Source organism: Puma concolor, chromosome A1 (assembly GCF_028749965.1).
Source record: "Puma concolor isolate L17-30 chromosome A1, mPumCon1.1.hap2, whole genome shotgun sequence".
NCBI lineage: Eukaryota > Metazoa > Chordata > Mammalia > Carnivora > Felidae > Puma > Puma concolor.
This window is the reverse complement of record NC_141667.1, coordinates 30,381,431-30,865,707: the sequence shown is the minus strand read 5'-3', so window position 1 is coordinate 30,865,707 and position 484,277 is coordinate 30,381,431. Positions and strand designations below refer to the sequence as shown.

General features: G+C 39.2%; 4 protein-coding genes and 1 non-coding gene across 7 annotated transcripts; 3 read left to right on the top strand and 2 right to left on the bottom strand.

The window, feature by feature from the left end:
* The first annotated feature begins 19,659 nt into the window (after positions 1–19,659).
* On the top strand, positions 19,660–44,854 carry GDNF (glial cell derived neurotrophic factor). 2 transcript variants are annotated; one of them, XM_086677370.1, is made up of 3 exons: positions 19,660–20,385; positions 25,021–25,119; positions 44,245–44,854. In XM_086677370.1, the coding sequence occupies exons 2-3, from the start codon at positions 25,047–25,049 to the stop codon at positions 44,727–44,729; spliced, it is 558 nt and encodes a 185-aa protein (XP_086533496.1). In that variant the 5' UTR covers positions 19,660–20,385; positions 25,021–25,046; the 3' UTR covers positions 44,730–44,854. The 2 variants fall into 2 exon arrangements, with proteins under 2 accessions (XP_086533496.1, XP_025780377.1); XM_025924592.2 differs by lacking the exon at positions 19,660–20,385 and having other exon boundaries at positions 24,943–25,197.
* On the bottom strand, positions 21,863–25,221 carry LOC147584076 (uncharacterized). 2 transcript variants are annotated; one of them, XM_086677354.1, is made up of 2 exons: positions 24,257–25,221; positions 21,863–24,152 (listed from the first exon to the last, which is right to left on the bottom strand). In XM_086677354.1, exon 2 carries the CDS (start codon positions 23,218–23,220, stop codon positions 22,291–22,293), a length of 930 nt encoding a protein of 309 aa, XP_086533480.1. In that variant the 5' UTR covers positions 23,221–24,152; positions 24,257–25,221; the 3' UTR covers positions 21,863–22,290. The 2 variants fall into 2 exon arrangements, with proteins under 2 accessions (XP_086533480.1, XP_086533487.1); XM_086677361.1 differs by having other exon boundaries at positions 24,591–25,221.
* A 39,070-nt stretch (positions 44,855–83,924) lies between the features above and the next one.
* WDR70 (WD repeat domain 70) lies at positions 83,925–389,731 on the bottom strand. The gene is made up of 18 exons (XM_025923710.2): positions 389,579–389,731; positions 389,419–389,484; positions 387,308–387,391; positions 378,366–378,486; positions 369,463–369,661; positions 334,886–334,945; positions 330,835–330,968; positions 307,788–307,941; positions 279,583–279,659; positions 197,777–197,951; positions 137,637–137,736; positions 134,894–134,978; positions 133,294–133,432; positions 109,865–109,965; positions 108,131–108,210; positions 106,014–106,130; positions 103,588–103,750; positions 83,925–84,105 (listed from the first exon to the last, which is right to left on the bottom strand). Exons 1-18 carry the CDS (start codon positions 389,601–389,603, stop codon positions 84,018–84,020), a joined length of 1,968 nt encoding a protein of 655 aa, XP_025779495.2. The 5' UTR covers positions 389,604–389,731; the 3' UTR covers positions 83,925–84,017.
* An 8,996-nt stretch (positions 389,732–398,727) lies between these two features.
* On the top strand, positions 398,728–472,989 carry NUP155 (nucleoporin 155). The gene is made up of 35 exons (XM_025924210.2): positions 398,728–399,033; positions 401,879–402,016; positions 404,996–405,092; positions 408,098–408,168; positions 413,793–413,885; positions 414,654–414,820; positions 417,120–417,225; positions 418,247–418,320; positions 418,855–418,946; positions 420,647–420,744; positions 421,241–421,393; positions 424,717–424,817; positions 427,774–427,944; positions 429,659–429,769; positions 431,341–431,435; positions 432,167–432,255; positions 433,161–433,223; positions 433,737–433,884; positions 435,224–435,290; positions 436,304–436,419; positions 445,842–445,939; positions 449,249–449,379; positions 454,600–454,791; positions 455,441–455,579; positions 456,520–456,655; positions 457,789–457,942; positions 458,144–458,248; positions 458,924–459,078; positions 462,401–462,530; positions 463,679–463,792; positions 464,516–464,636; positions 465,289–465,399; positions 467,769–467,905; positions 469,566–469,672; positions 470,284–472,989. Exons 1-35 carry the CDS (start codon positions 398,877–398,879, stop codon positions 470,420–470,422), a joined length of 4,176 nt encoding a protein of 1,391 aa, XP_025779995.1. The 5' UTR covers positions 398,728–398,876; the 3' UTR covers positions 470,423–472,989.
* On the top strand, positions 437,381–437,509 carry LOC112861888 (small nucleolar RNA SNORA30/SNORA37 family). The gene has a single exon (XR_003223763.1). It is a non-coding gene; the product is annotated as a small nucleolar RNA SNORA30/SNORA37 family (small nucleolar RNA).
* Positions 472,990–484,277: the final 11,288 nt, after the last annotated feature.

The following is a 484,277-nucleotide window of genomic DNA, read 5'->3' as shown; positions in this document are numbered from 1 at the left end:
AGAACGGGTTCTAAAGCTGGGCTGCCCATTAAAAATGCAGATTCCTGGGGCACCTGGGAGGCTCAGCCGAGGCCACCGACTTCAGCTCAGTTCATGATCTCGTGTTTGGTGAGTTCGAGCCCCACATCTGTGCTGACAGCTCAGAGCCTGGAGCCTGCTTTGGATTCTATCTCCACCTCTCTCTGCCCCTCCCCTGCTCACACTCTGTCTCCCTCTCTCTCTCAAAAATAAATAAACATTTAAAAAAATATTTTTTTTAATGCAGGTACCCGGCTCACAGCCCGCAAGGCTCGGACTCAGTGGGTCTGGGATATAACTCAGGAATCTGCATAGAAACTACAACTCTGGTCATTGTCATGCAGATGATAAATTATTAAGGACACGGGTTAGAAGGAAAGTATTCTGGAAGGAGAAAACGTTTCATCCCTGAGCGCCTCCAGAAAAGTAATTGGTCTGGTTGGGTGATGCCATCCTGGGACATCTCTTCAAGGACATTCTGAAACATCCTCTAAAAAGATCACAACTTGCTTTAATTTAAAAGAGAAAGGTGTAACACATATCCTTTCTTTCCTGTGGTGGTAGATCTCTCACACACGCGCACATACAAATATCATCAACCAAAGTGTTTTCGCTCCTGAAAAATCTACAAACTAAAGAAAACACCCTTGAGCGCAATCTGAGAAACCATCCACTTCTTCTAAAACTCCTTTTCCCTTCAAGGAAATTCAGAGGTTCTCTATATCATAGAAACAAACAAACAAACAAACAAAATAAAACTAGAAAATAGAAGTTGGAAATACTGATGCTCAAGAAAAGCAAGGAGGAGGAGTGCAGGTGCCAGCATCTAGAAGCAGAAAAGAGCCAAATTCACCCACAGGACAACCTCGCAGGACAGAAGGGAGGGCCGGAACAGAGCTGGACTCCAGGACAGCACTGGAGTGACAAGTTCCTGCAGCTTGATAATTTAGAGACTTAGAATGTATCTTTCCACATAACAACTAATTTCAAAGTCAATGGTGTACTCCTTGAAGACAGCCTGGAAACCTGGAAACTTCGAGACAAACGGCCTGTTAGCTTAGAGGAGCTCAGTGGTTTAAATCCTCCATTTATCATGCCTGCATGAAAGGATTCCTCTGTAAACAGAGGAGCAAGACCACACTGCCTTGTATCAAGATCTGCTCAGCATTATTTTCCACTGGGCATGTGGTTTCTTCACGATTTCACACACACACTATGCACACAGCGGAAACCTTTTTTTTTGACAGGCTCCTGGGTTTAGCCTTTTTGTCCTACCTTGGGAAGCTTAAAGCCACAGACTCTGCATCTACGGGACCAATGGGTCAGACCTCCATCTCTCCCCGAGCCCACCATCAATATCTCTCCCCTTCCCACCCTGCCACCATCAGCGTCTTTGTTCTTGGACCCCTCGGCATAAACAAAGGTACTTGCTTTTTGCTTCCTTAACATAAATATGGTTTTAAAAAATTAAGTGGTAATTGTATTAAGCATCTTATGACAATTATATAACACGAGACTCAAATCATTTCTGTTGACTCCCAACCATTAGGCTCATGGCAAAGGCCTTGTGACTGTATGCTGGATACGGGTGACTTGTCACAAATGTCGGGAGGGAAGAGAAGATACCACATTCAGAACAGGCTAGTTTATGCTGTGGCAGCAAACACTACTCAAATCTCAAAGGCCAAGAAAAGGCCTCTTTCTCATTCCAGCACATCTTCGTCACATGTAGCCACACACGTGGGAGAGGACAGCACAATCTCGCACCAGCAATTACATGCTTGGTCTGGTGGGGACACACATCACGTCCGTTCACACCTTCCTGCCCAGAATAGGTCATGTGGCCCAACCCTAGTCACCCGAATAACAAGGGGGCCAGGAAGTAAAATCCTCCCCCGTGCATGGAAGTCAAAGAGTCAGAAAGATCTGGATAATAGCACTGATGACCACCAAGAGAGGAGAAAGTAAGGGAGAAGAATCCAGCAACTGACTAATGAGGAAGACACACTGAAAAATCTCACCTATCGTCACCTGACTGCACCCTGGTCCTGATTCAGCAGCAGCTCCTGCTGCCTATAAAATCCTGCCAGTTTTGTAATTTCAAAACAATAACAAAGATTTTTATCTAATTACGTAAGTTTTTTTATGTTTTCATCGGCCGTGCATGAAATAGGCATTCTCAAACATTACTTTTGGTAGCAAAATTAATCAGGTCTTTCTGGAATATTGCTGGTTATGTGTAGAAAGAATAAAAGTTTCATTACCTTTGGCCCTGTAATTCTACATCTAGAAATGAATCCTAAGGAAAGAAGCAGAAATGCAGATAAAGATACATGTAAGAGGATACTTTCTTAATACCATTACTATTAATGTTCCAAACTGGAAGTTGGAAGTAGCATAAATGCCCAATAAAAGAAGATTGGTCAACTAAATTCTGCTGCATCTATACGCTAGAATAGTCTATAGCTATTAGATGAAATGGCTCAGCAGGCTGGTGTGTCAATACAATGGACTATCACATTGACATTAAGAATAACAATTATAGGGGGCACCTGGGTGGTTCAGTCGGTTAAGCGTCTGACTTCGGCTCAGGTCATGATCTCACGGTTCCTGGGTTCGAGCCCTGCATCAGGCTCTGTGCTGACAGGTCAGAGCCTGGAGCCTGCTTCAGATCTGTGTCTCCCTCTCTCTCTGTCCCTCTCCTGCCTGTGCTTGCTCTCTCTCTCAAAAGTAAATAAACGTTAAAAAAAAAAAAAAAAAGAACAATTATAGGGGAACCTGAATGGCTCAGTCAGTTCAACGTCTGACTCTTGGTTTCAGCTCAGGTCATGATCTCATGGTTCATGAGTTTGAGCCCTGAATCAGGCCCTGCACACTGACAGCATGGAGCCTGCTTGGGATTCTCTCTCTCCCTTTCTCTCTGCCCCTCCCTACTTGTGCTCACCCTCCCTCTCTCTCTCTCTGTCTCTCAAAATAAATAAACTTAAAAAAAAAAGAATCACAATTATGAGCATGATCTATAAATATGAAAATAACTACATGAAGTAATGATAACAGGACAAAACAGAACTCAATAATATACACATTAAAATTATATATGAAATAAATAAAGTCTATATTAAATTTAGAAGGGACTGGCGCAAATAACATGATGTTTCAGGAGTTTGAGTTTTTCTGGTGATTTCAAATTGGTTCAATGCTTGTTTAGTTGATGAAGGAGAAAAACAAGCAGGGCAAGGAGAAAAGGGAGAGTGAGAAGGAAATAAAAAAGGAGAGAAAGAAGGACGAAAGGGAGACGGAAGAAACAGACAGTGGAAGTAGAGGGGTGCAGAGGGAGAGAGGGTTGAGAAGGCTGGCTGCAGTCAGCATCCTGTGCTCGATCCTTGGCAAAGTCCTGAGGCGGTTCCTCCTCTGCGAGCTACACAAGCACAGTGTGACGTTAGTCCATCTAAAGTATGCTTGCTATTCACTAAATCCACGGAAAGTGTAAAAAAAAGACCCTCGATGCCTCTACATCACACTCACAGACAGTTGTCACATAGGAGAAGGAGCTTTGGCATCGAAGCAGTGTGGCCACCTCGAAGGTCCACCAACTACCCAGTGAGCTGGCTGGGTGTTTCTGGGGTAAATGGTGCTTGATCTGGCCAATTCCCAGTTGGTGGTGTTGATGAGCAAGGCTGAGTGGCAAGTCTGGGTCTGGGCTTGGTCTAATTCCTTGTGCCCCATCCTTAAAGACAAAACAGAGGACCTAGAAGTTAGTATTACAAGTTCTCAAACAAGCAAGCAATGTTTTGCAACTCAGTAGGCTACAAACCATGAGATACCATCACACATCCAGCAAAAAGGGCACGATTTAAGACTGACATTGTTGGGGCACCTGGGTGGCTCAGTTGTTGAGCGTCTGACTCTTGATTTTGGCTCACATCATGATCCCAGGGGCATGGGATCAAGCCCCACATGGGCTCCGCACTGAGCGTGGAATCTGCTGGAGATTCTCTGTATCCCTCCACCCCTCACCCCTGCTTGCACTCTCTCTCTCTCTTCCTCTCTGTCTCTAAAATGTTAAAAAAAAAAAAAAAAAAAAAAAAAAAGACTGACCATATCAAGTATTGGAAATGGGATGATGAACGGGAACGCTCAAACACTGCTGGTAGAAAATGTACAGCTAGTCTCGAAGACGGTTTGGCTGCTTTTAGTGTAATTCCACTCCTACATTTGTACTTGAAAGAAATACATGTGGGGGCACCTGGGTGGCTCTGTTGGTTGAGTATCGGACTTCTGCTCAGGTCATGATCTCACGGTTCGTGAGCTCAAGCCCCGCATTGGGCTCTGTGCTGACAGCTCAGAGCCTGGAGCCTGCTTCAGATTCTGTGCCAACCTCTCTGCCCCTCCCCCCCTCTGCGCTGTCTCTCTCTCTCTCTCTCTCTCAAAAATTAAACAAACATTTAAAAAAATTTAAAAAGGGGCACCTGGGTGGCTCAGTCGGTTAAGCGGCCGACTTCAGCTCAGGTCATGATCTCGCGGTCCATGAGTTCGAGCCCCGCGTTGGGCTCTGTGCTGACAGCTCAGAGCCTGGAGCCTGTTTCAGATTCTGTGTCTCCCTCTCTCTCTGACCCTCCCCCGTTCATGCTCTGTCTCTCTCTCTCTGTCTCAAAAATAAATAAATGTTTTTTAAAAAATTTAAAAAAAAGAAATACATGCGTATACCCACAGAAAGACCTGCACAAGAATGGTCATGGTGTTCATTCAAACTCACATTTGTTCCATCCATCTCCTTTCTCTGGGATGACGGACTGCCCAAGGCAACGGTTTTCTCATGGTAGAGCCTCTTGGCACAAAAAAGCAGAGGACACTTGTCATGCCTGTTGAAGTCTCACCTAGATCTAACATAGGGCCACTTCTGTCCTTTTTCTTTGGCCACAGCAAGACCTGTGGCAAAGCATTCACGGAGCATTTACCGCAGGTCTGACTCTTCTCGTGCATTTTCATCTTTCCAACAATGCAATGAGGTGGGCACAAGTATTATCCCCCTTTATAGCTGAAGAAACCAAGACTTGGGAAATTAAACAATTTTTCCAAGTTACAAGACTAGTAAATGGCAAGGATTTGAGTGCAGAGAACCAGACCTAGAAGCTCCTCACCCTGAACCATTAGCAGATCCCAGATGCGGCTTGTTCTCGACTTGCCCAACCATCACTAAAGCCTGCGGAGTGAGCTGGGGCATACATTTTTAAGTGGCTTGAAAAAAAATCACTTAACCTGTCTCGCTTTCAATTCCTCCTCATGTAAAATGAGAATTATATTGGATCTCTAAGCTCATTCCAGGTATAAATTTAACGCCAAGATTCTGTGAGCCCGGTGGAACATTTACAACAGCTGTGAACGGATAATTTGCTAATCACTAAAAGTGGGCCTGCAAACTACCAGATTTCAGCATGAGCAACTGTATTGTGGGAGGACACAGTGAGATGGTGAAATCTCCTTATGTAGAATGGATACCAATTTAATTCCCATTTTTTTAAATATTGAATTTTGGGTTGTGGGTGATCCTAAAAGCACTAGAAAAAAGTAATTCGTTGTAAAATTAGATCAATTCCTCTGTTAATGCAGGATTTTGTCTCAGTTTCCATGGAAGTATAGTTAGGCTTCTGGCAGTGGGTCTTATCCTCTACACCTTCTCCATGAGAGAAAAAAGCAGAGTGGGGTCGATACCCAGGAGGGGGGCCTCTGGGTGTTCATTCAGACAAATCCCATTCCAATAAGAGCAAGAATAAGTGCTAAAATTGCCGCACATCTATTGTTTCTTAAAATAACCTAACATTTTCTGAGGATTTTTTTAAACATACTTCTCTGGTCTCCCTAAATGGACTTACAGACTCAGAAAACAGAGAGAGCTTCTTCTTGTTTGCATCTCCATGATCACTTGGTACTGTACTGTCATAAAACAGGATGGATGGATGGATGGATGGACGGACAGATGGACAGATGGACACATGGATGGATGGACAGGTGAACGCATACAGTATCTCTGTTAGGAATTCTCTTTCCATCCCACTCTACACCTTTCTCCTAATTAATTCCTAGTCACATGCTGGTTATCAGATCAAACATTGCTTCCTCAAAGAAGCCTTCCCTGATCGCCCAGTCAAGGGGGACAGGTTCCTTCATTTTCCTTTCACAGTGCGGTGTTCCCTTCTTCAGAGCACTGATGATCTGTGTGTAGTTATTCATTCATCATAGAATCAGGTGTTTCATGTTGATCTCCTCATCAAGGCTTTAAGTCCCATGAGGGCAGGAACAATGTGTATATATACACAAATACATACATACACACATATATGAACAAACAGATGAATGGAGAGGTGAATGTGTGCATAGCGGGCTATGAGCTTGGAACTGGATTATGAAGACATTTCTACTGTAATCCTAGAATTGCAGCATTTAGGAAAAGGAGAAATCAAGGTTAAACGCTACTCAGTTTTGAGGGACCTTTGGTTCAACCTCCCACATAATGTAGGAATCTGCATTGTAATGAGATTTGACCTCTATGAACAGAGGGTATTACTTGGGTAAGGCTTTCTTTTTGGAGTAGATATTTTTAATTCCTTGGAAAATGTTGCTCTGGTACCCCGAAACCCTGAGATGTTTAATTTACTTTACATTAGTGTACATTTTATTCTAAAGGGTTATTTTAGTCATGCTTTTTCAATTAACCAATTAATCAATTTATAGGTCTACCTAGCTTAATCAATGCAACAGGTATATGTGTGCATGTGTGTGTGTATAGAAATACACATATATAAATTATGTGGAAGTCATATTTTCATCAGCGAAATCATTTGAAGTACACCGAAATATTTTCTTCTGGAAGATGAAAAATATTTTAAACTTGAAAATATTTAACCCCTAATTGTGTTTTGTGACCCTAGATTTTTTTAAATATTTGTTTGTTTGTTTTGAGGGGAGAGGGGCAGAGAGAGAGGGAGACAGAGAATCCCAGGCAGGGCTTGAACCCATGAACCGTGAGATCATGACCTGAGCTGAAATCAGGAGTCAGACGATTAACCAACTGAGCCACCCAGGTGCCCTGTGGCCCAGATTTTTAATCTGAGCTTCCTGAAAATGAGATACACCTACAAAGGTGCCTCCAGTACCAGATTTTACATTAAAAAGATTCCTCAGAAACATGACTATGGAGCATTTTATCATAATATAGAATAATATACGGGCACTGAACAGGTCCTCCCTAGTATGTTCCAGAAGCCATATAGAGATGACCATCAGGTTCCTCCCCTTTCTGCAGGTTGATGTGGAGATTCTGCCCTCATGCAGTCTCAACTCATAGCCTGACCCTGCCAGCTAACTGCAGTGGTCTTGGTGCCATTGTACCGGACAGCTGGCATGGCACCTGGAGGATTCATCTCAGATTGTTCTTAGGGAATTAGCTCATCAGCTATTCCCCAACCTGATGCCAGCCACACACTTGTAAGAGGAAAGGAAAATAATGTGGCAGGCTCCAGTAGTTGCTCTCTCATCTTCTTTGCTAGCAGAATCCTCACTGTTCAGGTGGCATTGTATCCAATAGCAAAAGCTGACTCGTGGTTTATACAACAGGAACATCAATCCTCTTCCCCTTTGCCAGTGATGTGGCTAGGATGGCCATGTGAACCAGTTCTGCTCAATGAGATGTGAAGAGAAGGCTGCTGAGGGAAGTGCTAGGAGAAACTTTCCCCCTTGATAAAATGAGAGAGGGCTATGAGAAAAATCCCTTGTCTCCCCATTCCTCCCTCTTGATTTTTATTTGGGACACTGCCATGTGAGGACAAGACTTTTGGGGTTGTGACATCCATCTTGCGCTGTGAAAGGAGGTATCACCAATACATGGATACTAGCAGAATGTAGAGAGCAAACATCAGGTCTTGAATGATATCATGGAGCCACAGCACAAATCCTGGGACCTTGTACATTCAGGTAAATGAACATTAAATTTCTTTATGGTTTAAGCCATGGTTACTTCAGTTCTCAGCTACTTGCAACCAAATGCATTCCTGATACAGATAATAATGTAGTGAATGTCTTACATCAGCATGTCACTTCACATTCTTCAAAAGCTGTCACATCCATTACCTCATTTATTCCTGCCAACAGTCCTGAGATTGAGTTTAGGAAGTCAGACTCCAAAGCCCCTCACACTGAATGGGGGGAGTCAGAAGATCCTAGATCCTTGTTCTCAATTTGAATGGCCATCACAAAAACCTGTGGAGTGAGTTGGGGAAGAGATAGGGGAACTATATTACCTCTCATTTTAGAAATATAGAAATGAAGATTTAGAAAGAATTAGTCTTCTGCAAAGAAAGAAAGAAAGATGGAAAATAGTATGGAGGTTCCTTAAAAAATTAAAAATAGAACTACCCTACGACCCAGCAATTGCACCACGAGGTATTTATCCAAGGGATACAGGTGTGCTGTTTCAAAGGGGCACATGCACCCCGATGTTTATAGCAGCACTATCGACAATAGCCAAAGTATGGAAAGAGCCCAAATGCCCATCAATGGAGGAATGGATAAAGAAGATGTGGTATATATACAATGGAGTATTACTCGGCAATCAACAAGAATGAAATCTTGCCATTTGCAACTATGTGGATAGAACCAGAGTGTATTATACTAAGCGAAATTAGTCAGTCAGAGAAAGACAAATGACATATGACTTCATATGAGGACTTTAAGACACAGAACAGGTGAATACAAGGGAAGGGAAGCAAAAATAATATAAAAACAGGGAGGGGGACAAAACATAAGAAAGTCTTAAGTATGGAGAGCAGAGAGTTACTGGAGGGGTTGTGGAAGGGGGGATGGGCTAAATGGGTAAGGGGCACTAAGGAATCTACCCCTGAAATCCTTGTTGCGCTATATGCTAAAATTAAATTAAATTAAATTAAATTTAAAAAAGGAAAGAAAGAAAGAAATAAAAAGAAAAGGAAAGGAAAGGAAAGAAAAAGAAAACAAGAAAAAAGAAAAAGGACTAAAACTGATTCTAGACTCTGCCTTAGTCCAAGGGATAGCAAACTATGGGCCATGGGCCAGATATATGGCCAGCAAATAAAGAGGGTTTTTTTTTTTTGGTTTTTTTTTTTTTTTTTTTTTTTTTTTTGCATTTTTAAATGGCTGGGGAAAAAACTGGGAGAACAGTAATATTTCCTGACGCGGGAAAATTATGTGAAATTCACATTTTCATGTCCCCAGTAAAGTTTTATTGAAACACAGCCCATTCGTTTCCATGCTGTCTATGACTGTTTTAATGTTACAATTGCAGAGCGGCACCGTTGTGACGGGCTATATGGCCCACAAAGCCTAAAATATTTACTACCTGGCCCTTTTACAGAAAAAGTATGCCGACCTCCCATGCTAGCCCTATCAAGCCGACTCAAGAAAACTCATGTCCCAATAAAAACCACATAGGGTGGTCAGGACACCATATTTTACACACCAGCATAGTGATCTGAGGTTTTGTTTGCTGTTCGTCATTTTTTTCATCATCTGAGTATAACCTACTGACAGCCTCATAATCCCCAGACTACCCAGATAGGAGCAGGGCAACGTCTTGACTAACTGCTAATTAATCAGTCTGGCTTAAATTCTCCCCTCAGTAAACACCAGAACACATCTGTTTGAAACAATGTTTTGATGAAACAGCCCCTCCATCATAAAGAAAAAACTAACATCCCAGGCATGCCACACTGCAGCAGTTTTTTCTCTCTGAGAATGGCCATCACATGAATGTAAATGAATCATGCAAAATCTGGTGTAAAACATACAAAAGACTTCCTCTACAGAGAGATTATTGGCAACCATATTATGCAAACCAAGATTATAGGAGCCAGAAAAAGCAGATATAAAACAAATACATCATTTCACTTAACTTTTTTGTTTTGATCATTGTAACATAATATTTAATGAACATTATATTTTACTGGATGAGAAAGTACACATACAAACGTAGAATATGGTACCTAGTATATGTTTTGTACTTGTTAAAATTAGTTCAACCTGAAATTCTATAAATCATGGGGAAGAATACTTGGGGAGGAGAGAATATTTTTAAACCACTTAATTGTTAAGATATTTCTTAAAAGTATGCATTTTTAGCACATAAATGCTAGGAATCGGCAGTCTACTGAAATTCATCTGAAAATAAATTTTTTTTTATTTTTGCAGCTTTGGTTTAAACCACTTCATAGAACCCCCAAAACATGCCTCGAAAGACACAATACCAGCTTTATTCCAGCCAACATGGTTATGCCAACATGGTTTTGCATTGTTCTAAAGCAGATGCAACATGCTAGTCTATAAAGATTCCTTTAAGAATTCTGGGGCGCCTGGGTGGCACAGTCGGTTAAGCGTCCGACTTCAGCCAGGTCACGATCTTGCGGTCCGTGAGTTCGAGCCCCACGTCGGGCTCTGGGCTGATGGCTCAGAGCCTGGAGCCTGTTTCCGATTCTGTGTCTCCCTCTCTCTCTGGCCCTCCCCTGTTCATGCTCTGTCTCTCTCTGTCCCAAAAATAAATAAACGTTGGAAAAAAAAAAAGAATTTTTATTAAAATTATACCCATCCCACTATCATATCAAATAGAGGCATGGGTTCTCTATGACAAAAGGCTCTTTATAGGGCTTTAGAACTCCTGGCTCCCTGTCACCCAGACAGAGAACTCCATGTTTTGAGTTTATCTGCTCCCCCTGCTGCCTGGTTCCATGGTAATTACCAGGCTCCTGGAGCTGGGCTGACATGTGATAGAAGAAGTACACAAGCTAAGAAGTAAACACAAACAGCTGCGTTAATTCCAGCAGCGTTCAAACCTTAAGGCTGAAGGAAAGTCGCTGAATTAAAAAGGAACAAACCCAGGGGGAAATAGCTCTCCCAACATTCTAGAAAAGAACCTAAGGGCTGTAACAGTAGGCCCAACCAGTCAAAAGAAAGGGGATTGTAAAATGTGCAGACTTTTACAATATGATGGTTGAAAATTCTCTTTCTTTTCCTAGACAAAAGCTGTATTTTAATAATTGCGCATTGCACGTTCTCTGGAAGAACTGATATGAATTCAGTAATTGTGTTACCAGGGGAATGGATGGCTTGAAGATGGCATGTGAGAATCGCTTATCACTGAAATTACCTTCGCACCTTCTGAAAGGTATAACGTGGGCATGTATAATCTAGTCAAGTAACTGCATTAATTAATTTTTAAGATTACATATTACATACCAAACATATGTTGTAAATAGACCAAAGTTATTAAAAGCATACAATGCAAGTTATGACTTCTAATGAAATTCTCCACTTTCCATCATTTAATACCATTTATGTGCTTGGCATTAAGGATGCAAAAGCAAAAGATGTGATTCCTGCCCCTGCAGAACATTTGGTCTAACAAAGCACGATATGCATACAAGCAATCGCATATAGTACAAGGTGCAGTGGGAACAGAGGAAGGATGCCCGGCAAACAAACACAGACATCCCCAAATGTATCTTACCACCTCCTAGCAGTCACCTGGAGATACCATTCACTTTTTCCAGAAATGCTGTTATGGAGTTCCTCTTTTGGAATCAGTTTACAAGCTGTATTAGTCATCGATGGCCATGACAATGCTGTGTAACAACCACAAAATCCCAGTAGCATAAAACAAGAAGCACTTATGGCTCATCTATCAGGAGTGGTCAGTGAGGCAGCTCTGCTGATCTGTACTAAGCTCACTTACACATCTAGGGGTGGAGGTGTGAGCTAACTCTCAACAGATCTGAGCTGACCTTGGCTGTGATGAATGCAGCAAAACTACCTGGACCACCAGTCTCTCACCCTTCCTCAGGCTAGCCCAAGCATGTTCTCATGGTAATGGCAGAGTCTCAAAGAGTCGGTCGTGGGGGAGGGCGCCTGGGTGGCTCAGTCAGTTATGCATCTGACTCTTGATTTCAGCTCAGGTCATGATCTCATGGTTTGTGAGTTCAAGCCCTGCATCGGGCTCTGCGCTGACAGTGTGGATGGAGCCTGCTTGATATTCTCTCTCTCTCTCTCTCTCTCTCTCTCTCACTCATCCTCTCTCTCTGCCCCTCCCCCTCTCAAGAATAAATAAAGATAAAACTTAAAAATTAAAAAAAAAAAATAGTAAGTGGGAACATGTCAGCCTTTGCGGTCCTAAGCTCAAAAGTGGCAAATGCTTACTACCATTGCATTTTGCTGGCCAAAACGAGTCACAATGCCAGTTCAGATTCAAGGGATGTGGAAGTGGATACCACCTTGTTAGTAAGAGCATTTGCAAAGTCACATGACAAAGGGCTTGGGTACAGAAAATGAAGATGAAGAATTGAGGCCCTCCCTGCAATTTACTCCCAAGCCATACGAGAAGCAGCCTTCTCTTGGTTTTAACCCACCTCTTTCACTAGAATTTATTTCAGATGGCTTGGTCTTTGCCCAAAATTAAACCCATCTTCAAAATCCAGAAAACTACCACCACCAAATATGGGGGTGCCCTCTCATGTCTTTTCATGTCCTTTGACAACTGCCAACACAAGTCCTTACGAAGCAAGGTGTCTTCACGACCATTTGTTGGATGAATGAAGAAATATATTTATGTGTCAGGTGTTTTTGAGCAATAGCTGCGTATTAGGATACATGGATAGTCTCCTCGGGTGGCCATTTTAAAACAGATGACACATTCTAATACACAAGTGCTCCTGTGTTTGTATAAAAAATTAACCCACTATATTTAGGTCATATTCCTACTATTCAACATTGTAAAGCAGATATTTTATTACATTTACCTACCTTACTTTTCACCTTTTGTTTTTACTTTCTAAAATGCACTTCCCAAACTTTCACCCATTATTTTTCAAATAGTGAAGTCATTCTACAAATATGCTATTCTCTCACCTCGTGTTGGGCATATTATGGACTGATCTTTCATTGGCTAGAGAATAACTCTGGAAAGGATAACAATGGCCTACCTTACAGGATTGTTCTGGGAAGCTGCATGATGGGTCCCGTAAAGAATGGTCTGCAAATGTGCTTTTTTCTAATATTAATTCTTTGCATTTCTAGAGCTGACTTTCTCTCAAAGAACTCCAAGAGCGCCTCGGCCCCACATACAGCAGGCAGGCCAGATCCTCTTGGAGTGTAAATTATGCCCCAGGAGTAAGTGAATTACTTGGAGGGAGGCATTAACTCTTTCAGGTCACTTAGAGCACTGCAGGAGGGCAGTAATTTGCCAAATAGCACCCCAGTGGCCAGAAAGTATACATGCAACATAAATTATTCCCAGGGAGTAATTTATGAACTCAGAATATCTGGTTTATTATCTCATCTCTTCACATACTGTCCAGTGAGAGAGGAGTAAGAAGAGAAAATTAGGCAAAGCTAAGGATGCTAGAAGTTTCCCACAGCTTGTCTGGGGCAGAGGTCCAACCTGAATTGCCTAATCATTGGCATAACTTCCTCCTTATTCCTGGCTTCAGGATTTGGGGCCCTCACCTGGACATTTCTGCTAATCAGGGGTGGGGACTAGCGTGGCACCTGCCCCGCAAAATGAGAAGGCACAGCTGCTTTATCCTGGTCTCGGCTCTGCTACTGACTCATGAGGGATATTTGGGTGGTCGCCTGAAATGTCTAAAGACCACAAAATTCACACTTACAGTTACTACTTGCGTCTCATAAACCCATACTGATAAGGATTCATTAGTTAGTTCATTCATTTTCTCACACTGCGAAAATATGGGAGCCAATAATGGTAGAGAAGAGAGGCTGTCATATTGCTTTGTTGCCACAGTCGGAAGTGGTCAAACAGCTCATCTATTTTAGGTAAGAGGAAGGACTGAATTCAATCTACATTGAAGTCTGTATTATGCAATTCATACATGGCAAATATGCCCTTGGAATATTTTGGCTTGAAGGTCCAAATATGGAGTTTTTGTCCCAAAGTCAACTATCTTCTATGGCAGTATCTTTAACTATCACCCGTGTTTTCCATTCTTTAGGAAGGCAGCAGGGACTAGGTGGCTTACAAAAGAATTCGGATACAGGTATCTTGATTCCCCACTCAAATCTCTCTCTGTCTCTCTCTTACGCACAAGCACACACAATATATCTCTGTGCCTCTCTGATGAGATCCTGGGTAGCCGCTGTCTGAAAGCTAATCAGGAATAAAATGGTTTTTTAAGGAGGGGGGAAAAAACCTAGTTAGGGTTCTGCTCTGCCCGGGAGCTCTGCTGTGCTCTAAAAGGCAACAATCGGGGCGCCTGGGTGGCGCAGTCGGTTAAGCGTCCGACTTCAGCCAGGTCACGATCTCGTGGTCCATGGGTTCGAGCCCCGCGTCAGGCTCTGGGCTGATGGCTGAGAGCCTGGAGCCTGTTTCCGATTCTGTGTCTCCCTCTCTCTCTGACCCTCCCCCGTTCATGCTCTGTCTCTCTCTGTCCCAAAAATAAATAAATGTTAAAAAAAAAATTTAAAAAAATAAATAAAAGGCAACAATCGACCTCCTTTCAAAGTTCTGTTTCCATTCAGCCTGACATCACCTCTGCCACCAATAAAGATTCCAACTGATTTCTCCATATGTTGACTCCTTTCTTGCCTCAGTGAAATATACTAAATCATAATTTGAAAGAACAGTGACACAACATACTCCCATGTGCCCTCCCGTGCTGCCACCATGCATGCCCATGACCACACACGCATACCAGTGAAATAATTTTATCCCACGTTTTCTCAGAGGGTAGGGGTATGTCACTCACTCAAAGAGTGGTCTTGGATGAGTCACTGAACTACTCTCTGCCTCAATTTTCTGGTAAAATGAGGAGACTGGACTAGAAGCCTCGGGTCCCTTTTCATCTTCGGTATTTCATACCTCTAGAGCTGATATATCTTCCAAGTTACAACTTCAGGCCAAAGCTGAAGCCAGCAAACTATAGCCCTCAGGTGAAATCCTGCCCACTGCCTGCTTCTGGATGATCTATGAGCCAAGAATGACTTTTACATTCTTAAATGGTTGAGGGAAAAATCAAAAGAATAGTATTTCATGACAGGTGAGAATTATATAAAATTCAAATTTCAGTGTCTATAAAAAGTTTTATGGGAACACATCTCTGCACATTCATTTACATATTATCAGTGGCTGCTTTTGTAATATAAGGGTAGAGTTGAGTGATGGCAACAGAAACAGTATGTTGGCCTACAAAGCCAAAACTAGTTACTATCTTTACAGAAAATGCTTGCCCTTTACAGAAAAAGTTTGCCCATCCCAGATCTAAGCCATGAGACCCTCTGCATAGCAGCAAAGTCTGCCAATAACCCTCTTACCTGAGTGAAGTTTTATTTCTGGAAAAGAGGAGTCTCGTCAAGTAATCTCAAGAACCACAAACAAAATTAGTGGATAATTAGACAATCTGATCCTCATAAAAGAAACTCTTGGAAATCATTGATAACTCTACCATGTCAATGTCAGAACTGATTTCTTATGAGAAACAATTTACCCCCCAAAATTTGTCTTTTCCTACTACTTTGCAAAGGGGCCGTTATAGCCCATTTTTCCCCTTTTTCTTTTTTTTTCTTTTCTCTTTTTATAAGTGGTCTGAAGGATAGCAAATTTATCTTTTCTTTATGAGTAATAGTATCATCGGTGAAAGTGACTGCTAAAGAGCAAGCAAGCATGAAACAAATCCCTCCCCAATAAAGTGGTGACTTTGAAAAGGAAATTGCCCTGCTCAAGTGATGGATTCTGTTTCAGCCGTCATGACCCATGTTATGAGGGAGTCCTGGGACCCGGGTCCTGGCCCTTACAGGCAAAGCAGCTGCAAAGCCCCACTGGGAGCTCCCTGAGGAGGATCTGTGAATGGCCAAAGGCTGACCCGCTGCTCCTACCGCCCCTGTGGGCTGCAGTGTTAAGCGCTGAGTCTCCAGAGACCCCCTTCCACCTAGCCTGGAATGCTCCCCTCACCCCCCCCCCCACTTACTTTCCCCAAGAAAGGCCTAGTTTGAGTTCCAAATATGGTAATAGTCGTGGCCCACAGCCTCATGATATCCTATATTACTTTTTGTCATCTTATGTTTGTGCTTTCTCTTCCCTGGGACTAGAAGATCCTCGAGCACAGAGAGCACCCATCATTTAAACATCTTCCAGTTAGAGACCTACAATAAATTCCAACGAACATGTTCAGGATGAAATGGAAAATGAGTAGCGTGTTGAACCTCTCTTCTCAAACAGAAGATGAGATGCTTGAACAAATCTTGCTTCTCTCTTTCTGATTCTTGGTCAGGGCTTTCCAGATGAAATGCTGAGATCTAGGGCCAATGGAAGGATTTTTAACAGTGTGGTGTTACTTTATGAGGGGACAATCTACCTGCTCAGAGCAAAAATGGGGCTGCAGATTGTTCTTTTCTGGGTTTTGTTAAGGAACAGTTTCAAATCAAACTTTTGTTGGTTCCTCAGAAAAGGAGAAGATGGAGCCATGAGCCAGGGAGGGGTCCCTACTTTCAGCATTTGGTGGCTTTGAGATTGTGACATCAGGCCATCTTCTTGTCCCTGAGACATCAAATGCTTGCTTCATGGAAGAACTTTGTTTTTCATTGTAAAGATCGGAGTCTGAGGAGATTTTTGTCAATACCAATTATGGTACATTTAAATATTGAGCTTTGTAAGAAGATTTTGACAATTTTCAACCTTTTCCTCTCTTCTGCAGTCATCTGAATGTTGCGATCATGCAAATAAATGTTTCTTCAAAACTAGAAGTATTTACTTTAACTCTGGATTCAATTTTATATTTTCCTTTATACTACAGTTGCCAGATAATTAGTAGTATTCCAAAAGGAATTTAATATTTTAGAAGTGTCTTAGTCCTGGAAGTTTCTAGGGCTATCAAACTAGGTAAGTCTCCCAGTTTTGCTCTGAGAAAGAATCATAAAATGATTATAATCGTTGAAAAAAAAAAAATAAAGCTAATTGATACTTCAACCCCAGCTGTGCTTAGAACAACTAGGGTACATGTTACAAATTACTGACCTCTGGGCTCCACTGCCCCCAAGAAAGTCTCATTTAATTGCCCGAGAATAGGCCCAAGGCACAGGTATGTTTTCATAATCTCCCCAGGGTTTGACTGGCAGTGAGAAGATCAGACACAAGCACCTCATACACACCTCTATTTGAGCATTTAGCACTCTATGCTGTGACTGCTTGTGTGCTGGTGTGCTTCCTCTCCTTACAGATGCTAAGCGGAGGGAGACCCAGGAGTTGTATCTTACTCAGTTTGAGTCTCGTAGTAGACAGAGGTTTGTTAAATTCCAAGAGCCTACTGTTAACACAATTCCTTCTGCAGGCACAGGTCCAGTGGAAAGAAGGCAAGGAGGAACCCCAGGAAGTTTCTAAAGCAAAGGTGGCCAGGCTCAGTACCACGTGACCCCAACAACTTGGACATAGGTAACTAGCCCAGGAATAAGCACCTGACCCGAGGTCTGCTGATCCACAGGGTGTCCAGCAACCCAAAGGAGGCCTGATACAAATGCTGAGTCCAACTCTAGCACGTGGTTAGTGCCCGGTGCGGCCAATTAGATTCTTTCACTAAAGGAGTTAAAACGTGAGATCAACAGAAAGCTGAGCAGTTGGTCGCAGGATCAGAAGCCAAGAGACAACTAAAGAAAAACAGAGAGAGAGAGGAACTGAATCACCTTGGCGGCTAAGCCTGCTGGTAGGGATCGCAGATGCCTGCTGCTCAGGGGGCAGCGAGATAACCCAGTCACAGAGCCGTATCCTGAATGACCTTCCAGTTCCTGAACTTCAATCCAGTTTTCGTGAGGCCTGGCTGGGTGGCCTTTCCGGAAGGCTTTTCGGAGACACGTGGCTGAGTGGTGGAGATTCCGGTCAGCCTTCCTTCCACAGCAAACTCCCATTACTTAGGGTAAACTCAGTGCTATCTGTTCTCTGTAACCCCAAAAAGCCCAGCCAGCACATTCCCAGGGTCTAGCACGTAACAAATGCTAAATCATTGCAGGTGCCTGGACAGCATGATCATCCCCAGTGAAAAACCTTCTGAAAATGAAGAAGTCGTTCATGGTAGGAACACTGACTAGGGTCGCCTTCAAATTCCAAAAACAATGCTAAGCTACGACACATCTTATTAAGCTTATTCTGACCTCCCATTCCCAAGCCCATGCACATTTCTACCATAAACCTATCAAAGAAGGAAATGTCACATTCTGCAGAACTACAGTGAGCATCCAAACTTCAGCTAAGGTATGTTTGGATGACTTGATTTTCACTCCGCTTCATCTTAAATCACAGTAACATTAGTAAGAACAATTTTCCTCCCACACCAGCTTCACTGACAAACCTCCAAAGTAGCTGATCTTTGACTTTTAAGAAGTTTAATAATACATGATCTTCTCCCCACATTGCCACACATTCCCCTTGTCTATTGTCTGTATTCGCTACTTGAAGAACACATACTCCCCAACAACCGGATGAGTCACACAATTAGAGATACATGGATGTAAACTGAGCCTGTTTACCCTTTCCCTGGCCCCAGCGAATAAAATAAAAGAGGTCCCACTCAGTTCGGGTCCAATGGCTTCCGGAAAGCAGGCTCTGCATAGCAAAGACGTACCTTATTTAGTACATTATTTTAAAGGCAGAGCTAATTTCATGCACTGTGTGAATTTATGGGGAGAGTCATGGGCAGGGTGTGTGTAAGGACTTGCCCTCTTCATGTCCTCTACAAAAGAAGGCTCCGGCTGCTTCTGGTGGTAAGCTAACCAACAAAAGGAATGCCTCAAAGGTGTCACAGAAATCGGGAATGGGAGCTGGGTCCCTGCTCTCACTGGAAACCCAGCACCCAAGGGAGTGCTCGCTTCGGTTACCCATCTGCATTTTCGAAAATCTGGATAAAAGCAGGTTTAGCCCAACCTCCCTTGACCTGTTCCTGATAAAATGATCTTACCCCTGTGGAATTGGGATTTTGAATGTATGTGCCTACCCCACGTCTGGTATTCTATTACAACAGCATGAAAATGGAGCCTAGGACTGAGGAGCCGGCCAGCCTCAGAAGCCTTCTTCGTTGCCTGCCATGTAATACATGATATGCAAAGCCTCTGACTTCAGCCAGCAGGTATTTGGAGACCGTGTTGGCCCTAGCATGGGGACTAAACTAATGTGTGTTTAGGTCAGAAAGCGAATCAGAAAAGCCACTGGAGGGCACGTCACTGAGTGAGAGCCTTATAAATTCATCCCCACTCTCAGCGTCCCCTGGCAAACACTCTGCCTCCCTCACTGGGCCGCTCCACATCTCTCCACACTCCTTCGTAGTGCTAGGAGGACTCCAGCAAGCAGCTCCTCTCGTCCCCGCTGCCTTCTGCCTCGCAGAAAAGCGAGAGGGCTAGATCCCCGGGAAGAAAGGAAAGCCTTCGACAGGCTCGAGGAAAGCCCAGTGTAGCCCTCCACCCGACGGAGCGCTCTCCCTCACAGCGCGGGGCGCGGGGGCATAGCCCGGCGCGGGCGCCGCGGTCAAGTTCAGATTGCCCCCTTCGGTTGGACTGCTCCGAGCTCCGCATTCCTCCGGATCTACCCCGCAAGGAGGAGACGCGAGCCCGGCAGCGTCTCCACGCGCTGAGCGCGCTCTCCCTGCACCCCGGGGAGGAGCGCCTCGCGTCACCCACTCGCACCCCGAGCCCTCTCCTCGGGAGCTCGGGCGCCGCCTTGCTGCTCTCCTTTCGCTCCCTCACAACCGCCTCCCCACCCCTCCCCTCCCGGGGCCCCGCGCCTCCCCTCCCCCACCCGGCCCCCCGGCCCGGGGTTCTCAAGGACCAGCCTGCGCTCCTGGCGCCCTCATGTCTTCACGGGACTCCCCGCGCCGGTTGACGTGGTGTCTCGTTCGGATTTCCAGGCCAGACCTCAGCTCCGGCGGCAGCATCAGCCCGGCCCATCTCGTGCTACCAAGCGCTGCGCCCCGAGAAGGCGCAGAGCGCTGCCGCCGCCGCTGAGCCGCCCGCCGCGCCCCGGGCCCGCGCAGCCCCGGCCAAGAGCGCGGCGCGCGCAGCCGTGTCACCCCCCCCACCCAAGGCAGCGGCGGCTGCTCGGACCTCGGTTTCTGGGGGTGCAGGGCATCGGCGGAGGAGCTGTCGGCATCCCTCGCCCTTCTCGAGGCGGCGGCGGCGGCGGCGGGAGCCTTGGCTGCCGCCTCCAGCGCGCCCTCGCTGTCCCAGGATTTCGAACTCGTGCCCCTGACCTGTTGGGCGGGGCTCTGCGCTCCTGCCCTTGGCCCGGATGGGGCTCCTGGCTGGGACTCGGGGCTCCTGGAGTTAATGTCCAACTGGGGGTCTGCGGAGACCGGATCCGAGGTGAGTGGGGGAGCGGGCCGGAGGTGCAAGGGGCGGGTGGCGCCTGAGTCGCGGGAGGGCGCGGCGGCCTGCAGGGCGCGGAAGACAGAGGGGGCGCGGCCGGACCCCAGAGCAGGCGGTAACATTGGAAAGAGGAAAGACTATATGGAACCGAGGCGCCGGGAGGATAGAGGAGAGAGAGAAGTTGAACGGGAGAGGGGCTGGCCTTGCAGAGATGCCGTTGCCTTTCCACGTGGGCAAAGAGCGCTGGTGCCCGATGCCTGTGGACCCCCGGCATGCCCGAGAGGGTCAGTTTCCCTCCCCGACTCGGTGGGGCGCTCTTCTGTCAAGTCCCAGGACGGTGCGGGTTTGGGGTTATCTTTGAACCCACCGCGACCAGAAAGTGTCCTCTCTGGACGTGCAGCTGCAGAGATACCATAGTCTGGAGTATAACTTACTATTGAGCTTATTTGGGTCTGTTCCGAAGGAAGGCGCACACCGTGGAAGGGACTGCTGCAAAGGTGCTGAGAACATAAAAATAGCGGGCTAGCCTCTTCCAGGGTGCTGTCTTGCAAAGCTACATTCCTCACCCTTTTCTGAACCCGATTGCTTGCACTTTGATAATCCCCGCAACCCCAACTAACCATGACCGTCGAGGTTAGGAGAGGGGCTGCCTGGACAGTCCAGGACTTGAGTCTCCGCCTCCATCAGTTTCTTGAAATTCTTCAATGTCTCCGCCAGGCCATCGAAGTTATTTTAGTGACCTTTTTTTCCTGTACTGTGCCACCTCCCCAATAACACCCTCCACCATTACCTTGCACCTCTGGGCTGATTGCGCCGTGGCTTGGTTTACCAGACCCACCCGGTGAAAACGAACCCTCATCGGGGAGTGGTGTGGCCTTTTACCGGAACCCCCAGCCTCCTGGCGCCTCCCTGGTTTGGGCTGTGGCAAACCCGCCCGCAGAGCCGACGCGCGCGCCCGGGTGGGGAGGGGGGTGCTGCCCAACCCATTGCTCCCAACATTTTTGCTCATTGGCGGGGACAAACACAACTCTTCCGGCCCCTGCCGCCGGTGTGCTCGAGCGTACTCCACAGTACTTTGAATGTATGTACATTTAAAGTATTCCGAGGAAGAAATGCAGCTTCACTTCACGCACGCACCTCTTCCTTCCTCCACCTCAAAGTAGGAGCCGCTGGGTTTCCGCCCGGCCCGGACCAACTCTAGCGCCCTGTTTAGCCACACCTTCGGTTTGGCGGGGTTTGGGACAGGGTCGCCTTTTCAACAAGTGTCAGATGCCCAGGGAGCCCGCAGCGTCCCAGCCCACTGTCGAAAGGGTTTCGGCCGTCCCCCCTCCCCCCCGGAATATGGCCTCGGGCCCCTTACAGAGAGACCTCTCCCCAGACTGCACGCAGAAAACGTCCCTCCTTTTTCTTTCCCCTGGTCTTGGGCCCAACAGTTAGGGGGAAATAAGTTCTCCGTCAGGCTAGGACACGAGGCACACTTAAGAAAAGCAATACATCTTTCAGCAACTTGTGTCCCTACCCCAAAAAGAAAACTCGGAGTTACAGCACGCCCCCCACCACCCCGCCTCCCTTTTCTCTCCAGGAGCCCTGGATCTTGAAGGCAATGCCCAAACAAACCTCCCAGCCTGCCAGACAGAGGAAGGCGCGGGGGCACGGGCGGCGGAGGCACTCGCCCCCGGGGAAGCTATCACGAGAATGCGGGGAATTGGGGGAGGGGGAATTCTAAAAGGTTACTGAGACACTAGCTCAGGTGAGGTGGGAAGGGGAAAACTGGGGAGAGGATGAAGGGTCGGAGCCTGAAGAGCAGGCACACTGGTGAAGGTGAACACATCCGGAATTTTCGGGAGTAATTTGGTATTAGGGGGAATGAGGTAGGGAGGTGCTTGTTCACTGGTTTTATACTTAAAAAGACGACGCAGCCTCTTTCGCGTGGGCACTACAGGACTCGGACGGTTTCTGGTGCCCCCTGGTGCTGGGAACCCAGAAGCGCCCCACCATAAGCCGCGGCTTTTGCCGGCACTGCGGCTCTCCAGGGCGCCCTTTCCGCCGCGGGCCTGGGGACCACCGGTGCGGGCGCCCGCGACGCGCCCTTTCCCTGCGGGCGGCGATGGTCCGGGGCGCAGAGGGGAGGCGTCCTGTGGGGTACAAAAATGGGTGCGGGGGCACCTGGTGGAGCCGACTTCGGGAGGAAAGCGTGGTTACCGCACGTGGCAGGCAGCGCGTTAAGCAATTCGCGCGCATAGCAAAGACGGCTGGTTGCAGGCGGAAACACGTCTTGCAGCTGTGCTTTGAGAAAGCGGTTAGGGGACAAACAGGGAAGGGGCGGGGGGGGGGGGGGAGGAGGGGTGAGTTGGGGAGCCCAGATGGGCTCTGAGAAAAGCGTCCCAGTAGATCGCTGTGTGTGCTGAGGCCCCAATCCCCCGCCTCTTCCTTCGCCCAGCAGATACCGGGAACTAAAGAGCCGCCCGAGTAGAGCCGGCCCCGGCGATGCTCCGAGGGAAGAATGCGCCTCCCTGTCGCGGGGGAGGTGGGAGCGTGCTTTCCGGGCCTGCGCCGCACCCGGCCGCGGGCGGGAATGGGAGCCGGGAGCCTCCTCTGGCCAAGCGGGGACTTTTCCACTGTTTCCTCTTTTGCCAACTTCTCCACACTTATAATTGAGGATCTCCACGTCCAATTTAAAAAGCTCTCCGTCGGCCAAGCAGGAAAAAAAGGAAAAACCCTCTTAATGCGGAAGGGAAATCTGGTGCCTCTGTCGCTTCCTGCTGGCGGGCACCTCGATTTGGAATGGCGCATTAACCCCGCGGCTCCCTGCTCCTCAGGGCCGCCAGCCATTTCGCACGCATCCTGGAGCTGGCACCGGGGCGAGGGGGCGGGAAGCCTCGCGTCCCCCCATTCCTCTCTGTGCGCTCATTTGCACGGCGTGGGTGCAGTGTTGCCTGGGCCGCTGCGCCAGAACCCAGACCTTTCCCCCCGGGTTTGTAAACCAGCCAGTGCGGCATGAGATGCCCGGAGCTACAGGTTGCCTGGAGTTCCCAGCCTCTACAAACGCCCCGAGCCTCACAGTTGCTTAGCGAACAGACTCCCGAGGGATGGAAAATGCATTCGTCTCCGCAGCGGTGGGAGGTGGAGACCGAATTAAACGCTTCCCCGGGTGGCCTGCAAGGGAATCTGGGCGGGAGTTCTGGGTGGAGATGGGGGTAGGGCTGCTGGAAGGGAGGCGGGTAAGCCTGGGAACGTATAGAAAGATGTCAGGCCGAAGTTTCTGCTTTTACCTGGAAACCGTCTTGCTCTCTCCCATGGCAAAAGTTCAAGGAGATTTTCCTTAGAATCGTATTTGGAGGAGAGGGGATGATCAGTTGCATGAATCTCGTAGTTCCCACTTGAGAATTCCCTTGGAAACTGGAACCCTGGCATTGGGAAGACACTGGGTAACATCATACCTCGAGGTGCCTGGGTCCTCTCCACCTCCTGATTGGGTGGGGCAAGCCCCGAGTTGACAGTGCCTTTTTCTCGCCCGCCCCCAACTGCGATTGCGCAGTCCGCCTTTCTAGGGCTGTTGAGGCCTGGGAGGCCAAACGCAACCCCGGTCCCTGAGAACCGAGCCCCAACTCCGCACCGTTTCGTGGTCTAGGCCTTCGGATGCCCGTGCGCCTCCGCAGCGTCAGAGGCGGCGTACAATTGTCTCGGAGTGACCGTGGCAGGGGCACGAGGATCTCGAGACTCCTCTGGGAGGTGAAGGGATTTGGGGCCAGAATCTCGCAAAACTGCAAAAATAAAATAGAGCGTCTTAGGGTATACCACGAAGGATTAAAATTCTCAAGACAAATGCAACCTAACAGCAATGCTGGGGCATTTATTGAGCGCTTACTTTATGCTCCTCTAGGTCCTTCATACGTTGTTTAATGTTCATAACTTAAAAGGTGGAAGTAATAATTTAAACTGAGTTGGTGCTTTGGGAAATAACATAACGCAGGTATTCCCGTTCAGGCCAAAATTCTCCAAGTCCTTACTAACTTCTTGTCCAGCAACAAAATACTTCCATAAATAACTGTGAGTAATGAAGCGCTGGGGTGGAGTGAGTGGGGCCACCAGGCCTGCCCCTGTCAGCAGGATCAGGACCCCGGGCAGAGGGACCTTGATTTTATTCCTCAAATGAAAAGCTGGCCGATTGCTTGGGTGGAAGGCTGGTTCCCTGGACCTACGGGAGCTGCCGGGAAGGTCGGGAGGTCTCTAACTGGGGCTGAGGATGCAGGGTGGTCGCTGCCTCGTCGTTCCCAGGGAATGGGGAGGTGGGGATGCCAGTACTGGTTTCGTCGTGTTGGCCAGGTATCGTGCTGTCGTCGAGTTGGTACGAGCAGGGGCAGCGGCCCCGCTGGGAAATCTGACCCCCGGATCCAGTAGCAGAAGAGAAGGGCAGTTGTAGATAGATTGGATGTGGAGAGCCAGCCGCGCCTGGGACGCAGACGGGACTTGGAAGGAGGGCGCGGGATGCCCAAGGAACCGCTGGGCTGCAGCCGTCCGGGAGGAGGGCCGTGACGAGTTTGAAGGGGGGCACCAGGACCCGCCGGGATGCCGCGTCCCGGGCGTCCCGGCCTAACGCGCACTCGCCGGTCCTCTTCCCCGCCCGTGCAGGTGCCGCCGCCGGACGGGACTCTAAGATGAAGTTATGGGATGTCGTGGCTGTCTGCCTGGTGCTGCTCCACACCGCGTCCGCCTTCCCGCTGCCCGCCGGTAAGAGGCCTCCCGAGGCGCCCGCCGAAGACCGCTCCCTCGGCCGCCGCCGCGCGCCCTTCGCGCCGAGCAGTGACTGTAAGAACCGTTCCCTCCCCGCGGGGGGGCCGCCGGCGGTCCCCCACGCACCCCCACCCGCCGCCCGCACGCACCCCAAGCTGGCAGGGACTGCTGTACGGCCTCCCACGCCCGCGCGGAAGCCCCCTCCCAGGGTGTGGTTGCCGGTTGCCGCCCAAAGGCCCCGACGCCTGGTCGTTATATGACGCGTGCTGGTTCGTCCAGCACAGGGGGTATCAAATGTTTATGCTGTCCGTTTAGCGTTGCGATGAACAGATATTTTCGCTACCACTACCACCACCATAGGAAACCAACACAGCCTTCCCCTTTTCTAAGCGTCCCCATCCTGTAGACACACTCCCTTTTTTTTTTTTTTTTTCCTTTCTTCCAAAGCCCTTTATCTGTTTGGGTGTGCCTGGCTGTGCCGAATTCTGAAAACAATTGCATTTCCATCCTAAACTGCCCTTGCAAGGGAAGAGGCTGAGGTTTTTCCAAAGCCAAGCCAGAGTCAGAGAAAACACAGAAGGGCCTCGATTTCCAGAACAAGCATCTGGGTAGTGTCAAATCTGTTCAGAAAAGTTCCGGTTCTAGAAAGACTGAACGGTGAAGAGTGCTAGCTAGGACTAGGGGGAAAAAAAGCTGTAGTTCACTGCACACGCGACAATATTAACTCTTAAGAAAAGACTACATAGATGGATAGATAAATAAATAACTGTGATTTCCCCCTCAAAAATGTTTTAGATGGCACTCTATTAGGGCATGTCAACTGTGATTTGATATAATTTACCCTCTGCTCTTCAGAAGTTTATCTGTTGCTTAAAGCAAGGTATGTGCATACATTAAAAGTTAGAGGTTATTGGGGAAATATGTAGGTAACAGAGGTAGCAGTAGAAAATTTGACACAACCCCGATATAAAGCAATGGTGAGCTGTAGCCTGGATGTCACCCTGGCTACTCCCTCTAGCTATTTTGTACTTAAACTGAAGTCAAGTGCACAACGGAAGCAGCCCCCGGGCAAGTCAGTTGTATGCTAAAGAGTCCCCCAAACCTAGTGGCCTTGAGCTAAAAACAGTGCAGGAAACGTGATGTGCTCATTTTATGCTTAATTACAACAATAAAAGCATCTTCTTCCAGAAGTCCCAAGAAAAGGGGGAAAAGTGCATTTTTTAAGGCAAATTAAGACTTCAGGAGTGACTTGGGGTTAGGAAAAGAACATCCGTTGATCCCTTGAAATTAAAGTAACTGTTCCAAGAGTTTCTGTCAGTTAGTTGTATAAACCTATTTTTCTTTCTAAAATTTATTTATTTTTGAAAGAGAGAGAGCACAAGTGAGGGAAAGGCAGAGAGAGGGAGAGAAAATCCGAAGCAGGCTCTGCATTGTCAGCCCAGAGCCCCACTCCGGTCTCAGTCCCACCAACTGTGAGACCATGACCTGAGCTGAAACCAAGAGTCAGATAATTAACCAACCGAACCACTCAGGCGCCCGTATATAAACCTATTTTTAAAGGCTTTGGTTTCAACCATGAATTTCTACTTTAGTAGAATATAAATGTTTAGTAGTAGTAGTATATAAATGTTTCTCCAACAGAAACAATATAAATGTTTAGTAGTAGTAGTAGTATATAAATGTTTCTCCAACAGAAACTTAAATTTAAAATGCCCCTTAGTGCCATTGTCTTCAGAATAGTACCCATGAGAGCTGAGTAAGCGGCTTTTCGTTCACTCAAACAGCCTAGGCCAGAGGAACAGTGTTAGATAATAGTTCTCTAGCCAGGATGTTCAGGAGAAATATGACTGGGCCTGATTATGAAGCTGATTAATTCATGGAAATTTAATTAGCATATTAGTATCATGTCTACCTCAGCTTATTCAATGCTGGCTCTGCTTTCAACTAATTCTGACTTTGGACAAGTTACTTACTTACTTTAGACCTCAGTGAAGTTTACAACCATGCCATAAAGGGAGACCTTTCCACTCCCAAACGCCAATGGCTATGAGATTTTGTCCCCTTAGCCTTCATGTTCCTGCCCTAACTGTCCTCTGGGTAAAGGCTCAGGAGGAGAGACACCCCCCCCCCACTGGAATCCCCTGGGGATCTTTAATGGCATACTGATGCCGGACCTCACCCTGAGAGATTCTGATTTAGTTGGTTTGGGGTGTGGCTTGGGCATTTGGAGATTTAGATGTCCCCCAGGTAACTGTATTGTGCAGTCAGGGTTGAATCCCTATGATTTGATAATACTCTAAGAAAACCTATGCCCCATGTAAGATAGAACCGGTAACAAAGCAAACAAGGTAGCATAATCCCACTGATTAGGGCAGGGTGGGGTGTGCAAAGGACTGGTGGGAGAAGGGACATTACTTCCCTTTTCCAAAACTGATGCTGAGTCATCACTGGACAAGACTCCTACTACTGTGTTTACATTTGAACCAGCAGAACACACCCGATTCTGTTTTATCTATGGCAAGACCCAGTAGATCCTAGAGGACATTTGAAACGGAAACATTCCAAAGAGAAACTGAGCTGCATTGTAAGCCAAGTTGACTTCTTTCCAGGTATGTTCAATTCGGTAGCAAGCTGTCAGTGCAGGGAAGGCAGAATAATGACAATGTGCAGACTTCGAACACTCAACCAGAGTCAGCATGCCCCTGTCACAGTGCTGACATGTATATCTTGCACTCTACACCGTGCAACTGGTTAAGGCTTATGTAGAAAACATTAAGTCACTCATTTCATTCGAAAATCGCCCCTCTTATTTTCAAATGCTTGTGGCTCAGTGATTGAGCAAAGGCTCTTTCGGGCCACCTTAACAGCCACTCTGTTCAAAGGGGGCTGGACTGCATGCACTCACTCCTGAGGTTGTATGTGTTCTGCTCCCAATGTAAACGAAATGGCCAGAATTCTGTTTCTGCATCATCACAAGGTGAACCACCAAATAGAATGCATAGCTGGCTCGCTTGCCTATACGTTGGCTATCAAGTAAAAGGGCTGTGGCTACCTCCTGTAGCAACTACGAACTTGTCTAAACTCAATGACTTGTGGTTTTCCCTTTGGGGCATCCAAGACTTTTCCCTTTAGCTATCTTTTTCTTTTGTTTTCTGTCAGTATCTTCTTCAAAGGGTGATTAGAGCAGGAACCTAGGAGGTGAAAAAGAAGGTGAAATTAGCAGATGTCAGCATTGTAGGGCTGAAAGTTAACCCCTTGTGGTCCTCAGGGTAAAGCAGCGTGTCCAAAGTGCCAGAGTTCCACCACGGTGGGTGGCAGTCTGCAGACACTGGGACCAGTTTCCCCAAACCACTGAGATGCAGAGCTTTTGGTTTTGCTACCTAGGGAGGAAGGTCTTCAACTAGTGACTCAAACCCTGTTGCACAAGGTTGTCTGAATTTATTAAAGGTTCGTTAATCGTCATGTATGCTGGATCTCGGCTGTATATGACAGCTCTGTGTTTCACAAGCAAAAGCAGAAAGTGCATGTGATTTTAAAATTTGCAACCTAGGGTCGCCTGGGTGGCTCAGTTGCTTGAGCATCTGACTTCGGCTCAGGTCATGATCTCGCAGTTCCTGGGTTTGAGCACCATGTCGGGCTCTGTGCTGACAGCTCAGAGCCTAGAGCCTGCTTCAGATTCTCTCTCTCTCTCTCTCTGCTCCTCCCTGCTCATGCTGTATCTCTCTCTCCCTCTCTCTCTCTGTCTCTCTCAAAAATAAAATAAACATTAAAAAAATAAATAAAATAAAATTTGTGATCTAAAAACATTTATTTGTTCAACAAATAATGTCTGCCTACAGGTGCCAGGCACTGTCCTAGGTGCTAGGAAATCCCTGGTACATATAATAGACAAAAGTCTCTGCCTTCACGGCACATACTATCCTAGTAGATGTATAGTGTGGTATGCTTAAGCAGTATTGTAAACCAAAACTAAACATGAACTGCCTTGGGCTAGGACAGTGGACTTTTTGTGTGCCTAGAAGCCAAGTAGAAGAAACAGTGAGCATTTGTTAAATTATAATTATAGGTAGTGCACAACTTATGGTAATATGATGGGATTATATTCCACCAGTTTGGTAGCAAGTGACAAAATTTTCTATGAAAACAATCTTATAAATCAAGCCTGGGCTGGACCACACAAATCTAGGTGTAAACCATAATATAGCTAAAATATAATTCACAATATTATTAGGCTAGAGCCTCTTCCTGGGGTGTCGGTCCCATAATCTGCAGAAAGAGGGCACAGAGCAAGAAATCGGGGAATTTCAACAGGCAAGAGTTGCACTTCACACAGTCAGATCAGACTAGGGTTTGGATCCCAGCCTGGGCACATAACCAGCTATTGCTTTTCTCTTAAACCTCAGTTTCCTCATCTGGAAAACGGGGACAGTATTAAAACCGTCTCAGGGGCTGCGATGAGGGTTAAACAAGATAATGCGCTGTAAAACCCATGCCCCATAAGTATTGCCGTTGTTAGTCGCCATCTTCCTCCTTCCAGCAGCCCAGTGAACGCCTTTTTCTGGCCTCCCCCTTCCTTTTCAGCCTCTGCCAAGACATTGCTCTAAATGGTGGAATTTCAAGTAGCACAACATAGTAAGGACAGTGAAAGAAATGCAAGCCTTACAGGCAGGCTCTTTTGGGCCCTGAAGTCATCATTTGGTCAGCACTAGTCAGGGTGGCCTTGCCTGGAATTCTACCACCGCATCCCCCCCCCCCCCGCCCCCCACCCCCCTCACCCCGGGTCAGGCTCCCTGGCTCCTCCTGGACTTCACACCTCCTTCTCTTCCTCATTTTCTGAGCCCATGTAGTTTCTGTGAAATTTCTCCCACCAGCTTCCCGTGGACATGTTAGAGTGACCCTCTTCCCCCACTGCAAGAAGGCAGACAGACCCTTGTGTATATGATGGGGGCCGAGGGGGGGGACTGTGGTTTGGAGGCTACCTATATTGAGTATTTCTGTTTTAAGTGATCCCTGTTGGATATTTAATTTAAAAATGCTTATTTTAATTTGGTTCAGAAACCCAGCAAAAAACTTTCAGTGAAATTTAGTAAATGTTCAGCCCATTGTTATCCAGCAAAGGAAGCTTCTAGAAGCTGGTTAAATGTTAAGTTTCAAATCTAATGTTATGGGATATAGAATTTGGAATAAATAAGCATCTACCTATTGCTTTTTCTTGCTTTACTGGCTGTATGAATGAGCCGTACTATAATAAATTAACTTCCCAAGCTGGAAAGGGGCCCTGCCCCTTGGGATGAGGCTCCTGAAATCAATAAATTGCATGTCAGACCCTTTTAGGAAGCACGGATTCCTCACTTGAGATCTGAGACCAATATCTCACTCTGGCCCCAGTCTGGAGACCTATATCAAACTGTCGCCATTTAGTGAAACCTATTTCAGGCTTAATTTGGGTTGGCCAATCTTAGGACCTTCAGCTGACCCAACAGCCTAAGAATTATGCTTAAAAGATTCTGCTTTCACTGATATAAAAATAAAAGGGCTTTTCTCCCCCTAACATCCCTTTCATCTTTATTTATTTAGCCCTTAATGGTCCATAGCACCTTCATTCAATTAAAACACTTATTTAATCAATCACTTGAGCTCAATCAGGAAGCAGGTCTTAAATATCTTTAATGTGCTAGGTGTTGTGTGGCTTCAAAAAGACAAAATTGCAAATTTAAACAGCTCATGATCTAGTTACACACAATGGATAGGCAGATGGGTGGGTGGGCGGATTATCAGTCAGACAGATAGATATGTCTACCAAGGGCTTTACATTAGCTGAGGTCATGGTAAGAATTCCTAGCAATGAGGTCACTGGGATTTAGAGATCATAGCAGGAAAGGATTCAGGGAAGAGTGAGGATTTGAGCTCATACTTGAAAGATGGGTATTAGGAAGGGAAGGGAAAGGGAAAAAGGCACATTCCAGACTCGGGAGAAGCATAGGCAAATTTATGACTATGATATGGGGAAGGGGCAGGTGGTGAATACAAGGAGGAGGCCAGACCAGTCGCCAAGGGCTGCGAACAGGTGGCAGGAAGTGGTGTGAAATTTAGGATATCTCCGTAGGTGATACCCAGATTATGAGATGCTGTAAAATCTTGGAGAAGAAGGGGTTTGCTTTTTTTTTTTTTAAGTTTATTTATTTATTTGGCGGGGGGAGGGAGACAATACGAGTGGGGGAGGGACACAGAGAGAGGGAGAGAGAGAGAATCCCAAGCAGGCTTCACGCTGACGGTGACAGCGTGGAGCCTGATGTGGGCCTCAGACCCACAAACCACGAGATCCCCGACCTAAGCCTAAACCAAGAATCTTACGCGTCACCGGCTGAGCCACCCAGGCGCCCCAGGGGTTCTCTGTTTTTGATGGCAGCAGGGCACCCCTGGAGCCTCTCAAGTAGGCAGGTGGCTGGGAGTGGGATTGTGCTGAACTTCTTGCTGCAGAAGTGACTCAGGTACACAGGCCGCTCACGAGTGGAGTCGGTGGCATAAGTGTAGTTTTCATTTTGCAGTATCGTGCCCTCATTTGTAAAAAGTTTCTAGGCATAGACACAGTTTACTAATCCTCCAGTAAGTGAATAACTACAACTACAAGCTGAATAATAAAGCTAGTGCCATAGTGCTTCTTAGTTATCCACGTGGTCAACTCCGTTTTTAATGAGTAAGTTTTATATCTTATGCTAAAATTAAGGAAGTTTGAGCTCTACTGGAAAGGAGGAGATACTTGTATCCCCATTTTACAGAATAAGAAATGAGACCCAGAGACCTGCTCAAGGTCACAAATCTAGTAAGTGATGACACCAAAATTTAGACCTCAGACTTCTGGTCTCAAAGCCAGTATTTCTTGGCTTAACACAGACTGTGTTCCCGTATTAGTAGACTGAGAAAACACAAACACTGGCTTGCTAAAAATACATTCACTAACCCTGAAACACAGATTTTTCAAGAAAATCAAAAGAGCAAGCTAATAGAAGCAGGGAATATTAAATTATCTTTATCTTTAAGCCTTTTTTTTTTTTTTTAATTTCCATTTGGGTAGCAGCCGGCCTAGGCTCATATTATTAATAGCTACTTTGAAATCCAGACCAGAAGCTTTTAAGAAGGGATACGTGAATTTCTGTACGTACTTCTATATCACTGATGTTTGTTGCAGTGAGAGCAGGCTCCTGAACATTTTGGGACAAAGTGAGGTCTGCTCGAATGTTTGATAGGCTGGCAGCATTCGGGAGGCCTTCTGGGAGGCACTCATTCTCAGATCACTCCCATTTTGCCCAGGGAAAGGGGACATTCACATGGGAAGCCACAGGTGACTGCACAAGCACCAGAGTGATCGCCACAGCAGGAATAAATGGATCTGCACAGGCCGAGCTTGGGTCACCACTGGGAATTGACCAGTTAGCTCAGTAGAGACAAAACCCACTTTGGCATGACCTTAATAAGGTAATGGAGGTAGAATGGTGTTTTGTTTTTTTTTTTAATGTTTATGTATTTATCTTAAGAAAGAGAAAGAGAGGCAGAGAATCCCAGGCAGTCTCCACCCTGTCAGCGTGGAGCCCGACGTGGGGCTCGAACTCCCCAACTTCGAGATCATGACCTGAGCTGAAATCAAGAATTGGATGTTTAACCGACTGAGCCACGCAGGTGCTCCTGGAAAGGCATGGTTTTAAAAGTATTCAAACTTTTTTGTTTGTAAACCTGCAGAAAGAATGTTGAAAAACTATTGTGCAGTTCTGAGATGATATCTATAATTTTTTAATCACAAGCTTAATAGTTGTATGAGATATAATTTCCAGGGGATTGGCGAAATCTTGGAGCTGCAAATTTAGTTGATTCAGTGCGTGGAAAACCATCAAACTACAGCCCAGATTAATTGACTTTTGGGTCAGAAAAGATATGACTTCATTTTCAGTTTAAAGACACATGTTAATGTATATCCCTGACAACCATTACACTTCTGGATCCTAATTAGGTGATGAATAGACAGATGGGTGGATGGACAGACAGATAAATCCCAGAGCCTTGCTGTGAGTGCCTGGCCAGAAGGAAATATGGAACCACCCACTTCAGAATATCTTGGTTTATTTGTATGGGACTTCATAGTACATAGTTCACAATACAATTAACACCCATGTATCCTTTACCAAGACTGACCTCTTAGCATTTTGCTTTTTTTTTTTTTTTGAGAAAATTTTTTTTTTCCTTGAGAATTAGTTGCAAACATAACATCAAATATTCGGCACGTACCTTCTAAGCACGAGGACTTGACCTTATATAACCACAGTTCAGTTGTCAGTCTCAGGAAGTTTAATAATACTGCTATCCAATAGATAACCCATATTCAGATTTCCCCAGTTGTGACAATAATGTCCTTTATAGTTTGTTCTCCTTAATCACGGATCACAAATTGCATTTGATTATCATATTTCTTTATTCTCCATTAGAATAGCTCTGAAGCTTTTTTTTTTTTTTTTTTTTTTTTTTTTTTTTTTTTTTTTTTACCATGACATTGACAGTTTTGAAAAGATCTGATGTCTTGCCTGGTATTTTGCAGACTGCCCTTCAGTGTGGATTTCTGTGATTGTTTCCACGTTATGAGATCCGGGTAAATGTCCTGGGACTAAGTTTGTGATGGTGTGTCCTCATGTCGGGAGCCACCCGATCCCAGTGTGCCCCAAAGAGCCACGCATGCCTGAACTGTCCTCACATGGCACCTGCAGCTTTCATCCCCTGGACGGGGCTTCCCAGTAAAATGAGTGAGATGGGCAGGAAGTGCACCTCTCTCACTGAGGTGGAAGGCTGATCGCAGGAGGGGACGTGGGAAAAGAGAACCCCCCACAGGAGCGTTCGTAGGCTGATTTCAGGATGCAGCACCTTGGAAACTGATTCCTTTAACCTGTAGAAAGTTTTCGTGTGCCCTCAGCAGGACACCTGCCTGCTCAGTGTGAAAACACGGACCCATACCCATAGTGGACACAAAAATACCATTCATGGGCTGTGAACTCGGTGGGTGTTTGTGTGGTTAGTTTTCGGGCATTTCTGGGGAGCACAGAAGCAGCAGCACAAACAGCACCTGCTCCTTCCGCACCCAGACCTCAGACCGCTCTGCTGGGGCTCCAGGCCCTCTGCTCTGGGGAACACACTAGACCAGACTAACAAGGGACAGTGTCTGCACCTCCTTCGGGCTAATCTGGCTTTGTGCAGACAGGCAGAGTTGATCTTCACACTGCTGCCCCCGTGTAGGTGTCGCTGAAGAATTGTCACGGGCAACCATATGGACTTAAGACCCCATTGGTTAAATGCTTTCAGGCACTGAGCAGAAAACTCTGTTCCATTGTGGTAAAGATGGGACTATCCCCATTTTAAGGGGAAATTGGGACTCTGCAGGGTTAAGCAACTCAGCCAGACTCTGGACCAAGGGCAGCCCGAGTCCGGAACTCACTCTTGTGACCACACCCCCCCAGGTCCCCTCCTGCCAGCCCAAGACACTCCTATCTGACCCCTCTGGCTATGTCAGGAGGAGAAAAGTCAGGTGTTGGGATTTTGTAAATGCCAATCATTGTTGAATGATAGGTATAGCTGATTTCATGAGGAGTCTTTGAGATGCCAGTAAATTCATTCACTGGGGGGTAGAAAGTCTCTCCTCATATCTGACTACAGGAATCTATGGAACTGGCCCAGATGATTGAGAACACTTTTCTTTCACCCCCTTTATTTTCCTTTCATCTTCTCTTTGTCCCTCCTCTTCGTGCCCAAGTCCCTCAGACCCTCAGCATATTCCTCTTACCCACAGCCCCTGGGGAGGGCTGAGGGAAGTAGGATGCAGAACCCTGGAACATTCTGCTGCGTCTGGCTTCAGGCAGGGCTTTGTGGGAAGGAAGAAGCCAAGGGTCCTTTGCTTCCAGGTTCCTTTCGAGTTTCCCCTCAAAAACCACCCTGCCTCTGATAACACCATAAGGGATTGTTTTCAATTGACTTTTTGCGCACTTGATTTTATTGGGTCACTTTCTCACCCTTCCCATAAATTTTTTATAAAGGCAATAGCCGAGCTCATGGTGTGTGCTTGTTAGCATGGGGCGTTTACTGCTGACTATGGAGTGCTTTTAGCTCACACCAGGCGTTCATGGATTAGTTAACAAATGGACGCCCTATGGGGTGTGTTTGTGACTTAAAAGCAGGAGAATGGACATTTTCACCCCAGGGGAGCCATGCTGTATTACTGTAAAATTATTAACATAACTGTAATAAAAGCATGGACCACATAGGTGGAAATCAGAACAGGGCAATCAGAATCTGGATAGCAAAATGATATACTGTCCGTCTCCTCCTGAATGAGGTTTTTTGGCTATTTGTATTCATGGAATAATTTCCATTACACTCATGACAAGTTTTCTTAGTTAAGTTGTAAGATAAAAATTCAAGATAGTATAACTAATACTCGTGTGCAATGCTGGTCAGAGTAGGTGGAGACAGTGAATAAAAATGGCATTTTGAAAAGCGAAGTGGCTTTTAAAAGTGTACCCGAGGCTCCTTTTCCTAGTCTCTGAAATGGTTTGCATTCTAGTTGGTCTTTTTCTTCTGCCTTGAGAGGATCCAGAAATGCTTTTTTAAACAACAAAACACTGGTGTTTTTATAACGCAAATACTTTTCAAATAAACCCATGTCATGCCTTCTTGTCAACAAACCACGGGTCACGGAGAGAATGCACTGGTAGCTCAGGCAGTGGTCACAATGACTTAGTAAATTGCCACAACCGCTGATTATTCTTTGGGAAAGAGCTGCCATAGACTCCTCTTGAAGGTAACCCAAGAGTACCCAATAGCTAGGACAGCCCATCTCACACTGGGTGAATACTCTGCCCGGTATAGGAAAGCAAGGACGGTCGTCAGCATTCTGGGGCTTAGTGACCTGTAGACTTTTTATTTTTAATTAATTCAAATAAGTGAATAAAATCAACGCTTATAAATAGCAGATGACAAAACGCTGTAGAACTCTCCAGAGAACTGGAACATTCTCGTGGACTAACACCACACATTTCAGAGGTCACTGAGGGGCAAATAAGAACAACAGGCAACAGCTTCCAAGACAAGCTGGATCCATGATGCATTTGGTAGCAGTTACCGTGGGCGATTCTAGCCTTGGAATCATCAGCCGGGTATGACCCAAACGTGCTTGAAGCAGCGAAAACAGAAATGGATAAAAATGAGATTTTAAGAAAATGGCAAGTGTAGCGTTTGACTATCAGCTGATGGGGACAGAAGGATGACAGCATACTGGTGTACTGTGTCCCCTCAGAAGTCATCGGCTCCATGCCTACCTTTACAGATACATACTGTGGTGTAAGGATGCCTCCCGCGAGAGGAGACAGTTCACCTCTTTAGGCAAGAGGTAAACCGAAAAGGTTGAGAACGCTAGAACCTAAAATACCTCCCATGGAAGGAGAAGGCCCCACAGCTCAGGAGTCAGAGCGCTGGTCTTATAAAATACCTCCCTCGGGGTTTTGTGGGGCCCTGAGCAGAATGGTCCTGAGGCATCAGCCAGAGGCGGGCCTCTCCCTAACAGGGTTGACCGAAAATGAATTCCCCACCAAGACCTAGACTGCCTGCATGTTAGGGTTTTAGCACTTGGGGAGAGAGTGGACAGAGAAGGTCTCATTAACCTCAGAAGGGCTAAACAACTAGTCCAGGGTCACGAGTCCAAGGTCAGGGACTGACCCCAGACTGTAATTCCAGGCTCTACAGCGAGAGCCTCATCATTTGGTGCCAGAGTGAGTTTGAGAAGTTTCCGGAGATGGGGCCTCTCTGTCTGAAGCTGCCATGCCACCACCCTTGGCTGCTGGTTTTCCGGTTTTAACTGGGAAATTGCCAGATCTGCCTTAGAGTGATATGCAAGAACCAGGGCATGGGAGATGCCCCTGAAAGGCATGGCTTTTCCGTTTTCAGAGACAGTTTACTGTATCCTGTGGCTCAGGGCAGCCTAACTTTAGAATCTCCTTCATGTAACTTAGTTCGTACTGGATTTTCCAACAAAAGTCGGTATCTCACTTCTTGTTCTGAATTTGGTAAATGTGTACAGGTGAAATCAGCATAATTTTGCACTTGCTCCAGAGTAAATTACCACATGCCTCAAGACTTGAAAAGCTGCATGGTAGTAGAATTTTTACTTAAAAACAAATAGGTGGCCTGGGACCCTAGAACAGGTTGAGCTTTAAAAACTAAACCAACTGAGTTCACATTTACGAGGAATGTGGGTTTTTTGTTTTTTGTTTTTTTTTTAAATCTTCTCTAAGCTTCAGTTTCCTGATCTGTAAGGTTAGATAATATGCAATCTCTACTTTAGCCTTGCAGGGATGTTGTTGGCCTTAAAGTTAACATTGTGTGAAAGTAAGCATCCTTCCTACCTTTATATTGGTAATATTTTTAAGTGCATCAAGGAAGTTATTTTAAATATAGAATGATGAAATTTTGTAATGTGAGGAATTTTAAAGCTAAGACTCCACCATGTGGTTCTTATAACATTTCAGTGTTAGTGACAAAAATCATGTTTGTATCTTATTGAAAAGTAAAAACAGGGATGCCTGGGTGACTTAGTTGGTTAAGCGTCCGACTTTGGCTCAGGTCATAATCTCACAGTTCATGAGTTCGAGCCCCACATCGTGCTCTGTGCTGACAGTGCAGAGCCTGCTTGGATCCTCTGTCTTCCCTCTCTGTCTCTCTGCCCCTTCTCTGCTTGCACTCAATCTCTCTTCCTCTCTCTCTCAAAAATGAATAAATATTTTTTTAAAAATGTTTTAAAGAAAAGTAAAAAAATGTATTCTAAAGAATGACATTAGTTGGGAATTTTCTTGAGAAGTTAATCAACCAGGCTGATTCTTTTCATGTAAACACACATGTGCGCATGTGCATACACACAGATATGTACGTATATATGTGTGCAGATAGATGGAACTTCTGTTTTTCATATACATATGAAACTGTGGAGCAGTTTGTACTTTACCAGGTGCACAGGTGGGTAAAGAATATCAGATTAAATATTCCCACCCGCAGGGGGTTTTCCCCTTGTGTCCCATCTGTGGACAGCCTTTCAGGAGAGGGCTCGGCATGGGAGGACAGACTGCCCAGCACTCAGCAGCCCCAGGCTTGGCCTTCCGTGGCCTCATACCGGAACAGGGCACCACCTGGAGCAAAGCCATTCGGGCACTTGTTCCAGATGCGCCCCCCACCTGTGTGGCCTTGGCTGAAGCGGCAGCTCACTTCTGTGGACCTCAGTGTATTAACCCTTGCCCTTCTAGTCCATAGAAGCTGGGTGCTTTACAGTTATGTACAGAAGCTGGTCCTCCCCAGAGCAAGAAATAGTTGGGCCTTCTTGCTGGGCCTCTGCATCCCTGAGGCTTACTTGGCCCGGAAGACAGCTCCTCTAAGAGGAGGTACTGTGGGTTCTAGGAGCCAGCCCCCTTTATTCTGGAACCCTCAGAGCCTCAGAGACCTTCCCTCCATTCTCAGAGCCCATTCCTACTCCGGGTGAGGCGTTATCTCCTCACTGCTTCATAGATAACTTTGTGCTGCCTTCCTTTGGGGCCCATGGGTTCAAGACAGGCTGAATGAAGGCTGCCTTAGGCCCCTGGGCTGAGGACACAACTTGATAGGAATATAAAATGACCTCTTTGATTAAAATATAGTTAATAACCTGTAGTGTTTTTAAGAGAAATCTAACGTTTAGGAGACTGCTTTGTCTATTCAATGCCTACTCAACTCAGATAATGTTTTGAATTATGTACTTTTTAGGTAGCCTATTACAAGGACTACTCTGAGGCCTTACCGTTGTTTCTATAAAAACTCAACTGCCTTTACAAAACAGGCAACATCCCAGTCCTTTGTCCCTGAGGTGACTTTACTATATTTTCCCCATAATCGAGGGAGGCAAAGTCTCACTCTGAATGGTTTATTCCCAGAATTATGCCCCAGTACAGGGTCTCATTTGTTTAAATAACACTGTTTATACAAAGGACACATCAAAGTTAAAGTATTTTAAAGAGAATAATGCCAGAATATGTGGTTGCATACTGCAGGATCACTTAAATGCATTTGAACATCTTGATTTTTTAAAAACGTTAGCTTTTAGATGGACGTGTTTTTCCCAGATACATCCTCCAACTGTGTCTGGGAAATGAGCAAGTGTTTGACCTAGTTTTTTTTTTTTTAAATGATGCTCCTCTTTTGTGGTTTGCAAATGCTTTATTATCAAAGTTAATACTAATGAAGGATATTTGTGTAGCAGACGTTCTGCCAAGCCCTTTATAGGAGGAAGGAGGAACCGATATGCTATTAAGTTTTAATCTAGGGAACTAATCCAAATCCCAGCCCCTCTGTTTCCCCTCAGTGACATGAATTCTTGGAAGATACAGGCAGCTGTGGGTCTGCCGGGGCTGCGTTCGAGGCTCTGCAGAATTTCTAAGGACAGGCGCGGTGAGGCGTATGGCTCCTTATGCCCCCAAAATGCCTAGTGTTGATAAATTAAGGCACCTCTCTATAAGTGAACTCAGCATCAACACGCCTGGAGTTAGTAATTTAGTTGGAAAAGACAGGCCTAGTTGTCCTCTGGCTTTTTCTGGTTTCTAAAATTCATATCCATGTAAGACTTGCAAGATGAATATTTATTTTGTGCTCTATTTTTCAAGAAGGAAAAGAAGGGAAAAAGAGAAGGGGGAAATAAGACCCTTCGACTCAATAAGAATCGCCTCCGCCCTGAACCTGGGGCTTCCATAAATATTTCCACATTAACAATAAGGTATGAGGGAGATTTTCCCATCAAATGAGAAATTCTTATTAGTTATACCCTTTGGTGTAACATTGAACATTTATTGACTGCTTTCCAGGTTCCTGGAAGCCTTTTAATTCAGGATCAATGACCTGTTCACCACCTCGTCCAAAAGCATGGGTGATTGGTACATTCACGCTGCTACACTCATCACCCTGAAAAAGCCAGGTGGAATATCAAATCAAGGGACTAAATGTTCTCATCACAAAGTATAAGTATGTCGCAAACATTATTTAGGACTGCTTATACTAAAAATTTATCTGCTATTAACCTGAAATTCAAATTTAACTAGGGTGTTCTGCATTTTATCTGGCGGGCAAAACCAGTGGACAAAGCCATGCAGTCAAGATGTCGTAAAAAGGAAGGAAAAGGTTTTGGGGGAACTTTGAAAGTATCAGGCAATAAATAAGAACATTATATATACTGATTCAAATTGCTATTATATATAACTCCAGTGGTATAAAATTATGTAATTTATTGTTACGTAAGTTAATAAGTCTCTAAACCAGTATAAGTTGAACTTTTGCAACTCAAATGTTTTCCCATGAGTTTAGGTTAAAATTTTAGTAATGTTTCGCCCTCATTTCTGATTAACCTTCAGTTGATTCCTAAGCGATTTTAACTTTCTGTGTCCCCAGGTTCTTAAGTTACTGATCCATTCAGGAATTCTTGAATGGAGCGCAGGGTTGGGAAGGGGGACCCTCATGTGGGTCCTTTTGTAAAACAAAGAGTCTTTGGGGGGAACATGAAGACTTTTTTTGTACTTTGATTAATCACCCCTAATATATCAATTTTAGAAGTTCGGATTCCTGTACAAGCATGTTTTTTTGAAACTGAGCACAACTAAACCTAATTTCCTCTTCAAAGCTTCTTCTTGAAAAAAAATCGCAAACAGTGTCAGCAGCTCCTTTTTCAAAATAAGAAACTCTGGTTTCTTTAAACCAGAGTGATTTCAAGGTTTTTGTGTTTTAAGGAGAAGAGAAAACTTCCTAAGGAAGTCAGCTAGAAAGTGGTTCAGAGGAAATGACAAACTCAGAGTACCCTTCCACGCCAGACCCCTGGGAAGGTGTCCGTCCCACGGAGCACGAGCCGTTTCCCAGGCTCAGAATGAGGTGGATATTGAGAGACAGCACTTGAGTGCTTCAGGAAGCTGGAAAGGAAAGTCAGCTCGCAGCTGGATGTTTACCTCTCAGGTGGAAAATGATGGTGCCACTCAGGGCATCATCGCGGCTTCCTGTTTACTTTGGAGCCTGTTATTTCATAATGGTGTTGTTCTCAACTGAAGCCCAAGTGTCCCCTTGAAAAATTAAGGACTCCTTCTTCTGTGCTTTTTCAAGTGCCCTAATTCATTCAAAAAGTACGGAGGGCCTCCAGGGGGCAGACCTATTTTAAGCACTTGGGATTCATTGGTGAGCAAGCCAAGCAAAGGTCCCTGCTTCCTGGAGTTGACTTTCTATCAGAGGAGACAGACAATGAATAAAAAAACATAAGAAATAAGTCCTCCGATGTGTTGGAAGATTGTATAGTTGGGGGCGGGGAAGCAACGGAGGAGGGTCTGAATTCGGGTTTGGGGACAGATTGCATTTTAAACAGGGAAGTCAGGGTAGGACTTGGTAGTGATGACATTTGGGCAGAGATGTGAAGGGGATGCGGGAATTAGCCTGTGTGTCTGATCTGTGGTTCTCAACTCACGATGATTTTGCCCCCAGGGACATCAAGCAATGTCTAGAGGAGGGTGGGGGGATACCACTGGCACCTCCTGGGCAGAGGCCAGGAATACGGCTCAATATCCTACAACATGGGAAGACAGCCTCCCATAGCAAAGAATGATCCTGCCCAAAATGTCTGTGGGGCTAAAGTTGAGAAACCCTGTATGTGAGGAACAGTAAGGAGGCCAGGGAGGCTAGAGGGGTGGCAGAAAGGAAAAGAGAAGTAGAAGATGAGGTGAGACGTAACAAAGGCTGGAGGAGAAGGGGTGGCCAGGTCAGGTAGGGCCTTAGGCCAGCGTGGACTTTGGTTTTTACTCCAAGAGAAATGGGGAGCCTTTGGAGGGTTTGGAACAGAGAGGGACATGACCTGCACTAACGGTTTTAGGACTATTGCTCTGGCTGCTGAATGGAAAATAGACTGAAGGCTAAGGCTGGCGTGAAGGAGTTCAGGGGCTGCGGTGGGAATCCAGGCAGAGATGTTGGGGCTCAGACCAGGAAGCAGCTTCGTGATTTCCATGCAGCAAAGACATCCACAGCCAAATTTTAGATATCAGACAATGAGGTGTTCTGGGGATTCCACACAGTCTCCACTCTTTTCATTACAATGCATCCTATAATATAATATATATATTCTATATAACCTAGATAGAGCAGTATCGATCAATATAGGTCTCTCAGTTGACCAAATGATCAGTAGACATGGTTAAGTTGCCTTAGCTGGATTTTGTTCACACAATAGGATACCTGATATTTAACAATCAGTGCATGAAAAAACAGTGTGCCATGGGTTAGGCACAGCGTAAGCCTTCTCTACTTTACCATGGTCTTGGCAAAACATGTTCACTCTTGTGTTTGAGGTGTATTTTTCGAAGCCGCGTACAACCCTAAACATGCTCAATTACCTACAATTGGGATGGAGGGAGCATAAAAGGTCTAGGACCTAATAACCAGGGGTTTGAATAGCTTTCTACTTTTAGAAATGTATTTAATTGAGGCGCCTGGGTGGCTCAGTTGGTTGAGCGTCTGACTTCGGCTCAGTTCATGATCTCATGGTTCGTGAGTTCGAGCCCCACGTCGGGCTCTGTGCTGTCAGCTCGGAGCCTGGAGCCTGCTTAGGATTCTGTGTCTCCTTCTCTCTCTCTGCCCCTCCCCTGCTTGTGCTCTGTCTCTCTCTGTCTCTCAAAAATAAATAAATGTAAAAAAAATTTTTTTGAAATAAAAAAAAGAAATGTATTTAATTGTTCAAATAGCTCCTCTTCTCTTACTTGCTCAGCCAAAGCAAATGCTGCAACAGAGCAGAAAACACTAAGGGATTGGGAATTCACACTCTTACCCAGAGGTCTCAGGCATCTGAGAAGCATCGCCTCCCCATTCCTCTGTGTGATCTCCGTAAAGACTACATCTCTTGTCCTGTGTCCTCCGCGGGAATCCCCAGGCTGCAGAGGCTGGGCCCCACCCCGGGGTCAAGCCGCCTCTCCCACAAACAGCATCCCATTGATTGCTGATACATTTAAATGTCTTCTTACAGTATGACTATATATTTTTAATTTTTTAATGTTTATTTTTGAGAGAGAGACAGAGTGTGAGCAGGGGAGGGGCAGAGAGAGAGAGGGAGACACAGAATCCGAAGCAGGCTCCAGGCTCTGAGCTGTCAGCACAGAGTCCAGCGCGGGGCTTGAACTCACCAACCGTGAGATCATGACCTGAGGCAAAGTCGGACGCCTAACCGACTGAGCCACCCAGGCTCCCCTGCTGTATTTTTTTTTTTTAAGTCATGCTGGTCCAAGGAAGCGGTAGTCTCTCGGTCAGTGAAAAGTAGGTTGTTTGCCAGGAAGTTTTTAAGGAAGTTTTAACATACAGTTGGATCCATGGGCTTTTCACTGGTTCTATCAAGATGGGTCTGGTCCCACTCAGCCGCCCAGAGGTGTCGAGTCGGGGAGGGGCTCTGGGGAAGAGTGCTCCGTATTGCAGATGCGAGTGGCAGTGGTGGAGGATCCTTCCCGATCCTCGCCCTCTAAGACAGGGCTTCTCCAAGTACGGTCTGCGGGTCACCTACATCAGAATTCACTAAAAATGGAGATTCTTTGGCCCCCTCCCCGCACCTTCCACCAAGGGCAGGGCCGGGAATCTGCATTTCAGTGAGCATCCCGCACCTTCTCATCCACACGCACATCTGAGAGCCACTCCTCTAGCTTCCATTAGCAGCCGTGAAAAATGGCCTTCAAGGATCAGCCTGCTCACAGCAACCTCAATACAGACTCGTTCAGCACGGCAGCTGTTATGCAAATGAAAGGTGCGCTTCTAAGGATTTGCTTTCTGCAAGGAAATGTGTCACCCACCACGCTAGTCTCCCCTTTTAACTGGATACGCTTCCTTCTGTGGAGACGTGGGTGCGTTCTAGCATCTGTTGTCGGGGGAAGACAGTGGTTACGGAGCCTGACTGGCTGGTGGCTCCGCTGTGGGTCCCATCCTGGCTGACTGTCGGAGGCACTTTGATGTAGCAGACTGCTTGAAAGGATCCCTGTCATCTCACGTGACCTTTTCTGTTTCCTTGTTGAACAGCAAATATGCCAGAGGATTATCCTGATCAGTTTGACGACGTCATGGATTTTATTCAAGCTACCATCAGAAGACTGAAAAGGTCACCCGAGAAACAAATGGCCTTGCCGCCTAGAAGAGAGCGGAATCGGCAGGCGGCGGCCGCCAACCCGGAGAATTCCAGAGGGAAAGGTCGGCGAGGCCAGAGGGGCAGAAATCGGGGTTGTGTCTTAACTGCGATACATTTAAACGTCACCGACCTGGGTTTGGGCTACGAAACCAAGGAGGAACTGATTTTTAGGTACTGCAGCGGCTCCTGTGATGCAGCTGAGACAATGTACGACAAAATATTAAAAAACTTATCCAAAAACAGAAGGCTGGTGAGTGACAAAGTCGGGCAGGCATGTTGCAGACCCATCGCCTATGACGACGACCTGTCGTTTTTAGATGACAACCTGGTTTACCATATTCTAAGAAAGCATTCCGCTAAAAGGTGTGGATGTATCTGACTCGGGCTCCAGAGACCGCTGTGTATTGCATTCCTGCTACAGTGCAAAGAAAGGGACCAAGGTTCCCAGGAAATGTTTGCCCAGAACGGAAGATGAGGACCAAGGAGGCAGAGGAGGAGGAGGAGGAGGAGGAGGATACAGGAGGAGGAGGAGGAGGAGGAGGAAGGCAGCCATTGGGGGAGCCTGGTAGAGGGAGATCCAGCTACAGAGAACTGGAAGGGAGAGAAAACAGCCATCCAGATTCTCCTGACCGGCAGCCGACGTCACCAGAAGCTCAGGGCTGGTGTCCCTGGTTGGGCGTTTCCTTTCATCTGATAGAGCCCACCGTCACCGGTCATGGGCACAGTTGCGGATGCACTTGAAGCCAAACCAGTGTGTCTCCTGTGGTTTATTTTCACATGTCTGGAGACACCCGGGGAAATGGTAATCCTGGTGTCATTCCTTGTTGTGACGTTTTACTGCTGAAAGCAAGAGAGGTTTCTTTTTCTGTCACTCAGCGGAGACATACCCCAGGAAAGGAGGAAGGCGAAACAACAACAGCAACGACACAAGAGATAGTTGCCTTTGAATTTGAAAGTTGAGGCCTGAGGTTTACTACAGCCAGCGTTTTTGTGAACGGTCGGTGATTGATTTTGAACATGGTGTGTGGGGTGGAAAGAAGTTGGCTAGGAACCAAAAAGGCTGTCCTCGTGACTAAAAACAAACCTGAAGGTATTTCCTTTATGTCCTTGGAAACAGGAAGCCAGTTGTGGTTTTCGGCAGCATTCTTGCAGGAGAGCAGAGTGGGGACGGCCCCCAGCTGCACCGGGGCAGGGACACCCACTGGGCCTGTCGGTTTACAGAGAGACAGATGTTACATACACCCCAGCTCCGTTTATGCGTGGTCACCAGTGACCAGAGAAGCTACTCGATGCAATGCATCTGTTTCAGATACAGAAATATAGAGAAGATATTTATTGAGATTTAAGTTATTGTTATTTATTACCGTTCACTAATGAGTTTCTCTTTTTCTCCCCCCTTATTTATTAAAGTTTCTTTTCGAAGGTGCCAAAGTATATGTGCTCGCAAAATGCAAAGAAAGGTGACAAAGGAAATTTTAAATTGGGAACAAGGGTCCATGCTTTCCAAAGTATTAAAAAGTTTTTCGCTAGGCAAAAATCACTTACTTTACCTTTTTAAGAAAAGCCCTCGTTAATCTCCCCGATGTCAGCATCTTCCCTGTTTTTATTTTTGAAAAAAAGGCATGTGTCAGAAGGAGCGCTTCTGACAGGCCCCCTTTCCGGGAGCAGCATGCACAGACCGTCAGCACTGGCTTTATTTCCTCACTGCTCCGTCACTGAGTAGATATGCCACATGTTCCCCTTTCTGTTGTATGTAAGCTCTCACTCCCTTCCACATATATCTATCTGTGATATGCATAACCATATATATGAAAGGTTAAATTCCTTTTAGTAGGTAGTCCTGGATTCAGTGTTGACCTAAAAGTAAAACAAAAATCCTGTCGCGTAACCAGGGTCCCGCCCTGACTCGTGGGGACCCTTCCTCCATCCTTCCGTCCACCCACCGTCTTCTAGAGAAACGTGCTCACACCCAGTGCGTGCCGGACTTCCAGAAATGGGATCGACCTGGTTGCCCCAAAAGTCCCCTGGCTGTGACCTTGTGGGGCAACAGTTGCTGTCCCTGTCAGAAGAAGGTGGCTCAGAAGGCAGGACGAGGAACACGTGTCTGGCCCAGCCACATACGCACACCGAGTCTCGTGCCCACAAAATGTACTACCTGTGTGCTGAAAGCCTTCGGAGAGGCGGGGGCTGGATGGGAACCAGCACCTTGCACGAGTCCCGGAGGTGGGTTTGTCTGGCAGCTGACCCATGCACAATGCACTGGGCCCTATATTCGAGTTTGTTGCACGTTTCACAAAAGGGATTTTTATCAAGGAAATCATCTATCACTACCTGCATGGCTATTAGCCCCAAAGTAGGACAGAGTTAGCAATCAAATGACCTACTGACCTCCCTCAAATAATCACGTTAATTTAAAAAGTACCAAGAGACGGCATTTACCAGATACCCCTTCTCCCAAGCCCCCGAAAACCCAGGTTCTCCCTCATTCTGTCCCTCTCTGTCCTTTCTGCTCCCCTTGCACGACTTGGAAATAAAGGGAAAGGACCTCCTAGGGCCAGAGTGGAGACTTTGCTGAAAAGCAGCCTGCTCAAAAATCGTGACAGACCCGGCCATCTGGCCATTCATGAAGCACGATTTGACGCAGCCCCAGGATCATCTGTCTGATTCAGAGAATCCTGGCAGATTGGGTGGCTGGTGTCCCCAGATGTCAGGCTCAGTTATCCGCACCCCCGGCAACCCTGATTCCCACGGAGAGCCCCTGCCCACAGGCGCCCTAGGATATGGTGGATGTTGACAACTCTTTCCCAGCATCACCTACACACCACAAGCAAGTTTTAACTGAAGCAAATCACTCCAAATCCACAAAAGGGTAAAGTTTGTGATTTTTCTATATCGTTGCAATTACCATCTGATCCAGTAAGGAGTGCACTTCTTTGGAAGTTCCAACTTCTCTGATCTGTCCCAATCGTTTGTGTTATACAACCAAAGTTCTCTACAGACTTTATTTTTGTACAATATCATTTTGTAACTTTTTACGAATAAAAACTCATTTCTATCGCTCCCTGTCCTGTACTCGCTCGTGCCTGGGGACCACAGCTAAGTCCCGCAGTCCTACCAGCCAAGCCCTGGGCTAGAGGGCTGTCCCCTTCACCACCACACAGCCCACTGGTTGGTCAGTGGCCTTGCCCATCAGCTCTCCATAACCAGTCACCACCCAAGTGAGAAAAAACTTGCCAAGTTGTTCTTCGCTTATTCAACCAATATTTATGCTTTGCCTCCACTCTGCCAGGCACTATTCAAGACACCGGCCATCCCAAAGCGGCCAAAACCGAAAATTTTTGCCCTTGTGTAGTTGATATTTTACCCTAGTGGAGACTGACAGTATTCAAAACAGTAAAAGTAGGTGGTGATCCAGTCAATGATAAATGCTATAGAGAATACAAACAGGCTATTATAATAGAAAAAGAAATGGGACCTGCTTTAATTAGAGGTGACATTGAGGCAGGACTTAAGAAACAGGCAGTGCCTGCAAATAAGGAACGTCTTGGCAAAATCCTGAACGAGGCAAACAGGAGGGAGCCACCACATTGCACAACTTTGGGTGACACCATCCGCCTCTGATCTGTATGACAGTGTAGCAGACAATGATGCTGTAGTAACTCCCTGGAGTTGGTGCAAATGGTGGCCCTTAGCTTTGTGTATTCTGGTGGCAAGAAAAACGCACCAAAGAGAGGAAATGCCACTGCTCTGGGTTGGGGATGAGAGCATGCTTCCTCCTCAGATGACACACACCCCATGTTATGTCATAGGTGGCCTTGTGACTGTTGAAAGGTAGCCTTGTGTGGTGTTTTAAACCCCAAACAAAACTGACACTCTTAACACTCATGCTAAGTGTCTGCCAGCTTAGGTTTTCCAACAGACAGCATTCCGAGCAGTGCCAGGCTTTGCCCGAAATGCCCTTTCCTTCCTGACACTCACCGATCCCCTGCGCTGAGATTCCACGGTGTCTCCGGGCCCCACTGTGGGCTCCAGTGTTTAGAGTCCTTTTGCCAGGGCAGTGCTGAGGCCAGCTTCGCTTTCTGTGAGCCACATTCTGGTACGAAGTTAGTGACTTGCAAAGGGAATGCAAAGATTGTAAATTCTTGCTTGCTTCTGCTCCCTTTTCAGAGTCATTTCTCCAAAGTGTGCTCCCAGGATGGCTAATTGGATGAGATGCTCTTCAAAAAAAAAGGAGGATGGGGCGGTTCTCTGATCAAATAAGTTTGGAAAACACTGAGATACTAACATCAAACAGTTTGTAAAGTTAAAAGGAGAAGTGTAAAACTTATCAGAGCCTTGATTACACCAACAAACACTGTGACAGTCCAGGAGGGGCATGGTGTGTGGAACTTTCCAGGTGGGTGCGGCCATGGAACTGACTGCTCCCTTGTTTGCTTTCTCATCGCACCTGCTGACCATCCCTTGAAACTACCTTGGGCTGTGTTGCCTACTCCTATCAGCATCAGGACGAGCAGAGAGGGGGCTAGAGATCAGTAGAGAGACAAACTGCTGGGAAGCTCCCACAGGAAAGACACCTACACACACACACACACACACACACACACACACACACACACACGGGTACTGTGGCTTCTTGCTCAACATGATTAACCAGTGGTCAGCCTTGGAAATTTCCTTTCCAAAGGGAGAATGTGAAATGAGTTTCTCTCACGTCAGAGAGAATGTGTTGAAAGCTGGGAAATTCCTAGCCATAAAAAAGAGAACTTTCACCGTGCTTACTGAAAATCCTCACCGGGCTCGAGTTGTTTTGAACCACAAGTGCTTTGGCTGCTCTGTGGTCTGGAGGGATTGCTTCCCCCTTGCAGTGGTCTTCAGAGGACATACTGCTTTTGTGGGGCTCCAGGTTCTGAATTCTTGGCGGCCAGGAACCGTGTGGGCGCACTGGATTAGGAGTCCCGTCACCAGGCTCCAAGAGTCTCGTGTTGCTTGTGCTCGTGAGATCAGCCCACACTGATTTTCTCCTGTGTGGCCAGAGCTGAGTGAAGCAAAGGTTTAAGAGAACTTTTTGAAGAGTCAATCCACTCTCAAGGTAAAGGTGGAAAAATCAGAATTTCCTGAACCTATTTAGGTCTCAAAAACAGAAAGCACCACCCCCCCCCCCACCCTTCACATGGGAAGTCCTACTTGGGTGGAGGCTGATTTGCTATCTGACCCCAGAATCACAGGGAGGAGGGAGCCCAAGACATCACACTGTCCACCTCAGAGCACAATGGCAGGGGGGAAGGGTTTCAGCCACAGGCTCTGGGGCTTTTTTCCATCAGGTAATGAAATGTCTGAACCCGGAGTGTCTTCTTGGGACACATCTTTCTTAACACAACTGTTACTGCGATCCCATGCAACAGTTAACTTTAGTCTCATCACATCCTGAATGAAATTAACACCAAATACCGCCAAGTCATCCCTGAAAACAAACAGGCAGTTGGGGAAATAAAGGGAAAGTGCCCACTGACTCATGTATGACAACCCGTGCACCTTCACATCCTGGCCCCGTGGCAGGTGAGGGTAACAGTGGTAAGAACGCAGATGGGGTGGAGGATGTGTGGGGACAGGTGCACAGAGAGTGCTGGAATGTCCTGGCCAGCAGCAGGTGAGGAGAAAACCTGAAAGGAAAAGGAATCAGGGAGAGTTAGAGAATAGGGCAGCCAGGTCATTTGAATTTCTGATAAACATGTGCAATTTCTCAGTATAACTCTGTCTTTATGCAAGATTTGGGACTTGCGATATTTGGGACATACATGAAAACGGTTACTCGTTGTTTATCTGCATTTGAGCTGGGCACCCTCTATTTTAGCTTGCTACCCCTGGCAAGAGAAAGCGACATTTGAGCTGAGCTTTGAGGATGAGCATTAATCTGTCAGGTGGACAAGGGCAAGGGCTGGGGGTGGGATGAGGGACAGACGTCCCAGGCTGAAGGAACAGTGTGACCCAAAAGGACAGAAGGGCACCGTACATTCAAGGAGCCGTGAGCAGGGCGGTGGGCTCAGGGCTGACTTAGCCGTTAGGCACAGCAGACGCCGTGGCTAGGGGCCACAAGACTTTTAGAGGGCCTTTTACTTAAATAACAACGTTAATATTTTTTAAATCAGAAGAAAAATTGAATAGAACAGTATTGAATATATAATGACAAATCCAGTCTGGATTATCATCCTCTTTATGAAACAATGTGGTCATATAATTTTTGATATTTTTGGTGGAGAAGGGGCCCACAAAGGCAAAAGTACAAAAGTACCACAGCCCTGGGTGCACTGCTAATAATGGACTTGCCGTGGCCTCTGCCTACAGTTTCTCACCCTCTCGTCCACCCTGGTCGTGAACATCGTAACTAGCACCTGATAAGAACTTTTTATGTATATTATCTCATTCAGTCTTCACAACCACAAGGACAAAAACCCTCTTCCCACCCTTCGAGTTACATTGGCTTCTCAAGATATTTGCATTTGCATCCCACTCAGGGAAACAAATCTAAGGCCAGGCCAGCAACATTCCAAGAACCATTGACCCCCTTGGAGAAGACAACGTTGAGTCAGGCGACCCTGAGCATACTGGCAGCAAGGAGACAACAATGGAGGGAAGAACTGGTCAGACAGAAGGAGAGAAAGCTAGAGAGAAGATATAAGGCTCCACGAAATGAGAGAGCCAGCAGAGTTGAGCCATGACAAATAAGGATGAGGTTTTTAAACACGTGGAATAGATTACTTTAAGTAGGGAAATTCTTTAAAGTGGTACATGTAAGAGATTTTAACCCACTTCTGGCTATGTGCCTGGGTTTCATTCATTCAATGAATTATTAAGCATCTATCTCCTATCAGGGGAGGATATAAAGATAAAAACATATTAAGATAAAGCCCTCAAGTGGCCCCCAGATCAGAGGGACAGAAATAGATTTTACAAATACATGATGAGGACAATGATAAGGACAACACAGTGCTATGGGAGCTTCAAGGACAGACCATAAATCCAGATGAGTTTGGCAGGTGGGAAAATGTATCAGGGATAGTAGCTTCCTGGAGGTGGATGCCTCAATGTACTATTAAAGAATGAGTAAGAATTTTCCAGACTGGAATTGGGGGAAAAGAGGGCATTCCACACAGAAGAGACTTGAGAGCTGGTAGCAAAGCCAACAAGAATAGAAACAGCCTGGTGTACTTTTGGCTTGGAAGGTGGAGAAGGGTCAAGGCCAGAGCTTTGGAAAGCAGGACTAATGAGCCTTCCTGGGCAAGAGAGGGAAGGAAGCAGTGAGGCTAGGGGTGGTGAGGGGTGGGGGGACAGAGAGCTCTCCCTCTGTTGGGCTCCAGCTCGGCCTCCACTCTCGGGAAAGGATACTTTGACCTCCATGCCTGACTTCACCCTTTCAGACCCTCTGCCTCCCCAAACCCTGGTCTGAGCCCCATTCTCTCAAAGCCTTGTCTGTACTGCTTTCATTCTCCCATAAAAAGCCCTCCAGAGACAGCTACTTTCCACAGGGGACTCAATGGGACCAAAAAGACTTCCAGACCAACACTTCTCAAACTGGCCAATTGAACTCTAAGAAAGTATTCATGCATATAAGGGTTTCTTGATTTTAAAAATATGAGGAAATGCTGCATATTTTGGTTCCACCTCAGAAAGAGATAGTACATATTATTAGCATATTAAACAAGGCCCTGAGAAGGCCTGCAGAGGAAAACCTGTATTATTTTGTTTAACCCAGCATTTCACAATCTTATTAGACCAAGGAGCATTTGGTGACACCTCTAATAGAAGTGTTCTGCTGGACACAACTTGGGAAATAGTCCTAGGAACAAAGGGATGATTCTTTAATGGAAGAATTACAGATGTCAGATGGTAAGTTATTTCTGTGCAGGGGGATCTTCCCAGCCCACCATCAGTATAAGGCACTTTTGGCCTAAAGGACCTAACAAATGGCCACCACGTTTTCCTACATGCATCAATTGGACTGACTCAGTAAGCAGCCCAACTCAACCACGTTCTCCTTTCTTCCTGAGCTTGAGCTGAGGTGACCAGCATCCTCCCCTGTCCTCACTCTCCACCCACCTTCTCTCCTAACCCCATCTGGCCAACCCTCCCATAGCTCACAATTGCTGGGCTCTAAGATACTCCAAGGGGTTCTAATTCATGCTACACACACCAAATAATTACAAATTCACCAAATAATTACAAACCCCTTCCACTCCTGGTTATTTGTTAATATTACATATTTGGGTTCCCTTGTGGTTGACTGAGGCCAGTGACTGACCAAAGAGCATGAGCAGAAGTGGCATGTGTTTCTTTTTCTGAGCCTGACATTTAAATGCTGTTATGAGAGGCACCTGGGTGGCTCAGTCGGTTAAGCATCTGACTTGGGATCAGGTCATGATCTCACAGTTCGTGAGTTTGAGCCCCGCATCAGGGTCTGTGCTGACAGTTCAGAGCCTGCAGCCTGCCTTGGATTCTGTGTCTCCTTCTCTCTCTACCTCTCCCCTATTCACATTCTGTCTCTCTCTTAAAAATAAATAAACATGAAAAAAATTTTAATTAAAAAAAACAATAAATCCTGTTATGAGACCCTCAAGAGTCTCTTTCTTTTCCTGTAGGATGGCAACCAGAAGCATTCAAGATGGTGGTTGTTCTGTCAATGTGGGGTAAGTATGATGGACAGAGCCACTCTGCCAACCCACAACAGACATGTGTGGTAAACGAGGAATATCGCATTGGTTTTTGAGCCACTGAGATGTGGAAGTTGTTTGTTACCACAGCATATCTTAGCCTATCCTGACAGAGAAAGCTTTTATCATGATGAGGCATATTGTGGGCCATGAAGAGAAAGAGAGCAGTCAGCAGAGGCAGGAAGAGTAGCCAGTGTAAAAGCTCAAAGGGATAGGGGAGTGGTAGGAAATAAAGTTGAGGAGGTAATCAAGGGCCAGATCATGTAGAATCTTTGGGGCATTGTAGGGATTTAGGATTTTATCCTGACTCAGGCAGGAAGCCATCAGGAGGTTTTAAGAAGATGGGTGAGGGGCGCCTGGGTGGCGCAGTCGGTTAAGCGTCCGACTTCAGCCAGGTCACGATCTCACGGTCCGTGAGTTCGAGCCCCGCGTCGGGCTCTGGGCTGATGGCTCAGAGCCTGGAGCCTGTTTCCGATTCTGTGTCTCCCTCTCTCTCTGCCCCTCCCCCGTTCATGCTCTGTCTCTCTCTGTCCCAAAATAAAAAAAAAAAAAAAAGTTGAAAAAAAAAAAAAATTAAAAAAAAAAAAAAAAAAAAAAAAGAAGATGGGTGACAGACGGGATCCGGTTTGTGATGTTAAAGGATTGTTTGAGATGCTTTGTGGAGTACAGACCATGGAGGAACAAAAGTAAGATGCAGGGAGACTGGAGAGGTCACTGCAATAATGTACATGGGTTATGGTGGTGACTTGGACCAGGGTCAGCAATGGTGGTGCTGGGAGGACTTGCTTAGGGTCTGGGAGTGAGGGGCCAAGAGAACAGGATTGAAGATGTAATTAGAATGACACCGAGCCTGAAGCCAATGCAGTGGCACCTCTAAGAAGACCAAGCTGTACATGCCTCATGAGGGGGAGGGTTGGAGTGTCATTCTGGACCTTTTCTGCCAGGAAAGTCGCCAAGTAAGAAGAGAGATGCTCCCTCCTGACATCCTAACTTTGTGTAAGGCAAGAGCTAGTGCAGGGGCAGGGCTCTGAGAGAGTCTGCCAGTCCCTGAGGTCTGGAATGCCATTAAAAGTGTGTATGCCAGGCCAGTTGGCTCATGGTCAGGATGAATCTGCCACTGCTCCCTCTGACAATGTTTAGCATAAAATAAAAAATATCGCTTTCAAATGATACCACAAGGAAGATTCTTGAGCAAATATGGCCAAAGCTGCCCTGCAGAATGTTCTCAGAGGCAGGGATTCCATCCACCTCTAGCCTTCTTTTTCCATCTGGTCCTTCCCAGCCTTGCACTGAGGTCCAGCTTGACAATTGCTTTGGCCTCCTCACCTTCCAAACCTTCCCTTTCAACTCCATTCACGGCTTCCTAATTCATCTTCTACACCTCACCCTCCTATTCAAAATTCCTCTCTACCTTCCTGCTGCCAGTCAAATCCCTCAAACTGCCAATCAGAGACCCCACAATTTCTTCCAAACAAATATTTTCTGTAGTTGTTGTCTTTATGTCCCCCAAATCTTCCTTTTTAACTTAACCTCTACCCTTCAGTCACTATGGATGACCTACAGAACTTCAACATACACACTGAGCTTCCTACACTTTCCACAGCTGGCCCCTTGCCCAGGTCTTTCTCTCTGCCGGGAATATGCCGCCTTCTCTTCAGTGCACCAGATTCTCCCCAGCTGGTGTTCATCACCCACTTCACTATGGTCCTGCAGCCAAGCTTCCCATGTGTGGATCACGCTGATGGCATGGGCCCCCTTTCTTGTGTGTATGTGTGCACTAATCTCATGTTCTCTGCTATGTTGAGGGCTCCTTGAGTGCTTGGGCCACATCTGGATCATCTTTGAATCCTGAAGAGCCCTGAGCATATGCTCTCACATGGAACAGAAACTCAACTCAAGCTGCCTTAAACAACAAAAGGGAATTGATTATCTCATGCACCTGGAAAGTCCTGAGGTAGATCCGGTGCAGAACAAGCTAGATCCAGGCTATCAATTAACACCATGTGGAAGACCCCCCTCAACCACTTCACTGTTTTCCATTGTGTTGGCCTCATTCTCAGATTGTCCTTCCCCCACGTGGTGGCAAAGATGTCCAGTGGAAGTTACAGGCTTAGGTCCCACTCTCTTAGATACCCAGTAGAAAGAGTAGTAAGAGTGAGGTAGGGTTTTTTTGGGGGGGAGGGGGCACTTGAGCAGGGGAAGGGGCAGAGGGAGAGGGAGAGAGAGAATCTTAAGCAGGCTCCACGCCCAGCACAGAACCCCACTTGGGGCTTGTTCTCACAACCATGAGATCATGACCTGAGTCAAAATCAAGAGTTGGATGCTTATTGGACTGAGCCACCCAGGTGCCCCATGTAGTGAGTTTCTTACTTGATAATTCCATCAAGGATCTTGGAGGAGATTCTGACTGGCCAACTAGAGCCAGAGCCAGATGCCAATGTGTCAACTGATCACTATAGCCAGAGGGATGGATAACTCTGTCCTGGCCTAGGACATGTGTTTATGTTTGGTGCCAGCTGGTAGGCTGACTTCACTAAACTGTATGGGCTAAGAACATGGGAGGTCAGATGCTGTGAAGGAAATATAGGTGCCGTGACCTGAAGGAGGAATGAGGGATGCTGAGAAGGCAAAAACGACAGATGTCCATGACAGTCATTTTCTGTGATAGCACATTCCAGCAAACAATTTGGCATCTCTTTTTTCAGATTGATTTTGACAACCATCTGCTCAAAGAAATTAAGGTTTCCATCTTGGCTTATGTGCTTGGCCATAACAGCAAGTTCATATGACAATTCAAACAGAACAACAGGGAGTAGGGGGCATTAGTTAGGAAATAACTGGAAGAAATATGAGTATTGGTACTTCAATCTTTTTTACAAAAAATGGAATATTGGATGGGTGTATGGATGGATGGATGCACAGAGGAAGGAAGGAAGGAAGGAAGGAAGGAAGGAAGGAAGGAAGGAAGGAAGGAAGGAAGGAAGGGACTGTTACATTTATTTGTGCCATTTGTCAGATTAAAACCCTGTTATAATGGGCCCCATTAGAAAGTTCAAAGAAGGTTCAGTTAATAGAAAACCCTATCTCAATGGTTTAAATAGGGGCTTATTTATCTCACACAACTTAGTGTTTATGGATATGTACATGGTGTGTGCCACAGGAGTAATTTTTGCAGGCAGATCTACCAATGGATATTAAAATTAGTGGGCATATGGTTGAGATACTTATATTATCTCAAAGTATCTATTCCAAGATATTTATTAATTACAAAGGGACAAATAGTAAATTTACATTGGAGAAACTCAGCAGACACCACCTTAACCAAGTGATCAGGGCTAAGATTACCAGTAATAAGACATACTGATATCATGCTCCCTGATATAAATGAGAAGAATACAACATCACTTCTTTTATTTTTGCCAAAAATGCAAAGCCTCAATCTAGCCTTGAGAAAACATCAAAATCAAATTGAAGAACGTTCTACAAAATAATTGACCAGAAATGTTCAAAAGTGTCATGTACAAGAGAGACAAGTAAAGACAGAAGAATTGTTCCCAGCCTGGGGGAGACTAAGGACATATGACAACTAAATTCAGGTGGGATCTTGGGTTGGATCCTGGAACAGGAAAAAACATTCATAGAAAAACTGGGGAAATCTCTCTTAATAAGACCTGTAGTTTCATTAATAGTATTGTACCAAAGTTAATTCCATAGGTTTCATTATTGCACGCAGTTATGGAAGATGTTAGCATTAGGGGAAGCTGGGTGAAGGATACAAGGGAACTCTCCTCTTATTATTTTGACAACTTTTCTGTCAGTCTAAAATTATTTCAAACTTTAAAGTTAAAAAAGAAAACTGTGTGTTGGTTCTTACTAAACTTATAGACCAGTGGTCACCACAATGCAAAGATTTATAGGATTAAGGCTCAAGTCATACAGATAAGTGATCTTATAGTATGGAGGAAGGAGCACACGCTATGGCCTTGATACTTGTGATGTCTCTAGGTTTAGGCAAATTGTGGCACTTGTGCTAGACCTTGAAAGCATGGGACAAGGGGTGAGAGGACTTCCATAAGGGACCCCAACTGAGCAAAGATACAGAAGTGTGAATTAATGCACATGGCATGTTCTGAAGGCTGCCCAAACTTCTTCCCAGGCGAAGAAATAGACTTTGGGCTCTCACTTGGAATTAGCATTCTGGAATTTCAGGACATGGGAATGGCTGTGGGACACAGAAAAATTGGAGGGGAAAGACAGCATCTTTGGAGAAAGTGTTTTGGAAAAATACATACTGGATATATTTCTGTGTTCAAACACACATTAAAAATAAGAATGAAGTCTGAGACTAAAAGCCAGAGTACACATGTTAGGAGAGAGCTTTTAAGGGCACCACGCTGATTTAGACCAGGATATTGCAGGGCGAATATTCCTTTAGTGGACCAATGAATGATGTGGAGTCAGCCGAGGAGTTGTACTTATCTCAGTCTCATGTCAACCAGACTTCCAAACTTTCTCCAACGTCAGTGTGCACACAGAGCACCCAGGGATCTTGTTAAAATGCAGATTCTGATTCAGTAGTCTGGGGTGGAGCCTAAGATTCTGCATTTCTAACAAGCTCCCAGGTGATGCCAGTGTGGCCAGTCCTCAAACCTTGCTTTGGATAGCAATGATACCGACCACTGGAGATGTCTGAGCTGCAGAAAGACAGCGAAGACAATAGAGAGCTGAAATATGTCCAACACATCTGTGCAGGTTCTGAATACCTTCCTGGCTTTCATGTACAGATAAATAGTCATAAGCAGAGTTAACATGGAAAGCTGAAGAATTTGTCTGAAAAGCCCTATCAGGCAAGTAGCATCAGTTTGAAAAGCAGGTGGTATCTGCCCTCTGGGAACACAGAATCCAGAGGTGAAGCCACGATGCATCTATAACACTGACTATTTTAACCAGTCCATTGAGCCCAGGCCTGAACTACAGACGGATAGCACAGGGCCTCTCAGGGGCAGCAGAGAACCAGCCAGGTGAAGACTCCCTTACGACAACCTCACTGCCACCAATGCCTCTGACCTGGTATGGCCTGGCTGTGCAATATGTCCAGCAAGCTGAGCTCTTTCTCATCCCTTCTTCTGTCATCGCATATCAAGTCTCATTACATACCCTTAACCCTTCTCAGCTCAAACGTCCCATTACCCAAGAAAAGACCTTCCAGCCTTCCCACCAAAATGCACCACCATATGCAAAAATTCAGGAGTTGGGAGGTAAGGAAAAGACCCTTTGACCTCTCCGAGGGACTTACACACTGCTCTTCTATAGGATAGAAGTGATTTCTACCTCCTCTACTTATCAGGCAAGTCAGGAACACCATGGGCTTCTTGCCTAAACAATCAGATTCTGTTCTACCAAATGAGCAGAGTAATGAGTGCTTCCTGCCCACATTGTGGTGACCAGAACACAACCTGTGCCCTCAAGATGTTCCTGGTCAATGGGGAAAGAAGGTCAAGGTAACACTGAATCCGGTGCCAAAGGCTGCAGGAACCCAAAGGAGGAACGCCCTATGGACAGTAGGGGCTGGAAAACTGAGAGATACACCCTGAATAAGGGAGTCTGGTGGCTTCCTCCTGAAGCCCCACCTTCTCCATAAAAGACACCTTAGTGTCTACGTCTCCATGTGGACTGTCAAGACCTTTGGCTCATGGAACTTCCCTGCTATTAGGTGCAGACTCTGTAGCAAATCCTGAAAACTAATTCAGTTCAGCCTCACATGGCACACTGTCTCTGCATTCCCCGTAATTAGAGTCTTCCTTACAACTGCCTTGTTTCTCCCCAGGTCTCTAAATCATGGCCCCCAGATCTTCCTAAGCCCCTTTGCTCTGAGTCTTAGTATTCACTCACTGCCCTGGCTTCAGGGCCCCTACCCAGAGCATGAATCCTGCACCCTGTCAGCCCCAGCACTGCCCTACCCCTTCCTCACCACGCTCCGCACTTTCTGAACAGCTAGGACAAGAATGCCCCCACCCTGTCCCCACCCACCCACCATCGTCCCCAGCATTTGTTTGATCCTCTTCTCATACTGGCTGGTTTGGGGGAACACTTTCCCCTTTCTGCACCCAGATCCTAGTATTTTAAGTCTGTGTCCACTGACATCAGCTGGGGATCAACTATTAGATGGTTGTTTTCTATAAACCCAAACTCATCCCTCGGGTATCTGATGGATAATGTTTTTGAGGTTCATCCACATTGTAGCAGATTTCAGAACTTCATCCCTTCTTATGGCTGACTGATATTCCTTTGTATGTATATGCCATAATCTGTCTATTCATCTGTTGATGGACATTTGGGTTGTTGCTGCTTTGGGCTGTTACAAATAATACCGCTGTGAACATGTGGGTACAGGTTTCTTTGTGGATGCTTTCATTTCTCTTGCGTATACATGTAGGTATGGAATTGCTGGGTTATGGAGTAAAAGTTGAACTTTGTGAGAAACCACCACCGCAGCTGCACCATTTTACTCTTCCTTCCTACCATTGTCATTATCAATATTATAGCAGCTAATATTTATTGGGTGCACAATGGACCAGACACCATGTTCTAAGACAATAGTATGAAGTTGATACTGAAGGAAACCAGAATATGTCACCCCCAAATGGCCCTCTTTGATATAAAAATTATTTTGAGCTAAAGGCAATTAAGAAGAAACAAACTCAGACAAAACTCCTCTTTTTCTGCCTCAAGACAATATATAAATTCTCCTTTTACTGGAGACAGGTTCTTATCAGCCCAGAGGTGGCCCCAGAGGAACCTGCAAATAAATCTTACTCCATCAGTTCCCTCCCATATACTTACCTCCCACAGGCTGCCGCGATGCCTAACACTGCCTTCCTTTGTCCCGTCATTTCTCCAAAGATTTCCAGTTCTTCGTTGAAGATGCCAGATAAGCCAAATTTCTGAGCCACTGCTTTGAGTTACTTTTTGTTCCATTTTCTCCTGCGTGGTATGTGTTGCACATGTTAATAAACTGTTTGTTTATCTCTTGTTAATCTTTTTTTCCCCTTGTTAATCTTTTTGTTTAAGAATCACAGCTGAGGGGCTCCAAGGTAGCTCAGTCGGTTGAGCACCCAACTCTTGGTTTCAGTTCAGGTCATGATCCCAGGGTCGTGGGATGGCGCCCTGAGTCAGGCTCCATGCTGAGCATGGAGTCTGCTTAAGATATTCTCTCTCTCTCTCTCTCTCTCTCTCTCTGTCTCAAATATATAAATAAATAAGAATCACAGCTGAAACCTAAGATGGGTAGAGGTTAAGTTCAGCCTTCCCTACAGTATCATCGTCTTCATTTTATGGATGGGAAATTGTAACACAGTGACTTTCCCAAGATCACACAGGTAGGATGTGGTGCAGCCTGCCTTGGAATACTTAGTATGCACAAATCAAGTCCAGAGTAGAGGTAGCACTTGGGGCACAGAGAGAGGGGAGTTATGGGATGGGCCCATAAAGGAAGGGACCCTAAGCTACATCTTGGAAGATGAGTGGGCATCCACTAGTAGATGTGGGGGAAGAACGTGAGGTCTCAGGGCAGCAGAGAGAACTGAGTGAGCAAAGGCACTGTGCTTTGTGTGCATGAATGTGAGGTGCTGTATCTCCAGCACCTACCTGGTGCCTGGCACAGAGCAGGTACATGGTAACATGTGTTGAGTGAAGATGTTAGAAGGGTGAAGTAAGAGAGAAAGCTGGAGAGCTGGACAGTGTCCAGATCAAAGGGAGCTTTGCCCACCTTAGTGAAGAGTATGTACCTTATCATGTGGGTAACGTGAAGACTTTTGAGGGCAGCATCATAATTATAAGTGTGCCACGGAAAGACCACAGCAGCAACAGTGTGGAGTATGGCTCAGAGTAGATCTGTGTAGAGGCAGGGAGCCCAGTTAGGAGGCGACAGCAATAGCCCAGGAGAAGGATGCGGGTGAAGGTCTGAACCAAGGCAATAATGCACAGGATGGGAAGGAGAGAAGACTAGCATGATGAATGGAAAGAAAAAAATAATCTGCCAGCTGGGTAACAGATTGGATTTCAGGACAGAGGGGGAAGGGAGAAGGTGGGATTGTGACTCATTTCTAGGTTGATGTTTAGATGATGGGACTGATGGAGGGTGGGCACTGGTGGGCACAGTAGATGCCAATGCTTGGTGATGCGTTCTCCACATTGGCTGTGTTGTATTTAGTCTGCATAGGGAATAGGAAGGTGATTGGTAGATGGCTGAGTCCCAAGTTCAGGAGAGAAGGAAGGGGATAGAGAATTAAGTGTTGTCAGTACCCAGGTCATCACTGACACCCCTGGCTGGATGAAACGCCAGGGATATGGGCAGAAGCAGGGAAAGAGGGGCATGGAGACACAGCGCCCTGCAAATGGGCTGGACCTACCACTACCACTGTGCCTTCCCCAATCCACTTAGACACTTACAGCTTGGTTCCTTTTTCTCAATAATGAACTAACCTAAGCTAGTAAGAATTCAGTTTTCCAGTCCAGATCCCACCTTCCTTTCTACCCCCTGCCCCCACACATGTAGTTACATCATCACTTGCTTTCTTTTCCCTTACACATAGAAGATATTTCAAGGAGGGGCGCCTGGGTGGCACAGTCGGTTAAGCATACACCTCTTGATTTTGGCTCAGTTCAAGATCACACAGATCAAGCCCCACATTGGGTTCTGTGCCGATGGCTTGGAGCCTGTTTGTGACTCTGTATCTCCTTCTCTCGGCCCCTCCCCTGCTTGTGCTCTCTCTCTCAAAATAAATAAAAACTTAAAAATAAATTAAAAATAAAAGAAACTATTTCAAGGAATATGTGGGTGCAATTTCTTTGCCATCCTGAGCATCTCATTCATTAACTTGAATTCATCATTTTCAGGCATTGGGGAATATCTGACTACAAGATTCTGTGGAAGAGAGAAAGCTTTCTTTTGCCTAGAAGAAAGGATGTGCCCCTCAAAACGGAATTTGGCGGTAGTGGGAAGAGAGCAGATGCAGATATGGGCAGCGCCTTCGCAAGGAACAGAAGCCCTGGCCTGGGGACTCAGTGCCCCTTGGGCCCTGGTGGCAGGGCTGACTCAGATTCTCTTCCCGAGACAACTAACTGTCTCTCTCTCCCCAATGAGACATTCGATGCCTCTGACTCTGCTCTGTTCCGTCTGCCTGCTGCAAGGAGGGACTGAGCTGGCTCTGCCAGTGAGGGATTCCAAACCTTGCCATGGTGATTTCGCACTGGAAATGAACTAATCCACCTTCTGCTTTCATCTCCGTCTTGGGAGCTTGGGGAGGGTGGGTCTGCCCCTGGACTCGCCCTTGATCTGTGGACAAAATGCAGTGACACAGCCTGTGGGCTAAGTCTCAGCCCTTGGACCTGGGAAAGGGCCTTGACTTCTGCCTGCCTGAGAAGCCGCTGGGGAGCAGACAGCCCTCCCCGGAATGACCTGGGCCCAACCCTTTTTTTTTTTCTTGGTCTCTCTACTTTGATCACCTGTCACCTCTTTCTGCAAACACTCCCCCTTGCTCCTGAGTCTGCCATGAAATTTTAATTTAAATGTTAATAATGAAAAACCATTCTCACTTTACATTTCCCAGTTTAACTTTTTAAAGGATGGTGTTTTTAGACTTTGACTTTCAGCCTGGGAGAAAGGGTACTCATAAAATAACAGTGTTCACAGCTCAGTTAAGTTCCTTAAAGCACCATTTCTGGATATATTTTGTGAAGTTACAGTTTATAAAAACAAAACCTCCAAACGGCTTTAAGAACGAAACCATTTTCAGATTAGCAATCAGGTTAACTTATAAACATTTTCCCCTATTTATTTAATGTTCCCCATCCAAATGGAGAACGTAGTTTGTGCAGAAATGTGTTGATGCTGCTGTGGGAAGGGGAGCTTCCGGGGCCCTGCTGGCCCTTGTTTTTCCCCCCATTTCAGCTCCCCTGACTCTCGCCATGAGCAAGCAGACACATGCACGATGGGCATGGCACATGGGGACTCACATAAAACTAGGAGGGAGCCAACAAGACTGTAGCTAAAATATAATCCACATCAGCTGCAAAAGTGATTTCCCCCTACCTTTTTTTTTTTTTTTAAGTAGGGTTCATGTACAGCATGTAGCCCAGTGCAGGGCTTGAACTCACAAGCCTGAGATCAAGACCTGAGCTGAGATCAAGAGTCGGACACTTAACTGACTGAGCCACCCAGGTGTTCCCCAAAACTGCAACCCCTTTTAACCACAACCCCAGGGCTCATTTTGCCCTTCTGACAACTCCCCATGCCTTTTCCACCCAAAGGTTGGCCTTTTCTGACAGTGTTCTTCTCAACCTTGTTGCTCTAGCATACCTTTGCTATTAGGACAAATAGTATTAATGGAATGCCTTCTGTTTCCTCTGTACCCTAAAGGCACTACCTCATTCAATCCTGAACAAAGTTAGGAAGAGGCCAGGAGCAACCACATTTTACAGCGAAAATCCTAAAGCTCAGACGGGCGCCTGTGTGGCTTAGTTGGTTAAGTGACTCTTGACTTCGGCTCAGGTCATGATCTCCTGGTCAGTCATCTGACACGGCGCCACGCTGGACGTGAAGCCTGCTTAAGATTCTCTTTCCCTCTGCTCCTTTCCCGCTCCCAATCCCCTCTCTCTCAAAACAAAACACCTAAGGCTCAGGGACTTTCCTATCAACCTGGTTAGGGGCACCCAGTTGCTAAGCAGCAGAGCCAGGGTCTAGCCCACGAGAGGCTGACTCCACAGCACAAGCACACTCTTCCCATCTTGCCCTCTGACACTAGGCAGCTTCACCTGAAAGACGGAAAGGTGGGTTACAGATGTCACATCCCCCAAATGAGCAAGGAAGAGAACAAAGAAAACTTTTTCTTCGCTTACAGCCGTGGCTCTCTGGCCAATATATATCTTATCAGAAATGGAAGTGCCCAAGTATTTATTTGTAAGAAGTGCAGAGTAGTACAGTAGGAAAAACATTCACCCAAGAACCAGGAGCTCGGGGGCTCAGGCTTTTGCGCTCGTAAGTTGGGTTGACTTTGAGTATAGGTGTAAATCAATCACACCCTCTGTTCTTGTTTCTTCCTCTGTCAAGTAGGGTAAACAATGCTTACCCTACCGTCTTCTCAAGGCGGCTCTGAGGATCAATGAGGTGATCAAAGTGAAAATTATAAAATGTCCTACAAATCATGTATAAATACACGTTTTTGTATGGATGTATTTACGCCTGACAAAAGAACATTTTGGGATCACTGAATGCATTTCTTAGCTCTGTTCTTGGGCACAACGTTCGATTTCTCTTGGCCTCAGTTTCCCCATCTGTAAAATACGGCCATGAGGTTCATTGAACCCTAAACTTCTTTCTAGCTCTGACCTGCAGCAGATTGATGGCTCTTGCTGATTCCTACCATGCTTTCCAACCAGCCCTTGGTGACTAAGAGAACCCAGAGATGGAGTTCCCTTGCCCAGAACCATCTGCTCTCTCAGCCAAGAGGAGGCTGGATATTACACAGCAAAGGTGTCTCCAAAGAAGTTGAACTGCAAAAAAACAGCAGAATTAAGTTCAGAGAGGAATCATAAAGTTTGTCCCCTCCACAGTGTTTATCAATGGACATTATGCACCACATGGTGGGAATAAGACAGGGTTGAAGGAACAGTCCAGATCAGGAGACAGACTTTAAATATTTTCCCAGGCAATTATTTAATTGGAGTTGTGACATAGAATAAGACTGTTGATCAGGAGATTATATAATGGAGCAGAGGGGTCTCAGAAGGATTTCCCAAGGAAGTGGGAGGAGGGTCTCAAAGGAGGGTCTGGATTTGGGAGAAGGTTAAGAAGAGGTTAGAGGATGTTCCACACAGAAGGAACATCCGGTGCAAAGGTCTTTCAAGGAAGAAAGTTCTTGATATATTTGAGTTGCTGAAAATAAGTTGATTTGGCTGTAATGCTGGTAATGGTGGGGAGAGTGGCATGGTTCCAGATACGGACAGGCACAGATCATTCAGGGTCTTAGAGCTCAAGATGAGAAATTTGGGCTTTATCCTAAGATCACAGAGATGCCACTGGAAGGTTTTAAGCTAGAGGATATTTTCCAAGCAATTGTCCAGAAAGGAAGCAGCAAGTCTACTAGAGGGGTGTAGGAGCAGGTACACCCAAACCAGTCAAGAGGTTGGTGCAGTGGTCAAAGCCAAGAGTGGACAGTGGTTGGGATAGGATGGTGGCCACAGAGGTAGAGAACTGTAGAAGGAGCTGAGAGATACTTAAGAGGTGGAATGCTTGGGATGTGATCATTGATTGAGGGTAGTGGGGGAGATGCAGGGGGGTAATTTATATATACTATACATTCTAATCCACTGGGGCTGCTGGGACCATGAACTCCAATTTCCAGATAAAGAAGGTCTCTGAGAGGCTGAGGGACTTGCCCAGATTGAAGAGCTGAAAAATTAGGTTCCCAGAACTCTCAGCTCTTACGTCATAATTATTTCAGGTAGGTAAAGGCTCTTGTCCCAAGTGACTCATTCTAGGTGCTATCATTACTTCACAGAAAACTCAATGAAGGTCTGATTTCATGTGTACTGAATTCCAACCACACCATGGCAAAGGCCATATGATGAGAAGGGACCAGAGTGAGCAAGTGACATCATGGGCCAAATAGAGCCACTACTCAAACGTGCACCGCAGGCTCCCTACACAATCCCTAATTATAGTTCCTGAGGAAGTGCTGTACAATAACACACTGTACAGAAGCCAATGGATCATTGTCAGTGGGCCAGACGGTCTTTTTAATCTGGGTTGATATTTGGAAGATAATGTGCAACAAGCTCAATGAGGTTTTTGTGGTGGGCTTTTGGCTGAACAGGTCATAAATCTTTCACGTTCCAGAGAAAGGCCTGTCCAGCTTGTGAGTGAACAGGCTCTTCTAAACTTTGGAATTAAAAGTATGCCTGACCTTAAAGCCTTCTCTCCTCATGTCCCAAAGAAAGGGAACACAAAGAGGTCATAAAGTTCACATAAATATGTGTGTATCCTACACGCAACGCGATGTTCACCTACCGCTGCTCCTCCAGCTGCATTGACCCAACGTGGTCTGGCCAAGACAAACAGGGATTTCGTTCCAACTCTTCTGGGTTTAATGACGATAGTTGAGTAACTTCCCTGAAGTCCCCAAACCATAAGAGGCAGGGTCTGGAAACTGCGTGTCTCCAAGCTGAGGGTCATACTGTCTCATAACCACTCTGAGCCTCTGGTTCCTCGTGCACATTGAAGATGGTCTCTGCCTTGCAGCTCAGCTGTGACTGTCAATACCTGGAAAGTGTCTCACACAGGGCGTGGATCGTGGCAAAAGTTCAGCAAATGATCTCTACTAATTCCAGGACGGTGGCAAGAGAGTACATGAAACATTCAAAATGGAATTAAAATGAATGTAAATTATACAAATAGTACACTCTGATTTACCCAGAATGACGGAGACTGACATTTGAGCATCGCATGTACATCGGAGCTGTTATTTAACATAAAGTAATAACACATTTCCCATTCAGCGGCTAAAATTTGACTGGGAATATTTGCTTCACTGTGCTCCCCCTGTGTGACTCATTCATTCATGATTCCCCAAGTCCTTTAAGGTCTTGCTACGCTTGTGATCCTTGAAAGCAGCACAGTTTTGGAAAATGCGCATAATGATGCCAATGCTGTTTCCCGCCTAGGCTGGATTTTGCCTTCCGTTAGTTGATAAACATATATTACTCTTACTGGATTTATTTGCGCCAGATACAGTGCTAGATGCTGGCTCTGCAAACAAATGGAAAGTATGGTCACTGGCATCGCGTAGTTTCCGTTCTAGTGGGGCGGAAGGCCTGGGAGCCCCAGGTCAGATGTGGCGTACTAAGAGCTACAAAAGCAGTAAATTCCGTCGGTGGGAATTCATAACTGAACCCCACCAGGATTTAGTCCCACTGAGTTCCAGTTCGGAGAGACGCAGGGGAGAGGCAAAGCTGGCCTCCTTGCAGCTGACGCAGACCCGGCGAGGGCGGCCTGTTCTCCTCACCTCACCCTACTCTCCTTAGCGTATCACTTTCTATCACCCTATCCTTAGCTCCTGCCACCCAGAAATTTTTCTCCAGATGGGAGGAGGACTGGCAATCAGCTCCCCTCCCTTGTGTAATCGAATATCTCACCCTGAAGATATGCTCAGACTCTCTGGCCTGCACTCAGCCCTCCGGTTTGCAGCATGGCACGAAGCAGCCAGCCAGCCTGCCCAGAGCCCCACCAGTTTCTAATTAAAACAGAACAAGTGTTTCTTTAGACACAGACCGATTTCTTGGAGGAGAAACAGCAGGTTCCTCTAAGGTTGGCCTTCAGGTCTCACACACACATGGGCTGTTTGTGAAGGAAAGGCAAATAGGCTGTTTTTAGAAAGTACAAATGGATGTATTATTATTATCAATTGTCATTTTAACCATACTGCCACCTGACACTGACTACAAAGAACTTAAGTATGTCTCTGGGATGGCATTCAATAGATGGTGGTGGGGGGTGGGGGGGCAGGTGTAGCATTATTTTGATAATGTGTAGGAACCGCAAAAATTAAAAAAATCATTTCCTGTCTCCCTCAGGTTACAAGAATTTACCTAATCCTCTCCATATTGGTCATATCCAGCACCGTGCTATGGAAATGTAAACATTTCTGAAAATAAAACAGCTTTTATAATTAAAAGTTAAAAATAAAAACTCAACCCAAATTCCGAAGCAATTTGTGACTGACCGCATTCCCTGCTCCGGGAGGCAAGATTGCATGGCTCAGCCCCAAGGCCACAGACTTCATCACCTGGAGGCAGGGGTATTATTCAAACTGCTGAACAGCCATCTTGGTGCAGGCAAGGACTAACTGGCAAACGGATGCGAGAGTTAGCACTGGAGCAGGGAGCCAGAGACCCTTGATGTCAGATGGGACCTCTTTATAGCCAGGTAGTCGGGAAGAACGTTTGGGGGTGCTGTTGGAAAACGTCCCCCAACTCCCTCCAAGCAAGAAGGGTGTTAAGGGAGCTTAGAAAAGCTATTTACCAGTAGAATAGGAAGATTTCACCAATTTAGCAACTGGCTCCGGTGGACCCCTCAATCCTGGCTCTGCCCAAAGGGAACAGGCAAGAACGTAAATGAGGGAACAAGTTGGCTGAGGGGTGTCTGCCCTGAAGCGGCAGACATGACTTCATCCTAGCTAATTGCTGCTAGACCCTCTGACTTCTCAGAAGCTAAAAATCATGGCAATGATTTTTAAAATATAATGTTCATCATGGCGAGTAATGAACATTAAAAAAATAAAGCCATGTGAGACAAACTAAACAGATCAGCAAGTGACCATTTTGTGACCTGTGATGGACAGTGATCTAGGGGATCAGAGCCACCTGTACCCATGACCTCCACAGAAACATGAACTCACCAAGTTGCTCCAAAAGCCAAAATCTCCCCCTACCCTGAAGCCCCTGCCCTGGTTCAGGCCACCTTGTGCCTCACCTGCATCACCACAACAGACCAAACTGGTCCTCCCACAGCACCACGGACATTCCCTTCCTCTTCTACTTCTTTTTTTTTTTTTTTAATTTTTTTTTTTAACGTTTATTCATTTTTGAGAGACAGAGCGAGACAGAGCATGAGTGGGGAAGGGGCAGGGAGAGAGGGAGACACAGAATTCGAAGCAGGCTACAGGCTCTGAGCCATCAGCACAGAGCCTGATGCGGGGCTTGAACCCACAAACTGCGAGATCATGACCTGAGCCGAAGTCAGACGCTCAGCCGACTGAGCCACCCAGGCGCCCCAACATTCCCTTCTTCTAAACCTACCACCTCCTCTTGTAATGACTTGTCTGCCTCACCAAGAAGTTCTGTCTTTTTGTTGCTGTGTCTTCAGGGCCTAGCATAGAGTTTGGCACCTGTTTCACAGAAACAGGAAGAAGAGAGGAAGGAAAGAAGTTTTTGTTTTGCTATTTTCAGTTCCTTTACTATTATGTCAAACAGTAACACCTAATGGTGATACATGGTACTGCAACCCAGCTTTATTTAACTTGGAAGATGCTCACCCAACAGAAGAGGAAATAAATAAGAATATGACATTTAAATACTTTATACTGTAAGAGAAAGGCCCAAATTGAAAGATGCAGGAAAGGCATCTGGAATAGTCATGATCACCATGTGAACTCTTTCTTTTAAATTCAACTACTGAAGGATTTTTTTTTAAGCTTATTTATTTATTTTAAGAGACAGAGACAGAGCATGAACAGATAGGGAGAGAGAATCCCAAGCAAGCTCCACACTTTCAACAGGGAGACTGATGTGGGGCTCGAACTCACAACCCATGAGATCACGACCTGAGCCGAAACCAAAAGTCGGACACTTCACTGACTGAGCCTCCCAGGCACCCCACTGAAGGATTTTTTAATCATAAAAAAATAGTGCCAATTCCTTAACATGTTTTTTAGCAAATTGAATTTAAAGTTTAGAAAGGTAGTCTATAGCCATTTCTCCTATAATATTTCATTCCTGAAATTTATGTATTTTTCAGTTCTCAGGAGCTGCTCCTAAAAAGAGACAGTCCTCACTTCCCAACAATGTGAATATACTTAACAGAACTGAACTGTACACCTAAAAATGGTTAAGATGGCAAATTTTTATGTTCTGTATTTTTGGCAACACTAAAATAATTTTTTAAATAAATATATATAAAAAAATAGAGATGGTCCTCAGCCCGCTCTCCTTAAGAGGTCCTCGTGATGGAGAAAGCAATTGAGATGGAGCCCATACCTTGGCCCTGGAACTCCACAGTCTAGTACTATAAACAGTTGCACCCAGGGGCAAATTGTTTCCCTCTAGCTGTTATGATCCCATCCTTCAGGGATGTTCATTCATTCAGTAGGCATTTATTGAGTGCCTACTACGGAGGCTCTGAGGAGATCATTAGAGTATAGTCTGTGCCCTTCACTTACTCTAAGCCCAGATTCCAGTGAGTGTGCTGCCAGTATACTTGGAGCTGGAGACGCAGCAGGTGCCTGTGAAGGCCCAGCCTCTCTGGGTCATCCGTCCTTAGCAACAATCATGTCACAGGTCAGGTGGCCCTGGGGGAGTTCATGCCTGCCTGTAGCTAGAGATGCCCACTACTTTCTTATTCACTTTTAGGTACGAAAGCCTAAATGTCTCCTCACTAGCTTCCTCCTTGCCATCCTGCTCTGACTGCAAGAGGTTCTGAACTTTCCAGGTAGGAAAATAAAAGCTGAAGGCAAAACGAATGGTGGAGGCAATAGGCATCTGTTTAGGCCCAGTGGGCAAGAAAATGTAAACGTAACCCACTGCCATGTTTTCTCTGAGTCCTGAGCCTTCTGCTCTCTGTACCCCCGGAAATTCACCACATAGCAGTGATTTCTTCTCCTCAGGCCATCCCCTGAGCAAGGCACTCCACAGTATATCCTTAGCATTCCCAGTGGATATTGGTGGGAGTTCTATTGGAGGATATGAGGCCCAAAAGAGAGCTTAGAATCAAGACATCTCATTTTATAGATAAGAAACTGATACTCCAAAAGTTGGTAAGTTTCCCAAGCTCATAGCAAATTATTGGCCAAATCGAAACCAGAACTCAGTTCTCCTGGCTCCCACCATCACCTATGTGAGCACTAAGGGCACTAAGAGAATGGAAATAGACTCTTAAGCTATAGCTGGTCCAGGTTCAGACTCCAGTAACATAAAAGTTTTAAAAGTCCTTCCTGTTCATTTTGAATGACTTTTCGGTAAGTCTCTGGAATAAGGTAATAACGGCAACACTTATATCCAATAGTCAATACCAAAAGCCACATGATACTCCACGGATTTTATACAGAAACACAGGAAAGTCTGCCAGAAAGATCCCCATGCTGGTGACTGGATCATGTTCTAGTCTTGGGTCTAGTTCCTTCGGAGCTCAAGGACCCTAAACTTAAGTTCAGTTCTCCAGTCAGTGGAATGATGGATATCACTGTCGGTTCTGGAACACGTCTCTGTGTCTCTGCATCTTCATGAGTGAAATGATTTATTGTGAAACTCTAAACTGAGGTTATTGTGAAAATCATAAGATAGTGTAAGCTGTTGTTAAATTGTGAGTTTAAGATAGAACACTTTTTGATAATGATGTATCAATGTAGGTTCATCCATTGTAACAAATATACCACTTGGGTAGAGGATGATGGTAATGGAGGAGGCTGTACATGTGTGAGGGCAGGGAATATATACGGGAAATCTCTGTACCTTCCTTTCAGTTTTGCTGTTAACCTAAAACTGCTCTAAAAAACTAAGTTGTATTAAATAATAAAATTTTTTAAAAAGAACACTTTTAATCAACATTACCTCTGTTATCATACGGTACCTTTCTTCCTAACTCAAAGTATGGGGTGCTCCATTTTATGGGCAGAAAAAACAGAGAATCAAAAGGGTGTAGTCGGGCCAAGACTGAAACATTGCTTGGGGCTTCCCAGATCAGGCACCTTTCTCTCAACTCAGCCATGTCACCGTCGGGGTCTTGAGGGCACCTGAGGCACAAAGTTCCCCAGGTCTACTCAAGCTCAGAATCAGAAGGAACACGACTACTCTATATTGTCTTGAGAAGTGTTTCACGGAGCAGCGTTCATGACTTCTTGCTTCAGAGTCATTTGGGACACTTGTCACAAATGCAGAATCATGGGTCCTGCCCCAGGATCTTACTGAATCAGAACGACTGGAGAGTAGGGCCCAGGACTCGATATTTGTAATAATTGTCCCCAGATAACTCTGATGCATCCCAATGTTTTAGAATCAGTTTCTGCTGGTATTGGAGGGCTCTTTCATGTCGAGACCATACACCGGAAGGCTGAATCCATAGTGTGTCTTAACCCGAAAAGCCTCCCTCCAGGCAACATTCCTTCCGCAACTTGTAAGGCACCACAAGCTGTCAGAAAGGGCGGTATGGACAAGGACATCACTGAGGGCTTTTTAGATTTCAGAAGGGGGAAGGGTCCACCTCCCATTTCCCAAAGAATGACTGCTTCGGCAGATGGCTGAGTGAGAGGTTAGTAATGCAGCTGGAGCCACAATTATGTGTTGCCCAGACAGATGCTGCCCAAGTTCATGACTTACACCCCAGTCATGGATTTGACTTTTGTGGGATCTCGGGTCTGACATTTTCTAAGCCCAGATCACTTTTCCTATATCTGAGGGTTGACAGGATATTTATGAACAGTGCCCATACAATGCCGCGTGGGGGCTACAGAAACTCTTGATCCCAGGGTCACCTCAGCCACACCTGCTACTTTAAGTCCGATTTAAGTCCCTGCGCTTCGGCTTCTTTAGAAGCAAAACAGAAACTCTCTCGCTGCCCTCCTCTAAGGGGCATTGCCAGGAGAAAGATTTGCACAGAGCTAAGCGGTGCCGAGGAGAAACCTCAGCCCACGCTCAGACGCGCCTGTGTGAATACACGCTCTGGGATTTAGGTGCCATCCTTGTCTGAAAATCAAAATGGATTCCACCTGCTGCGGCTCATACTCTGGTTCTTGCCAAGCCGCACACCCAGGGAACCAGCTGCCCCTTCTAATCCCCCACAAGGCCTCCCGTGTTTCAGCCCCTGGCCTTCCACTGCTCCACTCCTTCAGCACACTTCAATTCAGCAGCCCTACTTCCCCAGTCGCGCGTGAGCCCATGGCAGTCCCCTGCCCACACTGCTGGAACCCACCTGAGGCTTCGTACAAGGCTGGTACGTCCCTCCATCCTGCCTTCCGCATTTCCCTCTCAGGTGGTCCTGAGATGTTTCTTCATTTCACATTTACGCTTTTCAAAGCAGCCTTGGAATTGTTGGTGTTTCTTTTAAAAAGAGCAAAGAGAGAGAGAGATCAGGGAAACTGGACTGCAGAGTGACCTGCACTCAAAATCCTCGCAGTTTAAAGTCTTTTGTGAGGCTTCTATTTGGATTCTCCAATGACTACTTTTCAAAGAACAATCTGAATTTTAAGTACAAGTCTCAGATCAATGAAAAGACTCCAATTATGACTAAAGATGGCTCAGAAAGTGAGCAAGAGAAAATGAAAAAACTGATTTCAGCTTTTGAAAGACACGGATAGAGAATTCAGATCTACCTCTGATAACCAAAGGCAGATAGAAACAAACCAAGCTGAGAAAAGTTGGCCTAGAATCGCTGGCAAATTCATTTTAGTTAGGCCAAATTTATGTCATAGTCGAGTGACATATGTGTTTTATGGTGTATCAGCCTTTGGCATAGCCATAACTGCCACCTACTGAGTGTTTACTATTGTCTTGGCCATTGGTTGTCTTCCTCTCATATTATTTTATTTAATCTTGACAACAACACCGTGAGTTAAGTATTGATTTCTCAGTTCTTTAGATGGGGGCATTGAGGCTCAAAGAAGTGAAATCCCTTGCCCAAGGTCACCATACATGGCAAAGCAGAGATCGCAGCCTAGGTCTGTCTCCTTCCAGTCAGTGACCTCCAAGAACAGGGGAGTGAACGAACACCGGGCTGCTATCAAAGATCTTTGTTATGGTCCCAGCTCTACCATCAACTACTGGTGTGTCCCAGCACAAGTGGCTGACCCTCAGGACTCCAGTTTTCTCAACTGTAAAATATGGGGCTCAGGAGTAGATGGGCGTGAATGCCCTTTCCATGCCCACCAGTCTCTAATTACAGCTTGTCTCTTGCCCATTATTCCAAAGGCCCTCTGCTGCTTTCTATGGACTTTATGATACATGGTCAGTCATAAGTAAAACTTATGGGATTCTTAGTCCTTGATCTCATTGGCCTCTAAATTACAACATTGTTTTCGTACGTAAAAAAAAATACAACCTGCTCAACAAGTGTCTGCTTTGCCACAGCCCGCATTGTGACACAGCTCCCAAGGCACATTGAGGCAGAGGTGAAGGGATGCCTGTCAGAGAGCTCCAGAGAGAAAAGCAGTAACATTTGCTTGTGTTGTTCTGTCTTCTCATTATTTACCATCCTGTGATCTTCAGTAAAGGGGAAAAATTGAAAGTCACACATAAACTAAAAGAATGATGTTGATTGTTGTGGACTTTTTATAATGAGAAAGATCTTGGAAGATGTGAGTAAATCCAGGCACAGCTAAGTTAGGGCCACACATTTGGCTCTGAGCAGCTTCATGAATCTCACCTCCAGGTCACACATTATCAGGCAAAAGAGAAGGTCAACATGCACAATGCTTTGGGCTTCAGCCAGCCTTGGACCCAGATGAGATAAAGAACTCGGTCATTGGGGCAGATCAACAGGGGAGAGGCTGAGGGGATGGGTCACAGTCTAATCCCCAGCTTCCAGGGGGGCCCATACATTTTGGTATTGCCATTTTGGGCACTAAACAGGTAAGGCCTGGATTTCAAGACCAGGGCTGCAAATTTCTGCGGTAAAGAAATAGACCTGCCACATGTTCTTCAGAACTGACTTGTTTTAGGGGCGCCTGGGTGGCGCAGTCGGTTGAGCGTCCGACTTCAGCCAGGTCACGATCTCGCGGTCCGTGAGTTCGAGCCCCGCGTCGGGCTCTGGGCTGATGGCTCAGAGCCTGGAGCCTGTTTCGGATTCTGTGTCTCCCTCTCTCTCTGCCCCTCCCCTGTTCATGCTCTGTCTCTCTCTGTCCCAAAAATAAATAAACGTTGAAAAAAAAAATTAAAAAAAAAAAAAAAAAAGAACTGACTTGTTTCAGGTCAAATCCACACATGCCACAATATAGCATTTCCAAGAAATATCTCGAAACCAGAATCTCTGAAAAGCTTGTCTGCTCCTGCAAGGGCACCTCTGAATATAGAAGCAGTAAGGAGAACATTTGTGGAGTGTTTTATTGTTGGCAAAGTGCTTCCACACTTTGATCCTCCTAATATTCCGGAGAGTCACTGAGGTTCCAAAAAGCTTATGTAACTTGCCTGACCCAGCAGCATTTGAATTCATGTCTCCTGATACTAGAACTGTTCTCTACATCATGTATTTCTGAATAATAAGATTTTTTTCCAAAAAGGAAATTAATAAGATTTTTTTCCATAAAGGAAATAAATCTTATTTTAAAAATAAAATAAGGGAAACAAAACTGACTCTGTACTTAGGAGGCAAGATTGCTGCTGGCTGTCATGGTTGACTGGCTGCTTTTTTCATAAATAAGAGGCAGGGGAATCAAAGAAAAGACCACATGGCACTCAATGAAATGAACACGGTATTTTTCAACGCTGGGGAAAAACAACGGCAAATGAGAAAAAAGAAAGCAATATCAAAATAGCCTATGAGAAATGCAAAAGACAGCTTTCCCATTTTTCTAAATTTGGTCAGGTTTCAGATGCCGTCACTGCCAGGACTATGAGGGTCACTGTGTCAAACATGGCCAACAGCGAGGCTAACAGGAGGTAGATCAGGGTCCCAATTGGCTCCCTGAGAAGCTGAATCAACCAGGACCAAGCCCATCTAAGACAACTTCAGCCAAATCTTGGATAACTTTCACATTAGATGATAAAGAATCAAATTCTACCTGTGGGTAAAGTGCCCTATCTGCCACCACGATTCTTAATTATGGGGCTGATATGGATTTGGGCTTGTTTTCTAAGAACACACCCTTCTTGTACATTACGGAGATACTAATAATAAATAACCACAAGAGCAACCAACTACATTAACATTTTATTATTTGCTAAGCTCTTACACACACATACACACACACACACATGCACACACACACAGATACACTCTCATTTGAACCCTAAAACATCCCTCTGGGTATAAGCTAGGTGATTGATATTGCCATTCTACTGATGAAAAACTGAGGCTCGCAGTTTATATGACTTCCCTAAACTCACAAAATCACCAACTGGCAAAGGAGAAACATAAGCCCCAAACTTCTGACTTCATATTTGATGCTTCTTCCAAGATACCAGCCATACCACTGATTAAGACCCCTGATTAATGTAGTAAATATGCTTGTCTCATATGTTTATGTTTTGCCAGGGCTGATCAACATCAGAGACCTCAGAGCGGCACCAGACCACGGTCACATCAGCTCTGTCAGGCAGATCTGAGGAGAGAGTCCAGTTGTCAGCCACCCACGCCTCAAAGTGACTTGTAAAACAAAACCATCAGCCATAGATGTCTCAGAATAAAAAAAGCTGTGAGGAAACTTACTCATGGGCTTACAGTGTCATGGCTACTTTGGACAGGAGGCTATAATGCTGGCTGGCTGGCTGTCTGTACCGAGGCTGAGGGATAAGACCAAGTGTAGAAGGGTGCCTGGGTGGCTCAGTGGGTTAAACATCCAGCTTCCACTCCGGTCATGATCTCACAGTTCGTGAGTTCAAGACCTGCATTGGGCTCTGTGTGGACAGCGTGGAGCCTGCTTCGGATCCTCTGTTTCCCTCTCTCTGCCCCTCCGCAGCTCATGCTCTCCCTCTGGCTAAAAAATATATAAACATTAAAAAAAAAAAAAAAAAAAAAAAAAAGATCAGTGTGGATGCCAAAGCAGTTCAGGGAACCACTTTTAGCCGGGTCAAATGAGGGGGAAACAGAAGGGGAGCGACTCTCCTGACTCAAAAAAACTCAAGAAAAGAGTATTACAATTATTTCCTCGAGCTCTAATCTCTGGGTTTGTCCCAAGTGATTCCTGACAGTCTTCCCATCCTATAGAATAAAATCTGTCCCCTCACCCCCATCCCATCAAGAAAAACCAAGTGATCTCACTGCCTTAAGACAAATTATTTTAGAGTCCACCCTCAGAAGATTGAACAGGAAGTCTCTCTGGAAACTAGTGGCTAGATACCGAAAATGAAAGATGAACTAGCTGCATTAGAAATTGTGTTAGTTGTCTATTGCTGTGTAACAAACTACTCTCAAAATTTAGTGGCTTAAAACAACAACTATAATAACTCAAGTCCATACTGATGGTTGGAGCTGGGGAGCAGGGGAGGGAGGTGAAGAACGATAGATAGGATTCTAAACTTTGATGTTGGGTCCTGAAAGTCTTGTGAATTTTTTTTTTCCTTTTCCTGAGGGCTTAGTGAACTGTGATATGCTGCCTTGAAAAGCTCACATGGATCCAAGCATTCCTCACATCTTGGTGCAAGGTGTATTTGTTCCCTAGGACTGCCTTAAATGATCACAGACAGGGTGGCTTAAAAACAACAGAAATTTAGTCTCTCACAGTTCTGGACGGGTAAGTTAACTACCAAGATTACAATAATCCTATTCAGCAAATACAAGTCATTCCTTTTGACCCTCCATAATTCTATTTTCATAACCAATTCTAAGAAAAGAATCCTATGTAAAGAAGCTTTAGGCATAGAAATAAAGCAAAGCAGCAATGCTTAGGATAGGAAGTTTGAAAACAATCTTTGTTTCTGATAATAAAAGAATGGTTAAGAATAGAAAATATATCTGTATCATAAACTAAGTAGCCCCTGAAAATATGTATGAGGTTTGTAGTCACATAGAAAATTTACTTGTTTATTTACCAAGCAAAAAATACACCGTATTTTAAATAAATATTATAATCATGTTTTAAGAACAGCAAGTAATTCTCAAATTTGTACTTAAAACTTAAAAATTGGAAAGGGAGTCATTAAAATACAGACGGTCATTAGCACTGTCTGCATTTGAATGATTTCTTACCTTTTAGGTTGGTCCAGTTATATATTTCTGCATAACAAACAACCCTATAACTAACTTATTGCTTTCCATGACAATAGTCATTTATTGTTCTCATCACTCTGCAACTTGGGTGGGGCTTCTAGGGGGTTGGCTCTTCTCTGCTTCTTGCAGCGGCTGATGTTACTGAGCTGACACAGAAGGATCTGCTTCCCAAGATGGCTCGACAACATGCTGGTGCTGGCTATCAGCTGGGAGCTCAGTTGGGCTTGACCAGGGCCTCAGTTCTTCTCCAGGTGGGCCTCTCCATGGAGCCGCTGAAGCTTCCTCAAAGCATGGCAGCCCAGTTTCAAGAACAAGTTCTGAGAGAAAGGAAGTAAAAACTGCAAGTGTTTTTATGGCGGGGCCTGGTAACTAGCACAGTGTCACTTCTGCCATGTTCTGTTGGGCAAGCCATCACAGCACCTGCTCAGATTTAAGGGGAGGGACTTTTCTTGATGAGAGGAATGTCAAAAAACTCGTGGCCATCTTTAATGGCCACTTTAAGTCAACGTTTTCTAAATTTTCTTTAAAGAGTATTGGTACAAGTGGGGGCATGTTGAGTACCTGTAAAATGCCTTTATTTAAAAACCTGAAGACTCTAGGGGCACGTAGGTGCTCAGTCGGTTGAGCGTCTGACTTCAGTTCAGGTCATGATCTCATAGCTCATAAGTTCGAGCCTCACGTTGGGCTCTGTGCAGACAGCTCAAAGCCTGGAGCCTGCAGATTCTGTGACTCCCTCTCTCTCTGCCCCTCCCCCACTCATGCTCTGTCTCTCTCTCTCTCTCTCTCTCTCTCTCTCAAAAATAAACATTAAATTTTTTTTAATTTCGAAGACCCCCAAAATAAACTTTGATAATTCAGAAAACTACTTAAATAGCAAATGTCTCTACTCTTAACCTCAAAGCCCCTCCTCCACCTATATAGCCTAGATATACATGCATGCACACACACACACACACACACACACACACACACACACACACAAGATCTCCCATCTGTAGGCACTTTCCCTTGATCAGTTCTCTGATGAGGGTGTTGAGTAAAAATTAGAGTCGTGGTCATGGTAGCTTGTGGTACCCTCCATTCAAGATAGATGCTTTTCAAAAGGCATTTGTTAACGGTGTTCCCCCATTTCCTGACCACCTCACACACAAGAAGACTGATAAATGAATGAAGCATATTACCTCTAAAGTGCTACCGACCCAGACTGGATGTACACGTCTAAGCAGGCATCTGGTTACCCTCCTTTTCTTCTACCACATCTGACTTATTGGTTATTAAACACTGACAGGCTCACAGATGCCTGAAATAGTAATGTTGATTCCTAAAAGCTTTTCTCAAATTGGCTCAAATCTAATATTCATTCTTAGATCACATAAAGAAGTGCTCACCTTTGGCTGCCACCTTCATGGAATCATAAAGCTGATCTCTTCAGCTGTTAGCAGGACAGAAGGCTGATCATCTTTAAAGAATAAAAATTAAGGTCTGACTACAATGCAGTAAGATCAGCTGGCTAAGATTAAATGGGAGCCAGTGTGTTAGTGGTTTTAGTTTAGGCTGTTCTGTTTTAGTTTGGTATTTTGTGTGTATGTGAATGTGTGTGACAGTTATATCCTGATTCTCAAGTCTGGATGGCCCAAATTTACAGTCATCTTGGGAGATAAAAGAGCTGCTAGAAACACATAATGACACAGAATTTTAATTAATGCTGTGGATCCACGCTACAGAAAAATGTACGTGAGCATAAGCAATGTGTGCTACATACTTTGGGGGGTTCACAGACAACTTGCTTAGGTTAAGCACCCCCATGCAAGAGAGAGCTCAGATCTCTGGTGATTCCAGATAGGAGGTGAGTGCCTGAGGATGTCATGGTGGCTTAGGACTTAGGCCATGCCAGGTGCAACACCGGCAACTGTTTACAATGCTGCTGCTTCTTCCTTGAGCCATCACAACAGTCATCCATGAATAGATCCCAACAGACAAAGGCAAAGCAGCCTGGATACTGCTGAAGCTTGCATACCAGTGATCCTTCTTACTACTGGCAAGGCAGAAACACTTCTCGCACCTCATTCTCGTTTCATCCTTCCCTCACCCTTTCCTGTTTCTCTTTTTCCCTCTGCCAAATATTTAATGCACACTTTTTTTAACCCCTTTCTCAGGGCTAGGGCCTAGGAATACAAATGTGAATAAAATGTGGCTCCTCTCATTCATTAAACAAATTCGTTGAACATTCACAGACCCAACGCGTTTTCATTTTTACAATGTATATCCCAGGGTGGGAAACACACACACTCAGGCCCACGAGGCACACACATATACGCTTACAATGAACATAAAAGAAGACTATAGCATAGAGTTAAGAAAGCCACCAGAGAGGCAGAGGAGGGAGCAATTAATTGCCTTCCAGAGTGGGTCATGGAAGGCTGCACAGGAAAGGTGAACTTGATCCCCATATTCAAAAACAAGCAGGCAGACAAGGAAGGAAGGAGGGACAGTACGTGCAAACGCACTCAGGTGCAGAGAACATGGTGCTTCCCAGATTCAGAGTCGCTGGAACTCAGAACGATGTGCAAGAACCATCAGCAGGAGCTAAAGCAGGAAAGACAAGGGGAGGCCACACAAATGGGTTCAAACTATGGACACAGACACCCTGGAAGGCTCTATGCAGAGGGATGAAATGTAGGTTTTAGTTTTAGAAAGCTAAGTCTGATGGCAGGATAGAAGATGTATTTCAGGACCAAATAAAAAACAAGGAGATTAGTTGGGAGGGAGGCTCCTGGCAGGTCCTGGTAAGGGACAAAAGAGGGACTAAATTCTAGCAAGAGGAGAAGGGAAAGAGAAGAAGGCCAAATATAAGAGAGTCAGCAGACAGCATGGATAGAAACTGGCAAATGTTTACATGAGGTGGCAGGGGGTGAGGGAGGAGTCATTATTATGACTTCCATGTCCCTTATTTGTGTAGTTGAGGGACATAGGGAATGTAAGATTGGATGGGGTTAAGACAATGAGGCCCGAGGGCCATGAAGAGTGTGAGGGCCTATGGAATACCGACTGGAGAGGTCCACCCTGGTGATGGGACTATAGGTCCAATGAGCACCCACTATTGGTCCAGTCCTGGTTCTGAGGTCCTCACTCACCAAAGTTGATACAGAAATCCTATGTGTCCTTTGCCAATCTTGTGTGGACAAAAAAAAGTTTTTTATAAAATTCTCGAGTGAGATAGATCATCTCATGCATAAAAAGGGCCACTTGTGTTGAGGGTAACAATGAGAAGATCATCTTCGTGCTAAATCTGTCTTTCTCTCCCCTTACATCATAGGCAGGCTCCGCCAAGACCGCTATGATATAGTTTTTATTCCCCCCTCCAACCCTCCATGACAACTTTTGGCCGTGCAAGACGAATACTTCCATATGGTGCAATGTTTATGTTAAGACAGGGAAAAAATATGAAATGCTTTCAGTAAATTTCATCCAAGAAACAGTAGATTTACAAATCCTAAGCAGTTGGAACAAAATATTGGTCTGTAATTGATTTTGGATGAAGTGTATTTCAACAGGAATAGGAAACTTGAGGCAGTTTGTTAATTACTGATGCTTAGAAATCTTGAGTGTCTTTGTACAGCCCTCCCTACTATTATCTCAGACAGATTACTTGACTTCTTGAGTTTATTCTGTCTTGTCTGTAAAATGGGTTTAGCAACTTTACCTACTCATGGTATTTTTTTTTTTTTGAGGATTAAATGAGCTATTACAAGTTAAGAGCTCAGAATGGTAGTCATCAGACAGTAAGCTTGTAGCAAATGTTAGTTCTTATTACCTATTACCTATAAGCTAAGTGATGAGGGAAGGGGAATAGGATGAAGATAGGGGTGGAAAGGAAAAAGGATAGAGAGCAGGTGACAAGAATGGTTTTTAGGATGTATTTATAGAGGAATGCCCATTTCTACCTCAGAACTGCAGGGGCAGGAAAGCTACGTACACGTGAGTAGTTGTTACAAAAGGTTTTTGGGGGGGCGCCTGGGTGGCGCAGTCGGTTAAGCGTCCGACTTCAGCCAGGTCACGATCTCGCGGTCCGTGAGTTCGAGCCCCGCGTCGGGCTCTGGGCTGATGGCTCAGAGCCTGGAGCCTGTTTCCGATTCTGTGTCTCCCTCTCTCTCTGCCCCTCCCCCATTCATGCTCTGTCTCTCTCTGTCCCAAAAATAAATAAACGTTGAAAAAAAAATTAAAAAAAAAAAAACAAAAAACAGAACCAAAGAACAAAGACACTGAGGAAAATAGCTCAAAAAAAAAAAAAAGGTTTTTGGGAGGGGGTGGGTATGTGAGGCCTGCAACTTTCCAACACACATTTTGGATCATCATTCATTTTTATTATTATTTAATTCACTAGGCTAAATGAGAGCAGGAGGGCAGAAGGCAAGAGGACTAAACACTCCTGAATTTTCTAGCAGGGACTATTTGACATGCAAAATTACCCCAGGTCTGTGTGAAACCAGTCCACAGAATTTTACTCTATTGACTCATTATTACTTTGGACAAACTGCCAACCTTTGTTTTAGTTTTCCAGTCACAAAAGCACAAGGATCTTATAGAATGATTTTTTTCTTTTAAGTGGGCTCCACACCCAGTATGGAGCCTAACACGAGGCTTGAACTCACAACCCTGAGATCAACACCTGAGCTGAAATCGAGAGTTGGACATTTGGGGTGTCTGGGTGGCTTAGTCAGCTGAGCGTCTGACTTTGGTTCAGGTCATGATCTTACGGTTCGCGGGTTCAAGCCCCACATTGTGCTCTGTGCTGTCAGCCTGTCAGCTTGTCAGTGCAGAGACCACTTCAGATCCTCTGTTCCCCTCTCTTTGCTCCTCCCCTAACTTGTGCTCTCCCAAAAATAAATAAATTTTTTTTTTTTTAATTTTTTTTTTTTTCAACGTTTTTATTTATTTTTGGGACAGAGAGAGACAGAGCATGAATGGGGGAGGGGCAGAGAGAGAGGGAGACACAGAATCGGAAACAGGCTCCAGGCTCCGAGCCATCAGCCCAGAGCCTGACGCGGGGCTCGAACTCACGGACCGCGAGATCGTGACCTGGCTGAAGTCGGAGGCTTAACCGACTGCGCCACCCAGGCGCCCCAATAAATAAATTTTTTTAAAAAAAGAGTTGGACATTTAACAAACTGAGCCACCCAGATACCCCTAGAATGATTCTTTACTATCTTCTAATTACATAGCTCTTACATATACAAAGCATTTCTACACTTTCCTAACTTAATAGGAATAAAAATCAGGCCAAGTAGGTATCATTAGCTCTATTTTAAAATTTTTTTTTTTTCAACGTTTTATTTATTTTTGGGACAGAGAGAGACAGAGCATGAATGGGGGAGGGGCAGAGAGAGCGGGAGACACAGAATCGGAAACAGGCTCCAGGCTCTGAGCCATCAGCCCAGAGCCCGACGCGGGGCTCGAACTCACGGACCGCGAGATCGTGACCTGGCTGAAGTCGGACGCTTAACCGACTGCGCCACCCAGGCGCCCCTAGCTCTATTTTAAAATAGGAAATAATGTATTGTATGTTTACTACATGCCAGGTACTATACTAAACACTTTACAAGGAGCGTCTCATCTAATCCTGTAACAAATCTATGAGGGTGGTGCTATCATCATCTGAGACTAGAAGAGAGAAGTTTAAGAACTCCCAAGGTGACCCAGACAGTAAAGGGCAGAGCCAAGGTTTGAACCCACATGGGTCTGACTTCAAAGCCTGCTTCCTAAATCCTAACCACTGTAGTCTGTTGTTCAAGAATAATTAGATACATGTTCTTTCCTAGTACGGCAATGCTTTTAGCCTGAACTCAGCCTAATTACTTATAATCATGTAAACAACTGTGGTGAAATTATACAGAAATACTAAACTTTTTGATGTCTATTTCCATATTATGCTCCTAGAATTGCTCAAGACACATGTTTGTCTCTATGTACATTCCCCTCCCCTAAGGTTATAAGAATCTGTACAAGACCAATAACTGTTAAATAAAGTTTCCAAATACCTAAAGCACTTGGTAATAGGCTAAGAATCTGTTTCTCATTTATATTACAGATTTCATAGTTGTAGTTAAGAATATGTAAGGACAACTGTAGTGAAGGGTAGCCACCAATCTTTTGAATGGTTCAATAATGCAAAGCACAAAAGTTGCTCATAAAAATGCATTTTTTATTTCATTAAAAAAAAAAATCCTGTCCAATATTCCTCCCCCTCATGCAAATAGCTTTCACGTGAGAGTCTTCAGATTTTACGCTTTTTCCATTCGGGCTCATTCTTTGTTTCCTCATCATCAGATTCAACTTGGGCAAACATGGTTTTGGGCTGAGTCCTAAAAGAAAGTTAATGAAAAGAGGAAAAATTTAGTTGGCAAGTGTTTATTAGATTAGACCTTTGCTACTTTCATCAAGTGGAAGCACATTTGGGGAATCAATTACATCTTAATTATTAAGTATTAATCATTAAACTTCTGGCAAAGAAAAAGATAATGGAAATTTAATTATGTTCAACAAAAGAGTCGATTCTTTTAAAGGTTTTCTCTCTGTAGCAGACTATGTATGCTGTCCTTTTCTTAAATAAAATGAAAATGTATCAAATTCAGTACAATCTCGTACATCCATAACCACCCTCTCCTTCAAACTCAGGCTAATTGGGATTGTTTGGGAGGCCAAATTATAGTCACCGAGCAAAAATACACATGATCTAGGGCACCTGGATGGCTCAGTCAGTTAAGTGTCTGACTCTGGGTTTTGGCTCAGGTCCTGATCTCACGGTTCATGAGTTCAACCCCCTCTTTAGGCTCTGTGCGGGCAGAGACTGCTTCGGATTCTCTCTCTCCTTCTCTCTTTCTGCCCCCCCCCCCCCCCCCCCCCGCCGACTGTCTCTCTCTCTCAAAATAAATAAACTTTAAAAAAATAATAAAAAATTCAGAGAAAAAGGAATACACATGATTTTTATTTACAGCTCTCTGGGTTGTTCCTGGACTTAAGTAGTCCAAATACACGTGATTATGGTGCACATGAACAAGAGAATTTGAGATAATAGCTTTCTTATTTAATGAGTCTAAAATAAGAGATAAGATATATAGTAACTTGAGCACTGCCAGCAAAACTAAAAAACAAAACAAATGGACATTCTCTCCACCCCATGCATTGAAATGTCAAGCATTTTAGGATACATCACTGAGTATCATTGCTCTAATACTGGCACACAGTACCTCAAGCAATCTTTGCATTAGGACTTTCTGTGCTTTGTAAACATACCTGGTTCAAGGACTTTCCTTTTTATACCATTAACACAGAAAATAATTTCAAGAATATGTCAAGTGGTTATAATTTATGCTTCTTTTGGTCATGCTGATTTCCCTTTAAAAACAGCTCTATCACATTACAAGGAAATATTGAAACACTGTACCTGAAGATCATCTATTTTAGCTCACATCTTCATCCTGAATTCAATTCATTACATCATGGTAATTCCAGAATTTTTAAATAATGACAACAACAATTCCTTTTCTTTGACAAATAAAAACAGGGTTAAAACCCGACATTACTTGTTGTTGTTTATTTATTATCCTGGGAAGAACTATATACCATCCACATTCAAGCTCATGTTGTTCTGATGCAAGCCATGTACTGGAATTCCTCATGCATAAGTTAGTTACAACTCCTGTCTCTCTAGTGACCCACACACCTACCTCGAGCCCAAGGTGTCCCCATACACAATCCAGTCGGTTCAACCTCTTGTCACTTCAAGACACTGTCATGACCTCTGCAAATAAGTCACAGCTCTAACATTTCCAAAAACAGCTGCAGATTTTCAGAGGTCATGAGTTGCTGAATTACTAGAAAGCAGGACCCCTGGCTTTCTAACATGCTACAATATGGCAACTGGTACTCATTACATATTTCATCTTTTGGCAAAGCTGTGGACCACTTAGGGATGGGCAAACCCATATGGGAACAAATCTGTCTGGTTTAAAAAGTCCTTTGGATTAGATGGTTAATTTCTTTTTTTTTTTTTTAATGTCTATTTATTCTTGAGACAGAGACAGAGCGTGAACAGGGGAGGGGCAGAGAGAGAGGGAGACACAGAATCTGAAACAGGCTCCAGGCTCTGAGCTGTCAGCACAGAGCCCAAAGCACACTGGGCTTGAACCCATGAGCCGTGAGATCATGACCTGAGCCGAAGTCAGATGCTTAACCCACTGAGCCACCCAGGCACCCCTAGATGGTTAATTTCTAAAGAGAAAAAATAACAGTCTTGTAACGGTATCTGGCAGTGCTTCTGAAGACACCAGCTCAGAGTTAGCCGCAGTGAGACTTCAGTACTAAGAAATTGTAATGGTGTTTATTTTGGATATGAAGAAAAATTAAATGACAGATTACAGGAAGAATAGAGCCGAGAGCTTAAAAAGACTATTTCATTTAAGTAGTTACTCTCATATTCTACCTGCTTCCCAAAGGTATTTTTGGCAGGTTGGTGGCTAACTTGAAGGGTGTAGAATCAATGGAACTACTTCACAGGGGGCAGAAAGGGGGTAATAATTGTAAAGAGGCATGGGGAACATTTTGTGGGGATGGAAATGTTCTATAATCTTGACTGAAGTGGTGATTACCTAAGTGCATACATTTGTCAAGACTTGAAATGGGTGAATTTTGCCTTAGACATAAATTATACTTCAATAACATGGACTTATAAAGAAAATCAAAACAACTGAGTAGAAGGTGAATAACAAAGGAATGAAAGGGTAAACATAATAATATAACACTCAATTTCCCAGTGGCCAAGATAAAGAAAAAGAAAAAGGAAAAATACTAGTTTTTCAGAGGAGGTATCTTTTCCCCCAGCACTAAACTCAGCAAAATTTACTGAGTAGATCTTTATATCAGGATCACTTAAGACTCCCCCTTTGAATTACCAGACCATACAGTTTCCTTTGTCCTTTCTAGGTATTTTAACTTAGGGGATATGAGTTTGTTTGGAAGGTAGGATGGTCTCTTTGCAAAACTCCATGAAATTTAGTATTTTAAATTCCATTTTTTAAAACTAATAACAGTGTTGCTGGAAAACAACCATATTCTCTATATGCAACATCAAATCATGACATTTAGCTTTCAAATAGCCAGGCTTTCCTTCCCCCAGTTGCCAAAATCAAGGTATAAACTACCCAAATTTTCCCAGCAATGCTTGTTTAGCACTTTGTCTTTCATTTTGTTGGCCAGGTAGGGAATACCTGAGTGTAGGAAGTAGGCCCCTTTCAACAAATGGTGCTGGCAAAATTGTACCATATGCAATAAATAAAACTGGACCCTTGTCTTACATGATGCAAAAATTAACTTGAAATGGATCAAAGACCTAAACCTAAGAGCAAAAACTATAAAATATTATGGAAAAGCTTTATGACATTAGATGTGGCAATGATTTCTTTGATAAGACACCAAAAGCCCAAGCACAAAAGACAAACAGGTAAATTGAACTATATCAAAATTAAAAATTTCTGTGCATCAATGGACACAGCTAACAGACTAAAAAGGCAACAACCTATGAAATGGGAGAAAATATTTGCTAATCATATATTTAATAAGGAATTAATATCTAGAATAAAGAACTACAACTCAACAATAACTACAACAACAACAACAACAAAGCCAAACAATACAGTTAAAAACTGGGCAAAGGAGGGGTGCCTGGGTGGCTTAGTCAGTTAAGCGTCTGACTTTGGCTCAGGTCCTGGTCTCCTGGTTCGGGAGTTCGAGCCCCACATCAGGCTCTGTGCTGATAGTTCTGACCCGGGAACCTGCTTCAGATTCTGTCTCCTTCTCTCTCTCTCTGCCCCTCCCCTGATCGCACTCTGTCTCCCTCTCTCTAAAATAAATAAACATTAACAAAATTAAAAAGAAAAAACTGGGCAAAGGACTTGAATAGATATTTCTCCAAAGAAGACAAGCAAAAGACTAACAAACACATAAAAAGATGCTTAACATCACTAATCGGTAGGGAAATGCATATCAAAACCACAATGAGATAACACCTCACACCCATTAGGATGGCTATATAAACAAAAGACAAATAAACAAACAAAACCCAGAAAATAACATGTATTGGCCAGGATGTGGAGAACTGGGACCCTTTACACAGTGATGGTGGGAATGCAAAATGGTGCAGCCTCTAGGGAAAAAAATATGGCAGTTCCTCAAAAATTTCAAAATAAAATTACCATGTGATCTAGCAATTCCACTTCAGGAAATATGCCCAAAAGAATTGAAAGAAGGGTCTTAAAATGATATTTTATTAGAGATTAATAAATGTTCCGTGCATTATTCAGAACAGTCAGAAGGCGGAAGCAACCTCAGTGTCGTGGACAGATGAACGGATAAATAACATGTGGCACACACGTACAATGAGATATTATTCAGTCTTAAAAAGGAAAGAAATGCTGGCATATGCTACACGTCTGAGCCTGGAGGACATTATGTTAACTGAAATAGGCTAGTCACAAAAAGACAAATACTGTATAATTCCACTTATATGTGGTACTGAGGTAGTCATATTTATAAGATAGAAAGCTGGACAGCAGTTGCCAGGGACTGGGTAGAGGGGAAAGGACAAGCTGTTTAGTGAGTACAGAGTTTTAGTTTTGCAAGATGAGAAGAATTCTGGAGATTGGTTGTACAACAATGTGAATGTACTTAACACTACTGAAATGTACACGTAAAAATAATTAAGAGCTTAAATTTTATATTTATGTGTGTTTTACCAAAATTAAAAAAAAATTTTTTTTTTATTAAAAAAAGAAGAACGAACCAGACTCCTTGGACTTGGGAATAAGGAAGAATGAACCCACTTCTAGAATAAACAGGAGGTACCCTGGAGAAGGTCTTACCCTCCAATCTGGGGTCCTGCCTAGAGCAGTGTTTCTCAAACCATCCGTGGTACAAGGCTAGTCTTTGTTTTCTAATTTCCAATCCCTTGCAGACAAATATACTACTTCTAGAAAAATAAAAAGACTGCAAAGGGCTGACCCAAATTTTTATTAGATTCCAAACATATATCAACTTGCTACACAATTTTCTAAGTGCTTGCTCTCAATTCCTGTGCTTATCTATCTCATGAGCCAGTACTGGCTGCTGGACCGCACCTTCCCTCTCAGCTTGGGAAAGAAAGTGGCAAAGCAGGGCTCTGAATCTAGGCTGGGAAGTAAGAATTTGTCTTCTTAACATCAGCTCTTAAACACAATGAGCTTCCTCCAGTGTGGGAAAGTACTTCTCACCTCTGGAGAAGCTGGCCCTGGATGATGCAACTGAAGATTGGGCGCAGGCATGGGGTTCGAGGCTGCACTCTCACAGGCCCACCTTGAAGTAAAGGAGCAGTCTTTACTTCTTGGGGGTTAGTCATGACGAGATGAACAGAGATGTGGACCACAGACAGAAGTTTCCCTTGTTCCAATCCAACCTGCCCCCATACCAACATTCTTACGGCACAAATCAGAGCCCTCCATAAAAGCTATATGCTGAATAAAGACCAGGTTCTTTAAAAAAACAGTATTTGAGGGGCGCCTGGGTGGCGCAGTCGGTTAAGCGTCCGACTTCAGCCAGGTCACGATCTCGCGGTCCGTGAGTTCGAGCCCCGCGTCGGGCTCTGGGCTGATGGCTCAGAGCCTGGAGCCTATTTCCGATTCTGTGTCTCCCTCTCTCTCTGCCCCCCCCCCCCCCCCCGTTCATGCTCTGTCTCTCTCTGTCCCAAAAATAAATAAACGTTGGAAAAAAAAAATTAAAAAAAAACCCAACAGTATTTGAGTTGAGTACACTGAACACCTCTGTCTAGAGAATGCCAGTGTTTTATAGAAGCAAAGTGAGAGAATTATAGCTTTAAATCTTGTAGCTATTCTGTCTTTTCAGCAATTTTTATCTTCAAATTTATTTCCAGCAGTTATTCTTTTGAAAAATTTTGGAAACTCATGTATGAGAAAGAGCAAAAAAAAAAAAAAAAATTCAATTCAGGATTATCTAGGGCATTTAAAACTGATTTCTTCAGTCACTACTTTTTAAGACAATGAGAAACAGAGATGATTAAACAGAGTTAGGAATAGAACCAAAAGATGTCTTCCCTGGGGGATGGCCTAATTTTCCCTTGGCATAGAAAACTACTATAAAAATAAATCAACAATGTCAAGCAGGAGTAAAATGACACATTCAAAAAAAAAGTTAATGGATTTGAAAACACTTAAAAGTTGGTCCAGAAATCCCTGCTTTTAAAACCAACAGGAAACCAACAAATAAACAACAACAAAAAATACTTCAAGTCCCTATTCACATTGTCACTGGCCACAAAAATGGATTCCTTTCTGGGCTGCTTGAAGAAACGGAATTTGTGTACTGATTTTAATATAGACTCTGTTGAGTGCTTCCATAAGGAAGAGTAGAACAAATCAAACCAAATGGGCCTGAACACATGGCAGGAACTCAGGAAATACAAATATAAATAAGTAATGAGCAAGAAATATATTCCACCACCTTGAAAAAGCATTTCCATTACCGATCCATTACCTGTGTTCTATTAAATCAGTTCCTACAGGATTCTATACCTCCTTTCTCAAGAGACAGGAAATTGTCAACTCAAACCTTCAGCCTCATGGCTGGAGATTTATGTAAGTTGCCCAAAACAAAAGCCTATAAAGAGGCTGACTTGAAGAAAAAGGAGGTAAGGGGAACATTCCATTCAGCCAAAAGTATAATCACCACAGTTGCTCAACAGGTTAGTGGGAACACGGTAAGCCTCAGTGAGCACGAGCAGAGTAATCCACCTTATTGAAATCAGCTTTATTCAGGTTACCTATTTTACTGGTTTGTGGCCCACACTTACCCATTTTCCTAAGTATTAAATGAAAACTTAAGCTTACGGAAGGCTGATGTGAAACTTGTGTTTTCCAGTTTAACTCACTTTGCGAACAGTAAACATTTTTCACTTGACTGTATATGTCAACTTGTTTATTAGACTTACCAAGAAAAGGAGAACAGATTACATATCAACATGGTTATTATTACTAATCATTAAATAAACTAATCAGAGAGGGGCTGAAAGGTTTTTTGTTTTATTTTGTTTTAGCTTCAGTAAACTCTGCATTTGCTAATAGTTAATATTTCATGAAGCAAATGTAAAATCTTAAGCAAATGTCTTTCTCAAATCTATAAATTCTGATTAGATGATACTTTGTGCTGAATAATTTTCCCCTTGGGACATTTTTTTAAATTGAATTCTCAAAGTTATTTGTACAAAGTGAGTCTTTTCCAGCAACTGTGTTCTAACAGAAAAATGTTGGAAGCCCAACAAAAACTGAATCCCACCTTTGGTGGTTCTGCCCAGAAGAATTTTGTGTAGAACAGTCAGATTCCCCCTGCAATACTCTTATGAGGGCATTTCTGCAGTGCACTGTTTGTGCAAGAGATTCAAAGTGTCCGCGAGCAGTCCTTTCTCTTCTGACTAAGCTCCAACCTGGGCCTTCTATGCTCCTTTTTTAGTGCTCAGGCCACAGAAAAATCTCAGAATGTTTTCAGCTGCAATGGCAAGTCCACAGGTCACATTCTCATTAATTACAGATATTCTTCTAATATGATTCATTCAAAGCCAGCTCCAGGGTCACAGAATGAGGATGAGGAGAAATCACTCGTAATATTTAGTCATCACTATGTGAGTGGAAACCACAAGCTTTTTTGGCTCAGGGCCCATTGTTTATTATGAAGGAAAACCTCAAAGCCAAAGTCAATTATAGCCATGACTTGACAATCTGACACACTTGTTAACCCTGTTAGAATGAATACGGTCCAGATGAACTGTGACCCAGTCATCACAATTGCAGAATTATTAAGATTAAATAAAGGGCCTGACCAAAAGATTCCACTTGAAATGGTCCCTTCTTTCTGGTGAAGAGCTAATCAAAGATAATTTTTTTTTTAATATTCAGGATGCATAAGAAGATGAGACGCAACATGATGTTTCTAGAGAAAGAATGTTCTATTTTCTTCACAAACTGAACACATAATATTTTGGAAACTACATAAACATATCTCAGACTCATTAAATAGGGCACACTAACTCATAATGCTGGGTGTGTGAGTTCAAAGACGAGTGAGGGTGGAAAAAGGGACAAATGTGAAGCCTGTGGCAACTAGAAACAGAAAGACAGTGAGGAAAGGAAAACAGAAAGAGCCTTCTAAAATCACCACCACCTGCCTTATCACTAAATAGTTAAACAAGTCAGAAGGATAAAATCTTTGAAGAGTACGCAGGCCTGGGGCCACCCAGGTGTTAGCAGTACCCTCTCCAGGCTCACGTTTATAGCCAGCGTTACTGCAGCCCTGCTCTCTTCCTTCCCAGAGAGGGAAACAGCCTCAGCGAGTGTAAGTAAAGCACAGAGGGAGCACAACACCTCAGAACTTCTGATTCTTAGTCTCATGTTCGGCTATGCCATGCTGGCTCACACGATAGTCTTTTCAGCTTCCCTATTGGTCAATTTTTTAAATAATTACTGGTTGCTTTGTGATGAGAAGCAGTACACTACAGTTGTCAAAAGCAGAAGCCTGACTCTGAAGCCAGACTTCTGCATTCAAATCCCAATTCTGCCACCTGCTACCTGTGTGGCTTTGGTCAAGTTATAAGCCTCAACTTCCTCATCTATAACATGGGAACAATGATACCACCTACTTCATAGGGATGTTGTGGAGATTAAATGAATCTATACAAAGTTCTTAAACAAGGCTGGCATGGTGTAAGTATAATAAATATGTCATTATTATTACACCCTTTGCTTTGGCTATCAGGTGTTCCTCACCTCATATAAAAAGTATGTTTTCAAAAAGTTGTATGTAGAATATATTTGGTAAAATAATTTATATATTAAATACACCACAGCAGCTTGCTATTTAAAAAAAAAACTGGGGGAAATTATTTGGTTATGTAAGCAATCTGTCTTCAGTATAAACCTGTATAATTAGAATAATCTACTCTGTACATTTGAATTTTCTAAGGGTGAATCATTTGTGGTTTATTTTAAATAATTACTTTTGTATTATTACTGAACTTTAGTGTGCAAAATAATCACCTGAGAAACTTCTTAAGATGCAGATTTCCAGTCCCAAGCCCACAAAGTCTAACTGAGTTGGTCTTTGATGCAGTCTAGAAACCTGTACCTTTAACCCCCTACCCCCACCCTTGACTCTGACACAAGGCAGTCTACAAAACCACTTTGAGAAATGCTGACCTCTATATAGGAATATGGTGGACGGGGATGATCAGTTACCTAAATATAACTCAGGAAAAAAGTTACATTTTCCTCTGTGGGTTTATGTCTCTTCCTGACACAAATAATATATAAACCTTTACTCACTTAAGGAACAACCTCTTCAGGGGTGCCTGGGTGGCTCAGTCGGTTAAGCGTCCGACTTCGGCTCAGGTCATGATCTCGTGGTTTGTGAGCTCAAGCCCCACGTCGGGTTCTGTGCGGATAGCTCAGAGCCTGGAGCCTGCTTCAGATTCTGTGTCTCTCCATCTCTTGGCCCCTCCCCTGCTCATGCTCTGTGTCTCTCAGTCTCTCAATAATAAATAAACGTTAAAAAAAAAAAGAACCTGTTTAAATTTTTTTTTTTCAACGTTTATTTATTTTTGGGACAGAGAGAGACAGAGCATGAACGGGGGAGGGGCAGAGAGAGGGGGAGACACAGAATCGGAAACAGGTTCCAGGCTCTGAGCCATCAGCCCAGAGCCTGACGCGGGGCTCGAACTCACAGACCGCGAGATCGTGACCTGGCTGAAGTCGGATGCTTAACCGACTGCGCCACCCAGGCGCCCCAAAAAGAACCTGTTTAAATATTGCCTACTGATTTAACATGACTTTAAATGGATCCTTTATGGATGGGAATGATATTTTAATACACACACATATTCATGTATCCCATATCCGACAAGACATGCACGTTGAAGATTCAATCTACCGAACCAGCAATAATGGCAGCTTCTCTGGCAAGAAAAGTGACCATGGCTGACAGAGCTGTCAGGCTGGCAGGCTACTGGCCAGGGTCCAGGCTCCCACGCACGTCCATCCCTGTCTGATGTGTAAGCTAATAGCATTCTGGATCTATATCCTACCCACTCTCCAGCCAGCTCCTCCCCCCTCTCTCCAGCCACTTCTTTTAACAAGAAACTGTAATTGAATCTGACCATGTGTGGCTGAACAAGAGGCCTCTGTGATCCTGCTGTGTTTTAAAACTTCCATGGCTATTACATTGCTGGTGCCAGGAACGAAATGCAAATACTCAACCAATAAAGGTGACGTGTTCAAAGACTCTTTGTGATCACCACTGGAGAACAAAGGTATGTATATGCCTTGTTCATGTGCAAGCCAGGAGATTTAGGTAATGTCTAATTGTGCTCTTCTGTGATAAAGGGAAATACAGTAAATCTTCATTTCATCACTGACAGAAGTCAATTGCAGCGAAGAAAAACAACCAGACACACATTCTCAATTACAGTGACCTTTACGAAAAGATCCTTTTAAATATTAGCTTCCCTTCGAACACTTTGCCACTTGGCAGTAAACAGTATACTCTAGCAGGTGAACACAGGAGAAATAGCACTGCAATTCTGGCTAACGAATCACATGCCACAGACAGTGCCATGAACTTAGTTAGCATGCAATAAATGGAAGGTGACAAAATTGGGTGGAAGGAAGGAGATGGGAGCAAAACACAACAGCAGAAGGGTATATATCAAGAGAGAGCACAGTCCTCTGAAAAGCTCATGAGATTAGGGATGGAGAGAGCTGAAGTGCGGCTCCAGCTACAATCACTCTTGACTGCAAGCTTCAGTCTCCTCACATGTAGTGTAAAAGACATGACCTGTTCTCCCCACTTTACAGAGCTAATATTTAAACTAGCACATTATTCAACTGTAAATATAACTAAGTCACCTACAATGCAGGAAAGTATCATTTGTTAACGGTCACCAAAAAACAAAAAGAACTTTTGCTTCAATTAATTCTATTTAAAACTAAAAATCTGGATGAATGATTTCCCAAGAAAATACTAATTACTGAGCAGACTCAGAAGAGTAGGAAAATCCCAATAGAGTATTTATCATGAGGGGATGGAAAAGAAAGCCAAAAATTAAGAAATTGCTACTTAACCTCTCCTCCACAAAAGCACCAGGTTTTGACACTTTCACAGGAGAATTTTATCAACTCTTTACAGAGTAGATAGATTTAATGGTATTCAAAACAGTCTGAGAGTATACATAGAAAAAGCATACAAAATTTTTATGAACCCAGTTTGACACGTGACAAAGAACAAACCATAACTATGTTAGGGTCATACCAAAGAAACAAGGATAATTTAATATGAGGAAATTCAGTAATATAGTTCATTGTATTTCTTGATCAAAGTATAAAAGTCATATGATCACTTCCACAGAAATATAATAAACAAATCCAATAAAATTCAGCATCTCTTTCAGATAAACATACCTCTGGTCTTTGTATGGTGTTTTCTTTGCATGGGATGCTCTTCCCTTGGATATCTACACGGCTTACTCCCTCATTTCATTTAAGTCAAAAATCACTTAGCAGAGGTTTTACCCCAATCACCATAGCTAAAATATAGCACCCTTTTTGCTACATCCTCTTATCTCTATTTTAGTTTTATTCTTTGCACTAACTACCATCTAAAATTTATGGATTTATTTAGTGTCTGTCTCTGCCTACTTGAATATAAGTTCCATAAAAATTACTGTATCCCCATAACCTAGAACAGTACCTGACATATTACAGGTGTTCAATAAATCTTTATTGAATAAATAAATGGAAGAGAAAGATATGGATTCATCCTTAATGTCTTGCATGTGTGAGTTTTCAAAAGTTATGCTTCATGGAGATGTATCGTTAAATTGAACAATATGAAATTGCCAATATTTGACTTTTTTTCACCTACAAAAAGGCCAATTAGGTATTTTAACCTAATAGAGTCACTCCTGTTAAAGTTCAAGAAAAAGATGTGTGCAACCATGATATTATTTAATATTGTTCTGGCACTATTAGTCAATACATTAGATAACTTAAATTGGGAAACATCTATTCATAATAAAAACTCTCAACCAAGTAGGATTAGAGAGAATATACCTCAAAATTATAAAGGCCATATATGAAAACCCACAGCTAACATCACACTCAATGATGAAAACTGAGAGCCTTCTAAGATCAGGAATAAGACAAGGATGTCTACTCTTGCCACTTTTTTTTTTTTTTTACATTTTTTATTTTATTTTTGAGACAGAGACAGAGCATGAACAGGGAAGGGGCAGAGAGAGAGGGAGACACAGAATCTGAAACAGGCTCCAGGCTCTGAGCTGTCAGCACAGAGCCCGACGCGGGGGCTGTGAGATCATGACCTGAGCCGAAGTCGGATGCTTAACCGACCAAGCCACCCAGGCACCCCCACTCTTGCCACTTTTATCCAACATAATACTAAAGTCCAAGCCACAACAATCAGACGAGAAAAAGAAATGAGGCATCCATGGTGGTAAAGAAGAAGTTAAACCATCACCATTAGCAGATGACATTATACTACACATAAAAAATCCTAAAGACTCCACCAAAAACATATTAGAAGTAATAAATGAATTCAGTAAAGTTGCAGTACACAAAATTAATCCCCATAAGTTGTTAGTGTTTCTATACACAAATAAATAAAGTGCCAGAAAGAGAAATTAAGAAAGTAACACTTACAATTGCACCAAAAATAATAATATACCTAGAAATAAACTTAACCAAAGAGGTGAAAGAATGTACTCTGAAAACTATAAAACAATGATGAAAGAAATTGAAGATGACACAAACAAATGGAAAGATATTCCATGCTCATGGATTGGAAGAACAAACATTATTAAAATGTCCATATTACCCAAAGCAATCTACAAATACAATGTAATCCCTATCAAAATACCAACAATATTTTCTATAAATCTAGAACAAATAATCTCAAAATTTGTATGGAACCACAAAGACCCCGAATATCCAAAGCAATCCTGAGAAAAAAGAACAAAGATAGAGGTATCAGAACACCAGATCTTAAGATATACCACAAAGCTGTAGTAATCAAAACACCATGGCACTGGCACAAAAACAGACACATAGTTCAATGGAACAGACTAGAGAGCCCAGAAATAAACCCGCACTTCAATGCTCAATTAATCTATAGCAAATGAGGCAAGAATACACAGTGGGGAAAAGACAGTGTCTTCAATAAATGGTGTTGGAAAAACTGGATAGCTACAGGCAAAAAAATGAAATTGGACCACTTTCTACACACCCTACACACCATACACACACACACACACACACACACACACACACACACACACACACACCCCTCAAAATGGATTAAAGACCTAAATGTGAGACCCAAAACCACAAAAATCCTAGAAGAGAGCACTGGCAATAATTTCTGTGACATCAGTTGTAACATTTTTCTAGATATGTCTCCTAAGGCAAGAGAACAAAAGCAAAATAAACATGTGGGACTCCATCAAAATAAAATGCTTCTACACAGCAAAGGAAACCATCAACAAAACTAAATGACAACCTACCAAATAGAAGATATTTGCAAATAACCTATCCAATAAGGGGTTAATATTCAAAATATATACAGAGGAGTCATAAATTCAGCAGAAGAAAAGATTCTTTTTACAATGGCATAAAAATGTGAAAGATCTATTTAAAGAAAACTTAAAAATACTACTGAGAGGTAAAGAGATGTGACTAAGTAGAAAGACATACCCTGCTTTTGGTTTAAAAGAACCAATATTGTAGGGGCGCCTGGGTGGCTCAGTCAGTTGACCGACCGACTTCAGCTCAGGTCATGATCTCTCAGTCTGTGAGTTCGAGTCCGCGTCGGGCTCTGTGCTGACAGCTCAGAGCCTGGAGCCTGCTTCAGATTCTGTGTCTCCCTCTCACTCTGCCCCTCCCCCACTCCTGCTCTGTCTCTCTGTCTCAGAAATAAACATTAAAAAAAATTTTTTTAAAAAGAACCAATATTGTAAAACTATCTAAATTAATATATAATATAACTCAATTCCAGTAAAAATATTACCAAGAATTGAGGTGGGGGGAGGTGTTTCCTAGATAACTTAGAGTAAAGTCATGGATACCTATAAAAATAGAAAGTTTTTACTAAGAAGAATAATGAGAAGAATAATGTAGGAAGGCCTACAACAATGAAAAGTTTGGTGCTGCTACTTGAACAGACCAATTAATAGAACAGAAGAGAGAGCCCATAAATTGGCTAAAATTCATATGTAAGTGCAGTGTGTGTAACGATGTGATTTCAATTCAATGAGGAAAACTAGATCATCCAACTAAAAAGTGTTACAGCAACTGGCTAACCAAGAGGAAAAAATTAAACTGGAGCTCTGCTGTTGTAGGCTGGAAAAATAGTCCCTCCCAAAATATCCACCTTAAATCCCTGGGAGCTGTGAATATTACCTTATTTGGAAAAAAAGGTCTTTGCAGATGTGATTAAGGACTTTAAGATGAGGAGATGGTCCTGGATCATCTTGGGTGGGCCCCAAATGACATCAGAGGTATCCTTGTAAGACAGAAGAGGAAACCAACACAAAGCACAAGGCATTGCCAAGATGGAGAAGAGACTGGGGCAATGTGGCTACAAGCCCAGCTAGCAGGCAGCCTCCAGAAGCTAGCAGAGGCAGGGAACAAATTTTCCCCTAGAGCCTCTGTATGGAATGTGGCTCTGGTGACACCTTGATTTCACACTTCTGGCCTGCAGAACCGTGAGAGAATTAAGTTCTGTTTTTCAGGCCACCAAGTTTGTGGTAATTTGTTACAGTGGCCACAGTATACAAATATACCTTCCTCACTCCCTTCACTAAAATAATTTCAGGTGAACAGAAATTTAACTCTAAAAAATAATTTTAAAAATGGTGAAATAGAAAGATGGCAGAATCTGAAGAATTACCTTAGATGGGAAGCCTTCCTAACTAAAACAAAGCCCAAGAAGGAAAAAATTCCTAAAGGTGACTACATTAAAATAAATTTGATAGCACACTGCTCCAAATAGGTTTGTGTGTGTTTACACACAAAGTAAATTACTGAGGTATCTCTATAAATGTTGAACTAATACTGACCACTGATTATTGGGTGATATTAACAATGTATAATTTATAGGAGGGTGTCAAAGATCTTACTTACTATTGAAGAGAATGAGACACTGAGAAGATACCTTTTAGAACCTACTGGATAGTAAGTCCTTGCTAGAACCAAGGCCAGGGAGCTGGCCTTAGAATTTCCAGGTTATTGTTCTAACTTCTAACAGCTAATTACTTTGATGAAGGATCTAACTTTAATGTTGTATGTAATTTTCATGTCTGAGAGTTTAGGTAATACATGCACATAATGAACAAAACTTTCCAGCAGTGCTAACAGGCAGACTATGGAACTGCGAAGGCCCCTTTCACTTTCACACACACAACCCCATTCCTGTTCCTTTGTTCACTACTTAAAACATACCTACCACCTTCATTTCTTGGCTCTCCTCCCAGAGGGAGTCCAGGTATAGATGAACAGATATGTATATAGATACATCCACTGCTTAAAAACACGGGTAGACATCATGTTTTATAAGCTGGTTTCTGTTTTTGCTTGTAGGTTGGTTTTGTACTTAGGAGATTAGGCCACATCCATCCACATATATATCTAGCCCATTCTTTATACTTTCTTGATATCTTTCATTGTATGGATAGGCTATACTTTTCTAAAACAATACCCCATTGAAGGACATTTACATTGTTTTCAGTCTTTTGCTTTCCTACACAATACTGAGCTTAATATCTTTGGACATACATATTTGCCCACTTGTGCAAAACTTCCTGAAATACAGTTGCCAAGTCAAAGGGTATTTGCGTTTTAAATTTGTATAGATAGTGCCAAATTTTTCTGCAAATGATGCTCACTATGTTTAGCAAATTTTAAAACATGGCTCTGTTTATTCCTCTCTCCTCAGTTAATTTTTTTGTATGTTTCTAAACAAGTTTCTTTAAGTATAAAAAAAACCCTAATAGTAATAGAAAATAATGACCCCATTAAAAACTGAGTGTCAACAGAGGCACAATCTACAAGCTTATCTGACTGCCAATGATGCGTTGACATACATTAGCTTATACACATACAAATTCTATACAAAAGGCAGCTAAGTGTGCACTATTTAGTTGGCCAGCCTTGATATGACCCTCTTAGCTGCTGTAATATTATCCAACTAATGGTTCAGAGATGTTCCATCTGTACCGTCTGGTTATTAGTACACACTGTGAACCACCACCACTGACATGCCACAGTAAGGTCTGTTCTGCTACAACATGTACAGCAGAGGATGCAGTGCTCCCCCCCCCCACACCCCCAAAGGCCCTCAAATCTCTTTAGCATTTTTGTGTAGGGTGCTTTCACTCACAACAGCAGCACCTATCTTTGTCAGAGGGCTATCAGCAGGTTGCTAAAGCCCTGGAAAGCTGGTAGTACATGGGAATGTCTCCCCCCAACCCCACCTGCAGCCATTAGCAATAACCAATAGATACTGGGGTATAAATACTCCAGTTACCATGCCTCTGACCAGGGTCTCCAGGGTTACCCTGCAGAGCGAGCCAAAGTGACCCCCTTGAAACTGTGCTTGATACTCCCTTACTTGGTTTCATTACAGTTCTCCACTCTCCTCCTGGTTTTCTCTATGGACGCTTCCTAAAAAAATCACCTTTATATGAATCTTTTTCTCAGGTCGGCTTCTAAGAAACCCAAGCTATTGCTTCTTTTGGCTAAGATCAAGTGTAGTATCTGTTCTTATCAGTTTAAGAAATCCAAGCTAAAACAATGTGTTTTTTCTTTTATGCAAAATAGCTCATAATGATTAGCAGATAGGGAACTTATATTGCTATAACACGTACACTGATTTGGTTTATAAGTGATTTTTTTCCAGCACAGTAATGTTTTGAAAAGTGATCAGTGTCCAGCTTTCTCATAATTTAAGAGAAAACTTTAATATTATATAAAGACACCAAGAAAAAAACCTGACTATACCTCCAGCAATACAAAAATACATATGGCCAAGTTTATTTAATGTAGCTCTGTTAGAAATTGCAAAATACTGGAACACCCTAAATACCCACTCATAGGAGATAGCTGAATAAACTATGTGCCTCCCTACACTGGAGCACTATGCAGCTGTGGAAAAATGAGAAGGAGCTCTGGGAACCGATGTAGAGTGATCTCCAGGGCATAATCCTAAGTGAAAAATAGCAGAGCCCAAAAGGGTATTTATATTATGCTACCCTTCATGTGAGAAAGGAGAGGGTGTAAGAAAATACTCACAAATCTGTTCGTTTGTGCAAGAGACCTACAGGAAAGATAGGGCAGAAACTAAAGAGATTAATTACCTGCAGAGGTGGGTGGGGAAGAGACTGAGTGAGGCAGGCTATGGGCAAGAAAAACAAAGATGAACTGTGGCACATCTTGTGGTATCAGAAAGTAAGGAAGTGCTCAAAAAAATACAGGGATCTGTCAAAAGAGGACAGGAGTTATTCTGAAGGAGATTCTTTTAGCCAAAGTTGGAACAATTTGAGCAAAAACCTAAATAATGATAGTACTGAATTTTAACCCATAAAGTATTTTGAAGTCCACACTGATATAAAAAATACTTGAAAAATAAGTAAATGTGGGAGAAGGGACAATTCTTCCTTTTAGTAGAATTCCAATTAATAAATGTGGAAGAAACAGGGAAATAGAAAATCACCATGAGGCAAACACCACAGTAATAACTACTGCAGGCAAATCTACCCACGGATAATAAAATTAGAGAGCCAAAGTTTAAAGAGGGGCAGGATTTTCAGAGCTGTAAAATATCACCCCCAAATAATTTATTAACTCAAAATAATGACAGTAACTTACAGTGGAGAAACTTGGCAGGTATCACCTTAACCAGGTGACCAAGGTCAACCTCACCACCGATAAGACATACTGACATGACATTCTTGATATGATGAACCCAAAGGGATACAACATCAGCCCTGTATTAGGTTTGCCTAAAATACACAGTTTCATTCCAATTGTGTGAAATATCAGACAAATCTAAACTGAGAGACAAAATGTACAAAATAACAGACCAGTGTTCACCAAAAGTGTCAAAGTCATGAAAGACAAGAAAGACTGAGAAACTGTAAAGACTGGATGAGACTAGGGGCACCTGGGTGGCTCAGCTGGTTAAGCAACTGACTTTTGAAATCAGCTCGGAGTTTGATCTTGCAGTTTATGAGATGGAGCCCCGAGTCAGGCTCTGGGCTGACAGTGTGGAACCTCCTCGGGATTCTCTCTGTCCCTCCCTCTCTGCCCCTCTACCCAACTCTCTCAAAACAAATAAATAAACTTTAGAAAAAAAAAAGACTGCATGAGACTAGGGAGAAACAACTAAATGTAATATGGTGATATGGGACCCCTTACAGGATCCCTAGAGAGAGAAAGAATATCAGTGGATAAACTGGGGAAAATCAAGTAAGGTCTGTTGCTTCATCAATAATATTGTACCAATATTAATTTTTCTAGTTAATTCTAATTGCTAAATAGTTGTACTGTGGTTATGTAAGGTGTTAACATTAGGGTAAGTTGGGTGAAGAGTGTACATGAGCTCTTTGCAATTTTTCTGTAAGTCTAAAATTAGTTTAAAATGAAAAATTAATGGGGCGCCTGGGTGGCGCAGTCGGTTAAGCGTCCGACTTCAGCCAGGTCGCGATCTCGCGGTCCGGGAGTTCGAGCCCCGCGTCGGGCTCTGGGCTGATGGCTCAGAGCCTGGAGCCTGTTTCCGATTCTGTGTCTCCCTCTCTCTCTGCCCCTCCCCCATTCATGCTCTGTCTCTCTCTGTCCCAAAAAATAAATAAACGTTGAAAAAAAAAAAAAATTTAAAAAAAATAAAAAAAAAAAAATAAAAAAAAAAAAAATGAAAAATTAAGAACCCAAAATTCTACAATACTACCTTTCTTTTGTGTAAATTTATCTGTTTTAGTGGCTTTAAGAAACACTACAAGTTCATCCATGTTGAGCTATTTCAGGGAATCTGAGCAGGCAGGCTCTACTCTGTCTATGTACGTGTTACATACATAGTTCTGCAAATAAAAGAAGTCCTTAATGACAGACCTACAGACTGCTCCCCTTCATTTGCTTTTAACTCTCTTCAACTAAGATAATGCATATGGTGAGTTTCCTTTTTTTAGTCATAGATAGAATGGGCTTCATACAATGGGTTTCCACTGGGCTAAAACTGATGAAACTGACCTACTTTAAAAATTCACCATTTTAGGGGCGTCTGGGTGGCTCAGTTGGCTAAGTGTCTGACTTTGGCTCAGGTCATGATCTCACAGTTCATGGGTTCAAGCCCCATGTCAGGCTCTGTGCTGACAGCTTGGAGCCTGGAGCCTGATTCAGATACTGTGTCTTCCTCTCTTTCTGTTCCTCCCCCACTTGCACTCCGCCTCTCTCTCTCTCAAAAATAAATAAAGATTAAATTTCTTTTTCTTTTTTTTTTTTTTTTTTACCATTTTAAGAGTCCTAAGATACAAACAAATGCCTAGGTTCAGGACTATGAGTACCTGGCTTATTTTTCATGCTCAAGAATAGAACAAGAAATGGAGAGTTAGAACCTCAAAGCAGCCATTGTTACATTCTTTCCTATTCATTAAACATAATAATTTTTCTTATTTTAAAGGGTTGTTTTCTTACTTAGAATATGCTGGAGAAACCCAATATGGGTTGTCTTCGGCTGCTTTAGCATGCCGCAAAATGGCTTCCCGGGGATTGCTGTCATCAGTTTTGTCCAAAGCAATGTTCTTCACAATGTATGATGACAGAGTGCCCCCATGGGTTCCAACCCGGCCACCACGACCTGTTTCAAAGGAAAAAAACCAATCAGATAATGGAATGAGCATGACAGTATATATGTATACCTTGTATACACTGTACTTATCTGAAAAGGCTGAGAGTCCTTCAGTCCTGGCTTCCAAGGTGGCTGGTTACATGAGTAACAGAGTGAGGCCAGAACTTCACATTTACCCGATTTTTGGCATCCCCTATGGAATCAAGGTTTGGAGCACTCTGGGGCTTCTTCAGACCTTGGTTTGAGGTGCACAGATCTCAAGAATACTTCAGTATCATCCTTTCAGCTTTCACAACCAAAGTAGGAAATCACCAAACCTTAACTTTCCCATAACATTTTTAAATAGAAAGAGATGTTTTTTTGATGTGTTTTAGCTGTTTAACTTACATAGTGATACTAATGCAGCAGGAATTACAAATACTTTGCCATGAATATGCCTTAAAAACATTCCTCAGGCATGAACATTTGAAATTCAATTAATAAAAATAACCAATATTTGTTAGACACTATTTTAGCCTTAAACAAACACATCTTAGGGCTTGCCATCTTCCAGGTACCTTGTAGGAGAGAAAACAAGTAAGCTGAATACACTGATTCACGTTATTTTATGGTGCTGGAACTGCTCCAGTAGACAGAAAGCTCTGTAAGGGCAGGGATTTGTTAAGATCTGCTAGATCCTTAACAGCTAGCCTGGTGCCTGGTACTCAAAAATGTACGACATTTTAGGAAAAATTAAAAAACAAAACAAAACAAAAACGCATGAAGAGCCAAACTGTGCTAAAAAATTAATTCTATAAATCAAAATAAGAGACTAAATAAGGCAGGAAAGAATTCATTGGGAAAGGATTTGTGTGGCCAGTAACTATTACGGTACTTAGAGGAAGGAGAGAGCTCTTCAGGCTGAGGTGGTTGGGGAGGTCTTTGGGAAGAGGTAGATCCAATTTGCGAAAGCTCAGAAGGCAGAGGTCACTTTGAGTGAGCAGAATGGCTTAAGTACAAAAGTATAGAAAGAGGACAATTCAATCAATGGGCATTTGCAGGCAGAAATGAACCAACAGTCAGTCGTATCAGAAGATCAGAGTAGGAGAGAAGTGAGGTGGAATGCTCAGAAGTGAGGTTGAGTACACTAAGGAGAACCTTGATTCTCTGAAAATGCAAATGGAAGTGGGAAGCTTATGAAATTTGGGGGCAGTAGCAACATGAAAGCCAGAGGAGTTGGGGCGCTGGGGTGGCTCAGTTGGTTAAGCACCTGGCTTTGGTTCAGGTCATGATCTCATGGTTTCATGAGTTCAAGCCCTGCATCAGGCTCTGCGCTGACAGCTCACGCTGTCTCTGTCTCTCTCAAAATAAATAAACTTAAAAAAAATTTTTTTAAAAAGAAAAAAAAGAAAGCCAGAGAAATTGTAAATAAAAGCTGTGTATAAGATGGATGGAGGCAGGGTTGGGAGCAGAGAGAGAGAGACTGACTTGAGATAAGATGCCTAGTTAGAAGGGCTTTTCAATAATCCATGTAAGAATACTATTTGGGAACTTTGATTAGAATGGTGGCAGGGAAAATGAAAACAAAAAAAAGTTAAGATAGAGATGTGAAATGTTTCCAAAGCTGAAGGTGCAGGCCAAACAGATGTAGGCCCACAGCTGAGGTTCAAGACGAATGAACAAGTTAAAAGCTATATATAGGCTTAGGAGCCTAAGACAAGGGAAACCACACAAGCGATAGCTAGTAAAATGGGATTCCAGTAGAGGCATGTGTTCATGATAGCCAACACTGTCTTGCTTTCTTCTGGTACCTATTTTCGTAAAAACTCTAAGGACCTTTATTCATCTTGTAGGGGAATGGGCAGCTCCATTATATCAACAAAGAACTCAGTGATTGTAACTTTTTGCCTTATGTGAAACCTAATCCAGTCTGGATTCTAGTTAAAGTACCCAAATGTTGTATATGAAGCCAATATTGAGAGCAGTGGTTTTATCACCAGGTTCTAGGAGCCCCAAAGTACTACCAAGGTCACCTAAAAGAGCTCAAGTTAGACAGCAAGCAGAGAGGGCTCTAGGCTTCCTCTCCATTTTTATCAGTCTTATGCATCAGGATTCTGCATCAGATCTTTAAACAAAAAGTTGCTAAAAAGAAAATATCTAAAAACCACCATGTGGTAAAATCTCTCTGAAGACAAAGCAGCATCCAGGCAGAAAGCATCTTTCCAATTCTATACCAGTGACCCCACCCGGCCCCTCACCCCCCTCTGCAGATCACAGGTTAGACCACAGTCACCTGGGCCTGCTACAGGAGGTTCAGGTTTATGAGACTTCAGGGGATCCAGTCTGTCCTTCTCCAGCTGTTTCCTTGTACTCCGTTGGCGGGGCTCACGGAACATAGGCAAGGCATGAGCTACGAGAAGTCACAATTGAAAAATTTTATTATAATAATAACCCTTCCATCCCAAAACATAGCTGAAGCATGACTAACTAAAAGATGACATGGAAGTCATAATGACAGCCTTAATCTAATAATAAAAGACAGTCTTACTGTAACCAATTAGCCAATTTTGTTGGAGACCAGACTCATTGTTCACCTCTGCTGGCAACTAACGCCACTCAGGAAATACTGTCAAACACTGTCACGGAGACACCAGTGAGGCTCCCCATCTCCCAAACCACGGGTAGCAGTTAAACTTAATTTCTGTGGTTTTGAAAAGAAACACTTAATGGGACTGCTTATTTTTTCTTGTAGGACCCAAATGTGAATAATGCCAACAGCTTGCCTGTCAGCCCTGAAGTTTCCTTAGATGCCTCATAAACACTGGAATCACTTCACACGTTTCTGAAATGTGACCACCTCTCAGGAGGAGTTGACAACACTGAGTAACCGGAAGGGAGGAGCACTTAGCCCACTAAGTGGGATAAAGATTGCCTTGAATGCATGGAGGTGCCTGAATCACCTGGCATGGTGACTTGATGGGGACTTTTCCCTACTTCTATATGGTGGACAAAACAAAAGAATAAGAATCAAAGCAGTATTTGTCCCATTGCTATTGGTTGCTCACTCAATGTCAGAATTAAATTTCATAATATAAAACAGTATATAAATGTAAAAGGGTAACAGTGATATTCTGCGGGACAGCAAGAGGGTTATCGGGGGGAAAGTTAAGTAATGATCTTTTTCTTGACCAAAAAATATACCAGAATTATTTCTTTGGATCCTTACATGCTGAGTAAAACCTCTTTTAAAATAGAAAAAAATTTTTCCACAGGAGTGGGGAAGAGAAGGTAATGGGTTAATAGAGGTTCAAAGGGAATTTATAATATGAATGACAGAAATGTCTAAAATACCTAAAAAATTCTTCTAGTATCCCCCTACCCCTACCACCAGCTGGGGTCAGGACCATCTCCCTCACCAGTAAAACATGCCTGCCTTGAGTCAGGGGAGCTGAGAAACACAGTCACTAGTCACTCTGTTGGGCAACACGACACAACAGTATTTTTAGGAGGGGGAAAAATAGCTTTTCACTTCAAACGACTGGAGGAATTTAAGTAGGCCGCGTGTAATTACATGAGCTAGACTGGTTGTGACACCGACTTTAACACTTCTACTCTTGCAAAAAGTGCCATGGGATCTCCTTACTGATCGTAAGCTCCAAGGGACTTGGTCTTACAGGAGACCCACCACCAGAGAGAAAACCCAGCAGTACAGCGCCCCCTGGGCTTTAGATGGAGACCCCGGTAAAGTCCACAGAGCATCAGCTCATCACAATTGCTACTGCATCCAAGACGTCCTTCCTAGACACTAGTGGTGACAGATCTGAGGCTGTGGCTCTGGGAAAGACAAATCTGTCAGATTAACAAGGTTGTGTGACAAACCGGACAGAAGCTACTTATTCTGGTAAGATTTCTGGTGCCCACAGTAGTTCATTTTGTATCTAAATGTCTCTGGATCTATCACATGGTCACGGAGTCTCAGAGGGAGCTGACGGAGACCCTTTGCCTAGTCTCCTCACTCTGCTGATAACGTTCAGTTGTTCAACATCATACTGCAAGTCAGTAGTAAAACTGGACAAATCCAGGTCTCCTGATTCCAAGGCCAGCACTCTTTCTTGTTTATTCTTAGAACAGATTGTTATTCTTTAAAAGGCTGCTATGGAGTAATGCATTAGGCTCAAATAGGCTTTTCCCTTTTGGGTTGAAAGTTACATGAAATTACCCTGTCTCTGTGATGAGTCACAGAAGCTAAAGCAGTTAGCTGTTACATGACTCGCAGTTCTGTCCACATGATACTTTGTAATATATGCCTGGACTGTGAAAACTTTTTCTGTCTCTAAAGCCATGAGATCAACACCACATTACAGTAGAAGAGAGAGAGAAGACGATGGAGAGACCATGCTAACAACTTACGGGTGATGATGTAGTCCTGGGTTAGAGTCTCGGCTTGTTTCGCCTTCCGCTGGGTTTTAACCACACATAATTTTGCTCCCCTGGGGTGGGTAAGAGCACATTATTTTCTTTACTTGGTCTTACAAACAGAAAGTCATGTCAAAAACATTAGATACTTTCAGGAACACACTCTGTGCACACCATCTCGCCATGTCCTTGACTTTCTAAGGGATGGCAAAAGATGGGGCCTTGGTGATAAGGGATTAAATTTATGGGAAAGCAAGTCTGTCAGTCAGTGGTTACCACTGAGGGAAAGGGTTGGAGAGGTAATCAGGCAACAGAACACTAGTTTAAAAAATCTGTAGAAATAACCCAAAGATGTAAGTGAAAGAGATACAAGTAAAATTAACCAGTCTTTTCACCCTGAAGGTCACACGGTTCAAATATTAGTTTATGTCTCATATGAAAGCAACCTGGGTGGTCTCCACCCCAAGTGGCATTCGTCCACATCTCTAATGTAAGAGTACGAGTGTCTGGAACTGAGTTGGCTTGGCAGTGTTGTCACGGGGCTACTGCCCAAGAATGCGTGGGGTTAACCAAAAGTTTGATTAGGACATTTCACTTCTTCTTTAGCAATAATGAGCTATCCCTCTCAGGAAGCAAATACAAATAAAAAAATTTCTTAAAGATTCCACACATAGAAGCTTCCAAATGGGTGCTATCAAATGGGGCTCATCATTTTCTCAAATGAAACAGACTCTCTCTCTCTCTCTCTCATTCTAATTACATTAGCATTTTCAATTCCTTTATTAAAAAACAAACAAAATCCTGTTTGTTCTTAAACACAATAAAAACTTTATTTTACAGGGCAAGAGTTCCAATGCTAGTGCACAAAGTTCCAAGGGAAGACCGACTGTCTGCTTCTATTTCTACCCAAACGAATTATAGCAATGCATATTCATTAACAGAGGATGAGTTTCCTTTCCTCAAAAAGGATGTGGGACCCAAAATAGGTTTATGGAGGACCCCAAAGAATTTAGCATGTGAACTTTAATACTAGCTGACCAAGGCTCCCTCTAAAGAAAGAGCTAACCAAGCATCGTACCTTAACAGAGACAAACAAAAACATCCTTTTTTGGGGGGTGGTGACAAATGTCCGCCTTTGTGCCCAAAGAAAATGAACACAATTGAGGAACTGGTTGAGCCTCCAGTGAAGTTTTCAGACTTTTGAAACACATTGGTATATTTAAGTCTAACATTTGGGGTGGGCATGGGATCGAAGAGGAAACAATTTGTGCTGTCCCCTTCTGCTGGCAGAGAACAACCCCACACATCCAAACTGCTACCTGATAAAAGCCCAAACAGAAAGGGAACAAAACAGACTAGCTGTTTCCATTTCCTGTGAGGGGTGAGTTCCCTGCTTTGTTAATCCTCTACATGTATCACAGCTAATGCCATGTCCAGGGTGGTATGCAAAGTGGGCAGGACTTTTCCCCCCTTTGCACTCAACATTTCAGCTAAAGGACTGCAAATCCCCAGGAAACTTTCACTTTGAATTCTGTATGGATCAAGGGCAATATCCAAATCCTCTTTAAAGTACAATACCAGGAGTTTGAGGCTTTACTCTGTGCCAGCTGCATTTTCTAAAAGGGTGGATCCCCATCAAAGGGGGCAATAAGTAAAAGCAGGGTAGGAAAAGAAACCCTCCCCCCAGTTGTTGTCATCCATCTAAAACAGGCAAGACCCTTGAAATACCTCTGACTCTTGTTGGGGTCATAATACACTTTAGCCAATCCATTTCCAGTTCCTACCATGATCTGGTTCAGCTTTGGATGCCACAGGCAGCGGACAACACTCTGAAAAGGAAAGGCATGGTAATCAACTAAAGAAGCCAAGTAAAAACGGGAAAAGTCCCGCTGGTGCTTTGATGGCTAGAGTCAGTTTACTAAACTGAATATCATCCTGATGGTTACCCGTAATTTTTAGGACATTCTCCTCTAAACTATAAGGCTGTGTCCCCGAGGTTCAGTTCTATTCCATCACTTGTTATCTGTGTGATACCCTTTAAAGATGAACAAGTTGTTCCTTCCGACACCCCTCCTCTCATTTCTTGATAACCTTGCAACCACAAGGTTAGGCTTCCCCAGCTCCAGTGCCATGTGAAGCTGGCATCTCGGAATGCTGAACCCACATAACTCAGTTCTGCTTACCACTGAAGCAGATTTAGATCTCAGTGTTTCATGTTTTTATACACACAATATGTCCCTCTGGACAGCAGATTGAAGCCAGGTGGTTATTGTTTTTAGTTCACAAAGATCCAAATCTCATAAAGCTTTTTCAGGAACAACACATATTTGCAGGCATTGAATAATATCTCCCTATCTATGAGATAAACCAGCAGGACAATAGCAGAAGTAAAACAGAGACACGGCATACAAAGACTTGACATTAACCTGAATGAAAAGCTATTTAAGAGAAGGTCCACTGGAAGTTACGATCCTTTGAATTCATTACTGGTAAGGAAAATAAGTGGTGCCCTGGGGTCAAAAAGAATGAGTTCTCAGTGAGAACTACAACCTGTTTTTAATTTCTGTCTGTAGTAAGAGGGCCGAGGTGGGAGGTTTAGCAGGGGGGAAATGATGAAGAGGGGTGGGGGAAGATGAAGCTAAAATTGGTAGGCAGAAACACCATGTGCTAGGTTCTGTGGATCTCATTCTGATAGAACAAGTAATGAGTGGAAACATCAATTCAAGATTTATTTAGAACCATCATGAGCCAAGCAACGCGCAAGGACTAAGAAAAAAGGGTACAATTAGATACTGCTATTTTAGGTTCTAATAGTAAAATGAAAACCATGGCATCCTGGTCTCCCAAATCTCTCTCGGGCTGAGTCTCTCTGGTTTCCTCTCCCTAACCATCCTGCTCCTTTGTTAAGACAGAGTATCTGTGAATCTCCTCAATCCCTTTTGATAGAAATCCTGGCTCCCCACCTGCCTGGCAAAAAGTATGCATACAGTTATTCGGCTACAAATGCTTCTCTGAGATTCCTGAGGAACTTAAGAGGAAATGTAAGAGTCTGCAGGACTTCGAATTCATGTCTGATAATACTCTTTAAGAGCGGTTCTTAAGCTCTGCACCACTGAAGACAGCTGAGATGTTCTGCTGAGAAAATAAAATCAGAGTGGCTGTTTTTTCCTGGTTGGTAGGCAGTAAAATGAAGTTAAAAGGGCAGGTTTTTACAATTTTAGGTTTTCTTTCCACAACTTTTCTTAAATCTATGGTGCCTGCTACCCAGTGTCTACCAGCAAGTGCTAAAAGATGATAAACATACAATAGTGAGTATTAATAAAAAAAAAATCAGAAACAGTAAGCATCTTATATATAGAATGGCTTCTGGGGGAGGGTTGTCATTTTGTACACATGTCTGTGAAACCCACTTGATAATGTATGACTGTAAAAGACACATTCTATCTAACAAAACTGTGCTTGGTTGGTAAGATGGAATTAAGTATATCAACAGTTCATGGTCTACAAAGCACAGCCTGACTTACAGGTGCTCTGCCACTGAGATTAATTTGAGAACCAGGCCTTGACCACTGCAAATTTCCAGGTCATGGCCAGGTGCACGGAAACATGAGAAAAGTCACAAACATAACTTCATAAACCCTACCAAGAATAAGTTCATCCAAGTCAATACTCACCCTCATGTCACCGCTTATATGTCATCATGCGAAGACTGCCCCTTTTAAAACTGTACCCCACAACTGTGCTTACTCTGCTTTTTCATGTTTCTAAAACATGTTCCACCTTTTAACATAATATATAATTTGTCGTTAATTTTGCTTATTATCTGCCTCCCCAGTGTGAACATAGTTTGCACACAGGCAGAGATCTTGGTGTGTTTCGGGTGGGAGTGTTTCCCAAATGCCCAGTTTAGTGTGTGGTGCTCAATAAATATTTGTTGAAGGAATGAATTAAAAGTTACAGTTCACCCAAGCCTAAATGGACTGCTTTGCTAAGTGGAGTTAGAGACGATTTTCAAGTTAAAATCGTTACTACCTATGGAGAACAATTTTATTTCTCTAGATCATTATTATACTCAAATATCCTACAAACAAAGTAGGGTTCGTTTCCTCCCAGTGTGGTCCTAAATAAAGGGATGTGCATGAACCAGAGAGCGAGAGAAGATAGTAAGAGGGACTTTCAAGGGCCCTCCGAAATCCCAGCCACCTACAGATGGCCCCAGGAGAGTCTTAAGGACATAGTATTAAAGGTATTTCTCTTCCTTGGTTCTCTAGAAGTCTGGCTAAGCAGTGTAAGATTACTGGTTCTCAAATATGTTTTCAAGTGAGCAGGGTGCAGAATTGGAGAAGATCCACAGTGTAGGCCTGGTAAATTCCAAGACACCCAGCCAAATAGGCAGTTTCCAGGGGCAGCAGGTTACCGTTACTCTCTCCCTCTACGCTGAGGGTGTAAATGTTAGAGAGAGGCAACTGCCCAGGCCAACAGACCAATGTCTGATTGCTTTCTAGGGAGTCCAAAGTCAGGGCACTGCACCTCTATTCCTGTTCACCTCCTCTACCCTCTACAGCTCTTAGACGCACACATGGCTGGTCAGCATAAACGCTCAGGGAGAAGCACATTTACCCTCCTTTTCACATGGAAGCAGGGAGAATGCAAATAAGACCCGCTGAACTAAACAGTCATTCCAGAGCTCCATCCATTGTGGCGATGAGTCACCAAAGCAGCCAATGAGGGCTCTGCGAGCAGTCTAACTTAGGCAAAGGATACTTAAGGCTCAATTACCCTAAGACTGGTTATTAATCAAATACTACAGGGATTCCAAAACATGGAATGAAGAAACAGAATTCAAAGTCAAAGGTGGGTGGGCCTTTTCTGTTTATTAATATTTATTGTGTGTGTTTAGCTAACCTTTGTAAACTTTGCAGCTAATGCGGCTCCACACTTTGTCCTGTCAAGGAAATGCATCTTAGAGCAGAGAGCTGGCCATCTGCCAAACCAAACAATCCCTGAGACAGCGGCAGGGCTGGGGAGCAAGCCGAGCTGCCACGCTGCTAACTTGTCAAACATACATACCGGGCTTTACTTAACAACAATGGGACACGTGCCTGCTAGAAACCCAACGAACTATCAGAAGACAGATGAGCTATAGTTACTTAAAGAGAGTGCATTCAATCAAGCAACCATCCACCCAAGACTTCCTTCGTCCTCTGGCCTGGAGGAGGTGCTTCTGTGGCTGGGGGTTGACACAGTTAGACTGACAGATTTCCTGAGCAATGCAGCAAACATAGGGTACATAACATGTCTGAATGGCAGGACCAGAGAAGAATATGGCACGAGAGCTACAAGGATCCAAGGAAAAGCCTTCACACCGTATCATGAGATTCAAATGGCGGAAGACTACTATAGTGCAAAGAACTAGATTCTGAAAATAGTCTGCATCTTTTAATATACTGATTTGCTTAATTAAATTAATAAAGCATTTTATTCTCACACTAATCTACTTCATCCTACCAAAACAATGCAGGTCCACTATGGCCTCCTCTAGCTACCTAAGCTGAACTCCATTTTAACATAAAATTAGGTTCAGTCTTGAAAGCTTACCTTCATTTTAGCATTATAATTTGGTAGTGCAGAGTAACCACAATCTGCCCCAAAGGTACTTAACTCTAGCAGCAGCCAGAAAGAGACGGTACTAGGGCTGGAGATCATAAACAAGATGACAGGAAGGAGGTACGAGACTAATGTGCTTAATACAGAGATCTTTCTTCTCCGCAGGGACCAAAGGAAAAAGAGGGCGGTGGGCTGGGGAGAAAAAGAGCACTGTGTACAAATAGCAGTATCAATATTCCAAAACAGGAATTTCGGAATTACCCCTCAGCAAAAATAAAAAGGCCACAAAAAATTCCAAATAATTTATTTCTGTGGTTTTTCTGGTTTACTTTAAGCAAAATCATGGAAGCAAATAAAGACAGGAGAAGGAAACCAATGAGAGAAATGAATTTATATTTAAGGACATGGTGGGAAGGGAACTACTAAGTATCTGGAACTTTATATTATTTAAAGTAATTGAATCCTTGCAACAATACTACAAAATTAGTAACGTCAGTCTCATTTCACAAGAACAAGAAACGGAGGCTTGTAGGAGGGTGTGTGACTTTCCTAAGGCCACATAACTTGTAGAGAGAGGAGCTGGGATCAGTGGGGAGGTTTTCTCAACTCCAGTGCTCATTTCCTGATACTACTTAATTATGCAAAGTCCTATTTTAGAAGATGGGGAGGAAGGGCTGTGGGAGATTTGAAATCATTCCCAAACCCACCTCAGCCAGAAGTAGAAATCTTAGCAAGTTTATATTAAAAAGCAGATGGTATAACTAAAATCATAAAGGAAAAGGCCCACTACTACCCAGGTCATAAATGTTAGTATAAAAGAAATCAATGCCTGTGTAATATCTGAGGCATCTGTAATACACATATCTAAACACACCCTTATTCTACTTTACATGCTAAAAGAAGCCTAACATCCTTCATAATTTTATATCTTAAACATGATTATGATGAAACACACTTCCTGATCCTTCCCAGCTGCTGACCCACACTGTAAACCAAACTCCATCTGGTTTTTTCATGTTTGGTTTTTGTCACATAGTACACGAATGGATAAGTTAACTAGCGATCCTTTGGGAGAGCAAGCATTTTTCAGAATTTTCAAATAAGGAGGCTTACACCTGTCTATGAAGGAGACGGTCCAATTGTTTTGCAGACCTGTGCAGTGGCAGCCTTGTAGTCATGGACATCCTCGGGAATACCCAGTGCATTTGAGTGGCTGCTTGGGCGCTGATTCCCAAGGCTAAGATCACAGATCAAGATGAGTCCAAAATAAACAAAAAGCAGATGAAAATGGAAAAATACTGGAGAAAGAACTTTCTTCAAATTTCACTCACCCAAGGTTTATTTCACAGAAAGAAAAACTGCTTTCTAAATTAAAATACTGAACCACAGAGGTAGAAGAGTAAGATGGGAATTCTTTATACTTTTCTAGGCTGTTTGTCCTGTCCTGCCAAAGCTCTGCTTTTCCCAAACTTGGATTATTCTGCAGTATGCATGGACCATGGGGCTCGACCTCATCCCTCTGAAGTTCAGAAAGCAAACCTGGCGAATAAGCCTCAGTCTCCAATAAATACAACTCTTCAACACCCACCTGATCTCCATGGAGACATCCCTCAAATGGAAAAAATTAAGACAGACATTTTCTCTGCTCTTCTAAGTCCACACCTATCCTTTTTTTCCTCCTCCAACTCCAAGGAAGACCTACCATGAAGGCCAGACATGTACCAACTGTCACTCTCTGCTGGAAATCTTCTCAACATTCCCCCCTTCCCTGCCCCAAATAATTTTCTGATAACCCAGATAGCATCTCAATGGTGAAAAGAAAAAAAAGGTCACACCATTTTTATAGATGTAGGGTTTGCTGCAGAAAAACCAAACAAGGAAAATGTTGCTCTATACCTGCCATAAATATCTGATAAAAATGTACAGATTATGCCTTTTAAAAACCAGCACCCAATTATCGAATTAATTCTCAACAAACCCATGAAAAATTCATTTATTAAAATCTTTTCATTTTCAGCCTATGCTCTAAAATTAAGGTAACTGTTAAAGTAGCAAAAATATGAAAACCTGGTAGTTGTCCTTGGCACTAAATGAATCACATCTGTATCTGATAATAAAAATGCCTAAAGAATGTCATCACAAGAAAAAGTTCTCAGAGAAAACGGAAGGTCTCTTGGGTAAGAAAATTAAATACAATTTTCTTCGTCTAATTCAAAACACTAATGTTAGTTCGCTCCAATCCACTTATTTGAGAAGAATTTATAAAGGCAAAGAAAGCACAAATAATGACTGAAGAAAACTGGTAATTACTCTTATTAACAACATTCTCGGAGCAGGAAATGGGAGGCTGGAAGCTGGAGTCCACAAGATGAGTGACACCTGTGGTGAAGCCCACCAGGCAAATATCCCAGCGGTCCCACACCACAGTGATCCACATAGAAGCAGCACTTATTGGAGGCACAGTCCCACAATTCTGGCAGAGCTTCCCACTGGTGGGCACAGGATAGTTCCAGGTGTGCTGAAACAGGGAGCTCCTCGGGACTGAAATGGGCCTAGGGCATGAGAGCCTTAGGCAAATCAGTTCCAGCAAAGAGGAGCCTTATCTGTTCATACCACACATTATCATTATAGGCACCAGGTTGAGAAAAAGCTTCCAAAGCACTACCTAATGCCATGTCTCTCACTCTAATCTACACAGACCGAGGACTCTTTATCCTTCTTCATTTATGAAGAGTTAGAGATGGCCAAGGCCGTACATGAAAAACCCACAGCTAACATCATATTCAGTGGTGAAAAACTGAGAGAAAAAAGAGAAAATGGTGAAAATTCAGTGGTGAAAAATTCAGTGGTGAAAAAAAAAAGAGAAAATCTTTCTCCTAAGATCAGGAACAAGATAAAAATGTCCACTCTCACCATTTTTATTGAACATAGTACTGGAAGTCCTAGCTATAGCAATCAGACAAGAAAAAGAAATAAAAGGCATCCACATTGGTAAGGAAAAAGTAAAACTTTTCTATTTGCAGATCACGTGACATTATATATAGAAATCTCTAAAGACCACCAAAAAACTATTAGAACTAACAAATGAATTTGGTAAGGTCACAGGAAACAAAATCAATATACAGAAATCCATCACATTCCTATACACTAATAATAAAGTGGCAGAAAGAGAAATTAAGAAAACAATCTCATTTAAATTGCACCCAAAATAACAAATTACCTAGAAATAAGCTTAACCAAAGAGGGGAAAGACCTTTATTCTGAAGTAAAAAACAGTGATGAAAGAAATTAAAGATGACACAAACAAATGGTAAGATGTTCCATGCTCATGGAGTGGAAGAAAAAACATTGTTAAAATGTCCACATTACCTAAAGCAATCTATGGATTTAATGCAATCCCTATCAAAACACCAACAGCATTCTTCACAGAACTAGAACAAAGAATTCTTAAAATGTGTATGGAACCACCAAAGACCCCAGATAGCCAAAGCAATCTTGAAAAAGAGGAACAAAACCGGAGGTATCACAATCCCAGATATCAAGATATACTACACCAAGCTGCACTAATCAAAACAGTATAGTACTGGCACAAAAATAGACACATAAATCAGGAGACCAGAATAGAGAGCCCAGAAGTAAATCCATAATTATACGGTCAATTAATCTTCAACAAAGGAGTCGAGAATATGCAATGGGGGGAGAAAAAAACAGTTTCTTCAACAAATAGTGCTGGGAAAACTGGATAGCTACATGAAAAAGAAATGAAACTGGACCCCCTTCTCACACCATATACAGAAATAAACTCAAAGTGGATTAAGGACCTAAATGTGAGACCTGAAACCATAAAAATCTTAGAAGAGAGCACAGGGAGAAATTTCTCTGACACTGGTCATGGCAACATTTTTCTAGATATGTTTCTTAAGGCAAGGGAAACAAAAGCAAAAACAAACTATTGGGTCTACATCAAAACAAAAAGCTGCTGCACAGCAAACTATCAATAAAACTAAACAACAACCTACTGAATGGGAGAAGATATTTGCCTATGACATATCCGATAAAGAGTTAGTATCCAAAATACATAAAAAACTTATATAACAACACCCAAAAAACAATCTGATTAAAGAATGGGCAAAGGACTTGAACAGACATTTTTCCAAAGAAGACATGTAGATGGCCAAAAGACACATGAAAAGATGCTTGATATCACTCATTATCAGGGAAATGCAAATCAAAACCACAATGAGGTATCATCTCATACCTGTCAGAATGACTAAAATCAAACACACAAGAGACAACAAATGTTGGTGATGATGTGGAAAAAAATATACCCTTACTCACTGTTGGTAGAAATGCAAACTGGTACAGTTTTGAGGAACTTGAGGTTCCTCAAAAAATTAAAAATATAATTGCTGTATCATCCAGTAATTCCACTACCTAGGATTTACCCAAAGAAAATGACAACACTAATTCAAAAAGATATATGCACCGCTATGCTTATTGCAGCATTATTTACAATAGCCTAATTACGGAAGCAACCCAAGTGCCCATCAAAGGACGAATGGATAAAGAAGATGTGGTATATATATACAATGAAATATTACTCAGCCATAAAAAAGAATGAAGTCTTGCCATTTGCAACAACATAGAAGGATCTTCAGGGTATAATGCTAAGTGAAATAAGTCAGTTGGAGAAAGACAAATACTATGACCCCACTCATAAGTGAAATTTAAGGAGCAAAACAAACCAGCAAAGATAAAAAGAGACAAACCAGAGTTAAGAGTCTCTTAAGTATAGAGAACAGATGGTTACCAGAGGGGAGGTGGGTGGAGGATAGGTGAAAGAGATGATGGGGATTAAGAGTATACTTCTCCTGATGAGCACTGAGTAACATAAAGAATTAAGTCACCATATTGTACACCTGAAACTAATACAACACTGTGTGCTAACTACACTGGAATTAAAACTTTAAAAAAGATAGAGATGGGCACAAAGACAATAACCATACATCCTCTTCTTATATGAATAAACAATGAACAAGTGGATAAAGCTGTTAAATCCCTAACTACAAGATAAGAAATATACATAATTAGATCTTGGAAATCATCAAGTATGTAAACCCTCTCCCCCCTCCCCCCAAATAAAGGAAAAACTCAATGTTCAAAAATGAACTATACAGGATATGTAAAGCACTATTTATCTTAATATAGTATGGGTAAAGATGTTTTACTAATCATACTCTTTTACTTAGTCCTTTGGGGGTCTCGCAACCCCTCCTCATTCATGACATAGCATTATCTATCACTCCAAAAAAGAAAAAAACAACACTATCCTGGGATATGTGTTAATTATAGACCCCTTTCTTCCTCACACTATATATAATTGTGGGAGTTTGGCCAGAGTTCCAACAGAACAGCTGGAAAACTTGTTACCAAAGATCGTTTATCAAATTCAGGTTGGGAGAGGAAAAACTGTCACAGAATGTCCTACAAGACATGAAGTCTTTCACTGGTCTGCTATCAGTGGGAAGTAATACAGTGTTGGGGTTAGACAACAGAGCACTAGTCGTTAGTGCATTATATGTTTCCACATTGTATAAAGAATAGTGTGTCATTCTCAACACCTTTAAACATCTATAAAATCAAGTTCTCTGGCTATTCGGGGTCTTTGTGGTTCCATACAAATTTTAGGATTGCTTGTTCTAGCTTCGAGAAGAATGCTGGTGCAATTTTGACTGGGATTGCACTGAATGTGTACAGTGCTTTGGGTAGTATTGACATTTTAACAGTATTTATTCTTCCAATCCATAAGCATGGAATGCTTTTCCATTTCTTTGTATCTTCTTCAATTTCCTTCATAAGCTTTCTATAGCTTTCAGCATACGGATCTTTTACATCTTTGGTTAGGTTTATTCCTAGGTATTTTATGATTCTTGGTTGCAAGTGTGAATGGGATCAGTTTCTTTATTTCTCTTTCTGTTGCTTCATTATTGGTGTATAAAAATGCAACCGATTTCTGTACATTAATTTTGTATCCTGCGACTTTGCTGAATTCATGTATCAGTTCTAGCAGACTTTTGGTGGAGTCTGTCGGGTTTTCCATGTAGAGTATCACGTCATTTGCAAAAAGTAATATTGAAGAAAACCAAAGTGGGAGGCATCACAATCCCAGACTTTAGCCTCTACTACAAAGCTGTAATCATCAAGACAGCATGGTATTGGCACAAAAACAGACACATAGACCAATGGAATAGAATAGAGACTCCAGAATTGGACCCACAAATGTATGGCCAACTAATCTTTGGCAAAGCAGGAAAGAATATCCAATGGAAAAAAGACACTCTCTTTAACAAATGGTGCTGGGAGAACTGGAAAGCCACATGCAGAAGGTTGAAACTAGACCACTTTCTTACACCATTCATAAAAATAAACTTAAAATGGATGAAAGACCTGAATGTGAGACAGGAAACCATCAAAATCCTAGAGGAGAAAGCAGGAAAAAACCTCTCTGACCTCAGCCGTGGCAATTTCTTACTTGACATCTCCAAAGGCAAGAGAATTAAAAGCAAAAATGAGGGCGCCTGGGTGGTGCAGTCGGTTAAGTGTCCGACTTCAGCCAGGTCACGATCTCGCGGTCCGGGAGTTCGAGCCCCGCGTCGGGCTCTGGGCTGATGGCTCAGAGCCTGGAGCCTGTTTTCGATTCTGTGTCTCCCTTTCTCTCTGCCCCTCCCCCGTTCATGCTCTGTCTCTCTCTATCCCAAAAATAAATAAACGTTGAAAAAAAAATAAAAAAAATAAAAGCAAAAATGAACTATTGGGACCTCATAAAGACAAAAAGCTTCTGCACTGCAAAGGAAACAATCAACAAAACTAAAAGACAACCAACGGAATGAGAAAAGATATTTGCAAACGACATATCAGACAAAGGAATAGTATCCAAAATCTGTAAAGAACTCACCAAACTCCACACCTGAAAAACAAATAATCCAGTGAAGAAATGGGCAGAAGACATGAATAGACACTTTTCTAAAGAAGACATCCAGATGGCCAACAGGCACATGAAAAGATGCTCAATGTCACTCCTCATCAGGGAAATACAAATCCAAACCACACTAAGATACCACCTCATGCCGGTTAGAGTGGCTAAAATGAACAAATCGGGAGACTATAGATGCTGGAGAGGATGCGGAAAAACGGGAACCCTCTTGCACTGTTGGTGGGAATGCAAATTGGTGCAGCCGCTCTGGAAAGCAGTGTGGAGGTTCCTCAGAAAATTAAAAATAGACCTACCCTATGACCCAGCAATAGCACTGCTAGGAATTTATCCAAGGGACACAGGAGTACTGATGCATAGGGGCACTTGTACCCCAATGTTTACAGCAGCACTTTCAACAATAGCCAAATTATGGGAAGAGCCTAAATGTCCATCAACTGATGAACAGAGAAAGAAATTGTGGTTTATAAACACAATGGAATACTACGTGGCAATGACAAAGAATGAAATATGGCCTTTTGTAGCAACGTGGATGGAACTGGAGAGTGTTATGCTAAGTGAAATAAGTCATACAGAGAAAGACAGATACCATATGTTTTCACTCTTATGTGGATCCTGAGAAACTTAACAGAAGACCAGGGGGGAGGGGAAGGGGGAAAAAAAGTTACAGGGAAGGAAAGAGGCAAACCATGAGAGACTCTTAAATACTGAGAACAAACTGAGGGTTGATGGGGGGTGGAAGAGAGGGGAAAGTGGGTGATGGGCATTGAGGAGGGCACCTGTTGGGATGAGCACTGGGTGTTGTATGGAAAACAATTTGACAATAAATTATATTTAATGTAAAAAAATCAAGTTTTTCTTTTCTGATATTTTGTAAAGGAGTCAAGTATTTTTCTCCTTCAGGGTTGTACTATCAAGTGGCTAATTCTTCACTCAGTTTTGTCGTTCATGGTAATCGTATCTATACAAGGAAATATAAATAAGTTTAAATACCAATTAAATAAAATCCCAAACTCTCATGTAGAGAAGGGAAAAAAATGTTTCTATTTAATCAAAAGGGTAATACTGACTTTTGCTACTGTTTTTACTTATCCAGAAATGGAAGCAAAACAGTAAACAGAAAACATTTCTTTGAAACTGCTGACACCAGTAAGTAGCAGATGCCTTTTAATATAGCATGTTACAGGGTTAAATGCCACTAGAAAATGAGTAAACTATTAAACTGAATAAGCCCTCCTTTTGGTCCTCATTCTTTCGCTTTCAATGATTTATGAAGTCTAAAGTAGCATGTGATTGCCACTTCAACTCAGTATAACTCTAAAAATGAGATCACTTCACACAGAATCTCAAATAGATAATTACAGGAAAGGCATCTCACTATAGACTTTGAATGTGAATTCCTATAGCAACCATTATTTCAAAGAAGAGCATGGCTGAAAAGAGAGTATCAGAGATAAGAGAAATGTTGAGAAAATATGAGCCACAAGGAAATGTTTAAAAAAAAAAACCAACTAAGTTTGGTTCCCTTAGACAAGACTGAACAGAAACTTTATAAGAGGAAACAGAGGATGTTGGCCAGCTGTTCTCCAACTCCATGAGGACTGGAGTAAAGGATGTGGGCTCTAAGCATACGAATGTGAGGCTAAAGTACAGAGGAAAAAGAAAAAGATCTGATGGTAAGAGATTTCAACAGGAATGAACTCTTTGGGAGGGCTGCAAAATCTTCTCTTAAGAGTAAGTCTAAATTTCATATAAAAGAGGTAAGCTGTGGTTCGCAGAACAGGAGACAGATTCTGGAAGATCATATTGAGAAACTGAACAAAGTATGCTTGATGCCAGATGGCAGCTAATTAAGCAAAAGCCAGGAGCTTTGCCTGTGGCGCAGTTATGTCAAGGGAACATGCCACCAGAATAGGAGAAGGGACCTACACCAAGATCAATGACAGTATTTTACTTCCTACAATATGAATGTCCTCACAAACGTGCAGGAATCTTAGAAGCTTCCTCCTAGTCACATCTACTGCAATCTGTACTACTTCATTATGTATTTTCCATTACCATTGTCATTTTTTTAATGAAAAAAAAAGAAAAAAGAGAAGAACTGGTTTGGGTGAGACAAAGGAAACATTCCACTCAGTCCTCCCTCCGAACACAGTTATATAAGACAGAAGGCATGGAACACCTACTCGAGGACTCTGAAAAGTAAATAGTATAGGTGGATTGGGGAATTAGTCCCAAATTCAAAGCATCACTGAAGCAGAAGTGAGTTTACCATTTCCCTCATGCTGGTACTCCCTCTATCCCCCACCCCAAATCTGTGATGCACAAAAATATCAAAATTTGAAAAAGACAGGTGAGTCCAACTCAGTTTTCCTTTTGCCTTAAGCTTTAATACAGCTTGGCACAGCACTGTTATTCATCCCACTTTTGTTTAAAACACTGGTATATTATTCATCCTGGATTTTTTGCATTAATTTTCATTTTTTATAATGTTGCAATAAAATGTCATTTATCTTGGGGTGCCTGCGTGGCTCAGTCAGCTAAGCGACTGACTTCGGCTCAGGTCATGATCTCATGGTTCATGGGTTCGAGCCCTGCGTCGGGCTCTGTGCTGACAGCTCAGAGCCTAGAGCCTTGCTTCACATTCTGTGTCTCCCTCTCTCTCTGTTCCTCCCCTGCTTGTTCTCTGTTTCTCTCTGTCTCTCAAAAATAAATAAACATTAAAAGAAAAAAAATTTTTAAATGTCATTTATCTTGATTACTGAGTTATTTGGCACCTCCTTAAATTTTGTGCTTGAGCCTGGCCCTAGTCCAGGCCCTGCCTCAACTTAATGCCTCCCCCCATTTCATCAAATTTAGCCCAAACTGGACCACCAGACCTAAATATAAGGCATAAAATTTTTAGAAGAAAATCTGGGTGATCTGGGGTCAGTCAAGGAGCTCTTACACATGACACCAAAAGTACACTCTATAAAGAAAAAACTGATAAGTTAGGTTTTATCAACATTAAAATCTTTTGCTTTGTAAAATACACAACTAAGAAAAAGAAAAAAATAAGCAACAGACTAGGAGGAAATATTTGCAAATATCCTAAAAAGAACTTAACCTAAAAAGAACTTGGTGTCTAGAATAGATAAAGGACTCTGAAAACTTAACAAGAAGAACAAAAACAACCTTGGTTTAAACCTGATTTAAAGAATTTCAAAAAAATTTGAAAAACTGGTGCTTCAACAACACAGAGTTTTGGTGGGGATATTGAGCAAGTGGAAAACAAATACACCGATGGTAAAAATGCAACACGGTGCTGTTAATCGGAAGAACAGCTTGGCATTTTCTTTTAAAAATAATCACATACTCACTGTATGACCTAGGAAGCCTACTCTTAGGTTTTTACTCTAGAGAAATGAATGAACTGAGATATGAATACATAATCTCTAAAAACTGGAAACAATCACACGTCCTGCAGTAAACTGTGCTATCCCCACACAGTGGAATACTACTTGGCAATAAAATGTAACAACCAAATCAATACACACCATGACCTAGATGAATCTCAAAAGCATTCTGCCAAAAGATGTTGGTCTAAGAAGGTTATACGATATGAATCCATATAGAAGACAAGTTCTTGAAAAGGTAGTACTACAGTGGAGCACAGATCAGTGAACGCTAGGGGTTAGGAGAGAGAGGCAGGGGAGGCAGCGAGTGAGTGACCCCAGAAGCAGAGCACAAAGAAGTGTTTTGGGGGTGATGGAGCTGTTCTGTACCCTGACTGTGTTGATGGTGGCTACATAAATCCATACATGTGTTAAAAATCACAGAACTGAACATTTTTTAAAAGGATAGATTTTATTGTATAATTTTCAAAAATAGTAACAATGAGTCAGCACTAAATTAGTTCTTATCATTTTCCTTACTTAAAAACAGTGAACGACTTGATAAGGCAAATATTACCAAAACATCAGGGATTTCTTTACTATTTGCATGTGCCTACAGATGAGTACTCAACTGTATTCTTCAAGTCCTGAGAACTACTGTCCTGGAACATCCACAACATGATAGTTTTATCCGCAACGAGAAGTAATTTCATCAAGTCTTACTGATACCAGCACCCCCTTGGACACTGTGAAGCTAACAGCTAACTTAGCAGGGGACTCCAGCTGAAGTCCAAGTTTACGTATGTATGTATGTGTGTATGTATGTGTGTGTATGTGTGTATATGTATGTATGTATTTGCAGAAAGAGTGGGGGAGAGAGGCAGAAGGACAGAGAGAGTGAGAGAGTGAGAGAAAGAGAGAGAGAGAGAGAGAAAGAGAGAGAGAGAGAGAGAGAGAGAGAGAGAGAGAATATTCACAGGCTCCATGCTCAGCAAGGAGCCCAATGTGGGGCTCAAGCCCACAAACTGTAAGATCATAAACTGAGCCAGATCAAGAGTTGGACGCTCAACCAACTGAGCCACCCAGGCACCCCGGTCCAGTACTGTTTAAATTGAACTCTCATAAGTATGCTGCTTGCCTCAAGAAATAATTTAGTAATCCAAACCACAGAAGCAGCCAAAATGCAATATTGTTTTTCATCATAGCCCAATGGCATACCTTTTCTTCAGTGATTAAAGAAAATACTCCTACAGAAAGTAGTAGGCGCTGATCATTGTGCATCCTGACAATAAGACACTGTCCTAATGGCCATGTTGGAAATTAGCTCTTGACCCTAAAAAAGGTAGTGCTAGAGAAAGAACCATGTAACTGTTGTACTGGCAGATTTACATTAAAACTGCATCATTTTCTACTTACTCCCAAGTTCTTCATCAAGTATTCATACATCTCGGAAGACCAGGAAACGACCAGTGCTCATGTACCCTGCCTTCCTGTTCCCAAAGAGCAAATGCTCCAAAGACCTATGTTGAATATACTGTTTTATCACTTGGCTGTTGGGAAATACACATATTTTATTAAGTACAAATATGTTAATCAGTATCCATAGAGAATCTGCATTGTTTAATCCTCCCAAAAAAGTGAATTACAGCAAAATTTCATTAAGTTGATGCTGCTTTATTCAAAATAATACATAATTCAAAGCAACTGCTATTCCCTAGTCAACCAGCTGCCTGATTACTCTTTAATAAAAATCAGATAATGGAAAGCTAGTTAAACTCAAAGCCCATTTTTTCCATCCCCTGAGCTTCACATTAGGAAGGTTTCACTGTATTTTAGAAGGCAGATAAATGCCAAATATAATTTTTCTTTTGAGTTTATTTTCAGTTGGCATTCACACTGTCAATAGCTCCAGTTTCCTCTGTGTACTATTACCTGTATGATCCTGGCTGGGCAAAGACATTGCTTGACTCCTTTATTTCTAGAAAACACTTAAAGAGGTGCAATTCTGCCTGAGCTGGAATCTTCTATCAGTGAGACAGATCATTAGTCTACTCCCAGTATGAAATGAAAGAAGAGAGGAGTTGTTCAATTCTCCAGAGACCAGCTATCACAAGCCTAGCTTCATTAATTTGTTTGAAGTGAATTTCCAGAGTGGTTATATCCATACTCAAATGTAAGAACGAAGATACTTTCCAAAACCATTTCTGAGGACTTCTGGAATAGCCATTAATTTGAATGACCTTTCTGCTCTCTTACATATGTACAAATAATGGAGGATGACTGTAGTCAGAATGGTCAGCATGTTCCTTACACTTATAAATTAAGATAAATAGCTACCTAGCTTTGTGATGGGTCCATTATTTTATGGCTTTGTTATAACCATTTATTCTTTCCCTTAAATCTCTTTGGATTTAAAATATCAATACACTTTGCTAATAAAAACACAAAAATTTTTTATGTGAAATGAAAGCAGTAATACTTTCATTCTATGTTATAGGTCATTCTTTAGGTTAACAAATACAGCAATTTTCTTGGACATCAAAATTTATTAATTTAAATGTCATATGGGGAATAATCTATGTGTGACATGATTAGATATGCTATTTACTTTCTTTTTTTTAATTTTTTTTATTTAAAAAAAATTTTTTTTTCAACGTTTTTTATTTACTTTGGGACAGAGAGAGACAGAGCATGAACGGGGGAGGGGCAGAGAGAGAGGGAGACACAGAATCGGAAACAGGCTCCAGGCTCCGAGCCATCAGCCCAGAGCCTGACGCGGGGCTCGAACCCACGGACCGCGAGATCGTGACCTGGCTGAAGTCGGACGCTTAACCGACTGCGCCACCCAGGCGTCCCTCTATTTACTTTCTTAGTGATCTTTTCTACATTGTCAGATTTTTAGATTCAATATGTACTACATTTATAGCCAGAAAATACATTAAAATACCAAAAAGTTGGGGTGCCTGGGTGGCTTAGTTGATTGAGTGCCCAAGTCTTGATTTCAGGTCAGATCATGATCCCAGGGTTGTAGGATTGAGCCCCACATCAAGCCCATTAGATTCTTAATCCTAAGCATGGAGCCTGCTTAAGATTCTCTCTCTTGCTCCCTCTGCCCTTCTCTCCCTGCGCTCTCACTCTCTCTAAGAAACAAAGAAATAAAAAAACCCAAGAGCTAATAGGATATAGTCCTCACTGATATATATGAAGAATCAGAGCTTGCAAGTTAAGGAAAAATAATGTAAAGTCAAGTTCCCATCAGAACTTCACCTAATCAAATAAAGAAAGAAACATGGGGGCACCTGGGTGGCGCAGTCGGTTAAGCGTCCGACTTCAGCCAGCTCACGATCTCGCGGTCCGTGAGTTCGAGCCCCGCGTCAGGCTCTGGGCTGATGGCTCAGAGACTGGAGCCTGTTTCCGATTCTGTGTCTCCCTCTCTCTCTGCCCCTCCCCCGTTCATGCCCTGTCTCTCTCTGTCCCAAAAATAAATAAACGTTGAAAAAAAAAAAAGAAGGAAACATGGCTGATATGTTTATAGAAGTGTTTTTTTTTTTTTTTTTTTTCAAAAGAAATCATTTTTTTTAGGGGCTCCTGGGTGGCTCAGTCGGTTAAACATCCAACTTTGGTTCAGGTCATGATTTTGTGGTCTGTGAGTTCAAGCCCCACATCAGGCTCTGTGCTGACAGCTCGGAGCCTGGAGCCTGCTTCCCATTCTGTGTCTCCCTCCCTCTCTCTGCCCCTGCCCCGCTCACACTTGCTCTCTCTCTCCTTCTCTCTTGCAAAAATAAATAAATATTAAAAGAAAAAAGAAACCATTTTTTTAAACACAATACGGACCTCACTTTCTCCTTAGTGTATCTAATAGACTATCTCCATAATAAGATAAATAGGTCTTAAATAAAATATTTCTCCTTCCTTTGGTACATATATATGCTATAATTTAATTAATATAATTTTGACAATAATTATGTATTTTTCAATCAACACCCATGATAATAAGGGGTAGGAATACAGCCTGTAGTAAGTAAGTAAATAAATAAATCTGGCAGAAAAACTTCAAGTTCTCCCTATCTTTTAGGGGAAGGCCAGAGTTAATAATAAACAGAAAAGTCATTGTTTTCATTTCACTTTCCTCCATTTGATGAAGATGCAAATAATTGATAAAGTCCCAGGAAGACAGATCCAGAATATACACTTTCTCTAACTGTAGAGTTGGCTCCATGAAAAAAATTAATAAGAACTCAAACTGATTATACCAATTACTTGACATTCTGAGTTTCTTTCTTAAATAACATAAATGAGATGTGCATAATCTAGATTTCATTTCTCACAGGAAGGGGATATTCTGGAGAACAAGTAATGGTGGAAAAGAAGCAAAAACCTTGGATAATCCTTGCTCTATACGTTCTCTTTGGTGGTTAAATAATGTTCCTAAAGATAATCAGATATGTTTTAGTCACAAATGAATCTTTTTTCTTCCTTGAAATGCTATTGTATTTCTTCTGTTGGTACTCGTATTCTCAATCAACTTCGAAATATCTAAAGCAGTTTAGTTGAAAATGAATGAACGAATGAATGAATGAATGAATGAAATAAAGCAGTCTAGTTGAAAATACCAAAGCAAATTTCCCTTCCTTTTCCTTAAGTGGCCATATACCAGATCAGTTTGCTAGATGCTATAGCCAAGTTTTGTAAATAAAAGTTTGATTTTTTTTCCTTCTATTCCTCACTTTGTTCAGTCAATGTTCACAGAAACAGAGTTCCCTCACCAAAGCACATAAGCTAACAAATCAGAAGAATAGTCAAGATCAAGTGTGAAATTTCTGGCTTTTTGCCTTTCTACTTTTTTTCCTTAAACATTTTTTTTTTGGTGTTTATTTATTTATTTCTGAGAGAGAGAGAGACAAGAGAGAGAGTGCAGGGGAGGGGCAGAAAGAAAGGGAGAGATGGAATCCCAAGCAGGCTCCACACTGTCAGTGCAGAGCCTGACGCGGGGCTTGCACACAGGAACCATGAGATCAGGACCTGAGCCAAAACCAAGAGTCGGATGCTTAACCAAATGAGCCACCCAGGCGCTCCTTCTTTTTCACTCTTTTCCTCTTCACCCAACTTCTTTTGGGTAAATTATTTCTGAAAGCAACTGAGGTGAAGAGGCTGCCATCTTAAATAATACCAGGTCAAAAAACTTTATTCCATTTTGCTTGGGTTGAAGAGTATAAATGGTAGTGTTAGAATAATTGTATAAATCATGTCCTTTGATTTATATTAGTTAAAAAGAGGGAAATTCTGTTAGTCATTTTATAACAAATTATAGTTTGATGAAAAAATCACTAAGTTAATAATAGACCATAACGTTATTTCAGGGCATCTCCTGAAATAACTAGAACTTTGAAAAGGTTTAAAACTGTCTATGTTTCTTCCAAACATAATTATTAAAAAAAAAAAATGATACATCATCTCCAAATTATATTTTGTTCATTCTTTCTCTCCTATACTTTGATCACATAAAATAGAGTAATGGTAGCCTTTTACACAATATATAAAAGCTTAGAACCCCATCTTACACAAAAACTAAAGTGAGCTTGTAAAACTCAAGATTCAAGTTATATTCTGGAATTTATCTTAGAAAGGAGGCTAAGCACACTACCCGAATCATAAAAAATTAGATGATAAATGAGAAATATGCACTTTTTTTAAGTTGAGTAAACACAATTGAACTACAGAGAAACATCTAAAAATAATTTTGGAATTATAAAACGTGTATGAACATCATACAATAAAAATAGTAAATGTTAAAGAAACGTTTGTCATTTCCTAGTGAAGAATATCTCTACGTTGAATAGAGAAAAAAAATTTTCAGAGCATATGACAATGCAGAGACTGGAATTAAAACTAGTTTTTCCTTTAAGTTTGTTTCAAAAATAAATAAGGAAAATGCAATTATTATGTTTTTAAAAGCTATTTATTGTGAAAGTTATAGTATAGTTTTTAGTTATTAGGAAACTGTATAGCTGTTAACATCCCTGACTGAAGACAATATTTGGTTCCATATACGTGTTGAGCTTGGCATTCTAAAATATAATGATGTAGGGGTGTATTTTTTTATTTTAGAAGAGGATGTGGGAATACAATCACTAGTATTTTATTCAAGTAAATGGATTCATCTAGGATAGACCTGAAGCCACCGTGGTCTGTGCCTAGTCGAGCAAGCACACCACTAACTGCTGATAGGAAGGATGAGATGCTGTCTTTTATGTAAATTAAAACTCAACATAGTAAGTACCTTACCACAGCAGAGTGCGGTATTTCCAAAAGAAATGACTATTCTGGTTTTTAATGACAAAAACACAATAAAAGAAGAGATATTTTTGGTCCTTCTAGCAAAATGCCCACCCTCTTTATCCATTCCAAAGAATACACTTATTTTTTTACATTCCAAGAAGACTTAAAACTTCAGAAAATAAATCAAAGAGACATTTTAAAGTTCCTTTAACATAACATTCTACTTACTATGTAAACAAACACAGTGCTGTCTGGGACAGGGGGTGGGGATGGGGCGGCCTGGGCAGCTCAGTCATGGTTAAGCGTCCAAATCTTGATTTCGGCTCAGGTCATGGTCTCAGGGTTCAGTTTGTGAGATGGAGCCGGGGTCGGGCTCTGTGCTAATAGCACACAGAGTCTGCTTGGGATTCTCTCTCTCTCCCTCTCTTTCTCTGCCCCTCCCCTGTTTGTGTGCTCTCTCTCAAAAACAAACTTCAAAAGAACGAAACAAACAATGCTGTCTAATATTAACAACAAAAATGCAAACAAATCTTAAATCAATTATGTAAAAGGCCACTTTAAAGTGCCATGGCTTTGTCCCTATTTGAAGTTTTCTCTTCACCCATCTATTAATATGGATCTCAAAATCTGTTTTCTGACTTTTCTAACATAATTCAATATAAGGTACAATCCATTTACTTAATGACCATTCTCTTTTGTTTGCTTCTCTTCATTTGCTCATCCCTTAAAATTCAGGTTTCCTAGGGCTCATATTCTCCATCCTTTGTGCCTTAAACTAATCAGCAGCCACTATTTCAACTACAAAACTGCAAATATTTCTCCCAAAACTGTGTCTTCTCTTAGGCACCAAACCCATGTACCCATCTGCCTACTATCTCTACCCAGACATCCTGCTGGCATTTCAAGCTCAACATATCAACAATGCACTATATTTCTTCCAAATTCTGCTTTCTTTTCTTTTTCTTTCTTTTTTAATCTCAGAGAACACTGACCCAGTTTCCGAAGTAATAAACCTCAGCCTTCATACACAAATGAAATCTTACAAATCTAACCTTCACACTTCAGTAAAAATTAACTGTTCTAAAGCCTAAATCCGATTGTGTCATTCCGAAGTTTTAAATAAACAAACAAACAAACAAAGACAAAGTCACCTTCTTATTATGGCATACAAGATCAGGTTACTTTTCCATCTCTCCTTCCTCACTCTTTAAGACACACTTGCGCTCTCCAGTATGCATTACACGTACTTCTCCAGGATACCATTCACTTATTCAATAACTATTGATTAAATACAACCTGTATGTCTGTCAGTTCTAAGCACTGAGGATATCACAGCAAACACAACAATGTTTCTGCTCTAGTGGGCTTACATCCTGGTGGAAGAACACAGATAAAACAAATAAACATACAATAGATGCAATGGCCGTCAGGGCTATGGAGAAAAAGATCTAGCTAGAAAAGCAACTCAGAGCAACACAGCAAATGGCATGTTCTATACACTACAAAAACCTAGTGTGTCTTAAAAGTGCAATCACACATCCCTTAATTTATTTAGGTTTCAATTTTAATTATACTTTAAAACCACAACACCATGAGTAATCCTGAAATGTACAGTCATTGAGAGGCATAACAGAACATGGCTCACTTCTGGAACAACCAATTATAATAATTTTATTTTTGAGATTAAAGTTGATAGAATCAAGAGTGTTTGCTTTTATTCTAGCATTTTAGTTGGCTCTTGGCTGTACCCCCCCAAAAATTATTATTAGTGCTGGCACATTTCAAATTATGTCATGAGATTAGAATCTATAAAACCCAAGTACTCATCTAGAATTAGTCTCATTGTTATTTCATTGTCTCTAACTATACCATGGTTTCAAATTTAGGGCCTACAAATTAAGACTCCATAGTAATACTAGAGCATTAGAGACAGGAGCTTTTTACTGGTGATTTAAAAACAGTTGTTCAATTGTCTGAATCATTTAAGTACATAATATGTCCCAACTGTTTACAAAGAGCTGAAACAACTGGAGAAGCCTACATTAAGGGCACTGTTTAAGATATAGGATATTGCTAAAGGATTTGACAGTGAGCCAAAGGAAACTTACAGACATTAATTGGTCTGTTTCATATTCAGAAAATAACAATGACTTACCTTACTATCGAAATAATAATACATACTTTAAAAGACTATAAAGGAATTCAGATTTTCCTCTGGGAAACTTCACTATTACTGCATCACATACAGCTCCAGTCTCAGGACAGGAATGAATGAATCAATGAATCAGTGCACGCATGCTGGAGTTTTAGTGCTTATATAAATATGTAAAGAAAACTAGTGGATTTTTTTTTTTAGATAGCAGAAGTTAAATCTGAAATGTTTTAAGCTTCCAAATAACTAAATAGAAATTGAGCTCAGCAGAAACTCAGTCTTACAGCAATGACAATTCTGGCAAGCCAAATTCTGTCAAAGATTTCGTGGTTTAGGAAACAATGACACAATTCATCACTTTCTGAGGGCATAACTTTCATTTCTGTCCACAATCCCTGAATCTTCACAAACATGCACACTGTGGGACACTCGTTTCTACAGCCTACATAATAATTAGGTTAGCTTCTGCTCTCTTCAAACTGGTTGGCAGAGGGGCAAACATCCTCAGCCCAGCTGAAATTATGACTGAAGTGTGACAGACCCATAGGAAATACTGGGTCAAAGGAAGGGAAAGGGTAGATCAGCCAATCTGCACCAGTCTAATAATTCCTGTGCCGGAGAAAAAAAAACAACTACCATTGCACTGTAAGGGCCAGGGCTTATGTTCTATTTAAAAACTAAAACCAAAACAAAAGATGACTAAGAGGCAAACTTCACTTCATTCTCAAGGCTGAGAAGAAAAGAATTTACATACCGCATCTGTGATGTCTATTTCATACACCCTTTGGAAAGTCTGGCGCTCAAAGAAAACAAGTTTGCCGCTGCCACATCCCCTTTGAACAGATGTCCCAGTGACCACGAGTTTATCATCTGGACTGAAACAGCAGTCGGTCCTACAGACAAAAAACAGTATATAAGCATAAGCTTATGACCCTACAACAGTGAGTTAAATACAATATAAACATCACCATTGTAATAAGAAGTAACTCTTATAGAGGGCTTACAGTAACTCAAGCACTTATTTTTTTGTTTGTTTAATTTTCACAATAATCCCATGAGGTAGATATTATTATTCCCATTTTACCGATGAGGAAACTGAGGCAGAGAGAGATTAAATAAACCTTGCCCAAGATCACAAAAGTAAGTGGTGCAGCTGGGATTCGAACTTAGGCAGTCTGATTCCAGAATGTGTGCTTTTAACTTTTATATGCTATATGTTTTAATGTAAAGGAAGTATGGGAAAAACTCAATTATAGACACTGACGGTACTATAGACAAATAGACATTGTATGACTAATGTCTAAGCAGTGATTATTTTGTCCAGTTTTGGAATTATGTTTTTTATCACCACTAACCACCATCCCCAAATAATTTGAGGTTTGTCAAGTCAGGCACCATGAAATGAGGAGCAGGTTGGACCGCTGGAACCTGACTGATGGCTAGAATTCAACAGCTCTTGCTATTAGAGATCTGGCCACCTGATTGTGAATAGTCTAAGACATGATCCAAAGAAGTCATGCAGTTAGCATAGCTTACAGCAGGCATAATAGTTCAAAAAAGTCTCATCAGCTATAAATTCATGTTTGTTTGTCCATCTGTTTGTCTTAACAGATAAATGCCATGGGCAATGGACTGCGCTAGAATTAGTGCTCTGCTATTACACTGTTTCCTGCACTTGGCGCCTCCATCAACTTCACGCTCTCCCTGTTGGTCATTATTTAACACAGATGTGAAATTTTATTTCTACATAAATAGAAACTTTTGCTTAGGCACCAACTGTAGGACTTAAAGTTCAAATCCCACCTCAGCTGCCTCAGAAAAATCTTTACGTGTTTCAGTTGTCAACGTAAGACAATGGAGAGAACAGTGTTCAGCTACCTCGAGCAGGATGTTCTGACCAAGTGAAGGATAGTGAATTATTGACTGGAATTGAGATAAGAAAAAATTGAGAAAACAATATATAATAATGCTCAGTAACTATGGAAAATTGCTTTGATGGAATGGGATTCAAATTTTAAAAGACAACAATATGGAGGTTTACCCTGTCATTTATACATATTAAAAAAAAACAACTCAATCCCTTAAAATATTTTTACTGCCCCAAGACCTATGTGTGTATACACATAAACACACACATACAAATACATGAACATACATCATTTCAACTTCCAAAGAATTTTATGGTCTGAAGAATGTGCAAATGAAAAGAAAAAATAAAATGCATCTTCAAAAACAGATTTCAAATACTCTTCATATTTCTTTTTAGAAGACATACGATATAAATTAACATTAAGGTGAAGAAATTTCTTGTTCATTCTCTTATGTTTATCAATTATTTAAAATACGCTACTTACATTGGGAACATGGTAGGAAGACCCGAGGCTGAAAAAAGTGGCTTATTAAACTGTCGAATGTCCCATAATTTCAATGTATCATCACCTAATACAGGAAAGAAAAAGAAAAGACAGGAAGTGCATTGTGCAAAAAGAACTAGTTCCAAGCTTAGAATTTGCTAACCTTAGTGTATAACTATAGGAAGGAAAGAAAGAAAAAAAAAAAAAGAGAAAGAAAGAAGCACATAAGTGTTTTACTTTTTTAACTGTTTGGGGAGTTTGAAAGTAGTAGATGTGAGAACAGTAGAAAGATATATGATAATGAACTGGTCTCCTAGAAATAAATTTTCCAACTGATGTAGCATCTGTAGGCTAGAAGGAACCCTGGAGAATCTACTCTAAGGAGTGATTTTACAGCAGCTGGCAGTTCCCCTAAGGTACAGTTGAGCATAACCTGACTGCTTAAGAAGATATTAATTTAACAACCATCAGGACTGAAAATAGTTCAATTCACAACAGATTCTTTCTCCCGTTGGTGTGTAGATGAAGCTATCCATTAACATTAATGAGGGTGAGCCATGTGATTCCCTTCCCTCCAGTGTAACTCCACCTGTGGCTATCACTCTTCACTTTGCTGGGGAGTACAGCTTTTCCAAGCTCTTTAAAGTATAATGGATATTCTTCTAAGAATCACTTTTTTATATTTCTATAGGGCTACTAACTAATATTCTTGACCGGAATGAAAGCCAAAACTCATATAAGTAATGTCTTTGCTGCTCTTTTTCCCCCATGTCCACAGCTGAGACCCGCCTCAACCCCTTGGGTCCAATAAGGAATCAATATCAGGTGCAAGTGAGGTGAGTGGAGAGTTCAATAAAAGTCTCCCCTCTCTCCCAAGTGACTCTTACTCTGAAACACAACTTTTGGCAGGTGCACTAATCCACAACTGGCTGGACTGGGGTCCTGCTTATATTGGAAGAACTTTGTAAGATTCACCTTTTTGCTTTTAGTCTTGAAAAAAAAAAAAAGATTACATATCCGCACAATTCTCAAACAGTAAAAAAAAACATTAATCTGCATTAAAGAGTTTAGCTAAACTGGCAGGTTCTGGAACTAAGAGGGACATCTTACAACACTCAGGGACTCTGCTGAATTGACTTCCATCTGTCATATTCTACACACTCAGGAAGAAAAAGGATGGAATATAGTATACATGTTGTGTTGGCAACATGGTACCCAACAGCTATTACAGGATGGAAGGGGAAGGTAAGAATTATCACCAGAATGGTTTTGACTGAAATGGAATTAGTCCTATACTTCCAGTACTTAACAACTGGGTTGGGGCTGGCCTGTTTTAGAATCCTCTGAGAAGAATTTTCAAACTACACTTCTCTTATTCCCCTCTTGTCTCCCCACTGCACATTGGAGATTTGGGTACACCTTCTAAAGGGGCAAGAGTAAATGTGAGAATTTCTAGGTGAAACATTTATCATTTGAAAAACTTTCCCAGGAAATTCAGATACAGACTCTTGGGGTAAGAACCACTATTTGTAAGTAAAGAGTACACATAGTTTTAATTAAGAGTCATCTCAGGACTTGAACAGGTTAGAATTGATAAACCAAAATACATATTTTATAATACCCACCTTTTCCATATTTACCATAAATAGAAAATACATATACATGTGCTTTGATTTTTTACAATTATGTGAGTAAGGGTAGTTTGGATATAATAGAGAAGGCTTCCTCAGAGGACAGAGAACCTGAATACAGTCCCCGAGGTACACAGACATGGAATGGCTGAACTGAGTGGAAGCTGTACCAAGTCTCTCCATCTCCCCCTCACTCCCACTACTCTCTACACCAGGTTGCAAATTCTTGCAGGAAAGGAACTCTGTTTATGATGTTCACATTGTATACCCAGCACCTAGCATAATGGTAACTCAGAGTAGTTACTCAATATAGTAGTTGATGGAGTGAATGAATGACTGAATGTAGTGTTGCTAGATTAACATGGCCTATGGAATAAAGACTAAATCCTTTATTTGATATTTAAAGCCATCTGTAACATGGCTCCCACCTACTTACTCTGCTGTTTCTTTCCCTCCCCACAAATGGGCCTCCAGGAAGATCCTCAGTCATGTCCCATACTTCACGTAATGCTTTACTCATAAGCCGTCCTTACTATTCTCTTACCTCCTTCAGTTAACACTTAGCTTATCCATGTGAGAAGGATTCAGCAAAAAGGTACAACCCATATTCAACCATATGAGTGTGGATAAGTAAACTTATAATATGGTCACATAAAACTATATAGCGATTTAAAAAATGACACCCAGGTATACAACTTTTTTTTTTTAACTGAATTGTTACAGTGTTTGAACTGGAAAAAAATAAATTAATGGTGAGCTAACAGAAGACTCTAAACTTAAAAACAGTATAGAAATACTGTAGAAAATCATCTACAAAATTCCATAAAGTAGAGGCAAAGGTCATCCTTGGAGGCTTCAAACTCTGATGGAATTTGAAGCTAAAATAAAAACTCAGGCAAAAAAGTACATATTTTCTAAATTTGACTTGACAACTTCTAATAAAACAATTTTGCCAAATTGGATATGCATTTTAATGAAAAAGAAGACTGACAAAGTTACATTAACAAAAGCACAGCTACCTTTACTGTTAGGATATTAGTGTAACATTTATTAGGGTTAATTATGATCATTTTATATATAGAAATACATCCGAAAGAAAGTTTTTAACCTACCTCCACGAGAAGCAAGGACATTACCATCATAGGAAAAAGTCACGCAGGAAGTGTCTGTTCCTGGGTCATGAGCCTGTTTATAGTGGAATTTAGGATGAACCTGTTTGCAAAGACAAGCAAAGCGTTAATTAACATCTCATCTGAATTCAAACAAGAACACTTCTGTGGCGAGAGTATTTTACTCTATCATCTAGAAAAGGATATATGTAAAATATTAATTTCATTTGATTATAGTTTTCTTTATCCTGGAAAAAAATTCAAATAGTTTCCAAAAACATCCATTTGCTCTAATAATAAAAAAGAGATTAAGTAAGTCCCATCTTTCAGACTGCCTTCGCAAGCTCTGAGCAACACAAGATCAACTCAGTATTCAGTTCTTATAAAGTTATTGGGACCATTTCCTATAGTTATCTGAAAGAGTAATATAAATAAAAATTACAAGTGAACATATTATTTATTAAATCAAATGTATCATTGTAGGACTGCCTGGCTGGCTCAGTCAGTAAAGTGTGTGAATCTTGATCTCAGGGTTCTGAGTTTAAGACCCATGTTGGGTGTGTTGCCTACATATATGTGTGTGTGTGTGTGTATATATATATACGTACATAGATATATATATATCTATATATCTATATATCTATATCTATCTATCTATCTATCTATCTATCTATATCTATGTATGTATATATATACATACCACTGTATTCCTAGTATATGCCAGACACTGGGCATGTGGTTGTAGGCCTTGAACTCTCTTGTATGTGCCTGTAGGATAACGTTGTTGCAGGGGAGGAGGAGGGGGAGAGGTAACCCTGCCGCAATGCTAATCATACCCTAGGCACTCCATCCTCTATGGTCTCGTCTACTTCATTCTCACAGTCCACAAGTTAAGGTTCTACTATTATCATCTCCATGTTACATTTGAGGAAACTGAACCCCAGAGACTAAAGTTCCTTATCTAAAGCCACAGAGCTGGTAAGTGCTAGAGCTGGGTACAGGACCCAGGAGGCCTGCTCTTAAACACTACTTCTTTTCTGGTGATGTGTGTTAGTAGTCTTTTTACTCCTAATATTGCTTCTTCACAGGTAATGACTTCTAAAAGTAACTCTACGATACTAATCCTGTCACTCAGTTATGACTCAGTAACCAGCACAGGCTAAGGGACTAGGGAGTCAGTTATCCCAGATCTACCAGGCTAGAAAATTCCACTGAATGGACAGGGACACTCCTAGTGACAACAGCATGTAGGTCTCTGCTAGGAGCCACAGGTATAGGAATACAAGTGACCCCATCTCCTTTGCTCTTACCTCAACCCTAACAAGAATTGGTCACAAACCAGAGCTTCCAACAATATCCCTGATGCCCTGTCAGTGAGCTTCCACCTAAAGGCTTCCAGTAATGAGGAGCACAGTACCTTACAAGAGCAGGCTGGATTTGTTTTTGTTTTTTTTTTGTTTTTGTTTTTGTTTTTTTTCAATGTTTGTTTATTTTTTGGGACAGAGAGAGACAGAGCATGAACGGGCCAGGGGCAGAGAGAGAGGGAGACACAGAATCGGAAACAGGCTCCAGGCTCTGAGCCATCAGCCCAGAGCCCGACGTGGGGCTCGAACTCACGGACCGTGAGATCGTGACCTGGTTGAAGTCGGACGCTTAACCGACTGCGCCACCCAGGCGCCCCTGTTTTTGTTTTTAATAATTTATAAATATTGAGTTAAATTTGTCTTCTCTCTTCCTCTGACAGTCTTAGAAATTGGTATTAAACATGGCTATCATGCTCCTACGTCTCATGGGTACAAATAATTTGTTGATTCAACTTTTCTTTTTAACTGGGTGTCAACTGTATGGCAGACATAATGTTAAGCAGGGAAACACGAATGTGCAAAGATAAACATGGCTTCTTTCCTCAGAGAGCTGACAGACAGTCCCCTCAAAGAACACAGTTAAGCATACGAAGGGACAAGTGGTACAATGGGGATGTGAAGAGTCATAAGTGAGCACCAAAGAGAGATGCCTAATCTAACCCTGAGAATGGGGGAGGGGGAGTGGAGGAAGAGGGGCAAAAACAAATCCTGTGACCCAGTGGATGAAAGTATGAGTTAGCAGATGAAGGAGCAGGATGCAGAGGCAAGAACGAGAGTACTGTGTTGTAGTAGGCAGAATTTTGACCCCCATGACCTCTTCCCTGCAGTGTCATGCCCATAAATATGTCACTCTACATGGCAAAAGGGACTCTGCAGGTATAACTAAAGTTACTAACTGGCTATCCCTAAAATAGGGAGATTATCCTGGATTATCTAGGTGGGGCTGAAGTAGTCACATGAGTCTTTGCAAGGAGAACTTCCTCTTGGCTGAGGACAGAACAGGAAGCCACACAGACATGACAGGAGAGTACGTCAGAGAGGCTGGAAGAATGAAAAGTGTTGGACGTGTCACTGCTGACTCTAAAGATGTGTCAAGGAAATGGGTATCTGATTTCTGCCAATAACCAGTGTGTTTGAAAGAGGACTCTGAACCCCAGATGAGAGCCACATCCTTGGCCAATACTTTGATTTTAGCTTGGTGAGAGCCTAAGAAGAGAATCCCACCACACCATGACAGACATCTTACCTAGAGAAATTGTGAAATAACAAATTGGTGCTTTTTTAAGGCACTAAATTAGTGGTAATTTGTTAGGAAGCAACAGAAAGCTAACATGTGCATAAAGGTAAAAGAACTGGTTGGAGTCAAAGAACTAAAAGAAGCGAACCATGACTCGAGGGAAAGGTGAGGTGAAGGGCTGGTGTGAGCAGGGCCTCGATTACCAGGAGCCTTGTGGGCCATGTTCAGGACTTAGATTTTATCCTGAAGGCAAAAGAGAGCTGCTTAGTGGAGTTTACTCAGAGGAGGACATGACTAGGTTTGCTTATTTTAAAAAGATCATTCTGTACACATGTGGAGATAGATTAGGAATATTTTGTTCCTCAGAAAAATAAAACTCTGCTACCAAACTCAATTAGGAAAATCTGCCAATTGGTCATATTTCATCAAGTCATCAACTACTAAACTCTAAATAAAACTTCTGAAAGAGACTGTAGGGGTAACAGTTCACCAAAAAGCCTGTGCTACCTTTGGCCTCTCAGTGAAATTAACTTGGATTTTTTGTGGGGCTTTTTTTAATGTTTATTTATTTTTGAGAGAGAGAGAGAGAGAGCACAAAGGAGAGGCAGAGAGAGAGAGAGAGGGAGACAGAGGATCTGGAACAGGCTCTGTGCTGACAGCAGAGAGCCCAGTGTAGGGCTCAAACTCACGAACCGTGAGATCATGACCTGAGCTGGAATCGGAAGCTTCACTGACTGAGCCACCCAGGCGCCCCAACTTAGTTTTTGTGTATTTGTTTTAAATGTTTTATTTATGTTTACTGACCCCTCATTTCAGGAGCGGTAAGGCAATGGGGTACAGTAAAACGAGCAGTGGGCCAGGACCAGGAGATAGGAAATCTAGACTTAGTTCAGTCAAAAACTAGCAGTGCGACTAGGGACAAATTAGCCTCTCCAGATCACAAGTCAGTCTTCTGTTAAATAAATGGACTGCGCGAGACGATTTCTAGGGTCTCTGATAGCTCTGTGATTCTTAAGAAAAGACAAAAACTGGTATATATAAGTATATATAATATTTTCTAATTAAACTAACTGATCAATTATGTACTTTTTTATTATTAATAGGACAAAAGAGATTTTGAATGCCAATGTTCAACCATAGAAATACATATATACATAGATGTGTATATACACATATACCAGTAAAGTGGGATACAGAACCTTAAAAGGTACAGAATCCAAGGGAATCCTGTCATATAAGCTTCAGCATGAGCTCAGTAGCAGCAGGTTGCTCCCTGTGACAGTCTGACTCTCATCCTTGTTGCTCAGACAGGGGTGAGATGAAGCTGCGAATGTGCTGTTTCCCAAATTGGTCTTGCTTCTTTTTACTGCCCTGAGTGGGATTCTAATGTTTAAAGACATATAAGGCACCTGGTACACAAGCAAGGAAAAAGTGCAATGTTTCAAAACTTAAGGAAAGATTCTGCTGGATCTAACAGGTGACAGTATAACTACAGTACAAGGAACTGAATGGCAATAAGGTATAATGACCACAGGGGATTTTGCCTTAATCTAGTAAGAAAGGATTTTACCCAATATTCATCTGCCACACTTTCATGCTTTTAGGTCTCCTCATTCAGGTACTCCTTGGTTTGTTGTTGTTGTTGTTGTTGTTGTTGTTGTTGTTGTTGTTTTGATTGTTTTTTAGACTTCATGCCCAGCGTGGAGCCCAACATGGGGCTTGAACTCATGACCCTGAGATCAACACCTGAACTGAGATAAAGGGTTGGACTGAGGCACCCAAGTGCCCCCATTTAGGTGCTACTTTAAAAAGCCACTCTATTGGAGGTTGGGTGTTTTGAAACTTCTCCAATTCATTGTTTATAATGCAAAACGTGTGAATATATGCCACAAAACAAGTCCCACCTTGTCTTTGTGACTTCCAGTATTTTCTATTGCCTTATCGATATACATCTCGGTACAACACTCTTTTAGAGTGACAAATTGCTGCATATTAATGACTAAGATTTCAAAGGAGAGACTGCACTCAAAATTTCTAAATCATTTCCTTTTTTAAAGGACCCAGTAAAGGGGCACCTGTGTGGCTCAGTCAGTTAAGTGTCTCACTCTTGGTTTTGGCTCAGGTTATGATCTCACAGTTCGTGAGTTTAAGCCCCGAGTCAGGCTCTGTGATGACAGCACGGAGCCTGCTTTGTATCCTCCTTACCCCTGTCTCTCTGTCCCTCCTCTGCTTGCTCTCTCTTTCTCTCTGAAAAAAATACACTTAAAAAAAACTTTTTTTAAAGAACCCAATAAAAGAAAGAGACAAAGTGTCCTCACTTGAGATGGACAGCTCACAGATTTTATGTCAAAAGAGCTCAATTACTAACTTCACTTTAACCAGTAACAAAAGTTTCTTCTAATGATACAAAATAGATAGCCAGAGGGGATCTTAAACTTTTGTAAAATATCAACACTTGGACAGTAACAATGACATACACCCTCACACTCTGGAAACAGAGTCAACCTGGCTAAAAACACTTCTGGCATAATGTGGGAAATCTAAAACTGAGACTTCTCCTTTAACCTTCTCCTTTAACTGGTTTTATGATCATCCGAGGCAAAGAACATCGTTCTTTAGGGAAACGGAGATTATTAACTCCTTTATGTAGGTTTCCTATCCTTGGGAGTGCCTTATGTTATGATTTGGAGAGTATCAAGTCTCACATGTGCATAATGCTGGAAAATGCAAGCAGAAATGCTAGAGTTTTAAGGGCCCTCTCCTGAGATATAGTACAAACTCCAGTTGGTAAAAATGTCCTTATATCCTCTCTTTGCAGCTGGTCAGGAGCCTCTGGCAGTACAAAACTCCATACATTATAAGCAACAACCATCCATTTCTGGGTGGCTCTAATTAGGAACACTTTTCTTAAACTGGGTCCAAGACTCCTTCCTAGAATTCCAACACCTACTTACGGGTCCTGGTCCTGTCATCTGTGGCTATGCTAATTCTAGTTTTTCTTCTCTAATGCAGTCTGCCAGAATCTCCAAGAAAAATATGACATCTTCCACAAAGTCTTAAATATAGCATTCTTGAAATCCTAAATGTAATCCAAACATTCTGTGGTGCTACCAATGGTCAGTGAGTGTACATCCGGGGGCTGCCGAGATCTGTCTCAATCAATGCAAGAGGAACAACAGCCCTCAAAATGATCAAAACACATTTTGTAATTCATAGAGACAGTGGAATTAACTATTTTAAATGAGAGGATTTAAGTGAATTGCTGGGCTGAAAATAGAGAAAATTTTAATGGAAAGAATATTGGTCCTACAGTCAAGCTGACTTCACCTAAATTTTCAATTTGATACATTTTAGTTTGACCCTGGCCAAACTGCTTAATCTTACTGTTTCTCAGTTTCTTAATTTTTAAAATTACACATCTTCCCACCCCTAACTTCTCCTCAACTCCCAAAGACACCTTGTTATATCTGACCTACTAATTCCTGCTTATGTCAATACCACACATACATTAAGTCTCTCATAGGTACCTCCTTTCATAAAGCTGCCGACATGCAACTATGCTAACAAAACACAAACCCCAAGAGCAAGATGAAGCAAATCCTGGGCTCTCTAACAAGCGAGGCGTACTAGCATTTGTCCTCTCACATCTAGTTCTAGGACCCCCTCAATGGATATAAAATTCCTTTCTCATTGGGAATCTATTTTCAAGCTTAGTGATAACCAAGCAATTCTGTTTTTTCAATCACATGCTAGAGTTATACTGGGATTAAAAATATGCCAGGATTTTTTAAATGGCAATATGAAAAGCCAAATAAATGTACGTCTAGATGGAACATAACTTGCTCCTGTTTCTCTGATTTTGGAGACCTGTAGTAAGGAGAATGGGGAGAATACATACGAAAGAATAAGAACTGTCACGTGAACATGCTTTGCCATTCCCTACTCCCATGAAGCCTTCATTCTAGTGAGGAAAAACAGACAATAACACCTCTCCAACTGATTCTATGACATTCAGGTTAATATATTGTAAGAAAATATGGCATAATGATAAAAAGCACAGACTGTGCAGCCAGACTGACAAGTTCAAATCCAGGCTTCACCACTCACCACCCATATGATCTTGGGCTAGCTAATCTCCCTATGCCATCTATTAAATGAGAATAACAATAGCATCCACTTTAGCTGTTGGGAGAATGTAATGAGTTAATGCAAGTGGCACACTCCTTTGCAATATAACTTTGCTACTCTTTTCATCAAAATGTGCCATTTACTTCTTAAAACCTGGGGTCTGGGTATGGACAAGTGACTTGTTTGGGCTTATAGGACACGTAGCCACAAAAATGTGCCTCTCACACCTCCCACTGCATAAACTGCCACTTGCCCTGCTTCTGTGACTTGGCCAGGCTTTGCAAGGGCTGCTCCCAGCCAATGACTGAGCACAAGGGATAAAGGACTCCTAATTAATCTGAGTGACATTTTCCTGACATTGTGCTATTAGTCTGAGACTCTTTTTTGCACAGCCCTCTTTTTTCTTTTCCTTTAATAGAACAGCTTTTTTGAGATACAATTCACATACCATGGAATTTGCCCACTTAAAGTATGCAGGTCAATGATTTTAGTATTTTCAGAGAGTTGGGCAACCACCACCACGATCAATTTTAGAACATTTCCATCACCCCCGAAAAGAAACCACATATACATTAGCAATCATTCCCCATTTCCCCCCAACCCCTCAGCCCCAAGCAACCACTCATCTAGTTTGTCTTTGTATATTTGCCTATCTGAACATTTCATATAAATTAAATTATACAATATGCTATCTTTTGTGCCTGGCTTCTTTCACTTAGCATCCTGTTCCTGAGGTTCATCCATGGTGTAGATATGTATCAGTATTTCATTTCTTTTTATTGCCACATAAGATCCCATTGTATGAATGTACCACATTTTATTTATCCATTCATCATTGGATGGACATTTAATACTCCTTCCTTTCTTGTCTTTCATAGAGGTATGGGCTGTATCTTTGCAGATTTCTCAGGCTCCCTCCCTTTTTCCCCTTACAGGCCTTTCCCCAGTAAATCTCATATGTTTAATTCTGGTCTTGGTGTCTGTTTTAGAGAATCCAGACTAACACAAGTGGTGCCATGAGTGATCCAACAACACAGCGGCTAAGATAAGAATGTGGGACTGGCTCATTCATTGCCTGGTAGGTAAAGAGGACACTGTCCTAGGTGGACTATGAGGTGCAGATACACTTTAGCACCTGGTACTGGTTCAACTGCTACAGATTTCACTGGAGGTGACCTGGGAAAACTTCATGGGATAGGGGAATGTGCTTCTGGGTACAATGTTTTAGGCATTTAAAAAATATAGGAGGAGAAATGCTTACAAAGATGATAGTGTTGGCTGGCTACTGCTAGGTCATACTGATACCCTACAGAGGAATAATGAGAAACTGAGGGTCATTAACAGTTGAAGACTACATGGGAGAGTCAGAGGGCCAACTGTAGTACTTTTTGAAGAGGCCCTCATCTCCTGCAGTGGAAGAACAGACACAGCCGAGCAACAAACAAAAGAGATCTGGTGGTTAGATTTATATAGCTCCAAAGACATTTAAATGCTCAGCCAAGGCAGGTCTGCTATTCTAGGGTCAGGGCTCTAGTTGGGAAAACCTGAGACCCTGAAATATAGGATAGGATATCTGGATGGAGGCCCAGAGAATGCTGGATCTGCAGATCGCCCTCCCCCCATGCGGCTACCCTGGGAACCCTCACAGTTTAGAGAGGTGGCCAACTCTTGCCCTAGTAAGAGCTAGAAATTCCTTTGTTTTGAAAGATGCTACAACTGCCTCTTCCCCACGAGGACCTGCTCCTACCTCCTCCTCTCCTGGCTGCTAGGCCAATAACTAGGGTTGAATCCCAGGATTACTCATCTGGGGAAGTGGCTGAAAGGAGGAAAGAGATTACACACCAAAAGAGATACAAGGATTAGCTAGCAGCTACTGGCGGGAGCCTTGACGTGCCTTGAGTTTAAATTGTGAAAATGCTTAATCAAGGCAGCTTTGACATAAGTTTAGATAGGCAGGATACCTTGATTGGGGGGGAGGGGGTCAGATTTTTGGAAAAGGACCCCAGGGGATTGGGCAAACAAGCTGCTAGGATGCTGTGAGAGGCCTGGAAATGTGATGGCCAATGGTGAATGAAATCAAAACACCCTGATTGCCCTAGCAGAGGACAGAGAAAAGAATAAAAAGGCTTGGGGGAGTGTGCATGCTAGAATGGATATATTGTGTCAAGCTAGAAAACACAGATTATTATTTTTCATGGGAGGGCCCAGAAGAAACACCATTCACCAAGGCCATGCATAGGTGAGACGGCCAGCATCACCAAGAAGTTCAGGGGCAGCTCTCCTCTGCAGCCCAAGGCTAATGTCATGGAGCTGGACCATTAACACCCACGGGATGATGAGGCCTGAAGTAATAATAGCCAGATCGCAGTACTTAATTACTAGAAATCAAAAGGCTGCAGTTACCATAATATAAAGTATAATGACTGGAATCAGAGAGGCAGCCAAGGGGGCTTGATGTGGAGGGAGCTGTGGAGAAGGTTGGCAGAATATGGCATTCCTAGGGGGCAGAAGAGATGGGCAGACAACAAAGGTACTGCTTAATCTCTACCATCAAAAAGAGACGAACAGAGGAGGCTGAAGGTGGTCACCCCAATAAAAAGTCATGATCCCTTGTTCTGTTCCCATAGCTGAGCCTATTTTCAGATCAGGAGCTTACTGACTACAGAGATAGCCAGATCCCCAAGGAAAAGGGTAGTGCTACTCAGTGGAGCAGTAATTCTCCCAGTCCTTCCACAAAGGGACTACTGACTGCAGACTTAATCTAGTGGTCGTCCCAACTGTAGCTGCTGTGCTGAATGACAGATCATAGCTAGAGCAGATCAATAAAGCCTTGAGGTGATTCTGGCAAAAGGGATTCCCACTGGCCTGGTCAAAGCTTTCTTAGAACTGTGTTGCTATCTGAGAGGCTTTCTAGCCAACCCTAATTCCCTCCTACCTTCCCTCTTTCCTCCATAGGAGATGGACCTGTATCACCATCTGGTAAGCTCTGGCCTCCTCTGACTCCTCACTCACTTGTTCCCTTACAGGAGTTTTGGCAATAGAAAGATCTCTTACACATCTAACGCTGCCTTAGCATCTGCTTCTCAGAGAAGCCTAACAGGGGACACTAGCAAACAAGACACAAGCAGAGAACTGTAAAAGGCCCATATTTGGGGACTTGCTCTCTTACTGTTTCTGGAACCCAGCCACCTTGTGAAAAATCATGGGCTAGCTTCCTGGATGACCAGAGACATGCCCAGTCATCCCTGTAGCACCAGCTGACATCTAGCCAATAGCCAGACATGTGAGTAAGGTCATCCTAGACCACCCAGGTGTTAGTTACCTGTAGATGCAATAGGGAACACAGGAGAAATCAGCCTAGCCACTTCAGACCAGAAGTATTGCCTAACTGACCTACAGTAGATGTTTGTAGTTTTAAGTTGCAAAGTTTTAGGGTAGTTTGTTAGGCAGCAAAAGTTAACTCATATAAAGGATGTGAACAGTGCCTGACAGATACTAAACATTTTATGTGTTGAGCAGTATTATAAGTCAGATGATACTACAGGAGCATAACTCTTTGAAGTAGGCTTTTCCCCTACCTCGGCATTCTACCAAATAATATCCATCATAAACTAGTCCTAAAATCCAATAATTAAAATTTATTCAGTGTGATCACATCTTGTACTTTACATAATCACTATGCTCCTCTCTTGCCTTTCTACATCTCCCTGTGAGAGCAAGAATTCTCTCTAGCAACGTCTCTTAATCCTTGCTCTGGTCGCTTGGGATCGCCACTGTCTCTAGGTAGTTGTAGTGTGGCTCCAGCCAGTTGCAACCATTCTTATATATATTCTTGGAAACTGAATAAGACGGCTCCAGCAGACAATACCAGAGAGAAGAAAATGTTTAGAAATAGCTCATTCTTGGAGGGCATGGAAGGGAGGATTGCGTTTAAGCTGCTTTTCTTTATGTTACTAGATAAAAGCTCTTTCCCCACATTTCTGATCCTTTCTTTCAAGTAGGTCAGCTTCAGATTCTTTCTTTCCCAGGAACATCTGAACTCCAAGAACGCCAATGAGTCTCAGGGAACAGTATATGTTATACATCACATATTATGGTGCTTACAAGAGGAACAAACTTCATAAATACAGCAAATGAAACTCAGAACTTTTGAGTGTGTTTCAAGGAAATAATATATTTCATAGTAAGTTGACAGTTTTCCAAGTTTCCAGCTTTTTCGAAAGAGGTAATTATGCTCCAGCCAAGATGTTTTTCCCTTCCCTCAGTCCTTCCTTCTCTCTCCTTCCCTTCCTTCCTTTGTTTAAAAGAAATAATTTAAAGCCAAAAGACAATACTAACTGTCAAAGGTTTCTGAAAAGTCTATTCATCATGCCCCATAAAATAAAACTGTGATAATGAAACTTTTAGAACCCACATTTACAGTGTGAACCACATTTACCGAGGACCTATTATACACACAACAGTGAGATACATAAATGAAGAGACCACATGGAATGTTCCCAAAATGTTTTGCGAGTTGGAAAAGGGAGACACACACATAAGACCTCTTATTCTTTCATAAAACATTTCCTGCACCCACTCTAAGCCAGGTTAGAAGGCACCAAAATGACTAGGAATTGGCCTCTGCCTTAATGGGGAAGCTTACAAGTGAGAAAGAGCCAGAGACCGAGACAGAATGAGCAAGCGTGAACATTTATGACCGGAGTTGAACTCTCCAGCAGGGTTCTCCATTCTTAGTCCAGGTTCACTGTTGCAACCACTGTGATTTCAGAAAACAGGTATGACTTAGCATTTATTTTCCAACTGTGTTTGGCAAAGAGATAGCCAGCCTTCATTCATAACTGGACAGTGTTGCAATGACATGCCTGTTGGATCATCTCAAGGCAGGTGACTGCAGTGTGGGACTACCTAGGGCTCTATCTGATGACCAGCTGGAAGCTGCGGCTGCAGGAGAAAGCTCAGCCACTGAGACGTGTGAGTCACAGGCTGCATATGACGCCACTGCTCTGGAATCTTCTGGCTCCCCATGTGCTTGCAACTTGAAATTCAAGGTGTTTACTTTAGTCTATAAAACAAACCCCTTATGGCTAAGGCACAAGTTACCTTCACATTAATCTCCCTTCTTATAAACCCTAGCTGAATCAGTTGGTATACCAGTTAGGTGCTCTAGATTTATGCTTCAGAAAGCTGGATGCAAAAAAATGTTAAAAGCCCTACAGAAAACCCAAGCTTTTGGAATTTGAAGAAAGCATAAAATAAAACTGTGGACTTTGAGATTCCATTTATAATCCTGAGACATCTTATAGGATCATTTAAAGATGGGGATATTATCTGATTAGAACATTTAAATAGCTGGTATATTTTACTACCCCGACTTTAAGCAAAGTATCATTTTTACTGGGGAAAAAATGAGGTAATACAGAATCTCACATGATATTCTTTAGGTTTCTAAATGAAGATATCACCTAAATCATCAAGAATGATTTAAGAAAAAAAGTCCTTCCAGAAATTGCCAAACAGCAGGGTTTCCCAGAGGATGTTTTGTGTAACATCATCCTCTCCAGGGGTGAGGTGAGGGTGGGGGCCAAGGAAGCCTGGGAAAATAGAGTTTATTTGCAAACTCTTGCCCTTGTCTTGCAAATTCACAGTGCACATTAGTATATCAAAAGCCAGAATCTTTTAAATAGTCATCCTGGAATAATTCAACTTCTTTAACATTTCTGATGCTTATTTGACCAAGGAACTTTTCTTTTACTCAGATAGTACCTACTAACACAGATAGAACTAACATTCTCTGGACCTCAATCTGGGAAATACAGTACGTAGAGCAAGAGTTAGTAAACTTTTTCTGGAAAAGGCCACACAGTAAATATTTTAAGCTTTGAGGACTACAAGTCTCTGTTGTAACTATTCATTTCTGCTGTTGTAGTGTAAAAGCAGCCATAGACAATAGATAAACAAATGGATGAGGCTGTGTTCCAATAAAACTTTATTTAGAAAAAGAGATGGCAGGCTGGATTTGATCCACAGTTTGCTGACCTCTGATCTAGAGAGAACAAAAATCTTAGGAAAAGGCAATCATTGTTACATAAACTAAAGGCTTCCTTGTGATTCGATAAAAATTTAACTTGTAATACTAACGGTGTAATACTAACGGCAATAGCAACAATAATGACAGGTACGTCTATTGAATATGCTGCTACTTGGGGCAGTAAAACATACATTTTCTAATTTCATCCTTAAAACAAGCCTCCTGAGATACACACATTCTGAGATGTATGTAATTACCTCATTTTACAAACAAGAAAACTGAGGCTTAGAGAGGTGACTTACTCAAAGACATATGACTAGTAAGCTGTCAAAGCAAAAATTCAAACCCTAATTCTTACTCTTCACTAAAACATCTCTTTTTATTTATATATTCATATATTCTTACATTTATGTATTTACATGAATATACATATATGCATGCTGCCCTGTTTTACAGGCTTCCTTTGGGTTTACGTAGATTATTACAGTAATGGTCCTCAATGAACTGCATGTCCTTGTATCCCCAGGAAAGGCAGTGTAAGGAGGGGGCGGGGAGGAGCAGATAACATGAAATAACTTTTCTCCTTCAAAATACATAACACATTTTTTTTTTAACACTATTTGGGATTTCTGGGAGGGTGGGGATTCTATTACAAATTCCATCTAAGGCAGAAGTCAGCAGTCTTTTATCCATAAAGGGTAGTAAAATTATAAATCAGTGATTTTTCACCCTTCTCCAGTCCTAGTCAATGGATTCTGATACATGATGATAATAATAGCTAACATTTCCTGGGCATTTATTGTGGGCTAGATACTATTCTAAGTGCATGCTATGTATTAACCCCTTGAATCTTCTAACGGCCTTATGAGCTAAATACCATTATTATTCCCACTTTCCAGAAGGACATGGCAGAACAGAAAGGTAAGGTTAGTTGCCCAAGTCAAGTGGCCACTAAGTGGGAGCCAAGATTTGAACCCAAGCACCTGGCCCAGGGCCTATACTCTTATCCACCATTATGCACATGCACACAATCCCACAGCTCCTCTGACTTCAGCCTCCCTCTGCTCTGACCCCTTTTTGCAACTAATGTAGGCCTGGACTTTGAGCACCTTTGCTCTTTCCTTATGAGGCCAGTCCTCGCCCCAAACACCAAAGAAATTTGAAAGTGAAAAGTGGAGAAGTACAGCAAGACAGCGTAGGAGGGTAGGTGAGCACTACAATGGTTTCTGGAAACAAAACCATTATCCAAGACTAAACCCAATTCTAGATCACTAGTTAATTCAATCCATAAGCATAGTTCTTTACTCACAAAGATCACACCAAGAGTCCTTGAAGTAATTTAAAGCTTGGTAAATAACACAAGTTACAACTGGCAATGAGGAAATCCTGCTAATTGCTGTGGATCTCCTTAGCTGCCCTTTGTATGATGTTACCTTTTCCCTCCATCTTTACTCTTAAGTATGGGGTAAGAGAGGTGAGGATCTTCAGCCGCTTATATCACATAAGAAACACAAATGTGAACACAAGTGCAGCTTTCCATTCAGCTCTTGAATTGAAGAGGAACTTGAAAGCCACTGTGCCAACACCGGAAGCACAGTGCTGTGGAATGACCTGCCTAGACAGGAGGGAAAGCCCAGCGGTCCCCCCTTTGAAGTCCAGCTGCCTGAGATTCACTGGCAGGCAACCTTCAAAGAGAGCCGATGCTTCCTTCCCTCGGCCTGGCCGCCAAGCTTCCCGGGCAGCTGGGCACATTTAGCCACTCTCTGCCCAGCTGTCTGTGAACTCTGGCAGCCAGTTCAAGTGAGGGATAGAGAGGTGGCAGAGAAGGGAGGGTGAGGAAGAGGGAGTGGCGGGGGGAGGAGGGTGGCGGGCCCAGTGGCGCCAGGGCAAAGAGGATGCTGGGTTTCTTTGGAACCGACCTTATCAGTGTCAGTCAAACGACCAAGCTTCCAGGAGAGCACAATCCAACTCCACCACAAAGCAACCAGAGAGATATCAAGCTCCTTCAAAAGTTGAGTGACTCTCAAATGTACTCTTCTAAAGATGGTCCACTTGCTGCAGAAAACAGTCCAATCTCTCCATAAGGATGTAGGGGACAAAGCTAGGATGCAGCATCAAAAATGCACAGTCCTTTACTAATTTTGATTTTCCAGCAGCATGAGTTTATGCTTCTTGGGGACTTTTGGGGTTGTTTGCTGAGTTTGTTGTGGCAACCCTTCTGTTCCCCTGGCAGCCAACAGCCAAAGCACTTCTCTGTTTCTGCGCCTGTGCAGCAGATGCTTAGAGAAGACTGGCTCATTTAACATAAACAATACCAATGTGTTGTTATATTTATCCTCTGGAACGATACGCTTGGAATAGAGAATAGTGAGTGTTATCAGCTGCAGGTGCAAAAAGGACGTAGAACAGTTCCATTAGTGACAACAGACTTTCAAAAGAAGTCCGACTAAGAACAAGATCTTAAATTTGGTAAAGTGGGAGGCTATGAAAGTGACTGAAGTAGAGAAGAATGGAAAGGAAGAACTGAGATGGAGTTCTCTGGCAGCTATGGTGACAGTGAGGGAGATTGGAAGACAGGAGAAAAATCATCATAAGATCATGAAACCTCTTCTCTAGTTTTGCACAGTCTGGTTAGGAAAAGAATGAATGGATGAGCTTGCACCATGCACCATGTTACAGGTACGAGGAAGAGACCTAGATATTCAGACAGACTATCATATTAAGTCACTAGCTACAAACACATCCTCCTCCCTGCTCTTTAGATCTCTTTAAAACTATACAACACAGGAGCCAGCATCAAGTACAGTGATATCAAAAACATACCATCCAAAACTTATTGTCCAGCTTTTAAAAGTATAACACTGAGCCTACAGAAGATGTGCCAATTAAGACTTGCTGAAATTAATCCAACTGTTTATTCATTCATTCTACAAACACCTATGGAGTCCTTGCTGTGTGCAAGGCACTACACTAGGTGTTGCAGATGAGTCACAGATTAGTAAAATGGCTCCTTACTCTCAAGGAGATTTGTCTAGAAAGGGAAGCAAACCTAAAACAAATATTTGCAATTCACTGTGTAATAAATAACGGCAGTATCCACAAATTGTATAGCGAACCCACAGAATACTAGTCAACTCTGCCATGGTAGCAAAAAAGGCTGGGAGTGGAGTGAGAAATTGGGCAAAACGTGGTGACAATGCTCGACTGTGGTCTTTGAAGGAAAAGTAGAAGATCACTAGGAGTACAAGTGAAAGTTATTCCACTAGAGGACTCAGAATATAAAAGACTCAGAACTGTGAAATAGCACACTACTTTTGGAACTAGAGGTGGGAATCAAGAATAAAACCGTAGCACGTAAGACTGGAGAGCTGGAGTCAAATTATTAGTGTCCTCAGATATCCTTCTACAGAGTTTGAATTTGTACCTTATAGGCAATGCTGAGAAGGGTTTTAAGGAGAGAGGGGTAATATTGTATCTGTATTTTAAAAGATCACTCTGGGGGTGCCTGCGTGGCTCATTTGGTTACGCATCCGACTTCGGCTCAGGGCATGATCTCATGGTTCATGAGTTCGGGTCTTGCATCAGGCTCTCTACTATCAGTGCAGAGCCTGTTTGGGATTCTCTCTCTCCCTCTCTCTCTGTCCCTCCCCTGATCACTCTCTCTCAAAAATAAATAAACATTAAAAAAAATTTTTTTAAAGCGGGGGAGGGGGGGAGAAAAATGATCACTCTGCAGCAGTGGGAAAGATAAACTGAAAAAGGAAAGACTGGGGGCAGGGAGATAAGTTAGGTGGTCCAGGTGAGGGCTTGAAGCTGGGGAATAGAGGAGTACAACTGAGAACAATTTCAGTTGTAGTTGGTGACTTCGGTGTAGGCAGTTTCAGTGAATCTGTGAGAGCAAATATAGCCTACTCTGGATAGATACCTGACAAAAGACAAGGAAGAGCAGGAAAGGGCTTTTGTTAAACCAAATAAATAAAAAGCAGGAGCTTGAGCATACATTCTAGGAGCCGACAGGGATGAAAAGGATGAAAATACAGGAAAGGGAGAAACTGATGGAATGAGGTCTCAGAGGAGGCAGAAAGGACCCGAGATCAAGTGCACAGGTGGAAAGATTAGTGAGGAGCTGGAAGACAGACCTCTCCCATGGAGCTGCAAGGAAGGAGGCTGGGAGACAAGTAGGTATCAACCCAGAGACATTTGCACACATCAGGGGGAAAAGTCTGACAGAAGTCCAGCCCACTGTCCTTACTTTTCCAGATAGAGAAAGGGAGATAACTGAGTAGGGGGTGGGAATTACAAGGTGGACCAGAGAAGAGCTGGGTAAGTTTGAAAATACCCATCGGGGTGAAATAACAGAGAAATCTAGATAATAAAAAGGAAGGGATTACTAAAGGCAAGGATGGCTCAGAAGAAAAGGTATATCATGAATCTGGAATGATACCAATCTGCAAAACTGTGGGATTTATTATATTAGACTTAGAGCCAGAGCAAAGCAGCAAAGAAACCACACTACTGGGGCTGCGGCAGAGGAAACAGAAAATAAAGCACAGTTTAAATCTTGGTAAAATGTATACTGCAGAAGTCCAATGTCTTCTGCTTTTTCTCCAAGTATTGTGCCCCACAGTTAACTGGTTTAAAAATGCATTTTTTAAATGTTTTTATCTATTTTTGAGACAGAGAGAGACAGAGCATGAGCAGGGGAGGGGCAGAGAGAGAGGAAGACACAGAATCTGAAGCAGGCTCCAGGCTCTGAGCTGTCAGCACAGAGCCCGATGCAGGGCTCGAACTCACGCATCGTGAGATCATGACCTGAGCTGAAGTCGGACATTAACTGACTGAGCCACCCAAGTGCCCCTAAAAGTGCATTTTTGCCCCAAAGTCAAAGTTAAGGTCCATGTAATGTGACTTTTAACTTAGCTCAATTACAACAATAGAATGTTTTCTCTTCTATAAATGTAGACTTTGTGAGAAAAAAATGCCTTCACAACGAATAAAAATGATAGTATCAATATTTTTCTTATACTAAACATAGCATTATTTCAAAAAGCAAGAGTTCCAATTTCACTCACTTAAGAAATCAACCTGAAGCAAATATTCATTGGTTATTTTCTAGATCTGAGGCATTATGCCATGCCTGTAGGAAAAGATGCAAAAACACAATCCCCACCTTCATGAAGATTACACTCTAATTCACACTTCAAATGTTTTAATAACTTTTTTCCTTGTTATAAAACCTCTTAAATTTCCTTGTTCGTTATATTTGTTGATGATAGGGCTCTTTCAACTAAATCCACAAAAAAGGAAAACTAACCAAGCAGTTAACTGAAGTATCTTCATTAATTTTTTAATTTGAAAAAGAAGACAGAAGATAGAAGAAACAAATAGGAATTTACAACACTCTATAGGCCTTCAAGAAATCAGGGATTTCTGGCTGCTATTAATAACTAAAAGATCTCACACACCTTATTTCTGCATTGTAACAATAGGCTGATGGGGGAGAAAGAGACTGCCTTAAGGTAACCTGACAAAAGAAACTGTTTTAATTTGAAGTAAAAAAAAAAAAGGTAACTCATTTATTAACAGGGTATCATTAAGTATAAGCACAGGGGTGCACTGAACTATGCAGGGAATTCATATTCAAGCAGTGAGAAAAGGCACATAAATCATCACAGCATGGTGACAGTATAGTATAATTCCTGGCACATAGTAGGCACTTAAACATTTGTTGAATGAATGAATAAACATAAGTAAAATGAGAGCATAAAACCGTAATTTATATTAATGTGGGGGTGGCAGGTAACAGAACCCGGAAGAGGGACCTTGAGGATTGGTTTACAGAAGTAAAAGAGCCTTGGGCGCCTGGGTGGCTCAGTCCGTTGAGCGTCCGACTTGGCTCAGGTCATGATCTCGCAGTTTGTGGGTTCGAGCCCCCGTGTTGGGCTCTGTGCTGACAGCTCAAAGGATGGAGCCTGCTTCGGATTCTATGTCTCCCTATCTCTCTCTGCCTCTCTGCCTCTCCCCCACTAATCCTCTGTTTGTCTGTCTCTCTCTCTCTCTCAAAAACAAATAAACATTTAAAAAAATTATTAAAAAAATAAAGGAAGTAAAAGAGCCTTTCGGCTCATAGGGAGCAGGGTGTTTGAAGGCAAGATGGTGGAAAATAGCAAGATATACTCAGGGCACACGTGGAAATGGTAGCTGATGATGCAAGAGCCACCAAGGCAGGTAGTGTCCTCCTTTGTGCAGACAAGTGCATTTTGGGAATGAATACAAATCTGTCTTTATTAAGGATACCAAGTTGAGTTTAAAAAAGCAAAAGCAAAAACAACTCTTCTGGGTGTTTAGCATTTACCTTTATCCTGGAAAACATTTACTTATCTGTAAAACTGTGCTATCTCTACAGGCTCAGAATATTCTATTAAACTCTCTTTTTCACCTAAGTTTTAATGGAAAAATACTGAAGTTCTGCTATTTATCAATGTGTTAAGTTCTGAAAGCCTATCTATAAGTGCATTTGCTCCAAAAACCCTTCACACCATCCATAAGTGGCAGGCACAGGTATGGTGATAAACTTTGGCCCACTGCTTGGGCTGGATACTACTTTAATATAAAGCAAAAAAAACATCTACCACTGACAGACAGTAGGAAACTCTCTTACCTTCTGGCCCCTGCCCCATCTAGGTAAAGGTAAGATGTCAATGAAAGATGTCAAAGAAAGATGAAAAAAGGACTATGTGGTCTCACCCAAGACCCTCTACAGAAACAAAGCAGAGTTTGGTTGCCATGAAGGCAAGAAGCAGGAAACCTGCCTGGGCTCTAGACCCACACTGTCTAACATGGTACCCATTTGCCTCACGTAGTTATTGAGATCATGAAACATGGCTTCTGTGATTAAGGAACTTCCTTTAAGTTTTATTTTAACATATTTAAATTTAAATAGCCACATATATTGGACAGTAGAGGTCCAAATGCTCTAATTAAGAAGCAAAGATTGGGGGCGCCTGGGTGGCTCAGTCGGGTTGAGCATCCAACTTCAGCTCAGGTCGTGATCTCGTGGTTCATGAGTTCGAGTCCTACCTTGGGCTCTGGGCTGCCAGCTCAGAGCCTGGAGCCTGCTTCGGATTCTGTGTCTCCTTCTCTGTCTGCCCCCCCCCCCCACTTGTGCTCTGTCTCTCTCTGTCTCTCAAAAATAAATAAAGTGTAAAAAAAAAAAAAAAGCAAAGGTTGTTACATGGGATAAAAAAGGAAGACTCAGCTATGTACATCTGTAAGAAATCCACTTTAGCTTAATTTAAAAGAAAAAGAATAGAAAAAGATACACTGGGCAAATGCAAATCAAAAGAAACCTGGGGTAGCTATATATATCACTATAAGATAAAATAAATGTTCTAAAGAATAAGAAATGCCACCAGAAATAGAGATAGGTTACATAATGATTAAGGTGTCAATTCAGCAAGAAAACATAATTCTAAATGTGCATGCACCCAATAAAAGACCCTTAAGATACATAAAGAAAGAAAAACAAGAATTAAAAGGAGAAACAGCCATATCCATAATTACAGTTGCAGATTTCAACATTTCTCCCTCAGCAATTGATAAAATAGGTAGACATAAAATCAGTAAAGTGACATAATCAATACTGTCAAAACTTGACTTAATTAGATTTATAGGACACTCCTTCCTAGAACAGCAGAACACACATTCTTTTCAAACTGTACATGGAACAGTTATAGAGACAGATTATATTCTGGACCAAAAAACATACCACTATAAACTTTTTTTTTTAATTTTTTTTTTTAACGTTTATTTTTGAGACAGAGAGAGACAGAGCATGAACGGGGGAGGGGCAGAGAGAGAGGGAGACAGAATCAGAAGCAGGCTCCAGGCTCTGAGCCATCAGCGCAGAGCCCGACACGGGGCTCGAACTCACGGACTGCGAGATCACGGGCCGAAGTCAGACGCTCAACTGACTGAGCCACCCAGCGCCCCTAAATTCTAAAGTATTGAAATCATACATAAAAACATCAAACTTTTGGGGACACAAATTGTCATAGACTCAATGTTTGTATCCCCTCAAACTTCATATGTTGAAATCTTAACCCAAATGTGATGGTATTTTGAGGTAGGCTTTTGGGAAGTAATTAGGTTCAGGTGAGGTCATGAGGGGTAGGCCCCCACAATAGGATTAGTGTCCTTATAAGAAGAGGAAAAGAGATCTGCTCAATAGCCATAGCTCCCACCCCTCCTCCCTTCCCTTACACAAGAGGACATGGCAGTGAGAGGGCTGTCATCTGCAAACTAGGATAAGGCTTTCAGTAGGAACCGAATATGCCGGCACCTTGATCCTAGACTTTCCAGTATAAAGAAGAGTGAGAAATAAATGTCATTTAAGTCACCAAGTCTAGGGGCGCCTGGGTGGCGCAGTTGGTTAGGCGTCCGACTTCAGCCAGGTCACGATCTCGCAGTCCGTGGGTTCGAGCCCCGCGTGAGGCTCTGGGCTGATGGCTCAGAGCCTGGAGCCTGTTTCCGATTCTGTGTCTCCCTCTCTCTCTGCCCCTCCCCCGTTCATGCTCTGTCTCTCTCTGTCCCAAAAATAAATAAACGTTGGAAAAAAAAAAAAAGTCACCAAGTCTATGGTATTTTGTTATGGCAGCCTGAGCTGACTAAAAAACAAAGTGCTTAGAGGGGAAATTTAGAGTTTAAGTATATATTAAAAAAGAAAAGAGGTCTCATGTAAAGTCCTAAGCTTTCACTTTAAAAAATTAGAAAGAACAGGGGCACCTGGGTGGCTCAGTCAGCTGGGCGGCCCACTTCAGCTCAGGTCACGATCTCACGGTCTGTGGGTTCAAGCTCTGCGTCAGGCTCTGTGCTGGCAGCTAAGAGCCTGGAGCCTGCATCTGATTCTGTGTCTCCCTCTCTCTCTGCCCCTCCCCTGCTTGCTCTCTGTCTCTCTGCCTCTCTCTCTCAAATAATAAACATTAAAAAAAATTTTTTTAATTAGAAAGAACAAATAAAAAGAAAATACTAAAGAGCAGAAATCAATAAAACAGAAAGCAAAAATAGAGAAAAAAATCAATAATTAGAAATCAAAATAAAAACCATTTATAAGATGGCACAAAAACAGACACTCAGATCAATGGAACAGAATAGAGAACCCAGAAATGGACCCACAAATGTATGGCCAACTAATCTTTGACAAAGCAGGAAAGAATATCCAATGGAATAAAGACAGTCTCTTCAGCAAGTGGTGCTGGGAAAACTGGACAGCGACATGCAGAAGAATGAACCTGGACCACTTTCTTACACCATACACAAAAATAAACTCAAAATGGATGAAAGACCTCAATATAAGACAGGAAGCCATCAAAATCCTTGAAGAGAAAGCAGGCAAAAACCTCCTTGACCTTGGCCGCAGTAACTTCTTACTCAACACATCTCTGGAGGCAAGGGAAACAAAAGCAAAAATGAACTACTGGGAACTCATCAAAATAAAAAGCTTCTGCACAGCAAAGGAAACAATCAGCAAAACTAAAAGGCAACCGACAGAATCAGAGAAGATATTGCAAACAACATATCAGATAAAGGGTTAGTGTCCAAAATCTATAAAGAACTTACCAAACTCAACACCCAAAAAACAAATAATCCAGTGAAGAAATGGCAGAAGACATGAATAGACACTTCTCCAAAGAACATATCCAGATGGCCAACAGACACATGAAAAAATGCTCAACATCACTCATCATCAGGGAAATACAAATCAAAACCACAATGAGATACCACCTCACACCTGTCAGGATGGCTAACATTAACAACTCAGGCAACAACAGATGTTGGTGAGGATGTGGAGAAAGAGGATCTCTTTTGCATTGCTGGTGGGAATGCAAACTGGTGCAGCCACTCTGGAAAAGAGTATGGAAGTTCCTCAAAAAACTAAAAATAGAACTACCCTACGACCCAGCAATTGCACTACAAGTATTTATCCAAGAGATGCAGGTATGCTGTTTCGAAGGGGCACATGCACCCCAATGTTTGTAGAATCACTATTAACAATAGCCAAAGAATGGAAAGAGCCCAAATGTCCATTGATGGATGAATGAATAAAGAAGATGTGGTATAAATATACAATGGAGTATTACTTGGCAATCAAAAAGAATGAACTCTTGCCATTTGCAACTACGTGGATGGAACTGGAGGGTATTATGCTAAGTGAAATTAGTCAGTCAGAGAAAGACAAATTTCATATGACTTCATCATATGAGGACTTTAAGACACAGAACAGATGAACATAAGGGAAGGGAAGCAGAAATAATATAAAAACAGGGAGGGAGGCAAAACATAAGACACTCTTAAATATGGAGAACAAACAGAGGGTTACTGGAGGGGTTGTGGGAGGTGGGATGGGCTAAATGGGTAAGAGGCGTTAAGGAATCTACTCCTGAAATCACTGTTGTACTACATGCCAACTAATTTGGATGTAAATTTAAAAAATAAAATCAATTTAAAAAATTAAAAAAAGAGGGGCGCCTGGGTGGCGCAGTCGGTTAAGCGTCCGACTTCAGCCAGGTCACGATCTCGCGGTCCATGAGTTCGAGCCCCGCGTCGGGCTCTGGGCTGATGGCTCGGAGCCTGGAGCCTGTTTCCGATTCTGTGTCTCCCTCTCTCTCTGCCCCTCCCCCGTTCATGCTCTGTCTCTCTCTGTCCCAAAAATAAATAAACGTTGAAAAAAAAAAAAATTAAAAAAAGAAATATATATTCAGAGATCTGTGAACAACTCTCCAAAAATAAAATTACAAAAAAAAAAACACCCCATTTATAAGAGTATCAAAAAACATGAAATTCAAATAGAAATCTACATCCAACTATGACTTCTATGGTTAACAAAACAGAGATTAATCAAAACACAAATGTCAAGGTTACTGAGTAATTGTATTAGGTCACAAACAGCTAAGAAGTATTAATAATTTGTTTTCTAACTACAGAAGCATTTAGTTTAAAATCTAAATAATCTATCTATATATATTTACCTTAAAATATGTTACTGAGGATTTAGAACATAATTTTTTCCCCTCAAGAAATTAAAATAATAACCTACTTCTAAGTCATTTTCTAAGAACGGGCTGAAGGGAAAATGATGAAATGAAATGTGTACAGATCATTAAGACTCCTCTTATTGACATTAAAATATGATTAGTATCAAAGAGAATCTTCTAGTATAGAGATCAGGAATCAAATAGCTCAAATGCAGAGTGTCTAGTCCTCTTCTTCAGTCTCTTAAGTAAATGGTCTTCTAGCAAAAATGGAAAGACAAAAAAATGAAACTAAAACATCAAATGTTTAGGGGCGCCTGGGTGGCTCAGTCGGTTAAGCAGCCAACTTCGGTTCAAGTCATGATCTCACGGTCCGTGAGTTCAAGCCCTGCGTCGGGCTCTGTGCTGACAGCTGAGAGCCTGGAGCCTGCTTCTGTTTCTGTGTCTCCCTCTCTCTCTGTGTCCCTCCCCCATTCACGCTCTGCCTCTGTCTGCCTTTCAAAAATGAATAAATTGTTAAAAAAAAATTAAAAAAAAAACATCAAATGTTTAATTTTGCCTTAAAACAAAAAAATATGACTGGCAAATGGTTGGGACAGAACAAGTTGCTAGCCTGTCACTCTTGTCAAAACCCTGGATTTGGAGCTATTTGTGGATTTCTGTTTTACTCATTAACTCATTCACCAGTTCATCCAATCTCTAAACATTTACAGAGTACCTAAGCACTTGTGAAGCTGGGGCTACAGGCATGCCGCTGTTTAGGGAACTCGTAGTGGAGTGTGGGAGCAGAGCTCTAAGCGGTCTCATACAGGCAGACAGAGAGGAGCAAGTAACAAATTGTGTCTAGGGGCAGGAATGCTTTGACAGAAGTAATGACGTTTACGGACAGTTCTGAACAATAACTAGGAGGTCACCAGCCAGAGAAAAAGGCAAGGTAGATAGCAGGTACATGGAACATTATTTTCTAAGGCAAAGAGTGGGAGATGGCATGGTATGTTTAGAGATGACAAGCAATTGTAGCCTAATATTCATGCTGTCCTTTCTTACCATCACAGAGGATTAGAGAGTTGGTTCTATTTGAATTTCCACTGCCAAGGTATCATCTGTGAATATATAGATCTTATTTATCTAGCATGTTCAATATTTTATGGGGAAATAAGGACATATGCATCTAAGTATTTTCCATTTTCACCGTAAAACACAAATAGTATGGGAGTATTAAACTATAACTACATTAATAGAGACTCTTACCTATGTTTAATTAAAAACAATGCATCACCTAAACAATAAAACGTTAACAAATTTAGCCTTCCTGTCATTTCTTTACATGGTTTGAGTCCTAATTCTTCTTCAAAAAGTTATCACTTGGGTATAAACATATTAATTATATGAGAAGTCAGTGTGTGACACAGTTAAGGTGTGTGTGCCACAGTATATGTGAGAGGGAGTGTCAGAGTGAAAATGGGCAGTAATTTATAAAGAAAATAAAACAAAGTATTGTCCTTTAAATTTGGGTTTGAAGACACCATGGTTTCAATGGAAGACAAACCAGACAGCTGCTGTTCCTCCATATCCACACTCAGCTGGCTCCTCAACTCATACGATCAATTACGGAGTTTCTATTGTCCTAAGCCCCCTGGGGAGTAAGATAACTATGACAGGGTCCTGGAGCCCCCAAGGCCTCCCAATCTTGCAAGGAGACAAAAATGTATACAACTACGGATAACAAAGAATGAAACCACTTTTATGGTTTCAAGATATAATAATCACTATAAAAACCTTTAAATTTTTTTTATTTTTAAAGCTTATTTATTTTGAGAGAGAGAGAGAGAGAGAGAGAACACAAGCAGGGGAGGGGCAGACAGAGGGAGAGAATCCCAAGCAGGTTCAGCGCAGAGCCTGACATGGAGCTCCGTCTCAGGAACTGTGAGATCATGACCTGAGCTGGAATCAAGAGTCAGACACTTAACCAACTGAGCCACCCAGGCATCCCTAAAATACCATTTATTATAGCACTCACTATGTGCCATTCGCAGGGTAAGCTCTTTACTTATATTATTTTATTTAATCTTCATAAAACCCCCCCATTTTACAGATGAGGAAACAGGTTATATATTTAATTAGAGCCAGGATTTAAATCTACAAAGTCTGACTCTAGAGCTTGACCTCTTATCAATTCCTGATATAAAGTATTTTGGGAAAGTAAAGAAAGGGACAACTATTCCTCTCTGGCATACTGGTTAAGGTTTCACAGACAGATACATTTGAACTGGGCCTTGATGGGAGAGTGGTTTTCCGTGGCCACAGGAAGTGGGGAGGAGATACTAAGGCTAAGGAAAGGGCCTAGTCAAGGGTATGGAGCAGGTTTAAAAGTACATGGCATGTTCCGGAAACACTGTTCAGTTAGAATACAGAAATGTAGATGGTAAGGCAGAGAAGACATACTGGGTTCAGATTATCAAGGGCCTTAAGGACGGGGTACAATTTGCACATCTTACCAGATGGCCCTGTTGCAATGGCCCAGGTTACGGGATTTAGACTCCAGTAAATATCTTGTCCCCAGGACCACCAGGCTGATTCTCAGCCTTTCTCACTATTATGCCAACTATAGTGCCAGAATTGCCAAATCAGTTCAAGAAATGAAGTAGGAGAAGGATCTACCCAGAGATGAAAAGACTTTCTCTTTCCCCTTTCTTTTTTTTTTTTAATTTTTTTTTCAATGTTTTTATTTTTATTTTTGGGACAGAGAGAGACAGAGCATGAACGGGGGAGGGGCAGAGAGAGAGGGAGACACAGAATCGGAAACAGGCTCCAGGCTCTGAGCCATCAGCCCAGAGCCCGACGCGGGGCTCGAACTCCCGGACCGCGAGATCGTGACCTGGCTGAAGTCGGACGCTTAACCGACTGCGCCACCCAGGTGCCCCTCTCTTTCCCCTTTCAAAGCTAAAGATAAATAGCCAGTTAACTTCTTTAACACTTTGCCCCTATAAAAACAAAGCACATTCTGCTGATTGATGTTCTGAAAGCCCTCAAGGAACTTCTGTTGAAGGAAGGGAACTTCTGTTTCAGGATAGTATAAAAAAAGAGTGGGTAGTTGACTAGTGGAGGGAGTTACAAAGGACAGTGTCTTTTGCTCCTCAAAATAAGGAGCAAAGCATAAGAGAATTATGTGAGAGAACAAATTACGTGTGTGGTTTTGTCCCTACATGTCTGCTCTCCTCTCCTTAACTACTACCCAAGAGCTCATGAATGCACTTCAGTAGCTTCAGTTACCCACCATGCAAATAATGCCCAAGTTTCAATCTCACTCTGTTCTGTAACTTTCTCTCAAGCAAAGTCTTTTATGTGTAATGATACTGGATATTTCCATTTAGATGTATTATTATCTCCTCCAATCAATATTCCTAAAACTGAACTCATACACTTTTACTCCAAACCTGCTCCCAGTCTTGACTTTTTTATTTTAATCAACCTTCTATACTTTTTTCAGTCACTAAACCTCATCTTTGATCCTTACCAAGTATCCCTTGATATAATACATTTCTCACACCCAATGCCATATCTCACATCCAATGCCTCCTTTTAATTTTTTTTAAGTTTTTTTATTCTGAGATAGAGCGAGCATGAGCGGGGGAGGGTCAGACAGAGGGAGAGAGAGAACCTGAAGCAGGTTCTGTGCATGGTCACCATGGAGCCCAATATGGGGCTTGACCTCACAAACCACAAGATCATGACGTGAGCCATAATTAACAGTGCCCTTTAACTGATTGAGCTACTCAGGTGCTCCCTTTTAGTAAACACTACAATGGCTGACACCTCCTAAGGTTCCCAATAAATAGTGACAATGATATAATATTGATAATACTGATATATTATATATATTACTAATATATATTATAATTTAATATATATTATATATATTAAATTGTATCTTATTGTTGTATATTAATTTACATTATATATTATATATTATGACAATATTATATAATATATTATTATATATGTTTTATAGTATAAATTTATAAATGTATATATATATTTATATATATATTTATTTAAATATATATAAATATTATATATATAAATATATATATAAATATATAACTATAATATAAATATATATTATATATTATTATTATATATTATGTCATAATATATAATATATTAATATATAATAATATAACATAATATATATAATACTGATAATATAGTATCAGGCTAAGTGTTCCAATAAATAGTGACAATGATATAATATTGATAATACTGATATATATGTCATTAATATATATTATAATTTAATATATATTATAATTATAATTTTATATTATATATAATCTTATATATTAATTTATATTATATATTATAATAAATTATATAATATATATCATAAATTAATATATATAATATAATACTGATAATATAATATCAGGCTAAATGTATACTAACTTTACAGTTCACAAAGCACTTTTATGTGTACTATCACATTTCTCGATCATAACAACCCAGTGAGACAATTAAGAAAGCTATTTTTATTGTATCCACTATCCAGATGTAAAAAACACACAGGATCAGAAAGGTTAATGAACCTGCTCAAGATCACAAGTCCCACCTCCCATCATGCTCTCATGCTTCATTCCAATTATTGTAACTCAAGTTAAGAAAGGATCTTTTTCTCATCCCCAAATTAATTGTTTTAATAAAACGTCTTGTTCGTCATGTTACTTCCCTATGCGCAGACCTTTAGAAATTGACATTGAAAAATAAGAAAGAAGTAGGTTAATAGGTAAGAAAGTAAATACGTGAATGAATGAGTGTATGAATGAATGAATGAATGAATGAATGAATGAATGTATGTCTAAAACTAAGCATGGTTTTCCCTGATCTGGACCCAACCTAGCTTCCTGGTCTTACTTCCTACTGCCGCTGATGACAAACCTTTGTTCCAGATAAACTCAAATTGTCACTATCACTTAGCAAGACTTCCATTCTCTACTTTACATCGTTGCATAAGCTGTTCTTTACCTAGAGAGCCTGTCTCTCTCCTCTCTGGCTACCCTGCAGTTAACCTGGATGTCTTAATCCAGGTACCATTTGCTACGTGAGCTTTTCTAATATACACGCAAGAACTCTTTTTAAAATACCTTTTTAAAAGTTTGATTTAATTTGTATAAAGTTGGGTACAAGAATGTGCTTTTAGGGAGCTTATCACTGAAAATTCAGAGTTTAGTTTTATATCGTATCTAAGTGACTTTTTTTTTAATTTTTAAGCTTTTTATTTATTTAGTTTTGAGAGAGAGAGCACGCACAAGTTGGGGAGGGGCAGAGAGAAAGAGGGAGACACAGAATCCGGAGCAGGCTCCAAGCTCTGAGATGTCAGCACAGAGCCCAACATGGGGTTGAAACCCACAAACCGTGAGATCATGACCCAAGCCAGAGTTGGATGCTTAACAGACTGACCCACCAGGCACCCCTCATATCTAAATGATTTCTAAAGATCATTTCAAAAATCATTTAGAGGCAGGGGCGCCTGGGTGGCGCAGTCGGTTAAGCGTCCGACTTCAGCCAGGTCACGATCTCGCGGTCCGTGGGTTCGAGCCCCGCGTCAGGCTCTGGGCTGATGGCTCGGAGCCTGGAGCCTGTTTCCGATTCTGTGTCTCCCTCTCTCTCTGCCCCTCCCCCGTTCATGCTCTGTCTCTCTCTGTCCCAAAAATAAATAAACGTTGAAAAAAAAAAATTAAAAAAAAAAAAAATCATTTAGAGGCTACTGACAATGTTAATAATGAAAAACAAATCAATGTCTTAAAAATAAAATTCAATAGGATCAATGAAATTTAGAAGTGATAAAAATTAAAAATGGCAGAGAAAATTCTTGTTCCAAATTATCATTTTTATATATGAAATAAAATCTTCATATTTGAAAACTCCAATTACTTTTCCTTTCATAACGAAGACACATGCATTTTAGCTATAATTCAAAACCCATGAATAATGAACTACAAAGAAGTAGGAAGTACTCGACTCTACAGTGTTGCTTTGATCAAAGCCAAAGAAATATATCAAATATATCTTTTCCATAAACTCTAGACAACAAATAATGGGTAAAGAGTACCAAACATGTTTGTTATTTTATTTTTTAGTTTGTTTGTTCTGTAGTTACTTCTGACAGAAGAATAGCTGTCTTCCTCTAGAAAATATTTTTTTTTCCAAAAGTTATTAACTAGTTGAAATCGGTATTGGCTGTGGTTTCTAAATTATGGCATCACACTCTAAAGTGGAGTGGCTTCATAAATTTAGATAAAAACAGAAGGAAATTCAGCATGCCTGAGAGACATGGTCTTTTGGGAATAGAACCCAAGGGTTCTTCATACACAGCAGAAATTTTCAACACCTTAGTCAAGCAAGGAAAGGAAGAAAAGATACTGAAGAATAGTATTTATTAGGCACATCCTCTCAAAATAAATATTTTTCATTTGATCTTTCTTATATGTACTTCTTCTTATATATAGCTTTTTTTTTAATATTGGGGAAGTTTCTTGATAGGGAGAAAATTGGAACATTAATTTCTCTCAATAAAACAACCTTTTAAAAATATGTTTGTAATTTCCCTTTTATATTCATTTCAGTCTGTCAATATTTATTGAGTGCCTCCTGTGACTAAGGCAGTCAACGCTAAAATATAATACTTCATAAGAAAACTATTGGTGTTTGGCATTTCATGTCACACGGGGAATATGTAGACATTTGGATATAATTGATGTAGGACAGTGTAAATGAGAAAAAATGTCTAGAAAAGCTCAAGAGTATCACAAGACACAGCACAGAATAAAAGACATTAGTTTTATTCTACTGATCAGCAATGTTTTAAATAAATTTCAGTTTTTTCTAAATTTTTTTTTAACATGGGATATAGTTTAGTAAGGCTGGAAATATCAGGTAATCAAAAAGCAGTGCTATTGTTTTTCTTTTAGAAAACTACAAGCTACACAGAAGAGTAAACAGCAGCTCTGGTTTCAGACCTCATGAAAAATTTTACAAAGTTCAAGCAGGCAGCCTTTTGCTAGATGTATCTGGTAATGGTCTGTATGTTATCACGATAGTCACACATTATATAAAATTCATTGGTAAAGACCCCACCTATTTCACAATCTTTTCTGAAATTGTTCAGGAGCAACAACCACAGAAACAAAGCTCTAGTCTTTCTATAAGGAATGCTAGAAAGGAAATTATTTCTCATGCTGTCTTTTCAATTGGGTAAAGGTTAAAATATTTTAGAAAATCTAAAAATTATTTCCCAAAATGCCCAAGGAAATCATAAAAACTTGAAGCCTTACAATGTTGTTGAAAGTATAATGTTCATTTCCTGAAGAACAGTTTTACTTCTTATCTAAACCTACATTTCGTAGATGGAAGAACTATCATTACAGGTTCAAAATACTTCCGAGTTTACTAATTAATTAACAAACAAGATTTCATTCTCTTTAGGAAAACATATCACTTACTTACTACTCACCAAAAAACAAACAAAACATTAAAAAGGCTTATGTATAATTCTAGTCAGTTTTGAATTGTTTTCATACTTTGAAATGGATCATAATCTTATGAAGATAATGGACCGAGCTATAGTACTTATGCAATAAATATTAGTTGAACTGAGGATGCTGGGTCATTTTCTCTATTTATGAACATGTGATCAAATTAGAAGCTGGCGTAAGAAACTGAAGACAAAATAACAGCTACAGGATTGCTTTCTACTGATCTCTCTCTTAATGCTCTTCCTTTCCCTATGTCACTCTTTCTTTGTATCACTTAGATAAGCGGGAAATGCCTTTTCACTGTGAGTCCTTTGTGAGTCAGTATAAAATGCATTTTCACTGTGTATTCCTAGGCGTTGCGCCTCCAACAAGATTCTCTTTTCTGATTCTAATTATACTTCCCCACTTCCTGGTTGTCATGAATACCTAGTACATGTCTTATCTGGACAGTTTCATGCTAGAAATTTTCTCTTTTGGATCATCTTAAATGGGACCCCTTAAATACTGATATAGGATTATAATCTATATGCTCATTTTCAACAGTCTCCAGGCTCCTATTTTAAATCATGCAACAAAGATCAAAATTATAATGTCAAATATAAATAATAATCATAAGACAAAGAATAAAATTCTTATTTTCTAAATGTAAAGAATTAATAATTATTATTTTCTGTAACAAAACAAGAACAAAATGGAGGAGGAAAGAAAAGACAACGGTACTAAGAATTTGGGAGGAAAAATGAGAGTTAGTATAGAGAAGAACAGAAGAGCAGGTTGAGTAATACTGGGGGGAGGGGGTAATAATGGACCAGAAAACTAAAATAATGAAATAAATGATCACCAGTCACCTGATCTTGAAACAAATACCTCCTAACTCTACATAACTGTAGGCAGTTCATACAAATAAAGAATTCACTACTCTAAAAGTAAACAGGTACCAAACTTTTTTTTTTTTTAACAGGTACCAAACTTTTAGCAAACATGCTTTCAAAACTCTAATAGGTATATTTAAATCAAGTATTATATTAAGAGTTACTAGATCTAGAACATTTAAAGTAACCTTTAATTACACCTCCTCCCCCATCAACCTTCTCTGGCCATAGAATAGGCTTTTCTAAAGTAGTTGACATCTAAAAGAGTTTATGCTACTATAGAACAACAAAAATCAGTTTGCAAAAACATGTTTCAGTAATGAGCGCCTACAGAAGAGAAGTGAGCCTGATGTTTACATGTAACTGGAACTAGGCAGTACAGGGCAGGGGAGTCTGGAAGAGAAATTCTAAGTATAAGAAAGTGTGCTCTGAATCAGAGAAATAAAAGAGGAAAGGCTAAAGGTCATGTTCTTCAGTGGTTTGTGGTGGTGTAGAACTAAGGAAAAATAGTTCAAAAGACCCACAGCAATTTTGTTGTAATGAATAGAGTATTGGGAAACAAGTGAATTGTCAATTATGCTAACTCTGTGAAGCAGGCTATATTTAGGGTACAGCCTGTAAGCACTCTCTTATTCTACTGTCTTCTGGTTAATGAAAGGTAACTCTTGAGAGAATTTTAAGGATGCTACCCCTATACCTCATTTTATTCAAGTGAGCATTAACTTCTATACTTTCAAACTGCTAATATTTCTAGCCTAAATCAATGATTGAAGAAAAGTTCCAATTCTTCAAGGGGGCAGACAGAACAGAAAAGTACAAACTTGTTTCTTTAATTTTCTCCTTTAAATGACTGGCGATTTTTCAATTCATATGGTATTTCAAATTTGGAAGGAAAATTTAAAATTTACTGAAGTCAAGAATAAGTGCTGCTTTAAGATCAAAAGGTAAGCTAATACAGAGAGCAAGAATCTGTTCAGAGTTTAAACCCAAAGTGTGACCTACTTTTAAGACTTTATAGCCTAGAGGAGAAAGTCTTTAGATCTAAATGTCAGCATGTTCTTTTAAAATTATTATTGTGATTATTTTTAACTCCATCATTCTCTCAATGAAAAAACCCACACAATACAGTCTATTTATCAAAGACTAGTGAATACCACATCAGAAAGGCTAAGGCACAGCTATAGAAGAATTATCATGGAACATTATATTACATGGAAATGTATCAACCCTGGCAGCTACTATGAGGAATGTTCACTCCATATTCTAAACAGCATTAACAATTAAAATAACACGTTTTTCAGTGCACGCTTTCAGATATATGGAATAGGAAGACATTTTATTTTTTTTAACATTTTTTAAATTTATTTTTGAGACAGAGAGCATGAACAGGGGAGGGTCAGAGAAAGAGGGAGACACAGAATCTGAAACAGGCTCCAGGCTCTGAGCTGTCAGCACAGAGCCCGACGCGGGGCTCGAACCCACGGACCATGAGATCATGACCTGAGCCAAAGTCAGACGCTTAACCGACTGAGTCACCCAGGCGCCCCTGGAATAGGAAGACATTTTAAAAATTCTTTTCCCGGGGCGCCTGGGTGGCGCAGTCAGTTAAGCGTCCGACTTCAGCCAGGTCACGATCTCGCGGTCCGTGAGTTCAAGCCCCGCGTCGGGCTCTGGGCTGATGGCTCAGAGCCTGGAGCCTGTTTCCGATTCTGTGTCTCTCTCTCTGCCCCTCCCCCGTTCATGCTCTGTCTCTCTCTGTCCCAAAAATAAATAAACGTTGAAAAAAAAAATTCTTTAAAAAAAAAATTCTTTTCCCTGCTAAGTAAAAACAACTCAGTGAAATACTCATTTTTTTCAAGGGCATGCTATTACAATCATGATAACTGTCTGTAAGTATTCTATAAGGAATAAAAATTAATTATAGATTTCAGAGAAGTAAAAGAACCAATGACACACGCAAATGTCCATGGGGACTCAAGACAACCATGATACAGTGGCTGAAAGCAGTGCCTTTGAAGTCAGAAAGACCTGTGTCTCTTGGCTTTAATATTTCTAATTGTACAAAACAGGCAAGTTATTTGCTTCTTTAAGCCTTCGTTTTCTCATCTGTAAAACGAGAAAACAGCACCAATTCTAGTGAGTTGTGCTGAGAATTAAATGCAATAATAAATATGAAGTGCTCACACACACTTTTGGTACCCAGAAAATGATCAACAAATAATGGCTATTATATCAGGTATTATATAATAGGCAATTGGAAAGTAGATGAATATTGAGAAAGAGATGCAATATTGTTAATTCTCAGAATATGCTAACCAGAAGTCAAGAGAATATTTGAAATCAAAGAAGCAAACCACTTCATCATCATGATCACCATCAAAGAGTGTGGTAGAACCCGAGCCAAAGAGTCACTACCCTCAAGGAGCTTATAATCCAAAACAGATGACACAGGCATCAACTAAAATGTAAAAGGCCAGTGCTACTGACAAAGAACTATACAACAAACCCAGACCAGAAAAAGCTTAAGAGCTAGGAAAATGGAGGAATTCAGACTAACAACATTCATGAATAAATCAGGTCCATAGATTAGTGTTCCTGGATTCACAAATGAGGCAGGAAAAGTATTTAGAGAGTAATTTTTTAACTTCTTCCTGTCTCACTAGCACCCCCAATGAGCACTCTGGCTTTCCTTTAATAGGCTGCTAGCTGACTACAATAAAACTTTGAGGGAAGTTCTGATGAGCCTTCAGAGATGGATAATGATGTCCATATTCACTGGGAAAGAATCGCAGTGATAATGATTAAAATCACTGAGTCTTAATCACATGATCAGAAAGTGTGAAGTTGTAGGGAAATTTTTTTCAGGTTTTTTCCATCATATTGGTATGATAATTCTTTAAGGAAAACTTACTCCAATAGGCAACTAGGGAAAGAATTTCAAAGGCTCAACACAATGATGCTGTTGTTCATTATTTAAATGAATAACTCTCTGGGGCTGTTTTTATGTTCTCCATTTCTTCTGAATGTTCTAACTTACTCATCTCTTGGGCAGCCAGTGAATAGCTTAATTTTGTTGATCTGGCTTATAAAAATCCATTTAATTAAGTTAGATACATTTTTTTTCTTTTAAGCACCATGTATATAAAATTTTCTAGAAATATTTAAAGATACTCTCAAAGTAACAAATTCGTTTCCTTCTAAAATTGGGATGGCAGTTATCACTTTCCCTTATAAGCAAAACAGCTAAACACTCAGATGCTGTATAGATTCCAAAAACTGTCAAAAACAGAATTGATTCAGTAACCTTATCAATTCACAAAATCTGATCTTAGATCTTAGCATCACTGTGAACTTCCTCTTGTAAGACACATACTACAGAGGTTCACAAAGAGAAAACTACTGCAGACAATACATTTAAGGACTTGACATACTAAAATCAATCAGAAAAAGAAACAAAAATAAACTTCTGAGCTGAAATGAGAATCAAAATGACAGCAGTTAGCAATAGCTAATATAATACACACACAAGCTCATTTAGCCCTCCTAATAAGGGAGGGAGGGGAGTTGGCTGTTATTATCTCCATTTTATAAGTAGAGAAACTGTTCAGATAATGAGTGGCAGAGCCTGGATCTGAATCTAGGCAAATCTCCAAAGACTACACTGTTAACCATTACATTATAATAACTCTCAAACTCAACTTAATAGATCAATATAATACATATAAAAGCATATTAAGTCTTGAAGTGCTGAAATATACATGCCTCAGAACAACTCTTACAATATAAACTCATTATAGTGTCCTAATAGACAAGATGAGAAAGATAGAGGCAGTTTAAAGTTCCAGATAGCTCTATTAATCACAGGGAAAAGTTATTAAATCCATTAAAGTCATATGCTAAAGGGCTTTATCTGTATTTTGGCTAACATCTAAACATTAGTAGATCTGTACATTACCAGAGTTCTCAACTGTACTCAAAAATGAATGTACTGAAATAAGAGAAAACGCATCCTACAATTGCTGGGGAGACTACAGAACCAGGTTCAGAAGAAGTGTGGGAACAAAAGAGGTTTGGCACAGCCAGGATGCCAGCCACATTCAGGACTCACAGCAAATCTATAGGACTTGCCACTTTAGAATGCTGGATGTGACATCATCAGCATCATTGCTACCCCTGAAAATTACTGCCTCTACTCCTGCCCCCACACGGAATGAATTCTCCCCTGTTACTAGGCTCCTGAATCAAAGCCCAGAGTGGGTGAATTTAATTTATTGGAGAAACACAAACAAGGCTGAGAAAGGCAGCATTTGGCATTTTTGGCTTTTGGCACTTTTGGTAAGGGAGCTGTGATCTACTTCCCACTAAAATGTGATCCACAACGCATTCAATGGTATCAAGAGACCTGACTGCCCTCCAAAGGGCCACCCTCAAAAGGTAAGTCATTTATATGCACATATGCTTCTTGAACATATTCTTATTTTAACTTTACGAATCCTCAGGGATGTCAAAGACCCAAAATTTACCTTTCCATTTATTAAATAGAACTTCCTGCTGTCCTAAAATTACCTCTTCCAAAATTTTTAAATCTACTAACCTTGGCACTTTGAGAGCTGAATGAGTGGACCTGACCTTGCCATGTTGACACCAAGGCTGTTTCAAAATCATTTTTTTTTTAACGTTTTTTATTTATTTTTGAGACAGAGCGAGACAGAGCATGAACGGGGGAGGGGCAGAGAGAGAGGGAGACACAGAATCGGAAGCAGGCTCCAGGCTCTGAGCCATCAGCCCAGAGCCTGACGCGGGGCTCGAACTCACAGACCGCGAGATTGTGACCTGAGCTGAAGTCAGCCGCTTAACCGACTGAGCCACCCAGGCACCCCTCAAAATCATTTTTAAGATTAAAATACAAGTTTTAAATTCATTATTTTAAAATAATTCTAATTTACAGAAAAATAACAAAAATATTACAAGGAGTTCCCACATACCTTTTACCCAGCTTTCCTTAATGTTAACATCTAAAATAACCATGGTACAATTATTTAAAAAGCAAGAAATTGGGGTGCCTGGGTGGCTTAGTCGGATAAGTGACTGACTTGGTTTCGGTTCAGGTCATGCTCTCACAGTTCATGAGTTCAAGCCCCACACTGGGCTCTGTGCTGACAGTGTAGAGCCTGCTTGGGATTCTCTCTCTCCTTCTCTCCCTTCCCCTCCCCAACTAGTTCTCTCTCTCTCTCTGTTAAAATAAACTTTACACAAAATTGTTTTCATAAAAAATAAAAAGCAAGAAATTAACACTGACAGAATACCATGAACTCATCTACCCACCTTATTCCAATTTCACCGGCTTTCCCACTGTATCTTTTTTCTGGTCCAGACTGAATCCAGGACCCCTCATTTCATTTAGCTGTCATGTCCCCTTAGTCTCCTCCAATCTATGACAGTTTATTTTGATTCTTGTGAAGAGTACTGAACAGTTACTTTGCAGACTATTTCTCAATTTGGATTTGTCTGATGTTTTCTCATTATTAGAATGAAGTTATAAATTTTTGGTAAGAACACAAAAGCAGTGTACCTTCTCATGCTTCATATCAGGAGTTATACATGTCAATGTCTTATTACAGGTGATGTTATGTTTAATCACTTGGTTAAGGTGGTGTCTGTCAGATTTTTCCAGTATAAGTTGCTATTTTTCTCTTTGTGGTTGTGATAAGTATCTTGCCAAAAAATACTCTAAAACTATGTAAATACCCTTAAGACTGTGTAAAAACTTTTGCCTATTAATTTTGGCATCCATCGATGATTCTTGTTTGTAGTAATTATTACTGTGATGTTTTCCTCATACTGATCTATCATTCCTTCTGCATTTATTAATTGGAATTCTATTGTAAGAGAGAGATCTTATGTGTGTATAGGTGTATATATATATATAATTATACATATATAACTAAGGGTTATAGTTCATAGACTTGCCCCAGATTTGGCCATTAGTAGCTCCTTCAGGTCCTTTTGAAATGCCTCCATCATTTTTTCAAATATATCTTAAGCAAATGATCCCAACTTTATTAATATCATTGAGAAAATATATTTTAGAATGAGCGTCATTAGGCTAATTTAATTCATTTATCAATGTTCTTCAGAGCAGAAATAAAGTATTTTACTGGATTTATTTTTACTGAAATTTTACTGAAATGATTCTCATTGAGATTATTTTTCCATTTAACTTCTATAACAAAAGATTTAATTTATTTAGTCTTTAAAACACACTTGATTTGATACACAGTTCTATCAAATCCAATGCTATGGAGTAAAATATTACAGATGTAGATTTTGTGATGAATTTTTACAACTGGGGATGGAGTTTTTAAGGTTTTTTTTTTTTTAATGTTTATTTATTTTTTAAAGAGAGATTCAGAGCACGAGTGAAGGAGGGGCAGAGAGAGAGGGAGACACAGAATCAGAAGCAGGCTCCAGGCTCTGAACTGTCAGCACAGAAACCGATGCGGGGCTCAAACTCACAAACTGCGAGATCATGACCTGAGCCGAAGTCAGACGTTTAACCGACTGAGCCACCCAGGACCCGTACAACTGGAGATGGAGCTTTCAAGGTCCTTAAGCCTAGGGGTGCCTGGGTGGCTCAGGCCGTTAAGCATCCAATCTTGATTTCAGCTCAGGTCATGATCTCATAGCTCATGAAATTGAGCCCCGTGTCGTGCTCTGCACTGACAGCACAGAGCCTGCTTAGGATTCTCTCTCTCCCTCTCTCTCTGCCTCCCCCCTCACTAACTCACTAACCCCCTCCCCCCTCGTGCACACACTCTCTCTCAAAATAAATAAGTAAACATTTAAAAATAAAATAAAAGTCCTCTAGCCTAACCTGTTCATTTTATAGATAAGGAGGCCAAGGCATTGGAGGGGTTGAGTGGTTTACTGTGAACAGTTTTGAAGCAAGACCCAGCACAGTAGTCTTCCTCTGCTCTACAACAGTGTGTTCTCTCCTGCCCCTATCAAAATTAGTGAACAGGGGCAGCAGGGGGGCAGCGCCTGGGTGGCTCAGTCAGTTGAGCGTCCAACTTCGACTCAGGTCATGATCTCACATCGTGACTTTGAGCCCCGTGTTGGGCTCTGGGCGGACAGTTCAGAGACTGGAGCCTGCTTCAGATTCTGTGTCTTTCTCTCTCTCTCTGCCCCTCCCCCACTCATGCTCTGTTTTTCTCTCTCAAAAATTAATAAAATAGTTTAAAAAATTGTTAATTAAAAAAATTAAAACATTTAGTGCACAGGGACACTGAGAAAATTCATCTCTTGTAAGGCTCATTGGGCCATCTCTCTCAAGAATATATGCGTCCAGAAGGGATTTTGATCCAAAGTTGAGTAAGATAGGGAGGGAGTTGGGAAGGATCATAGTTAAACACAAGACAGAGATCCTAAGCAAAGTGGTGGACAGGTACAGAAGGCATAGGGTCAAGGCATGGAAATTCAGCAGAAACAAGGAAATTAGGCTGGGAGATCATGGAGGAAAGAATCTGATCTCAGTGAGGTTTCGGAAATAGAAGTCCACTCCTAAGCCAAAAAGTTAGGGCACTTTTCAGTCAAAATCAGGCAAGACAGTAATGGCCATGGATACAAGCCCCAAGAATTAGTAAATTAATTCATTCATTTATTCCACTAAGCTGGATATGTAACTGAGGATTCTGTCACTTAACACGTCTCAAACTCAACTCCTTATAGCACCCTCTTCTGCAGACAAATCTCCCTGCCTTGATGGGTGGTCTGGGCCCTAGCTACTCACCCTGGTCAGTAACTCATCCGTCATTCCTCATATGCAAATATTTACCAATTTTATGTGTCTGTCCTACATCCTAAATATCTCTCTAATCCACTTCTCTGAATTGATCTCCATTCTCACCTCTCACAGGGCCTGGACTCACCTGGCACTTCTTAACTGACCTCCCTGCCTCCTGGTTTAATTTCCTCTGATTTATCTACCACATAGACAACAAAGTGATTCTTCAAAAACAAGTCTTATGGGGCGCCTGGGTGGCTCAGTTGGTTGAGGGTCCGACTTCGGCTTAGGTCATGATCTCACAGTTAATGAGTTTGAGTCCCCAAGACGTATGTCGGGCTCTGTGCTGACAGCTCAGAGCCTGGAGCCTGCTTCTGATTCTGTGTGTGGGTCTCTCTCTGCCCCTCCCCTGCTCATGCTCTCCCTCTCTCTCTCAAAAATAAATAAACATTAAAAAAAAAAAAATCTGATCATGCATCTCTCTTGCATACAAGCATTTACTAAAAGGGAAAAAAAAATAGGCCTCCCTTTCAACCTCACTCCATCCCAACGCCACCAGGAGGGGCATGGCAAATCACTGTTTGGGGTAAGGACAGAATTTGTTTGAAAAAGTATATTTGGGACAGCTGGGTGACTCAGTTTAGCGATTGACTCTTAATTTCAGCTCAGGTCATGATCTCACAGTCATGAGATGTAGTCCCCCCATCAGGCTCCAGGCTAAGCACAGAACCTGCTTAAGATTCTCTCTCCCTTTCCTACTGCCCCTCCCCTGCTCACACTCTTGCTCCCTCTCTCTCTAAATTAAAGAAAAAAAGAAAAAGGCATATTCAATGTACCCACTGTTTCTGTAAAAGAGTACAGAAATTGAAGCCTAACAAAGTCTTCTTAGCTAACTAAAACAGAATATGTATTGTTTTTTTTTTTAAACATTTATTTATTTTTGAGACAGAGAGAGACAGAGCATGAACGGGGGAGGGTCAGAGAGAGAGGGAGACACAGAATCTGAAACAGGCTCCAAGCTCTGAGCGGTCAGCACAGAGCCCGACGCAGGGCTCGAACTCACAGACCGCGAGATCATGACCTGAGCTGAAGTCGGCCGCTTAACCGACTGAGCCATCCATGTGCCCCTGTATTGGTTTTTAAGATCTTGAAAAATAGTCTCCTGTAAGATAAAATAGAAGTACTTGGTCCAAGTCTTTCTTTTTCAATGGGAAAGCCCCATACAAACAAGCAATCAGTACCAAGTTCAAACACACTCACAGACACAACTATATCAGTTTCAGGTTTATACAGGAGGGTCACTTTCTAAGAATGTGGATTTAGGGTCACGATATAGAATTTTTTTTTTATTTTGGCTTATCATACCTATAAAAAGTACTTTTAATTTATCTATATGAAAAATAGTAACTATCATGCACTTTGCTGTAACTTCTAACTAGTATTTCATTGTCTAAAATATTTGTCCCTCCTTGAGATACACATTTTATGTGTGGGAAAACATTCAAGCCCCATGCAAGTATCTTTAGCATCTCCATATGTTTTAACTCATAGCATTTGGAAAGTCTGCTCTGCTACTAAATGCTTTATAGGCAAATCTTCCTAGGTTTAAAAATAAAATGGCAAAATGTCATCTGGCTACTAGATCTAGTCAATGACAAAGAATTCCAACTAAGTTATGGCCATTTAAACTTAGCAAAATGTTCTAATTTTATGCCACTTCTATAATCTTAATTCACTATCTCAGTAATAAAATACAGAAGGCATAAATATAGTACCGAGTGAATTATTTCCTTTAATGTATGTGGACTCCACACATTATTTTTACTAAGGGAAACAGATATAAAGAAGTACTTCTAATGCAGTCAGTTTAGATGACAGCATTTGGAAATACAGCTATGAGGAAAGACTCTGGTAGTCACTCCTTGCCTCATTACTAGAGTCTAAACTGAGTTCTTTTCCTCTTTCAACTATTCCATTTTGATCCCCATTAACTGTGATAGAAGGGCCCAGGAATTCCCTTCATCCCCCCTACTCCTTCATTCTCTCCTGGATCCACTTCCCACTCACCCAGCCCTGCTGGCCCTTTCTAGGCAGACAGAAGTCGGATCTTTTCTTATGTGAACCAGATCCTCAATCAGGCAATTTTACCCTTGATAACATGCATGTCCTGGCTTTTGAACAACATATAGAGGAGAAAAGAGCCCCCTTCAGTTGGTGTTGATGAAGAGGTTCCCATTCTCAGAGACCCAAGTGATTGTGGTCAGAAGTACAGACTCTGGAGCCAGACTGCCTGGAGTCAAAGACCTTAGATAAATTACTCAGTCTCAGTTAACTCTTCCTTAAAATGGAGATACCAATATTAACCTCAGAAGCTGTAGAACAAGCAAATAGATTGAAAGGATTTAGAAAAATTCCTGGTTACACAGTAGGTGAACAATGTTAGTTCCTATTCTAATAATAATAGTTATTACTATTATTACTATCACTGCCATCACCACAATTACTAGTATTGAAGTAGGTAGCAGTGAAAAGGAGGTGAATTCTCTGGTAAAATTCTATAGGTGATAACAGAACAAAGCTAATTGATTTCTTTGGGCAAATAATCTTGATGTAATCCTGTAACATGTCAACAAGACTATGAATATGAGTGACTAAACAAAAGAATACACGCTTCTTGACCTTCAACTAAGGACCAGGTACTGTGCTTTGTACTTTCACAAAGGTTATCTCATGGATCCATGTAACCAGATGAAGAAGAAGTTTATTAGTCAGATGAGTAAACTGAAGTTTGGGAGACAAAGTACTTTCTCTATCCTACCAGACCCACCTGTGGAGAGCTTAAAGAAGAGCACAGAAAGATAAGTTCTTTTGGGTTAATCTAGAATATTCCCAAAAATAGCTAATAGTAACACTGTTTTTACGAAAAAGTATACAAGCTCCAAAAAATTGAAAGCAGTAAACTTTTAGAACATGCTCAATCCACTTGTCTACTATTATCAGTTTTATTTTCTAAGTGTAAATTGTGCATAGATTTTTACAACAAAGATTTATATCATTTCAGAGTAGTATCTGTGTCGTTTCTGTCTCTTTTCTTTAAAACTCCCAAAGCTGGGGCGCCTGGGTGGCTCAGTTGGTTGAGCGTCCGACTTCGGCTCAGGTCATGATCTCGCGGTTTGTGGGTTCGAGCCCCATGTCAGGCTCTGTGCTGGCGGCTCAGGGCCTGGAGCCTGCTTCGGATTCTGTGTCTCCCCCCTCTCTGCCCCTCCCCCACTCACACTCTGTCTCTCTCTCCTTCAAAAGTAAATAAACATTAAATTAAAAAAAAATTTTTTTTTAACTCCCAAAGCATCTAATTCACTGTTCGGTAAATACTATTTTATTTTTTTTTATTTTATTTTATTTTATTTTATTTTATTTTATTTTATTTTATTTTATTTTATTTTTTTAACATTTATTTTTGAGACAGAGAGAGACAGAGCATGAATGGGGGAGGGTCAGAGAGAGGGAGACACAGAGAATCTGAAACAGGCTCCAGGCTCTGAGCTGTCAGCACAGAGCCTGACGCGGGGCTCGAACTCACGGACTGCAAAATCATGACCGGACCCGAAGTCAGCCGCTTAACCGAGCCACCCAGGCGCCCCATATACTTGATTTTATATAAGCAAGGATAATGATGAAGACTGCAACACCATACTTGGTAGAACATATTCTGAATTCCAGGGTTTCACAGTTATAGAAAATTCTGGGAGTAATAAAGAATCCCTTTAAAAATAAAGTCGATAAGAGAACTGCGGTAAGGGGTGGACAAATTCAGCTATAGTGAGACAAATTTTACATGGTACAAGGGAATAGCATTAAATAGAAGTGAATCTCATAGTGAGAAAATTATGTTTTTAAAATTCTCCTTCAGGGGTGCCTGGGTGGCTCAGCCGGTTAAGCGTCCAACTCTTGATTTCGACTTAGGTCATGATCTCACGGGTTTGTAGGATGCAGCCCTGTGTCAGGCTCCACACTAACAGAGGGGAGCCTGCTTGGGATTCTCTCTTTCCCTCTCTTTCTCTGCCCCTTCCCTGCTTGTACTCGCCCTCTCTCTCTCTCTCAAAATAAATAAACTTAAAAAGAAAAAAAAACTCTCCCTCAATTCCCAGCAAAAAGTCTTGATTTAGCACTAATTTGTCTTTATACCTCCATAACACTAATTATCTCTTTAATACAGAAAAAAATTCAGACATAGAGCCTTGGCTGACAGTTGTATCTAGCTAGGATTTATGATTGTTTTATTTTTAATGCAATTCTAATAACTGCTATGTTCTATTAACAGCAACACTGGCTTTTTATTTATGGTGGTATTATAATATTTCCTTTAGGAAAAGGGAATGGGGAGGGATTACTTAATGAACACTGGGTGTTTTTATAGCATGATGAAAAAAGTACTTTTTAAATGTTTTTATCTGTTTTTGAGAGAGAGAGACAGCACAAGCAGGGGAGCGGCAGAGAGAGAAGGAGACACAGAATCTGAAGCAGGTTCCAGGCTCTGAGCTGTCAGCACAGAGCCTGATGCGGGGCTCAAACCCTGAAAATGCAAGATCATGATCTGAGCTGAAGTCAGATGCGGAACTGACTGAGCCACCCATGTGCCCCTAAATGATACATTTTCAAATGAAAAATAAAATGGTTAAGTGGATGCTATGTGCATTTTACCTCAATTTAAAAATAAATTGAGTAAATAGGGGCGCCTGGGTGGCTCAGTTGGTAGAGCTACTGATTTCGGCTTAGGTCATGATCTCACAGTTCGTGAGTTCGAGCCCCACGTCGGGCTCTGTGCTGACAGCTCAGAGCCTAGAGCCTGCTTCCGATTCTGTGTCTCTGTCTCTCTCTGCCCCTCCCCTACTCATGCTCTGTCTGTCTCAGAAATAAATAAACATTAAAAAAAAAAAAATTTAAGGGGCGCCTGGATGGCTCAGTCGGTTAAGCGTCCAGCTTCGGCTCAGGTCATGATCTCACAGTTTGTGGGTTCGAGCCCTGCATCGGGCTCTGTGCTGACAGCTCAGAGCCTGGAGTCTGCTTCGAATTCTTTGTCTCCCTTTCTCTCAGCTCCTCCCCCGCTCATGCTCTCTCTCCCTCCTTCAAAAATAAATAAAAACATTTAAAAAATTTTTAAAATAAATTTAAAAATAAATTGAGTAAATAAATCAATGTTTTAATTTTTTTAATAAATCAATGTTTTAAAATTAAGTAAACAACAGGATGGTGTAGCTAGATGGAAAAAATTATGAGAGTAGTCTGCAAACAAAGTTTGAGAAAAAGACTTAATTAGTGAAACTGGAATAGATTAGTACAGATGGGATTTCTGGGGGTAAACTATAGGAATCTCAAAGGTAGAGCCCTGGACAAACTAATTTTGGTAGCTTTTTACGACACAGGCAACCTAGTACATTCTAACCTCTGGTGATTTCTGGTGGCATCCCAGATGTCTTTGAGGGTTTAGGCAAAACTCCTAAGGCAGGGAAAGCATTGATCACATCCATCCTCCTCCTGTTCTAAATCTCGGCAGCTTCCCTTCCCCTGTACCTCCCCATTCAAGTGACTTCTGTGTTCATGACGCCCTCTGGTCACTCAGTGCCCCAAACCATTTCTTCTTCATCAGTCAGAGCTTCTGTTTTTTAAATGCAGGTTTTAACTATGTTTTGAAAGGCTTGATATGTGCCTTGCCTACCTCACAAGGTCGTTGTAAAGATCAAGCTGTATTTGGGACATGCTTTAAAAGTGTTTTTGCAAACTCTGCATTCTAACTCATTAGTGGTTTATAAAATCAATTTAACAGATTATAATCAGTACTTTTAAAAAATGAAATAAGTGAAATGAAAGATGCTGGAGTGCACTGTACATTGCAAGATAAGAAACTGTTATGGCAAACTTCTATTTCAGTTGTACGGGTGTGTGTACATACGTGTGGGTGTGTATCAGTCTGTGCAAAGATATATGAATAGCCAGTCACAACGAAAATGTAATTTACTGTGGGCAAAAAAAAAAGTTTTATAAGACATGTAAGTCCCTTCTGTGTTACATGATCAGATTCAAACAGCATAAGAACTGGATTTTGGAATAAAACAGGGTTATTACATGATGTACACAGCAATTGTTTCCATAACCACCTACCCCATGAGCATCAGTGGCTTCCACCCAGAGTAAAACTTTTACAGCAGAAAGTAAAGTTCTTTATCAGACAGCTGTGAGAATCATTCTTTTTTTTTAATTTTTATTTTTAATTAATTTATTTTTCACTTTACATCCAAGTTAGTTAGCATATAGTGCAACAATGATTTCAGGAGTAGATTCCTTAGTGCCCCTTACCAATTTAGCCCATCCCCCCTCCCACAACCCCTCCCGTAACCCTCTGTTTGTCCTCCATATTTAAGAGTCTCTTATGAGACTCTTAAAAACGGAGAACAAACTGAGGGTTGATGGGGGGTGGGAGGGAGGGGAGGGTGGGTGATGGGTATTGAGGAGGGCACCTTTTGGGATGAGCACTGGGTGTTGTATGGAAACCAATTTGACAATAAACTTCATATACTGAAAAAAGAAAAAAGAGTCTTTTATGTTTTGTCCTCCTCCCTGTTTTTATATTACTTTTGCTTCCCTTCCCCTATGTTCATCTGTTTTATATCTTAAAGTCCTCATATGAGTGAAGTCATATGATATTTGTCTTTGTCTGACTAATTTCACTTAGCATAATACCCTCTAGTTACATCCACATAGTTGCAAATGGCAAGATTTCAGAGAATCATTCTTTATATAACTAACTATAAATAAATTGGGGCAATAACTTTAAAAATACTTCTGAATTCATATTTGATCCTTGCATTATTTTGTAGAAGATAGCTAATAAAAGACACAAAAACTCTGATAAGAAACAAAACTCATAAATACTTTAAATATTCTGAATTGTTGAGGTTTAACAGAATTTTGAAATGCTCTATAATTTGAGTATCATATATAAAAATAAGTTTCTGAGTTTTATGAAATGTGGCAAATGATTAAGGCTTGTATAATTAGTAGAAGAAGGAAATTAAAAAATAAACAAAACAAAACAAAACAAAAAACCGCACAGAACAGAGAGGTTTGCTGTAGCAGCAAGAGTTTCAGAGCTCAAATCATTGCTGGCTATATCCCTTCTCCAGTTGCAATGAATCAAAGAGTAGGTTAAAAGAGAATGCACACAGCCCAGAGAACTCTTTCACATTTTTGGCTCAGACATTACTTTCTGTATATAAAACCCCTACTAGTGGCTCTATTGAGTGAACATTTAGCATTTACTATTTTGTTTATAATGATTAAAACAGTAATGTTTGGCCTCTTCAGCTTACAAAATAAATCAAAGCTGTCCTGAAGCTGAGAAACACAGCTCAGGAAATCTCTCTCCACAGAGGAGGCATCCCTTATATAGGCTTTCTAGAGACTCTAGTCCTCCTGCAGAGAGCCACCATTTTAAATGACATAATAGCCTACCTGGACAACTGCAAAGGACTTCACCCATGCTATAAAAGATGCAAAAAATTCCTTTTTTTTTTTTTTTTTAAGAATTAGGGAGCATTTACTCCAAATTGCCAACCGATATACAACAATAACAAAGGTAAAACGAACTGTTCAAAATTAGCTAAAATAACACAAAATCAAAACAGATTTTCATGTAATCCAAATTCTCAACCCCAAGCAACCTACTTACCATTAGAAACTCAGAAACCATGAAAATGAGCGACCAAATGTGTTTTATTGAGTCGTTTCTCAAATTAAATTCTCTATTATTATACCAGTTGTTAAATAACAAAAATTCAACCAAGCAAACTTTAAAGCTCTAATTGGCTTTATTAATCAATGCACGAATTGGGCAGCATCCCATCAAACAAGTAGAGGGGAGCTCCAAAGGGCTACAGAAAAGGTTTGTAAAGGTAGAGAGGGAACAGAAAAAAAATTATTAGCAAACAATCCACTGTTTTAGGCAAGGTTGCCCTCCTAAGGGTAACAAGAGGGGTCTATCAGTAGTCTTCCTGATGCTGACCAGAAAATTTCCTTGTTGACTGGTTTAAGGTTACATTCTTGGGGGCTTGAAACTAGAATTGGGTGAGGTATTAAGTCTGGGTTTACTGACTTGGAGCCTTAATCTAAGTGACACCGTTTTGGGCCTGTGGTTTTCTTTCTAACATAGAACATAACTCTTTAAAAAGGCATAATTTAAAATAATGTGGGGAAAAAAAAATTACCTTTACATTAAATTTTACCCATTTGTCAATCTAGCTTCAAAAAAATCTCCAAAATCCAAACATTACCTCTACCTACCACTACCACCCTGGTCCGGGAAATTATCTGGACCTCTGCAACATCCAGCCTCAAACAGTCCCCTCACTTCTACCTTTCTCCCCTTATGGTTATTCTCCATGCAAAATGGCCTGAGTGATTGCCAGAGGGGAGAGGGTGGAGGAGGGATGGGTCAAACAGAATGGTATAAAGGATATTAACAGGTACAAATTTCCAGTTATAAAATAAATAAGTCACGGAGATGAAAAGTACAGCATAGGGAAGATAGTCAATAACATTGTTTGGTGACAGATGGTAACTACACCTATCGTGGTGAGCACTGAGTAATGTATAGGACTGCTGTTACGCTGAGACTAGTGTAACACTGTATATGAATTATGCTTGAATTTTTAGAAAGTAGCCAGAGTGATTCTTTTAAAAATACAGCGTGGATCATGTCATTCCCAAAATCCATCTAATGGCTTCCCATTACCCTAGAGGAGTATTCAAACACCTTCACATAGCTTGCAAGGCCCTTTTAACCTGACAGCCACCCACCCCAAACCTCTCCCCGACTCTTATTCACTCTTCCCTAGAAAGGAAGCTTGTGCATTAATCTGACCTGTGATCGTGGGAAAAATTAATTGACAATGCTTGGCTTGGCTCTTTGCTTTTCCTTCTTGGGTCCAAGCTGACCTTAAGGAGTAATTCTCCTCTGCTTTTCCATGCCCAGAGTCGTCCTGGGGCTAGCCTGGCTCACTTCAGTGTGGATGAGACTGGGTGGGCAATTCTGTCTAATTCTAGGAGTTAGTCAGCGGACACTCCAGGCTGTTATCCTCCTCCATCCTCTATAACAAAGGTGGATTCTGGGCCTTCATCTGTCATGCTTTGGTGATCAGTCTTATTTCTTAATTTGTGTAAAACTCGTGTAGGGAAGAAGGGTGCTAATTATTAGGACTACTAAAATACCCAATTTGCCGTAATAAACACATGCAAGGCACACACACCTTCCATGTGAGTGCAGAAAAGAATCTAGAAATGTTCATCTCTGCGTGGAGTGGTTACAGGTAACTCATTTTCTTCATATGAGTTTCCATTGTGGGTATTTTTTTTTTTTTAACGTTTATTTATTTTTGAGACAGAGAGAGACAGAGCATGAACGGGGAGGGTCAGAGAGAGAGGGAGACACAGAATGGGAAGCAGGCTCCAGGCTCTGAGCCATCAGCCCAGAGCCCGATGCGGGGCTCGAACTCACGGACCGTGAGATCGTGACCTGAGCCGAAGTCGATGCTCAACCGACGGAGCCACCCAGGCGCCCCCCATTGTGGGTATTTTTACAAATAACTATAGATTACTTTTATAATCAGGAAAAAAAAACAGCCAAATTAACTTTCTTTGGGAACCATTAAATAGGGCAAAGCTTGGTATCAGGTTTTCTGAGGAAATCATGTGTTAGATAGACGTCTAATGAAATTGAAAAGAGTTACAAAATAACTGCCTCTAATCATGATTACCTGCCATGCCGATAAAAATGCCTTACTTTTTGACAGATATTTCATAATTATTTTCAGTTTACTATTCTGATTAAATTCAAGTCACCAGACAGTGACAAAAACTACATTATTCTCTTGAATCTGTATAGCCCATCTGGTCTATTTGTTCAGAGTAATGAAAATGTAAGGTTATACTAACTGCTTAGTTATAATATTTATATATTTGACCCCATAACAGCAGCTCTTATTCACATATTTTAAACTAGAGGTTTCTGGTTCCTGACCAATTTCCATTTTTTTCTGTCCTAATGATCAATATATATCCACAAATATTAATATTTGTTTTTACTCCTACCACGTTTAGGAGAAAATTCTAATTCTTCTAGTTAAAATTCTAATTCTCTTAGTTTAAGTTAAAATGTCTTAAGAACATTTATAATCTTTATAAGAAAAATGCTTATGTTAATTTAAGTTTAATTTTTCTTCCGGCTTCCCTGGGCAACTTTGATCAGTATATGATCATCTAAACCTAAGAATTTTTTCATACATTGTTTTCATCAGTTACATTTTCTTCTTTCTGATGGACAAAGATGTACACACATACATACAATGGAATATCGCTTGGCAATCAAAAAGAATGAAATCTTGGGGTGCCTACGTGGCTTAGTCGGTTAAGTTTCTGACTTTAGCTCAGATCATGATCTCACAGTTCATGAGTTCGCGCCCCATATTGGGCTATGTGCTGACAGCTCAGGGCCTGGAGCCTACTTTGGATTCTGTGTCTCCCTCTCTCTCTCTCTGCCCCTCCCCAACTCATGCTTTCTCTCTCTCTCTCGCTCTTGCTCTCAAAAATAAACATTTAAAAAAAATTTTTAAAAGAATGAAATTTTGCCATTTGCAACAACACGGATAGAACTAGAGTATATTATGCTAAGCAAAATAAGTCAGAGAAAGACAAATACCATATGATTTCACTTATATGTGGAATTTAAGAAACAAAACAGATGAACATAGGGGAAGGGAAGGAAAAATAAGATAAAATCAGAGAGGGAGGCAAACCATAAGAGACAATTCAATACAGAGAAAAGACTGAGGGTTGCTGGAAAGGAGGTGGGAGAGAGGATGGGCTAAATGGGTGATGGGCATTAATGAGGGCACTTGTTGGGATAAATACTGGGTGTTATATATAAGTGATAAATCACTAAATTCTACTCCTTAAACCAACACTACACTGTGTGTTAACTAACTTGAATTAAAATTTTAAAAACAAAAAACAAAAAACAAAAACAAAACAAATACATTTTCTTCCTTCTGTATGTTAATGTCTATTCATCAAGGCAGGGTATCAGTTTTGCCTTTTTCAGGATACTGCACAAGATGTACATTTCAAAATTAGAGTGTGAAAGTAAGGATGTTTAGAATAAAATTTACATATCCAGGGTATAAGTAAATTAAACCCTTGAAATTTAATTCAGCAAATATTTATCAAATCCCTACCACTGGTACAGGTTCTTGAATCAACTGCCTGGGATGAAATCTCAGTTCTGCCACTTACTAACTGTAATCTTGGTAGGCAACTTAATCTCTTTGTGTCTTGTTTCCTCGAATCTGCAAAGTGATGATAGTAACAGTACTTATATCACAGGAATGCTATAAGGATTAAATGGAATATTACATGTAGAGGGTTTAAAATACCATCTACCCCACAGGAAGCACTCAGTAATTGCTATTAAAGTAATCATGGGGGGAGGGAGGAGAAACATAGCTCTATGTGAAGATATTCCCCTTATCTCAGCTTTACCCGGAATAGTAGTCTAACAACCACCCCCCTCCAAAAGTAATTCTTTATCATTCTGTCGGGGTGAGGGGAAGAGAGGGAAGAACAGTGATCTGGTTGCACACGAGAGAGAAGGGAACCACAGGTTAAATCAGTTTGTCTTTTATAGGCTTCTCCCACCACGGCTAAGGTTTCAGCTTTCTCTTGTTGGCTAAGTCAGTTACCATTCATGAATCTGTTTCCAGCTTCCAAAAGTGTCTTGAGTTCTCTTTTCTGCTGTCATCTCCCCCCTAATTCTTTTGGTCCATGAGGGTTTATGCTTTTACAAATGCCTTTTCTGTCATTTTAGTGGGGTTTCAAGAGGGAGCAGAGCTGAATGTGTTTAATTTATCCTGGTTAACTGAAAGTCTTAAATTCAATTGCTCTGTTATTCCTGACCTCAAAAAACAAGGACAATAATCATTTCTTTTAAAAGAAAATCTTTTAACTTTTTTCAAAAGCCAGTTATTTTCTCATTTGAAAAATGTTGCTTCCAACAGTATATGACATTTTCCAAAAGCACTGTAAGTAAAACCTTTCAGCTTTCATTAAAATAATTGACAAATTAGAACTTAACTTCAGGGCCTGCAAGTAATTTTGCACAGTTTTGATGGTTATTTGTGCTTTGAGTCTTTTGAAAAGTAAACTTTGAGAAATATGTATGTTTAAAACACTACAGGACAATCTGTATGTCACATGTTTTCTCTCGAGTGTTTATTTAAAAAGGTAATCATACTTCATATATCTACTCAGGCACACTAACCAGTGGGTATATAACATTCTTATTAATTGATGGTGACTGTATTTTCATACGTTAAATGACTGGCTGTAACAGGGATCTCTAGGGATCTAGAGATCTACATTCTCATCTTTTTAAGCCATACCTTCAGTCACCAAGGAATTCGTTAAAATCGTGACACCTTGACAGTCAGATAGCATCCTGAGATCTAACTTTACCATTCTACAAAAACGGCTGACTAGGAGCTAAAGAGAAAAAGGAAGAAGAAGACCAATAGTTATTAAGAACCTGTTATGTCCAAGTCCTATTCTGGGTACTTTATATATGTTACCTAATATAATCCTCAAAATAGTCTGACAAGGTACGGATCATGCTTTCATTTCATGAATAAGAAAAACGAGGTACAGAATCCTTAGGAAATTCGGGACTGATAGAGAGAAAGACCCAAGTAATATATAATGTAATTCATGTCTCAGGTGTCATTTACAAATGAGCTACAGAAGTATGCAGCAGACATTCAGTTGTCCACATCATTTTAGACTCCCGGTATTAGACCTAATGAAGACATAAAACTCTGTATTTGAATTTCTAACAATGCTCTTTACATTTTTTTTCAGAGATACAGCATTTTTTCTCAAAGTAAGATATCAGAAACTTTTTCTAAATAATTTGCTTTTTTTTTTTTTAATTTTTTTTTTCAACGTTTATTTATTTTTGGGACAGAGAGAGACAGAGCATGAACAGGGGAGGGGCAGAGAGAGAGGGAGACACAGAATCGGAAACAGGCTCCAGGCTCTGAGCCATCAGCCCAGAGCCCGACGCGGGGCTCGAACTCACGGACCGCGAGATCGTGACCTGGCTGAAGTCGGACGCTTAACCAACTGCGCCACCCAGGCGCCCCAATAATTTGCTTTTTAAAAATTGTTTAAAACTACCGCTTTTCCCTCTATAATGTACTTTGCTCCCCCATATAGTCAATGTTTTGCTGCTTTAACTTGAACTGATATTCGCTAAAAGCTGTGAATCACTGTTAAATGGCCAGTCTTTGTGGAAAGAAGGGAGAAGACACCTGGAGGAAGGCATGAACCTGGACTACAAGCACAGTGTTGGCCACTGGAAGTCATGTTTAACTCATGAAAGTTCTGATGACATCACTATGAAAAAGATAAATGACACTCAAAGAGTACAGAGAAATCCAAATCTCAAAAAGCTCTCCATACATTATCCCCAAGGTTGATAGCTAAAGTGGTACATCACAAAAATTAAAAAACAAGACTAAAAACAACTGTTTTGGCTAGAAGAGTCTCGAAGGGAAATCTTTGAATGAAATGAGTTACATTTGTAAGTGATAATAAATGATAAGTAACTATGTAATGAAATGTTTTTCCAAAGCAGTTATGTGACACTAAAATCACACAAGAAATGACAATTTTGTCATAAAACAAGATTGGAAATAAGGACAAAATACTATACACTAAAAATATTTCAAAGCATTATTCTTTTTAAAATCTCCAAAATCTGCAATATCAACTCTATTTATGGAAGTCTGAGTTGTCCTAATGGTATAAATGAGAAAGATGAGGTAAACATTAAGAACTCCCCTTCATAAGCATCTGGAGGACTCAGTCAGTTAGGCCTCCAACTCTTGTTTTCAGCTCAGGTCATGATCTTGCTGTTTCATGGGTTCGAGCCCTGCATTGGGCTCTGTGCTGGCAGCACAGGGCCTGCTTGGGATTCTCTCTCTCTCTCCCTCTCTCTGCCCCTCCCTTACTCACATTGCCTGTCTCAAAATAAATAAATAAATAAACAAAAAAAACCTCTTCTTCATAAAATTCTTCCTTCACACCAATAGATTTTCTTAGTATACATACTTAGAGGTAATTCTGAAACTGAGAGTAACTAGTGCTTTTCTTTTCAGTGGTTATGACAGCTTCATAAGAATGTACAAAAAACAGGGAGATAAAAAAAAAACCCTCCTTAAAAAAATTACTACAGAATGTAGTTAACAAATAGTATGAGATTTTGGCCTGAACTTGTTTACATGAGATGTGAGAGAAGAAGGATCAAAGCCTCATTATGGAAATTAAATAGAAAATACTATGAAAAGCAAATTTTTAAATCTCAGAAATTACCTATAAATTATAAGGCGCAGCATATAGGGTCCAATAGTGAGGAATGACTTCTGTGAGACTTCAAGCAACTTCAAGGTACCCAGGGACTCAAGTGCCAGCCCTCCCACAAAACACTCTGCTTATTCTGCTTTATTTTCCTTGTGGTACTTATCATTACCTGAAATTAGCTTGAAAAGATTCAAAACGTTTTGAGAAATAACAATCTCAAAAGAGACTTTCAGTGTGACTGCTTTGACAAAGAAGAGCCCTTGTTAGGTTGTTTAGTAAAATAACAGCATCATTACTCTGCAATCCCAACAGATCATAGTGGTTTCCTAAATTCCACACCTCCCAGAGGTACTGACTAGGAGTACCTACCGTGACCCTCTTAGCTTTCCCTAACTCTTGCCTATTCTGGCCACTATACAAGGAAGCATCTAGTTATAAATTGTCTTAAAGATTATTCTCTTCTTTACAAACTACTTATAGGTTTAAATTTCTTTTGTCTCATTCTCAATGAGGTGTATTTAGGTACTCCAAAATACCAGGTGAATGTTCTCGATCTAAACAGCTAGCTAGCTAGAGATACAGAGATATGGAGAAAAGCACAAAAGGATACATGACACATAATTTAAGAGCCTTATGGGGTAGAGATAGAAAAATGAGAGCAAAGAAGTTATTAATAAAAAATAATAAATTTTTTTGATAAGTATGTGTTTCATGTGTGTAAAATTATGATCCCATTTAAATAAAGAAATTAGAGCTATCTCTATTTGCTAACAAGGTTTGAATTTGCAAAAAGCAAATTAGAGCTACATCTATTCACTTACAAGGTTGCCCATGCAATGCTTACAAGTAAAAAAAGCAAATTGCAAATTCTCTATATATATAAAAACAAAATCTTTTAATGAATGTTTATACACACAAATAAGGGGAAAGATGAAAAAGGATATACATCAGCCTGAGCTTAACATGGGTTATCTGATGGTGATTGGAGATTTAAAGATGTGTAGTGCACTGGAGTTAAGCCACTACTAGTGACTTTGCTTCCTGTATTCTCTTTTACACCTGTTCTTTTCCGCACTAGGAGCTTCAGTTGTCCAGAAACTTCTCTCCCAATGTCATTACTAGTTCTTGCCTTAGCCTTCTCTGATCCACACCAACCATTCAGTAGGATGGCTGGGAGTGTGGGCACTAATCAGCCACAGAGCTGGAGAAATGTCTCTGCAATATCTCTTAGGCTTGAGGCTTTCCTGGTAAGGGGTTGTAGTACATGGCCATTTTCCCAAAAGGCACAGCCCTAGAATCTGGGCAGGGGTTGCAGGCCAAAGGAGAAGTAAGAGGCAATAAGGTGGAGAGTATGTCAGGCTGCTGCTGACAGTACCCTACTGGCAAACAAAACAACTTCAAATACTATTCCTTCCCATCACCTGTGTCTACAGAAGGCAAAAATAAACAAATATCATGGTACCCATTTTTCTGCCAAAAGCTTAGTTTATAAATAGTGATTGCAATTAAGTAAATACAGCATGTTCTTTTAGTAAAGACTCTAGCATATTGTAGATTCTTAATAGATATTAAAGAATAGCAATACTGCTTTGAGAAAAATATGTCCAAAGAATTTGGTATGTGTTTTTGTATGAACAGAAGAAGTCATTAAATATTCATAAGACCATACAATGCTGGAATATTTTAAAAGTCAGAAATTAAACTTGAAAAGTAATTTTTTAATTAAAAAAAAAAGAAATTGTACTTGAAAGCCATGCAGTTTAAATTTTTTTTTTTTTAACGTTTATTTATTTTTGAGACAGAGAGAGACAGAGCATGAACGGGGGAGGGTCAGAGAGAGGAAGACACAGAATCTGAAACAGGCTCCAGGCTCTGAGCTGTCAGCACAGAACCCGACGCGGGGCTCCAACTCAGGGACCGCGAGATCATGACCTGAGCCAAAGTCGGCCGCTTAACCGACTGAGCCACCCAGGCGCCCCAGCCATGCACTTTTTAAAAAGCCACCTATGTTAATATAGACTATATATTTATACATCATTAAAGATATACCAAAATTTACCTCAATATATTTCTCCCCTATCCTTTCTCTATCTCTCATTGTAGCTTCATATAAATAGAATAGCTTCTTTATGTGCTATTTTTAAATGTCTTCTTAGAAATGAATTGAAAACCTTATTTCTTACCTTTCCGGAATACATTCATTCACCCATTCATTCAAGAAATCATAATTGAAGATCTACTGTATACTAGGTATTGTTCTTTGCTCTTGGAATACAGCAGGGAGCAAAGTAGACAATAATCCTTTCCTTCGTGAAACCAATATCCTACTGGAGGCAAACAGCCAACAAACAAGCATGTAAAAGATACAGTAGAGTGTGTCAGATGGTGATCAGCATGATGGAAGAAAATAAGAGGGATAGAGAGCACCACTGGTGGGAAAAAGGCTGCAATTTTACGTAGGGTGGAGTCAAGGAAGGCCTTGCTGAGACGAGAAAATGTGAGCAAAGGACTAAAAGACGTGAAGGGAGAAAGCCACACGAACATGTAGGAGAAGCATGTTGAAGGCTGAGAGGGCTTCTGCAGATGCTGAAACCAAGTCAGGGAGTGTGCTGTTAACTGTCCAATGTCACCATGCACTATTCTGCACCTCCCTCACCTTACTCCAACCATGTGCTGGCCTTCTTGCCGCTGCTCAGACACATGCCGATGAGTGGGGGCTGAGGGACCATGGAGGCAGTGCAGACCTGTAGAAGCTCCTCTGAAAAGTCCTTCTTCCCAAACTGGCAGGCCGTTATCACATGACTGAAAGGGATGCTGGGCAAACAAACACTCTTCCTGAGCACCACTGTCCAACAGAACTTTCTGTACTGATGGGGATGTTCTTTATCTGCGCTGTTCAATGAGCAGCACATGACTAGACACACATGGCTACCTGGCATTTGAGAAGTGCTATGTGACTAAGGAACTGAAATTTTAATTGTAAATTTTCCCTTATTTAAATTAAAATAGTCAAATGTGGCTAGTGGCTACCATACCGGCCAACATAATTCTAGAGGTAGGTCTTGAGAACACAGGAATTGCTCACTAACAGATACTTCTAAAAGAAGAAATATTTCATTTAATTTGCTAAAATTCCAGTTAGTCTAATGAGAATTCAATGAATAAATAGGGCAATTGTGATAGCTTTACTTAATTGTCCCAAAACACACACATGTATTAACCACTATTTACCATGTAATTCTCTGGCTACTGCATGGAAAAACTACTGCTAGTAGGTTTTTTTACCTCAGCTTTAGTGTTTCCCTGTGGGTAATTTATTATTGCTTAATAATTAAGAAATTTTGTAAAATTCTGTGGTTTTTAAAATATTTACTTATTTTGGCGAGAGTGCAAGCAGGGGAGGGGCAGAGAGGGAAACACAGGATCCAACCAGGGCTCTGCACTGATAGTGCTGACAGCAGAGAGCCCGATGTGGGGCTTGAACTCATGAACCGTGAGACCATGATCTGAATTGAAATCTGGCACTCAACTGACTGAGACACTCAGGTGTCCCAGTAAAATTCTGTTCTTTTCTTTCTTTTTTTTATTTTTTTAGTGTTTATTCATATTTGAGACAGAGACAGCATGAGCAGGGGAGGGGCGGAAAAGGGAGACACAGAATCTGAAGCAGGTTCCAGGCTCCAAGCTGTCAGCACAGAGCCTGACGTGGGGCTTGAACTCATGAACCACGAGATCATGACCTGAGTTGAAGATGGATGCTCAACAAACTGAGCCACCCAGGCACCCCTAAAATTCTGTTCTTAAATCAAGTTGTGTTTCCTCGCTAGCAAGTTTTTTCTTCTCAATTTGATTTGTCTTTAGGTGAGATATATTTACATGCTAATGTAAAACTATGAATAAATGTAACAAAGGGGATGTAGTATCATAAGCTATAATACCTTCATGTACTCTTTAATTGTAACAAAATAGAATCAAAGACTACAATTAAGCAAAATACCTTAAAAGATTTGGGGGGGGGGGTCATAAATTGACATTTAAATAGCTTTGCTTTTTACAAAAATGGAAACAAAAGATATTATTTATTTCACATGATATACAAGGCCAATCTTTAAAAACTATCCATGGGACGCCTGGGTGGCTCAGTCGGTTAAGCGTCTGACCTTGGCTCAGGGTGTGATCTCACAGTCCGTGTGTTCGAGCCCTGTTTCGGGCTCTCTGCTGACAGCTCAGAGCCTGGAGCCTGCTTCGGATTCTGTGTCTCCTTCTCTCTCTGCCCCTCCCCTGCTTGCACTCTGTCCCTCTTTCTCAAAAAATAAAACAGCATTAAAAAAATTTTTTTTAAACTATCCTCAACTTTATTAAAATATATGGGTTCTAAGAGAAAGGCACACATATATACATATGTTTAGTATGCATTACACTAAACACACCACTGTTAAAGCTACACAAAAAAAACCTCACGTCTGAGAACTTCTGTTTAATCCAACAGCACCCAGAGACGATGAAAGCCAGTTACTAAAAAATTTATTGCTTGGTTAAAACTCAGTTTACAATTCAAAGGATTTCTAAAATCTCTGTGCTGTTATGAAGCTTTATGGGGTTTACAATGGAGATGAAAACAGAAATAAAAAGATCTGACAAACAGAAAATGCCAAAGATATTTCTAGCATTATCAACATGGATTCTTTTTTCCCTATCATTACTTTTTACCTTATTCCAAGACAACTAAATTTAACTCATCTGCCTAAAAAAGACAACTATGTTTCCTAGGATCCCTTTCAAAATGTAAATGTCTGATAGGTAATTTTGTTTGAAAGAATATTATTTTTATAATTTTTAAAAGAGCTACAATAAAAATTCCCCAGGGCAGGAATTTTTTTATGATCTGCTATGCCCAGTGCCTACAATAGTGCCTACCATATAGTAGATACTTAATATATACTTATTGATTTAATAATTTTATCAGAATCTTTTATTAAAATAAATATAACCAAATAGTATTATAATATTAGTGTAGATTTTCATTTTAACACTTATCAAAAAATCTTGTTTTACCATCTCTACATACAACAAAATCCTTTCTAAAGCTTATTGGTAATTCTCAGAATTAGCCAAAGACTTTCACATATTTCATAGAATTTTTTACACAGAATTCTGTGATCCCTTTCAATTCCAAAATTTATTTATTCTAATAATGATCTGAAACTGTAAAGGAATATCTGAAATCTATTTAAATAGAATGTCATGGAATCTTAAAAACAAAATATTATTTAAATTACTACAAAAATAATTGCAAATCCACTGATGGGCCATCCCAGACATTTCCTGGTTTTCTTAAATCTTTTATATAGTATTTTCTAGTTCTCTGCTCGGTCTTGTTTTATATTACTGTCAAACCCTTCACTTTCAAAATCAAGTACACTGAGACACCAAATAGTAAAACTGCACTACGCTTTTTACATTTTATACCAAAAGATCTACTTTATTTTAAAAGCAAAATCTAATACACATTGGAAAATACTGAGCTGGAATGTTTGCTGAAATGCTGTTTACTGAAAATGTCCCAATGTTTTATCAACTAACACTGAAGTTTAAATTAGGGCTAAACTCAGGAAACTGACCTTCATAATATTTTAACATGATGTTTGTCTTTATAAGGTAGTTTTCTTCTAAGAAGAGCGGACTTAAATGTCCTAGACTTACAGTCAAATTTCGGTCCCAGATCTGTATGCTTCCATTCTGGCAGGCAGCTGCTATAAGGTTTCCATCTCTACTATATGTGCACGTTGTGGGAATTACTTTTTTACCCTGCACCGTCCGTGGTTTAAACACACTTCTTTGCTTCCTTGGATTTTCAACTTCCCATGTCCTCACAGTCCTAAAAACAATAAAGAGATTTTCATTTACAAAAAAGAAAGGAGTTTAAAATTCAGAAGAGCTCATAAAGACCACTTCACCTTGTAAGCATATAAATCTAATAATTATTTTAAAATAAAAGGAACACTGTAAAACAGTCTCCATTTATAAATGAGGTTACTCACTGAAATAAAGTGAACCATCTGAATCATACTGTCTTCAAATCAAACAGCAAGTAGCAAATTCTACTTCGAAGCTATCAGAGTTATAAGTTCTAACCCTCTACAACAGTGGCCTCCAAACAACTCTAACTCTACACTCTGATCGTAAAACTGTTGAATGTACACCCCCTATATACACACATTAATTTCTCAATTACTTACATGTGTTAATGTACCGTTATATAACACATTCCAGAAAACACACTGAAAAAATAAGTCACTGAAAAAAGAATGATGTCCCTCTCTAGGGCCCAGGAAAAGATATCATGCCTCTGAGGGAGAAGCAGAAACAAAATTGTTTGCCCTGGGTTTTCAACAAGTAACGAGAAACAGCAGTCCAAGGCTGGGGGAGGTATGGAGTACCCTCCTGCTCAAAGTCCTAGGCAAAGAAGCACTGCCACTAAGGAAGACTAAAACAAAATCCTTATGACCCGGGGGGGGGGGGGGGGGAAATCCCATAAAATACAGAACAACAAAGATGAGTTCAGCAACTACTTGGCAGAAACTATCCAAGCCATAGCACTATGGAACAACATCTCTAAATTTCTAGAAGAAAAAAAAAAGTCAATCTAATATTCTACAGGCCGTGAAAATATATTTCACAAATAAGGTAAAATAAAGACGTTTTCATGAGTGAAAGCTAAGACAATTCATTTCCTTCAAATATATATTACAAGAAATGTTAAAGGAAGTTCTTCAGGAAGAACAACTATGAGACAAATGGAAATGTGAATCTATACAAAGGAAGAGTGCCACAAATGGTAAAAATGAATAAAAATGTAAAAGATATTTTTAAAAATGTTTAAAGCTCTTTAAAAGATAAATGAGGGGCGCCTGGGTGGCACAGTCGGTTAAGCGTCCGACTTCAGCCAGGTCACGATCTCGCGGTCCGGGAGTTTGAGCCCCGCGTCGGGCTCTGGGCTGATGGCTCAGAGCCTGGAGCCTGTTTCCGATTCTGTGTCTCCCTCTCTCTCTGCCCCTCCCCCGTTCATGCTCTGTCTCTCTCTGTCCCAAAAATAAATAAAACGTTGAAAAAAAAAATTTTTTAAAAAATAAATAAATAAATAAAATAAAAGATAAATGACTGAGGTAAAACAATGTATTGCAAGGTTTATAGCATATGTTTAAGTAAAATATAGGTCAACAATAGCAGAAAGGTTGGAAAGAAGATATGGTACTATACTTGCAATGTATAGTATTATTTGAAGAGAAACTTTGATACATTAAAGATATATATTACAAAGTCTAGAGCAATTGCTAACATATTTTTATAATGAATATGTAATAATAGACATAAAATGGAAATGAAACAAAAACAGGAAGAGATAATAAGAACCATGAGATAAATATAAAACAAACAGCAACATGGTAAGTTCAAATCCAATCTCACAAATAATTACATTAATTAGAAACTGCATTAATTATAAATTATCTAAAAACTCCAATTAAAAGATAAAAATGGGGGGCGCCTGGGTGGCGCAGTCAGTTAAGCGTCCGACTTCAGCCAGGTCACGATCTTGCGGTCCGGGAGTTCGAGCCCCACATCAGGTTCTGGGCTGATGGCTCAGAGCCTGGAGCCTGTTTCCGATTCTGTGTCTCTCTCTGCCCCTCCCCATTCATGCTCTGTCTCTCTCTGTCCCAAAAATAAATAAACGTTGAAAAAAAAAATTTTTTTTAAAAAGATAAAAATGGTCACATTGGATTAGATAAAAGCAAGACTCAGCAGATTCTATCTTTTAAAAATACACAAAAATGTTTAAATATGAAGACTTAGATAGGTTGTAGTAGTAAAAGGATGGGGAAAAATGTGCCTGGGGAACATAACCAAAAGAAAGACGGAATAACTATATTAATGTCCAATAAAGTATCAAAACAAGGAATAAAACTAGAGAGAAAGAGGAAAATTTCCCAATGATAAAGAGTCAATTGATCAAGAAAACATAACAATTCTAAATGCTTATGCCACTAATAACAGAGTTTCAAAATATGAAAGCAAACTTGACAGAAATAAAAGTAAATATAGCAAATCCATATTCATAGTTGTATACCTCAACATTCCTCTCTCAGTGACTGATAGAACCAGCAGACTCTTCCTTGCTTCCCCAAAAATCAGTAAGGATTCAGAAGACCTCAAAACCAATGCCAAACAAGCTGAGCTAACTGACATTTATATAACACTTCACCCAACAACAAATGAATGTGCATTCTTTTCAGGTGCACACTGAACACACTCTGGGCCATAAAACAAATATAAACACACTAAAAATGACCAAAATCATAAAAAAGTATGTACACCATCAAAAATAAAATTATATAAGCAATCAATAACAGAAATGTATCTGAAAATATATCTTTTCCAAAACATTTAGAAATTAAGAAATACAATTGTAAATAATCCATGGGTCAAAGAAAAAAAATCACAAGGGATAGTAGAAAAACTGAATCCAATAAATATGAAAATACAATATATCAAAATTCATGGTGGGGCGCCTGGGTGGCTCAGTCGATTCAGCATCCAACTTCAGCTCAGGTCACCAACTCACGAATCGTGAGTTCGAGCCCTGCATCTGACTCTGTGTTGACAGCTCAGAGCCTGAAGCCTGCTTTGGATTCTGTGTCTCCTTCTCTCTCTGTTGCTCCCTTGCTTTCTCTCTCCCTCTCTCTCTCAAAAATAAAGGTTAAAAACAAAATAAAAAAAAAATTCATGGTATTCAGCTAAAATAGAACACAGAAGAAAAATATAGTATTAACTGTATACATTAAGAAAAAAGAAAGGCCTCAAAATAATGATCTAAGATTCAACCTTCAGAAACTTGAAAAAAGAGAGAAAATTAAATCTAAAGCAAATAAAAGGAAGGATATAATAAAAATGAAAGTACAAATGAATAAAATAGAAAACAGAGAAATCAAAAGCTGGTTCCTTGAGATGATCAATAAAATTAATAAACCTTAAGCTGGATTAATGAAAAAAAAAAAAAACAAAAATTGGAGACAATATCAAACATCAATATTTTGAATGAAAGAGAAGATATCACCATAAAGCTCAACAACATTAAAAGGACAATAAGGGAATTTCATGAATGAATTTATATACATACATTTGATAATTTAGATGGACAAATTTTCTTGAAAGACACTAACTACCAAAGTTTACTCAATTAAGAAATAAATAACTGGAATATTCCTCTATGATTAAAAAGCTGAATACATAGTTAAAAATCTTCCCACCAAGAAAACTCTAGATGGCTTCGCTACTGACTTCTACCAAACATTTAAGAAAGAAGTAATACCAACTCTATACAAACTCTTCCAGAACACAGAACAGGAAACACTTCCCAACACTCATTCAATAAGGCCCACACTACACTGATGCCAAAACCAAAGTCACTACAAGAAAACTATGGTTCTGGGGTGCCTGGGGTGGCTCAGTCAGTTAAGCCTCCGACTCCAGTTCAGGTCATGATCTCACTGTTCGTGAGTTCGAGCCCCGCGTAGAGCTCTGTGCTGACAGCTCAGAGCCCGAGGCTGCTCCCTCTGCCCCTCCCCCATTTGTGCTCTCTCTCTCAAAAATAATAAACATTAAAAACAATTTAAAAAAAGAAGAAGAAGAAAACTATCGTTCCATATTCCAATAAACATAAGACACAAAAATCCTTAACAAAGTATCAGTAAACTCAAAGTAGCAGTGTATAAACATAATAATGTACCATGATTAAGTGGTATTTAAACCAGGAATGCAAAGAAATGAAAGGAATGAAAATTAAACAATATAATGTACCATAAAAGATATATGATCATCTCAATCCATGCAAAATAAACCATTTGACAAAAAAATCCAACATTCATTCATAATAAAAACTCTCCACATACTAGGAAGAGGATGGAACTTCCTCAGCCTGATTGAGGACATCTACGAAAAACTTACAAGTAATATACACAGTAATGAAGAATGGCTGAATGCTTTCCTCTTATGGTTGAGAACAAAGCAATGATAATCAAACTCTCACCATGTCTTTATACTGGAGTTGCCAGCTAGGGCAATAAGGTGAATAAAAGAAATTAAAAGCTTATAGACTAGAAAGAAGAAATAAAACTATCTTTATTAAGAAACCACATGATCATATACATAGAAAAACCCATGAATCTATAAAAATGCTACTAGAACTAATAGTGAGTTTAGCAAAGTCACAGGATACTAGGTCAATAATCAATTTTATTTCCATTGACTAGCAAAAATTAGATGTTGAGATTATGAAAATAATACCATTGATAACAGTATGAATACACATAGAACCTGACAAAATATGTGTAGCTTCTGTACACTGAAAACCATAAAATGTTTCTGACAGAAAGTAAAGAAGACCTACATATATGAGAAGACATATTGTATTCATGGATCAGTAGAGTCAATATTGTTAGGATTTCAATTCTCCCCTAGTTAATCTTTAGATTCAACACAAGTTCAAAGTTCTAGCAGAGTTTTTTTGAGATAGAAATTGGGTAGGGTAATTCCAAAACTTATATGGAAATACAAACAACTTGGAACAGCCTGTAAAATTTTGAAAAAAGAACAGAACTGGGTAGGGAAGATGGCGGCGTAGGAGGACGCTGGGCTCACCGCGCGTCCTGCTGATCACTTAGATTCCACCTACACCTGCCTAAATAACCCAGAAAACCACCAGAGGATTAGCAGAACAGAGTCGCCGGAGCCAAGCACAGACGAGAGGCCCACGGAAGAGGGTAGGAAGGGCGGCGAGGCGGTGCGCGCTCCACGGACTGGCGGGAGGGAGCCGGGGCGGAGGGGCGGCTCACCGGCCAAGCAGAGCCCCCGAGTCTGGCTTGCAAAAAGCGGAGGGGCCTGACGGACTGTGTTCCGACAGCAAGCGCGACTTAGCGTCTGGGAGGTCATAAGTTAACAGCTCTGCTCGGAAAGCGGGAAGGCTGGAGGACAAAGGGAAGGAGAGCTGCTGAGCCCCCTGACGACAGAGCTCAGTTTGGTGGGGAACAAAGGCGCTCGCCAGCGCCATCTCCCCCGCCCATCCCCCAGCCAAAATCCCAAAGAGAACCAGTTCCTGCGCCAGGGAAACTGCTCGCTCCGCCCAAACACCCAACTCTGCGCTTCTGCGGAGCCAAACCTCTGGCAGCAGATCTGACTCCCTCCTGCTGCCACAGGGCCCCTCCTGAAGTGGATCACCTAAGGAGAAGCAAGCTAAGCCTGCCCCTCCTGCCCCTGTGCACCTTGCCTACCCACCCCAGCTAAGACGCCAGATCCCCAGCATCACAAGCCTGGCAGTGTGCAAGTAGCCCAGACAGACCACCCCACCCCACAGTGAATCCCGCCCCTAGGAGAGGGGAAGAGAAGGCACGCACCAGTCTGACTGTGGCCCCAGCGGTGGGCTCGGGGCAGACATCAGGTCTGACTGCGGCTCCGCCCACCAACTCCAGTTATACACCACAGCACAGGGGAAGTGCCCTGCAGGTCCTCACCACGCCAGGGACTATCCAAAATGACCAAGCGGAAGAATTCCCCTCAGAAGAATCTCCAGGAAATAACAACAGCTAATGAGCTGATCAAAAAGGATTTAAATAATATAACAGAAAGTGAATTTAGAATAATAGTCATAAAATTAATCGCTGGGCTTGAAAACAGTATAGCTGACAGCAGAGAATCTCTTGCTACAGAGATCAAGGGACTAAGGAACAGTCACGAGGAGCTGAAAAACACTTTAAACGAAATGCATAACAAAATGGAAACCACCACGGCTCGGATTGAAGAGGCAGAGGAGAGAATAGGTGAACTAGAAGATAAAGTTATGGAAAAAGAGGAAGCTGAGAAAAAGAGAGATAAAAAAATCCAGGAGTATGAGGGGAAAATTAGAGAACTAAGTGATACACTAAAAAGAAATAATCTACGCATAATTGGTATCCCAGAGGAGGAAGAGAGAGGGAAAGGTGCTGAAGGGGTACTTGAAGAAATAATAGCTGAGAACTTCCCTGAACTGGGGAAGGAAAAAGGCATTGAAATCCAAGAGGCACAGAGAACTCCCTTCAGACGTAACTTGAATCGATCTTCTGCACGACATATCATAGTGAAACTGGCAAAATACAAGGATAAAGAGAAAATTCTGAAAGCAGCAAGGGGTAAACGTGCCCTCACATATAAAGGGAGACCTATAAGACTCGTGACTGATCTCTCTTTTGAAACTTGGCAGGCCAGAAAGAATTGGCACGAGATTTTCAGTGTGCTAGACAGAAAAAATATGCAGCCGAGAATCCTTTATCCAGCAAGTCTGTCATTTAGAATCGAAGGAGAGATAAAGGTCTTCCCAAACAAACAAAAACTGAAGGAATTTGTCACCACTAAACCAGCCCTCCAAGAGATCCTAAGGGGGACCCTGTGAGACAAAGTACCAGAGACATCACTACAAGCATAAAACATACAGACATCACAATGACTCTAAACCCGTATCTTTCTATAATAACACTGAATGTAAATGGATTAAATGCGCCAACCAAAAGACATAGGGTATCAGAATGGATAAAAAAACAAGACCCATCTATTTGCTGTCTACAAGAGACTCATTTTAGACCTGAGGACACCTTTAGATTGAGAGTGAGGGGATGGAGATCTATGTATCATGCTACTGGAAGCCAAAAGAAAGCTGGAGTAGCCATCCTTATATCAGACAAACTAGACTTTAAATTAAAGGCTGTAACAAGAGATGAAGAAGGACATTATATAATAGTGACAGGGTCTATCCATCAGGAAGAGCTAACAATTATAAATGTCTATGCGCCGAATACCGGAGCGCCCAAATATATAAAACAATTACTCACAAACATAAGCAACCTTATTGATAAGAATGTGGTAATTGCAGGGGACTTTAACACCCCACTTACAGAAATGGATAGATCATCTAGACGCACGGTCAATAAAGAAACAAGGGCCCTGAATGAGACATTGGATCAGATGGACTTGACAGATATATTTAGAACTCTGCATCCCAAAGCAACAGAATATACTTTCTTCTCGAGTGCACATGGAACATTCTCCAAGATAGATCATATACTGGGTCACAAAACAGCCCTTCATAAGTATACAAAAATTGAGATCATACCATGCATACTTTCAGACCACAATGCTATGAAGCTTGAAATCAATCACAGAAAAAAGTCTGGAAAACCTCCAAAAGCATGGAGGTTAAAGAACACCCTACTAACGAATGAGTGGGTCAACCAGGCAATTCGAGAAGAAATTAAAAAATATATGGAAACAAACGAAAATGAAAATACAACAATCCAAACGCTTTGGGATGCAGCAAAGGCAGTCCTGAGAGGAAAATACATTGCAATCCAGGCCTATCTCAAGAAACAAGAAAAATCCCAAATACAAAATCTAACAGCACACCTAAAGGAAATAGAAGCAGAACAGCAAAGGCAGCCTAAACCCAGCAGAAGAAGAGAAATAATAAAGATCAGAGCAGAAATAAACAATATAGAATCTAAAAAAACTGTAGAGCAGATCAACGAAACCAAGAGTTGGTTTTTTGAAAAAATAAACAAAATTGACAAACCTCTAGCCAGGCTTCTCAAAAAGAAAAGGGAGATGACCTAAATAGATAAAATCATGAATGAAAATGGAATTATTACAACCAATCCCTCAGAGATACAAACAATTATCAGGGAATACTATGAAAAATTATATGCCAACAAATTGGACAACCTGGAAGAAATGGACAAATTCCTGAACACCCACACTCTTCCAAAACTCAATCAGGAGGAAACAGAAAGCTTGAACAGACCCATAACCAGCGAAGAAATTGAATCAGTCATCAAAAATCTCCCAACAAATAAGAGTCCAGGACCAGATGGCTTCCCAGGGGAGTTCTACCAGACGTTTAAAGCAGAGATAATACCTATCCTTCTCAAGCTATTCCAAGAAATAGAAAGGGAAGGAAAACTTCCAGACTCATTCTATGAAGCCAGTATTACTTTGATTCCTAAACCAGACAGAGACCCAGTAAAAAAAGAGAACTACAGGCCAATATCCCTGATGAATATGGATGCAAAAATTCTCAATAAGATACTAGCAAATCGAATTCAATGGCATATAAAAAGAATTATTCACCATGATCAAGTGGGATTCATTCCTGGGATGCAGGGCTGGTTCCACATTCGCAAATCAATCAACGTGATACATCACATTAACAAAAAAAAAGAGAAAAACCATATGATCCTGTCAATCGATGCAGAAAAGGCCTTTGACAAAATCCAGCACCCTTTCTTAATAAAAACTCTTGAGAAAGTCGGGATAGAAGGAACATACTTAAAGATCATAAAAGCCATTTATGAAAAGCCCACAGCTAACATCATCCTCAATGGGGAAAAACTGAGAGCTTTTTCCCTGAGATCAGGAACACGACAGGGATGCCCACTCTCACCGCTGTTGTTTAACATAGTGCTGGAAGTTCTAGCATCAGCAATCAGACAACAAAAGGAAATCAAAGGCGTCAAAATTGGCAAAGATGAAGTCAAGCTTTCGCTCTTTGCAGATGACATGATATTATACATGGAAAATCCGATAGACTCCACCAAAAGTCTGCTAGAACTGATACATGAATTCAGCAAAGTTGCAGGATACAAAATCAATGTACAGAAATCAGTTGCATTCTTATACACTAACAATGAAGCAACAGAAAGACAAATAAAGAAACTGATCCCATTCACAATTGCACCAAGAAGCATAAAATACCTAGGAATAAATCTAACCAAAGATGTAAAGGATCTGTATGCTGAAAACTATAGAAAGCTTATGAAGGTAATTGAAGAAGATTTAAAGAAATGGAAAGACATTCCCTGCTCATGGATTGGAAGAATAAATATTATCAAAATGTCAATACTACCCAAAGCTATCTACACATTCAATGCAATCCCAATCAAAATTGCACCAGCATTCTTCTCGAAACTAGAACAAGCAATCCTAAAATTCATATGGAACCACAAAAGGCCCCGAATAGCCAAAGTAATTTTGAAGAAGAAGACCAAAGCAGGAGGCATCACAATCCCAGACTTTAGCCTCTACTACAAAGCTGTCATCATCAAGACAGCATGGTATTGGCACAAAAACAGACACATAGACCAATGGAATAGAATAGAAACCCCAGAACTAGACCCACAAACGTGTGGTCAACTAATCTTTGACAAAGCAGGGAAGAACATCCAATGGAAAAAAGACAGTCTCTTTAACAAATGGTGCTGGGAGAACTGGACAGCAACATGCAGAAGGTTGAAACTAGACCACTTTCTCACACCATTCACAAAAATAAACTCAAAATGGATAAAGGACCTGAATGTGAGACAGGAAACCATCAAAACCTTAGAGGAGAAAGCAGGAAAAGACCTCTCTGACCTCAGCCGTAGCAATCTCTTACTCGACACATCCCCAAAGGCAAGGGAATTAAAAGCAAAAGTGAATTACTGGGACCTTATGAAGATAAAAAGCTTCTGCACAGCAAAGGAAACAACCAACAAAACTAAAAGGCAACCAACGGAATGGGAAAAGATATTTGCAAATGACATATCGGACAAAGGGCTAGTATCCAAAATCTATAAAGAGCTCACCAAACTCCACACCCGAAAAGCAAATAACCCAGCGAAGAAATGGGCAGAAAACATGAATAGACACTTCTCTAAAGAAGACATCCGGATGGCCAACAGGCACATGAAAAGATGTTCAGCGTCGCTCCTTATCAGGGAAATACAAATCAAAACCACACTCAGGTATCACCTCACGCCAGTCAGAGTGGCCAAAATGAACAAATCAGGAGACTATAGATGCTGGAGAGGATGTGGAGAAACGGGAACCCTCTTGCACTGTTGGTGGGAATGCAAATTGGTGCAGCCGCTCTGGAAAGCAGTGTGGAGGTTCCTCAGAAAATTAAAAATAGACCTACCCTATGACCCAGCAATAGCACTGCTAGGAATTTATCCAAGGGACACAGGAGTACTGATGCATAGGGGCACTTGTACCCCAATGTTCATAGCAGCACTCTCAACAATAGCCAAATTATGGAAAGAGCCTAAATGTCCATCAACTGATGAATGGATAAAGAAATTGTGGTTTATATACACAATGGAGTACTATGTGGCAATGAGAAAAAATGAAATATGGCCTTTTGTAGCAACGTGGATGGACCTGGAGAGTGTGATGCTAAGTGAAATAAGCCATACAGAGAAAGACAGATACCATATGGTTTCACTCTTATGTGGATCCTGAGAAACTTAAGAGAAACCCATGGGGGAGGGGAACAAAAAAAAAAAAAAAAAAGAGGTTAGAGTGGGAGAGAGCCAAAGCATAAGAGACTGTTGAGAACTGAGAACAAACTAAGGGTTGATGGGGGGTGGGAGGGAGGAGAGGGTGGGTGATGGGTACTGAGGAGGGCACCTTTTGGGATGAGCACTGGGTGTTGTATGGAAACCAATTTGACAATAAATTTCATATATAAATAAAAAAAAAACAAACAATAAAAAAAAAAAAGAAAAAAGAACAAAACTAGGGAATTCACTCTACCCGGGTTTCCATATTATAACATCCCACATTATAACACCAACCATATAAGTTGTAATTACACATATTAACATCTATTCCTTCTACAAGAAGAGCTACTTAGGAGCAAGCTCACTCTCTCTGTCTTTCGATCTTTTAAAATTTTTGTATGCCTAGGGTCTGCACCATCTCTTGAACATAATAGGATCAAACACATATTGGGTCCTCAATAAATGTTTGTTGAAGAATAAAAGAAATTCACTGCCTATCTAGGCATTTTAGACATCAACTTTATTGAGGTATAACCAATATACAATAAATACAATTCATTTTTAAGTGTATAGATTTCAAATAGGCAGCATTTTTTGTCAAATATTTATGATTTATGCCAAATTAGAGTCTGAGGTTTTTTAAAAATAACTTTTGCATATCCTTCCCCTAAGATTTGCTTGGGAATTTAATTGATTGCTTAACATTACCAAACCCTAGTTTACAGAGCTGTCAAACCCAGTGCCTGACCTAAGATTGAACTGACTACATTCTAGGAATTAATGACTAGCAGAATGTAAGTTCAATTAGGAGTCTGGAAACAGTACACACAGAAACATCAGAAAGGCACCTTGGAATTCCAGGATTTAAAGCAACCTATTGGGGAGCCAGGAGACTAGAAGCCATCAACAGTGTGACAGACACTGCTAGCAGCATACTCCAATATCCATTCTCTTTTCTTCTCAGTTAAAGTCTGTATTTCCCACCCTCTCTTGCAGCTAGATGTGATGAAATGTAGAAACAAAGCTTTGACCACTGCAGTGTAAATGGAAGGGTAGCATAGGACTTTGGGAAAGTCTCAAAAAGAACGTTGCAGACCTTTCTTCAACTCTTCTTGTTTACTCCTTCCTCTGCCAGCAATCTGGACATGATGCTGGGCTCAAGCAGCAGCTTATCAGGGCAACAAAATAGCAGGCACCCTGGTCCTTGATGACACCATGGCCATGAAACCAATTCTAGAGTACCTATGTCTACTACATCTAGACTTGTGTTTCTGAGAGCAAGAGAGAGAAAGAAAGATAAAGTTTACTGGGGTATAATATGCTCACAATGAAATTCATCTGTTTAAATATACAGTTCTGTGAGTTTTGACAAATGTGTAATTTTTTTAAATGTTTATTTTTGAGAGAGAGCTGGGGAGGGGCGAAGAGAGGGAGACAGAGGATCTGAAGCAAGCTCTGTGCTGAGAGCAGAGAGACCAACGTGGGGCTTGAACTCACGAACCCCAGGATCATGACCTGAGCCAAAGTCAGATGCTTAACCAACTAACCCACCCAGGTGCCCTAATAAATGCATAGTTCTATCACTCCAAAAACTCTCCCTTGTGTTGCCTCTTTATAGACCATCCCTTCCTCTCCCAGCTTTAACCCTTGGCAACTACTGACCTGTTTTGCCTTTTCCACTATTATATAATGGGAATCACACTGCATGTAACCTCTGAGTCTGGCTTTCTTAATTTAGCATAATGTATTTGAGTTTTATATACATCTCAGTAGGGGAGCCCGGGTGGCTCAGTTGGTTAGGCATCTGACTCTTGGTTTCGGCTCAGGTCATGATGTCACGATTCATGGCATCAAGCCACATGATGGACTCTGTGCTGACGGCACGGAGCAGGCTTGGGATTCTTTCTCTCTCCATCTCTACCCCTCCCCCATTTGCATGGCCTCTGTTTTTCTCAAAATAAATAAACATATATATATATATATATATATATATGTATATATATACATAATATATTTTTATATATTAAATCTATATAGTATATTCTATATATATAATGTATGTATATATATCTCAGTAGTCCATTCCTTTTTGCTAATGAATAACATTCCACTATATGGATATACCACATTTTGTTTATTCATTTACCTAATAAAGGTTATTGGGTTGTTTCCAGTTTGAGGTGATTATGAATAAAGCCTCTGTAAGTATTCATGCATCGTTTTTTATTGTTTCTTTGTTTTTGTTTTGTAAAAATAAGTTTTCATATCTCTTGGCTAAATACAATACCTAGAAATGTGATTGTTGATCATATGTAAGTATATGTTTAACTGTGTAAGAAACTACTAAGCTGTTTTTCAAAGTGGCTGTTTCATTTTGGATTCCCACCAGCAGTACATGAGACCTCTAACTGCCCCATACAAAAATATGATCAGTTGGTTTTTATAAGACAGTCCAATAGGTGGGGCTTGGTATTTTGATTTTAATTTACATTCCCTATATGATTAATGATATTGAGGATCTTTCATTGTATTATTTGCCATCCATTTCTCTTCTTTGGTGAAGTGTCTCTAAATCTTTGGCCCATTTAAAATTTTTGTTGTTTAAATAGCCAAATTGTGGAAAGAGCCTAAATGTCCATCAACTGATGAATGGATAAAGAAATTGTGGTTTATATACACAATGGAATACTACGTGGCAATGAGAAAGAATGAAATATGGCCTTTTGTAGCAACGTGGATGGAACTGGACAGTGTGATGCTAAGTGAAATAAGCCATACAGAGAAAGACAGATACCATATGGTTTCACTCTTACATGGATCCTGAGAAACTTAACAGAAACCCATGGGTGAGGGGAAGGGAAAAAAAAAAAAAAGAGGTTAGAGTGGGAGAGAGCCAAAGCATAAGAGACTGTTAAAAACTGAGAACAAACTGAGGGTTGATGGGGGGTGGGAGGGAGGGGAGGGTGGGTGATGGGTATTGAGGAGGGCACCTTTTGGGATGAGCACTGGGTGTTGTATGGAAACCAATTTGACAATAAATTTCATATATTGAAAAAAATAAAAATAAAAAAATAAACATTAAAAATTTTTTTAATAAAAAAAAATAAAATTTTTGTTTATTTCCTTATTATTGTATTTTGAGAGTTATGTTTTCTTCTAGAAATTTTATACTTTAAAGTTTTACAACTAGGTCTATGATTTATTAAAATTACTTTTCATACCTGGTACGAAGGTTCATTTATATGTGTCTGTTTGTATATGTATGCATACACACATATATATAAATATGTATACATATATATGGATATCGAATTGTTCCAGCACCATTTATATCTGAGAATTATAAAACCTTACCCCCTACTGAAAGCATTCTGTATAGCTTGACTCTTATCTCATTTCGCTATGCTTCCCATAGTTAACATGGACAAAAAGTTGCGAAATACCTCGTGTGTCTTTTCTTTCTACCCTTGGCTTTGCAACAGTGGAGATAAACTATGATCATTTCTCTTTTTTTATAACTGAACATCTCCAAAAGTCAGATGCTACTTTAAAATCATGATATAAAAGACCCCACACAAGTATAAAATATCATTATCATTATCTGGCTTGTTTAAAAATTTTCAACTCTAAAAACTGGGATAACAATACTAACAATAAAGGGATTAAATGAGATAAGGGATGTAAATGTGTCTAGGAGAGTACTTGGAACACAGTAGACACTCAATAAATACTAGTTCCTTTCTGCTCTTTCCTCAGACTATAAATAAAATATTAAAGCTAATAAAACCAACAACTAAGTATTTCCATTTGTTTCAGTGGTATATTAACACATTAAGCTAGTTATCAAAGTAACAATGAAAAAAAAAGCAACTAACCTAACATATAGAAGTGTGAAATACAATTAACATAGCATCTGATAGTGACTAATTATACTATGGTTTCATGGCTCTGATTCCCTGAATCTATGCCTTAAAAAAATGGATGCTAATGTGGTAGGCCATTAGGTATCTGTCTAAACATTTTATGCTGAAGAACACATATTTTGAAACTTGGAGTGAGATCTGGTCTTGTAAAATTAAAACTGTGCTTCATAAAAAAGATTTAAAAATAGAAGAAGGATCTGCCTGGGCCTTTCTGGACACGCAATGAAAACACCCAGAAGACAAGAAAAAGACACAGGTGGGGTCATTACATTGCCCCAGGCACAAATGCTTTCTGTCTTAAAATTTTGAATTCTTTCCAGATACAAGTTCTAAACTTTCTGGCATCGACTGCATAAATGCATCACAGCATTTGGCAGAAGTCAAGGGAAGCATTAATTTTGCATGGAAATCACTTAAAAGATCTTGGTTTAATTTTTCTCGAAAGACTACACAAGCAACTTGAGTGATGTAAAAGCCTAAAACTTGCTGGCACTCTTGGCAAAGAACAACCTTCTTTCCAAAAATGCCCAAACATGAAGGTATTGAAATTCCAGAAATGGGAGAAATGTTCTAGATTATATATACACCCACAATAATCTTTACAAGCACAAATAATTCACATACACACACAGCAACTGCACTAAGAATACAACTGCATTCAGAAGATACGTATTGGGTGCTAATGTTTTATACTTGCAATTATTAAAGTTAAGGCCTAATGAAATCTACAGCTAGACTAAGGGATAAATGCTACAATAAATAACCACTTACATCCTTACATTTACAGCCCACTGATTTTCAACAAACATGCCAAAACAATTCAGCAAAAAAGAACTGTTTTGAAAAAGTCTTTTCAAAAAATACTGCTGGGCCACCTGGCTGACTCAGTTGGAAGAGCATGCAAGTCTTGATCTCAGTGTCATGAGTTTGAGCCCCACGTTGGGTGTAGAGATTACTTAAATAAATATTTTTTTAATGATGCTGAAACAACCGGATATCCATATGTTAAATGGTGAATGTGAAACTTTACCTCACATAATACAAAAATCAACTCAAAATAGATCACAGAGATAAATTTAAAACTCTTAAAACATGATCTTAGATTACAAAATGATTTCTTAGATACCACACCAAAAGCACAAACGATAAAAGGAAAAAAAAAAAAAAAGATCAGTTGGATGGCATTAAAAATGTACGTGCTTCCATGAAAAAATCTCAACATCACTCATCATCAGGGAAATACAAATCAAAACCACAATGAGATACCACCTCACACCTGTCAGAATGGCTAACATTAACAACTCAGGAAACAACAGATGTCAGTGAGGATGCGGAGAAAGAGGATCTCTTTTGCATTGTTGGTGGGAATGCAAACTCGTGCAGCCATTCTGGAAAACAGTATGGAGGTTCCTCAAAAAATTAAAACTAGAACTACCCTACAACCCAGCAACAGCACTACGAGGTATTTATCCAAGGGATACAGGTGTGCTGTTTTGAAGGGACACATGCACCCCCATGTTTATAGCAGCTATTGGCAATAGCCAAAGTATGGAAAGAGCCCAAATGTCCATCAATGGAGGAATTGATAAAGAAGATGTGGTGTATATATATATATATATATATATATATATATACATACATACAATGGAGTATTACTCGGCAATCAAAAAGAATGAAATCTTGCCATTTGCAACTACATGGATGGAACTGGAGGGTTATTATGCCAAGCGAAATTAGTCAGAAAGACATGTATCATACGACTTAACTCATATGAGGACTTTAAGACACAGAACAGATGAACATTAAGGGAAGGGAAGCAAAAATAATATAAAAACGGGGGGGGGGCAAAAAAAGAGACTCTTAAATATGGAGAACAAACAGAGGGTTACTGGAGGGGTTGTGGGAGGGGGGGATGGGCTAAATGGGTAACGGGCATTAAGGAATCGACTCCTGAAATCATTGTTGCACTATATGTTAACTAATTTGGATTAAAAAAAAAAAAAGGTATGTGCTTCAAAAGATACTATAAACAAAGTTTAAAGACAAGCCATAGGCTTGGAAAAAGTATTTATAAACCATATATCTGACAAGGGACTAGTACCCAGGATATTTAAAGAACTTTTACAAGTCAATAAAAAAGATAGGTGACAATTTTTAAATAGGCAAAGATATGAATACATATTTACTAAAGAATATATACAAATGCCCAACAAGCCCATGAAAAGGTGCTTGATATTAAGGAAATACAAATCAAAATCACAATGAGATAAAACTTCATACCCACTAGAGAGCTATAATCATAAGACAGACAAGAATAAGCATTGGTGAGTAAGTAAAGAAACTGGACTCCTCCTATATCACTGGTAGGAATAGAAAATGGTGAGGCCAAATTAGAAAACAATTTGGCAGTTTAATAAAATATTAAACATGGATTTACCACATGACTCAGCAATTCCATTCCTAGGTATCCATGCAAGAAAACTGAAAACATACCCCCATGCAACATGGGGTTCTGTAACATGAATGTTCACAGAAGCAATATTCATAATAGCCAAAAATTGGAAACCCAATGTCCATCAACTGATGAGGGAATGAACAAAATGTGAAATACAATGGAAAACTATTTCACAATAAAAAGTAACAAAGTACTGATACACCCTGCATATGACTTTCCTGAGGCTGTCATAGCAAATTACAAACTGGGTGACTTAAAACAGCAAAAATTTATTCTTTCACAGTCTGGAAGTCAGCAGTCCACTCCTCTGGAGGTTCTGGGAGGAGAACCCTTCCTTGCCTCTTCCAGCTTCTAATGCCTATTAGCATTCATTGCTCAGCTTCACTGACTTATAACCATACCACTCCAACCTCTCCCTCTGTCTTTACATAACCTTCCCCTCTGTGTGTCTTCTGCTTTTCTGTCTCTTAAGGATACTTGTCATTAGATTTAGTGCCCATCTAGATAATCCAGGATGATTTCATCTCAAGATCCTTAACAATTACATCTCTGAAGATCCCTTTTCCAATCAAGATAACATTCACAGGTTCTAGTAATTTGACACAGAAATATCTTTGGCAGGTGGGGGTGGGGGGTGAGGTTTACCATTCAACAAACACGTACTATAATATGGATGAACCTGAAAACACATTATGCTAAGTGAAAGAAGCTAGATACAACGGGTCATATATTACATGATCCAATTTATCTGAAAGCAGATTAGTGATGGCCTAGGACTGGGGGTAGGAATGGGGATGACTGACCAGGACTTCTTTTTTGGGTAACGAAGTTATAAATTAGATTGTTGTTATGGTTGCACAACTCTGTAAACATGAGTTTAATGTAAACATGAGTTTCATGTAAACATGAAAAATCATTTAATTTCCCCATCCTCTTCTCGTTTCAGCTGGAGTAAGTGCCATTAAAAGTCTCATTAATTACTAGAATGATTATCAGCAACTAAACACTCCTGAGGACCACTCTAGGAAACCTCAGATGAAAAAGGTGGTCAAATGGAATTAAAAGAGATTTGATTTAAAATATATACCAATATTTCTTATTAGATAAAATTACTCCCTAATCTTATAAACCAAATTACTTAATGGAGGAGAAAAACTGGAGGGAAATGTCATCACATCATGAGGCAGCACTCAGAAAGCAAAGCTCAACTGGAAAGATCTGGAAAAGATTCCACAGAGGTGTGTATTTGGGGAAGACATGAGATTCTACAAGTGAAATTTAGGAGGGGTGTGGAATCCTAGATACTGATCTAGAAAATGCAAAGATAAGGTGGCTTGCAGAAGTACAGCTTATTCTAGGAATAAGTAGTTTGCTTTGACAAGAGGATGAGGTGTCCAGTAGGCATAAGTGGAAGATAAGACCATCACAATCACTCGCGATCACAAGATTATAAAGAGTATCCTGTAAGACATACTGGGATTATGGTCTTTATGGTCTAGGAGACTCTGAAGCCAGTAAACAGAGTGACTTAAATTATTGTACCAGTCCTGTGTTTTAGAAAACTACTTGGGTGTCAGTGGGCAAGACTGCTTGGAGAAGAAAAGTCTGTACTAGATACCCCAGGTGAGAGATGATCAGGGCCCGGCCTAAGGCAAGGGGTTATGGAAGGTGTAAAGGAAAACTCTGAGAAGGACTAGAGGAGTGTGCCACTCATTCAGCAAGGCAGAGGTGTGAAACGTGTGGTATAAAACAGAAAATAATAACATTAAAGGAGGTGAGAGAAAGCCAATGAAATACTTGTGTGACAGCCAGGTGGAGAATCTTGTACAGGGTGTGTGAAAGGCACAGAATTAGGAGTCATTAGAATGGAGACAGAGACACAATTGTGAGAGAAGGCAGACCCCCGTGGAACAGAGCCTAGAGGAATAAGCAGCAAAAAGGAAAAGGAGTGAAATAGGAGACAAGAAAGTACACAGCAGGGGAGGATAGTGTTAGGAAAGCTGGGAAGGAAAAAGTTCAAAAGGAAGGTGTGATCAAAAGCGCCAACTGCAGGGGCGCCTGGGTGGCTCAGTCGGTTGAGCGACCGACTTCGGCTCAGGTCATGATCTCACGGTTTGTGGGTTCGAGCCCCGCGTCAGGCTCCGTGCTGACAGCTCAGAGCCTGGAGCCTGCTTCTGATTCTGTGTCTCCCTCTCTCTCTCCGCCCCTCCCGGACTCATGCTGTCTCTCTCTGTCTCCGAAATAAATAAACATTAAAAAAAATTTTTAAAAAAAAAGTGTCAACTGCAAAGAGATAATGAGTAAGATAAAGAGTGAAAAGCCTCCATTAACTTTAACAGGTACAGGTCATTAGATGAGGTCTGCAAGAGCAATTTCTGTACAATGATGGGAGCAGTCAGAATGCTATGGAACTAGAAGTGGGAACGGTAAGGGAAAGACAGCTGGTGAAGAGGGCTCCTATATGCTATTTAAATACAGACAGGAATCAAGAAAACCCAGCTAGGATAAAAAGGAACACAACTGAGGAGACAATACAACATTTGGCTCCTAAAGAAAAGGGATTCTGAGGTAGATTTGAGGGAGGGAATTTATGGCAGAAGAAATACCATGAGCAAATGCCTTGAAAGGAATGGTGCATAGCCTGATTACAGTTACAGTAGGTGTAGGGGGGGGTGGTTTGCACACATGTCTGCAGACAAGGATGAAAGAAAAGACTAGGACTGCAAGACCCAGTTAGGGAATGTACACAGTACACTGGAAACCTTGGGAAACAAGAGTCAACACCAGTAAGAGGTAAGATCAGGAAGGGCAGGCCTGAACTCCCCTCCTGGGAAAGCCTTATACCCCAAAGTCTGCCTAGACTCATGCTCTAGTAACAGGGTTTGATCCATTACTGCAAAGTATGGAACCAAGAAGGAATGAAGACGGTGTTGCTGACAAATGTCCTGAACAAAGGAGAATGATACTATAATTAACACAAATGGAGAATGTGAGAAGACACAAGGAAATGAAATTAATAAATATCTAGTACTTCTGATAGTATACATTTCTGACCAACTGGAAATGAACACAAAGAGGTCACTGATGATGGATATCAATTCTCCTAGAGAGGGCATTGAGAATACACAGAAGAATTCTATGCATTTCTATGTACTTGATTCAGAAGCAGAAAATTCACAATGAACCCACCCAGGGCATAAAGGAAGTCATTCAGTGCTAGTCCAGTAATTAATTACTCTTATAACGTGTATCACGATAAGATGTCACATGTGGATATAGCCTTAAAATGTGAAGAAAGATGAAATGTGTCTATAATTACAGATGACTGTTTAATTTATGTTAAGAAATAATTACTACCTCCTGACAAAAGCAAGACAGAACACAGTGGGTGGAGGTGGCAAATGGGGGATAGGGAGGAAGAGGACACAGTCTGTGGTAGCCAGCACAGGATAAAGTAGATATGACAAATCCTACAGAAATCTGCCTCCACCCACCCTTCGCCCGGGTGCTGCCAGGGCTCAACAGTATTTCCTGACCAACTTCTCCCTGGACATTAGCAGGTGCAGGCAGGCTTTCCAACAGGCCACTGAGATACGGAACCATTATTCTTCATGATTACAGCCATTATTCTTTATTTTTTTTTAAATACCTCTGAAATACAATACATATACAAAGTATTCACTCAACCAACCAAGTTTTAAAGCAGCAGACTCCACATCTGCAAAACAGATTCTAAAGATAAAATTTTATGTGCCAAAGAGTGATTCAGTGCAAATTTGAAAATGAGATAAATATTCTTCTTTTGAAAGAGAATGGATGGTTTTTCCTTACTGGAAAGTTAAACAATGCTTAATCAAGTTGTAGAGTTAAGTAGTGAAGTCAATGTTACTTTAGAAGTTTACACTAAAAATAGTGAACCTTTAAAATATCTCTAACAAATAATCTATAACAGAACTCTTGTACTTGGATGATTTTTCCCAGAAATCATGAATGCCAGAGTGTGTTTGATAATTTAGAACACTGAACTAATAACGTGAATAAAAGCTAAGATTTTGGACTGATAATCATGATAGCTCACATTTACATGCTTTAACTGAAGCAAGCACTGTTCCAAGCACTTTATCATTTAATCTTCAAAATTTTGAGCACTGGGTGTTGTATGGAAACCAATTTGACAATAAATTTAATATTAAAAATAAATAAATAAATAAACAAAAAATTAAAAAAAATTTTATACAGAACAAAACTAAAGCACAAAAAAGATTACGTAACAATTTATGTCAATATTAAGTTAAGCAGAATAATCAACTACTGTTACCCACTGCCTACTCATGCTTCATAGTCTTGTCTACAAGAACCCATGAAAACAGGTAAGGTCACAACAATTTTGGATTAATATGCTATCAATGTTGACGGTTCAAGTAATACTTTTACTTAATAAAGAACACTGTAAAATGTCCATATAAAACCAATGCAAAATAAAGCTGAATATTATCTATATCTTGCATCTTTTCTGAATAAACAGTGATTCTGAAAGTCTCACTATTGTGATGTAACAGATCATACTGAATTGTCCCAGACACTACTAAGTAGAAAGAGTATTCCAGGGTTTTATGGCTAGATGTATCATAAAGCAACTTTGAAAAATACAATTTATAATACTGTTCGTCTAGTTTCCCAAAACACTCATCACGTCTCCCTAAAATATTAAAAGGTTTTATTTCATTGTTTGATTAATTAGTTAATTAGTGGTCAGCACAAAACTGTAATTTACTCTAGGAGAAATGAGGACCAGAATACAGTGGCAAAAATGACCCATCCTATAACCGAAAAGACCATCAAAGGTTAAATACCTAGTAAGGCAGATGCTGCTAAATTTAAATAAACAAAAGTTGTCAGAGACTTCCCCCACCCCCCAGAAGTTGTCTCAAGTACTGCAAGATCCGGGATTTGGAATCTAATGAAATAATCTCCTCTAGTGAAATATCAAAAGTTTATTGCCTTGGACTCTCTGCTACCAACAGTAGATATATGGACAGTTCCCTGGGATGTTTTGTTTTGTTTTGTTTTGTTGTTTTTTTTTTGTTTTGTTTTGTTTTGCAGGGGTTAAGGGGTATATATGAGTTGTTTGTTTGTACTTTTTGAAGAGAAAGTCTGTATATTCCCCCTAGACCACCAGAGATACAACAAAGGTTAAGAATGCAGCCCTAGGTAACCTAAAATTTACACCGGCCCAAGTAAAACCCTCAGAGAGCTGACTGTATATTTAGATTGCATTTCTTTAATCCTCTCTTAGAATGTCTTTTCCTGAATTACATTCCTTGGCATTTGACTTATATTGTTGGGTGCAACAAAAAATAGTAACATAAATACAATACAGAAAAATGACTAAGTGTAAGGACGATGAAGTCGGATTTGCCTGTTTTTAAAATTCTCTCTCCTCACTTGTGTATGTTCTTGCACAAGTCACTTAGCCTGTCAGAGCCTCAGCTTCCTAATCTGAAAATAATACTTAACAGAGTTATTTTAAGGAATGAATGACAAAATATACATAAGGTACTTAGAGCAGTGCCTTATGTATAGTAAGTGACCAATTATTACAAATTTACTACACTGTTTATTGTAAGGATATTGTCTATATATATCAACCAGTGTCCTCTATATGAGGGCTGCTGGGAAACAATTTTCTTTTATACACTATTGAAAGGAAAAGCTCTATGTTTTCACGTTGGGTATTGTGGGACTCTTTTAACCGAGCATGTTCACTCACATCTTTGCTCTGGTCACTAGCAAGTTTAGAACTGAATCTAAAACCTAACTTTGTCAACCGAGAAACAAAACCTTCTACTAATAATCTTTTGTGAACTAACTTTATCCCTTCACCCCTACTTTCCCATGGCCCTGGATACTGCATTTTTTTAAATAATGTTGTGTTACTATTATTATTTTGAGCTTTTTGGGATGAGACAAGATGCATAAAAATAAACAAATTAACAAACCAGTAGAAAAAATAAATAGTGCTGTTTTTGAACTGGCAATGTTGGTTAAAAAAAAAAAAAAGTCACTTTCCTAATTCAAGGGTATGTTGGCTACCGAGTCAGGAGAAAAATTTAATTATTTGGACTTCCAAAAGTAGAATCTGCCCTATACCAGTTTAGACTCTCTCAAAGGAAAGCTGAATCAAGAGTCACCAGTCAAAAAGCAAAACAAATCCCTGGAACGATAATGAGAGCTTAACACGAAGAGTGATGAAGTAATGGGGGAGTGCAGCAATATGCTATTCCTTTGAGGTGAACGCTTGTATGTTCTGAAAGTTAAATAACTTCTAGAATTCAATGAAGGGTATTTCAAAAAGAAGGTACAAACATACAGACATGGGTTTAATTGCACCAACTCCTGGGACAAACCAAAACAAAGATCCTGGTTTTAGCTTTACTGGACCCACAGCAATGGCAGGTAATATCCAGGCTGACTTAAAGGTCTCTTTATTTTCTGACCCAGATGAATGGAAATGTGCCATAGCTGCCGTGTGGTAAGCAGATGAGACACTAAAGGGGCTGAGCTGCTGGCCAAAGACAAAGGGGGAAAAAATTCAAAATGTAAGCCAAAGAAGCTTTCCATAGCTGCTTGGCAATACAGTGTCTAAATAAACTATCTTAATTTGATTCACATGTAGTGAGTGGAAAATTAAAACCAGGGCAGTAAAAAATTTTTAAAAAATCATGTGAATTCGTTAAATAGGTAAAATTATAAAGAAGTATCACTTTACACATGTTGATATCAGAATTATTTGAGCTTCTATAGATACTTTAATTCCATACCATTAAAAAGTTCTATATTGTCTTGGGCAAACAACAGATACTAATTTTTGAGATGCAAATGTTTTTACAAGAAGAAAACTATGACCTCTAAAGAATCTATAAGAGAAAAAAATTCCAATAATTTTTAAGTACATTATTGGAAAATCTTAGGACAGCAAAATTTAAATGGCATGTTAAGGAAGTGAAGAGACTATAAAGGCAAAGTAGAGATGATCCTCTAAAGAAAAATGTACCATAATATGGTAATACCACATACTTCTTGTTTGTAAAAGCTGTTGTCTATCATAAAAATTCCATTGTGGGTGCCCAGTCTACTGAAAGCTGTAAGAAAGAAAGTGACTCCATGTTGGATTATTCACAATAATGAAACACATAAAAGTTAATACACTGAAATTCAAATTTCCTTCAGACTATAATCAAATCTCTGACTATTCTAAATATTTAATTTTTCCAAAATCGTTGTCAGAGTTAGAGTTTCTTGTCCTTTTTCTTTTCTTTGCTCTTCCAGAAGTGAAAATATTAAAAAATTTCCCTCCTTTCTTCTCTACCTCTTTTTTCCTTTCAATCAGTCAAAAAGATATGTCAAGAAATGCTCTACGTGCTAGAAATAGAGCACTGATTGAAAGAAACATCCATGTCCTTGTGAAGCTGTTAGTCTGGTTACATACACTAATTCATTTGTCCCTTCATTTCAACATCTCTGCAGTGTGCCTTCAAGGGACACAGAGTTTAGAGAAACAGACTAGGAAGTAGAGAAACAAAATTTAATAGCAACATCAGAGTTAAGACTACAAGAAAATTAAAACTTCAAATACACTATTCAAATGAAAATACAATACACGGAAGAGACATGGATCAGATTCAGATCAGGGCCACCCGTGGGAGCATCTCCTCACTTCACAAGGCTTAGTTTATCGCTTTTCTGTGTTTCTCAAGGGTTGTGTATGTTACACTTCTTGTATAAAACTTGTCATATCACATATTTTACACTGCACATTTTTCTCTCCAACATGAGACTATGACCTTTGTGAGGACAAAATCCAGTTCTTTACATTTCTGTGTTGCTGGCATGAAGAGCTATGTCATGCAAATGAGTTCAAATAAGTTTACTAAATGTATGGCTTTTAATTATAAGAAGAATATTACATAAAATGTTATATCTTAATCATTAAATTAAAAACATGCAGATGGGGAAGATGGCAGTAGAGTAGAATCAGGACTCTAGGCTTGCCTTGTCCCATGGATATGACTAGATAACTATCAAATCATCCTAAACACCTCAGAGCAAATGCCACAAATAAAGGCAGAGAAGAGGCCACATTGAAGAAGGCAGAAAGTGTGGAGATGGGGTTTGGGAGAGAAGCAGATGGTGGCCATTGTGGTGGGGAGGGAATCGCAGTCACAAAGAAGGGCAAGAGACAAACTAGCACAAGTGGAGCACATGGTGAACACAGATCCCCATAACAACTGGCCTGGAAAGCGAGAGGCCCTGAATTTGGTGAGTTCTGGCAACTAATGAGGCTTAAAGCCTGGAGTTTTAAAGGTCAGTGTGCTTGGCTCTGGGAGAGCTCAGAGGGCATTGGGGCTTCTCTTGGAGAAAAGGCAGGCAAAAAGCTTGGGAACATACAGTGTGGGAACAGTGATCTCAAGAACACCTGGGGGATACAATGGGAAGGTTATTCACTTATCTTGCAGCATGTCCCAGGGAGGCAGTGCTCACAGAGACCCCTCTGGGATCAGAGAAACTGGCCATTTCCCTCCCCAGCCCTTCAGCAAAAGCATAAGGGCCACCTGCAGGAACCAGTGCAGTGCTGACACTTGCCACCTAACTTGTTTACACCAAGTACCACCGCCTTGCTCCTGCGGAACCACCCCTCCCAGTAACACTGACCTCAGTCCTAGCACAGTGGGACTCTTCCTCCTCCAGAAGATGGGTCTAAACCCCTGCCCGCACCACATCTCCCACACAAGAGTTTTCTGGAGCCTTCGTTCCTGAAAAGGTGGCAACAGGTCTCATTTCATAATCAGACCAGAGTACACCTAGTAAGAGTGCATCATATTCAGGCCAGGGACAAAAATCTGCCCATAACATGCAAAGACAGTCTCTGCAGACAACTGGCTTGAAGGATAAACTGGACAGCACAAAATAGCAGAGCACACACAGCGCATACTGGAGACACTCTCAAAACCACCAGGCCCTGGGGAACAGGGGATACCACTTGGCAGGACATGATGGGACCTTTCTTCATAAAGGCATTACTTCAAGAACAGGAGACATAGTTTACTTTCCTAACACATAGAAACAGGCACAAAGGCTTAGACAAAATAAGACAGAGAAATTAATCCCAAATGAAAGAACAGCACAAGGCCATGGAAAAAGATCTAAGCAAAACAGATATAAGTAACATTCCTGACACAGAATTTAAAGTAATAATCATAAGGATATTCACTGGACTTGAGGAAAATTGGAAGACATGAAAGAGACCCTTAACACAGAAATAAGGAATAACTCAGCAGAGATAAAGAGTACAATAAATGAAATGAGAAATAAGCTTGATGGAAATAACAGGACGGAAGAAGCAGCAGAATGAATTAGTGCCCTAGAAGACAGAGTAATGGAAAGTATTCAAACTGGAAAAAGAGAGAGAAAAGATTATAAGAAACAAGAATAAACATAGAAAACTCAGTGACACCATTAAATGTAACAACATTCGTATTATAGGAATCCTAGAGGAAGAAGAGAAAGAATGGGTGGGCAGAAAATTTATTTGAAGAAATAATAGCTGAAGATTTCCCTAATCTGGGGAAGGAAACAGATATTCAGATCAAAATCAACATAAGCAGATCCACACCAAGACATACTGAAATTAAATAGGCAAAATATAGTGACAAAGAAATTTTAAAGCAGCAAGAAGAAGAAGATGAAGAACAAACAACAACAACAACAACAACAAAAGAAGAAAATAACTTACATGGGAAAGCCCATAGGGCTAGCAGGAGATATTTCAGCGAAACTTTCCAAGCCAGAAGGGAGTAACGTGACGTATCCAAAGTGCTGAGTGGGAAAAATCTGAAGCCAAAAAAACTCTATCGAGCAAGTCTATCAATCAGAATAGAAGGAGAGAAAAAGAGTTTCCCAGATAAAAACTAAAGGAGTTCATGACCACTAAACCAGCCCTGCAAGCAATATATTTTTTTAATGTTTGTTTATTTTTGAGAGAGAGTAAGCGGGGAAGGGGCAGAGAGAGAGAGGGAGAAGGAGTGCAGAGCCCAATGCAGGGCTCAAACTCATGAACTGTGAGATCATGACCCAAGCCAAAGGTATGCACTTAACCAACTGGGCCACCCAGGCGTCCCTGCAAGCAATATTAAAGAGGACTCTCTGAGTGGAAAAGAGACGAAAAGTAACAATATTAAGATAGGAAAAACAAAAGCAGTAAAAAAGTGTTTGTGTAAAAAATAAGTTAAGCAACTCATAAAATAAAAGGATGTAAAATTTAACAACATATACCTAAACTATGGAGATAATGGGTTCAAACTTAAATGACCACCAACTTAATATAGTCTGCTATTTGCAGAAGATGTTATACACAAACCTAACGGTAACTATATAACTACATATCAAAAAACCATTAATAAATATGCAAAGACTAAAGAGAAAGAAATCAAAATATATTACTAAAAAAATCAGCAAACCATTAAAGATAGAAAGACAAGAAAGGATCAGAGAAACTCATCAGAAACAACCGCAAAACAAATAACAAAATGGCACTAAATAGGTATCTATCAATAATTACTTTGAATGTTGGGGCACCTAGGTGGCTCAGTTGGTTAAGTAGCTGACTTCGGCTTGGGTCATGATCTCATGGTTCGTGAGTTTAAGCCCCATTGTCGGGCTCTGTGCTGACAGCTCGGAGCCTACAGCCTGCTTCAGACTCTGTGTCTCCCTCTCTCTTTGCCCCTCCCCCACTCACAATCCGCCTCTCTCTCTCTCTCTCTCTCTCTCTCTCTCCCTGTCAAAAAAAAATAAAAATAAACATTAAAAAAAATATGGACTAAACACTCCAATCAAAAGACACAGGATGACAAAATGGATTAAAAAACACAACCATTCTACCTACAGAATATGCTGCCTACAAGACAATCATTTTAGACCTAAAGACACCTGCAGATTGAAAGTGGGGGGATGGGGTGGGGGGGTGCCTGGGTGGCTCAGTCAGTCAGCCATCTGACTTCAGCTCAGGTCATGATCTCACAGTTCGTAGGTTCAAGCCCCGCATCGGGCTCTGTGCTGACAGCTCGGAGCCTGGAACCTCCTTCGGATTCCACGTCTCCCTCTCTCTCTGTCCCTCCCCGCTTGCACACTGTCTCTCTCTCAAAAAAATAAACATTAAAAAAAAAAAAAGAAAATGAGGGGATGGAGAAACATCTATCACAAAGAAGTGAAAGGCATCCAAATTGGCCAGGAGGAGGTCAAACTTTCACTCTTCATAGATGACATGATACTCTACATAAACCCAAAAGATTCCATCAAAAACCTGCTAGAACTGATTCATGAATTCAGCAAAGTTGCAGGATATAAAATCAATGCACAGAAAGCGGTTGCATTCCCATACACCGACAATGAGGCAACAGAAAGAGAAATCAAGGAATCGATCCCATTTATAATTCCACCCCAAAGCATAAAATACCTAAGAATAAATCTAACCAAAGAGGTGAAAAATCCATACACTGAAAGCTATAGAAAGCTTATGAAAGAAATGGAAGACACAAAAAAATGGAAAAATATTCATGCTTCCGGATAGGAAGAAAAAATATTATTAAAATGTCAATACTACCCAAAGCAATCTACATATTCAATGCAATCCCTATCAAAATAACACCAGCATTCTTCACAGAGCTAGAACAAACAATTCTAAAATGTGTATGGAACCAGAAAAGACCCCGAATAGCCAAAGCAATCTTGAAAAAGAAAACCAAAGCAGGAGACATCACAATCCCAGACTTCAAGCTATATTACAAAGCTGTAATCATCAAGACAGTATGGTACTGGCACAAAAACAGACACTCAGATCAATGGAAAGAATAGAGAACCCAGAAATGGACCCACAAACGTATGGCCAACTAATCTTTGACAAAGCAGGAAAGAATATCCAATGGAATAAAGACAGTCTCTTCAGTACATGGTGCTGGGAAAACTGGACAGCAACGTGCAGAAGAATGAACCTGGGCCATTTTCTGACACCATACACAAAAATAAACTCAAAATGGATGAAAGACCTAAATGTAAGACAGGAAGCCATCAAAATCCTCGAGGAGGAAGCAGGCAAAAACCTCTTTGATCTTGGCCGCAGCAACTTCTTACTCAACAGGTCTCCAGAGGCAAGGGAAACAAAAGCAAAAATGAACTACTGGGACCTCATCAAAATAAAAAGCTTCTGCACAGTGAAGGAAACAATCAGCAAAACTAAAAGGCAACTGATGGAATGGGAGAAGATATTTGCAAATGACATATCAGATAAAGGGTTAGTATCCAAAATCTATAAAGAACTTATCAAACTCAACACCCAAAAAACAAATAATCCAGTGAAGAAATGGGCAGAAGACATTAATAGACACTTTTCCAAAGAAGACATCCAGATGGCCAACAGACACATGAAAAAAATGCTCAACATCACTCATCATCAGGGAAATACAAATCAAAACCACAATGAGATACCACCTCACACCTGTCAGAATGGCTAACATTAACAACTCAGGCAACAACAGATGTTGACGAGGATGCAGAGAAAGAGGATCTGTTTTGCACTGCTGGTGGGAATGCAAACTGGTGCAGCCACTCTGGAAAACAGTATGGAGGTTCCTCAAAAAATTAAAAATAGAACTACCCTACGACCCAGCAACAGCACTATGAGGTATTTATCCAAGGGATACAGGTATGCTGTTTTGAAGGGGCACATGCACCCCAATGTTTATGGCATCACTATCAACAATAGCCAAAGTATGGAAAAAGCCCAAATGTCCATCGATGGATGAATGGATAAAGAAGATGTGGGGTGCGTGTGTGTACATCTATATATATATGTGTGTGTGTGTGTGTATATATACACACATACACATGAATACAAATCTTGCCATTTGCAATAACATGGACAGAGCTAGAGTACAATGCTAAGTGAAACAGATCAAAGACAAATACCATATAATTTTATATGGAATTTAAGAAACAAAACAAATGAGTAAAGGGGGAAAAAGAGAGAGAGACAATCAAGAGACAGAATCTTAATTATAGAGAACCAGTGGTTACCAGAGGGGGTGGGAGGATGGTTTAAATAGGTGTTGGGGATTAAGGAGTGAACTTGTGATGCGCACTAGGGGATGTATGGAATTGTTGAATCACTACATTGTACATGTGAAATGAAAATAAAGCTGTATGGTAACTAACTGGAATTAAAATAAAAAATTTTTAAAAAAGAAAAAATAGAAAACTAATTAGCATTACTTGATCAATAATAAAACTTGTTTTTGGACCCCCACCCCCAAACACACACACACACACACACACACACACACACACACACACACACACACATATTTATTTTGATCTTCAGGAAAACTAAGAACCATAAGGTACACAGCCAAGAAATCAGTAAGTTACTGAAATTTTGTAAATAGGGTACAATTCCAGCTGAATGGCTAACTACTGTAAGACGGCTTCCACACGTTGATTATACTGTTACTCTGCATTTTCTCATATTCACTAATAGTGGGTTTATTACACTTAGAGCTATAAAATAAAATGACAATGCTCTGGTACACAGCCCAAAAAAAGGCAAAGCAAAAATCCTAAAATGGTGACCTGTTTATAATTATTCAAGTAATTACCTTCGTTATTCCTCTGTACTCAGCCTGTATCGATACATCACTCTTAATGTTACTTCCCTTAATTCCATCTCTCCACGCCTCTTTCCTTCTTCACCAACACCTTTTTCAGGTTTTCCATGCAACCTTGACTTTTGTCTCTGCCACTTTTCTGAAACTAAATTCCATAAGAATAGCAACAACTCACTGGATGCCAAATACAACAGTTATATGCATCCTTGACCTATCTTTTCCTTTCTCCTCTGTTCTTAAATTTTCCTGTCTCTTCTGTTAAACTACAACCAGATTTGTGCATTTAAAAGCTGGTGCTCCTCAGGGTTCTATGCTTCAACCTATACCCTATGGCTTCAACCATCACTTAGTAACAGCTGACTCTCAGGCCTAAGTTTACCATTCACATATCTATCTATTGCCTGGGCTGCAGTTCCACATTTTGAACCACCAACCAAACATTTGGTTTTTCTGCAGGCACCCAGAACTTAACATGTCAAAAATAGAATGTAATATCTTCCCCCTCAGACTGGCTCCTCCTCCTACCTTCCCCATCTCACTTAGAAGAATCAGCACTAATGCTGCTGCTCAAGGAATTGGTCTCATTCATCTTTGACTCCTTCTTGTCCATCCCCATGCCCACAACACACATGCAGTTTCTTCTGTCTAAAACTTCATCTTGTCTCACAGCTGTCTCTGTCTCTTTTTCTGTCCTTAATTAAGATGTCACCTCCTGGGAAACGTCTGCCCAGACCTCTAATAATTAGCATTACCATCATCATCATCATCATCATCATCATCATCCACTATTTGACACCATCTGTCTGCTTCAAAGGACTGATTACAAACCACAATTCTGAATTCATTGATGTCTGTCTCTTCTACTACACTGGGAGCCATCTTATTCACTAATGTCCCCTAGAACCTAGTCCAGGGTGTGACACAGTTGACATCAGTATCATATGTCAATAACTGACGACTGAATGAATATCTGATCAGAGGGTATGTTCTGACGGGTCCCATTCTGAAGCTTTGCTCACATCTGTTCCCAATTTTCCACCAAACTGCCACCAGTGCCCTGGATTGGGCCATCATTACCTATTGTCTACACTCTAGAATTAACCTTGTGACAGAGTTCCTTGCCTTTGGCCTGTATTTGTCCTGTCATAAAAATGATGTTTTTTTGAGAAAAAAAAAAAAAGAAAAAGATTTGATGATGTCACTCTACTGAGGAAAAGCCTTTGAGGGTTCAGAAGGCTCTAGGGGGCACCTGGGTGGCTCAGTCGGTTAAGCATCCAACTTTGACTCCAGTCATGATCTCATGATTTGTGAGTTCAAGCCCCACATCAGGGGCTATGCTGACAGCTCAGAGCCTGGAGCTTGCTTCGGATTCTGTGTCTCCCTCTCTCTCTGCCCCTCCCCTGCTCATGCTCTGTCTCTCTCTTTCTCAAAAATAAATAAACATTTAAAAAATTGTTTTTAAAGAAGGCTACAGAAAAAAGTTCCAGGTACTAATGGCATAGCACCCAAGGGCCTTCCTAAAAGATCATAACCTAAACTCAATTTTCTAGTTTCTAGTCCAGTTACTTTGGCTCCCTTATGTTAGATACACTGGAGGGTGAGAAAGCATTGCTGGGTGGATAGGGGAAGGCACCTCTGACACTGACATGATCATGACATTCCGGAGTCAAGAACTGACTGATAAAGACCCGTATCTTGCCTTAAAGCTTACCAGGAAGAAAGACCACAGTGAACGGCCTTAATGTGAGAAAGAGCTTGATGTGAGAAATGGAGAGAAGGGTAGTGTGACTGAAATATAGTGTAATACGAGGTAAAGTCAGTGAAGTAGGCAGGAACCAGATTTATGTAGAGTCTTATAGTCTGGATTCTACTCTAAATTGGTAAAGCAGAATTTTAAGCAGGGAAGGGGCATAATCTGATTTATGTTATACATTCTAAGTGAAGAACTGATTCTTTTACTCACACATTCATTCCTTTACTCAACAGTTACTTAATAAGTGTCCACTATGTACCAGATACCATTCTGGTCACTACAGATACAATGGTGAACAAGACAGGTAAAACCTTTGCCCTCATAAAGATTTCATTCTGGAGTATTCTGTGAAGACAAAAAGGAAGTAAGGGGTCCAGTTGAAAGACCGCTACAGAGTCCACATGAGAGACTATGATGGCTTGGACAAGGTATGTTACAGTAGAGAGGGAGATAAATGGACAAATATAGGTTCTATTTTAAAGGTACAACAGATAGCACTAGACAGGTAAAGGAATGAGAAATCGGGAATGACTCTCACGTCTTTGGTCTAGACAACTGCACTGATGGGTGTAGTGCTATTTACTTAAAGGGGGAAAAACAGAAAAAGTGCACATCTGGGGAAGAAAACCAAGAGATCTATTTTGGTCATATAGGACGAGGTACCTATTAAATACCTGAAGAGGAGTGAGCTGTTGGATTTAGGAGCCTCAAAGTCCAGAAGGCAGAACCGGAGATGTAAAACTAGGAGTTGGACTTACAGATGGATTTAGGAAGAGAGTACAAATGAGGACATTCTCCACATTCTAACTTTGAGAGATTGAGCAAAAGGGGAGAAGGGAGCAAGAAAACTGAGAAGTGATTAGTAAGGTAGGGGGAAATGTGTAGCGTCACTGTGGCAAGCCATACAGGTATGCTGCTAGGATCTCCCTTCAAGAAAACACCTGCCATTCAGGTGTAAGGAGTGCAGTTAACTGACAACCTCCAGCTGTTAATAGCCTCAGGATATGCTCAGTTTTTGAGCCAAAGCCACAGTCTTCCCAGGATGCCCAGATGATCATTGAGTGCATTGTGGTGGTATGGTCTGGCCAAGTATGCCGAATGCAGGTCGTCTCTTCTTCTTCTTCTTCTTCTTCTTCTTCTTCTTCTTCTTCTTCTTCTTCTTCTTCTTTTTTTTTTTTTGTAAGTTTATTCATTTATTCTGAGAGAGAGAGAGAGAGCATGAGTAGGGGAGGGGCAGAGAGAGAAGGAGAGAGAGGATCCCAAGCAGGATCCACACCGTCAGCGTGGAGCCTGATGCAGGGCTCAAACTCACAAGCTGTGAGATAACGACCTGAGCTGAGATCAAGAGTCGGATGCTTAACCGACTGAGCCACCTAGGCACTCCAGTGCAGGTCTCTTCTTTTTTTTTTTTCTTTTTTATGTTTATTTATTTTCGAGAGAGAAAGAGAGAGACAGAGTGTGGATGGGGGAGAGAGAGAGAGAGAGAGAGAGAGAGAGACAGATTCAAAGCAAGCTCCAGGCTCTGAGCTGTAAGCACAGAGCCAGATGCGAGGTTCGAACTCAAAAACTGCGAGATCATGACCTCAGCCGAAGTCAGCCGCTCAACCAATGGAGTCACCCAGGCGCCCCAATGCAGGTCTCTTCTAATGAGCAACTTCTGCACCAGAGCTCCCAAGTAGGGTAGCCAGAGGCTCAGTCATATCTGCAGCATGGTCTGAAGTTTGTCCTGCCCAATCCTGCTTCCTCCCCTCTTTCCTTCCACAGCTCCTAAGTCTTGGTCTGAAGGCATTCCTTCCTCTTGTCTTTCACAGCCAAGGCCCTCCCCCCAGTAAGCCTCTTGTATGCCTCTCTACATCTCAGCACCTGCATCCTGGAGAACCACATTCTATAGTGCCAAAAACCAAGAGTGTTTCAAAGAGGAAATAGTCCTCTGTGATGAGGGTTGCTGAGAAGGGAAAAGAGAAAGAACTATGAGTGAATTTGGCAAAATGAAGGTCATTGAGAATACTGAAGAGGACATTTTCAGTGGGGCAGTGTGAATCTAAGCTTAAATGGAATGAGCTGTCAGGTGAATGACAAATGAGCAAGGAACTCATAGAGACTGTAGACATTACAAACAACTAACTCACTCTACAAGTTTTGCTTATAGAGCTCCCAGCTATAATAAGTGCTAAAAGAACAGTACTAGGATTTCAAAAAGTATAACTGGGGAACCTAATGTATATTGGGGAAGGTATATCTGAGGAAATAAAGTTTACCAAAGAGTAAAAGAGTGGAAATAAGAACATTCCAGAAAAAAGAAAGAGCAAGCGCTAAAGCCAAGGCATAGGAGAAAGTCTGAGTAACTAGAGGACCAGAAAACCAGTTGCTGTGGCTGAAATAAAGACAGCCAACACCAGATTATGCAAGGACCTGTGGGAAGTGATAATATTTTGGATTTTAGCCTAAACCCTAGAAGTTTTAAGTTGGGTTAAAGTTAACATGACCTGATTTGTGACTTTATGAAAATATCACTATTTGCAGTGAGGGAAAAACAGAAGTGAAAGACCTATTGAGAGTCAATGGTGCTTTGGACTTGGGCAACTGAATGCATTTACTCATTCATTCATTCAAATATTTAATAAATGGGAGAAGCATATTGACTCAATATGTATTTTCAGAGACAGAATCTATAGGACTGGCAAAAATGGGGTTAAGAGAAAGGGAGTTATCAAGGACAACTCCTAGGACTTTGGCTCAATCAACTGAGCAAAACTGGTTATGATGAAGTGCACCAACTTCTAAGGAGCCCCACAGGCTATAGGTGGCCCCTTTTCTTGGGGACTATACCAGCAAGTCACATCCCAACAATCGTAACACCAAAAAGCATAACTGTGTAACACAACTGAATTAAACCACACAGGCTAACACAGTATATTTCTTCTTCAATGCTCAACTATCTCACTTTATGCCTGAGGGAATGGATTGCCTACTAGAGTTGGAATCTGCTCATACATATTAATGCTGCTCTCTTGACCTTCACATGTAATTTTACACATATTTCAGGAACAGGCCATAAGCCCTCAGTCTAGAAATTTATTCATGGGCAATTTCTGAAGCTCTTATCACTGGCTTCTCCTCTGGGCTTTTCCTGAGAATTAGAAATCTTTGCTTAACATAAGCTGGTTCCTTCTTTCTCCTTTTATCTAAGGCAATCATTAAACTCCATAAACCAGACCTTAAAACTCCTTAACCTTTTGTTTTTCATTGCAGAGGACATTCTTTTTGCTCCTGTAGCTCTAAACAAGCAAAATTTAGAAATTTTGGTTTTGACTGTTAATGTGCAATTTTAAATGTTGCTTTTGTCTAGGATTACACTCAAAATCAAGCGTTCAAATCCACACATTTATCAAGCAACACCTATCTGCTAGGCACTGTGAGGAGTGTAAGAAGCAAAAGATGATTCATACAAGAACCCAGTCCTAAAAGAATTAACACAAACTCTGTGAGTTCATGAATTCACCATCTTCCCCAGTGTACCTTGGGAAGATAAACTCAAATAAACTGAGATAAACTCAAATTCATCTGTGAGAACGCTCAGGTATGCTACACTAGCTGGGAAACTACAGCCAGGAAACGACTGTGCTGGGAAAAGACTTCACAGAAGAGGGGACATGTGAAAAGCAATTGGAAAGAAGACTGAGAGTTCAGTAAAACTCCAATACAAAAAGGGATAAAGAACACTCTCAGTGGAGGAAACAACTTGTACTTAGAAACAAGAGGCCATGTTCCTAAAAGCAAAGGACAGTCTTCAGACCTCACGTGATTTCCCAGCAGCTTTTGATCCTGATAACCGTTCTCATATCCTTGACACATTCTTAGTTTAGGGACACTACACTCTCTTTGTATTCCTCCTAATAATCTCTCTGGTTGGTCTTCCCCAGTACTCTTTGAAGGCTCCTCTTTGTGTCTTTATAATAGTGTCATTTCCACAGAGTTCAGTACAAGGCCCTTTTTTTTTTCAAACATGAAAAGTCCCCTGCCTGGTTGATCTCATCTCTCTCCCATGGTTTCAATTACCATATACTCAAATCTGTACCTCTAGAACAGACAGTTCCTGAGTTCGAGAGCCACATAACTCCTGTCTTCTGGACACTTTTTAAAAATTTCACAAGTGCCTCAAACTTAAAACTTTCAAAATGAAATTATCTTTCTCCCAAACCCTCGTCTCCTCTTGGATACGCCTCCAACTCATTTTACCAGTGAGTCAGTTGTCTAAGCCAAAAACTTGAACATTATCCTTGACTTCTTTCGCTCTATTACAAATTCATCATTTACTTAGTTCTTAAGTCTGTCAACTTTGCCTTTTACTTGAATTCATCTACTTTTCTTCATCCCAACTCCTAATGTCCTAATTTATGGTCCCATTACCTCTTATATAAATGACTGCAAAACCCCTCCTAACAGACTCTCTTGTCTTTAGTCTTGCTTGCCTCCAATCTACCCTCCATATGATAATATGTCTTACAGTATCTTGCATGATTTATTTCCTAATTAGATCCTGGACTTACCTCTTGCCCCTAGCCCCTACATATTTTATATTTCTAGCCATATTCAACCATTTATCTTGCCTTTAGATCCTTCTATATACATTCCCCATGCATAAAATGCTATTTTTGTTCTCTTTTTTTAACTAATTCCCACTCATCCTTTACATTGAAAATTACACATTATTTCCTCAGGGGAGCCACTGATCCCTCAACTGCTTCCTCTTCCCACCCCCCCCCCCTCCCAACAGGGCCCTTTTTTTAGTTTCTTTTGTTATGAGGTATAATTGACAAGTGAAACTATAATAGCAAGTGCACAACATAATTTGAAATACATATACATTGTTAAAGAATTCCCACCACTGAATTAATTAACACATCTATCATCTCACATACTTATCTTTTTTGTATGTATGTGAAAACAAGTTCTATACTCTTAGCAAGTTGCAATTACACAATACAGTATTATCAGCTCTAGTGACTACAATATACATTAGATCCTCAGGCCCTACTCATTTTATAACTGGAAGATTATACCCTTTTACCAAACTCCCCCTATTTCTTCCACCTCCCAGCCCCTGGCAACCACCTTTCTACTGTCTGTTTTTATGAGTGTGTTTTTTTTTTTTTTCTTTTAAGATTCCACATATAAGTAATACCATGCAGTATTTGTCTTTCTCTGTCTGGTTTATTTCACTTAGTAATGTCCTCCAGGTTCATCCATGCAGTTGCAAACGGAAAGATTTCTTTCTTCTTTAAAGCTAAAAAATATTTCTCTCTCCCTTTCTCCCTCTCTCCCTCTTCCCCACCTCCGTGTGTGTGTGTGTGTGTGTGTGTGTCTCACATTTTCTTTAGCCATTCATCTATCAATAGACACTTGGGTTGTTTCCATGCCTTGGCTATTGTGAATAATGCTGCAACGAACATGGGAATACAGGTATCTTCAAGATAAAGATTTCATCTCCTTTTGATATTACCAGAAGTGAGACTGCTGGATCATATGGTAGTTCTGTTTTTAATTTCTTGAGGGATCTCCATACTGTTTTCCATAGCAGCTGTACCAGTTTACATTCCCACCAACAGTGCACAAGGGTTCCTTTTCTCCACATTCTTGGCAGCATTTGTTATCTTTTATCTTTCTGATAGACATTCTAACAGGTGTGAGATGATGTCTCGTGGTGGCTTTGATTTCTATTTCTATACTGCAGTTCTGATTAGTGATGCTGAGCACCTTTACTGTACCTGCCTAACTGCTTTTCCTTATGTGTTCCTATCAGAGGTATCTTTATTCCACTGTATTTTAATTTGTTGTTTACTAGTCAGTATCTTCCTAGACCATAAACTCATAAGAGCCCTTAGCACAGTGTCAATGCCTACCATAAGTGCTCAAAAATTTTTTGTGTTATGACTAAACAAATGATAAGGAAATCCTTAACACACTTCATCAAAATACTAAGAACACATAAGATTAAAAAATGGGTACAGGATGACTGGTGACTTTCTGTGGTTGCCCTTCTAGTAAGATCAACAGAACAGATAATATGCAAAAATACTATTATACAAAGATAGCATAAATAATGAAAAGAATTAACTGAAAAAGCATAATTTAATTCAACAAAAACATGAGGGTAGCTCGTAACAACGGAAATAAGCTGCTTTTGTCTTTGCTTCACTAATTTTGAAGAAATATCCCTTCAGCGCAATTTTCTGAGAAAGCAACAAGTGACCGAAAAGTAAACTGATGTCTAAGCTTTTTTTCTTCCCAAAGAAACATCTTCTAAGACTAATCACTGAACAGAAGTTAGACACTGCTGCATAACAAACTAACCCAAATCCAGGGACTTATATATTTTTCACTCTTAACTCTACAGGTCAGCTAACAATTAATTCCATATTGGCTGCACTCTCTTGTGATTATGCAATATCATACAGGTTAGCTAAGACTGGCTTATCTAGAGTGGCCATCCTCATATATATAGTGGTTGGCTGGCTCTTGAATGGGGTGACAGGTGTGATGGGGACACAACCAGCAGACTAGCCCAAACTAGTTCTCACAGAAGCTAGACAGGTGTCCATGAGCAGAAATGCACAAGGCCTCTTGAGACTTTAGCTTCATAACTGACACGCCAACACCTCTGCTGCATCTACTAGCCAAAGCAAGTTACAAGGCCAACCCCGAATGAAGAAGTAAGTCAATAGACACTATCTCTGCAGAGTCACACTACAAGGGGCATAGATACAAGGAGGGAAAAATCAAGGTCATTCTTTACAACCAATATCCCATACACTATTTAGCCTTACACATGCATCTATCTGTGAGCAGTACAGTTCAGTACATGAGATTCATAATGATTCTGATTCAGCAAAGAGTTAAATAACATTTAGTATATTATAGGCAGAGAAGCATATTGTGAAAAGCTTTCCATGATCATAAGAAAGGTTAAAAGATTTGCACTAAATAACTCACTTTGTTGTGCTATCATTCCCCACTGATTTCAGAGAATAATGTTTTTACCACAGTGCACTCTGTTCACTGTGAGGGCTATCAACAGAGTTGAGAAAGTAACAGGATTATTAAGCGTCCAACTCTTGATTTCAGCTCAGGTCATGATCTTATAGTTTGTGAGTTTGAGCCCCACATCAGGCTCTGCACTGGCAGCATAGAGCCTGCCTGGGATTCTCTCTCTCTCCCTCTCTCTCTGTTCCTCCCCTGCTTGTGCTCTCTCCCTCAAAATAAATATATAAACTTTTTAAAAAATTAATAAATAAATAAATAATAAATAGGGCTAAGCCCACATCAGATCTTTTTTAACATACAGAAAAACTTGTATTTATATAATTCAGGAAAAGGACCAGGCCATGGACTCACTTCCTAAACACCTGCCACACAGAGATAACATTCTCCACATTCATGGAGTCACTCACTGTAACCCTTGTACCAAAGGAAAGAGCTAAGAGAGTGCGTGAATAGAGCTAAATGAAGAGTTCTCCTGGCAAACACACGTAAATCTGGCAACGTCCTAAAAAGAAAATTAGACAAAAATGGAAAAATACTTTGTTATGTGAAAACTGTTACTAGCAAGGTATTTTTCAGCAACCACAAAAAGTATGCTGGGCTTGAATAGGTAAATAGAAACCAGACCAGATTACAGATAAGCTTAAAAGCATGCAGATATTCAAATCCAAGTGATATTACTGGGTGCACTTGATCCTTGGACTATGTGGCCTAGTTTTTCTGGATGACCCTCTAATTTCTGAAAAGTGCTACAGGATCCTCTTGACAACGACCTCTCCTAACTCCAGCATGGGAACTCTTAGCATTTCCGATGCGGATTTTAGAGACAAAGATAGAACACTGAGACCTGCCAAGGCTGAAAAGGATATCACTTTCAAAGGTTAAAAAAATCCCTCCCCCCTTTTTTCTGATGACTACCCAATTACACAAGCCAGGCATGATAACTGGGAGCAGTGAAAGAAGTCTTCTTATAGGCATGGACAAAACTGCCTGTTCAAACTCAATGAAAAATGTATGAGACACAGCAATAAAATTCATCTTTGGGGGAATGCACATGGAGTAGCTAATCTACCATGAAAAAAAATTTTTTTTAATATAAAACAGAAAACTCAGAATCTAATTCTATTATTATTCTTATGAGGGGCCTATTTTGTGATATTTAAACAGCACAGCTTTTCATTTTTTAATTTTACATAAGAGCATCAAGTTTTACAAGATATTTATTCTTAAAACTCTGTAGGCAGAACAAAATTTTGTAAAGTGAAACCCATTCTTCCTCCGAGAGCTATTATAAAATCCAACATGTGTATCTATATATAAGCATGTTCCTGAGACCGTGGATTTGGGTTATATTTTTGTGTACCACAATAAAAGCTGTAGCGTGCTGTCCACTTGTATGATATTTATTTTCCACCTGCTCAGTTGACATAGACTCCAACATCTCCTGTCAATACCCAGTAAAGGCAATGTTTTAGTCCTCTTGTTTATTTGCCATTCAAAAAGAGCGTTTTGATTTTATATACAGAGGAGAAATATGAGGCAGGAATCCAAAATCGGAGTCCTTGTTCAACCCCTGGGTTGTTCTAGTTTCTTAGCTGTTGAAAGTATTTGCCATTGCTTCTTACTACAGAGACAGTTTAAAAAAAACAGCTATTTTTGGAATAGTCACAATAAACTACTATCATTTTCTTTTGGAGACCCCAGATTCTGTCATCACTTCCCAAGAAGAGTCAGAGAAGCCTTATAGTAATGTTCCCCAAATAGATCTTTTTTTCCGGAATTCTTATGTAATCAATTTCACATCTCTTCCTTCTATACACCTGTTAGAATTTTATACAATAACAGTCTTAGGATGATTCTGACAGTTCTTAGCTGAATTAAAAATCCTGGGTGAATTACAAATTAGATCTCTACATTAGCAGAATACTCAGTACAACAGCCAACTTCAAAAAAATATTCCCTTAACTCTCACTCTCAACACATAATTTAAACCAGGCAAAATTAGACTAATCTTGGATAATCACAGATTTGTGATTATTAATCTACTGGTCAAACCATCAGGTGCCCAAAGTGACACAGCTTGCAGGAACCTTAAGAGCTTACATTAGTGAATAAATAAGCATGAACTATAAAGAATGTCAACTGTTTGTGAGCAATTTTTTTTCCCAAGAAAAACTGCAAAGTTTATTTTAAAGAATTTGAAACATTACTTCTATTATAACTGCTATGTAAGTACTTATTTGTACTATGAAGGAAAGGTATTCTAAGCAAAGATAAATACAACCAAGTTCACTGTATTTATCCTAATTTGGGGGTTAAAAGAAAGAAACATTTGGGGCACCTGGGTGTCTCAGTCAGTTGGGCGTCCAACTTCAGCTCAGGTCACGATCTCATGGTTCGTGAGTTCGAGCCCCGCGTTAGGCTCTGTGCTGACAGCTCAGAGCCTGGAGCCTGCTTCAGATTCTGTGTCTCCCTCTCTCTCTGCCCCTCCCCCCACTCCCACTCTGTCTGTCTCTCTCAAAAATAAAGTTTTAAAAAATAAAAATAAAAGAAACATTTATCTCAAATTTTCAAAAACAAAAACAAGCAAAAAAAGGAGGTGGATTCAACAAAATTTTACTAAGTAACAGCAATTAACAATATACTACTATGCTTAATTAAAGCATCCAGAGATGATAAACTATTGTTTACAACATGAGGAAACACATTAATACAATGCCATAAACATTTAATGATATAGAACTTAATTTATGTAATTTCATTAATATGAAGGATCAGTGATATTAAACTATTATTTATTTCATCTTTAATGCGTCAGTTTAAAATTCAATAAGTAACAAAGAGTACATTAGTGGTTGCCAGGGGCTGAGGGAAAAGGAAAATGGGGAATAACTGCCAACAGGTATGGGGTTTCATTTGGGGGCAATAAAATGTTCTGAAACTTAAATGGTTGCACAAGTCTATGAATATCTAAAAAACACTGAATTGTATTCTTTAAAGGGGTAAACTTTGTGATATGTGAATTATAGCTCAAAGTTATCGTAAAATAATGCTAAATATTTTCATTACCTATGTGAATTCCTAAAAAGAAAATAATTATTTATTCCAGGGTAATACACTAAGCATATTCAAATCTTCTATCTATAAACTGCATTGTTTTTTATTTTCTAGGAAATTATCTCCCTGAAGGGTTACTCTAATGCTCTACGTAAACACACGCTACCAAAAATTCTTCAAAACGTAGAACTGACACTAACTATTGAAGATTTTCACACCTTGATAGACCCTTTAAAGACAAAAAAGTTTAAATTCCAGTGGGCTACATAATGTAAAGACACCTGTTTTCCTGGGAATTAACAGTTGTAAATACAGACAACATAAGCAATTTCGCACATCAAGCTGATGTGTAATAAAATAAATCTACTCAAGGTTCTTCTTTCAACAAGATAACAGACTCTAACGATAAATGACTACAGCTCATCTTGTTAAGATCAAAAGGGAATGACTTTTGCAGCAAAATATGCCTACCAGCTAAGCTATTTCACCAGCTCAGTTACTAATGGCACAAAAGGAGTCTTGCATGAAGCAGCAAAAGGAAGAGAGAAGGGACTCTTTTTAAAAGACCTGATTTGTCCAGGTTGGAAATTGCTTTCTAACTTTCACTTATTAGACTTTAGAGTTTATATCTCTGAATTGTGCTGATAAAATACACAATAATTTTTTCCTTAACTTGTAAGCTCTCTGCAGATATCCAGAATCCACCTAAACTGCAGTTATATTAACAGTTCTTATTGCTACCTTGTAACATATCAGAGTCAATTTGCCACAACTGGGACATCAAGAAAGAGCAAGACCTGTACGATCATCTTCTATGCTATCATATAAAATGTCACATAAAGCAGTTCATTTTTATGATGGTGTTATTTCTAAAGGGCTATAAAATCATTTATTCTGTATTTAAATTTTAACCACAGGAGTTACTGCACATGTTTATGCATAAAAACCTGGGCTGCATGCACTCAAGTTGCCTTTGAAATAGAACACAATCAGAAAAATGTCAACATCAATAGAAAAAAAATCCTCTTTCAAATCATATTTTCATATTTTCATATAATTTTCATATTACAATGAAAAAAGCAAGTAGTTATTAGTGAAAATTAAAACAGTACAAACAGATCACCTAATCCTTTTTATATCATAAATTTTATCGTAAGATTGCACACAGATGTCATACCAATTGAAGCCTCAGAATTTCATCCTAAGAGAGGAAAAGGAAATGTTTTTTGAACTCCAATCTAAAGAGCTCAGCTTCTAAACTATCTAACATGGCCACATCTGAGCAATGAGGAAAATAAGCCTCAAAGCCATTAAGTAACTTGCAGATTCCAACCCCAAGGCCTCCACCTTTTCTAGAATATCGATTTAAAGAATAAAGGGAAATTTCCACTTAATTACACAAAATTTAAATATGAATTTGGTGTCATCTACTCATATGCTGACCACAGGACCCTGAGTATATCTTGGGTGTCTATATGAGGGGTACCTAAAGCACTTCCCCTCTCCCACTCCTTCAAATGCCCGTGTCTTCCTTGCCACAGCTTCCCCCAACCTTAATTCTCTAAATCTGTGAGTTATTTTTTTCCTTTTCCACATGAACATATGAAATAATTTTTATATATGTAAATAGCAAGTGTACTTAAAACTTCAGATGCTATCTTTATATTAAAAGAGAGAACTTTTTTTAGCTTATTGCTTAAAAAAGCAATATGTCATAATATAATATAAACTATAATAAAACGAATCCTACCCACCATAGGATTAAGCTTTGCTACTACAATGAGACCTGCTTTATAAAAATAACCTTCATAATGATATGGCCTGTTGCCGAGACCCTCCTACGGCAGATCCTGTCCTTGTTGGGGACAAAACAAGCCTTAGCACCATGCCAACATAACAGCTGCCAAAAATGAATTCTTCCTAATTCTGGAGAACTGTCACTCCAATTCCCCACCAAGGTAGTGAACATTGTTTGTTGTGACCATGTTTCTTATACAAATACTTTATACAACTTTAATTAAACAGTTGTTTTAGCACAGTGGCGGCCATCTCTATCATACTGGTCAGTAAGGAAGACTTTATTTCTAAAAGAATTTAGAAATAATGATTTAGAGATTGACCAAACTAATCTTCTCTCTCAGTTTTCTGTATTATTAACTTCTATTTTTCTAGAACTTTGAGAGGGGCTACAGAGAATATAGGAAATTCAAAATATCCCTTCTTTCGTGGCACTTAAAGTAATATTTAAAGAGATAATATAACAGAGTTTAAAATAATTCAAAAACACTTAAGCAGATGGTACTATAGACTTTATTTCCTAATAATCTTTCTCCTGCAATACCCAGGAGGTGAGACAGGGTGAATCTACAGTAGCCAATCACAGTCATCCTTCTTAGCCTCCTTCTTAGCAGATCTCCCCACCCCACCCCCCACAACACTATGTGTAATAGACCACTTGTCCCAAGTATGCGGTTGACAAAGTAACAGGGAACATATGCATGAACTCGGCAGTTATAAGAGCTATATACCACATGGCTTGCTCAGTCAAAGCCAATGCCTGACTACATAAACTGCTTTAAGTTGTATTTTTTTTTCCTCAAGACTGATTTCCATAAGTCTTGTTCAGGTACTAAAATAAATGATAAATAGCTGGTGGGGGTGTCCTGGAAAGGTCCAGTGACCTCAATTGTCACAAAGCTTCTAACAGAGGTACCTGGGTGGCTCAGTCAGTTAAGCATAGATTCTTGATTTTGGCTCAGGTCATGATCTCACACCCGTGAGATCAAGCCCCACATGGGGCTTTGCACTGGGCGTGGAGCCTGCTTGAGATTCTTCTCCCTCTGCCCCTCCCATGTGTGCACGTGCTCTCTCCCTCTCTCTCTCTCTTAAAAAAAAAAAAAAAAAAAAAAGCAAAGCTTCTAACATGACTAGTCTCTACTTTTTATAATAATCTATTAATGCATCTCAGTTCATTTATAATTTGAGACATGCACTGCCTTAATTTGAATAAATTACTGGAAGAATCAGCAATAGCTAAGAAATACAAATTTGTGTTCAAAGGGCACATATTTGAAAGATTGGAAACAGCACAAAAGATAAAGAAAGGTGTCAATCTGATATAGACAGGAAATAGTTCATATCTGACTTAGCAGACAGACTCTCATGACTGACTTGAAGTTAGGATTCTGGGGAGAAGATACACTGTAGTTTATAACCATACATCTTAACACAAGAAGCTACACTAGATGACCTAGCTGTCAATAAAACTGTGTAACTTTAAACAAGGGAAAATATATGGCACAATATGTCAAAGAGAAGCCTTGGGATAAAGAGAATCTTTCATTGAAAGGCAGTGCTTGCTCTATAATGATTTTGAAGAATACCTGGCTCTGACTGAATCTCCCAAACCACTACAATATTATCATTTTACAATATTTGCATCAAAAATAAATGTAGTGTCTGTACCTCCCAATCTTAAGTTAGATAAACTCATAATTCAAGTTACTTTGGGAATACTTAGGTATTAACAGGTTGTCTTTTTTTTTTTTTTTTAATGTTTACTTATGTTTGAAAGAGAGAGGGTGATCGGGGGAGGGGTAGAGGGAGAAGGGAAGAAAGGATCCAAGTGGCTCTACGCTGAGAGCAGGGAGCCCCTTGCAGGGCTCAAACTCAAGAACTGCGAGATCATAACCTGAGCCAAAGTCAGAGACTCAATTGACTGAGTGACTCAGGTGCCCCTGGTTTTCTTGGTTTTAAATTCTGCCCATTATTAGTTTTGCTTATACTAGCTAACTACAGTATCAAAATTTTCTTCTACTATCAAAAATAAAGTATGTAGGGGCGCCTGGGGGGCGCAGTCGGTTAAGCGTCCGACTTCAGCCAGGTCACGATCTCGCGGTCCGTGGGTTCGAGCCCCGCGTCAGGCTCTGGGCTGATGGCTCAGAGCCTGGAGCCTGTTTCCGATTCTGTGTCTCCCTCTCTCTCTGCCCCTCCCCCGTTCATGCTCTGTCTCTCTCTGTCCCAAAAATAAATAAACGTTGAAAAAAAAATTTTTTTAAATAAATAAATAAAATAAAGTATGTAAAAAACTATAAAAGTTATCTTCTAAAAGTTAAGCATAAGTATACACACAATAAAAGTTTCATCAGTCAAAGCAAAACAAAATATATACAAGAGGTGAAATTCTTTACTGTAAGAAAAACAAAATGCATTTTGTGTTAGTAAAGGGCAACAAGAGCCAATCCCTAATCTCTGAAGGCTTTCAAAAAGCCTTTTTTATTTATATTTATTAATGCATTTTGGCAATCAAATAACACCCAAATAAATCAGTACTTCATATGACTTTACGGGAGTATGCTCCAGGTTAATATTTGTTGCCGAGAGAGATGAAGGAGGAAGAAGATGTGTGAAGGAAAAGGAAGAAGGGAGGAAAGGAGGAGAAGAAGAAAGTGGAGTGGGAAGAGAGGAAAAAAGGAGAAAAGGGAAGAATAAATGACAAGTGATAAAGTGATAAATTATTAATGTTCTAAGTAAGGGGTGGGGTCGGGAGCAGGAGCAGGTATAACCCCAAAAACGGGCAACAGAATTGGGCCTACTGGTCTACCACCGTGGAGCCACCTGCGTTTCTCTAGAGAGGGAGTAAAAATTAATCTCTATGGGTAATATCGATGACTGGAAGATAATGCAGAACAGGGAAATATACTTTCACCAAGAAGGAGGTAGTTATAAATCAAAGAAAAACATTAAATATTCTGAGTTCAAAACAAAAAATTTGAGGTCAACAGATATTAACATGGCATCCACATGTAATTCATCAACTTTAAAAAGTAAACCACACACCATGTCTGAAAATCTACACAGACTATTTAATAGTAAGTATTCCTAAATACATGCCTGATATCTTTTTGAAAATACAGATTCAGAAGGGCTTTCTTTGCATCTAAAAATGACTGAAATTCTTATACTACATATAATATTATATAATGTTACTACTGCTAATGGAACTTAAATATCCAAGGCAGTTGACTTTAATTTAGAGTGAAACAGAGTGGTCATGCTAGTTTTTATAGGAATTGTAATATCCTTGAATATTACTAATGTTAAGAAATTAATATAATTATAAATTAATATACATAATACATAATATATCTCAAAACAAATTCTAAGTGGAAATCTAAATTAGATGCTCACACAATGTAAATATAAATAATTCATTTTTCATAGTCAACTATAATTATATAGTCAACTCTTATGAGATAGATTACCTGATGTATACATTAGTCATGGAAAATATGTTAATTTAATAAAATATTTAGAATTACCATGAATCAGAGGAAAATCCTTATTAGATGTGCCTAAGATCTGAAACTATATAGTTACCAAAGACTCACCACGGACCCCATTACAACTTTGAAACTTTCCTCCTACCACTAAGACTATGGCACTTCCCACCTTTAGCAAGTATATCCCCAGCACAACGCGATGATTACAGATTTCCACACAAAAAGTAGCAGAGGAAGAGAAGAAAAAAGGAAAATTGTCCCATCTGTCTTGTTACGAGAGAATTAAATGAGTTAATGCATACAAAGTGTTCAGAAGAATGCATCTGGCACATAGCAAGCATTCAGCAACACTGACTACTTCCCTCGCACAAAAACGGAGTTTTACAAAAGTCCTAGTCTCCATAAACTATCTAGGAAGAGTAAATAGCCCATATTTGGTATACTCATGGTTGATCTATTCAGGGTCAGGGCTTGCCTATGCTCTTCAAGGCCCTTCATCATTAATTACAACAGCTACTTGGGTGGTCATTAACATCAGTAATTTTGTGAAGCTTTTTTCAAAATTAACTTCATAAATGTCAAGCACTAGTTTTGCTGTTTTGAAACAAGAGCTGACTTTTCATGCTGGCTGCTCACACATTTCATTCCATAATACAAGTACCACCAGATAAAGCCTATTCAATTAACCTTTTCTTTGCAAAGTTACTCAGGTTATGTCTAAAAACAAAATCTCAATTATTTCATTTCTAATATATAATTTTATGTCAGAAAGGAAATAAACATATTAAATCCAGTGAAACCCCTTGATAATACTCCCTTCCTTAACACTAATGTGGATATAAAGCAAATGGTGGTTGGTTTCCATCCTCCACAACAGGCTTACCCCAGTCATTTCATCAATCTTATAATAACATGTCTGTGTTTAATGGCATCCCACCAAACTGAATTATTTGTGGTTCCATTTACAGCATTATGGGAGATTTTGCCATATCAGAAATTGACACATAACATTTTTCAGTTTGAATGCCACACAAAGGAATTTACTTTGACTCTCAAATTCAGTTAGTATCATCTGAAAATGGGTTACATTGTTCTCTCTCTCCAAGCCTGACCAGCCCACCATTCCTATTTTCCCCTAATCACTACTGTAATTTCTCACAGTCCCAGGATATCTGCCTATATAAAACAGATATTAACAGGTATTTTTAAAAGAATTTAACATCTGACTAAAATTACAAAATGAATCAAAGGAGCATTAAAAAGAGCGCTCAGTTGAAAAATGTGAAGAAAGCATTAATGAAAAAAGCATTTGGAATTTCACAACATTGATGAGTTTGTTTAAGACCAAAGACTGCTAAAAGAAAATGTCATTTGTGAATGAAGACCATATAATGTTATGTTTATTATGATGCAAATATATAATCTAAACGTTTTGATTATAAGTGCTAGAAGAGCAACAGAATATTAAAAAAAAAAAAATCCCAGAATCAGTAAACTAACAAGTTTTTCCAATAATTTTTATGTCCAAAATAAGATAAATTAAGGAAATCCCTCTGGAATATTCTACCTACTTCTCTGATGGGTCATATTACAGGATACAAAATGGATGGTAGTAACTATCACAGAATTGGTCAAATCATATTCAAATCATATATTCCGTCAAAGAACTAGTACACACACAAAAATTATTTATCAAGTGAGACTTGTTTTCCAAACACGTTTCTGCATCTAAATGTGAACAGTGATAATAAGTATTATTTTTTAAAAAAAGGAAGAAAATCCAAAATATGGAATAAGTTACAAGAGTAATAACATTCAACACACTATTTACAATAAAGAAAAACAGATGACAGAATGCACTGGTAAATTATGCTACTTAAAACTCAGTATTATGCCACAACTGGAAACTAGAGTAATAAAAAGTACCTCACAGCAGGGAAAAGGTTTTAGTATAAATTGATAGAGTTTTGATATAAAGTTACAGGGGGGAAAAAAGTAAGATTTTGTGTAAGCTATAATTATAGCTATATTCAAGTACAGATAAAAATAAGGTATTTCCTCCTCAAAACATTAATAGTTATATTACAGTAAGGCGAATCAATAGGTGAGGGTTTGCTTCTCTGAACTGCCTAAGATTTCTTCAATGTTGTTAAACATACACCTGTATTTTTTTTTAATTAAGCAATAAGGAAATACAAAGGTCACTAGAAAAAAAATGGCATAAACTTGTAACTTCAAAACCTTGAGAAATTTGTTTGTCAACCTAAGCATTTGAGAACTTCATCTCTTACCATGTTTGTATTATCAGAATATTGTGTGATGGAAGTAGGGATAAGATACAATTTATTTAATGCTTATAGTTAACTATTCATAACTAATAATTGTTAATATGTGTTTGAAGATTCTATGAAAATATATTAACTCATATCACTACATTATACTAATTATTCTGTGAACCAGGTTGGACTTTTCTGGTCAAATCCTATGAATTTTTCTAATGCATGTACTGTCTGCAGTTCTAGCAGCCACTATTACGTGGTACCTGTTAACGGGAACAAAGGCCCAGAAGAAGAAAAGATGTAAAGCACACAATACAATTACATAAACAAAAGACCACTCTATCAGTAATCATCATAACAAAATGCAGCTAACTATTCACTGTAAGATATGCTTCGCTATATAAAAAAAATATAATTTTTAAAAATACAAACAAATAGGGGTGCCTGGGTGGCTCAGTCGGTTGAGCATCGGACTCTTGATTTAGGCTCAGGTCATGATCCCAGGGTCATGGGATCAAGCCCTGCATCAGCGTGGAGCCTGTTTAAGATTCTCTCTCAGTCTCTGCCTCTTTTTGCCGCTCATACCCTCACTCTCTCTCTCTAACAAAATAAAAAATACAAATAATTCTCTAACACATATTAACCTTTATTTTTTTATAGTAAGTTCTTAAAAAGATCTGCAACTGATATCCTAGAAGGTAACAGCTAGACTTTCTTCTGTTCTCTGCTTCTGCTTATTCTTGCCTTGCTATGCCCATTTTTAGACTTCCAGGCTTCAGAGCTTGGTATGCTATCCTATTGGTGCCTAAAATTATTTTCCCTTAAACACTTGCCTAGAAGACTTCTATTCATCCTTCAACACAAATTCACATATTATTTCCTTGTGAAGCCTCCCTTGATCACCCAAGCAACATCTTCCTCCAAACCTGTCACAGAGTTCGAGGCAGGTGGACCTAGGTATAGTACATTTTTACACCTCTAACACATCTATTTTATAAGCCAGGAAGCCTGGCCTATGACCAGGATTAAATCAGCCTGTAAAGCCAGCCAGTTCTTTACAGGCCAAGATCTGGCAGAGTCAGGCTCACAATTTTCCACAATAACTCTTAAACAGTTACATGACTTAGTAGTTATCTTAGCTATCTTTGGTGGCATTAGCCAAATAGGAACACTCTGAATGTATAAATAAAAGGGGTATTGCACTAAACGAGTTGCAAAGTTAGCATCCTTGTAGCTTATGAAAGGTTTGCAAGTTAATTAACCAAATGAATCAACTGTGGAAGGCTGTTGTTAAAGCAGTATGTCCATAATCCCTCTAAGAAAGATACAAACTTTTCAACAACACTAACGATAACAACACTAACAGCAGCAAATAACTTAGGGAGTGCTACTAGAGACAGACACTATCCTAAGCACTTCAGGGATATAAATTCATTTAGTGCTCAACCCCAATTACAGAAGACAAAACAGAGGTACAAAGATACAAAATAATTTGCCAGAAGACACACAGCTACCAAATGGCAGAGCCTGGATTCAAGACTGCATAGCCTGACTCCAGCATCCATGCTGCACATTTTACTGCCTTATAACTAAAATAAAAATTTAATGTTTGTTAAGCCTGAAGACAAGACACAATGGCAGTGAACTCGTGACCATGTCTTGTACCCAAAAAAGAGAATGCTTTCCCATAGTAGGAAATACACTATATTAAGATCTAGCACATGTACACACTCAATTATCCCCCACACCTCCTTCCCACATATCACTGAAGCCAAAATTTCAGGAAACTACTGTGACAAAGTCTGACAATTTCTACTCCATTTTGTAAAAAAAAAAAAAAAAATGCTGGTTGTAACCCAAAAAAGGGTCTCACAGTGCAGTTTGGGAAACACTTCACTACCCCAAGATCAGCTTTACTATGCAACCATCTCTTCTGAAGGAAGATATAAATAGAATACATATTATTGTTGTGGGCATAAGGTAACTAAAGCTAGTGAGGGGACATGGTATAATGGATCCAGACATGAGTTCCAATTCCTACTCCACCCCTAAATAGATATGTCACTTTCTTCTTCGACCCAATGCTGGCAGGATTAAGTGAGACACAATATATAAAGCTCCTGGCTGATAACATATGTAAAGGGCTATTTTCTTCCCCTCACACCAGCTCTTGGAGTTTACATCTGCTGGTTTAAAGTAGCTTTCATAAAAGCACTGGTTAGGTTATTTTGAAATAGGAAAAGATTGAGAAACTGATAACTATGACTTACTTATTGAAGACTCAAGTACCATCCTATCTAGAAAAAGCTTTCTTTGCAAGGTGACTGAGCTAATTCCGAGGCTGAAAACCTGGGAAAATCCTGCTCTTGCACTATGCGACCTGTGTCTCTTAGCAAAAGAAGGCTTCATGTTCCTCTGAAGAAACAATCCAGAATGAGTTACCCCATCCCTTTATGTAAAACATAGTGTTATAGGTGCCCAATGATCCCAAGAGACTAGCAAGTACCTAGGAAAGTAAGCACCATGTTGTATTTATTTCTGTGCAATCAGCTCAAAACATGGTGCCTAATGCAGGGCCTAACCCACAACCATAGATGGAAAATAAATGTTTGCTAAGCCTAACTGAAGAGAATTTTTCAGCTATGGCCTATAGGGAAAAGATCCACCAAATGCAAACCTGCTTCATCTGTTTCATTTGTGTACAGCTCCCTTTTTTGCCTCTTCTTCCAGAATTCCCACAGTAAATATTTTACACCGCCACTGTTTTCACTCTGCCTTCCTAATCAAATCTACTTAGCATTAACTTATTTTCTGTAGTTTTGGAATTGTTCTTCACATGGATAACTGGTATTTCTTGAAAATCCAGAATTAAATTAATCTAGTCAAGGATTTTTTTTTTTTTTTTTTTAACAGATAAGGACACTGGTCCAGGTGGTGGACTAACACATTGCTCTAACAGATAGCAGATGACAGACGTTGAGTTGATTGGTGGTCCAAACTTTGTACTATAGTAACAGCAAACCAGACCTTATATACTTTAAGTGCATTTGGGTGAAGGTAAAACAAAAACAAAAACAGAATAAGTGGAAGTAAACTTGCAATGAGCACCAACTATGTGCCCAAGTACTGTGCTTTCTGTGTATTATCAAATTTAAAGCGTGTAACCAACCTACAAAGTTGTACAAATATTTATCTTGTAAATTCTCTGGGTGATATGAAAAAACATAGAGCTTTTAAGATATACATAGCAATTTCTCTGCCAATGCTTACATACTAAATCTCACTAGACTGTACTAATCAGAGTAGTCCAATATGAGTTGCTGAAAATGCTGAGTTACATATTTTGAAGAAATCTAGTAAATATAGAACTTTTCATCGCATGTCACCAATAGAATTAAACTATGCAGGGGCGCCTGGGTGGCGCAGTCGGTTAAGCGTCCGACTTCAGCCAGGTCACGATCTCGCGGTCCGTGAGTTCGAGCCCCGCGTCGGGCTCTGGGCTGATGGCCCAGAGCCTGGAGCCTGTTTCCGATTCTGTGTCTCCCTCTCTCTCTGCCCCTCCCCCGTTCATGCTCTCTCTCTCTCTCTGTCCCAAAAATAAATAAACGTTGAAAAAAAAAAAAAATTAAAACTATGCATTATGGCAAAGAAATCCTTTAAAGATGGTAATGGATGGCAATTTAACAAAATGCATCAATAGCCATTAAACTCTTCACATACCATAAGGAGCTTGTGTTTATGTGTGCTATACCTATGGGTGTTTACCAAAATAGGCTTCAAAGCAAAAATTTTAAATATTTATTTACTCAATTGAGAATATTAATAAACTCATTACATGACAGTGTTTTTACAAAAAAAAAATATGAAAACCAAAATGTCTCATGAGAATACAACACTTTCCCAAACTAACAAAAATAGTAAGAAATGTGGCACTGTTCAACATTTTTGCAAATCACTTTAAAGCGTGGCTTAGTAGAGAACAGTATTTAATCCTTTTACATTCAATCTGTTATATATGCTGTTCTGGTTAAATCACAAGGAAATCCATTACCCAGATGTGTAGTGGGAAAAAGGAGTACTATAACAGTGCTTTCAGATAGCTGTAGATATTCTTTGATACTACGCCAAAACTCAACAGGTGGTAGTTTTGTGAAAGTTAGTTGCAGTGTAGAATCTGAAACAATGACAATATACTTTTTATATTCTTATATTAAAATCTATAGGTCAATTGTATATTCTGATTGGGTCCTTTAGCTGCGCACATTTATGTAATATCAGGTGCGGAAATTAACTTCAGCCATTTTCTGAAACTAATGTTTCAGAATCAATTAAAATGAAATCAATTAAATTTGATGAATTTAATAAAATGAATCAATGAATTTAATAAAATGAATCAATGAATTTAATAAAATGAATCAATGAATTTAATAAAATGAATCAATTAAAAATGAAAAAAAGAAAAATATTGGTCAATGGCTTATGCAAGTCCTCAAAATGTTGACACATTCATTGTACAACTGAACAAAAAAAACACTCACTAATGTGATAACTGATCTCATTAAAGAAAAAAAAAACTTTAGGTACTGAGAAGTTGTCAAGCTCAAAGAAGCACTTACAAAGTTCTACATTTTACTTGAAAGCTCAAATTTTATCATTGGACACAAATACTACCAACTGGTTTCCTTAAAATGACAAGTGACTTAGTTCATTTTTTTTTTTTTTATAAAATGTCTACCAAATGCCCAGTCTGAATGACCAGAATTTGTCTGTCAATAGTCCTTTTTAAGTAAAAGTGATGCTTCATGAAAGACCAACAGTTACCTCACAACTGAGTCACACAGTACATCTCCAGATAACCAGCACACTCTGAAATGCAATACAAGGACTTGGTATGTCCCCCCCCTCCATTTTGTCACACAGAATAGTAAAGATGTGCTCAAAGGTTGGGATTTAATAAAACTAATAATTTTTACCACTTTATCAAGGACACTCTTAAGTAAAAGTAGATTTTTTTAAAATTTTGAGTATGTGGCAGTAAATACAATGATTACTAATACCGTCTGTTGCCACTGTGACACTCTTAAGTAATTGTTTTTGTTTTTTCTTAATTATGAGTGTGTGGCAGTAAATACAATGATTACTAAAGCAGTCTGTTGCCCCTGCCTTGATGAAAGCCAAGATACCAGCAGTTTCACCCACCATTGCTTTGGTGTCATCAGCACAAATGTTAACACAATGAAAAGGCCAAATTATGCTTTACTGTTACTATGGAAATAATTTCGACCTTATGGACCAGCTGAAAGGATCTCAAAGACCTCTGGTGGCCTACGGATCACGCTATGCAAGTTGCTGTTGCAAACCACTGTTTCATTCAGCATCATCTCCCATATAATGTGTTTACATTAGAGAATTTGTCACATATATTTGATGTTATCCAATAGCCAGCCATAGTAAATACATTCTAATCGATGATGCTAGTCTCCTACATCCAAGAGAAGTTATGTGAAAAGGGCTCTACAAGATTTTCACAACTGTGGGTTGAGGTGCTTGCTCTACCACTGGCTATCTATGTGACCTTGGGTGTGTCACTTCTCTGAGCATCAAGCTTCCTATCGGCAAAAGAAGGTAAGAGCTGGAATAGCTCAGTGATTTTCACTTCAGGGGTGGGTAGCATATGGGGATGAAAACCAGGTTCCCTACAGATGATGAGCAGTGTTACTGATGGGAGTATGTTTCATATTTGAAAACCCTCCAGTCAGAAAAAAGAACCACTTAACCTAACAGTATGAAAGTCATTCATTATAAAAGTTTTAGAATATGGTTATAACTGCTCTCACCTTTGCCCATCCAATTTACTCTCCATAGAGATGCTAGAGTAATTGTTTTTAATGTAAATCTGATTGTGTCACTGCCCTGCTTAAAATTCTTTAACCTCTTGTATGTAGTTGCCCTTGGAATAAAATCCAAATGTATTCAAAATGGTCTACAAGGCCCTGCATGGTTTGGCCTCCGTCTACTTCAGCAAATTCATCTCATGCTGCTCTCCATCTTGCTCTACTTTAGTGATGCTGGTTTCTGTCAGTTTCCATAACAGGTATTTCAATGTAATGTCTCCTCTGTCTCGGATGGCATCCTCCTCTCTCTGCCTACCAATAACCATTCACCTCTCATATCTCAGCTTAAACATTATGTCCTCAGAGAAGTACATTCTGACTCTCCAGTCTACTTTAGGTCTTCCTTAAATATTGCTCCTTCATAACACCATGCATACTTTTAATTATTCACTTAATTATTTACTTTTAATTGTTTGCTTAATTGTCAATTATTATGTAAGTATTATCACTGTATTATAAATTGTATAAGAGCAAGAACTACTTCATTTATCCACAGTCTTGCTGAGGCTGAGCACATGGTAGGTTGTCAATAAATACTTGTTGGTTAATAGACAAACCAATGGTTTTACAACAATAACAGAACAGAATTAAGAATGTTAAAAGCTGTGTATTTGCAAATGATATATTTTCCTGTGGAAAAAATTAATTAACATAATGGCTTACAAAAAAGAATTATCTTCAGCCTATGTGGGACATATAAGTAAGACTGCCTAGGTAAGATAAAGAATGCTAACTACAACACAGTTTTGTAATACAAACCAGAAGCTGCCCTACTTCTGTCCTATTCTAAAAAAGCTCTGTAACCAAATTTTTGTTGAAATATAATCAGCGAACCTCATCTCCTCCATGAAGACACAGCTATTGATGATATTGCAAGACTTCAGTGACTATATGAAGTGTTGTCAAACAAGTCTGTGCGAGTCGTATTGATAGGTTAGTACAGCTTTCCAAAATATCATTTCTTTTATTCTAATTAATAGAACCCAACCCATTAAGGCCTGTAATTAGTAATTTATGAGATCCTTCTATTTAAGTCTATCTTATTACTATTGTAAGAATCAAAAAAGTGTTATCAAAGGAAAAGTAAACTATTTTCACTTGGAGCACTTCTTAAAAAACAGTAACAAAAGCTAACATTTTCATCAAGGCACATTTTCATCAAGGCACAAGAAAGGATAGTTTATAAGACAGAAATAGCTTTACAATGTCATGTAAACTTACAAGATTTAGAAAGAGGCAACTGAAAAGGGCACATCATTATTCACACTTCCTTGCAAAGTTCCTGTTAACTTGCCACCCTAACTTCATGAACCTGTCAATACAAAGCTGAAAAGATGAGGTGACAATTTTTTCGAAGTAGGAAATGGATTCAACAGGTCTCTGGCATAACAGCAAAGATCCTGAAACAAAATACATATAAATTTGCCATGCAGCTACAGAAACTTGGGAAAAGAAATGGAAAGGATAATTTAAAAAAGAAAAAGCACTTGTAGCCAAGTATTTCAGGAAAAGTTGGAGAACCAAAACAAAGAAAAACTTTAAGTTTAATTACAAGTTTTAACAATTGCAAAATCCACAGTATGGAAATACCTTTAATCCCATTCCTGCAACTACATTCAATTCATCAATTTTCACAGGAATAACATTCTTCTTCGTATACAAGTACTCCATACATGGCCAACAAGGCCACCACACACAAGAGTACTGCCATATTAGTCATACATGTGGATTCACTTAGACATGCATGGAGTGGACTGGTTGTACTGATGCTACCTTGCTTGACCTAGAAATCCCCAGAAGAAATTCAAACTACTCTCTATTCTTATTCTCAGTTAATGCACACCTAGAGATGCCAGTAAACAAGCAGAGCCTTCAATGTTGGAGACATCCACATTCTTCTTTAAAATTAAATATAGAAATGAAGGGTGCCTGGGTAGCTCAGTCGGTTAAGCATCCAACTTCAGCTCAGGTCATGATCTCACAGCTCCTGGGTTCGAGCCCCACTCAGGCTCTGTGCTAACAGCTCAGAGCCTGGAGCCTGCTTTGGATTCTGTGTCTCCCTCTCTCTCTACCCTTCCCCTGCTCATGCTCTCTCTTTCAAAAAGAAACATTAAAAATAAATAAAAATAAAAAATAAAAATAGAAATGAATAAATATCTTAAAAACTGAACTGATGTAACAGAGATATACTGATAAAATTGATGGTTTCATATGGATTTCAAGACAAATTTAAAAAATACTAAAGAGCATTCTCCATAGTTTACAATTCCTACAGTATTGTTCACCACTAATGTTCCTATAGCCAGATTAAGTTACTGATTAACAACTATGAAAAGCATACAAATAAAACATAACAAACTTGGACTTAAACTTTCCCTCAACATTGTTGAAGGTGTGAACCTCTTACCCTTGTTACATATGGCAATATAATATACATTAGCAAATTCTGTACAAAAATTATATAAACTTACATCAAGAATAATGTGACATTAAATATTTTTATAATTCCTGGAGATATGAGATAAAATTTTATGCTATAAGCATGACAAAAAACATAACCTGAGGAAGTTGAAAGTACTAGGAAAACTATCAATCAAAGGCTTTTCAAGCAAAATAAAAGCTTGAAAATTAAAATGTATATAAAATTAAAATGCTTAGGGCACCTGGGTGGGTCAGTTGGTTAAGTGTCTGACTTCAGCTCAGGTCATGATCATCTTGCCATTCACGAGTTTGAGCCCCGCATCAGGCTCTGTGCTGACAGCTCAGAGCCTAGAGCCTGCTTCAGATTTGGTGTCTGCCTCTCTCTCACTCTGCCCCTCCTCCACTCGCACTCTGTCTCTCTCTCTCGAAAATAAATTAAAACATTAAGAAAAATTTTTAAATGCTTAATTATAAATAACTTTTGCCTATTCAGTAAATTCAACTTCCCTACGAATATTTTGTTAGCTTATTTTGTTACAGAATATGAATGACATTATATCTCAATTTTTTTAAAAAGGGTATAAATGAATAATAATTCCACATGCATTTAATTAATAACACTAAAAGACTGTGCTCTAGTTTTCTCAGACACAATAAAAATTATTTTTTTTTAGCATTTATTTATTTTTGAGACAGACAGAGACAGAGCATGAACGGGGAGGGTCTGAGAGAGAGGGAGACATAGAATCTGAAACAGGCTCCAGGCTCTGAGCTGTCAGCACAGAGCCTGACTCAGGGCTCGAACTCATGAACCCTGAGATCATGACCTGAGCCGAAGTCGGATGCTTAACAGATTGAGCCAGTCAGGCACCCCTTTTCAGACATTATATAATAGGTTCATTAGCAGGTCAAATTATGTCACCAGTAAACACAGTGATAGATAAGTCATCTCTAAAGCATGACGATTCTCCTCTGCCTTTAGTCTCTACTACTTTAGACCAGCATCCAATTACTGTAAATCACCACAAAACCAAAATACTGTAGAATTACAGTAGAATTACAATTTCTAAATCTCTAGGCTGTTTTTGATGTAGTATTTTCAAATTACTTCAAAATATCTGATTATATAAAGCCCTATTTTACACTCTCAGCAATCCCTAAGGTAAAACTAGTTCTAGGGTTCCAAATATTGGATGGTTCTCAATAATTGTCAATTTCACTTTTCAGTTAAAATGTTTCCAGGATTCTTAGTGTCAAAGTATTATGTTTCATGATAGAAACTGAGAACATTGACATTTTTCCGCTTAAAAGAGATTACAAACAAAAAACAAAATCTAACCAAAGTCTTCTCTGTGACAAATTAACTCACGTAAAAATTAACAAAAATTCTTTCCATAATTAATCAAAGATTATAAATGCGGACAATAACTTTAAAGATTCTATGCTTGAACTAAAGGCAGTGGTTTAAAATTACAATGATCACACATTAATCTGAATGGCAGTCCTTATAGGAAACTACAAGCCTTAATTCTAAGTTCTAAACTTGTTCTTTTTTTTTTTAAAGTAGGTTCAGCGTGGAACCCAACACAGGGCTTGAACTCACAACCCAGATCAAGATCTCACAACCCAGATCAAGCAAGAGTCGGACACTTAACAGACTGAGCCACCTAGGTGCCCCAAAACTTGACCTTTTAAAGAATCTGTCCTGGCAGCTCTGCATTGGGTTATTATTATTACTTCAAAATTTTATGGACTTTTTACCTACTGTGTGTTTCTCAATATAACAAATAAAATAGAGCTGAGTATATGCAAACCATTTTAAGAGGAACTTATACAAACCAAATGAATTTGTGGGGCGCCTGGGTGGCGCAGTCGGTTAAGCGTCCGACTTCAGCCAGGTCACGATCTCGCGGTCCGTGAGTTCGAGCCCCGCGTCGGGCTCTGGGCTGATGGCTCAGAGCCTGGAGCCTGTTTCCGATTCTGTAGCTCCCTCTCTCTCTGCCCCTCCCCCGTTCATGCTCTGTCTCTCTCTGTCCCAAAAATAAATAAACGTTGAAAAAAAAAAAAAATTTAAAAAAAAAAAAAAAAAAAAAAAAAAAAAAAAAAAAAAAAAAAAAAAACAAACCAAATGAATTTGTGATAAAATTAAAAGAAGATGTACATATTTCTTCCATCCAAGTCTACAGAGAAAGTTTGTCAATAGAAGCTAAATCAAACACCAAAATGTGAACATCTCAATTATAATAGTAATTCGAGAATGGATTCTCATACTCTCAGAACTCTTGAAAAAAAAAAAAAGAGCTTCAAAAAGTGGTAAATTTTGTCTTTTATTATAAGCATATTTCACCATTATCAGCAATTAACACTTTCAGGATTTAGGCTCTAGTGCTAAATCCTAATTAATTTTTCAGCAAAGTTATCTGTTTCATGTAAAATTTCTGTTAACAAATGCTTTAAAAATATTACATAGATAAATTTTTCATTACCCACACAATGAAAGTAAAATCAAAGCTATTAATTTTTAAAATGATGGTAGCTGTTGAAACAGATAATTTAAAAAGCATGCTTATTTATAATGAAAACGTATGAGAGTATATTAGAGAATAATTAGAATTAGATTTTAAAAATCAAAGAATTAAATTAGATAAAAGCAATACCAGATACTGCAGCAACATGACTTAAACAGTGTATTTCCTTTTTTTATTGAGGTATATAATTAACATTACATTAGTTTCAGACATATAAGGATTCGTTATTTGTATCTATTGCAAAATGATCACTACAGTAAGCCTGGTGTAAAAAGAGTACACTGTTTCTATGAGAAAATCACCAAAAAGGAACCATTAAAAATATAACCACCACCTTACTTATTTGGGAGCATGGACACTACAAAACTCCACCCAGAACCAGAAAGGAAGCAAGAAAAAGTCTCCCGGAAGCCAAATATGGCAAAAATTAATGTCCTAACAACAAAAAATCATACATTACACAAATTGCTTATTTCCTCTTCTTCTGTACAAATTCTAAAAAACTTGGACCACCCTACCCTTACCCCAGTCCCAGCCCACAGCTTACTGGAAACAAACAACTGAGAGAAACTGAGGTATTTACATAGGCTGTCACACCAACAGCAGCAAGAAGCAATGATTAACAGAAAGGGAAAACCAAAATAGCAGTCAAGAACTCTAAAAGCTGTAGATAGCCCTATATATGCCAAGACCTTGTAAACCATTTTATATCACAATGTAATAATTTATACATTATAAAGATGTTAAATGATATTGAAAATACTTTTAATAATATAGGAAGCTAAAAGTTTTTTTTAGGTTTCCCAAACAAAAGATACTTAAAATAGAACAAAAAAAAAGTTTGAGTTATAGAAAACGGATCCATTTATATGAATCACTGTTCCTTAGAGAATTTTATAATTATATTTACACTTTATTGATTATAAAAATTGAAACCTGCCTAGCAGCCTTGCAGCAAAAGCCTGTGAGATCTAACATGCCCCACACAGGCTCTCAAAAAGGAGATGCTCATCAAGATGTGAGAAAAACTCTAAGAAAAACTAAAGACTGAAAGATGGCGGCGGCGGAGGATGCTGGGGTCACCGCGCGTCCTGCTGATCACTTAGATTCCACCTACACCTGCCTAAATAACCCAGAAAACCGCCAGGGGATTAGCAGAACGGAGTCTCCAGAGCCAAGCGCACACGAGAGGCCCACGGAAGAGGGTAGGAAGGGCGGAGAGGCGGTGCGCACTCCACGGACTGGCAGGAGGGAGCTGGGGCGGAGGGGCGGCCCGCCTGCCAAGCGGAGCCCCCGAGTCTGGCTGGAAGAAGTGGAGGGGCCCCACGGAGTGTGTTCGGACAGCCAGTGGGACTTGACATCTGGAAGGTTATAAGCTAACAGCTCTGCTCAGAGAACAGGAGGGCTGGAGGACAACGGGAGGGAGAGTTGTTGAGCCCAGGACGACAGAGCTCAGCTTGGCGGGGAACAAAGGCGCTCGCCAGCACCATCTCCCTCTCCCATCCCCCAGCCAAAATCCCAAAGGGAACCAGTTCCTGCCAGGGAACTTGGTTGCACCGCGCAAACACCCAACGCTGTGCTTCTGCAGATCCATCCCTCTGGCGGGTCTGACTCCCTCCCGGTGCCGCAGGGCCCCTCCCGAAGCGGATCTCCGAAGGAAAAGCAAGCTGAGCCTGCCCCTCCCGCCCCTGTGCACCTTGCCCATCCACCCCAGCTAATACGCCAGATCCCCAGCACCACAAGCCTGGCAGTGTGCAAGTAGCCCAGACGGGCCACCCCACAGTGAATCCCGCCCGGAGGAGAGGGGAAGAGAAGGTACACACCAGTCTGACTGTGGCCCCAGCGGTGGGCTGGGGGCAGACATCAGCTCTGACTGCGGCCCTGCCCACCAAAGCAAATTATTCAAGACAGCACAGGGGCCCCCCCGCAGTCCCACACCACTCCAGGGACTACCCAAAATGACAAAACGGAAGAATTCCCCTCAGAAAAACGTCCAGGAAATAACGACAGCTAACGAACTGATCAAAAATGATTTAAACAATATAACAGAAAGTGAATTTAGAATAATAGTCATAAAATTAATCGCTGGGCTTGAAAACAGTATAAAGGACAGCAGAGAATCTCTTGCTACAGAGATCAAGGGACTAAGGAACAGTCAGGAGGAGCTAAAAAATGCTATCAATGAACTGCAAAATAAAATGGAGACAACTACGGCTTGGATTGAAGAGGCAGGGGAGAGAATAGGTGAACTAGAAGATAAAATTATGGAAAAAGAAGAAGCTGAGAAAAAGAGAGATTAAAAAATCCAGGAATATGAGGGGAAAATTAGAGAACTAAGTGATGCACTAAAGAGAAATAATCTACGCATACTTGGTATTCCAGAGGAGGAAGAGAGAGGGAAAGGTCCTGAAGGTGTACTTGAAATAATAGCTGAGAACTTCCCGGATCTGGGGAAGGAAAAAGGCATTGAGATCCAAGAGGCACAGAGAACTCCCTTCAGACGTAACTTGAATCAATCTTCTGCACGACGTATCATAGTGAAACTGGCAAAATACAAGGATAAAGAGAAAATTCTGAAAGCAGCTAGAGATAAACGTGCTCTAACATATAAAGGGAGACCTATAAGACTCATGACTGATCTCTCTACTGAAACTTGGCAGGCCAGAAAGGGATGGCAGGAGATCTTCAATGTGATGAACAGAAAAAATATGCAGCCGAGAATCTTTTATCCAGCAAGTCTGTCATTTAGAATAGAAGGAGAGATAAAGGTCTTCCCAGACAAACAAAAACTGAAGAAATTCGTCACCACTAAACGAGCCTTACAAGAGATCCTAAGGGGGATCCTGTGAGACAAAGTACAGAGACATCACTACAAGCATGAAACCTACGGACATCACAATGACTCTAAACCTGTATCTTTCTATAATAACACTGAATGTAAATGGACTAAATGAGCCAACCAAAAGACATAGGGTATCAGAATGGATTAAAAAAACAAGACCTATCTATTTGCTGTCTACAGGAGACTCATTTTAGACCTGAGGACACCTTCAGATTGAGAGTGAGGGGATGAAGAACTATTTATCATGCCACTGGAAGTCTAAAGAAACCTGGAGTAGCCATACTTATATCAGACAAACTAGACTTTAAATTAAAGGCTGTAACAAGAGATGAAGAAGGGCATTATATAATAATCACAGGGTCTATCCATCAGGAAGAGCTAACAATTATAAATGTCTATGCGCCAAATACGGGAGCCCCCAAATATATAAAACAATTACTCACAAACATAAGAAACCTTATTGATAAGAATGTGGTAATTGCAGGGGACTTTAACACTCCACTTACAGAAATGGATAGATCATCTAGACACACGGTCAATAAAGAAACAAGGGCCCTGAATGATGCATTAGATCAGATGCACTTGACAGATATATTTAGAACTCTGCATCCCAAAGCAACAGAATATAGTTTTTTCTCGAGTGCACATGGAACATTCTCCAAGATAGATCACATACTGGGTCACAAAACAGCCCTTCATAAGTATACAAGAATTAAAATCATACCATGCATACTTTCAGACCACAATGCTATGAAGCTTGAAATCAACCACAGGAAAAAGTCTGGAAAACCTCCAAAAGCATGGAGGTTAAAGAACACCCTACTAAAGAATGAATGGGTCAACCAGGCGAATAGAGAAGAAATTAAAAAATATATGGAAACAAACGAAAATGAAAATACAACAATCCAAACGCTTTGGGATGCAGCGAAGGCAGTCCTGAGAGGAAAATACATTGCAATCCAGGCCTATCTCAAGAAACAAGAAAAATCTCAAATACAAAATCTAACAGCACACCTAAAGGAAATAGAAGCAGAACAGCAAAGACAGCCTAAACCCAGCATAAGAAGAGAAATAATAAAGATCAGAGCAGAAATAAACAATATAGAATCTAAAAAAACTGTAGAGCAGATCAATGAAACCAAAAGTTGGTTTTTTGAAAAAATAAACAAAATTGATAAACCTCTAGCCAGGCTTCTCAAAAAGAAAAGGGAGATGACCCAAATAGATAAAATCATGAATGAAAATGGAATTATTACAACCAATCCCTCAGAAATACAAGCAATTATCAGGGAATACTATGAAAAATTATATGCCAACAAACTGGACAAACTGGAAGAAATGGACAAATTCCTAAACACCCACACACTTCCAAAACTCAATCAGGAGGAAACAGAAAGCTTGAACAGACCCATAACCAGCGAAGAAATTGAATCAGTCATCAAAAATCTCCCAACAAATAAGAGTCCAGGACCAGATGGCTTCCCAGGGCAGTTCTACCAGACGTTTAAAGCAGAGATAATACCTATCCTTCTAAAGCTATTCCAAAAAACAGAAAGGGAAGGAAGACTTCCAGACTCATTCTATGAAGCCAGTATTACTTTGATTCCTAAACCAGACAGAGACCCAGTAAAAAAAGAGAACTACAGGCCAATATCCCTGATGAATATGGATGCAAAAATTCTCAATAAGATACTAGCAAATTGAATTCAACGGCATATAAAAAGAATTATTCACCATGATCAAGTGGGATTCATTCCTGGGATGCAGGGCTGGTTCAACATTCACAAATCAATCAACGTGATACATCACATTAATAAAAGAAAAGATAAGAACCGTATGATCCTGTCAATCAATGCAGAAAAGGCCTTTGACAAAATTCAGCAACCTTTCTTAATAAAAACCCTCGAGGAAGTCGGGATAGAAGGAACATACTTAAAGATCATAAAAGCCATTTATGAAAAGCCCACAGCTAACATCATCCTCAATGGGGAAAAACTGAGAGCTTTTTCCCTGAGATCAGGAACACGACAGGGATGCCCACTCTCACCGCTGTTGTTTAACATAGTGTTGGAAGTTCTAGCATCAGCAATCAGACAACAAAAGGAAATCAAAGGCATCAAAATTGGCAAAGATGAAGTCAAACTTTCACTTTTTGCAGATGACATGATATTATACATGGAAAATCCGATAGACTCCACCAGAAGTCTGCTAGAACTGATACATGAATTCAGCAAAGTTGCAGGATACAAAATCAATGTACAGAAATCAGTTGCATTCTTATACACTAACAACGAAGCAACAGAAAGACAAATAAAGAAACTGATCCCATTCACAATTGCACCAAGAAGCATAAAATACCTAGGAATAAATCTAACCAAAGATGTAAAGGATCTGTATGCTGAAAACTATAGAAAGCTTATGAAGGAAATTGAAGAAGATATAAAGAAATGAAAGAGGGGCGCCTGGGTGGCGCAGTCGGTTAAGCGTCCGACTTCAGCCAGGTCACGATCTCGCGGTCCGGGAGTTCCAGCCCCGCGTCAGGCTCTGGGCTGATGGCTCAGAGCCTGGAGCCTGTTTCCGATTCTGTGTCTCCCTCTCTCTCTGCCCCTCCCCCGTTCATGCTCTGTCTCTCTCTGTCCCAAAAATAAATAAACATTGAAAAAAAAAAATTTTTAAAAAGAAAAAAAAAGAAATGAAAGACATTCTGTGCTCATGGATTGGAAGAATAAATACTGTCAAAATATCAATACTACCCAAAGCTATCTACACATTCAATGCAATCCCAATCAAAATTGCACCAGCATTCTTCTTGAAACTAGAACAAGCAATCCTAAAATTCATATGGAACCACAAAAGGCCCCGAATAGCCAAAGTAATTTTGAAGAAGAAGACCAAAGCAGGAGGCATCACAATCCCAGACTTTAGCCTCTACTACAAAGCTGTCATCATCAAGACAGCATGGTATTGGCACAAAAACAGACACATAGACCAATGGAATAGAATAGAAACCCCAGAACTAGACCCACAAACGTATGGCCAACTAATCTTTGGCAAAGCAGGAAAGAATATCCAATGGAAAAAAGACAGTCTCTTTAACAAATGGAGAACTGGACAGCAACATGCAGAAGGTTGAAACTAGACCACTTTCTCACACCATTCACAAAAATAAACTCAAAATGGATAAAGGACCTGAATGTGAGACAGGAAACCATCAAAACCCTAGAGAAGAAAGCAGGAAAAGACCTCTCTGACCTCAGCCGTAGCAATCTCTTACTTGACACATCCCCAAAGGCAAGGGAATTAAAAGCAAAAATGAATTACTGGGACCTTATGAAGATAAAAAGCTTCTGCACAGCAAAGGAAACAACCAACAAAACTAAAAGGCAACCAACGGAATGGGAAAAGATATTTGCAAATGACATATCGGACAAAGGGCTAGTATCCAAAATCTATAAAGAGCTCACCAAACTCCACACCCAAAAAACAAATAACCCAGTGAAGAAATGGGCAGTAAACATGAAAAGACACTTCTCTAAAGAAGACATCCGGATGGCCAACAGGCACATGAAAAGATGCTCAACATCGCTCCTTATCAGGGAAATACAAATCAAAACCACACTCAGGTATCACCTCACGCCAGTCAGAGTGGCCAAATGAACAAATCAGGAGACTATAGATGCTGGAGAGGATGTGGAGAAATGGGAACCCTCTTGCACTGTTGGTGGGAATGCAAATTGGTGCAGCCGCTCTGGAAAGCAGTGTGGAGGTTCCTCAGAAAATTAAAAATAGACCTACCCTATGACCCAGTAATAGCACTACTAGGAATTTACCCAAGGGATACAGGAGTACTGATGCATAGGGGCACTTGTACCCCAATGTTTATAGCAGCACTCTCAACAATAGCCAAATTGTGGAAAGAGCCTAAATGTCCACCAACTGATGAATGGATAAAGAAATTGTGGTTTATATACACAATGGAATACTACATGGCAATGAGAAAGAATGAAATATGGCCCTTTGTAGTAACATGGATGGAACTGGAGAGTGTGATGCTAAGTGAAATAAGCCATACAGAGAAAGACAGATACCATATGGTTTCACTCTTATGTGGATCCTGAGAAACTTAACAGAAACCCATGGGGGAGGGGAAGAAAAAAAAAAAAGAGGTTAGAGTGGGAGAGAGCCAAAGCATAAGAGACTCTTTTTTTTTTTTAATTTTTTTTTTAACATTTATTTATTTTTGAGACAGAGAGAGACAGAGCATGAACGGGGGGAGGGCCAGAGAGAGAGGGAGACACAGAATCTGAAGCAGGCTCCAGGCTCTGAGCTGTCAGCACAGAGCCTGATGCGGGGCTCGAACTCACGGACCGTGAGATCGTGACCTGAGCGAAGTCGGACGCTCAACCGACTGAGCCACCCAGGTGCCCCTATAAGAGACTCTTAAAAACTGAGAACAAACTGAGGGTTGATGGGGGATGGGAGGGAGGGGAGTGTGGGTGATGAGTATTAAGGAGGGCACCTTTTGGGATGAGCACTGGGTGTTGTATGGAAACCAATTTGACAATAAACTTCATATATTGGAAAAAAAAACAAAAACAAAAACAAAAAATAAAAGGATCAAGAAATCTGAAAAAAAAAAGAAAAACTAAAGACTGAAAATCCTACAATCTTCAATCCAATTCAAATGATTCCAAGGCTAGTCCTACACATGAGCACCAACTATACACAAGGATTTACACATTATATCCAGGTTATAATCTTGTGAATCAATTATGACCCCATTTTATAGGAATCTGAGATTCAATGGTGAATTACCAACCCAAGGTCATGACAAAGGGTAGAGTACCCAAGTGCTCTGGGTCTGGAAATTGCATGCTCTTTCTATTATGCCATCCCAAAATCTGCCAAAAGTTTTAATTGATACAATTCATCTTTATAAACTGTCACCAAAAAAAAATGATTATAATGTACTGAATTCCACCAAGAAAAGCATTAACTAGGGGCAATCTTCATTTCCCAAAATATACTCCTGGGAATGCCAAACCCCAGAGTGTAACAGTGCTGTTGGCAGAGGGAGAAAAATGGAGTTGTTTCAGTATGTCTACAAAATGATAGCTCTTTTTTTTAATATAGTTCTCAGGATCTTTAACATACTTATTATAGTTGTAGGCACTGTAATTCTCCAAGGGTTCCTTAAACCCTTTCTCCATGGACACCTTACAAGTAGTAGCATTCCCAGGAACACATTTAGGAAATCCTGCTACCTATAATCCAATGCAGACAATCCCTGAATACTAGGTTCTCACAATCTAAGTCAGCACTGACATGTAGAAACTTAAGATACACTGAAAAACTATCCAAGAAAAAACTGGATCAAAGTAGAATGCAACTCACTATAATCATGACCCTTTATACTGTACCTTACATTCAATTTATAGAGAAAAAAAGGTGGGAATGGAATGCATGTGTAGAAGTGCTGACAATACTGACTCCATCTTTGGCCCTTTGTGTCCTAGGGTCCATGGAAGTTTAATGGGTACCCTGGCTGGAATTCAGGAAGGCTTGTTCTGATCTTCCCTAAAGTCATTTAGATAACTAGTAGAGATAACATAGTTTCTTCCCCTCCCTCCCCTCTAGCACACAAATGGTGCCACTTTAGATAACTACCCTTTGACCTCACCACAACACTATAAAATCTGTGGATTAAGGTCCAGACTTTGCAGAGAATAGCTGTGCAGCAACTGGATTGCTATCCACCTGATCCCCCGTCAGTAAGTTACCCTAAATAAATCTCCATGTAAACGATATGAAGTGACTTGCTTTGTTTTTCAGTCTCAAAGTGCTTTCTCAGTCTGGAGGACATTTTACTGTCCCTTCTCCACCTTCTAACAGGATGACATCCAAATAAGCCACTATTAAGAAGAGCCTCCTAAATTTTATTTTGAAAAGCTTCAAAGCTGCAAACAAGTTAAAAGAGCAGTACAATAAACACCATATACCCTTTCCAATGGACACCATATACCATAACATTCTGTCACATCTGCATTCTTAATCTCTCACTTTCCAAAGATGTATACCCACACACACACTTTCCATAAATGTATACACACACACACACACACACACACACACACACACACACACACACACACACCATGCACATCAACATACGTTATTTTTGTTATACCATTTTGAAGTAAGTCACATTATCACATATTTCACACCTAAATTCATCAGCTGGTGTCTTGTAAGAACAAAGACATTCTTCTGTATAACCATGATTCTACAGAATTCAATAATATCTGTATCAGTAAACAGCTGATGCATAACAAAACATTTCCAAAATTTAATGGCTTAAAACAACAGACATACACTAATGCTTATGAGTCCAGTCAGGTGGGTGATTCTGTTCTAGCTGGGTGGCTCTGTCCTAGTTCAGTTAATTCATGTGTCTGTAGTCAGTTCTGCTGATCCACCTTTGAGTTTCTCACAAGTTTGGGAGCTGGCAGACTATAAGCTAGGATGGCCTCAACTGGGAAAACTGAACTCTCCTTCACCAGATCTTTCACCCTCTAGCAGGTTAGCCAGAGCTTGATCAGATGGCAATGCCATGGCTCCAAGAAAATGGAAGACACAAGAACTCTTCAGAAGCCTATGCTCAGAAATGGCACACTATCATTTTTGTCACATTCTGTGAATCAGCCCATATTCATGAGGTGGGGAAATAGACTCCATCTCTTAATGGGAGTACCTACAAAGTCACATTGCAAAGAGCATGGGTACAAGGAAAGATGACAAATTGTGGCCATTTTTTTAATGTCATATCACCTGATAGCCAAATTTCTCTAATTATCCCCCAAATTGTCTCTTTATTGTTTTGTTTTGGTTTTTTTTTTTTTTTTTTTTTTTTGGTTAGCCCTTCCTTCCCTCCCTCCCTTTCCTTTCCTCCTTAAGAAGAAATAAGAAGATCAAACCAAGGTTCGCAAATTAAATGGTTTCTATGCTTGCCATAAATCCTTTAATTTAGAGCATCCCCGTAACTTTATCCTTTCATGACATTCACATTTCATAATATTCAGTTGCTCAAAAGAAAACAAATGGACTAGATTTTAAAGTCTCTAAATACTCATGTCACAGTGTACAAAATAAACCCTAATATGCGTTATATCTTTGTTTATAGACAAAATCACCTAACCATGGTTCACTACATATTTTGCATGATCTATATGCTAACATCCTTGAGGGCCCAAATTAAGATTTCCCTATATTCTTCTCTAAGTCCACCTCCTCCTCCTACCACTTCCCTACTTTTCCACAAAAGAAATGTATATCAATACAGGAGTCACCTCCTTATCTACGGTTTCACTTTCCATGGTTCAGTTACTCGTGATCAACCTGGTCCAAAAGAAAATGATCCTCCTTCTAACATATCAGAAGGTCAATAGCAGCCTAATGCACATAGCACAATGCTTATGTCAGAAACCTCATATCATCTTATCGTGTAGGCATTTTACCATCTTGCATCATCACAAGAAGGGTGAGTACAGTACAGTAAGATATTTTGAGAGAGAGAGAGAGAGAGAGAGAGAGAGCACATTCACATAACTTTTTTTAATGTATTTTTTAAAGTTTATTTATTTACTTTGAGGGAGGGAAGGGACATAGAGGGAGAAAGAGAGAATCCCAAGCAGGCTTTGCACGGTCAGTGGAGAGCCTGATGCAGGGCTCAAACTCATGAACCATGAGATCATGTGACCTGAGCTGAAATCAAGAGTCGGATGCTTAACCAACTGAGTCACCCAGGCACCCCTCACATAACTTTCATTACAGTATATTGTAATTTTTCTATTTTATTATTCATTACTGTTGTTAATCTCTTACTGTGTCTTTTTTATAAATTAAACTTCATCATAGTTAATTATGTACAGGAAAAACATAGTACATGAAGGACTTAGTAGCATCCATGGTTTCAGGCATCCACTGTGGGTCTTGGGATATATCCCCCTTGGATAAGGGAGACTACTGTCCACATATTACAAATTCCAGTATAAAGCTTTCCCTGATTCTTACAAGCAAGTGGCATTAGCAACTCTTCTTCTATGCTCCCTGTACCCACCTGAGCCATTGCTAGTGGGCATATTTAATACTACATGAGCAGCCTGACTTTCCTCAGACCACTGCACTCTGGAGTAAATATTGGTCTTACTCTGCTTTTTTTTTTTTTTTTCTTTTTGAAGTCTCTGGTTCTTAATTCTGCTAGCTATTGCAGAATTCTAGCCCTCAAAAATTCATTCAGTACTTGGGAGTCATTTTTCACAAGTGTTTACAAATGGATCTTGTAGCTATTTTGTGACATCCACCAGTTCCTCCTGTTCAACTCCAGCCTAAACCCACTTTCTCTGTGCCCATCTTGTTTTGTTTTTTTAAATTAGCATGGTCCCTACCACTGCCTAACTATTCTTCCATATGTCCTCCCTCCCCTGACTTTAGAAGGAGATATTATGTTGTGAAGTTTTGTCACCTCCCCAGTTACTCTTGCCTAACGCTGTCTATTTTTCTGCAGCCACTCACTGTGAAATGTTTGTGCATTTCATTATTTTCCTGCTTTTTCCTCATTGTTAACTGCATATAGAGGCAGGAGTAGTTATAATAGATATGAACAAATTACTCTGAGATACAAATGCCTGAGTAAGCAATAGAAAACCCTCCAGGTATATAATGGAAGCAACTGATTCACTCAGCAGTGCCTATGGGCAGAGCCTGTGCTGAGCTGGACTCTGCTCTGTACAAATTCTACACCAAGGACTCAGATTACACTAGTGTATTATCACTTGTACTCTCACTCTGTGCACTACAAATTATAAAGAGACTCCAAATCAGATCATATAAATTCACAAGTAGAATTGACTTCCTCTGGATAAGTAAGCATTTCTTCAGTACCATCTGGTTTTCATTAACATTTACTTCCAAGTGTAATGTAGTGAACTCTGCCTTATTATCTATGCTTCATTCTGATAAATTTGGGAAAACCTAAAAGATTTCCATATTACCCTCTTCCTCCTCATTTCACTCCTAAATTGGCCTTATCTCAGGTTTGTGTTTAATATTGAAATGCATAAGATCAAAAGTTTAAGGTACTAGCATCTCCAACTCATACTCAAAGTTAACATCATAATTTAACTGGGCATACAGGAGGCCAGAACAAAATAGTGAGCACCACCTTCACCTCCAAGGGAATAGTTTCCCACAAATGCTATCTGTGGGATAGCACTTCACTCCTAATGTATCTAAATTTATTCATAATATGTGTGGCTTACAAGAAAGGCTGGTTTTGATCTGGAAAGAATTCCCTCTCTACTCCTACACTACTTGATAACAATAACCTGACAAACACATGTTAATTAGTACTAAATACATAACACCATGATAACAGAGGAAATGCTGAGATGAATAACTTTCATCCAGAAGCTATCTACACCATGGTTGTATTATCCAAAATACATCATTTTCCAGCTGCCCAAAATGAGGGTAAAGAGGGTAAGATAGAAGGAGACTAGGGAAGAAGAGAAAGACGAAGAAGAGGATATTACTACAATGAGCTTGATGAAGTCTGATGAAATGATCCTCCTTTAAATCCTAAATAACCCCTAATAAAGTCTCCAAGAAAATAGTTTATAGGATGTACAGTTGATGTTTGCCTCTCCGTCAACCCTCACCAACAAAGAAGAGAATGAGATAAAGCTATGAAAAGCAGAGTAGCATCTCTGAGCTATGAGACACACAAAAACTATAGTCAGATTTTACCCAAAGGCCCTAACTGAACTAACTCCTGAACCACAGGAATATTTCTTAATCCAGGATGAACTTCATAGTATCAGACCTAAGAATTCGGATGATGCCTGATCAGATGTTAATTGTTCCTAATAATCTATGTATTTTTTCAGTGTGTTGGAAAGTAACGAATATATCATGGTTATTCTTTTTATTCCTAAAACCTATTTAGAATATCCTCTAGTGTTACAAGGTAAAATACTGGTCTGACAATTACACTGAAGTATAATAATATTAGCACTTAATATAACATCACAGATACTTTCCTGAATTTTTTTGATCAAAGCATTTTCTTCTAAATTCCTCCTGCTTACTTCTAATATTTATTCTAAATTTATTAAATATATATTTTTTACAAAAAATATGAGAAACTGTAGTCAAAAATAAAATAAGTCTTCTAAAATACTTTCTATGTTAGAACTCTGGGTGTGGACTTTAATTCAACTTGTTGGATGACCTTGACAGTTCCATAAGGTTTTTGTTTATGGCCATGTTTATGAACTTGGGCTAGATGCCAAGTAACAGAAAAAGAAGGAAAGCTGCCTTATTTAGGAGACCAGTGTAATCCTGGTTCCAATATCTAATAAAAAAGAATACAAGGGAAAAGTCCATTGATTTGTCTTTTTTTTTTTTTTTTTTTTTTTTTTTTTTTTGGCCTTTGGTCATTTTTTGTTTGTTTGTTTCTTAAATTCCACATATGAGTGAAATCATATTGCATTTCTCTTTCTCTGACTGGCTTATTTTGCTTAGCAGTATAACGCTTTTGCTCCATCTACATCACTGCAAATGGCAAGACCGCATTCTTTTTTATGGCTCAATAATATTCTATTGTACACATTGTACATATATTCTATTGTACATATTCTTTATCTATTCATCTATCAAGGGACACTTGGGCTGCTTCCATAATTTGGCTATTATAAATAATAATGCTATAAAAATAGAAGTATACATATCCCTTTGAGTTAGTTTTTTTGTATTTTGGGGATAAATACCCAGTAGTGCAATTACTGGACCATAAAATAGTTGTATTTTTAACTTTCTGAGGAAAGTCCATACTGCTTTCCCGAGTGGCTGCACCAGTTTCCATTCCCACCAAGAGTGCACAACGGTTCCTTTTTCTCCACATCCTGGTCTTGTTACTTCTTGTCTTTTTGATTCTAGTCATTCTGACAGATGTAAGCTGGTATTTCAGTGTGGCTTTGATTTGCATTTCCCTAATGATGAGTGATGTTGAACATCTTTTCATGTGTCCATTGGTCATCTGGATGTCTTCTTTGGAGAAATATCTGTTCATGTCTTCTATTTTTATTGGATTATTCTTTTTTTAGGTGTTAAATTATATAAATTTTTTATATATTTTGGATACTAACCCTTTATTGAATAAGTCATTTGCAAGTATCTTCTCCTATTCAATAGGTTGTCTTTTAGTTTTGTTGATTGTTTCCTTCACTGTGCAGAAGTTTTATCTTGATGTAGTTTTCCTTGCCTCAGGAGACCTACCTAGAAAAACGCTGCTAGGGTTGATGTCAGAGACATTTCTGCCTGTGCTCTCTTCTAGGACTTTTATGGTTTTACGTCTCACATTTAAGTCTTTAATCTGTTTTAAGTTTACTTTTGTGTATGGTGTAAGAAAGTGGTCCAGTTTCATTCTTTTGCATGTCGCTATCCAATTTTCCCAACACCATTTGTTGAAGCGACTTTTTCCCATTGCATATTCTTTCCTGCTTTGTCAAAGATTGACCATATAATTGTGGGTTTATTCCTGAGTTTTCTATTCTGTTCCATTGATCTATGTGTCTATTTTTGTGCTGATAAACAGTTTTTGATGACTACAGCTTTGCAATCTAACTTGAAGTCTAGCATTGTGATGTCTCCAGCTTTGCTTTTCTTTTTCAAGACTGTTTTCACTCTTCAGGGTCTTTTGTGCTTCTATATAAATTTTAGGATTATTTGTTACAGTTCTGTGAAAACTGTTGTTGGTATTTTGACAATGATTGCATTAAATATGTAGATTGCTTTGGGTGGACTCAACATTTTAACTATGTATGTTTTTCCAATCCATGAGCGTGGAATGTCGGTTTCCATTTGTTTGTGTCATCTTTAATTTCTTTCAACAATGTTTTATAATTTTAAGAATATAGGGCTTTCACCTCTTTGGTTAAGTGTATTCCTAGGTATTTTATTATTTTGGTATAATTGTAAATAGGATTATTTTCTTAATTTCTCTTTCTGTTGCTTCATTGTTACTATATAGAAATGCAACAGATTTCTCTATGCATTGATTTTATATCCTGTAACCTTAATGAATTAATTTATCGGTTCTAGTAGTTTTTTGGTGGAATCTTTAGGATTTTCTATATATAGTATCATGTCATCTGCAAAAATTGCAAGTTTTACTTCTTCATTTCCAATTTGGATGTTCTCTGTTTGTTTGATTGCTGTGGCTAGGACTTTCAGTACTACGATGAATAAAAGTGGTGAAAGTAGACATCCTTGTCTTGTTCCTGACCTTACAGGGAAAGCTCTGTTTTTCCCTATTGAGTAGGATATTCACTGTGGGTTTTCCATTCATGGCCTTTATTATAGTTGAGATCACTGGAAAATTTTAACACCCTGTAAAGTGAACATTCCTATGAAAATATCATAGGACTCTTTATTGGCTGGCCTTATAATTACATTAAAATCCTAACCCTTTATACCTTAGACTACAATACCTTATATGATTTAGTCCCTGCTTTCTTCTTCAAATTCACTTCCTGTCATTCCTACCTTTCCTATCAACAAAACCAGATTTTCCGCCCTTCCAATATGTCTTAATACATTCCCTTCTTAAGGTCTTGAATTATGCTGCTACTTTGGCCTGGAAGGTTCTCTCTGCTAGAGCTACCTCCTGTGGTATAAGTCTCAATAAAAGGTCACCTCCTCAGGGTGCCTGGGTGGCTCAGTGGGTTAAGCAGCCGACTTCAGCTCAGGTCATGACCTTGCAGTTCCTGGATTCGAACCCCACAACAGGCTCTGTGCAGACAACTCAGAGCCTGAAGCCTGCTTTGGATTCTGTGTCTCCCTCTCTCTCTCTGTCTCTCCCCCGTTCATTCTCTGTCTGTCTCTCTCTCTCTCAAGAACAAATAAACATTAAAAGGTGACCTCCTCTGAGGCTTTCTCTGCCTACTCTACATAGAGAAGACACTTCTACTTTCTACCCTTCTGCTTTACTTTATTTTATTCTCAATACTTTTTACTACATAAAACTATATTAATTTACTACTGTATCTGTACCTTGTCTGTCTCCAAGCACTCACCTCTACTAAAATGTAAGCATCATGAAGGCAGAGACTTATATCACACACAGGAGTACCTGCCACATAGTGAGCACAATGTATTTGCTGATTTAACTAGGCATCTGGGCTGATCTCTCACAGCATAGCCTATTACTAATTACTACCTTCAGAGTCAAAGGCCAAGAAAAAGTCAAGCTGCAAACCATCTGAATTTATTAGTGGTAGATTTTTTTTTAAGGTGGTAAAGAATATGTATAATTGGGGTCTATGGTTAAAGCCAACTCATCTTCATACAAAAGTATGGACAAAAAAAGCTCATCTGGACAGTGTAAAAAGAAACTGGAGCATATTTTCAAAGGTACAATACACTAGTATGTCAGTGGTTTTAGCAGGGAATTAAAGAATTGCTCTTGCAAGGAATGGGATAAACTACATTTTATGCCCAATAAAGCATCATGACTTAGAACTTTATCCAAACCATTGTTTAGAGCATTAACAGTTAAATAGGTTTCTATAAATTCTATATAAAACTATTTATCTTTTTCTAAGTTTATCTATTTTGAGAGAGAGAGAGAGCACTTGTGTGCCTGCACAGAACCTGACATGGGACTCCATCTCATGAACCATGAGATCATGACCTGAGCCAAAATCAAGAGTTGGATGCTTAACCGACTAAGCCACCCAGGCATCCCTATACAAAACTATTTAAATGTTTATTGTAGATCGCTGGCCTGGAAATATAATGTTCAAAATTTCTCAAACTTATTTGACCATGGAATGCCTTTCTTTAAACTACTAATTTACATATCTTGGAAATCAATTTGGGAAAAGCTTCTGCAGAGTTCATAAAGTTACTGTGTTAGCCAACTATGAGAGCCCACCATTTAGCCTGATCCTTACTAGTTTAGAGAAGAAGTTTTTTTTTTTTTTTCCAATTGCTTTATTCATTAAAGCTTTTAACCAAAATTGCCTGGTTCCTCTGTGCTTTTTAATTTTTTTTTTTTAACATTGATCTATTTTTGAGACAGAGAGAGACAAAGCATGAACGGGGGAGGGTCAGAAAGAGAGGGAGACACAGAATCCGAAACAGGCTCCAGGCTCTGAGCGGTCAGCACAGAGCCCGACACAGGGCTCGAACTCACGGACTGCGAGATCATGACCTGAGCCGAAGTCGGCCGCTTAACTGACTGAGCCACCCCAGGCGCCCCCCTCTGTGCTTTAATAGAATATTTTCTTCTGACTCATATATTAATGTATTTATTTCCTTATATTACTACACTATATAAAGTCTTTAAATCTATACTGCATAAAGCTGGTGCAGCCACTCTGGAAAACAGTATGGAGGTTCCTCAAAAAACTAAAAATAGAACTACCCTATGACCCAGCAATTGCACTAGGAGGCATTTATCCAAGGGATACAGGTGTGCTGTTTCAAAGGGACACATGCACCCCAATGTTTATAGCAGCACTATCGACAATAGCCAAAGTATGGAAAGAGCCCAAATGTCCATCAATGGATAAATGGATAAAGAAGATGTGGTATATATACAGTGGGGTATTGCTCGGCAATCAAAAAGAATGAAATCTTGCCATTTGCAACTACATGGATGGAACTGGAAGGTATTATGCTAAGTGAAATTAGTCAGAGAAAGACAAATATCATATGACTTCACTCATATGAGGACTTTAAGAGATAAAACAGATGGAACAGAAGGGAAGGGAAACAAAAATAATATAAAAACAGGGAGGAGGACAAAGCATAAGAGACTCTTAAATATGGAGAACAAACAGAGGGTTACTAGAGGCGGTGTGGGAGGAATGATGGGCTAAATGGGTAAGGGGCATTAAGGAATCTACTCCTGAAATCATTGTTGCACTATATGCTAATTTGGACATAAATTTTTAAAAATAAAATTTAAAAAAATCTATACTGCATAAAGCCTCTATATAGTTGTGGGCATCCTTGTCTTCTTATTAAATACAAATAGCTTCAGTACTTAAATATATAATACAATATTTACTTTAAATTTTGGTAAATAATTTTTTAAGAGTTTTATTAATTTCTTCCTATTCCTATTTTACTTAGAACTTTTACTGGGGGGCGGGGGGGGCACCTGGGTGGCTCAATCCATTATGTGTCTGACTTCGGCTCAGGTCATAATCTCACAGTTTGTGGGTTTGAGCCCTGCGTCGGGCTCTGTGCTGACAGCTCAGGGTCTGGAGTCTGCTTTGGATTCTGTGTCTCCTTCTATCTCTGTCCCTCCCCCGCTCACATTCTCTTTCTCACAAAAATAAACATTAAAAAATAATTTTTTTTTTAAAGAACTTATACTGGGAAAGACGACTAAATTTTATCAAATGTCAAGGATATCATATAATAAAATCATGTGATTTGTAATTTTTCATTTGTTAATGAATTATCTTAAAAATTTCTTGACGGTAAAATTTCTTAATTGTAAAATATTCTTGCATTTCTAGAATAAGCCTTACCTGGTCATGAGATACTATTAATTTAGATTAGCTGCTAAATTCCCAAAGAAATCAGAAAACTGATTTGCTAAAATTAGGAATGTCACTTTAAACATACATAATTTAAGTTTTGGAAAGATAACAAGACAAAGAAAAAAAACAAGTTAGAACTACATAGGTCTATTTACCAGAAATTTTAATCAAATTGTCTTATCCTGTTTCAGTCATATTCTGTATAGATTCCCAAATTTTAGTTCCTTTCAGATCAAATTAATTTTTAAATTGTGCTATGGGAGTAAAATTATACCTTTTGTCTGTTACTCTAAAGATTAATTCCAGAATACACAAACTATCCAAAAATGTCAATAGCAATTTTGAAGGTAAATGAGGCAAAATATAAATAACAGAAAGTAAAGATGAAAGACAAAATAGCCTAAAAACAAAATATTTTTTATCTAAAATATGTGTTTCACCTAAATAACACCATCTATATTTTTTAATTTATAAAATTTTCCCATTGCAATTTCTCCATAACATTACCTACAGTGCATTCTTGTGAACTACTCTTAGTACTAAAAATTAATCATACAATTTAATAATATAGGGAAAAGCTGCTCAAATATTCCCTATAATATTCTTGAGTTCTAGGCCAACAGATACAATACAAAAGAATCTTAACTACTTAATCAATTTTTTCAGTTATTACTTCCAAAACATAATAATTTAAACAATAAACTTATATTAGCTATTAGACTCAGAAATCAATCTTTATTATAAAAACTAATAAGTTATTAGTCACAACTTCAAAGTCATTTGAGTCCACTTAATAGCATGAGTCTGATCCATTGAGCACCCTAATAAACTGTACTGGCATTTATGCCAACTCTCATTTTCATAGTTTTATTTATTTAAACAAACCTTATACTATAAAAGTTAAGAACAAGAATATGTACTTTTTTTCAAGTTTTTACTTAAATTCCAGTTAGTTAAAATACACCATTATATTAGTTTCAGGTGTAGAATTTAGTGATTCATCACTTACATATAACACCCAGTGTTCATCACAAGTACCTGCCTTAATACCTATCATCCATTCAGCCAATTCCCTATCCCTCCCCACCACCCTCCCATCTCAGTTTGTTGTCTATAGTTAAGAGTCTGTTTTCTGGTTTGTCTGTCTTTCTTCCCGTGGTTCATCTGTTTAGTTTCTTAAATTTCACGAGTGAAATCATGTGTGTATTTGTCTTTCTCTGACTGACTTATTTTGCTTAGCATAATACTTTCCAGCTCCATCCAAGTCACTGCAAATGGCAAGATCCCATTCTTTTTTATGGCTGAGTAATATTCCATTAATATATATACCACATCATCTTCATCCATTCATTAGTTAATGGACATTTGGGCTCTGTCCATAATTTGGCTATTGTTGGTGTATGGATGCCGTGTCTAATCACGCCCAAGCAGAAGTCTAGGGTTTCATTCTCTGGAGAGGTCTCTGAACTGCAGGATATAAGGCACATATCCTCACCCTTTCCCTAACCCTACCCTAAGCCCTAACCCTAGATGTGTGTGCATTGGGGGGGGGGGAAGGGTGAGGACAAGGAAGATGTAATGTGTATGTGTGTGTACACACACACACACACACACACACACACACACACACACTGGAATATTATTCAGCAATGAAAAAGTATGAAATCTTGGCATTTCCAACAACCTGAATGGAGCTATAGAATATTATGATAAGTGAAATAAGCCAGAGAGAGAAACACAAATACCATATGATTTCACTCACATGTGGAATTTAAAAAATAAAACAAATGAGCAAAGGAATAAAAAAAGAGAGAACGACAAACCGTGAAACAGACACTTAACTATAGAGAACAAAACTAATGGTTGCCAGAGGGGAGGTGGGTGGGAGGATGGGTGAAATAGGTGATGGGGATCAAGGAGTGTACTTATGTAATGAGTACCAGGTGTTGTATGGAAATGCGGAATCACTATATTGTACAAATGAAACTTGGGCTCTGTGCTGACAACTCAGAGTCTGCAGCCTGCTTCAGATTCTGTGTCTCACTCTCTCTCTTCCCCTCCCCCACTCATGCTCTGTCTCTCTCTCTCAAAATAATAAATAAACATTAAAAAAATTTAAAGAAAGTAATATTACACTATATGATGATGGAATAAAAGTAAAAACTTAAAAAAAAGAAAAAAAAAGAATATGTAAACATCAGGATTCCTAACACTCCACTTCCTACTTTACTGGCCAGCATGTAACAATACAAATATTAAAGAAAATACTGAAAGATATTAATGTATTAGGTGAATTATCAATAGTACTCACGCATCATTTGAGCAAGTCATAAATTCTCCCTTTATTTTGGGATGCCATGAGCCAGTATGAAGCATTGCTGTATGACCCTTAAAAAATAAAAATACAGGAAAAAAGATATTTAAAAAGATTTAAAAATAAATAAAATGACCAGAAACTGATATGTCATGCTTTAAAGTTAAACTTTTTAGTCCTCCCAAGACCACACTATTTTAATTACAAACATAGTATGCTACGCCAATTTTATTTCATAATATGCTTTGTTTATTTCATTTTGTTTAATTCTCCATATAATTCTCCTGCCCAGAAATTAACACAGTGCTTATACAGAACAGGTGCTTAATAAGGAAGGAAATAGAGAGGAAACTGAGAGTCTCTCTTTAGGAAAGACGTAAATGGAAAAACCATAATAAGAGGGAGATAGGCCCTTCTTTAAAGACTCTTTTCTCAATGGAAAAGAAGAAAAAAAAAGTATTTGCAAATAATCAAGGCAAAAGCAAGAGGTTAAGGGAAAAAAATTTACACTTCTTAAAAATGTGTCCACAATCTTGATTCAACCATACATCTGTAAGAATAAATATGTGAGAAAAGGAGAGACATCTTTAAAATGATTCAAGATTAACCCTTCTAAGAGCATAATTTAAAAATACTGTAAATAAAATAATGTGATGTTGGTAAACAAACTGACACACATTCAAACATAAATACACACATACACACACATTCCCCATCTAGGTGCAAAGTCAGCTAGAGTGACCTCATACGGTATGCTCAGATGGGGCAGAAAAGAGCCTAATACTTAATAATGGAAAAATCTCTTATTCTGAAAGAGTCCAAAATAAAACTATGCTATAAGAAGCAAAATGTACATCTTTAAATGATTTAGAAGCAAAATAACTGTATCTCTCTGGAAAGAATGAATTGGAACTGGAGTACCCACACATAAACCTAGAGACCATCTACAGTCCAAGTTGCTCACAACGTCTCAAACAGGACCTGGCCAACTCATGACAATTTGCTTATGTTTACTGGGTAGAACAGGGACCACAGATGTGCAGTAGGGAAGCATGAACTGAAGTAATGGGATCAGATGGGAAGTCTGAGATTCCACTTTCCTCTCCTGAATTTAAGATTGCATATTTAACTATCAACTTGACATTTCCATTTGCATCTCCTAGGCATTTCAAACATAGTAATAGGTCCATTAGGGAAATCTGTTTCTTACTGCCCACTTCATCTGCAATCAACTTCTTCCCTAGTTGCTAAAACTACAAACGTGGGGGTCATCCTTAAATACTACAATAACCATAAACCTAAAACCCTCTCTCTGTCCACCCAAATTCAATCCATTAGCGAGTCCTCTCACTTCAACCCAAAATACACCTTAAATCTATCCACTTTTCTCATTATTCCCTACTACCACTCTTGTAGAAGCCAACATTATCTCAGTTATTACACAGTAAACAGGTCTGTCACTAGTCTCTCCACTTCTATTCCTGCGTCATGTGCTCCACCTAGCAATCAATATAGTCTTTTAAAAATACACCTCTGGGGCACCTGGCTGGTTCAGTTGGTTAAGTATCTGACTCTTGATTTCGGCTCAGGTCATGATCTCACAGTCATGAGACTGAGCCCTGTGTTGGGCTTGCCACCAAGCACAGAGCCTACTTGGGATTCTCTCCCTCTTTTTCTGCCCCTCTCCCATTCATGCTCACATTCTCTCCTTCTCTCTCTTTCTCTCTCTGAATAAATAAACTTTAAAAATAAATAAAAATATTTTGTGTATTTTATGTAAATAAATAAAAACATTCTAAAACCACCACTAGTTATTGTCCTCTACTGGCTCCCCAACCTCTTTCGATCGTCTACTACTCACAGGTTCAGTCTCTTGTTTTCTTTACAACTGCACTTATTTTGTCCTCCCTCTTCCCCAACAGACATGAATCCACTGGCCTCCTTTCATTTCCTCTAATACAACCTGCTCGTTCCCTGAATCAAGGCCTTCTCATATGCTTTTCCACTTGTGGGAAAGCTCTTTACTCTACTTTTACATGACTGGCTTCCATTCCTTCAATCTCAGTTTACATGCCACTTATTCAAATAAGTATGATTTAGCTCTGTCTCTGCGTCCATATGGCCTATTCTGTTGTTCTCTTCCAATGTACCTGTCCATTTCCTTAATAACAGTCACCACGATTTATAATTCTGTATCTATTAACTTATTATCAGATTTCTGAAACTGCTGATGTTTTGCATATTCAGAAACAAACAAATAAGGCTGGGAGAAACCTAAAATTCAATATAAACAGAAACAAATCAACCCTACTGTATTTCAAGTGAACAATAAAAACACTGAAAGAATAAACTGAAGGTAATAACTCAAGTAACTATATACCCTGTACTGGGTTAAATGGTGGCCCCCAGAAAGAAATACTCATGTCCTAACCACTGGAAGCTGGGAACGTAACCTTAAAGAGTCAGAAGAGAAGAAGACACAAAGAGGAGAAAGCTCTGAGAAGATGAAGGCAGAGACTGGAGTTATGCTGCCACGAGCCAGGGAAAACCCAGAGTCACCAGAAGCTGGAAGTAGCATGGAAGGATTCCCCTAGAGCCACTAGAGGGAGCATGGCTGTGTCAATACCTTGATTCTAAGACTTCTGGCCTCCAGAAATGTGAAAGAATTTCTGTTGTTAAGCTACTAACTGTGTGGTAATTCATTACAGTAATCCTAGGAAATGAATACATACCCTCAGGCTAAAGACCAAAAGAACTGTAGGGGTGCCTGGATGGCTCAGTTGGCTAAGCATCCAACTCAGGCTCAGGTCATGATCTCATGATTGTGAGTTCGAGCCCCCTCCCTGACCCCGTCAGGCTTTGTGCTGACAGCTCAGAGCCTGAAGCCTGCTTCATATTCTGTCTCTATCTCTCTCTATCCCACCCCTGCTTGTGCACTATCTCTCTCTCTCAATTATAAATAAACATTAAAAAAAATTTTTTTTAAGACCAAAAGAACTATAAATAAATATTTAATTCTAGTTAATATATTTGTTTCTTTTTTGCAGTGGTATGCATTAACAATTCTGAAACTGCTTTCGTTACAACAAAGAATTAAGCAAATGAGGAAATATGCTGGGGACCATGAGAGTCGCCTTTCCTGCTGTTAGAGAAAGGAGTTCCAAAAGTGGAAAGAAGAAAGACTAGAAAGAACTCTATGGGTTTTGACTGAAATTACGGGTATCAGTATGAACCCATGATTTCTAACAGGTAGATACAAATATAGGTGTGTGTGTGTGTGTATGTAAGTTATTATCTAGCTTTGTATGCTGAAAACAACTAGTAGGAATGACACCCAGCAACCCTAGGACAGAGATCCTAGTTTCTAAATTGCATTCTCCATTTAAGAGGAAACCAGACTCCTTGGAGAGAAGTTTATTCTTGTTCAAACAACATGAACATGGAACATGTGGTTTACCAAAAAACAAGCAAGTGCAAAAATGATGGGGATATATTAAAGAATAAAGTGCAGGTTAAGGGAATTCCACTGGGACAATTAGAGCATCAAAAGAAATAACAAAAGTAATAGATTAAATAGTAATAGTAAAAGCATTTACTAACTTAAGAACTCCTGGGTGAATATTAATAAATAAGTAAGAGAAAACTCTTCCTTACCATAGAATGATAACTAATAAATATAAAATGAATGACAGAGTTAGAAAAATCACCATTTTACAATCATCACAGTAATAACTGATCTAGGCAAGAATCATCAATGGATGCTAAAACTAGCAGAGAAAAGTCTGGTAATGAACAGGGTATTTCCATGCTATCAAAATCTCCCTGGAAACTGCTTAATAATTACAAAGAGAAAATAGTAGAGAAGAGATCTGTTATTACACTACCTGAAACAAGTCATCCAAATTAACATCACCAGCACTGTGATGCACAGGTAGCACGTACTTCGTGATATGAGGACGCAAGAAGGACCCAATATTGTTTCTGTGACAGCCTTTCTAGAAATGCATACCCAAACTCTCATGATGAGGAAAACCAGACAAAATCAAATCCTACATCTCTTGCTACATATTTACAACTTCTACACATTTACAAAAGAAATGGCTTATAGTTTTCAAATATACCAAAGTTTCTTTTAACAAAGGCAGAGAACTATTCCCAATTAAAAGAGACAAAAGCCATGGCTACTGAACTGGTGGGAATATAATCAAAAAGGAGATTGTTGAGATAACCATGGACTACAGATTAAATAGTATTTCATCAATGTTAAATTCATAGTTATGTAAAAAGATCATATTATTATTAGGAAAACCACACTGAAGAATTTAGGAGTAAAGGAACAAGATGTCTGCAAGTTATTTCAAAAGTCGGGGAATATTAAACACACACACATAATTCTAATGTATGTGCAAATACGTATAAGTGTGAGTGAGGGGGGTATATAAGTGTGGGGGATGGAAAGAGAAGGACAGAGTTTGTGTTAGCTGAGGAAGGAAGAGAGGAGGGGATGGGGGAAGATAAAGCAATGGGGCAAAATATGAACAACTGATGAATCTGAAAAAAGGGTATAAGGAAGTTCTAGGTATTATTCCTATAACTTTTCTGTTAATTTGAAATGATATCAAAATAAACACTTAAAAAAAATGTCCTGGATGCTCTGTGAAGAAAAGCTTGTTGCAAGTCAAAAGAGGAATTAAGAGGGCCACCTGGGAAGCCAGTGATGTGGTTTATCTGAACACTGACAGTCGCTTGGACTAGGGCACAGCAGTAAAGTGTTCAGAGGTAAGAAGACTTGGGATACATTTTAAAGAGAGAGACAACAGGTTTCCCTAAGGAACTGGATCTGGGCTGCAACCACAGATGAAGCCAAGTTTGTGAATTAATCAAGCAACTGTTGTGTAAATGGGTGACTATATAAATAACACATCATTCTCTCTGGCCATGAAGAACACGAACTCTCTTCTGTGTTTAGGAAATTCCCCAAAATATGACTCTTGGTAAAAGACAGAGACTACCTCTCATAGAAAGTGGAAAAGTCAGGCTCTATCTTTGCCAGCCTCCCTTACAGATGTGACACAGGAATGCAATCTAGCTCTGCCCATTACATTCCCTTGAGCTGTGACTTAAGGACAAGGGAGTGCTATCTTTCCCTGTTAGCTCATTTGGGCCACTGTAACAAAAATACCATAAACTGAGTGGCTTATGAACAATAAACATTTGTTTCTCACAGTTCTGGAAACTGGGAAGTTGAAGATCAAGGTGCCAGCAGATTTAGTGTCTGAACTCCCTAGTTCACAGAGGCCATCCTTTTACTATAACCTCACATGGTGAAGGGGTAAGAAAGGTTTCTTGGGACACTTTCATAGGGCACTAATCTCATTCATGACAGCTCCACTTTCATGGCCTAATCACCTTGCAAAGCCCCACCTTCTAATACCATCACCTTGGGGTTACAATTTCAAAATATGAATTCTGGGGGATACTCGGTCTAAGGAGTAGTCTGGGGATGATTTTTGCCTTCTCTGTCTCCCGACTTGGGTTCTGGGGCAGTCCACAACTAACAACGGAGAGCAAGAGCAAACAAAGTTCCAAAAAATGGTTCCACTCTCCAGGGCATAGGGGTAGCAGTGGGGGTGAAAGGCCTGAGGAACAGAGTTCTTGTGATCTGACCTACCCTATGCCAGCCAAGCACAAGCAACAAAGCTACCAAGTCTCTCCTCAGTGTTGGCACCAGAAATGGAAGTAGTCCGAACAGGTTAAAGAATCGATTTTCTTCATTTCACACCAGCCAAGTGCTGGCTCTGGGGTGATACTTCTCATCCTCCCACCCAGCGGCAGTGGCCCTGTGAGGTCATTACAGCAGATGAGTGCCAGTAACAAAACAGTGGCTGTTGTCTCAGTAAGAGGAGCAGCCCTTCAGAGAAGATACTTGCTGGCTCTCCTAACCCAAACCAGGAAAAAGCCAGCAACAAAGAGGCATGGTGCCTCCTCCCTGAACCAGAAGCAACAATGACAGCAACCACTGTGCAGCACTTTTGACACTCCATGCTTTCTAGTAGGCCAGTATTAACAAGAAAGCAGATCACCTACCAACATATGTAGAATAGAATCCTTCTGATACTCTATGCTTTACCTCGGGAAAATGCCAACAACGGGTAGCCACACTGCCTTTTCCCACCAACACAGAGAAACAGCTGCTGTGGGGGCGCCTGAGTGGCTCAGACAGTTAAGTGTCTGACTCTTGGTTTTGGCTCAGGTCATGATCTCACAGTTTGTGAGTTCAAGCCCCATATCAGGCTCCGCACTGCAGTGAGTAGCTTGCTTGGGATTCTCTCTCTCTCTCTCTCTCTCTCTCTCTCTCTTCGTCCCTCCCCCACTCTCAAATAAATAAACTTTTTAAAAAAGAAAAAACAGCTGCTGTGGGTTAGAGAAATTTTTATTTTTCACCTCAGTCCAGCTTTGCCAGGAGGCATAAGCTACAGTATGGGAACTGCTACAATGCATAAGAGTGATTTTCCAGCAAGAACATCAGAACAGAAACCCGTGAAAGACAGTAAAGGGAAAATCATAGGGTGAAGGGTTTAAAAAGCTGGAGAAAAATGTCCTTTAAATCTGTACAAAAAGTCCTGCACTCACTCCTGACGTGTACTGTGTGAAACCTACCAGAATCAACCTAAGAAAAGCATTGAGAAGCGAACATGGTATGGACTAGCAGCCAGGGTCCATATGGATCCCTGGATAACATGTACATGGGGCAAACCAGAATAGCATACAAATGCCTTGAAAATTAATACTGCAAGGAAAAACAGCTCACAGGAGGCAGGTCAGGATTTAGAGTCTAAAACTAATCAGGTTGACCCTCAGCCAAAAAAGCAACTTCACAGACAAACAAATGAAAACCCACCATTCTCTAGAGGTTTTGGACAGGACTCAGAATATCAGAACACAATATTCAAAATGTGAAAGATACAGCCCAAAATTAATCATACAAAGAACCAGGAAAATCTAACCAGCTCCCAAGAAATAAGATAAAAGATGCTGACCACAAAATGACCCAAATGTTGTAATCAATATTTTAAGAAAAAGACTTAAAATCGGTGTTTATGACCATGATACATAAAGGAAAGCAAACATATCTGAAACAAATGCAAAGATATAAGTGACCAGCAAAGAAAAATAAACTATTAAAATGGAAACCTGGTCATATTGAAAAATAAAATAATGGGAATAAAAAATTCACTGTAGGGGCCCAATAGTAGAATGGATATGTCAGAGGAAAGACTCAATGAACTTGAAGACAGATTAATAGAAATAATTTAATCTAACAGGAAAAAATGAGCAGAATCACAGAAAGCGCTGAGACAATATCAAAAAGTTTAGTACTCGTATTACATATGACTTAGGAGAAGACAGGTACAGACAAATATTTGAAGAAATAATAACTAAAAATTTCCCAAAAATGGTGAAGGAGGTAAATTTACAGATCCAAGAACTTCAGTGAATACCAAACAGGATGAACAAAACAAAAAATAATAATAATAATAATAATAATAAATAAATAAATGTTTTAAAGCCTATGCCTTGACACATAATAAACTATTAAAGTCCAAAAGAGAAATAGGGGGAAAATTTCAAAAAGCAAATATAAAAAACAACACATTACATAAAGAAAAACAAATAGTTGAATTACTGCATAATTATTCAACAAAAATAAAGCCAGAAGACAGTGGACCAACATTTTTAAGGTGCTGACAGAAAAATACTGCCAAGTTAAATGTATAGAAAATGTACTTTGGGAATGAAGGTGAAATAAAGACACTGCAAGATGAAAGAAAACTAAGAGAACTTGTCACCAAAAGAAATGTGACAGAAATTGGAAATTGATCATAAATTTTATATGGAAATTCAAAGAGTAGCTAAGAAATTCAAAAATTATTTTATTATTTCAAGAATACTTACTATACAGTTGGACCCCTACTTCATACCATGCACAAAAATTAACTCTAAATGGATCACAGACCTAAATGTAAGAGCTAAAACTATAAAACCCTTGGAAGAAAACATAAGCATAATTCTCCATGACTGTGGGTTAGGCAATGACACTAAAGGCACAAAACAAAGGAAAAAATAAATTGAGCTTCATCAAAATTTAAAACTTTTGTGCTTCAAAGGACACCATCGAGAACATGAAAAGACAACCCAAAGAATGAGAGAAAATATTTGCAAATCATATATCTCATAAAGGACAAATATCTAGAATATATAAACTGTTAGAACTCAATAATAAAAAGACATATAACCCAATTTTAAAATGGGCCAGGATTTGAATAGACATTTCTCTAAAGAAAATTTACAAATGGCTAATATATACACAAAAAGATGTTCAACACAGACCACAGAGATACCACTTTGCACCCTCTAACATGATTATTAAACAACAACAACATGAGAAACCACAAGTGTTGACAAGGATGTAGAAAAACTGGAACCCTCATACACTACTGGTGGGTAGGTAAAATGTTATAGACACTTTGGAAAACAGTCTGGCAGTCCCTCAAAATGTTAAACACAGAGTTACCATAGGACCCTAAAATTCCACTCCTAGGTATACATCTAAGAGAAATGACAGCATACCTCTGCACAAAAACTTGTACATGAATGTTCATAGAAGCATTATTCATAATAATAAAAAAATGGAAACAGCACAAACATCCATCAACTTGAGAAGAGATAAATGTGGTATATCCATACAATCGAATATTATTTGGCAATGAAATTAAATATTGATACAACATGGATAAATTTCAAAAACATGCTAAGTGAAAGAGCCACATATTGTATGATTCCATTTTCTGATATCCAGAAATGCCAAATCTATAGAGACAGCAGATTAGTAGATTAGTAGTTGCGCAAGGCTTCAAGGGGTGGTAGACTTGGGGATGCTGGCTAAGGGACAGGGAGTATTTTATTTTTAATAGATTACTTCTTAGGACAGTTTTAGGTTCACAGCAATATTGAGAGGAAGGCACAGAGATTTTCCATAAAGCCCCTGCCCCCCACATGCATAGCTTTCCCCTATTATCAATATTCCCCCATCACAGTAGTACATTTGTTACAACTGATGAACCTACACTGACACATCATTATCATCCAAATGTCACAGTTCATATTCAGGTTCACTCGTGATTTCGTACATTCTATGGATCTGGACAATTTATGCTGACACATATCCATCATTATAACATCATACAGACTAGTTTCGTTGTCTTATCACACAGACTAGTTTCATTGTCTTAAAAATCCTCTGTGCTCTGCCTAATCATCACTCCTTGCCCCTTACCCCTGACAAACATTAATCTTTTTATTGTCTCCAATAGTTTCTTTTGGGGATGACAAAAGTTCTAAAATGGCTGCACACTCCATGAATATACTAAAAACCACTGAACATAACAAACTAAATGAGTAAATGTTATGGTTTATATATTCAATCTCAACATTAAAAATTAAAAAAGAAAGACTACTTCAAGTGAAAGGGAAATGATTACAAAGAGAAACTGGAATATAAGCAATGAAAGGACAACAAAAGAAAGGGTAAATACCTGAGTAAACAGAACAATATTTTTCACCTTTAACTTTTGTTGAGAACAAAAATTATTATCGTTGCCTGATACGATTTTCAACATATGAAAACGGAACATACAACAACTACATCAGGATTGGGGGAAGAGCCTATGTGGTTGTACAATTTCTATTTTTCACTTGATATGATAAAATATTAATTCTAAGTAGATTATATATAATTTAATATATTTTTATAGTTCCCTAGAACCACCACTTAAAATACTATACAAAGAGCAAAATTAAAATCCAACAGTTAAAAAAAATGGAATTCTAAAAATACTCAGATAATTTAAAAGAAATTAGGAAAGATGAGGCACTGAACAAAGAACAGAAAGAACCAAAAGTAATAAAATGGTAGAACTAAATCCAACCCTACCAATAATTACATTAAACTTAAAATGAGCTAAACACACCAATTAAAAGACAATGATTACCATCATACATTAAAACACAAGACCTATCAATTAACACTTCTTTCAGGAATCTGACTTGAAATACAATGACACAGAAAGATTAAAAACTAAGAGTTGAGGGGCGCCTGGGTGGCGCAGTCGGTTAAGCACCCGACTTCAGCCAGGTCACGATCTCGCGGTCCGGGAGTTCCAGCCCCGCGTCAGGCTCTGGGCTGATGGCTCAGAGCCTGGAGCCTGTTTCCGATTCTGTGTCTCCCTCTCTCTCTGACCCTCCCCCGTTCATGCTCTGTCTCTCTCTGTCCCAAAAATAAATAAATGTTGAAAAAAAAAAAATTTAAAAACTAAGAGTTGAAAAAGATATAACAAGCACCTTGCCTCAGGGCCTTGCATTTGCTGTTCCTCTTTCTGCATGGCTCCTCAGACACCAAAGTACCTGGCTCCCTGGAGGATCCTTTATCCAGACCTCACCCTGAGTGCCAATCCCTCAGAGACCTCCCTGAGTACTCTATGTAAAGAAGTCCCTCGTTACTCTCTATCCCCTTAATCTGCTTCTTCATAGCAGTTATTACTCTCTGGTTTTGTTTTACAGTATATGTTTTGCATATTTTCATGTGTCCCCACTGGCATATAAACTGCATGAGGGTTTTGCCTCCTAGACATTCAATAAATGTCTAGACACTCAATAAATGTTATTGAATAAATCAATACCAAAAGAAATATACCAAGCAAACAATAATTTTTTAAAAGCTTGAGGCGCGGCTGGGTGGCTCAGTTGGTTAAGCAATTAACTCTTGATCTTGGCTCAGGTCATGATCTCACGGTTGTCAGTTTGAGCCCTGCATCAGGCTCTGTGCTGACAGCCCAGAATGTGCTTGGGATTCTCTCTCTCCCTGTCTCTCTCTGTCCCTCTGGCACTTGAGCTCACTCATGCTCTCTCTCAAAATAAATAAAGACTAAAAAAAAAAAAAAAAAAAAAAAGGCATGAGTGATTATATTAGCATCACACAAGGTAGACATCAGAACAAGAAAAATCGCCAGAGATAAGGAGGGACATTATATAATGATAAAAGGATCAATTTACCAAAAAGACAGAGCAATTGTAAGTATACATGCACCCAATACAACAGTTTCAAGACATGAAGCTAAAACTGAAAGAACTGGAAAGACCATTGAAAAAATAAGCACAAAGAAAATCAGCAAGGATACAGAACTCCATGAACTGACTTAACTTTATATAAACAGACTATTCTACCTGGCAACAGCAGAATACATATTCTTCACAAGTGCACACAGAACAGTAACTAAGATCATATTCTAGGTCACAAAACAAACCTCACCAAATTTAAATCCAACCATATCAATAATTACATTAAACTTAAATGAGCTAAACATTCCCATAAAGGAATTAAACTAGAAATTTGTAACAGAAAGATGACATAAAAATCCCCAAATATTTGGAAATTAGATATTATGCTGCTAAATAATCCATCAGTAAAAGAGGTAGTTCCAAGGGAACTGAATGAAAATAAAAATATATCTCAAAATTTGTGGTACGCAGCTAAAGCAATGCTTATAAGGAATATTATAGCACTATATGATTCTATTTAAAACAAGGGGCGCCTGGGTGACTCAATCGGTTGAGGGTCCAACTTCAGCTCAGGTCATGATATCGCCATTCACAAGTTCGAGCCCCACATCAAGCTCTGTGCTGGCAGCTCACAGCCTGGAGCCTGCTTCAGGTTCTGTGTCTCCCTCTCTCTCTGCCCCTCTGCACTCACTCTGTCTGTCTTTCTCTCTCAAAACTAAATAAACATTAAAACAAGAATTAAAAAAAAGAAAAGATAAAACAAGTCTCTAATTAAAGCATCCACCTTAAAATACTAGGAATTCTAAAAAGAAATAGGAGAGGCAAGCAAAAGGAAAGAAAGCATAAGAACAGAAATCAATGTTGAAGACAGAACTACAACAAAGAAATACAAATGAATGAGATTTTAAAAAATTGCTCTTTGAAAAAAAATCAATAAAATGGGAAAACTTCTTGCCAGCCCAAGAAAAAAGAGAAGACACAAATTGCCAATATCAGGAAAAAGAGAAAAAATATGAGCAATGACCTTAAAGAAATATTACTAATAATTCTATGTACATAAATTTGCAACTTAGAGGAAATGGACCAAGTCCATGAAAGTCATAACCTATCCTATCTCAACGCAAGAACAAAGAAATAACATGAATAGTCCTGTACTTATCAAATAAATTGAATTCATAGTTTAAATTTTTTGAAAACAGGAAAAAGAAAACTCCAAGCTACACGGGCAAATTCTACTAGACATTTTTAAGTGATGCCATTTATAATGGCTAAAAAAAAAAAAGTAAATTTTAAGTGTAAATTAAGTATGAATTTAATAAAATCTGTTCAGGTGCTCTATGCTAAAAACTATAAAACCTGGAAAAAGAAAAAAAAAAGACCTAAATAAATAAGAGATATACTGGTGTTGATGGACTGAAAGACTCCAAACAGTTAAGATGTCAATTCTCTCCAAATGATCTTTAGATTCAAAATAATTTCAAACAAAATCACAGCAGGGTTCTTTGCGTATATAAACAAGATGACTGACTGTAAAATGTATGTGAAAAAGAAACTAAAATAGCCCAAAATCAAAACTACAATGAGATATATCACCTCACACCTGTCAGAATGGCTAAAATCAACAACACAAGAGACAACAGGTGTTAACAAAGATGAAGAGAAAAATGAATCCTCATGCACTGTTGGTGGGAATACAAACTGGTGCAGCCACTATGGAAAACAGTAAGGAGTTTCCTCAGAAAGTTAAAAGCAGAACTACCCTATGATCCAGCAACTGCACTAGTTACCCAAAGAATACAAAAACATTAATTCAAAGGTATACATGCACCCCAATGTTTATAGCAGCATTATCAACAATAGCCAAATTATGGAAGCAACCAAAGTGTCCAGTGACTGATGAATGGATAAAGAAGATGTGGTATATATACACACACAATGGAACATTACTAAGTCATAAAAATGAATGAAATCTTGCCATTTGCAGCAACATGGATGGAGCTAAAGAGTATAATGGTAAGCAAAGTAAGTCAGAGAAAGACAAATACCATATGATTTCACTCATATGTGGGATTAAGAAACAAAACAAATGAACAAAGGGAAAAAAAAGAGACAGAAACCAAGAAACAGACTCTTAATTATAGTGAACTGATGGTTACCAGGCGGATGGGGGAATGGGTGAATTAGGTAATAAGCATTAAGAAGTGCACTTGTTATGATGTGTGTGTTGTATAGAAGTGTTAAATCACTATATTGTACAACTGAAATTAATATAACACTGTATGTTAACAAACTAGAATTAAAGTAAAAACTTAAAAAAAATAAGAAAGAAACTGGAGCGCCTGGGTGGCAGTCAGTTAAGCATCCGACTCTTGATCTCAGGTCATGATCTCACGGTTCATGAGTTCGAACCCTGCATGGAGTTGCACACTGATGGTGCAGAGCCTGCTTGGGATGCTGTTTCTCCTTCTCTCTGTCCCTCCCCTGCTTGTTCTGTCTCTCTCTCTCTCTCTCTCTCTCTCTCTCAATAAATAAATAAACTCTAAAAAAAAAAAGGAAAAAAAAGAAAGAAACTAAAATAGCCCAAACAACTAAAACAAAGAACAAAGTCAGAGCACTCACACCACCAAATTTTAAGATATCCTACAAAGGTGCAATAATCAAGGCAGTGTGGTATTAGTGAAAGGGTATACACATAGCAATGGAACAGAATAGAGAGTCTCAAAATAAACTTTATCAAATATCATCAATTTATATTTGAACAAATATGCAAAGGCAATTCAGTAAAGAGGGGTCAGTCTTTTCAACTGATGATACTGAAATAACTGGTCATTTATACGCCCAGAAAAAAAAAAAAAAAACCTTGACATATTTCTCACTCGTTATACAAAAATCAGCTCAAAATGGATCATAGAATGAGTGTAGAACATTAGAGTAAGACTCCTATTAGAAAAATGGATGAAAATCTTTGTGACACTGAGTTCGGCAAAGTTCTTTGACCAAACCCGAAACATGATCCATAAAAGAACTGATAAACTGAACTTCATCAAAATTTTAAAAATTTTACAAAGAGAATGAAAAGACCAGGCACACAATGGGAGAAAATATTTACAAGTCACATATTTGAAAAAGGATATACACCCAGAATATTTTTTGAACTCTCAAGAACAATAAGAAAACAAAGATTCCCTACTCCCCCAAAATAGGAAAAAAAAATTTTTTTAATTAAATGGATGCTGCACCAAAGAAGATATAAAATAAAGACAGCAAACATGAAAAGATGTTCAACATCAACAGTCTTTAAGGAAAGGCAAATTAAAACAACCAACTGCCATTAAAGACCTGTAAGAATGCTAAATTCCAACCACCTGACACTTCCAACCTCCCAGCTGCTGGCAAGGAGGCAGAGCACCAGGACCTCTCATTCACTGCTGGTGGGAATACAAAACAGCACAAACCATTTTGAAAGATATTGGCTGATCTGACCATATGAGATAGCAACCACACTCCTAGGTATTAACTCCACTGATTTAAAATTTTATGCCTACGCAAAACCTACATGCAAATGTTAATGGCAACTTTATTCATACAACTCTGTTGGAAAAACACGTTGGACAATGGGGCAGATGTGAGGTGTGAGGGAAGAGAGGAGTCAAGTAGAACTCAAAGGTGTTTCAGCCGATCAGCTAGTGAGTGATGATGTCATTTACTGAGATAAAGATGACTGCAGTAGGAGGATGTGTAGAAAGAAAAGTCACAATTTCCTTTTTGCGTATTTTGTGTTAAGATGCCTATTATACATCCAGGTGAGACTGTGAAGTAAGTAGTTGGTCCTACTGGGCAGGTGAAAAAACAGGCCAAGAAACATAAATTCATAAGTCATCAGTGTCTATACATGACATTTAAAGCTGATGTGGGAAACAAAGGCAAAAGAAAAACTTAAATTTCCTTGTAACTTACAGTCCATTCACAAGCCCTTGAAATAGGCAGAGTGACCTTCCCCTGGGGGCTCAACTGCCTAAATGTTGACACTTTGCTAAGGGCAAAAGGCAATCTTAGCTTAACATTATCCTAACCTCCTAGGATCCTGTGAGTCTACTTTAAACATAAAGAAATTCCTTTGGAAACTTCTTCCATCTTTACCCCGCAAGATATACGTTAGTAATCATCCTCCACACACGTGACCCACTGATACACATCTGAAGGTCTCATGACTGAGGGTTTGCTAGACAGTAATAAATGACCTTTTCCTAACAACAGCTAGCCCCCTCAAGGCCATGGAAACCTTGTCTTCAAAATTGCTTAGAGGCTTGTGCTGTCCCTAACCCCCTCAACCTGACGGTATATAATCAGTCACCCAGCACAACCCCAGTGCAGCTCTTTCTACCTACAGGTCCTGTCCCTGTGCTTTATTTTATTTTATTGGGGGGGGGGGGGCTTTAAAAATTTTTTAATTTTTTAATTTTTTATTTTTTTATTTTTATTTTTTTAATATGAAATTTATTGTCAAATTGGTTTCCATACAACACCCAGTGCTCATCCCAACAGATGCCCTCCTCACTTTTTTGCTCCAAAGACATCCTAAGAATTCTTTCTTGACTGTTTGCTCCGAACCCCGACGTTTCCACATCAAAACCGTGTGACCAGGTGAGATGAATCAGGAAGCAGATGTAAATACTAGAGAGGGTTCAGTATGAGCTGGACACCCCAACATTCGGATGCTGGAGGACAGAGGAGGAGCAACAAAACCAGAGTGAAAAGGAACACTAAATGAGGTAAGAAGAAAATTGGGAGAGCACAGCAAATCAGAAGTCAGGTACAAAGGTGTTTCAAGAAGTGTAGTGATCAACTGTGTCAAAAGCTGCTGAGAGTTATGGATGGTATCATGAGAACTGAGAACTGCCCATCAGATATGGCATGATGGCAAGCCACCACGAACAGAGAAGTGAGTTAGGTTCCCTTCAATTCTGTGTACCTAAGATATTGAAAGCTAATAATTAGTTGATTGGCTGATAGATTAAAATACATAGGATTATCAGGGGCCCCAGTAGTCTCTTTCCAAAACAGAAATTTGTCAGACTACGCTTATTTAAGAAAAAAAAATAATTTCTAATGCCTAGCAGTAAACAGCTATCTAGTCTAGTTTCACCCCGTTAAATATGTGCCTCTATAGCAGGAAAACAGCTCATGATTTGCAATTAAAGGAACACCCCAATAAACCAAGACATACATGCCTGGCTCTGAGGACTTAGAATCTAACTGCCTTGGCTTCCTCACTCTTGCAGACTACTCCATACGTGCATCCTCCTCTGCTTAACTGAGTCCATCTCCCCTGACGTCTCCGCCTGGCTCTGCAATCTAATGGTTGCTATGCTTACCTCCCAGCCAGTTCCTACTTTACCATTTTCCTCTCCCACACCCAGACTCAGGGATTCTACAGAGAGATGCTGCTCGGTCCAGTGCTTAGAACATCACTTCCTATACTTTGAACAGCAACCCAACAACTCACCAACACCATGCAGGTCTTAATGGCAGGCCCCAGAAAACAGGTCTTTTACTGACATTTGTTGATTAAAGTTAAAATAGCATCTTGTAATATAAAGGATATTTTTTAAGAGGACCAAAAAAAAATGATCTCTATTACAGAAGATATTAAGGTAAAAGCACATGAGGTCACCTTAGCTGTTGAGTATCCAGAATACAAACATAAATAATAGGTTAAACTGTAAAATATCTAAAAGACTATGAATGTTGTTTCTTGTTTGTAAAGATAGGAGCATGACAAAGGCAATGGGAATGTTAAGTACCCTTGTGTTAAAACAGTGACCAAAATTAGTCATAACAAAAATCAAGTTCAACTAAGGATTCTTAAATGGATCTAAACAGATTCAGTACTATGGCTAACATTAGCGGAAAAAATTTTAAAGTGACACCTATTAAAGAACAGCCAGTGACAAAAACAGTTTTTCATCAAATAAACTAGTTTTTCTCTCTTTTTTCCTGTATCTAAACATAGACACTCCTGAAAAAAATCCCTTCATTTAACAGACTTAACTGGAAATAGCCTAGAAGAATTAACCATCCATTTTTTCTCATAAATATGTTATGCTTTCCCTGAAAAGAGGACATTACTGAACCATGATCAATATTGGTTTCCTCTAAACACACACACACGCAGATGGGGGACAATCAGCGGGGGTGGGGATAGGGGTGGGGTGCTGATTTATACTATTCTGCACATACTCTTATGGCTACCACATAAGAAAAACTGTAAAACAGTTGCCCTGATGCAGTGCCATCTGTAGTCACTGAATGAGGTGAGGCTCTGTGACCCACCAAAATGAAAGTACCCATGTCTTTCTCATGGTGAGCTAACAGGCAACTCACATGATGAAAAGAAATGCAGCCAAGAATATAGTGTGAACTTCAATCCAAAAGTTCTTCACCAGAGTCCATTCATAGGCTGTTTTAGGAATCACCAAAGTTCCTAAAATTGTCAGCAAAAATCTGTGTGCATATATTTTGCTGCAGAAAACATTTACAGCTTTAGTGCAGGAGTTGGCAGACTTTTTCTGTAAAGGACCAGATAATGAGTATTTTAAGTTTTGTGGGCCACATGGTCTCTGCTGCAACTATTTAACTCTACCACTGTAGCACAAAAGCAGGCACAGACAATAGTAAATAGTAAATGAACAGGCATAGCTGTTTCCAATAAAACTTTTATTTACAAAAACAGGGTGCAGGCTGGATTTGGCCCATGGCTATAGTTTGCTGACCCCAGTTATATTCCATCCATCCTCTTAGTCATTTTCTTCTTTACTCAAAGACTCAAGTTCAAGTCTTTCTAGTTCCTGAGCAATTTTAAAATCCATTTGAGGGGCGCCTGGGTGGCTCAGTCGGTTAAGCATCCGACTTCAGCCAGGTCACGATCTCGCGGTCCGTGAGTTCGAGCCCCGCGTCAGGCCCTGGGCTGATGGCTCGGAGCCTGGAGCCTGCTTCCGATTCTGTGTCTCCCTCTCTCTCTGCCCCTCCCCTGTTCATGCTCTGTCTCTCTCTGTCTCAAAAATAAATAAAACATCAAAAAAAAAAATTAAAAAAAAAAATAAAATAAAATCCATTTGAACATATTCAAGACATAACTTCAGTCTTCTTTTATCTACTTAACTCCAATGACCTCTTCTAACACTTTTCAACAGCCCCAACTATGGCTAACTCTGCCATTACCACAGATAGTTCCTTTTCTGAAACCATGAGCTTCCAATATTTATTGTTTTAACAAATGTTTTTTAGCTGTTATGTGCTAGGCTCTAGATATTCCATTTACTGGTCACATAACTTTCTATCTTCCAGTTCAACTTTTTTTTTTTTTTTTCAATATCAACCACTCCTTAGGCATACACCTGAGAGTCCTCTTGCTTTACCTTCAATGAACAATCTTTATTCCGGAATAACTCCCTCCTCCCCCATCATTGTATTCCATTCAAACATCCAGCCTCCCAAATAAGATTCAGGAGTATCATACAAATACACAGAATGACTGTCTCTGCAAATCTACATTCTATAGCCCTTAATGTCCCACATTTCTTCTAGGCATTTTTTTCTCACAACCCTCAATAGCTCTTCGAAGTCTTTACTATTGTACTGAAGGCTTCATCACAACAACTCCCAACACAAAATTAATGACCCTGCCAGTAGTTTCCTACCTAAGACCCACAGCCTACAAACAACTGTGGGTATGAGCCCTCCACAACCCCTCCATTCCCAGTGTAAATATATTCCCTCCTCTCACTGAAAGCCAACTCCTGCCTGCTCTTATGCATGATCACAACCACTACCACCTTCTCATGTACTTGCATTATTACCTGGTATGTTTGGTTTTTGCAGGACTGTATTAGTTACATATGCTGTGTAAGAAATCACCACACTAAACTAATAAATTGGAGGTGGTTTAAGCCCCTAACAGTTTTGGAGGTCAGAAGTCCATCGCAACGTAGCTGAATTCTTTGCTTAGGGTCTCACAGACTGAAATCAGGATGGTGATAGGGTTGCATTCCTCTCTGGAAGCTCTGGGCAAGAATCTGCTTCCAAGCTCATTAGGTTGCTGGCAAAATCCAAGTTCCTTGTAATTGCAGGACTGAGATGCCCATTTCCTTGCTGTCAGCTGGGGGCTGCTCTCAGTATCTAGAAGCTGTGTGCCTTCCTTGCCACATGAATTACTCCACCTTCAAAGCCAGCAAATGAGAATCCTTCTCATGTTGAATCTAAATTAGACAAAAGTCATGCCTGCAAATGTTTGCAAAATAATCCCCTCTTTATCTATAACTCCTTTGAAATGGCTAAAGAGTAATATCCTTAAGCTTCCTAGGGGTCGCCTGGTTTGGTTAAGAAAATCTGTGAGGCCCACATTAATTTCTTGAAAAAGCCTTTAGTATAACTAAGTAATCTGACCCTATGATCTTTCTGAGGTTTGAGCAAAAGGTTATATATACACCCTTGGTTCCTTCTCTGTACCATACTTTCAGAAGCAATTTCTTCATTTTAACATTATTTACCATCTGGATAGGCTCAAAACAAACTAAATCATCTAGTCCTGGTACCTCTCTAATAAAACTTCTTTCCATTTAACTTTATTCTCTCATATATTACTATAAGCAGCAAGAAGAAAGCAGGCAGTACCTTCAACACTTTGCTCAGAAATCACCTTAGCTATATCTCCAACTTACTCATGTAAGTCTGCTTACATCTTCAAAGCCAGCAACAGAGACTCTCCCTCAGGTCAAATCCCTCCCACACCTCAAATTTCTTTCGTCAGGAATAGCCCAATCCCTTTAAGGGCCCACCGGATTAGACAGGATCCACTGAAGATAATCCTCCTTTCTCAACTATGCCATTCAATATAATCTAACCATAGGAGTGTTGGGTCCTGCTCATAGTTCACAACCATACTCGAGAGGAGGAGCAGGAATCTTGGGGGCCATCTTAGAATTCTGTCTACAACCATGACTATGAGTGTAGCAATTCTGAAACTACTTTCTATGTGTGGTAGCAATGAACAAATGAATTACTATAGTGATGATATTAGAAGCCAAACTTCTCACTGTTGAAGAAGTGAAATACAAATATAGAATGGGGAAAGGCTGCGAAGTTAGATTAGAATTACTTCATAGATCAGTGTGAATTCATGATTATATATTTATATGTATATAATATATATTTTATATATTTATATATTTTATAATATATTTTATATTTTTATATTATATGTAATATAAATATAAATATATATGTATATATATAAATATATATATATGTGTGTGTATATATATATAGGGGTGGGTTTTTTTGGTTATTTGGTTTATCTCCCATGCCATGCTATCTCTCCTGAAATAGTCTAGAAGGAATGGTGCCCCAGCATCAGTGAACATACGCAGTGCCAGGATCTAGATTTGTAAACAGAATTCCCTATTAAAAGGAGCCATGGATCAATAGAGAAATGGGTAACATTAGAGCAGGAAAAGTACAAGATGAGCCAGGAACATTTTGTTGTGCCAGAATGTAACAAAGTACCCCAAAAGTGATGGGGATATGTCAAAAGGACAGAAACCAGTGTTAGGGAGTTTCTATTAGATAAAAAGGTCTGGAAATATTCAGAAATTGGAAAGAAACACAATGTGCTTCAAATCACTGCACTTTGGGGGAGTTTATATTTGTGGTTAAAACCATCAGTTAAAACTGCTTACAGAAACAAAAATATACCTAGAATTCACAGTTTAAAATGTTTTACTTCTTAGGAAACAGTATTTCCCATTAAAAGGATATGACTAAAATGTTTCATCTCCAAATAATAACAGCAAATTTTTGGAGTGGCTGGAGATCAGAATAACTACATGTACTATTCAAATATAAATAAATATTTAAAAACATGTTTTTCCTGTAATTATTTATAAAGCTTCTAATTTCCATAATTAAAGGATATTCAAGGAGAAATTGCCCAATTAAAGATCCAAGCATTCTAGGGTCCCTGAACCTATCCTCTACCACGTTAGTCATGTAATTAAGAAAGAAATGTAACAGAATTGTTTTGATGTTGAAGAGAAAAGGGTTGAAGACAATCCAAAGGAAATGCACTTAACAATATCAACTCTAGATGAACTGACAAAAGGAAGTTTAATAAGTGAAACTCTAAGATAATCACAGGCATTCATTTATTATCATCTATGAAAACACCTTTTAATTTAACTTAATACTGATTTGTTATAGAGTTTTGATGTACAGAATACTTCTCAGTGAGGGCTAGAAATTTAATAGTCACACATTTGTGGGATCTAGGCCAAACAGCCCCATTTGAGTCTCAGGCAAAGTGTGTGTGTGAGACTTCAAAGTAAGAGAGGAAAACACTTTCTGATTGGAAGTAACGTACCAAAATTCTGGTTTAGAATAAATGAGTTTTAGATGACAATATAATTAAGATTTTAAAGTATGCTTTTGAATAGTTTAAAGGTTGATTCCTCCTTATCCTTGTCCTACTTTCTTAATGTTAAAAAAGAGACAACAGGGGCGCCTGGGTGGCTCAGTTGGTTAAGTGTCCGATTTTGGCTCAGGTCATGATCTCACAGTCTGTGAGTTCGAGCCCCACCTTGGGCTCTGTGCTGCTATGAGTTCAGAGCCTGGAGCTTGCCTGGGATTCTGTGTCTCCCTCTCTCTCTGCCCCTACCCCATTCACGTTCTGTCTCTGTCTCTCAAAAAATGAATAAACATTTAAAAAAATTTTTTTTAAAAAGAGAGAGACAACAGGCGCAAAATGGAATCACTTATGTTAAACCCATGGCACCAAAAAGAAACTTAATACCTAACCTAAGTACTGTTTCAAACTCTCCCAAGAATGTAATCTTAACCAGAAAGTCTGGAATTTCCTGATCAACACCAGTGAGGTTATCCAACTAATAGACCCGTTAGTTCCCCCAAAAGGAAGGTATAACCTTGCTGGAAATAATCCTTTTTTTCCTATTTATAAGTTTCTTGTCCCACCCTCTCTCTGCCTTTGAAAACATTCCATTTTGTACATCTCATAACTTCTTTAGACTTGCTAGAAGAGATGCTGCCCAAGTCACAAATCATTGAAGAAAAACAATGAGAGCGACAAATTTACTCAGCTGGATTTCTTTTGGATTTAACACTACTCGCCTGAACCTAAAGAAGGAAGATCCCATTTTCCCCACGTACAATAATCAATAATCCCATGAACTCCAGACCAACGTTCTTCATGTTTAAAACACACACACACACACACACACACACACACACACACAGCAGGACCCGATTTACAAAGTATATCTTATGAAAAACTTGAACACATAAAACAGACAAAACTGGAACTCCTCTGGCTGAAGTGAGAACCCCCCGCCCCTTACCCCCATCCCCAGGCCTCTCCTTGCACCTTACTGCAGCCCCTGCGGCACTCACAACATAACTCCAAGACGGCAGAACATGCAAAAGGTGACTCCAAGCAATAACTGATGTAAAGGTTCTGCTATCATCAGAAAAAATGTTTTTCAGATGCATAAGGAAAATACAGAATACAGAAACCAAAATGTTCTAAGTGATTATATTTGGGTAGTAGAATTATGAGTAATTTTTTCTTTTCCAAATTTTCTATTGACAGGAATTACTGTTAGAAACCCAATAAACTTTATTTTTCCAAGATGTAAATGTAATTATTCTTCCTGTAATGCACTGTGTTGTAGTATACAACAGAAAAAAGCATTTCTTTACCACTGTGACTATACTTAAAAATACACACACATACACACACAGTGATGTAAAGATTAGAGATACAAATTTAACAATATAATTAGAAAGGCCTGTTTATATTTAAAGTACATAATATTTTAATCACAACAGATCAGATATATTTAATTGTTTCCTTTAATGTCCTATTCACTGCAATTTCCAGTAAAGCCACAAGTTACTAATTACTCTTGGAATCAGAAAAGAGGTTAAAAAGTTAAGGAAAAAAAGTGTCCTATGAAATCTACTACTTTCAAATAATAATTCTTGCATTTCCAAAACCCATTACTCAAGCCAAAGACTGCAATTAAGATACCAGTAACATTTCCTAGACAAGTAAATAGTCAATTAATTACATCTGCTTCTAGGAAATGGAAAGAGTAAATATTAACCATGATTTTGAAATCAAAACGGAGATATTCGGCAAAGTGGGAGAAGTTATAGTACATGGTTACAATATATAGAGATTTTTGCACATTGGTAACTAAAATTTTTTCCCAGTTTTATTGAGAAATAATTGATATACATCACTGTATAAGTTTAAGGCATATAGCATGATAATATGATTTACATGTATTATGAAATGATTATCACAATAGGTTCAGCTAACATCCCTCATCTCATATAGATACAATATAAAAAAGAAAAAAGTAAAAAAAAAAAAAAAAAAAAAAAAAAACTCTTGTGACGAGAACTCTTAGGATTTACTTCCATAACAACTTTCCTGTATATCATACAGTATTATAGTCATAACATTGTACATTATTATACCCCTAGTATTTATGTACCTTATAACTAGGAATTTGTACCTTTTGACTACCCTTCTCCAATTCCCTCATCCCCCACCTTCAGCCTCTGGTAACCACATGTCTGATGTCCTTTTCTGTGAGTCTGCGGTTTTTGGTCGGGCAGGGAATTGTTTGTTTGTTAGATTCCACATATAAGTGAGATCATATAGTATTTGTCTTTCTCTGTCTGGCTTATTTCATTTAGCATAATGCCTTGAAGTTCCATCCATGTTGTTGCAAATGGTAGCATTTCCTCATCTTTTATGGCTGAATAATATTCCACCCCATATATGAGTGTGTGGGTGTGTGTGTGTGTGTGTGTGTGTGTGTGTGTGTTATACCACAACTTCTTTATCCGTTTATCCATCCATGGACACTTAGGTTGTTTCCATGTATTGGTTGCTGCAAACAATGCTGCTATGAACATGGAGGTGCAGATATCTTTTAAAATTCATCTTTTCATTTCCTTTGGATATATTCCCAGAAGAGGAATTGCTGGATCATGTGGTAGTTCTATTTTTAACTTTTTTTGAGGATCTTCCATACTGTTTTCCACAGTGGCTACTCCAATTTACAATCTCACCAATACTGCACAAGGGTTCTCTTTTCTCTACATCCATACCAGCATTTGTTATCTCCTGTCTTTTTGATAATGGCCATTCTAACAGGCACGAGGTGATATTTCACTGTGGTTTTAATTTGCATTTCCCTAATGACAAGTCATGTTGAGCATCTTTTCGTGTACTTGTTGGTCTTTAGTACATCTTCCTCAGAAAATGTCTATCCAGGTCCTTTGCTCACTTTTTAATTGGGTTCATTTTCTTTTGCTTTTGCTGTTGAGCTGTATGACTCTTCACATATTTTGGACATTAACCCTTATCACATATATAGTTTGCAATTAGACATAGAAGGAACCAATCGCAACATAATAAAGGCCATACATGACGAGCTGACAGCTAACACCATACTCAATGGTGAAAGGTTAAAAGCTCTTCATCTAAGATCAGGAACAAGAGACAAGGGTGTCCACTCTCATCACTCTTACTCAAGACAGTACTGGAAGTCATAACTAGAGAAATCAGGTAAGAAAAGAAAATATATCAAAATTGGAAAGTAAGAGGTAAAATGGTCTCTATTTCTATTGCTAAATACAGAAAATCTTAAAGACTCAACAAAAAAAATTCTTAGATCTAATCAATGAATTCAGTAAAGTTTCAGGACACAAAATTAACATTAAAAAAGTCAACAGTGCGGGGCGCCGAGGTGGCTCAGTTAAGCGTCTGACTTCAGCTCAGGTCATAATCTCACAGTTTGTGAGTTCCAGCCCTGCATCAGGCTCTGTGCTGACAGCTCAGAGCCTGGAACCTGCTTTTGGATTCTGTGTCTCCCTCTCTCTCTGCTCTTCCCCCATCTGTCTCTCTCTCCCTCAAAAATAAATAAAACATTAAAAAAAAAAAAAAAAACAGTGCTTCCACACACTAACAAAGAACTTCCTGAAAAAGAAATAAAGAAATCAATCCCATTTACAATAGCACTAAAAACAATTAAACACTTACGAATAAACTTAACCAAGGAGGTAAAAGGTAACTCTGATAACTTAATATTTTAATTTTAATTTTTTTGTGTTTCTACATAGATTTGTTACCCATCCTTGTCCTACTTTCTTAATCATCTTATTATATGCACTATAAGTCTGAGACTGCAGAAACAGCCAGCAAGAGAACTAAACAGATTCCTTTCTTCTTGAAATTTTGTTAGCTAAAACTTAAATCCACAAAGTCTTAGTCTTTTTATAATGTAAGAAATCCCTGAATGGCTGAAACAATTAAGAAGAGCTTCGAGACTGGCAAAAACTTTTCTTCCTCATACTTTTTAAGAACTATTGTCTATGGTAAATACAAGCTAAAAAGAGAATAAATAGGAGTTTTCTAAGGTTTCATTTCCACAAACCAGTTTTTTAAAGTTCTGGATTCCCAAAAGCTTCAAATAAAGCAGATAAAAGCAGAACTAACTGAGTTTAAGATATGGACAGGGACCTATATCCCTATCTGCTTTCTTTCCTTACCACCCTCACTCTCACAACATCATCTTTGGTGGAATCCTAGGGACACTGAATTTAAGGAGAGACGAATGAGAAATTCTAGTGGAATACATGAAAAAAAAGAAACTACTGAAGCCACCATTGCAATATAATTGTATGCCTAAATTATATTTGAATTCTGTTTGAATCATCTAACATATACTGGGTACTTAATACAATTAGTCAAGGGGCATCTGGGTGGGTCAGTCCATTAAGCTGAAACCGACTCTTGGCTTCAGCTCAAGTCCTGATCTCTCGATCTCATGCGTTCGAGCCCCATGTCAGGCTCTGGGCTGGCAGCTCAAAGTCTGCTTGGGATTCTCTGTCTCCCTCTCTCTCTGCCCCTCCCCTACTTGTACTGCCTCTCTCTTTCAAAACTAAAATAAACTTAAAAAAAAAAACTAAAAATATGCATGAGGCTGGGATCCTCATTAGGGTTGAGAGGCACTTCACTGGGGTTCAATAGAAGGCAATTTGAAACATAGTATATTTATTTATTCCAATAGGTCAACCAGGGCATGTAAAGTAGATTACAGTCAAATCTCCTTATTTGTAGTAGTTATGGTCTATAAAGTTCTGTAAACACTGAATTATCAAATACAGGGTTGGGTTCCTGTAAGCCTCTGGTCACATTTTCATCAAGCAATCAATACATAACTTTATTTATGTTTTTGTTTAAGGACAACCATATAATAATATATATTCCTGATTCACAAACATTGAACTCATAGCCAACAGCACTGTAAGTCGTGCCTGAATGAAGCTTATCTAACATATGTATTCTCTCAAGGGCACATCATGGACTTCTTACACTTAGGAACACTAGACAATGCTACAGCACTTCAGCACTACACTTGAGGGCCATTGTAAACAGCAAAATCACCAACAAAAATTGCCCAAATAAGAAAAACGCAACACTACATAGATCACAGAAAGGATACTTGATTACAACATGAGCTGAAACAAGAAAAAAGAGCATCAGCTTTTTCAAATTCTTTTTTGCCACTCTGTACATATGCACGTCTGCAAATGACCATAAAAGCACTGTGTACTGATTTTGGGGTTACAAAAAATTTTTAGCAAATAGGTGAGCTTGCAAATACAGGAACAACAAATAATCGGGACCCACTGTATTTTCTTAAGACAATCAAATCTCATATAAGATTTTGATTTAGTTACAAACCATGATTAGTGTTTTAGAAGAAGGTACTAAGACAGGGAAAGAAAGAGTAAAAATCAAAATTAAAATTGAGGCTCAAACTTCTGCATCAATTATATCCACTGACACTGTAATGTATCTGTGGTAACTTGCATTATTGTTCCCAATCCATCACCCCTCCTGCATCCTCCAGCTTTGGCATGTGATACTGCAGTTCCTCTCACTAAAGACCTGAGCATATTTCTCCACTGTACCGATCTTACCCACAGTCATGTGATTTGCTCTGGCCAATGGAACGTCCGTGGACATATGAGCAAAGACTTCAAATGTGCTTCCAGATTTGGGGTTTCCCTCTTGTGTTTCTGCCATCACCGTGAGAAAAACATGCCCTCAGGCAGTTTGCTAGTACAAGCGGGAACAGAAACACATGGAACAGACCTAGCACTAACTGGAGCTTGGAGCCAAGCCCAGCCATCCCAAAGATATGTCAGCAATTATAAATAAGCCATTAAGTTTGATAGGATTTATGCTGCTATAGTTAATCGGTATTTAGTGAAATTTTAAAATATTATCTCACTAAAAATCTTTATTTAAAAGGTTGATGAGACTCTTTCATTCTTGTCCTAAGCCCTAGTACATAGTAAGTTTGTGCTATGTTGTTTATAAAGATGGCTACATCCATATCTCCCCGCCCACATGATCTTTTATAATGTGATCTTGTCATTCAACCACCAAATGGTAGAATCTATCTCCCCTCTCCTCAAATTTGCACTGGCGCTATGATGCTACATAAAATTTGAAGCCAGACCTTATAAAATCCAGTTTCCATATCCATCCTTCATGGAACCCAGTCATCAAGCAAGAAGTCAAACCCCACTAAGTCCACCACACTGTGAAAAAAGCCCAAACTAGACATGTGGAAAGAGAAAGTGGGAGAGACAGAGAGAGAGAGAGAGAGAGAGAGGGCACGCACGCATGCACATGCACATAGTCGGGAAGTGGGGAGTGCTGGGAGCAGGACAGATACCATGGGGTAGAGCACCAACCATAAACCATGTGAATGATGCATTTTGAACCTTAAAACCATCCTAGTGCCCCGGCTGACACTATATGAAGCATAAGAACTTCCTCATCAATCCACAGAATTGTGAGAAACAATACAGTATTTAAAACAAGACACTTATTTTTAGGATGAATTATAGCAACTCAAACAAGTTGTTAACAAATGTGTGCCAAATTAATTAAATTCACTAAAATATTGTTTAATGCTTACCTTGGTGTTCGCCATGTCCACAATATACTGGTCTCCCTTTATACATTCCATTACTTCAAAACCATCTCTGTCAATCACTTTAGCCTGAGAGCTTCCAGATACAACAAGAATCATGTCTCCCGTGTTACTATACTGCAATGACTTGATCTGATGGCTTTGTAAAAGAAAAAAGAAAACAGGTGTGTAAGACACTGGGCATAATATTTATACTTCCACTACATTAGGCACTGCCAGAAGAAAGTTGCACAACTGCACAAATTGATAATTCTTCAAAAGCAAGATCATCAACTTCGAATGGGTCCTCAACACCAGTGGCTATCCTCTTAGCGCTCTCCTCCCACTCACCACAGCAATCTGTTAAAATCTCTACTCACCAACCAACTCTCCCCTCTTTCAGCTGTTGATTTGTCTGGCTCTTTGCCAAAAGAAACAAACAACAACTGCCTCAACTTCCTCCCACTAGTGTTATAAACTTACTTATCTGCATCTGAACACCTCTCTTCCTCCGCCTCTTTGATTACAATGGTGGATGTAAACCTCTTCCTGCCCAAGGCAAATCTAATACCTGTATTCTGCATCCCATCCCTTCCAGTGTCCTCAGGAACAGCTACTGATTGTCGCCCCTCTTTCCCCTTCACAGCTAAGGCGTTAGAACAAGGTTTCATCTCCTTTATTCCTCTGGTACTATGGCATCCCTTCCATTCTCACCGCTCTACTCATTTCCCTAGCTTCAGACTATGTTACCATTCCAAAGTAGCCCACGTTCAATACCAATGTGCAGTAAAATGGCCCAGCTCTCTGCTTCAGTCTGGGATATGTCGGAAGAATTATACCAGCTTCAGTTTCCCTGTGGGATCAGCTGTGGCTGCTTCTGCCACTCCATGACGCCACAATTCCTGCACCTTCCTAAGCGTGCTTCCCTTGCACCTTCTCTCACAGGGGCTGATCCCACCACGAGCACTCCTCAACCAACCTTCTGCATGCAAATCCCAAAGTTTCAAGGTATGTTTCTGGGGAACCTGACCTGAGAGAGTTGCCACCAGAAACGGCCCTATGAAGTCAATTCCAAAATGAGATCCCGGAGGGGTATTCGTCACTGACTGGCTAGCAGTGAGGACCCTGTCGCAGGTGGCACAGAGTCCCCGCCGTGCTGCAACAGTGCAACTGCAACTGCCACAAATTCACCGTGAAGGGAGAGACACTGGCTGGTGGGCTACTTCAGGCATCTGAGAGGTACGGGAAAAGGAATAACTGAAACAACTGCAGAACTGGATCCCTATTACCTGGGTAGTCAGTACGATGAACAAAGACAACGAAAGGCTGAGGCTGACTAAATCACCAATTAAAAACTATAGTGTGAAAGCCAAAGGGCCTCTCTGGCAGCCTATAAAGACAGGGTTATTGTCCCTGTCAGGTAAGTGAACGATTTGGTAAAGCGTCTTTTTCTACCGCTATTAGGAAGAGGGACCCAAAGCAGTTGACGTTCACAGGTGACCAACAAGAGCACACGTGTGCATGCTCGAGCCAGGGCTACATTACTTTTCTGGCCCTTTGTCTTAACATACTCAGAAGGGACCTGGACCATCTGGACAACGTGAAGAAATTCATGTTGGTCCATGATCTAGATGACATCATGCTAATTGAATCTGGTGAGCAAAAAATCAAGTACACTGGTGAGAAACCAGAAGTAGGGTTTGTCTCCCGAAGATGACAAACCCTAGGAAAGATCAAGAGATGGAGATAAGGAGACGTGGGGAAGATGCATGTAGACACACCCACAAAAGTGGACACCAAATACGAAGCTCTTTGTATAACATGTTAATCCCAAAGGACATCAACTTCGAAAGAGGCAATAAACAACGCAAAATGAGTTGGCCAGTTCAGTTGACATTAGGTAGCTTTTGTCATCATCCACGCCACTGTTAATGCAATAGGCAGTGGAAGAAGGGATAGAAGTTAGGCATGGGACCAATGGTAACTCTCCAAAATAGACCTATTATTGCCAAAGGTCCAACCTCTCAGTAACTGAAGTCTATGATGAGCCCCACTCCCAAAATCAGTACTAAGCTAATGGAAAGTATGGAATATGAAAAACTGTGTAATAAGTATATGGGAAAAAACAGAGTGGGGAGGACTGAAAATGTGTACCAAGGGGACAGGAATAAATATTTTAAGTAGAATGGTCAGGAAGTAAGTGACCGAGTGGGCTACGAAGTGAGGGAGTAGGCTGTGACAATATTTTGAGAAAGAGTGTTCTAAGAAGAAGCAACTTCTATCAGAAATGACCTGCAGCAAGAGTGTTCTGGCATTTGCCCAATGTAACCTGGAGCAGACTGAGCAAAACAAACAGGAGTTGGAGAGGTCAGAATGCAGCAGGTGGGGATGTGCAGATCACAGAGGGCCACGTAAGCCCCTGAAAGGGCCTTGGCTTTTGTTCTCTCTGAGAGAAATCAGAAGAAACCGACCAGAGTGCTTTGAGTGGAGCAAGGACACAATCTCACCTACACTATACAGAACCATTTGTTTGTGCCTGGACCATTTTGCACTCTGAAGTCTGTGGGCTCCTTCTTCCTATGTTTTTTAAACATCTTTAAAAAACTACATTAGGCATATAGTGGAAACCAGCTATAAAGGAATAAATATTAAAATATTTTTTTAATTTGTGACATAATATGTGAGTCTCCGTACTAACGTATCAAGACACTATGCCTAGAGGCAGATCTACTGTAATTTCAAAGTAATGATGAGCATAAATAATACATATTTCAATGTACCTGTAGTAATGATAATATAGTAAGAAAGCACTGAAATTTGTAGGTACACCTGTGCCTTTGTTGCCTACTTTCATAATTAAAGGAAATGATAAAAATCAGTTAGTGGTTAATGAAAAGAAACAATTTTTTACCCAAGTTCACAGAAATTGGGAATACCAGATATTGAACTTATGAGTCATGGAATTTAAAACAACTATAATTAAGAAATTAGGGGCGCCTGGGTGGCGCAGTCGGTTAAGCATCCGACTTCAGCCAGGTCACGATCTCGCGGTCCGTGAGTTCGAGCCCCGCGTCGGGCTCTGGGCTGATGGCTCAGAGCCTGGAGCCGTTTCCGATTCTGTGTCTCCCTCTCTCTCTGCCCCTCCCCCGTTCATGCTCTGTCTCTCTCTGTCCCAAAAAAAATAAACATTGAAAAAAAAATTAAAAAAAAAATTAAATGACAAGATAGATAATATATACACAGATTTGAAAATCACAAAAAAAGAAATACGTAGACATTTTAGAATGAAAACTACAATAACTGAAATTTAGAACTAATGGGTGGATTTAACAGGTGAGAATTACTGGCTAAACGATTATTTTTAGACTGAAGCATGGTGAGAAAAAATGGAAAATGCAAGAGAAAACATAAGGGAAACATGAGATATGGTGAAAAAGCCTCACATTAGATTTGTAGAATGGAAAGAGAGAGAAGCAACATGTGAAGAGGTGACCGTCAAAATTTTGGAAAAATGGTAAGACACTAACCCAGAGATTCAGTAAGTACTATAAACCCCAATAGGGTAGCAAAAAAAACCACACCCAGGCACATCACAGCAAAAGTGTTGAACGTCAAAGACAAAAGTAAAACCTTAAAAACACTTTTTTTCCAAACATGTTTTCATCAGGAAACTCAAAGTAAAACTACAGATACCACTATATACGTACCAAATGACTAAAATTTAAAAGGCTAACAATACCAAGTGTATCATTGGGACTGTGAAATGAAAAAAATCTACCTTCAGAGACAAAGGAAGATGTCACATCAACAACTGCAATGTATGAGACTGTAACCATTCTTCATAAGACCAACACTTCCCAACAGAACTTTCTGCAATGGTAGAAATGCTCTATATCTGTGTTGTCCATTGTCATAACCACTAGCCACATGTTTCTATCGAGCACTACAAATATGGCTAGTGCAACTAAGGAACTTAATTTTTAATTTTATTTAATTTAAATTTAAATAGCTACATATGAACAGTGCAGCTGTTAAAATATGAAATAAATATAAAACAGTCTGAACTTAAGAAAAACAGAAGATTCTTATTGGCTCATAAAACAGATGAAAAATGAAATACAAAGTAAAATGGCCTTTAAAAAAAAGAAAATCTGGGGGGGACCTGGGGGGCTCAGTTGGTTAAGCATCCAACTTCGGCTCAGGTCATGATCTTGCAGTTTGTGGGTTTGAGCTCTACATCCTGCTCTGTGCTGACAGCTCAGAGCCTGGGGCCTGCTTCAGATTCTGTCTTCCTCTCTCTCTATCCCTCTCCTACTCACACTCTTTCTCTCTCAAAAATAAGTAAAAATTTTAAAGAAAGAAAGAAAGAAAATCTGGGGTGCTTGGTAGTTCAGTCAGTTGGCATCCAACTCTTGATTTCAACTCAGGTCATGGTCTCAGTTCATGGGTTCAAGTCCCATGTCAGGCTCTGCACTGGTGATGCAGAGCATGCTTGGGATTCTCTGTCTCCCTCTTTCTCTCTCCCTCCCCTGCTTGTGCTCTATCTTTCTCTCTCCCTCTCAAAATAAATAAACACACACATGCACACACACAAACCCTAGTGAAATCTATTAAAGTCTATTTGGATGATAATAGTACAAGTACTAAAAAAGTCAGTGTAACTAATTTCCAGTTACAAATTTAGAAATGACTAATAAGTAAATTCATCAGGTAAAAATTTCTTATTCCCCATGCTAAAAAACCATCTACAACATTCTTCAGAGATGGATCACATCAGAGCGATCTTAAAGGAATGCTATCACAGGTTATCATTCTCTCAAAAAAGAAATCACCAAATAAATATGAATGGCCAACAAATAATTAAACACTTTAAATAGATATTAATACACAAACCCACAAAGAATTCTGCTGGAGAACCAACTTAGTAAAGTCCCAAATATAAAACTTCTCTATCAAAAATAAAATTGAACATGGTTTTTTTAAAGCTGTCCTCATAACTTCTTTTATGAATATAACTCTCTTGGCAAAAAAAAAAAACAAAAAACAGTCAAATTCTTTGATTTATTCTAACAGGCCAATCTCAAAATAAAATAAATCTCAACGATAAGACAATTTTAACAAAAATGTAGGCAATTTAGTCTTATTTAGATTTACTTTTAAGTCTGTAATTTCAAGACTGAGAAATAAATGGATATTTCAGGAAAAAAAAACTATTAACTTACGATAATTCTGTCTTTCAGAAACAGAATATAGACACAAAAAAAAATCAAAATTTAAATGTGTCAGGCTAATCTTCAAAAAAATTATTCTTCCTGGGGTGCCTGGCTGGCTCAGTCAGAAAAGCATGCAACTCGATCTCAGGGTAATGAGTTCGAGCCCCACATTGGGTATAGAGGTGACTTAAATAAATCTTAAAAAAAAAAAAAAGGGAATTATTCTTCCTGGCTAGTTACTAAATCCAAATCAGATATTTACCAATGAAACTGCTCTTTTGTACAGCTACCACTAACTAGAAACTGGTGCTCAAAAATTATACTGACCATTTCTCCTAAAATGCTGAAATTCTAGCTGATAGTTTTTTAAATATTTATTCTTAAAAGAGCCATTCTTAATACACTGATTCAAAGTTAATTCCAATGGAAAGATAATTCAAACAAGGTCCGAGTGTGCTCTGAGGTTAGACTGTGTGACAGTGTGAGAAATTTCACAGTGTGAATTAAGGTAGAGGAGAAACTGAAGCTCCCACACCAGATGCTCATGAGAAAGAAACTTAGAAAAGCAAATATGGGGGCGCCTGGGTGGCTCAGTCGGTTAAGCGTCCGACTTCGGCTCAAGTCATGATCTCGTGGTCCGTGAGTTCGAGCCCCGCGTCAGGCTCTGTGCTGACCGCTCAGAGCCTAGAGCCTGTTTCAGATTCTGTGTCTCCCTCTCTCTCTGACCCTCCCCCCTTCATGCTCTCTCTCTGTCTCAAAAATAAATAAACGTTAAAAAAAAAAAGAAAAAAAGAAAAAGAAAAGCAAATATGGTGCTATTGCCCAAGTACTTCCTTCCTAAAAAGAAAAGCCTCTCTGGCCTATCACATGCTTCTGAAAATGCTGGGAAGGAATGAAGTCCTTAGCAAAATTCTGAGCAGGGTCCCAAATTTAAATGTTTACTCCAGAAGGAGGCACCAATAATAATAAGATATCAAACTATATATTTCATCACCAGATGTGCCAGTTGTCCATTTATTGCCTCTTAGGTCCAAATTCATCCTTCAGTGCCTGCTCTGCAAAAATAAATGTGGGCCCTCTAACTATTTTTCCTTTGCCCATCGGCCTGAGGTTTTGACGTAGAGGGTACTACAGAGACATCGCAGGTGGAAGAGGCTTTCCTCGCTGGGTCTAGTGTGCTGCTCCTGGTGGGCTCCAGCACCTCAGGTGGCTTCCCTAGCATCTGGCTCCCGCAGCTTGTGCAGCTGGTCTCCACCAGGCTGCTGAAGTACCTGGTGGTCAGCAACACCCAGCCCCTTCCCTCCTGCACCCCCACCCCCAACCCCAGCTATAGGTTTTGAAAAGTTCTGCTGTCACAACTTCTTTTTCTTTTTTTTTTTTTTAAAGGAAGTTTCTTTTCTTTTCTTTTCTTTTTTAATGTTTATTTATTTGAGAGACAGAACATGAGCAGGGGAGGGGCAGAGACAGAGGGAGACACAGAATCCAAAGCAGGCTCCAAGCTCTGAGCTGTCGACACAGAACCCAACTCGGGTCTCAAACTCAGGAACTGTGAGATCATGACCTGAGTGAATGAAGTCAGTCACCTAACCGAACTGAGCCACCCAGGCGCTCCAGCAACTTCTTTATCATTCAATGAACCAAAGCCTTATCCTCTCAAATGTCTGGACCTCAGTCCTGGAGACATCAACTTTGAATGCTCTATCTCTACCCTAGGGGTAATAGATGCTCTTTTTATTTGCTATTCTTCTCTAGAGTACTCTTTACTTCTAGCCAATCCCTCATTTCTCCAATCCTCTGTTACAGTTAGTAATCTTTATAATAAGCTTTCCCTTTTTAAATTGCTGTGTGATTTCTACTAATCAGATGCTAATTGATATACTAAATTTCAAGTGATTGGTTAGAAACTGAGAAAAATTACTGGCTGTTTAGTCCAGTTTGTTCATATATACATTTGTATTTGTATATAAATTTGTATGTATACAAATGCATATATAAACAAACTGAACTAAACAGCCAATGTATACAATTATGTATGTGTGTAATATATATAATATATATGTATTTATACACATATATATATTTATACACATATGTGTATAAACAAACAGATCAGACTTCATAATTAGATAGTTCAGACTGCTAAAACAAAGTAGTTCATAGGGTATATCCTCGTTAACAGTACTCTCACTTTGGAGAAGTTTATTTTCTCCACTAACCATGAAAGATCGAGTACTACGTGAGATCACTTTGTTTTTTCTGGTGAATCATTCTTATTTCTCTTTACAAGTAACAATCTAAAAACCAGAGCAAAATTTAAGACGATAAGGTAGTAAAAATAGTGGCTCTATTTCTCTGGCTATGTGCTCTATGAAATTGCTCTATTTATATTTGGAGGGAAATACACAATCTCAATGATCCCACACTAACATTCACCTCATTTTAGCTGTAGAGGCAAACTTAATGTTTTCCCTCTGTGTCACTGTTCCATGTGCTCTCTTTGTCAACATTAAAATGAAAAGCTAAGCATCAAGCTCACCATTCCTGTCCCACTTCGCTCTTAATTCTGCCAGCCACAGAGTTAAAAGGACAGGATTAAGAGTCATTAGACACAGTACTAAGGAGAATTAAAGGGCTTCTTCAAGGGGTATAACATCTGCTCCTCAAATTCCTGCCTAAACAACTAAGATTCCGATCAAAGAGAAAAGAGGGAAAGCCAATCTGACAGTAAACTGGAGTCATGAGGAAGTGAATGTTCTCTCAGGGAGTAACTCTGACACCAGAGGAAGGCTTAGTGACATTGCACAATTCTTTCTGTGAAGTTATTCATGGGGCAAGTGGGAGTATAAGAGTGTAAGTGGAGGGGAATGGGAAGGTGAAGATTGAGGATCCTTTTAAGTAGTTTTTGCTCGGCTAGCAAAACAAGCTGGGACATGCAAGACAGATAAACACAGCTGTCTGGGGCTGTCACTTGGGGCTCAGGAGCCAACGTGTCCTGATGTAGTGAAAAGTGCACCGGAATGTGAGTCAGGAGGCCAGGGATCCAAGTCCTCATTCTGCTGCTAAGTAGCTATGTGATGATGAACAAGCCCTCCAGCCTCACTAGGCTCAGTCTCCCCATCTTTTGGAAAACTAATTGATGCAACTAGTTGGCAAACCATGCAGAGGTGCTCCTGAGACAGAGTTCATGTGCTCAGTTTGCTGAGTCCTGGTTTCTTCCACTGAAAAAAAAACAGGAGAGGGGCACCTGGGTGGCTCAGTCCATTGAGCGTCTGACTTCACCTCAGGTCATGATCTCACAGTTCCTGAGTTCGGGCCCCATGTGGGGCTCCCTACTGTCAGCACAAACCTGCTTCAGATTCTCTGTCCCCCTCTCTCTGCCCCTCCCCTGCTCACATGCACTCTCTCTCTCTCTCTCAAAAATAAATAAACGTTTTTAAAAATTATTTAAAAAAATAAACAGGAAAAATAAGGCAGGATTAGGGTGAGGATTAAAAATACTATACTTAAAGACACCCTGACACAGTATATGAAATGAATAGTTGCCATTATTATTATTTCTTAACTTCTAAGGTCTCTTTAAGATTATCTGACAGGTATAAAATCTTGGTAGCCAACTATAATGAATACATTCGAATTGAATACATTGAGTATTTCAAATTCATTACAAGTCAAATTAGTCACAGGTTTTAATTATCTACTAACCAAAATACTCATGAGAAATGTTCTTACATCTTTTCTGATTTCTACACCCACTCAAAAACCCAAATCTTACGTCAAATGTGACTACTGTATTCTTGGAAATGAAATTCAATAATAATTACAGAAAATACAGTTTCAGGTTTGCATGCCATCTTCCAGGTATCAATATATATTATCTAGTGCTGGGAACAGGGCAAGAAAGCAAGAGACCGAAAGCAGAACCATCAAAATTTTCCATATGAGAATATCAGAAAATACTAATTTATTCCATGCCAAAATAAATCTTCAGCTACTTCAATATTTTAGCTTTAAATTTAAGAATAGATTTCCAGAGAGGGGGAAATGTGTGATGGGCATTGAGGAGGGCACTTATTGGGATGAGTGAGCACTGGGTATTGTGTGTAAGCAGTGAATCACGGGAATCTACCCCCAAAACCAAGAGCACACTGTATACACTGTATGTTAGCCAAGTTGACAATAAATTATATTAAAAAAAAATAGATTTCCAATGCAAAATTAAGAATATATCACTAACCAGCTTAAACATACCAAAGGTTAGAAAGGTAGTAGTAATATTACAAAATACTTCATCTGTCAAACAAAAGTAAAGCCAGAAAAAATTCTATCCAGGACCATATATATATATACAGGGAGATATATATACATATATATATATATGGAAAGAGAGACAGGGAGTTTTACTAAAGTTAATCTACTATATAACTACTATAAAGTTAATATACTATATATATATTTATACATATATATACAGTTTTACTAAAGTTAATCTATAACCCTTCCCTTCCATTAAAACACATATTCTGGGGCGCCTGGGTGGCGCAGTCGGTTAAGCGTCCGACTTCAGCCAGGTCACGATCTCACGCTCCGTGAGTTCGAGCCCCGCGTCGGGCTCTGGGCTGATGGCTCAGAGCCTGGAGCCTGTTTCCGATTCTGTGTCTCCCTCTCTCTCTGCCCCTCCCCCGTTCATGCTCTGTCTCTCTCTGTCCCAAAAAATAAAATAAAAACGTTGAAAAAAAAAATTTTTTTAAAATAAAAAATAAAAAAAAATAAAAAATAAAACACATATTCTTATTTAGAAATGTGATAAAATTACTCTATCACTCAATCAAGTATAGATTAATAGCTTCATGACTTTATTAGATTTCACAAATTCCATGTTAAGATAGGATAGTCAATCCAAAACAAACCAACAAACAAAAAGCCAAAGGCAATGAACCAAAATATATAAACAATATGTTTTCATGTCTTGTGAAGATCAGAGAAACATGATCAAAAATAGCCAACCAAGGGGCGCCCTGCGTGGCTCAGTCAGTTGGGCGTCTGACTTCAGCTCGGGTCATGATCTCATAGTCCATAAATTCAAGCCCCGCGTCAGGCTCTGTGCTGACAGCTGGGAGCCAGGAGCCTGCTTCAGATCTGTGTCTCCCTCTCCCTCTGCCCCTCCCCTGCTCACGCTCTGTCTCTCTCTGTCTCAAAAATTAAAAAAAAAAAAAAATTAAAAAAAACTAAAAAAAAAAAAAAAAAATAGCCAACCAATGAGAATGACTAGCAAAAGCTCAGTCTTTGTTCTGGTTATTCCCAATAGTTTCCTTTATGACAATGTTGATGCTAAAAATAACTCAAGTCTTAATTTGAGTAGCAGAACAACCTCAAGATTTCACACTGAATAAAAAGGTGTTAAGGGAGCACATATGAGAGGGCCCAACTTTATTAGAGAGCCTCTCTGGAAAAGCAACGTTTGGGTGGAGACCTAAGTGTAAGGAGCTACATGTTTGTGAGGGCGGAGCAGGTAACAGTAGGAAAGAGCATTCTAAGCAGAAAACAAAGTACATACAGTGTCAAAATCTCTCAGCCATTCTGGGGCGCCTGGGTGGCGCAGTCGGTTAAGCGTCCGACTTCAGCCAGGTCACGATCTCGCGGTCCGTGAGTTCGAGCCCTGCGTCAGGCTCTGGGCTGATGGCTCAGAGCCTGGAGCCTGTTTCCGATTCTGTGTCTCCCTCTCTCTCTGCCCCTCCCCCGTTCATGCTCTGTCTCTCTCTGTCCCAAAAATAAATAAACGTTGAAAAAAAAAAAAATTTAAATTTAAAAAATCTCTCAGCCATTCTGCTAGGGCATAATAGGGAAAGGGAAGAAATAGGCAGTGGCCAGAACACAAGGACCATTATAAACCATGGCAAGACATTTGGGTTTTAGTCAAAATGCGTCAGGAAGGTGTGACAGGGATTCAGCAGGAATAGTGGGGGAAAGAGTAAAGAGACTGATGCAGACTTCGAAGGGAGGTGTAAGCTTTAGGCGAACCCTCAGGGAAGGACTGTAAAAGAAACTGTAGAGGCAGGAGGAGTAAGGAGCATGGTACCCAGGGAATGGTGGATAGGTACAATGCATATAAGGGCTTTTTTCTCCAAATCCTGCATCAGAATTCACACTTTTCATCTGATATTACCGAATTGTTCTGTGGGGGAACAAGTTTAGTAAATGATATCCTATCTTTGCCTTCTCCCCACATTGGACAATATGGATTTTTCCTCCTTTGCCAGTCTTCGAGGTGACAAGTAGTACTAGCAGTTTAATTTTCCCTTCTTTTATCATTAGTGAAGTTGAGTATCCATTTTCATGTTTATTGGCCAGTTATATTTCTTCTGCTATTATCTGTTAATTCATTTCCTTTGACCGCATTCTATATGTCCCATTGAGTTTCCTTTTTATTTTTTTTATATCAAAAACAGACTATCTTTAAAGTAATCTTGAGAAAGAAGAACAAGATGGAAGTATCATAATCCCAGATTTCAAGATTTCAAAGCTGTAGTAATCAAAACAGTATGGTACTGGCACAAAAAAGAGATCAATCAAACAGCAAAGACAGCACAAAAATAAACCCAGGATTATATGGTCAATTAATCTTTGACCGAGGAGGCAAGAATATACAATGGGTGAAAAGTCTTTTCAATAAATGGTGTTGTGAAAACTGGACAGCCATAGCCAAAAGCATGAAACTGGACCACTTTCTTAGACTATACACAAATTAACTCAAAATAGATTAAAAACCTAATGTGAAACATGAAACCATACAACTTCTAGAAAAAAATTTAGTGAGCAATCTATTGGATATCTGCCTTAGCAACATATTTATAGGTATGTCTCTTCAGGCAAGAAAAAACAAAAAGAGGGGTGCCTGGGTGGCTAAGTCAGTTAAGTGTCCAACTCTTGATTTTAGCTCAGGTCACAATCTCACAGTTCATGGGACTGAGCCCCACATCAGGCTCCATGCTGACAGAATGGACCCTAGTTGGGATTCTCTCTCCCTCTCTTTTGGCCCCTCCCCCTCTTGCACACACTCTCACTCCCTCAAAATAAGTAAGTGAGCTTTTAAAAAAGAAAAAAGAGGGGCGCCTGGGTGGCGCAGTCGGTTAAGCGTCCGACTTCAGCCAGGTCACGATCTCGCGGTCCGGGAGTTCGAGCCCCGCGTCGGGCTCTGGGCTGATGGCTCAGAGCCTGGAGCCTGTTTCCGATTCTGTGTCTCCCTCTCTCTCTGCCCCTCCCCCATTCATGCTCTGTCTCTCTCTGTCCCAAAAATAAATAAACGTTGAAAAAAAAATTTTTTTTTTAAAAGAAAAAAGAAAAACAAAAGGAAAAATAAACTATTGGGGCTATGCCAAAATAAAAAGCTTTTGTATAGCAAAAAAACCAGCCAACAAAACAAAGAGGCAACCTACTGAATGAGAGAAGAGATTTACAAATGACATATCCAATGAGGGGTTAATATCCAAAATATGTAAAGAATTTATATAACTCAACACCATAAAAACAAACAATCTGATTAAGGATTTTTCCAAAGAAGACATACAGATGGCCAAGAGACACATGAAATGATGCTCAACATCACTTATCATCAGGGAAATGCAAATCAAGACCACAATGAGCTATCACCTCACCCCTGTCAGAATGGGCTAACATCAAAAAACACAAGAAAATAACAAGTTTTAGAGAGGCTGTAGAGAAAAGGGAACCTTCATGCTTTGTTGGTGGAAACATAAATTGTTGGAACCACTGTGGAAAACCAGTATGGAGGTTCCTCAATAAACTAAAAATTGAAATACTATAGAATACAGTAATTTAAATACTGGGTATTTACCCAAAGAAAACAAAAACACTACTCAAAACAAAACAGAAAACAAAAACAAAATTCAAGAAGATATATACAACCCTTTGTTCACAGCATTATTTACAACAGCCAAGATATAGAAGCAACCCAACTATCCAACAATAGATGAATGATTAAGAAGAGGTGGTGTCTGTCTGTCTGTCTGTCTGTATGTTTGTATATGTATGTGTATGTGTGTATGTATTTGTGTGTGTGTATATATAAAATGGAATATTATTCAGTCATTTAAAAATTGAAATTGTGCTATTTACAATAATGTGAATAGCCATAGAGGGTATTATGCTAAAGGAAATAAGTCAGAGAAAGACAAGTACTATATGATTTCACTTATATGTGGAATGTAAAAAAAAAAACAGACTCTTAAATACAGAGAACTCACAGTTGCCAGAAAGGAAGTGGGTGGAGGGTATGTGAAATAGGTGAAGATTTGAACAGATCCAATTATAAAATAAATTAAGTCACAGAGATGAAAACGGTATAGCACAGGGAATATAGTCAATAACGTTACAACAACATTACATGATGACAGTGACTACACCCACCACAGTGAGCACTGAGTGATGTATAGAATTATCAAATCACTGTGTTGTACATCTGAAACTAATACAACATTGTACGTCAACCATAGTTCAATAATGAATGTTTTTTAAAAATACAGGCAATCATGGGGCGCCTGGGTGGCTCCGTCGGTTAAGCGGCCGACTTCGGCTCAGGTCATGATCTCACGGTCCGTGAGTTTGAGCCCCGCGTCAGGCTCTGTGCTGACAGCTCAGAGCCTGGAGCCTGTTTTGGATTCTGTGTCTCCCTCTCTCTGACCCTCCCCTGTTCATGCTCTGTCTCTCTCTGTCTCAAAAATAAACGTTAAAAAAAAAAAATTTTTTTTTTTAAAAATACAGGCAATCAGCAGTATTATTTACAATAGCCAAACTACAGAAACAGCCCAAGTGTCCACTGACAGATGAATGGATAAAGATGTGGTACATATACGAAATGGAATATTATTCAAACATTAAAAAATAGAATGAAATCTTGCCATTTGAAACAAGATGGAAGGAGCTTGAGAGTATAATGCTAAGTGAAATAAGCCAGTCAGAGAAATACAAATACCACACGATTTCACTCATATGTGGAATTTAAGAAACAAAGAAAAATAAAGAGACAAACCAAAAAAGTCTTTAACTATAGAAAACAAATGGTTACCAGAAGTAAGGTGGGTGGGGGGGATGGGTGAAATAGGTGAAAGGGATTAATAGTACACTTATCTTGATGAGCACCAACATATGGAACTGTTGAATCACTATATTATATATATGATATCGTATATTTCATTTATAGCTAAGACTAATGTAACACTGTATACTAACTATCCTGGGATTAAATTTTTTAAAAATACAGGCAATTTTTGCTTTGCATAATTCTGATATGCATGAATTTCAGTTACCACAGTTTAGAAAACTACAAATTTCAGTTATTCTCAGGCCACATCAGTTTTAAAGAATTAGAAATTCTAAAGGTGCATTTAACATTTTTTTAAGTTTTTATTTAAATTCCAGCTAGCTAACATACATGTAACATTAGTTTCAGGTGTGATTCAACAATTCCATACAACACCCAGTGCTCATCACAAATATACTCCTTAATCCTCATCACCTATTTAACCCATCCCTCCACCCACCTCTGCTCTGGCAACCATCAGTTTGTTCTCTGTAGTTAAAGTCTGTTTCTTGATTTGTTCCTCTCTCTCTCTCTCTTTTTTCCTCTTCAGCATTTAACATTTTAACAAGCCCTTCAGATGGTTCTGAACTTTGGTAAGTTATACATAATATGCTATACAGCACTTAGAAAGAATATAGTAAAATGCATGATAGTGATATTAAAAATCTCCAAGCAATATTGTGAATCGAAAAACAAAAACAAATTATGGAATAACAACCATCTGATATCACTTATGAAAACAAATATAGTATATACTCTTTTGATGGGTATGTTTGTTGATGACTACAATTTAAAAAACCTTAAAGAATAAGCACCATAATGAAAACTGTGAGAAACCCTGGGAAAGAGATTTTTAAAAAGATAATCAAAGAAGAACTTAAGTTTTATCTGTAATGTTTTAATTTCTTCATAAGAACATAACTTAATGTATTAATTTAAATGTTTTAGGAGGATCTGGGTGGCTCAGTCGGTTAAGCATCTGACTTTTGATTTCAGCTCAGGTCATGATCTTGGGAGTCATGAGACTGAGTCCCATGTAGGGCTCCTCACTGGGTATGGAGCCTGCTTAAGATTCTTTCTCTCTCTCTCCCTCTCTCTTCCCCCCCCTCCCCACCTTTCCCCCATCTGCTCCTCCTCTGCTCGCAGTCCCTCTCTCAAAAGAAGAGAAAATGTTTTAAAAAGAAAAGAAAGAATATCCATTTTTAAATGGGCAGAAGATAAGGAATTCTTAGTATTTTACTTCATCCATATTTTTTTGCATAGAGGATACACCTGAAGGATCTGTCAGCCCAAGGATTCTAACTCTTGAGCTTACATACATAATTACTGATAATCTGTGAAGAAATAAAGAAAGCAAAAGGTGCCGAGCAGACTGGATTAGAGAAAATGCAGTACTGATGATTTTCACTAAATGGAACAAAGAAATACTTTAGAAACTAGAGATCCACAAATCTAATATTGCGGCTGGCTGGGTGAACGTCCAAAACAAATTATTAAACATAGTTCAAATTACCAAAATGGAAGATGCATCAAAGAGAGGTTGAATAACAAAAAAAGAAAAGCATTTTGAAAAATTTTATTTTTATCCTGGTAAATCAAGAAAACATTTTACTTCAAAGTATTTTTAAGGTGTCCCAGGGAAATGAGACCAAGTTCAAGAATACTAAGAAATTCAGGGGCGCCTGGGTAGCTCAGTCGGTTAAGTATCTGACTCTCGGTTTCGGTTCAGATCATGATCTCACGGTTCGTGAGATGGAGCTCTGCATCAGACTCTGCACTGACAGTGCAGGGCCTGTTTAGGATTCTCTCTCTTTAGTTCTCCCTACCCCACCCCTGCTCTCTCTCTCAAAATAAATAAAATAAAACATTAAAAAAAAACAAACAAGGGGCACCTGGGTGGCTCAGTGGGCTAAGCATCTGACTTCGGCTCAGCTCATGATCTCACAGTTCCTAAGTTCAAGCCCTGCGTCAGGCTCTGTGCTGAGAGCTCAGAGCCTGGAGCCTGCTTTGTATTCTCTGTCTCCCACTCTCTCTGCCCCTCCCTCACTCGCACTCTGTCTCTCTCTCTCTCTCTCTCTCTCTCTCTCTCTCTCTCTCTCAAAAATAAATAAACATTGAAAAAAATTTAAAAAAACAAAAAAAGAATACTAAAAAATTCATCAGAGATGCCCAAAATTCAAAACACCTTATCTCAGTCTCACTCCTTAGGACTTCTGCCTCCTATCCTGAATGGCTATGGGGGTCTTTGTGTGAATGCCTGTTTGGCAGCCACTTACTACTCACCATGGTGAATAGATGGTCTAAAAGTGGTACAATATGCTTTTTATACCTTCAAGACAATCAACAAACTCCTTAAAGTTTTCTTTGCAGACAATATAAGAACAACATAGATGAGTAACACAGGGTATGGAAAAATTTGGCTGAGTAACCGATGTATATAGATTCTCATAGGCATGAGCAATTTAATCTAAAGGGTTGTCTCACAGATAACATAAAAACAAAGGCTTCTAATGGCATACCAAGTCTGACTCTGCCATATTCAACCAGCATCAACTGAATGACAACTTACTGCACATTTATCACATCTGCAATTGGCAAAAAAAAAAAAACAACAGTTTGATCATTAATATGTCAGATGTCAGAATCTAAAACTGGAACAATTAGCTAACAAAATACAGAGAATAAAATTGAATGCCAAAAAAGTAAACACCTCTACTGCACTGCACTTTTTTACTTAAAATTCTAATGTATATTTAATTTAATGTTATATAATATATAGACACACATGAACACACAGACAAATTTAGCAAATATCATTTGCAGCAGGTAAGGCCTAAAATACTTACTGGCCCTTTACAGAAAAATTTTGCCAACTCCTGGTCTTGACCAGTAAGTCTTTTCTCAAAAAGATGTTCTATCTTTGATTTTGAGTATAAAATTCAAAGACATTAGGTAAACAGTCTGTAATGTTAAATTTAAATTGGAGCAGGTGGGCCAGGATACTCCCTGAGGCAGGCAGCAGGCAGCGAGGGTCCAGAGGACATGAACAGTGGCTAGCATGAGCTAAGAGTGGCTGGCTTCACCTCTGAGGTATTCATCCCCAAGACCCATAATTCCAGTCTAAACCATGGGGGAAAAAAAAAAAAGCATAAAAAAACAAATCAAGAAACACTCTAGAAAATACCTAGCCAGAACCCCTCAAAACTATCAAGGTCATGAAAAATAAGGAAAGACTGAGAAATCATTATAAACCAGAGAAGACTGAAGAGATAGGAAAAATAAATGTAATGTGTATTTTGAAAGGCATATTAGTGGAAAAAACAGTGAAATCCAAATATAATTTGGGTTTTGGTTAATATTAATGTACCAACATTGGTTTACTTGTCATAAATGTACCATGGTAATGTAAGACATTAACAACAGAAGAAACTGAGTTAGGGGTATACCTGAACTGTGGACTATTTCTGCAGCTTTTCTATGAATTAAATATATTCTGAAGTTAAACTTTACTAAAATTTGAAATGGCAATATCAATATGATCTTGTCACTTAAACATGGACACACACACACACACACACACACACACACACACACACACCTGTATTTTCCACCTCTTTCCACTGAAAAGGTCAAAAAGGAATGATACCCCACTATTAATGAGCAGGTATAACATTCAGATTTGGTCTCTAAATACCATTCCCACTAAAAGAAAAAAAAAAAAAAAAAAAAGTCTCCCAGGGAAATGCTGACTCTAGGACTTAGAAAGGAAGTACCAGGAAGCTTGCATCATGTTATGCCAGAAAATAAGTAAGCTTTTAAAGTCTAATGAATACATGTAAAACTACATAGCAATCAGGGACTCCCCTGGCCAAATCTGGGACAATTTAAGCATCAGAAAAGAATAATGACTGCAATTGACTGGAACACATGAAAATTTTTAAATCATAAATACTGACACTCAAAAAGGAAAAAGAAAAAAGAAAAAAAATCACCACCAATAACAGCAACAACTCATTTATCACCACCAACCCCTGAACTGAAAATGGGTAATTAAAGAAATAACCAAGTATTTATCCTGCCTTTACAGTAGGAACTATATTTTAGGGTAATCAAATAACATCAGTTAAGAAGGAAAAGATCTTTGGCACAAAAACAGACACTCAGAACAGAATAGAGAACCCAGAAATGGACCCACAAATGTATAGCCAACTAATCTTTGAATATCCAATGGAATAAAAACAGTCTCTTCAGCAAGTGGTGCGGGGAAAACTGGACAGCAACATGCAGAAGAATGAACCTGGACCACTTTCTGACACCAGACACAAAAATAAACTCAAAATGGATGAAAAGCCTAAATGTAAGACAGGAAGCCATCAAAATCCTCGAGGAGGAAGCAGGCAAAAACCTCTTTGACCTTGGCCACAGCAACTTCTTACTCAACACGTCTCCAGAGGCAAGGGAAACAAAAGCAAAAATGAACTATTGGGACTTCATCGAAATAAAAGGCTTCTGCACAGCAAATGAAACAGCAAAACCAAAAGGCAACCAATGGAATTGGAGAAGATATTTGCAAACGACATATCAGATAAAGGATTAGTATCCAAAATCTATACAGAAATTATCAAACTCAACACCCAAAAAACAAATAATCCAGTGAAGAAAGGGCAGAAAACATGAATAGACACTTCTCCAAAGAAGACATCCAGATGGCCAACCGACACATGAAAAAATGCTCAACATCAGTCATCAACAGGGAAATACAAATTAAAACTACAATAAGATATCACCTCACACCTGTCAGAATGGCTAACATTAACAACTCTGGCAACAACAGATGTTGGCAAGGATGCAGAGAAAGAGGATCTCTTTTGCACTGCCAGTGGGAATGCAAACTGGTGCAGCCACTCTGGAAAACAGTATGGAGGTTCCTCAAAAGTGAAAAATAGAACTACCCTACAACCCAGCAACTGCCCTACTAGGTATTTATCCAAGGGATACAAGTGTGCTGTTTCAAAGGGGCACATGCACCCCAACGTTTATAGCCTATCGACAATAGCCAAAGTATGGAGAGAGCCCAAATGTCCACGGACAGATGAATGGATAGATGTGGTATTTTTATACAATGGAATATTACTCAGCAATCAAAAAGAATGAAATCTTGCCATTTGCAGCTACATGGATGGAACTGGATGGTTTTACGCTAAGCAAAATTAGAGAAAGACAAATATATGACTTCACTCATATGAAGAATTTAAGAGACAAAACAGATGAACACAAAGGAAACAAAAATAATATAAAAACAGGAGGGGGACAAAATGTAAAAGACTCTTAAATATAGAGAACAAACGGAGGGTTGCTGGAGGGATTATGGGAGGGGGGATGGGCTAGGTGGAAGACATTTGTTGGGATGAGCACTGGGTGTGGTACACAGGGGATGAATCACTGGAATCTACTCCTGAAATCATTGTTGCACTATATGCTAACTAACTTGTAAATTTAAAAATTAATTAATTAATATTTAAGTTTTTTTAATATTAAAAATTAAAAATTTTTTAAATTTTTAAAAATTAAAAATTACTTGTGGACACTCTTTTAGAAGAGTGTCCACAAATAAATGTAGATGAAATAATGGAATTTAGAAAATCACCAACTTACAACCCTCAATGACATAACTGATTCAGGTACGAATAAGCAATGGATGCTAAACTTATTAAGTGAAGGGATGAGGAGAATGCAGATATTTCCATGCTACCAAGTATCTCCCCACAAAGTCCTTGCCTATCTCAAGTATATAATACTAACTTCACAATGGAGGAATCAAATGTCACCAACTTAATCCAGGAATTAATCTTAACTGCTAGTCACAAATAGCAGCAACAACTAGACAATACATGCCACTTGATGTGATACAATATAGATTACAACCGAGCCTTTGGCCCTTCTATCGAAAATACCAGAGACAAAGAAATAAATTAAATGATACCATAACGAAACAATTAGAAAATTCAGGGAGGAAGAACCTTATAGAGGACAACTGGACCTGTTTAATAAAGTCATGGGAAAGAAAATGGTTTGGAAAGAGACACTGTTCTAGATTAAAAGATATGTCAGAGACGGACAAAAGAAATGGGATATGTATTACTTGATTGGATCCATGTTTGACAAGCCAGCATTACGACACGTATGAGGATAAACTGGGGAAATTTAAATATGGAATGATTATTAGAAATATTAAGTTCTAAAGAATTTTGTTAGAATAATTGGAGCTGTATTTATATAGGGAAATGTCTATATTTTTTAAAGATTCATGAGGAATTATGTCAAAGTGAAAGCTATGTATGTCTTTACTTTTAAATACTTCAAAGATTACAAAAATGAGATGAAGCAAAGAGAGAAAAATGTAACCGTTAAATCTAGGTAGAAAATGGCTATTTCACTAATCTCTCTACTTTCCTCCATGTTTGAAATTTTTCACAGTAAAAAGTAAATTACAGATGGATATATAAAGAGATAATAAAATACACGTTAAGTAATATACATATTGTCATAAAAAGTAGAGTCGCATTACTTAGAGATTAGGGACAAATAATAGCAAAGTTAAACCATCCTCATGATTTAAAATAGGAACATTCACAAAATGTTTGCAGTACTAGAGTTTATGTTAATCTTGTATGGATTGTCAAGAATTCTGTTTATTCCCATCTACCCTTTGATAGTTCACTATGACATGTAGGATGTAATAATTTAATTATGGAAGAGAAAATAAGCTTTTTCTTGGGCTTTTCTGCATTTTCAATTACAACTGTAGCAGATGACACAGTTTAGTAATAGAGTAGTGGCTTGAGACTCATAAGGCATGATTCTATGCAGAGCTGATCATTAATGGAGAACTGGATAATCCTGAACAAGTGAATTTATACTTGTAAAAGCAAAGGGGAGGGGCGCATGGGTGGCTCAGCCGGTTAAGCATCTGACTCTTGATTACAGCTCAGGGCATGATCTCACAGTTCATGAGGCTGTCAGAGTAGAGCCTGCTTGGGGTTCTCTCCTGTCCATCTGTCTCTCTCTTAAACAAATAAAGGGGCGCCTGGCTGGCGCAGTCGGTTAAGCGTCCGACTTCAGCCAGGTCACGATCTCGCGGTCCGTGAGTTCGAGCCCCGCGTCGGGCTCTGGGCTGATGGCTCAGAGTCTGGAGCCTGTTTCCGATTCTGTGTCTCCCTCTCTCTCTGCCCCTCCCCCGTTCATGCTCTGTCTCTCTCTGTCCCAAAAATAAATAAACGTTGAAATAAATAAATAAATAAATAAATAAATAAATAAATAAAAATAAACAAATAAATATTAAAAAAGAAAAGAGCAGAAGGGGAACACAATCCCTATACAAACCAAGAGAATACCATATAGGAATAAAGGTTATAACATTGTATTTTTAAAAAGTCATCATACTGGGGCGCTGGGTGGCTCACTCAGTCGAGCGTCCGACTTCAGCTCGGATCATGAGCTCACAGTCAGTGAGTTAGAGCCCCACGTTCAGCTCTGTGCTGACAGCTCAGAGCCTGGAGCCTGCTTCAGACTGTGTCTCCCTCCCTCTCTGCCCGTCCCCCACTCACACTCTGTCTCTCTCTCTCTCTCTCTCTCTCAAAACTGAATGTTAAAAAAAAAATTTTTTTTTAAGTCATCATACTAACTCAAGATACCAAATTAACTATTTTAAATAATGAGAGCTTTATTAAATACAGCCATCACTGGGAATATCCTGTTTTTAAAATTTTTTTTTCCGGGGCATCTGGCTGGCTCAGTCGGTTAAGCGTCTGACTTTGGCTCAGGTCATGATCTCACAGTTCTTGAGTTTGAGCCCCGCATCGGGCTCTGTGCTGACAGCTCAGAGCCTGCATCAGATTCTGTGTCTCCCTCTCTCTCTGCCCCTCCCCAGCTTGGACTCTGTCTCTCTCTCTCTCTCTCAAAAATAAATAAACACTAAAAAAAAAAATTTTTCCAACTAAATCCTTTCAACTAATCAGAGATCTATGTTCACTTAGGGAACCCTCAAATCTTTACTGAAGATAGCTTAAGAGTTATGACTTCAAAATTTACAAATCAGTATGATCTATACAAAACTGGCCAGAGCCACGTTTAGATACAAACTCCATTCATGCAAGAGTAGAAAATTGGGCCTCTATTAATTTCATCTAATTCACATATCTTGAATGTATTTACATTTAGTCAATAAAAGCTCATTTCCAACATACATTATGCAAGTTAACAAGATATCAGTTTCACCAATAAAAATCTATTTTTGATATCCAATATACTAACAGATCAGATGTGGTCAAAAACAGAAAAAAAGAGGGTAGCTGTGGTAACAACATGTAAAGCCCTTTCTGATATAATGCTAGCTGGCCATACCTACACAATGGAGCACTGACTAGCACCTGGTTATTGGCTTAACATACATCATACACGTATATGTAACATTTCATGGTATTTACTGGAGTATTAAAATAAACTAAGAAAGGTAATAATCTCTAAATACAAATATTTTTTACAAAACAACAAAAGACTGAAAATGTCTTTAAAGTTTTCATGGTTTAATGAAACTAAAGGAGAGAAACTCAAGGTACATTTTTCTTTCATTTGAATAATGAAGGTAAATACAGTCATATAAACAGTGTATTTTCCTACAAAGCATTACAGATGGAATTACTCTGTCTGCAAATATGAAGGCATTAAGTTGTGCAATACATACCATTCACAGGGCTGAAGGGATCGAAATGCCTTAAAAGAGGCATCCATTCCAGCAAAATCCCAAAACTTAACATCATAGTCATATCCTCCAGTCACCAAACGGGCACCTGAGGGATCCAGACCCAAAGCAGAAACCTGTAAAAAAAAAATAATAATAATTAACTGGAGAAAAGCTACTTATATTCTATAATAACCTGCATTTCCTTTCTCTAACCTTACCTCTTATAGGTATTAGAAGTACAGACCACAAGCTGTTGTTACTTCTAAAAAGCGGAACTGGATAGCATCTTCTATATTATTTGACTTTGTTACTATTATGAATATTATTTCTTTTGAAATAAAATAATATTTTAACTTAATGTAATTGCCAGCTTTGTCCCAATTTATCTACCAAACCCCATAAATAATTCAGCTTTTTTAATAAAAAAGATTTTAAGGAAACCTTTTGAAATATTTTAACTACCACTAACTAAATACCACATGAATCTAAAATTACCAAAATGAGAAAATGCCAATGGGAATGTTAAGAAATCTATTTAATCAAGTAGGACAAAGTAGAAATTATTTTCTTCTGTATATGGCTAACTGAGTCAATATGATCACCTTAAACAATTATTTTTAAAGCTGAATTTATAAGTGACTAACTACATTATAATAGCACTTTTATATTGGTTCCAAAAGATAACTGCCTTCCCCATGAACTTTCGTAGGTCCAATGCACATGTGAGTGTCCAACTGGTAACCTACTATTCTTAAGAAGGAAGTCCCTGAATCTACTTCCCTCTCAGAAGGAAAAAAAAAAAAATGCATTAGAAATAATTAATGTGTAAAACAAAACAAAAAACAGAACAAAAGAATTAATATGTGGAATGAAAACAACAAAAAAAGAAATAATGTGATTACTGTATATATGAGAGAGTAAAAGGATCAAAGTTTCATATAAAGGAAGCAACTATAAATCAGTTCTCCTAATACCCTTGGAATGTTATTAAATGTAACAGAATTACTACAATTAAAACCATATAGTTACAAAATAATTTATACTCACTTCAATCACCACCTATAAACACTGATTTCAGAAGATAAGGGAATTATACATGAACATAATTAATAAATTATACGTTTAAATTAGATACGTACCACTTTAAATGTGTCAAAGAAAGCATACAAATGAGAACTAAGTCATTTTTTATGTCTGAACAATTATGTATCTTAAAACCTACAACAACAAAAACCAAAAATAAACAGTAGCTTTCGAAGTCTAAGAAGTGACTCCTGCTACTACCAACCACAAACTTACTTGCCCCCATGCCCATTCTATCTTTCCACCCTCCTATTACAATTAAAAGGGTGCCTTCTTCCTGATACGACTGACCACACCAGTGTTCATCCCATTACAGTACAATTCGAAACTGCAAATTCATTTGTGGCTTGTCTCTTCCCTGCCTGTCCTCCCCGCAAGGGTGGAAGCTCCTCCTCCTTGCTGCAATCGTCAGTGTGGAGCAGCAGGGGCAAAGGCCTGCAGTCAGGGTGGGAGAACTAATGACTGGCTGACTGGCTGCAGGCATCCTTGGTTGAGTCCTCCTGGGGAAGCGGAAAGGCCTGTGGGGAGCCAGCAGCCTCCAAATTCCAGGGAGTTGTTTGGAGTTCAGTGCAAGCTGGGAAGAATGTGCTCAAAAGGAAACCTGGAAAGAAGCAGCTCTTCCCCTAAAAAGTGTTCTTTGTCCTGGCTGTGAATTCTTTCATTAAGAAAGAGAAATTAACAGTATGTCACTATATTAATGAAAGGAGAGGTAGATGTTGACTCATGACTTTGACCCAAATTAACATACGGCCTTTAAAAAAGTTGGAACTGGATTTCTGGGGTTTAAAGGAACACAGCTAAGAAATGATTTGGAATATCTGGTAGGAAACAAAGGAAACCATCTCTAGGTCCTGTTAAGGAATGGAAAGGTGGGTATATTGGTGGGAGACACTAGAAACGTAAAGTACAGGAAACAAAGACTGGCCTAATGTAGAGAACTGGTAAGGCTCAGAAGTAAATATACGAGATTCCTCTTAGTATCCTCTATTCTTCTGTGAATGTGTAAATATTTTACAATAACTAGCTGAAAAAACCAACCAGGCAAAAGAGTCACCTTGCTAATCTCTGACATATATAAGATGAAATAAATGCAGGGCAAAGGCAGGACTGCAAAAAGATTAGGTACCCTAACAGTACAATTAGAAGCTCTGACTTTTAATGTGTAAAACAAGTTGGCAGTATATTTCTAATTCTATTTCTTTTTTCAAAGATAAAATTCTACTAAAAAATATAAATATTTAACTAAAACATGCGTGAAACCCATGAACTCATTCAGTAAAAAATCTCTCAAGTGACAGGGAAGCTTCTGTTTAAGTACTAATAGTCTGTAATTCCTTTCCTAATTTGCTTAAAAACATGAAAATTAGTAAAATTCCATCATAATTTCATAATAAAAATACCAAAAGTCTGATTTCATATAAAGTAGATATAATATCACAAATTAGATGGAAATGGTTTCTTAAAGCAGCAGTTCTCAGAAACTTTGGTTTTAAGACACTTTACACTATTTAAATCTTTTGAGGACCCCAAAAAGCATTTGTTTATGTGAGTTATGTGTTTCAATATTTACCACAGTAAAAATTTTAACTAAGACATTTAAAAGTACTTATTGTTCACTTCATTTAAAATAACAATAGGGGTTGGGGCACCTGGGTGGCTCGGTCGGTTAAGCTTCCGACCTCGGCTCTGGTCATGATCTCACAGTCCGTGAGTTCGAGCCCCATGTCAGGCTCTGTGCTGACAAGCTCATAGCCTGGAGCCTGTTTCAGATCTTTGTCTCCCTCTCTCTCTCTGCCCCTCCCCTGTTCATGCTGTGCCTCTCTCTGTCTCAAAAAATAAATAAACGTTAAAAAATAAAAATAAATAAAAAATTAAAGGTAAGCCTTTAAAAAAAATAAAAATAAAAATAAAATAAAATAACAATAGGGGCGCCTGGATGGCTCAGTCAGATGAGCATCAGACTTCGGACTTCGGCTCAGGTCATGATCTCACAGCTCTCGTGGGTTCAAGCCTCATTGTCAGGCTTTGCACTGATGGCACAGAGCCTGCTTCGGATTCTCTGTCTCCCTCTCTCTCTGCCCCTGCCCTGCTTGTGTTCTATCTCTCAAAAATAAATAAACATCAAAAAATTTTTAATAAATAATGATAAACCCACTATACCGTAACAAATATTTTTATGAAAATAGTATTTTCAAAGGCAAAACATTTGGCAAGAAGAATGTCACTGTTTTAATATCTTTATTAGTTCCATCATTTGTGTAATTTCTGGGTCTATAACTACCGATCCATGTTTTCCTCATTATGGGATGTATTTTCCTACTTTCTAGGTGTTAGATACCTAGAAAAAGGCAGTTTCATTGAAAAGAAAAAGCAAGATGATTTTATTCTTTCATTTGTAATATGTTTCATTCATTCTACTACCACTTTTTAATGGTTTTACAATAAAATGAGTCCATCTTATGACTCAAAATTTTATATTATTAAATCTTTAAGTAACATAAATATAACAATACAAAAATAGAAATCTGTAATTCTAAGTAATATAACCTTACAACAATACAGTAACTATTTTATGTTCATTTCTTATCTCAATGTACATCTAAAAAACGAACTCGGGCCTTTTACTGATACAGAAATAAAGCTAAGAGTAATGAGAAATTTTCCCACACCATAAAAAGGAAAACTGTATTTTAGTTTCATTTCTTTTTTTCACTTGTAATGTTCCTATATCAAAGCAAAAGGTTTTAAAGCCAACAATAACAATGACAATAATAAGTGTTCCTATTTTAAATGAAACACAATGGTTATTTTGATTGAATAGAAATGTAATCTTTCTTTTTCTTTAATGTCTATAGCTGTTGTGTTATCAGTTGATTGTATAATTAGCCTTCATACAAATGTATCATCGGTTCACTTTAACATGAGAGCCTTGTTACTGAAAGGAAAGAATCAAATTTTTCAAACTTACTGTTTTAGTGCCATGCTTTAGAGTTATTTCATGAGAGTCAGGAATCTTTTGGACAGGATTCTGAAAAAAGAAAATTCCATGACATCAATGAGTAACCAATGTATTTAGGGTGTGGGGGGGAACTACATACTACATCTACAGGAGACACAATTTTTAAAAGTAGCATCGCTAGCTTTTTAACACAAAGTTTTAAAAAAAAAACAGGAAATGAAAATTGTGAAGATAGCTTATTTCTGCACTTCTAGATAAATTACAAATGTTGAGCTGATAATAAATTTATATTAAATCTCAAAAAAGATAAACCCAAGAAACGTTTTAGGTTGTATGAAACCATAAGGTCTTCTCAGCATTCAAAATATTTGAAGTCCTCTCTTCACTGAAAATTGGGCATAATTTATAGTGCTTATGTACTTAATTTAAAATAGGCAACAGGGGCACCTGGGTGGCTCAGTCGGTTGGGCATCCGACTTCGGCTCAGGTCATGATCTCACAGCTAATGAGTTCGAGTCCTGCGTCGGGCTCTGTGCTGACAGCTTGGAACCTGGAGCCTGCTTCAGATTCTATGTCTCCCTCTCTCTCTCTGCCCCCCCCCCCACTTGTGCTCTCTGTCTCTCAAAAATGAATAAATGTATAAAAAAAATTTTTTTAATAGGCAACAAAATCTGCACAGGGTAGATATATACCTTTCAACCCTTAAAAGTTTATAAAACTAAAACCTCCCGTTCAAAAATGACACAAATAAGGAACTGAGTCATTTACTGACTCAGTTAAATAAATAAGCATTTATTTAAAGTGAGATTATACCAGATGGGTAGCATTAGACATAACCTCTACCATTCTCCCTCCCAAGAAGCATATAGTCTGGGGAAGAGGAGGTGGCCAATCAGTCTAATTCAATATAAGAAATGCTACGGTAGACCGGGGGTATGGGCAGGATAACTGAGGAAGAGAGAAGATGGATGCATAAATCAGACATAAGGGGGTCACAGTGATAATCTGAGCAAGAAGTTTCATTGTTTAGTCAAGTTTCCATTATCCAAGAGGAGGGTAATCATACTCAAATTTTAGGGCCATTCCAAATTCATGTTAGGATCATCTTGCAATCTACTTAACTAAATATGTGCAGTCTAACAGACTTTGGTCCCTGTCTCCCCTCATTCTTTAGCATCCTTGATGAATCAATCAATCGCAAGTTCTATTTCATCATAAACTTTTCTCCTGCTATGGCTGTTTCTCCTCAGCACATAAACAATTAAAGTACTTCCCATATTACACACACACACACACACACACACACACACACACAGCAATTTCCCCCACATTTACTGCTGTATCATTATCTTTTTCTTTGCAATTAAGCTTCTTTATATGACAGTTTTCACTCAAATGTCTCTACTTCCTCTCTTCCTTCTACCTCTATCACTCAGGCACGTGTTCTTTTATTCCTAATGCCTAGCACAGTTCTTGGCACTTAAGAGACTGTCTGTAAATATCTCATGAATAAACAAACACATCACTATAAATGCCCCTGGACACTTTTCAGAACTTAACCTGCATAACTGACCTTTCAACAACATAACTACTTAACTATTTCTTCCATCTTGAAATTGTTCTCTCCTGGGAGGAAGCAGCCTAGACAAGAAGCCAGAAAAGCTAGGGTTTTTATTTATATGTTTATATAAGGTCTAACATTTTTTAACATTATATTTTATTTTTAAATAAGTTATACATCTAACATGGGTCTTGAACTCATAATCCCAAGACTAAGAGTTGCATGCTCTACTGACTGAGCAAGCCAGGTGGCCCAAGAAAAGCTGGGCTTTTGAATCTAGCCCTGCCACTCCTTAACCTTGTCATAACTCCAGGATAGTTATGACTCTATTTCCTCATTTGTGAACTGAGGATAACAGCACTTGCCCTTTAGGTTACTGGTAAGTGGTTTAAGCCTTATAATGCAGTGTTGAGCACAAAGTAGGTACGCAATAAATGACAGCCACTGTTTATCCTTAGACTTACCTCCTACCTCTCTGGTCATATCAAATTAATCTATTTCCAGGTTTCTCTTTCTCCTTAACAGGCTAACTCCTACTCATCCTTTAAGACTCAATTCAGATGTGACCTGCTACTGGAAGCATTTCTCAACAGTTCAAACTCTGGGTTAAATGGCCCTTCTAATGCACTCTCATGTCTCAGATAAGGAGACAACCTCTCCCTATCTCTATCATAGAATTTATCAAAATCCGTTATAATTTTTTTTAAACTTTTTCTTTTAAGTAGGCTCCACGTCCAACATGGGGCTTGAACTCATGACCTTGGGATCAAAAGTTGGATGCTCTACCAACTGAGCCAGTTGGTAGCCACCCCCAAAATCCACTGCAATTTTTTACCTATTTCCATCCCAACCACTCCCTAACCAAATTGCAAAATGGACACTTCTCAAAGATTGTGTATATCTATTATCATCTCTGGATCCCCAAACCACAAAACAGATGGTGGATGGCAGACACACACAAAAGTGTCTTGGAATTAATTAATAGCCTAATATCTACCTTGTAGATCACACTAGATTGTAATTTTTACTTTACCTTTAAACATTGATGTTTGTGTCCATAAAGAAGAGCAGATGCTATCCACCAGATCAGCCAGGTAAGCGACACTCAGGGATAACTGAGGTTTTCAAAAAGTAAAAACTGAGGTGCCAGGGTGGCTCAGTCGGTTAAGCATCTGACTCTTGGTTCTGGCTCAAGTCATGATCTCACAGTTCATGAGTTTGCGTCCCACACTGGGCTCTGCACTAACAGCACAGAACCTAGTTGAGATTCTCTCTCTCCCCTCTCTCTCTGCCCCCTCCCCAATTCTCTCTCTCTCTCTCAAAATAAATAAACTTAAAAACAAAAAACCGTTCACAACCAAATGATTATATCCCAGACTAAAAAACAGATGTAAAGCTACAAGTTTAGGGGTGCCTGGCTGGCTCAGTGGGTACAACATGTGACCCTTGATCTCCGGGTCACGAATTCCAGTGGGGAATATACAGTGTTGGGTGTAGAGATTACTTAAAAAAAATTTTTTTTAATAAAGTTGCAGGTATAGAGAAATAAAGGCAATTTTGTTTTAGACTGCCTGCATCTGAGAGATTACTATAATCTATTACCACCACAGTGCATTTAAGAAGGAGATTAGGAAACCACAGGCACTGAACAAGAACCCTAACCTCACAGTAAGTGCTGGAGAGTTTACAGTTTATTTCAAGACAAGATGTTACGGTATGCTTTACTATGCTTTGGAAAGTGCTGCACATACCTTGATTTCAGAGATACCAATATTCCAACACAAATTCCAAAATAATTTGAAAGTCAAACAAATGAATTATGGACTACCCCTATATTAAATTGTAAGCCACTGCTCCCTTTGCAGTTGACAATATTTGTAAGCAATAAAAGCTCATGTATAAGTACTAAGTAAGTACTCTTGCAGAAAACAGGAGAATAGTTCAAATGTTTCCCTTCAAGAAGATTCTATTATAGTCAGTGTCTCATTTCATAACTAATTACTTTTTCATCACTCAGGAAACAGAAACGCTGTCACCAAAAAGAGGGATGAAAATTATTTCACTAAATTCAATGCACAATATGCCTATATATAGACAATTTCTGACATGTCAAGTAAAAACTTACAAGAAGACAGAACAATTTAATATTTACATCAGCAGTGAATTAAATGTTTAAATAAATGTTGTTTACATTTAAAATCAAAGTTTTACTGGAAATCATGTAGGGCATAACTCATAAAAGGCTCATATAACTGGCACAACTAAATCATCTAGAATAGTAGCAATCCATCTTTTAGCAGCATATCACTTGATGGTGACTGTTCTTTTTCCAAAACTTCTACTAATGGCTTTTTGAAATATGGCTTAGTGTGAAATTTGCTCTAACAGTAAAATATTTTCATGATTTTCATGCCAGGGCACACCATAAGCTACGAGACTTCAATGAAGTCATTTATAATAAGAATTCATAACAAGAGCTAGTCTTAATGGAAGAGGGGAAAAGATACCAGCTTTTGTTTTGGTTTAGTTTTAAATGCCAACCAAAGGATTATTTCCCAGGCTCTTTAGTTTGCCCTCAATAACAACGATAGCAAATATATCTGGAATAACATGAGCAATTCCATCTGACACACATCCTTAAAGTGTTTTCAAAAGACTTGCAAAACAAAAATAACCTTTCCAGGGTAAAGATGTCATAAGTTTAAGAAGTTGTATATGTATGGTACTATAAGCCATAATCAAAAGTCTACCCAGTAATAACGATCTGCCACAAAGTGGCTATGAATTATGGGGAGAAACTGGGGAGTGCTAACCAGGAAATTGAAAAGGAGTGCTAAGTTCTCCCAGAAAGTATTTTGTAAATAGTTGCCAGTGTGGTATCACAGAAAACCAAAATTAGAGTCTATTCTAGTATAACTCTGGAGGTCCAATAGAGTGACTTAACAATAGTTACTCATCATCACACATTCACTCAACAAACATTTATTGAGTAGTTAATTACATACCATATACCAGGGACTACAGTTAAAGATTTAAAAATAACAATAATAAAAATAACAAAGACTCAGCTCACAAGGGCTGTCAATCCAATAAAGCAAAACTAACTGACAGGTAAACAAATGGGAAACACTAAAATGTTTCAGATGCTGTGACAGAACACACAGGGTTCAGTGCTCAATTCCACTCTGCCTGGGAAATAAGAAGATGATTAGAAAAGACTTTATAGAAGAGATGCTTGAGATGCCTTTGGAAAAATAAATAGAGGTTCCCCAGGTGAATGTGGAGGGCATCCAGAAGAGCATAAGACAAATCCTGACAGTTACTGAACTGCAAATAATTTTGCCTGGACAGAGTTTACATTGCTGGGCAGGAAAGGAAGGAAGGTTGTGTGTGTTGTGTGTATATACAATTTTTGTGTGCAAAAAAATTTTTTTCTTACCCAGAGAGTTAGAAGCCAGATTGTATACAATGCCAACAATCTGAAATTTAAGCTCTGAGCCTTGTAATTTGATAAGATTTGAGTTTTCAAAAAATCACCATGTTATTCTGTTCTGCTCATCAAAAGAATCAAGGGGCACCTGGATGGCTCAGTCGGTTGAGTGCCCAACTCTTGATTTCAGGTTGTGATCTCATGGTTCGTGAGATCGAGCCCCACATCGGGCTCTACACTGGCAGTGCAGGGCCTGCTTGGGATTCTCTCTCCCCCTCTCTCTCTTTCTCTGCCCCTCCTGCACTCACATGAGCTCTCTCTCAAAATAAATATTTTTAAAGACAGAGTCAACACAGTGAAAAGGCAACCACTAGAATGGGAGAAGATGTCTGCAAATCATATATAAGGGGTTAACATCCAAAAAAACAAAACTCCTGCAATTCAACAACAAAAAAAACAAACAACTCAATTCAAAAATTGGCACAGGGCCTAAATAGATACTCCTCCAAAGAAGAAATACAGATGACCAACAAGTACATGAAAAGATACTTTACTAATCATCAGAGAAATGAGAATCAAAACCACACTGAAATACCAGTAACAGGATGGGTATTATTTTAAAAATAAGTAAATAAGAAATGTTGACAAGGATGTACAAAAAAATGGAACCTTTCTGCATCGCTGAACAGAAATGGTACATCTTCTATGGAAAACAGTATGGTAGTTCCTCAAAAAATTTAAAATAGAATTACTTTATGATTCAGCAATTCCCCTTTAAGTATATACACAAAAGAACTGAAAGCAGGGTCTCCAAAGATGTTCACAGCAGCATTGTTCACAACAGTCAAAAGACAGGAACAACCCAAGTGTCCACTGATAGATGAATGAATGAACAAAATGTGGTATATACATACAATGGAATATTATTCTTTAAAAAAGGAAGGAAATTCTGACACACACTACAACATGGATGAACTTGGAGGAAATAATGCTGAGTGAAATAAGCCATAAAAAGAAAAATATTGCATGATTTCAATTATATGAGGTATCTAGACCAGTCAAATTCATAGAAAGTAACATAGTGGTTACCAGACTTGGAAGAAAGGGGAAAATGGGGAATTATTGTTTAATGGGTATAGTTTCTGCTTTGCAAGATGAAAAAGTTCTAGAGACTGAGTATACAACAATGTAACACTACTGAACTGAAAATTTTTAAATGGTTAATACTGGGAGCACCTGGGTGGCTCAGTTGGTTGCACATCCAACTCTTGATTTCGGCTCAGGTCATGGTCTCATGGTTTGTGAGTTGAGGCCCCATGTTGGGCTCTGCGCTGACAGCTTCCCCTCTCTGCTTCCCCTCTCTCTGCTCTTGCCCCACTTGCGTTCTCCCCCTCTCTCTCAAAAATAAATAAATAAGCATTTTTTAAAGATTTAAAAAAATGAAATGGCTAAGATTGGGAGATGGGTAAGGGGAATGGATGAAATAGGTGATGGGGATTAAAGAGTACATTTATTATGGTGAGCATTGAGTAATGTATAGAATTGTTGAGCCACTATATTGTACACCTGAAACTAATAAATATATTGTAAGTTAACTATACTGAAATTAAAATTTAAAACTTAATATTTTAAATTTTTTAGGGGCACCTGGGTGGTTCCATCGTTTATGATCTTCAGCTCAGGTCATGATCTCATGGTTCATGAGTTCGAGCCCCACATCAGGCTCTGTGATGACAGCTCAGAGACTGTAGCCTGTTTAAGATTCTGTGTCTCCCTCTCTCTGCCCCTCTCCCACTTGCACTGTCTCTCTCTCTCTCTCAAAAATAAACATTAAAAAAATATTTTAAATAAATGACTAAAAATAAAAATGGTTGAGATTGTATATTTTATGTTATATGTATTTTCCCAAAACTAAAAAAAAAATTGTTCATAGATATAACTCCCATAAGCAAACAAAAAGATTAAACGATGCATAATATTAAGCTTGAATACTTCTTAATGTTCTAATAAACATTAGGTAAGCTTCAAAATAAATAATTTATCAAATGTTTAAAATCTTCCTCTAAAAATGTAAAGTTATATGTCTAAAATATTGCAGGAAGGAAAGACAATTTCCTATCGAATTCTCACAGCTGGTTCCAATCCTTCAATGAGTAGTGTTCCCAAACCACCTCTAAATTACCCTCAAACAGTTTATGCCTTATTGCAAGCTGCAACTTTGAAGAACATTTCCAAGAAACACGACTTAAAAGTACATTGTTAAATAACTTTTTATACCTATGTGAGGGCTGAGAAACCCAAAAAGGATAGGTCATTTTTTTTAAGATTTATTTATTTTTGAGAGAAAGCACAAACAAACAGGAAGGGGCAGAGAGAGCAGGGACAGAGGATCCAGAGAAGGCTCTGCACAGACAGCAGTGACCCTGACGCGGGGCTCAAACTCACAAACCATGAGACCATGACCTAAGCTGATGTCTGATGTTCAACTGACTGAGCCACCCAGGTGCCCCATACAAAGAATAGGTCATTCTTATATTTTATCAGAAATTATATTATTTTTTAAAACTCCATGACATTCTCAACAAACACAAAGATGACAATTTTATATGTTTATCATACAACAATGGCAGGTAATAAGCCAAAAAGATTTATACCAGAAGACACATTTATTTTCAAAAGCTACCATGAACATATGCCTTATCATTCCCTGACAGCCTAAAATTTTATGAGTATTTCCACACTTACTCTTACTGTTATTTCTGAAGACTTGAATCTAGACAGGACTCTGCACCTAACTCTACTTGTAATCCTCACTAAGCCACTCAATTGTATAGAAATTTAGCTTTTCCACTTATAAAAGTGATAGAGTCAGACTAGGTAATTCATATCATTCTATAATGACATGGTTTACCTTAAACTATTCACATCTTAAATTATGAACACTCCCCTATGTCACTGAAAAGTGCTTCCCTGACTTCTAGCTTCTTCACTTCTCTCCACTTGCTCACTACACCATGGAATTACTCTTCCTAGGATGTTTTTCATGGAAAAACAATAGCTCTCCATTGGCGTTAGTAGTAATCAATAACTTTTCACATCATTCACACATTTTTGTTTTAGAAATTTTCTGCAAAGCATAAGAGACTCTTAAAAACTGAGAACAAACTGAGGGTTGATGGGGGGTGGGAGGGAGTGGAGGGTGGGTGATGGGTATTGAGGAGGGCACCTTTTGGGATGAGCACTGGGTGTTGTATGGAAACCAATTTGACAATGAACTTCATATATTGAAAAAAAAAAAAAGAAATTTTCTGCAACATTTGACTAAACTCTTGATCCAAGTTAAGTTTAAAAAAAAAATTAATGTTCTTAACAAGTTTCTGGTCAAAGGATACAGACTTTCAGTTATGAGTAAGTTCTGTACAGCATGGTAACTATAGTTAATAATACTGTGTTGTACACTTGAAATTTCCTAAGAGAGTAGATATTAAGTGTTCTTAATAAAAAATAAATAAAGTAGCTACGTGAGGTGATAAATGTGTTAGTTAACTTCTTGACTATGGTAATCATTTCACAATTTACACATATATCAAACCATCACATTGTACTCCTTAAATATAAACAATTTTTGTCAATTACACCTCAATAAAGTTGGAAAATAAATATCATTGGGGGAAAAAAAGACTGAGGTGCCCGGCTAGCTCAGTCAGTAAAGCATGCAATTCTTGATCTCGGGGTCAGTCATGAGTTCAAGCCTCCCATTGGACATAGAGATTAAAGAAAAAAAAAATCCCTATATAATTAAAAAGCAGACAGTTTCTTGTCAGATACTAATCTCTAAAGGGCCTAGCAATATTGTTATCGTTTGCAGTGGTACTTTTTTATTACTCATTAACATACATATTCAGAGCCCACCCTTACCCACAGCATTAACCACTCGGGGCAGGAATGGAGGGACAAAGGAGTTGGGCTCGCGGGGCAGGGGGGAGCGTGGTTTGTGGGAGAGTGGTATAAGAGAATTAAGAAGGAAAAACCTGGCTTTCTTAGAACACCTAATGAAACTCCTCCCTCCCACTCCTTCACCCCCACCCGAAAAAGGCTTTATTTTACAACTATAAACAAAGGAGAATTTCACTTGTTCAGACTGAGTCTCTGGGTTTTACCATTTGTCTTATTCCTAAAAACAGGCCCACCTCCACCATGTCAGTGGCAAAAATGTACACACCATTCTCAAACCTTCACAACTTGAATTAATTATCCACTCAAAGCCCCAAGTCCTTAGCCTCCTGTCTACGAAGAATTCGTGTTTACCAGAATGATTCATTTGAGAAACAAAGCACAGAGTTGCTGTGATGACCAAATGAGTTAATGTGACAAAGTACTTTATAGTTACAACCCAATGTAAGTAAGAAATTATTATGAGCCTACGGCTACAAAGGTTTTTTTTTTTAAAGTACACATTTCAGAAACTGCTGGAGACCAGGTACAAAACGCCTTGAGATAAAAAAGTTAAAAAAAAAAAAAAAAAAGAAATTTCATCAAGTTGCAGAATCTCAGATATGTAGGGCACAAATTACTTCAACACAGGTTATGTACTGTACTATTTTGAGTCATGGTTAATATTTCATATCTGTTTTTTTTTGTTTTTTTTTTTTAATTTTTTTTTTCAACGTTTATTTATTTTTGCGACAGAGAGAGACAGAGCATGAACAGGGGAGGGGCAGAGAGAGAGGGAGACACAGAATCGGAAACAGGCTCCAGGCTCTGAGCCATCAGCCCAGAGCCTGACGCGGGGCTCGAACTCACGGACCGCGAGATCGTGACCTGGCTGAAGTCGGACGCTTAACCAACTGCGCCACCCAGGCGCCCCTCATATCTGTTTTTTAATAAAAATTGAGTTATTGCTTGGACAATCTTTCTCTATTTGGTTAAAGATGCACAGACTTTACTAACTTTAAATACAAAAAGGTGCCACGGTCTCAATCCAATTGGGTAAGAATTAACCTATTTCAGAAGACAAAAGAAGCCTGAGCCATAATAAATTTTTATGAAGCTCACCTGATACTGAGATATCTTTATCCTTTTCCTTTACAGGTCTTTTAAAAATCTTACACTGCAGAATAGATACCATATCTGATCATATCTGATTTAATATAACTTTCCATATGGGTGCCTGGGTGGCTCAGTGGGTTAAGGATCTGACTCTTGATTTCAGCTCGGGTCATGATCACACAGTTTGTGACTTCAAGCCCCATGTCGAGCTCTGTGCTGACAGTGGAACTTGCTGAGATTCTTTCTCTCTCTCTCTCTGTCCCTCCCCCGCTTACCCTCTCTCTCTCAAAATAAACATTTAACTTTCCATACATGCAAAAGCATGTATATGCTTCAACAGGGACAGTGAAAATTAGAAACACCTTAAAAGCCAATCTATGTTCTCTTGGAACAATTCTACAATTCCAGCTCTAGCAGTTAATTATACATCCAATTCATCCTATCAAATACAGAACTTCATACCTACCATAATGTCTAAAGCCACCAACAACCAAGTATTTAAATTTTTTTTAAGTTTATTTATTTATTGAGAAAGAGAGAGGTAGTACAACGGAGGAGAGAGAGAGCAAGCGAGTGCAGGGGAGGGGCAGTGAGGGAGCAAGAGAATCCCAAGCAGTCTCCAAGCTGTTAGTGTGGCGCCCAACACGGTGCCCAGCACAGGGCTTGATCTCACAAACCCTGAGATCATGACCTGAGCTCAAATCAACAGTCGGTGCTTAACCAACTGAGCCATCCAGGTGCCCCACAGCCAAGTATTTTAAATTGCCTTTGGGCATTTCTTGCTAAAGAACAAAAGCAGATTATTTACTTGCCAGGTCCCCATTAGTCTTTAAGATCCTTCAGGACAGGCACTATGTCTTACTTGATTTGTGTCTACAATACTTAACAGCATACAAATACGAAATATATCTTCTTAGGGTGCCTGGGTGGCTCAGTCGGTTAACTGTTCAACTCTTGATTTTGGCTCAGGTCATTATCGCACAGTTCGAGTGTTTGAGCCCCACATCAGGCTCTGTGCTGACAGCATAGCGCCTACTTGGGGTTCTGTCTCCCCCTCCCTTTGCCCCCCACCTCAAAAATAAACACACATTTATGGGGCGCCTGGGTGGCGCAGTCAGTTAAGCGTCTGACTTCAGCCAGGTCACGATCTCGTGGTCCGTGAGTTCGAGCCCCGCGTCAGGCTCTGGGCTGATGGCTCAGAGCCTGGAGCCTGTTTCCGATTCTGTGTCTCCCTCTCTCTCTGCTCCTCCCCCGTTCATGCTCTGTCTCTCTCTGTCCCAAAAATAAATAAACATTGAAAAAATAAAAAATAAAAAAAAAAATAAACACACATTTAAATATATATATTCTTAACTAAAAATAATAAAGATTACCTACTAATGACAGCTTGTTTTTAAAAGAAAATAAATAAAGGGGCACCTGGGTATCTCAGGTTCAGCTGAGCATCTGACTCTTGATAGCAGCTCAGGTCATGATCCCAGGGTTGTGGGAGTCTCTCTCCTTCCCCTCTCCCCTGCTCTCTCTCCCTCTCTTAAAAAAAAAAAAAAAGAAAAGAAAAAAAAAAGAAAAAAAAAGACTCCTTGGGCTTTTGGATATCATATAAAAAAATAAATAAAACAAAAGAAAATAAGTATGAAATCTGTGAGAAAAAAATAATACACAATCATGTTTGTACTTATCATAGTGTGTTTATATATCCTTCTGTTTTTTTTAGTATTTCTTCAATGTTTATTTTTGAGACAGAGAGGGTGCAAGTTGGGGAGGAGCAGAGAGAGAGAGAGAGAGAGAGAGAGAGACAAAGCCAGAGGATCCAAAGCAGGCACCATGCTGTCAGCACAAAACCCAACTTGGGGCTCGAACTCACAAACTGTGAGATCATGACGCAGGCGTCTATAAATATAAATATATACTTATATTTATATTTATATTTATATTTATATTTATAATTTATCTTTCTAAAACATAGACATACTAGGGCACCTGGCTGGCTCAGTCGATAGAGCATGAGACTCTCGATCTTGGGATTGTAGGTTCAAACCCCACATTAGGTGTAGAGATTACTTAAAAAAATAAAATCTTTAGGGGAACCTGGGTGGCTTAATCTGTTAGGCATCCAACTCCTAATCTCAGCTCAGATCTTGATCTCACGATTGTGAGTTCAAGCCCCAAGCTGGGCTCCACACTGGGTGTGAAGCCTACTTTAAAAACAAAACAACTTTAGATAAATAAATAAAACATAGAAACATATTTATTAACTATTTATATTTCATGTCTACTCTTTAAATTTTTCTGTGTACTTTCAAGATAAAATTTTCGAAGCCACAGGCAGACTTCATAAAAGCTGTACCTAGTAAATACTTAGATTCCCAAAATAAGGAAGATACAGGTACTATATTCATAAGCTCAGAAACTATGAAAGGTGCATACTTGTAAACAAATAATTATATCACAATTATGATCATTTTATCATGGTTGTGACAATAACAGAAGAATCCTCTATATAAATCACACCCAAAAATGAGCCCAAAATGTATCAAAGACCTAAAGGTAAGAAATAAAACCATAGATCTCTTTAAGAAAAGGGAGTAAAACTTTGTTGACCTTGAGTTAGTCTACTTAGATATGACACCAAAAGTACAGGCAACAATAGAAAAAACAAATTGGATTTCACAGAAATTTAAAGTTATTGTACTTCGAAGTACGCCATCAGGAAGGTTGACGGTACAACCCACATAATGAGAGAAAATATCTGAAAATCATATATCTGATAAGGAACTTATATCCAGAATATAAAAAGAACCCTTATAATTCAACAGTAGACAAATTAAGCTAATGGAAAGAGGAAAAAGATGTGAAGAGACATTCCTCCAAAGAAGATATACAAATGGCCAACAAGCACATGAAACAATGCTCAACATCACTGTTCTTTAGAGTAATACAAATTAAAACCACAATGAGATACCCCTTCACACTCACTAGGACAGTTATAATCAAAAAGACAAACAATAACATGCATTGGTGAGGATGTGGAAAACTGAATCCTCAGAGACTACTGGCGGGATTTAAAATGATGTAGCCACTTTGAAAAACAGTTCCTCAAAATATTAAACACAGAGTTATCATACAACCTAGTAATGTCCAGCCCTAGATATAAACCACCCCCCCAAAACAAAAATATACATCCATACAAAAACTTCTGCACAAATGTTCATAGCAGCATTATTCACGACAGCCAAAAACTATAAACACTATAAATACCCCTATCTCCATCAATTAATGAATGCATTTTTTAGAATGTGATATATGCTACAATGGAATACTGTGTAAAAAGGAATGAAGTACTGATATATGATACAACTGAAAGGAACCTAGAAAACATTATGCTATGTGAAAGAAATCAATCACAAGACCACTTATTGTATTATTGCAGTGATATGAAATGTGCAGAACAAACAAATCCATAGTTACAAAGTAGATTAGTGAATGCCAGGAACTGGGGGTAGGGTAGTGAAAAGAGAAAAGGAGATGAAAATTAAAGAATGCAAGGTTTCCTTGGGGGAGCATGAAAATGTCATAAAACTAGGTGGTAATAATGGTTGCACTCCTCTGTTATTATACTAAAACTCACTGAACTGTATACCTGAAAATTGTGAATTTTAGTGCATATGAATATGCACTAAATAAAGCTGTTATAAAAATATACAATAGGCAGGGCGCCTGGATGGCTCAGTCAGTGGAGCATCCAACTCTTGATTTTGGCTCAGGTCATGATCACAGGGAAGTAAAATTGAGCCCCACATCAAGGTGTGTGCAGAACCTGCTTAAGATTCTCTCTCTTTCCTTCCACCCCTTTTCCCCAGATTGTACGCACTCTAAATTTTTTTTTAAAAATCTATTCCTTTGTTAAAGAAAAAGAATATAAAATAGAGCACCTGGCTGCTCAGTCAGTAGAGCACACAACTCTCAATCTCAGGGTCCTGAGTTCAAGCCCCATGTTGGGCCTGGAACCTACTGTATTAAAAAAAAAAAAAAAAAAAAGAATATAAAATAATAGAGGAATATAACTAATACAGGGGTAGCATAAAGAAGGAGGTATTAAACTCTATTTTTGTGGGTCAATGAAGGTTTTTACAAAGAGAAAATGCTCTCCTTTTACAAAGAGAAAAGCTAGATCCATAAAACTAAAAAGGTTCTTTCCTGATGGAGACAGGTCTGCTACAATGTACCTACAAGGATCAATGCTTACACAGACTGGCAAGTGAATGGAGAGGTACTAAGTGCTGGTCAGCATCCAGAGAGAAGGAAAAGCATACTGGAATGCATGAAACAGTTAATCACATTCAAAGACTTCATACTCTACATGGATGGGGCATGAAGTAAGTGTAAGACAGAGGCAAGAGCTGACTCTTGAGAAGCAGGATAGGTTACAACCAGAGGTAGAGGAGAGTGTAATAGTTAAGTACATGGACTGTGGAGTAGATTCCCTAGATTCAAAAGCTGGCTCCAACGTTTACTACTGGGTGGCCTTGCGGAAGTGACTTAGCATCTGAGTGTCAGTTTCCTTATCTGTCAACAGAGGATAATAGTACGAGGAGGATTAAATGAGTTATTTCACCTTCAGTGCTTAGGACACTGATGCACAAAAGAAGCATCCACTGTCAGAATATTATTTGGTGCTAGATTTGGGCATCTACTTATTTCTTTATCGTAAATCAAATAAAAGCAGACTGCAGAGACAGAAAACTGTGACTTAGCAGTGAATTCCTGGCTTATTGGAGCATTGCTTTCTATGATAGTAAAAAAATCAAGAGCATACCACTAACTTCTTCATTTAATCAAAGAAAACATTTAATCCCCAGTTATACTCTGCAAGGCTCTTGGGATGCAGAAGTGAATAAAGACTCCCTGACTCTGATCCAGATCAGTAGTGAAATGGCAAAATTACCAACCAACAGCTGCCTGGTAGGCTATGTGAATCAACTTGGTGGTCTTGGTCTTATTTCAAATTCACAATTAGCTGCACTTCTAGCAGTCAGCACAAATAACATGAACAAAATATCTTTCCAAATAAGGACCAAGGTCTATAGAAGAATAAAGAAAGTAAGCTCTGTTGGAGCTGCGTCAATATGTACTTATATGCTACTCTGTCAATTTGGCACTTAAAAATATAAAATTTATTCAAATGTAAACCTTATAATCATGGTAACAGGAAAGTACCTAATTCTACCAAAAGACAAATTGTATCTATTTTGGTAAATATTCATGATTTTCTAAAAATTATTTATAATAGCACTTTTTTAAATTATAAGATTGAAGCATGGAGAAATCTTCTCAAAATTGACACATGTAAATCTCCCACTTTTACTCATGTAAATAGAAAGGGTGAAAGATCAAGAGAGCTGTTTCATTTTCAAATACTGTATTTATACCTACTAAACTGAAAAAAATTTGTGCCTTTTCTGTGACTGTCTTAACACTTAGAGGAGTATAAAAGCTAGTTACAGAATCCTCACTTTTAATACTTACTAGTTTGGGCGCATCAGTGGCTCAGTCAGTTAAGCGTCTGACTTCGGCTCAGGTCATGATCTCACAGTCAGTGAGTTAGAGCCCCACGTCAGGCTCCGTGCTGACAGCTCAGAGCCTGGAGCCTGTTTCAGATTCTGTGTCTCCCTCTCTCTGTCCCTCCCCCACTCACACTCTGTCTGTCTTTCTCTCTCAAAAATAAATGAACATTAAAAAAAAAAATTTTTTAAGAATATTTACTAGTTGAGAAGGCAGGAAAAAAAAAATGAGATCAATAAATAAAGCAACCCAAAGCAAAATTTTGTTTTCTTTTTTTTTTTCTGTTTTTGTAAAGACTCTATTTAAAAAAATAAAAGTAAAATAAAAATAAAGACCCTATTTTTTTTATTTTTGAGAAAGAGAGAGAGAGAGAGAACAGAGGGAAGAGGTAGCGGGAAAGAGAGAGAGAATCCCAAGCCAAATCCGTGCTCAGCAGAGAGCCCCATGCAGGGCTTGATCCCACAACCCAAGGATCATGACTTGAGCTGAAATCAAGAGTCAGACACTCAACCAACTAAGGCACCAGATGGCCCCAAAGCAACATTTTTAAAAAATAAACTGAGTGGGACACCTGGTTGACTCAATCAGTAGAAAATGTGAGCACTGATCTTGGGGTTGTAAGTTCAAGCCTCACATTGGGTATAGAGATTACTTAAAAATAAAATATTTTTTTAAAAAATTAAATTAAAAATAATAAACTGAGAATAAAAATGGGGGAAAAATTAATTACACTAAATTAAGTTAAAGAAAAAAAAAGCTTTAAGGTAAAATGAAACATGAGTGAAACAGAGCCAAGAAGTGAGGCATATGTAGGCAGATGTTAGGATCTAGAAAGAAAAGTGAAATGAAAACAAAAGATAAAAAAGGAGGATTCCACATAGATAAATAACAAGTGAAGGACACTGGAAAGGCCAATACAACAGTATTTTTTTTTTAGTGTCAATTATAACTGTATTAATAGAACTCTGGAGTGTGAATAATTCAACTCTCAGAACCTAGGATCAAAAAATATAAAGTGTGAAAAAAAATAGCAGTGTTATGAGCAGAGAGAGAAGGGAGGGAGCAGAGAAGAGGATGGGGTCACCTTTCCAACTAAAATTTATGACAGTATAACATGGCATCACAGACTCTATAGGACTAACTTCAGCAAAGATTATTAAGAGAGCTGCTTATGCAAAAAATATTCAAGGCCTTCATCAAATTTCTCAAAGTCTCTAAATCCTATGATATTCAAATCATTTATCACCCTTGTCAATTTTCTTTTTTTCCCTTAAGAACTGGTATAACTCAGGACACCTGGGTACCTCAGTCAGTTGAATGTGTTACTCTTGACCTCAGCTCAGGTCATGATCGAGGATCACAGGATGAGCCCCACATCAGACTCTCTACTGAGCATGGAACCTGCTTAAGATTCTCTCTCCCTCTGTCCTTCTCTCTCTCTCTCTCTCTCTCTCTCTCTCTCTATCTCTCTCCCTCTCCCTCTGCCCTTCTCCCCTACTCACCTGCACATTCTCCCTCTAAAAAAAAAAAAAAAAAAAGAAAAGAACTGGTGTAACTCAACTAGATCCTCACTTGACAGTGGCTTTGGGTAGAGCAAAGGACATCCCTAACATTACTTCCATACACTTAATGACATTTTACATCTGTAAGATTTTCATTTCACTGCACAAATTTACCAGAATAAATACTTACATATTAAAATAACTTGTAATTAAGGAGACTACAATCAGTCAGTTAAAAAGTACCTCCTGCCTTCCTCATTGTACTTACATTAGGCTTTGCATAATGTAATTTGCATAAACTGGTCTATCTTTGCTACTACACACTGACTACTGCAAATAAATAAAATGGTTCATTCCAACAGTGCCATTCCCATTACAATTACATAAAATATTCGTCGGGGGAAAAAAGCCGCTGCTCAAAGGCAGAATGGACACATATTAGTGACTCTTCCCGGCAGCCACCTGAAAGGATACAAAAGCCTACCTGGCAATGGAAGCTTAAAAGGACTGCAGCCTTTTGACAAAGGAATTGTGCCAGGACTAGCCTGACAATGTGAGGGTGAGTATTGACTCCCAAGCTTCTAAAGAATAATGGTGATTACATCAGAAGCTAGCTTTAACTCAATGAAATGTTTAGGGTAAGAGAGTAACTATGACCACAGCCAAGGATGGCCATTCACTGACCAAATATTCCTTGAGCATCTACTATGTGCCAGGTACTAGTCAACCCACTGGGGATACAACAATAAAAGAGACAATGTAACTGCCCTCATGGAACCTATACTACTGTGAGGGGAAAGACAACAAACCAGTAAACAAAAAGTGTCAAATAAAGTAAATACAACAAAAGCAGTGTCAGGAAAAGCAGTGGAGTAGAGAGGAGGTACTTATATAACAAGGTGGTTAAAGAGGTAACACTTACACAAAGATCCAAATGAGGTGAGGGAGTTACCTAAAGCTCTCAGCGCTATTCCGTGTATAGGAAAGAGTAAATAGGCCCTGTGGCAGAATGAGCACAGCTGCTTAAAAGAAAAGCGGAAAGGTCACTATGGGCCGAGAAAAGTGAGCAAGACTGGGAGTGCAAGGGGATGAAGTCAGAAAGATGTGAAGAGGCCAAGTCATACAGGCCTTAGAGGTCAAGGCAGGGAACTTGGATTTCTTAACATTGTGACAGGAAGAAACTGGAGGGTTTACTGACAGGAAAGTGATAAGGGAAGCAGAGAAGTGACAAGACCTGATACACTTTTAAAAGTTTGGATTACTCTGGTGATTAGAGAAATTTAAACTTTCTTATTTGACCTTATAGACTTAAATCTTAAATTATAAAGAGACTATCCTTAATACTCCTGCCACTATCATGTAGTTACTCACCTAAAAAACTTAAAGATACAAAAAAAAAAAAACACCTGTAAATATATCTGTTATAATAGTGTCACATCACAAAAGAATATGAAAATGTTTTCTGCATTATTCTTTAAAAAGTAATTATTCCAGCATTTATCTCAACCTAAACTTCACTTATTCCAATTTCTAAAAGACATTGTTTATAAGATTCTTTTTTTTTCCTTCCACTATAGACAAGACACAGTTGAAAAAAATGGAGTTTTGCCAAAAGCCAAAATGTCTCTATTGCCCCCTAGTGCCCATCTTAAAGAATGAAGACCTTCACACATTTGCGGTTTGGAAATGGAAAGGAACATTCACTGGATTTTGGAATAGAGCTTGTAGCATCCTCTGCTGACAGAATCTTGTAGGTGTAATGAAACTGCTCTGTTTTAAGGAACATAAATTTCCTCTGAAGTTAAAATCATTAAGCTTCCTCGCATTGTTTTTTTTAAGACTTTTCTCTCTAGTCCACTGCAATTTAATTAAAATTGGTCATTAATCAGCTATTGGTAATGATAATGAAAACAATGATAAAGCCCAGCAATTTTGAGTGCTTAGTTATGTGTCAATCCCTATGTTAAGTGGTTACTTAAATCATCTCATTCTCATATCAACTTCTGAGAACTAAAAGAGAATTTTTACCTACTTTTAATCCCTCAACCTTTCCCTAGGCATGAGGGAAAGAGACTGACTGATACAGGTGGATGGCAATGACCAAGGCTAAGGGGATGAGAAGCCTCAGACCAGAAGGCAGAGAAGCACAGTGGTGACCCAAACTTGGACTCTCCACCACAGAACGTGCCAGCCAGGGAGTCAGAGAAAGTTCATGGAAAACAGGTGCTCACAACTAAAAAGTCACTGTTACATCCAGCCTTTAGTTACAGTCATAAAAATGCAACTTTCAGTTTTCTGGGGTAATGGGAAAGAGGATAGCAAGGATAATAAAAATCCTCAATAATCCCAAAGCCTCCACTTAATTATAAGTTACAACTTGCTTCACATTTAATTAAAAAATCAAAATCAGGCACAAGTAATAGATATGGTTTAAAAATTGGGGCGCCTGGCTGGCTCGGTGGAGCATGCAACTCTTGATCTCGGGGTCATGAGTTCAAGCCCCATGTTGGGCATGGAGCCTACTTAAAAGAAAAAGTCTAAAAAAATAAAATAATAAAAAATGTTTTTTACCTTTTTTCTCTGACCCCACCTACTTGAATTTTTGTTCACTTATTAAATTCAAAGAAAGATACTACTAATAATAAATCTTCAAATATTAAATAGTTCTAATTAGTTGACAGCTGGTGTAGTCTGACAAAGTTGAGTAATGGTTTGCATACAATTTTCAGATGCGTTCTACTTGAAAGAACAATCCCATTATCATCGTAGAGAAGTAAAATGGAATAAAGTAAGAATAAAAAAGCAAGTTTGTCATCAGAAGAATTATGATATACAACATTAACATTCCTGACCCAGTGACCTCAGCAGTGACACGAGACCAACTACTAACAGGCCACTGATATAAACTGAATATAAAAAAAACAACAAGATGAATCACAGCTAGGTGATATAGTTTTTAACGTACTTCCTGATTATGTTCTCTCATAATTTTCCTTCCAATTATACTGCTAATCAAAAACTCATTGTTTGGGATGCCTGGGTGCCTCAGCTGGTTAAGCATCTAACTTAAGCTCAGATCATGATCTCATAGTCCATAGGTTCGAGCCCACATTGCGCTCTGCACTGACCTGACCATGCAGAGCTTGTTTGGGATTCCCTCTCTCCCTCTCTCTCTCCCTCTTAAAATGAATAAACTTTAAAAAGAACTCAATCTTTAAACTTTTGTTGACTAGAAGGGGGCACAAAGAACTATTTGGGTGTTTGAATGGTGCCTAAACACAGAATATGAATATACAATTATCAAAACTTACCAAACTAAATCCTTAAGCTCTGTGTACATTATTATATATAAATTACACCTCAATAAAAACAATCACATTTCCTTTTGGTTTTGTGAGACTGTTTTAAGAAGAGAAAGCTGTAACTTTTTTTTGCCTCATTTGACAGGTTCATAAGGAGTTAGACTCTGTACAATTAAATAAATATCATTTGACTCAGGGAACAGCTTCTATATTATTAAACTATTATTCAACTAAATTGTAAACGTAGATAAAATAATTAAAAAATAAGTCAACTGTAAACTAGGACAAGGCAAATATAATGATTCTTCCAGAAATAGGTGTCTATATATATTTCTATACTCACATTACCTCTGTTCACTCCTCTAACCCCTAATTCCATTTTCCATGTAAAAACGAACGACTGCTATGTCACAAAGAGAGAACACTCTCAAATGTCATGAAATGAACTGTTCAATTATAAAAACAAAATACACTCAATTTCACTTGACAAATGTTTACTTTGTATGCACTATATAAAGGACATTACACTGGAGCTTTGGAGAGTTTTAAAGAATTATGAACCATTTATATACAAGTCCCTGTACTTGAGATCATTAAACATGATTGCAAAGTGGAGGCAGAGGAGTTAAGACAAGCATATAAATAATGATTTAACAAGGACAATACTTTGTGTTTGCTACAGAAGCAGAAACCAAGCCTGTGAAGGGAAACATGCAATTGGAATCTGGAGAGGCTGCTTGGAGGAAATTACATGTGAAATGGCCCCTAAAGGCTAAACAGAATTTTAACAAGCAGAAACTAGAGGAATGGAAAGGAAGCATTACGGTTTTGATCAGTAGCAACTCAAAACTTCGTTAGAGAGAATTAATGGGCAAACAGGAATTGGTGGAGTATGACACATTTATAAATAAGATCTTACATATATTTGTCTATAGTGATGAAAAATTAGATACGTCCTTGAAAAAATATATCCTGAGTTACTGATACAACTAGTGGTAGATGGGAACTGAATTATATGTCAGTTGCAGAAAATAATAAAAGAGCGGGAAAAAGGTAAAACTCCTCTTAAGAAATAATATCATAAACACAATTGAAAAAAAATGCTTATTTTGTTTATAGGTATAACTTGCTTCACTACAGAGACACATTTCCCTAAATTGAAGCATTTAAAATATACTTTCTCCAAAATGGTACCTGCTAGGGGAGAAAGGGGAGTTGTTATTTAATGGGTTTAGAGTTTCAGTTTTGCCAGATGAAAAAGTTCTAGCAATCTGTTGCAAAACAATGTGGATATAGTTCACACTACTAGACTATACACTTTAAAGTAGGTAAGATGGGGGCGCCTGGGTGGCTCAGTCGGTTAAGTGGCCGACTTTGGCTCAGGTCATGATTTCGCAGTCCGTGAGTTCGAGCCCCGCGTCGGGCTCTGTGCTGACAGCTCAGAGCCTGGAGCCTGTTTCAGGTTCTGTGTCTCCCTTTCTCTGACCCTCCCCCATTCATGCTTTGTCTCTCTCTGTCTCAAAAATAAATAAACGTTAAAAAAAAAAATTTTTGTAAGTAGGTAAGGTGGTGAATTTTATGTGTGTTTTACCATAATAAAAAAAATTGGCATCTGAAAATAAACTCATACCTAAGGTTAAAAAAATAAAAATTAAAAATTAAAAGTAATGAAATAAATTACAAAATAAAATGTACTTTCTCTGTTAAGGAATCCTTCTGTAAAAAAAATAATTAAAAAATATAAAAATAAATAAAATTTTAAAATTTTTAATATTTTATTTTTATCTTAAATTTTCTTTAATGTTTTATTTATTTTTGACAGAGCACAAGTGGGGGAGGGGCAGAGAGAGAGGGAGACAGAGGATCCAAGGGAGGCTCTGCATTGATAGCAGTGAGCTCACTGTGGGGCTTGAACTCATGAACTGTGAGATCATGACCTGAGCTGAAGTTAGATGTTGAACCGACTGAGCCACCTAGGCACCCAAATAAAAAAAAAAATTTTTTTTAAGGAATCCTTGTGTAAAGTTTTATAAAAGTCCATTTCTATACCTCCATTTCCCTTGTGAATATTTCAATGCTTCTCTGTATGAATGAACTTGACAAATACATAGTTGAACTTGACTATATCTTGGCCAAGGCTAGTGTTAATGGAATCTTTCTTTGACAAAATGAACCAAAAAGACTGCAACTCATTTTTGAAGAGAGAACAGTACAGTAACTAAACAGCAAGATGTAACAGACACAAAAGAATTCAAATGAAATTTGTGCATGCTAATATAGTAACCAAATCCTAGGAGTTTAAAGATTGCATTAAATTTAAAATTAAAAATTTTAATCCATAAATTTTATCCAAATCCATAATTTAAATTTTAAATTTAATCCATTTTAAATTTTATTTAAATCCATAAATTTTATGTCTTCTGTTCCTTTGGAGAAAGGGAGCTAAAATGTTTAAGCTAATACATTTACAATGAACAAAATAAAATCAAGTAGAGTCTATGTCATACAATATTAAAGGACTATTCACGATGACTAAAAAAGTTTTTTTAAAGTAAATAATTTGTCATTACTCTAATTGAAAGCACCAAACACTGAATATAAATTTATGCTCACTACAGAGTTATTAATTGGCTCCCCCCCCTCCACATTATCCATCCTTTGTAATGGAAGCACTGAATTTTAGCTACAATCCTGGCTTCCTAAAGGAAATTATTATATTTCTCATGTGAAAGATTAAGTTCAAAATCAGTACCCTTCTTTATCCCTTCTGCCTTCCTGCTGACAAAAATGAAAAAACCATGGCTATAGCTTGAGCATACATCTTGAAGTCCACCTATTGAGGATGGCAGAACAAAAGGAAAGAAGTAACCTAAATCTATGGTACCCTGTACCTGCAAAGTAGTTCTGGTCCATTTTACTGTTGATTGCATTTATGTGAGATAGAAAAAAAAGTCTTCTATCTTGTTTAAGCCATTGTATTTTCCACTTTGTCAGCATCACCCAAATTACATAATACAGAATTCCTCCCTTAACCATGGTTTCACTTTCCTGTTTCAGCTACCCGCAGTCAACCGTGGTCCAGCAGCATATGGTCAGGTCTAATGCAGCCTAACACATTGCAGCATAATGCCTACGTCATTCACTTCACTTCACTTCATCACATAGGCATTTTATCATTTCACATCATCACAAGACAGTGAGTATTTTGGAAGAGACCACATTCACGTAACTCTTATTACAGTATATTGTTATAATTGTTCTACTTTATCATTACTTGCTGTTAATCTCTTACTGTGCCTAATTTATAAACTAAACTTTACACAAATATATATATATATATACATACATACATATATATACACATGTATATAAACATTAAAAAACATTTAAAAACATTAAAAAAAATTTTTAAATAAGGTACAAAAGGTTCCTTTTAGTTTCATTTTTAGATGTTTCTAAATTTTTCTTAACGTTTATTTATTTTTGAGACAGAGAGAGACAGAGCATGAGCAGGGGAGGGTCAGAGAGAGAGGGAGATACAGAATCCAAAGCAGGCTCCAGGCTCTGAGCTGTCAGCACAGAGCCCGACCTGGGGCTCGAACTCACAAACTGTGAGATCATGACCTGAGCCGAAGTCAGACGCCCAACTGACTGAGCCACCCAGGTGCCCCATCATTTTTAGACGTTTTTATTAGAAATCACTTTAAGGGGAGCCTGGGTGGCTCAGTCAGTTAAGCACCCAACTTTGGCTCAGGTCATGATCTCAGTTTGTGGGTTCAAGCCCTGCGTCGAGCTCTGTACTGACAGCTCAGAGCCTGGAGCCTGCTTCTGATTCTATGTCTCCCTATCTCTCTGCTCCTCCCCTGTTCATGCTCTGTCTCTGTCTCTCTCTCTCTCTATCTCTCAAAAATAAATAAACATTTAAAAAAAATTTTTTTAAAGAAACCACGTTAAAATTTTTTAATTCACTCTCTGCTATATATTAAAATAGGTGACCATCATGATAAACAATAGTCACCATTCTAAGGGTTCCAAATACATTTATTCACTCATTAAATCATCTACACAATTCCAGTTAAGTATTTTATTAGTCCTATTTTACAGAGAAGAAAAGACCAAGAGAGGTTAAGTAACTTGCCCAAAGTCACACAGCTTGAAAGTAAAAGCTCCATGAGGCTCCAAAATCCACTCGCTTAATCACTATTCTATACTGCCTCCCTGTATCTATATTTTGTTTCTTTTTATTGTCTGGATTACTATTATAGTACTCCAGTTAACAGCAGAAGCTGGGAGACAACTTAAGTAGCTATTGCTGTTGGAGTGATGCTGGATTCATTAAGGTGGTAGTAATGGAGATGGACAGAAAAGGAGAGATCTGGCTGGAGATAGAGCTAATAAGACTTGGTAATGAATTGGACGTGGGGTAGGAAGGAAAGAGGAATCAATGATGGTGACTAGGTTTTGTGACCTATCCATCAGCAAATGTTTAAAACTCTGCCTCCTATGCTTTATGTAACTTTATTTATGTTACTTGTTGTGGTTTTTTAATGTTTATTTATCTTGAGAGAGAGAGAGACAGTGGGGGAGAAAGGAACAAAGAGACAGAAAGAGAGAGAGAATCCCAAGTAGGCTCCATGCTGTCTGTACAGAGCCCAACACAGGGCTCAATGTCACAAACTGTAAGATCATCATCGGCTGAGCCAAAATCAAGAGTCAGATGCTTAACCAACTGAGCCACCCAGGGGTCCCTATGTTCCTTGCTTTTCTATTTTCCTTCATTCTTCCTAACTTATGCTTTCTTATAGCATTTCACTTCATTAAGTCCTTTTTGGAACAAGTTAAGATACAAATTTACTCATAATACTTAAGATTTATTTTATATTCATGTTCAATATTCTGTTTGGAGTTTTTTTTCCCTCTATCTGTTCTACTTTTTAAGTTAAGATCTTAATCGGCTTACAATGAAAGAATGTTAACTGATGTAACCCCATTGTTTGTTTTTTTTTTTTTAATGTTTATTTTTGGGAGAGACACAGACAGACAGTGAGCAGAGGAGGGGCAGAGAGAAAGGAAGACACAGTATCTGAAGCAGGCTCCAGGCTCTGAGCTGTCAGCACAGAACCTGATGCAGGGTTAGAACCCACCAACTGTGAGATCATGACCTGAGCTGAAGTCTGATGCTTAACTGACTAGCCACCTAGGCGCCACTCCATTATTTGTTTTCAATCACAGATACAACTTATGATCAATATGGAAACTAGAAAAGAATACAAAACTATGCAGCAGAGAAAAACAAACAAACAAACATTATCCTCAGGTCCAACAATCCAGAAACAAGCAATGGAAATACTTTGTTCCATACATATGTATCATTTAAATTTCTGAAATCATACTGTCTAGACACTTTTACATCTTTTCATGGTGCTACTGAAAACTCTTACTAAACACATTTAATGGCTGCATAATATTTTATGACTACACAACAATTTACTTGTCATTCCTCCTGTTATTAGACATGTATTCACATTATTTCTAATTATTCTAATATTTCATATATATCTATCATTTTCAAACATTTTTAGACATGGAATCTTTCTGACTAGAGAAAGCTCTGAGCAAGCCCAACACAACATAAACGTAACACTTTTTTCGATAAATTATAAAATTTACTTATATTTTGCCTTTAAAAGCCAGAACAAATTTCACTTTCTGGAAAGTCAGCTTATCAGAAATATATGAAGTACACTTAAGATAAGGAAGTCAGTTTCCTGGTACCACCAATGATATGGACATGCTCTCATGAGTTCTCTCAAATGAAAACAGATGAGAGAGCCAATATCACCACCTATCACTCTCAGATAATGTTCCATGGAACACATTCTGAAAAATCACTATTATAAATAGTACTGTGATAAACATCTTTGGGCATGAAGCTTTTTCCAAATTTCCTCAGGATAGAATCCCAGAAGTAGTATTACTGAGATTAAAGGAAATAACATTTTTAAGGCTCTCGATATGTAGTAATTGAGTTTCAATAATAAAAACAGCTATTAGAGCTACTGGCCAGTTCCTAGCCTATTTACCTGTTCACAGTCCTTCAAAGACTATGATGGTTATGATTTAATAAGTATAATTCAAGGTAGTCACAAAAAGATATAAAAATGGATATGATACAAAAGGCCAGGCACTTACCATCGCTCTCATGTCATTCTCAAAAGCAGCTAACAGTAACACTTCTTTTTTTTTTTTTTTTTCAATGTTTATTTATTTTTGGGACAGAGAGAGACAGAGCATGAACGGGGGAGGGGCAGAGAGAGAGGGAGACACAGAATCGGAAACAGGCTCCAGGCTCTGAGCCATCAGCCCAGAGCCTGACACGGGGCTCGAACTCACGGACCGCGAGATCGTGACCTGGCTGAAGTCGGACGCTCAACCGACTGCGCCACCCAGGTGCCCCAACAATAACACTTCTAAAGACATCAACCACCACATATTACAGAAGAAATATTTTTCACAAAATAATAATCAAAATAAATATTACTTCTTGGTTATTTGGGAGCAAGAATATTCTTACAAGTCTTATATGAAAACTTCAAAGTGGCTTCACTGTCACAGACAAACAAGGCAGCAATTCCATATCCTTCTTTTTGAGAAACATTACTTTGTAAGCAATATCCCATGTCCTTAAATATCCATGACACATGATACAGATCACAACTTACAGAGGGACCCTAACATAGTTAACCTATTTAAGCAAGCAGCCACAGCAGGTTGGGAAGTGGCGCTGCCACAGGTGGACCGGGAAGAGGCCTACCTGTGCAGCCTTTTGTTACAACACAGATTGCAGATGTTGAGACAGGATCCACCCCAGTCCTACTGAATCCATCTCCAGATTACAAAGCCTAAGCATACTTAATTTTTAATTGTACCAAAGATGATTCTTACATTCAGAGTAAGAACCACTGGGTTAAAAAAAAAAAAAAAAAAAGGTTATGTTAAAAATATTTTTCCATTACTTTCAATAATACTTACTGAAATATTTAGCCAGTCAAGTATGTGAACTTGGCTGCTTTCCTACTAAGTAGAATGTCTCTCTAAAAAGCCACAGTGCTTTGCAAGTTTCTGAGCAACAAAATAATCAAATTGTATTCAGGAATCCCCAGATGGAGTCCTGCCTGCTGTAGTGGTTTATTTTCCCTCATTTAGGGAATGAGTACTATTATTTGCAACGTGACTCGTGTTACAAATAGTTTAATCTTGAAGCAGCGAGGAAAAGGATTGAACAGAAGATCCTAAAGGCAAAGAGACAAGTGGCTTCAGCAAAAGTTTAAATGGGAGAAAATGAAAGCCTGAGTTTGATCGCAGAAGATGAATTTAGAACACTGTTGGAGCTTAAACATGGACATGTTTCATGAGTCATTAGAAAGCTGGAACTGAGGAGCCCCTGGTTGGCTCAGTGAGTTAAGCATCCTTCAACTCAAGTCATGATCTTGCAATTCATGAGTTCGAGCCTCATGTTGGGCTCTCTGCTGTCAGCTCAGAGCCCACTTCGGATCCTCTGTTTCTCTCTCTCTCTCTTTCCCTCTCGCCCACTGGCTCTCACTCTCTCTCTCAAAAATAAACATTAAAAGAAAGAAAGAAAGGAAGGAAGAGAAAGAAAGCAAGCTGGATCTGAAGTTCAAATGAGATGATGCAATGCTTCCAGCTGCTCTGAGTGAATAGTAGTCATGAGGTAAGAAAATGTAAGATATAAGAAACTTCACCCAGGGGCACCTGGGTGGCTGGCTGGTTAAGCGTCTGACTCTTGGTTTCGGCTCAGGTCATGATCTTTCAGCTTCTTAGTTTCAAGCCCCACATCGGGCTCTGTGCTGGCAGCACAGAGCCTGCTTGGGATCATCTCTCCCCTTCTCTCTGCCCCTCCCCCACACGCACTGCTTCTGTCTTTCTCAAAATAAACTTTATTAAAAAAAAAAACTTCACCCAGGTCAAACATGAAATGGTAAGGCAAGCAAGGACAAGTCCTCAGGGAATGCTTATTACTGGGGACATGTGAGGAAATAATGAAAGTTTTGAAAGAGACTTTCTAGAAATGCAAGCACCATTGGAACAGGGATTTTTTGGCTTTATTCACTGTTATATCCCCAACACCTGAAAAGTACCTGACTCATAAAAAGTGCTCAATAAATATCTGTTGAATAAAACAAAGGGAGAGGCAGCAAACCAATAGTATAAAGAAATAGCAAAGAGTTTCAAGAAAGAAGAAATCAACACTGTCCAATATTGCAGAGGTACAGAATGAGAATGAAGAAAGGGCCTTTGGATTTAGATATTTTGACTTTGTCTGTGAGGACAGTGTCTTAACAGAAAAGATTTCCAGAGAAAATGTGGTAACAAAGCAAAAGTAGCAATACAGCTACTACTTTTGAAACATTTGGTGAGAAAGAGGAAATTAGACAGTAGCTTGTAGGGAAAACGGAATTAAAGAAAGATTTTAGTATGCTTGCAAGCTTAGAGCCAACAGCTAGTAGAAAGGAAAAGGATGAAAACACAAAAAGAAACAAAAGGCACAAAAGATTGGTGATGATGAAACCAAGTATGGGCAAAAAAAGGAGAGGAAGTCAAGGAAAGGAGGGAAAATTCTGGTATGTCCCAAACCGTTAAAATATAACTAGCATTTTGATATATAAAACAATCTCCTGGGTGGCTCAGTCGGTTGAGCATCTGACTCTTGATTTGGCTCAGGTCATGATCCCAGGGTCATGGGATCAAGCCCAGTATCAGGTTCCAAACTGAGCTTGGAGGCTGCTCAGGATTCTTTCTCTCTCTCTCTCTCTCTCTCTCTCTCTCTCTCTCTCTCTCTCTCTCTCCCCTCCCTCCCTCCCTCTCTCTCTCTCTCTCTCTGCCCCTGTCCCCTGCTCTCTCTCTAATAAATAAATAAAAATAAATAAATAAATAAAACAATCTCCTATAATTTTGCTTAGCATTACTCCAAACTGATTTCCTAAAGGAACTAAATTCAGTTTCTAAATCAACAAAGAATTACTAGGGCCGAATTCCAAACAACCATAAAAACAAGATTTCTTCAAAGGCCTGAAACATTTGAACTCAATGTTGAAACATACGCCAAACATTGCTATGCAAATAATGTAAAATAAATCATGCTAATTTGTCTGGCTAGATCCTACAACATTCACATTCAAGACAGTAATCAGCAGATTTTCCTTTGCCTATGATCCCTGACTCTAGAGGCTGCCAAAATCCCACATATCAAATACAACATAAGTTGTAGTCAAAAAGTCGTGTTCTCACTCAGAACCCAAAAAACAGCCTAAGGTTGCCCCCCTTCTACTACTATTAAACCACAGTCTGAAAACTGAAGGACTCAATTCAAAGCCAATATAATTTATCCAAATCTAGGAAGGCCACTGCAAAGCCACATTCACATTTGCAAATTTCCAAGCTGGCTGCTTTATCCACCATCTCTGCCCTAGCCTTGGAAATGTTAGTTATGATAGACACCCAAAAGACATTTTTCTTCTTGGAAAAGAAACAAGGAATCTCCCACTCTTATCTCCCTTTCAAAAGTTTAATCAGTTAACAATGCGAATAAACTTTGCATTATCAATTAGTGCACACTTTAAGGCTGTTATTGGTACACTTATCCACAGCCTTGCTTTGACCTGCATATTATCAGCATTTTCTTTTACTATATTTGCAAAGAAAAAAAAGGTACACCATAAAAAGACTTAATAATTTTCTTTCAAGAGATGTGACGTGTATAATCTTATAAAAAACCAGAAAACTAAAAAACAAACAAAAACAAACAGAAAACTGTTATTCAGTCCCCTGATACGCTTTAATTACAGCCATGAAAGGCTAAAGCTTACAGACAAGCTTCTGAGTCCCACACCTTGACATGCTTTTTACTTCTTTGCCCAGCTGCACTTCAGGCTTACTCGCACATCAATTCCATGTCAAAAGTTTGGCCTTCTTTATCAACTTTCCATTCTAGGCAAGTTGACTTTCGCATCATCTGGAATCTAACCTTGTATATATTGCCTGTGTTCCTGCCATTTACTCTTCACAGACAATATGTGGCCTATGTGCACATGTCCATCAAAATGTAACCCTCTACAAGGTTCATTCAAATTCCACATCTTCCAGAAAGGTGCTCTTCTCCGTACTGATCTCTACATTTGTTCTCAGCAGCCTTATCTTTCCACCTCCCCCTTATGAGAAAACTCAGCCAGGTGCTATTCATATGACATTTCACCACCATATCATATACTTGCATACATTTGAGCCCTCACTATAGCAATTTTTTTCTTACTCAGAACACCCTTCTTTTTTCCATTCTCTGTTCTCCAGCTTCTTGTCAGCCTTGCAAACCTGTGTTAACCAGCTGAGGCTACGATAACAAAATACCACAAACTACATGTCTTAAATATCAGAAGTTTATTTTCTCATCATTCTGGAAGCTAGAAGTCCAAGACCAAGGTGTCGGCAAATTTGATTTCTGTTGAGAGCTTTCCTCCTGGATTTTAGATGCCTACCTTCTTGCTTTGTTATATGCAGACCTGGTTCTCTGGTGTCTCTCTTCTCTTTTTTCCTCTTATTTTATAAAAAAAAAATTTTATAGAGAGAGCATGAGTGGAGGATAGAGGCAGAGGGGGAGGGGAGGGGTGGGAGAGGTGGGGGGGAGAGAGAGGGGGAGGGAGAGAGAGAGACAGAGAGAGAGAGAGAGAGAGAGAGAGAGAGAGAGAATATGAATATTTCAAGCAGGCTCCATGCTTGGCACAGAGCCTGACATGGGGCTCAGTCCCATGACCCTGAGATCATGACCTGAGCCAAAACCAAGAGTCGGACGCTCAAATGACTGGGCCACCCAGGTGCCCCAGTGTCTCTCTTCTCATAAGCACACTAATCCTATAACATCAGGGTCTACCCATATGACCTATAATTTAACATTAATTACTTCCAAAGAGTCTCACCTCCGAATGCCACACTGGGGGTTAGGGCTTCAACATATGAATCCTGAGGGCACACAAACATTCACTACACAATATTCTCACATTTCATGATCAACCTAATTATTACCTACTCTGTGAACTACCCAAAATAATTAAGCATATCTTTCTCATGTCCATAGCATATTGTGACCTAGATGTGACCTTCTTATTGCTTCTGATTTATCTTTGTGTGCTTGAAAAGAAAATGTTAGATAAGGATTCTATATATATATATATATATATATAGAGAGAGAGAGAGAGAGAGAGAGAGAGAGAGAGGAGGGAGAGATGTGTATGTATAAATGTATATATATATATATATATACATTTATATTGTCCGGTACTATACTCTTACTAATTGTCTTAACAATTTCTGAATCTCCCATTATGACTGTAGATTTGTCTATTCCTCCTTATAATTCTGTCAATTTTTGCTTTGAATATATTGTGTTAAATTCATGGAGATTAAGAAAGGCCAAATTTTCCTAGAGAATAAACTTTTCCTTTTAGCATTAAGTAATGACACTCATTTTGCTACTTTGACTAATTATGACATAAAGATTATTTTGTGTTACATTAGTTTTATAAGACTAATCAGTTATCTTTTGGTTAGTATTTTCCTGCTATAGTCACGGAGCAGAGAGACATGGAGCCCAACACAGGGCTTGAACTCACAACCCTGAGATCAAGACCTGAGCTGAGATCAAGAGTTGGACACATTATTATCCAACTGAACCACCCAGGCGCCCCTATTCCTTTCTTTCAACCTTTCTATGCCAGTACATTTTAGGTCTATCACTCATAAACAGAATATATCTAAATTTTTTAAATCTAATCTGAGAAATTTAAGTGGCAAGTTGAGTCCACTTACATCTACTGTGAATACTGATATACTTGCATTCACGCCTACCACCTTATTTTGTGATCTCTATTTACTAAGATTTTCCTCTACTTCATGTTTCTCCTTTGCTGTCTTTAACTGCAACGATTGAGTTGTCTTCAAAGGCATATCAAGAGCATTGCAGTGGAAGTGGTGCAGACAATAAGGGGGTGCATTGTCTGTAAAGAACCTTAAAACAATATTAAAATCAACCGAAGATGAGTCTGTTTTCCATTATCACCATTTGCTGGCAGTTCTAAAAATGTCAGTTCAGAAATGTGTTTTTTGTTGCTTTTTACTATGATTAGTGCTGAGTTTTGATAATATATAAGTCTCAAATTAGCAAATTTTTATTATTTCAATAAGCATTATGCTATACATGCAGTTGATTTAGAGAACTCCCAGTTACACAGTCTGTACCACATACATACGCATACATACTCATGTACTTATGTTTACAGATAACGTTGAGTGGTTCAGAATCATTCAAGCTTACTTTAAGGGTAGTTTCATATCTCCAATCCTTGTTGTCTACACATTTCTGCATTTAAACAGCAGATTCAAAACAAAGTGATATATTAAAACAAAGAAATAATACTTGAGTATCTTCCATTCTGTTATTCTTTGAGGAAAAATAAAAGATGGGAGACTAGGTTGGCAGAAGAATCCAAAAGAGGAATGCTTGAACACCTGAATTGTTTTCACCAAAAACATTCTAAAGCAGATAATTTGATGATAATATTTACCATAACGTAGCCATTTTCTGATTTTTATGGAAGAAATCTTTAGAAGTTTTTATCAAATGTATTAGAAAATGGTATTTTTTCTAGAAAAGACATTTTAGTGAAACCAGGTATTTTTTAAAAGCCACTAGAATTGATATCAAGATAAAAAGAGATATGGTCAACACTGCAGTTTCAGAAATCTATTATAAAACACAATTTTTAATAAAACTGCCAAATTTATCCTTATGTGCCTCTTTTTTTTCATTTCACATACATGTGCACAGACACACGTGTATGTGTGCACGTGTATATATACATACATCTGTCATTTCATGAGAAAAAAACTTTTCAAAATTAAAAGTTTTCTTTGATCAACTATGAATAAATATAGATTGACAAATTTTGTATACTGGGTACTGAACAAGAATATGCAAAGAATGCCCATTTTGTGAAGTCACTGACAGATTTGCAAAAGTTGTTCCTTTTCTGACCATCATTTGTTTCATCTCATAATCATTACTGAAAATAACCTGTCAGAGGATGACATTAAAAAATTATCCACTCCAGGTGTCAAATACATAAAGTAAACCAGTGGTTTTCTTTATGTTTTCTTTTACCATTTTGGAGGTTATACAATTTGTTTCTATTCTTTGGGTAACTACTCTTAAATTTTTAACTTGCATACTTGACTTAACCTAATCTGATGTTAACAAATATCTCTAGCTTCCTCCCAAATAATACAAGGACTTCAAAATGAATGAACTTGGGGCGCCTGGGTGGCGCAGTCGGTTAAGCGTCCGACTTCAGCCAGGTCACGATCTCGCGGTCCGTGAGTTCGAGCCCCGCGTCAGGCTCTGGGCTGATGGCTCAGAGCCTGGAGCCTGTTTCCCATTCTGTGTCTCCCTCTCTCTCTGCCCCTCCCCCGTTCATGCTCTGTCTCTCTCTGTCCCAAAAATAAATAAACGTTGAAAAAAAAAATGTGAAGTCAAAATGAATGAACTGATTCTACTCTCCCATCTTCCATATTATTGTTTACAATAATTTGAGATCTACTTTGTTTTTATATCCCCCCAAATTTATTCACTATCATTATGTACACTCAATGTTTATGTATATTTAACAAAATTGTATTCCTTTTTTTTTAACTTTATTTATTTTGGGAGAGCGTGAGCGCATGCATGCACACAAGCAAGGGTGGGGCAGAGAGAGAGAACGCGCAAGAGAATCCCAAGCAGACTCCTGACTGCCAGCATGGAGCCCAACGCAGGGCTCAACCCCACAAACTGTGAGATCGTGACCGACATCAAGAGTTGGACGCTTTACCCACTGGACCACCAGGTGCCCATTAATTCCTTTTTAACACATTGCTTCTTATTGTCCATTTATTATTTTTGAGTAACACTGCCTTGTTCCTGAAGTACATCGTTTCAAGTTCTTTCAACAAGGGCTATCAGTAGTACACTCAAAACTATTCCTTATTTCCTCTCGCGCGTGAATTAACAATTAGCAGGGAACTGATCTCTACGCTATTCCAATGAATTGGTAAATTACTACTGAAATACTTACTTCCTCCTCCTCTGAATCACCGTCATCATCATCATCATCATCTTCGGCATCTTCATAAAGAGGTGGAGGTAAAGGACCAACGATATCTTCCTCAATATGATTACCTGGTTCTTTCATCATTTTAAGAGGTAAAGGAGGGCCAATTAACTCATCATCAGAAGAACCAGAACTCTCTCCACTTTCACTGCTGCTTGTATCCCTGAAAATACAGAAACAGAAACTCTTTGCCTCTACTGCGACAAAGAACACTCTAGAGATAGTACTGATTTCCCAGGAAACTCTGCCTCTCCTTTTAACAACTTTTATTTTAATTAATTAATTAATGTGTAGTTTGTTAAAATTGTAATTCAGACATTAAATGTGTAACTCAGGTATTATTTTATCTTAAGAAAGTAAAAGTTTCTTTTATCTACTTACCCTAAACATAAAGTCAGAGTTAAAGGTCACAGCAATTATGTTACGGGCCCCTGAGATAATCCTCACTCACGAAGAGCCAGCAGAACTGGGATGTGGGAAAAAACTACAAACTACTATATCCATAAGAAAGAAAACCACTGAGGTAACCAATCCCTCTGTTTCCTATATCTGAATCCAATCACTGTTTTTACCACAGGAGCAAATAAAGGCAGCCATGTAAGAAAGTTAGTATTACTCCCATAAGGTTTCAATATATTTTCTGAAACACAAATTGTTTCCCAATTTTTATTCAAATTTATTGAGTTGCTAAAATGTTTTATGTAGCATCCCTGGATTCTAAAACTATCTTACTGTAAGGAGCATCACACTGATTCTCAAGGTGTTTTTCTACCCAGCACACCGGAGGACCATTACGCAGTTGCATTGAGGTCTTTATCACGCACCTCTAGGCATTCTGAAATCCACCACCATCCACCATATGCCTCCACTTCCCATCCCATCCCAAAGCGTTGAGAATTGTGTTCATAATTGTGTGCATTAATCTATCAAATATTTTATAAAACTCAAAGTATTATTGCCCTCTAATAAAGTATTTCTATTTGTAAGCTCCATGAAAACAGAAATTTCTGTGTGTTGTGTTCATTGCTGTCTCTAGCACCTAAATGAGGCCTGACGTAATTAACAGGCACTCAATATCCACTGAAGAAAAAAAAATGTGATTTTTCTTTTTATTTTCATCTAAGATCAATATTGAGGGCAATACATACTTAAACACTTATCCACATACAAAGACAGGAGCAAGCAAACCTCCACGAAGAGCTTCTCTTTGTTTTTGCAATGGTTTAGCTCGTGGTTCTCCAGCCCTACAGGCCTTCGTTCAAACCATATAGGTTAAGCTTGGTCCAGCATGAGGGTCTTTGCACTTGCAGTTCCCTCTGCTGGAACTGATCATTAAATGGCCTCTTTCTCATCTTTCAGGTCTCGTCCCATGTCACCTCCTCAAAGAGGCTTTAATGCCCCCCCCTTTCTTAATCTTCAAACACATCCCTATCAGTCACTATTATCTTCATTCTCTTAGTTTATCTTTATTAAATACCTCACTAAGTTATCTTATTTGATTGGTTACTCAGTTGTTTACAATCTGTTATCCATCTCCTCAAATATCCCAACAATATGAGCTCAGAGATCTCATCTGACTCCCTAATTGCTGTATCCCCAGTGCCGAAACCAGTGCCTAACCCACAATAGATGTTCAATAAATAACAGCTGGATGACTGAATACATTTTTATTAAAGTAGTCACACTCCAAAATTTTCTCCCTTGTGATTAAAATCACAAATTCCCAACTGTACTAGTTTAGAAGTCGCAGACTTTCTTAATGCAAAATTATTCAGAGCACAGAGAGCTCTAACTAAACTGTTAATCTTTAGCACCAATGCTTTAACTGAATTAACTAGTTCAGAAGCAAGCACTGAACTGACAACTACATGAAGCCATGTTGATTCCATGGCTGATTATGCAGTCCTCGTACCCACATGAAACTAGATGGAATGTATCAGCTTCTATGCAGCTTCTAAGTCCATTTCTGTCTTTTTGCTTCTAATATACACAAGGCAAAAAAATAAACTATTTTAACATATTTTCAATTTCTGAAAAACAAAGTCTGTAAAATTATGCCCAAAAATGTCCGTGACAGAAAACAGAGCACATTCCATGTTTAAAATATGCCTTGACTCAATGTGGTGCCAAAATATGAACCAGATCCTGAGAAACAATATGCATCTGATGAGAAAACAGAGGAGTCAAAACCTAACATTTTTCTCAGCTGACTTTTTAAAAGAGAGCTTAGCTAAGCATTAAATAAGATGTGTAAGTATACGATTTCAGTTTAGAAATTAAATTCATAAGCAAAATTCATTATTTCTGGTACTAATTTCTTTAGAGAAAATGTAAATGTCTGAATGATTCCTATCTTACAAATTATGAGTACATCAATATTTCTCTCCTATCCTGCAGCTATATTTCATTGAATAAATCACATATTTCTTCCCAGTATTTGATTTTGAAGGGCAACTTACATTCATATACTATTTCTTTAAAGCCAAAAAAAAGGGGGTAGTCTTAGGGACGCCTGGATGGCTCAGTCAGTTGAGTGTCCAACTCTTGATTTCAGCTCAGGTCATGATCCCAGGGTTGTGGGATCGAGCTCCACATGAGGCTCTATGCTGAGTGTGGAGCCTGCTTGGGATTCTCTCTCTCCCTCTCTTTCTTTCTCTCTCTCACCTTCAGCCACTCTCCCCTGCTTGCACATGCTCTCACCCTCTCTCTCTCTCTCAAATTAAAACAAATGTTTTTAATTTATTTTTTTAAGTTTATTTATTTTGGGAAAGAGAGAGTGTGAGCAAGAGAGGGTTAGAGAGAGAGGGAGAGAGAATCCCAAGCAAGCTCCACACTGTCAGTGTAGAGCCAATGCAGAACTCCAACTCACAAACTGTGAGATCACGACCTGGGCTGAAATCAAGAGGTGCTTAACCAACTGAGCCACCCAGGCACCTACCAAAAACTTAAAAATTTTTTTAAGAAGTGGTAGTCTTAAATGACTACCTTCCTCTAAAACAAATTTTAACAACATTGTAGATTTTTTAAAAAATTATTTGGGGGCGCTTGGGTGGCTCAGTCGGTTAAGTGTCCAACTCTTGATCTCAGCTCAGATTTGATCTCAGGGTCATGAGTTCAAGCCCTGCATTGGGCTCTGTGTTAAATGTGAAGACTACTTAAAAAAATAATAATAATGAATAAAAAATAAAAATGGTTAAAGGACTTCAATAGTTATTTCTCCAAAGAAGATATATAAATGGCCAATAAGCACATGAAAAAATGCTCAAAACCTTTAGACATTAGGGAAATGAAAATAAAAACTACATGATACCAATTCACACCTACTAGGATGACTATATTAAAAACATAACAAAACAAAATGGAAAATAACTAATGACAAGAATGTGAAAAAATTGGAACCCTCGTACATTGCTGACAGGAATATAAAATGGTGCAACCACATTGTAAAACAGTTAGGCAATTCCTCATAAAGAAAGTTAAACAGGGGTGCCTGGCTGGCTCAGTCAGAGGAGCATGCGACTCTTGACCTCATGATCGTGAGTTCGAACCCCATGTTGGATGTAGAGATTACTTAAATAAGGGCACGTGGCTGGCTCAGTCAGTGGAGAGCACGTGACTTGATCTTGGGGTACTTAGGTTCAAGCACTATGTTGGGTATAAAGATTACTTAAAAATACTGGGGCACCTGGGTGGCTCAGTCAGTTGAGCATCCAACTTCGGCTCAGGTCATGACCTCACGGTTTGTGAGTTTGAGCCCCATGTTGGGCTCTGTGCTGACAGCTCAAGGCTTGGAACCTGCTTCGGATTCTGTGTCTCCCTCTCTCCCTGACCCTCCCCTGCTCATGCTCTGTCTCTCTGTCTCTCAATAATAAATAAACATTAAATATATATATATACATAACTTAAAAATATTTTTAAAAATGAATCTTAAAAAGTGAATAAAAATTTAAAAAAAAAGAAAGTTAAACATAAAATCACCATATAACCCATAAATTCCACTCCTAGGTATATACCAAAAAGAATTAAAAGCAAAGACTCAAAAACATACGCTTGTACACCTATGTTCATTACATTCACAAAACTCAAAAGGTGGAAACCCAAAAATAGTCAGTAACACATGAATGGATAAACAAATTGTGATATATACATACAATGGAATACTATTTAACCATTTAAAGGAATGAAGTTCTGATACAAGAACTTTGAAAACATCATCCAAAGTGAAAGAAGCCAGATATGAAAGGAAAACAGTGTATAATTCCACTTATATGAAATATCTAGAACAGGTAAATTTCAAGGAGACAGAAAGTATATCAGAGGCTATCAGTGGCTAAGAGGAGAGAACAGTGAGAAATCATTGGTTAATGGTCAAATTTCTGCTTGGTGTGTAAAAAAATTTGGAAATAGAAAGTTGCCACAGTAGAAAAAAATCAAGACAATGGTAAAAGGTTACAATTTAGAAATATGAAGGTAAATAAAAGATGAAAAACAAAAAAAATTTAAGTAGTTTTTTTCTGGAAAGTAAGAATCATGAACAGGGAAAAACAATGTTTGATTTCATAATGTGTATAAATTCTTTGACAAAAATTTAAAAGATCAGTGGTTGTTGGGAATTAGGGGGAGGAAGGAATGAAAAGGTAGCGCACAGAGGATGTTTAAGTCACTGAAACTACTCTGATATATAATGGTAGCTACATGTCATTACATATGTGTCCAAACCTACAGAATGTACAACCTCAAAGACTGAACTCTCATGTAACTATGGATTCTGAGTGATGATGATGTGTCAGCATGGGGTCATCAATTGTAACAAATGTATTGCTCTGGTAGGGGGGTGTTGATGATGAGGGAGGTAGGAGGACAGGAGCTATATGGAAAAAAAATCTCTGTACCTTCTGCTCAATTTGCTATGAGCCTAAAACTAATCTAAAAAATAAGGCCTTGGGGAGCCTGGATGGCTCAGTCGGTTAAGCATCTGACTTCGGCTTAGGTCATGACCTCACTGCTTGTGGGTTCCAGCCCTGTGTCTGGTTCTATGCTGACAGCTCAGAGCCCGGAGCCTGCTTCGGATTCTGTGTTACCCTCTCTCTGCCCTTCCCCCACTCATGCTCTGTCTCTGTCTCTCTCTCTCAAAAATAAACATTAAAAATTTTTTTTAATTAAAAAATAAATAAAATAAAAACTAAATCCTATTAAAATTAAAAATAAAGGGACAGGGAAAATTGATTAGCCATATGGAGGAGAAAATAAAATTGGATTACAACTTCACATTACTCACAAAAAGCAATTCTGGATTGATTAAAGACATAAATGTTAAATACAAAACTTGAGAACTTCAAGAAAAACATAGGAAGTTTTCTTTATGATCTCAGAGCAAAGACTCATTTCTTCTTTCTTTTTTTTAAGTTTATTTATTTACTTTGGGGGAGAGAGAGTGCGTGTGCAGGAGCACGAGAAGGAGAGGGGCAGAGAGAGAAAGGGAGAGAAAATCCCAAGCAGGCTCCATGCTCAGCAGCTCAGCACAGAGCCTGACACAGGGCTTGATCCCACAACCGCAAGATCATGACCTGAGGGGACATCAAGAGTCCGACGCTCAACCAACTGAGCCAAACAGGCACCCCAGGACTCTTTTCTTAAGCAAAACACAAAAACACAGAAGAAAAGATTAATAAACTAGAATACATTAAAATGTGAAACTTGTGTTTATTAAAAAAACACCATTAAAAAATAAAAAAATTATAATAAACCATCAAGCAACCCAATATAAAATCTGACAGAAGATACAATTCTTTTTATATCTTCAGAAGAAAAAATATATCTCCAAAAAACTTTTAAAATGATGCACAACTACACTAGTAACCAGCAAAGTGCAAACGAACATCATAAGGCTATTACTTCACAATAATCAGATTGGCAAAAATGAAAATGTGTAACAATAATGGGTGTTGGCAAGGATGTGGAGCAACAGGAATTCTTACACTCTGCTGGTGGTAATGTAAATGGGTACAAACTCTTCAGAAAATAATTAAGCCAAATATAGTAAAAGTAAGTATGTACTTAAAGACCTAACAAGTCTACTACTAGATACATACTGTAAAGAAACTTTTGCACATATAAAACAGAGGATGGCTACAAGGCAGTAAAAACATAAAAAATATGTCATAATAATACAGAAAAACAGCAACCTAAACTGACTAGACAATGGAAAAAATTAGTGTATTTCTAAAAAGAAAACCAAACTGCACTGAAAATAAACTATAACCTCACTTGTGAACATGAGTGAATCTCAAAAACATCTTGGATTAAAAAAAAAAAACACCACCACCAAAGTGAAAAAAAATCCAAGACAGCATTAACAGCATCAATATAAAATAAGAAATCATGAGGCCCCTGGCCTCAGTCAGTTGAGTATCTGACTCTTTATTTCAGCTCAGGTCATGATCCCACGGTTTGTGGGATCGAGCCGCAAGTCAGGGCCCTGACAGTGCAACGTCTTCTTGGGATTCTCTCTCTCCCTCTCTGCCCCTCCCCGACTCAACACTCACTCACATGCATGCACTCTAAATAAATAAGTAATTTTAAATAAGAAATCATATAAAACAACATACTGTTTAGGAATACACTTATACCTAATAAACTATTTAGAAAAAAAGGAAGTAAGGGTAAACAAAGTGAAGATTTCCCCTGTGCAAGAAAGAGAAATATGAGCAGAAAGAGGACTTCAAAGACACTAGTAAAGCTCTATACTGTCTCCCAAGCTAGGTGTTCACTTCATCATTCTCTCTACTTTAAATGTAGGATATACAGAACTTTATATGTATAATATACTTCATAACAAAAATTTTGTTTAATTAAAGGGAAAAACAACCCTGACTTTACAGTGTCCATAATCTTATGAAAGAACACACAGCAGAAATAGTTTATATAATAGTGTATAATACGCTAAGTGCTATACTAGAAAGGTTGTAAAATATGCAAAACAATATTATATATGTCTTAGGGATACAAAGATACACAATAACGTTATAAAGAGATACATAAAAAAATTTAAATTTAGAAGATTGGTTACTTCTGCCAAGAAGGGAGGGGGTGGCAATGGAAGGCAGTTCTGAGAAGTGTTCACCATAACAGTAAAAGTTTACTTCTTAAGCTGTCTAGTGGATACTGTCCTTTATCAACTTTTTGAAAGTCTTAAATACTTCATAATAATTTCTTACTTATAATTTAAAGTAATTTTTATTAAATCTAGAAAAAAAGAGAATAGCATAATAATCTCATATCTGAGGGACAATAACTGCCTAAGAAATATATCTTAGAGAGCCTACCTAAGTGGCTCAGTCAGTTAAGTGTCAGACTTTGGCTCAGGTAATGATCTCACGGTCCATAAGTACAAGCCCCATGTCGGGCTCTGTGCTGACAGTGCAGAGCCTGGAGCCTGCTTCTGATTCTGCGTCTCCCTCTCTCTTGACCCTCCCCTCCCTGCTCGTGCTCTGTCTTTCTCTCTCTCTCAAAAATAAATAAACATTAAAAGAAATTAGAAACGTATCTTGAATAAAATATGCTCAAACACATGAAAACAATGTTTGTACAATGAAATGTGATATAACTGAGATTCTTTAAAAGCTAGAGAATGTTGGGGCGCCTGGGTGGCTCAGTCGGTTAAGCGTCCGACTTCGGCTCAGGTCATGATCTCGCGGTCCGTGGGTTCGAGCCCCGCGTCGGGCTCTGTGCTGACAGCTCAGAGCCTGGAGCCTGTTTCAGATTCTGTGTCTCCCTCTTTCTCTGACCCTCCCCTGTTCATGCTCTCTCTCTGTCTCAAAAATAAATAAATGTTAAAAAAAAAATTTTTTTTTAATTAAATAAAATAAATAAATAAAAAGCTAGAGAATGAGAAAAAATATCAAATCCAACAAGTTTATCAATATAAATTATGAGGTCCAAATTCAAGTGGAGAAATAAATGATCAGATTTATTTTTTAAAAAAAGATGTAAAAATCACAGGAAAAACTGCATAGCCTTATAGCAATTAAAATTATGCAGAAATTATACAACTTCGAGTTGCCTCATTGAAGAAAAAAGTCATTTAACAGTTTCCTCCCACCTATATGTTCTAGCATTTTGCCCTAGTACGTGAAAACCATTATCAAAAGGGCCTTTAAAAGTCCTTAACTAATGTTGGGGCGCCTGGGTAGCTCAGTCAGTTAAGCACCCAACTGCAGCTCACGTCATGATCTTGAGGTTTGTAAGTTCAAGCCCTGCATTAGGCTCTGTGCTGACCACTCAGAGCCTAGAGCCTGCTTCGGATTCTGTGTCTCCCTTGCTCTCTGCACCTCCCTGCTCATGCTCTCTCTCTCTCTCTCTCGCAAATAAACATTAAAAAAAACATTTTTAAAAGTCCTTAACTAATGTGTACTTTCTCATTTATCTAAAAATGTGTATTTGTTTACAAAATTTCAAGAGAATTCTTTTTAATTATGGGCTTTCACTTCCCTAGGAAAAAGGTCACCCTGTCCCTTCTCAGAACCAGTAAAGACTGCTCCCCCTAGTGCCAACGCATAGTCATTGTGGTGACTGACAAAAGAAGCTGTCACTTGCTTTATATTTCTGAGAAAACTAAAATCTGATAGTGTTTACTTGCTGACCTCTAATTAGAACTGAAGATCTTTAATTAAAAAAAAAAAAAACTGAAGATATTTTAAAAAATTTTCTTAGAACAAAATCTCTATCTTTATCCTCTTTTTTCCTTTGCAATGACTACCAGTTTCAATTATCTAAGATAATCAATTATCTAGATTCAATTTAATCTGAGATTAAACACCTAAATGGGAGCGATAATTTAACAGAATCCTTTTGAGAAAATCAAGCACCTGGAAGATGATTTAGAGCAATCTCTGACCACATTTGAGCCTGAAGATGTTGGTTCAATATCTTCATTTTGCCTTCTTAATTCTTTCTCTCTGTTCATTTCTTCCTCTTTTTCTCTTGCTTCTGAAAAGATTAAAAAATTTTCCAACAGTTACTCCTCAAAATTTTTCACTATTAATAAAGGCTAAAAATTAACATAGTCACAGAGATGTAACTTAGAGTGGTCCCAGTAACAGCAAAAAATTATCAACCTACATGTCTAACAATGGGAAAATAACTATTGTAAACCACGATAATATAAAATACAGTCAATAATATTAGTGATGGAAAATGTACAAATCTGGGAAAAATAGTAACAGATGCGCTAAGCAAAATTAGCATGTGAATAGCATATGAACCACAATGTACTATCTAAAAAGATACGGGAGGAGTCTGGCTGGCTCAGTCAGTGGAACATGTAATTCTTGATCTCTGGGTTGTGTGTTTGAGCCCCACATTGGATGTAGACATTGTTTAAAAATAAAGTCTTTAAATCAATTAATTAATTATTAATTAATAAAAATAAAATAAAAAGATGTGGAAGGTTATAAGTAAAAAAGTATCTAAAAGTAAGATCTTAGGTAATTTTACTTTTCATTTTCAATGTTTTACACTATAAACAGAATTTTGTTCATTCCTGGGTCACCTGGGTGGCTCAGTCAGTTAAGCGTCCAACTTTGGCTCAGGTCATGATCTCATGGTTCACAAGTTCAAGCCCTGTGTCGGGCTCTGTGTAAAAAAAACATTTTGTTCATTTCTGAATTTCCCACACTGGATTTGTGGTCAAGGACTTCCCACAAAAACCATGAGAAAATTTCAGATTTCTAGAGTTATTTACCTTGGAAAGACAAAAACAAATATCCAAAGAAATTAAATCTTTTTCCTCTGATAATCTCACTCTACAATTGAGGGACACATAGGAAGGAAATTAATTATATGAACAGTCTGGTTCTTAACTACCATGATCCTCAATAACTTAAGATAATCTTTAACATTTTTCCTTAATGATGAAAAAACAATACACCCAAACTTAGGCACTATTAAAGGGTACTTATTAATTGGAATGTTGTACTCTTTAGGGTCTTCTGTTGATAGGACCTGGACGATGAGAAACAAGGAGATAACAAGCAAGTGTCAACAAGTAACTAGATATCCTCTGAATTCAAACAAGGAAGATTAAACTCTGCAGGAAGAGGTAAGGCCAATACATACTACAGCCCTAGCTTGTGTTCATATTTTTTGTGCTCACCACTGGGCTAAGGTGACTTAGAAGTTGACGATTCTGCACTCTGATGCTGAGGTTGAAAAAAATAAAAAAGAGGAAGATAATGTCCTATAAGAGCTGCCCCGGGGCACCTGGGTGGCTCACTCAGTCAAGCGTCCCATGTCAGTTCAGGTCATGATCTAACGGTGGGCAGGTTCAAGCCCCTTGTTGGGCTCTGTGCTAACCAGCTCAGAGCCTGGAGCCTGCTTTGGATTCTGTGTCTCCCCCTCTCTCTCTGCCCCTCCCTGCTCACGCCTTATCTCTCTCCTTCAAAAATAAACGTTAAAAAACACTTTTTTTTCAAAGAGTTGCCCTGTTTGGCTCCTACCCTTATCCTGCTTCTCCAGTCAATCCCTCTGTACTCTACAGGGTGGGAGGAGAGGGGTTCGGGGGTGAAAAACACTTGGACATTTGATCCTAGGCTCAGGTCTTAGGGCAGTTCTGACCTTACTCAGTAAACAGTACCTCGGCATACATTATTAGCTATCCAACAGCCATTTCTCCCTTTTTCCTTTGCTCCAAAAACCACAATTTTCTCCAGATAAGAGCAAGTGCTTCAGCAGATCCTGGGCCCCTCCCCGCCCAGAAAGGGTTAAAACTTGATTCCAACTCAACTTTATCACTCTTGTCAGTGGCTGTTTTTTGGAACTGATGTGCCACACTAATACTAGTCAATTAAGATCTGAGGAGAAGTCAGCTGGAAGAAAACTTGAGAAAGGTTTTCTTACTTCTTTTATTTATTTTGAGAGAGAGAGAGAAGAGAGAATCCCAAGCAGGCTCCATTCAATCCCATGACCTTGAGGATCATGACCTGAGCTGAAATCAAGAGTCAGTTTAACCAACTGAGCCACCCAGGCACCCCATACTTTTAAAACATATATCAAACAGTATCCTTTCAGCCTGTGGAGGTGGTCATCTGCATGTAACAAAATTTCACTTACAATTTTAGGTCATGAGAATATACCCAGCTTGGGACAAGCCAATACCCTACAACTGGCAAAGCAGAAAAAGAGGGAAAAACTTAATATTCTTCAGGTCAGGACTCAGAAGATGGAAGAGCCCCATTCCAGAGTTATTGTCATGTGCAACAGTACATTTTTCTTAGTTATGCCATTTTTTTTTTATTTTTTAATGTTTATTATTTATTTTTAAGAGAGAGAGAGAGAGAGAGAGAGAGAGAGACAGAGCATGAGCAGGGGAGGGGCGGAGAGAGAGGCAGACACAGAATCCAAAGCAGCCAGCACAGAGCCTGACCCGGGGCTCGAACTAAGGAGCCGCGAGATCATGACCTGAGCCAAAGTCAGACACTTAACCATCTGAGCCACCCAGGAGCCCCTTGAGCCATTTTTAATTAGGTCTTCTAGGACTTCTTTGCAAGTAACAAAAAGTATCTTAATAGCAACCTTAATTTAACAAAAATTAGAGCAGCTAATACTTAACACAGAGCTAACTATGTATGAGGTATTGTTTTAAGCACTGCCTATAAATTAACTCTTTTAATCATCACAACGACCTCTGAAGTAGATATTATTTTTTAGCTTTATTGAGGTATAGGGGACAAATAAAATTATAAAAGATTTAAAATGTACAATGTGATATAATATACATATACATTATGAGAGGATTCCCTCCATGGAGTGAATGAACATATCCATCATCTCACATATCTACCTTTTTTTTTTAAGTGAGAACATTTAAGTTTTACTCTCCTAACAATCTCAATTACACAATACACTTGAAGTAGGTACTATTATTCTCACTCTGCATTTAGGAAATCTATGCCATTGAAAAGTCAAGTAACAAAGCTATAAATCCCAAAACAGTGAATTGAGGCTCCAAAACTGGATCTTTCTGAGATGTGACCAGACTTTCTTAAGAGACTAAAATTATCCAATGAGCACCACCCACCTTAAGTAACAATTTGCCTGCCTTTCTCTCCAAGAGGCAATAAAGCCCACCCCTTCACTGCATGCTTGTGGCCAGACTATCCGGAAACTGGCCCACCCACCTGTTTAACTAGAGTTCCTCAGCAGAGGATAACTACTCCAAACTACTTGTCCCTAGTGAAGCATCTAATTTTTTAATTTAAAATTTTAATTTTTTAACACTGGAAAGGATCTTCTTTTTTTATTTATTTTTTATTTTTTTAAATTTTTTAAAATGTTTTTATTTATTTTTGAGACAGAGAGACACAGCATGAGCAGGGGAGGGGCAGAGAGGGAGACACAGAATCTGAAGCAGGCTCCAGGCTCTGAGCTGTCAGCACAGAGCCCGACACAGGGCTCAAACTCAGAGTGTAAGATCGTGACCTGAGCTGAAGTGGGACGCTTAACCGACTGAGCCACCCAGGAGCCCCAACACTAGAAAGGATTTTCTAATCAGAGAGGTTCTTGCCATCATGTGATGCTTCATTAAAGCAAAGGATAAAGATAAAAGGGGGATTAAGACATTTTAGAGGAAAAAAATTTTTCTTCCTCATTGTTAACTGAGGACAAAAACCAAAACCAAACAGAATTCAGTAGTCTATAACTCCCTGACAGAGGGTATCATTTCATGCACTTTAACCCAATGTGGAACCAAGCACACTGTAAGCACTATAAAAATGCTCTGTATCTTCCCTCAACCAAAATGAATTAATCTACTACCCAACACTTAATTTTATACTTCCAAGCACCTCATTTTATTGTTCTCTACCTTCAGTTATCAACTATGGACAGCCATTTCTGCAAAAGCCCCTCCAAATGTACGCAATTTTTGTCTAGATTACCAGCAAACTATCCAAAACCTCCATGTCCCATCTGGGCTGATTCACACAAACTGCAGACTCAAAAGAATGTAATTCAGCAGCTGAAAATCTCAGAGCCAATCATTATAGCAACCACTTAACTTGAAGAAATGAAACTTAAGATAAAATATAAAAGAAGTAAAGGGGTGCTTGGGTGGTGCAGATGGTTAAGTGCCCAACTCTTGATCTCTATGATCTCAAGTCTGTGAGTTCAAGCCCTGCATCAGGCTCTGCACTGATGGCGTGGAGCCTGCTTGGGATTCTGTCTCTCCTTCTGACCCTTCCCGACTTGTGCTCTCTGTTTCTCTCTCAAAATAAATAAACTTAAAAAAAAAAGTAAAAGAAATAAAATTACCAGAAATAATAGCTAAAATAAATGTTCTCTAATCATGATACTCTTTTTACCCACGGGACTTAAATCTTGCTAAATGTTTTTGTTATTCTACTTTAAAATAATGCATTACCCTACAAATTTCATATAAATTTACACTGAATTTAATTTTTTTTAATGTTTATTTATTTTTGAGAGAGAGAGAGCACAAACAAGGGAGGGACAGAAAGAGAGAGAGAGAGAGAGAGAAGAGACACAGAGGATCCAAAGTGGGCTCTGTGCTGACAGCAGTGAATCCTGATGTGGGGCTCAAACTCAGGAACGATGAGATCATGACCTGAGCCAAAGTCGGATGCTCAACTGACTGAGTCACTCGGGTGCCCGTAATTTTACGTATTTATTGCCAAAATACCAGGAAGTAAAGAATAAGAACATTTTAACTACATTTATGACGTATCTCCATTAAATATTTAGGGATATAACCATTATGTACCCAGCTCTGTTAGGCACTGCAAAAGTGAAGAACAAAGTTCTTATCTTTAATACGTGAACGATATTAAGATACAATCTATAGTGTTTTTTAAAGTGTCATGGAAACAAAGCCATTATATCCAAACAGGTTTTTAAAGAACACCTAGTGAGGTGCCTGGGTGGCTCAGTTGTCTGAGCGTCCGACTTCAGCTCAGGTAATGATCTCACAGTTCGTGGGTTCGAGCCCCACATTGGGCTCTGTGCTGACAGCTCAGAGCCTGGAGCCTGCTTCAGATTCTGTGTCTCCCTCTCTCTCTGCCCCTCCCCTGCTCACGCTCTGTCTCTCCCTCTCTCTCAAAAATAAATAAACATTAAAAAAAAAAAAAAGAACACCTAACAAAAGTAAAATATGAGGCCTTAAATGATGAAGTAGTATTCAACCAGGTAGAGAGACCATTTCAAGTACACCGGGGGGGGGGGGGGGGGGGGGGGAGAAACCTTTAAGCTTTTCTAATTTCTAAAATGTACAGGACAGATTTTCTTTTCAGGATCATTAAATCATCCATTGAAATCATTTTCAAATTCTTTCATGTTTTTTTTTTTCATTTTTTTCCAGTTACATAACTGAGAAAGTTCATAAATCCATCTAAAACATAGGCACAACCAAAATAAGCATTTGAATAAAAAGAAATTGGGGGGGGGGGCGCCTAGGTGGCTCAGTTGGTTGAGCATCCAATTCTTGATTTCAGCTCAGGCCCTGATCCCAGGGTCGTGGGATCAAGCCCTGCATCAGGCTCCTTGCTAAATGTGGAGCCTGCTTAAGATTCTCTCTCCCTCCCTGTGCCCCTGTCCCCAGCTCACAATCTCTCTCCCTCTCTAAAAAAAAAATAAAATAAATAAATAAATTTTTAAAAAGAAATCTTTCCTCCCCACTTATGTCCTCATAGTATTACAGTCCTAAAAAAGGACCTTTTATATGACTTAAACAAACTTAGAGCTTTCAAAAAATTTAAAAACTTAAAAAAAAAATTGCACCACTACTATTTCCTGACATTTTAAATAATGCATACTTTATTGAGGTTTTATAGTAATTCATCCTTTCTACTAGGGCATTTACCAACCAAAACAGTTCATATTCATATATACAAACTCGCTATTAAAAGGGACCAAAGTTTTTATTCTCCTCAAGTTTCATGTCAATGCTCACAGACTCCAATCCAAGCACAAGATAAATTATGCCCATATCAGTTTTTGAACTTTCAAGAAAAATAAGTCAAACTTTGGATTCATATGTTGAGATCAGGGTAAAAACAGCAGTCTGAGGATATAATACTATATCCAAGTCCAACAATACTAAATCAAGGAAGTTCAATACATTTAATTCATCCACAAACATCACAGAAGAACTTGGTTCTGAGATAATGTTTCAAATTTTAAAAACGTAGTAACTCTTCACTGTAAGTCCTCTCAGGTGCTAAACGCATATGTGCTTTTACTAAGAAAAACTCTAGCAATTAAAAGTGGTATTTTTAGGGTGCCTGGGTGGCTCAGTCTGTTAAGCATCTAACTGCAGCTCAGTTATGACCTCATGATTCGTGGGTTCCAGTCCTGCACTGGGCTCCACGCTGACAACTCAGAGACTGGAGCCTGCTTTGGATTCTGGGTCTCCCTCTCTCTACCCCTCCCCTACTTGTGTTCCCTAAGTAAGTAAGTAAGTAAGTAAGTAAATAAATAAATAAATAAATAAAGAATAAACAAATAATAAAAAATAAAAGTGACATTTTTCAAGTACTTAACTGTTTAAAAAGTACTATGCCTGGGGCACCTGGGCAGCTCAGTCAGTTAAGCGTCTGACTCTTGATTTAGGCTTAGGTCACCATCTCAGAGTTTGTGAGATCGCGCTTCATGTGGGGCTCTGTGCTGACTAGTACACAGCCTGCTTGGGATTCTCTCTCTCCCTCTCTCTGTATCTCCCTCACTAGCATGCATGTGCTCACTCTCTCTCTCAAAATAAACTTAATAAATAAATAAATAAATAAATAAATAAATAAATAAATAAATAAAACTATGCTCAACATCTTAATCCTTTCAAGAACCCTCTAAGGAAGACCTTATTATCACTTCCACCTAACAGACAAAGAAATTAAGGCTCTAAATTTGAAAACTCATCCAACATTATCTCTAACCTGATGTGTGGCTGACCCTCAAACCTAGGTCCTCCAACTCCAAATCCCAAGCTCTGTATCCATACAAAGGATTTTAAAACATTCTCCAAAGAAGCAGCGTTTTTCAAAAGGCAGTATTACAGTTCCAAATTCAATTTAGCCTTCTCAAGTATATATTGAGAACTTACCTTGCAAGGCATGGTATAGGGAACTATAGAACTTATTCAGGTGAATAAGACAATCTCTGTGCCAAATGTTTCGTTATCACATGCTGAAAGAGGTAAATACAAGAATGCTATACTATAACAGTATAAGCATTCACTAAAATGTTTAAAAATCAAGCGGTTAAAGCATTTGTAAATAGGCCTCAAATACAAAATGTCTTTGTATCTTGTCTGATGATACCAAATTATTTAATATTTTTAAGTATGCTAAGAGGATCGGGGGGCACCTGGATGGCTCAGTTGGTTGAGCATCCGACTTTGGCTCAGGTCACAATCTCACAGTTCACAAGTTTGAGCCCTGCATCAGGCTGGCTGCTGTCAGCACAGAGCCCACTTCAGATCCTTTATCCCCCTCTGTCTCTGCCCCTCCACAACTTGTGCTGTCGCTCAAAAATAAACATTTTTTTTCAAGGATCTGTATCTCTTAAAAACATATACTAAAATATTTACAGGTGAAATAATGTCTCAGATTTGTGCCAAAATAATCTGAGAGGGGAAGTAAATGGAAATAACACCAGCCATGAATTATTATAGTACTTAAATCCGTGTGATAAGAGTTCATTACCATACTTTTGTGTATTTTGTGTGAGATTTCACATGACAGTTTTCTTAATAGTATATGTACATAGTGGGCCTCTCATCACACACACACACAAAAAAAAAAAACAACTTATTCTTCCAAAGACCAAAAAAAATCACATGTAGCTCACTTTCCAAATATTAGGTATTACTGTTATATATCATTTTAAACCAAAAAGGACAACTGGCAGAACAACAGTCACTTAAATTTGTCTAAAAGTCCTATCTCTGATTTCTAGCCCATTTTACTCTATCAGGATACATCTATTCCTTCTCCAATGTAACAACGATCTGATTCAGATCCAAAGAAATCAGTAGAGAAGTCAGTCTACTTGGAAGACCCCAAGGCGCTTTCCAGAATTGCCAACCACCTGGTATCAAACCAGACAGTCTGGAAATTAAGGCCTTCGTTACATGTGTGATACAATTCATTAATGCAGGGGTTCAACAGCAGCAGCCACATTCACTGTATGTCTCAATTTTCTAAACTGAGTCAACACTCAGTGGTGTACACAGCTCTGAGTGCCACCTCTCGCCCAGCCTTCCAAATACTGGTTCCGCTGTAAGCAGGAAAAGAAAAAAATGAAATGAAAATCAGATAAAGGTGAAAGGAGAGGTAATAAAGAAACTGCTATTCTGATTCTTACAAATTAATTTAGAATCCTTGCTTGTTCATAGCACACACTTCAAAAAGATTTTAGCATCCAGGCTTTCTAATCCTACTTAGATGCAACTTTTTACGTTAAAATAAAAATAATAACCTCTGCTTCCAAAGGAATGAACACATGTGGTCTTTTAACAATTTTGAATTTTTTTTTTCTGTTTTTTAGAAAGAAAGCGCACGGGAGCGGGGCCGAGGGAGAGAGAGAGAATCTTAAGCAGACTCCACACTCAGCACGTAGCCAGACAGAGGGCTGGATCCCACAACCCTGGATCATGACCTGAGTCCAAATCAAGAGTCTTGGATACTCAACCGACTGAGCCACCCAGGCACCCCTTTCTCAGTCTTCTATAACTGTCGATATACTTGTTTAAAGCGTGTACAGGATTTAAACCAATAGAAAAGGACATAACTGTACTTCTTACCCAGTGTTTTCCGACTTCTCTCCACAGCCGTTCTTCGTGTTTGTTCAAACATTGCTTCCAAATCAAATGTTCGAGCTTTTTTTCCTAAACAGAAATAAGTAGCAGACTGTGATCTTCTTGCACTAAACTGGGCAAACTTTAGGCACTCAATAAATACTTATAACCATTTAGTCTGTTTCATTTATAGCATGGCTACAAGATAAGTATCTAAGAAGAACGAGTTTATTTCAGGGAATTTTTACTGACAGTCTCATCATTAACCAGCCAACTTTCCCATCCTCCTCTAATCCCCTGGACTCTATCCCTTAAACCTAACACTGCTGTCATAGGCAGAACGGAGAATGTTCACACCCTAATCTCGGGAACCTGTGAATATGTTATATTACACAGCAAAAGGGACTTTGTAGATGTAATTAAGGTTATGGACTTTAAAATAGATTATCCTGGTTTAAAACAGAAGATTGTCTTAATCTAAATCACAGAAGCCCTTGCAAGCAAAGATGCAGAACAGATACAGCAGAAGTCAGGGAGATACAGTGTGAGAAGGACTGGAAACACTACTTCATTTTAAGATCAAGGCAGCAAGATGACAAGTAATTCAGGTACCTTAAGGAGCTAAGAGACTCCCACCTGACAGCCACTAAGGAAACTGGGGCCTCAACCCTAAAACCACAGGAAATCAAATTCTCACAACAACCTGAATGAGTTTGGAAGCAATATATTTGTTTTCGTCGTGTTTTTTTATAGTAATGTCTACTCCATGTTAATAAGAATATGGTAAAAATGTCATTCTTACGTGATACCGACTTTTGTATAAATTGAAACAAACTTTCTGAAGGGCATTATGACAAAAATGTATCAGTTTTAAAAGACATATACCCAAATTTTTGGTTACTTTTTAATATTTATATGTTTTATTATAGTCCATTCTTTAGAAAACTACCCTATGAAAACACACAAAAGTTCCTTTTACAAGACATGAAAGTTATTTATAAAAATATTAACTTTAGTATTACTGAAAAAAATTAGAATTATAAACTATGTAGGAGAAAGTTTAAAATATTACAAATTATGCATTTATATTAAATGGACTACTATTCAGCCATTTTGAAAGAGCATTTTATAACATGGGAAAATCCTTAGAGTATTACGAATTAAATAAAGCATATAATTAAGAGTAATATAAATTTGTACACACATATGATCTTAAGTTTCTTGATAAATACACAACAGGGAAAACTGGAAAACAAAGTTCTAGGTCTTGATTTCTAGATCACGAGATTATTAATGGCTTTACTTTCTTCTTTCTCATCTTTTGTGTTCTTCAGATTTCCTGCTATTAATATATGTTACTTTTGACATCAGAGAAGAAGCTAAAGAACTGAAACAAAGTACTGTAATAATACATAAGTATGCAGTATTTTTGCAAAAACAACTACCTAGAAGTAAAAATGTGGCATAAGACATTACCACAATAGATGGGTAAATGAACACCAACAAGAGACCTGGACACATTAGCCTGATATCTGTTCTGTCCAAAACCCAAAAGAAATGGAAAAACAATTTACGTCGCTTTCTTACAGTAATGTTTTCAACAGATGACTACATCTCTGTTTGAAATGTTTTTCTTTATCTCATAACAAGGCTTCACAGAGAGATTGAAGTAACGATGCCAGGGAAGAAAAGCTTGAGTCAAAAAGGATTTAATAACCGTTATAATATCACTTAACGGCTCACCTGTTACCAGAAAGGCCATCTCGTTACAGACCACGGTCAATGGTTAGCTCTCAGTCTCTGGACACAAAAAGACAACTCCCTCCACCAACCAATACCGTCCACCACGTGGGTCAGTCACAAAGCTACCTTTCTCTCTTACAAGGCTTTCCACTCGTGTCACCTGAGCTGGTCCCAACAGACAGGCAAGAATTGGAAAATGGATGGAGAATTCCCAGAAATTGCAAGGTGTACACACTAGAGTTAAAGTAACTAGGACTTGGCACAGCGGAGGGTGCGGAACAGAGGTGACAGCTGGGCCTCCCCTCTCAACCTGCGGTTCTTAAAACCTGTGCAAAAAAAAAGAAGACGGAGCTAAGCGTAAGGCAGTCACTTACCGAACCCGGTGAAGCCCATGGTGACCGCCAGCTGCGGATCCGGTCCCGACGCGTCTGAGCCTGTCACTGGGGCAAGAGGAGGAGAAGACCTCGTTAGTGCGGCGACGCCGGCACCCGCTGGCCCTACCCACCCTGCCTAGGATCGCCCCACGGAACCCACCTTCACTGGGCCCCGGGCGTTCCATGGCCGGCCGCCTGCCGCAGAACGAGCCACAGCCACAGAACAAGCAGCTGCGAAAGACTCCCGGCAAAACCAGCAGGAACTATCGCCTTTCAGGTACTGCGCCGCCTCCGGGACCAAGAGCGTCACCTTCCGCGAAGGGATCGCGGCCCCCGGATGTGCGCCGCCCTAGCGGGCTGGCGGGGCATAAGCACCGCAGAGACTACCTGCTAACTCCGCCCACTGGCTGGGAACATCACCTAGTTTTGTCAACACCCTTTCTTTTCTTTTTTTTTTTTTGTATTTTGTAGATTTTATTCAATGACGATATATTATTGGTATACTAAGCATCTAGAAAAGATAGAGAAAGAATGAGTCCACAGGTCTTTCAAGGAACAAGTAAACCTTGTGGTTTACTTGTGGAAGCCCTCAGACTTTATTTCTCAATCTTGGCTGCATATTAGTATGCAAAACACCTGGAGAGGTGTTTTGTTTTGTTTCATATTTTTTATTCAAGTATAGTGGACACACAAAGTTACAATAGTTTCAGACATACAGCATAGTGATTCAACTAATCTGTGTATTGTGCCCACAAGTGTAGCTACCATCTGTCACCATACAACACTATTACAACACCATTGATTAGATTCCCTTTGCTGTGCCTCTTGTCTCCATGACCTATTCATTCATTCCATAAGTGGAAGCCTCTGTCTCACACACCCTTTCGCCTCTTTTGCCCAACCTCCTTCCCTCTGACAACCATCAGTTTGTTCATTGCATATATGGGTCTGTTTCTGCATTTTGCTCATGTGTTTGTTCATTTCTTAGATTCTATATATGAGTAAAATCATATGGTGTTTGTCTTTCTTTGTCTTATTTCTCTTAGTATAATACCCTCTAGGTCCATCCATATTGTTGCAAATGGCAAGATCTCATACTATTTTTGTGAGCATCCTTTATTTTTCAAGGTGCATTTACTGCCAAGATGACACAATCCTCACAGAACTCTACAGAAAAGCCAATATACTCCCTTTCTTTGTGTTTTGTCCTTCTCTATGAGGAAACCCTCACAAGTCTCCACATTTTAGGTATATTTTAATTAAAAAATGTGTATTTACTACATGACCAACAAGCACATGGAAGCCAAAAAGACTTGAGTTGCTGTAAGAGTTGTCAAAAAATGCTCTAAGGCTCATATTCTTAGCCCAAGCCTCCCTCTGTTAGGCATGATTGGTTATAGAGTTTCCCAGCTCACAGCAAGCATTCCCAAAGCACTTGATTCACATACTTACTATATTTTCACTTCATATTGGTTTTAATTCCTTCACAACATAACTCCTTATCTGAAGTTCAAACTAATGGTATATTATTTAACTATATACTTCTGAATTCTAGCAAAACCATGTATAGTCCTAATAAGTGTTGCTGAATAAAAATATTTTTATAGAGGGGCGCCTGGGTGGCGCAGTCGGTTAAGCGTCCGACTTCAGCCAGGTCACGATCTCGCGGTCCGTGAGTTCGAGCCCCGCGTCAGGCTCTGGGCTGATGGCTCAGAGCCTGGAGCCTGTTTCTGATTCTGTGTCTTCCTCTCTCTCTCTGCCCCTCCCCTGTTCATGCTCTGTCTCTCTCTGTCCCAAAAATAAATAAACGTTGAAAAAAAAAATTTTTTTTTAAATAAAAAAAAAATATTTTTATAGAATTAGTCATTGGCCCCACTATTACCTTAGTCTCCTATTTCAAATTATGCTTTAGCTATACCCACTAAATGATAATTATCAAGTCTAATGTCATTTCCATTGCTCTTAAAATAAAATGCAAAATTACCAACATGTCCCCCAAAGCTTTTTGAACCTCATTTTTTCTATTTTCCACTGTACCTGTCTTCTCTAAACAGCTTCAGAACATCATGACCTGAAAACTCTGACTCTTCACCAATCCCTATACCCTTCATTGAATTCTACTTATTCTTCAAACTCAAATTAAACTTCAGTGCTCTTCTAAGCATTTACAGGCCTTTATAGACCTCCAAGTAAATTAGACCCCTCTAACTATCATGTAATCTAGTACTCTTCTTTAATAGCATGATGACTAGATGGTCACTCAGTTTTTAGCAAATAAATGGAAAAAAAAATGTGGTGCCTTGGTGGCTCAGTTGGTTAAGCATCTGACTCTTGGTTTCAGCTCAGGTCATGATCTCCCAGTTTGTAAGTTAGAACCCCGTGTTGGGCATTGCCCTAGCACCACAGCACCTGCTTAGGATTCTGTTTCCCTCTCTCTCTGCCCTCCCCCGCTTGCTCTCTATCTCTCTTTCAAAATAAATAAAAATAAACTTAAAAATGTTTAATGAAAGAAAAAAATGAATGAATAAGACAAAAAAAGTAGTTGTGAAGACAAAAGTTACTCCTCTTTTATGAAGGATGTTTTATAGCTTGGGACAACAACGTTTGGTTTAATCCTAAGAGATTACTCAACCTCTAAAGTCAAAAGCCAATGTGAACTCCAATCAATACGGCCAGTTGATTATGCCTTTAACAAAGTGATATTAATGCCACTGTCTCTTCTCTGAGTACAAATAAGCAGGCCTTAGGTCGTAAAATAGAACTTTATGAATACAACTCATTAAGAAAACCATTGCCCAAGCTTATAACTAGCTATTTCAGCTCCTTGGTAGTCAAGGATTTATAGATAAGAACTTGAGAAAATATATAATTTTTTTTCTTTTTATTAAGACTTTAATTTTTTAGAGCAGTTTAAGGTCCACAAAATAAAATCGAAGGGAAGTTACAGAGATTTCCCACACGTCCCCTTGCCCTTACACATGCATAGCTTTCCCCATTATCAATATCCCCCACCTGGTGGTACACATTTTATAGTTGATGAACCTACACTAACACATCATGATCACCACAGTCCATAGTTTACATAGGGTTCACTCATGGTGCTGTACATTCTATGGTTTATGACAAATGTATAATGATGTGTAATCATCATTATGGTATCAACATTATGATATGCTTATTCAACCCTCCTCTCCCTCCTCCAACCCCTACCAACCACTGGCATTTTTACTGTCTCCATAATTTTACCTTTTCTAGAATGACATATACTTGGAATTGTACAGTATATAGCTTTTTTCAGATTGGCTTCTCTCACTTAGTGATATACATTTAAGTTTCCTCCATGTCTTTTCATGACTTAATAACTCATTTCTTTTGAGCACTGTTTAATATTCCATTGTCTGGATATACTACCATTTACTTATCCTATTTCACCTACTGAAGGACATCTTGGTTGCCTCTAAGTTTTGGCAATTATGAATAAATCTGCTATAAACATCATGTGCAGGTTTTGTGTGGACAGTTTTCAATTTCTTTAGGTAAATAGCAAGGACCAGGATTTCTGAGTAATATAGTAAAAATATGTTTAGTTTTGTAAGAAACTGCCAAACTGTCTTCCAAAGTGGCTGTGCCACTTTACATTTTCACTAGCAATGAATGAGAGGTCCTATTCTGCCACATCTTCACCAGCATTTGGTATGTCAGTGTTTAAAGATGTTGGCCCCTCTAATGTGTACCTAGTGGTATCTTATTGTTTTGATTTGCGTTTTCTGGATGACATGATGTGGAGCATCTTTTTATATGCTTAATTGCTATCTGTATATCTTTGGTGAGGTGTCTTAAAGTCTTTAGCCCATTTTTTAGTCAGATTGTTTTCTTATTATTGACTTTTTAAGAGTTCTTTGTATCTTTGGATTACAATCCTTTATCAGATGTCTTTTGCAAATATCTTCTCCCAGTCCGTGTCTTGTCTTCTCATTCTCTTGATGTTGTCTTTTGCAGAGCAAAAGTTTTTAATTTAAAAAAAAATTTAATGTTTTTATTTATTTTTGAGAGAGACAGAGATAGAGCACAAGTAGGGGAGGAGCGGAGAGGGAGACACAGAATCTGAAGCAATCTCTGGGCTCTGGGCTGTCAGCACAAAGCCCTACGTGGGGCTTGAACTCATGAATCGCGAGGTCATGACCTAAGCTGAAGTCAGATGCTCAACAGCTCAACCGACTGAGCCACCCAGAGCACCCAAGTTTTTAATTTTAATGAAGGGCGGTTTATCATTATTTCTTTCATGGGTCATGTCACTGGCATTGTATCTAAAAAGTCATTGCCTTATCCGAAGTTACATACATTTTCTTCTATGTTATCTTCTAGTAGTTTTATAGCTTAGTGTTTTACATTTAGGTCAATGATCCATTTTGAGTTAATTTTTGTGACAGGTATAATGTCTGTGTCTAGATTCATTTTTTTTTTTTTTTTGCATATGGGTGTCTAATAGTTTCAGCACCATTTGTTGAGAACATTCCATTGTAGATATATAACATTTTAAACTACAAAGTGCTGGAGAAAAAAAAGAAAAATGGAAGATATATATCAACAACCAGTAGAAGTAGATAATCATGATCATTACAGAAAAATCACAAAAATTTATTGTGATAAAAAAAAGAAACAATAATTGCACTACCGGAGACTTCTGCACTAAGCTGTTTTTTGGGTTTTTTTTTTTTCTGGCTTTGCCTGCACGAAACGTCTTCATAATAAAAGTGGTAAGTGTGCCAGAGTAACTTTGATTTTCTTGGCGCAAAGTAAAATTATTTATGAATCAAATATTTGAGAGGGAGGATAGCATAGCATTAAGCAAATGAGTTCCAGAACTAGAATGTCTCAGCTCAAATCCTGATTCTAGTAATGTAATTTTGATGATTTACTTCGTCTCTCTGTGCTTTAAATAGTTCACCAGTTAAGTGGATAATATAAGGATAGCACCTATCACCTCGTAGATTTTTCTGATGATTGAATGAGTTAATTTTCAAAAAGCAATTAGAATAGTGCCTGGCATGTATTGCACACCCAATAAACGTTGGCCATTTTTTAAAAATTTTTTAATGTTTTATTTATTTTTGAGAGAGAGGGAGACAGAGTGCAAGCCAGAGAGGGGCAGAGAGAAAGGGAGACACAGCATCTGAAGCAGCTTCCAGGCTCTGAGCTGTCAGCACAGAGCATGACAAACCCACGAACTGCAAGATCATGACCTGAGCTGAAGTCCGGTACTCAACCAACTGAGCTACCCAGGCGCCCCAAATGCTGGCCATTATTAAGTGCCAGATACTAGTGAGAGTAGTGCAGACATAAAGTATAGTCTCTGCCCTCATGGAATTTCCATTCTAATGAGGATATTTTTAAAAACCCTAAGTGCCTCATGGGGCTAGATAATCTACTTAAATACAGAGCTACTTGAGTAGTAGTTCTCAAAGTGTATTCTGCAGGTTCCTTTAAAGGTGTTCATGAGATCAAAGTTATTTTCATAATACTAAGACATCATTTGCCTTTTTCACCCTATTGACATTTGCACTGATGATGCAGAAGCAACAGTGGGTAAAATTGCTGGTACCTCAGCATAAGTCAAGGCAGTGACAAGCAAATTGTCGTAGTAGTTCTTGTATTCCTCACTGTTATATACCTATTTTAAACAAAAATGAATGAAATGAGTGTCACTTTGAGGAAGACAACTCATTGTACTTGTTACTAATGAAAATTAGAGCACTTAAGAGAAAATCGGAATCTTGAAAAATTCATCAAGATTGTATCAAGGTTGGAAAAAAAGATTGTATCAACTAGCATAAGCTTAACAACTCCCCAATACTTATAAGATTTTTTTTTCAACGTTTATTTTTTTGGGGACAGAGAGAGACAGGGCATGAACGGGGGAGGGGCAGAGAGAGAGGGAGACACAGAATCAGAAACAGGCTCCAGGCTCTGAGCCATCAGCCCAGAGCCCAACGCGGGGCTCGAACTCACGGACCACGAGATCGTGACCTGGCTGAAGTCGGACGCTCAACCGACTGCGCCACCCAGGCGCCCCAAGATTTTTTTTTTATTAAGATAGATTAACACCATCATTTTTTTCTATTGGTTAATGAAATAGGTCAACATTTGGAAGTTCTGCGTTACATAGAGAACCAGTATTTCCCAAATGACCAACATATAATGTTTCAGAATCATGCATGGATAGAAGGTCCATTCAAAATACAAGCTAGACAAGTGGTTCTTAACAAATTTCAAAAAAAAAAAAATCACTGATGGTTTCAAATTCCACATCATAACTAACCTTTAAGAAACTGTACCACTTGTCAAGTTCGTGTATACTATCAAAGAAGAACTTACACATCTAAGAAGTTATTAAAAGACCTCTTATTTTCCCACTACATAACTGTGTGAGGCCTGCTTTTCTTCATATACTTCAAGTAAACAACATATCACAACATATTGATGGCAGATGCAGATATGAAAATCTAGTTAACTTATCTTCTTAAGCCAGACATTTAAGAGATTTGCAAAAATGTAAAATAATGCCATTCTTCTAATAGTTTTATTTTTTTTTTTATTTTTTAGTGTTTATTTTTGAGAGAGAGAGAGAGAGAGCACAAGCAGGGGAGGAGCAGAGAGAGAGGGAGACACAGAATCCGAAACAGGCTCCAGGTTCCGAGCTGTCAGCACAGAGCCCGAGTGGGGCTCGAACTCACAAACTGTGAGATCATGACCTGAGCAGAAGTTTGACGCTGAACTGACTGAGCCACCCAGGTGCCCCTAATATTTTAGTTTTAGAAATATGGTGATTTTTCATGAAATATGTATCATTTATATTAAAATGGATTAGGCTTATACTTTATTTTTTTAGGCTCATTCTTTTAAATGACTTTTTAAATTTCTAATTTTTAGGAGACATGTAGCAACTATTACCAAATATAACCCACACGAACAAAAACTCTTCATAATCCTTAATAATTATTAAGATTCTCAATAGTCTTGATTCCACAACCCTAGGGTCATGACTTAAGCTGAAATCAAGAGTTGGACGCTCAACCAAGTGAGACACCCGGGAGCCTTGCAGTGCAGGAATATTAGCCTAATATTGCCAGATCATGCAATTTGTGGAATTGGAAACTCTCAATTGTGTATTTTATCTCAAATTAAAAACAAACAAACACTGTACCAGACCATCAGTTTTCAATATATGGTCTACCAAATAAGAAAATCGATAGCTGGAGACCCATCTGCCTGTTTATCCACGAACAATACAAACCTATTTTTTCCTGGTATATTTACTATGAGGTATAAGATTATACTATAGGTCTGTAATGTTATAGAGATTTTAACATTCAGAAATGTAGTCAACCCCTTATTTGAGGGAATAAAAAATAATTCAAGTAGCAAAAGATTATAGTTTAGCAAAGGCCATAGTTTCGTATCCTGGACACACAGGCACAAGAGCATCTGGCTCAAGGGATCCCAAACACAGGAGGTTCGGCCACTTGCCACTGACAAAATCCAAGGGCAGAGAGACCAGCAATGGTAAAACAAGAAAGGAATGTATGTCAGTAAGGCCAACACCCGGAAGACAGCAGACTAGCATCTCAAAGACTATCCCCAAAGTGCTGAAAATTACTTCTTGGGTTCATGTAAGTAAAATGTGAGACAAAGGTCAGTAAGTATGTGCAAGTGGGTAGCAAAGGTCAGGTCAACCATTATCTCGGGGGTCAAATACAGATGGGGTCTTGCTGGCTCAGGACAGTCCTTATTGTTTGAGGGGGTAGTTTCAGTTCCCATCACAGGATGGTTTGCCAGCAGGATCTTTTGCCTGACTTAAGAGATACGCTGGAAAGATGAACTTAATCAATTAGAAAGTTTGAGATCAAAATGAAGGTAGCTGAAGTCCTCTTTCAGTTTAGCTAGTCAATAAGGAGTAATGCATTCACTGACTAGCTAGACTATGAAGAATATAACTGGATGAAGCTGACTTAAGTGTGGTTCTAAATAAGGACTAAATGAGGACAGCTACTGTTTCCAAATAAGGATTGCTTTTTGAATGAGTACTTTGATTTGACCACTCGAGTTGCCTTCTGTATGAAATGAAGTCTATCTCTCCTTGCTCATTTCTTATTCTTCTGCAGTTAATACACACCTCATACAAAATTAGAGTGATACACTTTACTGCTTTACTTTGTGTGTCCCTGCATGAATCATGCACCTCAAGGACAGGAATGTGTCAGTGTGATATTCCCAGCACCAGGCACAGTGGGTGACACAAATTATAAATTCAATTTTTATAGTACTTGGAGATCTATTAGGTGGCTTACTTTATACCAGTCCCTCTAATTTGTGCTGGGGGATCAAACGATGAATGAGAACACTCTTCTTCATCTCTGTAATGAGAAATAAAGGAAGGCAGCCACCCCCTGCATGGAACAGTAAACAGACAATTCTTAAAGTTTTGTTGTTGTTGACCGTGGGGGCGGTGGGGAGACACAAGTCGGGGAGGGACAAAGAGAGAGGTGAACAATCCCAAGCAGAGCTGGAAGCAGGGCTCCAACTCACAAAGTGTGAGATCATGACCTGAGGGAAAATCAAGAGTCAGATGCTTAATGACTGAGCCACCCAGGAGGCCCTACAATTCTTTATAGTAATGGTAACCATACACAAATAGAAAAGCCTGATGAATTTTTTTTAAGTAGGTTCCAGGCACAAAGTGGGGCTTGAACTCAGGATCCAGACATCAAGAGTTGCAAGCTCTGATTGATGACTGAGCCGACCAGAAAAGAATTTACACTGAAGCCTGTAAGATATATAGCGGAATTTTGGTTCCCATGTGAACTCCTACCAACTCCTATCCACTCTCACAACAGAAGTTATTTGGAGTACCAAAGAAATTGACGTGCAAACTCATAAGCAGTTGCAGTTGAAGGATTCCAACCCGGGAACCTCGAGACATAAAGATCGACGGCTCGCGATACCCACCCGAGCCGAAGCAGTCTGTGCTGCCACGCACTACCCAGCTCCCACTTACCCGATATCCGCTCCCTTCCCCCTCCCCGCCCCTCCTAGCCCTGTCCTTTCCCAGCCCTTTCCCTTTCCCCTCCTTTCCTTCCTTCCCCATACAACCTAGACGAACTTCCTACTCCCCAACCTGCCAAACCTCCAGCGACGCCCAGGGAAGTGCCCGCTCCACCCCACCCCCCACTCGCTCCGCCTCTAACGTCCAGCCCTTTCAACTTCTTCCTCTCCGAGTCTGCAAAACTCGGCCTTCAAATTCCCCTCCCGACGAACCGGAAGTGCGTCATGCAGAGGCGCCGCGGCGCTCGTTTGGCGCGCGCGCCCTAAGCAGCGGATCTGAGTTAGGGTCTTGGGTTTTCTCTCCTTTCTCCTTGGTTCTTGACTATTTCCGGACGCTGGTGTCTCCGAACTTCGACATGCCGTCTTCTTTACTAGGCTCGGCGATGCCGGCCTCCACGTCGGCCTCAGCCCTGCAGGAAGCTCTGGAAAATGCAGGGCGGCTCATCGACCGTCAGTTGCAAGAAGACCGCATGTACCCGGACCTTTCCGAGCTTCTCATGGTGTCTGCCCCAAGTGAGTGATCAGTGCCCATTTGGTGGTAACTGCTTTCTCAGCCGAAAGGACTCTCGCCTGAATTCCTAAGTAGGTCCTTATCCCCAGGGTGGACTCGGCGAAGACGTTTTGAGATTTGGGGCCCTGTTCGCTACATTTTGAAGAGCAAAAAGAGCCTGTTTTCAGTTTATTTTCTTCCTCACTTCACTGCCGATATTTGAGAGGGTAGGAGTGACGAGCACTCTGCCATTTGAAGCAGAGGGAAAGACCCCAACCTTAATGAGCTGCTCACTGCCTCCAAGTGTTCATCACAGAGGCCAGATGAGTAGGATCACCTGATCTAAGTCTCATTCTTGTTAATTCCTCCTATTAACATTAGAGTAAATCAGACGAGCAAATGAAATTAATTTGAAAATTTACCATCTTTCTCAAAGATATTCTTTATTACGTGTAGAGTTAGTGTAATATAAAGTCTTAATATGAAGGTTGTTAAAAAGAACTACCGCTGGAATAAAGGAAGAGAATGGGGATATTAGCAGTGATGATGGACAGGGAGGGTAAGGCAGTGTATGTGTCAACAAAAGAGAGGTGACTGGAAAACATTTTAATGATTTTAAATTATGACTAGGCTCCTCAAGGCATATAGAATTACATAAGTTGCTAAAAAAAAAGTGACCCCTTTTTGAGACGGATATGGGAGAAAAGCAGAGAAGTGTAAGTAAGATAGAGACAAGATTTGGGGTAAGCAATAACCAAGGTAAAATAACAAGGACAATCAGTGCAATGGAAACCTAAACGACACTTCTGACAATTTATAAAAATCGTTGAGTAGGCTTGTAGTCAGAGAAAAGATAGAAACAGAACAAATTTAGTACTGTTCCTGACTGCTACTTACTGGTGAGCTTGTCTTCTAAGAAGCGAGTGGCCTATTAGCAACACTCATCTTGAAGAGCATTACTCTCTTTGACCTCCTCAGGTTTGAAAACCAAGATGTAAAAACAGTGGATACATTCGAGTACTCTTATCTGACCCCAATCGATTCTATCCACCTTTACACATACCTCTTCAACCTAATCTTCTCAGCTTTGTTCCAGTCACACAGAATTTAACATGTTTTTCATAAGAAGCCCTTTCTTCAGGATGCTTTTATGTCATCATTTACTTCGCATCTGGAATTTTCTTCTTTGCTTGACATTCCTCCAAAGTTCGTTAAGTATCACTTCCTTTGTGAGGGGTTTCTTAACCATTCACATCCTCACTTGAATTATTAATTCCATCCTTTGTGTTCCCACTGCCATTTATCATGTCCTGTTAATATTTAACATTTCCACTTAGCAATATCCTGTTAAAATTAGTATGTTTTAAGATTAAATGGGATGTCTGGGATTTCCTTCAAAAAAATTCATTAGAGGGGCACCTGGGTGGCTCAGTTGGTTAAGCGTCCGACTTCAAATCATGTTTGTGAGCTCCCCGCCGTTGGGCTTTGTGCTGACAGCTGAGAGCCTGGACCCTGCTTCGGATTCTGTGTCTCTGTCTCTCTCTGCCATTCCCTTGCTTGTGCTGTCTCTCAGTTTCTTTCAAAAATAAGCATTAAAGAAATCCATTAGAAAAGGAGTAGCTAGGGATATAAATGAAACCTGATTGGACATGTTATTAGTAATATTGAAGCTGGGTAATCAATCGGTACATAGGAATTGATTGCATTTTTCTCTCTCATATATTTTAAATTTCCATAATACATTTAGAACTTCTTTTTTTGTTGTTTATTTATTTATTTATTTTGAGAGAAAGAGAGAGCGTGGGCTGGGGAGGGACAGAGAGAAAATCCCAAGCAGGATCCATGGTGACACCTTGGAGCCTAAAGTCAGGCTCACCAATCGTGAGATGACCTGTGCCAAAATCAAGAGCTAGATGCTTAACCTACTGAGCCACCCAGGTACCCCTAGAATTTCTTTTATATGTCAGTTTTCCCCAACATCTTTGTACTTAGAGCCTGGAAAGGTGCCTGGATAAAAAGGTCATGAGATCTAAAGAATACCTCCCTGTTCAAGACATAGGAAATAGATCAGCCCACTCCTGCCCTTAGTTGTCTGTGTCTTAAAGCAAGAGAAAGGTTGCCAAGTGAGAACACTTTATAGAGCAGTCTGTGGTTTCCCCCAATAAAATACTGCTTATGTGGCATCATATGTATTTATCTTATTGGTGTGGGAGGGGTGGTCTAACAAAAATAAAAACACAAGGATTGTTTTAATCTATTAATATTGAAGTGGGAAAGGAAATAGCTATTTCCCCCATCAATATTTTTTTTTTGTTCATGGTTGTTTCATTTGACAGTCACAAAGTAGTTTTATAAATATTTTCCCATTTCAGATTAGTAAAATAATAGAAAGAAACTAAATTATTGAACTAAATATATCCTTACTTACAGAGTAAGTCTTTGTGAAGGATAACTGTCTGGTTAGTGCTGAAACCAGTAATTAGCCCTCTTTTAACACTGGATTTTCTCAGGCCTCTTTTGTATTGGGTCAGAATTACTTTATTTCTATTTTTTTAACCTTTATTTATTTTTGAGAGAGAGTGTGAGTGGGGGAGAGGCAGAGAGAGAGAGGGAGACACAGAATCTGATGCAGGCTCCAGGCTCTGAGCTGTCAGCACAGAGCCCGATGCGGGGCTCGAACCCTTGAACCATGAGATCACGATCTGAACCAAAGTCAAACGCTCAACTGACTGAGCCACCCGGGTGCCCCTTCTCTATACCTTTATAACTATCAGATACACAATTTTTTTTGTAGCTTGCAGTGCTTCAATATGCCCAGTTGATTTTCAGTATGTTATTTTAATAAATGCTTTGTTTTATTACTTGTAGATAATCCCACTGTTTCCGGCATGTCAGATATGGATTATCCTCTACAAGGACCTGGTTTGCTGTCGGTACCCAACCTTCCAGAGATCAGTTCCATCCGAAGGGTTCCTCTCCCACCTGAACTTGTTGAACAGTTTGGACGTATCCTTTTACCTTGTTTTTAACTCCCTAAAATTTTTAAAAATTAGTATTCTTATTCTAATTCTTGCTTTGTGTTTAATTGGTGTGTTGTATGTAAGTTCATTTAAGAGTTTTATTTAAAAAACATTTTAAGGGGCGCCTGGGTGGCGCAGTCAGTTAAGCGTCCGACTTCAGCCAGGTCACGATCTCGCAGTCCGTGAGTTCGAGCCCCGCGTCAGGCTCTGGGCTGATGGCTCAGAGCCTGGAGCCTGTTTCCGATTCTGTGTCTCCCTCTCTCTCTGCCCCTCCCCCGTTCATGCTCTGTCTCTCTCTGTCCCAAAAATAAATAAAAAACGTTGAAAAAAAAATTTAATAAAAAACATTTTAAGTATGTCAGTAGTTTGCCATGTGCCTAGAAAATATCATATAAAATTGAGTGTTGAAAATTGAATCACATCTTAATTGTTCTTGGACATTGAAGAGAGTGAATCATTTACAAGGAATTCTGCATTTTTGAATGATATTATTGCAAGGTAGTACTTTCCAGTTAAGTGCTATCCAAGGAAGCCTTTTTACCCCATTTTAGCTTGAAGACTCCTGATTTTCATTTTTATTTTTTCTCATATTTTAACACTTTAAAACTGGGGTGTTGTTCTAAAAATGTTTAAAAACAAACAAAAACTGCCATGTGCTTCTTTTTGCCCATCCCCAAAAGTTTTTGGTATGGTTTGGCACTTAATGGTATCTTAGAATTAAGGTTTAGGGCTACCTGAGTGGCTCAGTTGGTTAAGCGTCTGACTCTTGATTTCAGCTCAGGTCATAATCTCGTAGTTTGTGAGATGGAGCCCCGCATCAGGCGCAGTGCTGAGTGCACGGAGTCTGCTTGGGATTCATTCTCTCTCTCTCTCTCCTTCCCTCTCCCCCTCCTCTCTCTTTCTCCTCTCTCTTTCTCTCTCTCTGCCTCTACCCTGCTCACACTCACCTTCTCTCTCAAAATAAATAAGATAAACTTAAAAAAAAATCTTAAAGAATTAAAATTATAAGTGATTGCATTTCTAAGGATCACAATAAGAATGAAACACTAATGGAATCTTCATAGACTGAATTGCTAGAGGAGTTTTCTTACCCTCTAAAAAAAGATCTCATCTGATTCTTTTAAAGTATGGCATACCCTATAAAGGCATTAGATTTATAGTTATTTGCAGGGCGCCTAGGTAGCTCAGTCGGTTGGGGGGCCGACTTTGGCTCAGGTTATGATCTCATAGTTAGTGGGTTCAAGCCATGCGTCGGGCTCTGTGCTGACAGCTCAGAGCCTGGAGCCTGCTTTGTATCTTCCTCTCTGTCTGCCACTCCCCCACTCCTGTGTTTTCTCTCTCGCTCTCAAAATTAAATAAACATTAAAAAAAAGATTTATAGTTATTTGTTAGGAAGCTTCCGTATCAATCTATAGCTCTCATAATATAGACATTAAGATGATATGCTAAAATTTAATCTGAGGGGCACCTAGGTGGCTCAGTCGGTTAAGCGTCCGACTTCAGTTCAGGTCATGATCTCATGGTCCGTGAGTTCAAGCCCTGCGTCAGGCTCTGTGCTGACAGCTCAGAGCCTGGAGCCTGCTTCCGATTCTGTGTCTCCCCCTCTCTCTCTGACCCTCCCCCGATCATGCTCTGTCTCTCTCTGTCTCAAAAATAAATAAAAACATTAAAAAAAATTTTTTTAATAAAATAAAATTTAATCTGAGACTTTTAAAAATATATTAAACTATTTAAAGGCAAAGTGTTTCAAATTTCAGTACAGTCTGCTTTAGAAAAATAAAGGAAATGGAAAATTAAGAAAATAGTTATAAATAGAAAAACTAGTAGAATCTAATATTTTTCCTAAACTTTTCATATTTCTCTGAGACTTTGTAAAATAACGTTATTAAATATACAACACTTCTTATCCCATACTCTATCTTTTCTTAGTTTCTTAATATTCTTTTTTTTTTAATTTTTTTTAAACGTTTATTTATTTTTGAGACAGAGACAGAGCATGAACGGGGGAGAGGCAGCGAGAGAGGGAGACACAGAATCTGAAACAGGCTCCAGGCTCTGAGCGGTCAGCACAGAGCCTGACGCGGGGCTCGAACTCACGGACCATGAGATCATGACCTGAGCCGAAGTCGGATGCTTAACCGACCAAGCCACCCAGGCGCCCCAGTTTCTTAATATTCTTTAATCTTCTGATAATACCATGCAAAAAATTATCATTTAATTAAGAAATTATTTTATTTCACAATTTTTTCTTCATCTTATGATTACATAATATACTTCTTTGTCTGTTTTTCAATTGCACTATATATAAGAAGCTTGCAAATTGTCACCTGGCCTAACTTTAGCATGCCTTAGGTTTTTTTTTTTTTTTTTGTCACTCTTGCTCTTATGCAGTTGGGAGAAAGTGGTCCAGTAGAACAGTTTTTTCATGTCAAAATTTAATGGTGTTATTCATGATCAATATTCGTCTTTAATAATGGTAAAAACATTATATTTGTCCTTTAAAATACATTTTAAGTGGTCAAATGGCATTATTTAGGAATTGTAAATTGCAGGTTTATTTCTGTCATACACTATGTCTTTAAACTCATTAGAAATCAAGATATTTTATTTGCTTTTTCTTCTTTTTAAAAATTTTTTTTAATGTTTATTCATTTTTGAGAGACAGAGCATGAGTGGGGGAGGGGCAGAGAGAGAAGGAGACACAGAATCCAAAGCAGGCTCCAGGCTCTGAGCTGTCAGCACAGAGCCTGATGTGGGGCTCGAATTCATGAACCCTGAGATCATGACCTGAGCTGAAGTCAGACACTTAATGGACTGAGCTACCGAGGCACCCTTTATTGCTTTTTCTATTAAAAAGTGGACAGATCATGATTTTTTAATCATAAATTTTAAATCAAAATCTTTCAAAACAAGCTTAAGAAAGAGAAGATTGAAATCTTTTTGCCTTACATCCACACTACTTCAGATATGCAGTGTAACTGCATGATGGGTGTGTTCCCTCCTATCAGCAGAGCTTGGCTCACAATTGACAGTGACATATTCATGTGGAACTATGAAGATGGGTATGTATTTAATTCTGGTTTGCTTTAGCATGATTAGAAGTTAGATTATCTTAATGGCAGCTAGTATTCTACTCATCAGAAGCTGCCTGGTTTATTTTTCGTTCAGCTAACATCTGGGTCAGTGCTTCTCAGTATGCATACTGATCACCTGAGAATGAGGTTAAAAGTGGGGATACTGTTATAGTACTTCTGAGTGAGCCTCGAGAGTCTGCATTTGTAACAACCTCCCAGTGATGCTGCCAGTCTAAGTACCACTCTGAGTAGCAGGGGTCTAGTTTCCAAGCTCTTATCTTCCAATAAGATAATCTGTTAGTAGTTTTTTGAGAGATGGTTTGACATCTTTAAAGACCTGTATTTTTGATGCATTTTTATGAATTGGGAGGCTCTTAATTCATTGAAGTGACTAAACAGTTTTATTCCATGAGGTTGGCCATGTGTAATTTGAGTGTATATAGTAATCTGAGTGATGGCTCAAGACATTCTTGCTAAAATAGTTTATTGAGGGGCGCCTGGGTGGCGCAGTCGGTTAAGCGTCCGACTTCAGCCAGGTCACAATCTCGCGGTCCGTGAGTTCGAGCCCCGCGTCGGGCTCTGGGCTGATGGCTCAGAGCCTAGAGCCTGTTTCCGATTCTGTGTCTCCCTCTCTCTCTGCCCCTCCCCCGTTCATGCTCTGTCTCTCTCTGTCCCAAAAATAAATAAACGTTGAAAAAAAAAATTAAAAAAAAAATATTGATCTGGTAATCTCACTCTGGCTTTTTGAAGATAAATTTTGGCTTACTACCATTTCTCTCTCATAATGTCTTTAGGGGATTAGTGGGATAACCAGAGGAAGGCCCTTGTAGTTGTTTCTCTTGCCCTTGTAGTTAAAGCACCTGTTAGGAATGCGCGCGCACGCGCGCGCGCACACACAATCACTGAATTAAAGTGATACTAAATGAGAACTTGTAGCTTAAATAAAAATATTTTTGTTCTCTGATTTTTTTTCATTTAGAACTTTTCATAGCTATTTTTTATGGTTGAACTGTTATATAGTTCTAATAGCAGTGATGTATGGTTGTGATTTTTCTTCATATACCCTGAACTTCAGTTGCTTTTATTATTGTAACATAGTTGTTTTGATAGTAAGGAATAAAACAACTTCATTTAGGTGTGGATCTATTTAGAAAAACAAACACAAAAAAAATTATGTTATAGACAAATGTAAGGATGATTTCCTTAAAAAGGGTTTCTCTTTAATGAAAATTTCTGTATTTCCATCAACATGTAATGTATCCATGTAATAAAATGTTGAGTTTATTATGTATCAGACACTCTTTTGTGCTAGGAACAATATTGAATGTGGTAAGTGTAGCTCCTGTCCTCATGGAATATATACTCCAACCTTACCGTGTTCAAACTAGAACTTATTTAAAGAAAAATTATTTGAACAGTGTGCTTACTGAAAAAAATCAAGGCACAAATCCTCGGTATATAAATCTTTAGTTCACAAATTCAATTCTGCAAAAATGTTAGGTTTCATTTCAATTATTCCATTAGCTTTTTATTATAAATCCTAATACCACATGGATAATAGGAACGTAATCTTGTTCAATTCATTGTTCTGAAACACCTAACATCCCCAGTATTGGTCTTAGTTTCTGGAGGTTGTGCCAGTTTTCACAGCATGGGGAAATGGGAAAACCTGGTCCACATATGTGGCCATTTAGGAGTTTTCTTTCTGTTTGCTTGGCTCTTTTCAGGACAACCAGAAATTTTCTTCAAGGTCTGGATCATGTGTGTATATGTGTGTGTGTGTGTATATATATGTATACGTATATATATGAATATCCCTCCCCCACCCCCCACCCCCCTGGGCATATTTATCCTACTTGGTGTTCTCTGAGTTTCTTGGATCTTTGGTTTGATGTCTTTCATTTTTGGAAATTTTTCAGTGATTATCTTCAAATATTTGTTCTGCCCCATTCTCTTCCTCTCCCTTCTGAGATTTTTACACTTCCGTTAGAGTGTTTGATGTTATTCAAAACAGATTTTGGATACTTTGTCCTGTTTTTGTTTCTCCATTCTTTTTGTTTGTTTCAATTTGGACAATTTCTGTTGACCCAAATTCAGGTTCATGGATTCTTTTGTTAAGTATGTCAAGTATGTCAAGTCTACTTAAAAAGTTCTTACAAGATGTTCTTTCTCTGTGCTGTGCTTTTTATTTCTAACATTTTCACTTATTTCTTGTAATTTTCATCTCTCTGCTGAAATTCCTTATTTGCTTATTTATATTGTCCCCTTTTTTCATTAATACCTATATGATAATCATTTATTTTAAATTTCCTGTCTTATAGTTCAGACATCTGTCTCCTAGCTGAGTCCATTTCTGTTGATTTCTTTGTTTCTTGACAGGCTTTTTTTTCCTGTGCTTTTTTGTGTTTCGTGTTGATTTTTAAGCCAGATGCCATGTGTAGGACAGTGGACACTGCAGTAAGTAGTGTTTATCCATCCTAAGATATGGGTATGTCTCTTTTTTTGCTAGGGCCTATCAAGTAGGTCTTTATTTCAGGGAAAGTTAACTTTTTCCAAGTCAAGAGTTGAGTTGAGTTTGGTTTTGTTATTGCTCTGGTTACCCTCAGTGGACCACAGGTTTCAAATTCCTTAGAATTACTTTGCACTTAGAATGTAGGTTGGGTTCCTAGAGACTTTTTCTCAGTGTTTCTGTCCACCCTCAGCCATAGGCTTTCCCTGTGAGTCTGTTCTTCTGAGAGGGTCTTAACCCAACAAAACTGCTATTACTTGAGATTTGCAACCTGGCTGAGGAGAAGTTTGGAATGGGGAGCAGCTGTCTCTGTTTGCCTGGTTTATGCTCAGCTTTAGACAGGCCTGTGTGCCTGAATCTTGGAACTGAAACAGTTTTGTTTGCTGGCTTATTTTTCACTACATCCTGTAGTCTTAAAGAATATTTTAGGATAAAACTTTGTTTTCTGTGTATGTATAACATGTTTTTCTTTACCGTTTGACAGAGGAGACCTTGCCTATTTTGATGGACTTAGTGAGACTATTCTTGCTGTGGGGCTTGTGAAACCAAAAGCTGGTAAGAAATAAAAATGTAATGATGATGTTTGTATATAATGGTTTAGAACTGAGTAACAACACATTTTAAGTAACTGAAATTTTTATCAAATATTTGTTCTGAATTCTAAGTAGAAACATAGAAAGTGATTAGGAATATTTAATAGTTTACTCACTTTATGGTAGAAATGAGTCTGTCTTTAAAATTATTAAATTGGGGCACCTGACTGGCTCAGTTGGTAGAGCATGTGACTCTTGATCTCAGGGTCATGAGTTCAAGCCCCATCCTGGGTGTAGAGCTTACTTAAAAAATTTTGTGGGGACAGGGGAGGTAACCTGTGTGGCTCAGTTGGTAGAGCATGCAACTCTTGACTTTGGCTCAGGTCATGATCTCATGGTTCATGAGTTTAAGCCCTGCATCTGGCTCCGTGCTGGTAATGCAGAGTCTGCTTGAGATTTTCCCTCCCTCTCTCTCTGCCCCACCCCTGCTGTCTGTCTGTCTGTCTCTCTCTCAAAATAACTAAATAAACTTAAAAAAAATTTTTTAGGGACGCCTGGGTAGCTCCGTTGGTTAAGTGTCCGACTTTAGCTCAGATCATGATCTCGTGGTTTGTGGGTTTGAGCCCCGCGTCTGGCTCTGTGCTAACAGCTCAGAGCCTGGAGCCTGCGTTGGATTCTGTGTCTCTTCTCTCTGCCCTCTCCTGGCTCACACTCTGTCTGTCTCTCTCTCTCTTTCAACAATAAGTAAACATTAAAAAAAAATTAAAAGAAAAAATTTTTTAATAAAATTGTTAAACTATAATTTCTGCATTTTATCTTGCTTATTTTTTGTTACTCTTTGATGATTTACCTAAAGTTTTTTGCATTATACATTTTTCATCAGTTAGTAAATTTAATGTTAAAAACCATTTTTGTCTCTGCGTTTTTGGTTTCTTTTCTTTTTGTGGGTCTTTTTTCCTTCTTGAGAGTGAGAGAGAGACTGATTGCCAGAGCACACTCAGAGGAGGGGCAGAAGGAGAGGGAGAGAGAGACTCTTAGCAGGCTCTGCACCCAGCACAGAGCCCCACAAGGGGCTTGATCTCACCACCATGAGATCATGACCTGAGCTGAAATCAAGAGTTGAACATTTAACTGACTGAGCCATGCAGGCGCCCCATCTCTGCATCTTTTTTTTTTTTAGTCTTGATGTCCAATGGAAATGAAAAGAGAATTCAGAATAAATCTTAAAGAAGTGAGAAGTGTTTAATTTAACAGTTTCAACTTCATTATACAGATTTTTTATCAGAGCTAATGACAAAATAATGGATTGATTTAAATTTAATATAGATTTTTTTTTGATATATGAGAAATCTTACTACAATGGGAAATAGTAGACAAAATTGTTTGTAATGCCTGAATAAAATTTTGAGGTCACAACTGTTTTGAAGTTATAATTCACATGGTACAGACATGTAGTCTTAAACAGTTTATGTGATTATATTATAAACTTATTTCCTTAACATAGAACCTCAAAGTATTCTCAATCCTGAGGTATGTATCTCTCTTTTCTTCATTTAAAAGTTTATTCATAATAACAGTCAACGACTGTCCCTGCCCTCTGTTGTAATAAACATAAATTGTCCATCTAAGGTAAATACTAAAATTTTGTACTACTCAAACGTAAACTTCAGTGCAAAATTAAAATTATCCATAGTCTTTGATATGGCAACAAAGGTGTTATCTTTGATAATGAAACAATTCTGGCTTTTCTATCAGTAAGTACTGAAAATTTTGACTCTTGAATGTAATGTTAAAGCTGACGAAGTCCATATATTACTTTGCCTTTTGCAAGAAAATACTATTCTTGGGGCATCTGGGTGACTCAGTTGGTTAAGTGTCCAACTCTTGATTTCAGCTTAGGTCATGATGTCACAGTTTGTGGGATTGAACCCCTCGTCAGGCTCTGTGCTGTCAGTGCATAGCCTGCTTGGGATTCTCTCCCTCTCTCTCTCCCCCTTCCCCACATGCACACATGCTTTCTCTCTCTCTCTCTCTCTCTCTAAATAAATAAATAAATAAATAAATAATAAAATATTTTTGAAGTTAAAGTCATTGTTTTCTTTTTTTATTTTTATTTTTTTAATGTTTCATTTATTTTTGAGGCAGGGAGAGACAGAGCATGAACAGGGGAGGGTCAGAGAGAGTGAGACACAGAATCTGAAACAGTCTCCGGGCTCTGAGCTGTCAGCACAGAGCCCGACGCGGGGCTCGAACTCACGGACCGAGAGATCATGACCTGAGCCGAAGTCGGACACTTAACCGACTGAGCCACCCAGGCGCCCCTAAAGTCATTGTTTTCTAAGTCAGGCTTTTTGGCACGAGTTTGCTTTATTGGTGAATTCTGTGTAAGCAAGAAGAGTATGAATACATGTTTCAATTTTATGATTGTTGGAATAAAACATAGGAATTCTTCAGTGATTTTTAGCATTTGCAGGTTTTTGTCTACAAATTGACAAGGTTTAGTTATTTTTTGAGTTCAGGGAAGCATTTCTCATGTATTGAAAGATTCACATAGTTGTCTAGTTTCAATCTCCTCTTCTTGGGAGGTAACTTACCTGAAAGAGCTTATGGCTTTTGGACATTATTCATTATAGTGATTGTGAGTGATTAGTGGTTATGAGTCAATTTACCTCATCTGTATGACCCAGTGGGACTGCCACCAAAGTCAAATCATATGTAAACTCCTTCCTGGAAGTTATTCTTGGAATGGTCTTTATTTGTGTTTCGAATACAGTAAACCTCCTACCTCAAATGTAGTCAGTTCTGTCTATTTATTTAGAGAGTGTGCAAGCGACGGGAGGGGCAGGTGGAGAGGGAGGGAGAGAGAGAATATTAAGCAGGCTCCATGCTTTGTGCGAGCCCAATATGGGGATCATTCCCACAACCCTGGGATCATGACCTGAGTCGAAAGCAAGAGTTGGATGCTTAACTGACTGAGCCACCCAAACACCCTTAGTCAATTACTTCTGGAAAGCCAGTGGACTTTGCAGTAGAAGAGAAGAGCTTTGTATTTTCATTTCTGAACCAACATCTCTTGAAAAGGTACCAATTCATACTGTCATTGAAGTTGCCTTAGAAGTTGAAGGTACCATTGGCCAAGTTTTCAGTGCCAAAGCATGCCTTTGTAAAAATGCAGTGAGTTATGTATGGTTCTGTTGAGTTTCTTCAAAGCAGCAAAAGCAGATGGGTTAGCAAAGGATCTTAAGTGCTTATATTTGTGCACAAGTATTACACTTTTTCTTTCAAAACTTTTTCAAAACCTTAAAACTTTTTCATTCAAAAGTAGTGAAATTTGGAACTGGTCCACAGACCTAAACAACTTATGTTAATTTCTAAAAGGTGCTAATAAGATAATGCACTTTATAGATAAGAAGTGAAGGTTGACAAAAGGAAGAAATGTCAGTCATTTAACCTTGCTGCATCCTGAAGGGAGATGGCTTCCATTTCTACCATTTTCTGTTGCAAAATACTTGAATAAACGATGAGAGATTTAGAGAAGATGACATCATTTGACAAGATACTACTTTCCTTACCTTTCTTTACTCAAAGTCGTAAACCAACTCCATCATCCATAGAATTCCTACTTCACTAGAGTTTCTGTAATCAGAGATGACTTCTTTGGCATCGCCTGGTGACTGAATACTTTGAGATAAGGCTTCTATTAAGGAAAACATAAGTTTTCATAAAGTTTAGGCTTTTTAAGTCAGTTTTTCATGAAATATCAGGTATATTTTGAGTTCATTAGGTGGAAGATCTGTGCCTTCAGCCTAACTGACTGGAAGCTTGATACACAAAGCTGACTTTTGTACCCCTCAGTGTTCATCAGTGAAAGTAAAAGTTTTGTACTTTCTGTGGCATTATATACGTTTAAGCAGGCCAAAGGTATATACATGAAGAGATGTCCATAATTGTAACATAAGATATATTTCCTTTTATTCCTATCAGTAAGGCACTGTTTTTGGACATTGTAACATGACGTGTCATCTCGTGCCTGTACGCATTTCTTAATACCATAAAAAGAAAATAAAGTTAAACAGTACCTCAGCATGAATTTTTAAAAAAGCTTGCACTTGGTAATGTCCCCTCTGAAACTATAAATTATCTGATTTTGATATATAAATTCATCTGGGAAACTCATGTAATATATGAACTCATATCTGTTTCTATGAATTTGACTATAGGCATCTGACGTAAGTGGAATTATATGGTATTTTTTTCTTTGTGACTGGTTTATTTCACTTATAATGATCTTAAGATTCATTCCTGTTACAGTATGTGTCTGAATTTCCTTTTTAAAGACTGGATCATATTCTATTTTATTGTATATGTAGACCACATTTTGTTTATCCATTCATCTGTTAGTGGACACTTGGATTGCTTCCACTCTTTAGGTACTGTGAATTATGCTGCTGTGAATGTGGGTGTACAAATAGGAAGCTTTATATTTTAATAAACAGACTATTTTATGCCATTCTGATTTTGGAATTAAAAGGTTTTTTTTAATACAGTTTTTAAAATTTATTTTGAGAGAGAGCACATGTGCATGCATGCAGCGGAGGCGGGGAGGCCAGAGAAGGAGGGAGAGAGAGAATCCCAAGCAGTCTCCACACTTTCAATGCATAGCCCAGCATGGGGCTTGAACTCACAAACTGAGATCATGACTTGAGCTGAGATCAAGAGTCGGACCCTTACCTGACTGAGCCATTCAGGTGCACCATGTAATGCTGATTTTAAATGGCATTAAATACTGAAGTGCTTCTTTTATTTTTTTAAAGTTTTTTTTTTGAGAGAGAGAGCTTGCACGAGAGGAGTGGTAGGTTAGAGAAAGAGGGAGAGAGAGAATCGCAAGCAGGCTCCTTGCTGTTAGTGTGGGGCATGATGTGGGCTTCAGTCTCAAGAACCATGAGATCATGGGGTTCCTGGGTCATTCACTCAGTTAAGCATCTGACTTCGGCTCAGGTTATGATTTCACGGTTTGTGGGTTCAAGCCCCACGTTAGGTTCTGTGCTGACAGCTCTGAGCCTAGAGCCTGCTTCAGATTCTGTGTCTCCCTCTCTCTCTGCTGCCCCTTCCCCCTGCCCACTCATGCTGTGTCTCTCAAAAATAAAAATAAACGTTAAAAAAAAAAAATAGAACCGTGAGATCAAGACCTGAGCTGAAACCAAGAGTCTATCGCTTAACTGACTGAGCCAACCAGGTGCCCCTGAAGTGTTTCTTTTTTAATATCGTTCTTTTTTGTATTACTATTTACTTATTTAAATGATCACAGGTAGTAATATTTTAACATCAAATTAAAGTGAGTTCAGACATTTCATATACTATTTAAATGATTTTTGGTTTTTTTTTTTAAGTAGGCTCCACACCCAACGTGGGGCTTGAATTCACGACCTCAGGATCAAGAGTCGCATCCTTTACCCACTGATTCAGCCAAGGTGTCCTCTTCATGTACTATTTAATCACTAGTTCATTTTAATGATAAAGCCATTAGTCTATTAATGCTTAGATAGTGGATGTGGATGTAATGGTAAAACCATGGTCTATTAGTGCTTAAATAGTGTAAGTGGAGTTTTTTGGAATAATCCCTAACCCATGTCTCCTCTATCTTAGGCATCTTTCAACCTCATGTACGGCACCTGCTGGTTTTGGCAACCCCTGTGGATATAGTGATTCTTGGACTTAGCTATGCTAATTTACAAACAGGTATAGCAATCCATATGTGGTATTTTTAAAATAAACATGTTAGCCAGTTTAATATAATTAAAAGCTAATGTTTTTGACTAAGTTAACTTTCCAGACTATTTGCTCATAGCAAAATAATATGTCCCCACAGGGATGGTACCTTTCAGGTTAGTAGCTTCACCAAACAAGTATTTTGAATACGTTTACCATATTAACATACACTCCTTAAATGTACAATATAAAATGATAGTAAAAGAGAAACAGTTGACACTAGCGAGTTTTTCCAGTAGTGCTTTCAATTTCTTCGTTTCTAGTTTTTTGAATAGCCATTTTAACATACACAATACCGAAATGTACAATCTTTCCTTTAACATAAGAAGACCTTGGTTTATTACTAGTACATTCAGTGGTTTCTTTTGCATTGTGGCAATCTGGGTGAAATGTTGAATTTCAGTGACTCAAATTAATGATTATTACTATCACATCCTTAGGCTTGTTTGTAAAATTTAATAATTTGGGAGAGTTTTTGATGTTGTATAATGTTACATATATTAAACTTATTATATGTTATAAATTTTTTATGTATGTACGTATTATAGGTTCTATTTAACTTGAATAAATTGTATCAGACTTTTTACAGTAATTTAAAAATTATGTTCTACAAGCTTTTGGATAGATCAATAAGAATTCAGTAAAAATAACAATTCTGAAGATAATGCAGTGATTGTCTCAAACTTTAAACAAGCTCATAAGCTGATTCCTGTGTTCTTTCTTTAAAAAAAAAAATAGGTTCTGGAGTTCTTAATGACAGTATGTGTGGTGGAATGCAGTTGCTTCCAGATCCCTTATATTCTCTTCCCACTGATAATACTTACCTTTTAACAATAACTTCCACTGATAATGGCAGAATTTTCTTGGCTGGAAAGGACGGCTGTTTATATGAAGTAGCATACCAAGTAAGTCTAGCATTTATAAACATTTTTTTGTCTCTCTTGATTTTTTTCATTTTTAGGGATAGCTTTTGCTTTTGTTTTCTAATTATATAAGCATACTAATAAATTCTTAGGGAAAGTATTCATACATACAGTTAAAACCATAGTCTTCCATGACTATACCATGCCTATGAAACCCAGTCTTCTCTTCTAGAAATAAATAGCATTATCAGTTCTGAATATTATTTTTTTAGAAAATGATCCACTGATAATTGTAACTATAGCTATGTATTTATGTAAGTATGTCTATATATATACATACACACACACACACACACACACACACACACGTATACAATTACATAATGTACTTTATGCTTTTACTTAGGTTATTACTTATTGTTACATAATTGGCTTCTCACTAAATCGTTGCTTTGTGATTACTGCATATTTGTCTGTAAGATGCAGACAATTGTTAACAATTTTCTTCTTTTTTTTTTTTAATTTTTTAAAAATTTATTTTGAAAAAGGGGGGGGGGGAGAGAGAGAATCCCAAGCAGGGTCTGTGCTGTCAGTGCAGCCTGAATTTGGGCTCGAATTCATGAACTGTGAGATCATGACCTGAGCCAAAATCAGGAGTCAGATGCTCAACTGACTGAGCCACCCAGGCGCCCCTTAGCAAATCCTTTCTTGATGGACTTCTAAGTTTTCAGTTTCTCTCTTCACAAATAATGCTTTTGCAGGCCTCCGTTGTATATGTGTAGATACTTTTTTGTTTAGAGACTTTTAATTCTAATGGTTGGGTTATAGAGTATATGCATTTAAAATTGTATTTTCATGTTTTCATATTGCCCTCTAAGAGTTTTAGACTCTTAGCAAGCTTCTGTGAATGTACCCCACCACCAACCCCCACTAATGCTACTATTATCAAATTTACTAATTTTGGCTGATGTGATTAGAGGGAAATTTTTTTTTTTTTTCTGGTTGAGTTGAGGGAGGATCTTTTCATGTATTTTTGGTCATGTATGTTTTCTCTACTCTGAAATGCCCTTTTTTGTCTTATCCCTATTGTATTACTGCCTTTTTCATAAGGTAAATGTTAGGGAACTGATAAAGTAACATTCTTAGAGTCACATAATTAGTGGCAGAGCTAGGACAACAACCCTGGTCAGCTGTGTTTTTTATATTACATAGTATCTCTTACTTGGCTTTGTTCATTATCAAAAAAGTAGGGAGGGGCACCTGGATGGCTCAGTTGGTTGAGTGTCCGACTTCGGCTCGATCATGATCTCGTGGTTCAAGAGTTTGAGCCCTGCATTGGGCTCTGTGTGGGCAGCTCAGAGCCTGGAGCCTGCTTTGGATTCTGTGTCTCCCTCTTTCTCTGCCCTCCCCTGCTTGACCTCTGTCTCCCCCTCTCAAAAATAAATACTAAAAAAAAAAAAAAAGGTCTTGTGTGGCAAAAGTCAGTCATTGAGAAGTACACTGTAGATTGTGATTGTGATGGCTGCTGTTGTTAAAATTTCTTTTTAGCTGAAGTGGGAAGAGATGATACAGGTACCTCTCTCCTGTGTTCTTTGAGCTCTTATAAACTGCACTTACTTGCTTTACTACTTTTATTTATTTAAAAAAATTAAAAAAAATTTTTTTAACATTTATTTATTTTTGAGAGAGAGCATGAGCATGGGAGGGGCAGAGAGAGAGGGAGACACAGAATGCGAAGCAGTCTCCAGGCTCCGAGCTGTCAGCCCAGAGCCTGATGCAGGTCTCAAACTCACACACTGCGAGATCATGACCTGAGCTGAAGTCAGATGCTTAACCAACTAAGCCACCCAGGTGCCCCTATTTTTAAATATTTATTTTTGAGAGGGGTGGGGAGGGGCAGAGAGAGGGGGAAATACAGAATCTGAAGCAGGCTCCGGGCTCTGAGCTGTCGGCACAGAGCCCGACGCAGGACTCAAACCCACAAGCCCTGAGATATGACCTGAACCGAAGTTGGATGCTTAACCTACCAAGCCACCCATGTGCCCTTGCTTTACTGCTTTTAAATAAAAGAATTTTTAAGATAACTAAAATATGGGTGTATTAACAGCACTGTGAGGTTTTGAAATAGCTGATTTCATTGAGAGCAGTGATATGATTATGGCTAACTACATTTTCTGTTTTTAATTAAAGGACTAAACAATATTCTGAATAGTATGTCTATTGACAGTTGTTGGTATTTCATTGCCATCTGAGGATTTTTGTACACATGGGTATATGGTAGTTGCTTTGATGGGTGTACCTACATTTACAGGTCTTCCTTCTTTCAATTTTTCCTTTTAAGGCAGAAGCAGGTTGGTTTAGCCAAAGATGTAGGAAAATAAACCACTCAAAGAGTGCACTTTCTTTCCTTGTTCCTTCATTGCTACAGTTTACATTCTCAGAAGATGGTAAGTAGAAAACAATAAATTTGGCAAACAGTTTTTTTTTTAACAGATTGTTGACTTCACAGTTTTCTTCAGAAATTCTTTTTTTTTTTTTTTTTTTTTTTAATGCTTATTTATTTTGGGGCTGGGGGAGCAGAGACAGAGACAGAGAATCCCAAGCAGGTTCTGCACTTGTGCCTGACTTAGGGCTCAGACTCACAAACCATGACATTATGACCTGAGCCCAGATCAAGAGTTGGGCACTAAACTGACTGAGCCACCCAGGTGCCCCCAGAAATTCTCATTCTTAACTGAAAGTTTGTCTTATTAAATAACATTTGGGGGGCGCCTGGGTGGCACAGTCGGTTAAGCGTCCTACTTCAGCCAGGTCACGATCTCGCGGTCCTTGAGTTCGGGCCCCGCATCAGGCTCTGGGCTGATGGCTCAGAGCCTGGAGCCTGTTTCCGATTCTGTGTCTCCCTCTCTCTCTCTCCTCCCCCGTTCATGCTCTGTCTCTCTCTGTCCCAAAAATAAATAAACGTTGAAAAAAAAAATTAAAAAAAAAATAAATAACATTTGGTATATATTCATAAGGTGTTTAAAGGAAGAAGAGATTATAAAATAGTGTTGGTTTTATTCCCAAGTTCCTATGAATGTAGCATCACAGAGCGTGGGTCTAAAACAGCTGTATGTACTTAAACGAATACTGTGTATATGTGAGAGAGAGAGAGAAACCTCTAATACATGTTTTGTCTGTCTAGAAGAAATTGAATATGAGTAAATGAATATATCTGAGTTTTTAATAGAATTAGAGATTTAGGCAGGTGAAATAATTAAAAACTAGTGAGATAAGATAAATACATTCAAAAAACATTGTGACTGAAGTTTTAAGCTTTTTCCCTTCACACAGTGATTCATTAGACTAAACTGGAAGTTTCTTGAACACACTGAGTATAATTATTTCTGTGTTTCTAACATATAGTAAACAGTCATTAAATGTTGGATGAAGAAATAAGAATAATGTAGAGTTTTTTTTGTCTTATAGATCCTATTCTTCAAATTGCAATTGATAATTCTAGAAATATTTTATATACACGATCTGAGAAAGGAGTAATACAGGTAAGTATTAATATTACACTGCCATTTAAGTGGGGGGGAAGAACATCCCTGTTTTTAAGAAGGAGATTCAGTTACTCTTAGCCTTTTCCTATAGACTGTGTGCCTTTTTAAAAAACTACTTCTCGGGGTGCCTGGGTGGCTCAGTCAGTTAGGCATCTGACTTCAGGTCATGATCTCATGGTTTGTGAGTTCGAGCCCCACGTCAGGCTCTGTGCTGACAGCTCAGAGCCTGGAGCCTGCTTCGATTCTGTGTCTCCCCTCTCTCTCTGCCCCTCCCCTGCTCAGGCTCTGTCTCTCTCTGTGTCTCTAAAATCAATAAACGTTAAAAAAAATTCTTTAAAAAAAACTACTTCTCAGGGTCCCTTTATTGTGAAATTTTAAATCTCTGAATGTTACCAAATCTGTTTGAAGTGCCACAATTAAAGGATCCCTGAAAAGGAGGAGTCTCTTTAATAAAATATTCTTAAAAGATTATTTTGTAAAGTACACATGGGTTATAGTTATGTTTAAGTGGGTACAATTTTTTATTCACAGGTTTATGATTTGGGCCACGATGGACAAGGAATGAGCAGAGTTGCCTCAGTTTCGCAGAATTCTATTGTCTCTGCTGCTGGAAACATTGCTAGGTAATATGTAATTTATTGTCAGACATTTCATTTACAGGCATAGTTAAGCTATTTGTGTACAGCATACTAAGATTCTTTTCTCTTCAAAATATCTCTAAAAGATCAGGAATGCTGAAGGAGATGACATTGGAGGCTCTGTTTGAGCTACTAGAGAAAGACTCTTAATTCTGAAGTTGGATGGTTTGAAACAAGGCAGACTGGTTTTACAGTGTAAAGTACAGTTTGACATGTTTAGGTTGTCTGTACAGGCAATTACAGGAGTTATGACTAAGAAACTACATGCCTCAAAGTTCCCCACTTGTAAACACTCCAACCTTTTAACAGGCCTGCGTTGTATAAGATTAGTTGGTCTGATAATTGACACAAGTGCCCTTTGGGAATACAGGAACTTTACAGTCGTATTGTCCGCATTGTATTCTTGAGGAAACTAAAACTAATGAGTGTGATGATTTATCTGAAGTGTGACTCCTCAATAAATACTAGAATCAAGGCTACAGCCAAGTCTTCAGACACTATACACTATGATTTACATGTATCACAACTAATTTAGCTCAAGTGAGAAAATTCTCTTATAACAAAGGCCTCAAATTTTCAGCTTCAGTTTTCTGTGTGCTTGGGTCATTGCTGCATTGAGATATCCTAGTGAAAAATCAATGTTTTCTTTGCTTTTCAGTGACAAAAAAAATTCTCAAGGCAGACCATCTAAAACAAAGTTTTTCCTTTTTCAGCTCCCGACTTTTTTTTTCTTTTTCTTTTTTCTTTTTTTTTTTGAATTGTTTTCAAATCCCAGAAAAACTAGAAGAGCAGCATGGTAAAAACTGATACACCCTTTATCCAAATTTAACAGTTGTTAACCATTTTCCCTTATTTGCTGACTTTCTTTCTTATGAACTACTTGAAAGTAACTTGCAGACATGACTTGACATGACTTTCCTCCTTACATCCTTCAGCCTTCATTTCCCAACTCTCTTATATAAGCACAATACCAATTCCACACCTAAAATAATTAATAATTTTGTGATACTATCTTGTAATTATACAGTTCATATTAAATTACTTAATAGTCCCAGAAATCTTTCGTAACAGTTTTTCTTTTCATTTTTCTCCAGATTCAGTCAGAGCCCGTGAATTACATTGGTCATTTGTCTTATTGACATAGAACAGATGTCTCACTGTCTTTCTTTTTCCCTACATTTGGTGCGGTGCTGGAATCTTATTTGTAGAATATCTCATTTTCTGTGTTTGTCTTTTTCATTGTCATTAGATTAAAAAAATAGACAATTTTTTTTTTCGGCCAGTATTACATAGATGATGTGAACTCCTTGTAGTGTTACATCAGTAGGTACCCATTACCAGTTTTTGCACTATGGAATACTTGGCTAAGGTGCTGTTTACCAGGTCTCTCTGTTATAAAGTTTCATTTTTCCTTCTTTTTAATTAGTGGTAATCTTTACAATGATAATTTGATGCTCTGAGAACCCCTTGTTCCTCATTAACCATTTACCCAATGGAATTAGTCTTTTATGATCTTTCAGAAAAGGGTTACTTGTAACAATGTTAATGTAAACTCATATTCAGGGGGTTTTGCTGGCGCTTGCTGCTGTTGTATTAATTTTCTAAGAAGTTAGTCTTATTTTAGCATATTTGATGTTTAGTAGACCATTTTAAAAATAAACTTTAGTTTTTTTCCTTTCTTGTAGGACCATAGATCGTTCTGTTTTTAAGCCAATTGTTCAAATAGCAGTGATTGAAAATTCTGAATCGCTGGATTGTCAGTTACTGGCAGTCACACATGCAGGTATGTTGTTTAATTCATATGTCTGCTATTGCTGTTAGAACTTGATAATCTTCAGATTTGGAAAATTATTATTAGAAATATATTTTTACTTGTGTATTAATTATCAAGCAATATTAATAACTCATTAAGTTAAAGATTTTGAAAATTAGAAATTTTTCCCTGGTTCTTTCTCCTCATTTTATAGATGTAAAGCTAGGCCTAAAAAGTAAAGTGGCTAATATTCAGTGACAGAGCCTGAATAGGAACGAGGACTGCCTTGGCTTAAAATTGCAGATTCTTTCTACTAAAATGTGTTGATTCACCTGTCAGTTCCAAGTGACAGCTTCTTAGAAATCTACTTCAGGTCATATTACACATGAGGACTTTGCATCAGTCAGGAAAGTGATGTGTGGCTTTAACAGGTGTCTGGTGTTACTCTGTGGAATTGCTTCAATAACACATATACCTCGGGATTTTCATTTTCTGTTACTGATGTATAATTTTACTCCATCATCAGGTGTAAGGTTATATTTCAGCACTTGTCCATTCAGACAGCCATTAGCACGACCTAACACATTGACACTGGTTCACGTTCGCTTACCTCCTGGATTCTCAGCATCTTCAACAGTGGAAAAACCTTCAAAAGTACATAAAGCACTTTACAGTAAAGGTAAATTCTGAAATACTATCAGATTTAAGATTGGTTTTTTTTAATTATTAAAATTAGAATGTCTTTTGAGCCATTTGAAAATAACAAATTTTCCAATAAAATTTAGAATGTTTTAGTTTTTTACCTTAATTATGGTTTTAAAACCTAGAACCTTAATGGACTTAAGACTGATGTCACTAAAGTCAATATAAAGGAAAGAAGTTAGCGGGAGGGGCTGGAATTGAGCACAGCAGACTAAATTTCAAAATCAAACTGTCATGTCAACTAGTATTGCTGAGATGATGCTTTTATAGTCTTTTTTATCTCTGCCTTTCCACTAGTTTAGCTTCATCATTTTTATTCATGATGTGTTTGGAATAACCAGTACATGAATTTCTATTTCATTGAATATTAGATACCATTGACTGAAAGTGACAACATTTTTATGTACTAAATATGCTTTTTTAAAGTTAATAATTAATTCATAAGCCCATGGATTACAAACTATATCCTAACTTTAGAAATTTTAAGATGTTGGGGTACCTAGTAGTTCAGTTGATTGAGCATCTTTTTTTTTTTTTTTTTTTATTTAATTTTATATTTTTAGTTTACATCCAGGTTAGGATATAGTGCAACAATGCTTTCAGAGGTAGATTCCTTAATGCCCCTTACCCATTTAGCCTATCCCCTCTCCCACAACCCCTCCAGCAACCCTCTGTTTGTTCTCCATATTTAAGAGTCTCTTATGTTTTATCCCCCTCCCTGTTTTTATATTATTTTTGCTTCCCTTCTCTTGTGTTCATCTGTTCTGTGTCTTAAAGGCCTCATATGGGTGAAGTCATATGATATTTGTCTTTCTGACTAATTTCGCTTAGCATAATACCCTCTATTCCATCCATGTAGTTGCAAATGGCAAGATTTCATTCTTTTTGATTGCTCAGTAATACTCCATTGTATATATATACCACATCTTTATCCATTCATCCATCGATAGACATTTGGACTCTTTCCCTACTTGGGCTATTGTTGATAGTTCTGCTATAAACATTGGGGTGCATGTGGCCCTTCAAAACAGCATACCTGTATCCCTTGAATAAATATCTAGTAGTGCAGTTGTTGGGTCATAGGGTAGTTCTACTTTTAATTTTTAAAGGAACCTCCATACTGTTTTCCAGAGTGGCTGCACCAGTTTGCATTCCCACCAGCAGTGCAAAAGAGATCCTTTTTCCCCACATCCTTGCTAACATCTGTTGTTGCCTCAGTTGTTAATGTTAGCCATTCTGACAGGTGTGAGGTGGTATCTCATTGTGATTTTGATTTGTATTTCCTTGATGATGTGTGATGTTGAGCATTTTTTCATGTGTCTGTTGGCCATCCGGATGTCTTTGGAGAAGTGTCTATTCATGTCTTTTGCCCATTTCTTCACTGGATTATTTGTTTTTTGGGTGTGGAGTTTGAGAAGTTCTTTATAGATTTTGGATACTAACCCTTTATCTGATACATCGTTTGCAAATATCTTCTCCCATTCAGTTGGTTGCCTTTTAGTTTTGCTGATTGTTTCCTTTGCTGAGGTCCCAATAGTTCATTTTTGCTTTTGTTTCCCTTCTCTCTGGAGATGTGTTGGGTAAGAAGTTGCTGCGGCCAAGATCAAAGAGGTTTTGCCTTTTCTCCTCAAGGATTTTGATGGCTTCCTGTCTTACATTGAGGTCTTTCATCCATTTTGAGTTTATTTTTGTGTGTGGTGTAAGGAAGTGGTCCAGGTTCATTTTTCTGCATGTCGCTGTCCAGTTTTCCCAGCACCACTTGCTGAAGAGACTGTCTTTATTTTTATTCCATTGGATATTCTTTCCTGCTTTGTCAAAGATTAGTTGGTCTTACATTTGTGGATCCATTGCTGGGTTCTCTTTTCTGTTCCATTGATCTGAGTGTCTGTTTTTGTGCCAGTACCATACTGTCTTGATGATTACAGCTTTGTAATACAGCTTGAAGTCCGGGATTGTGATGCCTCCTGCTTTGGTTTTCTTTTTCAAGATTGCTTTGGCTATTTGGGGTCTTCTGATTCCATACAAATTTTAGAATTGTTTGTTCTAGCTCTAAGAAGAATGCTGGTGTTATTTTGATAGGGATTGCATTGAATATGTAGATTGCTTTGGGTAGTATTGACATTTAGCAATATTTGTTCTTCCTATCCAGGAGCATGGAATATTTTTCCATTTTTTTGTGTCTTCCATTTCTTTCATAAGCTTTCTATAGATTTTTCACCTCTTTGGTTAGATTTATTCCTAGGTATTTTATGGTTTTGGGTGGAATTGTAAATGGGATCGATTCCTTGATTTCTCTTTCTGTTGCTTCATTGTTGGTGTATAGGAATACAACTGATTTCTGTGCATTGATTTTATATCCTGCAACTTTGCTGAATTCTAGCAGTTTTTTGGTGGGATCTTTTGGGTTTTCCATATAGAGTGTCATGTCATTTGCAAAGAGTGAGGAGCATTTGACTCTTTATATCAGCTCAGATCATGATCTCACGGGCATGAGATCAATCCCTACATTAGGCTCTGCATTGAGCCTAGAGCCTGCTGGGGATTCTCTCTCCCCCTCTTTCTCCCTGCCCCTCCCCCACTTGTGCTCTCTCTCAAAATAAATAAATAAGCAAACACTTTTAAAATAGAAAACTTAAGGGGCACCTGGGTGGTTCAGTTGGTTGAGCATCCGACCTTGGCTAAGGTCATGATCTCCTGGTTCATGGGTTTGAGCCTCACATCAGGCTGTATGCTGACAGCTCACAGCCTGGAGCCTGTTTTGGATTCTATGTCTCCCTCTCTCTCTGTGCTCTTCCCCCAGTGTCTCTCTCTCTCTCTCTCTCTCTCTCTCTCTCTCTCTCTCTCTCACAAAAATAAACACTAAAAAATAATAGAATCATGGGAATCTACTCCCGAAACCAAGAGCACACTATGTACGCTTATATACTATAAGTGTACAAATACACTTATAGTATACAAGTGTATACTTGTACTATATACACTATATACGCATGTTAGCTAACTTGACAATAAATTATATTTAGGGAAAAAAAATAGAAATTTTAAGATGTGAAAAAAGTGTTTACCCAAAAGAAATGAAGTAGAAGATCTGGAACACTTGATGATTCTACCCTACCAATAATTATATGTCCTTTTAGGGGATTAATTCTTGTTTATTTTGTAACTTATTTACTTATGGTGATGCACGTTATGTATATGTGTTATATGTATTAATATTAGTAGTAACTAATATTACTAATTAAGGTAATTGGGGATGCATATTATTTGGCATTCCATAAGATTTTGTGTTTTAAACTTTAGGTATTCTACTGATGGCAGCCTCAGAAAATGAAGATAATGACATTTTGTGGTGTGTTAACCATGATACATTTCCTTTCCAAAAGCCAATGATGGAAACCCAGGTAAGTTATCCTGAGAATCTTAAGGAACTTTTTATATATTTTATAATATTAAGTGAAGAGTAAAATTGTAAGAATCTTTATGTTGTGATATTTATCTTGAATACTCATATATGATTAGAAATCGAAAATAAGTGAATTCTGTTAATTCTTTGTTTTTCCTCTGAGGTTGGTTAATCATTAAAACTATGTTTTGACATTGGAGCCCTTTTATTTATTTATTTTTTTTTAATTTTTTTTTTCAACGTTTATTTATTTTTGGGACAGAGAGAGACAGAGCATGAATGGGGGAGGGGCAGAGAGAGAGGGAGACACAGAATCGGAAACAGGCTCCAGGCTCTGAGCCATCAGCCCAGAGCCCGACGCGGGGCTCGAACTCACGGACCGCGAGATCGTGACCTGGCTGAAGTCGGACGCTTAACCGACTGCGCCACCCAGGCGCCCCTGGAGCCCTTTTAGAATGGTTTTCATAATGTACCCCAAAATGCATGTTTTTTCTGAAATGACTTTTGTCCCATTTAAATATATTGGATTTTCAGTTATTTAATTATGAGGCCATCCACTATAGTTATGACTTAGAATTTTATCTTAATGATGCCTTTAATTTATAGTTCTGCCTGCATTCAAAAATTTGTTTAATTGTAGAAATTTTCAAGCGTGCACAAAAATAGAATGATAAATCGAACCCCCATAATTAAAGAATTACCAACCCTTTCCCCATCTTGTTTCATATCTCTTCCCTGCATATACAAATGTACACACACAAACACATGGTTGTGTTTTAAAAGCAGATATCACCACATACTCCATGATGTCGACACGGAGTTCCTAGGTAAGGTTTGCCGCCCCGGCCTGCCTTGGCCCAGTCCCATACCTGGGCTGCTCATCTCAGCCCTCAGCATAGAAGGAGCTAAGGAGAGGCCAGTGCCACCAAGAGTATGGCTAAGGGAGCCATCTATGCTCCTTCCCATTGGTATCCCCTATTTACCCCTATCTGTTAATCCTAAATGCCCTCGCATAACCCATGCTGCTTGGCCCCTGAGGATGCTGATCAAACCAAATAAATATACTCCTTTTGGAATCATCTCTTTTTTTTTTTTTAATTTTTTTTTTCAACGTTTATTTATTTTTTTGGGGACAGAGAGAGACAGAGCATGAACGGGGGAGGGGCAGAGAGAGAGGGAGACACAGAATCGGAAACAGGCTCCAGGCTCTGAGCCATCAGCCCAGAGCCTGACGCGGGGCTCGAACTCACAGACCGCGAGATCGTGACCTGGCTGAAGTCGGACACCTAACCGACTGCGCCACCCAGGCGCCCCTGGAATCATCTTTTTAAAGGCATTTTTGGTTCCAGCTGCTGCCAACTGCTTCCTGGTTATTCTCAAACTTAAGCCCTTTTAGTTATGAGGAGCAGGAAAGGTATGTAGATGACAGGAAGAAGAAAGCATCCCCAGGGATGGGGGCATGGTTTGAATGGGCTCTTCCAAGTTTCTGACATGGCCCAGGGAGCTGGGGTAGAGGGTAGGTATGGAAGCAAAAAGCATTTTTCTCATTCTTTTTTTTTTTTTTCCCCATTATTTAAGCTTTACTGAGCACTGACTATGTGTCTCATCCTGTGGTAGACTGTGAGGATTCAGAACTCATTAAGATACAAACCTTATCCTGATGGAAGCACATTGTTAGAAAGTGCAGGTTTGAATTCTGGCTCCCATTTCCTTAAAGCTGTGGCTCAAAGTGTTTAATGTATCTGTGGCCCTCAATTACTTTGTCTATAATAGGTATAAGAATACCTACCTTTGTGGGTTTGTTGTAGGATTAAATGAGTTCATGTGTGTAAAGCACTCAGCATACTGCCTGGCATATATGAAGCACTCAATAAGTGATTAAAAATGATAACTGTTATTTTTTTTTAGCAAATACTATGCATCGTATCCTTTCATTTGTATAATACTTGTTCCCAAATATGGACTTTTAAAAAGAAAAACAGTTACCAAATATAAATGTGTAGTGCATGGACTTTAACCAAATTATACTCTCCCCAAAACAGCTATATAAGACATTAGAACAATGGGGAAATTCTGTATTGACTGGGCATTAGGCTATTGTTAACATTCTTAAATGTTACAGTAGCATGGTTATCTAAGAAAACACCCTTATTTTTAGGAGATGCATGGAAAAGTATATAGCAGTGACATATGTCATTTTCAAATGGTTCAGTTAAAAAATATATATATATATATATTTATATATGGCAAAATGCTAATAGTTATTGAATCCAGGTATTGGGAATATAGACATTTATTGTGCTTTAAACATTTTTAGAAGTTTGAAATTTTTTATAATAAAAGTACTTTAGAAAATTAAAACACTTTAAAAGGAAGTAGCTTAGAAAGCAAAAACTTCAGAAGAGAACAAAAATCTGTATGTCAGCAAAGGGAAGTATTAAACCTATCCAATCTATCCTGGAAAGATGGTAGGATATAGTTTTTGGTTATTGAAAGAATTGTAATCCTAGTAAATACTGTTTACAGTTAATCTATTTTTTAAATGAAGTTTATGTATTTATTTTTGAGAGAGAGGCAAGAGAGAATCCCAAGCAGGCACCATGCTGCCAGTGTGGGCTGGCTCCACTCCATGACTGCAAGATTATGACCTGAGCTGAAATCGAGAGTCGGACACAACCGACTGAGGCACCCAGGCACCCCTGTTTACAGTTAATCATAAGAAAATTTTGCCTCTGCCTTCTAGTATGAAAGATTATTGTCATAGAAGATGGCCTTATTAGAGGAATAGACAGTAGAACGTTAAATAGAAACTTGAGAATGTTCACATTCATGGGTTATTAATTTATGAAATTCTGCATTTTCCTAGAGATTAGACCTATATATTTTCCTTTTTAGAAGGTTTTGCTTTATGTAACTTTAATAACAGGTATAAAATGTTTATTTCTTCTGTGTAGATGACAACCCGTGTTGATGGTCATTCATGGGCTCTCTCTGCAATAGATGAATTGAAAGTAGATAAAATTATTACACCCTTAAATAAGGATCATATTCCCATAACTGACTCACCAGTTGTGGTACAGCAGCACATGTTGCCTCCAAAGAAATTTGTTCTCCTCTCAGCACAGGTATGTACACGTTCTCCTAAGGTGGGGTCAAAAAAGAAGCAGTGTTTAATGTTAAGATATTCTGCAATATTTGCATAATAGAGTCATTTACTTAAGTGCTTCAGGAAGTTTTACTCTTAAAGATATTCTTAAGGAATAATTTGTTAAGTACCAAAAATGCAACAAAAAACTTATTTATAAAGTGTTATACTTTTTCTAAAGCAGCATTTCTAGTACCAGTGTTGAGTGGCATAAAATAAAATAACCCAAGTTTTTTATAATTCTCACTTATTAGAAACATTGCTTGGCATTTGTTTTTTGAATAGTAATGCGTTAACAAAATTCAAATGGCATAGTACGCAGAGGAAATCCTTCCTTGCAGTTGAGGTCCCTTCCCTACAGACCCATGTATGTCATCAGCATCTGTGTGTCCTTCCAGAGGTGCAGATGTACAAACTATAAAATAATGGTAGCGTATTCTATACACTGTTTTATATCTTGTTTTTTGTATTTCAGATATATACTTTAGAGATCTTTCCATATAATCATATAAAGAACTTTCTCATTTTGTGTTTGAAAGGTTTTCTTTTATATGCATGTGCCATATTTTATGAGGCCCCTATTAATGGATTATCTTTTGCTGTTTGTAATGCTACAATCTTGTGCATGTATCATTTTCTGTTTGTATGAATAAAGCTGTAGCACTGCATCTGCTGGGTCAAAGAATATGTGCATTTCTAATTTTGATAAATGTTGCCAGATTCCCCTGTATTCATACATATATGCATATACTCAATATTGATGAATATTGAGTGCCTATTTCCTTACATCTTGTCCCAACTATAATACATCATTTTATTAAGAGTAAGATGGACAGTCTTTTTAAATGTTTATTTTTCTATGAACTATCTTTTCCTATTTTATCGAATTTTCTTTTTCTTTTTGATTTATAGAAGCTCTTTATTAAGGAGACTTTTTGTAATTTTAGTGTCATATTTTTCCTAGTTTCTCATTTTGTTTATTGAGATTTTTCCCCTAGGGATAAAACATACAAGTAGTCAAAATTTTCTGTTATCTTTGGGAATTATGAAATTAGCAACAAAAACAAAAACTTCCTCATCTGGGGTGTATAAAAAGTTCACCTATAGTTTATTTCAGTACTAGTATAGTTTTATTTTGTCATTTAAATCTTTGATCTGTTTGGAGTGTATCTTGGTGTATGATTAAGGATCCAGCATTTTTTTCTAAATGGACATACTTATGCCAACATGATTAATGGATAATCTAACTTTAATCCTCTGCTCTGAGGGACAGCTTTTATCATATTCTAAATTCGAGTATTTACTTGAACCTATATCAGAACTTTCTAAATCTAATAAGAAAACACTGACCTTCACCAAAGAATAAATCCCAAATTAATTTAAAAGGCTCTGGCTCTGTAGATACGACATTTTATAAACCTGTGTTTTATGCCTGGTGATAGTACATGCCCTGTGAACATGTCATGTGTCTTACAGAGCAGTGTTTTCTTCTTTAATTTTGTTTATGGACGTATAGATCTAGTATAGATTGGGAATTGAAATGTAGATGTTCCTTTTGACTGGTTTGCTTGGTATTCTTGAAGGGTTTTGTTTTATTGATTTTATTAAGTAAAATATCAGGGTCAGTTGATCCAGCCATGCTCTATAAATCTATTATTTATGTATTTATGTGGTTTTTTTTTTTAACTTCTTAGGGGAGTCTTATGTTTCATAAACTTAGACCTGTAGATCAACTGAGGCATCTACTTGTGAGTAATGTGGGTGGAGATGGAGAAGAAATTGAAAGGTTCTTTAAATTACATCAGGTAATTATTTGTATTTTTTTTTTTAAATATATTTTAAAGGGGCGCCTGGGTGGCTCAGTCGGTTGAGCGTCCGACTTCAGCTCAGGTCATGATATCGCGGTCCGTGAGTTCGAGCCCCGCGTCGGGCTCTGGGCTGATGGCTCAGAGCCTGGAGCCTGCTTCCGATTCTGTGTCTCCCTCTCTCTCTGCCCCTCCCCCGTTCATGCTCTGTCTCTCTCTGTCTCAAAAATAAATAAACGTTAAAAAAAAAATTAAAAAAAATATATTTTAAAAAATGAAACAATGGGAGTCAAAGCTCAATTTTATGTAAGTTAGGATCAAAATACTATAACAGGCAATCTTAGCAGCCTTCCTTTCTTTAGTCACTATGTATATACTAATATTTGGGAGCAGTATCAATAGGTAAAGCTTATGCAGTAAACTCAGATTTTCATTTGTTATTGATAAGTTCTTATTGAAGTATACTAGTAAGAGACTGATGTTCCAACTTATAAAACACAAGGCATTTACAAACAAATCTTTTTTTTTTTTTGCCAATGACCTGAGGAAAAAATTAGGGGCAATAGTGATGGGGCCGTTAGTATTTCAGAGCCACAGCTACAATTGACAAGGTAAAACTCAGAAAGCTTAAGATCAAGAATATCAGATCAAAGTTAAATACAGAGACACTGGATTCAAATCACCAGCTCCACCACAAGGGCAGAGTACTTGAATTCTGTGGGCTTCAGTTTCTTCATGTGTAAAACATGCATTCGATAGGGGCGCCTGGGTGGCTCCGTCGGCTAGCTTCCAACTCTTGGTTTCGGCTCAGGTCATGATTTTAGAGTTCGTGAGCTGAAGCTCCTTATAGGGCTGTGCGCTGACAGTGTGGGGTCTGCTTGGGATTCTCTCCCTCTCTCTCTGCCCTTCCCACACATGCACGTGCTCTCCCTTTCTCTTGCTCTAAATACATACATACATACATACATACATACATACCAAAAAGTATGCATTATAGTAGTATATGATGTGGGGATTGATATATGTTGTCCTCTTAAAATAGTACCTGGCACGTGACAGGTACTCAATAGATATTAGCTACTGTTGTTATTTTCTAAAAGGTAAAAAGACCATGAGGAAAAAAAATTAGGGGAATAAACTAAAATAGAATCTAGATAAAAAGAAAAAGAAAGGACCCTTTAATGATAGTGCCTATGATAAATTTTCTCCTTTTTCATACCACCTGATCTCATTCACTTAGCAAATATATATTGAGCACCTGCTCTGTGCTAGGCACAGACTTAAACACAGGGTACAGCAATAACCAAAACTTCTTTGTAAATGTTTATGTTTGGGGCGCCTGGGTGGCACATTCGGATTTCAGCTCAGGTCATGATCTCTCAGTTCATGAGATCAATCCCCACATAGGACTCTGCTGACAGCACAGAGCATGCTTGGGATTCTCTCTCTCCCTCTCTGTTCCTCCCCTGCTCATGCTCTCTCTCTTTCAAAATAAACATTTAAAATAAAATATAATAAATAAATGTTTATGTTTAATATAAGGCAAGATACTTTTTTTTTTTTTTAAACAGGAAGACCAGGCTTGTGCAACTTGCCTTATCCTTGCTTGTTCCACTGCTGCTTGTGACAGAGAAGTATCTGCATGGGCTACTCGGGCTTTCTTCAGGTATATGTCCGTTTTCTTTTGTTCTTGCCCACTTTTTTAAGTGGTTGCATTGGCCAGCATGATGGTTTTTAAGGGCTTGCCAAACAGTTGAGGAAGTATTTAGGCAAGTTACTAAAATTCTTTTGCAAAAGGTTGAAATCTGGAAAGATTATAACACTAATGGAAGTTGCTAGATTAGCACAATGTATGAATTGTTACCCTTGCTCTAGGTAACTTCTAATATTCTTTTTTCACCTCTTTCTACTCCAGTTACTGTATCTTTTGTATTTCCTGAAACACTCTACCGACTCTGCTTTATTTGTATCATTGGCATTGAGGGATTCTGAATCACTTTAAGGAAACTTGGTATCAAAGAAATATTTTTATTTGGAAAATATTTAGCTAAAGATAAGAATTTGAAGTCTGATTTGTTTAAAACAATTTTTCCAGTGCTGTCTAACCATAATCTGTATAAAAATTACAGTGTCATATACTCTTAAGTAAATTCTGGATAGTACTGACCCTTCTTAGAAATTGCTAGAGTCCCTTATAATTCTTTCTGGTAGAGATTCAAGTCAACATTTATTAAGTATTATAAATCTATGCTTATATGTAAGCATTATAAACACAATACATGAAGTCTCTAATGTTTAAAGGATTTATTTGGGAGCTAAGCAAGACTTGGAACAATTCCAGCTTTTAAGGTGGATAATTTCGCTGAATAAGATTAGCTTTTTTTGTCACAAAAACAGGTATGGTGGTGAAGCACAGATGAGATTTCCAACCACTCTCCCTGCTCCAAGTAACGTGGGTCCCATCTTAGGGTCTCCTGTCTATGCTAGTGAGTATGAAACATTGAAATGAGACTATTTCTTTTTTTTTTTCAATATTTATTTATTTTTGAGAGACAGAGCACCAGTGAGGGAAGGGTAGAGAGATGGGGGAAGGGACACAGAATCCAAAGCAGGCTCCAGCTTCTGAGCTGTCAGCACAGAGCCCAATGCAGGACTCGAACTCACGGATCGCGAGGTCATAACCTGAGCCAAAGTCGGACGCTTAACCAACTGAGCCACCCAGGTGCCCCAAAATGAGACTATTTCTTTTTTTTTCTTTTAATTTTAAATGTTTTTATTTATTTTTGAGAGAGACAGAGTGGGGTAGGGGCACAGAGAGAGGGAGGCAGAGGTGAGCTCTGTCCTGAGAGCAGAGAGCCCAATGGGGGTCTTGAACTCACCAACCGCAAGATCATGACCTGAGCCAAAGTCAGACACTCAACCAACTGAGCCACCCAGGTGCCCCGAGACTATTTCTAATAGTTTGAATTTTAGAAACTATGTAGTTTCCATATAGCATATTTTAACGAACAAACCTTTTCACTATATCTTGTTTACTGCTACTGTTTTATTGGGTGAATAATTCTATAGATGTCCAACTCTTGAAAGTGATGATATGGTAACATTGAGTTCTTTATGTTAGAGAACAAATAATACATAACCAGTGTATTTACAGAACTCGTTTGACATTCAAAAGGAAGAAGGTGAATGATTTAATGACTAAACTCCCACCTCAATGTTTTCCAAAGTGGAGATAGTTAGAAAGTTCCTGAGAAATAAGAGTAGTCTCTAAATCTTGAATATGTCACAGATGGTACCACTCCTCACTCGTGTTTAGAAACAGCTTCTCTAATTTCATCAGATTTAAAAGATTGAGAAATTATTTTATAAATCTTTATATTCTTTTTTTCAGGTTCTCCTATTCCTAGTACTAGTTCATACCCAAATCCAACATTTCTGGGAACACCATCTCAAGGTACTTGTGTTCTTTATTTTACATTGCTATACTATTTGAAGAGCTAACACTGTTATTATCCTTAATACTTAGTTAAAGATTAACTTGCCCTATTGTCTTGAAAATCGTAATTTAATACGAATCACATCCAAGCAAGTATTGATATTTGGCCATGAATGCCTTTGCATAGGAACACCTTTAGCTGTGTACCTGGAAAGCTCCTTATTTGGGTACCAGGATTTAATTAGCCATGTCATCTGTATAATTAGCTCTGTTTGACTCCCAGTTTAAGGAGTAGTGATTGCAAGCTTTCTTTCCTTTTATCCTGCAGGCTGACACTTGAAAGCCTACCTGGGAGCACCCATCCAAGTCTGAGTCTCTTCTTTTCAGGGAAAACCAAATTCAATATCTGTTTATACTAGTATTTTTGTAAATATTCTTACCTTTGGGTCTAGACACGCAGGCTTGTGTTATTGAGAATTCTGACTGTTTAAGGTTAAATTTAAAGGTTTGTCTTTATTATGTGCATACAAGGTATACACCCTCCTGCCATGTCAACACCAGTGTGTGCTTCAGGAAATCCAGCAACTCAGGCCGCAAGTATGACTTGTATGGCTGCACCAGAGATCGTGTACTCTGGAAAACACAATGGTATTTGCATCTACTTTTCTCGAATCATGGGGTAAGTTTTGTATGGAATAACCCAACTATTGCTCACCTTGTCCCATTTTGTGTGAATATTTTTAACTCTAAATTTGGGCCATCATTTATTTCTATTAAATTTTACTTACAGTTTTAGTTCATTTGTTCATTAATAAGCTTGTATTCTATTGTTTAACTATTTTATCATATAACCACCTATATTTGTTGCTGTGGTTTACATATATGCATATGTATACACGTACATATTAATACGTAGTGTTCCAAACCACCCCATAACTCAGTGACATGTGTCTGCAAGTCAGCTAGGCAGTTCTGATCTTGGCTAGGCTCACTCATTTATATGCAATCAGCCCTGAGGTTGAAGAGAGCTCTGCTAGTCTTGGATTCGCACATGTTTAGGGTCATGTTTGTATGCTGGTCTAGAATGGCATCTGCTGGGACAGCTGGGTGGTTCTTCACATGGTTTCATCCTCTAGCAGGTTAGCCGGGGTTTATTTACTTGGTGGTAGCAAGGTCCCATGAAAAAGGGTAGAAATTGGCAAAGCCTCTTGATAACTGGGTTTAGATTTGGCTTTACCATCACTTTCACTTCATTTGCTGGACGAGGGGAATGTCTCCAGGCCAACCTAGATTCAAAAATAGAATCCAGGGGTACCTGGGTGGCTCACTTGGTTGAGCGTCCAACTCTTGATTTCAGGTCAGGTCATGATCTCACGGTTTGTGAGCTCAAGCTCTGTATCAGGCTCTGTGCTGATGGTACAGAGCCTGCTTGGGATTCTCTGTCTCCCTTTATCTCCACCTCTCCCCTGCTTGTGCGTGCGTGCTCTCTCTCTCTCTCTCTCTCTCTGTCTCTCTGTCTCAAAATAAACTTTAAAAAAGAGTCCATTGAAAAATGGGAAATATATTCCTTGTTATGAAAGGCACATCGAACTCATAAAGGATAGGTATAAGGAGGGATAAAGAATTACAACATTTTTGCAATTAGTCTGTCATATCTAGTTAATTGTCCTGTCTGCTGTGTATTTGTCTTAGATTTGAGATGTATGCTTTCATTTCAATCATTTGCTCAAAAATGTGAAACACTGCAGCACTCCTTTATAAGTTTGTTTTTGCATTATAAGCTTTCTTGTTTATAATTCACTGCCCATCGTGTTTTGATTTTTCTTTGACAGTATTATGTAAAATATCTTAGGTATGTCAGGTTTAGACATTTTCTTGTTTTCCATCTTTTGGATAACTTCATGAAATGTTAAATGAAATCATTGCTGTCCTTTAATAAATACATAGAGAGGAATTTAGTACATATTGTAATTGTTTTGTTTATACGGCATAATTGTTAAAACATTTTTTTATTTCAGAAATATCTGGGATGCTAGTTTAGTTGTGGAGAGAGTATTCAAGAGTGGCAGCAGAGAGATCACCGCAGTAAGTGTGTTGTATAATAGTATTCCATTGTTGCGATGTAACCAGTTTATGCTGTTAATTGGACAGATTGTTTCACATTTCTTGATGTTTAAAAAGATGCAGTGGTCGTTCTTTTGTGTACATGTCCAATAAACTCCTTGCCCAGGTCTGTCACTTATAAAATGATGAGTAACTTCCTTAATATTTCAGTCTGATACTTCACTAGAAAATGAGAATAATAAGACATCTTTCTCTTAAGGTTGTTGTGAGGGTTAAGCAGAATAAGTCCTAATACTTAATATTACTCAAAGCTACTATTTAGTGCTTTGCTTATATGCCCCCCCCCCCCCCAAAAACTCCACAGACCAAGTACTGATTTCCATGTGTTGGTATACTTTGTAGAGTGCTTTAAAAAAAGATTCTTTAAAACTTTGTATTAACATAAATTCAGGTAGTAAAATTCTTTTAACATAAAATAGAAATGCAATTTATTTTAAGCTTTTTCTTTTTAAATTGGAAAGATATCAAATATCTTTTCAATTCTGATACTCTTTTAAAAGTTCATGTTTCTAAGAATAAGAATGTATTTACTTAACATAGTATATGATTTCATTTATCTGAAGTTCAAGAACAGGCAAAGCTAACCTGTGGTGATAAGAAAAGTGGTTACCTGGGATATGGAATAACTAATGACCAGGAAGGAGCATTAGAGAACTTTTTGGGTATTAGAAATATATTGTGGTCTGGGCAGTGACTGTATTAAAAACGTAAAAAGCTATCAAGATGTTTGTTTAAGGTGTACTGATTTTACTGTCTGTAAATTATACCTAACAAATCAGAGCAGGACAGGAGGGATGTGGTATCTAACCCTTTATTCTGGTCATGAAGCATAAATTGATAAATAATTATGTTTTTGAAGATAGGATACTTCAAAATTGAAAGTTTACATTGAGTTATAGATATAAAAGTATGTGTTTTACATATACACTTTTTCAGTGTTTTAAAACTTTGGAAAATACTTTTTTTCCTTACAGATTGAAAGTAGCGTTCCCTCCCAGCTGCTGGAGTCAGTGCTACAAGAACTAAAAGGTTTGCAAGAATTTCTAGACAGAAACTCCCAATTTGCAGGAGGACCATTAGGAAATCCAAAGTAAGAATAAATAAGATTTATTTACTCATTTTCCCTTTTTTCTCCAAGATATAGTTCACGTTATAAAATTCATTCTTTTAAATGTTTAGTTCAGTGGTTTTTAGTATATTTATGAGGTTATGCAATTATCACCTCTATCTAATTCCAGAACATTTTCATCATCCCAGAAAGAAACTCTTAACCCATTAGCAATCACTCCCTGTCTTAGGCTGCAGTAACAGTAATACCATAGAATGGCTTAAACAACAATCATTTATTTCTCACAGTTCTGGGGGCTGCAAGTCTGAGATCACAGTGCCAGCATGGTTGGGTTCTGGTGAGGACCCTCCTCCTGGTTTACAGATAACTGTTTTCTTTGTGTGTCCTCACATGGCAGAGAGAAAACTAGGTGACAGGTTCTCTGGTCTCTTCTTCTAAGGGTGCTAATGTCACCGTGGGGGCTTCACTGTTGTGACCCCATCTAAACCTAATTACCCCCGAAGGCCTACATCCTAATGCCGTCAGATGGGAATCTGGTGAGACACACTCGGTCCATAGCTCTCCCTGTTTCCCTTCCAGCCCCTAGCAACCACTGATCTGTCTCTATGCGTCTGCCATATTCTGGGTCTTTTATATAAGTGCAAATGTGTGGCCTTTTGTTTCTGGCTTCGTTCTTTTATTCTGTTTTCAAGGTTCATATGTTTTAGTGTGAATCAGTACTCTTTGTTTCATTTTTCATTTCATCAGGTGATGCTCATTTGGTTGTGAAGCTTTTTCGTTGTTATGAATAAGGGTGATGTGAACATACCTGTAAAAGTTTTTGTGTGGACATGTTTAGGATGAGCTTTTTTTTAATTATAGAAATGGGTTTGTTGTAAAAAATTTCACTGCCCAGAAAATTTATGATCTGAAGTATAACATAAAATATCTTGATACTCATAAAATATCTCACTGTGCATTTCTTTAAAACTATATTGCAAACATAGCACTTTCACAGGTCCTCCCCCAGACAGTGGGGCCCGGATTTGGTAGCTGGTGCTGAAAGAAAACCCTTGATTGCCTCCTTGCCTTGGGACTATGCCAGTGGCAGCTGTCACTCAGTGGGACAGAGAGACTGTTCTGTGACATCATATTCAACATTGTACATTTTCTCCTGCTGTTCTAACCTTAGGTCTTCTCCCTAGATAGATAGATAGATAGATAGATAGATAGATAGATAGATAAAAATAGATAAATCTGCAAATAGAGTCTAACTAGGCATACTTTTATGAAACATTATATGTACTTAGTGTATCTTTTAGAACATTCCAAATCAGTGGAATAAATTATTTTTATATTGGCTTTGTATTTTTCCATTATTTATAGGTGTTGGTGTACTTGTTTAGTAATCTTCAGATGAATTTTTTGGCAAGTAGAATTGGGTATGAGGGCTTTTTAAAATGTTGGTATGTAGTATTTAATTGTCTCATGAGAAAATTATACCAATTTTCTTTAATATTAACCTTTGGAACACTTTAACATATATATATATATATATTTTTTTTTTTTATGTTTATTCATTTTTGAGAGAGGAAGAGTGCAGGAGCACGAGCAGGGGAGAGCCGGCCGGCGGGGGGGAGGCGGGGCACAGAGGATCCAAAGCAGGCTCTGCACTGTCAGCACAGAGCCCAATCTGGGGCTTGAGCTCATGAACCGTGAGATTATGACCTGAGCCACCCAGGCATCCTAAATTATATCTTCCATACAAATTGATTTCTTCCCTCTTCTGTTAACTTAGTTTAAGAGTCTTTATCTTTTAATAGGATAATTTAACTTCTTCCCTTGTAGTTGGCATTAGTTATATGTTTGATCTTATTCTCACATCCTTAATTTATGCTTTTTGTTGTGTTTTCTGTTTGTTTTTCTTTCCTTTCCCATCCCCTTATTTTACTGTATTGATCAGACCTCTCCCTATCCCAAACACAGACTTAGAAGTTTTATATATGATTTTCTTTCTCTGGTAGTTAGTTTTAAATTCTGAAAAATACACATCTGTCAGCATTAATAATTGGACAGAAGCTATTAATCTTTGTTTTTTCCCCTGCCCTCCACCACTATCCTTCCTGGAAATTATCTGGAATTTTAGTTGTAAGGTGCTTTTGTTGTTGTTGTTTATTTGTTTTGTTTTTTCACATTATGTTCTTCTTTTAATAGTTCCTCAGTGTATTGAACTTTACAGTTATAACTGCAAATGTCTGTTAATTTTATACCCTGCACTTTTACTAATTTCTCTTTAGTTAGTAGTTTTCTTGCTGAGTTTTTTGGATTTTTTAAAAATTAATCCTGTCATCTGCAAATAGAGATAGTTTTACCTTTTTCCTGTCTATCTGTAGTTGCTTTCTCTTGCCTGTGTAAGTTAATGTCTCCAACACAGTGTTAAACAGTGGTGGAGATAAAGTGGGCATCCAGATCTTATTCCTGACTTTAGTGGGAAAGCTTGTAATGTTTCCCCATTAAAGAAGATGCCTGCACAGATACAATTTATCATACTAAGAAAGTATTCATCCATTTCTGTTTTATTGAATATTCATATAAAATGAGTATTGGAGTTTGTCAGATGTCTGCATTTTTAGAGATGATTGTATTTTTTCCTTTATTAACAAATTTCCTAATTTCAACCAATATCCTTCATGTCTGCAACATTAGTCTCACTGAGTATTTTTTAATAGCTTCTTAAGATGTAATTTATATGCCACAAAATTCACTTATTTTAAATGTTTGGTTCAACAACTATTAGTAAATATATAGAATTGTGCAATCGGGGCACCTGGGTGGCTCAGTCGGTTGAGCGTCCACCTTCGTTCGGCTCAGTCATGATCTCACAGTTCGTGAGTTTGAGCCCCACGTTGGGCTCTGTGCTGACAGCTAAGAGCCTGGAGCCTGCTTTAGATTCTTTGTCTCCCCCGCTCTCTCTCTCTCTGCTCCTGTCCTGCTCAAACTCTCTCTCTCTCTCTCAAAAATAAACATTAAAAAAAAGAATTGTGCAACCATCACCACAGTCCATTTTTAGAACATTTCCTTCAACCCCAAGACATTTCTCCTGTCCATTTGCAGTCATTTCCTCCTCTTAGTCCCAATTATTAATCTATCCTATCTCTGTAAATTTGCCTATTTTTAACAGGTCATATAAATGGAATTATATAACTTGTGGTCTTTAGAATCTAGATTTTTTTGCTTAGCATATTTTGAGGTTCATGTTCAAGGTCCGTGTTGCAGCATAAATCTGTACTTCACTCCTTTTTATTGCCTAATGGGTATGGAATTGTAAGGTCGTAGTCATTTTTTTCAGATCTTTGTTTACAGTTTGTTCCATTTTCTTCCTAAATTTTTATATTGCAGAGGAAAAGTGCATTACTTTTCTGATTCTCTTTTCTCTGTAAATAGTTTGTGTTAATTTTGAAAATTTTTATGCTGTTTCTATTACTGAAGATTTAGCAGTTTTCCATAACATCTTTACTATGTTTTTCTTCACTGAGTGTTGAGAACTAAACTTCCTTAATGAGCATTTAGAACTAGACTTTTAGGCCTTGGTGAATTTTCTTTTATTATTTTTTAATGTACTATCTGATCATTTCCCTTCTCTTTGGAAAATCCTATCAACTCTCCTAGTTCTAGCCTCTGTTTCTTCTCTTTTCTTCCATAATTTCCTTCATTCCTTTTGTTGTAATGGTGGTCATTCTGTGAAGTACAGAATTCCTAGCATTGATGTTCTCAATCGTTAATTACATTTTATTTCTTTACTTAAAAATTTTTTTTTAATATTTACTTTTGAGAGAGAGAGAGACAGAGCATGAACAGGGCAAGGGAAGAGAAAGAGGGAGATACAGAATCCAAAGCAGGCTGCACGCTATGAGCTATCAGCACAGAGCCCGATGCAGGACTCAAACCCACAAACTGAGATCATGACCTGAACCGAAGTCGAATGCTTAACTGACTGAGCCACCCAGGCTCTCCATCAATCACTTATTATATTTTAAATAGCATCTGTTCAGTTTCTCTGATAAATTTTTTTTCTGGCCATTATATTTTTAACTCTAAGAGCTCTTTTATTTTCCCTTTTTCATGGCAATTAACATTTCTAATGTGAATCCCAAATTTCACTAAGAATACAATGGATTTCTTTCTCAAGTTTTTCATATTTTCTACATTAGTTGTTTCATTGGGAGCTGTTGGTTTCAGCTGCCCAGCATAGTCTGTCTTTTCCCAGCTAATAAATACATTGTATCTGGTGATATTTTTCTGGCTATATTTAGAAATTAATGTATATACTGACTAGTATAGGTAACCAGTATAGATCTACTCAGCAGTTGTTGTCAGTGTTCAGTAGCAGATCATCGTGTGAGAAAAATTCTTGTGACAGTTTCATGGCTAATTTTGCCCCAGAATATGGTAAGAATATGGTAGGAAGCTGAAATTAGGTCAAGTGCTAGATTTCAACTCTCAGCATGCCAGACTAGTGAAGCTGAGGTTTCTCTTTAAGTGAGTTGGGAGACTGTAGCAATGTCAACCCCCTGCATTGTTTAATGTACTATCATTTGGTTTCGGAGGAAATCTGAGCCTGGATGCTAGGGAGGAAATATGAGCCCGGATGCTAGGGCCAACCAGATGAGATGTGATGTTCGTTTTGTTTACTTTTTGCCAACGCTCTCTCCAACCCTTAGCAGTTGGATCTTAGGGTTCCCAGTTAGAGCGTAAAGTTGCCAGTGGACTCAAAGAAGGATCTACATTAGCAATAGGGTATTCCAGTGGATTACCCTGTTATGTTAATCCCATCTAATCTGCCTACTCCCCCTTCCGCATGTTTGTGATGATAACCTGGATTTTGGTAAGGAGCAGTATAACCAGCAACAGTAGACCCTACTGTAGTCCTCTGCAACAAATCCACCATCTTGCTTGTGGGCAGTTTACCTCACATAGAAGAAGGTATGTGATTAAACTCTGCCCAGTCACCCTGTGTGGTAGAGGAGACACACTTGCTACACTGATGTCCTGCGTAATAATCATTTTAAATCCTCCCTTCAGTTATTTGGCTACCCTGATATTCATTTTATTTGAAAGTATGGATAAAGGGTTACTTCTTTGCCTTTATTTGCCAAATTAATAGAATGAATTGGTTTCTAGCAGCCTTTAGAGATGAGCAGTTTTGGCTTTAAGGTAAGTAGTAAAATCCACCCTTTTTCCGTGTGAGGTTTTAAGAGTTTTGGTGGATGCGTAGTGTCATGTAACTATCACCACAACCAAAATACAGAACAGTTCCATCCTGCCCCCAAGTTCTCTTGTGCTTTCTCTTGTATTCATACCCTTTTCTCACCCCTAAGCCTGGCCACAAATGAGCTCTTCTTTACCCCTCTACTTCGCCTTTTCTAATATGTCATATACATTGATTCTGGCTTCTTTTCTGTAGTCAGAGATTGATCCGTGTTGTTGCATATATCATTCCCTTCGAGAATGTCAGTCTTGTTTATTTCAGCAAGTAATCTACCTACTTAACTTCAGACCACAGGTTCTGCCTTGGATTCTGTGGGCACTGATTTCAGTATCAGCTTAGTTTTCAAAGCTGTTGCTGTACTCTTTAGGTCTGTCCCACGCATGAGCCTCTCAGGGTTATTCTGGGACTTGTGCAGTAGTTTATATCTCAGTTCAGTTCTTTGAGTCTTTGCTGTGCTTCTTTGAGTATGTTCCATATATATGGCTTCAGGGGTGAGCCCAGAGGTTGTGTTGATCATACACAGACTTAGGGGATCTCCTTTCCAGCCCCTTTTTGTTCTGATTTCCCACAAATTCTCTAGCTCCCAGGAACTCCTTTTACTGGTCCTCGGGATAGAAAGCTAGTGTTCCCTTTCATTTTTCACTCCTTTGATGTCATAGTATTGTGGACATGGTGGTACCTTTGGGGCAAATCGTCAAGAGAAAGAACTGATTTGCTTCAAACTTTTGGGACCACAAGCCCCCTTTTCCCAGTTTATCTGTTCCGGGGTTTCTCAGTCTCGGGACTGAAGACACTGGGGACTGGGTAATTATTCATTGAGGGGACTGTCCTGTGCGTTATGGGATGTTTACGAGTATCCTTGGCCTCTGTCTACTAGATACCAGTAGTCCTCCCCAGTCGTGACAGTTAGAATGTCTCCAGACATTGCTGCATGTTCCCTGGGAGATTTACTGCCCGTACAGTTTTGTTTTGTTTTGTGTTTTGTTTTTTGTCCATACAGCTTTGAAACTCCGTTCACTTTTGAACAAAGCCGAAATAAAGGAGTACGGGAAAATCCCAGTATGAATGGCTTGTCATTTGAGTTTTGACTTCCCAGCTAAGTCTGTTTGCACTTAACTGACTTTTCAGAGTCCTCAGTGAGTAGTTGCTCTTTGTATTCCATCCAGGGTTTTCGGTTTTGTAGTCAGTGAAAGAGGCTGTAGCAGGCTTACTCCATCTAGGCTGGTGCCATCAGTCAAGGTTTTTATTAATAACCATTATGAATACATGGTTTTAATGTATTTAGTGTGTTTCATTCACTGCAGATTGTTTTTGTAATGCAAGATGTCCCAATGTTTTGCCTCTTCAGTCTGCTTGAGTTTTGACGGTTTTCTGTCAGTATTTTGAGTTTTCTTTGGTAACTTCTTTGCTTCCTAATATGACAAGATGTTCTAGGTTCATTTGGTACAATTCCTGTCCTCTGCCTGGAATCAGCCATTTCTCCAGGGAACCCTGATTTCTTTTGGTAGAAAAGGGTGTTAAGGATTATAGCTAGAGGTGTTCTTTGCTACTAGTCATGCTATATGTTGTTTTGTCTGTATTTTCTAATAAAATTGCGAGTTTGTACTGTTGTGAAAGGTTTAAAATTACAGGGTTTTGCTCCATTTCTTTTATTTTTGTATTGCTTTTTCCCTAAAAATCTTATTTTCTATTAATATTGACATAATCATTTGCTTCATCCTACATTATACCTACCATAGTTTCAATAGTCATATACTTTTAAAGTTAAAATCTTTTTTTTTAGCTTTCCAAAATTTTTTTTAATATGAAATTTATTGTCTCTATCAGTTGTCAAACAAAAATTTCTCCTGAAAGTTCATCATTCTTTTCTTCACATCCCCTGAAGTTACATTAAGAGCTGAAGTATCAGATTCTTCACGAAACGAGCCCCAAATGCTCTTACCTGCTCATTTCTCTCAGTGGCCAGTATTACCTTACAGTAGGTTCTTTGCTGTTTACTTTTGTCCTGATGTTTCTTCATCTGTAAAATGGGATTCTTTTTTTTTTTTAAAGTAATTAATTTTTTAAATTTACATCCAAGTTAGTTAGCATATAGTGCAACGATTTCAGGAGTAGATTCCTTAGTGCTCCTTGTGCATTTAGCCTATCCCCCCTCCCACAACCCCTCCAGCAACCCTCTGTTTGTTCTCCATATTTAAGAGTCTCTTATGTTTTATCCCCCTCCCTGTTTTTATATTATTTTTCTTTCCCTTCCCTTATGTTCATCTGTTTTGTATCTTAAAGTCCTCATATGAGTGAAGTCGTATGATATTTATCTTTCTCTGGCTAATTTCACTTAGCATAATACCCTCTAGTTCCATACATGTAGTTGGATGGCAAGATTTCATTATTTTTGATTGCTGAGTAATACTACATTGTGTGTGTGTGTATACGCACATACATATATATATATATATATATATATATATACACGCACACGCATATACATACATACACACACACACACACACACACACACACACACACACACACACATATATACTTTGGCTATTGTTGCTAGTGCTGCTATAAACATTGGGGTGCATGTGTCCCTTCGAAACAGCACACCTGTATCCCTTGGATAAATGCCTAGTAGTGCAATTGCTGGGTCGTAGGGTAGTTCTATTTTTAGTTTTTTGAGGAACCTCCAGATAGTTTTCCAGAGTGGCTGCACCAGTTTGCATTCCCACCAGCAGTGCAAAACAGATCCTCTTTCTCTGCATCCTTGCCAACATCTGTTGTTGCCTGAATTGTTAATGTTAGTCATTCTGACAGGTGTGAGGTGGTATCTCATTGTGGTTTTGATTTGTATTTCCCTGATGATGAGTGATGTTGAGCATTTTTTCATGTGTCTGTTGGCCATCTGGATGTCTTCTTTGGAGAAGTGTCTATTCATGTTTTCTGCCATTTCTTCACTGGATTATTTGTTTTTTGGGTGTTGAGTTTGATAATTTCTGTATAGATTTTGGATACTAACCCTTTATCTGATATGTCGTTTGCAAATATCTTCTCCAATTCCATCGGTTGCCTTTTGGTTTTGCTGTTTCGTTTGCTGTGCAGAAGCCTTTTATTTCGATGAAGTCCCAATAGTTCATTTTTGCTTTTGTTTCCCTTGCCTCTGGAGATGCGTTGGGTAAGAAGTTGCTGCAGGCAAGATCAAAGAGGTTTTTGCCTGCTTTCTCCTCGAGGATTTTGATGGCTTCCTGTCTTACATTTAGGTCTTTCATCCATTTTGAGTTTATTTTTGTGTATGGTGTAAGAAAGTGGTCCAGGTTCATTCTTCTGCATGTCGTTGTCCAGTTTTCTCAGCACCACTTGCTGAAGAGACTTTATTCCATTGGATATTCTTTCCTGCTTTGTCAAAGATTAGTCGGCCATGCGTTTGTGGATCCATTGCTGGGTTCTCTTTTCTGTTCCATTGATCTGAGTGTCTGTTTTTGTGCCAGTACCATACTGTCTTGATGATTACAGTTTTGTAATTCAGCTTGAAGTCTGGGATTGTGATGTCTCCTGCTTTGGTTTTCTTTTTCAAGATTGCTTTGGCTATTTGGGGTCTTTATTGATTCCATACAAATTTTAGGATTGTTTCTTCTAGCTCTGTGAAGAATGCTGGTGTTATTTTGATAGGGATTGCATTGAATATGTAGATTGCTTTGGGTAGTATGTAAAATGGTATTCTTAATAATATTTACCTTATAGAAGTGGGAGTATTGTATTAAATCGTTGGTGGAGGCAAAACAAGTGTTCAATAAAAGGAAGCTATTATTTATTATCCATCTATTCTCAGTGAAACTTTAAGCATCTCAGAGATTAAAATGCTTCAGTTTCAAATCATTATCATTGATTTGTCAGTGATTATTTCACTATTCCACAGAGGAAAAGAATATTTATAGTGTATTCTAGTTCATTTGTGTGAAACAACCAGAACAGGCAATCTTACAGAGACAAAGTAGATTAGCAATTACTTAGGGTAGGAGTAGGAGAGATGGAGATTGGCTACTAATAGGGAGTGGGTGAAAATATTCTAAAATTAGATTGTGGTGACAGTTGCACAACTCTGTGGGTATATTTTGAAAAACTAAATTGTGTACTTTAAATGGTTGAATATATCTCAGTAAAGCTGTTGAAAACACAAATTCTGGAATTTCTGTTTTAGTACAACTGCCAAAGTGCAGCAGAGGCTGATAGGATTCATGCGTCCTGAAAATGGAAATACCCAGCAAATGCAGCAGGAGCTGCAGAGGAAGTTTCATGGTAAGTTATTCCTTCTGATCAGTTAACTGAACATGCCCCCAATAAAGAGTTCTATTCAGTGAATAGAAAACAGTGGACATCTCTCAATAAGATTTAGTTTTTTGGTAACCCAAATATTTTTTATTAAAATAACATCAGTATGGTTGGGAAAAGTGGGACAGTATGGATCTCTTGTATTTCCATAACTTTCAACCCATTAATTTTTTTTCCTTTCCTTTACTAGAGAACATTATACACACCTGTGTTTAATGAGTTTTTAATTGTAAAATAGACATAAAATAGGGGCGCCTGGGTGGCGCAGTCGGTTAAGCATCCGACTTCAGCCAGGTCACGATCTCGCGGTCCGGGAGTTCGAGCCCGGCGTCAGGCTCTGGGCTGATGCCTCAGAGCCTGGAGCCTGTTTCCGATTCTGTGCCTCCCTCTCTCTCTGCCCCTCCCCCGTTCATGCTCTGTCTCTCTCTGTCTGAAAAATAAATAAACGTTGAAAAAAAATAAAATAAAATAGACATAAAATTTACCATTTTAACCATTTTTAAATATAGAGTTCATTGGCATTCAGTACACTCACACTGTTGTGCAGAGGTCACCACTATCCATCTCCAGAATTTTTTCCATCCTCCTATACTAGAACTCTGTACTCATGAAGCAATTTCCCCTGCCCCAGCCCCTAACAGCCATCATTTTTGTTTGTTTTTCGTCTATGAATTCGAGTACCTTATATACCTCCTATAAGTGGAATTATACAGTGATCAGCTTTGCAACTGGCTTCTTTCAGCTAGCATAATTAATGTCTTCAGAGTTCATCCGTGTTGTAGCATGCGTCAGAATTTCCTTTCTTTTTAAGACTTAATGTTATTTCACTGTATGTCTATATAGGTTTCCCCTGCTCCCTGAAAGTGGAGTGTTCCTGGGAAACCTTTCATAAGCTAAATGACATAAAGTGAAGAAGCAATTACCATTCGTTGATATGGAAAAGGTTTTGAGCATTCCCAGACACAAAAAGTAACCTTTCTTAGGCTTTTCTGTTCCTTAAGACACATTTTTTTAAAGTTTACTTATTTTAGTAATCTCCACACCCATCTTGGGGCTCAAAGTCACCACCCCAAGATCAAGAGTATCAGGCTTTTCTTTTCTTTTTTTCTGTTTTTAATGTTTATTTTTGACAGAGAGAGAGAGACAGAGCATGAGTAGGGGAGGAGCAGAAAGAATGGGAGACACAGTATCCAAAGCAGGCTCTAGGCTCTGAGCTGTCAGCACAGAGCCCTACATGGGGCTCAAACTCATGGACCACGAGATCACGACCTGAGCCGAAGTCAGAGGCTTAACCGACTGAGCCACCCTGGTGCCCCAGAGTATCAGGCTTTTCTGACTGAGCCAGCCAGGCGCCCCACCTTAGGACACATTTAGAGATAAAACACAGATGCCCAGAGACACATTTCAAAGCTATGGCGGTTTAACGCTGAGATGCTGTGTGTGGTTTCTGGGGAGGGTGCTTGGAGGGGTGCATGCTGCTTCTATAATGGCTCACTGCAAAACCAACAATGAATGCTGTTTTGGGGTTTTTTTCCATGAAAGCGAAAATCCTCTTTGAATTTCTTTCAGTTAATGATATGAGGTAGTAATGTAGGTCTTTCATAGAAGCAAAGTGATGTAACATGAACTTTCAAAATGCAGAGAATACCTATACCACACTTTGTTGATCCATTCATCCGTTGTTGGTGGACACTGGGTTGCTTGCGTCTCTGAAGCATTGTGAACAATTCTGCTATGAACGTGGTGTACAAATAGAAATTTTCAGTTCTTTTCAGTTCTTTTGTTATACATCCAGACATGGAATAGCTGGATCATATGGTATTCTGTTTTTACCTTTTGAGGCACCACAATACTGTTTTCCATGCACCATTTTACATTTCTATTAGTAGTTCACAAAGTGTTTCAGTTTCTTCACATCTTGATTAGTAACACATTTTTCTAGAGTTAAAAATGTGAATTGAACTTTTTTTTGGTTTGTTATAAATAGTAACAACTAAGAACAAGGGAATGGGAAACTTCTTCTAATCATCAATTATTCCAGAAAAAAATTGGAATAATTATAAATAGTTATTTGGCCTGCCATGCAGTTTTTTAAAAGTTTTTTTAATTTTATATTGTTTGAGCCACTTATTCTGACTGATAGAAATTTGCTAATTGAGACCCAGCCATTTACTTTTGTTCCTGCTAAGTCTGTTTTCTGTTTACTGTTTTGTATATGTTTTTTTCATCATTGCTGCTGGTATTTCACTAAGGCCTTAAGCCTGACAGTACCAAACATTGGTAAGGGTTTAAACAAAAGGGAGGATTCAAATTGTTAGCAGTGTATACTGAAATGACTATTTGGAGATCATTTTGATCATATCCTATAAAAGCTGAAAATGTATATATTCAAAGCCAGCAGTTTCACTTCTAAGAATACATCATAAAGGAGTCTTTATGAGACTTTTTTCCCCACAGTGAGAAATAATTTTACATTATGACCCTGATGTTTGAAAGCATACACACACAACTGAAACAAAACTGTAGGAAATAACTACCTGTTTTATACTCTAATATTTCTTTTCTTTTTTATTGTTTCCTTTTTTTTTTTTCCTATTTCTTTTTAAGAGAAAAAAAGCTGTCATGCCTGACTGGTTTCATGGCTCACCAGTTTGTCTTACTCTGTGTGTGTGTGTGTGTGTGTGTGTGTTATTTATTTTTAAAATTTTGGTTAACATACAGTGCAATATTGGTTTCAGGATCGCCAATTTATCTTTATTGTTTTTTGCCAGTTTATCTTAATCCAGGGTTTAAACAACATAATCCTAGAAAAATCTGACTGTGCTTTCCAGAGACCTTTCTTAAGGATGTTTATTACACTATTGTTTTAGTAGCAAAGCATGGGAATATAAATATCCTTAAGGAGGAAGATGGACCCAACTGTGGTATACTTACATGATAGAACATCTAGTAATACTAGATTTATGTTTTTTAATATAGATAGCCTGTGAAAATGCAAGTGGATGGAAAAAGCATCAGTTTGAATTGTTTAGAAACTGCAGTGTTTTTGTCGTTTATGTGTACACACATGCACACAGAAGCACATATACATAATGACAGCGTGAAATCATGAGTTCAACAAGTCATGATCATGGTTACCTATGATAAGGGGAGGGAGGAGAACAATGAGGATTTCACCTTTAACTGTAGTTGTTTTTATTGATGTTAAAGTGTTGCCTTACTTTAAAATGAACTATGTCATTTTTTAAAACTTCATTAGTTGTGTTTTGTAATTAGAGGCTCAGCTGAGTGAAAAGGTTTCACTTCAGGCAATCCAGCAGTTGGTTCGAAAATCATACCAGGCTCTGGCTTTATGGAAACTTCTTTGTGAACATCAGTTCACTGTCATTGTAGGAGAACTTCAGAAGGTAGGATTTTTTTTCCCCTTAAGATCATACTGTTAATACTATGCTTATTTGTTTTCTTTTGAGTGAGCTTTAGTCTTACACTTGGGTTTGAGAGGGGGTTATTTTGGGAGTATTTAGGTTATGATGACAGTGTGTTATAGCAAGATTGCACTAAAGCATGAAAACTTGGGGGATCCACTTGGTCAAAACTGTAAGTTTTTACAATACGTGAGAACTTTATCTTGGTATGTGAATGAAATCTTTACCAAAGATTTTTTTTTTAATGTTTATTTTTGAGAGAGAGAGAGAGAGAGAGAGAGAGAGAGACAGAGCATGAGTGGGGGAGGTGGAGAGAGAGGGGGAGACAGAAAATCTGAAGCAGGCTCCAGGCCCTGAGCTGTCAGCACAGAGCCTTGAACTCATGAACCGTGAGATCATGACCTGAGCCGAAGTCAGAAACTTAATCAACTGAGCCACCCAGGCACCCTAAAAATATCTTTTTAAATAGATTATAACCTTTATTTGGACTTCAGATCCTTTTGGCAATCTGATCAAAACTCTCCCCACCCTCAAAGAATGCATACAGACACATACACAAAATTTTTGCATGTAATTTCAAAGAGTCCAATGAGTTAAACGTTTTTTGTTTTTTTTTTTTTTAATTTTCTTTTTAATGTTTATTTTTTTTATTTTTTTTTTTAATTTTTTTTTTTTCAACGTTTATTTATTTTTGGGACAGAGAGAGACAGAGCATGAACGGGGGAGGGGCAGAGAGAGAGGGAGACACAGAATCGGAAACAGGCTCCAGGCTCTGAGCCATCAGCCCAGAGCCCGACGCGGGGCTCGAACTCACGGACCGCGAGATCGTGACCTGGCTGAAGTCGGACGCTTAACCGACTGCGCCACCCAGGCGCCCCTTTAATGTTTATTTTTGAGAGAGAGACAGAGAATTCAAAGTAGGCTCCAGACTCTGAGCTGTCAGGACAGAGCCCGATGTGGAGCTCAAACCCATGAACCATGAGATCCTGACCTGAGCTAAAGTCAGACCCTTAACCGACTGAGCCATCCACGTGCCTCTAAACATTCTGTTTAAAGAAAGGTGTTTACCATTATAAGAAATGAATGGTTCATATTTCTTTTGCTGTCCTCATTTGAATCCTTTTTAAGTATAATGGTAATTTGCATTTATATAAATGTTAGGCATTCCACTGGGGGGAATGTATTCCTATCTATGTTTTAATTGTGAACATTTCTATTTTTTTTTTAAGTAGGCTGCACACCTGCTTGAACTCATGACCCTGAGATCAAGAGTCACATGCTCTACCTTCTGAGCGAGCCTAATTAGCCACCCCTAATTGTGAACATCTGTGAACATCTCTAAACATACACAAGAATAAATACTACATTACAGTCCCCATATACACTTTACTTGTATTCAGCATTTTCAAGATTTTATCAACTCTCATTAGTCTGTTCTCTATTTTCTTTACTGAATTACTTTAAGGATGATCCTAGTCATCATGTCATTTCATGTCTATATACTTTAGTGTGTAGTTCCTTTTTTTAATGCTTAGTTATTTATTTTGAGGAGTGTGCAAGCACAGGGGAGGGACAGAGAGAGAACATTCCAAGCAGTCTTATCACTGTCAGTGCAGAGCCTGATACAGGGCTCGATCCCATGAACCATGAGATCATGACCTGAGCCGAAATCAAGAGTTGGACGCTCAACCAACCAAGCCACACAGGCATGCCTACTATGTATTTCTAAAAAATGGTGGGATGCAAGAGCGACCTGGCTGTGACATCTGTCAGCCCCATTGATCACCACTGTTGACTTGGCCTATCTGACTGGCTAAGCAAGTGTCCCATTCTTCCCTCAACATTCCATGTGCTTTCCTTTCAAAGCTGTGTGCTCAGAGGATGATCTTCCCTGATAGAGGAGGACTATTCTTTGGTCAAGGGTATATGAATAGCTGTGCTCCCCTACTAAAATCTCCAAACAAGCTCTCAAGGTCCATTTGTAGGAGAAGTAGGTAAGTCAAGCTTCCAAGGTTCCAGACATCCAAATGAGGCACTGTATTTGTATGTGGCAGTTTGCCTGAAAAAAATAATAAATAAATTTTTTAATAAAATAAAAATTTTAAAGGGACATTTCTTTAGGGCACCTGGGTGGCTCAGCCAGTTGAACATCCAACTTTTCATTTCGGCTCAGGTCATGATCTCACAGTTCATGGGATCATGCCCCAAGTTGGGCTCCATGCTGAGAGAGTGGAGCCTGCTTGGGATTCCCCCACTTTCCACGTTCTCTTTCTCTCTCTCTAAAAAATAAAAATAAAAGGTGGACGTTTCTTTGAATAACAATTTTATTATCATATTTAGCAGTATTAACAATAGGGGCACCTAGGTGGCTCGGTCAGTTGGGTAAACATCTGACTCTTGATCTCAGCATAGGTCCTAATCACAGGGTCATGAGTTCAACACCGCGCCGCCCCCCCCGCTTGGGCATGGAGCCTACTTAAAAAAAATATAGATAGATAGATAGATAGATAGATAGATAGATAGATAGATAGATAGATAGATAGTTTTTTGGTAAAACAATGAAAGTTCTCTGTCTTAAAAATATCTTTTTACAGATTGAGTCTTTCAAATCAAAATCTAAACAGTTGGTTCGCTTGTTGAATTTGATTGTTATTTCTCTTAAATCTCTGTCAGTCCAGAGCCATTTTCCTTTCTTTTTCCCTTGCTATTGCCAGGAAGGAATCAGGTTATTGGTCAAAGAATGTTTAACATTCTGAAGTTATCTTTTCCTCCTTGGAGTGAACTTGTCCCTCTGTTTCCTGTATTTTCTGTAAAATGGAACTTAAGTCTACAGAGCCTTGATTGAATTCAGGTCAGTTTATTTGAGGATGAAAAGAATACTTCGTATGAAATGGTTAGTGTGTCAGATTGTAGTTATTAGGAGACACAGAAGGTTTAATTGTACCCTTTTAGTGATACTGTTGTCCCACTTTTAGTGATACTAAGATTGATGACTGGATTTAGGTACTGCCAGTGTGAAATTCCCCATCCAACTTTCATCAATCGTTTGATGAATCATTACCTGAATCAATTATTTCATTTAGGATTATAAAGTGATCATTTTCTCAATGTGTGATTTCTTCCATACTTAATCACTGTAGTCCTATGAAAAAAAATTTTTTTTCTTGGGCTCCTAGGTGGCCCAGTCATTTAAGCATCCAGCTCTTGATTTTAGCTCAGGTCAAGATCTCATAGTTGTGGGATCCAGCCCTGCAGCATGGAGCCTGCTTGGGATTCTCCCTCTCCCTCTCTCTCTACCCCTGCCCCACTTGCACGTTTGCTTGCTCTCCCTCCCTCTCAAAATAAATAACAACAAAAAAAATCCCTTGGGGCACTTGGGTGACTCAGTTGGCTAAACATCAAACTCTTGATTCTTGATGTAGGCTCACAGTTCATGAGATCAAGCCCTGAGTAGAGCCTGCTTGGGATTCTCTCTCTCTCTCTCTCTCTCTCTCTCTCTCTCTCTCTCTCTCTCTCTCTGCCCCTCCCCTGCTCACATGCTCTCACACTCACTCTCTCTCTCTCTCTCTCATACACAAAATAAATAAACCTTTTTAAAAAAATTTTCCCTGGGGCGCCTGGGTGGCGCAGTAGGTTAAGCGTCCGACTTCAGCCAGGTCACGATCTCGCAGTCCGTGAGTTTGAGCCCCGCGTCGGGCTCTGGGCTGATGGCTCAGAACCTGGAGCCTGTTTCCGATTCTGTGTCTCCCTCTCTCTCTGCCCCTCGCCTGTTCATGCTCTGTCTCTCTCTGTCCGAAAAATAAATAAACGTTGAAAAAAAAAAAAATTTAAAAAAAAAAAAAAAAAAATTTTCCCTTATCCTCTAGTCTATTTAGTTATCCTGAAATGTTTAATTCTTGACTTTTGAGTACCAATTTTCAGTTAAAAGGCAATTCCCCTCATTCTTTCCAGTAGTGTCCAGTGCATAGTTTTGTTAATGGTTTTGTTTGTTTTTTGTACTTTTTTTGCCTTTTAAAAACTCAAGCAAATGTGTTTAACTATGAAAGCCATTTTTTTCCATGCCAGGTAGATTAATTTTTAGTTTTATTGGTTGGTAAACATAATGTCGGTAAATTTTAAGGCTAGATGTCTTTTTCGTGATCCATCTTCAAAGCTTCCTTCCTCACATCATGGATTTATGTTCAAGGAATGCAAATTAAATATTAGTTCAAAAAATTGGAACGTAGATTGGATTTGAGCAGAAATTTTAGAAAAAAGAAATAGTAGTAAAGCATTCAACAGAATATTTTACAGGGGCGCTTGGGTGGCTGAGTCGGTTAAGCGTCCAACTCTGGCTCAGGTCATGATATCATGGTCCGTGAGTTCGAGCCCTGTGTCGGGCTCTGTGCGGCCAGCCTGCTTTGGATTCTGTATCTCCCTCTCTCTCTGCCCCACCCCCTCACACTGTCTCTCACTCTCAAAAATAAATAAACATTAAACAGAATATTTTACTATAGCATAAATCATCACAGTACTATAGAGCTCAGGTTTAATAAGCAAATTTGTTCAAAATGAGATCAAACTCCCATGTTGGAAGGCTTTAAATAGAATTCTAACATTAAGGAAAAATAAACATAAGCCCAAGATTTTTTAATATAGCTAAGTGATTATTCTTTCCTGGTTATGACTAAAATCGGGAGACCTGTCTCTAATTTTGGTTCTGCTTAGGTTTTACTTTGCTCATTTGTAAATTGAGATATTTGGACTGGTCACACCATGGGTTCTTCAACTCTGTATGATTCTGTGAAAATTTGCAAAAATGGGTTGGTCTGTATAGTATATCTTCTCTTTTTAATTAAAGAGTCTATTAATGTCGGGGCACTTAGGTGGCTCAGTCTGTTGAGCGTCCGACTTTGGCTCAGGTCGTCCGACTTTGGCTCAGGTCATGATCTCACAGTCAGTGAGTTAGAGCCCCGCGTAGGGCTCTTTGCTGACAGCTCGGAGCCTGGAGCCTGCTTCAGATTCTGTGTCTTCCTCTCTCTCTCTGCTCCACCCCTGCTCATGCTCTGTCTCTCAAGAATGAATAAATGTTAAAAAAAAAAAAAAAAAAAAAGAATCTATTAATGTCTTGGTTAATTTATTAACTATTAAGGAAATTTTATTCTGGGTGGAAAAAGGAGATTCCTCTGTGATAGAAAAAAAGGATTTTTCTCATACTTCTAGGAATTTCAGGAGCAGCTGAAAATCACCACATTTAAAGATCTGGTCATCAGGGACAAGGAACTGACTGGGGCATTAATTGCTTCTCTTATCAACTGCTACATCAGAGATAATGCTGCTGTTGATGGCATCAGTTTACACTTACAGGACATCTGCCCCCTTCTGTATAGCACTGATGATGCAGTTTGCTCTAAGGTATGATGCTTTAGTAGCTGTATCAGTATTTCTTACAGGAGGTTTCATGGTATGAAAAACCCACTAGAACTGGAATTGGGAACCATCTTTTACTTAACATATGAAGTCCCTTGGGTAGGTCTCTTAACCTCTCCTGGCCTCAGAGTCTTTGTGCATAAGGGATCGGAATATATAATTTCTTGAAATCCTTGTATATTTAAGTTTTTCATAAAGAATTTTGATAGCATTTCTAGTGCATATATTTTTAAATGGTTAAGTAATGTTTCTCCTTAGAAATTAAAAATCACTAAAACTTTAAGTCTGTAATGAATTAGAGCTAATTGGGCAATTTTTATTGATCCTTTCCTACAGGTGAAAATAATTTAAAAAATCAGTATCACAATGGACTGCCTGCTGACCAATAATGTATTGACTAGGCAAGAGATTTACCAGTCAAAAGCTATCTTGATTTAAATATTTGTGAGAGGAATTAAGAATAGCTAGGATTTTTTGGTCAAAAATTTTTCTGCCTAAAATTAAGAAGAAGTAAGTTTGTAGAGTTTTTATTTTTTGATGAGATTTGTATTGAGACACAGATCAAAACTTGTGTTGATAGCATCATCTGTGTGCTGAATTTTATATCTTAAGTTCTTGTCATCTCTAATTCTAGGCAAATGAACTTCTGCAGCGTTCCCGACAAGTTCAAAATAAGATTGAAAAGGAAAGAATGTTAAGGGAATCCTTAAAGGAATATCAAAAAATCAGCAATCAAGTGGACCTTTCCAATGTTTGTGCTCAGTATAGACAAGGTGAGAAACAAAATGTTCATACCTTGTTCCTGACTCGGGGGACAAATGACGGAACAAGTTACTGATGAAGAGCTTCTTCCCAAAAGCAAATCCTCCTTCAACTTCAGTTGCCCAAGTGATACCACACAGGAAATTCATGCCTTGTGTTTTAGTATTTGATGACTGTACTAGCCTCTGCAAAATCTATTGTGCTCTTTTTATATCTTGAAACGTAACTTTCCCACACTGGAGTTTCAGTCCTTGTCCAGTTAAACTACTGTCTGTATTAGATAGCTTCCTGGGTTTCATTTATTTTTTGGATGCTTTAAATTCTTCTGACTAATTTTTAAAATAGTACCTGTCTGCTTGCTTTAAAATTATTTTAGGGGCACCTGGGTGGCTCAGTTGGTGAAACGTCCAACTCTTGATTTCAGCTCAGGTCATGATCTCACGTTTAGTGAGATCCGAGCCCCAAGTTGGGAATCCATGCTGACAGCACGGAGCCTGCTAGGAGTTCTCTCTCTCCCTCTCTCTCTGTCCCTTCCCTGTGACGTGAGGGCATTCTCTCTCTCTCAAAATAAGTAAATAATCTGTTAAAAATAAAATAAAATTACTTTAAATCAAATCTAACATGCAAAAGTAATAACTGTTAGCACAGATATTGTTTTGAACTCCGAGATATTTTTTTTTTTCCATCCAGGAACTGAAACCTTCCCTTTTATTCTAACTATGAAAATGTTTTTCCAATGAAGAAGATGCATTTAATAGCTGCATTTTAGGCATAATTGATACCTTGTTCTTTGGTAGATTCACCAGGCATATCTTATATGATACTGTCATCAGGTGACCAGTGTACAGTAGAGAAATAATAGCCTTGATCAGTATTTTTATAAACCAGCTAAGGGAAAACACATCCAGCCTAGTAATAACCCTTAACTTGGTCCTTTTCCTTTCTCATTAGTCCGTTTTTATGAGGGTGTGGTGGAGCTCTCTCTTACTGCTGCAGAAAAAAAAGATCCTCAGGGTCTTGGACTTCATTTCTATAAACATGGAGAACCAGAAGAAGACCTTGTGGGCCTGCAGGCTTTCCAAGAAAGGCAAGTTTCATCACCTTAGCAGATTGTTGACTTACAGACTTTTCTTGGTGTAAAGTTTGATTGATAGTACTGTATTAGGAAATAATATTTTAAGTACACTTATAAAATTGGATTTTGCTTTCACTTAAAAATGTCTTGTTTTAGGGGCACCTGGGTGGCTCAGTTGGTTAAGCATCCGACTTTGGTTCAGGTCATGATCTCACAGTTTGTGGGTTCAAGCCCCAAGTTGGGCTCTGCGCTGACAGTGTGGAGCCTGCTTGAGATTCTCTCTGCCCCTCCCCCATGTGCACGCATGTGGGCTCTCACTCTCAAAAATAAATAAACTTTTTTTTTTTAAATGTCTTGTTTTTTTAAACTGAATTAGGATAATTCGTAGTTTAGAAGTTTTAGTCTGGTGAATATTCTTAAGGACTTGCCTCTCTAGTTTCTATAACACTTTATTAATGTCAATTTTAAGTGAAATAACTTGGGGCACCTGGGTGGCTCAGTTAGTTGAGTCTCTTGGTTTTGGCTCAGGTGATGATCCCAGGGTTGTGGGATCGAGCTCCAAGCTGAGCGTGGAGCCTGCCTGAGATTCCTTTTCTTCTCTTTCTCTCTCTCTCTCTCTCTCTCTTTTTCTTTCTCTCTTTCTCTCTCTCTTTCCCTCCGTCTCTCTCCCCACCTCCCTCCCTCACTGCCTCCCTCTGCCCCTCTCCCCAACTCATGTGTGCTCACGCTCTTAAATAAATAAAGAATGAATGAATGAATGAGCTAACTTATTTGGAACCATCTCTTCCCCTGCCTAATTTCTGGTTCTGGGTGAAGATGCATATTTTATTTTAAGGGATGATTTTTAAATGTTCACAAATTAGTAATGACTGTTAAAAAATGTGTGTCCACAAAGAAAATATATAACCTATCTAAAATGTGATTTTATTGATACATTCATTTTTATAACTTCAGTCTTTTTTGGTTAACCAGATGTTCCTAAAACCTAGAAAAAGTATACAATTTGTATTATTTTATCCAAATATATGTGTGTACATACATCTGTTTCCCAAAATAGTCTTCAAATTCTTCTGTGTATTTAAATTAGATAAGTCATTTGCTGTCTCATTAAATAATGCAGTTGTTCCTTTTCCATTCTTTTTCAGATTAAACAGTTACAAGTGTATTACAGACACGCTTCAAGAACTGGTAAATCAAAGTAAGGCTGCTCCTCAGTCTCCCAGTGTACCCAAAAAACCTGGGCCTCCAGTACTGTCATCTGACCCCAATATGCTGAGTAATGAAGAAGCAGGACATCATGTAAGAGACATAGCATATTTTTATTCTGAAATTACATTGTTTAGTTCCGTGTAGTAGTGGTGACAGCTCCTCTTGGGAAAGGTAGTAGCTCTGAGAACTTAGCATTTAATGATTCTCGATTTCAGGATTTTATAAGGTTGATGGTCATGATGTGCAGCAACAGCCTTTAACTGGTAATTTTTCCTTTTTTTTTTATTCTAGTTTGAACAAATGCTTAAACTGTCTCAACGATCCAAAGATGAGCTCTTTAGTATCGCCCTTTATAATTGGCTAATACAAGCTGATCTTGCAGATAAGCTATTGCAGGTAAAAAATACTTTTATTCTAATATTGTTAATTTGTATTTTCAAGTAACATAACACAATGGATTAAGCATATATATATTTACAGGAAATTCATTTTCTTATCCTGAATCTACCATTAGGTGTTAGAGTAAAGCCAGGTAACGTAATAATCTTTTCCTAGTGGGCAAAATAAGTTATTGCTCTAATTTTCTCATTATTTTAAGGCTGATATGGGTTGTTTATATAGTGGGGTGGAAATCACTGGATTATGAATTAGGAGACCTAAACTTGGTGTTACCTGTGTGTTAATTCAGTATGTGACCTCACACATGTCTTTTTACTATCCTAAGTCTCAGTGTTCTTCAGTCTGTAAAATAAATGTATGACATTTGATAATGGCAAGGATGTCTTTGAGCTAAGAGTCTAGGAATCTGTAGCTCTGTTTTCAAAGTTTATTAAGATTTATAATTGGATTGTAATTATTTTAATCAGCTTCATTTAAGTATCATAGCAGCTCTTTAACTCTGATAAAACAAGTCATACATATATAATGAGAAAAACTGTCCTCTGTTGGATTATAATTTTGCTAATGTATTCATGAAACACGGCACACCTGTAGTCTTAAAATGTTATAGTTACTACATAAAGAGCAAGTAAATAGTTAGAAAATGTTTCTGAGTAACTGTATAATTTGCAGATTGCTTCTCCATTTCTGGAGCCACATCTAGTCCGAATGGCCAAAGTTGATCAAAACAAAGTTCGTTATATGGATTTACTGTGGAGATATTATGAAAAGAACAGAAGCTTTAGTAACGCTGCTCGTGTACTGTCCAAATTGGCTGACATGCATAGGTATGGTATAATATTCTCACTGTGAAGAATTATTGATAACTAACCTAGATCTAGTTACATCCAGATTTCAGAAGATAAATAGCGTCTGGCTGGCTCAGTTGGTAGAATTTGTAACTCAACCTCAGGGTTGTGAGTTTTAGCCCCATGTTGGATGTGGACTCTACTTAAAAAAAAAAAGAAAAGAAAGAAAGAAAACCTCATTCAGGTTATATGCATGTAGAATTTTAATGCTTTTACTTGGACTGAAAGTTTACAGTTTTCTCTTTTTGTTTTTCATAGTGTGTAGAAGGTACCAAATACCCAATACCTTCTCTATCCAAACTGTCTTCTAAATCCTTTTTTTTTTTTTAATGCTTATTTATTTTGAGAAAGAGAGAGAGTTGGGGGAGGGGCAGAGGGAGAGGGAGACAGAGAAACCCAAGCAGGCTCTGTGCCATCTGCATAGAGCCTGATGTGGGGCTCGAACTCATGAACCATGAACCATGAGATCATGACCCAAGGTGAAATCAAGAGTCAGACGCTTAACCAACTGACCTACCCAGGCACCCCCTGAAACTTTTCTTTAAAGTTTGTCTTTAGATTCTTTCCTACTAAAAGCAGTTAATTAGTATTCTTAATTAAAAGGACAAAAACTTCTCAAAGGCTTTACAATTTTAAGTGTTTTACTAATTCTAGACTTATTTCCTCTGCTCTCACCTTGTTTTAAATTACTGAAAAAGTTTTGAGCATATATGTTGAAGATTATTAAGAATCTTGTTAAAGAAAGCATTGAAATTTCTAGTTCAATTATCATATCAAAAAACAATTTTTTTTTTTTTTAGAGAAAGAGCAAGTGAGGGGGAGAGAGAGAGAGAGAGAGAGAGAGAGAGAGAGAGAGAATCTTAAGCAGGCTCCCCACTGAGCACAGAGCCCATTGTGGGGCTCTATCCCACAACCCTGGGATCATGACCTGAGCTGAAGTCAAGAGTCAGACACTCAACCAACTGAGCTGTGAGCTACCCAGACAACCCTCAAAATACGATTTAATACAATCTGGATAGATCATTAATTTGACCCTGTGTTTTCATTTGGAATTTTCTTTGCCAAAATAATGCAAGTGCTATTTCTAAAAACTGTAGATCAGTTAAGTTAGGAGGAGGATGTTGTTGAAACAAAGCAGTTATTAAACCAAACTAATCAGAATGGTCATTTATGGGGATACCTGTTTGGCTCAGTCAGTAGAGCTTGCGACTCTTGATCTCAGGGTTGTGAATTCAAGCCCCACCATAGGCATAGAGCTTACATAAAAAAAAAAATACATACATATGTACATACAATAAAGTAAAATAAATTTAGAGTCTAGATGTGACTAATAGCAAATGTGAGTATGTATATATGTGTTCTTAATTGCTCTTCCATTAGTATTTATTGTCCTTTTTCCTTGTTATAACAATAATTTTATTGTTATTAAGTATTCAGAAATTCTCTGACTTTTAAGAATACTTGTTATCCATATCTTCATTATACATAATACAATGTAACCGAATTTCTTCCTCATGTGAGATACCCTGTCCATCCACAATTTAGCTCTCAGCTTACCATCTCTCTCCACAATAAAATATCTTTCCAACTATAATGTTACTTTTTATCACTATACTTTTTGTATATATACTCTGCAAAAAATAAATTTGTAGTTATAGAATGTTCTATTTTAAGTAATTTAGAAATGTTACCACTTTTAATATGTTTAATTCAGGTATGTATTTTTTAGAGATGAGAGGGGAAAGAAAGGGAAGCTCCTTCAGAAATGGGTTCTAAATGTACTAAACAGACTCCTAAAATAGTCCTTTATGTGCAACATTAAGAGATGGTGAGTGCGAAGTAACTGTCCTCTACACCTGTACTTTGAAAGATAGAAGGGAGAAAGGACTTAATTCTTTTTCCCTTTTGCTTTTTGCAGGGGGGAGCAGGGAGGGAGAAAATATGGAAGCCATAGTTATACAGAAGGACAGTTTGAGATCTCTGAAAGGAAAAGCTAGTTTTTTCCTGATTCAAATTGAAAGTAATGGGGATATCAAAAGGTACATTTAATACTGGTTGCTTTGAGAGGTTCCCACCAACCAAATGAATTAGCGTGTTTGTTTTTAATGCCAAGTCACTTTATAATGTCAAAGAACCACATCTGATAGAGTTAGGGGATTGGAAAGGACTAAAGATGGTAACCATGGAGATGGATACATGTTTGGGGCTTTCTGACATCTGCCAGCCAGCCAGCGAGAGCACCAGTGATGTATGGTCAAGGAGTAGTGAGAAACATAAACACCATTTTTATTCCCAGGGAGCTCCCATTCCAGTGGGTAGATTTCGTGCATGCAAGTTCAGGGTCTGTGAATACAATAAAAATAGGATAGTATGGTAGAAATTGCCGGATGAGGACGAGAGTGAGGAGCTGCTCTAGTTAAGATTGGTCAGAGGAGGCCTCACAAATTGTCATAAAAATTGATTCTTAAGTGACACGGATAGGCAGCTGTTAAAGAACAGAGGAAGGGGTCCGGGCATGGAGCAGTGGTCTCTGCAGAGGCAATCTATTCGATTCAAGTTTATCATGTTTAGAGTACAAAAAAAAAGCCATTGGCTTGGAGATGGTGAACAAGGGAGCAGGTAGAAGGAGCAGAGGTTGAAGGAGTGGGTGAAGGCATGTGACATAATCGGATGTTTGTTTTTAAGAGGTCAATCTAGTTGTTTTGTGGATGATCACATGTAGATTGGCCATATTCAGGTAGAGAAGCGAAGAATGTGAGGAGTAATCAAGAATGTTTTCCTTAATTTTAGTTTTAGAAGAATCCAAGTTTTAATATACTGAATTAAAGTTTTAAAATAGGATGTAACTGGGGCGCCTGGGTGGCGCAGTCGGTTAAGCGTCCGACTTCAGCCAGGTCACGATCTCGCGGTCCGTGAGTTCGAGCCCCGCGTCAGGCTCTGGGCTGATGGCTCAGAGCCTGGAGCCTGTTTCCGATTCTGTGTCTCCCTCTCTCTCTGCCCCTCCCCCGTTCATGCTCTGTCTCTCTCTGTCCCAAAAATAAATAAAAACGTTGGAAAAAAAAATTAAAAAAAAAAAAATAAAATAGGATGTAACTTTTTTGGCTATAAACTTAAGTATTTCTTTATTTGATGCCTTAAATTGTAGATCTCTTTTATTAGAAATCCTATAATAATTTTTTCAAGTTTTAAATGGCCTTTTATGTTCATTTGGTGTATAAAAAATAATGTGTCATAATTGATATATTTGTATATTGGATCCTTAAGAATTCATATAAATAAAAATCAGAGTTTTTCCTCCCAGCACAGAAATTTCACTTCAGCAGCGACTAGAGTACATTGCTCGAGCCATTCTTAGTGCCAAAAGTTCCACTGCTATTTCATCAATAGCCGCAGATGGTGAATTCCTTCATGAATTAGAAGAAAAAATGGAAGTAAGTGCTAAAGATACTTAAGCTTTGTCTGCATTGATCAGTAGCCACATTTATTCCATTTTTTCTTCTTCCTTCCAGTCAATAACAGGTCAGTAGCAGTCAGCATTATTCTAGTCTCTTCTGCCTACATGTGTTTATTTTCATATTTAGATATAAATATTTTAAAAGATTTTAAGTCTGTAGCACTTGGGTCACAGCACATTACTGTAATTAAAATTTTTTCTCTGTGGCATTTTTGAAGGTTTTTTTCCAACTGTTCCAACACCAAGGACATTATATCACAATTACCATCTATTCTGGAAGCTAATGAGTAGATATATGAAATAGAGTAGGTTGAACTGCCCTAATTAAGAGACCCAGAAGTATATAATGGTCCAAATACAAAAGCTTATTCGTCATTCACAAATATCCACAGAGCGGGTGTTCCTGATTGGCCATTGGCTTTCTTCCACTTGATTGATTTCAAGACCCTATTTTACAGCTTTATTGTCTCCTATGGTCTTACCTTTTCTTCTCTCAAAGGGAGTTAGAGAACAAAAAACATGTAAGACGCATATTCACTCTCTTAAAGACCTAAACCCTGAAGTGACATACTTTACTTCCACTCACATTCCTTTGAAGAGAACTTAATTTTATGCTGTATCTCCCTGCAAAGGAGTTGAGAAGTATAATCTAGGTATTGTCTGGCTACAGTCATGGGAAGAACGAATGTTAGAGGTAGCATAGGCTCTCTGTCACAGTATACTTCCTTTGAAATCTTTTATGTTGTGATGAAGAGTTGCTGGTCTCCTAGGTCTTTATTTACACATTTTTCTTATTGAGGTGTAATTGACATCTAACATATTACAGATGTGTAATGTAATGATTCAGTATTTTTAGATATTGCAAAATGATCACCGTATTCAGTCTAGTTAACATTTATCATCATACATAATTACAATTTTTTTTCTTGTGATAAGAGCTTTTAAGATCTATTCAACACCTATCAAATATGCACTATGGTGTTATTAACTATAGTCACTATGCTGTTTTGTATACATTAGTTTTACTTTAACAAACTTAAAGTCAGATACTAGGAATCATTCCTTCAAGTACTTGTTGATTTATCATAAAGAACATAAGACTTGCTTTTTTTTAATCCAAACTAGGTTGCTAGGATCCAACTTCAGATACAAGAGACACTACAAAGGCAATATTCCCATCATTCTTCTGTACAGGATGCAATTTCTCAGCTGGATTCCGAACTAATGGACATAACTAAGGTAATAAAAAAGCAAGTTGAATTACTCTAGCAGTCACCTAATATTTACAGATTCCTTGTTTCTTTTGTGTTCTACTCTGTGTTTCATGGGAAAGATTAATCTATCTCCACAAAATAAGATAAGCCATTCTTGGGAGCATGTTGCTGGGCTGACAAATCACTGCTGTGGTATCTTACTCTTAGGAAGAGTTTACTTGCTCTTTGCAGGCCATTTTCTACCAAAAATCTATCAGCCTCACATGGGGCTTTGTTAAAATTCCTGCCATCTATTTTATGGCCTTGTTTCTTGTCTTGGAAAAGTAATTTATGTTTCCTTGTATCTTCAAGCCTCTCCCACTCTGTATTTCTGAGCAATTCCTTTTTCAATTATTCTTGAACATTTCTCCAAATACTGTGAAACACTCTGAGATTTGTCAGTATTTCCAAGATTTTGGAAACCCTAGTTTAGACAACACTAATTATAAAAGAAATATCATTGCAGTATCTCCCTGCCAGCCAAGGGGGGAAAAAGGCACAGATGTTGAAATCTATTTAAATGTATTTACCGTGCCTTCACCATTCTTAATCGGGGTTTATGACAGCTGTATGTCATCATGTCTTCATATCATGTATTAGAAACTTTGAATAAAATCCTTGATTACTTTTAATTGTCAAAGAGTGCATCACTTAATTTCTGACTGCTGACCTCTGGTTGCATGTATAATGATGACATTTTCTCTGACAGCTTTATGGGGAATTTGCTGACCCGTTTAAACTTGCAGAGTGTAAGCTTGCAATAATTCATTGTGCTGGTTATTCAGACCCTATATTGGTGCAGACACTTTGGCAAGATATCATAGAGAAAGGTAAGTGCTCACTTACGGGTGTATTAGCATACGTTATTTAGTGACTTGGTAGAGGAATGCAAGCTGCTAGTGGCTCTCCTATATCTAGAGTAGAGGGTGAGTGGAGGGTATGTAGACATGGCAAAGGGTGGTCCTCCAGAGAATGACCTCAGTTTATACTGGAGAGGGCTCTCAGAGAAAAGGATGTGTCATTTTTGTGGTTGTACTTTTTTTTTTTTAATGTTTGTTGATTTATTTTGAGAGAGAGGGAGGTGCACGCAAGCTAGGGTGGGGCAGAGAGAGAGGGAGACAGAGAATCTCAAGCAGGCTCCACACAGCTAGCATAGAGTCTGACACAGGGCTCAAACTCAAGAACTGTAAGATCATGATGTGAGCGGAAGTCAAGAGTCAGACTCACAACTGACTGAGCCAGCCAGCAGCCTCTGTGGTTGTACTTCTTAATAAGGGATTCTGAGACACTTTCCCAGAATCCTGTAACGAGCGCCCTGGTAAGACAAGAGTATTTCAAACACTAACAGAAACAGAGTATCTGCTCATTATATTAGAATCATTTCTAGGGCATTTGTACCTCGAAACAGAATAAAATAGCCAATTTAAACATTTCCCATTAAAAAACAATTTAGGTTTCTAATGCCGTGTCTTTTTCTTGCAGAATTGAATGAAAGTGTGACGTTGAGCTCCCCGGATAGAATGCATGCTCTTAGTCTCAAGGTTGTGCTCCTTGGCAAAATTTATGCTGGCACACCTCGCTTCTTTCCTTTAGGTAAGCAATAACCTTAAGTGCTATCAGAGGTGTTTTGTTTTCTTTTGATGGTTTTCTTCATTGCAGTGGAAATGCAATGTTCTTCAGAGTCGAATTGTTTCTTTGTTGCTGTTTAGCTCAGCAGTTTATTTCTGCCTCTCCAGAAAGACTTCCAAAGATAGCAGAAATTTGTTGATAAATAGATAGGAAACTTTCTTTGACCTTCCAGGTTTATATATCTATCTGGAAACAGTGCTAACAAACTGTTATGATTATATTGTTGGTAACGCTATGCAAGTTCAAGGAGAAAAGAAAAATGGCTGGTGTTTTTCTGCATGGGCAATCTGTGATTAATTCAACTGCCGTCTATTATACTGAGGACATATTTTTCTTTAAAATAGCAGATAGTTGTGTTAAAAATGCAATTTTGAACCCCTTTCTTATCCAAATATACTGACTAATTGTTATCTATGTAGTGACTCTTAATTATTAGCCATTTGCCAATGTGTAATGTTTTCTTCAACTGTAAATTAACATAAATACACCCATAACATAGAATGTTAAGCACCTAGTGTTTTTGAAAAATGTTGAGAACCAGGAAAGTGCTCACAACATAACATTAAATTGGGTTTTGTTTTTGTTTTTTGTTTTTAGAGAGAGAGTGCACACGAGCAGGGAGAGGGGCAGAGAGAGAGAGAGATAGAGAGAGGATCTTAAGTAGGCTTCATGCTCAGTGCCGAGCCCAATGTCTGGCTCGATCCCACAATCCTGGGATCATGACCTGAGCTGAAATCAAGAGTCAAACACTCAACTGACTGAGCCACCCAGGCACCCCTAAATTGTTTTTTGTTTGTTTGTTTGTTTGTTTTAATGTTTGTTTATTTTTGACAGAGAGAGATTGAGAGACAGAGTGTGAGCAGGGGAGGGGCAGAGAGAGAGGGAGACACAGATTCCAAAGCAGGCTCCAGGCTCCAAGCTGTCAGCACAAACCCCAACACGGGGCTCAAATTCATGAGCTGTGAGATCATGACCTGAGCTGAAGTCAGCCGCCCAACTGACTCCGCCTCCCAGGCACCCCTGTTTTTTGTTTGTTTGTTTGTTTGTTTGTTTGTTTTCTTTGTGGGGTTTTTTTGGTTTTGCTTTTTGTTTTTTTAATGTTTTTATTTATTTTTGAGACAGAGAGAGAGCATGAGCAGGGGAGGGGCAGAGAGAGAGGGAGACACAGAATCTGAAGCACATTCCAGGCTCTGAGTGGTCAGCACAGAGCCTGACGCGGGACTCGAACTCACAGACTGTGAGATCATGACCTAAGCTGAAGTCGGATGCTTAACTGACTCAGCCACCCAGATGCCCCTTTTTTGTTTTTTTTTTTAAATAAGGATAGAGACTTGTTTATAGACCATCTCTGATTTAGGACCTCTTCCCTGAAGATGTCAAGAAATAAAACCATTATAGTCATGCCATTTTTCTTGTAAGTATAGATTGAAACTGCCATGATATTTCATTAATGAGGAAAATAAAGACAAAATTAAAACTTAACAATTTTAATAATTTTAAAAAGGCCACGTTATACATAATTTCTTTTGAGGTATTTCTGCTTTGACTTAGGTTTTTATTTTTATTTTACTTTTTTTTAATGTTTATTTATTTGAGAGAGAGTGAGCAAGGGAGGTGCAAAGAGAGAGGGAGACAGAATCCCAAGAAGCCTCCACACTGTCAGCACAGAGCCCGATGCAGGGTTTGAACTCGTGAATCATGAGACCGTGACCTGACCAAGAGTGAGACAACCAACTGACAAAGACACCCTGGCACCCACTGACTTGGATTTTTAATTTTTGAGCCCAACAAAGTTTAGGGTAGAAGAGTCCTTTTTCTTTCTTTCTTTCCTTTTTTTTTTTTTGTCCATCTTTCAATGACAAACTTCTGAGGGCTTCAAACTAGAAGTTTAGGGCTTTTGAATTTTGATTACCTATGCAAAATTTTTGTATGGTAAATACTAGAGGAGACGCAGGTTCAGTAGCAGCCTTTTCGGTGATTCCTCTTGCCCATCGATGTTCACATTGGTCAGTCTCGGATTTTAAGTATCATAAATATGAATGTGAGTGTTATTGTTACAATCTTATGACATGACAAGTAGTAAAAAATGAGAATAAGGCCTACTTTTTAGTATCAGGAATTACCAATTCTATAACAACAACAAAATAGTAATTATGTGAGGTGAAGTACATGTTAACTAAACTTACTGGAGTAAACATTTCACAATATGTATGTGTATCACATCACATTGTATACCTTAAACTTACACAATGTAATATGGCAGTTATAGCTCAATAAGCTGAGGGTGGGGAGGGAGTTAACAATTCTAATTTCTGATCTTTTTCCCTCTCCAGATTTTATTGTGCAGTTTTTAGAACAGCAAGTTTGTACTTTAAACTGGGATGTAGGTTTTGTAATACAGACAATGAATGAAATTGGAGTGCCATTACCTAGGCTACTGGAAGTATATGATCATTTGTTCAAGTCACGGGTAAGGAAAATATGAAATAAAATGAAATAATATTTTTTTAATTTAAAAAATTATATTTAATGTTTATCTTTAAGAGAGAGGGAGAAGTAGAGTGCAAGCAAGGGAGGGGCAGAGAGAGAGGGAGACACAGAATCTGAAGCAGGCTCCAGGCTCTGAGCTGTCAGCACAGAGCCCAACACAGGGCTTAAACTCACAAACTTGGAGATCATGACCTGAGCTGAAATCGGACGCTTAACTGACTTACCCAACCAGTCACCCCTGAAATAATTTTATTTAAGGTAAATGAACATTTTCTGGATAAAAGAGGGAGAGCATTTTTATTTATATCTCATGTGATAAAATCGATCAGAAATTTGCTTCATTTGTTGAACATAAATTATCATACTTTAGATTCCTAAAACCGATAATGAGTTGTTTTGCTTTATATTATAAAAATAAAATATTTCATAATATTAGTAAATATAGTTATATTTGCTATACTCTTGGTGGAATAGGCTAAACCCATACATTAAGAATTACCATTTAATGGGGCGTCTGGGTGGCTCATTCGGTTAAGCGTCCCACTTTGGCTCAGGTCATGATCTCACAGTTTGTGAGTTCGAGCCCCACATCGGGCTCTGTGCTGATGGCTCAGAGCCTGGAGCCTGCTTCGGATTCTGTTGTCTCCGTCTCTCTCTGCCCCTTTCCCACTTGTGCTCTGTCTCTCTCTGGCTCTCAAAAATAAATTAAAAAAAAAATTTTTTTTTTAAGTAAATTGTAACCTTTAAAAAAAAAAGAATTACCATTTACTTTAACAAAACAAAGTAACAGTGTATTTATTCCTTATAACTTCATTTAAAATATACCAAACATCTTCCTCACCACCAGAAAAGAAAACTTTTGTTAACTGTGATGGTGATGCCTGGTAACTAGATTTATGGTGATCATTTCTCAGTATAAACAAATAGGGAATCGTTACAATGTACACCTGAAACTAATAGGTGTCAGTTATACCTCAATGTAAATAAAAATCTTTCTTACCACATTGAGCCTTATCAGACTATGTATTTTCTAATTTTTATCCTAAGATAAAAGATCCAAATTAAATCTTGTTGACGTATATATTATTCTTTTTTGGTAGCACCATCAAAACGTTTATGCAGTGCTTTACAAGGCTCTTGTATATCTCATTTAAGCCCCAAAATGAGCCTACGATGGAAAATGAGCAAGTAGTAGTATCCCCATTTTCTGCTACATCTGACAAGGGCTCAAGTCACATAGCTAATAACTGGTAAAACTAGAACTAGAATTAAGATTCTTCACTGGTTCATGGGCTCAGTCAGTTGAGTGTTTCAGCTCAGGTCATGATCCCAGGGTCATCGGGCTCTGTGCTGAGTATAGAGCCTGGTTGAGATTTTCTTTTTCTCTCTCTCTGTTCTCTCCCCACCCCTCCTCAAATAAAAAAATGAGAAAAACATTTTTTTTAATTAAAAAGATTCTTTACTGGTTTAGTCTTTTATTTACAGTATCAGACTAAGTGTGCATAGGTGTAAAGTAAAAGTGATGTCACAGCTATCAAGAAGAGAAACATAAATGATTAAAAAATCAGTTGACAAAAAAGAAAAGAAAAATCAGTTGACACAGTTTGCTTTATAACTCATGATGTGTATTTTCTTTATAGGATCCATTCTGGAACAGAATGAAGAAGCCACTGCACCTTTTGGATTGCATACATGTGCTATTGGCAAGATATGTTGAGAATCCTAGCCAAGTTTTAAATTGTGAGAGGTAACTATAACCGTTTCAAATGTTTTTAATAGGTATCTGGGCAACTAAATTGGAGAGAATGAAGGAAGATGTGGAGATTAACTGGTTGAATGATACCAATTAGCATGTATAAAAGGTTAGAGTTTTTACCATTTTTCAAACCTTGTCCTAAATCCTTTCTATAGGTAAAGTGATATGAGTTATGAATTACTTCTACACTGCTTCTGTTTTGAATTAGTGACTTAGTGTAGTTCAGTTATGCCTTTGTGATATTATTGGCCATTTCAAGGTATATTTGTTTGAAAAGACCAAAAAAATGTAAATAATTTCATTTTAGGAGTCATACTTAATTTCTTCTTTCCCGTTATAATAATCTTCCAAAGGAAAATGGTGGTTATGTGGTAATTCACCTATCTCCTGCATTTCTTGTCTGTTTTCATTTATTTACCATTTACTTAATCCTATAATCCTTGCTCTTTGTGGGACTATACTAAAATTAGCAGAAGTTGGAGAGAAGTCTTATGGGAGGAAATGTTTCTTGGGAGAAAAAAAAGCAAACTCCCGTGTGAGAAAGGGGAGAGGAAATGTTTCTGAATGTATTGATAGTTGATCAGGTATCTTTTCTTTTACAGGAGAAGATTTACAAATCTGTCCCTGGATGCTATCTGTGGTTATCTGGTTGAGCTTCAGTCTATGAGCTCGTCAGTAGCAGTACAAACCATCACAGGAAATTTTAAATCTCTTCAGGCTAAACTCGAACGGCTTCATTAATATTATAATGTATTTTCATCTATGCATTTTGATCTGTAAAATAAAAGCTCAGCTGTCCAGATATCAGGTGCTGTAAATCTAAGAACAACTTTAATAGAAATGTGGTTTTAAAAGTGGCTACTATCTACAAACAGTACATTTGCCAGATGAATTATTTTTTACTATTTTGTTTTTTAATAATCAGGTTAAGAAACACCTGAACTAAGATTACCTATGATCTTAACACAAGAATAAAAAATATTTAGAAACTCTTATTTTTAATTTAATGCAGGCAGAAATTTTGAACTTATGCTATTCATTTTCAAGTTAGTCCAAGGATATGGATACTAAAACTTAAATAGGCTAGCTGAGCAGGTCCCATAATACTGGATTCTACAACAATCCTTTTTTTTTTTTTTTTTTTTTTTATGTTTATTTATTTTTGAGAGGGAGAAAGACAGAACATGAGCAGAGGAGGGGCAAAGAGACAAGGAGACACAGAATCCAAAGCAGGCTCCAGGCTCCAGGCTCCGAGCTGTCAGCACAGAGCCCAACGCAGGGCTCAAATTCACAAACCACAAGATCATGACCTGAGCTGAAGTCGGACGCTTAACCGACTGAGCCACTCAGGCGCCCCTACAACAATCCTAATACAGGCAAATAAACACTGTCTCTTTTTAAAAATTATTTAGGTTTTGGGTTCATCTTTGGAAAGGAAATTTCTTTCCAGCTACTAATTTTGCCACAATTCCTAAAGATTAATACATACCTGGCTGTTTCTTGAGCAGGTGGCAAATGTGTAACAAATGTTCTATGTCCTAAAAACCTACACAGAGAGATACTGTTTTCCTTTAGTGTCTACCTACCAGTCCTTGAGACTGATTACTGACTCCATTAAAGCAGTGGTTCTCAAAGTACGCACCAAATGGCCACATAAACATCATCTGGGAATTTGCTCCTTGTTTGATTCCCCCTCCTCCCTCCCCAGTCAATAACCATAATAAATGAGTTTTACCCAAGATATGATATATAAAGCAAAATCGTTAGGAATGTAGTTTTTAGCCTTCAACAAATTGGAATAAACTTAACCAAGTTCCCCAAAGTCATGGCAACAAGGGAGGAGAATAGAGTGGGAATGACCAGGACTAACAAAAAGCAGGAACATGGACTTCTTTCCTTTCACCTTTTATGCTATCAAGAGTAATCACCTTCTGCTTATTGTCACTAAAACATGTCTAACAATTTTTACAGTACATTTTGAAAATATTTTTCTTTCTTACACTTTCCCAAGATCATGGGTTGACCTTTTCATATTCTCCTAGAATGTAGTTCCCTTTTTCCCATAATCTTCTAATTCATAATATTTAATAGACTGTCAAAATGTCATACATAGGTACCACTAACTCTCATAATTTTCAGCTTTCAGTTCCTTTAGTTTTTTTAATATGTAAAATTTAAGTTATACACTGTTAATTTTCTAAGCTTAAAATTCTGTGATGTCTACTTAAAATGAAAGTCTTGCTTAAATGTTATTTAGCCATGACTCCAGTCCTGGAAAAAAAAATGTATACACACACACGTATATATAATTAGACCATTTACACACAAACACATTAATATCCATGTTAAATATACTCAACTCACAATATTAAAGCTATATCTTTCAAAAGGAAAGCTAACAGGGCTAAATGGTCCTTAGGAGTCAGAAATCTTAACCCTGTTCCTTTCATCACAGAACACCTTCTGAGGTTTATAAAACTTCCAGCTACTCAGCAGATGTTTTCCATATCCTTGGGAGAGTGAGACCCCTAAGAGACATTAGGTCCTCTCCTTTTTAACTGTCTAGAACAGTGTTTCTAAAACTTTTAATTCATAAGAACCACCTGGTGTCCTCAAAAAAATAAATGTTCCACCTGTAATGTGATGCTGATATTGGTGGTCATTGGATCAAACTTGGAATAGCATTGTTCTAGCACATTTATCTACTGTATTAGTGTATTTTGTACTTGGTATGTATTCAACACATTTCTTTATAATGACTATTAAACATATAGACAATGAATAATAACATTGTTTATGAAACAGTGCATTCATTGTAGGCAGTGAGGAGTCACTGAAGATCTTGATTGTGACATATTTGTTTTAGGTAGATCATTTTCATGTGGGAAAATGGTCAGGAAAGAAGAGAAAAATCTATTTTGAGTAACTGCAAGATATGGGATATTGACCCTGAAATGCATGTGATGTATGTCCAACATTTCTTTAGTTATAACATATGTGACTTTCTAGTGACTTGTTCATTGAACACACTTCTCTACCCATCACATGCATTTCCTCCACATTTATGTTTTATAGTTAATTTCATCTCAGGATCACAGATTGCTCATTCTCTTCCTCAGAATACTTCCCGCCCTCTTTTCCTCTTTTTCATGAGAGGAAAAATTATGAAAGTGATATAGTTGTATCAAGAAAATGAAAAACTGGAATATTAAATGTAAAGGTCTTGAAAGGGCACATAATTTTCTTTCATTTTTCTATCAGTTTTTTCATTTAAATTCTCTTAATAATAAAACATTTTTTCCAGAATATTTTTGAGCCTTCTAGTAAATCATTTAAACTCTACAAACTTTTATTTTCCTAATAAGCACATTTTCCTCATAAGAAGATTAAAGTAGAAGACTTACTTAAATCTAAAAGTTGGTAAGAACTAATGTAATCTATTTTTATTTAGTTTTGTTCTATACTTCAAATATTAATTTAACAATGCTATTATTTTTACTTCTTTTTTATTGCAAATTTTTTTTTAAGGGAGCTCACCCATGTGTAAGTGGGGGAGGCACAGAGGGAGAGAGAGAGAAAGAGAATGAATGTCAAGCAGGCTGCATGCCCAGTGTGGAACCCAACTCTGGGCTTGATCCCACAATCCTGGGATCGTGACCTGAGCTGAAATCAAGCGTCAGACGCTCAACGACTGAGCCATCCAGGCGCCTCTAAACGTCATTTCTAAACTGCATTATGACATGCTTGAAATGAAACATTTGTTTTAAAGCCCTCAGTTACGCTTTTTGCATTTAGGAAGCTCCTATCAGCAGGATGCTAACCCTTTTTAAGATTAATCAGTTTACCATGCAGGAGCTAGGATTAGCATATCTCCAGCCCACACCTGAGTTTTCGCTAGTGCGATGAACATTTGTATTTGGTTGACCTCCAAAGCTCCTCAGTCAAAATATGACTGGATCTGTGTTCACTCCTCTCCCTGCAATCTGCCCACTCCTGTTCCTCCTCCTCTATTTTCTTTTTTTTTTTTCTTTTTCTTTAAGGTAAGCTTTATACCCAACATGGGGCTTGAACTCATGACCCTGAGATCAAGAGTCTCATGCTTTACCAACTGAGCCAGCCAGATGCCCCTCTCCTGTATTTTATACCTCAGTCTTTATCATCTGAAATTTCCACTCAAATATGAGTAGTATCCTTAAATTCTTCCCTCTCATTCCAAATCCAGTCGCCAATTTCTTAGCAAGTTTGTTTTCTTAATATCCATTTATCTGTTAATTATCTCACTATTTTAGGTTTTTAGGGTTTAATGAGGTTATTCTACTTCACTTGGATGTCTACAGTAATGTCTAACTGGTCTTCCTGCCTCTAATTTGACACCCCTTCTTTGTTCCTTTTCCACACTAACATTAGTGCAGGGTACCTGGGTGGCCTAGTCAGTTAAGCGTCCGACTTTTAATTTCAGCTTAGGTCATGATCTCACAGCCCTGTGATTGAGCCCCATATCAGGCTCTGCGCTGGGCATGAAGCCTGCTTAGGATTTTCTCTTCCTGTCTGCTGCTCCCCCAGCTCAGGCACGTGGGCACGCAAGCTCTTTCAAAAAAAGAAAGAAAAGATGTTGAAAAAACAAAATGTACACCTACATATATTATACTCCCACGTTTTCCCTTGGAAGAAATTCCAAATTTCTGGTGTGGCATTAGGACTTTATTGCAGTTGGCAAAAACAAAAATAAGAATTTTAGTTTAAGCCAAAGAAGAATTTATTAGCCTTAAACACTAAGAAGTCCAAGTATAAACCTACTTCTGCATGGCTAGTTCCAGAGCCTTGATATCTTCAGGGCTTTCTCTAGGTCAGTTCTGCTCTTCTCTTCATGTTTATTCTTTGTGTCTGCAGACAGTTTACTCCATACCTCCTGGGAGAATGCAGGGAGTGTCAAGTGACTTTATCTCCCTCACTCTAACCCAGACATATAGTCAATGGAGAAGTCCTAGGAAAGGTTCTGGTTAACTCAGCTTGAGTCATGGACTCAGTCTTGGGGTGTGGTGGTACAGGATCATCACCCAAAGTATACAGAACAGGAAAGAAGTGTTTTCTTAAAGAATTGAATGCTAGGCACACAGCATTCCACATAAGTCCACTATATCTGTCCACCTACCTTGCTTACCACTTACTTCCTAATGCTATATATAATGAAGACGATAAGCCCATAGAGCCAAGAAACACAATGAATCCAGAGCAGGACAGACACAAAATCACACCAAAGCATATCATAATCAAATCCTCAGCAAATAAAAAATAGAAGGCAACCTATTCAGTCTGATAAAAAGACATCTATGGAACATGTACAGCTAAAATCACACCTAATGGTAGAAGACCAAAAACTTTCTCCTTGAAGTTGCGAACAAAATATGGATGTTTCTTTTCCACATTGTGGTTGGAGGTTCTGATCATTGCAACTTGGCAAACAAAAGAAATGTAAAAACGTATAAATTAGAAAAGCAGAAATAAATACATGGACAGGCAATTATATAGAAAATCCTATAGAATATACAGAAAATACTAGAACTACTAACTAGGAAAAAATGGTAGAACTAATAAGTTACATCACAGGACACAAGGTCAACATACCAATTGCATTTCTATATACTAGCAACAATTAAAAATTTTTAAACACTCCTTTAAAATAGCATTTAAAAAAACAAAAGAAAGAAAAAATACCCCCTCTCTCTGCCTTAAAATAAAATAAGAGGGTCACCTGGCTGGCTCAGTCAAAAGAGCATGCGACTCGATTTCACGGTCATGAGTTTGAGCCCTAGGTTGGGTGTAGAGATTATAAAAAAAAAAAAAAAAAAAAAAAAAAATATATATATATATATATATATATATATATATATATATATATACACACACACACATACATACACACACACACACACAATAAGACATTTTGACAAGATATGTGTAAGACATGTGCAATGGAAACTATAAAACAGTGCTGGAAGAAAATAAACCCCTAATGAGAAAGATAAAATGTTCATGGGTTGGGAGACTGAACTAATAACACATCAATTGATAGATCCAAAGCAATCCCAACAAGATTTCCAGAAAGCTTTGTAGAAATTGACAAACTGATCCTAAAATTTATATGGGATTGAGAGATTCTAGGATAGCCAAAACAGTTTTGAAAAAGAATAAAATTGGAGGACATATTCCAATGATTTCAAGATTCTATTATTAAGTTACAGCAAGGTAATGATGTGGCATTGGTGTAAGGATTATACATATGAATCAATAGAACAAAATAAGCATACAGAAATACATGCACACGCTTGTACAGGCAACCAATTGTCAACAAAAGTGCCAAGGTAGTTCAGTGGGGGAAAGAACAATCTAATGAATGGCACCAAAACAAATATCCACATGGAAACAAAACAAAACCCTCCATTTTTACCTTGTAACATATACAAAAATTAACTTGACATGCATCACAGATGTCAAATTAACAGGTAAGACTGAAACTTCTGGAAGAAACTAGTAAAAAAAAAAAACCAAACGATCTTTGTGATCTTTGATTAGGTATGTTCTTAGGATGCAGAAAACCTGAATCAGAAAAAGTTGATAAATTGAAATTCATCAAAATTTAAGACATCTCTTCAAAAACCACATTAAGAAAATGAAAAGGTAACCCACACATTGGGATAAAATATTTGCAAACCACAGATCTGTTACAGACATACATTTGATCCTTGAACAACATGGGTTTGAACTGTAGGACTTCACTTTTACACAGGTGTTTTTCAATAAATATATCGGAAGATTTGGGGAAATCTGTGACAGTTTGAAAAAATGCACAGATGAACTCCACAACCTAGATATAACCAAAAAAATGAAAAAAAGTATGCTATGAATGCATTAATATATGTAGATACTACTGTTTTAGCATTTACATAAAATGTACACAAATCTATTATAAGAAGTTAAATTTTGCGGTGCTGTCTGGCTCAGTCGGAAGAGCATATGACTTAAAACAAAAATTTTTTTTTTTTAATTTTTTTTTTCTTTTCTTTCCAACGTTTATTTATTTTTGGGACAGAGAGAGACCGAGCATGAACGGGGGAGGGGCAGAGAGAGAGGGAGACACAGAGTCGGAAACAGGCTCCAGGCTCTGAGCCATCAGCCCAGAGCCTGACGCGGGGCTCGAACTCCCGGACCGCGAGATCGTGACCTGGCTGAAGTCGGACGCTTAACCGACTGCGCCACCCAGGCGCCCCCAAAAATTTTTTTTAAGAGAGTGAGTGCAAGTGGGAGAGTGGGGCTGAGGAAGAGAGAGAATTTCAGTTCGGTTCCACGCTCATCCCTGAGCCTGACTCGGGCTTGATCCCACAAATCATAAGATCATGATCTGAGCAGAAATCAAGAGTCAGACACTCAACCAACTGAGCCACCCACTCTCCCTGAGCATGTGACGCTTGATCTCAGGGTCCTGAGTTCAAGCACATATTGGGTGTAGAGATTACTAAAAACAATACATAAACTTTAAAGAAAAAGTTAAAATGTATCAAAACTTATACACACACTTAGACTGTGCATGACAAACACCATTTGTAGTCAAGATGTAAACAAACATAAAAGTGCAGTATTAAATCATAACTGCATAAGATTAGCTGCAATACAAACTATACTGCTGTAATAATTTAGTAGCTCACCTGTGTCTACTGCAGTGAGCTCAAATGTTGCAAGTATCTGCTTAAAATGCCAAGTGATACTAATCATCATGTAAGCAATTGTCTCTCCAGTAAATTGCACAATACAGTAAAAAAGATCTCTTATGGTTCTTGTGCATTTTTCATCATATTTAGTGCTATCCCATAAACCTTGAATAACACTAGGAGACCCATAGGAAATGCCTCCAGTGATGCTGAAAGGGCTCTCGAAGGAAATTCATGATAATACAAGAAAAAGTTGAATTGCTTGTTCTGTATCATAGAGTGAGGTCTGCAACTGTCGTTATGCACCATTTCAAGATAAATTAATCCAGTGTAAGGACCACTGTAAAAAAAGAAAAGTCATGAAGCCAGCACTGCAGCTACACCAGCAGGCATGAAAACCTTGCATTTTTTGCAAAATACTTTTTTATCTCATTGAAAATGCAGCTTTTATTTGGGTGTGAGATTACTGTAAGAAAGGCATACCTTTGGACACATATGATTCAAGAAAAAGTGAAGTCATGGGGTATCTGGGTGGCTCAGTCGGTTAAACATCCCACTCTTGATTTCAGCTCAGGTCATGATCCCACGGTCATGATCTCATGGGATCGAGCCCCTTGTTGGGCTCTGCACTGATGGCACCAAGCCTGTTTGGGATTCTCTCTGCCCCTTCCTTGCTCTCTTTCTCTCTCTCTCAATTAGGGTGAATAAGTAAAGGTTAAAAAAAAAAAAAGTGAAGTAGGGGCACTTGGGTGACTCAGTCAGTTAAGTGTCTGACTTCAGCTCAAGTCATGATCTTGCGGTTTGTGGGTTTGAGCCGAATTGGGCTCACTGCTGTCAGCATGGAGCCTGCTTCAGATCCTCTGTCCCCATCTCTCTCTGCCCCTCCCCCGCTCATCCCTTCCCCTCTCTCTCCTCTTTCCCTCTCAAAAATAAACATTAAGAAATACTCTTTATTTAAAAAAAGTGAAGTCATTATATGACAACTTAGAACAAAAGGAAACAACGACCTAAAGCTGGAGAATTTAACGCCAGCAAAAGATGGTTTGATAATTTTTTTTAGCTTGTTTGCTTGCTTGCTTGCTTTCTGAGTGAGACAGCAAGTGGGGGAGGGGCAGAGAGCAAGGGAGACACAGAATCCAAAGCAGGCTCCAGGCTCTCAGCTGTCAGCACAGAGCCCAACATGGGGCTCTAACCCACGAGTGGTGAGATCATGACATGAGCTGAAGTCAGATGCTTAACTGAGCTACCCAGGCGCCCCTGGTTTGATAAATCTAGAAAGTGGTTTGGCTTAAATATAAAGGTAGGGGTGCCTGACTGGCTCAGTCAGATGAGCATGTGACTCTTGGTCTTGTAGTTCGAGCCTCAAGTTGGGATTACCTAACTTAAAATAAAACTTAAACATATATAATAGGGGAAGCAGCTTCTGCCAAGTAAGAGGTAGAAGAGTTAACAGATTCCTGCCATTAAAATCATTGAGGAGAAAGGATATCTGCCTGAACAGGTGTTTAGTGTAGACACAAGTTCTTTATTCTGGAAAAAAAAAATGCCACGAAGAACATTTGTTACTAAGGAAAAGAAGTGAACATGAGGATTTAAGATAGGAATGGAGGGGCGCCTGGGTGGCGCAGTCGGTTAAGCGTCCGACTTCAGCCAGGTCACGATCTCACGGTCCGTGAGTTCGAGCCCCGCGTCAGGCTCTGGGCTGATGGCTCGGAGCCTGGAGCCTGTTTCCGATTCTGTGTCTCCCTCTCTCTCTGCCCCTCCCCCGTTCATGCTCTGTCTCTGTCTGTCCCATAAATAAATAAAAACGTTGAAAAAAAAAATTAAAAAAAAAAAAAAGATAGGAATGGATAGGTTAAATTCACTGTTTTGTGCAAATGCAACCAGGTTTATGATCAAGACTACACTCACATATAAAGTTGCTAATCCCTAGGCTTGAAGGAAAAAGATAAACACTAGTTGCCAGTCTTTTATTTTATTTTTTTAAGTTTATTTATTTATTTTGAGAGAGAGAGCAGGGCAGGGGCAGAGAGAGAGAGGGAATCCCAAACACAATCCACACTGTCAGTGCAGAGCCTGACGTGGGGCCTGAACTAATGAGCCATGAAATCATGACCTGAGCCAAAATCAAAAGTCAGATGCTTAACTGACTGAGCCACCCAGGCGCCTCTCCCAGGCTTTTCATTGTACAACATGAAAGTCTGGACAATAAGAACCCTTTTCCTGGATTGGTTCCATTGATACTTTGTCCCTGAAGTCAGGAAGTACTTTGCCAGTAAGGACTGCCTTTTAAAGTTCTTTAGATATTGGACAATGCCCCTGGTCACCCAGAACTTCATGAGTTCAACATGGAAGGTGTCAAAGTGGTCTACTTGTCCCTAATCACAGCAACTCTAATTTAGCCTCTAGATTAAGGGGGTCATAAGGACCCTTGAGGCTCATTACACATGGTATTCTATGGAAAGAATTATCAATACTTTGGCAGAGAAACCCAAGAGAACATCATAAAAGTCCGGGAGGATCCCCCCACTGAAGATGTTATTGTTGTTACAGAAAAAGCAGTGGAAGCCATCAAGCCCGAAACAATAAATTCCTGCCAGAGAAAACTGTCCAGATGTTGTGCCTAATTTCACAGGATCTACAACAAAACCAATTAAGAAAATCATGAAAAATATTGGATATGGCAAAAAGGTGGGTGGTGAAAGTTTTCAAGATCTTGGAGAAATTCAAATGCTAATAGATATCACACCAGAGGAATTAACTGAAAACAACTTGATAGAGAGGAGTGCTTCTGAACCAGTGCCAGATTTTGAGGAACACGTAAAAGAAGCAATGCTAGAAAACAAACTGACATTAAAGAATCAGGCAGGAAGGGTCTGATTATTCAAGACTGCTTTTGACTTCTTTTATGACACGGACCCTTCTAGGATATGGGCACAGAAACTGAAACAAACAGTGGAAGAAGAATCGGTGCCATACAGAAATATTTTTAGAGAAATGATAAGAGCAAGAAGTCAGACAGAAATTACAAAGTATTTCCATAAAGTTACACGGAGTGTGCCTCCTCTCCCACCTCCCCTTCCACTTCTTCCATTTCTTTTGCCTCTGCCACACCCGTGTCTCTGTGCAAGACCCGTCCCTCCTCCTCCTCCTGCTCAGCCTACTCAACTCAACATGAAGACAAGGATGAAGACGTTTATGACGATCCATTCTCACTTGGCGAATAGCAAATAATAATCATCCCACACAGCTAATAAACATCTGCAGCATATGTGTGTGTTTTGTGAAGACCTAATAGCTGTGCAGTAAGAACTATGTGAGATGTGTCAAGTTATTATCATCATCACCGAAATATTCATTGTGTAGGACATTGTATACAAGATGTGTATGCAAGTGGGTAGCCTTTCCTTACACAGGCGTAAGGTGAGTGATACTTAATATACAATGAATAACGTGGTAATTTTCTTAGTGTTTTATAACTTGGCTTTCAAAAAATTACATTACCATACAGTATGCCTCTGTCTTGTAACGGTGAAACTGTGTATCTGCCATTCATGAAGAAGTAAAACAGCTCAATAAATTGGTTAAGGTATTCCCAAAATGATTGTATACTCACAGACCAACACTTATGAATTATTTTTGGACTCAGATATCGTGATCTGTGTTTTTCAATACAATTTTATGGGATAGGCAATCCATCATGAACCTGCATGTCCCATGCCCTTGCAGGACATGCCAAGAATGCCCTGATTGCTCTTTGCCCAGGCCATTTTTTTTAAGTTTATTTATTTTGAGAGAAAGAAAGTACATGGGAGGGGCAGAGAGAGAGAGGGAGAGAAAGAATCCCAAGCAGGATCCGCATTGTCAGCACAGAGCCCGATGCAGGGCTTGAACTCACAATCGTGAGATCATGACCTGAGTGGAAACCAAGAGTCTAATGCTTAACTGACTGAGCCACCCAGGTGCCCCATCCTTTTTTTTTTTTTTTTTTTTTAATATTTATTTATTTAGAGACAGAGAGAGCAGGGGAGGGGCAGAGAGAGAGAATCCCAAGAAGGCTCTGTACTGTCAGCTCAGAGCCTGAAGCAGGGCTTAAGCTCATAAACCATGAGATCACGACCTGGGCTGAAATCAAGAGTTGGACTCTTAACTGACTTGAGCTACCCATGTGCCCCTACCCAGGCTATGTCTGAGGGTTGTGTTTGCTGATGTAATGAGTTGGCCTACTTGTCACTCACTATAAAATGGGAAATCTCCCAGCTCAACATTCCTCTCCTATAACACAACACATGTCATCCTTCTTGCTACCTGTATTGCCCTGTGAGAATTGGGAGGTACGGGGAACCTCATGGACATTATACTGACACTCTTGCTTACTGCTTTTGCCTTGAGAAAGTCTCTGACTTCAGGAGTCTTATGGGTTTTTCCAGTCTTCATGAAATAGTAACAGAAGAGTTTGTTAGCTTGTATATCGGGTAAAATCCCAAACTCTTCACAGACTCTGACAAATAACAGCTTCTGACGACCACGAATGTTGGTGATGAGGCATTTCTAAGTGTTCCGCTAATAACTCAGGAATTTTCTGCCGAGGTGTAGACAGCCACTGCACGTTTTGAAGCACAGGCACGGGCAACTACCACCACCTGTCTGACACCTGTTGTAAAAGTCATCCCATGGGGTGCCTGAGTGGCTCAGTCGGGTAAGTGTCTGGCTTTTGATTTTGGTTTTTGAGTTCGAGCCCCACATTAGGCTCTGTGCTGACAGGATGGAGCCTGCTTGGGATTCTCCCTCCCTCTTTCTCTCTACCCCTTTTCTGCCCAAGCTCACATTCACTCTCTCAAAATAAATAAACTTTAAAAAAATTATAGAAAATAAAAATTAAAAAGTCATCCCAGTTTTAAGATGGCAAAATGGGAAGTGCATCTTAGGATGGATGAAATATGGTACTTACCATATAGATATTTTTTGTTTATTTATGATCTGTTCTTCAGCATCTTGATAGCAATCTGACTTGGGATATCTCATTATTAGGGTACTTGATATAATGAATTTTTAAATCTATCCATTTTCTCTTTCACTTTCCTAACAGGTACCCAATTTCATGAAGCTACCTTCCCTTCCCCAACACAGACCAGACTAGATCCTCACAGCTAAAGGCCAATCCAGATAACTCACCCACGTTCACAGTGTTTGTGAGTCATGAAATCTGAAAATGTTATATTCAGGGCATGTGACTCAATTTAGGTTAGTGAGATACGAGAAGTGGTCTTATGGGAAAGAAACATCTTCCTTCTTCTGATGAATCTATCAAAAGAGATGTTCTCCCACTCAGGATAACTAAGTCAGTGGTATGCTAAAGCCACTGGTACTGATTTTAGAGAGCTAATTGTTGCATTTTCAGGAAATTCATGAGCCAGTTGATGTCAGGCTTTAACTTGATATCAGTCATGGTAGAAAAATTTTCTGTACAAAAATTGGCAAATGCCACACATCATGGCTTCTTCCCCACCCACCAAAGCAGGTTAAATATTTACCAACATACCACTGCCTTAAGTCCTTCCTACCGGGTCCAGTTAGTTAGCTGAGATGGGGCAATGTGGGAGGGCAGGCTTGACTGCTTAGGTCCATCTTAGCAGTGTGGAGAACAGCCGCACCCATAGGAGGCCTCGTATTTACAATCTGCCTCAAGGAGCTCACTTACATTTCCTGAATGTGTCCTACATTTACTCCATATGATGGAATGAACCTGAGCCTGAAACTGGGAACCCGGAGATTTTAAGGAGATTCTCCTTTGTAGCAGCAGCTACCCCTCCCTCTATTAGGGGCAGCTTGCCATTTTGACCACATGCTTGCATCAGCTGATAACCTTTCAGGGCTATGAGAAGCCTCATCAGAACATCTGGGAAAAAGTGGGGCGCCTGGGTGGCTCAGTTGGTTTAGGCATCTGACACCAGCTCAGGTCATGGTTCATGGGTTTGAGCCCCGCTTCGGGCTCTATATGCTGACATCTCGGAGCCTGGAGGCTGCTTCGGATTCTGTCTGTCTCTCCCGCTCTCTCAAAAATAAATAAAACATTAAAAAAAAGAGAGAGAACATCTGAGAAAAAGATACTTCTCACCCTCAGATTAATCAAATAGTTTGTCTTCTTAGTCCCCTTAAAAATTAATAAAGAGGGGCGCCTGGGTGGCTCAGTCGGTTGAGCGTCTGACTTCAGCTCAGGTCATGATCTCCCAGTTCATGAGTTTGAGACCCGCGTCGGGCTCTGTGCTGACAGCTCAGAGTCTGGAGCCTGCTTCTGGATTCTGTGTCTCCCTCTCTCTCTGCCCCTCCCCTGCTCATACTCTGTCTCTCTCTCTCTCTGTCAAAAATAAATTTTTTTTTTAATTAATAAAGAAAAAAGAAAGAAAACCACCCCCAAAAACCTGAACTCATGATCTTTCTCCACTTTCCTATCAAAATCCTCATCCTTTAAAGGTGAATCTGGGAGCTGATAAATCTCTTTTTTATTTTAGTCAGAATTTTTTGTTTGAATATTAGCTTTTAGTATATGATTTTTATTTTCATTTTATGTATGTATGTATGTATGTATGTATGTATGTATGTATGTATGTATGTAATCTCTGCACCCAGTGTGGGACTCAAACTCATGACTTCAAGACCAAGAGTCACATGCTACTGACTGAGTCATCCAGGCACCCCAATGTATGATTTTTAAAAAACTGATTTTAATTGAAATAACATACAGAATAGTACACAAATCACAGATAAGTTTTCTCAAAGTGAACACACTTGTTTACCACCCAGTGAAGATATAAAGCCTTATCTAAAAGCATGTATATTCTTTCCTATGTTCTGTCTTGATGGCCAGGGAATTTAGGCCCAGCCTTACT

What these genes read in the sequence shown, in the direction of transcription:
- LOC147584076 (XM_086677354.1), bottom strand. Translation starts at nt 23,220, where the DNA reads ATGGCTGGCGGCCCTGAGGAGCAGGGAGCCGCGGGGTTAATGCGCCAT.
- GDNF (XM_025924592.2), top strand. Translation starts at nt 25,047, where the DNA reads ATGAAGTTATGGGATGTCGTGGCTGTCTGCCTGGTGCTGCTCCACACC. An exon ending in CTTCGCGCCGAGCAGTGACT is followed by an intron (nt 25,198 to 44,244) that starts GTAAGAACCGTT and finishes CTTGTTGAACAG; the next exon opens with CAAATATGCCAGAGGATTAT.
- WDR70 (XM_025923710.2), bottom strand. Translation starts at nt 389,603, where the DNA reads ATGGAACGCCCGGGGCCCAGTGAAG. An exon ending in ACGCCCGGGGCCCAGTGAAG is followed by an intron (nt 389,485 to 389,578) that starts GTGGGTTCCGTG and finishes CTCTTGCCCCAG; the next exon opens with TGACAGGCTCAGACGCGTCG. An exon ending in CTTCCTACCATGTTCCCAAT is followed by an intron (nt 133,433 to 134,893) that starts GTAAGTAGCGTA and finishes TTTTGTCTGTAG; the next exon opens with GACCGACTGCTGTTTCAGTC.
- NUP155 (XM_025924210.2), top strand. Translation starts at nt 398,877, where the DNA reads ATGCCGTCTTCTTTACTAGGCTCGGCGATGCCGGCCTCCACGTCGGCC. An exon ending in ATGTGGAACTATGAAGATGG is followed by an intron (nt 405,093 to 408,097) that starts GTATGTATTTAA and finishes ACCGTTTGACAG; the next exon opens with AGGAGACCTTGCCTATTTTG. An exon ending in TCTGGGAACACCATCTCAAG is followed by an intron (nt 433,224 to 433,736) that starts GTACTTGTGTTC and finishes TGTGCATACAAG; the next exon opens with GTATACACCCTCCTGCCATG.